Source organism: Miniopterus schreibersii, assembly GCF_964146895.1.
Source record: "Miniopterus schreibersii genome assembly, chromosome: 4".
In the NCBI taxonomy this organism is placed as follows: Eukaryota; Metazoa; Chordata; class Mammalia; order Chiroptera; family Miniopteridae; genus Miniopterus; species Miniopterus schreibersii.
In genome coordinates, this window is record NC_138105.1 from 95,616,895 (window position 1) to 96,193,610 (window position 576,716).

Here is a 576,716-nt window from a genome sequence, read left to right on the forward strand (position 1 = left end):
AGCAATCTGTAGAACCTCTCTTATGTGCCAGGTGTTGCACAAGGGGCTTTATAGACATTCTCTTATTTCATGCTCACTGTAGAACATTCTGGAAGGTGAGGACACTGAAGCTCAGAGAGATAAGGGGACCGGCCTCGGGTAGCACACAGCTCCACAGAGAGATTAAACTCTTCCAGCTCTACCCTAGAGCCTTCCTCCTAGGGAAACTGGGGGAGCCTGCAAAATGGCATTCCTCTGTCGTCAGCTCAGAGGGGCACAGGCATTCTTTGAATCCAAATAGCAGATGAGGAAACGGATGCAGAGAAGGGGAAGCCTCAGGTACCGGAGAAGGCCACCACATCTCCTGCATGCAGGAAATACTCCCAACCTGATTGCTGTTGACGGCGGCCTCTCCTGGTTGGAAACTGCAGGGGCCGCAGCCCTGCTTCTCTCTTTGCACTTCCCGAGGGCAGCCATGTGGTCATCTAAGGCTGCTGGACACGTGGCTGGCCTCCAGCGAGGCACACACTTAGGCCCCAGCAGAGGACCTGTACTTGGGACCCTTTCCGTGTGGGGTCTGAACCTCCATCATGAGGCTGTCCAAGGTCCAGGCCGAGGTTCTCCACCCTGGCTGCCCATCACCATCACCTGGGGACCTGAAAAGTGCCAGCACCTGGGCCCCACCCCAGGCCAATTGAGGTAGACCCTCTGCGGGTGGGGCCTGCCCATCAGGATGCTTTAGAAGCTGCCCAGGTGATTGTAAAGTGCATCCAGAGGTAAGATGGGGAAGTGACCACACCCAGTGCTGAGAATGAAGCGGGTAATCTGAGCCATTCCCCTCCCCCCACTCTGACCCCTATCCCCACCATTAAAAAATTGGGTCTGCCGTCCCTAGGCACAGCATCATCAGCTTTCATCCTTCACACCTTTCACGGGCTGCCTGCCGCTCTGGGACCCCCCCCCCACCACCACCACCACCACCACCAGGTACTTTACATTAACAAGTCTCATCAGCTAACCCTCCCTGGTCTATTTTCTGGTCAGTTCTTTCCCAGCCAAGTTTCTCCAGCTACATCACATCCCTCTCTACCCCACCCCAGGAAGCCTGCCAACTCCAGTCCCCCACCCCCCGCTCTTGTCCCAAAGCCCACTCAAGGCCCCTTGTCCACACTGATGGAAGCTAGAAATAGAAACCCCAGTCCTGATCCACCTCTCCCTCCCCTGAACCACATTCAGGTGGTGTTCTCTGCATGGGAACACCTGAAGTGGGGCAAAGATTTTTGTGGCCGGAGGTTGGGAGCTAAGAGTAACCATCTGAGCCCCCACTGCCTGCCCAGTCCAAGGGGCCACAGCCCTTCAATGATATTGCTGACACGGAACAGGTAAATGCTTGGGGAGATATGGAGAAAGACGGGCTATGGTGGTAACTGACGGGAGACGAAGGGTTAACACGGATGCGGCAGGTGTGCCTCTGAAGCACCCCAGTGCCCAAGCTGGGTGACTGAGGCACCAAGCTGCTCCGGCTGGGTGTGAGCGGGGCTGCTGCTCGCCACTGAGCCGCTAGATGGCGCAGGCGCCCCGCCCAATACGCCGCGAGCCCTGCCGCCCAAGACTCCAGACCGCGCCCGGAGCCCACGGGTGGGCAGCGGCCCCAAGCCCCGGAGGGCGCGCCTTGTGCTCCTAACCGCAGGGCCAGGGCTGCCTTCGGGCCACCTGTGCACGCACAAGCCCGCCACTTCCAACAGCCCGGTGCCTCGTGTCTGCTCTCCTACCTCTGCCTTGAAATGCTGAATCACCTGTGAATGGGGACCCCCACGTTTTCACGTTTGCACTGGGTCCTGCAAATTATGCAACAGGTCCCAGCCAGAGCTTCCCCCGTCAAGACCAGCTCACAGCGACTCATTCATCCCAGCAAGGTGAGGATACGGTCCCATTTTATAGACCAACACACTGAGGCTCAGAGAGGTGATGAGACCTGACCAAGATCACAGGCTGGTTGCTGATGGAGTCTGCTGGAAGTGCAGGGTCCTTCCTGCCCACATGGGAAGCTGTCCACGCAGTCCCTGACCTGCAAAGGCCCAGATGAAGGTCCTCTGCCCACTGCCCAGCAGGCAGCCTCCTTCAGGCCCACCTGGTGCTCACAGGCTAGGATAGGGTTAGGATAATGGGGCCCCAGGGGTTAAGCTGTTCCCAGAGTCTTCATTTCTTCTGGGGACTGAAAAATCCTGAGCAGCCTGGAGGAAGAGGCAGCCAGCCCAGCCCAAGTTGTTAATCCTGGCTTCTGCTTCCTGGACAGACAGCCAGCCAGCCACAGACCTGGGCCACCCGAAGGACATGCAGGTCAGTGGGGTGTGCAGAATGGGAGGGAGGAAAGGGTCTGGCTTCCCACGGAGTGAGACAGCCCAGAGCTGGAATCCTGGATCCCCCACCCCTCCACCCTGCCCCCTTTCCAGCTCCATGTCCCTCAGCGGTGGGCCCCTCCGAAGCCTTGCTTTCATCAAAACTCAACGGGGCAATTCTCAGGGTGGCTGCAAGGATTAAATACTTCAAGTGCCTGGCGAGTTACAGGTACTCAGTAAATATGCCTTTATTTACTTTTGGTTTTTGTCACAAAGACAGCTGGGTTATCCTCTCTGGTATCTCCCCCTTAGGGAATGGGGTGGGAGGCAGAGGGGTGGAGGGTGGAGGGCTGGAAAACTGTGAGAAATGTGGTCCAACAGGCCGGGCCAGCCACCCAGGGCAGCCAATGCCATTGGGCCTGGAGAGAGGTCTGCACTGTACAGAGGCTGCAGGAAAGCTAGGGGTAGAGGCCAGGCCACAGCAGGCGGGAAACAGCACAGCGATGACACTCATACTGCCCCCTGGTGGCCCCCTACCCTGGGCTGGTCTCAGCCTCTTCTGGGCCTTCACATCCCTCGATTCTTTTCCCAGCTCCCCCGGAAAAGCCAGCAGGGAACCAGCCCATCAGCCCGCTTTACAAATGAGTGACTTACCCAAGGTCAAGAGGGTGACGCAAGGACTTGACCCAGTCTTCTAATGTTTGACTCAGGGTTCACCCCAGTACTGCAGAGTCAGGGCCCCCATGGGAGGAAGGGGCAGAAAAGGCGGAAAGGCCCTCTTTGTTTCTGCATCTGCCAGACCCACAAAACTAGGAGTGGGCGATGGGTTGGGGACTGGGGAACAGAGAACAAAAGATCCCCCTGATTTCACACCCTGTGCTCTCCTCCCAGTTCAGGCTGAGCCAGGATGAAAGGTTGTACCAGAGCCTCTGAAATCGGGCAGGCTTGGGCTGCAACCCCACTGCTGCCAAGCACTTGCTGTGTGACCTCAGGTAAGTGACGCCACCTCTCTGAGCTTGTTTCCTCGTTTATAAAGCAGGGATGATACTACTGACAAGATCGGAATAGTGTGGGGGAAAGTGAGTGGGGTTTGCGGTCAGTTGGGTTTGGGTTCAGATTCCAGCTCTTCGCCTCCATAAGCCTCAGTTTCCTCATCTGAAGAGTGGGATGTTAAAACCTCCTGCCTAAACTATTGTACAGATTAAGTGAGATAATAGCTAGAGAGGTCAATAATGTTAATCTCCCGAGAGAAAAGGAGACGGGATAGGGGGGGTCTGGTGCATGTTACTACAGAGGCCACCCCAGCACCAGCCTGGCGCCTACCCCAGTCTCCAGAGCCCCAGGCAAATCTCGTGCCCCCAGAGCATTCCTGCCGTCAGCAAGCAACCTTTCTTAGGATAAGAGGTGACATTCAGAGAGATGTTAACCAGGCAACATTGACAATGGAAAGACTGTGAACTGTTCGAAACTGGGATCATAGAGACAGAAACCTCCCATCCCGGAATCTCAGAACTTTGGAAATGCTCAGCCTGACACCAGAGCAGTAAGTGAGGCGAGGCCAGGACAGCAGCTATGAGTTGCTGAGATGAGCACCGATCTGTCACACTTCTGGGCTCCGTGCATTCACTTTTCTTCCCTGGGCCAAAGCAGTGACAAGTGTGTACCCTGGGGTCAGCAGCCTGGGTTCACAGCCACTCACTATGTTCCTGTGCCTGAGTGACCTCACCTGTAACGTGGGGCCACTAATAACACCCTTCACAGCGTTAAATGTTCAGTTTAAGGCTGAGCGATTAACTCAGGTAAAGCCCTTAGAAAAGTGCCTGGCACACAGTAAGCACTGGTTATAAAAAGTAGAGTAATGATTGTAACAGTTACTATCTCTATATAATAGCAATTACTATCATTGCTGTTGATGCTGCTCCGTTGTGCTCTATGAAAAGGCTCCACATGGTAAAAGTAATAAAATCTCACCTACTCAGCAAGGCCTGCAAGGCCCCTCCTCTGCTCCCCACCTCTGCCCCTCCCCCTGCCAGCAGGAGTCTCTTTCCAGGAGTCTCTATCCAGCTCCCCTTGTGGCATTTCCTGCATCCATGGAATCACACACACTGTCCCTCTTCCTAGAATGTTCTTTCCACCAAGTCCATGGGTAAACCTCAGCCCACCCTTCAAGACCCCATAGAATTGTAGCCACTTCTGAGAAGCCTTCCGGACCTCAAGTGAGGCTGACCTCTGACCTCTGACCTCCCCTTCCTTGTACACCGGAGCACCTGCTATGTCCACATCACCCAGGATCGAAAGCTCCCTAAGGGGAGACCCACGTCACACCTACCTGCACCTCACACGGCACCTGCCCACGGGAGGCATGTGGGAATTCCTTCCAAATGAACACGTCCCTCGCCACCAGCATCACTGAAGTTTTAAGGACATGGAGAAGGGCACTTACCTTGGACATTACTACACAGTTGACTGGAACAGCCAGTACCCAGCACCTTTTCTTCCCCAGGTTGACCACTGGGCCTCCTGCCTTCCCTAGAGCCAGGCTGCCCACCAGCTGTGGGCAAATTGAGATTGGAGGGTGTCAAGTGCCTGGTGCGGTGGCAAGCACCCATAGGTGCTCAGTAAATACTAGTTCCTGATCTCATTCATACAACAGAAAAAGGAACAGAAAAAAAAAAGTCCAAAAACAGGTGGTGGTGGTCTCAGTAGAGCTATCTTCTAGAACTCTCCAGAGAGTCTGAGAAACAGCTCCCAGGCTGTCCCCATCATTCTGACCCACAGCTTCAGGTCGGAGCTGACCCGCTCCGCGCACAAGGCTTGGTTATAAATTGAGCCCTCCTTCCCTTCCCCCTGATCTGATCTCGGCCTAGTGCTCTGCCTCCATGTAGGGGGTGGGGTGTCAAAACCCAGCTTTCTGAAAGATTGCCGGGAGCCCCATAAAGAACTAAGCATGGGACCTGGGGTCATGACCAGCAGAAAGTGAGTGCCCTTCTGGGTGGTTTCAGAGACCTGCTTCCTCCTGTTCCCATGCACATAAACCGAAGCCTGACAGCATCCTGACCACATGATCCGCCAGGCTGTGCCAGCCAGTGAGTGGCATGGAGGGGGTATTAGTCCAGCCCATTCCTAAAGGACACCTGGTCCTTCTATGGAGAGACTTCAGCTGGAGACTCTCCGCCTGGCCAAGGGTTCCTCCGGCCTGCACTGCTTGTGTCTGAGGCTCTTCCCGCCCATTCTCTCCTGCCCTTTCTCCTTTTTCCAGCAGACACTCGGCCCTGTGCATCTCTGCCACATCTAATGCCATCTTGGCCCCTGCTTCCCGAAAGACCTCAACTAGCACAAAAAGCAGTAACAGCACCTGCTTCATAGGGTTGCTGTGAGGGGCTAATGCCTTACCCCATGTAAGCAGCTCACAGCGTGTTGGCTCTCGCCATCGCCATCGCCATCACCGCGGACACCTACTGGCTGATTTGTCAGCAGGGAGCGGAGACTTCTGTGGTGCTTCCTCCCAGAAACTCCCTCCGAGGGGAGCTGGTCAGAGAAGCATCCCTGAAAAGGCGGGGACAGTCCCAGGGCTCTCCCAGAGAAGCAGGCCTTGAGCAAATCCCTTCATTCTTCTAGGATAATCAGTGCTAAGTGGAAGGGTCAAAGGCCAAAACAACTACTGCAATAAACTTACATTTACCGCCCAACTGCTGGGCACTTCACTTGCCTTCTCTCATGTAAGCCTCACAACAGCTCGAAGAGGTGAAGACTCTGAGGCGAGCGGTTTGCCCAAGTTCGCCCAGCCACGTGTGGCAGAGCTGGCTGGGCCCAGGTGGGCTCTGCCTTCACACCTGCTCTGCTAGGAACGAACAGGGTGCTTCCCCGGATCCATCTGCTCGGACAGCCAGGTGTCTCCTGTGCCCACCTCCCCCTTCATTCCCACTAGCCCTGACCAGGCACTGTAGGGCCACTGTCCTGACCCCAAGGAGCAGGCTCGCCCATGGGCTCAGGTTGCAGTTAGAAATTCCTTCAAGGAAGGCTCAGTGTGAGGGAGGCAGATAGACGGACATCTGTGGGGTCACGTTCACAGACAGGCAGCTCATTGCCAGGAGGAGGCCACATGCCTCACCTTTCAGCTCATCTGCGGAGTCAGACACAGCCAGATGCAGTCACGATTGTGTCCCAAAGGCCCTCAGGGGGTGGCGGAGGCCCCTCATGCCAGCTGCTAGAGGCAGCCCATCTGTACCCGCCCTTTCTGCCGGATGCCTAACCCCTCTAAGGGCCCTCGGGCCAAGGGATGCCACACCCTGGTGAGAGAGATTCTCAGGCAAGGATCAGTCAGGCTCTTAGAGGAACCACGTCTGCTACCCAGGGTGACCAGGTGACAAGCGCTGGGAAGGTGGAAGGTCAACATTCCCCAGAGGGAGAGACCATGAACCTCTTGAGTTTTAGGAAGTAACAAAAGAACACACTCAAACACCTACCGTACATGCCAAGCAAGCAAAGGGGCTCCCCGAGTCCCAGTGGCTTGGGCAAAGGCCCAGAATGTGGCCCCCCAAGGCTGAAGGAGGAGGCGCAGATGGCTGTGGGTGTGCAGCTCCCTGACCTGGCTTCTCACGGTTCCCAGGAGACCAACAAAGACTCACACAGCTGCCTCTCACCCGGGGCCATTCACGAAGTCACTCAGCCCCGCAGACAGCCTGGGGTGCTGGCAGCTGACAAGAGACTTTCACCCAAAGACAGGTCTGTGTTTCCCTGGAGAAAAAGCAACCTGAGTCAGCTGACTCCCTTCATGGCGGACTCACCAGAATGAACAAAGCTGTTAAGTTCACATCCTGCTGTGCTCGAAGCTGCCCTGGCCCCTTAGCTAGAGAGAGCCTCCCCCTGGTCCTCCTGGCTGTCTGGCCCCTCCATGTCAATACCTGGGACCCTTCCTCCACCAAAAACACCTCTCCTTCCTTCTCATTCAGAAGGATCCCTCCTCCCCCTCCTCTGCCCTGCTCTACACCCTGGGTACACTAACAGGGGCATGCTCTGCTCCTAGAGGCCTTTCTAAGCCAAGTCCAAGAGTCACATGAGTCACTGGGCTTCCTCCTCTGCCTGGGGAGCTCAGTACAGAACCTATCACATCCATCGCCTACCAGCTTGTGACCTTGGACAAGGTACAAACTTCTCTGAGCTACAGTTTCCTCATCTGTAAAATGGGACTAGCAATACTCAGATCAAAAGTTTGTTATGAATATACAAAAAAGGCAAAGCCATAGAGGCAGAAAGCAGATTGGTTGTTGCCAGGACTTGGGGGACTGGGAATGAGAAGTGGCTGTCTCATCATGGGTCTAGGGTTTCTTTTGGGGGGATGAAAATGTTCTGGAACTAGATAGTGGTGTTGGGGGCACAACCTTATGAATGAACTTAATGCCACTGAATTACACACTTTTAAGTAGGTGTTGCAATGGTAAATTTTATGTTAGGTGTATTTTACCATAATTAAAAAGACAAAGGTTATCATGAGATTAAATGAAAGGAAAGTTGTAGAATTATTGATCACGGTTCCTGGTACAATGCAGAACCTCAGCAGACTCTAATTTCCTTCCTTCCTTTGGACCATCACATTGAATTGTACACAACATGCTCCCCCATGCCTACCTAGGCAGATTGCCTTTCTCTTTAGACATCTGCTCTGAGATGCTAATAAGATGAAGCTACATGTTTTCCATGAGCCAAAGCCTTTACAATTAGTCAGTAAGAGAGAGCATCAGATTCTTCCTGCTGGTGACTTTGTTTACCTGTTTCACTAGCCTGGCTGTACCCCAGGATTGAATCCTGCTGGGGGAGGGTAAAGGACTGCTTTGATATGAAGGCCGAGGACTTCCCTCAGTTTCTCCTTCTCACTGTTTCCACAAAAGCTTTCACCCTGTAAAACTAAAACTGGTCATTGTTGGGAAGTAGTTTTCCAAGAGTCCCTCGTGTTTCTTCATATCTTGTTAGCAGGGACACTGCCTTGGTTATAGACTATCTTTTCAATAACGCTTGTATAGCGAATGGCCTCAGGAGATAGAGATCGTCTCCTTCCAAAGCAAAGGGCACGTAGGCTTACTGTCTACTACAAAAGATTCGGGTTCCCTAAACTCAGGTTTCCTCTCCTGTAATGCATTCCACAGGCTGCACAGGCAACAGTTGGCCCTCTGAGGAAATTAGAGGTTTGTACAAAAAGTATAGCACATAGCAAGGCTCAGTTAGTATTTCTAATCATTATTATTTGCCTTTCTTTACTACAAGGCTCTAATCTTCTTGAAGGTAGTCGGCATGCTTTATCTTTGTACTTCACAGACCAGATATATTTGCTGAATGAATGGATGAGTGAATGAATGAGTGAGTGGAGGGATGAAGGGGAGTTTCTCATCTGTCAGCCTGGCCATCTTACTCAACTCTACTCCTCTCATTCCTATGATTTTCCTAACTCCTGACACCATATCCAATATTTCACCCACTTACCCTGCCAGCTACTTGCCTGGCTAAACCCACCTGATGCAGACAATGAGATACGAATACTGTGTCTTTGGGCCATGGATTTTAATGTTGGGGGATCCTGGATCTTTGCCCAGGTCTGAACATCTCTCAGACCAGCTCTGCCTGCCCTCCCAGCTTTGTCTAATCCTCAACTCCATTCCCATCTTCATGACCTAGTGGTGACCTGTAGTTCTGTTGTGCACAAGACATAGGTCCAGGGCACCAAGCCACACATTGCTGGTCACCGCAGAACCTGCAAACGGGATGTTTGTTTTTCAGATTCATTCCTGTGAGGCTGAAAGGCGATACATAGCAGGTGCTCTGTTAATATTTACTTAGTGAATGAATGAGTCTCCTTGAAATTAAGTCAGTTGCCTCCTCCTTATTTTGTTTAGGACAGCCTCCTGAGCACTAGGACTCAAAAACATAACCAAAAATAGAAGAACCTGAAAGGCCACTCTGGACAATGCTTTTGGCTCAGCGTCCACATGGCAAATACAATCTTCGGAATGAAGAGTGGCTATCGCCGCCATAACCTGACACTAGAACCCTTGTGGACAGCCTCACCACACACTACACACCATGTCTCAGATAATCACAAAAGTGTCCCTGCTCCATGTGCACTTGCACGCGCAAACCTCCCTCACCTTCTGTGCAGCACTGAAAAAGCTTAGCCAGTTGGCCTCTTGCCAAGGGAAGCTGGCAGTGACTAGCTACTTAATATAAAGGCTTTGGGGCCTATTTGTCACTGCTGAGAGAAAGGGACGTTCACGAGCAAACAAGGGCAATCTCTGCGACTCAGGGGTCCCAGATTCTTCAGTCACGGGAACGTTTTATCCTAAGTTGCATCCGTTTCCCCTCACCTCAGTTCAACTGGGGAAAACTAGTCTTTTTTTTTAAGAGTAATATTTAACTGGATATTTTGCACCATCACATGCCTAATAGTCAAATGATGCACTTGTTTGTTTGTTTCTATCTCCCTTCACTCCAAAAGCGATCTGTGTCCATCTGTAAGAATTTATACAATAAGGCAGAAAGGCTCTATAAAATACAGGCAGTATCTGTGGAAGCAAAACAAAACCAGGACTGTTTCTAAACCACAAAACTGACTATATAGTTGGCCCAAAGACATTGCCATTCAAAGGAGCTCAGAGACGTTGCTCGGTGGCCTCTTGAGTTGGGCTCACCTGTGCCACAGTCTTTCCAGATGTTTTTGCAGCTGCTTTGCATGGAAGTCGGCTAGGGCATTGCAAGCACAGGTTAGCTCTTCCTAATGAGGAGATTCCATTTTCTTAAGTCATCAAAGACCTGGCTGTGACAACCTAAAACACGTAAAATTATTTGACAAAACACAGAATCTTTGCTTTCTAGGCAGGCCATGTTCCACGGCATCTTACCGGGAGTAGAGACCAATAGCACACAAAAACTTGGTCTTTTTAGCAGAGAGAGAATCAGACACTCATTTGGCGCCAGCTTACTTTTGATACTTAGATTCACTTAATTAAATTCATTCTTATTCAGCTCGATCACATGTAGAATTTCCTTTCTCAAGATTCATTTTCATAACCTGTTTCTGGCTTTCTTTGTCCCTTTTAGTTTGTCTCTTGTTCTCTTGCCCATTCAGAAATAACAGGGACAAGTTCCTTTCCTTTCCGGCTGGGACCGCAGGTCGGTGGAGCATCTGGTCTGGGGGGCTTTCCTGGGAGAGCAGGTGCCCGCAGAGCCCCGGGCGGGGGGCGTCCAAAGGCTGCCTGTCCCCTGCTCCGCTTGCACGATTTGTACCCCACCCAGGTGAACGGGCACGTGAGGCAGCAGCTGACTGGGAACCCTGAGCCCTGGGTTCCAGCTCGTACTGGTGGTGTCGCTCAGTAGAGTGTGACTCTGGCCACGGCTTCCTCTACAGAATGAAGGTAAAGGAACAAGCCGCTCTTCTTCACAGTGTGACACTGTGGCTCAAACAAACCGAGGCCCCGGCACGCTCAAGGCTGGGGAACCTTCGAAGCGCTGTGTCAATGTGCAGCATTATTATACTTATGAGCATCCCATGTGCGTGGCGATCACTCTGGCCTTTGTTTTTCTGGGACACTAGGAAGGGGTGTAGCCATATGGCTTAGGAGGTGGACACCAAATGGGGAACCTGCGAGCGGCTTGTCTGCACAGCTGAACATCCTGCAATGCCACTGACCTCAGGCATCCTGAGACTAGAGGTCACACTTGGGAACTGGGTGGCCTGGATGGTACAGAGGGTGCTGGGGGTGCTGGAGCCAAGGGCAAGGCTGCTGAGACCACTGGAGAGGACCCTGGCTTCCCTGGAAACTCCCCGCTCTGGGTGTTTCTTCAGTTGATCTGAAAGAAATCTAAGAGGCTGGCACTAAAGTGAAGCCTTGTTTGAAGCTGAGGATAAGACTCCGTCTTATACCTACTTTGTTAACTTGAGGCCTGGCTTGCCCTGCCCCCAGGTACGATCGGCCTATTCATATATGAATGCCAACATAGAACCAATACAAACCATGCAATGAAAGCACTAACAACCTGATTGGGAAGATTAAATACAGGTGAATGCTAGATACATACATACATTAATGGTAGAGCTAGAGACGAGTATGAGGGATTAATGATAGGTGATAGATACTTGGCTAGATGGGAGATTGGATTGATAAGTACAAACATGAGAAGATACTAACATCAGGATAAAAAGCAATTTATTGAGCATCTACAGTGTTCCAGGTGCAATATGCCAGTTAGTTTCAGATATGCTTTCACACCTGTCATCCTGAATTCTTGCATTACCTCTGAGAAATCATCACCCTCGTTTGTCAGATAAGGAAACTGAGGTCCTGAGAGGTTAAATAACTTGCCCGAAGCCACCCAGCCAGCCGGCCCTTGTTCTTTCATCTAAGTCTCACTGGTCCTGAGTCAGAAGGACACACACCCCTCGCCCTCCCCCCCCCCCCCCCCCCCGCTCCTACCTCCAGCTCTGAACTGTATTTGTTCCTTATGAGCCTTTGTTTTATGTAAGAACATCTTGGAAATTCCGAGAAAAACCTCAAACCACTTTCCATTCACTGAGAACCTGAAACGGCTCCTTAGCCTGTCCTGCTGCAGTGCCTTCCAGGCGCCCAGGTGAAGGTGACCCCACCCACCTTGCCTGGAAGATGAGTCTCAGGGAGCCTACTGCCCACCAGCCAGCCGGCACAGAAATGTTTGCGAGGCTGGCCGGGCTCCAGGGCACACTGAAGAAACTGGTTTGGAGCCAGAGGCATCTCCGGGGTATTATCTATGAGGCCCACCCCTCCTCCTACCTCCTTTTACTTTCTGCAGCTCCATTGTCTCCCTCCATTTCTCTCCCTGTCTTTCCACTTTCCCACCCCCAAGACCAGTGGGGGGAAAGGGGTCCAGGCAGGAGCTTGGCTGTGATATCAGGAGGGTAGGAGGCGCCTGTGTGCACCTTGCCACAGCCTCAGCTCTCTCCGGGGTCCCTCACTGGTCTCTCACTGGGCTTCCTCCCCAGCTCCCAGCTCTGGCTGGGTGCAAAGCCAAGCCTGCAGGAATTCCTGTGCCTTCCCATGGGGCTGGAGCCAACAGTGAGTTCCGGGGCCACTGGCAGCGGTGACAGGAGGATTAGTGTTTAACGAGCAAGGTGGAAGCAGGCCTGTTAAGAGGTTTGACTGGCCATGGAGGAAGGATGCTACTAGAAGGACTTTTCAGAGAATTAAAGAATCCTCTGTGGGAGGAGGGGTGGGCAAGGAGGAGAGATCTGGAAATCTACCAAAGTCTCTCCCACCTCGTCCTGGGTTGGCTACTCAGCCTCTACCCTTCACTCTCTTGGCCCCCACGGCTCTTTTTGAAACTTCCCAGCCTGGAAAGCACATGTTCCCTGGATCTGCAAGTCTCCTTTTATATAGTCGAGGCTTTCTGTTGATCCCCAAACGCTCTTACAACACACAACCAGGGATCAAAATTTCAGAAATGGTCAAGTTCTGTCTTACAGATGCGAAGCTGAGGACAGAAAGGTGAATGGACTTGCCCAAGATCATATATAGTGCTGATGCCCATTCCATTATATCAGGATGGAGCTGCGCCCTCCAGATTCAGCCACCCTGAGACTCATCTTCCAGGCAGGGTGGGTGGGGTCATGCACTCCATTTGACCTTCGTGGGTCTTTGATCTCAAGTTTTTTTCTGTGGTCTGGGAACATAGCTGAGACACAGCTCAGAATCAACCCCCTGGCAGCCAGCAGTCATAACAGGAGCTGGGCAATTCCCACAGACACCCAGGACTCAGAGCTCCACCCAGGGAAGGGGCTGCAGGAGGCTCCGCCCAGCGGCCTGCAGGCCTGTCCCCCAGGGAGAGAGCCACTCCATCAGAGAGCGGCTGTGTGCTGGCACCCGGGAGGCCAGGGCTGAGGATGGGGAGCACCTCGGGGGCCCAGAAGACCACAGCCTGCCTTACAGCCCAGCCTGAAGGCCCAGAGGACCTGCCCTAACAGCCTCGCAGCTGCCTGGTAAGGGCTGGGCCCGCCTGGTGCTTGGAGGGAGGAGAGGGAAGGAGATCCCAACACAAACCCTGCTGGGACTGAGGGGCTGGGATGGGGCCTGGAATTTGCTGAGTACCTACCTCGTATCAGGTCTCCCCACTGTCTGAAGAACTACTGATTACTATCCCATTTCACAGTGGGGAAAATCAAACCTCAGGGAGAAGTGATAGGATCTCAGAGCAGTGGCAGAGCCTAGATTCGAGCTCCTTGCCTGACCCCTGAGCCACAGGTGCGTCCCCCTCTGTGCTGCCCGCCAGGGCGCGCACCGCACAGGTGGCTTCCCTGACTTTCGCAAGGAGGACCCATGGTGGCACGGCCTCCCCTTACCTAACCTCACTTGGGCTCTGCTCCTGCTTCCCAGCAAGGCTTCTGTCCCTGCCAGAGCAACTGATGACACGGGACAGGGCCTGAATAGAAAGAAGTGTGGGGTTCACAGTACTTATGTGAAGGAGATTCTGGGAACGGGAATGGAAAGCCACACACATTGGAATTACATTTGCTTCTCAGAGCCAAGCCAAAGAAAGGTGCCATCAGCCACCTAGGTGACTCTGGGGTCCTGTGTCTGACCCTATCCTTTCTGAGGTGATGCCAAACTAAGTGTCCTCAAAGTGACACTGAAGGCAGCTCAACCCTGGGTGGCAGCAGGCAGGGATGCTACAGAGAGCCTGGCTTTGGGTCCTCAGACGTCCCCATGGAAGACACAAAAGGGAGAGGAGAGTGAAAAGCAATGTGTACTGAGTACTTTCTCTCCCCATTTGTCAGATGGGAACCCCGAGGCTCTGAGAGGTAAAATGCCGCAGGTGTGTCTGAATCCAAAGCTCTGCTCTGGCGATGCCTCATGCGTAGGAGGAGCTCGTTAAGCCTTTGGACAATTGAATGGAGGGATGGGGGGCATGGGAGTCACCCCATGGACCCTCTTAAACTCAATGCTGGGACGGGGGATGGACAGGGATCGGGGAAATGGAGTGAAGGAAGGTTTGAATATGGTCATTGATGGATTTGATAATGTTTGTCTGTAGCTGGTATTTTTGATGAGCGAGAAGGAAAGGGCTGGGGTAGAGAAAAGCGATGGAGTGAGGACTTATGGAGCTTACCTGTGTGGTTTTGTAACTAACAATTTTGAAAAGAACTCAGTATTCATAAATAGGACATATGCTTTATGAACGTTGGTACTTTGAGCTTATGGAACACCTTGCAGCCGTTGCAAAGAGAGGCAGACCTCTGGGTGCTGACATGGGGCTGTGTCTCCAGCCCTGGGAAGGAGCCCGTATCACGGTGCACTGGTTAAAAGTGCCAGGGTCAGCTTGCCGGGATTCAGTTCTGCCCCTCACCTCCTGTGCAACCCTGGGACTGTTTGTTACCCTCTCTGAGCCTCAGCTTTTTCATTTGAAAATGAAGAGAATGGTAGTAACTGCTTCAAAGATTCGTTGTGAGGATTCGAGAGGTTCTTAGCACAGTGCAAGCATGCATTAAAGTGTTTTTAAATGTTTGCTGTTGTTATTAAGTGAAAAAAGTAAATAGCAAGAAATGTATGGTGTTACCCCACTTTTACTTTTTAACTTTTTCTTCACGCAAAGATATGGTGTCCCAAAAAATGTATACCCTCTTTAACAACTGATAGCTCAATTTTGAAAATAAAATGTATTTTAATAAACACTGCCTTTATAAATATTCAAAGTGTGTATATATATTTTTTGGGACACCCTATATATAAATATACACGTGTATGCATAGGTAAAACAACTGTTAACTGTAACGTTATCTTGGAGGTGTGAGACCAGAGAGAAGTGAGGAAGCAACTTACATTTTCTTTAATAGACTTTAATTTTTAGAGAAGTTTTAGGTTCACAGCAATATTGAGCCCCAACAAGCCCAGCCTTCCTCACTATCATTTGTTAAACCAATGAACATACATCGAGACTTACACTTTTAACTTTACACACCTCTATCTGGTTTTTATTTCTTCAATGAGCATGTATCTTCTGTAAGTAAAATGATCTGAGTTAATTAATGGCTGAGTCACACCCTGAGCCCCAGAATGGCTGGATTCTAGGAAGTGACCTGGGTCACAGAGGTAACCCCAAGGAGGGAGGGTCCACCCTGGGAATGGCCTGCCCGGGAATGGGCCTGAGCCCTGCCTACCAACCCCCACTCTGCTGTCACCAGCAGGACCATGACTCGTCACAGGCTTGCCTGTCCGGCCGCCTGCTGCTCTCTCAGAGGAACATCTGACAGCAGCTCCCAACTCTGAGGAGGCCAGGCCACGCCTAGCCTGACAGTCCTCGCCACACATTCTGCTCACCCACACCAGCGGACTGGTTTCGGGGCGCCCCAGGAGCAAGTCCGGGAGGCTGGGGAAGCAACCAGCATCTCCATTCCGCAAAGGAGGGAGCCAGCCCCAGACTCAAAGTTTCCTCTGACTCTCACTAGTACAGTGACCTGTCCGTGAGCCTGTTTCCTCAAGGCAGTGCAGGAACACCTTGGAGATGTTCGAGTTTGGGTCCAGACCACCTCAGTAATGCTAGTATTGTGATAAAGTGAGTCAGAATCTTTTTCCTGGTGGAGGGTCTTGCCTTCGATTTGCAAAAAAATGCAACATCTATGAAGTGCAATAAAATGAGGTGGTCTGCACAGGAATTAACCTGCCCCCCTAACAAGGCCATTGCGAGGCTCGGGTGAGACCCTCTGTGGGAAAGCCCCTAACTCATTCCTTGGCACATGGAAGGCCCTCAGGAAGCCTTCATTTCCTGTCTATGTGACCTGCTTACCAGACCTAGACCTTCATATAAACAAGGCAACAGCTTGTTAGTGTATAGTTGGGGGTGTCCTTCCCGGCAAGGTCAGGACAAGGAGAGGGTAGGGACAGTCTGGGGCTAAGGACAGGCTGGGCCAGCTGCATTTCTGGTTTCGGGTGAACCACTCTCTGAACAAGGTCTGAGACTTTATTTGGGTTGGGTTGCAAATGTGATCCTCCAAAATGAAGCCATTCTGGGGTGGCCCGCAGGGAGCAGGTGCTGTAACTGAAAGGAGTGGAGAGAGGCTGCTCCCGCCTGGCGAGAAAATGCTGCAGCTGAGGATGGGCGGGCTGGGGAAGCTGGGCTGAGGGGAGGCGCGCCTGTTGCACCGTCTGCCTCCCACCTGCCTACCTCTTCCCCCAGGTGATTTCTGCTTCAGTCCTCTCTGCACAAGCAGCTCATCAACATGAGACACAGTCTCCACTTGACTTTGCTGTATCTGAGTCTCTTGGCTGGAAGGTGAGCTCTGCTTCCCCACAGTGGCCGTGGTCTGAACTGCTCTGTGTATGTGCACCGGGTGGCAGGGGTGGGGTGGCAGCCTTCCTGCTTCCCAAGGGGTCGCCTCCCTCATACGCCAGGACAGTGCAGCTTCCTGCCATTTATTCCACCTGGAGAACTCAAGCTTCCAGAATGGTCACAAATGGACAGACCCCTTGTGATTGTTGGGAAGACACTTGGAGGGTCCCTGCATTACCACAGAGGGGCAAATGGATAATGAAATGGAGTGGGATGGGGCCATATCCATTTGGCAGCTGAAAAGGAGAGATTTCTCTTCGGGAAAGTCACCGCGGGTACATGGGCACAGCCGCGTACATGCAGACGCAGCTCCGGTTTGTGTACACATGCTAGTCACACATCAACAGGCATGTGCACGACACCTGCTTTCTTTTCCAGGATGTGTATCCAGGGGAACCGGTTCACCGTGGAGGTCGGCAGAAGCGACAAGCTCTCCCTGCCGGGCTTTGAGAACCTCACTGTAGGATATAACAAGTTTCTCAGGCCCAATTTTGGCGGTAGGTCATCCTTTTTGTCCAGGACATCAATTCAAAGGACAGGAGCAGAGGAGGGCTTCGGGACAGTGAGCCGCCCGTTGCCGCCCGCAGCCCGTGAAGGGCTGGCAGTGATGGATGAGCGCAGCCGCGATGAGTTTCCACGCGACCTTGGAGAAAGCACTTTGTCTCCCCTCCCGCAGGATTCAGAAACCCCCCTCCCCGCTAAGGAGGTTATCGAGCCCCCTCGTCACCCCTCACACACTGTCTTCCTTCTGCCCTCCCCCCTGGTGCCATCACTCACGGAATTCTCCCTGTCTCACCAGGACAAGTCCACCTGGCCTTCCCGCCTTCAGCCTGCCCCCCAGGCCCACCCCCACTCTGCAGCCTGGACCCCCTGCCTGGGTCCTTTGCCTGCTCAGAATACCTGCCCGCATCCCAACATCGTCAGCATAGAGCCCAGAGCCCTTTGCATGGCGCCCAGGCCCTTCCCAGCCCAGCCTCTATCTGTCTGCCAGTCCTACCACCTCCAACTCTGTCCCCTATGCCCTCCACACAAGTGTGCCCCAGCGCTCCCTGGCCTCCCTGGCCTCCTTTGCTGAAGCCATTCATCTGCCAAGAAAGCCTCCTTCCAACTTCACTCCCTGGTGAAATGTCAATTTTCTTTCAGGTCTCAGAGCAAAGGCTTCCTCCTCTGAGAAGCCTCCCCTGATTCCTCCAGGCACCATCCCCTTCCTTCACACTTTATTTTGAACGTAATTCCAAATCATTGCCATTACCTGGTGATACTGTCTCTGTCACTGGTTTTATGTCTGTCTCAGCTTTGGGTTGAAGCCCCTGGGCGAGTCTGGCTTTATTTACCTCACTAACCCCAGCAGCAGCTCGGGGCTTGATGTACAGGAAGCTGGCAGTATCTGTTGAAAGAATGAGGCCAGGAGGGAGGGGCTGAGACCCCCCCATGCACCCCTGCACAGGCCTCAGGCTCTGTTTGTAAAATGCGAGGCTGCACCCAGGTGGTCTCTCGGGCCTCATCGCACAGAGCAGAAAGTAGTAGAAAGAGCCTTGGACTTGAACAAACCTGGGTTTGGCTCCTGGCTCTGCACGTGGCAAGCCCCTTAGCTTCCCCAGCCTCGGTCTTCCTTTCTGTAACCTGGGGCCATGTGATCCGCCTGCCGGGAGGGTGGGTGCGGTGAGGCGTGCGAACAGAGCGGTCCCTGCAGTATCATCGGGGCGCAGGCTCTTTTAATCCCGTTCCTTCCTGCTCCCCCCCTCAGGCGATGACATTCTCGCTCAGGTCTAGGATTTGTGGGTTAGTCCAGGTCCTGTGAAAAGCAGGGACCGAGAGGGGGTTATGTGTGCAGGACACTGTTTGGGCAAAACCTGCGAAGGGATGTGGAGCGGGAAAGGGGAAGCTGGAGAGTGTCAGGTGCCACACAGGCCTGAGCGGGAAGGAGAGGGAGGGGAGGAAGGTTGGGGGGCCTGTCTTAGTGAGCAGTGGAGCTCCCAGGGTGCTTGCAAAGGCTCCCAGAGTCCGGAGCCGAAGTTCCCATCAGAGGGGTCTCCCATCTCTGTGCCTTCCCGGATAGGCCCCCTGCCGCGTTCCCTGGCTGATGGGGTATGGGCCACGGGAAGGGTGGCCTCGGAGCAAATGGGGTCATCGATTGCAGAGCACAGCAGCTGGGGCCCTCGGTCAAGCATTCCCATCAGTAAGCGATCTGATCTGAGATGCGTGTTCTCGGCCACACAGTCAGGATTTGAGGTCCTTATGATAGGGAACCCAGGGAGCTTCAACCTCCCCTGGTTGTCCCGGGCCCAGCTGATCGCTAACAAGCATGTGAGCCTGACACTTGGCTAGGTCCACTCATCAATTTCTCCGCCTGTCAAATCCCGGTTAGGCCCAGCATCCGGGATGCTGCCCTTCTGTTGCGGGCTCACTGGCCAGCAAGATGCTGGGTCCTTGGGCAAGGTGTTCCTTCTGAGCCTGGAGTGGGTCAAGGGGATGTGAGGCCCAGACCCTCCCTAGGGTGGAAACGGGGCAAGGGGTGCTCAGTCAAAAAGCACAGCACCCAACCCCTTTTTTGTGCCTTGTGGCACTTTGACTCCAAAAGGAACCTACACTCATGTGGCAGCCTGGGGCCCATGGAGGGGTCGTTGTTCTCTGTAATATCTGTCCACCCAGGTTCTAGAACCCTGAGTTTCCTTAAGAGACGAGACCCACGCAGGGTTTCTCTGGGACTGAGCTAGACAGGTTTGCAAGCAGGCCCTGTGAGCACTGCCCAGGAGCTGGCTTTGACCTCCTTTCCTGGGAGAGAGCTGCCCTCTGGTGGCACAGCTTACATTATAAGTCAGGGGAAGGACGAGCAAGCTCTGGCCCGCAGAAGCACCAGCCGAGGCCAGGCCTGGGCTAACCCATCTAGAAACAAACAAAACAGAAAACACAGTGGGGCTGGAGCTCTCGAGTGTTTTACCGTTTTCCACATGCCTCAGGAAGGCAACTCGCACTGACCCACTGGCCACTGGGTTCCAGGCCCTTAAAATAACCTTCCCAGCCCAACCCTTGCTGGGAGGCATTAGTAGCTCTCCTTCACAGGTGAGACACAGTAGCACAGAGAGGTTTAGAAATTTGCACAAGGTCACACAGCTATGAAGTGGCCAGCATGGGCTCCAAACACTCTGACTCCAAGTTTCTCTTCTTGGTGCTGCCTTGAGGGGTAGAAAGCCACCTAGCATCACACTACTTCAGCACCTTCCAGGGTCTGTCCCCAAAGATCTCCCCTTTCCTACCAAGTATTAACAACAAATATTAACTTCATTCTTTTTAAATTTCATTGGCTGTAAAACTCCATTTCCAAAGTCCTACCTGTATTCTATGGCTTGGGTTCCTTTGATGAATAATTAGGTCACTCTGCCTGATTCCCCCTGATTAGATGTCCTTAAAGCTTCCCTGGAATTCTGCCTCTCCCCTTCCTGGTTACTGCATTGTCACAGTCCCCTGAGTCACCCCCCGTATTTATTGCAAGTGAATGCTAGTGCATCTATTAACCTGACCAGTAAACTTGTTCCTTTTCCAGAATTAGCTAGGATTACGGAAGAGAGGAGGGAGGGAAGGGAAATGCCATTTACTGGGTACCTATTATTACGTGATAGACACCATGCTGGGAGCTTGAGCAGATAACTATTTCTGAGCCCCCTCTTCACACCCAGCTGGGCAAGCATTTGAGGTATATTCCCCCTTGTCCCCCCCTTGCCAAGGAGCCATCACACACCTAATCCCAGTTAGCCCTCTCCCTGACCCTAGTTGTCCTTGACGTTACCCCCACTTACAGGTGAGAAAAGTGCAGCTCTGAAGGATTTGTAAGTTTTCCCAGGTCACCAGGCTGAGATCAGACTCACATCTTTCTGACCCCTGGGCTCTCGTTGTCTAAGCAAGAAACTTCTCTGGCCTGGTCTCAATCTCAAGAGTTAGGACTGGCCCTCTTAGGAGTTTGGCCTGAGTGGGGAAGGTTCTGGAATTCTGAATAGTTTAGGGTCCCTAAAGAGTAAAGGAAGAGCCCTGGCTGGTGTTGCTCAGTAGTTTGAGCATCAGCCCAAGCACCAAAGGACTGTGGGTTCAATTCCCGGCCCGGGTACGTGGCGGAGGCAACCAATCAATGTGTCTCTCCCACATCGATGTTTCTCCCTCCCTCTCTCTCTCTCCACCCCCTCTCTCACCACTTCCTCCTCCCTCCCTCCCATCCACTCTCCCTAAAAATCAATGGAAAAAATATCCTCAGGTGCAGAGTAACAACAAAAATTAAGAATAAAGGAAGTGGGGGAAGGTATGATAGGTGAGCGAGGGCTCAACCGTGAACAGTCTTCAATGCCATCTTGTGGCAAATTTACTTAATCAAGGGGGAAAAAGAGATCTGAGCACAAATTCCCAAATCTCAGTTACATTTCTACATAAGTAGTCGCTTGCATGCACTGTAGGAAAAATCCCCCAAGTATGAAATAGCAAACACCACTATATACTTTAAATATGCGTTAACAAATACAGTGTGTCTCTCTTATATTAAGCTAACTATATATTTGGGCTTTTTTTCCGTACGAAAGGGAGGCACAGGCTATATGATGTTTTCTCCTGAGGGGGGTAGGACAGAAATGAAACTTGTACTTTATCTACTTCGAGAGCAGCAATTTTCAACCATTTTCATCTCAGGGCACATAAACTAATTACTGAAATTCTGCAGCACACCAAAAAAATACATTGTATTTTTTGCCAATCTAACAAAAAAAATAATTTTGATTCATTCATGCCAGATGGCTGTTGTTGTGTGGCTGCTATCATTTTTTTTTATTGGACAACCTAAGGGAAAAGCGGTCAGGGCCCCTGACTAAATAGTTGGGTGTTGTAAAAATTCCTGCGGCACACCGGTTGAAAATCGCTGTTCTGGAGCATTTAAAATTTTCCAACAGGCACGTGTTACCTTTGCAATTTTCTAATTTAAAAAGAATATGCTAATGTAGTGTTAGGAAACCTTCTGCCAGTGTTTCTATGTAAGTCTCTCTGGTTTTTCTTCAATCCTAGGAGAGCCCGTCCAGATAGCCCTGACTCTGGACATCGCTAGTATTTATAGTATTTCAGAGAGTAACATGGTAAGTGAGGCCCCGCCGTCTGCCACCCAGGGGTCCCCCTCTTTTTGCTTAATGGGGGTACATGAAAACAGAACAGACTTACAGCCCTCCTGCCCTTGGGATGGCCGAAGGTGGGGGCCTATCCCGAAACTCGAGACTCTGGAAGATTCTTGTAAAACAGATCTAACAGGTCAGGAGGAAAGAGGAGAGAAACGAGGGAGTGGAGTGGGCCCGTTTGGTGAGGGATAAACGTCAGGGAAGACAATGCCTGTGTCGTGGGGAAGCCGGAGGATCGCGTGGTCCCTCCTAGGGCAGGAGACCAGCTGATGGAAACCGAGAATCACCTCCCTGCTTTCAGCCGTCCCCCCACTTAAGAGAACAAGCCACAGACAAGCTGACACTAAGGGCCGTTTGGCAGGAGGCCCCGCTGTGCATTCGGGGGAAACCCTGGACAACCCAAGCAGTTAACTCCCGAAAACCTGCAACCATTTGACGGGCCCTTTGTGATCGAGGGCAAGTAAGTTAAGGCCCGAACGTGCTCCTCCCCGGCTCCCTTCGGCCGGTGGGGGTCACTGTCGAGAATAAACAAGGTGCTTTGCTCTCTTACGGCTACAGGCCGTCGCCCCAACACAAACTAGCCACAGTGTCTACCACTGTAACCTATGTCCCTGACCCAATTGGAGATTTCAGAATCTTTTTCTTGTCATCCATTTCTACCCCCGCCACTGTCCCCCAAGGACTACACGGCCACCATCTACCTCAGACAGCGCTGGACGGACCAGCGGCTGGTGTTCGAGGGCAACAAGAGTGTCACTCTGGACGCGCGCCTCGTGGAGTTCCTGTGGGTGCCGGACACTTACATTGTGGAGTCCAAGAAGTCCTTCCTCCACGAGGTCACCGTGGGAAACAGGCTCATCCGCCTCTTCTCCAACGGCACGGTCCTGTATGCTCTCAGGTGAGTGGGTACCTGCAACCTCGGGGGGGAGGGGAAACAGGTGGAGGAAAAGTGTAGATTCACCTTGAGGAGTTGGCACCGGCACTCAAATGGCCCTGCTGAGGTCCCCTTCTCACGCCCCCGCCGCCTTCCACCCTGGGTCCCAAGCCAGAAGGGCCCTCCTCCTGTTCACTGTGGTCCCGCAGCACCTGCTGAATGACTGCTCGGTGCCGGCCCCACTCGGGACTCTGAGGATACAGGGGAGGCAGACACTGTCCCCACTCAGACACACGAGCTATGAAGGTCCAGGGTGCAGGAGGCCTGGGCTGGTATGTGGTTTGGGCCTGGAGTAGGTACGTGGTTTGGGGCAATGCCCTAAAGAGCAAAAGGAACTTAGCGAGGGGAGAAGGTTAGGGGACAGCAAGAGCAAACAGACGGCCATACCAGCACGTGGGGCTGGGGTAGCTGCAGAATGCGTCTCTACTTGTCCCAGTCATTTTTTGTACAGAGAATCAAAACGTGGGGCCCCAAGGCCTCTGCCACTGCGGCCATGGGCTTCCCTTTGCCCCTTCCCCAGATCCCTGAGGTCAAAAGTCCTCCCAACCAATTGTCCATCAAGCCACTAACTGGCTGGAACCCAAAGGTGCCTCACTGTGCAGCGTGAGGCAGTCCACGGAGGTGGCCGTGCAAACTGAATGCTCCCGGAGGCCTGGGGTAGAAGGCCAGGAACCGAACACTCATGGGGCTAATCCTTAATCCCAAATAAGAGGATGAAGCTATGAAACCAAGACTGGGCTAACCAATAAAATGAAGTTCTGGATTATTCTTCTGATCCTCCCCGGCTACACTGAATTTGCCAAGCTCAGCCAAAACCCCCCCACCTCTTTCAAGAAGCCTCATGAGCCCCTGGCTGAGCAGCTTAGTTGGTTAGAGCATCGTCCTGATCCGCCAAGGTTGCAGGTTCAGTTCCCAGTCAGGGCACGTGCAAGACTCAACCAATGAATGCGTAAATAAGGGGAAGGGCAAATCAATCTCTCTCTCGCCATCTCTACCTCCCTCCTTTCCTCCCTTCCTCTCTCTCTCAAAATCAATTTTAAAAAATTTTTAAAAAGAAGCCTAATGAGATCTCTCCCTTGACCCCCAACTCCAATCAACATTAGTGTCCCCCTTCCCTGTGTTCCCACAGATGCGTGTGCATGTGCCTGTGCATACATGTGTCTGTCTGTATCATGGCACATAACACATCTGTTGTGTACAAGGGTTACCAGTAGTAGGTGATGGTTAACAGCCTGGCTCTAGAGTTAGACTTGGGGACTAGTGCCCACCCTGTCCCTGCTCTGTGACCCTCAGGCAAGTTACTTGACTCTCTGAGCCTCAGTTTCCTCAGCAGCAGCAGGAGAATCGTAATAGTTTCAATCTCATAAAGCTATTGTATAAACTCAAAGAGATGATGCACGCAGAGCGGTGAGCCCAGGGACCGGCTCGTGGTCGGTAAATTGCAGCAGTCGCTATTCTGTCTCCCTTAAAGGAGTGGGCACCATGCAGAATCACCTCCGCCTTCCCAAGCACCCAGCACAGTGCTTAGGAAATAAAGGTGCTTAGTAAAAATGTCTGACACTGAGGAAAAAGGAAGCTACCGGTCTGCCTGTTGAATCTCCATGGGGAGGGCTCAGCCGATGTTTCACTGCAAGTCTCTGGATGTTGGTCCTTAGGACCCACGGTGCCTGGTGCCCTTCAATGCCTCCCACTTCTTCTGCATGCTGATCCTCTCCAGGAGGGAGGGACCTGGGCAATGGTGGAGTCTCCTACCCGGGCCCCAGCCCCAGCTCTGCCACTAAGAGCCCTATGAGCCTAAGTGAGCCCCTAAGTGTGTTGTCAAAGGGTGACGGTAGTGACCATGATCTCTGTTCTAGCTTCTCACGGCTTGTCATGCAGATGAAATTTAAAAACTGGATGCAGAAGCATCTCAAACAAGCCAATGAGTGATTCTGTTCTGCAGTGTTATTGCAAGTTTGCCTCTGAATTGCCAACATTCCAACTCCTACGTTATGGGCCCCAGCTTTAACCGAGACTCAAGGGTGTTGCTTAGCACAGAGAACCCCAGGAAAGCTTTGAATGCAGGCTCCAAGTCACACATTCACTGTAAGACTCTAGGTGAAAGTCCTCGTGGAGCAGCCCTTAAAAGGGAGTGCATATACTCTCTACAGCATCCTCATAACACTGTTTCGAACCCATCCTTCCTTTCCTAGAATCACAACGACTGTTGCCTGTAACATGGACCTGTCTAAATACCCCATGGACACACAGACATGCCAGTTGCAACTGGAAAGCTGTGAGTATACATGTCCTGCAGGCCTCTGAGATGATTTTCCTGAGTGACTTAGATCTGTGTCTTCACAAAGAATATGCTCTACATAGTGGCCTTTCTATTCTTGACGTCTATTATGCCAGATTTGGCCCTTCTGACTGTACATCCAGAGAGATTTAGAGACTGCTCACAGACAAACCTCCCAAAATTACATCTTTTGGGGAGGAACATTGTGCACTGAAATAGAATATTTCCACCTAAGAGTAGACAAGACAGCCAAGGACATGGGGGTCAATAGGACCAGGAAGGGGACTCAGAATCTGCTAGGGCATGGAAGCCAGAAAGGACACCGCAGAGATTAGAGACAGCAAATATGCAAAGCAATCCTGGATGTTTAGCACTGCTTTCAACTTCTAAAAGAAATTGTTTGATATATATAGCTTAACACAGTAATGCCAGTACGTGGGCATCTAATCTGCATTCTGGGGACCTGCTCATGATGGGGAACAAGCATTTACTCGATATGTGTCAAATGGCATTGTTGCGTAATGGCCATTGCTCTCTAGTAGGCTTCTCTGAAATGTCCACCGAACCTGGGGGAGTGGTACCTGTGATAGGTGTCCTGGGAGAAGGGTGCCACAGATAGGAGTCATTAAGGAATCAAGGCCTGGCTTGTGCAAGGAAGAAAAACCCTAGTCGAGCTCTGGAGACCGGGGGGTACTTCTAACATGAGGACACGGTGGCCAACGTCTAAGAGCACAACCATTATAAGGCAACAGTCATTTTTCAGAGGCAGGCATTTAATTAAAGACTCAGACAGGCAGATTAATTACCTTATTGATTAAAAGCATGCATAACCTTTGTGGAACAATACAGCTGTTTGGGGGCAGAATACAGCTTGAGGTTATCAAGACAAGAACTCATTTTCAGCCCTACGTGGCAAAAGTAATTGCCCTCCACGTGTGGCTGTTCTCGTCTCAAATCCCAGCAGTGAGATTCTCCCGGAAACTTCAGTGCTCTGCCTGCACAAACACCATCACCAATGAGCAGAGGGAGCTTTTGTTTAATGTTTATTAGCAGTTATTTGGGTACAGAAACCTCACCAAGGGTTTTGTCCTAAACCCCACCCCTAGAAAAGAATGGATACCATTGCACAAAGCAAACTGTCCAAGTAGGGGTTTGTATGATTCATTTTTTTATATATTTTTAAAAATTTCTTTGGGATCCTAGGCCTATTTGGACACCTCATTTTAGTAAATTTGGGGGTGCTTCTAAGGGAGAGTCCACAGAGAGTTTCTACCTGGAAATCTAAGAGCCCAGGACTACTCCCTTGCCTTTGGAGGGGAGATAACTGCTTCTGGACAGGGGATACCATAGCTAAGACCCCACAAAATGCTAGTCCAGCACTGGCACTCCATTCCCAGTAGACTGGGAAAGTGAAGGCATCGAAGTCCATGTTTAAGGTCACAGGTACCAGAAGCACTGGTCTTTTTCTATCACTGGTCTGTGCCTCCAGGTAGGTAGAACTGAAATCCCTGGACCTGTTTCCTCATGAGTGATGTGGGAAAAATAATAGTATCTGACTCAGAGAGTTATTTTTTAACAGCTTAATTGGGGTAAATTTACATACGGTAAGGTTCACCCATTTTAAGTGTACAATTCAAAGATTTTTAGTAAATTTGCCAAGTTGTGTGACTACTGCCACATTTTATTGTGGGAACATTTCTGTCACTCACAGAGACCCCTTGTGCCCATTTACGGTCACTTCCATTGCCACCATCAGCCCCCAGGCAACCGCTAATCTACTTTCAGTCTCTGAATTTGCCTTTTAGGGATATTTCATATAAATAGGAGTGATACACTATGTTGTCTTTTGCATCTGGCTCCTTTCACTTAGCGTAATGTTTCTGAGTTCTTACATGTCTGGCCATGTAGCAGTACTGCATCCCCTTTACTGCTCTATTCCTCGTTATTCCGTACAAACAAATACAAGCAGGACGAGGCCCTCTGGCTTGTTTCCACCTTCTAGCTACGATGAGTAATGCTGCTGTGGACATTTGTGTACAAGTCTTTTCGTGGGCATGATTTGGTTTCTCTTGGGCAGATACTTAGGAGTGAATACTGGGCCAAAGGGTAAAATATATATTATATATAATATTATATATAATATATATGCCATATATAATATTATATATATGTCAACTATAAAATCCATCCCAATTACAGAAAATGTAGAAAGCACAGCATAGGGAATATAGCCAATAATATTGTAATAACAACATACAGTGACAAGCAGGTACTAGACTTATTGGAGGGATCACTTGGTAACTTATATAAATATCTAACCACTGTGTTGTATACCTGAAACTAATATAGCACTGAATGTCAACTGAAATTGAAAATTTTTTTAAAAATTAATGTGAAAAAATGAAGAAAAACAGAAATGTCTACCTTGCCAGTTTGTGAGAACATAAATGTTTGCTAAAAGGCAGCTATTACCACTATTACCAACTCGATTAGTAAAGCTGCTTTGAGATTTGTCAAACACCTATGTTTATAGACATAGAGTGGTTGGCTGCAGGGTTTTTGTGTTTGCAGTTTTTGCCAACATGGAAATATGAACAGACCAACTGTCAAGTACCTGGGAACACTGTCCCAGGTGTCAGAGTGCCCTGCAGGGCACTAGCTAGCAGACCTGTGTGTTCACACGTGTGCAATAAGTATTTCGACAGTGAGAGGGGCCCTGCTGGAGGCTATCCTCCACCAGGCCCGTGCTTAGCACTGCCGGTTCTCGATGGAAGGTGCCCGGCCTCGCAGGGCAGCTCACTCCGAGCAGGCGCTGCAGTTGCACTTGAGAAGCCGTGCCGACTTCCACACGGGCTCGACCTTGGGCTCGCACCATCGAGACAGAGGCCTGCGGTGTCCAAGCGTAGCATTGCCCAGACCAGCTCAGTCCCAGGTCAGCCACCGCCTTGCACTGACCAGGGCCCTGTCCCGCTGCCAGGGGGCTACGACGGAAGCGACGTGGAGTTCAGCTGGCTGCGCGGGAACGACTCGGTGCGTGGGCTGGAGAACCTGCGGCTGGCTCAGTACACCGTCCAACGGTATTTCACCCTGGTCACCAGGTCGCAGCAGGAAACAGGTAAGTCGTGGGGCAGCCTGCACGAAAGCAAAGTAACTGAGTCAGAAATAGCCTCTCTTCTCCACTTGATCCCTTGGGGCCCGGGAACCCCTCTGCAGCGTGGTGGGTGGTGGGGTCTGGAATTGGCACTTTAACCTGCTCCACTCCCAATACTAAAGTGGCCCCCGAGGGGCTCACCGTCTGGGGAGGTAGATGACAATGACACCTGCAGCTACGATGCTGCAGGGAGCACAGGAGAGGATCTTGGGTGGGGGCATCAGGGCGCCTATAAATCCCACTCTACACAACAGCGTCTTCTCTCATGGAAACTGCGACGACAGTTCATGAGGAAGGGGGGTTTGGTGACTAACAGGTGGCTTAGCGGGAGTGCGGCTAAATAAACACCCGGGGGAGCCACTCTGCTGCGGGAGGGCCCCGCGTCCTACCTCTCACTCACCCTCTCAGGAAACTATACGCGATTGGTCCTGCAATTTGAGCTCCGGAGGAACGTCCTGTACTTCATTTTGGAAACCTACGTTCCTTCCACTTTCCTGGTGGTGCTATCCTGGGTTTCGTTCTGGATCTCCCTCGATTCAGTGCCTGCGAGGACCTGCATCGGTGAGAGCTCCGTCCTGAGACTTCTGCGTACCGGGCCCTCCCCCTCCTCTCCTTCCACCATTGTTTTCATTGATACTCGCAGAGCAGTTCCAGGAGTTAGTTTCTTGAGAGATTGTTTTACAAAGACTAGAAAAGAGAGAGACCACTCTAGAAGTGCATTTTTAAACTTTTACAGTGACAGATGAGGGGATGCTGTGATTAGGTGGTCTGCTGTCAGTTATTTAGCAGACTGACCCCCCCCTCTGCAATGAGAAGACAGAAGGTGAAACATTTAGAAAACCCTGTCACTCGTATCTGTCCAAAATGCACAACTCGACTCTGCTCCAGAAGGCCATGGCTCTTCAAAATGAGCTGAGTTCCGTTCCTGAGCCCTGTCCCCACCTTGCCCGGTCCCGAATGGAGACAGTCTGCCAGGTAATGGTGGAGGGTTCGCTGGCCACCGACGGGGGAACATTGCCTTCCCGTTTTCCCAGGAGTGACCACCGTATTGTCAATGACCACCCTGATGATCGGGTCCCGCACTTCTCTTCCCAACACCAACTGCTTCATAAAGGCCATCGACGTGTACCTGGGGATCTGCTTTAGCTTCGTGTTTGGGGCGCTACTGGAATACGCGGTTGCCCACTACAGCTCCTTACAGCAGATGGCGGCCAAAGACAGGGTAAGAATTTTGAGGGCCCTCTGTATGATTCATCACTTGTGCCGTGTGCTGGTCAGCAGGTCAGCAGAGATCACCTTGACCCTGTTCCTGTCCCCCACGATTCACTTTGCTCCAGTGATTCTCATTCTTTTCAAGCAGGAGCTTCTTAATTTTCTAGCAGAAAATAACTATGTCATCTGTATGCAATGCAAAATCACAACTACAAGAACCAGCATCCATGAAAAACCCAATATTAAACCAAACATGGTCAGCTGCTTACAAGTTTCAGATAAATATGTATTCACTATTGAATTCTTTTGTCACACTCTTGTTTTCTTAAATTATACAAATAGTGGTTTACTGAAAAATGTATGAAAAAATCAAATTGTAGTAAATTTCTTGATTAGCATATTTTTCTGATTGGAAACGCGGTCTAGCTCTCAGAATAATGATAATGGCTGTCATCTATTGAGCACTCACATGTGCCAGGCACCATTTAAAATGCTCAGAGCAACCCACTAAGGCTCCTTCCGTTGTTATAGTTGTGGAATCTGAGGTACGGGAAGGGTAAGTGACTTTTCCCAGGGGACACAGATAGTAAGAGGTAGAGCTGGGATTTGAACCTAAATCTCCTTGGCGCCCAAGCCTGACACTTATCTGTTATTCCTACTTGCGGTGGGCAACAGGCCATGCTCTTAACTGTCATTCTCTAAAGGCCTATGGAAGGAACCCCGGGATTCTTTGGAAGCCCAAGTTGATAGACATTGGCGTATGAAAGCTCATGCTAACAAGCAAAAAAACCCATAGAGATCTAATACAGAAGAGATGCCCACCTTTAGCAGAGCGCCAGGACCAGATGGGGTCTAATAGGGAGGAAATGGAGAATCGGAGTAGCTGCCTTTTCCCTTGTGTTCGGCTATCTTGAGCAATGTTTCGCACAGTCCTACTACCCAAGTAACAAAGGCAAATGACATATGTGCCAGCCAAAGAAGAACATGGATTTCACCTATTTTATTCCCTGTATTACCAAAAAAAATCTGGATTTGGTAGATTGGCAAAAAGGGAATTGGAGAATTACTGAGACCTGTCACTGAAGACACCAGAAAGCCCTTATCTCCACCCCAGAGTACTTGCTGTGTGTCAAACAGCTTACCAACATCTCGTTTAGTCCACCCAACAACCCGTGAGATGGGTACCATTATTATCCTAATTTTACTGCTTAGGAAATGAGATAATTGCTCATTTTACTGCTCATTTCCCAGAGAAATGAGATAACTCACCTAAGACTCCACATCTAGTAAGTGGCCTGGCCAAGGACCCAAACTTGGTTCTCTCTGACTTCACTACGCTCCCCACGTCCTCTGTCATACCAGCATGTTGGCGAATGAATGGCAGCTCCCTGGAATTTCAGGGATCATCACTCTTTCTGTTTGTGTGGCAAAGACCTCAAGACACTGCTGATTTCTATTACCTCTCATAATCAATTGCTCCCCCCTCCCTGGAACAGAACGGAATTCATCAAATACCTACTAAATGCTTTACATAATTGATACCATTTAATCTTCCCATCAGACTCATGAGGCAGGCATTAATATCATCACCAGTTTGCAAGCAAGGAAATCAAATTTTAAAGGCATTAAGGTGTCTAAAATCTCACCAGAGCGAGAGACAGAATGGGACTTGAGCGCAGGCCAGCCGACTCGAAGCCTGTGAGTTTAGCCTGGCACACACCCCGCACAGCTCGAGTGGACAGTGGCTGTCCTTCCTGCCACGCGAGCTGACGACTAGGGAGCGGTGCCCACGGCAGGAAAACAGGACCGCCCAGTCTGGCTTAGCAGCCAGTTTCCCACGCACTCAATGCCACTCTGTTTACCCGAATGATGCAACCCTTAGACCTCAAGGTGTATAAGTACCCACTGATTTATCTTGCCCTGTTGAGCCTTTTGGCTAACTGTGTTGTCTGTGAACTAGGGGGTGCCGAAGGAGGCAGAAGAAGTCAACATCGCCAACATCATCAACAGCTCCATCTCCAGCTTTAAACGCAAGATCAGCTTTGCCTCCATTGAAATTTCTGGTGACAACGTTGACTACAGCAACCTGACCATGAAAACCAGCGACAAGTTCAAGTTCGTCTTCCGAGATAAGATGGGAAGGATTGTTGATTACTTCACAATTCAAAACCCCAGTAATGTTGATCGATACTCCAAACTACTATTTCCTTTGATTTTTATGCTAGCCAATGTATTTTACTGGGCATACTACATGTATTTTTAAGAGTATGTTTAATAATTCACATGCCATAGGACTTCAACAGAATGAGATCATGATGTAAATGGTATTCTAAACCAAGCGTGCACCCTAATCCAATGGTGCTACAAGTAGCTAAAATAACAATTTAGCATTTCTTCTCAAAGAATGGACACCGTGCCCCCCAACCATTATTTAAGTTTGTACAAGTTCTTGCACTACAGAGTCTTGTAATAGAAACACCAACCCATTCCTTTTTGATCTTTACAAAAGACATTCCCATGGAGCCCAAGATTACAAACCTACTCAGGGTTGGCTGACTGCTCAGTGGCTCCCTGGTCTGCATTTACCTCATATAGAAATATGAGAAGGAGGCCATTACATGTACTGAGCAACCCTCAAGTGGCAGGAGTTGTTTCTGAATTAATCATACATGCTATTTATTAAGTCTCTGTAGTGTTTACAAAACGCATTGTTGCCTATTTAGGGAGCAACATTTTCTAGTTTTCGTTATTGATTCAAATGGAATGTGGGACTAAGATGACTTGCTTGAAGTCACTGTTTTAACTCAATACCAAGGTGAGTTTTTAATACAGTATTTAATACCACAACAGAATTGTCCCCAAATTCCAATAATTCTTACCATTGAAAAGTCAAATGTAAGTGAAGAAAAATCTAATGGATCAATAATCTCACACAAATCCCTTGTTTCTAAGATATAATGGCTTCCCCAAACTGGAAGGGCTCTGGGGCTTTAGCCCCATTTGGCATGCCTTGTCCCTTTACTGTTTTACACACAGCAGCCCTCGACATTGCTAGAGCCCTTCCCCCATATCGGGGATGGAAATGGAGGTTGCTTTGTCTTGTGGTATTTTGACTTACCCTCGGAGTCTTGGTGTGGACAGCTGCCCTGAAGACTTGCAGTGTTGAGTCCATTTCCACCTGCTGTTCTTTCCCAGCAGCGGACCCCCGCATCCTTCCAGGAGGAGCTTTAGTCCCCATGCTCTAATGACCAGGAATGATGCTTATTAGATAATAACCTGCATTTCCCAGGGACACTTGGGTTAGCACTAGTAAGCTTGGCCATGCTCAGATCCCTGAACTGCTTTGAGTGGCGTATCCTGCACGAGTGGGAGAATGTTGGCCCTGTGCCGTGAACTGTCTGAGGCACAATGGGACTTGCCAGAGAACCTATGTTCAGGCTGCAGGTGAACCATCTTTACCAAGTCCGGCCATTCTCACCCTAAAATACAAGTGTCCATCTCTTCTTGTTCCGTGGCCAAGTTCAGCCAACAGCGTAAGTGGCAGTGAGCAAGTGTGCCACGAGAGTTCAGTCTCAGTCATTTTAAAGAATCTCCCCATCTTTAATTCTTTAGCTTCCTTTTTAGTAAATGTATGACTTTACCCCTCCTTTCAGAAATAAAAGCTGGCTTTGGAAGATCATCTCTCTTCTGTAATCTCCTGTGCCGCAGGCTCTCATTCTTTTTCCCCATTACACTACTTCTCACAATTTAGTTTCTGTGGGTCTGATCACCTGAGCTTTTAACAGAATGTTTGTAATAGGAGCAGGGTTACTAACAGAGGTGGGATGTAGTTGTATGGTTCAATTATATTTGTGATTTTTACAGAAAGGCTTAAAAGGAAATATCTTTTCTGAAACCCCATTTAAACATTATATGAAGAAAACTATAAATATGTGAAACTGTGAAATAAATATACCTTATTAGCTACCAACCAAATCAAGTGGTCATCTATAGAACGACTGTTGTAAGATCCCATTTGGAAAAGGTATATATCATAGTACAAACTCGGTGGGCTCACACTCTTCCATCCTCATGCCCCCCCCCAGGCAGTACACGCGCACACACACACACACTCACACTTACACACATTCACACCCCATACCATTTCCTGCCAAGGAAGATAACCACTGGTGACATAGACAGTCAATGTGCTTTCCGACCTCACTGCACTACAACACTTGCCTTGCGGTTAGGCAACTGGGCCCAGTGATATTGAAAGATCCCATTCTCAGACACGTCACAGATTCCCTCCCAAGTCTTCCTTATTGTTTTAAAATTCTCTTTTGTTCTTGTTAAATGAGATTTTTATAGTTTGAGAGTATACTTTGGGAAAAAGAAATCTTGGATTCTGAATCACTCTGAACTCCAACATTGGAGTTCTCAGTATAAACTCCAAGTATTCTATATCTGCCCCATGTCCCACCTACCCAGTCAGTCCCAGGACTCACTTTATTCAAAATACTTATTTCTAGGGTAAAAAATATTAATACTAACCTCTTGATACAATGGGACTTCCTAAAGACATGAAACTAGGAAGGGCTGAGGGTATTCTAAGTCATGGAAATATAATTGTTAAATACATGTCTCATGTTTATGAATAATTAAAATATGCATATATAACACATAATTTTCAAGAGCTTTTGTAGAAAATTTATATATATATATAGATATAGATATAGATATACACGTATATGTGAGTGTATCATATTGCACTTTATTTGAGTTGAAAGACATTGTGTCCAATTTCGATCACCAAGAAAAATAGAAGAAGTGATTAATGGAAAACAGGTCCAATGAGAAGACGATTCTGTCCCTTGAAAAGCAAGACTAAAGGTAATGACTGCCATTATGAGGTTCCAGAAGGTTCTGTACAAGGGACATGCTGTTCTCATCACTTGAATAAGTGAACTAAATAAAAGTAAACAGATAAATGAACTCGGAGAAAGTCTCCTTGTTCAGAAGGAAGAAAGTGTGCACGTTGAAAAATGAAATGCATCTGAGTATGAGGCACTCAATAAACTTCTAGTCTCATCTGGAAACTGCCCGTGAGAATACAGTCGTGTCTCCCCCTGATTTTGCCATCCACATGCCTGAAAGCAGGTGGGTCTAGTCTACCAGGCAGTCTTGGGAGGCAGTAGATGCAGGGAGACACCTCTCGCTGCAGAAAATTCAAGTGTCATACCAAGGACAGCTAACAAAGAAACGGATGCTGAAGAATATTCCTGGTGGCCTATGAGGTGGCGTCCCAAAGTTTGCTTTCTTCTGGGGGAGTCGAAGGGGAGACACATGTCTCACAGCTTTCAGAGGCTTGGATGTGAAATAGGTTTTGACCATGCCATCTCATCACCTACACTTGTGCCTTTCCAGAAATCAGAGGGGAAACAAGCCCATTTGGAAGACTAGAAAGGGGAACAGATCGTAAAAAGTGAGTTAGCTGCTGCATGTTGATCCACCGTCTCTGTGATATTTGAGGACATCTGTGTCTACACTCCAGCTATCTCTTCTCTAAGCCCCGACTAGAGCCAGGACGTAAATAGTGTTGGAGGGACAGGTGGTCCATACCCCGCACTCAAGGCCTGCTTCCTATTTAAGTCAAGGTATGAATGTTATTAAAATCCTCAAGGAACAGGATTTCAGACTTCATCACCTGAATCTTCATTTTCATCTGGAGATTCAACCCACACGGGAAGTTGGTTAATATCCTGTGTAGGAAAAAAGTTAACATAATAGGCCTGAGACTCTATCCTTAAAATTTCCGTTTGCAACTGCCCATAGCTGACATCTGAGAATTGGGATTTGGGGAGAGTTCCCCTTACTCCCTAATCGGCAAGAGGGGAGCCCTGTGCCTCAACTCTTTGTACAAACCATGTGGCTTGAACACCTGCCTCTCTTCCGGGAGCCTGGAATTCTGGTTCATGCTAAGCAGAGGGAGCCTATAGGACAGGCCCCAAATAAAATCTCTGATCACATTGCACACAGGTTGTCACAATTCCATGTTGGGGAATTTAGCACATCCTGGTGACTATGAGAGGAGAAGACTCTTGGAAGCTTGTGCCTGGTTTCCTCTGGACTTGGCTCCACATGCCTTTCCCTTTGCTGATTGTACTTTGTAGCCTTTGCTGTAATGATCACGGCCATGAGCACCTCTGTATGTGGAATCTGAGTCCTCCTAGAGACTCTCTGAACCCGTGGGTGGCCTCGAGGACTCTGATACACATGTTTGGAACAGTGGTTCCTAAACCTTGCCAGGCCTAAGGTTCACCAAGGAAGCTTTCAGATTCCAGAGTCTCGGCCCAGACCTATGGACTCAAGCTCTGTATTTTCAAAGCTCTCCAGATGTTTCTGATGTGAAATCAGATGGGAGGACAGATGGCACATGCCTTAGTGAAAGACAACAGGTGCATGGAAGCTGCATTTTCCAGGAAGAAAAATAACACAGTGTGTGTGCCACGTGGAAGGAAAAGCCCAACTCAATATGATACGATCACTGGATGTGAACGATGCTTACAGCAGAGGGGAAGCAATGTTTTTCCTGGGGCTCACTGAGCCTTTCAAGTTAGTGCCAAGAAGACTCAGGACAGGCTCTAGTTCCAACATGACTGCAGCAGGACAGAAAGTCCCCCAATGAAGCCAGGTAGGTCCAGTCAGAACCTGAATTACATCATGTTTATTTTCTGATGGATTAAGACACTCATTTTATTTCCACATTTTAGAAGCAGTCTTGAAGCTGGCTTTTTAGCTTGAATACTTTTATGGACATATGCAACAGACGAAAAAAATGTGGCTATGTCTTTCTAACATTCCGGAACGTGGCGTGATGATGAATAAAGTTGATTTTGATGAGATTTCTTTTTAAGGGAAGTAGGAGAATATGTCCCTGATGGAGTTTGCTTTTCAATAACACGTTCTTGAATCAATTCATCAAAATATGTCTTGAAGAATCAAAAAGCCTTCATTCATAAACCAAATTGTATCCGTGGATCAAAACAAAGGAAATGGGAGATGGCAGTGGAAAGGGATGCCCCCAAATATCACCAATAAAAGTTAGACTCGGATGCCGTGGCATTTAAAGCCGCAAACCTTATAATGTAATAATAAAGTGAGTGTTCAGAATGTAAAGAAGTCCCAGGAGGAATTATCTTTAAAAGAATATGAGGTGTGCCTTTTCTGGGTTTGCATATTTCTTAAATCCTAACAAAACATTCTAATCCATTTCACGGAGGGAGTCAAAGGTAAATTTTCAGTAAGGGAAACAGAACTTTATTTTACCTACTTCTGCAGTAATTTAATATAACTTATCTAGTTTCTTTTCCCACAAAGAATCCAACTGCATATCCTTTCACACATATCACAAACGGCTGATCCGATTTAATTTCATGTGCAAGCCTAGAAATGGGAGTCAGGAGATCTGGGCTGTGCCGTTAACTTCATCTCTGCTTGCCTGTCCCTAATAAGTTAAGTGGGACAAAAATATTTGCCCTTCCTATCTCACCGGTTTGTGACAGGGTTAAAAGTGAGATTATAAATGTGAAAGTATTTTGGAAATGTGTATGTAGCAGAAGCAGGGCCTAATTTCTTTGCTACGTGATGCTGCACATATTACATCCCCTAGAAAATGAGAAGGGATGTAGCTGGGATATCATGAAATCCAACCAGCTTATATGGCGCCTTAGTACATAAGGATCGGAGCATCTCAGGATGCACCTGAGATCAAACACGGGACACAAGCAGGACTGGAAGCCACGTCTCCTAGGCCAGAGTCCTTTTTGTTGATTCCATTACCTCCTCAAGGAGCCTGCTCCGCCTGGGCAACAGCAGCCCTGCAAGGTGCCAGCATCCACAGGGGAACAGAAGCCACAGTCCATCAAGGTATAATGGCATTATCTGTGACCTATGTCTTGAAGATCTCTCTCAATCTGCCAGGACTCTGACACCCCCAGAAATTCAAGGCAGAGGCATAGCTGGCATCTCTGCTACCAAATCAGACCACTCTGGCCCAGAAAGGACTTTTTAAAGTCATCTTTTAGCATACAGGGCCCAGCCTTGCAGCTGTTCTTTCTAACAGCCCCTGCAGAGGAGTTCACAAAAGCTGGCATCCTGCCCCCGAAGAGATCTCTGACCTCACTAGCTGCTCCTGGAACACGGTGAGCAAGAAAATCCCATTTCATTTCTGCAAAGGCGAATGATCTCAGAGCATGAATCCTCTCGGCACTACACAGGTGAGTAGTTTTAAAAATGCATTTGTATGTGTAAGCACGGCCTTCTATTGCAATGAATCTTTTGCATTTTTAAAGGTAAGTTGTATGTTCTGACGCTATAAATGGTAGGAGAGGTATTTCAAATGATCTCCCATTTGCCTGCTGTATTAACCGAGAGAGTACATTTAGGGCAATCAAGTTACATCTTCATCAGAAAAGCATATAGCACTTTCGTAAGCGCTGTGCTATCACAACGCCGTTGTCTGCTCAAAGTTTTATAGTGTTTTCCAAATAGAACACAGGCATAAAATAACTTTTATTCAGTCTTCTGGGGGGAAATATTAAGAAGAATCACAAGCTCTAGCCGATTTTGCTCAGTGGTTAGGGAGTCGGCCTGTGGACTGGGGGGTCCTGGGTTCGATTCCGGCCAAGGGCACGTACCTCGGCTGCAGGTTCGATCCCCGGCACAAGTCAGGCTCGTGCAGGAGGCAACCAATCAGTGTGTTTCTGTGTTTCTCTCTCATCGGTGTTTCTCTCTCTCTCTCTCTCTCTCTCTCTCTCTTTCTCTCTCTCTCTCCCCCCCCCCAACTCTCTCTGATAAAGCAATGGGTAAAAATATCCTCAGGTGAGGATTTTAAAAAAAGAATAATCACATAGTGCAGTCCATCAGTGGTTTTCTCATTTTGCTTCTTTCCAGATATTTAATATGGACTTGGTGTTATGAGTCACTTAAAAGGACAGCAGCTCATGGTGTTTAAATGCTAATCAATTGCTACAGCCTATTAAGTGCCAATCGTGTACCAAGCCTCTAGTCTACCCTGTCTCTCATCTGACAACGATAAGGCAGATGCTATTAACCTATTTTGCAGATAAGAAAATCAACGATTCAATGAGACTGCCTGGCTCAGGCTATACAGTTAATAAGTGGCAGAGCTGAGGTTGGAACTCAGATCGATTTGGTCTCAAGACTCATTCTACCTCCCTCTTTTTTATAAAAAAAATTAAATAGAATTTATTAGGGTGATGTTGGTTAATAAAATTACATAGGTTTCAGGTGTACAATTCTGTAATACATCATCTGTATATTGTATTGTGTGCTCACCACCCCTAGACAAGTCCCCTTCTATCTGCCTCCCTCTTATAACAAGTAGTTAGAAGTCTCCAGAATTTAGATCTGGGTTATACAGTAATAGGAATGAAACAAATGCAAACAGTAATGAGAACATGTCTCTTTTGCTTCCAACCTTGGAAATATCCACTGAGCTTTCCATCTCCAAAGCCAACAGCTCACAAGGGTCATGAGAAGGGACAAACCGGCCCAGTAAGAAATCCAAGCAGTATACCGGAGAGGTTACGAGCTATGGCTTTGACCTCAGTCACCTTGGGTTGGAGCCCTGGCTCTACCTATTACTGGTTAGCTGTGTGACCCCGCTTAATCTCTTTCAACCTTATATCCTTCACTGTAAAATAGCAAAACATCCTCAGGCTTGAATAATACAAAGTGTGCAGTATACGTAACAGCCGGCATGTTCAATAAGAGCTATTTTTATTGAAACATTTGCTGTTAGGATGCTGTAAAAATAAAAGACATTATTGGGGCGGAAAAACAAACAAGAAATCATAGTTTCTGGTTTAACTGTTTTTTGTTGGCACCTGATGGCTCTACACTTCTTGATTTAAGAGAACCTTAAAAACAAAGAATGGACATCAAGCACTGGGTTTCACTTTCCAGATAGATGCTTTTGTTTGGGCTTAGCTAACACTGAGGTCTAGTTGGACAGCCCCATGTAGAACCCATTTGATTTCTCCTGCCCTTTTAGGTAGGGAATCGGGCTGCTGAGAGTGTGAGATTCAAGTATGTAGAATTTCTAATTGATATGTCATTCCCTAAAACAGACATCCCATCTTTTCTTATTTTTACATAATAAAATTATAGCTCTCATTTCCACCATTCCCAAACTCTTTTTTAAAAGTGCTGTATAGGATTACTGAAAATAAAGTAGCAGCCTGGCTACACACAGAGCTGGAATGGGACCTCATTTTAACTTAATCACCTCTTTAAAGACCCTGTCTCCAAATACAGTCCCATTCAGAGGTCTGGAGGGTTGGGACTTCAACATATGAATTTTAGGCAGAAATAAGAGACGACTTGATTCATCCCATAACACCAAGTATAACTTCTCACTGGACTCCTGAAATACGTGAGAAGTTACTATGGGTCCTGCTTAATTTCCTGCATCACACACACACACACACACACACACACACACACACACACACACACACAGGCTGAAACCCTCTGCTAAGTTATCTGTCACCCCCGTTTCTTGCTCAATGTTTTCCCTACCACTTTAGCTTTCATTCTGTCTTCCCCACACCTAAGGAGCTCCTGTGACAGGCCCGTTGGTGTCATCTAGATCCCTTTGAGAAGAGCTGCAGGAACATGGTGCTCTCCTGCTGATTCCCCACCCCCATCCTAAAGGGTCTTTGTACCTCCCTTCCCACCCACCTCCAGACCCAGTGACTTCCTAGGCTGCCAAGCAGCTCCCTTAACATTACAAAGATTTAAAACCTATGGACTCTGGAAGATACTGTGTTGAAACAGGGGACACAGGGCACTCAGGATTTGGTGACAATTTACAGACCTGGGAACAGCACTAAATTAGCGGGACAGCAAAGGCCTTGTCTTCAAACACCAAAGAATGGCCGTTGCAGGCTCACCTCGAGCTGGGACCTGGCTGGAGGGCATGGCACCTGTTTGGTTTCTGGAATAGAAAGCAGAGACTTTTCCCTTTTTAATTACCTTGTTATGTGATAGAAATCATAAGAGAAAAGAGTATGAAAAGTTGCTATTTTTTATGCCTGACCTTCTGATAGCCTATATGTTTTAGGGACAGATAACTTCCTAATGAGACTTTTTATAATAAAGCTTTCATTGCTTTGAGAAATATTAACTTGCCCAGTTCTTCTGGGTAGATCACATAGACCCTGCAGTTATAGTTACAATATCCCAAAGATTTAGCTTCTTGGCAATAACAGGGAAGAGCCTTCGCATTGCCACGGGCCAAAACTATATTATCTGAAATGAAACCTCTCATAAATATCCAACTATGAAGTCACTATCTATCAACTGCTGTTATATAAACAGGACAGAGCTAAATCTCCCTTCTGCCAATATCGGAGCTGCCACAGAGAATGATTTTGTGTCCAGAACTCACAAATTAAACGGGCTTTTGCTCTATTGGCCAATTCTAGGAAGCCACCTTGGTTTGGTGGAGGAGGGTCCAAGTAAGGAGGCTTGGTAGAGTCCTACTTCTTCATGCGTTTCCTTCTGGCCAAGAGCTCAGACCTCCTGCAGGCTCAGTAGTTGTCTCCCAGCTGGGTTTAAAAGATGTGACCTATTCTTTAGAAAGAACACTGTAGCTCCAGGTGGCTCACTTCCTATCTCTCCTTTTTCATAACTTCTGCCATAACCCGGTGACAGTGACAAGCTCTAGACTTCTTGCCCTCGCTCTACTCGGAGCACTTACCCATCTTGTTTACCACAGTTCCTTTAAGCACCAGAAATGCTAATGGGAGGTCTGTGGGCCGCCCTTTGGGAAACAATGTGTTCCGTTTAACAGAACACCCCTATGTGCCAGGCACTGTGCTGGGTGCAGAGGACATACAGTAAACTGTGTGTGCATCAGTAGAATGCCCTTCTGCGTTTATCTTTGCACACCTTCTGTTCCAGTGCCTGGGCCATGCCAGTCACCTGAGACGTGTGACAAACCGAGCTCAAGTCAAGATTCTTTTTTCAAGCCTAAGATGTTTTAAGTAGGAAAGTAACATGATTTAGGTTTTGCAGAGTGAACAGGAGCAGCTTAGAAGCTGGGGGAAAGGGAGTTGGTCAAGGGGACCAACTGTGCCTCTTTTCATTAAAATTTAAAAACCACATTATAATAATAGTAGCCCAGACTGACATAACTCTTATGATGTGCCAAACCCTGTTGTAAAAGCTTCTTATGTTAACTCCCTTAATCCTCACAACAACCCAAAGGGTAGAAACTATCATTATTCTCATTTCAGGATCAGGAAATGGGGATCCAGAGAGAGTAAGCCGATTACCCAAGGTCACATGGCTAGTTAGGGGCAGCTGTGTGATTCCAACGGTCATCTAGTTTCCAAGGCCAGTGTGCAGATCACTTCCACGTGCATTACCTCAATGAGTGCTCATCTCCCACCCACTAAACTGACAGAGAAACAAACATGCAAATAAATTAAATAATGCTGATTAGCACCATTAAGAAAATAAAGAGGATTGCGTCTATAGGGTAATGACCCCAAGGAATGTTTCTCTGGTGTTGAGAATTTCAGATGCTCTGGCAAATCACATAGGGGAGATATTTTGGGACATTGGTGGCCTTTCTATTGGGCCCATAAATATATCAGCTTCTTTGTAAAAAGTAAAACTGATTTCACCATTCCCCAGCCTGGAATCCTTCAGTGGTTTCTGTCATTCTTCAGGATTAAGTCCAAACCCCTTAGCATGACTCAGGTGGTCCTCCAAGGTTGGCCTTCTGCCCACCTTCCAGACTCAACATTGGGTCAGTCCCTTCCCCCACCCCTTTTACCCTTGACTCTCAAGACTAGCCATCACCTGTAGTTTTATCCACCTGATTGCCAATCCTCCTTCCCCACACTTCGCCTAAATAACTTTCTATCTTTCAACACTCAGACTGGGGTTGCCCCAAAGAAGCCTTCGCCCGCCCCCCCAGGCTGGGCTTGGTGCTGCCCCTGGTTGATCTCTTAGCCTAATGGGCTGAACTGTGTGCCCTACAAATTCATATGATGACATCTTACCCCAGCACCTCAGAAGGGGATGGTATTGGGAGTGTTTAAAAAGGTGATTAAATTAAAATAAGGTCATTTGGGGTGGGCCCTAATCCAATATGACTAGTGTCCTTATAAAGAGGAGATTAGGACACAGACACGCAGACAAAGACTATGTGAAGTCAGAGCGAGAAGGTGGCCATTTATAAGCCAAGGACAGAGGTCTCAGAAGAAACCAGTCCTTGATCTTGGACTTCCAGCCTCCAGAGCCATGAGAAAATAAGTGTCTGTTGCTTAAGCCCCCCGGCGTGTGGCACTTTGTTACGGCAGCCCAGCAAACCAGTACACTCAGCATCCTGCGTAAGCCTCAGCGATATACCTGCTTCAGAGACCTAGGGCCAGAAACCTCGTCTTTTTCAATCTCTGCACCCCGATGTTGAGCTCGGGGCTGGGCATGTGGTAAACTCACAGTTTGCTGAATGAATGAAGGAATGAATGACGCGCCTCTTCTGCTTGCGTGGAAGGCACCCTCAATGCGGCCTTCCTGCTGAAACTGGAAAGCGGCTGGTTTGTGTAACCATCCGAGAGAAAGGTTCCCCCCCCCTCCCCGGGAGAGCAAAGGGGACCAGCAGGCAGTTCCCAGTGTGACAACCAGGATCCGGGAAAGCACACGGCTCCGTGGTATTTCCCAGTTCTTTCACACACATTTAATTGTGCGCGCAGAAAAGAATGGCATCATTACTTAATCCAAAACACAATAACAACAATAGATTGCCGCGTAGGCGCATAAGTCCCCTGCAGAGAAGTTAATGTGCGTGTGGCTCTTACCCACACATTCAGCCAAGGGGGGAAAGGGGGCCAGCCGCTCTCGTGGTCTGCGAAGGGAGCATGGGTCCTGTGGCTGTTACAACGGGAAAGGGGGGAAACAATAGAAAGCCCAAGGGTATAGCTGCAGCTCCACTTAAGCTTAATGCGTATCTTCATTTTCATCCTCAGCAATAACCCAAAGAAATATCTGACGTTGCTGAAAGACTGCTGTCATCCCCGGTAGATGCTCATCAATTATTATTAAGTATTATATGGTTCAGGTCAAGATATAATATGTCTGAGAAAAACCGTGGCACCTCCTTTTAATCTTGCGTAGAAAACAATTAAAGTATATAAAGCACATTATTAAAATATGTAAAATTTATAATTTAATTATAAGATTGCATAGCTTTATGATCTAATAGCTCTGCTGTATTTTGCATATTAGTGAACAATTGCTTTCTTAAAGCGCACAGTAGAATCATTTACTTGATGTTGAGAATAAGTTAATTATGGATTCCCTGTATATGACTAATGGATTTAATAATCACTTTACTGTAGAATTAACTTATACTTCTCTATGCTTATAGCACTAATGATGATATTCATAAAAGTTATATTTTTTAAAAATGTAAGATTGGCACAAAAAGAGAAACCAGTGCACCACTTGGTTTTAGAGCCAGCAGTTCTAAATAGATAGTTCAGAGGCATCAAGGCCTTCTCCCCGCTCCATAATAAATCATACACACCCTTTCCATCCCACCCCAACCCCCACCCCAACCCTGCCTCCATTGGCTTTATTAAGGGAATTTATTTTATTTAAGGGAAGACGAAATGCTTGCCAGATGCACTTAGTGAAGCTCCTGATATTTTTAACCTCAGCTGTGGGTTACAAAAGGACTACCCACTTACATCTACTTCATGGAGCTCTGGAGAACCCCCTGTGTGTTAAGATCATGTTGGGACCCCAAATCCTCATTTTGTCCTCAGTTTCGGTCCCTTAAAGCCACTCATTTTTCCCCTTCAACCAAAACAAACAACTTTGGTAGGAGGACTAACAGGAATGTCCTTTGTTTCGGGAGGAGAGTCCTTAGCACTGCCTTTCTCAACTTTGATCCTTCCTCACCACCAGCACCATCATCATCAACATCATCATCACCGTAATCATCACCACCACCACTATCATCATCATTGTCTTCATCATCACCACCACCATCATCACTATCACCATCATCATCTGGGTTATTCTTCCTCATGGAATTTAGCAATGGGAGATCTGGATTTTTATTTCCAGCTCTGCCACTTTACCAGTGAGGATGACCTTGGGTGAGTCATTAATCCTTTCCAAATCTACTTCCATAGCTCTAAATGTGAAAACTGATTACCTCTGACTCTGAATGTGCTTTGTCCCCTGACAAATTCTAAATACAGGCAGTGTATTATTACAGTGCCCCCTCCTACCAAAATATGCATCAACATGAATTACTTGGTTGTCTCTGGCATGGGGACCTAAATATTATGGAAGAAAAGAACTCTGGCTTACACTCTGATATACTGCACAGAGCTGTTCACAAAACTGGTGCTTACTAAATACCTGCAGATGAATTGATTTGAAAGAGTGTAAATTCTTTTTTAAAATATGTTTTTATTGATTTCAGAGAGAGGAAGGGAGAGGGAGAGAGATATAGAAACATCAGTGATGAGAGAGGGTCATTGATCGTTGCCTCCAGCACACCCCCTGCTGGGGATCAAGCTGGCATGTGCCCCCGCTGGGAATCGAACCTCAATCTCCTGGATCATAGGTCGATGCAACCATTGCCGGCTGGGCAAGAGTGTAAATTCTTCATTCACTCCCAGATGACCTGAGGGATTGTCATTTCCTTTAGGTTAGACACCTGTAGCTATAGATGCGAATCCTTGAATCTCTGTCGCCCTGCCCCATGCCCCCACCAATAACTTCCAGAATACTGCTCTTTGGAGAGTATAAAGGTCCTAAATGGTGATGAGAGGCTGCAGGAAATGCAGTCCAGTCCCCAGTGGGACTTTGAGAGCCTAAGTGCATACACATTCCCCGGGGTTCCTGATTAAATGCCCATCCTGACGCAGGTGGGGCCCAGAGTCTGCATTTCTAGCAAACTCCAGGTGAGGCAGGTGAGCTGCCCGGCCCGGCCACACTCTGAGTAGCAAGAACCTAAACTTTCTGTGGAACAGCCTTGAAAGTATCCCTCTTTCATCTTATACTCAGAAAACTCCTTATGATTCTTACATAATTTTTCATAGAAGAAACAAATTAAACTAAGCGATTTCTACCACTCAGAAATAATTGTATCATTCTTTTCCTGTTGGAAATATTAAACTCACCACCTTTCACCCTTACCTCCACTTCCCCTCCACTTGGGCTCATTTTCCCTTCTTTTCAGCCCGCCCCCCGAGCCGAAAGGCACCGGGCATGACACTAGCATCGCCGCCTCTCTGCTTCTCAGGGGCCACTTGCCACTCGGCTGGCGAGTAAAACCTCAAACGCGCCGCCATAGTTTACGCCTCACGAAGGGCTTGCAGGCATTGCCCAAAAAAATAAGTTCATGTCCGGGGAAGACAGAATGAAGAAGCAGATGGACTGTGGAGTGAGATTCACCTGGATACAAGTCTTGGTTCTGCTAAATATTCAGTCTTGGGCAAATTTTTAACCTCTCTGCTTAAATGTTCTCCTTTGTCAAAGCAGGGAGGTTATAAATAGCCGTGTCATGAGTTAGTTATTTGGGTTCATGTTGGGGCTGTGAGGTTGCAAAGCAAACCAGCCGAGCCTGGGAACACAAAGGACACCTCGTGTGGGTTCCCGCCACACTCATTTCCAGCAGACCCTCTAATCCCACTTCGCCGTTCGGGGATCTCTCAGTGCCTGTGTCTTGTGACAGCTGTCCTTCTCCGGAATGGCAGCTGGCATCAGACCCTGCCTCCTCCTTTCCTCTCTCTCCCCGCAAACTTTCAACTCCTCTGTGAAAGCTGCTGCTTTTGAGAAGCATGCAGCGGGCACCTGGCACCTAGATTCCAAGTGATCAAACAAGACATGGTGACAAATCTAAGAAAAATGACACCAGGCCTTTGAGGAAAACCCAAATCAATTCCCGTCCCCGCCCGTTCCTTGAGCCTCCCCTTTTCCAGCGGCTGTCTTACCTCGTCTATCATACTTAGGAGCCCATACGTCTAGCTGATATCGCTGTTTCTCAGGCAACAGCCAGGCCGCTTAGCAAGAGTCAGGCAAACCAGCATGACATTCTGCCCAGAGACAGTGGGCCGAAGGTTACTGTGCCAGAGCAGGCTCATTGTTCTAAGAGGACTTATTTTTTACTATAACTACTGATTGCTGTGAACTAATGAAAAAAAGCTGCTATTTATTAAGTATCTTTATCCCCTAGCAGCTTTTCCGGATGTATCTCATTTTATCTTCATCACAACTCTGTGAAAGGTTTTCCAAATTTAAGGAAATCTGAAGGTCACGTTGGTGCAGTTCCTTGCCTGAAGTCACAAGCTGGTGATAGGCAGAGCCAAGAATCAAACAAGCCGTAAGCGGTGATCTGACTGTTCTGTTACTATGACTTTTAATGTAAAATGTATGGATTGCCAAGTAATATGTGCCTAGAATCTTAGAGTTCCACAAGGCTCCGGACAAATCAGAGCGGTCCCTTGTGCCACCCTTCCCCGCCTCTCCCTCTCGCTCTCTGCTCCATCTGCTGCTTACCTCTCTGTTTCCTTTACTGCACCCTTAGTTGCTATTTCTTGATTTTGCAAGTTTCGAATTATGATTGACTTCTAGGAAAGATGAGAACTTAACTTGACCACCATGCCCCTCCATTTCTCCCCTTCCCTCCTCCGAATATGATAACATAAGAATTTTTTGTTAAATTAAATCAATAGCGTTTATATTGATTTGGACGCATGACTATCAGTCACAGTTGAACAACGATAGTAGGATACCTCGATCATTTTTCTTTTCTTGTACGAAAGTTTGCCCTGGAATTAATGATTGCATCGCCGTTCCATTTCTTTAATATATCGTGTTTCTATTATTAATTCATCCCTAGCTCTCTGCCAGAACCATGAAACTCTCATGTAATCAAATGCATCAAGTGATGTATTGGTTTTCTGTGTGTACATGTTTTGTTTTGGTTTGTTTTTCTCCCCGACATGCAGAGTACAAGCCCTAAACTATCAACCCGCACTGATCCCTCTGGACATCTGCTTTATTCGCTGTCTTGGGCCCTGCGTAGTCTCTCCCAGCTCACACACGCCTATTCCCCAGTTCTGCAAGTTTTCCTGCATGGCTTCTTTGGCAATTTCTCTGTTCTTTATTTCTGTAATTCCTATTAGTTAGATATTGGGCCACTAGAAAAGATCCTCTATCTCACCTTTTCTTGCCTATCTTTTTGTCTTTTTAGCTTACATTTTGGCTGATATTTTTCGACTTTTCCTTTCAACTAGTGGATTTTTAATTTGTGGTATTTTATTTTTTATTCCCAAGGCCTAGTTCTTACTCTCTGAATATTTCTTTATTTATGGCATCCTGTGCTTGTTCTGGAAGTGCAAATTTTTCTTTTCTAAGCATATTAATTATAGATTTTGAGGGGAAATTTTATTTTGCTCCCTAGTTTTTTTTATTTCCTCCAAGTAGTGTTTTTCTTTTTGCTTACTTGGCTCTCCTGTTTCATTTAAGAGCCTTTCTTCTTGCCTATGCCACTCTGCAGAAATCTTGAATGTGGCACAGAGAGCTCTGGCCATGGACAGATCATTCAACCACTGAGCTTTCTGAGAGAGTGATGAAAGAGTGGTAAGGCAGTGGGTCAGCTTTTTCACTGGTTGGTACCCGAATTCCTCTTCCAAAGCTTTTATCTCCCAGAGGTCAGTTTCCCCACAGAAGGATCCCCCTGACTTCTTCCTTGGAAGGTGTACACTGGCTTCGGGCATCCTGGGAGCCCCAAGGGAAAATGGACAGGAGGTCTCACTGTCGAATAAGTCTCCTGGCCCAGCACCTCACCCCTGGCCACAGCTGAGCAAACCTTGCAAGACATTAAAAGCCTAGATTTTTTTTTCTTAACTAGCTACCAGGGAATGAATCTTGCTGTTCTATATGCTAACGTTCAAAGCCTCCCCCGTTTTCAGCCCCCCTCTGCATTTTCTCCGGAGATCCCTATTGCCTTCAGATCTTGACACTGTGCTCGGCAGGGTGCAACATAGCTGGCTTCTTGTCCCCTCCTCCCGCTACAGGTTTCTAGGCTCTACTCTCCCTGCTGTGCCAAATCAGTTACCTGTTTGTGTGTTTTCCAGCTTCAACATTGTGTTGATCTCCCTGTTTGCTGTGGAGCCCCCTCCTGTTCTCTTTGTCCCTGTCGGTGTTTTCCAAATTCCTTCCTCACCATTTTGGTGGGACTTGTGCAGGGGACAGGGACATGTAAGAACTCATTTACCATGTTTAACCGGAAGTCCCAGGCTTTATTCTTGTTCAGCAGTTATGTTAGAATCTCGGCGTGTTAAATAATCGCCTAAAGCCTCGCTTGACCCTCAGCTAAACAGAGGCCAAGTAGGTTGGGCCACGGCTATTCTGGAGTATTTCATAAACTAGTAGCCTGGGTGTGTTGACCATGTTGGTCTAACTACCAAGACGAGAAGAGGGGAGGGGAGGGGAGGGGAGGGGAGGGGAGGGGAGGGGAGGGGAGGGGAGGGGAGGGGAGGGGAGGGGAGGGGAGGGGAGGGGAGGGGAGGGGAGGGGAGGGGAGGGGAGGGGAGGGGAGGAGGAGGGAGAAACGGAAGAAGGGGAACGTATGCAAAGGCTTTCCCTACATTTTTTTTTTTTTATCCTCACTGAGAATATTTTTTCCGTTGCTTTTCAGAGAGAGTGGAAGGGGGAGAGAGAGAGAGAGAGAGAGAAACATCGATGGGAGAGAGCGACATCAATTGGTTGCCTCCTGCACTCACCCTGGACCGGGGCTGGGGATCGAGTCTGCAGCTGAGGTACATGCCCTTGGCTGGAATCGAACCCGGGGTTCTTCAGTCTGCAGGCTGACACTAACCACAGAGCAAACCAGCTAAGGCTTTCTCCACATTTTTTAAAATCACACATGGCAAGAAACTTTACACTTTACATAATTTTCTTCATTAATACTTCTTGGGCCTCACTATTCAGTGGTATAAAAAAAAAACACCAATTCAATTCTCATAAAATAACCTTCTTGGGATTTGGCTTCCAGAACCAAGAGGAGAAAACACTGCACTTCCGTTGCCAAGAGTATCATTTGTTTTAAACCCAAAAGCTGTCCTTATAAAGATGGCATCCCAGAAGAGCATTTGTGGATTTTAAAACATCCTATTTATCTTCTCTGGTCTTGGGATCTGATGTCAATATTGGCTTGAAACCATGTCTGGCAGATTTGTGATTTTTTTTTTTTAGGGGAAAAGAGAAAAAATAAGAATTTTTTTTTCTCTTAGGTTAAAACCAAATATTCAAGGCTCATATTCATTGCCTTTGAATGAAGCCTCTGGTGAGCACAGCGGTCTTTGCAGGCCTGCTCTATGGTTTGCAAAGTGTCCCCACTTTGCATCATGGGAGCTGGCTGACATTATTCAGGGGAGGTGATGACTGAGGGAAATGTGATTTAGAACTCTGCTCCCCACCCACAAACTGCTCACCTGGGACTGTGTCTGATGAATATGGTTGTTGCTTCAGCTGTGGGGATGTGGAAGGTCATCTCTTGGACAGAAAAGAGTCATTTCTATGGTCATTGTGGGCACCACGTGCCATGGGTCCTGGATGCAGACGTGCTGATGGATAGAGAGCTCCCTGAACCATGAGGTATCTGTGTGAACCAGGAAAGCATGTGTGGGCCCAAAGAAAGACCTGGGAGAATGTCTCCCAGCCCAAGGAGTTAAACTCTCAGAAAAGGGCCAATAATAGCATGAACGCAAAGGACCACGTGAATCAGGTAATACAGAATCCCCATACTATTCAGTGGAATTTTTAAATAATAAGGCATATAGATCTCTGCATATCTTTTTCTATTTCTAACATTGACTTTGTGTGTTGAAGTGATGTGAGAGCCTGGTATCTCTTTGTGGTTAAAATCTGACTTAATTCTAGTTTATCTGACCTCCAGCAGATCTAAAAATCTCAGGTATGAAAAATTACTTTCCCAGGGCTTGATTTAGTGCTCCATAGATAAAAATTATAAAGGAATAAAATAGTTAAATAATGTGGAGTCACAATAGCAAATGGTTCTGTGTTTATATATTCCTTAATAGTAACAGCAGAACTGTCTTGATCCTTTCTACAGTTATCATGCAAATCAATTAAATTTTAATTTAGTGATATCTAGATGGAATTAGCAATAAGAAGAAGCAATACAATGCAAATGCCTTGATAAATAGGAATTATATCTGTGCTGGACACAACACTTTTTAAAAAGTATGAGCATGGCCCATAATCAATTGAATAAAATTTTGTTTTGGTGTGAGGGTCAAAACATATCATTTGAAAGACTCACATGTAAATAGACTGTAAATCTACATTAGTTGATAAGTAAGTAGAAAAGACTTCCTGTGTCAATGGGAAATCATTTACATTTATTCTGGTGCACTTAGGAGCCATAACAAGACTAAATAAAGTTCTTATAAGGCTGCATTTTCCTTGATAGGATAAAGAAGTCAATGTAAACATAAAGCTACTATACTCATTGGGAAAGATGAAGAAAAATAAAGCAGTTACAACGGCAGCCTTCGCCGATGGGTTCACAGCCCCGTGTTAATATACTTCATTCTTCAAAAACGAGCCATTCCAATTTCTTACAGATTTTGAAATGTCTTCAAGCATGCTCTCCAGAGCTCTAAATTGCTCATCAAACACTTCAGACCATAGATAGCTATTGATGAAATAGGGTACATTCAACAATTACCGCAGTACCTAGAATCCTCCCCGCGTTATCACAGGCTCACGCTATAAACACGTGTGTTTCCGAATATGATCATTGCACCTAGTTTTCAAAAGTCCAGCTTTCCCTGCTACGATCATTTCTGACAAGTGAACTTTTGAGATCTTAAGAAGTAGATTCCCACCCTGGCCGGTTTGGCTCAGTGGTCGGGCCGTCAGCCAGCAGACTGAGGGGTCTCAGGTTCGGTTCTGGCCAAGGGCACGTATCTTGGCCGCAGGCTCCATCCCCGGCCCGGTCGGGGCGCGTGCGGGAGGCAGCCAGTCGATGTGTCTCTCAGGCTGATGTTTCTCTCCATGTGTTCAAAATAATACCCTCAATCAGCTCTGACCTATCATGGTGAGTGGACTCTGTTGTAAATGAGAAACATTAGTTGTTTTCTCCAGAGTAATAGAACCACAAAGACACTTGGTCTAGTGATCTTGATATCATTATCATATTTATTATTAATGAATATTCATAAGACTAAGTTTTCGTGTCCACTTTTTTTTTTTTACTTTTAAAGTTATTGTAGCCCGGCCGGGTATGGCTCAGCGGTTGAGCGTCGACCTAGGATCCAGGCGATCAGGGTTCGATTCCTGGTCAGGGCACATGCCCAGGCTGTGGGCTCGATCAATGACTCTCTCATCATTGATGTTTCTGTCTCTCTCTCTCCCTCTCCCTTCCTGTCTCTGAAATCAATAAAGATATAAAAAAATTTTTTTAAATAAATAAATTAAAAAAATAAAGTTATTGTAGCTCTTCTAGTATCACTTTACTTTTCTTTTTAAGATTTTTTTAATTGATTCTTACACAGAGAGGAAGGGAGAAGGAGAGAGAGAGAAACTTCCCTGTGAGAGCACATCAGTCAGCTGCCTCCTACACCCCCCCTGCTGGGGGTCGAGCCTGCAACCCGGACAGATCCCACATCCTTTCGGTGCATGGGAAGACACCCAACCAACTGAGCCACAGCAGCCAGGGCCTGGTATTTCTGTTAAGGCCATCCAAACCTAGTGTTCAGAAATCTTCTACATCTTTTGCAATCATTGATTTACAACTTCTCAGTGTAATTTGTGAGTGCATAGGGCTGAGATGAGTCTAGGACTAATGATGTCGACAACCTGAGAATACTAAATCTCACCCATTCTCGAATCGGTCACCCCTTCTGTACTCTAACTTCTACATGGATAATCACACTTCATGAAGTTAAAGCATAAGGGAATGAATTCAGAGTAGGATTCTTTCGGAATCCTGTGACAAGCCTTTAAAAATTTACCACATTTACGAAAACATGGTTAACCATTGCTCTGTTAATTTATGTTAATACCTTCCTGTAATGGTCTGAATTCACAAGCTTTGCAAAATGAGCAATTTACCAACATAATTATGATTTTCCTACATTCATAGGAAACAATTTGCAGTTATTTTAACATCCTAATATATATACTTAGCAGCAACAAGCTAAAATCCTTTAAAATGTTTTCAAGGCCGCATTTTTACTTAACTCTTACTCAGTGTTCTTGAGCTAAATAATACAAACCTAATGTGGTTTAACAGTCCATTGGGTCCAATTTTCTTCGGGGTTTTGGCAGATAATATGATGAATTGAGTTTGAACTTTGATCATGCTAAGGCTATGGAAGATCTGAGAGACCTTTTGCGGGCAAGACAGGTAGATTTATCATGAGTGATATTAGCACAGGTTATTGTGAGTATATTGAGTTTGTAATATACAGGAAAATTAAAGGGTCAGCTTTGCCGATTAATATTAGCTGGAACGATGAAGTCATATTATAGTTTCCTTTAGCCAAGTAATTGATTTGTAGACAATTCAGGATTAAACCTAAATAGGTTTGATTCATTTAAGTCCAAGAAAATGTTACTATTGTTAGCAATCAAAAAGTATTCCCAAAAGAGGAAAAACAAACGAGGAAAAGTATTACCAAATATTGGGAGCTTTTAGCACAAGCTAGGACAAAAAAAACCGTAGTGGTTAGGAGAGTTAAGCTAAATCATCTATTCTTTATGAGTTTCTTGATATAAAATGAAGTCCCTAATGTTGAGAAGCAACAATTTAACACCCATCCACTTTTTGTTTTATATCTTATCCCATTTATGTTTGATTGGATGTTCACAACCTAATACTTCCAAAGGCTACATAGAGTAGTTTCTCCCTTGAAAAGCGGGATTTATGTGATTTCTGGTTTTTTATTTGGTGCCCTTGGCATCGACATTCCTGCTTTCCCAGGACAAAAAAAAAGAAAAATTACTTTAATGTTAAATTGACTGATGGCCTATTCTGATTTCCTGAGATTACTACTAATGAAAAAATACTTAGTATTAAGAAATGGAAACTATGGAATATTAAATTTATATAAGCTTTCCACCTTTATAGGACCCTATCAACCACTAAATAATTATACAATGTCAGCTTACATCAGTTACTATATTGGCTGAAATAAATAGTTAAATAAGTGGGCAAGAAAATTCACATAGCTGGATTAAAGGTGGCTTAGGTTTTTTTCACCCTGGGAGATAATAAAGTCAATTTCCAAAATGTTGTGTCACTTAAGATAAAACTGAGCTATGTGACAATGATATTGCAGTATTTTTCAGAAAGGATTTTTAGTATGCATAATTACATATTAATTAAATATATACATATGCACATATATTTTAATTTCATTCTCTAAATGCTTAAAAATATCCTGTGAGGCAACTCACAGGAGTTTAGGATATTTTAATGTGATTTTTTTTTTAAACTAAAATAATGCCAAAATAGAATCTACCATATTCTTTGTTGTTGTATTTCTAATAGGTCTTTTTAGATTTAGCTCCATTGTTGAAATAAAATTAAAAGGCTAGTATGGTATAGTGGGGAAAATATTTACGGTATAGACAGACATACTTATTTAAATCTGGGTTTTGCCACTTAACAAGGTGATTGACCTTGAACAAGGTGCTTAACTTCTTTAAAGTCACCTGTAAAATAAAAAAATGCCTACCATACCAGCTGGTAGTGTTAATAAGAATTGCACAGAGCTTGGTATGTAACTGCTCAACAATATGTTTTCCTTTCTCTTATCCACATGGTAAAAATGGGATCCTAGAGTAATGACTATTTTAATCCATTGTATTATATTATTATAAAAAACAGCTTCTGTATTTTTTGATATGGTCCTTTTTGGCTACAAGCAGTACTGAGATATAATTCATATGCTGTACACTTCACCCTCTTAAAGAGCACAATGCATCCATCACCACAGTCAAATTTTAAACGATTTTTTTCATATGTTTTTACTGATTTCAGAGAGAGGAAGGGAGAGGGAGAGAGAGAGAGAGAAACATCAATGATGAGAGTCATTGATCAGCTGCTTCCTGCACCCCCCTACTGAGGATCCAGCCTGCAACCCAGGCATGCAGCCTGACTGGAGTTGAACTGTGACCTCCCGGTTCATGGGTCTGTGCTCAACCACTGGGCCACGTCGGCCAGGCCACGACAATCAGATTTTTTCATCATGATCAATTTCATATTTCCATCACCCCAAAAAGAAAATTCACTTCCCTTAGTCATCACCCTCCAACCCCACATCTTTGGGCCACCCTTCTCAGAATAATGGATGTTGGTGACATTTACATGGAGGAAACGGTGTAAGCAAAGCAGCCAGGACCATCAGGCTATGCAAATTATTACTGTATCTCTGTAGAGGGCATGATGGGAGTAGCAATAGATAAATCTGGAAAAGTAGGATTGGGCTAGAAAAGAAGACCATAGACTCGGAGTACAGAGTTGGAATTTCATAGTAAGCCATTGAAGAGTTATTTTTATCATAACAATTTTAAGCATCCTCAAAAGTAGAGTTCATAGTATAGTGAAGCTCTATACACATATCACCCAGATTCAATAATTACCAACATTTTCCACATTGACACATTCATTCCTTTTTAGTTTGCATTTTCCCCCCAAAATCTTTTAAAACAATCCTCAGCTTTCATGTTATTTTACTCTCCATACCTCAGAATCTATAAAATACATGACACTTTTTTTACATAATTAGAATGCCTTTATCATACCTAAACTAACAGTATTTCCTTGGCGTCATCTATCTACCACCCAGTCCGTAATCACATTTTCCCAATTGTCTCAAAAGTGTTCTTTTACAGTTGGCTTTTAAAATTAGGCTCAAAACACAATCTACCCATGACAATTGGTTAGTAGCCTTCTCAAGTCTCTTTAATCTAGAAAAGTACCCTCCCCACACCCTTGTTTTTTATATCACTAGCTTATTGTAGAAACCAGGCGATTTATTGACGTAGACTATTTCACATTCTGGATTTGTCTGTGGGCTTCCTTGGGGTGGGAGTGGTCATTCGCTTCCTATAAGAGGATGTTTGCTCTGGAGACTTAGTTAGATTCAGGTTCAGTGGACATGACCCCTTTGTAGGGGTGTTGTGGACTTTGTAATCTATCACAGTAGAAGACACACCAGATCCAGCTGTCCCACTTTTAGTAATGCTAGTATTGGTCAGTTGTTTCAGGAGGTAAAAGCCTGATCCCACTAGAACAAAGTCCCCCATCACCTTTCAACTAATAATTTTAACCAACTGATTATTGCCTGAATCAATTCTTTCATTAGGGGGTATAAATAGAGATATTCTAAGCCTAGCATTCCTTCCATGTTTATGGATTGGGAGCCAAGTTCTGGATGGTAGGTGTGCTCATTGCTATTGGGGTGTTGCTGGTCTCAGGTACTCTCAGTGGGACATATATGTAGGGTACACACACACCCCTAAATTTATTTCTCTATCTCTATATATTGAAAACCTTGAATTTTTACTGATACTTTAATTCCAATCTAACACTGCAGGGTTCATTCTAGTTTTTTCTCTTTCCATATTTGTACCTCTCCTCTCCCACTGTGAGGAATCTGGCTTCCATTATTTTTCCTGTATTTATGCACTTCCCCAGTAGGTAACCAATTTCCCACCTTCATCGCTAACTCCTCCCATGCATGGGCATCTTCTCCCCCTTCATGGGTTCTGATGTCCCTGTCAGGAGACTCCTCCACTTGAATATACCCCTACCCTGTGCAAACTCTGACTCCCCACGCCTGGCTAACCCTTCCCCCACCCCTGCAAGGATGCTTGTCTTGGGTCTGTTGAGCTCCAAAATCTGGCACTGTGCCCCCCTCCCTCCCCTCAATGCATGGATGCCCTCTTTATACCAATTGATCCCAAACCCTTCAATAGACCAAAACTCTGCATGAACGCCCTCCCCTCCTGCTTACTCTCTGACACCCCAAGAACCACTCTCATGCGTGGATGCTCTCACTCCATTCAGGCTCCGACATCCTTACCAACCAGCCCTCCTACACAGAAGCCCTCTTTGCCTGCTTGGCCCAGAGTGGCTCCCCCAACCTTCTTCCGTCACAGCTGGTGTGGACCTTGCTGCACCCACTGAATGGCTCTAGGGCTAGCAAGAGTATGTGTTAATAGCTTCCTCTTTTATTCTCAAAAGTGTCCTGTGTGAACAGTAAACCATATGGTCAACTTTGGTATAAGTCAAGCTGGAAAGCTTTTTTAGGAGCAGTTTGTTTATATGTCCTGAGGGCCAAATTTTGTCTTTTCTGCCACCCCTGGTTATATAGATTACTGATAGTTCACTTAATATTGCTACATCTGCTTTATTTATAACAGTGAAAGTGTCAGACAAACCTGAATTTCTCTCTGCAGAGGATTTATGAAATAGATCATGGTTTATATGTACACAGTGAAATACGATGAAGTTCTTACAAAGAAATGAGGCAGATCTATAATACTGACATCAAAAGGTATCTAAAATATATTGTTAAGCAGAAAAGGCAAGGTGCGACACAGAGCTTTAACATGATCTCATTTGTATGAAGTTAAAAAAATGTTGCCCACGTATGTATGTGCAGAGACACAGGCCTGGAAGGACTTGAACTGCTGTATTAAGGTAGGTTATTATTTTTAAAAATAATGTAATCTTAAATTGAAATGGAGAGTATAAAATGTGTAAACTCTAGGGAAATAGGACAGGTAGGTTATTTTTGTATTAAGGTAGGTTATTTTTGAGCGGTGCCATTCTTGGTAACTTTTACTTTTGATTGTATACAATTTTGTATCATTACATTATATACAAAAATCCTGGATTTCTTCTATAGTCAGCAGAAAGTGATAGAAATACCCTTTTAAAATAAGTCGCTTTAATTGTAAAGGACTTACTGTGGGCATCAGTGTCGATGGATCTCCCCAGAGCTCCTCCGCAGCAAGGAGCCTAATCTCGGGAAGGCGCGGGTGTGTGTTGGGGCAGGAGAGGGGTCGGCAGAAGGCGCCAGGAGAAAACTGGGGACTGGGTTCCCCTGAGCTATTCTTAGGCCCCTTCCTTTTTCCTTGTGAGAGACTTGCCTGGTCAACCGGGTACCTCGACAGTAAATTTAAAACAAAACCCTCAGCAACAAGAAAACGTTGACCCTTAAGGAAAGGGCTTAAGTTCTAAGCAATGGTGTAGCTTTGCCTGCTCGAAGTAATGTTAGTGTATGAGGGACCTAGTTTTATATTTTATTCCAAATTAATTTTACTCTTAAAATAATTAAACAGTAATACTCGCATTGATACTCTCAGTAATACTCTCAAGGCCTAAATGTATTTTATAGAAATCTTTAAAGGAAAGCACTTGATATGGGGACATATCTGTTTCTGGGAAGTCTCTATGCACATAAAATGGGCTATGACTGGTGATAGCTCTTTTTTCCTGTCCTATTTCCCTAGAGTTTACACATTTTATACTCTCCATTTCAATTTAAGATTATATTATTTTTAAAAATTACACACACACACACACACACACACACACTTTGCCTAAGTCCAAAACAACAATAGTGCCTGTTGGGTCAAGTACACCTTTTCTAGCTGTCTTTCCCCCTCCCCCTGCCCACACACACACCCCATCAACACATTTTTAATAAGCACTTATTTAATGAGCACATTAATAAGCATTAACACTAATCTGCTTAGGTCTAATTTTTCATTACATCATAAGTTTTTCTCTGATTATAAATATGAATAATGTGTATTTTAAAAAATCTTGAAGATACGGAAGCATTATGAAGAAAATCATCTGTTAATTCCACCATTTATAAGATAGCACTGTTAATATTTTTTGTATTCTGTTCCATTCATTTTTTTTCTATGCCTTTTTTTTATTTGATTGTAATGATATATTGTCCCATTTTGCCTTTTACATAGCATAGAAATCTTATAGCATAGCATTCTCCATGTGTTTACAAAGCTCTCCATGATTATTTTTTAATCCTCACTGGAGGAGTGAAGATATTTTTTTCATTAATTTTAGAGAGTGGAAGGGAGGAGGGTGAGGGGGGAAGAGAGAGGGGGAAAGGGGAGAGAGAGAGAGACAGAGACAGAGACAGAGGGAGAGAGAGAGAGAGAGAGATGTGACAGAGACACATTGATTGGTTGCCTCCCACATGGGCCCTGATGAGGGTGGAAGGAGTGGGGGGGTGATCAGACCTGCAGCCCAGGTACTGCCCTTGACCCGGAATTGCACTCAGGGCCCTCTGGTGCGCAGGCCAACGCTCTAACCACTGAGCCATGCCTGTCAGGGCTCTCCATGATTCTTAATGACTATAGGATTCTGCATATGCTATACCATAATTTACTTAACCTTTTCTGCTTTTCCCTATTATAAATCATGCTATAATAAATATTTTTACCTGTAAAACTTTTTTTTTTTAATTTAGGTTATTTTTTTAGAATTACCTTCTACAAGTTGGGTGAAGATGATGAACATTTTCAAGGTTCTTGATATATGTTGCAAAAAATGTTTTTCAGAAAGGTTATACTGCTTTATTTATCTAATAGTATTGCATGTAAGGTGACATTTTACCATGATCATGCTCAGCAGTAACTTTAAGGATGCATATTAACATAACAGTACTACCAAGAGGAAAAAAAAACAACAAAAAACATAACATTACTATGTTGCTTATATAAAAATGTATTAAACTATTATTATTTGAAGGAACTAATATGCAAATAATATAAGGCAATATACAGAATGTACAAAATGAAAAATATTCCTTAATTTTTATTTGTCAGCATAGTGCCATTAATAATACATAGCAGTATACCTTTATTATTGTTAGTACATTAAAAGTATAAAATCATTTAAAGAAAAATTATGTATAGTTTTTAGCATATATGTTATAATCAACATTGTGAGAGAACTCATATCCATATCACCAGTGAGAAGAAATTTTCTTTGTTACTTTGGTTTCACAGTGGATAAATGGAGTTTAAGGTTAATTATTTGACAAAACAAAAATATAGTTGAAATCAACCAACATGAAAGAAATATACACAGGTGAATATTTTATGTAACTGTTGTTTTCGGACAAGTTTAATGTGAATTTGAATTTTTTAGATGCATTTTTCCTCCCATTTCTCTTACCTGCCTGCACTTTGCTGGATCCCCCAAACTTTCTGAGGTATTAAGCAATCTCACTAAGTGTATTAAATAAACCGCACTTGTAGAGTAAGCTAAGGAAAATGTGTGCTAATGTTTCCTATACTTTCTTTATATGTACTACTCAAGTAAATGATTGATGATAGGTTTTCCATTTTAAGTATTGATAAAGTGAAAATTTAGTTGGATATTTTGAAGTTTTAGTCCCACAGTTTATGAAAACATGAATCAGGAATGCTGTTAATGTCACAGCCTTTCAAAATTCTCCAGGATACAGTAGCTGGGTGAGACGGGAGGGGCAATGAGGAAATATCCAGCTTGACTATAAATTTACAGACTAAAAATGTCTAGAATAATTTACTCTGTTTGATTGATAATAATAATTAGTATTTATGTAGCACTGAATTGCCAGGCATTAAGTATGTCGTAAGTATTAACTCATTTAATTATCTCAGCAACCTATGAGATAGATACTATAAGTCTGCATTTTACAGATGAGGAGACGATAGCATGAAGAGGTTAAGTAACTTCACCAAACTTACCAGCTAGTAAGTGATGTGGCTAGTATCCAAATGCAAGCTGTTTGTTCTAGTGTCTGTTTACCTAACTATTGTGCCTGCTGTCTTATCTCTGTTTTCCTAATCACTGTGCTCTACTGTTTTATTTCAATGTTACTTCTTATAAAAATTTTAAATTATAGACTTACTATTATCCTGATTTTAGAAATAACAACTCTAAACTCAGATATGTTAGGTGAATTTCCTAAGGTACTAGAATTACAAATGTTAGTTAAACCCCCTGAAAAGATCCAAAGATCAAAGTTCCATCTGTCTTTTTTAGAAGACTAGTTGGCATAAGGGAAGGTAATTTTGTAATTCCTAAGGGCTCTAAATGTCCCTCCATTAACTGATTTTTGTGATAGAAATGAATTATTTGACATCCTGGAGCAACTTCTGTGCTAATTTTAATAGCTGTAGTGACGCAATTCTATCTTAAATTGTATTAATTGACAAAATGATATGGAGTTGAATGCATGTTTTGTTGATATAAAATCATGAAAGGGAGAGTTAAGTTAAACAGAAACAGAAATCATAGTGGTCACTCACATTTAAAGGGATGAGATAATGGGCTTCTCATTTCCAGAATGACCTGGTGAGCCCACAGAATAGTCAGCTGTTGTTTTTATCACAACCTGATATTTGTGGCAAGGGTATTCTGGAATGGGGAAAAAAAGTCAAATGATCAAATCTCAAGTAATTTTTCCTCCCCTAATGACCTAAAATTTGAGGTAATAGAAAGTATGTAGTAGATGCAATAGGGAGGTCAGAAATCAATATTGGTCGTTGGGGTGTGGGAGTCAGAAATGTTGGGGTGTGGGAATCGTAATAAGATTGGATATCAAAACTGTTGGCACATAGAAATAGAAGTTAGAATATAAGAATCAAAAGCTTTGGGTATAGGAATCAAAAATAGCAGAATGAGGTTATTGACTATTTTAAAATTTAGAAATTGAGCTGTGGGGAGGAGGACTCATGGGCCGTGGATGAGCTATGAAAATCAGGAATGGAAGATGCAAATAGTCTGATCATAATAGAGTGGCATGTTGGATTAGACTTCCCAATGATCAAAACAGGACAAATACGTATAAATATACATATATTTAACAACTATGTTACATATATAAAAGCTACAGATAAATATATAACAGTAATTTAATACATATTAAAAACTATATGCATATGCACATGACAAATACATATATTTAACTACTGCTTAAAGGTAGTAGAGAACCACAGATAAAGGCAGGATTTGATCAGCTTCAATCCATGAAAGCACTAAGGACAAGATTCACATTCACCTCAGCTTACCCCCCCCCCCCCCCCCGCCCCCACAGCATTTTCCAATTGGAACAGGGGCAACAGAACTAAATAGCCAGCAGCAATCTCAGTCGATAGGAGCAGAGATGGGAGTTGGAGAATAAAAGCAGCTGGGGTTTGAGGGACAAAATTCTAGAGAGGAGGAAGCTACAGAGATGTGAGTCCAAAAATCTGTACAAATTCCCTTCAAATTATCAGTCAGTGCTTAAGATGCACATGCATAGGGAAAGGCTTTAAGAAACTCAGGAGAACAGCAACACCTAAAGAGCTGAACAGAAATTTTAGCAGCTGCATAGTATTGGAGAAATGGGAGTTAGAGTTCAAGCCCCACAAGGTGGAGGGGCTTTGGTAAGCATCCTGGGCTTCTAATTTTAAGATCTAGTAAGGACCATGACCTAGGAATATGGACAAAACTGAAATAAACCTGAATTTAAAAATGTAAAACCAAGCCTCAATAGGGTTAAGGTGATTCACTGGTATTCTAGCTGCCTACTACAATAAGAAAACCTAACCCTTCCTCCTCTTTGGAGAAATCTGGTATCATCCAGAGCCTCAACAATTTCTCTTCCACACTGTCTGACTTTCGATAAGAAATTATGAAGCATGTTTGAAAAAAATAGAGCCAAATACAAAAAGCCAGGAGAACCTAGAGGTGATTCAGATATTGAAGATATCAAATAGGGGCTTTCAATAATATGGTTAAAATGTTGAAGAAAATAGAGGAAAGATAAAATATTTCACCAGAGCCTCGGAATCTACTTAAAGAATGGAAGGGAAGAAGTCAAAAAGAATTTCTGGAACTAAAAATATTATAACTGAAAATGAGAATTCAGTCTGGATGGGTGTGGCTCAGCAGTTGAGCATCGACCTAGGATCCAGGAGATCATGGTTCAATTCCTGGTCAGGGCACATGTCTGGGTTACAGGCTCAATACCCAGTCAGGGGCGTGCAGGAGGCAGTCAATCAATGACTTTCTCTCATCATTGAGGTTTCTATCTCTCTCTCTCCCTCTCCCTTCTCTCTGAAATCAATAAAGATTTTTTTTTTTTTTAAATCAATAGAGGGGTTGTATAGCAGCTCAGATACAGCAGAACACATTCTACTGAGTGAGTGACAGGTCAGTAAAAAATGCGCATATTAAAGCACAATGAGAAAAAAAGGCCAAAAACCAAAAAAAGAGTGTAAAAGAATTATGGAACACTCAAAAAGGTCTAACATACATGTAATTGGAGTTCCAGAAGAAGAGAGAGAGAGAAGGGGACAGAGCAACACTTAAAGAAATCCTGGCTGAGAATTTTCAAACACTGATTTTAAAAAATTAGATCTTTTTAAAGAGATCTTATGAATCCCAAGTAGGATAACACACACACAAACACACACACACACATACAATTACTACCTCTCGCTCAAACTGCTGTAGATCAAAATGAAAGAAAAATTGTAAAGCACCCAAGGGTGGGGAAAAAAGACATAATACCTTCAGAGGGGCAACAGACTGATGGCTAACTTCTCAACAGAAACAATGGCAACCAGAAAGCAGGGGAAACACATTTTTTAAATGCCGAAAAAATATATATAAAAAGCCAAAATGGAATTCTATACCCAGCAAAAGTATCCTTTAAAAATGTAGGTAAAATAAAGAGGTTTGCATGTTAACAGAAGTTGAGCGGATTTGTCGCTAGTAGACCTGAACTATAAGAAGTCTTACAGGAATTTTTCACACTGAAGTACAATGACACCCCCCCACCCAACCAGAGCTGTCAAACTTCAAGGAGAAATGAAGCGCATCAGAAAAGAGTGACTTTGACCCACTTCTGCTCAAGTCAATTCTCATTCCAATGGAATCATTTGGTTTAAAATATAAGTTCATATTAAATGAAATATAGACAAGAAGAGGCGAACTATAATTTTATAGCTTAACACCATGTAGACACTGTCAGTTTAATTTTAACCAAAATAAAGTTAAAAAAGAAAAATGAAGTTGGGTTTTGGGGGGTCAGAGGTCAAGGACCTCAGTTAGCATGTAGCAGGCAAAGGTTACGGCTGATTGTGTCAAGACAAGTGGGGCGTTTAGGGGACATGAGAACTGCGGAATCGTGGAAGTCAGACGCCGTGGGCAATAGTTGTGCCATAGGGTTAGGGGTCAAGAATCTGTGGGAGATGGAAGAGCCAGGGGTCACGGTGACTGCTGGGTTGTGGCGGTGGTGCCCAAGGACAGAGGGATGAGGTAACAGCAGTTGAGTCGAGTGCAGGGGACAGTTGAGATTCCCGCGCTCGCCCCGCCCCCGGCCCTGGCCCCGCCTTTCTTGGGCCCGCTCCCGCCCCATCGCCCCGCCCCTTCGCGTCAGGCCCCGCCCCGTCCAGCGCCTGGAACGCGGAGGCCTCGCGGCGGAGGCGTAGAGCGCGCGAGCCAGCGGCGCAGGGACCCCGCGGGCGGCTGGGGCTTCGCGGCGCCCGCCTCCGCTCCCTCCCCTCAGGCTCTCGGGGCCGCGGGCCGGCGCCGCCTCCCGGGAAGATGGCGCTGCACTTCCAGGTCAGTGCGCTCCGCGTCGCGGGTCCCCGCTCCGCCGCCCCGGGAGCGCGGTGGGACTCGGGGGTCTGGAGACTGAGGGCCGGAGACGGCGGCGGAGGCCGCGGGGCCGGGGACCGGCGTCCGGGGACCCGGACCCTGGCCTGGGCTGTACCCCCCGGGCCCGAGGAAGGGGCGGCCCGAGCCAGGGGCGGCGGGTGGAGGGGCAGAGGCCAGGCTCGGAGCTCGCCTCGCGGGGGAGGTGCGGCGGCGGCGGCGGCGGCGGCGCCCGCGCAGGTGGGAGCGGGCCGGGCCGGACAGCCTGCCCGCCGCGTCGCCGGCCGCGGCTCTGGCGTCCGTGGACACACAGTTGGGACGAAGCTCGAGAGGGGCCCGGGGTCCGCCCGAGGAGCGGCGCCAGCAGGCGGACTTGAGTGGCCGGCGCGGGCAGGGCTGTGCCCGCGGGGAGCTGCGAGGAGGGCTCCGCAGCCGCCTCGTCGCGGGAGGAAACGCGGGCAGGCGCGCGGGGAGCGTGCGGACGCGAAGGATGCTCGAGGAGGAAGGCTCGCGTGTTCCCGGGCTGCACGGGCGTGTGCATCCACTTGCTCACTCAGCACACACCTAGAGAGCTCCCCGCTGCGGCTCCGGCAGCGTGCAAAGTTCCGGGGTGGAGGACTGCGTCATTTTACCATGCCTGCCCTCGCTGATGCCAAGATGATTACAGTGCGTGTGGAAAATGATGCGATAGAATTAATCAGAGGCCCTCATGGCAACATTGACGAGGGGCAGCCCACCAGGTGCGTGGCTCGGAGCTGCTGAGCTGCTCAGACAGGAGATGCTTTTGAGCTGCTTTGAGCTTCCATTTGTCCACTCATGTATTGAATTTCTACTTTGAGACACAACTCTAGCAAAACTTTATGACAGCTACTCTCGGGGAACTTGCAGTCTAGTGGGATCTGAAAGAATTGTAGGAGTTGGCCAGGTGAAGAAGGGAAGGGTGGAGAGGCAAGAGGACAGTGTGAGCCAAGGCAAAGACTTGTGGAAGATGGCACGCCGCGGGAAGTTCCCTCTGGCTGGAGCATAGGGTTCCTACAAAAGGGAGGGGAGTAGGGAGGCTGTGGGTGGCAGGAGATGACTTGGGAGGGGTAGGCATTTTCTTGATGTGGTGACAGTGTGTCACATACCCTTTGTAGACTTCTTTGGACTTCCCTGTGGTCACACTGACTCATTCGTTGTTTCTTTCTCCCAAGGGTCTTTTCTTTCCAACCAGCCACTCTTGTGTCCGGTAATTGACAACTCCAAGGTGTTGTGGACTAGGAGGTGGTGAGCCCCACACATTGCCTTTTGACTCATTGCCATTTTAAGGATCTCCGGGTCAAAATAATGTTACTTATCATCACTTTATAAATATGCCCCCTGGGAAATTTTCACAGGGAGAATCTCACAGGGAGGACTTAGGGACTGTAAATAGGTTAATCAGATGTCCATAGTTCAGATATAAATCTTGGGGGTAATTAAAAACTATGGTGGTGGTTTGGAACGTTTTCAGACTTGGGAAGATGATGCATAGCAGTAAATCCCTCAGTCCTGGAAGACTTCTTCCTACTTAGCTAGAATGTTGGAAAATTAGCTGCTAATGTCAGAACTGCCCATGCTGGTTTTCTAGCCATGTATTTCACAGCAGCTGTGGACAGCTCAAAAGTGGAGTTGGACAAATAAAAAATTAGATAGTTTGGGGGCCAGAACAAAGCTCCAAAACTTCCATTTGAATTCTTCCTGGCCTTTAGGATCATATTGTTGTCCAGTTAACTCAAGGAGCGTTTATTAAAAATGATAACCAGTTCCTACCATTTTTAATTTTCACATATTCATTGTAGATTTTGAGCCCCACAACTAACTTGAGAAGTGTGCATATATGTGTGTATTTTATTCCTGAAGACACTGAGTCTTAGAACAATTGTGATTTGCCCAAGGCTCTAGGGTTAGAGTAGACCTAATAACTCATAATTCCATGTTCTTTCATACCCATATCTTACTGTCACCTCAGCAGAGTAGCTAGTCAAAAATCATGCTGTTAAGCTGATGAGTAAAGAAGTGGATTTGTGTAAGGTGAGGTTAGGGCACTGCTCCACCATCCTTTTTCACATCATGGCATACATAAAAAACGGTAATTGTGTAGCTCATTGATGTGAATTGCCCACAGCCAGAAGCCTGGCTGCCCAGAGGGCAGGGGGATCAATATCAGGCTTACTGATAACCCATTTAAGGTACATGCATCTGGTTAGGAAGCTATCAGTTAGTGTTCTCTGTCCCAAAGGAAATGATGGGTCTGGATTATCTGAGAGGAGACAGTCCAGATCTGGTAAAGGGCAGAGTAAGGAAAGTTAGAGCTGGGAATAAGATATAGGCTAAGTGCATAGAACAGAGGGACCTTGATGAGAATCAAGAGCTAACACTGGGAAAAATTTAGGGGACCTAGTCGGTCGATGTTTTTTGCTCTCAAGAGTGTTCCAGAACCAGGGACTATAGTCATTTTCCTTAATACCCAGACAGACTATCTGATTTGATCTAGATGGGACTGTGAACTGTTATATTTAAACAAGATGGTAACATGATGAAATGGGGTTAGGAGTGATCATCCTGGCAGTGTGGACTTGAATTGGAGAAACTCTAGACAGAAGACCAATATGGTGTTTTATAAATATCAGTAATTAAGAGATTATTTTCAATTTGTTGTGGATCTGCTGCGTGTCAGACACTGAATTAAGCTTTCTCTCACCTTTTCTGTCTTATTCTTGACAGTTATTTTGGAAGGTGGATATTATTTCAAAATAATCTGCAGTTTCAAAAATGAGGTTTAAAAAGGTTAAATACTTTACTTGAGGTCAGTTAATAAGTAAGTGGCAGATCCTAAAGAAGCCAATGAAGAATCCAGGGCACTGGAGGCCACAGTTAGAAAATATTGTTTTATTGCTCTACTGTCTATGAATATCATACAGAGGTGTTCAGTCTGAGTCTATTTGAAAAGACTTGGTAGAACTTTATGACAAAGTAGGTATATACCTGGAATTAGCCAGCCTTCGAGGTTTGAGGGCACAGTTCATAAGACTGCCCTCACTTCTGACACCAAGTGTGTGTTTGGGGGATTCCCAGACCCACCCTCATGGTTGTAGTTTATCACCAGGAAAGTACACAGATTAGAACTGATTAAAAGCAGAGATGCATAGGGCAGAACCTGGGAGAATTCCAAAACAAAGTTTTTGTTGTCCTCAAGACATATTCCTCTCCAGGCATGTGTGCAATATGCACTGAGTATTGCACACCAGGGAAGCTCGCCAGAGCTTTGAGCTCTGGAGTTTTTACTGGGGCTTCATTATGTAGTCACAATTGATTCATTGCCCATGTGATTGATCCCAGTCTGTTAGGGAGACTGATACCGTGTAATCCAAGTCTCCACCCTAAACATGTGGTTGGCCTTTTTGGTGTGACCAGCCCCCAATTTAAGACTAGCGGGTGTACCTCCCTACCTCCCATTCTGAACAGAAACACTCCTATCAGGTATGACATAGATTATCTCCCAGAATCTGAGGGCAAAGGCCAGACTTTTCTTTGGGCAGGGCCAAATTCTTAATTAAGCAGGAAGGACTAAGGAGAATGAAGAGCCAAAGATAACATCAAGATTGTAAATCTAGATTCTTATCTAGACCTCTGAAGCCACTGGGGGCAAAAAGGGACACTTGAAGTGGAAATCTGTGGGAAATATATTCAATTCCGTTTCTGACATTTTTGGATAATTTTCAGCATCTTTCTGGATTCCCAAGAGGAAGACATTTGTTGATAGATATAAAGATGGTGAACAGACAGAGTTGATGATGACTGAAATAAAGGCTAGCAAGATGGCAGGGCAGTGAGGAGACATGTTGATGGAACCTATAGACTTAAGTTTGACTCAAAGTTGACCATTTGCTCTGTTTGCTCTTGAGCAATATTTGATCTCTCAGCCTCAGTTTGTAAAATGGGTGTCCTAAAATATGTACTTTGCAGGAGTATACCTTTCAGGATTGGTTTAAAAAATAAAAGATGGAAATGCTTTTGTAAACTATAAAGCACTAAAACAGTACTATCCAATTCATTGTGGAAGTAAGAGTTATAAGAGGCTCAAGAACAAGCCTTCAGATATGCTCAGGAAAAGGTAGTAAAGGGAGGAAGAAAAGAGTTTGTGGAAAATGAATAACTTCAAGATAAAGGCATTTTCTGTTAGTGGTAATCAAGAAGCTTAATTCCAAAAGTCAGGAAAGATACAGGGAAGTAATTGAAAAGAGTTTTAAATTGAATTGAGGTTGGATTTTTGTGGTTCATTGATTTATTTTTTTTATTATTAAGGGACTTTTTCCCCCTAGAACAAAAGCCGTCATTTTTTTAGCTTTACTGAAGTATAATTGACAAATACTAAACTGCACTTATTTAAACTGTGCAGATGGGTGAATTTTGACGTATGTATGTACCTATGAAACCATCACTGAAATCAAAATAATGAACATACCCATCACCCCCCAAAAGTAATGTCCCCTATTCCCTCCCCAGCCAGAAACCACTGATCTGCTTTCTGTTACTAAAGAGCCATACAATGTACATTCTTTTTGTCTGGCTTATTTTACTCAGCATTTACCTGTTGATAGATAGTGTGTGGAAATTACTGTATAGAAAGAAGTTACATCATTTAGGGGTTAATTGTATGTCAAGTGCAAAGGCCAGAAATAAGTCCAGAATAACTTGGAAGATCCTTATTTAGACCGTAGGCAGGATTGTGTCATTGTCTCCTAGGCTATGGAAACTGGGTGCTGAGTTTATATTTGATACTTTCTCTATCAAAGTTAGGTGATGTCCAGTTCTACTTGTTCTACCCATTAGTTATTTAAATGGGCTTCTAATGTTGATATTAAGCCTTGTCAAAGTTAATAACTCAAACCTGAGTTGTCAGATGGAGCAAGGAGCCCTTTCTCTGAGGCATTCTCATGTTAATCATATTCTCTGACCGTACAAAACTAAGATGCAAATTTATCAATTCACTGTGAAAAATAGTCTCTTCAGAAAGGTTCTTTGGAAAGTCAGATGCTAGTCAGAAGATTGCTTGGTCTGTCAGCAGTCACCACAGTGTGAGTTTAACTGTTTTAAGTGTTTAGGTAGCACTTTTCCACCAGAGTAAGGATCTGTGTGTGTGTATCCTTTTCTGAAAAGATTTAGTCTGCCAGGCATGTGTTTAATTGTAAGAATTCCAGTGAAAGATTAACTTGATTTTCCCCCCTTTGTTTCATTCTTTTGGAAGGGAAAGTTCAAACCTTTCTCTCTTTATCTCATGCTGCCTTTGCTTGTCTTTCTTCTGGTTTCTGCTGGCTGCTGGCAGTCCTTGGTGTTCCCTGGCCTGTAGATGGGTCACCTCAATCTCTGCCTTCTCCTTCACATGACCTTCTACCTGTGTCTCAGTGTCTCTGCGCCTAGAATGTCCTTCTCCTTTCTCTTATGAATCGTTAGATTTAGGGCCCACCCTGAATCCAGGATGATCTCATCCTGAGATCCTTTATTTAAGGATTTGCAAAGATCCTGTTTCCAAATATGGTCACATTCAAAGGTACTGGGGGTTAGGACTTGGACTTATCTTGTAGGGGGATATAATTCCATTCATATATTATTGTTATTAGGTAATATTGATAAGCAATTAGCCTTTATAGTGTAGTGCACTGTGTTCCAAAAGGTATGTGTCCATAACTCATTTAATCTTCCAAACAAACCTATGAGGTAGATACTGTTATTAGACTCTTCTTTTTGCTGCCTTTTGTTTTTAAACAGTTGTCACTTTCTGGCTTAGTTCTTTTTGTACTCAAAGTCTACTTCTTCAAAGACTCTTAGACCTGGATGAATGCAGCAAGGTCAGTTTATCATTATATTATCAGTTCTAAAATTCAGCCCTTCAAATTTATTAGATGAAGAAAGACTTCTGAGCTTGATCATGAATTATGAGGGGGAAATGGGTAGCTCTTTTCAGTTTTGTATTTCTGACCCTTGGAGAAACTATGGGAATTCTTTGTATATTAGTAAACCATAAATTCTTTATGCATTTTAATATTATGAACAGTATGTAGTACTCTGAGGACTTGTTGAACCAGTCTGGGGTGGAGGGTGGGAATGTTTCACATTGGTTCTTTTGAGGTCCTTTATTTTATTTTCCTTTATTTTAATTTACCCATTTGAAACCTTTCTTTTGTATTTTTATTTCCACTCTAGCAGAAATTTCCAGGTCTGGGATGTTGGGCTCTGACCTGGTTGGGGAAGTGGAAAATGCCATAAAGGCACTAAGAAGGAGAGAGGAGTGAAAAGAATAAGGGAGGTAGAGGAGGTTCATTTCAGCATTTCCCATGTATTCCTATTAGCATTTGAGGGAGTGTTTGCACTGGTGTAGCTGTAAGGCTGCCATATACAAATTCAGGCCAGAAGGGACACAAAATAGTGTTTCTTTATATGCCCACCTGACACTGAAATCTGTGCCAATTGTTGTTTGTCCTCCAAAGAATAATTCTCTGATTCAAGTTCAAAGGGAAGTCGTTTGTTTTAGTAGGATGCCATTAACAAAAATTCTTTTAAGCTAAGAGGAATGCTGAACTCATTTTTAATATTTTTCAGATTGTATCCATGTGTCCTATATCTTCAGTTGAGATTATATTTATAAACAGAGTGAATTATTCTTCGTGCCTATAAAGTAGGAGCCTACACTGTGATAACTAGTTATTAACTGCCAGCAATAACATGGGTCAAGTCATACCTGAAAATCATGACATAGTTGCCTGCAGCACTATCAGTCATTAGTTCAGAAGCCCCAAATCAGCATATATTTATAATTATCTTTTCTTTTTTGTAGATGGAGCCATAGAAGTTCTTACAGTTTGAGAAAGAATGTAAATGTAAATTGGTGTAGTGTCCGCAACTTGCCCTTAATTCCTCCTGCCCACCTCTTCAGCTTCATTTGGCATCTCCTCCTTGCTCTCCCTTTATCAGGCATACTGACCTTTTTAATGCCTTGAAATGGTTAAGCTCTGTTCTGGGCTCTGGTTAATGCTGTTTCATTGCCTAGACTGCTCTCTCATCTTTTTTCGTCTGATTCACCCTTTCAGGTCAGCATAACTGTTTCTACTTCAGGCAAGCCTTTTCTAACTCCTTGGATTTGGCAAGTTCCCCTCTTTCTATACTCTTACTTTTCCATCACAGAACTATCAATTTAGAATTAAATAACTTGGAGGTAGGAGATATGCCTGTTTTGTTCCACTGTGACCTCTAGAAAGTAGTGGTAGCTCAATAAGCATTTATTGAATTGATGAACACAGGCATGATATTTGCATCCCTTGTTCCTGTGATTAATACGATTATCTTATTTTTTCCACTCAAGTAAAATATTTTTTTTTTCTTTTTAAGAGTTTGGCAGAGTTGGAAGTATTATGTACTCATCTCTACATAGGGACTGATCTTACACAAAGAATAGAGGCTGAGAAAGCACTCCTGGAACTTATTGACAGCCCAGAATGTCTCAGCAAGTGTCAGCTTTTATTAGAACAAGGAACAGTAAGTATTTGATAACAGTGATTAATCATGAAAGATCAGTAGATATACGTCATTATTAATGAACTCATTTAGGTTAGCAGTGATGATTGATAGGTATTACCACGTCTTTTGACTACAGTTTATTTCACTTTCAAAGAAAGTAATCAGAGAAAGAATTGGAAAGCCTAAAAACAAACGTAGAGAAGTGCCCAGGCGGTGGAAATAGGCATAGGTTGAAATAGTTTCTTGATTCTTCTTGGCCCCTCTTTATGTATCATATCGATGGACAGAAGTTACATTTTTAGGAAGTTGACTGACAGCTTTTACAAAACAAATCTAAGATAGGAAAGGCAGGTTGTAATTGACTGAAACAGAAAGGAATGATTCAGAGGAATGCTGACTAAGTCTTGCCTCCCTCCCTTCTAGAGTTTCATAGGCATTCATTCAGCAATTATTTAGCAAATACTTAAATGTAAAACCAGGTGCTTTCCTACCTACTGGCTTATATTTGTACATTAAAGTAACTCATCGTTTAGTTGGGGAGGCATAGATGTATAAATAAAGAGTTCTGAAATAATACAGTAAGCAATACAGTCAGAGACTGTATGGTCTAGAGCAGAGTTCGGCAGACTTTTTCTGTAAAGTGCCAGATTGTAAATATTTTAGACTTTGTGGGTCAAGAGACAAAATCAAGGATATTTTGTAAGTATGTTTATAAGAAGAGAGAAAACAAATTTCCACAAAGTTTTATTATGAGATTTTAAAATATAATAATTGAATACAGTTTTTAAAAATGTAAGCCTAATAAAAAGAATGGAAGTATCCTTTTGGGGATAACATTTTGTTTAATAGCTGTTCAAAGTTAGTAATTCCTATTGTCAACGTTGATTGCAAATGTTCATATGTTAATACTGATCTGTAATGAGATTTTACATATTTCATTTTTGAAAATATCTTTTCACACAGATAGGTTCTGCCAAATATCGATATCAGTCTATGAGCATATGATTTTAATTAAGCATATTCATCACTTAGAAGGCATTTATAGAATTCTATTAAAACTTCTCTTGATATTTGCCTTATAGAATGTGAATACATTGTAGATTAGTCACTTCCAGCTGAAGGTTAGGTGGAAGCTCCTCAATTGCTCAGTTAAGTGGATTTTAAAATATGGAAATTTCTTTTGCACTTGCATCAAGGTCTGAAAAATGCTGCTGAAACTGTAGTTTTGAGCTCAGAAAAAAACTCAAGAATAGAGATCTTGCTACTTGTTTTAACTTTTGACAGTGTGGAAGTATGTAAAGTAGCTTGGTATTATTTGTGATTCAAACAATATCAATTATTGCTGAAATAACTTTACTGCATTATAAGTTTTATTAATCAGAACTTAGCACTGTTTGCTTTTTAGGCACTTTATAATTTTAGGTTGAAATCATTAAGAGACACAAAAATTTGCAGCAAAAGCTAACTTCCAAAGCCATTTAGTGTTCAATAGTAGTGGCTTAGAACGGTTCTTCTCATTCAGAAAAATTTCAGTTTCAGCCCTGAGTTAAAAAAATTGTAATGAAACTTTACCACTGCTAAGCTGTTGAACTAACTGTGTGGTGGGAAAAGTAAGGGTTTTCAGCTTCTATTTCTGACAAGTTTACAGAAGGGAAGATAAGTTCACGAAAGTGAATTGAAGTCCACAGTTAACACCACTGATAGATCCAAATATTTACTACTGTGTATCTGATGATTAACACAGTGAATACCATAGGCTTTTAGATTCTTGCATTTTTACAAGCCTTGTAAATTTGTCCAGCAGCCCTTTTCTGCCTCATATATTTTTACTACCACTTGTGACACATCTTAGCAGATAGTACTTTAGATTGTACAGAATCAGTGTTTTCTCAACCAACTGCTTTAAGAATATTCTGACCTGTAGTTTCATGAACTATGGAGTTTAATGCTTTAGTCACTTCAAACTTAGCACTGATATCTGGAATAAACAGTAAGCAATGGTAACAGTATGGGCAGTGTTAGTAACATCTGTCAATTCAGCAAGAACTAAGAACCTCCGGTCATTTCCCTTGTTTGAAATCTGCTTTTGTGTTGCTCAAATATCTTCCATTGTCTGAGCCTTGATCTCACTGTAAGGCTAGTGGTCTGAGGTTTATTTTCTCTACATATATCACTTCAGCTACTGCAATAAAATAATGGTGATTTAATGAGCTCTCCATTGGTAAGTGGCTTTCCTTGCTCGGCTAACAAATGAGCCACTTTGAAACTTAACTTTGGTTGCAGCCTTATTTTCTCTTTTCATGGAGAAATTCTGTGATGAGGTATGCTGTTTTAAATTTTATACTTTTCTGACTGTTGGTTTCATGTGAAAAATTCTCATTATTGCTTAGGAAAAGTTCCTACTATAGTTTTGACTACTCTGATTTCATTTGTGATGATAAGAAAATTTTTTATTCTTTACAGACATCCTATGCTCAGCTCCTTGCAGCAACATGTCTTTCAAAACTTGTTAGCCGGGTCAGTCCTTTGCCAATTGAACAGAGGATAGATATCAGTAAGTGGTTTAAAATGTTTTTTATCAGATCGTATTTAAGAAATACATTGTCATTTTTAAAGATGAGTGGTCAAGTCTCCTTTACCCATCTAGTGATGAACAGTGGTGTATTATACAGCAATGTGTAATTGAAAAAGCATTTGTTTAAATTAATAAATAACAACTAGCATTTTATTTCGTATACTCATTACTAAGATTTGTACTATCTCATTTTATCCACCAAACTTATAAGGTGGGCACTATTGTTAACCTTCATTTTATAAATGAGGAAATTAGACTTGACAGCTCTGTAATGTGTCTAAGATCTCACAGCTAGGAAGAAATAGAGCTGTGATTTCAACCTGCACAATCTGTGTGAAGCCCATACTCTTAGCCTCATCTTCACTTCATATACAACAGAATGATGGGGAAAAGTCAATTCTCCAGTATTTCTCAGGATGCTATATCAGAATTACTTGGAATGCATGCAAAATCAAAAACAGATTTCTACTTATTAGGAAGATATTGTGTATATGGATGACTAGTACTTGAAACTTAGTGTAGTTGGAAACTGATTCTATAAAGTAGCAAAAGTAGCAGTATGTTTTTCAGAAGTAATGTATTTTTAAGGTGTTTGTATATATGTGTAAATTTGCTTTTCGTATGGACAGCTCTAATAATTAAGGTATGGAATTTTAAAAAATCTTTTTTTCATATTAGAAATAGATTGTTGATTCAAATGATCAAGAACATTTTCTTACAGGAAACTACATCCTTAATTATGTGGCATCACAACCCAAGCTGGCTCCCTTTGTCATCCAAGCCCTTATTCAAGTCATTGCTAAAATCACTAAATTGGGGTGGTTTGAAGTTCAGAAAGATGAGTTTGTCTTCAGAGAAATTATTGCTGATGTGAAGAAGTTTCTTCAGGTAAAAAGGCACATTGTAACATTATTAGAACATCATTTTTTGGTTTAAAAAAACTCTTTTGAAGCTGCATGGCTTGTTTTGTGGCTACCAGTACCATATTAATTATGGTTTATTATTTATCTACTGGGTCCTTTGTTATTGCTAGTCAATAAAGACTTTGCCATTATATAACTTTCAGACAAGAAGAATGCAAATTGTAAACTTTTCTAATTTCAAAACTATATGCTTTGTCATTTCTAACATGGTATCTGTGTATTGCATATACAAAAAAATGTATATAATGTTTTGTGTATTGCCGATTCACATCTCTGTGAAGTGGATGTCATCTTGTAAATGAGAAAACTGAGGCATAGAAAGGTTAAGTAATTTGCATAAGGTTGCACAGTGACCTAGTGTTGCAAAGAGCTAGCATTTCAACAAGTTTACTAACTTAAGGTTTATAAATGTGTGTGTGTGTGTGTATATATATATATATATATATATATATACAGAAATATATTTAATTTTTACTTTATACCACATTGACTATATTAGTTTCTCAAGGATGTTTTTAACCTAAGTGGTTGAAGTTTTGGGAAACCTAAGTCTGCGATTTCTTGTCCCTGTATGTCTAGGATGACCCTCATGCTCTGCTCATTATAGTTCAGATGTTTAAAGATGTGTGTTTTTTCATACAAACGTTAACCCTACTTGCAAGAAAAGTACTTTAGCTACCACTCTGCTGAGGAAGCAGTGATCTGTTACAATTCTCACAGAAAAACTGGCAGTTTGGGTTAATTGAGAGATGTTTCAGTATTGGTTTACTGGCAGTTAGGAGCAATTTGGACTTTCTGAGATTTTATTTCTTCTACAGTAACTTTAAAATTTAATCCCATGCCCTAGGCGGTTCGGCTCAGTTGTTGAGTGTCGGCTCGCAGACTGAAGGGTCCTGGATTTTATTCTGGCCAAGGGCACGTACCTGTGTTGCAGCCTTAGGCTTGATCCCCAGCCGGTCAGGGTGCATGCGGAAGGCAACCAGTTGATGTTTCTCCCCCGCTCCCCACTGCCACCTTTCACTCTCTCTGAAAAGCAATGGAAAAAAAATTTAATCTGTGTAAGATGTAATTCCATCACATAGTACAATGCTGGAAACCTTAGAAAATGAAATACTAGACTGTGCTGCTACTCTTTTATTCATATTGTTAAAACCATGGTTAACAAATAGAGCAGGTCCTCAAATAATGTCATTTTGTTATAATGTTAATGAGATGCCTTAGGAAGTTAACTCTTATTTATATCAGTGAACTTTATAGTATAATTGGTTTCTCTTTAAGTCATTTTGCTTAAAGTAGCAGAACCTGTCAAGGACTTACTATATTTGATTATCTAAAGCTTCACAGGAATAAGTGTCTTTTTAGCCCTGAGGAGATCTGCCTTGGGGCAGACAGAGAAAGTTTACTCAGAGACAGATTAGTTTCTCAAGTTAGACTTGTAATTTGCCTAACACAGTAGCACCCCTCTCTTGTCATTTACTGAGATTGCACACAGCTCAGGAGGTGGAAGAAGACAGAGAGAGGATAAATGGTGATGGGAATGGGGGGAAGAGTCATAAGCATAGACAAGAATAGGCTTCAGAGTTCTTTTAAAAAAAAACAAACGTTGAAACTCAAGGAATGAAATCATTCTTGTTGGCTAACATTTTTCAAGTGGTTGTTAAGTTGAGCTTAAGTTGGGCTTTAGTATGCTTTCGTCAGTTTTGGAAGAGCAGAAGAAACAGAAAACGTTTTTTCTTCAGAGTTTATTGTAGTATCATACACAAAAAGCACTTGCTTTCTTGGTATGTGACTTAACCTAACCTTGATTCATGACAGAGACAATTGGCTTTAATACTTGAGTACAGCATTCGAAAATAGTAGTACTGTAAGCTTCCTTCACAGCTTCTGTGAATTTTGTACTAAAAAATTATTGTACGTTTGTTAAATCTTTAATGGCCTGAAGTTTTGTACACCTTCTTTTCTCTGTTTTTTTTCAGTCTATTGCTGCCACACTCCAAACATTTATGTGCCTCCTCACATACATACCCAGAAGATCCTGCTGCTGTTTAGGGCAGTGCTATCCAAATTTCTGGTCCACAACTTAATAAGGAGTTTATGTCAGAATGTAAATCAATGTGGTGCTTATTTCATCCAGAAAGACTTGCTATGAAAAAATGCCAGCTGAACTAAACAGTGTACCTAGATACTTGGCCATTTTACGTTCCAGTGCAAACTTTTTATCTTGTCACAGACCAGTAGCAAACCATTCTCAGATTAGAGTTTGCAGGCCAATAGCGGATTCATGGACCAGCGGTTGGTCAGGGAACCATGCTTTGAGGATGATCGGCCTGGTGTACATGGAGGATGGATGCTCCTGTAATAGGAAGTCTGTAGCTCAGTGCAAGCAGTTCGGATTGTCTTAAAGAATTAAAATGCAAAAATTATGGCACATTTCTTTTGTTTATATTTTTATTATGAGATAATATGAACTTAATTATACCTAGTAGCCCAGTATTGTAGAATTCTGTGATAGTCAAGGAATGACCAAAATTAAAATTAAAACTTGAAAAGCGTATCATCTCTGTTAGTGTTTTTTTATGATTATGCTATAATTGGGTGCTACATTTATTTCATACTTCCAGTCCTAGTTTACAGTATGGCAATTTGTTTAAAATGTGCACATAAAATCTGAATTTTGATTTGAAGAAGTTTTTGAGATTAAATTGGAACTGATTAAATTAAAAGCATTATAGAAGCTATGAAACTGTATACCACATTGATAGTCACGTATTTACCCCCTTTCATGGGCACTTTAGATGCCTTCATTATAGATACATAATAAATGCGTACACATGCACTATTAAGTAGTATTAAAGGGACTAAGTGATCTTACTCAATATTAGATGGAGGGATTTAAATTAGTTCCTTAGCTGTTGATTAATTATTTATTGAATGCAGCTATCTCAGTAGCCTTCAAGCAGATTTGTAGAGCTGAAAAGTGTTGTTTGCTCATTCTTATTCATGGTTTTATGAGAAATATTAAACCAAACTCTTATATTTTGAGGTTTAGTTTATTATAAGTCCTAGGTGTGGAAAACATTTTGTAGAATGTCACACAGTTCTAAGATTGGTGAGCTTTTAGCCCACTCAACTCTAAATTTATCCTTCAAAAAATAAACTTGAAATTCTTTTTATTTGCAGACCTTATAGTGATTTTTCTACATATTTTAATAGATATATGATTAAGAAAATATGATGTTTCAGTATTTAATTACTTTTAAATATTACCTGGTTTACACAGTATGTACCAGTCACGTCTTCAGTTAGTCTAAACTTGGCTATTTTCTCCAAAGGGTACCATGGAACACTGCATAATAGGAGTCATAATCCTTTCAGAATTGACTCAAGAAATGAACCTGGTAAGTATTTCTAACAGTGACATGAAGTTTGCTAAGTGACACTGTTTCTTTGATATAAAATCTTCTTTATGTGGCATAAAACTCTGAATAGTCAAGTCTTCTTTTTTCTTTCTGTTACTGGGATAATAAGTATTGGAACACTTTCATTGTTATTGAAAATAACATCAATAGTAGAAAGCACTACAAAGAACAGGGAATTAGGCATGATCCTTGCTCCAGGCAATTGGAGAATTGTCCTTTTATGTTCTGTATATATAGTAATATACTAACCATAAGAAATAAATTATATGCAATAAAGAAACAAACCTTCATTTGCTTACAAATAGAAGAGAAGCGGTTTGGTGAATTGATACTCAACAATGGGTACACAGCAGGACTTGTCAAGGAACAGGCCATTGGCACTTTGCCACTTGCTAGCATGGATTTTCACCCTGTACAAGGGGAGTGTTCAGAAGCTACACCTCCCCCCAGTAGTGCCTTTATGAACTCGGCAGCTGAGCGCATGGTCACCTGCTCCTATTCACTTTAGTACTCACCATGGTTCTAAATAGAACAAAAGCAGAAGTTGGGTTCTATATGGACTGTTATAATAAAGGGGAATGTAGTGTTTTTATATAAAAATGGTCATCTTGAATGGTCTGCGTTTGTGTGTGTATATATGTGTGTGTATAAATATCCACATATGTATGTATATATATATACACTCACAAACACACATACATATATTTACATACACACATGTACATGTAGAGAACTTGCCAGGACCACTTGCCAACTCCCTTTGGAGAGACAATATAGTTTCTGTGTGTAAAACAAAAAGTATCCAAAATAACTATTTTCTACTTGTGTTCAGTCAGGAATTAGAAAGTATTTCTGGATTTATTGGAAGGATTTCTAAAATTTAAAGTAATCTCTTAATTTACACAGCCAGTCACCTCCTCAGAGTATGTAAAGACTTCTTGCCTTATGGATGCATGCCAATATCTATGTCTGTTCCTCCAGGACGAGTAGTAATCGTACCTGGGACAGAGTTACTGTGTTGGCAGGAGTGTTGTGACAAGAACTTTGGCTAATCCTATTAAACTCTGTAAATATGTCAGAAGAACTGTAGCTTTCTAAAAAATGTATATTTAAAAATAACTTTAGTATGAATATTTTATCTCAAAGTGAAGAGAATAGCACAACAACCCCATGCATCCATTATCCAGCTTACACTGCCATAGCTTTTTGCTACACTTAAAAAACAGCATTTTCCCCCCATTTTCTACTTCATAGCATAATAGGAATACACACTGCCCTTGTAGTGAGGGTTTTCTGTGTGTAGATTGTTACTAAAACAAGACTACTAATATGGAGTTCTAATAAAAGTATGATTCAGAGAGCACCCAAGTTGGTGGTGTTATTAATTTAACTATCTAACTATCTTAAACTTACAGAGAACTTGGGAGTATAATACAAAGAAGTTTTTTCTTAACCATTTGATAAGGTGCTGACATGGTCCCAGAATACTTTAATGTATTACACATAAGGGCATTCTCCTGCACCACCACAGTGCAGCCATTAACATTAGAAAATTAAATGACATACTGCTGTTACCCTCATACTACATTTAAGTTTCACCTTTTGTCCCAGAAAGGAACAGATTAGGATCATGCATCTCTTTATTAGACATGTTTTATTAGTCACCATCAATCTGGAAAAATTCCCCAATCTTTCCTTCACTTTCATGACTTTGAAACTTGCGTTGTAAAATGTTCCTCAGTTTGGGATTATCTAATGATTCTTCATTATTAGATTCAGATTTTGCATATTTGTTAGGACTATCGCAGAAGTGATACTGTGGTCTTCTCACCTCCTATCAGGAAGCATGTGACTTGATTTGTTACTTTACTAATGATGTTCTCTTTGGTCACTTGATTAAGATAGTCTCTACTAGGCTTCTCCAATTGTAGATTTACTCTTTCTCCTTTGTAAATAGTAAGTATTTTATGGGGAGTTACTTTAAAACTGAAAATACCTCATATCTCATCAGTTTCAACTTATTTATTTGTATCAGTATGGATTCCTATTTTATTTAATAGGTTGTAATTTATTACTGACATATTTTGATGGGCAAATTTTCCTAGATTTGGCCAGCAGGAACCCTTTCAAGCTACCTTCTATGTCCATTTGACATTTATTTAACGCACTTTGAACTTTTTCTTTCTGGTACAAGATGTTCCAGGCTTATCTTGTACAGAACCAAGTGCCTTTTGTAAAAAGCTTCAGGGTCTGAAATGTGATTTTGGCTTTGTATGGTGAAAAAATATGTGGCTTCTGGACATATGTCACTCAGCCCAATTTTATGCATTTATAATTTCAACTAGAATTTCTTCAGTACTTCTGAACTGAGCAGTAGGGAGATCTGCAATGCATGATGAAAGTCAAATGTTGTCAAATGTGAGCCAGGCAGTTTATGTAGTGTCAGTAATAGGATGTATCTTTTAAGAAAAAGATTTAATTTTCCTAACAGTTAAGAGTATTAGATGTTATTCTGCTTTTTTTAGAAGCAAAGTCTACTATTCCTGGAGTGTGTTCAATATATAATCATCGAGAAGTAAAATGGCCTTTGCCTACATGGTAGAGGCCTATAGGTGTGCAGGAGAAAATGGGTACACAATTTCTCTTTCCAGAAAATTGGATGTTAAATGAGTAACTCAATTAAAATAAGCATGTAGGCCTTGGAGGTAACTCTGAAACAAGACCTGGGTTTGTATTTTAGTTCTCTTGCTCACTTTATACATACTTCCTAATGTCTTTAAATTTATATATTACTATCTTTAAATTGAGAGTGACACCTTCCATGGAACTTACATATATATAGGTAAGCTAAGCTACTGACACATGGCCTAGGATATACAGGTGCTCAGCAAACCCAAGGTTCTTGTCTGTTACACATAAGGTGGTAATGAGAAGCTGGTCTAAGACTGTGTGTCTATAAACTTTAATTTTTTTATGTGTAAAAAGAGGATAATACAGATCTCACAGGTGAGTTTGGGGGATTTAGCGAAATAATATGTGAAGAATGTTTCATAAATTGCTATTGTCATGCTGTATGCTACTATTAATTTGTATTACGGAGAATTGTTTTATATATTGAGAGAAGTAGGATTCACAGACTGAATTTGATTTGAAAGAAGGGAGGAATGCTGGAAATGTTAATTCAAATCTTACATATGGGGTACAGATTCCAGTAACTACTTTATGTAATCACTTTGACTGTCAGTTATGTTTCATTTTTCTATAAGTAAGTGGTATTTAAGTATAGTTTAAATTGTATGATGGAGCTTAGGAAGAGCTCACTACTTTTTTTCAAAGCTACAAATATTAGCAAGGAAAATGGTTTATTCTTCCAAATAGCAAAAGGAATGCTGTAATCCATGGTGTTAATCATTATTTAGGTCTCAGACTTCAGCTTGGTTTTCTGTGTTTTCTATTGATAAATGGAAATATTAATATTATTAATAATATAGCTTTTACCATATATATTTTAGAGGTTCAAGAACTGGTCTTAGTAAATTTATTCTTAAAAGTTATTTATCATTAATAAAATATTCAGAGGGACTGTACTATTGCTTATGTAGCAAATCAAATTTATGATTATTTATAATTTCTGCCTTGGTTTCTTTTTAGAATACCAAGGATATATGAAACCAATGACATATCTGGTATATGTAGAAATATCACTTTTATATAGAATTTTTATATAACTGATTCAGTTTGCTGATTTATAGAAAGTTAGAATTTGAGGATTATTATTTTATAATATGTGTTTATGTTGCCTCTGAAAGTATAGCCAATTTTGGTTTTTAATTTTGGGATCAGTATGGTTTGTAGGAAGAGTTCTGAATTAAAACAATCCAGAAACTTGGGTTCTAACCATGGCTCTCCCATTAACTTTTTGAGTAACCCTAAGCAAGTCACTTATTTCAGTAGATTTTTAAAAGTCCTTTTAGCTCTATACTTCATGATTCTTTAATTTTTACTTCCATTTCTTTTCTTACTTAGTAAGTTTTATTTTGCTATTTGGTAAGTCTGTTTAAATAAATTCATCTTGATCTTTTTAGGTTGATTATTCTAGACCTTCAGCAAAACACAGGAAAATAGCTACCTCATTTCGTGATACTTCTCTCAAAGACATCTTAGTGCTAGCATGCTCTCTTCTAAAAGAGGTAAGTTACTTAATAATTCAATAGCCTACTTAGAGTATTTAGGAAATTTTAAGTTTCAAAAGAATTTGAAGTGAGAGTCCCTCCCCCATTCTGCCTTTTAAAGAGTTGCGGACAATCTTAAATATAGTAGATCTGCACAAATCTGTAAGAGGTTCCAAAAAATTCACTTTTACTCACTAGGAATATAATAAAGTAAAATCCAAAGAGCATCAAATAACTTGTCTTTGAATCATAGTTTTATTGTCTTCCTACTGTAGATTATTGCAAAAGCTATTTGAGACTTAGTTTCTTCTTGCCTTGCTCATATTTTAATGGGGTGTAGATGAACAGTGAAATGATGGTAGGTTTTCCTAATTCATCAACTCTCAATATTTATTCATAGATGAGCCAAGACTTTAATAATTTCTCAGGGAAATACTATTTTCCCATTTGCTACTCTGTGCTATAGGTCATTAGGGATAGTAAGATTTATAATTCTATTGTGTTCTTTTATAATACAGGGACTCCATCATGCTGCTCAAGCTTATTAATTGGTGTAGCTCAGCATTTCCCAAAATATGTCTCACTAATCACTATTTTCTACTTATTTCAGTTCTGTAGTATAGTAACTCCCACACGAGGCCAGGCTGAAAGATCCTGTTTTAAAATTTCTCTCTTAGTATAGAAAAATTTTAACATACAAAAGAAGATGGAATAGTATAATGAACTCCCTTGGACCCATCAACCAATTAGTTGGTAGTAACAACTCATGACCAGTCTTGTTTCATCTCTGTCTCTTGCCTGACAACTTTATTTCTTTTTGTGTTATTCTTGAAGCAGAATCCCCAGCTTCATATCATTTCCTCCACAAGTAGTTCATGACTTAGCTCTAGGAGGTATAATCTGTCCAGGTTGTGTCAGGTTGGACATTCGTGGGGGGAGGTCAGGATTGGTCTCTAGAAGCTTGTGCTTGTCCTCCCACGTTCAGACAGCTGTGAGAACCTTTGTCAGCTGAATAGGGGCCATTTATGCATGAAAGATTATATTTCAGCTTATTCAAAGAAAGCTTTGAATGAATCCCATACATTTATACATTCATGCTGTATAAAGTATTTGTTCTAAAGTTACCACTTAAAACTTTACAAGGTGACCTTCAAATTAGAGTTAAGAGTAACATTTATTTCTGTTTTACAAAATTAAGTATGAAAATAGTCTATTGTAGATTTTTATAGTAATTTATATTTTTTTCTAATATATACAACAACATAACTTTGCAAACTCTTTTTTTGCTAATTTTAATTTGGCGTTGAAGAATTATTTAAATTAGTGAAAATTTGTTTATTGACATATTTTATAAAGTCTTATTTGACTTTGAACTTTTTTCAGGTGTTGGCCAAACCTTTAAATCTTCAGGATGAAGTTCAACAAAACCTAGTAATGCAGGTCTTGAAACTGGTCCTCAACTGCCTTAACTTTGACTTCATTGGCAGTTCAGCAGATGAATCTGCAGATGACCTCTGCACAGTGCAGATCCCAACAACCTGGCGAACAAGTAAGGAAAAGTTTAGTGTGAGGGGCGGTCAGCGTAAAAGGCACAGAATTAAGCAATATAGTTACCTATGTGCAGTTATCTGTATTTTTTGCTAGGCAGTCAGAAAGTTCAAAGAGATATGTAACCCAAGGCAGCTGCTGATACCCAGTTTTGAAATGTTCTCCCCAGTTCACATCAGAGTAACTCCCATATTTTGATTTTGGCGGGGGGGAAAGATTGCTCTAGAGTTAGGGGCAAAACAGATTTGGTGGCAGTGGTGGGGGGCAGGGAATGAAGAGTTCCGTTTTGAAACTTCCAGATATCAGCATATTTTTTAAAGCTATAAAGAGATTGAAAAGAGTACCTGACTAAGCAGAACAGAATTGCAACTTACTTTCTTAAAGCAAGGGATACCAAGAAAAGCAAGCTGATTTGCCCTCTCACTTCCCAGAAGGATGATGGCACTAGGGTATTCCTAAAGTCAGACTGAGTTTGTCACATATGAGATAGAACGGGGCTGAACAGGCTGGTGAAAAGTTCTGCACAGACTCCCCAGGGTCTCTACCACCTGTGTGTGCAGTGAGGTGACTACCTTTCCCTTCTCTCCCTATGCACTTCCCTCTCACTTCAAGGCCAGAGCTTTTCCCTCGAGAAATTAAACTGGAGAGATTTCACATTTGGGGACATCAGATGTAGGGGAGAAGCACCATAGATTTTGTGAAAACTAATATGGAATGTAGAGACTAAAACAAACAAAAATGATTTCATATCTTGACTGTGGTTATGAGTATATGAACCAACACATCTAATAAAAATTACACAGATTAAATGCACACACACACAAGTGCATGTTAAATTGGGAAATCTGAATAAGAGTAGTGGATTGTTTCAAGGTAGTTTCCTGACTATGATATTGTATTGTAGTTTTCTAAGAACTTAGCGTTGTGGGGAGCTGGATAAAGGGTACATAGAGTCTCGCATTTAGTTCTTGAAATTGTATATGATTCTGTAATTATCTGAAAAAGTTTTTTTAAAAGGAGGGAAAGTTAGAAGAAACAAAGTGAAGAATAGAAGTAAACTTTAAAAAAGTATAATTCTTATCTCCAAAGAGATAAAGAGGCAGTACATCCCTGAAAGAAGAATAGGGTATTGTTTTAGAAAGAACATTCAGAGAATGTTCCAAATATAAAAGATGGTTGTCAAAATAAAACATTCATTAAAGGAGTTGGCAGATAAAGTTAAGGAAATATCCCAGAAAGTAGAACAAGAAAACAAGGAGGGATTTGATAGGAGGTGAAAAAAGAATGTGAGAGCATGAAATTAGGAGATCTGGCATGTGTTAGAAGTTTGAGAAAGAGGACAGGAAAAACAAAAGGAAATTTGCAAACAACTACCAAAAAGTGTCCATAGCACTGAGACATAAATTTTTAGATTGAAAGGTTCCATCAAGTCCCCAACAAAATGAATGGAAAAAAATACACCAAGCTTCATAATCATGACATTTCAGAATAATAAGAATAAAGAGAAGATCCTAAAGTCTACCAGAAAGAAAAAAAATAAGTCACCTACAAAGGATTGGGATCAAGGATGTTATTAAACTTCTCAATAGCAGCACTGGAAGCTAGAAGACAGTGGAGTCATATCCTCAGACTTTTGAGGGAAAATTATTTTCAACCTAGACTGAAATTATCAAGTATAAGGTAGAACGAAGACATTATCAGACTTCCAAATTCTCCTGAAATTGATCCCTTATGCACTTGTTCTCAGGAAGCTACTTGATATTCAAGCCCAAAAAATGGAAGATTCGGGTTTTGGAAGAGGGCCCTCAACCCAAAATGACAATGTACAGACATACATGGAGATAATTATATAGCAAATTTAGGAATAACCAGTCCAGGTTGAAGGCTCTGGGAGGTAGCAGTGGGAAAAGGAAAAAGATAGATTTTTTGATGTTATTAATTACATGGAAAGTGCCATGAAGAACATTTTGCAAATCTGTCAGAGCATTTGTAAAGAATTAGTGACAGGTAGACAACTAAGCACAGAAAAGATGCTGTGATTAAATCCAGAGAGTGTTAGAAATGTGATATAAGCATAATGTACTCTTGGCTCAGCTGTTAACATTTACAAAGTAATAACAAATGTAAACACTTAGAATTGATTTAATCCCAAGTTGGTATAATAGAGAATGGATTTTTAAGAAAGGATGGATTGTGGAGAGAGTGGTGGGGTGAGTGATTAGACAGTTAAAGCCTCATACTGTCACAAATTCATTTATGTCTAAAGTAAAATGAATAAAGAAATAGTATCTAACATGCTATTTGGAACTGTATGTAAATATAGCTAAGAGTTGAGAGGTGATGAAGTAGCGTAGGGTATATACTTTTTATTATATACTTTTTTTAATGCTATTTGAATTTTTAAATGTTTATATTACTTTAATACAAGTGAAAATATTAGGACAATTCTCCTAATAAGAACTGTAGAAGCTACATAAAAATAAGGACCATCTTAGTTAATTAATTTCTATCTCTGTATTATTTCATCTTTCCAAAGAAAGTAACTAGAATTACGCAGGAACTAAGCCTAATTGGAAAGCATGGCCATAGGCCGAGATCTTGGAATTTTTGGTTTGTGTGATAAAGTCTCACTGTGTTAAGATCACAGAATTGAAAGTAATGGTATTAGAAAATAATTTTTTTTCTAGTTTTCCTGGAACCAGAAACATTGGACCTTTTCTTCAATTTGTATCATTCACTTCCACCACTACTATCTCAGTTAGTAAGTAAAAGTCATTTATTATTTCATTAAAAAGCGCCTGTGATCTTCCCTAAGGTTGTTATAGATTTACTTTAAACATTTCTGTTTATATTCTTGGTTGGGTTGACCTCTCAGGAAATTCTGAAGTTTCTGGGATTTGTTTTGCTGAAGCCATTTGTCAGATTTTATTTATAATCATTGAAACAGTGCACTCCATTTCAGGGGGAGCCTCAGTTGAGTAGCTGGCCACCCGTCAGTTACCATCCTCCCTTCTCTTTTGCACTCTAGCTCTTGCTTAGTCCTGCCCCTCTGTGTCTTCCGAGTGCCAGGCAGTACCTATCAGGTGTCTGAATGAGGAACAGAGGAGACCTGCTCACTTGATTTTGTGTCATCACTTCAGCTGTTAATTTTTTAATCCAATCCTATTATGTGATTTAAAAATTCTGGAAACTCTTTGGCTATACTAGATCTTTGAGACCATGAACCCCATCCTTGTGGAATCTAAAACAGAAACCAGGCAAGACTGGAAAAAAAAAAAAAGAAGAAGAAAAAGTTGTCAGTTGGGGGTTCTGACATTGCCACTTCCTGAAAAAGGTTTCCAGACTTAAAGTGCACATCAGCAGTATGTTTGTTTAGCTATGTTTTTGTCTAGAAGGGAGAAAAGTATTTTTTTTAAATGAGTGCTGTGGAAGCCAGGATTTTAAGATGGTGGTTTTTAAACTAGGTTTCATAGGACACTCATGTTCCAGGTGGTGCCACAAAGCTTCAGCCTTCTGTCTTTTAACCAAAATAGTCTTGTTTTTAGTTACTTAAAAACCATGGTTTCATGTACAGTTGTGTTTTGTATAAAACAAATAAGCTATTGGTGCTTAAAAAGAAAATGGAATATAACTGGTTTAAGAGAAAGTAACATTTATTGGGCATGCCCTGTTAACATAAGGTGCTTACATCATTTATCCCCAGAGTGGCCCTGCAGGGTATAACCCTCACTCTGTAGACAGGAAACAAACTGCACTGGCTAAGGTGACTTTCTCCAGGGCAGTAAACTAATGACTGGAGCCGAGATTCAAACCTAGGTGTTTAGGGGCCCCAGCGGTGGGTATTTTTAATGGACTAGTAGTTCCCAAACCTCTGCACCTCGGACTTGCCTGAGAAGCTGTGCATGTTCAGTTGTGTAACTAAGGCCAACTGGAGAGCATCTGAACAGCCACCCTCTGATTCTTGTCCTTGTTCTCTCCCTTGCCAAGTGGGCCAGACGTTTGTGTGAAATTGAAAGACTTAAGTATTGACAACAAATTCTAATATTTTAAAAACAGGCAAGCAGATGTTATGTGGACCAAAACAAAACATAAAAGTTACCAACTTGGGGCCTCTCATTTAATGATCAGCAGACCAGGGGGCACCAGTGGTAGAATTAAGAAGCCAGTTAGTGAAATTGTCTGGCAAAGTATTAACTTTAGAAAGATAACTAGGCCACAGATACTGGTAGGAGTTTTTATAGAGTATTAACTCTTCCAGCAGCATTTCCAAATTGTTTCTGAAGATATTAATGAACATTCTATTACCAGATAAATTTGGGACATGCTAGATTAACTAAAGCTATAGTGTTTTTCCCCCGTTTGCAGGATACTGCGGTGTGTTATATGCAGTGTTTCCCAACATACTCTGCCACAAAACCGTATCTTCCTTTTGGTTGAACACCTGGTTCATGGGCTCACAAACAGAACTGGTCATCAGAAGCAATTGAAAGCCTGTTGAGTGTATATGTCCCAGCCCTGCTCTGGGCATAGTTAATATATGAAAAAATATTAGAGGAGAACATACACCAATAGAAATGTTAAGGGGGGCGTTGACGGATTGTGGGTGGTGGTGGTGATTGACAGATTAAATTTTTAGCTTTCGTTATTTTTGGATTCTTTAATTTTTTTTTATCACTAAAGTTAAAAAATATTTTTTATGTAAAGACTAGTGTGACCATAGTTACTTTTAAAATCGAAATGACTTTTGTTCCCTTTTAGGCACTGTCGTGTTTAGTTCAGTTTGCTTCCACAAGAAGGTCCTTGTTCAGCAGCCCTGAACGTGCCAGGTACCTTGGCAATCTAATTAAGGGCGTAAAAAGGATACTTGAAAACCCTCAGGTATTTATGAAGATACTGAACTAATACTTAGCATATAGGAATACAGATTTTCTGCTGAAAGGTGCATGTAAACTCATTACTTGATTATGATTCTGAAAAAAATACGAAGTATCATAGTCATCGTCCTTACTCATTTCTAGTAGAAATGGGCAGTTTTCCTGACAGACCTCTGTTCTTCCTCTTGCAGGTTTTCACTCCTTTAGGTGAATACAGGTCATTCATCTTACGCTTCTCCTTTTCACTGTTGTGCTGCATTTCTTGGCATGCACTTCTTAAATTACTGAAGTGATTGATTCAGAGTTACATCTACCTTCTGAACTAGAAGACAGTATAAATCTGAATGTTAACCTTGGAATAAGTTTCTGTAAATTATGAAATAATGTCTTTTTGCCCTCTTGTGGACAAATAAGAATTTGTAGGTTTTAAAATCTGCTTTCTACACTAACTGCAAAGCTTCAGTAGCGATACTCATTAAAGAGAATTGCAAAGCCATTATTAATTAATGATTTTGTGTGCCTACATAAAGTCTTTATTTCACTTTTCATATTGTTTTTAGTTTAAAATATCTGTAACCAAAGTCCAGATTTTAAAGGATTAAGTGATGATTTAAGGCAGTTTCCATAAATCTCTTGGTTGCTACTGATTTTTGAGGGACATACAATGTACATAAAGATATGTGTTTATAAAGAGCAGTTCTTACAGGCTATTCTTAGGAGTATTTTGTATGTTGTAGATTTGCTTTGCCTTTTCCACTTAGTGCAACTATAAAATTATGTGTTTTGCTGATAAATGGAATTTTACCAATATATTTAAAAATTTTTAGTTTTAATTACTAAATCCATATGTGGAGAGTAATATGCTAATATCAGATAATTCTCTTAATTGGTTTAATATCCAAATGTTGATGTTTCATGGCTGTAAAAGTTAGTTTGAATATCATATTGGTTATTTTGGACTTACAAACAGATATTAAAAGACCTATGAATACAAAATACCTTTTTGTAATTTGTCCATAATAATTAGACACTATTTTATATTCTTTCCTTGAGCTTATTTGAATAAAATTTCTTATCAACTCAGTATTAAATACTTTTGCAATTCTGTTTCATGCCAGCTACAGAGCAAAGTGCTCAAACTATAAAGATAATGTGTCCCTATCTTTAAGTAGCTCACAGACACCTGGGGGCACCTTTTCTGATCTTCCCTTTTTAAAAAAAAAATATATCTTCATTGATTTCAGAGAGAAGAAGGGAAAGGGAGAGAGAGAGAGAGAGAAACATCAATGATGAGATAGTCATTGATCGGCTGCCTCTTGCACGCCCCTGCCTGGGGATTGAGACCGCAATCGGGCATGTGCCCTGACCAGGAATCGAACCGTGATCTCCTGGATCCTAGGTCGATGCTGAACTGCTGAGCCACGCCCAGCCGGGCTGATCTTTCCTTTTAACATAGTCGCCCTCAAAAGTTATTTCTGTATCTTGTAGTTTTTTTGTTAAACTTTGTGCCCTCTACATTGCAGTAATTTATTTGAATGACTCTTTATTTACCAACTGGGAGATGCTTGAGTGCCTGTAGGTACTCAACAAAAATTTGTTGCATTAAAAGAAATTTCTATTACTTGTGCACACATACTATTTTTCTTAAGTTTAAGCAGTATTGCTCTTTTCCAGGATTTCAAGAGCTCATTCTTCTATTTTATCTTAAATATTTTTCAATTCTTCTATTGACTTCTGTTTAATCCACAACACACACACACACACACACACACAAATTTTTTGTGTAATATAATGAGTTCCTAAACATTATAATTTAGCCATCATGGTTCAAAGTTTCCTGCAAAGCCTCTACTTTGGATTTCTTATTATTAATAATTGATGACAACATTAAATCCAGCAGAAGTTTTTTGGTTTTTTTTCATTACTATCTACTCAGTTGACACAAAATATCATAAGTGCCCATGAATACTGGAAGACTTAATAAAATACTCTTGGAATTTTATTGATGGCCATTGGCTTGGTTTGTTTTTAAGTATTTTTAAAAGCTTTTCTTTTTGTTTCATATTTTAGGGTTTATCTGATTCAGGTAATTATCATGAATTTTGTCGATTTTTGGCTCGTTTGAAGACAAATTACCAGCTGGGAGAATTAGTTATGGTGAAAGAGTATCCTGAAGTTATCAGATTGATTGCTAATTTTACCATTACTAGCCTACAGGTAAATAGAAATTTATAATTGATATTAAACTATTGATAGCTTTAAAACAATTTCTTGGTAAGATTTGGTGGGGATTTTTTTTAACATCTATTAGAGTACTTTGCTAAAAATGTTCATTGCAAGGTTTTAGGTTAAAAAGTCATTATAACTTTTAATAAAAATTTTGAGGCCATCTAAATGTCTAATAATTGAAGAATGAATTGAGAAGCTGTAGTAAATAAAATCTATGTGAAGAAATAAAAGAAAGGTTTTACAGATTGGCTTTGGGAAAATTTGCTGTATTAAGTGTTCATTGGTTATATAATCTGAGTAAAAGTTAATTTTAAAATCTGTGTTTAGTAATTTTGCATCTGTAATTCTTATTCTAGGAAGGTATGTTATTTTGAATAACGTTTGCTTTATTTCTTTGTAGCATTGGGAATTTGCTCCCAACAGTGTTCATTATTTATTAACTCTGTGGCAAAGGATGGTAGCATCAGTTCCTTTTGTGAAATCAACTGAACCCCACTTGTTAGACACTTATGCACCAGAAATCACGAAGGCCTTTATCACTTCTCGGTTGGAATCTGTTGCCATAGTTGTGAGGTATTGAAAATCAAATCTTTTTGTTGTATTTTCATCTTTTGCATCTTGGAATTTTTAAAAATTGAGGAATAACTTACCTACTGTAAAAGTCACCCTTTTTAGTGTACAGTTTTATGAGTTCTGACAAGTGCATATGGTTGTATAACTACCATCACAATTTAGATATAGAATGGTTTCATCACTCCCCAAAAGTTCTTTTGGGTCCCTTTGTAGTCAGTCCTTTCCCCACCCTTAGCCTCTGGTAATTGATGATTTGTTGTTTCCCTGTAGTGTTTGCCGTTTCCAGAATATTGTATAAATGAAATTATATAGTAGATAGCCTTTTATTCTGGCTTCTTTCACTTAGCTCACTTAAGATTCCTCCATGTTGGGTCAGCAATTGTTTTCTTTTCATTGCTAAATAGTATTCCATTTTATGGACATATCACAATTTGTTTATCCATTCACCTGTGAATGGACATTTGGGTTGTTTTCATTTTTATCAATTGTGAATAAAACAGCTGTAAACGTCTCTGTATAGATTTTGCATAAACATAAGTCTTTTATTTCTCTTGTGTAAATACCAGGGTATGAAACTCCTAGGTTGCATGGTAAGTGTATGTTTACTTTATAAGAAACTGCCAAACTCTTTTCCAAAGTGTCTGTATCATTTTGTATTTCCACCAGCAGTGTATGAAAGATCAAATAGTTCTGCATCCTCACCAGCACTTGATATTGTCAGTTTTTAAAAGCTTAGTCATCCTAATAGGTATGTAGTGGTAGGTACTTGATTGTGGTTTTGATTTGCATTCCTTTAATGACTAACAATGTTGAGCGTCTTTTTATGTGGTTATCTATCATTTGTACATATTCTTTGGCAAATGCCTGTCAAATCTATTGCCCATTTTTTATTGGGTTGTTTATTTTCTTATATTGAGATTTGAGAGGTCTGTATATTCTGGTCACAAGTCTTTTTATCATATATGTTTTTCAGATACTTTCTCCTAGTTCATAGCTTGCCTTTTCATTTCCTGATCAGTCTTTCAAAGATAAGTTGTTTTATAGTTCGATGAAGTCCAATTTTTCCTTTATTTTTTCCTACTAGAAGTTATATGCTTTCAGAATTATTGTTTAGATCTATGATTCATTTTGAGTTAATTTTTGTATGTGATGTGAGGTAAGGCTCGATGTTTTTGTTGTTGTTTTGCATAAGGGTGGCCAATTATCCCAACACCATTTGTAGAAAAGACTATTCTTTTTCCATTGAATTGCTTTTGCCCTGTTTTCAAATATTAATTGACCGCATGCATACATGTGGTTCTATTTCTTGCTGCTGTTCTCATTAATCTATCTGTTTCTCCTTCTGCCAATACCCTCGATTGATTACTGTGGTCTTTGAAATCAAGGAGTATGAATCTTCCACCTTGGTTTCCCTTATTCAAAATTACTTTGGCTCTAGTGAGAATAAATCTTCTACAGTTGCAATAATGGTGAATCTCACAAACATTATATTAAGCAAGAGAGACATAAAAGAGTTCACTGTACGCTTCCATGAAGTTCAAAATCAGGCCAAATTAATCTGTACTCCTCCTTTGGGTATATAAGAGGGGACTTCTGGGGCAATGAGGAGGATTCTGAGGTACTGGGGATGTGCTGGTTTTTGTTTGGAGTGCCAGTCAGATCAGTGTGTTCACTTTGTAAAATTCATCAAGCTGTACATCTGAGATTTGTGAGCTCTTCTCTATGTGTGTTATATATCATTATAAAATTTTTATGAAAATGAGGGAGCCAAAAAAAATTATTTTGGCTCTTTTTCTTCCTTTGTTTTTCCATGTAAATTTTAAATTCATCTTGTCAGTATCTGCAACAAAATCCTGGTGTGATTTTGACTGTGATTGCATTGAATTTATATATTAATTTGGGGGGAGAATTGACATCTAAGCAATATTGAGTCTTTTAGCCAACGAGCATGTTTACCTTTTAATATATTTAGCTCTTCTGTGATTTCTTCATTGTTTTGTAGTATTCAGCCATAAGATTTTATATATGTTTAATCATATTTAATTAGTATCTTACGTTTTCTGGTGGCTTTAGAAGGTACTGTTTTTTAAATTTCAGTTTCCTGTTGTTCATTGCTAATATGTGGTAATACAGTTGAATTTTGTATGTTGACCGTCTATGCCAGGATCCTGGTAAACTCATCTGTTAGTACAAGTAGCTATGTTTTTCTTTTTGGTGGTTTTTAAATGTACTCAATCATGTTATCTTCAAATAGAGACATTTTATTTCTTACCTTCCAATCTATTTGTGTTTTATTCCTTTATCCATTATGGAATTTTATTTAACATCAATAAAGTTTATTTGGGGTAAATAAGAGTGCCTCACACTGTAATGTCTGCACACTTGTTCTTATATTATTTGCAGAGATAATTTAGATGATCCACTGGATGATACCGCCACTGTGTTTCAGCAGTTGGAGCAGTTATGCACTGTCAGCAGATGTGAATATGAGAAGACATGCACTCTTCTTGTTCAGCTGTTTGACCAAAATGCACAGAATTACCAAAAGCTTCTACATTCTGCTTCTGGGATAACTCTGGACATGGCAATTCAGGAAGGTCAGTAACTTTTATCTGACCGTTATATAGTATTACGTTGGATTTTAAGTAGTTTCATTAATCACTGTAGTAATTTTATGCAAATTATTTTTATATATTTCCCCCAATTCCTCACCCCCCCCTGCCCCCCCCCCAGTAAGCCATTATTTTTTTAACCTTCTGGATATTTTGGTGGCTTGATGGTTAATTTTCATTTTCCTTTATAAGAGTCATAGGAGGTATTTCTCTCTAGAATCAATATTAAGAACAGCTGATAATGAATAGAGTTTATTATAGCTAGCTTTTAACTGATCTGATTGATCCTGTTTTCTTCTTTGTTGTGGATGACTGCAAATTCAGAGCATAAATAGATCATAATACAGTTACACAACAGAATAGTATATAAAAACAAAATGAATGAGTACAGGTATACTTATAGATGAATGTCAGAGATAATATATTTAGTGGAAAAAGAAACAATTCTTAGGAAACTATATATAGTTTGAAATACTTAATAAAGTCCCCAAAACAAGTGAGACTTAAAGTGGGTTCTTTAGAAACATATAATGATGGTTCAAGTGATATAATGAAAGAAAAATGTCAAGAGAATAGTAAGCTCCAAATACAGGGTCATGGTTACCTCTAGGGTGGGAGGTAAGAAGACAAGCTAGGGGAGGAGTATGGGAATAGGAGTGAGTGCATTGGTAAATCCTTAGTTTTTAAGTTGCATAGTGAGTTCACAGTGTTTGTTTTATTACACTTCATATACATGACATATTTTTCATATATGTAAATATTACATTACAGTGTATAAATACTCAGTTGTGAAATCAAAGACCTGTTTCCCTAAAAAAGGGTATTAACTGTTCTAAAATATATGAATGGAATTAACTGAACAATAATAATTTACTAATGTTAAATAGGCCTTTTTATTGAATAAAATAAGTCAGATTTGGTTTTTGATTAATATAAACTCAAGGAGTTTTTTATAGTTAGATACATTATACAGTTTTAATAAAATGACATTTCAAAGTCTCTAATATAATGCCTGATATATAGAAAATTTTAAATAAATGGTTTTCCTTCTAGTCAAAAGGTCAGGAGGAAGGAATTTGCACATCTTTAAAGGATATCTGTGGTCTACTCAAAAATGATTGCTTTATATTACAAAAAATATCTAATGTAGCTCTAGTTTGTACCACTGTATGTAGTAGTATTCAATTTCTTTTGTGCAGACTAAACACTTCAGTTAGTGTTGAACAAAGAAAATTATATGCTCTTGTTATGTGTGCTTTAATTTAGATGCTTAATGGCTTTTAATGTTACAAAATAAGTTTATTATTATATTATGATCTCATTTGTATTATATTGTCTTGCTCTTTCATATTTGTGGTGATACGGTCATGGTTTACGAAAACAATAATCCCTAAGAAATAGGTCATTAACAGTAGTTAACGATTACTTGTGATCTATGGTAATGACTGATTTCTTTGGGATTATTGCAGTTATAAACCATAATTACAGATTATTACAGCAATAATTATTTTGTTAAAGGAAAAAATGTTCTGTGCTTGAACAGCTGCTAAAACAAGTGCCCTGAACATTAATGGAAAATTAAAATGGAAACTTAGTCTTATTATGAGATATTTTTAAAATTTATAGATATATAACTCATGTATAAGATATTTATATTTCTAAATACAGTTTAGATTTATGGCTTTATATGGTTCTTTAAACTTTGTGGAAGTAATTCTGTAGCCAAGGTAACTTCTTAACATTTATTATTTCAAACACTGCCAGACTACAATTGTTGAAGTTTAGGGAAAGGTTTAATGTGTATGAGAAATATTACTTTTCATTCAGTTATATATGAAAATTATATTTGATAGCTTAACAATAATGCCTTTATATTTCATTGTTCATTTCTAACACTAACCCTAATTGATTCAGTCAATAGTTGTTAAGTTTCTAAGGGTTAAGAAATGCCTGCTTTTCTATTTCCTGTATGATAGAAATCACTGCTTTCTAAAACAAGGAAAGAGTAAATATACATTCTGTTTTTCTCTAAATAAATAAATGTCCATTCAGAATTTACCATAATTTTTTAAAAATGCTCACAATTGATCACATACTATCTTTGCATAGTATTCTAGGATATAAAAGTTACAATTTGAAGGTCACAGAATAAGATGAATTAAAGAATAAAAATATATTTTATCTTCTGTTATTAGACATTGTTACTTATCACACTGCATTGAGAAAAACCATTTTTTAGCCCTTACCTGTCTCACTAGGTTCAATTTCTTGGGTATGGGGGTCTCTCTCCCTTCTCACCCTACCCCATACATATTCATATTTAGTTATATTGCTACAGCAGACCAGGACACATAGTAGATACTCAGCAAATGATTTTCTCGGTGTATTTTACTTGGGAATTTTTTCTTTTCAGTTTAGAGTTTTTTGTTTGTTTTACAAACAGCATTTTAAAAGTGTATGTGGCTAACTGTAACTAGCTTTCATTTTAACAAGCCTCTTTGGTAGAGAGTACTTTACTTGCAGAATACCATTTAGTGCTTGTCACAGCCTGTGAGCCAGGTGTTACTATCATCCTCATATTTATAAATGAGGAAATTAAAGCCAAGAAAGATTAAGTAACTAGCATAATAGAGGCAGGATTTGAACCCAGGCCGTGCTCTTGGTAGCTAAATTGTACAGTCTCTATTTTTTAATATTGATCACCCAACAGAGAAATATAAAAATTACATGTGTGATGAATTCTTTGTCTATTTTCACGTAGGTTTTTTTTATCAAGAGGTAATAGGCAAATGCTTCTATGTTTATATTAGTGATAAACCCCCAGAGTAAGTCTTTTTATTTTAAATTCAAGTATTCAACAAATGTTCCCTTTATATGTCACATATACTTGGTTTTATAGTGGATGACTTGGGAATCAAAAGAAGTATGAAAAGCCCTAGAAATGATCCTAAAGGCAGATGCAATCTCATCTTACCTGTGGTGAAACTTTGGGAGACAGCTAGAGGAAAATTCAGGATGAGGAATTAAAATGTTTTAAATAAACAGAAGAGTTTGTTAGATCCTAAGATATTGTTGGCTCTCCAGAGTCTGTCCAGCTGGTTGACAGCTGTGCTGAGTATTTATTTTTGTCAGTCGTGAGAGGAACTAAAGTATCTCAGCATAAGAGCAGACTCTTGGAAATTTGTCGACTGTACTGGAATGATAGCTCTGCACTTTTTAGTAGGGATTCGTGACATTAAGTGAATATAGATAATAGATGCAATGTTTAAAACAGTACCTACTACATAGTATTACATAAATTTTGCTATTATTTTTAGTAATAGTAAATCTTGCTTTAAAAAATATCAGTATCTAAAAATCTAAATTGATAAAACATAAAGAAGGTTATTATTTATACTTAAATAATATTTTTCATTTTGAGAAATAATTTGCAACAGGATATTTTAAAAATAAGGACTCCCATAGGGCAGGCAAGTTATTACATTCACCAAAAATTATGCTCTCAGTGTTTCATATTCATTTTAAAAATGTGTATGGCCCACACACAGTTGGAGCATAGTCTCTTATTAATGACTTCTTTAAGATTCTGTGAAATAATGGTAGATTCTCATTATTCATTATTTAAGTTATATAAAGTTGCTATGAACACTGAATTAGCAAATATTAAACCATTGTTCCTAATGGAAATACCTGGTTTGGTTCCTGTAGGCGTCTGGTGACAACATTTGCATGGACTGATCAACATATAACCTTGTTTTATGTGTCCTTTCTGCTTAAAGACACCTTAACATAAATTGTTGATTCATTAACATTTAACTCATCCAATAACACTACAACTCATGCGTGAACAAAGCTTATATAACACGTGTATTTTCTCCATGAGGCACATAACAGCCTTTTTTCCACCTGGGAACGCTAGACAGCACTTGAGCACTACTCTTGAGGACAATTTTAAACAGTAAAACCACCAACAGAAAAGCACAAAAGTGCCACACAAAAAAAGTGGCGCCAAAAAAGACCATGAGAAGAAGGCGTACTTGTTTACAGTATGAGACCTGAAACAGGAAAGCAGAGAGTGCTCCGCTTTGTTTTGCCTAAGCTGGGAATGAGCACATTGGGCAGCTCAAAGGTTTGTTGCTCTGTCCTTGCCCACAAATGACTGCAAGTATTGATTTTGGAGTTACAAATAAATTTTACCAAGTAGACAAATTTGCAGATGACAGCATCTGCAAATAAGACAAACAATAACGCATTTTGAGTATTCTTTGAGAAGTTGCTTATATTTTATTTAAGTAATAGAAATATAATTACCATTATCATTCATTTTTAATAAAGACTACATTTTAATATTTGCTAAGTTCATAATAAAATGTTAACTTTTTGTTTTCTACGTAGTGATTTCTTAATTCAGCAACCCATGCCTACTGATAACTTTCTATTGCCAGGTAGTGTTTTAGGCTCTGGACATGGCAACAGACAACCAGACAGAAAAAATAACAGCTGTCATGCAACTTACATTCTATTGGAATAGACAATACTAAGGAAGATAAGTTAAAATATATATCATGTTAGAAAGTGATAAGTGATGAAATTTAAAAAATAAGCAGGGATTGGGGATGTGAAATGTTGGCACATTGTGTTTCAGTTGTGTCTTGCCAAAATTTAGTGGCTTATCAACCAACAACATCGCAATAAAGTTTTTTTAAAAACTGAAATATTCATGGATTGGAGGTGCCCACTAGGATGAAGGATTGTCACATTTGGGAGATTCATCTTTTTGGATATTGAAATCACCACTGATGTGATAGAAATGTTGTTGGAAAGAGTCGCAGCAAGCCAGGAACTGATACCTCAAAAAAATAAGGACAGATAACTTGAGGGAGAATTGATAATTACAGCAAGAAAGGGTATTTGGTAGTATAGTTTGATGATGTAACATGCAATGCTTAGTACTTTTATGGTGGAGAGAGGGAAAATGTTCTGGAAGTAGAAATGAGGACCATCAAGAACACTACTGCATGTTCAAGGCCCAAGATACAAGAGGTGTGGAAGAGAAATCAGCTTCCACGTGAGAGGGTCCCACAGAGAATACAGGGTCATCAGGGGATAGTGTTTGTTAGCAGCAGACTTTTATATTGATCATAAAATACCTTTGAAGTACATAAGGTAACTTTCTAATACCTTCAGTTTCCTACATGGGCTGTTTATTTCTGTTATACGTTTTTCACTAATTATACATTAGTAATTCACAAAACAATTACTTGATCAAATTAGTGATTTTATTCTTTTATTTAAGCAGTTTCGTGTTGCTAATGTACAAAACTGCATAATTGGTCAATTTTGGTTTATTCATTGTTTTGTGATAGATTAAGGGATGTTGATACTTGCCAGGTTACATTTCAAACTTATAGGAAGTTTGTCGCCCCAGTACACTGATGTCTCTCCAGAAGTTGGAAGTAGTTGTTGATTAGTTGTAATATAGTAATGACTGCTAGTATCCAGAATGTGTCATGTTTCTACTTATTTTTTATCTTTTTACCCTTCCTCAGTCTTCTTACAAGCATACACAGCCTCTTTTATTACTGTTCAATTCAATACCTTGTGAAAAACAGACACTGTAGTTCACTTCGAAAAGGTTTCCCAATACAGAAACATAATTGATTTCAATATTATGAAATAGCCTCCTCATCTTTGAAAAATCAGTCCCCAAGAATAGCACAAAATTTCTCTTTAGCAAGACAATTGGTATATTGTTAATTATTCATAAAGATCTCAAAAATCTTGGAGAATCTGATATATAGGTTGATGAATCTAGAGATGTAAAATAATATGCCTTAAATAAAAACCATTCAGTGTAAATGCCTCTATTTCTAAATTGTCAATGTTGGCTGCCCCAAAGAAAGATATGTGAAAACTCTAGATGTTGCCATTGTGCCACTGTTGTAAAGTTATTTAATCCTCTGCTGCTGTTGCCCATGAAGTTAATTTGGTTGTCAAACAATGGGATTTGCATAGTGAAAATCTTGGATTTTTTAAAATTAGGCATAAAAATACAAAGGGAATAAATTACCATCGATTATATTCCAAGTAGGGATAATATTAAAAATGATCAGACTGGAACTGTTATGACATTGACTGTTTAGAAAAGATTCTGGTTATTGGGTAATACTAGTACTGACTAACAGCCCTGGAGGTAGACACTACATTTCATTTTTTGTTACCAAGTTTACTTTTTCTCATAAGTCTTCAGAGTAAATATGATTGTCTCCTTTTTGCAGATGAAAACCCTGAGATGTAAAGGGGTAAGTAATTTATGCAAGATCACATAGCAAATTGGTAGAGCTGGGATTCAGACAGTTTATCTGGCTCTAAAATCTGTCATTTTTACTCTTCTGCTTACTGCCTTGATAAACTTAAAACCCACCTCTCATCCACCCGGGAGTGGCTCAGCGGTTGAGCATCGACCTAGGATCTAGGAGATTGCGGTTCGATTTCTGGTCAAAACGCATGCCCGGGTTGCCGGCTCGATCCCCAGTCGGAGGCTTGCAGGAGGCAGCCGATCAGTGACTCTCTCATCGTTGATGCTTCTGTCTCTCTCTCCCTCTCCCCTCCTCTCTCTGAAATCAATAAAGATATATTTAAAAAACAAACAAGCAAACAAAAAAAACCAACTCTCCACTCTAAAGAACTAGTTCATCACTTGTTTGGAAGAATAGATCATTTTACTAATTTGGAATTCTTTGAAAAATAAGCTTTCTTTCTACAATACTTCCTAAACGTTTTTCTTTCTTGTTATTGTTAGGACGTCTTGCATGGCTGGTATATTTAGTTGGGACAGTTGTTGGAGGAAGATTAACATATACCAGTACAGATGAACATGATGCTATGGACGGAGAATTATCCTGTCGGTAAGTAATGGCCCTATACTTTACAGAAATTTACTAAGTAGTTAAGAAATCTAGTTATTGAACTGTTAGCTAAAGCATGTTGTACTTGGCCTTCTGAGGAAGGTATTCTTTTTCTTTTTATTGATGAGAATACCAAGGCTTAGGGGTTAAGTGATTTAGAGATGTCAAATCTCTAGTAAGTTGTATAGTCAAATATATTTTAAACATGCTTAAATAATGTGGTGAAGATTTAGGTTGCTTTTTATTTCTTAGGATCTGATGAAACATGCAAATTTGGTATGCATTGGGATGATGGGAAAATTGGGGTGACATACATCTGGTCAAAAGCTATGGATAGTCAGTTCCCAATACAAGCTTTGTTTAGGGTTGTTGGCTAGACTGTTACCTCATGACCGTAGCCTTAAGAAGAGCAATCCATGTTTCTATTTGAAACTGAGGAAAATTCCCATATATGCATAATATGAGTGAGTTGGTTTTCCATACATTTTATTTTTTAATAATATCTTTATAACGGAGTAATAGATGTTTTTGTTGAACCCTTAAAATATTGAAATTAAGTCATATATTAATTTGGAGATAACTACTATCATTTTGGTAAAGACTTTGTGTCTTTTTAATTCATGCTTGAGGGTATATGTATTCTACATGTGTATTTTTCAACTTTTTAAAACAAAAATTGTTTTGTAGTGGGGCTATTATTAGGATTAAATGAGTTAATGTTTTTTTAAATGCTTAGAACAATGCCTGGCAAGTAGTAAGTACTGTATTACTAAAAAAAACAAACAAACCAAAAAACCTCTCAAAACATTTTTTTTTAAAAATTGACTGTAATATTGTGAGCATTTCACCTGGACATGAAATATTCTAAGCAGTACCATGATTTAAACAGACCCTTGTTTTGGAAATTTTAGGTTGTTTCTCAATTCTTTTTATTATAAACTGCCTTAATGTAAATATTCTTTTAGTTATATTTTCTCTTCATTCTATACCCATTTCAGCCTTAAACTCGCTCTTGTCAATGATATTTGAATCTGAGTGGAACATAAATAGTTTTAGTTTCTCTGAGTTTATTCTTTCCAATATTTAATCACTTTAAAATATGAATTGGGGGCATCCTTAAAGTGCTTTGGTTAATTTTAAGCCAAGTGAACAATTTGCTTCTATATCATCTTTTTTTTTAATCCTCACCCGAGGATATTTTTTCCATTACTTTTTCAGAGAGAGTAGAAGGAAGAGAGAGAGATGAGAGAAACATCGATGTGAGAGAGACACATCAGTTGTCTCCTGCATGCGCCCCAACCAGGTCAGGGATGGAGCCTGCAACCGAGGTGCGTGCCCTTGGCTGGAATCAAACCTGGGACCCCTCAGTCCGCGGCCGACACTCTAACCACTGAGCCAAACTGGCTAGGGCTTATCATCATTTAATAAAACATTACAGATTTATGTGGAAATTAAATATTTTCTTTTGCTATAGTTTAACTTTTTTTTAAGTTTTTATCATAAAGTAGAGAAATACCCATTGGCATTATTTTCTGAGAAATATATAAAAAGAAGTTAAACAAAAGCGGGTGTATATTTGCCAAGTAAAAAAATTTAATTTTCTCTTTAAGCAGCAAACATATGTGACTAAATAAGATTTGTTTTGTGTTTTAGTCTGCATTCTTTAGAAAACAGAGCCTTAAGTGAAGTTTATGGACGAAGGCTCTTTTGAGCGGTGGGGAGAAGTGCATTTTCAGGGAAGAAAAGAGTGAAGGAAAAGGAAAGGGAAGTGAGAGAAAACAGAGCCAGTACTCATTCGCAGATTCCATTTTTGCAAATTTCCTTACTTGCTAAAATTTATTTGTACCCCTAATCAGTACTCGTTCTATTGTAGTCATTCTTGGACATACACATGGTGGCAAAAAATCTGAGTTGCTAGATGTGCACTTTCCCAACTGAGCTTGAACAGATGCTTTGCCTTTTTTTTGGCTCTCATGCTGTAAATGTATCCTTTTTGCTGTGTGTTTAGTGCCATCATTTTTGCATTTTTGTGTTTTCTGTTGGTGGCTTTGTTGTTTAAAATGGCCTTCCAGCAGAGTGCTGAAGTGCTGGCTAGTGTTTCTAAGCACAAGAAGGCTGTAATGTGCCTTACAGAGAAAATACATGTGTTCAGGTAAGCATCCTTTAGGCAAGTTGTGGTGCTGTTGGCTGTGAGTTCAATATTAACTAATCAACAGTGTATATTAAATAGGGTGTCTTTAAAGAGAAACATGGAAAACAAGGTTATGTGTTGGTCAGTTGTAGCCATAGTTCCTCAGGAACCTGACCCTGTGTTTCCTTCAGGGGCAGTGGTTCGATATTCACTACTTCAGTTCTCACAGCAACTCTGTAGAACATAGTTACCCTGAATAGTGAGAGTCAGCTGTGTAAGGCGCGTGCTCTTCACCTGGTGGCTCGTTCTGTAGGCGTTTCCCCAAAGAACACGTGGAACCACTTTGCCGCAAGGGCGCTTGCGGCGGTTGGGGGTGAGGACGGACTAGGGGAAAGCAGTTTATCTGTTCGCTTACTTCTCTGTCCCATTTGTTACTGGTTGAAGTCTACTTCTGGGGTGTTTAACTATTCCATAGTGCTTTGTCGTGTTCCCTGGCCTCTTTGAGAAGCTGCTGGGGAAGCCAGAGCGTCTTTTGGTCCTGCTGAGTTGGAGGGAGAAGTTGGAGCTATAGCAGGCCTCTGCTCTCCCCTGGGTGAGGGTTCAGGAAACTACAGGAAGTGTGGATCTTTCCTGGGCTACAAGACAAGTGGCTGCGGTCGGGGTGGTGTGAGAAGTGGTGGGGCAGGCAGGTGTGGCAACAGAACCAAGCATGTTCAAGGTAGGACATATACTGGGACTTCCCTGCTTTGTCTAGAAGAAACATGAATATGTGTTTTTAAGTGAAATTTAAAAATAAGAATGGTGTTTTATGTAGTATTTTAAAATATCAATTTCATATGAAGAAGTTCCAGGTAACTAGCACTGTAATACTGTTGCCTTCTGTGTGTTGTTATATGACACCTTTCCAACTCCTGGGAGAACACTCCCGGGTTAGAGGATTCCAAAGCTCCTACCAAAAATGTATGTGCTGTGTTATCAGGAAAAGGTTAATATTCATGAAAGCTCCCAATATTGTGCTAATTATAATTATAACAAATAAGTATATTTGTGCTCAGGCCATACAATTCTAATTGAGGATCATTTTATAGTCATTTCAGTTTCATTCATCACTACCAGAGTGGAAACCTCTTGAGAGATTTCCCAGGGAGTTTGTCTTTCTCATCCTGTGTCCCCTGTAGCTAGTACTAGCAGAGCAGTTGCTTCTTTCAAGCTCAGGCTCAGTTCCAGCGCCCTCTGTTTCTCCTGGCAATCCACAGGCTCATCGCCTTCATCCCTCATCATTCTTTCAAGACTTTGACAACTAGCTCCAAGTTTTACTCTCTCCCCCAAACCCTACTATCCTATGGATGACTTCCCCTCTCCCATCAGATAAGATGTTCTCTCTTCTCTACTCATAAGCTTCCAGTGGCTTTCCATCACATGAGACAAATTCCAAAGTCCTTGCCATGGTCCAAAGCATCCTGTACTGCTTCTCTGTTCTCATTTCTTATCCTTTGTAATCAACTCAGCCTTACTGGCCTCCTTGCTGTTTTTTTAGTATTACCAGTGTTTTCACTCTAGGGCCTTTGAACTTCTCTTCTGCTAGGAATGCTTTCTCGCAGATGTTTATATTGTACTCCCTCACTTCAATCAGATGTCTCTTCCACCTTTGACCTCCCTCTCCAAAATAATATTCTAACCCTACTTTATTTTTCTTTATAGTACTTCTGCCTCTTGACATTTGTTCATTTCACAATAAGGGAATAAGGGAAGGAATAAGCATTATATTCTTTGTTCACTGTATTATTTCATCTGCCTGGCAAAACCTTAACCCTGAAGACATTCAGTTTTCTCTTAATTTGTTGAGTGATAATAAAAGAAATTGCATACCTTTGTACATAGGTACTATTGTCAGATAAGATAATTTTACCTCAACTGAGCCCTTAGTGTTGCTCAGTGATTCTATGTTGTTTTAGTAATTCTCATCTTTTGACTTCCAAAGGCCTTACAGAACTGTTTCACATGCATGTTCTGTCCCACTTGTGCCTCCAGTTCAGTGACTAAAATTAAACTTATGTCTTCCATCGACTCCAGCCTTGACTCTCTTCATGTATCTCATCACTGTCTCCTCGGTTGCCTAAGCCTGAATCCTGGGAGTTATCCTTAATTTTTTTCCTCTCACCGGCATCTATATAGTCATCCAATTGTCACTTTCTACCTTCTAGTTATTTCAGTCCAATTATTTCTGTTTCCCTTGCCATTTTAGCTCCTGTGATCTTTAAACTGGATTTGTGCTACAAATTTAAATGAACACCTTGCTTCTTCTCTGGCTTTCTAAAGCACAGATCTGATTCTGTCAGTGCTTTCCTTAAACACTGCAAGGGCTTTCCATTGCTTTTGGGATCAAATTCCACATGGCCCATCAGGCTCTTCATGATCTTGCTTCTGTCTCATTAGCCTCATCTGCTGCCACTGGCTGCTTTATAGCTATTTTGAACTTTTTTCAACTTTTAAATGAGCCGTGCTTTTTCTTGCCTCTCTAGATAGCTATACGTGTTTTCCCCTTTCTCTTGACGCTCTTTGTCCTGTCCTATCCTAGAATATTAGGAGTCCTCACTCATTTCTGTGTAGTATTTATTTTAGTACTTGTCAGTCTTTATTCTAGTTGCTTGTTTTATTGTTTTTCCTTGCATAGACAATACATTTTTGGAGGACTGGGAATATATATGTCTTTCTCGTTGTTATATTCTGAATACTTAACACACACCAGTCATATTAGCAGACCCTCAAATATTTGTTGACTGAATAATTACTTATTTAATTGGATATCCGGGGGAATATAGAACAATTATCCAAAATTTATTTCTTTGTATTTGAAATGGTATGCTTATACTTGGGTCAGAATTATTTAATGATACATTTAACTTTTTATTTTCTCTCTGCTCTTTACCAAAAATAATTTAAGATAAAGGAAAAATAAATGTAGAACAATAAATTGAATCTGGAAATAAATATTATATATATAATACAAACTTTGTCCTTAAGTACTTGTTAGAGGTGGCCAAAAATCTTTGAAGGACACTAGCAAAGACTACTAGGTGTTCCATATCTCTTCTTCCCTTCTTCTGTAGTAATAGATAATAGAATACCTGATTGTTCTGCTGGTCATGTGGCTACCTGAATAAAGACTATATTTACTAGACTCTCTTGCAGCTAGGCATAAACACTTTGCTGACTGGCTATTTCGAGCCAGAATTCACCCATGCAACCACCTACTTTTCTTTTGTGACTGGTCAGCAATGTATTTAAAATTACTTAAATTAATGTAAGTTCAGACACAAGTTATCTCATGACCAGTCAGCAACGTTTGGACACAGAAACCTGTGTATACTCGTGACTGGTGAGCAGGGTGTTAAGTGATTATGTTCAGCAATTGGATGTAAGTAAGTGTGGTATGTGTAACATCTGTGGACATAATGGGTAGAGCTGAAGAAACCATCTTAGACCATGAAGTGATTGTGTGAATGGAAATGAATGTAACAACAAGATGGAAGGAACCTGAGTTCCTAATACACCATGGAGCACCAACTAGTCCTGGAACACTGCCGTGGATTTTTTCTTGAGAGACAAACATCTATATTGTTTAGGCGATTGTTATTTTGGATTTCAGGCTCTTGCAGCTGAGCTTCTTGTACAACTACCAAAACTTCTTTGACAAATGGATCGTGTCCCTTGCTGGAAACTCTTTTCTGCTTTCCTACTGGGGATGTCCTTGCCTGTTAGGGAAATGCAAATCGCCACCTTAATGACTTGTAAAGACATCCCAATAAACTATCTTTTGGTTTCACATCTTCCTTGGATTTTGGAATGTATGCTATAAAAAGGAAGTAAAAGTAAACGAGCAAATACATAGAATCAACAGAGAACTATAGTAGGAAAAGGGAGGTCCTACTCAATAAAGAATTTAATAGCAAGATATGCCTTACTTAAGTCACTTGAAATATCATCTGCATGCAGAGTCGAAATTTGATGTATATATGTATCTATTTAACTAAATATTTCTCCAACAATCTGCTAATTCACCAATACACAGACTTTAAAAGTCAGCTTTGTACCTTCTCTCAAAATTAGATAATAAACACATCTTCTTGGGGAAAATAAAAAAATCTGGTTACAGTAATTCTAAAATTTAATCTTCAGTAAATTTTCCTTCATAAATCTTCATGGTGTTAAAGATAAGGAGCTTAATGTGTAAATATAGGAAGTAACTATAAAAATAGTTGTCAAAATATTATTTTATAACACTGGCCATAGGTACCAAGTCTTTACAAGAAGTTCATATGGCATAACCTAGACATTTTGTTTCTAGAAATCTTTGGTAGAAAAGAGGACAGTGTTATATTTAACTTAAATATGAACTTATATTCAAAATAAGATGATTAAATGTTGATATAACCTTAATATAAACAATGTTAGTGGGCATCAGTAGGGGCATGTTTGAACATATTAAGGTACATTCATAAAATGGAGTGTTTAGCAGCCACAAAAAAGAATGAGGAAGCTCTTTATGTCTAATGTGGAAACATCTGTAAGATACATTGTCAATGCAAAAGCTAGGTTTAGAACCATAAATATAGTATGCTCCATATTTTTAAGAGTTGGGAGGAGAATAATATAGTTGTATTTGCTTATACATATATTTTTAAAATCCGTTTATGTCTTGTGTGCATACATGGAAGGAAGCGGGTGGTCAGGGCTGGGCGTAGCTGTCTTTGCACAGTTGGAGAAAGGAAAAACCGGTGCTGCTTTCTCAACAACCTCTATTCTGTCCCTTAGAAAGATTGTTACAATATGCGCATTGTTGTTCACACCAGGCACTTGGTCGCTTGGAAAATTTTAATGACAATCAATAGATAATAAAAGTATTTCTATTTTGAAAATTCTAAACTAAGCTTTTCATTATACTGAATTAAATATTTTTCTCTAGGAAATTTAATTTAACCTTCAATTTATTTATGATTTCTGATAATAATAGCTGCATACTTATGTTAAAAATATTTGATTATTTTAAGGTCTTGTAATTTATTTCAGGTAAAATTTTTATTATGAATTAAGGAAGTGATATAACTTGATGGGTATACCTCTTGTTTATTTATATTTTGTATTTTGAATCATGTGACTCCAAAATATAGCACTATATAAAAATATAAGCTTTAATGGAAAGGTAAAACCTAAAACTACATATTCAATATCATCCTGTTTTTACTAAAATTTTATATATACATAGATATTAACATACCTATGTATTATATTCATAATAACTAAATATTTACTTATATCTATGTGTATTATTATATATATTTATATGTATATGTCATATGTACTTAAATGTAACTTTTTTGTAAAATAATACATATGTCTGTAGGTTTGTATGCTTATATGTGTATAGGTATATGTATGTCTTAGGAAAAAAGACTAGAAGGAATTAGACCAAATTGTAGTAGTATCTCTTAGTGGTAGGATTTTAGATTATTTTAAAAATATTTTCTTTATAAGTTTTTGTGTTTTTCCACATTTTGCAGTAATTATATATTATATTACATTGACAGTTAATGTTTTAATGTATGTTTTAATGTTGTTTCTCTAAGAATTTTTACTGAAGCTGTTTTTCTTTCCTTCATGAAAAGAGTTTTTCAGCTTATATCTTTAATGGACACCAGATTGCCTCAGTGTTCTAATGAGAAAATAGAGCTTGCAGTTCTGTGGTTCTTGGATCAGTTTCGTAAAACATATGTGGGTGACCAACTTCAAAGAACCTCAAAGGTAGGTTTTTACTTAGAAATTCAAAAAAAATGTTTTTGAAGATGAAGGAAGATGTTCACATATAACAGCTTTGAGCTGAATGATATATTTGGACAATTTCTACATAAGAAATTTAATTGATCAGTTGATTAATTGGTATTGAAGGCAATGTGAGATTAATTTGCTCATTGTGTGCCTGGATTTACCATTTTCTTTAAAGATTGATTGACAGAGTTAGTGAATGTTTTTTATGTGGTTAGTCATTAAATAGTTAAGATTGCTTTAAAGACCATAATGGATTTTGCCTTATAGTATTGTATTTCAAGGTTTAAAACATAAGATTTACTCTTTTAGTAGTTCTGGGTTTTTTCAGGACACTTATTTACTTATGTGATTTCCAGTATATTTTTTGCTCATTCCTCAGCATTTTTACATGATAGATTATGATGATTGGGAGCGTTAGATATCTTTGAGAGGCCACAGTTAAATCACCTTGATGTGAAGAACACTTGTTCTATGACAGTTGAAAGTTTACCATCAGCAGACTGAGATGAATGAATCCTAAGGCATAATGAGAGATCATTGAGGGCATGTATGTGAACCCTAACCAGATAATTAGTAGTATTTGTGACACTGAGTGAGATATGTTATTTTTTTCCCTTCTTCCTAGAGTAGTGACTCTTTCCAAAGCCCCTGTAAGAAGTCCCAGGGATATTCTTATCTCCTTTGGATTTTTAGTTTGTATTAGTAATGTGGAAGTATTTCCTATTTGAAAATACAAGCTTTTTATATTAACTGAGCTTTTTTCCCCTCAGAAATTTAGCTTAACCTTCCATTCATTTATGAATTCCTGTTAATAATAGTTATATAGTAGTGTAAAAAACATTTGTTTGATTTTGTTAAGGTCATCTTTTAGTTTATTTCAGGTAGTTTTTTGTTTGCTTTTTAAGAAAGAGAAGATAAAGCTTGGTGCTATCTTTGTCAAATACATTGTGATATTTTATTGCCACATACGATTACTATTAATAAAATTTTCTTAGAAATAAGTTGCTCTTGAATGAGACCATTAGGGAGAAAAAGTAGCTAGAAATAAATGTATTAGGTTGACACTAAGACAAATTAGAATCCTACAGAAAGTACATGGTGTGAAATTTATACAGGATACCTCTTTTAAAATCCTAGATGTGTTACTCAGAGGTTGAATATAAATTAAATTATGATTAGTCATCTTGTTTTAAATGTACCCAGAGAGTTTGTTATTTTGCTTTTGCAAAGGGATACTCTTGAAACATTACTAATTCAATATCCATTTGGTCTGAGTCTTAAATCAGAACAGTATAATATGGAGTAGAAAAACCTTCAATTGTTGTGTTTAAGGTACTTGGAAAGAAATATGTAAAATAAGAGTAGTTGTTTTAGGGCAATGGGACTTAGGAAATACATACATACACACATATCTTTTAACATAAGGTAACTGTGAAAAAAATGAATTATAGAAGGTCCATTTTTCTTTTATGAAAGAGTTTACACATTAGGAAAAAATAAACATATATCAGACTAGTGTTATTTCTTTCAGTAATATTTTAACATTTTTGGTGTATGTGTCTTACTCTGTTTTCAAAGAGAGATTAAGCCTAGGATGATGTTATTTCTAAGGCATTCCTACTGCATGACCCCAGAGTGAAGCCAAAGCTTTCTGCTTTTCTTTTTTCTCTGGCTGGTCTGCAAGTCTGCCTTAATAGGAACTGTTTTTTGAGGTCATTAATATGTGCTCTGACACTCCTCTAGGATGCTCTTTCCAGTCCTTCCAACAAGCCTGCGAGGTTGGTATTGTTCCCGTTCACAAGTGAAATGACTGTCTAAGACATTTATAAGTTCTCCACATTCTGTTTTTCTGGCATCCAACAAAGGAAGACTAGATGGAAAATCTTTTTTGGTTAGTGTCTTGTTGCATTTCAAATTGTGGCAAAGAAAGAGGAGAGTGTTAGGTAGCAGTAAGCAAATCATGTTTAGTTTAGTGTGCACTTATTTTGTACCAGGATCTCTGTTAAACACTCATAAGCATTATTTCATGAATTGGATTATGTTGAGTACAACTTACAAAGCTCTTCCCAGTCTCTTTTCTACACATCACCAGTTTCATGCTTTAGTACTCCACACTTGTACTGCATACTTTGTGTATGTGAAACTTTTTGCAGCTCCTTTAGCAGTCTGCGTTCTCTGTCCATTCTGGGCCTTTGCATAAAATGTTTCTTCTGCCTCAAACCTATTTCTTTCAAATCCAAATTTTGCCTCCCTCCCTTACTCCTACTTATCTTTCACATTAGACGCCCATCCTTTAGGGTGCCCTTCTTAACTTAAACTCTGGGAGAATTTCTTTTCTCTGTGTCCTCTAGCAACCCATGTTTCCTGTTTACATATTACATTGCATTGTAATTACGTGTTAGTAAAACATACCTGAACTGTAATTTGGGTTAGAACTGTTTCTGCCTTTTTTATTGTCATCACCTACAAGTGCCTGGCATATTGTTGCATGCTTCCTGCTACATAGTGGCTGAGTGTGTAGATTTAGTAGAATTCCGTAGGAAGCGGGTCCAGACCTCATCTGTAACACTTTCAGGTAACAGAGGAGGAGGATGTGGCTTCAGTGAAATTATTTGACAGTTTTAAGTGAGGTACACTGTTGCGCATCTTGAAATTTTTATAAAAGCCTACATATGCAGAATAATATAACTTATAGAAATAAGTGTTTCAGGAACCAAGGTGGAATCATTGAAGAGTCCTGTGTGATGTATAGAGAAGTATGTCCTGTAAGTGAGAAAGAATCATCAGTAGTAGCTATAGGCATTTATTTAATAGTTTGTGCCAAAGACTTTGCACAGCACTTGACAAGCATCTACTTTTATCTCACAAAAACTCCATGGAAATAGTTATTTTTATTAACACCCACCCCACCTCTTTTTACACATATGGAAACTGTGGCTTGGAATGGTTGATCAATATGTTTACCTGGTTGAACTGGATTTGAACCCAGGAGACCTAATAACAGAGCCTGTGCTATTAACTACTTTGCTGGACTGACAAAGAAAGAGAAGACTCAAAGTACTAAAATCAGGAGTTAAGTAGGGAACATTACTATTGACCTTACAGAAGTAAAAATGATTATCATGGAATATTATGAACAACTGAATGCCAATAAGTTAGATAACTTAAATGAAATCAACAAATCCTAGAAAGAAATAAACTACTGAAACTGATTCAGGAAGTAATAGAAATCTGAACAGACAGATAACTGAAGAGGTTGAATTAGTAATCAAAGATTTCCCACAAAGAAGAGCCTAGACCCAGATGGCTTCTCTCATGAATTCTACCAAACAGTCAAAGAATAAATACTAGTTCTTCATAAATGCTTCCAAAAAGCAGAAGATGAGGGAATACTTCCCAGGTCATTCTAAGAGGCCACTTTACCCTGATACCAGAACCATACAAATGCATCACAAAAAGAAAACTACTCACCACTATCTTTTATGAGTACGGATGCACCCCCCCACCCCCAAAATACGAACAAATGGAATCCAGCAACCTATAAATGATTTCCCCTGTGATCAGGAGCAATACACGAATGTCTCCGTGTTAAACATTGTACTAGAAGTTCTGGTCAGAGAAAGTAGGCAAGAAAATGAAACAAAAGGCACCCAGTTGGAAGGAAGGAAGTTCACAAATGAATTGACCTTGTATATAGAAAATCCTAAGAATCCACTAAAAATGATTAGCACTAATAAAAAACAGTAAGTTTGCAGGATAGAAGATCAATATAAAAAAATCAATTGAATTTCTATACACTTCAAGTAATCAACCTAGAAATGAAGTGAACAAAACATTCCATTTATAGTAGCATAAAAAAGAATTAAATACTTAGGAATAAATTTAACAAAAAAGGGTGTAAAACTTATTAACCTAAAACTAAAAAAAATTGTTGGAACAAATTAAAGAAAATATAATAAATGGAAAGATATCCCATGGTCATGAATCAGAAGACTTAATATTTTTAAGATGGCCATCCTCTCCCAGCTGATCTACAGCTTCTGCACAATATCATAATCTTAGTTGCCTTCTTTGTAGGAATTGGAAAACCTATCCTATGACTCATATGGAAATTTAAAGTACCAAGAATAGCCGGAACAATCTTGAAAAAGAAGAACACTACCTTCCCAATTTCAAAGCTTACTACAAAGCAGCAATAATCAAGTGTGGTATTGCCATCAGGATAGACATATAGGTCAATGAAATAGAATTGGAAGTCTGAGTAGAAACCCTCACATTTGCAGTCAGTTTATTTTGACAAGGATGCCAAGACAGTTCAGTGGTGAAATAATATTCTTTTTAACAAATGATGCTGGGGACAGTAGGCTATCCACATGCAAAAGAATGAAGTTGAACCCTTATCTCCCACCATACACAAAAATTAGGTCAAAATAATAGGACTTAAATGTAAGACTTAAAATATGAAACTCTTAGAAGAAAACATAGGAGTAAATCTTTATGATTTTGGACTGGGCAATGGTTTCTTAGATATAACACCAAAAACAGAAGCAACCAAAGGAAAAAATAGAAAAATTGGACTCCATTAAAAATTAAAAACTTTTGTGCTTTAAAGGACACCAAGAAAGTAAAAATGCAACCCACAGAATGGGGTTGCACAGAAAGAAAATATGGGCAAATCATTTGTTTGATAAAGGACTTGAATCTAAAAATATAGAAAGAGCTCTTAAAACTCAATAATAAAAAGATACCCCAATTTAAAATGGGAAAGGATTTGAATAGACATTTCTCCAAAGAAGACACACAAATGGCCAGTAAGCCCGTGAAAAGATGTTTAACATCACTGTAATTCATGGGAAATGAAATCACTATGATTCGGGGAAATTCATGTCAATACTATAATGAGATACCACTTCACACAGACATAACAAATATTGGTGAGGATGTGGAGAAGGTGGACCTGTTCATACACTGCTAGTGGTGATGGAAGATGGTACAACCAGTTTGAAAAACAGCCTGTTACTATATGATCCAGCAGTTCCAGTCCTGTGTATATACCCAAGAGAAATGAAAACACATCCACACAAAACTTCCATACAACTGTTCACAGAAGTTTTATTTCTAATAGCCATAAGGGAGAAAAATCCAAATGTTCATCAACTGAAGGGTGGGTAAATAAAATGTGGTATATACAAAAGTGGAATATTTTTCAGTTGTAAGTCTCAATGAAATACTGCTACAGTAGATGATCGTTGAAAACATAATGCTAACGGAAAGAAGCCAGCCACAAAAGAACAAATATTATGTGGTTCCATTTATGTGAAATTTCCAGAATAGGCAAATCTATAGAAACAAAGTAGGTTATTGGTTGCCTAGGAAAGGTATTTTTTAATGGCGTTGAAAATATTCTAAAATTGATTGTGATGATGGTTGCACATGTCTGTGGATATACTAAAAACCACTGAATTGTATGCTTTGAATATCTGAATTTAGGTGAATGGATTTCAGCTATTACCAAATAAGACAAAAACTCACTTTTAAAATGGGGGAAAGATTTAAACAATTATATCAAAAGAAGATATCTAAATGGCCAATAATCACATAAAAAGGTGCTCAACACTATTCATCATCAGTGAAATCTAATGAAATACCAATATACACCTGCCAAATTGCTAGAAATGGAAGACTGATAAAACCCAAGCCTTGATGATTGTGTGGAATACATGAAACTACCATATGTTGCTGGTGGAGGTATAAACTGATATAACTTTTATGGAAAACTATTTGATGATATCTGTTAAAACTGAACATAGCCTACCCTATAACTCATCAGTTTCATTATTAAGTATAAATCCAGAAGAAATGAGTTTATATGTCCAGCAAGTAACATGTGCAAGAATGTTCATAGCAGCTTTGTTTATAACATCCAAGAACTGGAAACCCATGTCCATCAACAGTCGAGTGGATAAATAAATTTAACATATAGTCATGTGATGTGATACTACACAGCAGTAAAAGAAAAAACATTTTGCTACATGCAGAAATTTGGGTGAATTTATGATAATCAATTTAACCATGATGATGAATGAAAAAAGTTAGACACAAAGTATACATACTTTATCATTCAACTTAATTTATTCACAGTCACAACTAACTTATGGTGGTAGAAGTCAGAATGGTGGCTACCTTTGGGGAGGGAGAATATATTGACTGGAGAAGTTGAGCAAGGGAGCCTTCTGGGGAGCTGTAAGTATTTTTATCTTGATGGGAGTGACACGAGTGTATACATACGTAAAAATTCACTAAGCTTATAATTATCATTGAAGCATTTTACTGTATGTATGTTATACCTCAATAAAAGTTTTTTACAAAAGATTATTTATAGAAGCCTGAAGTGTAATTCTGAAAACAAAAGGAAACTTTTCCATCAGCAGGAGAATGGATAAATAAATTTTTGTATAGTCATACAATGGGATTCTGTACAACAATGAAAATGGTCATTTTTGAAGACTACATTCATTTTTGGATAATTTTTTTAAAAGCCTCCATATTTTTGTATAGAAAAAGTTGTAGAAGGATATATATAATATCATGCTCCCTGTGTAAAATATGTTAAGAATATTGTATGTTTACAAATTCTAAATGTAGTAAAAATAGAAAACTTCACATGGCGTTGGTAAACATTGAACTCAGATAATGGTTGTCTCTGGTTGAGCAGAAGTATGGAATTAGGCAAGAAGACACGAGACTTTAGCCGTAGTGTGTTCTTTCTTAGTCTTCATGGTAGGTTTGCATGGGTATTTTTTAGTACAATTTATTTCTTTTCCTATATTTGACATTTTGAATAATCTACAAAATGATTATAGGCACTCTTTGTTAAACAGCAAACTGAGTAGTCACTCTTCTGCTCACCTTGAAACCCTACTGTAGTGACAGTAAAGGAATACAAAAGAAATATACCTACAAGGAAAAAAATGGGAGAGATGCTAGACAATTAAACACTTGAAGCTGGCAACCACGATATAGAAGTCGTATTTGTCTTTATGTCTGAAAGATCTGAGTCTTAAATGCTCTCAGTGCAGGAAGTCAATAATTATTTAGGCATGTGATGTGCACTAAGAGTCCTGGAAAAGCTCAGAACTTGGAGATGTTAGATACCTTTGAAGGCTAGAGCTCAGGGTGTTGCTGAAAATAGGAGAACTGATTTAAAATGTATGGTAGGGTTCGTTAGATTCCCATGGCACATACCTACCCCAGCACAGCTAGACTCCTCTTCAGTTCTTGTAGGAGATTGAAGTTTATGGAAGTTGGAACAGCTGGATTTGAGAATGAGACACTGGACTGAAAATACTCCCAGATATTCCTCAACTCTTGCTATCATAACACAGTTAGCTGGGCTTGGAACTCCAGAGCAGAGTGGTGAAATGCATTTGGAGAAAGAAACTTACTTGGGAGAGTTTTTCAGATACAGATGTGAGGGGTCCGCAAGTTAAAAATCAGCCTACTTTATGGCCCTACAGTGAAGTTTAGTGGATGACAATCCCTATTGTGAATAGAGTCAGTCTTTAGTGCCTCCTTCTAAGAATTGAACAGACAGCTGACAGCTGGCAGCCTTTTGAAGAAAGCCTCTTATGTAAAAATCAGAGTGAAAAACAAACAGAAACTAGGATGTTGTCTCAAAACAAAATTATCTATATTGCAACCATGAAACAAGAACAGGAGTCTACAAACAGGGTAATTTAGAGAAGGAAGATCTCTTTGAAATTTAAGACATGATAGCAGAAATGAAATCCTAGTAGAAGATTTGAAAGATGACGTAGCAAATACACCCAGAAAGTAGAACAGAAAGTTAAAAAGGGACAATAGGAGAGAAAAATAAGAAAATTGGACAATCCAGGAAGCCCAACAATGGATTAATAAGACATTAGTTGCAGTAAGAGGAAATTAATACTAGAAAATTTCTTACAATGAAGGATGAGATTTTATACTGATTTTGTCCTTTGAAATAGCAGTTCCTCTCTTTTCTCCCTCACCACTCTACACACAGCAACACACACACACCCCATACAAATTCGCTTTCTTTCCAAATACCAGCAGCTGCCAGATGTCAAAAGGAAAGCATTCCAATTAATGTATGCATAAGTTCTAGAAAAGATTTGCCTTTCTAAAGAAGGTACTGATTAATGCCAGAGAATTTCAAATGATATAACAAAGGGAAGTAAGTAAAAAAGTCACAGTGTTGAGGTAGGTACTTAGATCCAGGAACTATTTGGGCTGGAAGTCCATTCATTGTTAGTTTCCCACTTTTTTTTCTTTTCTTTTCTTTTGGGAAGGTTCTCAAGGCATTGGGAAGGTTGTGAAGACAGCATAGTAATTTATAAACAGGGTGGCCAACATTTAGATTTGCCTAGGATAGTCTGTGTTCACACTTGTCCTGGCATAATTGATAGTTAATTTTCCTACCTTTCATTCTCAAGTGTTTCTGTGTGGTTAATAAATTATATGGCCACTTTATTTATAAATAAAGTCACATCTTTATGAATAGGAGGTTGTAATAATTCATAAAGGGGACATGACTTTGTTAAGGCTAGCCAACTGATCCTTTCCTTTTGACTCTGGCTCTCCATACTTGAGAAAAAGCCTTGCTTATAAGCATCATGATCTAGTGATAGATATATAAGCACATTGTATGTAGCCTTGTAATTCTGTGGAATAACTTGGAATTTGCATTAAGACAGTAAGTGCCCATTGATGTATTTCCAAGTTAGTCAAAGTAGTAATGAGAATTCTTCAACTTTCAAGCATTATCTTTGCATAGAGTTTTATGTGATGACTTCACCTGTTACCACTTTTCTCCTCCTGTTGAGTACACACACGAAGCAGCAGATGGCATTCTCTCCCTGCAGTTGTTAGGTTCTCCTGTATAGACTGTTACTAACAGTTACTGGTAAATTGAGTAGGAAAGCACTTGAATAATGAAACAGAAAAACATATTGTAACAGTAACTTCAGTGGGCTGCTCTAACTGGAAGTGCAATCCAATGTTGAAATAATGTACTTGCTGCTTTTTTAAGTACTTGGATATATTTTGTTTGTTCGTAAAATGTGTCTTTGTACTTGATAACAATTTTAGGGGAAAGCGTTTAGGAAATTCAGCCATAAGAAGTGTTTTGTGCATACACCTCACTTTGATGAAAATTAGGTAGCAGCTTTAAAACTTTTTAACCAGTAAACATTTAAACACTTAAAAATATTTTAGTGTAATAAGTGTAGCATGCAGGTTATAGGGAAAAGGACCTTAAAAAGTTAAGATTATCTTTCGACATTTGAGTGTTAGAGAGTAATGATCAGTGACTTTTGGAATTTTTTCTGTTTTAAAACTTTTCGAACTTTAATTATATGCTGTTTTCACATTTGCTGTGTAAATGTATCGTAATCTGTCTCTGTGATAGAGTTATTAGATCTAGCTAGGTTTCCCTTCTTAGAAAATGGTTGGTGCTTATAGTCCAAGTTAATGCTTACATTGCTATATTTTATTGGTCAGGGATTTGTTCTTTCAATTATCATATGATACGTCTAATACATATATGATACATATAATACATCAGTATTCAGATAGGCTCTTTTTTTAAAAGATGACTTCTCTATACCCTTTCCCACTTAATCCATCTTACATGATAATATATATTAACTATTTTTTAAAAAATTCTATGCCCCTGCTTAACAGAAAGTTGAACAAAGCAGATAGAAAGCCTGCTTATTTTATTTTTAAAATGATTTTGCTTTATAAATGGACTTGCCAAGTTACACTTTTAAGTATGAACTCTTTAAGTGCATTTAAGGTTGATTCAGGAGCATTAAGCACTAGACAAGGAGGTTTGGAGCAGGAAAACCTAGAGTTAAAATATTAGTTGCCATTAATAATTGAAATGATGATGCAAGAGAAATACAGGGTTTAAATGGGAAAATATGGGGTTAGATTTTTTAAAATTGACTCTTACTATTTATTATTTATCACACTAAATCCTTGGTATCAAATCTTATGTGACTTATATGTAATTTTTTAAACACTTTATTGTCTCCCTTGTTCCCAGCACTATGCTAGACCCTGGAACAATACAAAGATAATGATTCTTTGTGATTACTTGATAAAATGTATGCTTAATGACAGAATATTTTTAATTTATAGTGTCGTCTTATTTTTTCATTTATTTTAATGATTATAAATTCAAAGACATTTATAAAATTTGACATCTGTGGACAAAAGGCACAAAGTAAGAACTCCATGTACAGTCACGGATTATGAATGACATGTTTTGGATTGTTCTCTTGATTAATTTTTTAAAAGTAAGGTGGAAGGTAATAATTTCTTCTGCCTCAAGTATATTTATCTCAACTTAGCTTCTGATGTTTGAAATTTTTCTAACAATTTAAAGAAATTGTGATAAGAATAAACAAAATATCATGTGGTTTGTGACTAAAATATTTCTTTCAGCACTAAGGAACACTCTTAACTTAAAGAAGTTTTAGTTTTTAAATTTTACAACTCAAAAATTCCTTTTCTGCCCCCGGGGTCTGTAGTTTTCTCAGTAGTCATTGGGTCTGTGGAAATCATGGCATTAAGAGGATGTTCCCCTACAAGTCAAAAGGTGAGGCATACAATGTACAATTGTTTCCCTGAGAAAGATTTCCCATAATTTAAATTATGTCTGCAGTTTATTATATTTATGAATGTATACACACACACACACACACACACGCACACACACACACTGTCTGCATTTATTTGATAGTTCTTCTAAGATAATGGTGGATGCCCTTGAAAATTTAGAGAATCTGTTAAATACCTCATCAACCACTTTGTAAGATAGAAATGGGAAACCTAGGTAATGGAATCTTGGATGGAATCTGCTGTCTTAAAAATATTTGAGTTTCTTAAAAGAAGGTCGTATGTAAAAATATTAGCACTGACTTTGGCATGTCAACAATAGAGGTGTATGTAAGTCTTCTACTAAATTTCTACCCAAAATGTGTTCCCCTGTGATGCTGGTGCAAAAATTAGTTATCTTTCTTATTATTTAGCATCAAAGTAGTTATCAGTGACAATCTCTTACTACACCCCTGAAAGTATTTTCTTTCTTCTGCTCATAATTGCTTTAAGTAGCTTGCTTGAAGGGAATTAGGAGGAGATAGGATCCATCCTACTTCTGCTGCAGAAACCCTGAAGCTACTCAGAATTTGTAAAAAACCCACCCCACATCACTTATTAGATACTGTGATGATCAACTGGAATGAGAAGAGAAGTAATTTTAGTTACCAGTTTGTAAATAAATATGATTGAAATATTTCCAATAGAGTTTTAGGCTTCAAACTAGTGATCTTACAGTGTCATAGGTTTCCTACAAAACTGAATGAGGAATTTTTAAAATTCTCTATATTAATTACTTAATCACTTATGTCCTAATATGTGATGCAGTTTTGGTAGGATTAAGTATGAGAAAGTAAACATAAGATATATTATTTCCAAAGGCACATTAGTACTTGAAGAATACCTAGGTATGTTCAGCCTGAGAGCAACCCTGGTACTAGTAGTTAAAACATTTTAATAATATATTTGGGAGTATGTATGTGTGCATGTTTATATTTTTCTTCTTCAAATATATACTGTTTGTTGCTATTTCATGTTATCTAAAACTAGGAAGAAAAGTTAATAAGCTAGACTTATTGAAAAATACATATGAATGGTAAGCTAAAATTGCAGGCTACTTATTAACTTCCACATATATAGTATGATTACAGTGATGTAACATAGACAGTAAAACCTGCAGTATTAGAAAAATGCAGAAGAAATATAAAATATTAATTTGCTGTTTCTAATTTAAAATGACAGAGTGTTTTTAGTTTTTGTTTTTTCAAATATTTTTAGATTTTCCCTTCTGGCTATATTATATATATTTGGGAAATCCAGCAAAGTCCAATTAAAAGTACTTAACTATGTCCGTCTAAGCCTGAATGGCACTGCCTCTGTTCAAATGATGCTTTTAGGTTAACAGTTCAATGTGTGGCATAAGTAGGCAGTTTATTGAATGGATTTGTTTAAATGTGTTGTCAGAAATTATTCTCCAGTTATACTATATTCTAAGTCTTATAAATTTAGGTTCTGCTACACATGGATGGATGTAGTGTGCGTTTGCTAGATTCCTACTGATTTCAGAGAATATTGTGTGCTTCTTATATTTTTGTTTATTTTATCAAACTAGCTACTTCCTGGATATGTAATGTTAAACCTCTTTTTACCATGTGGCAGTAAACTAGATAAATAAAAACTTTAGTGGTATGGATTACAATAGTTAATGTTTATATTCTATCTGGTACATTTATTTTTTTCTTTCCAGTGAAAAGACCAAAAAAAATTTTTTTGAGCTTAAACAAAGGGTAAATGAGCAATCTGAATAAGGCTCCTTTACTGTCCTAATGATTAATGATCACTGAACACTTTTGAAAGATTAGCATTTTTCAGAGCTGCTAAAAAAAATATACTGTTTTATTTAATTACAAGAAAGTAAAGGCTCTTCACACTGACAGGTGGTGGAAATTAGCAGGCAGTTTTGAAATTGTGCTGTGCACAAGAAATTAGATCTCATTTTAATTCTGCTTTTCTCAACTAGCAAATGAGGTTAATGCCATACATATTCAGCTGATATGGATGAAGAAATTGATATAAAGTAGATCAACATAGCTACAGGGCTAGATTAATTTATAGGTAAAGAGGCAGTGATGAATGAAAGTAATGTAGTAGTGGTCACTAAACTCCTCTGCCATGAGGGATTCAATAGCGTTAGTTGCTCATTAAAGGCATTGTCGGGGTGTATCAAATAGAAATTTAAAAAGGAATAGCCAACTAACCCCTAATTATCAAAATACAGAAAATACTAATTATACCTTAATTAGCTTTTCTTTTAATGTACTGAAATTTGTTACTTTTTGTGTGGCACAAATGGATAGTTATATCAACAATAAATAGGTTGTTTTAATAACTTTCTTTTACCTCTGGGAAAACTACACTCCAATTTTTAATATGCAATAATGCTTCTCTCTAGCCTGTAGGAGATGAAAATTATTAAGTAGCTTTATTTTTTTGAGGATTTTACAGCAGCTTTGGGAAGAATTATTTCACCATGCATCAATTACTTTTAATTGAACTGAATATTTTTCAGATTGTACCAAATGCCTCTCATTTAAGTTTAGCAGTTAGAGTTTAAGGAAGCGTCATAATGAGAGCTGCATGTAACCTCTGTCATGTGTTAGAACAGGAAAAGGACGATTCTTTATGTTTCATTTTTAAAAAGCAACCCAAGGTAGAACTTGTAAAGGTAGTCACCTCATTTCTTCCTGGCCGGCAGTGTTGGGGAATTAGAGGCTCTGTGTTTTAGAAACTGGACTTGTGGGATTTTTCTTCCCTAAAATGAGGTAGCTGTCAGACAATCCAGCTAGGAAAGGAGCCATCTATTTAGAATAAGCTGCAGTGTCGTGGTGAGAAGCAGCTTGGGCTGTTAGTCAAGCAGACCTCAGGCCTGCCTTGTGCTCCTCCCACTCTTACTACTTTTGACAAATCCATTAATTTTTCTTAGTATCAATTTCCTCACCTATCAACAGGAGAGATGCCTTTTACAGAGATTTGTGAGGATTAAATAAGATACGTGACAAGTACCTAGCATAGCATTTAATCTGATGCAAATACCAAAAAATAAAAAATTAAAAAAAAAACCAGCTGCTGTGATTGATAAGAATAAAAAGATAGGGTACAATTTTTTAAAATTTATCTCTTTATAAATTTAATGTAATAAGAAAATTCTCTTTGACAGGATTTCATGTAATCTAATTTTTAGAATATCTAATGTAATTCCTGACCTGTTTTAGAAACCAACTGATCTATCACAGATTGACTGGTGGAGAAGTTGGATACAGTTCATCTTTGGGGCAAAAATTCAATGCTTGTAATATTGGCAGGTAAACAAAGTTCACGTTTTTTCCTAATACCAGGCAGAACCGGGGATTAAAGCCAGTCAGTCTGATCCTGAAGCCCCTCTAGGAAAAGACAAAAGTGTGACTTCAGACATGATCAGTCCTGTCCTTTGCTCAGAATCTCCATTTTTCTCTCCTCTTTTGTTTTTGGTGCTTACATTGGATTTGTGTTTCCTCCCTTCCTCCCCTTCTGCTTCTCTGCTACTGTCCTTTTTGGGGGCCATAGTCATGCAGTACACGGGCCATGAACTAGACCTGTGACACTAACCCTCTCTACCTTTGTTTTCCTTGACAGTAAAGTCAAGTCATAAGACCTATTGCTCCTTTGACAGTGAATTATATCAGTATGTTATGCCAGCATCAGTTATGTCATCTGTCAAAAAAATCAGATGAACAATTAATATAGGAAAGAAAAATGGATCCCATAAAAGTGCAGGAAGAGCACTTTACAGTTTATCAAGATATGAATTACTGTATTACCTTAGAACACAGGCACTGCCAGCTGATTTGCTAGAATTATGAATGCTAACTAAACATGTGAAAGTGAGTTGTAAAGTATGAAGCACTGTATAGATCTCCATATCTCATGAAAAATGACTAGTACCTTTCACCTGTTTATAAACTAGCCAAACCAGACAAACAAACAAAACTACTTAAAACAGGAATTCTGAAGAGAAGGACATGAATGGGTTTGTTTCCTTGGAGGGTATAGAAGAGTGGGAGAGAATGCCAGAATCTAGGAAAGGAGATACAGTTTTTATGGTCATCAGGAGAGGATTTTAAAGGTTAGAAATAGTGAATTATAGCAGTGGTCTCAACGTGAGGCCCCAAGTCAGCAGCATGAGTCCTCCTGGAAATCTGCTGGAAATGTAAATTCTAGGCCCTACTGAACCTGACCGACTGCATCTGAAGCTCCCAGGGTGGGCCCAGCACTCTGTGTTGTAACAAGCTCTTCAGCTGAGTCTGATGTCTACTAAAGTTTGAGAACCGCTGAATTATTGACTTGAAGAGAGATACTCTGGCTTTTTTGTTTAACTCCTCATAAAGAACTAAATGTGTGTGTGTGTAACCCCTTCCCCCATTTTTAACCTGAATGTCTGCTCCTTTCTTGCTTTTAACAACTAAGCTCTAGTGAAGGATAGGCAAAAATGACCACTTGTCTATTACATGTTAAACACTGGGCTAAAATAGTATAAGGGAATGTATATGTTAATAGGATCTGTGTTCTGTCCCCAAAACAAAATGTATATGGTTGTACAGGGTCCATATGTAACAAACTATGAGTTATCCTAATCTTATCCCTCTTTTTCAACATTTATTTTTATATTATAAGTAACGCTAAAATGGATATTTTTTCCATAAAGGAATATATTTTAAAGATAAAATTGTTTTTAAATCAAATTTCTCTTCATATATACACACACACACACACACACACACACACACACACACACACTTTAAGAAGAAAACTACAATCTGAACTATTACCTTGAACATAGTTCTCAAATGTTGTGACCCTTCTGTTTTGTTGACATTTAAGTATATTATATTGGTGGCTGTCTATGGACTCATTAACTGTTAAAAATCAGTGCTTTTTAAGAAAAGTCTTTCAGACAATAGCATGATTAGGTCAGAAGTCACACTCTTCTCGGTTTCTAGAATCAGATTGTTTGAATTAATTCCTTGTTCTGTCTCTTACTAGCCTTGTGATTTTAGGCAAACATATAATCTAAGACATTCTTTCTTCATTCAGAGAGTAAGAATAACGGTACCTAGCTCTTAGGAAAGTTTTGAGATTAAAAAAGTGCATATTAAATAGCTGGCACAGTACCTGACACAGTGTTCAATAAATGTTAACTGCTATGATGGTGGTGGTGATGAGGACAACGATGACAACAATGTGACTGTCACTTTTCTGCTTCATTTTAACCACACACAGTGTGTTTAGAGTTGCAGAATGCCAGAGCCTGGAAGAGACTAGAGATATAATTTAAATGAGCACTTCCCAAGCTGTTTTTACAGGTCTCAGGTCTTCTGAAAATGGAATTTAACAAGTTAATAGTACTTTTTTTAAAAAAAGGGATTTTTTTTGTTAAATAAATTTGGAAAAGCTCATGTACTGTTTCTCTCTTGGAAATTGATAATGCCTATTGCCGTATAGGTTTTAAAAAGGCCTCACCTTAAATAATCCTTAGCATTGATCAGAATTACTTAACCACAGGAATCCTTTCTATTTGGAATACCTACTTATGTTTTACAAATATAGCCTGGGAAATGCTATCTAGACCAACTGCTTTCTTTTATAGATAAAGAAGCATCTCCTTGACCCCATTCTATGGAAATTGATGACTTACATAAGGTCATACAGCTGTAAACTCAGTTTGGAACTCAAAGCTTTTCCTAGTCATGTTCACTTGTTTTTCTAATCAAGTTTGGACGTAGAAAATAAAATGTTTTGGGTAGAAAATAGATTCTATTGTGTAGGATGGCACAAGGAAAGAGGAATGGGAGATAATTCTAATACAGTACACCTCATATTTGCCTGATTGTAAGGGAGTCCACATACTTGTTAGATATACAGATTCTCAGACACTTAGATATTTGACTTATAGGTATGCGGTAGGGTATCTTTGCTAGATTATACCTGAATAGCTCTGGGATTTCCAGACGTGAATTTTTATAAAATTGTAAGAGTTTTGTGATTCTGAGTGACTTAGAGAATTGATGTTATCTTTCTACATAGACAAAAGGAAATTAAAAGTAGAGCAGATTCTATAACAAGAAATGCAAGTAGAACTCATTTCATATACACTCACACTCAGGCTCTTGGTGTGTGAGGAAGAATGACACCCTGGCTTATTTGTTGCCTTCCCAATAGCTCACACCCAAAGCGGGTTTAGAAACCTGTCAAGTAAGGTATCTGTGGTGTCGCCTAACAGGTTATCAGGAAGTTATATTCTCTTTTTATAAATTAGTAATTCATTAAATTCAGTTTTTACTTTTTGACCACAATTGTTGGATTGACCTTAGAACAGGATGCTTATAATTTAAACTTAAACCTAGGTCTTCTTATTCTTAAAACATTTAAGAATTTCTACATGAAAAATTTTAGGAAAATATGGATAATATTTGGAGTAATAGCATACCTTTATAGCAGATACCTATTCAAGCCCTATGAAGACAGTAAGAATTCTCAATAAATAAGTTACGGTATAATGTTACATTTTTTAAAAGGATAACAAATTATAAATATTTTTAAAAGTCACCAGAAAGATTGGAAGATAGCATATAAAAATGTTAATAATGCTTATCTCTGAGTCTGTGTACTTTCAATTACCCTGAACAGCCCCTGAAGTAAAAAAAAAAAAAAAAAAAAAAAAAAGCTCTTAGATAAGAGATAATCTTTCTATGTCCAGAGGGCTTAGAACTCTAAAAGTCTGAAAGATAGGGTACTAAGTTTAAAAGTTAGTTGAAGTCATCCCCCCCCCCCCCAAAAAACAAGGCAATGAATGAAAAGGATAATAGTAGACAGTTCTGTCAATGAAATTAAAAATAGGAGTGGAAAGATTGTTTATGGAAATGTGAGTTGGGTGGAGTAATGTAATATATCTGAAGTGGACTTCAGAGGATGCCAAAGTGATCTTCCTAAGAGTGAGTATTTTGGTCGTTTGAAATCTGGAATTTATTTCATTCATACACTGCTGAACAGTAGCATTTCAACCACTAAACTAATTGAATGTGAAGAAAGGTTTCTTTTCTCCTCTGGAGAATTTTGATGTCCTAGTTATAACATGCCAAAAGTTTTCACAGATAAAGAGTGGTAGTCAAACTCCAAAACACTTGCTCTATTGATTCTAATTTCCACCCACAACATACATTCTGATTGTGGAAATAAAAGTAGTATCTCAAATTACATTGTCATTACTACTTTTTTATTGGAAAGGGCTAATTTATCTTTTTCTAGCTTTACTAAAAGATGAGATTTCTCTGCATTACTATTAGTTATGCAGCGGTTTCTAAAAAATTGAAAAGTGAATTGCTAGCTAAAAGAAAATGACTTTTTCAGTTAAATCCCAAATTATAGCTCCCAGTCCTTAGTGTGAGTTTCTGGAATGGTGCTTCCCCAACTGTGTTGTACATAAGAATCTGGGGGGGAGTGAAGGGTGTTAAATACAGATTCCTGTACCTCTCAGAGACTCTGATACAGTAGTTCTGGGGCAGGACTCATTATTGTAATGAGTACTCTTAACTAATTTTGATGTAGGTGGTCCCCGAATTACATACAGTTACTTGTCCTAAAGTTCTACCTCCTAGTCCATATACTGGATATACTCCCAAGGGTGACGGATGACATTATAAGTCCTCTTACAGAAGTATTTCTAGCGTGCTTGATTTAGACTGCTGTTTGTCTGTTTGGCTTGTCGGAGTCCTACGTACCCGCTCTTATGTTAAATAAGTGCTGGTTGACTAAACAGTTATTTGATATTTGTCTGTCTTTGGGCCTTTTATTCCACACTGTTGAAAAACCACATACTAATCCAATATTCTTGTTCAGCTGTTCTCAGCACGTGTTAGGGGCCATAAAAATGGGCTTACCTTTGGATCTAGTAATGCCATATCTAGAAATGTATGGATTGGGAATTATCAATCATTGCTTTGGTATTTGTAGGTAATAAATTTAGTGTAAAATGACATCAGTATGAAATCTGAAGTCACTTGAAAAAATGCTGCTTTTATGATGTTAATAGAAAACAGCATATAATATTAAATATGTAATAAGGTCCAACCATATGAAAAATGAAGAAACAGAAGGACTTATAAGGAAATGAACCAAAATACTCATTTTCTTTAGCTCTCATGACAGTTACAGAGAATTTTAAATTTTTCTTCTACTTCTCTGCATTTTCCAGTATTACGGGGTGGGGCAAAAGTAGGCTTACAGTTGTGAGTATGCAAAACACATGATTTATTCTTGTATTATTACTTATTAATTATTCTTTTCCATATGAACAACTGTAAACCTACTTTTGCCCCACCCTGTATTTCTTATTAAAAGAAACACATTAAAAGTAACCATTTTAAAAAATATTTTCACAATTGACTTGATTATACAGTAAAAGTGAGGATTTTCACATTACTTTCTATCATACTTAGTTTTGTAGTGTGCTATGCAGTCTGCCAGTGCATGTAAATTTGTGGTTTTAAATCTTATGCTGTTTATCATTCCTTAGTCCCTCATTGACTTTGGAACTTTTATTGTCAGATGCATACCTTTTTTATAATTTTCAGGTTGGAGCGATTGCCATTTCACATAATTAAGAATGCACAGGCTATTCTGAGGTTGAACTATTTGTTAGAAGACATAGAAGCCCATTTATAATCCTTGGGTTTTGGCTTTTAAAAAATTATTTCATTCTCAGGAGTATCCGTGTAAAATTACCAAAATGATTGTGGTTTAACTTTACATTGTCACAGTCTTTAAATGTTGTATGTGTCCAAACAAAAAGGAAAATGTATATGCACATAACAGTAACACCAGCACTGAAAGTACTGTCAAAGAGGGCTTTGATGGCAGTATTAATTCAGTGTTAAGCCCTTCCTGTTTAACAGTGTAGTAGTCTTGTTGAGGTCCTTGAGGCATTTTAACCACTGCTAATTAAAAATGGACCTACCAACTGTTCTGTTTTATTGTGCTTTTACTTTTGTCTTAGCTGTCCACCCAGATGGTTTTGCTGATGGGAAATTAAATCATCTATTAACAGTTTCAATGAAAAAAAAAGTCAGAGGGGCACAGGTCTCAGGGCTGTGATTTTTAATTTGTATTAAATATTTTTTATTTTAAATGGGGAATTTCAGGGTATTTTTGTAACTTCCATTTGTCTCTTTTCTAGAAATGTTCATGAATCTAGTTAGAATATCACATTTAGGATATTTTACTTTCAAGTTTTTATTTTATATTTATATACTAGGTAGCATTGTAAATTTTACAACTAGAAAGGGTCTCGACAAATCATATGCTATCTTGAGGCAGTTTAAAAAATTTTAGCCCTATTTTAATAAGGAGGCCCTGTGAGAGTAAGTGACTCTTTCAAGGTCTCATAGCTTGTGTTAGAGAGCAAACTAGAATCTAAGCTTCTGTTTTCCTAATGTAATAATTCTATTTAATTATTTCCTTGGATCATTACATTAATACATTTTCTTAAAAAATAGCTTACATCAGTGTTCACTATAATTAAGTTTTTAAGTATATTTCCATAATTGTAAATAAAATGTATTTGTTACAAGTTTTCTTTTTACTATTTGATAATACTTTTATAATAAAAAATTAAGCAATTATAAAAATAAATAGCCTGTTTTTTCAATTGATATAAGCCAGCTTCACTTTATACTGCTAATAAAAGCACATTATGTTCAGCATTACAATTATCACTAAAATGCACGTCCATTAACTGAAACATTAGGCTGAGCATATAATTACTGTCTAGAGCCAATATCTTTGTGAAGCTGCATCTACAATGCTATTAAGCTATAAGCAATATTTGTAAACTAATATTTAAATGATTCAGAATTGATAACCATCTTTTGCAAACTTAAAAATGAATACTGTATACATTATCTGATTGGTTTATTTATATGATTAGAAAAATACGGGAATTCTCAAAGATGAATGAAAAATATGGGTTGAGGTGAATGAATTTTAATATAGTTTCTATAACCTAATACATATTAATCTTACTGAAGTCTTTTTTCCCAAATTATTTTTATTGTGGTAAAAGATTAAATGTTGTAACAATTTTAAAGTGTACAGTAGTATTAGGTACATTCATATTGTTATGCAACCACCATCACCATCCATCTCCAGGTCTTTTTTCAGTTTCCAAAACTGAAACACTATACCCATTAAACAATAATTCTTCATTCTCTCCTACCCTTAGCCCCTGAGAACCACCATTATACTTTTTGTCTCTATGATTTTGACAGCTGTAAGTACTTCATATAAGTGGAATTTATACAGTATTTGTTTGTTTCTGATTGGCTTATTTCACTTAGCTAATGTCCTCAAGGTTCATTGATGTTGTAGTATATGTCAGTTTCCTTTCTTTTCAGGGCTGAATAATATTTGTTGTATGCATAAACCACATTTTTTTTGCTTATCCATTCATCTGTCTGTGGACACTTGGGTTGCTTTCACATTTTAGCAATTGTGAATAATGCTGCTATGAACATGGTATACAAATACCTCCTCTAGGTCCTGATTTTCAGTTGTTTTGAGTAAATACTCAGAATGCTATTGCTGGATTATATGGTAATTCTATTTTTAATATTTTGAGGAACTACCCATTCTTTTCTGCAATTGTATCGTTTTTACATTCTCATGAACAGTGCACAAGGGTTTCAGTTTCTCCATATCCTCACCTTTTAGCCCAACAAAATATATGCAAATTCTATTCACAGTAAAACTGAAATGACTGTATAATCAAGCTTTTTAACTCAGAAGTTCTTTCAGGCCTATCAGTTCAGAATGCTTTTAAATCTGAATATTTATATTGACTGTTGAAATCAACCTGAGGTTGTATTTCCAATCTAAGAACCACGTTTTTTGTTGTTGCCACATTTAGCAGGGTGTTTTTGATGGCACTGCATATAGGTACTTCACAGTTTCCTACAAGGTACCTTTCTGATTTGTATAATTTACACGTTGCTATACGACATTACTTAATTTATTTGGCCCTACTAAATTCTTACATCAGAATCTTGGCTTGGACATACATATCTAAGCCATACATTGAGGTGGACAGAGCCCTCCTAGTTTTGTGTCTACCATTAATCCACATTTTATAGTGGAAAATATTTTAGTTTTGGAATCTGATATACTTGATTGTGGTGCCAATCTGTATCACTTATTAGGTCTGCAGCCTTAGGCAATTTACCTAACTTCTCTAGCTATCAATTTTCCTGAATAAAACACTGTAGCGTTGTTATGAAGGTCAGAGATATAAATATAGAGAGGTTCACACAGAATTGGTGCTCTCTAAAATCATAGCTATTGCTTTAGTGTTGTAACCTTGGGTAAGTTATTTATCGTTGAAATCTTAAATTTAGCCCGTGTAAAGTAAAAGAATTGAACAGGCCTATGAAGGTCAAGGTGATCCTCTACTAATTCAGTTGCCTGCAAGAATAAAACTCATTATTTTTTGGAGAAAGCTAATACAATACAGAATTCAGACATTATATTCAGTAGACAATAAAAAATTAATAGGCGTGTGAAAAAAAACAGTAAAAAGTGACACATAGGAGAAAACAATCAATATAAAGAGACCAGCAGTTAACTCAGATGTTGCAGTTAGTAGACAGGGATTTTGAAATAACTATGCTAACTCTGTTAAAGGATCTCCATGAAAAGAAAGAGTAATGGGTGAATAAGTGAGGGACTTTTTTGGAGAAGTATGAAAATCTTTTTTAAAAAATCAAATGGAAATCCTAAAACTGAAAATTATCATGTTTAAAATTTTAAAAATTGGTGGATGGGGTTATCAGAAGATTTGACTCAACAGAAGAAAGGACCAGTGTACCTTGTAGACAGAGCAGTATAAGCCATCAAAATTAAAGCACAGAGAGGAGAAAGCCTGGGCAGGTGGGAAATGAACAGAGCCTCCATGACTCAGGAGTTCCAGAGAGTGGTGGGAAAGGACAGAAAAAAAATGAAAGAAATATTGGCCAAGTTTATTCTAGATTTGATTTTTTTTAAAACACCCTATGAATCTGGGAAGCTCAGTCAACCCAAAGCAGGACATTTATAGAACACTACACTGAACAATTGCAGAACATACCTTTTTGGTAAACATGGAGAGCAAGGTAGACCATATGCTGGACGGTAAAGCAAATCTCAGTAAATTTGTGGGCTAAAGCTAAAGCTAAAGCAGTGCTTATATGGTAAAGGAAGATAAGTTTAAAATCAACTTGCAATAAACTTCTACCTTATGTTGTCAGAAAAGATAGGCAAGTTAAACCCAAAGTCCCTAGGAAAAAGGAAAGCATTGAAATATGAGTAGAAATTAATGAAATATAAAATAGTTGACAGCTCTAATGACATGAAAAGATGGTTATTTTAAAAGATTAACAAAATATATAAAATCCTGTAATATGGATTAAGGAGTAAAAAATCCACAAATTACCAATACCGGAAAAAAAGAAGGGACATCAGTATACTCCTACAGACATTAAAAGAATAATTTAGGGAGCCTTCTGAATAATTTTATGCCAGTATGTTTGACAGCTAGAGAAAAATGACAAAATCTTTTAAAAACAGAACTTATCAGAACTAACAAAAGAAGAAATGGAAACTCTACATAGTTCAATATCTAATAAAGGTAATTACATTTATAATTAAAAATCTTCCCACAAAGGAAATGTCAGGCCCAGATGGCATCCCTGGGGAATTCTGTCAAGCATTGGTGGGAGAAATAGCACCGCTCCCCTGCAAACTTTCAGCAAAGAGAGAACTTCCTTGTCTCCCTATGGATCTCATAGCGCCCTGACACCAAACCCAGCAAGGACATTTTAGAAAAAGATTTTGTACCAACACACCTCATTGAACAAGAACACAAAAGCCCCTGATAATTTCAAACTTTATGCCAGTAATTATATCTGAAAGAAAATTTAATCAATTTAAGATTGGTTCAGTTAACACAAGACAATGTATTGCTTATACTTGTTTTCTTTAATTTGCCGTCACATCAAAATATGAGTAACTGTTGAGGTTATTGCCCAGTTTGTAATCAGAGATGCCCAGGGTGTTGTATGAAGATAGCCAGTTTGTATCGTTTATGGCTTTTCTTGTCGTCTTAGTTCTTTTGTGTAACAAATAGTTATTCTTTTTATTCTTTTATATTATTCATTAAAAAGGAATTGATTTTTAACATATTCTCATGATAATTATGGAAAATTATTTTTCTCCAATTATTTAAAAAAATTTCAAATCAGAAAAATTTAAAGAATATTATGACAGATGCCTTTATGCCATACATTTTGCCACATTTGTTTAACTGCTCATTCAGTATCTATATACATGTGTGCACATTACATGTAAACATTTTTTCTGAACTATTTGAATATGTTACATAAATCATGGCAATTAACCCCTAATAGTGTCCATGGATCTCCTGAGATCAGGAATATTCTCATATATAAACATAATACCATTATCACATTCCGTATACAGGGCAGGGCAAAAGTAGATTTACAGTTGTAAGTGAAATAGAGTTTATTCTTGTATATTAATTATTGTATTTTCCATGTGAACAACTATAAACCTACTTTTGCCCCACTGTAGTAATGATATAAGAACATCATTTAATATATGATCTATATTTAAGTTTTGCCAGTTTTCCCAATGTCGTATATAGCTTTTTTCAATGCCACAATGATTATATATTAAGTTTAGTTATTTCTCTCTAAACTAAAATTTTTTTGCTGCCTTTTTTGTTGTCTCATGATACTGACTGACTTGAGAGAACTGTCTTAAAGGAAGTCCTGCAGTTTGTATTTTTTGGCTTATTGCCTCAATGTCAGATCTGCTTAAACAATATTGCCAAGAATACCACATAGCTAAGGAAATGTAATTTTTAATAAAACTTTTGCAAAAAAGAGCACTGTAGACAAACAGTGAACTGTGGAGCAAATAGATAAAATGACACAGACAGCATTTACAAGATTATCCTATTAGACATCAATTCTCCATTACAGTGTTGTTGCCTACTTCATTTAGCTTGTCTCCTGTTTAGGAAATGAGCTAATTTTTAGTGTTCTTCCAAGGTCAAAGTCTACAGTTATTTTTAAATTCAGTCTCTTTAGTGTATATGTACTTGCTGAATAATGTTTCCTGGAATATTATAGTTGCTGTTTTACATTGTCCTAGGATAATTTTGAGAAAACTATTTTTGATCAGGATTCTGACTATTTACTGAGAGGGGGGAAAAGCATTTGGGCAAGATATCTGATCATCTTTTGAGAAGTATGCTTCTCATAAGTGAAAGTAGAAATTGTTAAATAGTTGAGAAATTTTCAGTGTTCAAAGGGATAAAAAGATACTGTCTTTTTAAATCATTATTTGCTGTTCTATTTTCAGTTGACTCATGATTTTTATAATAGTTTTTGCATGCTGAAATCATAACTTCCTAACTTGGGCTTTTTTCACAAACTAATTTCACTTAGATTCTAAATTAAAGAATACTTTTAAAAACAGGAATGTACATGCTTGCTGCAGATATGATCAGATGACAGAATAGTTACATTTTAATTTCTCCCGTCATGTATGGTGTCTTGTATAGCCTCATATTTCATCTGGTAGCTTTCCAGTTATCCCAGACAAGGAAGCAGACCTTTTGTGAAAGGTGCACAGAAGCTTTGAATGTGTTGATTCTAGAGTTACATCTCAGAAGATGCACTCTGCCGGGTTTGCCTGCATATCACTTTGGAACTGCCTTAAAATGGTGCAGTAATACTACTGAACAACCATTTATTTGCTACTGTTTGCAGTTCCTTGTGAACATGTTTGAAGCAGCTCACAGAATTCAAAGATCCCCACATCCAGCTTTTTAATTTTGAGCACCTACCATATGCCGGGCATTACCGGCCTGACCTGCTGCTACCAGCTCAGCCCCTAGCCTCAGTGGAGCACCAAACTGAAGCAGAGCTGTGAACTTCTGGACTTTGAGCCAGACCCAAGCAGCCTCCCTGCTGAGAAACCACACAGCTCCCCTGTTGGTTGGTACCTCATAATTTATTCCCTTTCTTAATCAGACCTCTTAGAAATGCTGTCAATACCACTAGTTTCCATGCACTCATCACCTGCTCATTTCTCAGCCTGTTCATGTTCATTGTGTTCAGCTTTCTCTAATTCATTCTTTTTATATATATATATGCCTTTGTTGATTTCAGAGAGAGGAAGGGAGAGAGAGATAGAAACATCAATGATGAGAGAGTCATTGATCGGCTGCCTCCTGCACACCCCCCAATGTGGATCTCGTCCACAACCGGGCATGTACCCTGACCGGGAATCGAATCTCAACCTCCTGGATCCTAGGTCGATTCTCAACCGCTGAGCCACACCTGCCAGGCTTGTTCTTTTTTTTTTTTTTTACATTTAAAAAAATCAGCTCCCTCAGAGTTCTTTCTCATCTTATTTGTATACTAATTTTCCTAAATCCAACCCTTCAACGTTGGAGTTTGTTAGGGCTGGGCTTATAGGTCTTCATATCTGTCTCCTCTGTTATCTCCCTACTCTCGTGTACTCCTGTGTCTTCAGTTACCATCTATTTACTGACTCACAAGTATATATCTGTAACTAGGCCTGTCTTCTGAACTTTAGGCTTATATATCCAACTGTCTTCTTGGCATCTATTTGTCATCTTACATTCAAGAGGCTCTAAACAGAATTCGTAACATCCCCTGCAAAAGCTGCTTTGCCTTTAGATTTCTCTATTCAGTATATGGCACCTGGTGCTCATATTGATAACCTAAAACTCATCACCGTAGCTACTAAGACCTTTCCATTTTAAACTCTTGGGTATTTGATTTTGTATAATTTTTTCTGTATTAGCATGTTCCTTGTTCAGCCCACCTCTTCATGGCCTCTGTGGCAGTTTCCTACTGGTCTACCTTTATGCATTTTTGCATCTCTCAGGGTGGTACATCTGATCCCATGGCCAAAGTGGTTATTTTAAAATGAAAATCTGTGGATTCCCATTGCTTTTAAGATATAGAGACTAAAATCTTTCCTGTGGCTTATAGAATCTACTAAAGAAACTTGTCTTCTGTCTCCCTCTTCAGCCTTTTCCTATAGCATTTTTCTTTTTCTGTAGATACCCTGGCATTTTTTTTAGTTCCCAAATTCTTCAAATACTTTCCCAGAGTTTTTGCATGGATTGTTTCTTCTACCTGGAATGATCTTTCTCTCTTCTTTGCCTAGCTACTTCTTACACTGTTTTCTCTGGGCAGCCCTCCCTCACCTTTCTTTCCCATCTTAAGGCCTCCAGTTATAGGAAGTCATTACTTGGGCGTAAGTCTTCAAAGACTTACCACACTATGACTGATGCAACTATAATTAATGTAATTATTTGTCACACACTACACTTTATAAGGGAAGGCGTTGCATCTGTCTGGTTCACCATTGCATCCTCAGCATCAGTGATATTTTTTAACTGTCAGTAAATATTTGTGAAATGAAATAAAGTATATTACATATTTTAATTATCATAAAAACCTTATGATTTGTCATTTCTCTTTGGGAGGTTTAAATTTCTTGGGAGAAATTCGATGAAGAGTAATGACAATAGCTGCCACTTACTGAGCAGCTTCCATGTGCTTGCTGTTCACTGTGCTGCATGCATGGTCTTTTTTGAATCCTCACGCCAACCCTACAAGGTAATGACCTTTATCCTCATTTTTATGTGGCGAAGCTGAGGCTCAGAGAGGTTATTTCACTTGTCCAACATCACAGTAGGTAGGAGAGCCATGACTCAAATGCAGTTGGACTTTCTCCACAGGCTTTTATGTTCTTATACTTTGTATTGCAGCCTCTGAACCAGACTATTACTGGGAAATTCCTGCAATTTCTGCCTTTACCACAGGCCTCCCACTAGTTTTCCCCCTTTACCCTCCATTTAACCGAAGGGATGAAAGTATCTATTCATACTAGTACATATATTCATTAATAATTAATAGTCACAAAATGATTGTTAAAATGCATGTCCTTAGATTACCAAACATCTGTAAAATACTGAAGAAATACTGAAATTTTGTACTTTGATTTGGATCTTTGAAGGCATGCTGTAGAATAGCTACGCAAAAATTAATCCAGGTTACATATGAACTTATTCCATTTAATGTTCAATTTATCTCTTTGTTGTCATTAATAGCTTTGATTCTAAGTCGAAAAATTACAGATTCACATTAAATAATACAATGCTTTACATTTTCTACCTTAGAACATGTAGTAAAACTTGTATGGATCTTTGAGAGTTTCTTAAATGAGCTTATCACATAAGGCAAGGCACTGCTTTGAGAAACCATAGCTTAGCTTCATTCTGTGATTGCTGCATGGTTTAGGAATCTTAAAGATTCAGCCACTTCCATGATAAATTACTATCACGCAGGATTTACTTTTGTCTTCTCTTGCAGCACTGGCCAACTCATTTTGCCACGGAGCATCTTAGCTCCTTATAGTGCTCATGAGGTGTAAATGGAATCACACGTAATATTTGGTAAAGCTAAGAACTTTGCCCCTTCTGTTTGTGAGCTTTGCAGAGAGTATTGTAGCACTTTTCTGGAATTTCCTGTTTTACAACTTTCCTGCATTAAAAAAATCATCTACTTGTATATGTAAAAGGAATCCATAAAACATTTGAACTAACCCCAGTAGCATCATATTATAATTAATAATAATATTACCATTGTCAAGCCTTGCTTCATAATAATTTTCTTTCATACTTAAGTATTAAACTTTGTAGCCTCCTTTAGTGATTTTCTTTATTGAGATCAACTTTATTATTGGCCTCAAACTGTATAGAAGAACATAGACTACGAGATGTAGCAATTCTGGTTATTTTGTTGAGTGGGAGGTGAGAACTGGAATTAAGGGAGGGATTTTGATTTCATATAAATTCATCAGTTCTTAATTAGTTGGTCTGTCAGATTTTGATAGTAGCTATTGAACTTTTGCAGCCAGTCTCGTGCATACGTCCTACTATATCATCTCACTCGTGTGAAAAGGGATTTTTTGCTTATTGATTTTTAAATAAAAATTAAGTGATGCCCATAACATACAGAACATTGAAATTCCAAACTGGACTATGAAGGAGAACAGTCAAATTAATACTATATTTTTAAAACACTATAAAGAAAACCTAAATAATTTTTTTATAAAAAAACAAATATTTAATTGCGTTTAGGAAGGCAAAATAGACATTGTAAAATTCTGGACTTTACTAATTTTCTAAAAGAATAGTGTACATATCTATAAAAAAGACTGACATGATATTTTTTAATACAGACCCTAAAATTTAAAAAAAAGGAAATCACCAATTTTCAAGAAAAAAAAGAAACAGTACTTTTAGAATTCTTGTTTGAAACTGCAATAAGGATATTTTACAGCTATGGCAAACCCAATTGGAACATGTTAGAGACAGCAAATCATGGCCTTTGGAATGCCAGGTGATTTGAACTCTGGAAAGATATGTTATTTTAATCACCATTAGAGTCGCTATAATACCTGAAAATAACTTTATCATTTAGATTGACACTGGATTTTTTACATCTTTCATATCCAAATTTAAACATTTTTAGAAATATTCTAGGACTAATTACTTTGCCCATGAAAGCAAACTTTTGATTATTGATCTTTCCAAAATTAAATTTTAAGGGGCCATGAAAATGATAAGTTATAATTAAGATCTTCATTACTTTAATCTCCATTCCAAGATGATTTCCATTTTTGATACCTTTATGTCTCCCAACTTTTGCAGAGACTTTCTTTGCCTGTGTACAGAAAAGAGGTAGCTAATGGAGACTGCATACCTGGCTTTTTCCCTCTCCTAAGAAAGGAGAATTCATCCACTGCCACTGTACCTTTTTTTCTTTTCTTTTTGTCTTGCACAGAAGACTGACATCTTCCTGTGAAGGGCTTGTGGCAAACCTATCCAACTCGGGTTTCTTCCTCCTTGAGAACGATCTGATCCATCATCATCTGAACCAGGGATCACACTCTAAGGGTCCAGGTGAGGGCAAGTCAGTCTATATTTTAAGCCAGTTTCTTTTCTGGTCAGGTAAGTCACACTCAGGCATAATCTCACTCAGCACCAGTCAGCCTTAGATTTTTAAAGTGTCCCAGTCCGCAGAGAGAGACTCATTTCATCTACCCATTAATTCAAGGGCCCACCTGAGCTATTAATGATTAATCAGATCATTAAAAGTTTTTCTTTGCTATATAATGTAATCATTTGAGGATGTGTACTCGTTTTTAATTCCAGAAATCTTAAAAGGAATATGTGTGTATGGCGAGAGAGAAAGATAAATATTGAAACAGGTCTTTCTAGTTGTAGTTTTAGTACCGATTCTTAGCTCTATTTTTATTGAACTTTTGAAGAGTTTAGAACAACTTATAATCAATCTAGCATATATAATCCTGTAGCCTTGTAATTTTAATAGCTTTTAAATGTGTTTGTAGATGTCTTGAAAACCAGAGGTAGATTCAGAATATTGGAGCTAACATTTAAATACATAGTTGTCATAAAGGCCTTTGCTGGTTTGCCATGAATTCTTTCATGTCGAAATGATTCAGAATAATTAAGGAATGAGACAAGAATTTCCCAGTTCTGTATCCAGCTTCCATATTCTAGTTATAAAAAGAGATTTATGGTTGCTCCTTAGGCAAGTGGTCTTAGCTAAATGAAGTCTAGCTTTGTACCTTGATGCTATCTTTTAAGTTGGAAGGTGAATTAGGTCTGTGGCTATGAGGCTCTGTTCAAGACAACTTATTTTTCAAAAGCTTTTTTTTTATAAATTAGAGTAAAGACAGTCTGCCTTGTATTCTGACTCTGATAGTCTAGCCTTTAAAATACACTTGTGCGTTATTTGTAATTTGTTTTATAGGCGACCCTTTGTATACCATAATAAATTAGTTGTCAGTCTTATAAAACATAATTTGTTTCATCATGATAATGACACTATGCATTTAATTGTGAGGAAAACAAAAGTAGCTGTAGTCTAATATACCTTGTCTCTGCCATTTGCCAACATGTAGATGGAATAAATTGGGTTTTTATTTCCTTCTATTGACTAACTCTCCAAGTGACTCTTAAGTTACAAACTGAAATTAATATACTTCGGTGAGTTTACTACAGTAAAGAGTGACTCCTTGTCACTGGGAAGAATAGATGCTCTTACTCTGAATTCTGAATGAAGCTAAATGGTTGTGTTATTCTATACTGTTGGCTTTTTTTGAAATACACTGCTTTGTGTTTATTACTCAGAAATGTCGGTACAGCCCGGCTGGGCGTGGCTCAGCGGTTGAGCGTTGACCTAGGATCCAGGCGACCGGGGTTCGATTCCCAGTCAGGGCACATGTCTGGGTTGTGGGCTCTACCCCCAGTCGGGGGCGTGCAGGAGGCAGCCGATCAATGACTCTCTCATCATTGATGTTTCTATCTCTCTATCCGTCTCCTTTCCTCTCTATGAAATCAATAAAGATAATATTTTTTTAAAATGTCAGTACAATTTTGAGCAAGAGAACTTTTCTTTGTCTGGAAAAGCAACTTTTCAAGTATTCATTATTTGGAACCACTTGATATTTAACCATTTAGGACCTAAATAAAGTAGTTGTTTATTAGATTTTATATCAGTGCAATTAAGCTAGTATGGGCTTAGGCACAAAATTTGTTTTTTTATTTTTTAATCCCCTTATATTTAGTGTAACATGCAGAAGAACAGAAAATATGTATTTCTCATTAAATATTTCCGTGATATTTCTCTTGAACAGGAAAGGTATTTAACTCTACTTCAGATTCTACTAGAAAGTTATTTACCACCAAATCATTACTATTGTTAATATGATTAGGTTCCTATATGTGCATTGTATGAATATGTGAACATATTTTCACCCAGTTATGTAAATACAGAAAGTAACAAATATTTAGAAATCTGAATTTACATTACCTAACCAGGAATGTCATACACATTAAAATGTTTGCTAAATATTAGAATCTGTATTGCCATGAACTCAGTGGCCATGATTCAAAAGCCTAGGAATAGCACAGATTTCCCATACTGTTTTTGGGCTGGACTAATCAACTGCACTGCTGGAGGAGGTTAATTTTAAAGATATTTGCCAACTGTGAATCAAACTAGAGGATATATTTGACTGGCTTTGGAAGTACTTGCATATCTGAAGAGTAAGTTTTAAAAGACTCTTTCCTACTTTTATTCTCATACTCCTTTACTTTTGTAGCCAGTAGCTTTTTTGTTAATGCATATGTGAGCTTTAGACATTTCCTTAGTTTTAGCAGTGAATTCATTGCAACATTTGTTTCAGTAAATGAATGAACTAAAATTTAGAGACTTAAAAGATCAGTTTTTAGTTTTTAAAACATCATAATGGGATCAGCTCTTAATTATCTACACAGAGATTTATAGACTTCAAAGTTATAGATTTAGATCACCTTTGATAGCATTTCTATTCTACACCACTAACACATTGCAGAGACACCTGGCATGTGTAATAAGGACATGCTAGCTAATTTATCTTACTATAAGCAAAACAATTAAAATGGCAAATTTGCTATGAAAAATAAGTAATTGAATTTCAAAACCAAATATATGACTTTTGGAGTCTTCCATGTATCAAGATTGATGTGCCTTTCTAATACAAAGGCATGCTGCCAACACCCCCCCCCACAAGATTCGAGTTATCTTTTAAGTAAAATATGTTAGATTTGGATTAAGCATAGTTTAGGCATAGGCCTTACGGAGGTTACATGCTAAAGTCGGGCCTCCTTTCCTTACTCTCCCTTCCCAGTTGGATTGATTGTGTTACTCTAATAAGCTTTAACATTAAAATGTTTGGGGTTGCTTCGAGTTCATTTTCTGTGTCCACGTAGGACAGAAAAACAAAAAAGACCAATGAATGGCATTCTTCAGAGAAGCTCGTATAATGCATCTGAGATGCCAGGAACAATTCTTTTGAATTTTCTGAACAGTGGCAGCATGCCGTTGTGTAGGAACACTCTACTTAGCTCTTCTTCTGGTGATGTCTTGCCATTAACTCGCAGAAATGTGTATTGTACTGTTATCCCTACCGTACCTTCAAGGAATTGGTTAGATTGCCTGACGGCTAATGTCTCAAGTTAATACCATTGAGTATTTCTAAAAGGTGGTGCCTGCTTCATAAATGTATCTGTGATTGCTGAAATCTTATTTGGCTCGGAACAACTAAATTTAGTAGACACTGAAATTGTATAGTGTTAGAGTATGATGCTTCAAACAAACAAACAGTGATTTACTTTCAGTTCTGAAAATATTCAGAAGGATTTGTTATCTCTTGCAGACCTTTCTGCAAACTACTAATGGGATGAACACAATATATCACTTTTATAATAGTGAGCTATTAAAGGCAAGCATAAAGCAGTCTGAAGCCCATAAGTGCTGCCAACAGCTCCTGCTTTAATGAATTCCCTTTTAGATGTCCATTAAATGCTCGTGGCAAATGTACTCATAATGGAAATGGCAAATCTAAATGGGTAGATATGAATAATCCATGGAGTTTAAATTCTGTTTATGATCATCTTCACATTTAGTTTTCAAGACAACGCAGTTTAGTTTTCATTACAGTTTGGAATAAAGAGGACAGGGAGTAATTGATTGCTTCAAGCAGATTAAAATCAATGGTTTTCTTTTCAGAGAACCAGTTCAATGCAGTAATTCCAACTTTAAACATTGATTTAGGGTACTCAACACAAAATGTTTTGTGCTGTGTGAACTTTTATATAGAAAGACTAGTATTAATTTTATTTCCCTATGTATCTATATAGTGAAATATAGAGGTTGTTTGTAGCATGTGCATGACTTAATAGTGATCTATATTAAGTCATTTTGATATGATTGCAGTCATATAATGAATCAATGAGATTCCCGTCATCACTGTAATACTGTTTGTAACCCATTAGCACAGAGAAATTACAGCCCATCATACATCATTACTGTGATTGAGGCTTTATTACCATATTCTCAAATTGCTTGCTTGCTACAAAACTAAACAGACACAAGACAACTATAGGTGGAATGTAGACTATGCATTATTGTGCTACAGTAATGAGGGATTGTTGTGCCATAATGGGGTGAAACTTAAGAGGAAAATAAACTTAGCAGTAATAGAAAACTAGAGACTCTTTTTACATTTGTCTTTATTACTTTAGAGGTCAAATATATTTGTTATGCTCAGATCGTTGTTTATGTATTACATGAATCATAGCCTCTTAACATTTTGTAAAGATTTTTCCCCCAAATGTATCCTTTTGAAGCCTGTAGCCTGATGCACTTTGAGTGCTCAGGGCTGGACTTGGAATCTGCATTTTGCCACTTGAAAGATTAGACATTTTATTCTGCTATTCCTGACCTTTCTGGGTGGGTAATGCCCTTTAAACTTTAGGCTGTTTTCCAGTACTCTCTATATTTTATTAACAGTGTGAATAGGTCAGTAGTCTTCAGGCTCTTTAGTTGAAATAATAAATGTATGAATGCAACAATATTCTAAGCAATGAAGAGAGGTAAAATATGGAACAATCGCCTGGGGCCTGATTGTAAAAGGCTTTTGATGTCTCAAAGAGGGAAATGGAAGAAATATATTGCCTCTATATTAAAGGGAAAAAAAATCCCATGACACTAGAACTTGTTAGTTAAATTGTGCATATGTTCATCCTCTCTCTGTTGAGACTTGTTTATGAGTTATAACATTGAGAGTATCATTTTAGAACAATAAAATGCCCAGTATACTGACTTTTGAGCCAAGATCTATGCTGAAATTCAAAGTTCTGCTCAGTGCAGTGGCTTTCTCATCTCAGTCTCAGTCTCAGTGTGATTTGGCACCATAACAATTTAAATAGCAAATAACAATATAAAATAGAAACAAAAGCTGGATTAAATATATTCATGATGATGAAGCATTTGACATATAAATTCTTAGCTAAAGCAATAATAACCACCTGCAAAGTTAGAAACTGCAACACACTCTTCCAAACAGCTAACTTTGTTCTCAGGTTATAATATCCTCATTATTAGGCATTACTGTTATGCTTGTCATAATGTAATTACCACCCCTTTGTAAATTGTGTTTCTTATTTATAACACTTACAGTGGTTGCAGTGGTATAAAACCTGAGCGCTTGTCAGGCATGTCTTAACTGCAGTTAGAGGTGCTGCTTAACGAGTTCAGAATCAACTGAAGGGACATAGGCCTCAGCCAGCTGCAACTAATACATACCTAAACAGAATATTCATCACATAAGAGCAGCTACCAATTGCTTCGTGTTTGCCATGTCCCAGGCACTGTACTAGGTACTGCTGTCATCGCAGTAATTCTTATAACAGTCCAAAGCTGTGGGAAATTACGAATGGGGAAACTATGCCTCAACCCTTTTCTTCTTAGTGGTGGTCCTGGTAAAAGTCTCTTTCGTACTGAAAATCACTACATAGAGTTTGGATTCTAGTGTGTGATTATTACTCATTAGCATAGTCTATGCTAAATGCCTAGATAATTACAGTGGCCTCTCATGATCTTATAATTTCTTGTACCTCCCATAGCTCATGTATAGTTAAAACAATTGTATAGTTGAAAGAGCCATATCACTTGGAGTCAGAAAGCTATTCTTTAGGTCCCAGCCACATCTCTTAAAAGCCCATGACCATATAGGGAATGTGAGTGAAGGATATGTAGGAATTCTCTGTAACTATATTTGCACTTATTCTCTAAGTCTTAAATTATTTGTAGATAAAACATAGAAAATAAATAGCTCTGTCACCCCTCTGAGCTTTAGTGTACTATTATTGAGAGTAGGGAAACCTAGCCCAGCTGGCATGGTTCAGTGGTTGAGCATCAGCCTATGATCCAGGAGATCGTGGTTTGATTCTTGGTCAGAGCATGTGCCCTGGTTGTGGACTCGATCCCCAGCAGGGAGAGTGCAGGAGGTAGCCAGTAAATGAACTCTCTCTCATCACTGATGTTTCTATCTCTTTCTCCCTCTCTCTTCCTCTCTCTGAAATCAGTAAAATATATATATATTTTTTAAAAGTAGGGAAACCTATACCTAATAATAATACCAGAGGAACATTGAGAGGCTACAGCATGAATGTAGGTACATGTACTGTATCTTATACAATTGAATCCCTGTTGTAGGTACCTAATAGTTTTTGTGCATAGGTAGATGTGCAGTCTTTTCTTTGAGAGGAGCATCCAATCGTGTAAGAAAATCATTAATCTTGGGGGAGCTGGCTAACGAGATTGAAATCTTGATTCTCTCACTGGATGACATTGAGCAATTGACCAAGTCCTGTTATGCCTCAGTTTTTCCTACAGTGGTATGAAATGATGATAAATATTCAATATCTAAAGGCATTTGTGTTATCCCCTAGAAAGCGTCTGTAAAAATTCAGGGTTATATTATGTAATATTTATTAAGCAGTGAATCACTTCAGTAATTGGTGTCACCCATTTGCTTCATTTATATCTTGCTATTCCACAGTACTTTTGAACCATTACTGAGCACAAAGCAACCTATCTCCCAAAACAAATAAAGCAGCCAAATTCCCACCACCACCCCCTTTACAATCTAACTTGTGATAAAATATGGAAAAATATTTTTATTTGCTGAAGGAAGTCATATATCCCATTTGAAATCATTTGTAAAGTACATCATTGTAAGCAGATGTTATACTTAAATGCATTTGTTGTTTACAGTGTTAATGAAATATTTGTGGTAAAAAAAGATGATTAATTAATGCTGGTGAGTTGTTTGGATCAAAGAGGAATTCTCCCTTTGCTAATATCTTGAGAATGATCTGGAACATCAAGAATAATTTTATTACAGTAGCACTCATTTGAATCATCTTTGGATTAAAAGGTTCTAACTGGTGTCCTTTTTGCATTGCTTTTCTTAATTATAAATATAAATCAAAACATGTAGAATTACAGAAAGCTAAATGTTTTCTAAGAACCATTTAATGATCACAATTACCCACTCTAGAGGAAGCATCATCTTTTTGTCAGGGAAACCCAAGTTACAGAAAGACCCCTACTCTTAAATTTGTGCTTCGCGTGAAGGGAGAGTATATTACAGATTTTTGGAGAAATAGCAACATAAAGTTTCTTCTACAGTATTTTAGAAGAGGGTGGAGTAATTTGCTTAAGTTAATAATAAGAATGTACTTAATGGGTACAAAACTAGATGAATATGAGACTAACTCAGAAAAAGAGAGAAAGCTGATGTTGCATATTGTCTGGTGACTGCTTTCCTGTACTTAATGTTAAACAATTTGTGCTATGCAAGTATTGATCTCTATCAGATGACTGACTACAGCATTTTCATGCAGATGTTCCTGTAGTTACTTTGTAATAAGTAAACCTTTTTGAGGCAAATATGTGAAACGAAGCATTTTTCTTTTTTAAAAAACCCGAAGGTCGTTCTTTTCTGTTAAAATATTTCATTCTGAAGATTCTAGGAATATACATAGGACAGGATACATGGGATGGTTTCAGATTGGTTTACAGTCAACTTTCTTAAATGAAGTTTTACAAAAAAGCAAACAGCTCTGATTGAGATGAGGGTACAGGGTTTCAGGGATCCAGATGTCCCAGCGGCTCTGTCCTTACTCTCCTGGTGGTGCACCTGAAACATCTCTCTGGTACCCTACGCCTCTGAGGATGCATTTTTAGAACTGTGGACCTGTGTAGGAATTCGTCAGTCATAGGCCATATGCTATTCATTTGGTTACTAGATCACATATACCTGCTAGTGGCAACTATAGTTGTTCAACAGGAATATGTTTATTGGATAGATGTTCAAGTTACTGTTAATCAACATGTTTGTCTAATCGGTACTAGTAATTAGGTCTGTTATAGGGATTCAGACACTACCAATTCTCAAATCCTTTATATTTATATAATGAGAGAGAATTTGGATAGGTCAAACCGGAAGCTCCTTCCAAGCATCTGACATTCTGTCATTCAATAGAGAGCCTAGAACTTTCCTTTTAAGAGATAGAGAATAAGTCTTAGCCATAGTCCATAACTCTGAGGGGGTTAAACTCAGATTGGTGAGATAAAAGTAGGCAAATCATAAAAATGATTTGAGACAACCTATTAACAAAGCATTAAATGTTTTGGATTTTAAGAACCAAAATTATAAAGAGACAAATGTATATAGAAAGGATCTATTTTTAAATCCTTAGATTAAGAAAAAGTTCTTGTTTGAGATTTCATCTAATTTAGGTAAACTAACACACGATGCATTTATGCATTTCCTAGTAAGAACTAGAAATCAATCCTATTGCTCTATTATAATCTTAAACATGATCTTCCAAGCAGGTATAGGAAGGTGTTAAGTTTTCTTCTCATGTTGTCCTTAAATAAAAATAACATGACATTTTTATTTATTTTTATTTTTTTATTGACTTCAGAGAGAGGAAGGGAGAAGGAGAGAGGGAGAAACATCAGTGATGAAAGTCATTGATCGACTGCCTCCTGCATGCCCCCTGCTGGGGATTGAGCCTGCAACCCTGGGCATGTGCCCTGACCAGGAATCGAACTAGGATCTCCTGGATCCTAGGTCGATGCTCAACTGCTGAGCCATGCCAGCTGGGCAACATTTTTATTTTAATGCCTCCTGTGAAATCTGTATTCTTAGAAATCTAATGAAACGGACTATGGCTTTAACAGTTCATATAAATTCATTTGGCATATGCCTTGAACATTAAAATTAAAGTGACAAGCTTTTCCTGATTTTTTATGAGTACAAATTATTTTCCTAAGTCTATTCTTAAAATGAATTTTTAATATAACTTTAAGGTCATATAGATACATTTCAGCATATTAAAGAAATGTTTTAGTAATTATTTTTTATGTTGAAATTTTATTTTACTATCAATTTTTATTCATTAAGGCGTATTTTTCCTTTGTTAATAATAATGTATTTTCAAACCATTGTAAAAGGTGTAGAGAATTTTATATTTATTTTATATTTGACTGTAATACCCAAATTGGTTTTGCTTTTGCTCACAAAGGTAAGGAGAAATCCAAATTTACTCATAATAAAAGTATTAGAGAAACTGTCAATAAATTTACTGTTATAATTGAATCATATGATTTCTAAATTGTTGATAATATGATCTGCTCGTTAAACAATAGTGTCTGGAGAAAATGATGGATTAATTGACTGATGGCTAAAGTTTCCCTCAAATATAATGGTTTACCCAGTTTTATTTGATTTGTGTAAAATAACTTTCTCTAATAAACAATTTGCTCAGAGGCAATAGAAGAAATGAATGGTTATCAAACCAAACTTAATTAGTCTATCCTAGATTGATATTACTTGGGGAGTCTTCGTTTTAATTGTGGAGGGCTGGATACAAAGAGTTCGGTTCATTATTTTTTCCTGTATAAACACTATTGTGTAACTACCTATAGAATAATAACATGTGAATTCATTTTAATAAATGCTTGTAAAGTGAATTAGCTAATTATGCCAGGCTAAAAATGATTCCTTTAATTATTTTGGATATTTAACTGGTACTTCAGTTTTATTATTGTTAGTCTGTAAATGTGATTTGTATTAGCTCTGCCAAACTAATTATAATATATAACTTAACAAACAATTTGAACAGTTTTGTAATGCTTATAATGTTCTCCTCTCTCGTGCAAGAGAAAACATTGTTTCTAGTTTACATGGAGATAAAGGTTTAACACAAATTCAGATGGAAACAATGCAGTTTCTGTGTATAGAGAGAATAAAACCCCTCAGTACCCACAGTAGCGACTGACAATTATATGTGTGAGAAGAATGAACGGATTTCATCAGGAGAAGAGAAAACCAGAGGCTCGCTGGTTTGTCTGAAGATGGTGTTGGGTTGGCACCTGAAGATATGGTGTAGCAGACAAGATTCGATTCTTATTTTACAAGCTGGAAGCATTTTCTCCATGACCTTACTATAGATAGAACTCTGTCCACATTCTCAAACAGGTTTATGTTAAGAATTCATTGTGATGTCAAAAACAATACGCCTCTCAATCACTTTTACTTAGACTAATTCTAATTGTTTTGAATCAGAAATGAATGAGAACAAAAGCTGTTGTAGTTTGCGTGTGTATATATATATAATTCTCATTTAGTCTTTCTGGGGGGAAAAGCAAAATAACCTCCAAAGAGTTTGCTATCTAAAACCTTGTTCTTTTTAAAATTAACATACAGTAATACTCTTTTAATTTTTTGGGAGGGGTGTACAATTCTATGAGTTTTAACCCATGTAAGCATTACCACAATCAGGATACAGAATAATTCCATCACCTAAAAAAATATATTTTCTTCTTCTGCCACACCCTCCCCCTATTTCTAACCCCTGGCAACCACTGATCTCTTGCTACTCACTTTAGTTTTGCCTTTTTCCAGAATGTCAAATAAATGGAACCTCATAGTATTTGACCTTTTGAAAGTGGCTTTCACTCAGTATAATGCCTTTGAGATTCATCTTTGTGTTAGTAATATCAATAATTTGTTTCCTATCTGCCCCTCCCCAAATTTAATGCAACAACAATACCACTTTGTCCAGTTAGTATAAATGATCTGCCCATAGGGAAAGTTAGTTTCTCCTTCATAGTATCCGCATCATGACTAGGGCTTGTTTTTGCGCTGTTCACACACAGAGTTCCACCTTGCTAACTGTCTGCATTGTGGTTTGTTATGGATGCTCCATACTTTGTTTAACCTGCCTCCAACATAGATGCTTAGATTTTTAAAATATTACATTTAACGCTGTAGTAAGCATTCTTGTGCATATCTTTCGGCATGTATATTCTTCCAGTAACTCCTAGAAATGAAATGGCTGGGGAAAGAATAAACACAACATTGTATGGATTACACTTTGCCTTCTGAAAACATTGAACCGATTTGTACCGTACCCTTCATTTTGCCACCGTTTCCTTTTTGGAATCTTTGCAGGTCTAGCAATTGAAAATTTCTTACTTTCATTTGAATTGTATTTCATTATGTATTAGTGCAATTGAACTCAATATAGTTGCCAGTTGTCTCCAATTTGATTTATGTATTCAACACAATCCTAATTTTTAAAAAAATAAAAGCCAGCCAGATTTTGGTCTTTTGGTAGGTTTTTGTTTGAGGTTTGTTGGGGGGAGGGGGGGTGTTGTTGCCATTTTAATAGAATTATAGTGGTATCTCATTGTAGTTTTATGCATTTTCTTAATTGGTAATGATGTTGAACATTATTTTTTGTACCTAATTATCTTCCATATTTTTTTTAGAAAAGTATCTGTTCAAGTCTTTCACCCATTTTAACATTAAGTTTTGAGAATACTTTATAGATTTTGGATACAAGTCCTTTGCTGGATATGTGATGAACAAATATCTTCTATTCAGTATATAGCTTGTATTTTCATTTCCTTAACAGTGTCCATTAAGGAGCAAAACTTTTTAATTTTAATGAAATATGATTTATGAATCTTTTTTAGTGCATCATGCTTTTGGTGTCTTGTAGAGTTAAGTAAGCAACATACGAGAACTCTGCTTATTCCCAGGGCACAAAGATACTTTCCTAAATTGTATCAATTTTGTGTATGTCTTATGGGATATCTTTCTTCCATCCTTTTACTTTAATCTGTCTTTGAATGTAAATGTGTCTTTACATTTAATGTAGATTTCTGGTAGATAAAATGTCATTGGGTGGTTTTTTAATTCATTCTTACAAACTATGTCTTTTAGTAAGTATATTTAAAACACATTTAATTATTATTGATACTTGGCGTAAGTCTGTTTTTTTCTCATTTGTTTTCTCTTGGTTCCCTCCTTGTTTCTTCTGCCCCGCCTCCTTCCAGGCCCTTAAATGTTGTAGTGCTCCCTTTCATATCATCTCCGCGGTTTTTGACTGTATCTCTCTAAATGGTTTTTTCATGGTTGCTCTAGAGATTATAATGTACATTTTAACTTTTCACAATCTATTTAGAATTAAGATTTTTCTGCTTAAAATGGAACACAGATCCCTTGTCCGCCACCCATTTTGCTGTAGTTGCATCAGACATTACCTCTGCATACATTGAAAGATCTTCAGCTGATATAACTTTTGCTTTCAGTGATTATACATATTTTATATTCTGTAAGAGGAAAATGATGTTCTTTTTATCCACATATTTACTTTTTCTGTTTCTCTCTCTTCATTACTGATGTTCCAGGCTTTTCTCTCATACCCTTTTCCTTCATCTGAAGAACATTCCCGTCGTTTTCCGTCCTCTGAGAGTGCCTGTTATTTTACCTTTATTCATGAAGGAACTTTTCTCTCTGGATACAGAATTCTGAGTTGACAGTTCTAACAGACCTCAGCCCCTCTTCCAGCCTTTCAGCACTTCGAAAAGAAATATAATTACCATAGCCATACTAGATGTGTGAAGTGATATCTCATTGTGGTTTTGATTTGCATTTCCTTAATGACAAATGATGTTGAACATACTATCGTGTGCTTTGAAGAAGTATCTATTCCAGACTTATGCCCACTTTTTAATTGAGTTATTTGTCTTTTCCGTATTGAGTTATAAGAATTGTTTGTATAGTCTTGTTACCAAACCCTTATCAGATATATGATTTGCAAATATTTTCTGCCCTTCTGTGGGTTTTCTTTCACTTTCTTGCTGATGTCCTTTGAAGTACAAAGGTTCTTAATTGATGTCCAATTTATCTATTTGTTCTTTTGTTGCTTGTGCTTTTGTTGATAGTTAATGTGCTGATTTCTGTTATCAAGTAAATTCTATGCTGTCTCCACTACTTTTAGTCCATGGGGGGAGCTGACCCTGTTTCCTGGCCTCCATTATTAGTTTAATATGAACATATGAACCAAGCCAGCTCCAGGTCAGTGAGGCTTAATTTCTGAGACCTGTTGAAACTATTCGGAAAGAGAAGGTCTGTTTCCACTGAATTTGTAGCTGGGTTTTAAAAAGTAAGTCTTAGAGCTGTTAAGGGCTACTGTGTTCAGACAGCCAGCTGGAGTGTGAATGAAGTCCTGAGAGATGGAGAGACTATTGCTTTAACCCCTGGATGCATGATCCGGCCGTGCCCAACAAGGCGATCTAGCAGTGGTTCTTTCAGATACTGAGTACATACTCCCTCCGCCCATGCTCCCTGTTTTAAAACAAAAGACATGCTGAACTAGATCCAAATGGCTGCTAATGATTTGAAGTGATACTGGTGATATTTCCTCTCTCTCCCTCCCTCCTCTCCCTCCTCCCCCTTTTGTTCCCCCTCAACCTTCTCCTGCTCCTCCTTCTCTCTGCCCCCCACACACTCACACACTCACACACACACAACTTGACTCCAGTGTGGCCACTAATTCTAAAACAGGAAATGACAATGAAGGTGCCAGGAGGAAGGGGGGAGTGTTCTGACCTGTTGCCAACCCCCCTTTTCGCATCTGCACTGCACCTATATTCTGTAATGGTCACTGCAACCCTTTTTTGTGAGCTGTTTACATGTCTGACTTCTTGTTTGGATTTTACTTGGTGATTGCTATGAATTTTTAATGTGAAAGCACTTAGCATTAGGAGTTTGACATTTTGTCTGACCTTAATTACCAGGAGGACCATGAGAGGTTTATTCAGTGGGAAGAGAACTGTTACAGCTCTGACAGAAATGATGGGAAATAAGTAAACAGCCTTTTAAATCTTCACCAGAAATCAATAGGGTTTAAAGATGATGGACGTTGGTGTTTTTTGCTGCTTAAGGACTTCAGCCTTTTACGGGAAAATATCTTCTCAACGTGTCAGCAGTTTTTTCCATGCACACAATGAATCACAGCTGCAAATAGAACATTCTGCATAGAACACGCTTCATCATTATTATAAGGAAGAAATTGTGTATGACTGCCTGTGGTAATATGGAGCCTTTTGGGGTGTTTTTGTATGAAAAAAGAGGGCCATTTCTCACCATTTTGTTTTTGTCTTATGTGTAATTCATACACCAAACTTTTCCCTCAGCACGGTAATCGCAGTGTTATTTATTGAGCACCTCCTCGTACTGGTCATTGGCTGTGGGAGATGTCAATGTAAATGACAGACTTCATGTCATAGATGAAATTGAGGCCCAGCGCCTGTGTCTAAGCTCATCTAATTAGTGATATAACTGGCATTTAAAACCCTGGTCCGTGAAGTCTGAAGCTTACGCTTCTACCACGCTTCCAGCTACATCTCTGAGGATGGGCACGTAACGGGCATTCTCCCTTGCACGCCGTTTCCTCAGGAGCGCTCTCTCTTATTTTCTTTCTTTCCTCTTTCCCCCGGTCAGTAAAGCGGACTTAGGTGACAGATCTCCATATCCTTTAATAAGAGGAGAAGCACTACACCGTGGCCACTGGATGAAGGGGTATGGGCTGAGAGCTGCTTCCCCATATACACTGCAGATTTGTTTTTCATGAATGATTTATAGGATAGTAGATTGATACAGCATTTAGCAGTATATTCTCAACAAGCGAATCTACTGCAAGTGTTCAAATATTAAGCAAGCATGTCATGCAGCATTCTTTGTGTCAAGGTGTAGAATTATGGATTTCATTGTAAAAACTACTTCTATTCTAAATACTTTAAAACATGGGAAACTTGCCTTACAGTTGACTTTCCAGGTGTTCAGCAAATTGTTATGTATCACTGCACAGCTGTTTTCCTGGAGAAAGTAAGACATTTATTTTTTAATTTGGAAATATTCTTTCCAACTCTTAAGAATACAATCTCAGATTTTTTTTAACAAGTCATTGTGAATCATCTACTGGTAAATAAAAATGTTCACATCAAACCTGATTTGATGTGAATTTAGATATAAGGATGCATCACTTTAGTTAATTAATTGGAAATTTTAAAGGCAAAGATGAGATAGCTCTTTACCCACTTATTGTAGTACAGGTTAGACTTGTCAGATATAAATGCTATCAGATGAAACCTGCTTTCCTGCTCTTTTATTAATCAGCCGTGGAACAGTCCCTTCACTTTTGCGATTCTCCATCTCCTTACTTAGAAACTGAAGTGAACTACATGTCCTGATGACCCTCCTAACTCCTAAAGTTCTATAACTCCTTAGATTTAGAATTTTGGTTTGAAGTCATTTATTTTCTATCACATACTTTTAAGTAATAAAACAATCTTTAAAAGTAATTTTTGCTATAACATTTTTAAATGTACCCCTTTGCCCCTTAAAAGTGGGTCTTTATCGAATATCTAATGTTCTCTGAATTCGTGATACTGTATTGCTTAGCTCACTTGTGCTTAGCTAAGTAGAGTGACTTAGCTTTGTTTTTCAAATGAAAAAATCATAAAACACAGTTACTCCAGACATTCTAAAGGTGCTAATCAAGGAACTATTGATCAGCCATTTTCTTGTGTTCTCTGGAAGGCTAAAGTGTTCAGGTACATGATGATTCTGTATTCGATGAAGGAGTAAATTGATCAATTCGATTGGGTAATTAACTGCTGAGCTTGTAGGAAATATTTGAACTTATGATTAAAGGATGATTCTAGGCCATCTCAGTATAGCAAAGATTGTAAGAAACATGCATCTCAGAATCAGAGTGTGGCTTTCTCTCCCCTTTGCTCAGATTTATACCAACTCAGGACCTCTAAAAGAAAAGTACAGTAGAAATCAAGAACCCTCTACTCCAGTCTGACTCCTCCACCTTGTTTACTGGTCACATAATTTAGTTCATAAAACTTTTTGAGGCCCCAGTTCTCTCATCTCCAAAATGGAGGTAATAGTACCTACTAAACAGAATTATTGTGAAAATTATTTGAATTAACATATGTGAAGGCATTTGAACTCCTAAATAATTGCTGCTTTGTCAGACAGTAATTTATTTAGGTATCTTGCTAGTACAAGTCTTTGTTACTTGGGTTTGATGTATAATCTCAAATTCTTTCTTACACTACAATGTTTCGGGTACGACCAGATGTAACTTCTAAAACAGTGTATTGCTGAGTTTACCTATTCACTTACTGACTGACTGTTTCATGGTTTTCACCTTTGCCTCTGTTATCAAGTAAACTTGTACATTTAAAAACAGACAGTAGCTTCCCGAACATAAGGAATACAGATTAAACAAATGAGGAGATGTCTTTTCAGTAGTGTTCTAGTTAGTCCAGTTCCTTTTCTTATTTGTCTTTCAACTATTAATCTTTTTGTTAAATATAAAATCATTTCCTTGTTGTTTTGAATTTACATTTTACACTGATTACTGTAAGTTTTTATGTTTAAATGTTTTGTTTTGATGAGATGATCTTCAATGGTTCATTTTATTAACATCTATTTTGGGGACCAGAAATTTTGCCCAAGAACATGACTTAAATGTATTCAAGTCAGCGGGAAAATATGATTTGATACCTAAAAAATTATAGTATAGCAAAAAAACTTTTGCTCCAAAATATTACTTAATGTTAAGTGTGATAAACTATGATGATGTATGTGTCGGTCCTACCTGCAAACATTTGTGCATTTTAAAGAGCACATAAAGTTCCTCTTTTCTTAGCAGATTCTAAATTTGAATATTTCACTCTTAAGTTATCTAAAATAGTTTTTATGCCTTATTAAATGACTTAATACCAAAACAGAAGTTATTTTTCCTAAAATTGGTATTATTTAGTTTTCTTTTCAAGGCTCCTTATACATTCTTTTATTGCAGCAATCATATTGCACATGCGCATGTCTGTCCTGCACACCATCAGGAGCTTCCTCAGTTTAGAGAATTCTCATTCACCTTTGATCTCTAGACCTCAAGTTCTACATTTGGCATTTAGTGAACTCCCAATAATATATTGAGTGATGCTTCAAATTATGTTGAAGATCTAAAAATACTTAGCCAAATTGATCTATGACTACATAGTTCTGTTGCAGTGGCTCTTAAAACAAAAATGTTCTCAACTTGTGACTGATGGTCTATAATGTCATATTGACTTCCATAATAAATAGACACCTTTATAATAGTGTTGTTACAGTAAACTAAGATAAAAGGGATTCGCTGAGACTTCTCTCCCAATACTGGGATAAACCAGGTACAAGGCTCAGTCTTCAGTTAACTGTGTGACCTTACCCTGTTAAGAATTTATGTATAGGAGGAGGGCTTACACTGGATTATTTTTGAAGTTCTCTCTAGCTGGAGAAATTCTAAACCAAAAAAGCTTAACAGCATCTGTCACTCACATTTATTTTTGCTAAGAGACTTTTCACATCATAATGAAATGATTATTTGAAGTTTACCCAGCTTCTAAAGAACTCTAGGAAGCCCAGCTTGTTCTTCTCTCCATAGTGGAAGTACTCAGGGAACCTGTCCTGCAAGGAGAATCTTACATCCTTAGAAGAATTGTCATTCACCTTCAATCTGTGGTCCTTCAACTCTGTGCTTGGTATTTAATGAATGTGGGAAGACAAGTGTACTGTAAAGTCAGCTCCCTACCACCTCTGTTTTCTACCAACATCTAAGTCCTTGCAACTGTAGTTTAGGCCCCCATATTTGTTATATAGAAACACATTTATTTTTCTGCATATCATAGACAATCAATATATGTTTATATGTGACTTTGTCCCCTATGGACTATAAGCTTCTTGAGGTCAGAAGCATTGCTTTATTAATTTTTTGTCTTCTTCTAGTGTTTGTTGCTGATTAGCATATATTAGACAGTTGATTATGTTTACTAAGTAGGTGATGATACAAAACCACACACATGTAATAGCTGAAGCATGACTGAAAAAAAATAGTCACTGCCTTTGTAATGATCCCTTTCTGCAAGCAAAACCATCAGGAACCCAGTCGTGTGTGGTAGTTTATGTAAGAAGGAGACCTCCAGAAAAGAACCTGCCAGTTATCACTATTATATTATTTCAGAGACAAATGACAGATACAATCGTAATTACTGCTATCATTTTCATGAACCCCAAACAGTTCTATCTTTTAAAATGACCCTAGAAATGTACTGATTATTTTCAGCTTTGTTTTCATGCAGCCTAGTGAGGTAATTAGATGAAGTGTGTCTGTATCGCATCCTCCACTTGTCGAAGTAACCCCCACCCCCCACCCCCACCCCGCCTGCTTCAGTCTAATTTAGTGCTTTGGGCGGTGAAGTGATGTGAAAGGAATCAAAGCTGACCCTGGGCCAGGATGAGTTGGAAAGATTCCTGATTTTGCGATCCTGTAGACCTGGATCTCCTCTAATTGAGGTAACGTGCATAAAACACTAAATACAGTGCCAGATCATGCCGAGTTGCTCCATAATGGGAGCTAACGTTAATTTAGTTTAAAAAGTATGTTGTTAGCCCTGGCCAGGCGACTCAGTTGGTTAGAGCATCATCCCGTACACCTAAAGGTTGCAAGTTCAATCCCCAGTCTGGGCTCGTATGGGAGGCACCGGTTGATGTTTCTTTTTCACATCGATATTTCTGTCTCTATCTCTCCCTTCCCCTCTCTCTAAAAATCAATAAAAACCTGTCATCAGGTGAGGATTTTTTAAGAAAGTATATTGTTAAAAATAATCACTAAGCGTGAAAAACTGTTTTAAAGGGTGCGGAGCCCGTTGCCTTGAAAGGACAGTTTGCCAGCATGTGATACATCTTGGTGTATGTTAGCTCTGCAGTAGGTTCTGAAACAGCTGCGAGGCCTTGTGGGGTTTTTATTTAATGGAAGATGATAGTTGGGTGCCAGTCTAGGTGGTGGCAGCCAACATGTGTGTGATGTTTGATTGCATATGTCCGGTGATGAGAGATTGCTGCCTTCGGCGAGTCACTGAGTACTAAGTGAACTAACCTCTGTTACATTTTCTCTAGTGAAAATAGGCCGGTAACGCCTTCATTGTAAAGCTGTGAGGATTAGTGACTGTGTCTGCAGGATAACTAGTCCAAGTGGCTGGCATTTTATAAATTCTTCTGTAGATTGACCCTGTTGTTTTCATTATTATTATCATCACTATTATCATCTTTATATAAGGTCAGTTTGTGCCTTTGTGGATCCCCTCAATATTTATGTTCCTTGGAAATGGATCCTTTGAATAACCATAGAAGCTCTTTAGGCATCTAAGAGTAAAAATGGTTCATCACATCCTGTAGGTTCCTAACTTTTTCCGTTCTCACCGAAGTCTGTCTTCTAACACTGATTCTTCTGATCTTTCAGAATTATGCTCTCTTCACATAGGGGGATTATGGAAGTTTACTGTCTGGCCAATCTTGGTATATGGTAACATCTGCAATTTACCCATGAGGAGTGCATTCCCTTTGTGCATTTTCCTTTTCCTTAGGAAAATTTTATTTAATTTTACTTTCCCATTTTATTTCTTTAGAACCTGTTAATCTCTAATAAAGCTAGCTGTGTGAATTCTAAATCCATACTCACTAAATAGTTCATAATTTTACTCCACCTTCCTTACTCTCTGTCCCCTTGATATACTTGTTGGCATGACTTTAATCATGTATAGAATGGTTCACGCATAAGGGAAAGTTATGACCAGAACTGACATGAACCATAGACTTTATTTTTATGGCTCCGTGAGTTCTTTCTTTTTATCATTATGGAGTTGAACTTATCTAAGTCATTGCTGGCTATAAATAAAAAGAAAGCACGGCCCTTTTCATCTGGTACTTTGTTTATGGCCCACCAGAGGAGATCATTGTTGATGCTGATAAAGAAATGCATGGACATTCAGAAGGGTTTTAATAGTCAGGTTACCTTTGGCAGGTCATGAGTTTTCTGAGCCTTAGTTTTCTCCAGCCCTGGAGGGGGTTATTGTGAGGGAAAAGTGGGGACATCTGTAATATGTTCAAATATAAAGATTTTTTTTTTTAATGGGGCATGTTAACTCCCCTTTTTATTTCAGTGGATTGTGGGAAGATCAGATGAAACAACATGAAATGGGTGTAGAAGGATTTTGTTCATCATGAAAACTCTTTGTGATAATACAGTATTAGTGGCTTTAATCCTTTGAGAAAAGAGATTAAGTGTTGGTATATCATATTTATTAACTTGTTTTGCCCATCTTCTTCCAAAAAGGATTTGAAGCAGAGGTCACTAATCAAGTCATTGAATTGGAGATATTATTATTGGAAAGAAGAGTAAAGTGAGAGGAAATATGAGGAGGAAAATATTTTGTAAGAATATTGACTTAGTTTACTACATAGGCAGTAAATATTTAGGAGGCACGTCCTCATAGGTAGACTAAAGTGTACAAAGTGGATTATGGTTAGCAGATAGGAGGGATTTTTAAAAGAGCAGTAACATGCCATAGAACTAGAGAAGTAAAAGGTAATACCTTAAAAAGAAGAGGTAAGATTAGCTAGGGTAAGAAATTACATATTAATTTTACTTTGAGTATGTTACTGAACCGAACCGAACCAGGGTCTGCCAGTGTGCAGCAAAGCCAGACTCTGAACGTGGAGGTTTATAATGGAGAAATGAAAGCTGTTTTGTTTGCAGAGCACCCAGCGAAGAGAACAGGAAGCTGTGGCTTAAAACCCAAACTCCCTGATGGCTTTTAAGCAAGGATTTTTAAAGGCAAAAGTTGAGGGTTAGGGATTGGGGGACTAGGCTGGTTGGTGGAAGCTCTGGCCGTGCAGGTTTTGATTGGCGAGCTTTGGAACTTGGCCACTATGGTGAGTTATGATCAGGAGCTTCAGCACCGGATCTTCCAGCACAGCAGACCCTTTGCTCCTGGAAGGGTTCTGGTGGGCAAGTTCCAGTTATGTCCTGGTCCTTTGGTTCCATGAGGCGGGGGAACTTTGGTTCCAGGGGCCACGGGAGGTCCAGGTTCTCTCCTTCGTGCAGGCTTTGGCTGCATGACTTGCAGTTTCGTCCTGTTGTCTCTGCAGAGCGCCTCAGTATCTTGTTAGAAGCACGGTAGGAGCCTTTTGAGCTGGTTCTGCCGTTACAAGTACTTGGAGGAACTCTTGTAACTTATAAGGAAAGAGTAATTTTAGGAAAATAATGTAACCAGGATAGGGCCTGAATTTTGCATCTGGAAGAGAAGAGGCTAAGTTCTTGTTAACTTTTTTAAAGATGAGTGTCTACCCTAAAGGCTAGTTTATAAAGAAAAAAACTTGTGGGTGGAGGAGAGAAAAGAGGATATATTTATGAATTATTTCTGAGTTCCTAGTGAAAATTCTAGTATGTGGTAGAACTTTTAGAGATCCAAACCCTAGTACAAAAGGAATTAGGATGGTTTTTGATAATGTTATAAGACATTAAAATTATGGCCAAGTAATTAAAGTTTGTGATACTTGACTTCACGTCTCATTTTATAAACTGATGTTTTATAAAAGACTTTATTACTTTCTGCTTTAAGGAGCTACTGAAGAAATTTCTCTTAGTAATTTTCTAAATATAGTGCTAAAGTTGTTCCAAGCCATGAGTAGCCAATGCAGAGAAGACATCTGAATCATTTCAGCTCCTTTTTAGAACTAGGTTAGACAAGTGAAGTCCCTATACTGCTACTTACTATCTCTTTTCTTTAGGCAAGTTCCTTAGCTCTCTAAGCTTTAGTTTCATCATAAAATGTGGATACTAATACTTTTAGAGGTGACATGAGGATTGAGATAATATGCTTATGGTAACTGACACCTAGAAAGGGCTTGTTAAGAATTAGATGCTTCTGTTGTTGATGTTGTTATTGCTGTTATTGTATCACCTGTTCTTATTATCATCTTCGAATATAGCCATTTCTTTTTCCCAGTGGTCCACTAAGTCAAAGAAAAATCATTGGGAAATAATCACAGGGGATATGTTCTTCTAAGTGGTGACCTTGTATTATACAGTGTAGGTTAATAAGCTTTGCTTCTTGGCGTGTTGTATCTTTATTGTATGTCTTTGAATAGCAAACACCTGTATGTATTTTTCAGCATCAGTCTCTCTTGATGTCAGTCTGAAACAGGAACCAGGGTTCTTGGCAGCAGGCCGTTCTGAGGTTGGGAGTATTGTTGGGCAAAATGTAATTAGGATTCACCATACATTCTTATATTTCTTTGTTTTTTATTTTTTAAGCAGTCACCACTTGGGCTTGTTGCCTTTTAGGCAGTCAATTGAGGTAGCTGCAAGGGGTAAATTGTTCTGCACATTAGTAAGCCGGGTGTACAAACTGTTGAACATATCTAATTTGGCTCCTAGAGAAAGTGGCTGACCTACATTTTTGAAAACTTAAGCATATTGAATACCTATCATGGACCAGGCCTGTTGTGGAATCATCATTACGCTTAAGAATGTCAGCTATAATCAAAAAATAAAAAATTATTTAAAATAATAATGGCTATAAAAAAATGAAAAGCATCTTGTATTTGGTGGTGAGAGTGACAAGAACTGGGAGATAAAGACAGGGCTGCAGCAAAGACAGGGCTGCAACAGTCTTTGGGAGAGCACCTCCCTTGGGCCTGAAGTGAGCAGGAGAGACGGGACAGGGGAGCCAGAGACTTCATGATGCTGATATCTTTTCTGGGCTTTGAGGACAAACAGGAGGTTGGCCGGTAGGTGGGGGGTGAGGGGCTGGGAAGGGGTAAATTTTTCTAGGTTGAGGAAATAACACATTTGGGGAACTATAATAAGATGGGATAGTAAGATGAAAATACTGGGCATGAAGGGAGAAATGAGATTTTTCTACTGTCGCCTTGGAGGGTCTGTTTTGTGAAAGAACAAGTTAGTTCAAGGAAGAAAATGATTGAAATGGTATTCACTAAACTGTTTTATTCTAATGACTTCATTAGTCAATTTCAGTAAAAATGCTTGTGCCTAATAATCCATTTGGGCATGAATTTGTTTTTGTTATTACTCTTTTGTAATTTGGAAAATATTTTCAAAATTCTCATGTGGTTCTCAATACTGGCTGTACAATATAATCACATGGGGAATTTTTTTTTTTAATTCTAGTGTGGATTTGCTTTTATAAAATACTCCAACAGAAATTTTTAAATGTTAGGGGTTGGGAGAATAGATGATACATGACTGGCAAAAGACTGAAAACCATCGAAGCTTGGTAATGGGTACCTGAGGGTTCCTTAAAGCAGTCCCATTATGTTTGTATATGTTTGAAGATTTCCATAGTAAAAAGTTTAAGAAGCAAAATTTTAAGTTTTTCTGAACAACCACCACCAAAAGATATCTGTGCATGGGTCTTACCTTAAACCAATTAAATCAGAGTTTCTTGGGGGTAGGACAGAGTTATCTTTGGCTTTTTTAAAGTTTGACGTGACCCTAGTGTATGGCCAGGGTGAAAACTTCTGTTTTATGAGATAAAGCAAGCAGGAATTACCGTTCTTGTTTTATAGGTAGAGAAACAGACCCAGAAAGGCTAAATGCTTTGTTACAAAGCCTCACAGATAGTAAAGAACACAGCCATTACATTGTCAACCCGGTATGCTTCTCTGTTGCCTATCATCAAAGGGATAATTTTGTTGCTGTTTATTGTCACATGATCTATTCAGAAACTATGCTCTGTTGAAGATATCTTAGTCCCTACGACTCTGTTTAGAACATACTAGTTCTTCCTCCTCAAACTGGCAGTGAGCCGTGAAGGTTGCTGCCTTGGTTTTATTCGTGAGTAGATGCTCATTCTCTTTTCTTGGCCTGTAAATAAGGGGGCAGTGTAAGTGCCTCTTGGAAAGAAAAGATGCTGATACTTTTCTGATGCCCTGTGCACTGGGCAGTAAATCTGCACGCAAATTAAAGATTTGGGTGACAAACGATAACTCATCATCACTCTGATCTCTTCATCACTTTCTTGGGTATTGTTAATTCATAACTTAGTTTGAATTGACTTACCATTATTGACTCTTGTATTCATTAGAATGAATAGGGAAATCTTGTCTTTGCAAAGGAAATACAGTTATCAGACACTGTCTTCCTCAGAATAGAAGGACCTGGTGGTATATAAACCGTGAGAATGACAGTTAAATTGACGTGGTGAAGGTTAATGCTTGCTCGCTACATTGATGTCGGAGGTTCCGATCACTTGTCAGTGTGCGCCTATAACACATGCAGTACATCTTCATTAAGAAGGCATGTAGCAATCAGTTTGAGGTTTCCGGATAAGCTGTGGCCAGGCCATAATTAACCTTTTGAACTTGGAATTGTAACAGAATGTACTATTGGCTTAGGTTATCAATTATGGTCAAAGTCAATTGATACTTACTCAAAGAAGTCTTATGGTGATAGATATTATAATTCACTCATCTTTCCATTGTGTGATTAAAAAAGTAAAGTTGACACAGCAGAGTATTCCGTTTTTTACTTTTGGAGATAGAAATTTTTGTAAGCCGTATGCCTTGCCAAACAGTTATATAAGTAACAGTTTGTTTTTGTTTTTGTTTTTGTTTTAGGGGTTTTTTTTGGTCTCAGTTTTCAGTATTGTTTTCAGTTTCTTAAGCATGAAGCAGTGTAAGTACTAAGGGGACTTTTAGAATTGCGTGTTATGTCAAGTTGTAATAGAAAAGACTCATACACAACATATCAACACACTTTGAACCTAAGTTTAAAAGATTCAAGTTCAGGTGTAATCATGTAGGTGTTTTTTGTGTCTTACACTTTTTTTTCTATCCAGTATTTCACTCAAATCAAATAATATCAGAAAAATGGCTGGCAGGATTTCATTTATTTTGGAAAAACTTAATGGAATGTGTGTTAATCAAATAAAACTAAAAATATTAATTGGCAATTCAAATCAAGGGAATGTTACTATTTTAATGCATTTCAGATTATTATAATTTAAAGATAATTGCTTAAATTAAGAACTCACTTTTAACTATATTTCTGCTTATTATGTTATTTTTATTGTATTCGTTTTTGAAATAATTTTCTATTAAAGTTAAATACTGTTAATATGCTTTGGAAGCTACTTCTAGAAAAAAAGTTCATTCATTAGGATTTATTTATAACTTTTATCCATCACTGACTGCATATTGTTTTGAAATTATCTATGAATCTGTCTTGAGAGAATTTATTTTTAAATTTATAATGGGCAGAAAGCATTATGTACAAAGGTATTTATTGCAATATTTTTATAATCGTGGGAAAGTAAGAACAACAGAAATGTCCAACACTAAGACATTTGTTGTATCCATTGTATACATCAGTTTGAAGAAATACAGGGTGGCACAAAAGTAGGTTTATAGTTGTGAGTACTCAAAACAGAGTTTATTTTGTCTTGGTTCTTATGTTAAATGGAAGAGATAGAAAACAAATGAAGGTTATTTTTGCCAAACTAGCATAAAACTTCCAAAAATAACATCTTTAAAAAAAATTTTTTTTTTTTGTGCTTGGGTAATCACCCTTCTTCTAAGAGATAAATTCTTGATGAATGATGTCTGCTATTGATTTTATGTGAATAAAAGGTTATAGCCTATTTTATGAGTGTTATTTAATAATAAAATCTTACTTTGGCTCTGAAATAGAAATTATTGACATTAATACATTACTAAATATTTTTAAAACAACGACTACATGTTTTTATCTAATCTCCCTCAAGATAAAAAGAGATAGTATTGTCTACTTTGTTTTTAGCATGGACCCAGGAAAATGTTCAGTGTAACACAAATTAATTGCCCAATGGAGTTGTGTATGTGATCATCAAAAGGGAATAATGTCCTAAATTCCCAGAAAGTTGAAGAACATTTAGGTGTGGATTTGACATATCTATATATCACAGTGAATATGTATCATTAATGCTGGGAGAAGTAGTTTCGGATTTCATTTTTGTAGCTAGGAGTGTTTTCTAGGCCTACCTTACTTACATGTGTACTTCCTGCTCAACCTAGCAGTATTTCAACAAGCGTCACTGCTGTTTCATGGTCAGAGGGACTTGGGATTCCTATATGGAGGATACTATGAACCTGGACATAAATGAGTTTGCCCAGGGACAGAATTTAAAGTCTTTGAAATGAGAGCTCATTGAGCCTAAGACTAGCTAACACCTTTTGAAGTGCACAGTGTCAGGCTAACCTAGGACAGCATCTGAACCGTAGCAGTTTCTCTTGCTTCTGCTCCCCCACCCCTTGCCCTAATCAGTCCCTGTGTCTCTACCATTACTTCAATCTGGTGCTGCAGTTGAGCCCATAGCGCCCTCTAGGGGCCAGGGGAGGTGATGGGGAGCGGTGTTCCTGTGCCTACACATTCCCCGAAGCTTGCAGCTTCAGAACTCCCTATTTCCAAAGCATATCTAATGCTGAGTAGTCACCAGAGCGACTATTTCCAGTTAGAATTCTGTAAAATTGTGTCAGAGAAATAAATGAGTACAAGATTTAGAGTTTTCTCCCCATGATGATCTAGGAAAGCAAATTTACACACCTGGCAGAGGACAGTGTTATTTATACAGTGAACAGTATCGTGCAAGTTTTGTCCCTGGGTTCTTAACCCACCCTCTGCACTTGTAGAGTTTTTTCCTATTGTGATACGTAAAGTGTTTGGACATAGCAGACCCCCAGAAGTGAATCTTAGTATATGTTTCAGAATCATATGGGTAGAATTATATGGAGCCAGAAAAGGGTCAAATTCTACAAAAATAATGAAACTATTTTGTGCAACGCAGAAAAGAAAATTAACATTAACCTTTAAAAGACGGCATTTAAAAGACAGCGTCATACAAACACCATATATTTTCCAGGATCAACTGTACAAATAATGGTTTCTTTCCTTTTGCCTGTAAAAAAGAACGTATATGCTTAGGTTTCTGAGTATTTAAGCAGATCTACTTTTTAAAAGAAGATTAATGGACTGTGATGTCTGTCTAAATTAGGAAGGGACTTAAATTTACAATAGTAAATATTCTAGTTACAGCATAGAACTATATTATCATCAAAGTAAAACTGACCAAGGTTTCAGCATGTAATTAAATTATACTTGGTATAAGAGCATCAAAACAAAGATTTTTGTAGCACTTTCGTCCTCTGTCACTTATCTCCCACCAAAGCACATGAAGCCGGTAAGAAACACCATCCCCTTCTTGGAATAAGCAGGGGAGAAACTGCAAACAGAGTTTTAGAAAATGTCATTCATCATCTTTATTTTCTTTGGAAATTGTGCTCTTCTTCCTGAATATACCATATTTTTTCTTACATTTTTATGCTCAATGAAAATACTTTAAAAATACTTTTTAAAGTATTTTTTTTTTCTGTGTGTAAAAACACAGTTTTATTTCTTAAATATCCTGTGCTTTTTAGTAAAAACCAATTTGGGAATACAGATACATCAGCATAAGCAGCTGTTTACCTTGGCACAGTTGTACTACAAATTGTGTTGTGAAGTTGAAGCGCTAGTTTTCCTTCTAGGTGTTTCTTTGGTGAGTGGAGATTAGCAGTTTGATATTTTATTTACATTGGAGATAGAGCATGCATATTTTTATTCATATACCTTTGAGAAATCTGTCATGTTTTTTACAAACTTGCGTTCAAAAATGGTTCAACCACTGAGCAACCTTTGGGCAAACTCAGATCCTCAATTTTCTTGCTTCTAAAGTTAGAATAATAATACTTAATTTACAAAGCCATTGTAAGAACTAAAGGAGATTACATATAATAAGCTCTCAAAAAATATTAGCTCTTTTTTCCTATGAAAAAATTTTCCTGAAAAATATGTCTTTTTTTTTCTTGACTGCCTTCACCCATTTTGCCCACTCTTCCTCACCCCCTCCTCTGGCAAACACCAGTCTGTTCTCTGTATCTGTAAGTTTCAAGGGTCTTGTTTTATATTCCACATATACCTTAAATCATACAGTATTTTTTTTTTCTGGCTTATTTAACTTTGTATAATGCCCTCAAGATACATCCGTGTAGTGTCAAGTGGCAGGATGTCCTCCTTTATTAAGGCTGAATAAGTATTCCGTTGTGTATATACCACATTTCCTTTATTCACCCGTTGACAGACACTCAGGTTGTTTCCATGTCTTGACTATTGTAAATGATGCTGCAGTGAACATGGGGGTGCAGATATCGTCTCAAGACAGTGACTTCCTTTTCTTGAGGTAAATACCCAGAAGTAGAATTGCTAGATAATATGGTAGTTCTATTTTTAACTTTCTGAGGAACTTCCTACTGTTTTCCATTGGCTGCACCAATTTATATTACCACCAACAGTTTTCCACATCCTCGAGAACCCTTATTTCTTGACTTTTTGATAATAGCTATTTTAACAGGTGTGAGGTTTACTGGTTTTGATTTGCATTTCCCTGGTGGTGAGTGACGTTGAGCACCTTTTTATATACCTGTTGGCTGTTTGTATATCATCTTTGGAAAAATGTCCATTAAGATCCCCTGCCCATTATTCAATGAGATTTTTTAAGTCTATTCAGTTGTATGAGTTTTTAGATATTTTGTATATTAAGCCCTTATCAGATTTATGATGTGCAGGTATTTTCTCCCATTCCTTACATAGGCTTTTCATTTTGGTGATGGTTTCCTTAAATGTTCCGAGGCATTGGACGTGGTTTGTAGTTGCTACTATTGTTTTCCAGATCCAGGAATAGCTTCCAAATAATGATACTGTTTTAAATGGAGTAATATTAACTTCCGTTGTTCACCAGCACTGTATTGCACAGCTTGGGGAAATGTGCTGTTTTTGCAGTCTGTTCATTCAAATGGTTTATGAATTAAAAGCAGAGGCCTATCATGTTCTAAGATCCATAGTTCATTATTGCAAAATAAAATATCCATTTATGAGGCCAGGATTGTGTACAGTGTCTGCAAGAGTAAACAGACCCACTCATAAGAATAAGTGTTGCCTTCAAATGTGTCCTGAAGTATGCTGAAAAGCATGTAGACCGTGGCTGTGATAATGAGCAGTACAGTCGAGAGAGGTGATTTATGATACCTGTTTCTGACAGCTATAGTGCTGAGATTCCCAGGGCATCTGATCATGGCATTAGCATGCTGACAGCTCAGCATTTAGAACATTATGGTAATTTATCCTGCCTATGCTGTCACCTGCACTGTCAGAGTTTCTTTTTAATGATGGTATAACTATTTTGTTTGTTTGTACTGCATTCTTTTCATTTGGCTAATGCTTTCTCATTAGATTGAACCTAGTAAATGAGAGTAATTAAGTGCTTCCTATAGCTCAGACGCAATGATTAAGTTGCAGAGCTGCTACTGATTATGTTTTGTCATTTATCTCTATTAATCTGAGAATAATCCAGATGATAAACACATGTAATTTTTTGCTAATGTTCAATAGATGAAATTTATAGTTTCTCAGTGGAGCCAAGCAGTAAGTGTATATTCATATAAATAGTAAGTTGTAACATGTGAACCTGCATTAAATAAGCATGCAAGTTACAACTAGAGTTAATAAAAAGGGAAAGATACTTTTAATTGTCATACAGAATTTACTCTTTCCTGAAATGTCTGTCTTTATTTGGGAGGGAGGGAGGGAGGGAGGCCCTCGTTACGGAGCATATAGTTTCTCTGACTTTTCATTTCTTTGAGTCATACGAATGGGACAAGACTAAAATTTGTTTTAATATAGTATATTTGAAGTTCTCCCAGTCACTCTGTCCTAACAGTTTTTCAACTCGTTTTATGAAGTTAGATTTTCTAAACTGTAGTAATAATTCAAATGATTCTAGAAGAAAATGTTGCGACTAGATTGTTCATTAAAAACTCATGGTATTAATCAGAGTTTTTGCCTTGTAATAGGTTAAGCTAAAATGTGGAAATAATGTGGAGTTACATATGTTTTTGAAAGATAATACATAGTTACATATGTTATTATTTACATATGACAGTATTTGTTATAAGGAGATAAGTAGTTTTCATAATTCTGATTATTGTGAATATTATAGTTAATTAATCCTGCTAGCTTTTTCAAGTTTCTATAAATAATGCCAAACCAATGATACATTTTGTTTGCATTTAGAGGCAGTATGTGCCAAATTCGTGCATTTTAATGTAATCATTTTGTGAAGGTTTACTCCTCACTCTTTATAATTTCCACAACGATATTTCTAACATACCGTCAGATGTGTTAGAAAACCATCTCTTCCTAAAAACCATCCTCTATTTTTTCTTAGAGGGCAGTGTAATTCATTAGATGTTGGAATGAGAACATTAACAGTTCATTGTTTTGAAAAAGAGCATTGTTGTACTTGATCCTTTAGCTTGTTTCCATGCATTGCAGTGCTTTTGGAACTGCTTTTATGTGTCATTTAAGAAAAAGGTCTTTTAAGCATCTACATATGTAATGCCTTTATTTCCACATTAAGGTCATTCGCAGAATTTTGTTCTATGAGCAGATGGCATCACCTAAAATGCTTGAAACCCTGACTGATGTTAGGCCTACTTCCGTCAGTTAAATTTAATGGACTATAATTTTTTGAAAATTAAGAAACTGCATAAAATTTAAATGGAATTTGATATTTTTAATTATTCATGTATTCTTTGGATTCTTTCTAAAAGAATAAATGATTTTTTAAAGGTGGGTTTAAGCTCCAAAGAGAACTTTTCCTCCCGTCTTAGTTGTAGAAATGTTCTCCATGCACACTAATTGGAAATGGAGGCCCCAGCAGCCTGGTCAGATTGTTTTCCCTCCAGTTTTAGAAGATTTAACATTTAGCCTAATAGAGATTGTCACATGTCTTAGGGATCAGATTTTCAATCCTATACTTATGGCTAGATTGAAGAAATATTTTGTTGAAGTGATCAGATTATGTATATGAAGTGATGGTGTGTTACTAGCAGTAGAATAGAGGAATCTGTTTTGCAGTTGTGGACAACGTCTCTGATAAGCATTGTCAGGTCAGCAAAGGACCAGAAGCAGAAAGCCCTAAATTCTAAGTCAGACACTGTTCCCCCAGTAGTTATTTCATCAGATAAATCTTTCTCTTCTGCACACCAAAGTATTAGGATGAGTAATAGTGTTAGGCCAATGTAATGCTGTTTGAATATTAAATTATAAAATAAGAAGCCCAAAAAGGACTACGCTTTAAAAGTCACGACAGGTTTTCTATCACTGTGTACTGACTTTTTCTTAAAAAAGCAAAAAGCAGATAATACTTTAACATAAAATGTTTACTAATCTAGAAGATACTTTTCAGTAAAACATGGTTTTGATAAGAATATTTTTAGTATTGAATATCGATTTGCTATTCCTGTATTCCTACATAGTTGATTCCTAAATGTTCTTTCTTAAGATTCTGGTTTTAAAAATTGCAATTCTTAATTACCCCCCATCGCCAGTCCTTGTTCCCACAACAAAGAAAGAAAGAAACAAAAGTCTGTTTGAGTTGTTAATGTTGAAATCACAAGTTATAACTGTTCCTTTGTTCTTGGTTAAAAAATAATTATAAAAATAGGGTAAAGAAAAAAATTCTTTTTTCCCCATTGTTGGTCAGTTCTATAGAAGTAATTTAAAATACCATATATTGAATTCTTTGATCATTTCTCCTGGGTGGATTGGGAAAGAAGTCAGAGCTGAGGCAATTGCTTCTGGGCGCTCTTTCTGTGTGCCTGGCAAATGAAACACAAGGAACCTCACCCAACTACATGACTAATGGCAACCTCCAGTGCCGCCTGCAATCAAAGATTAATTTGCTTTATCAAGTTTAAAGAATACCGGGTGATAAATCATGTCAAAAAGAAATAATCAGTCAAAGGCTGATGTTCTTTTCTACATGTAAGGACAGGTGCTAAGAGGCATGCATTTGCCATATACGGTTAATTTTGTTTTTATGCATTTATATTCATCTTAATTTTTATTTAGTTGGTCTTTGAATCATAATTTCTGTCATTAAGATCTACTAACATCCCAGCTGAAAGGCTGCAGGATTATAGCTCCAAAGTAGCATTTTTTCCCTTATTTTACCAAAGTTATTTTCTCACATGAGTATTACTAGTAAACGTTTACTTTTTTCAGCCATGAGTTAGCTGATGCCAAGTAGCAAGTGAAATTATTTTCTCCACATCAAGATGCTCAGGAATATTAACTGGGTGTTCATTTCTTTAATAGATATCTGTGTTCATTTTTCTAACAGATATCTATATCAAATTTTCCTTTTACTCAAACCACCCCACCCTTTTTTTTTTTTTCTTCCTTTTTTAAAAGAGAAAGGGAGAGCTGGAGTCTCTCGAATTCTATCCCCTGGGTCCATAATGCAGGATCCGTTTTAGGTAAGATTGTATTATGAAGAGGTGGTCTTCCCAGCACTTTCAGCAAACACATTTTGAACAGTGTCCAAAACCAATCTTGCATTTTTTCAGAGGCTGTCAGGACTCTTCTTAAAGGGAGAGTTACAGTATCATTTTGGCAGAGGTTTTTTAAAATTTTTCTTTCTAGTTATGGTCATGTTTAACTGGAATCTCCCTAGGTGTTTTGGTATATGTAGATATGTATTAGTTCTTAACTTAGGTCTCTTCTAGCTCACTTTACCTTCAGTGGCTAATTAGAAATTTAGAAAGGACTAATTTTTTATTTGATGTACAAAATTAAATAAAAATTCATCATACCCTTGAAACTTGGAGCTGTGAAGCTACATAGTGTGAGCAGTTGTAGGAACTCTTCTCCTATAAAAGTGACTGTTCATTTGCTTTTCCTTATGGTTTCTCCCCGCCTTTCTGTCTAGATTTTGACCCCTTTTCAGTCCAGTAAGCTGGGCATTGCAGGAGTGCTTTTGACTGGCTTTTGTTTTCCTTTTCTTCTGTTTAATCATTCCTAGGAATTATTTCAAAATGTTTATAAACTTCCATTGTTGACATCAATATCTTCCTTAAGAGAGTCAGTTTAGCTGGGTTTTCAAAGACTTCTTTTGAAACTGAGTAGGAATTGAACTTGCCTGTGCTCACATGTTTCACGGAGGAATGTTTCACGATCTATTCCATATCTGAAATGAGATGATGGGACAAGTTGATGAGGAACCTTCCAATCTGAAAGCAGTTTGTAACCTAGGACACACCTGTTTTGACATTGACTGAGCTACCAGCGATCATTAACAGTTTGTGTAATAGCAGTCTGTCCTCGCGAAGTGCTGTAGTATAAACTGCATAGGGGAGTAAAGATGGCCTTAGATTGGAAGGCTCAACACCTCTATCCACAGTCTAACCAGCATTTGTATGAAACTGGGTAACTGCCTTTGCTTCAGGGCTGCTGTTGCCATGCCAGTATTGTCAGTCCTTATGTAAAGCCACATGAGAGAAATTTAAAAATTAGCACTAGGATATGCTGCTGTTTGCTTAAGAAATACAAATATATTCCTCTAATAGATAATAAAAACTGTAATATAGTCTTTCATTTTTCACTTTGAACATTTAGAAATTTGACACTCGGCTCAACTATACCATTGTGTGAAACTTTACAACCTGCTTTTGTGAATTTTGATCATTCCCCTCCCCTGCCCAGTCTACACATTTATTCATCTTCATATTGTACCTGGTCCTCATGTTTCATTTTAATGCCTTTTTTGCTTTTTCAGTGTCTGGATTTACTGTGTGTTACTCCAAATACCATATATAATGAGCCACTGTATAAATAAGTAAAATTGCCCTGACTAAACATCCAAAGAAGTTATTTTTTTTCTTTTACAGTGTCATTATTCCCATTTGTAAAATAAATGAATGAACTAGATTGCCTTTGAGACCCTTTCAACTCAAAGTCTAGGAATAAAAATGGTAGAAGACTTTCAGTTTCCATTTGGGGCTGTAGAAGATGAGGGAACATCACTCCCATCCTTACAACAACCAGAAAGCCTGACAAACTGCTCAAGTTTATTACTTTACTTGAACCTTTTAGAAACCTGAGGTTGCAGGTCAACAAAATAGCCTAAAATCCAAGAAGAGGTAGGTGCCTGCTGGAAAAGAAGGAACACAAGTTCTTTCTTCCCTGAGGCAGACACAGCAAAAACCACGAAGAATGATTGGGCTCGAATAGTTAATGAATTGATGCAGGCTGGCAAGAGAAAGTGGGGCCCCAGATGACCTGTGATACGTGGGGATTTTATACCCTGTTGCAGGCTCTTTCTCCACAGCCCCACCAGGCAGTCCCTTCCTACACCAAAAGATAGTAACAGTCCTGAGAAAGCGTGCTTCCAGGTGCAGGCCTGGGTGAGGAAAACAGCAGTGGAGGAGCACAAAACTCCACCTGGACCCTTCTCCTCTGTCTCCCCTACTGAAGAAAAAAAAAAAGTATTAATGTGCATAGTAAGAAAGGCAACCAATGAAAATCTGTTGCAGCTAAGGTAAGGAACCAGGATGGAGCTGGGAGTGGGGAGATGACTGCCAGTATAGGAGCAAGGACAGAAATACCTGCTAGGCCCAGAACTGGAGCTGCAGGAGGGACAGAAGCACTGAGAAGGGCGTACCCCCCACTGAGAGCCACGGTGACTGCCTAAGACTGAGACCTGATCAAAACAACAGAGAACATGCCCCTTATTCCCCATCACCAGACGAACAAGTAATAAGTAATAAGGTGGTAGTGGGATACTGTTGGCGAATTGCAGGAGCATTTAGACAGATCCCTGTCTGAGGCACAGCACAAAGGGGAGACCTAATGCTAAGGGTGGAGCAGACATTGCAACAATGCCTACAATCTCTCTTGAGAACCAACCTTCATTCTAAATAAAGGATATCACTAGAGTAATTTGAAGCCTATGATATACTGTAGATAACCATACAACAAAAAATTTCAGATTTAACCCAACTCCTAACTATTAATTCAGACTCCCACACAAAAGCCTAGCAGAAAGGCATGCCTATTTCTAGGAGCAAAAACCACACAAAAAATTGGCTTTTGGTGAAAAGTTATGAGAAAGGAGTAAAAAGAAGCAGCCACCTGCCAAGAGACAAATCACAAAGCCAGACTCAGCTGTGACACAGATATTGAACTGTATGACAAGGAATTGAAGATAACTGATTAATATGTTAAAGACCCTCATGGTAAAGGTGGGCAGCAGGCAATATCAGATGAGTAATTTCAGCAGGAAGCTGAAAATTATAATAAAGAATTAAATATAAATGCTGAAAATGTAAACCTCTTTAACAGAGATGAAGAATGCCTTTGAAGACTCATCAGTGTACTTGACACAGTTAAGGAAAGAATCAGTGAACCTCAAAGGTAGGTCAAGAGAGATTACCCAAACTGGAACACAAATAGAAAAAAGAATGAAAAAAATTTTAACACATTGTTTGCGGGTAGTTTTTATCGCTCGCTCTACTACCAGTCAACATAAAACGTATAAATACGTATCCCGCATACAATGTGTTAAAAGAACGGGTCATCCAAAAGCATAAGTACAACATATGCATAAGACTATGGGAAACCTGAATGATGCTGTAAACCAACTTGACCTAACTGACATTTATAGAATACTTCATCTAACAATAGTAGAGTATACATTCTTTTCACATGTGCATGATACAGTCACCAAGATAGACCCTATTTTGGGCCATAAAACGAATGTTACCAAATTTAAAAGAATAGAAATCCTATAAAGTATGTTTTCGAGACCATAAGAAAATTAAATCATTATCAGAAAGATAGCAGGAAAATTACTAAATATTTGGAAATAAAACAAGCACCTATAAGTAGTCCATCGGTCAAAGAAAATTCTCAAGGTCAATAAAAAAACATTTTAACTGAATGAAAATGAAAACCTTAAATATCATAATTTGTGGGATACTGCTAAAAAAGTGCTTAGAGTAAAATTTATAGCATTAAGTGATCATATTAGAAAAAGAAGAAGGAACTCAAATTAGTCATCTAGAACAGGTGTTGCACTTTTTTTGTCAAGGTACAGACAGTAAACATTTGAGGCTTTCCAGGCTACATACAGTCTCTAACACATGTGGTTCTTTATTTTTGTTTTGTTTTTACAACTTTTAAAAAATATGAAAACCATTCTTATTTCAGGGGCCATTAAAAAAGCTCATATGAGCCCAGTTTGGCCCATGGACCATACATTGCCTACCCCTAATTTAGAAAATGAAGAGCAAATTGAGTTCAAACCAAGAACAAGGGAGGAAATAATAAATATAAGAGCACAAGTCAATAAAGTTTGAAATAGAAAAGCAATAAAGAAAATCATTGAAACCAAAATCTGGTAAAAAAGGTAAATAAAATTAATAAATATCTAGGTATACTGGTCAAGAGGGGGAAAAAAGCACAAATTAACATCAAGAATGAACGCATGGATACCAGTACATGTCCCACAGACATCAAAAGAATAATGAAGTAATATAATGTGACAATTTTGATTAAATGGACCATTTCTCTGAAAGGCACAGACTACCAAAATTCATTCACGAAGAAGTAGATAACCAGAATAGTCCTATATCTGTTTAAAAAACTGAATTTATTAAAAACCTTTCAATAAAAAAAACTCCAGACCCAAATTGTTTCACTGGAGAATTCTACCGAACATGTAAGGAAGAAATAATCTTAATTCAACACAGTCTCTTCCAGAAAATATAGAGAAAGGAACCTCTTCAGTTCATTTTATGAGCCCATCATTACCCCAATTCCAAAACCAGACAGAGATTACAAAAAAAGAAAACTAAAGATCATTATCCTTTATCATCATAGACTCAGAAATTTATAACAAAGTATTTGTAAATGAAACCCAACAATATATGAAAAGAAGAATGGAGCATAACCAAATGGACTCATCCCAGTACAGGAGGGCATGGCTAGTTCAACATTTAAAAATCAGTCAGTATAATTCACCTTATTAACACACTTTATAAAGAAGAAAATAAATGATCAACTCAATAGGTGCAGAAACAGTTTTTAATAGCCATTCTTAGTAAAAATTGAGCAAACCAAGAATAAAAGGGACCTTCCTTAATCTGATCAATGCTGCCTGTGAAAAACAGATATCATACTTAATATTGAAAGACTGAATACATCTCTAAGATCAGTAACAATGCAAGAATATTCTTTCTCACCACTCCTATTTAGCATCACACCAGCTCTATCCAGTTCAATAAGACAGACAGAAAAATTTTAAATATACAGATTGGAAAGGAAGAAATAAAACTTGTCTCTATTCCCAGATGACATGATTATGTAGAAAATGTCAAATCTACAAACAAACAAAAAGGATTCTGGAACTAGTAAGTGAGTTTAGCAAGGTTGTAGGATGCAAGGTCAATACACAGATCTCAATTGGATATCTGTATACTAGCAATGGACAACTGAATTTTTGTGTGTTTTTTTAAGTACTATGTAGAATAATACCATCAAATTAAGTACTTTGGTGTAAAGATAACAAAATATGTGTAGGATCTGTATGCTAAAACTTTGAAGCACTGGTATTTTTAACAATAATAAAGGTGCTAATTTTGGTTTCTGTACTCTATCTTTTAGAATGTTCATGGAGCCTCTCAGCAAGGCTGGTCTCTTTTTCATATAATTTTCTGTCAAAAAAATAGTTTCAATTGCTCAAGCTGTAATTGAGGAAAAAGTATTGTTAGAAGTCATCTTTATAGTCCTATGTCACTAACTGGATATCCAGTAAAAAAAAAAAAAAAAAAAGGATCCTGTTGTGTGGCCTTGGAGTCCAGACTATGATCACTGCTGGTGATGGAGGCTGAACCAAATGTTCTTTTTGCCCTTTATAGGTAAAGATAATATTTTATGCCCATGATGAGTATGGAATTGTTCCAAATTTGCTTTTTTAGTTATAATGCAAATTTTGACTATATTCAGGCATGGTCTTTTCATATTAATAAATTGCCTGTGGTAAGATGAGTGGTTGTGAGTGTTATCTATGACCAAAAAAATGACTTTTTAAAAGTTAGGCAACTCTTTTAGTTCAGTAGTATTAGGGAGTGAAATAGAGACTGTTTCAAAGGCTTACCATGTGCCAGTCAGGATGCTAGATAACTTTATTTACTCTGGTCCTTCTAACAGCTATATGAAGCAATTATTGTATTAGTTTTAGAGATGAGGAAATTAGGGCTCAAAATAAATGAGCATCACTGACAGCAAATGGATCTATAGAGCAGTGTTTCAGTTCTAGAATGCGTGACTGCTGAGGCCCATGAAGATTAACATTGTTATGGGTGTTTACCTTTTCTTTCCAGGCATAAGTGTAAAGGCCTGGTTTCTTAAAAGATTATTGAACAGGTTTTTTTTTAAACTTATTTGATTGATTGCAACATTTCGTATTTAAAATTAATGGTTATTACAGACAACGTGATTTTCTGTGATGAGCTAGGTAGGTTAAATGGCTCCATAATTACTCAGTTGTGTAGCACAGTGAGTCTAGATTTAATAGCTCTACAAAATAATCCACTATGAGAAAACATGGTTCCAAATTGGGGGCTTTGTTCCTAAAGGACAGTAGAACAATGGAGTTTTTCCTTGTGCTCATTGCTTTGAAATACTGAACAGCATCATGGAACCATAGAGTATTAGAACTGGGAGAGAGCATAGCATATGCACTCTAGTAGCCTGTCAGCTGGCTCTGGTTTCTGGCAACGGGAGGAGCTGGGCAAGTCACCTTCTCCTTCCGTGAAACAGAGCATTCTGCCTTAATCTGTCACTCATATTAGGGGCCCAGGTAAGCTCTTATTTGAAGAAATGGTTTCACATCTTTAAATCATTTTTTCACCATTTCCTCAACTTACAGATGGCAGTTTAAGGCCCAGAGAAGCAAACTACCTTTCCAGGGTATCTGTCTCACTTGCTGGACTAGGATTTTCAGTACTGCAGTTTAATCATTTCAGTTAGCATTTATTGGCTGTGGGTGTGTCCCAGTCACTATGCCTAGAATTCATACTGTGGAAGAGACAGAAAAATAAACAAATAGTTGACAGCAGCTTGACTCAGGAAGTTCATGAAGTGCCACATGAAAAAGTCAGAAGTATCCCATGAGAAGTTCCATTTGAACTAGGTCTTAAAGAGGGAGATGCTGTTGCCAGGCCGAAAGGGGAGGATGACTTTTATGTATTTCAGAGATGTTATTCTGGTGGGCGTGTCTTAATCCTGGGCGGAAAGAAGTATAAGCCACATGCTGCCCTTCAGTCATCGCCGGCTCTTTCGCTTACTGGTGCCTCAGGTCCTTTCCAACAGCAACAAGTATCCATTAGATGTTTTGTTAAAGCTGGTTTGTCCTTTAGAGTATCTGCCTGTCACAACACAGCATAGATCAGATCTAGAGGACCTTTTAAAACTGAGTGTTTGACTCTCTGTGAAATCCCTTTTTGTGTTCTGCTTCACTTGAAATGACATTATGACTTACTCTGAGACAGGATAATTTGTAGTTTCCTTTGTCATCATCCTCTTTGGATGTCACAGACATGGCGTGCTCTGCATTGGTTAGAGGAACGGAGAATGGGAAGGACATATGATTTTTATATTATTACTCTTGAGTATCCTCGCTTGTGATGGATTTTGGCTTCAGGCAAAAGGGTATATGGAGAAGCGGCCTGTTGGGAGAGCATCTTATGTTTCACTTGGCTTTTCTGTAACTAAATACAGTATTAAATGATTTGTGTGATGCTTGCATGATAGTAAATCGAAAGGGCTATTGTTTTATCACAAGATGCTTTAGCATATGCTGTAAGGCTGGACATTAAGTACCAGGGTTTCTGTGTATAAAGAGCAGTCAAGCCAGATTTCTTAGCTTGAATTATTTTAGTACTGAGAACAGTGCCTAGCAGATGATAAGCACTCAGTAAATGATAGCTGCTCATATTACCTTCATCATCCTTGTCACCATCCCTGTCCCTTTAACTTCTGTACCCTCCAGTGATGGTGTAAAAACTAGAGGGGCCAGCAGCTGACTGTTAACAGAGCAGACCTGACCATGGGGTCTGTAGCTGGCAGGCACTAGCCGTCTTAACTTGACTTGCTACCTTCACTTCCATAAAATCCCCCTCAACTCCACTGGCCACTCTACAAGGTCTCTTTCCTAGTTTGATATCTACCAGTATTCACTCTCCGCATCCCTAACCCCTCCTGGAGATACCCTGGGTCTTTTACACTCCTCTTTTTTATTGATGTCTGAGTTACACTCATTTTTCACAAGTGTCCATTAAGTTTCTAAGTAGTTATACAGTGTACTTTATTTTCAAAATCCCATGGCACACCAATAAGGGAACCTGAAAGGGAAGAACATTGTTTCCATCTGGGTCCTCTCACATTGTGACTGTTAATTTTATTCTTTCAGCTTACTGTATTCTCATCCTTCTAAATTATATCACTTTCTCCTGTGAAGTTCCCAGCTTTATTTGTTCAGGGGCAAAAGACAAGTGTGATACTTTGTGAGAAATGTGCATACTTTGGTTCTGCGTGTGAGAGAGGCCATGGATGCTTTCTGGCTTTAGAAGCTAATTTACGGCAGTCTCTTCTGCTGCTGTACTTGGGCAGTAGAGATCCTCTGCACGCGTGGTTTAAGCTTTGAGTTTGTTTGCATCTCTCTATAGTAACGTGTTCCATAAGCTAGCCATCGATATCCCTTTATTGTGCTCTTGTTGAAAGAATTACCTTCAATCAAAGAAATGTGTCTTAATTTTAAAGAAAGGTAATTTTCTGCCTCTCGAAGATTAAAATAGTGAGAGAAACCTTCAAAGAAAAGGAAATTCCATTTTAAATAACAGATCTCAGTAGGCTCATGATTTGCAGGTCGTTACTCTTCATCCTGAGTCGAATGTCTCACGTGAGCTCCAGGGAGCAGATGTGGGGGAGGGGCTGCAAGCAGACTGGAAGTAGGAACCAGTGGTGTTGGCAGACTAGCAAATGTTTCTGTTTTGCTAAGCACCTGCTTTTTCGTGTTCCGCCTGTCCGAACCATCTGCTTTCATATTCGCTGTACCTACTGTCAGCCATTTTGGAGTTCTTAAAAAGCTTTAAAAGTCATTGGGAATTTTTCACAGTAAGTTAGGAATCCATACCACTCTTTAAAAACCTTATGCTTTTAGACTGTTCCCATTCAGTGCTCGAGAGAATAGTTGCTTTTTAATTTAGGTACAACATGTTATATGTTATGTAATTAGAGTGTTTTCCTCCCTTCCCAATTACTTATTCTCAGGCATCAAAATTTAAATTGCCTGAATAGTATGATATATTAATAGATGCGTAGTAATTGAATGTAAATGATGGTTTACTTATCCCTTTTCATTAAAAAAAACATTGTACAATTTAATGAAAATTCCTAATTCTTTATAAGCTTAGTTATTTTCTAGATATGCAACTGATGATCTCAATAATGATAGTACTTATAAAATGCCTATTGGGCCCAGGTACTGTGCTGGGCATTTTGTCCAAGCTATAGCTAATCCTTTCTATAGCCTTAGCAGGTAGATATTGTCTTCATTTTGTAGATGAAGAAATTGATTTTCAGGGAAGTTGAGAAAATTGTTCAGGGTCACATTTGAGACTGGGGATTTGAACTCTACTGTCTCTGGCTCTTATACACTGCTTTTCAGAAATGTTGTCTCAACAGAAAGATGATTTGGTATGTGATGGAGGGTTCCCGAGTAAGAAATCAGGGGTGGTACATTTTACTTAGTTGCAGGTGAGCACACTTCATTTGGTTGGTGAAGTTCCTGACTTGCTAGCCTTCAATAGTCTATAGGCATTTTATTTTTTTCTCTAAGCATTGAGAAATACTGTGGCACTTGGTTCCCTATTTCTGCTTTTCTCAAAAAAAAATTTTTTAAATGCTTTCACTTAAAAAGAAAGAAAAGGAACAAGTGTGGCCTGTTTCTAAAATTTGCAGCACCTATTTGTTTTTTCCTTGGGCTTTCTGTCTGTCAACATAGGGTCTCTAGTAGCCTTTTAAGATTATAGTCAGAATGAACAGCTGTGTTGTTACTACATGTTTTTTAACCTTTGTCACTACCCAAAATTGTGGCCTGTGCAAAACAGACCCCAAAGATGCAATAGTTCAAATGATTTAAAAGCACAGTGTTAATAGATACAATCTGTTTATCTCACTTTTTTAGAGCACAGCTTGCATATACTGCACTATAAAAATAAACATTATGAAAGTATTAGACCTCTTCAGCCTAGAAAGTTAAACACTTAAAAGGGAAGATCAGATCTTTTTTTTTAATTGGGATATTGGTAGGACTTGAAACTTTCTTAATTAGTGGAGTTCAGGAGTCCCCTTAGCCCTACAGTAAGTTCAGGGGAAATAAAGAAAAATTCTATTTTCTGTGGTGGAAAAATAAACTTTATGGAACTTGTTTTTTCAAGCAGTATCACAAACTGAAAATATAGATAAGTTTGATAAGTCCATGAATGAAAGATTCTCTACCAGTTATTAAGGAAAGAAAGAAATATTTGGGTTATATCTCTACCTTTGAGGTTAATGGTCATGGTTGGAGAGTAGGTCATTGGAGTATTAATCAGTGACAGTAATGAACCAAATGAGCTCTTGAGGTGGTATGTTGTGTTCTTACATAATGAACTTAGGTAGTAGTTATTGCCTTCAAGTTCCTGGCCTACCTCAGACCTTCTTGTTCAGCGAAATAGAGCCAAAATGGAGCCACCTTGACATTCCTTCTCGCTCCCAACCCTAGCTTCCTCTCTTCAGTAGTACAGCTGAGGCAGAGGAATTTCTTTTCCACATTCTGTACCTACTTTTGGAACTGTGGATTTAGAATTATTTTGGTACATATTTGATTGAAATCTTAACTACAGATGAGCCTTCCCCAAGGAAGTGGGTGTATGAAAATGGCAGGCACGCTCAGTTCAAGGATGCGGAGAATAGGAATTTCCAACTGAAAATAAAGAATTAGAAACACGAGAAACCAGAGCAGTGTGTCCGTGAAAGTCAGAATAAACACCACTTTCATCATGGGGCTCTACCACTCAAAGACCTCTCTGTTGCCCACATCAAGCCTCAGCTTCTAAGCACTCCTCGGCTTCTAAGATCCTCCATAATCTAGTTCCATCCACTATCCAGTTTTAGTTCCCACGGCTCCCCTCTATCAAGCTGGCTTTCACCATGTTTGCCTTAGATTGTCGTCTTTTTCCTTCACCCCTCTCCCTGCAGCCCACACGATGCCGTTCCTTCAGTGTTCTATTCAAGAGTTCACTCTTACAGTTCTTAATACTTGGACCATGTCCATTAAAACTTGGTTAAATAATAATGATAATGACAGTGCTAGCACTCATTTTTTTCTTTACTATATGCCAGGCACTGTGACAATAAGCTTTTACATGCATTATATCTTGTAAGCCTCAAAATAATCTTAATGATGGTGTTCTTAACTCCAGCTCTACTGATAAAGTAACTTGACTAAGAATACGGTGGTAGGAAGTGGCATGTGCATAATTTGACATTTAAGTATAACTCTAAATTCATTAAATGATGAGCTATAATTCCCAGTCTTGCTCCTTAAGTGTTTTCTGCTCTGTGTCCTTATATTTTTCAACAAAGTTTAGGAACTTTGAGGACAGGGGCAATATCCTTTGCATATCTTGTATCTGTCAGTACAACTAGGGCAGTGCTAGATCATCAGCTGTTTCCTTGTTTATTGATTGAATATGGATTAGGTAGAGTGAGGTGGTCAAAATTCATGGTGGCAGAAGCAGAGAAGTTTTATTCTGATCCTAGTCATTTTTCTGCAGTAGGTGTTGTTAATTAGAGCAGTGATTTATTGAGAAACAGTGGTTTGGAACTGCCAGTGTTCACTCTTGCAGGTGGTAAATGAGAAAAGGATCTCTGTAGTAGCTGTAACAATGTTATGTGGGACTAGATCAGCGCCTCTCTTTTATTCTTTCATTTTGCAAACCCTTATAATTACTATGACATTGAGATTTAAAATAAGAAATATGTTTGGCCCTCACTCTGCTTCCTGGCATAGAGCTCCTAAAACCCTTGGAATTTCCTAAGTGATTAACCGCCAATAAAGGTGTCTTGATAGTCTTAACAAACCCCTTTCAACTACAGCTGAGTTTTTGTTAATGCCGTGACTTTTGGGTAGCACCTAAGGATGAGGGCTGGTTGCCAGGGGAACCAACCAGCGATTAGAGGATTAGAATTTTCAGTCCCACCCCCTGACCTCTTGGGAGGGGTGTGGCTGGAGATTGAGTTCAGTCACCACCAATGGCCAGTGAGTTAATCAGTTGTGCCTATGTCACCAAGCTTCCATAAAAAGTTAAAAGGACAGGATTTGGAGAGCTTTTGGATTGGTGAACAGATGGAGATTCAGAAAGAGCAGCTCACTCAGAGGTCATGGAAAATGTGCACCTCTTCCCACATACCTTTCCCTGTGCATCTCATCTATCTGGCTGTTCCCGTGTAATATCTTTTTATAATAGAACAGTAATCTAGTAAGTAAAATGTTTCCCTGAGTTCTATGAGCCACTCTAGCAAATTAAACCGAAGGAGGGAGTCATTGGAACCTTCAATCTATAGGTGATAGCCTGGACTTTCAGTTAGGTCTGAACTAGGGGCAATCTTGTGAGACTGAGCCTTTCACCTATGGGATCTGACACTGTCTCTAGGATAGGTGGTGTCAGAATTGAGTTAAATTTGTGGGACACCTGATCTGTGTCCACTGTGAATTGTTGAGTTACTTGATTTTTGGAGGGGAAACATTGGAATTGCAAAGACATGTAATTGCCTACTATGTGCTGAACAGTGGGAAACAATATTGACTAGAGGAGCTCTGCCATCACAGACTGGTGGGGAACAGACAGCTGACAGGCAATCATTGTTCAGTATGATGAGGCCATGATTGACATGCAGAAAAACAGTGGGGACGTATGATACCTAATGTAATCTTGGGAAGGAGCCCCAAGGGATGATTGGGGTTTCTTTTAGTGTCATTCAGTTCTGTGCATTACATAAACAGGTAAATAAAATAAAGTAGGAGTTTGTTGCATATTGGTGCCAAAAGAGGCCAGGATAGTCCAGCTGCATGTTTTCCATTTTCCCAGCAAGATTGCAAAACAAAACCAAGAAAACGAAATATCAGTACACTTTAGATTGTTTACCAAGTTAGAGAGGTTGATAGCAAAATGAATGTTCCACCACTTCTAAGAAGGTAATTAGTAAAACAAACGAATTCCCCTGCCCCTCTCAGTTGGCACCAAGATCTCCCCATTACTTCCACTCTGCCAGATAGGTGCCAGATATAAGTCAAGGTTATTTTCGATGCATCAAATAAAATAGCACCGAATAGAAAGTTTAATTTGGATTTAGTAGACTGAATGTCCATGAACACCTATTTTTTCCTAATAGCTAGGAAGCAGTGTTGTCGTCAAATAGTGAGACCTGTAAATAGGAAGTTGGAAAAGAAGCCATTTTACTGTGTAATCTTGAGCAAGCTCCAAACTGTTTTTTATTTTCCTCATCTTAAAAAATGAGGTTGATGATACCTGCCCTGCCTGCTTTGTGCACATTCTTAGTGACCCAAGAAAGAGAGTGCAGTGAATGTGAGCCCTCCCCCAGCCAGAGGGAAGATAATCCAAGTAATTAAAGCTTTAAAGTAAAATTTTGTCAGTGAGATATACGAGGGAGAGCAGGGGGCCATAGAGGTAGTAGAGATTTTGTCAGCTATTTTTCTTGGTTGCCATTGAGAATTTTATCATTTCAAATCAGCTGCAGTACGGGGAAAGGTCATGATGTTTTTGAAAAATGAGGATTTACTATTTTAAAAAAGCAAAAGATATATATACCAGGGGTCTTTCTCTACATATACAGATAGTAGTTTATGTAGTATGATTATGATGGTGATGATTCCCCTCTAAAAAAATCTGTGAAGATGAAATAAAACTATTTCATTGAACTCTTCAAAAAAGATATCTCCCACAAATTCCTAATTGTTAATCGTCATAATCAAGCTGATATCAAAAGAAAGGGAGAAAAAGTCGGTGTGAGTAGAGAAATGGAGTGCTGCCGAATGTGGCCTTTGTATGCATTGGTATACTGGGTTGTCATCTGACAGTAAAGATGAAATGGAACAAAGTTGTTTGTGCTTTGAAATTGAGTTACTGCTCATCATGCATAATTGAACAAAGATGAAATTTTGTAGGTATGAAACAAAAAAAAAAGCCACAGCTAAGATAGCTGTTACAGGAAATGGAGGAAATTAATAATAAAAGACAGTACACTTCCTCATAAATGCATGCTCATTGTGAAATTAGAACAGTGATTTTCAACCGTTTTCACCTCATGGCACATAAACTAATAAAATCCTACAGCACACCAAAAAATATATATTTTGCCAATTTGACAAAAAAAATAGGTATAATTTTGGTTCATTCACACCAGAAGGCTATTGTTGTGTGGCTATTGTCGTTTTTTTGACAATTTAAGGGAAAAGAGTTTGGTGCCCCTGACTAAATAGTTAGCTATGGCATGTTGTAAAAATTCTTGTGGCACACCAGTTGAAAATCGCTGGATTAGAGGATGAGAGTATTAAGCAGATGCCCTGATTAATTTAACAATTTAACCCTGGAGTTGGAGCATAGCTATTTCAAAACTCATTTGTACATAGATAAACCAGAAAAACAAAATAAACAGTTTGCTTTCATACAGTAGGGTTTTTAGGCAGGTTTTGTGGATATGTGTAAATATATTCCTTTGAAAGAAAAATTAGAAGTAAGCACAATATGTTTGATATGAATATTTTTTAAATAAATAACCAAGTTTGTGTATCTTTTAAAAAATACAAAATATATTAAGGAACAGATTTGGGCCACTTCTGCCTTATATCCAGTGATCTTGCCTTTATAATTTGTTCTAAGTAATTGCTAAGAGCTATGATTTTTAAAAGACTACATGATACTAGCAGCATAAATTAGGAAGGAAAGGTACTTTCTTAGGTCTTAGTGTTCACTGAGAAAAATTTAAATTCGCCTTAACTAGAATATCTTTTAATACCTCTTTGATGCATAAAATAACTTATCAAAACATGTTTTTAAATAAGTTTTGGAGGATTTTTAGTAAGTGTTAATAGCATAAGAGGAGTTTACTAGAAACTGTTTTATATCACATTGACATTTGGAAATTATTTTTTTTCCATCAGCTATTTGGTAAAAGTCCACAATTTGCCAAAATGGTTAATAGGACACAAATATAGACATTTCATGTGATGTACCATGTAAATATAAACCTTTGTAGTTACATGTTTTTGTAGCAAGAGAATTGTTTTAAAAGGCATGTAATTTATTAGCTATCGGTAGCTTCTTTATTGCCTTGCCGCGCTGCAGTAATAAATAAAAGAAAGTGAACTGATTTTACAAATGGCACACAAGGTGCACATTTTGTGGGGAAAAAGTCTTTTTTTAAAGAATTGGCATTAAATCCTTTTTTTGTGATGACAAAGAGGCTAAGAGTGCAAACTGTATTTTCTGTTTATCGAAAACAGTCTTTTTTTCTCGAGGGCATTTTTTCCTATGATCATCAAGGGATTTCAAAAGCAATAAAGTGTGGAATCATTGTTCGACTTGAACAGTATTAAAACTTAGGTTTTAATTTCAGGGAAGTAATAAGATTTGAACCTGTCTCACATTACAGCACTGTAAGGCATTTAGCAATTGTATTTTAAAAGAGGTTTTTAAGATGCAGCTCACTTGTAAGCTAACTGTCTGTCAGTAATTAATAGCTTTTCTTCAGCATAGGCTGTTGTGATCAGACCAAGAAATATCTGGGTTTTTAGTAACGCATTATGAAAATGGTGAGTGTTTATTCCTAATTAGTCTAAATGTGTAATAATTTTCAGCTTCTCTGCCTGCTTCAAAGAAAAAAGAGTGACGTTTAAAGCTGCAGTGTATCTGGGCTTCTGAAAATCTGAATGTATGTGCACATATTTCAATAAGCTTTATACCCAGCTACATTTGTCAGTCAACTCATTCATTAACCAAGTATTTTATCCTTTAATATCATTTCCTAGTTTTTAGACATCACATCATTTGTATATTTAAAAAACATTGCCAAATGCGGTACTATATGGACAACTAAACCCAAACTGACAATTGGGTCTTCGGTACTCAACATTGAAACTTATCTTTACTTTTCAAAAAAGGCTTTAAAATATGAGCTTTTCTATTAGATCAGTGTGGCAACACACTTGCTGATGAAAGATTGTATTTACCATTTTGAATTGCTATTGAAAATAATTGCCTCTACAAAAGGAAACATCTGTAGGATAGTGCATGGTTAAAGCTGCCATCAATTTTTAACATTTGAGGGTTGAGCTATGACCTTTTATGATGACTGTGAACAGTAACTGCCTCCATTAGCCATAAGTTTTGTTTCTTTATTTTAGTAGATGGCCTAGACTGTAAATATTAGAGAACCTAAAATAAATCAACATATTATCCTAAGGATACAAAATGTAAGAGCTATTTGTGGTTGGGAACCTTTGACAGATAGTTCGGATGAGGCAGATGATTGCCTGCCTAGCGTATCTGGTCTCCATTGCTGTGCCTGCAGGCAGTTTAGTGCTATGGTTGTATATATTGATGTCAGGGTTAGTACTGAGTGGCTAGCAGTGACAGATGTCTATAATTACAGGCAATGCTTCCAGTATTTCTGAAAAGCCAGCCTATGTTGAACAATTATCTTATTTCTGCCTTGCCAAAGAGCATGTTCCAATTGCTAGTATTAGCGTTGGTGAATATCACGCTTCAGCTGCTGCCTTGGGACAAATGTGGGAAAAGCACTTGGTTATAAAACACAAATGCAAAATATTTTTCAACATTTTGAATTAGTTAAGTTCTGTGTTTTCCTAATTTTTATCTCCCAGAATGTTTCTGTTGAAGGGATCTTGAAATATAAAAGTACATTTGGCACACTTATTGGGATTTTGTTTTCCCCTAGGCCTGCACGGCTCCCCAGCGCCAGTATCCCTTGCTTTACTGAGTAGATGTGTTTAAGCGAAATTGGCTTTAAAACAACTTTCTCCAATATGAAGTACATTTTCTGATTGATTCCCATTAAAAAATTGGAAATGCATTTCCATGGACAATCTCTCACACCTTTTGATGAGGAAAGTTGTAAAATGGTAGACAGTACTGCAGTTGGCCAAGCACCTTAGGACACCTCTGGTCTTACATTTGCTGAGAATTTCAATCCTCCATTTTTGTTTCAACCCTTAATTTTTAGCCTTTGATCACTTATTTCTTCTCTTTTTGATTATTTTTTAATGTTTTTATTTTTCAATTACAGTTGACATTCGATATCATATTAGTTTCAGGTGAGCTTTTGGTCACTTGCTGTCCTTTCTTGTCTCTATGACCACTTTCTTCCATGCTTCCTCTTGGTCCACTTTCTTCACTCATTAGAAATGTTCATGGTTGATGGTCCCAGTTCTCAACTGTCCTTTTGTTCTGTTCATTCGCATTTATGAGACAAGGGCTATAATAACACACTCCCGAAGTTCAAGGCACTGGGTAGGAAAACATTGTCCTTGCTGTAATTTACAAATTCTGTATTTCAGGTAATGTAGAGTGAGAAATGCCTAGGAAATACCACTTGAGAATGTTTTGTCCCCAACCTTAATTTAATCTGTATTGTGTTTCTACCTTGTGCTTAACCATTTTGTGAAGCTATTCATTACAGTCCTCATGAGTCTTCTCGGCGATGTTCTATTTAGTAGTTATGATTATCTTCATTTTACAGGATATGAAAAAGATTTCAAAGTTATAAACTTGTTCAGAGGCAGCCTGGGTTTTGACCAAATCATCTTACTCCAAACCCAAGTTTGCTTTCCACTATATCACATTGCCTATGTCTTTTTTTAAATTGAGGTAACATTGGGTAATAAAATATAAGTTTCAGGTGTACAACATTATAATTCGATATCTATATAACCTACAGCAGGCTTACTAGACAGCAGTCTAGTTTCCATCCAACACCATAGGTTTGACCCTTTCCCCAAAACGTGATAATTTAAAACTAATGATGGTATTCTGAAACCTTTTGTCTGTGTGCATTAATTTAGCAAAGAAAACTTGGAGAATTGGGTGGATTCATTGATCTGAGTTGGGAAGACTTGGATAATTTATTCTACACAGGGATGTAAATCATCTACTAACCCAGTAAACTGAGAACTTACGTTGGAGATGAGAAATAGGAATTGGTGATGACTAAAAAAGAGGGTGAGGGCTTTAAAATTGGGAACTTAGGTGATGCAGATGAGCCCTTAAGATAAGATATCACCTGCTGCCACTAGCATTCTGTTTTTCTCCTGCCTCCTTCCCATCATGTTTCCTGCTCCTCCTGCTATAACATAGAAGTTAAAGGTAGAGGATACAAGATTGGGAGTTAGGCTATTTTTCAGAAGGGCTCTTTCCCTTCTAATCACTCTTCGTTAACCATTACTAAAGCTACTCACATACCAACTTAGAACATAGGTCTGTTTTCTAGCCTCTAGTTCAGATAAGGCACAAAGAAAAAAGACTGTCATATTGTGTGTGCCTCATAATCTTAATGTCAGAATAATGTTTGGTTTTACAGTACTTAATAATAGCAGCCACTTACTGACCACCTAGCCTTATGGCTAATAGCTAATGTTTATTTGGTGCTTACTGTGTACTAAAAACTTTCCAAGTGTTTCTGACTCTGTGCTGGCAGTGCTGTGTAAAATACAGCACATGATGACAATAATAATAGCTATCACTTAACAGAAATTTTACGTGTGCCAGGCCTCTCCTAAGTGCTTTGCATAAATTAACTACTTTAATCCTCTCAATGAGTCTGTAAATTAGGTCCTACTCTCATCTCAATTTATATTTAAGAAAATTAAGGTTTAGAGGGTAAGGAACTTGTTCAAAATCTCTCAGTAAGTGGTGGAATTCAACTACTCTTGGCCTTCAGAATCTGTCCTTAACCATTTCACTAAACTACTTCCTAAGTTGTGAAATTACTGGTTTTGATATTATTTTTTCCATTTTACAGATGAAGAACTGAGGCTCTGAGAGGCTAATTAATTTTAACTAGGATTCTAGAGTTAGTTCATTAAATAAAATTGTTTATTCAGTGCCTGTTTAGCCACACATTCTGCCAAGATAGCATGTAGCAGAGTCTCACTCCAAAACTTGTGTGCATTGCACTGCACATACATTCTGTGTTTCCTCCTACTTAACTAAAATATATTCTCAATTAACTTGCTCATTTTTGTCTTCTTACTGAGAGAAGAATATGCTTCCTTGGCAACTGTGTCCACCAGTTGGGCTTTTGTTTATATTGTAGCTAGTTTTCAACACAGAAGTGTTCACTAGGAAGCCTAGGCTGGAGGTAGCACTTAGCCTGTTGCCACAGATATTGCCTACTTGGGGACACCAGACATTAGTGTTGCAGGGCGTTAATGGGCCATCGGAAGGTGAACTCTGATCTGTTGCATGTGGGTAAGTTAAAGTTGTCACTAGACTAGTGTGAGAGACAAACTGAAAGGTACAAAGAACTAGAGGAACAAGTGCTTTGAGTAAAATTTGAGTCTGTTATGAAAAAATGAAACTAGTTGATTTGACATAGTAGCAGAAATATAGATGATGTCATTGACATCCCATCCCCTCTTTCATTCCCTGGGCCATTATTCCTCTACTCTATGTCAGGTTGTTCTTCCCAGAGGGACAGAGTGGAGTGTCTCTTAGGAGAAAGCTACAGAAGTTATTTTAGATGTAGAAAATCAGACATTTCAGAGAGGCAATGTGGAGACAAAAATAGAATAACATTAATAGGAAACGTGTCTGAATAAAATAAAGATGCTGGAAGTGGAAATGGGACCTGGTGAAAGTCAGCACCCACTGTGACTATGATCTGGTGTGCTTTTAGAGGATTTGGGGGAGCATGGGTGTAAGAATTTGACTAAATGGTGGAAGGCTCCATATGATTAACTCACCCTCTGAATACTATGGAAATGAGTTCTGTGTATTAAAGATGGGCTTTACCCATGAGAAGGTGCTTGGCCTACTTAAATCAGCCCATTTCCACACTTGCATAATGGGAGTGCCTCACGGGAAACAGCAGTACCAACAAATTCTTTAAGATAGTTCCGTCAGTATCACTATAATTGATTCTTTTTAGGGCTGCCCTTTAGTGATGGGTTTCTTGAATTAGTCCATGGAAGCAAACTCACTGTAATTGCATAACCACATCTGGGCTTCAAGCAGCACTCCACCAGGCGTCTACTCAAAGCCCCAAGATATTCTGAGTGACAGCCACACAGATCCTGAGCACAATTCCCTGTATTGAAGTTGGGAAGGCCTCTGCTCTTCCCTTATCTGCAACACCAGGTGGCAGGTCCCTAAACTCTGTGCTTTTTAGGTTGTACGCCTGAGGAGTGATGTGTCCAGAGTTCCAGAGAAGGCTTGGAAAGTAGTGAAGGTGAGTTGGGTCGCGGTTATTATGGTGGATCACCAGTCTTTATGCTTGTCTCACCACGGCCCCAGATTCTCACTACTAAAATAGGCATGCGCTCACAGCGATATGCATAGGGGTGCACTGTCTTGGATCCCTTTTTTATGCAGTATATAATCCTGCAGTGTGCATGTTTTATAACCAAATGTTCACTGGTTGGCTAATAAACAGTATTAACTGCCACAGCTCTGTTCCGTGTGCTTGCATAGTGTGAAAGCAGCCTATGTTTCTCGATCATAATATTTCTGAAGTGGCCAGTTCTAACCATTATTCACACCTGAAGGAGAAAGTTTTATTTGGCTGTGGTGACAAGTATCTGTTACTGAACAGTATCTGGAGCACATGTACCCCACGTGCCAGAGTATGTTTCTGGCTGACACCTCTGAGAGATATGGGGGACTGGCATAAACAAAGTCTTTTCTTTCCTGATTTCCTCTGCCATCACTCTCTCACCACCTTCATCCAGCATCAACTTCTGTGCTCCAAAATCTAATCATGTCGTCTTATAAATTTGCTATTGCAAAGAGTTATAAACGAAATGCCCCTTCAAATCATGGTCTCAAAACCTTCTACCATAATTAATCAAGACTTCTTCACATAGCCTTGTGCAATAGCCATGGTTAGCTTCTTCTTGTATGATCTTGGTAAGGTAATTTATTTACCCAGGGCTTTACCATGGCTTTAGCTGCAGAAGACTAGTTTAACAGAAGCTTGGCCTCAGACATGGAGCGAGTTGGCAGCCAGCAGGAGCAAAGCTGTGTCAGGACAAATGTGTACCCCCCCATCTTCTCTAGTTGGCTTTCAGCTGGTGGCACCACGGGAGTCTTTCTATGGGCTGTGTATCCTGTGACCAATAACTGGTGCACTCGACCCGGGTCCCTCTTGGCTAGCGAAGGCCTGTCGGGAGACATTAGGTTCATGCTGGTGGAGATCCTTAGTCAGTGGCTCCCTGAGGAAAGTGAGGCAAGCAGCCAGCTTCTGTTGAACAGGTGGTAGTTAGACCTTAGATCTGGTTGGGGGTGGGAGGGAAAGAATCTCTCCAAAATGACCAGTGCTGCTGGTTTTCACACTATACCTGTATTCCTCTTTCTAATCAATGATTGTTTAGACACTAATCCAAAAATTTCTGTGGCAGCATCTGGAGCCCTTCCTCAGCGGTCTGGATGTGGGCCCAAGTTAGGAATGGAAACCCCACTGGGGTGCAAGCAAAAGAGGAAGCATGTTCTTAGCCATGCATCAGTGGAGGCCCCTACTGGGAGAGGGGATTATCACAAGGCAGCAGGCAGCCCTGCACCCCAGCCTGCTGAGTCCATGCTTTGTGCCACAGGATGTGGAGCGGAGGAAATGTGAGGCCAAAGGGGTGGCTCCAAGTTTTCTTACACAATAGCTTATTCAAGCAGATTGGGAATGCCTCTTAAGAGATTTGTTAGGTACATGTCCCCTCAGCAAGATGGCCACCACAGATGGTGGCTTCACATATTCCAGTTGAAATAAATACTTAACATTCATATCTACTTTGTACTTCAGAGCCAGCTTTTCTTTATCAGATGTCATTCTGAACAAGGCAGACAGATTCCTGAACGTTTACCGCTTGGTTTCCAACACATATATGGTTTAAAAATTAAATTCTGGCAAAAGATTATTTTATCTATAATTGTGGTCCTATATTTTGTGATGTTATTTTAAATGACATGGAGAAATTAGTCAGCCAAGATTGATGTGGATGTATTCAGTATCACTAAGTTTGTATATTTAATATGCAGCAGTGGTGTTGGTACCATTACTTCTCTTGATGTGGTCATAAGTTAATTGTGATGATCATGTTTTATTCTGCTTTAGACATTAATGAAAGAGCTCAGTATCTTTAGTTTGAAACAGTTTACATCCCAGTAATTAAATGCTCCATTCCCTCCTACACGTCTCCTCCTCCTTCCCCTTGCAGAAATGGGTCTCTCTTATGGAAGGCACTACATTGACCTCCAAGGTACCTGAAGGCTAAGACAAAAATATGGAAGCTGGTTTCTTACTCATAATAAATGACTTCACACTCAGTTCCAAAATTCATCTCCTAAGGAACGAATTTAATTCTTTCATTATATTGGATCCTTTCTGGTGACAGGCATTGTTTTGCCAAATAGCAACCAGTTAAAAATCTTGATTGATAAGTCATTTCAGTAGATTGAAATAATACTTTAAAATTCACAGTTGCTTTTTTTAATTTTGTGGTATCAATTTTGTATTATTGGGTGTGAATTTTTCAGAATAAATTGGTTTAGGAAGATCTGTCATCTGCTGGCTGAATACTTTGTTGTTGATTTTCACAGCACTGCTAATTTTCTGCATGGAGCCTGCTTACAAAAGCTCTTTGAGAACATTTCTAGAAGGCCCCAGGGTATTAACTTACTGTAATTTTCTGAAGATTCATTATCCAAAATCTTAATTCATTATAACAACTCTTATGAAAACCTACAGAACCAGTTTTTCTCTTTTATTTTCTTATTTGCACAGAATGAGCGATTCATTGTTCTTTTTAATTTGTTTCATGTGGTGCTTTTGAGTACATTTCATAGAGGGCTGTTATTGAATTTCTGTGACTGTCATTATATATCCATACAACCTTTAGGAACTAATATTCTGGCTTTCCCAGTTCTGTAATCTACTTCAAATTTGAGGATTGACATAATTAGTTTCTTCAAAGTTATAACCAGAATGTTAGAGACAGCACTGCAGATACTCAAGACCAAGGATTAGGATTTGAAAGAGAAAGTAATTAAAAATTATCACAGCACATGCTTTTATTCTTTATTAAATTAAGTTCACAACTCAAACTCTTATTGCTATCCGTATGTTTATTCTCTTGTCTGTTTTTGGTGTTTTTTGTTTTTTTTTATCTCATCTGGCTTCCTTTTTTAAAACCAGATAGGTCATTTAAGCCCCTTCATATGCACAGGCAGTATTTGTCATTTGGTTAGTTGAGAAGTTAGAGAAGTATGGGGTCATTGAAGCCTTATACGCATATCCAAAGCCTCTTTTCTCAAAATTAAAAGAACCTTCATAGTAAGATAAATAGAAATAAGAAAGCAAACATATTAAAACAGTTTTTTAGGAACTTGCCTTTTCAAGTCTATAATAGTAATTTCTAACAACTTTCTGTATTTCAAGAGCTGGCGAGACGGATGGCTGGTTAAAATGGGTACTTTTTCTAGCTTCAAAGGCAATAACCGTTTAGAAGTAGAATTTGGTTTTGTATCATGAAATTTTGAAGCTTTCTACCTTTAACAAATGCCATTTCTGACCTTGATTAGAGTGTTGACTGAATATGTATGTAGAGATTTCAAAGCTAATACAAATGTTAAGGTTTTGTTTGTTTTAACCTTTTTTGTGCCATGTCTAAATCTTCAAGGTAAGCTCCTTCATATCTTCCTGTTAGGTTTTATGTAATGAACCTTCTCTAGAAAAGGTATTAGCTGCCAGTTTTAGCACCTACTGTGAGAAACGGTCCATGAGGGAGTGGGAAGCGAAGCAGCGTTTGTTGAGCAACTGCTAAATGGCAGGCTCTGTGTTCAGTCTTATCATTTAGTTTTCCCAAAAGCCCGTAAAGTAGGTATTAGTATTATTGTTCCTGTTTTACGGATAGGAAACCAAGATTCTAAGATTTTACGTAACACCCTGTTAGTGGTAGACCCAAAATGCAGATCCACACCTCTCTGGGACCAGTGCCTGTGCCTTTTCTTTGTTGCTAAGTTTATCAAGACAGTGTTGTAAGCGCTTCTGGAGATGTAAACAGAAATAGACATTTTCCCTGCCCTTGGGCAACACATGCTTGAAATAGGACAGAAAATGAATTTCCATATTCACAAGGAAAATTAATCCTAAAACAAGATCATATTCTATTGTCTAATATGAGAAGTACCACAAAAAGGCTGGCAAAAATGGGCGCTCTGCGTATTCAGAGGAGAGCTCTTCTTAATGAATCTGCAGGAAGAGCTTCTTCCAGAAATATTACTTAAGCATTAAAACCACATTTTTTTAAAGGACAAAATTTTTCTACTGGTCACCTCTGGTGAGTGGAATTTCAGGTTTCTTTTTAGAGAAAAAGGTTCTCTAAAACAACCTTATGTGGGTTGTTTCCCTTCTGTTAAAAAATTTTGAATGCCCGGGCAGCGTGGCTCAGTGGTTGGGCATTGACTTATCAACCAGGGGGTCATAGTTTGATTCCCATCAGGGCACATGCCCCGGTTTGGGGCTCGATCCCCAGTGGAGGGCATGTAGGGGCATGCAGGACTCTTCATCACATGCTTCTGTTTCTCTCTCCCTCTCTCTTCCTCTCTCTGAAATCAATAAAAACATTTAAAAAAATGTTTTTGAATGAAAATGGAATCAGCCAAAATTCACATTTTAACATTACATCCTTTTTAATCATTTTACATTTATTAAGTATTAGACATGAGATAAAAGAGCATGATTGCTGCCCACGGGAAGCTTGTAGTCTAAGAGGCATGAAGGCATATTGAAAAGACAGAAGAGAGGGAGGAGGCGCAGGCCGGCAGGCAGAGACTAGGCCGTGATGTGTGCCTCTGGTTATGTGAAACAGCCGGAGACGCACTGACCCTTTACTCTCCTGCATTGCGGCCTTCAGAGAGGACGGGCCGTACAAATGGGCGTAGTCACTTATTTCTTAGGGTTTTGCGTATTCTTCACTGTGATCAAATTATCTTAATTGATTCTGAAATAAAAGATGAGGAATCTGAACTAAAGTGAGTTTTTACCTCCCCTTGCATTCCTATGCCAACTTCTGTATCCATCCTTAAAATGAGTATCATGATGTAGTTTCTGGCTGTCATAAAAATTATTTTTGGTGAAGTAATAGAAGTTTTAGATAATGTCCAAAAAACCCAAATATTGTGTTAGAATTTTTTCTGTAGAAAGCTTTCATTAGCTTGTGTTTTATGATAAACAGTTTTATAGATCTTTTCTCACTGGATAGATTACTTCCCACCCCCAAATTATGTGTGTCTATGGCATAATTAAATTCCAAATGTTTGAAGACATTTTCATATTATCTGTGTGTTCTCTGATGATAAGGTGCCTTGGAAAATGTGAGACAGTCTTTTAAAAGAAATGCAGTAATCATACATTGATTTTAAATGACCCTGTCACACGTGAAAACAAATCAGATTGTTGCTCTTAATGAGCTTTTCAATTTACTATTCAGTAGATCAGATAAGTGGATTTAAGAGGTAATGATCCTGTTTAGTACTCAAGCTTGACTGTCAGATCCTGGTAGTGGAGAGAAATCCCTAGGGACAAAAGCGTTGACACAGTTCTAGATGGGATAATGGGAATCAAAGCTAATGGATGATAAAAGGAATGGTGCAAGTTACAAGGATAATTGTGGATTAAAGCACTGCCATGTGTCAATGTTGACTGTTTTTTCTAGTATCTTATTGGGTCAAACCTGATGCTTGGAGAAGCTGTTTTGACAGCAGAGCACAACAGACCCTGTCTAGCTTTCTCCTTTCTTGAGTGCCAGGGACACAACAGAAAGTTTCCTTGTAAGAACCATCAGTAAAAAAAGATACTTTTTAAAAATGTTAAAATGTAAAATGTTTAAAATCACATTTTAGTTATATTTTATTCAGTGTGGCATAGGTAAAACCAAAATTAGATTAAACCTGAGTTTTGCCATAAAAAACATATATAAAGTCTTGAAAATGTAAAATTTGATTTTATAAAAATACAATACAGTGTCATGTGGGATGGGGGGAGATGGACACCCAAACAATTACAGTGTTAACAGTAGGGTGAGAGAGGAATGGGCCAGCCGCTGTGGGAGCACAGAGGAGAGTGCCGCCGCTGCTGGGAGGGTAGGAAGGCCTCGCTTCAGAGGAGAGAGTTTGGAATGAGGAGCGGGGAGAGGAGGAGGCGGCGGGTTCGGGCGGCATGAAGCCTCCGTTAGGGGCAGCAGTCCATCGGGCTCGGGCAGCATGAAGCCTCCGTTACCGGCAGCGGGCCATCGCAGCTCCAGATTCAGGGGCGTGGCAGGTGAGGAGTGCATTGGGGTCAAGTTGTGAAGGGCCTTGTGTACCATTAATTCATATCAACCCCAGGTTTTCCAAGGGACCCAATTCACTCTCACCCACAGGTCATGGTGAGATAGGGAAGCTCCCCTTTCTACATACGGCTCTTCCTCTGTACCTTCGATGTCCTTAAAGGTTTCTGGTCATTGAGGATTGGTGGGGACTAACTTCCCTGGGTTCTCTCTTCCTAGCTCCCTCTTTTCCCCAGACATCTTTCAAACACAGCCATAGCTTCAGTCTGATAAGAGATGAAAGCCTACTCTCTTGAGCAGAGTCACAGATGCAATCATTGAAATGCTCTTCTGTAGGGCTCAGAAGTTAGCAGAAGAGGCAACAGGAATTTGGATCTCCATCTCCCTTTCTTTGTCTCTCCCCAGCTTCTCCCCTCCACCCTTGTGCTCTTTCTTTCCTTCTCTTGCCCTCTCCACCTCCCCCCACCCCCCACCCCAGATTTACTCTGTGGACCTGAGGAGCTTTTTTTGGTCATAGGACTTAGGCTGAAAGCCTGGAACACAAACTTCTGGTTTGAATAGCGCATAAAATCCAAATATGAGACCTGCGCAATGAACAGCTTTCCTCCCTGTATAACCCTACAGCTCTGGGTCCCCTGTGATTTCTTTCTCACCTTCAGGACCTATGACAGCATATCAGGCTGTTGTTTACACCTGAAAAACAAGACGGAGAGAGTGAGAGCTTAATTGCCTCACCATATAGGAAATAGGCTGGTCAGGAGAAAGTGAGAAAACGGGATCAAATCACAGAAGAAAAGTCCTATACAGCTGGTGTCTGGCAGAGACAACCTGGAGTCACACCAGAGCATCAGGGAGTGTAGAGGTGTTAACCCACCTCTCGGCTTTGCCAGGCTCTTAGGGAATATTCCATTGGCTGCCAGTGGCGTTTTCCCAGTTGAAGTGGGCTGTGTTTATCAGCTCAGTGTGGCTTGGGCTGGGACTGAAATGTCACACCCCAAACTCTGCAACCAGCACTCCCTCATTGGAAGCTTAGTGGATCCTCAGGCCCTGATGTACTCAGCAGAGACTTCCTGAGCCTGGGATTTCAGTTTCAGCATGGAAAGTAAGACCTATCTCTGTATATTGGGGGGAGCTTACTTGAGAGATATTTGAGGAGAATTTCTATAAATTCTTTAACTTCCTGTTATTTTTTAAAATGTTTTAATAACTGCCTAACATAATCCTGCATTATGTGATGGTTTGCTGAGATCTGGAGTGTATGGGAGCTTTGTAAATGTTGGAGCCTTTTACTGAAACACTCCACTTTTTAGCCCTTTATATACATACTCCCCTCTGAGAAAGGGGTGACTTACCACTTTGGAAAAAAAGTATGTAGTGTGCTGGGAGTAAAACGAGTATGTGAGAATAGGTGTGTATGCATTTCAAAATAAGAGAGGTGCTTCCCAGAGGAAAAATAGGGTAAATTTTAAAATTATAAACATTTTTTCAAATTCTTCATTTGCTCTCCCCACCCACTCCCTACTTCAGTGTAGCTGCAGCAATGCATTAAATCTTACATTTTTTCAATGTAATAGTCTTTTAAGTACATGTTAATGATAAAGCTTTTAACAATTCAGTGTTTTCATGCAGGTATATGCCCGTATGTCAGAAGTCTTAGGAATAACAGATGACAACCATGTTCTAGAAACATTCATGACGAAAATGTGAGTTCCTGCTTTGGTTTTTTATTTTTATTTTGTTGTTGGTTGAATCTAATAGACCTTTCACTGTGTTTAAATCTCTTTATAAATACTAATTTTCTTAATAAAAGACTTGTAAAAACCAGGTTTTAATTCTTAGAATGGTAGCATGGTTTTTAATTGGAACTTAATTTCTCATATTTAAAGTTCACCATCCAGAAGACATTGGTATTGGTCAAGGTCTCCCATATAGCTGCAGTTGTATGATGCAGCATCAAAATAATGGCTTTACAAAGTTTACAGACTCAGGCTCTTCAAGGCAATTGGGCAGCATTTTTTTAATTAAAAAGAAAATAACCAATTTCAGAGACCAAGTGAAGAGATGATTGCAAATTGGAATCATCGAGAGAGGTTTGATTGCCTTAGGACAGGGCATCCATTGACTCTGACAGGAACCTATGGCTGTCAGAGACATATTCATGGAAACTGAATTATCCTTATAACATTAGCAGAATTCACTAGTTTCTAGTCATACACATAACTTTGTTCACTTACCCTAAACTGGTATGCCTCCACTTGGCATCGCACTTTATCTATGTAACACGTAAAGAGCACTGTCTTGCCCACAGAGAATAAAGCCAGATAGATAGTCATGATTGTAAGAAGTGAGTTTTGGAGCCACAAGTTGGATGGTTCATTTCTTGGCGGTAACTGTGAGCCTCTATTTGACATACCTCCTGCTGTCGATCCCAAATATGTTTGTCTTAGATACAAACTTAATGTGTCACCTGTAAAACACTTAGGCAACTTTTTAATTTATAAAACTTAATGTAGAGAATTATACACCATTTGGACACTTGGAGAGTAGTGTTTATTATACATTGATTGCGTATAATTTCGAATGTGCTATAAAAAGAATAGAATAGAAAATATTCCATTGGTATTTCGTGATTTAGGTCTTCTAACTTACACGAATGTATGTGTATTTCCATGTTCTCTGTATACAGACAAATGCCTTACTTACCATTAAAAACTTTTTTCATCCTTAGTGTTACAAACCTTAAATACTGGGGAAGATGTGAGCCTGTAATTTCGAGGACTCTTCAGTTCCTAAATGACCTTTCTGTTGGATATCCTTTTTACTGTAGAGCTGATCATTTATATGAACAATCTAACATGCATTCCATTGGCTAGGTGTTTTCCTTGTTTATAACTTTTGCAAGTGTCTTTAAAAATAATAAGCCTTTCATTTAGCCTTATCTGTAAATATATGTTTTTGAAATATTTTCATAAGCTGCACTATAAAGCATTTATTCACAGTTACAATGAATGTATGTGGATATGTAGATTCATAACTAAAGTTCTGTTTATACTCACCCAGGTTACTAAGTTGTTACATAAGAAAGGATGCTACCACATGTTTTAGCCCATGATTTTTCATAACTGTCTGGAAGTTCTTGTTTTAAAAGAAAGCATGCAACTATTTTTAAGAAGGTCAGAATGTTCTAAAAATATTACCATATAGAAACTGAATTCTTAAGAGTAAATATATCTTTAGTAGTGCTCTATTGAAAAGAATATTCTTTTCATCAGTTAAGAGGCACAAAGGAATTGGAGAAAATTTTTTAAGTTTTTTGAACACTTTTTTGATTAATGGCCCTACCAAGTCAACATCTTATTTACTCTAAAATGAGATTTCCCAGTACACATTAAATATTCAGTTTTCTGTCATTAGCAGATTTTTAAAATCTAAAATCAGAATCATCTTCTTACTAGATTAATTGATAATACTGTCGTGTTTCTACCAATGAGAGAGAAGCGTGTAGTGTGTCTTTTATGTGTTATCTATCAAATATACAGGAGTGTGAAAATAAATGTTGGTTTAGTTAACCACTGAGATTAGCTGATATTTTAATATGAGGATAGCATTCTGAAAATGGGGGCATTGGAGAGAAATCTTTAATGTAGGTTCACTTCAGGAATATGTTTGTATTAGTTAACTTTAAAATTGTGTTTCTTGGCAAGCCATAAAAGATTTCCAAAGTATTAGACACCCACTTTTGTGCTGGAATTTAATATGCAACTTTTTATTGGAAAATAATCGTCCTTGTCTGGCAAAATCCACCATGCAATATTTCTGTTAGTAGGTATAATGTAATAAAGTCAGGGAGGGCTATTTATCACTACAAATTTTGAGGATTTCAGGATTCTTTTTATTATTTTAATATATTTCTTTGATATTAAATCAGAAAAATGATAAATTACACCTGTCCAGGCTGTTTTTCCTTTTTACTGGAAAGTGATGTACAACCCAATTCCAGTGGTCATTTTGGCTTTTTAAGATATGTATTTTTTCTTATTAAAAAAAAACACTGAACCTGTATTTTTTAAAATAATAATGCTGAAATACTCTTTATTTCTAACATATGAAGTGGTTTATAAGTACTTCCTAGTATTGCAAACTCTGCCCTTTTCACAATGAATTACTTTGAGAGCATATTATCTGGGAAGAAGCCTATGTTACTTTCTAGCACATATCTATTGTTTAGATTTACCCTATTTTTTTAGGTTGAAATTGAAATCTAATATAAAATTAATTTGATTTGTATTCTTTTTAGTATTATTTGCATAATGCCTAATTTATTTGTGTCTGCTATTAAGATCCTTCGCCTATCACCTTATATTTTTTATATATTCTTTAATCCTGCAATTATAACCTTTTATTTTATAAGCTATTTATTGCTTTTGAGAACTTTCTAAAGTTCATAAAAAATCATATTTTCAGAATATTTATTAGATAAAAGTTTAAAAGCTATAACATTTTAAACTAAGGGATACGAATGGTTTCAACCTGGGTACATTGATTTATATTTTTTAACAATTATTTCAGGTTTGCATATTTAGAAATATATATTAGCTCAATTTGATTTCAGTGCTCAGTTATTTGAATTATAAATCATTATGTCCCTTCTAGCTGATCAGTCATGAAATATCTTTGAATTCATTTACATAATGGAATATGTGAGTGGTGCATCTCTTTCAGTGCAGTTGCTGGTTACCTAATGCATGTTTTTGTTGTTTCCAATCGATTTCTTTTTTATAATGTGTTTTTAAGTCCTGATTTTGAAACAATACATTATTTCTGTGTTAAAAATAAGATGACATTCTTCAGAAACAGAAACAGTTATGCAGAATATTAATCATCACTGATTGACCCCTATTAATGTAAATCTGCTTATATATTAACATTTAGAATATATGTAAAATATTAGTAACAAATGAAAAGGATGTTATTTTACAATAGTGTTGAAATGTTCCTTATGACTTTATAATACATGTTTTCAGATAATTTTTCTTTTCTATATTTATCTTCAGAGTGACTCTTACTTAGTTTTTGTGGTCCTCAAAGCTAGCCTCTGAACTTTTATGTTCTTGTATCTGACCACTTGTTTGGAAATTGAAATCACAGAAGATCCTCATTTTTAAGATGTGCTAAAAAAGACTGTGTCACTTACCCCAAGGCAAGAGTCCCACATTTTAGTGATTATCAGAATCACTCTAGTTCCTATTACAATACAAATGCCAGATGCAGCTCCAGAATTTAGGCTTTAGGAAGTGTTAGCCTGAGCCCTGAGAATTTGCATTTTTCAGCACATCTCAGGTGATGTGAGTGGTGACTCGGGGTTTCTACTTTAAGAACTGCCTCAAGATAATTAGAAAGTAGAACAGATGTCCTAAACAGAAAAGCTGCGCCTTCTCCCACTTCTCCATAGGACCTTGTCTTCACGAGGAAAAGGCAGTCTTGACATTTTCAGAGGTCATCTAGTTCCCTGAATAATAACAGGTGTGAGGCGGCTGCCAATATGTTTAGTCCCTGGATTTTAAATGGAGAGTGAGCCTGTTGCATTTTACCCCACGCTTTCTGTTTGTCAAATATGAAGTTTTCCAATTTGTGAAGACTATTGTAATTTTAAAATCCAGAGGCCTTTTTTGAGATAAAGTTTACATTTTCCTATCAAATTCATTACATGGGGCACATAAAATCCATTTGGCAAATCCATCTGAGTAACTTTTTAATATATTCTTTAAATTTCCAAGACTAAATTTCAAGACTTCCAGATTCCACGTAGCTCTCTTTGACGTGCGCCATTGAAACGGTGCTGTCCTAGGCAGCCCTCCAGCCAGGTCCAGGGGTCCTTCTCCTTTGTGAAATGCTCTCCAGGCAGAAATTCTGCTCTCTACTAACTGGGGAAGGGGTGAGGGTGTTCAGATGATCAGAGCAAGGAAGCTGCTGGGAGAGCTGGAAAATAAGGGTCATACTGAGCAATGAAATGACTAAACTTATGTTAAATGCTGAGAAAGAGGGAAGAAAGAGTTACACCACACCCAAAATTCTGTTTATTAATCATTAGTTCAAGTATTTATTTATATTTTTATATTTGAAAAATATTTGACCAATATTTCTGCTGCAATTTTTTTATTTACTCAAATTTACAGCAGTAACATGTCTCATTTTGGGTTTCAGATAGATAATAATGAGAAAGGATTTTTATTTTTTATTAGGCCCTCTGTTGGTAGTTGCCCTTATTACATCATCCTCAAAGCTTTAAGAAAACCCCAAAATATCATTAGCTTTTTAAAACAGACCCCATAAAAGAGTTCCACATTAATTCAAGGAAGTACCTAAGCTCATTTTTACTCTCTTGTTACTGTTAACTTCAGCTCTTCTTAGGATTAATAACATCTATCTTATTCCAAGACCACATACATAATTCGGGAACCCAGTACAAAATGAATATGTGGGTGCCTTGTTCCTAAGTTATTAAGAATTTCAAGACCTCAGCAGCAGAGCACTGAACCAAGCGCAGGACCCTGTGCAAGTTCACGGCTTGCACACCCATGAAGCTGTCCCAGATTATCTGTTAGATAAAGAAATAATTCCTTTCATTTGGCTTCAGACTAACTCACCAAGACTTTGACTATCTCCTTAGTTTCTGTACACCAGGACTCAGTGAATATAATTCCTATCCACATGCTTCATAGATCCATTTATCTATCTTTACTTCAATGGTTTTCATTTTTGCAAGCCATAGAGTGTTCATTTCCTGACCAAACAACTTGGTCACCCTAATGATTTTATTTTTCAACCCCAAACCTCTTCCAGCTTCATTTGTCCTTTTTTGCTCATTGGTTTAAGTGCAGTAACTAGAACTGCATCCTTATTTAGATTTAACCTTGAGTAAGAATAAAATAGTGATTTTTACATTTAATTCCTTACTCATCTTAATGATATGCTTTATCTTCCTGGTCTTTCAATTCAGCAAATATCAATTAAGCATTTCTCAGTACAAGGCAAAAGGACAAATGAGACACAGGCCCTGCCTTCACAGAATTGGTCCTGAGTCCAGACTTCCTTTCCTATATTTCTATTAAGAGTTCAAAGAACATTGTATTGTCAACAGAGTTTCTTTTTTAAAAAATTTAACTCAAGTAAATTACATACTAAATTTCTGAAAATCTACACATTAAACATAATGTGGGTACGTGACATTTTGGTATGGTGGCTTTGAGGAAGTTCTTTTTATTTTAGGTCATTTAGACATAGCTTATATACAAAACCATTAGGCATACAAGTAATATGCAAAGCAGATGTCCTCACCCTGTCACTGATCTTCCCACCACTGGGGTGTGAATCCTGAATGAGGTGGGGGTCAGGAAAGAGTAGAGGATAAGAAATGAAACAAAAGCCTAGAATGAAATAAGAGTGAAGGATGGCAGTAAAATTGGGTATGTCTGTTACAGAAAATATTTAGTAATAGTAGTAATTCTGCTTTGGTGAAACAGTATTAAAAATGTATTGCTTTATTTCAGTGAATACCACCATCTCCAGATGGTTTTGAGAATGTTAAATAAAACTAGTTCCAGCATACATCCCTCAGGCATCCTTCTATTAACATTTCTCATAAAAAGAAATGTTGATTTATTTTTCTGTTTTCTGTCTCTATCACCCATGCAAAAGGCATCTCATAATTTATCTGCTGTGTTTGTTTTTACACTCAGATCAAGTGTGAGAATCCTGTCTACTCTTCCATAGCCCACTTACTCAGACCTTCACTCAGTTCTTTAAATTCTCGCTTCACAAGATTACCTTCCTTGAGTATTGTTTTAATCTGATCATTTCTCTTCCCAAAAGCCCAGAATTACTTCTACTTGTTTCTCAGGTCAGCGTAAAATTACTGATTTGAACTTGAGTCCTTTAACGGTACTTGACTTATTGAGTTCCCACAACTAATTTCTGATCTACCACTCAACGATAATTTGTACTTTATATTTTTCCTTGGGCCAAGGAAGTTTATTTTACTTTCTCCTTGGCACCCTTCATGATCTTTCACTGAATCACCACCTATGCTGTTCTCCTCATTGGACCCATTGTAACTCAATTTGGCCTCTTAAAATTTTCTCAGGTCTCGCTAAAGACTTAGTGAAGCCATCCTGAAAGAGTTACAATCCTTAGTCACTGTATTAACTGAAAGAACATGAACAAGTCATGTAATTTCTCCGAGGCTCAGTTTCTTTGTCAGTAGAAAGGAAATATTATCTTAGGATTTTATATGGATTAAATAAAATAATAGGTATATAACAATATATTTGTGTTTTCTAACAAAAATAAAGCACCTGATACTACTGACCCTGTCGCATAGTAGGCACTCACTAAATAGTAAACCCTTCATTTTCATTCCTATCATCTTTAATTTTCTTAATGTTCCTGAACACCTACTTCTTATCTTTGTACCTGAGGAAGAATATAATACAGCTTGATATCAGCTAGTCTTCTCTCCATTTAGGTTGTAAGTTACTAGAGATTAGGATTCTTTTTCCTCCCCCAGGGTTTCAGAACTTCACATGGGGACATTTGAACATATTGTTACCCCCCTTATTGAGTAACTAAGCATTGAACTCCTATTCCTTGTGATTATTAGCATCCCTTCAGATGCTTCATTTTGGTTATACATATTAGGATTCTTTTAGTCTAGTAGGGTTTATTAGCATACCCCTGTTTGTGCAATAACTGAACTAATAGTTCAGTAATTGTACTTTGTACTTGTCATCTATCTAGAGTAATTTCCCACATGTGATTTTCTTATCCGTGAACTTTCTTTTATCATCAGGGTCTAATTCTATCTGCAAGAACTGTTTGTAAACATATATGACTTCTAAATTGCAGACTCGAGCAGTACCATCACCCACTCTCTTGTACTTAGTGAATGAATGTCATATATTGATTATACTACTTTTATTCTCAAACAGAAATTTCACATTTTAAACACTTCTGTAAATAAGATGTCTTACAATTGAAGGTATTTTTAAACACCTTTTCTTTCTTATTAGCACATAAAATAATGTTTTTTATAATTAGTGGTGTAGGTTTGATGAAATATGATACTCAGTAAAGGCTTCATACCATGAATTGATAGTTACTGTCAGCAAGGCTATGGAGTTTGCTCAGTTCTGGATGTGATGAAAATTCATTAATGAATTTGCTCCCTCTTGAAAGAACACTTTCCCTGTTCCTTCCGAGACCTAGTTCCAGCTTCAGTTGTGTCTCAAGAAGCTAGTAGTCTGTGTAGAATCTCTGGCCTCTTTAAAATCACATGGGTATGATATAACCTAGTGAGAAGAGTTTATCCTTGACAGTCACACAGAGTTGGATTTGATCTTGGTTTTATCATTTTTTAAAATTTATCTTTATTGTTGAAAATATTACAGGCGCCCCCTTCCCCCCACAGCCGCCCCACCCGCAGGCCTCCCCGTATCTGTGTCTGTGTGCGTGTTCCGTGTGCGACCCTGACCGAATCCTCCTACTCACTGCTCGGACCGTTAGACACCATTACGTGTACTGTTAGGAGCTCTTCAGAACACCATCCAACTAAAATCCTCCCACCATCTAGAATGGTGTGGTTTATAAGAACCCTAGTCTCTTAGAAGTAACAAGATGTGAAGATGATAAAATGATTATCCATTTCCCTTCTTAGTCTTCACCCCCACGGGTATGGTTAGAGAGAGGAGGGGGGGAGACGGAGGGAAAGGAACACTGATGGGAGAGAGAAACGTCAGGTGGCTGCCTCCCGCATGCACTGACCGGGCATCGAACCCGCAGCCTAGGCGTGCGCCCTGACCGGGCGTCGAACCCGCAGCCTAGGCCTGCGCCCTGACCGGGGATCGAACCCGCAGCCTAGGCGTGCGCCCTGACCGGGGATCGAACCCGCAGCCTAGGCGTGCGCCCTGACCGGGCGTCGAACCCGCAGCCTAGGCGTGCGCCCTGACCGGGCGTCGAACCCGCAGCCTAGGCGTGCGCCCTGACCGGGCGTCGAACCCGCAGCCTAGGCGTGCGCCCTGACCGGGCGTCGAACCCGCAGCCTAGGCGTGCGCCCTGACCGGGCGTCGAACCCGCAGCCTAGGCGTGCGCCCTGACCGGGCGTCGAACCCGCAGCCTAGGCGTGCGCCCTGACCGGGGATCGAACCCGCAGCCTAGGCCTGCGCCCTGACCGGGGATCGAACCCGCAGCCTAGGCGTGCGCCCTGACCGGGCGTCGAACCCGCAGCCTAGGCGTGCGCCCTGACCGGGCGTCGAACCCGCAGCCTAGGCGTGCGCCCTGACTGGGCATCGAACCCGCAGCCTTTTGGTGTACGGGACAATGCTCCAACCAGATGAAGCACCTGGCCAGGGTTCCATTTGCCTTTTTAAAAATGGACCCCTTAAGAACCATAGCTAGCTTTGAATTGAATTCCTATAAGGGAATATAAATATTCACATGAACTCTTATTTTTTTTCTTTATTGAAAAAATATTTATTCTTTATCATTTTCTCTTTAGAGTGTAATTAAAAGACAGTGGGGCAGGCCTTGATTCCAAGTGCACAGATGCAGTTCTGCAGAAAATGCGTCTTTGGCAGACAAGAGTCTTCCTGTGAATGTTCTTTTTATTGCGCCCATAAATATTCTATTGTCAGAACATGACTCGCTGTTTATTAGCAGCACTGACAGGAAGATTCCTATTAATGGCAGCATTCTGGTCACCCACAGACTCTGTCACTTTTAACTTTGCAATTCTAAGAAAATTGTATTTGGTAATTACTTAAGGTATTTCTTAGTTTATTGATCCCCACCCTGTTAACTGAGTGAAGTTTGAGTGGCACTTCTTCAGTTCAGTGATTCACACGGGGGGGGAGGGGGGGGAATCATCAAATCTGCATATTTGTAGGCAGGGAAAGACCTGCTGCCTGTCAGCCCTGATCTCATTGCCTTCAGCCCGCCAGAAACACGCAGCTCATTGAGAACCCACCGAGCACAGTGCGGGGAGGAAAACGCACAGATGCGGCCCCTGTCCTTACAGAGCTTCCAGTCTAACACCAAGGTGAGCCAGCTGTGCGTGCTGAATGTGCAGCTGGAATGGTGGCTTTAGAGCTCGGGGGACTTGGCTCTAAATCATACTAACGGTCTCCTTGGAAAGCTCTGTGCCATTTTTTTTAGTTTGTTTCCTCAAACAAAAGTGGTTCTGAAAAACAGAAGTGGTGCGGCCTGTCTCGTGGGACTGTGAGAATCAGCCTTGCAAGTCACAAACATTCTGTAATCGTTAATTCTCTGCGCCTTGGTGTCCTCTCCCCTGTCTGTAATTGACAAAGACATTTTCAGTGTTTGATCCTCACAGCAATCCTGTGAGATGGATGCTTGAGCTTAGGTTTCATCCTCTGGTTGGAAAGGGAAACTCTCCAGAGTGGCCAAGTCTGGTGCTCAGGCTCATCAGCTGATTGAATGGTGGAGTTAAGCCGAAAACCCAGGCTTCCTGACTTGTGTTCCAATGTGTTTTCTACTCTTTTACGTCCACACCCAAGTGACTAAAATGTCGAGTTAGACTCAGTGCCCTGTACAGAAGCGCTGTGCAGAGTTCTATATTCAGAGAAGACGGGAGGGAAAGGAGTCAGTGTTCATGGGAGCATGAATGGAGGCATTTAAGGTTATGGCCTGCAAGATGGGCATGAGTGAGTATGCAGGGAATAACCCAAGAGGCCCAGACTAGCAGAAAACACGTGACTGGGGTAAAGGAAAGGACGAGGCTGTTTATGTCCTGAATTGATGTTCTCAGAACCCACGTCGCCCTTCTTTGATGCCAGCGTTAACCAGAAGTTATTTAGGCCTGTGATCATGTCATGATTTCTTAACTTTGTTCTCACTCCGAGTTGAACTGTTCAGGTGATAGTTTAGTACTGTAGAAAGAACATGGTCTTTGGAGTCAAACCTCAGTTCAGATCTCAGCTCTATTAACCCATAGCTGTGTGACCTTGGGGCAAGTAACTTAATTTCTCTGTGCTCCTTTTATCTGACGATTAGAAATAATAAATAATATTTAACAGCATAATTGTGAAGCTTAAGTGGGTTATATATGAAATGCCTTGCACACAGTAGGTACTTGAGATGTAGTAGGTCCTCTGAGCTCCAACCAGTGCCCAGTGACATGCAGCCTGCTGCATCCTCCTGCTTGGGTCCCGATCTCTTTCATCTGAAGCAGAATTTCCTCATATTTCTACAGGAGCTCATTGCTTCTTAGAATTGAACATTTCTCTCTTTCTCCATAGCCTGTTATGGGTCTTTTATCATTAGTTTATTATGAAATAATATTAAGTGAAAAGAACTTCTCGTGTTACACCCAAAATGTAAAAGAGGTCAGTTTTAATCTTCCACTGTGAAGGTTTTAATAGTAAAGAAGTTTTTGTCTTAATTATAAATTTCATTCTTCTTTCCATAACGAGAACATGTATAAGATAAGAAAAGTAATTGCACTGGTTAATAATAGATTATCATTCTTAACATTGTGAAGGACATTTCTATAGGAATACTCTTTAGAATAATATTTATTCTTCATAAGTAGAAATTGGTGCTATTGTAATTCAGTGTTATTTTGTGATTTATTACCTGTTGATAAGACAATTATATTTTCCCAGATTCCTTAACTTCTGTTACCTATATCCTTTTAAAAAAACTTGTGAAGATAGATGCTGTGAAATTCATGCTAAAAAATCACACGGTAAGTCTTATTTTTTTTCATTGATGACTACATTTTGCAAGTAGCTTAGGTCAAAGCATTTGTAACTTTGGATGCTCTTTTGCTTTCATTAGAGTGAACACTTCCCCTTCCTTGGCATCAGTGACAGTTACAGTCTCAGTGACTTCAGGTGCCGAACAACCTTCTACACAGCCCTCACTCGCCTTCTAATGGTAGACCTAGGTAAGGTTAAGAATTTAAGCTTACTTAATAAGGGATTAACAGTATACCTGTGTGAATAAAGAAGTGAAGTACTGATGAGGACCACATTTAACTTATTAGAACTTGCCATCCCCAACAGTTTCTACAGCTTCCTGAGATTTGAGCATTCACTTGTTAACATCACAGCCAGAAGGCAGATTTTTGTACTTGAGGTGGTATTTCTTTACTTCTTCTAAATTTATCTTCTGGGTGTCCTTTGTTACATTCATTTTAGCTCTAAAAATCTAGAAGTAATCTTAAATACAGAAGAGCTTTTACACACAAAGATTTTCTTTATAATGATATTTAATCTAGAGAAAAAATCGAAACAATGTAAATGTCAAACATAGGGAACTGTAAAATTAGGCACATCCACTTACTTGATGGAGTAATATGTGATCATTAAAAATGACGATTTGAAGACAATGCAAGATGTGAAATTTTCTGGTATAATAGTAAGTGGAAAAAGCAAGTTAAACTGCAAATGGTATGGTCATGCCTATTGGGGGCAGAGGAACAAATACATCAAAAAAAGGCTTAAAAGAAATTCTTCAAAAATGTTAAGTGTTGTCTTTGAATAGTGGACTATATGTAACACTTCCTCATTTCTGTTTACTTGATATTTTCTTGATGTATTACTTTTGTAATGGGAGAAATTAACTTGTGTTTATTTTTTCATTGAAAACTAAAGTTAGCGGGAAATATCCACTGATAGACAGCACCTTAGGAGGGGCACTTACTCCTCTCTGTAGGGGCCGCGCATTACTCTTGATTCCCAGGGTTCTCCATGTTTGAATATTGCAGATTAAATTAATCAGTCTCCAGACACATGAGGGTTCAGTCAATGACAATATCATCCTTAGAGAATATATATAATACTGATACTTTTTTCTTCCTTTCTCTTGCAATGTATTGATTGATCCGTCAACTTAAATATGAGTTTTTAAAACATGATCATATGAAAGGAAAGATGAGGAATAATTTTATTTTGCTTGGAAAAGGCACTGAACCTTGTAATGGGAAGGTGACCTGGCCCTGTCCACTCCACACTGGTACTGTTTTTATGCTTTTCAACAGAATAAATTACCAGAAAGACAAACAGCCAAAAGTTGAGAGAAATGCAGCTGGAATGATTAAGTAGCTGGGCAGGATTGATTTCTAAGGAAAGATTAAAAGAACCATGTATGTATAACTTGGCTAAGTGACAACTAGGGCTTGAGGCAAAGAGAACTGTCTATAAATATTTGAAGAGTAAACCAGGCATGCAAAACCCAATCATCTGCTACCGTAGGCCAGTGGGACATCCGACTGAATGACAGCTTTGCATACTGCACACTGGCCTGTATTACGTCTTGGCTGCTGCCTTGAAGAGAAGAGGAGCAGCCCAGGTGTTTTGTCATTGTCCTTAGTATCATTTAGAAAGCACACTGGGCTGAGGGCTGAGCGCATGACAAAGACCTTGCTAAGCTCCCTGACCTCAAGGAGCTTGCCCTCTTACTTTCCTGGTTTTGTCCAGGCATTAAAGACCGTGAAACCCTTGCCTAGACTTAAGTCTTTCCCAAGCCTTAAACGTGCTCTTTGAATGATTGTCAGACAGAGTGAAAGCAATGAGGAGACCAAAGTGAAAGAGAACTCTCTGGAGGGAGGTTTCCTAGAAATAGGCCCATGTCACGCACATCTTCAGGGCCTGGCAGTGGAATGGGACAAGGTCCTTTTTCACGAGGTCAGCATAGACAAGATCCCCCGTAAATCTGGTCGCTTAAACAGCAGGACAGCACTGTGTTTGCAGCACTGCTTACTTAGCATTGATAATCGATAGGCATGGTGGTGCCCAGAAAGACCTGATGTTGCACACCGCCTTTTTGAGGATGACTTCTGTTCAGTGTTAACTGTGAGGTATGAGAAACTGAAGGAAAAACAGATAAATTTGAATAGAGTTCTTTGAAATATTTAACCCATAACAATATAAAGTATAAATTGATATTTTACTAAGTTTTTTTTAAAGGTAAATATCTGTTATGTTGGAAGCACTTTTTAGATACCTTGTGGGAAATAGAAATAGAAAGGCTATGTGGACATGCCCAGTACGTGGTTGGTACTAAATATAAGTAAAATGAATTGGATATACATAAAATTAAAAACAATAGCAACTACACTCATGGAACTTCTACATTGTTTGAAAAGAAATTCCTTCCTTATCTGTCAGTGTGTTTTATGTTTTAAAATAGTGTAGATTATAAGCATCAGGTGGTGATTTGAGGTATAAATTACCAGAGCGGCTTTCCCTTGTTCAGAACCAGAGTGGCAATTCTTCCCAGAACATGGTGAGCTCCTTTGGCACGTGGACTTTGTCTTTCCCTTGTTTTCTGGTGCCAATCTCAGTATTTCTGCATTATAAGTACTCAGTAAATTTTGTGGAAAGCATGGCCCACGAGCACACTGTGACCACGTGGCCATTGTCATGGCCCTAGAGCCAGCTCTGCCTTCCAGGTTCTCTCTGGGAGTAGCTTTGACCAGTGGCTTATTACTTTCTCAAGTTATCGCTACACTTGGCCAGTCTCACGCTGGATTAATTTTTTGTTTTCTGTTGAACAGAAAAGCGTTACTACTTTACAGGTGATCATTTGTTGAATGTTGTTGAACAGTTCTGTTATTTGAAGCCATGTCTCACAAACTAGGTTAACAGTGCCCTGCTGTCAGAATGCTGTATGTGTGGTTTTGCAGTTCTCTATCGTGTGTCCACTGCCATGGATACGAGGACAAAAGAGGGAGTGCTCTTGCCAAAAGAAGCACACATCCGTGTATTAAGTGAAAGCAATAAAAATATTAGGTAACGAGACTCCTCAAATTAAACGAAGAAAAATTTAGGAGGAACTTTTTATAATACTTATTTTATTTTTTGGTAAAAATCAACTAGAAAAAACATCTGACCAACCTTCTAGCAAACCACTGGATGTGATTCTTGGATTGAAATATAAAATGTATTCTAATTGAATCCTACAAAATAAATTAGATATGTTTTGTGTATAAGCCTTGCACATTGGAGTGATTAGAAATTGGGTGTCACATTAATTGATATTTACTTTGAAATGCATTTTGGTTTCTATTCAGTAATTTGTGCTTTGTATGAATTTAATTAGATGCTATGTGCCCCAGGTTGTATTTCAGATGAAAATGGGGGTTTTTTGGCAGTAAGCAGTAGTAAAATTTTATCAAATTGTTCCTTGTCTAAACTAAATGAAATAAAGAACAGAACTAAAAGCATTTCATCATCAGAATGATGATGTTTCATGTTGGCAATGTATTTTTTGTATTTTAAGAAATTATAAAAATAAATGGAAACAATCCCCTTCACGAGATGGTTTTACACACAGAAGAAAATGGGCGACCAACCATATGTGCATGCATGTTCGCCCTTCCAAGAATCACTTAAAGTTCCCTAGGTTGTTTTTAAATTAACTTTGTCAATCTAATAAACTAAAGCAAAGATAGTGTTACCCAAGCCAGTAAATGGAGAAACTCCAGGGAGCTGTTCAGTCTAAAATACTGGAATAAATAAAAACCTTCTATTTTGTTTCATTTGAGTGGAGGTGAAATCAGTTGACAAGTACTGGAGAGGGGAAGTGTGGAAAAAGCTATTGCAAGGCTTTTTGTTTTATGGAGAACTAACTAAATATTTGCTGCAAATTAAGTTTTTACCAGCCACAGATTCAGAGGTGCTCAGTGTCACTGACAGTTGTTTTTCCTTGGACTCTTTATGACTGCACCTTGTCTTGAACCACTCACCCGAGAAGCACATTGATAGATCTGAGTAAGCAGCGCTCCCTCAGATATTCAGACTCTAAGAAGCAGCCATATTTTTTAATGATCACAGGAATGCTAATATAAAAATAGTGTTTATAGACATTAAGAGATAGTTCTTTCTGTAGGGATGAGGGTAACATAGCATCCATCTACTTTTGTGGCTTATAACAGGTACTTGGCACCTGAAGATATCTCTAGCTTGAATTTGAGAAATTTTAAATTACAAGTAAATGGCTTGAATAAAAAGGGAAGCGTATTCTAGAAATAGCTACTTAAGACAGAAGGAAAAATACAGAGGAGGGAAACGTTCCTTTAGTAGTAATAACTAACATTAGTTTGCACATTTACAGTGGGCAAACCACTTTACATGCATTCTCCTGTTTGCTCCTCACATGAAATAGGTATTATTGCATTGTTTACTTGTTAGAAAGGTGAGGTGCAGAGATTAGATGACTTGCCCAAGGTCAGTCATACACATTGTAGCCCTCTGACGACACCCTCATTCACTTTGCTAAGCTATTACTTCACCTTTCCATTCTCAACCAATTAGGAAAAGTAACTTTTTCTTCTTCATTTTTATTTGAATGATCGGGACTGAATGACTGACTTGAGGCTTGGGGGCAGTGAGAAGAAGGGAGAAGGGATTACTTTTCAAGCTTCTATTAAACAGATAGACTCGTGTTTATTATTTGCCCTAGATAGGTATATTACAGTCCTGTGATCAGTGAAAGTCAAATGTAGTTCTTAAAATGTGTCCTTATGTCTAATAATTGGACAGAGCATCTTTTTTCTCATAGATAAAGGAACACAAAGGGAGATAGCCCAGGAGGATCTAGCAAGTGAGAAGCTTGATCAGAAGTAGCTAATGTTCTGATAGGAGGACTCCATCAGTACATCACCTGTGTCCATGACTTGGCAGAGACTATCTGGAAACTAGATGTTGGGGGTGGGGGGTGGGAGTGGGCAATAAGAGGTGAAGAAGCAGCTGGTAATACTGAGAATCTGTAATGAGATCATTAAGACTAATTAGCTGGCCCTGTAGGCAGAAAGCAGCCCATTAAGTCCAGATCCAGTTTTAATAACTTACCTGGTTTTGAGGGTAGAGTCCCGAGCACCCCAGGGAGTAAGGTGCTTCAGGGAAGAAACTTTAAGGTAGCTTTCTTAGAGGAGTACAATAGTTTGCAGTGGGTGGTGTGTTTTTCTTCTGGGAGCTAAAATAAATGTTCTGGTTCCCTAGGGAGAGGAATGAAAGGGAGCCTCAGTTTTTTCATCTATTAAATGGAAATATGTACCTTGAAAGTCATGTGGCTTAAATAAGATACAGGTGTGTGCAGAGGGCCTGGGGCAATTCCTATCACAAAACAATACTCAGTATATATTAATTAAAGACACAAAGATTTATTGACAGCACTATTAGGGACACTGACTGCCACTGGGACTTCAAAACAATGCAAGTTCAGTACCCATAATGCAGCTACTCTGCCTTCAGTGCTTGGGCTGTTAATTTCCTCCAGAATCGTAACTGATGACACCTCTGACACATACAGAACAAGCACCCTGCCTGAAGCCTAGGTCATTTCTGAGCCTGCTAGATTCCGAGGCAGTTTAGAAGGAAACTGAAATGAAAACCACATTCTGGCCCAAGCAAGAGAGATCTAGCCAAGCACAGTTCTCAAGACTTGTGCTAGAACTTTAAGGTGCCGTTCTAGGATGCACTGGGGAAGGAAGAGCAGGTGGTAGGAGCCTAGACCTGCACAAGTCACTAGAACCATGCTGATTGTTCTTTACCCTCTTCTAACCTCACACAGCTCCAAACTCAAGATTCTGTGACCTTCACTTCAGTCCCCACCTCTGATGCCTTCCACCCCATCAGAGACATGGGGGAAGAGCATGAGCTTGGTAGCAAAGCAGACCTAAGTGGAGATCCGCACTTCCATTTCCCAGCCAGAAGATGTTGGGCAGACTACTTCACTCCTTTAGGCCTCTGTCACGTGTAAAATTAAGGAAACATCATGCAGCTTCATAGGCTTGTAGTGACCATTGATTTGCAGCAGTGCTTCAAACATAGTAAGAGCTCCATAGTGTTTATTAAGTACCACATTCATTGCCTGCACATAATAAGCACTCAGGAAATAGCCTCTGTTACTCAGTCGCTACACGAATATTTCTTGAGTGCCAGACCCTAGTCTAGGCACTAGGGATACAGCCATCACCAAAACAAACCAGTCGCTTCCCCAAGGAGCTGCCATTCTATCAGGGAAGACGATGAATACATATGTAAATGAATAGTAAGTCTCACAAGAGCAGTCAAGTCATCGTGGGGTTGGAAAGTGGTGAAGGTAGGGGCACACTCTGGAACTGCTTTGGGTAGAGTGGGCAGGGAACACCTCCCTGAGGAAGTGACATTAAGTAAAATTGCTGCTCTCATTACTGTCTAGTATTTGCTCCTTGACTTCTCCTTGCAAGGAAGAAGTGGCTTCTTCTTTTGGTGGCTTGTCTCTTGTGTTCCTGGTATCCATATTTGCCTCTAAATTTGATTGAGGAAAGAAATGAAGTTAGGAAGTTTTTTGATCTGTACCTTAGTGTGCTAATGAAGGGCAGAAATGTTCACATCCTGAGTTTATCTTTGTTCTAAGTAATCATGTATACCTCGGAAAAGCTTTGCTCCCAAAGGAAGGGTATTGGGCTGGCAACCTTGTGGACACACTTTATTCAGTCACCATAATCACCTCTCTAAGTCCGTGTCAAACTCAAAACAAAACAAAACAAATACTAATAGCTGTCATTTATTAAATGCCAGACACTGAGCAAAGAGGGTCACAGATGTTTTGCTATTTAATCTTACAGCTAACTTTATGAAGTACGGTAGTCCCCCCTTATCCACTGGGGGATACGTTCCAAGACCCCCAGTGAATGCCTGAAAATGCAGATAGTACTCAACCCTGTATATACCACGTTTGTGCCTATAATACCTATGATAAACTGTAATAAACATTATGTGAATGTGGTCACTCATTTCAGGGGATCTCTTGCTGAAGTCTTCATATAGGCTCAGTGCTTTCTAGGGCACCACATTGCCATCAGCCTTAAGTCGAGAACTTTCCACCTTTCAATTTAAAGAAGCACTTTATGCTCCTCTTTGGCATCTCCAGATTCCCAGCAGCAGCACTTGTACTTTGGGGTCATTATTAAGTAAAACAAGGGTTAGTTGGACACAAGCTCTGTGGCACTGCAATAGTAGATCTGACCAGCGGCTAATGGATGGGTAGCACATACAGCAGAGATACGCTGGACAAAGGATGATTCACATCCCGAGTAGGACCGAGCAGGATGGCACAAGCTATCTTCATGCTTCTCAGAACAGCATGCAATTTAAAACTTATGAATTGTTTATTTCTGGAACTTTCCATTTAGTATTTTTGGAGCTTGGTTAACCACAGGTCATCTAAACTGTAGAAAGCGAAACCACGGAGAAGGGGGTCTGCTGTAAATATTATGTCTCTTAATTACCAATAAGGACACTAAGGCTTAGATGAGTGAAGTGACTTTATCCAAAACCAGACAGCTTAGTAGCAGAGCTTTCAGAGCACCCACTCTGTCCTCACCCTTCTCTGCCCACAGTGATTGTTATCATTGTCCTCGTGAACAATTCCACATTCAGAAAAGGCTTTATCTCAAAGGAGTAAGATTATATAGCTTAAATATAATGTGTCTATGTATATCACATATTTAAGGGTTTGATAATGTTCAGTTAATTACTATATTATTTATTCTATGTCAGGTGTTAAGAAAATAAGGGAGTTTTAAAATTCACCTTTATTGAGCAGTTACTTTTCATTCAAATACAGTATTTCTAATATTTGCAGGCACCGTTCTAGGTACTGATACTGTAATACTGGTACTACCACTACTTATTGAGCACCTTCTATTTTTCATGTGCTCTAACGTTTAATATTCACAATAACCTTAAAAGATAGGCATTTTTCTCCTTATTTTGAAGATGAGAAAACCGAGACTCAGAGTGGTTAGTAAGTGTCCAAAATTAAACAGTATGTGGTTGAGCCAGATTCTGGGTCTGTTTATGCACAGCCCCCTACGTCACCCTCCTTCCCTGAGAAACAAAGACGCACAGCCTAAGCTCTCCAGAAGCTGTGAGTGTAGGCTGATGGGCCTGATAATTTACATACACACATTATAAATTTTATCTTGTTCAATCCCCACAGTAACCCTCATCAGATGGTGGTAACAGTGGAATGATGTAGGCGGTATTATTAGTGTTATCAGCTAAATGCCTAAATACTTGCAGTTCAAGGCCTACTGATAAATACTGTCTATAGTAGAGTCAGACAAAATGCTCTAGGAATCAAAGAGAGAAGAGGGAACACTTGTAGTGGCACCTTAGGAAGAACTTGCAGGGGAGCTTAGCTCAGGCATTGGGAAAGTGACATGGGCTTTGGAAAACAAGAATGGCTTCTGTAAAGCTTTCTGATGTTGTCACCAGTTGGCAGAGGGTGTATCTAAGCGGAATAACTTGGTCACTGCAGTTGACAGAGCAGGGATTATAATTTGGTCTGCTTTACCTTTCACCTCATATCCTGACCCTTGTCTACAGAAGCATACCACGGAAGACTGGATGACCTTTTGACATCTCTCTGTGAGCAAAACTAAGTCCCTGGTTCTGTTCGACTCTAGAAACAAATTATGAAAGTTTAAAAGGAAAAGCAAAGTCACAGAAGACCAGGGTCAGCCAGGCCAGCCACTCCTTAAGAACCAAAAGCCCCTGATTCTGCCATTGATCTTCCATGTATGTGGCCTTGGGCCTCAGTTTCCTTATCTGTAGAATGATGTGTAGGCTAGTTTCTCAAGCATTTGTGTGCATCTGAATCACAGGGAGGATGGCATGAAACAAAAATTGCTACACCCCACCCCAGAGTTTCTGATTCAGTCAATCTGGGGTGGAACCTGGGAATTTCTACCTAACAAGTTCCCAGGTCATGCTGATGCTGTTAGGCCAAGGACGAAACTTTGGGAACCACTGGTCTCTTCTCTGAGATCTCGTTTCCTCTCTGATGCTCTATTTAAAAATGGATAGCATAGAAATCAGGTCTGGACCATATAGTTCCACCTCCATCTAGTATGCTACCTTGAGTAAGTCACTTAACCTTCCTCTGCCTGTTTCTTCATCAGTGTATTGGGGCTCTATGTCCCTGTGCCATAGGTGAAGGAGAGAACCAACTCTCATTCAAAAGAAACCCCTTCTGAAAGACCTATATAAACTGTCAGCTGTGCATATCCATGTGTGAAGACTCTGCTTTGGCAAAATCCTTGAGGAAACTGTAGTCTACCTGTAAAGTGAAAAAACAATAGAAAATGTCTCCCCTCTTTTCTATGAAGAAAGGAAGCTTAGTGCGAGAGGAAGTGTACCCAGGGAGAATGTACTTAAAATCCAGATGGCCCAGGAGGGACCTCATCCTGTGGGGCAGATAAAAGTTTCCCTGCCATCTAGTTAACAAATTGATAAAAAAAAGAACATAAATAAAAGAGAATAATAACAGAGAGCTTCTGGGCACCTGAGTCTGAGAGCCCTTTAGAGCCCTGCTTCCAAGGAAAGGGGGGGAAAAGCCTTCTCTGAGGCTTTGAAAGGGGCTTTCCTTGGGCCATTAGGGAAGCTCTGGGCCCTAGGAGCTGAAGGGCTGAGATGCTTGGGGCATGAGTCTGTCTGATCCAATAAAGAGCCAGAAAAAAAAAAAAAAAGTGGTAATTTTGCTGTTTCATTTGGTGCAAAAAGAGGAGGCAAAAGAGCAGAATATTCAGCAAGCCGGAGCACAGACCATGGCCTGGAAGAGGGTGCAGGCGGCCCCTGGGACGCTCGGCCTGGACGAAGCGCTCGCGAGGGCTCGCGTGCAGCACTTGCGTCCTAACCCTGGTGACCTTTGTGTTTTGGACAGGCGAAGACGAGGATGAGTTTGAGAACTTCATGCTGCCTCTTACGGCCTCTTTTGAAACAGTATTACAGATATTCACCAACAACTTTAAACAAGACGATGTGAAGGTGGGTTTGTCTCCAAACAGGAGGAAGTTTTTTCGTTCTAGAATATCCAGATCCAGGAGAAGGGGCTGCGTGTTTGTGCGCTGTGCCCCACCCGCCTTGCGTCTTTCAGTTGTACTTTCAACACTTACAAAGTGTTGAAGTTTCTTATACAGATGGACTTTGAGAACACTGATGAGTTGGAGTAGTCAGTTTGTGAGTAGGTGACACAGATGTGTTTCGTGGCAGTTAATGTCTTTAAAGAACATTTTATGTGGACTCGCCACTTGATGCACCCCTGTTCCCTCATCTACCCTTCACTACATGTTTCAACATATTTATATGGAAGCATGCACAAACATACACACTTTAAAACACTAGGTCTCTAAATATTTTTTTAAACAAGAATTTGTATAAATCAAGACTTTATTAAATGGCTAGGCATATATGTATAAATAGGAGCTGGTCTTGAAGTATTGCATTCTTAAGCTGAACAAAGTGATTAGGATAACTGATAGCTAAATAAGGTTTTTATGGGCCTGTGGGAGCCGTATTAGGATTGATTTGACAAGTCAGTTCAGCTGTGGCAACAGTCATAATATCTAAGACAACATTATGTTTTATTAGTAAAATCCTTAAGTGTAGCAAGCTGTCTGTGACAAAGCTGCCCCATATTTTCATGTGGGGGATGGGGAGCACAGGGTCTGCTAAATCGGAAGAGCATCTTCTGAAATTACCATGAGTCAGGGCCGTATTAAATAGAGTGACACTGAGTAGTATTTGCAAGAGACTAATAAATGTACTCCTGAGAATGTAGGCACCTTTGCTGGTGATGCTTGAGTCATATTTTATCATTATTTGAAATAAGTTGACCAAAATATTAACTATCATTTTGCATCGCTGCTCCTCTCTCTACCAAAAAAAAAAATCTCAGATGCCAAAGAGAAAAACAATCACCATTGATGATTATTTTAGGGTAATTCTTCTACCAAAAGTTAATTTGCCAAATACTGTACCTTTTAATTTGAAATAAAGTTTTTGAAATGAGTCTTTATCAACATGCAGTAGTCCCAGAATTTAAACCAGAAAATTGCAGAGGTTATCTCTGCGTTTGCAGTCTTGCTGAAATTCTTCACTGGAGTTTCTGCTCGGGTTAGCTGTGTTTTCAGATGTCACAAATATTTCTAGTGGTCAACAAGAGCTTTGCAGCTTTAAGGTAGCTATTGCTGCCCTTTATGTCAAAAAGAAGTGAGGGTGAAAAACACCATCTTTATAAAAATTACATTTGTCTCATTTGAAGATTTCATTATACTCCACACCCGTTTTGATGTGATCCCATCTAGTTTGATAGAAACCATCTTCCTCGAGTCATTTTTAATGGACTTCCAGTGATATATCCCTAAACCAGCAAGTTCTTAACGACCCTGGAAAGTGACTGCTTGATTACACTTTAACGGTATTTGCAAATAAAATCACAAGTAATTAAGGGGAAATCTCCAGGCTTTTGAGCAAGTTTGATGCATGATAACTGCCTGATTCAGCTTCATCTAGAGTAATGCTGTGTAGGCAACAGCTACTGAGATCAATAGCAACGTAATGATAGTGGCAGAATTAAGTGAGTAACCTGAGAACTGTGCCTCAGAATGCATGCAGCTGCCACGAACCAAGGCCACACAGTGCACTCCGTGCTTCCGTCCTAAATGTTCATCAAAAGACGCCCTGCAGGAAAATGGAGTTAGATGCTCTTTATTGCTGATCGTGTCTCTTGCCACATTTATCAGGGAAATTGGATTAGCAGTTGGCAGCTGCAGGTAGACAAGATTCTGCAGTGATTAAATATGCAGCTTGGCTGCATTTGTTGTGACAGACCTTTAGTAAATTCTACTGTAAGCACCATCTGTCTAATTTGTATAAAGAAAACTTGGTGCTTTAAGCTACCAGTAGAGAACTAAATCTGTTGCTTTATCATAAACAAAACTTTTGCACTAAATGCTTTTAAATGTAATTTATTAGGTTAAGGCTATTTTTCTATCATGATGAATAAATAATACATGCAAAAGTGCTTTCAGGTACTTCATTTTGCAAGTACTAGAAATAAAAACGGTTCGGTTTTGTTCCCCAATAAAGTATTTAGTATTCCAATCCACAGGAGGTGATGCTGTTAAAATATCTCTATGAAAATGCCTCAGGACTGCCGTATTCATTTAATTTGCAACCCTTACCAGGATTTTCTAACTCCCTATTTATAGATATTTTTCAAATGCGGATTTCAGGATGAACATAAACATTAAGGACCGATGTTGCCAAATTGAAATATGGTTGCGAGAGGAGGAAATGCTGCAGAACTCTTAAATTTATAGCTTTGTTTTCTTACGTAGTCCTAATAAAATTGAAGAGTACATTGAATTTTTGTCTTGGGTTTTTCTCTTCAAAGTAAAGGGGTAAAGAAAGAAAACACTGTTACAAATCCTGGCCCTAATGCATTAGTTCAAAATATATGTTTTTCCCATATATTTGTATCTGTAGTAAAATGTAGTCCGATCCTCTCCTGACTCATGCATCTTTTTTTTCTTGACCATGACATCATGGGTTTTAAGGAAAATGAATGAAAACTTCTCGGAGGAAGAGGAGCAGTTAAATAGGAACCTGCTATCTTTAGTCCCTTCGTATAAACTCCACAATGTTAAATTATTTAAAATCCTTGATTTTCAGCATGCGCACATTAAAAGTTTTCGCACTAAGTGCCAAATGTTGCAAACAGCACTTTAACAGAATGATTTTGCTTTGATCCCTGTAGCAGTTCCTGAATAATTTATCACAGGTTATTGCCTTAATTCTGGAGAGGGATAGAGCAATAACGGCAGATGAAAACACTCCAGTTGAAACACCTTGGGGCCTGCTCATTCCTCTGACACGGCTCTTTTGTTGGAACTATTTAGAGGTTATTAAGATGTGTCTCCAGAATTAAGAGTATGCTTTAAGGATCAAGACAGCCATCTTAATTCTAAAGACAAAGCACAATGACCCTTCACCTTCTTTTTCTTTGTTGTTATTATATAGCAGAATTATGAGGCTAATATTATAGCTGCCCCCAGTAGTGCCACTACAGTAAAGGGTCTGTCAGACTCTCCATTAGAAACCCTGTTTGGGGGGTCAGGGTGGAAGGAGCCGCATTTCAGCTGTTTCCCAGCCCATCCGTCTCTCACTTGGCACACAGACAACTGTGTACCGGGCGGTGGACTGAAGCCCTGAGCAGCTTCTCCTTGGGCTTTCCAAAAAGGAATCTAGGATTAGATACCCCGGAGCTACCCTACTCCCCAGACAACCTCCCTACAAATAGAGCAGCCGCTCACTTTTCACATCAATCAGGTGGTGACCGACCGGAGGGGAGAGGCAACCGTTCAGAGAAACCTCTTTGTACTCTTAAATGAGATGGAAAATTGTCACTGCTCCCACCCTAAATTTCAGTCAGATCACCTCTCACTCTCTGAGATTGGTTAGTAGCCTGTTTGAGCTCCTGGTGAACAGTTTTTTTGTCTTATACCAGAACTGGGTATGTTTTGAGTGGTGTTACATCCCTTCGTGTTGTTTGAGTATCAGGATAGCTTCTTACAGTAACTCGCGCTGTTTTGAGATAAAAGAAACTGTTTGAGCGTAAGAAGTCTGTTTCTTAGGTTAATGCTGCATTTTCCTGCTCAGTCAAATCTATTGAAAACATATATGTAGTTATTATTTAATTCTTTGTCTGCTCTATAGTAACATTTTCTAAAATTAAACATTGATAGAATTTCGTAGATTTGAGTCCATTAGAGCATGTCTATTAACTCAGCATCTTTTAAGGAAGAACTTTGTGATGAAATAAATATTAACATTTTTGTATAATGAGGGTAGTCTAAGCTATTTTAAGAGCCCTTTACTTTACACTGAGCACAAAGAAAGTAACTTGGTTCCTACTGACTAATTTAGAGTTGAATGGTGGGTGCCTATATATATGTGAAAATTTGAGATGATTTGAAGAGCAGCCTGTGACCTGTGCGTGTACATAATAAAAGTAGACCAAAAAGGCCATTCATTAGAAAGACTGCAGAGCCAAACAGTCAGAATAGAATTGCTCGAGGAGGCTTCTTAGAAGATCTGGTTTTTCTGGAAGCTGCGAAAGGGGAGGGCAGCTTCCAGGTGGTGGAAATAGGTTACACAAAAGACCAAATGTTTTTTTAAAAAATAGCAGGTCACATGAGAACTATTCAGGAGACTAGCCAATTACAAGGACTGATGAGATTATGGGAGGAAAAAGACTAAGTCACCTAGAGAAGCAGGAGCAGGGATTCAAAGTTGACAGGTTCAGAAATTCAGATAAGCATCATCCTGTCAACTGTTAGCATAGACACAATATCCTCATAAACAACTTCCAGGTGTGATGAGTCACCTGCTAGGTGGGGTGGTGGAAAGAACAGAAATCCCGCTTCCCCGCCAGAGAAACTACTACTTGGTACTTGGAAATGTTACTCAGCCATTAAGCTGAGGGTCATGATTCACTTCCAAGTCCTTGATGATAATTTGAACACCTTCCTAAAGAGGTTTTCATTTATTACCAAGGTACGAGGAAAAAGGAAATCTGGTCAAATGAAAAGTTCAGAGACTAGTTTCTGGCAGATATTTCCACTGAAACAGTATCTTCAGAAGTCATAGTCGTGTCTCAATTATCCCACCCCCTTGTTTTGCAATTCTGTTTATTTGTGCTCTTTGTTCTGATGTTCCAGCATCTGTTCCTGGGTTTTCTGTTTCTCTTCCCAGGCACCTTCCTCAGGACAGCTTAATTAAGCATCCAGAGTCCAAGTCAGACCTCTTCTATTTCAGAGTCAAGTTTTTGTTTATCTAAAATGAAATATTTATGGAAGACTTAGTATATGTACCAGGTTCTTATTAGGCATTTTTACATAAGTTTATCAAATTTATTCCTCACAATGCCTCTGAGAAAGAGGTACTGTGAGCCCCTTTTATAGGTGAGAAAACTGAGGCTGATAAATTGCCTGCTTTAAGACTTATGGTTTAGAAGTAAAGCTGGAATTCAATATTAAGTTCTCTGACATCGAATATAGAACTCTTTTCCTTGCACCTTTTTTTTTTTTGCTTGGAGAATGTGAGTGCCTTCTTAGGTATGTCATGGTAGCAGTAGGTCACCTGGCCAGTTTTATTTTGTCCTAAGTCACTCAGGATATTTCTTAGAGACCTTTAAATGGAGTGTGCTTCCACAATAGACGCTTTGCAGAGTGGTTCTGATCTCATGTGAGTCAATGCTGTTAAGATTTGCTATTATTAAATAATGTCTAGACTCTGCATTTCTGTTTTGTGTAATTATCAACCCTCTTTTTTCTATTTTGGCATTATTCAGAAACAAAATATATTAAGAATCTAAATGTTCCTATACTGTTAGAATTATGACCTAGCCAGTTTATAAGAATCAAAGTAGAGTTGGTCAGCAGATTTGATAGTCTGTTTGTTTAAAGTGTCCATGGTTTTCTATAGAAAGGGATCTGAGCGAGACATTTTAGCTAATGAATCAAAATCAGATATGTGGTCATTATTGCCTGATTATTACTCCATCTGCTCCGTGCTAACGTGAAAATCAATTACTGTGTCTCTTTCCCACTGACAGCGTATGTTGATCGGGCTGGCAAGAGATCTTCGAGGGATTGCCTTTGCACTGAACACAAAGACCAGCTACACCATGCTGTTTGACTGGATGTATCCTTATTACACTGTGACAATACCAGCTCTGCGCACAGAGGGACGCCAGGCCCCTCTCTTTCGTTTAATAGTATGGCACAGTAGGGAAGAGGAAACAAAGCTAAATGAACTAATGTGTAATCAGCTAAAAATTACAGCACAGAGGCAGCAGTGCAGATAACTGAGCAGAGCATTCGGAGACCCAGCTCAGAGAGGTCACTTTTTCGGTGCCATTAAATATTGACAACTTAAAAATCACAGCCCCAAAGGATTGTTTTTGTTGGGGTTGCAGGGCTAATCGGGCTAATGTCTTTAACTCAGGCCCAATGAATCCTACAGTTTGGCATTTTGAGGAGATTTGAATTTCTACTTCATCTTAATTAGCAGGGCTGAGAAGGTCACTTTATCTCTTGGAGGCTTAATTCATCATGCTACAGTTTTTCATCATTGTGAAAATATTAATGGACATGGAAAGGGGGAAATAAATGGTCAGGATTTTTTGTTTGGTACATGGATTTACCTGTGCCAAGGCTTAGTATAGACAGCAAAATAAACAAACAAACATCCCCCACAGAAATGTCTCATCACATAGGAGTGAAAAAACATGGACTGTGGTGTTAGAAATCCCAGCTCTTCACTTTCTGTGTAAACCTTGGCATGTCATTTACCCTCTCTGAGTCTCGGTTTCCTCATCTAAAAAAGGAGATATACAGCATCATGGCTCATTGTGACCATTCAAATAGGTAACACACTTTGCATCATGTCTGAAACATGCTCAGTAGTCCTTAAATGGTTACTATTAATGTTGTTTTAATAGTATTGTATGAATCCTCTTTGATCCTAACAGGAAGTGACAGTTTATGCAAGCCATATATTTGTAATATAAAGGTTTCGTGCCTTTTTATACATGAAACCATCAGAGCACAGAAGAAAAATTCTATAACCTTAAAGCTATCTTATTTTTTAAGTTGCACTCTTTCTCTGTTGCTCCTTTCAAACCCTTTCTTTCCAAACTTCCCTCATAAATTACAAAAGAAAGTTATTTAAGCGCAGTCTTCAACTACTGACACAGTTGTGGCCAAAACATAACTAACGGAACCTGGTCATATTTTAGGGAGAACTCTCTATATTTTTTTAATTAGCGTTAATTTGAATATTGACTTACATTTTACTATTAAACCTACTTGATCAGATTTATGTGCCCATGGAAGGGTTAGGGATAACATTCCATGTCATTGAGGAATCATGTAGGTTTCTATATCAGCATACAAAGTATATGGACAGAGATTATAGATTTTAACATGGAAAATCATACAGTTCTCTAGACTATGAATAATAAGTTGCAGTTACATATGACCCTTTTATTTCTCTAAACATAAATAGAAGGTCACAAAGTAAAACTTTTATTTATTTGAAAAATCATAAACTCCTAGTTTTCGTACTTTGAAACTGATGGTGATCTTGAAGCCAAGCTACAAGCTCTAGGATTTCCAGCAATTAGTGTTTCATGTTTCCCTCACCAACAGTCTTAACCAAGAGGGTCAGAGTCTTCTCCCTCAGTGTCAAAAGCTAGAAATAGCTTCCATAATTGATACTGCCTAAAATGTGTAGAACATACTGTAATTTAAGTTTTTAATTAAGGCTGTTTTCCAGTCCCTGACTTAGCTCCTCCTTTTTGGCACCTATCGAAAGTGAAACTTTTGTCCAGCAGATGGCAGAAAATAGCAAACGGAAAACCTTGGGACTTAATGTTTTGTTTTGAACTAGAAACCATTGTCTCCACCGTTTGACCATGGATGTTGATGTTATTAGGGTCCGGGGTGGAGGGTGAAGTGTCAGTTCTGCAGGAAGCTGTGTTAGATTGCCAGGCGGGCGGCTTGGTACAGGCCTTGCTTATAATAATCGAGTTTCAGTAGCAAATCAGCTTCCTTGGGAAAAGGCCAAAGGCTTTTCATAATTGTATTGACAACAAAATGAATATGATAAATGGTGTTCATTCAGTTGAGACAAGATTTATAGTTTTCCTTTGGGCCAAGATGAAGAGCAAATATTTATAATAATAGCAAAATTTGTTTAAAAGTTACATTATTTGATAGTTCAAGAAGCTTTATTAAAATATTTCGAAATACTTTAAGCAGTTTCAGGTGATAAAGTACAGATTCCTTCCAAAGTATTCTAGTAATGTAAAAATGAATAAGTATATGATTAAAAAAACATGGATATGAAAGTCATTTATTCTTCCTGAAATATTGATATGTCAAACCGTCAGTGGTGATTCCGCGCCACTGCTGGGGAAAGTTTATTTGCCTTTTATCCACATAAATGCGTGTTCTTTAATTTGTTAGACAGTCCTTAGCATACAGAAGAAACATCCTATCAGAGCACATGTCATCTTACAGTCAAAATGCATTTTATTTATGGTGATTATTTGATAAAATGCTATTTTAGTGGTTAGCTATTTAATTCAAAAACATTTCTATAAATACTGGCTGCATCTGACTGCCTCCCGAACTACACTGCTCAGCACTCTGTCCTTCTGAAAGTAAATTGCCCGAAACTCCGCAGCAACCATGTTGATAAATTGCTCGCTACTGGAGTACTGAAGAGGAGTCACTGATACTCCTCTTTGCTCCTGTCTCGAGAATGAGACAATAGAAAGCCCCTTGTCGTGCCGCATATTGAGTCACCTTGTTTAACCTTTCCCAGATCATGTTCAGACTGAACTACCAGAACTCCAGAGGGAAACTGAAAAAAAGGCAGGAATGTGTGTGATGTGATTTCCTCATAGTCTTTTTAATTGTCATAGTCTGATGTCTGAGTCCCCAGTTTTCCAATCAGTCAATCCTTTCCGTTTATTAGTTTGCTTAAAAACATGCAGAGACAGGGCAGGACAATGAGCTGTGTAGACAAGAACAGACTCTGGACTGGGCCAGTCTTAGATTCCAGTCTGGTTTCACCACTTAACAGCCAGTGGGGTCTTGGGTAAGTTATTTAGTGTCTCAGAATCACAGTGTTCTCTTCTATGGAACAGGGCTAATCCCTGTCTCACAGTGAGTGAGCTGGCATATAAAGGGCCTAGTACAGGCCCTGGCACAAAGGGGATGCTCTACCACTGTCACTTTAGTTCATGGCAAGCATTTTTGAGTGGTCTGTGCCAGGCGTGAGAAGTGAATAAAGATTGCTTTTTATAAGAACGAACAAAACAGATTGCTCTTTAGAAGCTCACAATCTAGTGGATATACCAAATAACTAGTAATCAATGTGTTGTAACAAAGTGCATGCAAGGACCATTTGGACATAGGAGAGGAAGAGACCGGTGTTTTTGGCAAAAAGAGTAGGCTTCGCAGGGAAGTGAAAGTTGGGCTGAGCGTTGAAGGTGGCGAGGCAGCATTCACCAGGCAGAAGGGAGAGGACCAGCTTCCAGCAGCATTTGCCTTCGTGAGCAAAGGTATGGATGTTTCACATTCACAGAATACCTCTGGAGGAGACTGAGCTGGAGGGCTATTTCTGTTCTGGAACTGCATTCTCACACCCTTCTCTCCTAACAGTGTTAACAGAAGTTCTTTTGTTGTCTCCTAGTCTGTTACGGTGCTCTCTCTCTGTTGTGAAACCTCAGAGGGAAAGAATTGTGTTTCTACTCATTTCTTTCGGGGGGCATGGGGGGTTAGCATATTGTATGTACTAATAACTACGGGATTGATGGGTGGGTGGATGGATGGATGTCAAGAAGCAAATCTCATATACTTTTCATTTCCTTGTATTTTGCATCTTACAAGGTAGTATCATATCCTTAATGCTTTTGATTTTTCATTGATCTGATGTAGACCTTAGGAATTCATTAAGATCTAGGTGGAAGCAGTTAGATCTGTGCCTCTCTCACCTAAGGGCTCCCACTGTCTTTCTCCTGTCCCTGTACCTGTAGTCCTCACAAGGCCACTGGAAAATTAAGAGTGGGTTCTAGCCCTCACCCTGTAATCTGAGTATGGCATTCTCACTCTGAAGCCTCTTAACCTCCCTGCTTGGTAGACCTCTCCGCTGCTTCCCAGTATCACTCATTTTCTTTGTGGCAGTCACCTCTGTCAGAAGCATATTAGAATTGGCACCACTCTCATTCCACACAAGAAAGGGAGCATCCCCGCATGTCCCCAGGCCTTATCCCATAGTGAGGTAGTGTGCTCTGAAAATATGATGGTCCTGATGCCCTTAGAATGCCTTGCAAAGGGGCTTGTGTGCTTACGATAGTCTTAGAGTCTGAGATTTGGGTCTTTCCAGTTTTCTCATGAGCCTTTCGCATGCTTTCTCCCCAGTGATCGCTGAGTTTGTGCTCACAAGGTCTCAGTGGAACATACTTTCACCCTGCTCCTCCAGCACTGCATCAGAATTCTGCTACTCGGAGCATCCCTACTATGTGTCACCACCCATACTTCAGCATGAGTCCCCCAAGAACAAAAGCCATGTCTTTCTTACCTCTCGATCCCTGGTCCCTAGCATAGTACATAACACATAGTATCTATCATCTGTCAAAAATAGCAGATCTTTTAGTTCATAGGAAAAAACAGTGAATTATCTGACAACAGCCAAAATAGAGTTAATAATAAAGTTCATTAATTTTTTTTTTCCATTCACCTGAAACCTCACACTCACATATCCACTCACTTCTTATCTCCTACCTCTGTTCTATTTTCCTTTGTAGTACTTCCTAACATATTGTATATCTATTTTGTTTATTTCTGTCTTATTAAAATAGAAAGTCTGTAAGGGCAGGGATTTTTCTTTTAATGTTTGTTTCACTGGTGTCTCCAGAGAATCTAAACCAGTGAATAGACAGTTACAGACTAGGCCTTCAGTAAGTGCCCCTTAAGTAAATTGTTTTAATATAAACAAATACCACCTGAGTGTGGCAAGTCTTGAGGAGATAGAGGTATCACTTTTTGTACTTTGAAGGAGTGTACCACTCTTAAGCTAGTAGCAGGCTTATTTTCATTGAATGTTATGTGAATTATTTCCTGAAACTTCAAAGTGAAATGCACAGTTTGAAAGAATTAAATAGGTAGGTCTGTTCAAGTATGCTACACCTCATTTTGAGACTGGCAATTTTCCAGCAATACATATGTATTGAAATCTACTTCTGCCAGGTCCGTACATACAGTAAGTACCTAGGCCCTGCCCTCAAAAAGCATGTAATATAGTAGGAGAGAGAGTGCTGTGATGGTGCCGGCACGAGTACCCCAGCCATGCACAGGAGACACCTAACCCTGTGCGAGATGGGTGTGCTTGGGCAGGCCCATGGAGGCTTTTGGGGATAATTGACATCTATATTGCAATCTGGGGGATAAATAGGAATTAGCAGGGACACGGTAGGGAAGCACAGGGCTTTGCCCTTTAGAAACTCACTATCTAATGGGGCAGACAGGTAACACAGGCAGCCAATCCTAATACAGTTTGTTGTAAGAGAGATGTGGTCAGAGTTCTCTGAACATGGGTGAAGAAGAGGTTGATGCCTCTTGACAAAAAAGGGAAAGTTTCATCACCCCACGGGAAGTGAGGCTTGACCGAGGTGCTGGAAGATAGGAATGCATTAGACAGAGGAAGCGGCGTATACGGGAATGGAGACAAGAGGGTTAGCGTCACTGGGTTTGCAGGGAATGATGAATGGCTGAACGTAGATAGGGTAGGAGTTGGAGGAAATGAAACTAGAGGTAGGCAAGGGCCACATCTTTAAGGATGTATGCCATGCTAAGGAATTTGACATTTATTCTAAGAGCAGGGAAGAAAATGTGATTGTTTTCACCAGGGAGGTCTCTGCCTGTGTCACACAGAAAAGGAACACCATTAAATGATTCAGCTCAGCACTTTCCATCTGCGACAGGACAGCTACATTGGAAAACATCAGAAACAGAGAGACTTGGGGATTAGGAAAAGAAAAAGCAAAGGAAGGCAGTGGCATAGTAAGTGTTTTTTTCTGTTGCAGTTTTAGACCTTAATTTTCTTTTTATGTGCCTGTTTGGCAAGAAGGCCAGTATAGGTTAGAGCCAGTGGGCCGGGTCAGTTTTCCAGGTTCTGATGGTCCTGGCCATTGACTTACCAGAGGCACACGCTCCTTGGCTTGGTGAGGACTTTTGAGAATTTCTCCTTGGGTATGTGTACATGGCACTATTTCCCTCTACTTTTATGTATTTTTAAAATTTCATAATGAGCAACTTATTTCTTAAGTAGTTTGATACCCAAGAAACTCTTATAATAACAATTAAAATATGTTTTCATCCTCATCAACTAAATTTATTTTCCCTTCCTACAATATTAAGCATCATTCTTAAATGTGTTACGTATATGATACTTTAAAAATGTGTATTTTATTTATAGAGCATGCCAAGAATAAAGCAATGTAATGTGTGGGATGTGTTACAAATAAGAGCAAATCATCTGCAGTCTCAGAAAAGTACAGTTGTGCAGGTCATAGAGAGTGATTTATCAGATTGCCATGGATTACTAAACAGAAAAAATGGGATTCCTTTTTTCTTTTCAAGGGGCACTAACTTTCAGGAACAGTATTTCTTTTGGCCCTTAAGTTCTTTAACAGGCCTTATAAAAGGTACCCAACATATCTTCCCATTCTCCAGAGGGCTGTTGAGCAGTGGTATGGAGAGCCAGCATGTACCACTCCCATCTTAAAACTTATGGCAGAACTGATGCAAAACAGGTAAGAGGCATGATAGTGAGTGGAAAAAAATCTATTTGGCTGCAGTCTCCAGAGATCATAATTTACTACCATATGTGTGTATAATCAAGACTTAGCAGGAACCCAGGAACCGAAACAAGGTGATCAGTGATAGCAATAGAATTAGAGACATAGGCCGAGTCCTTTTGGGAGAAAGAATATAGTGTATGTACTTAGGTGTATATGGAGCTGGGAAAACAGTTGAAGACTACAGCCACCCTTGTTTAATCAAAGACACGAAATGGAGGAAAGGCAGCTGTTTTCACTGTTTCACTGCTTAACTGCAACTCTGTAGAATTTAAAGCAGGAAAGAAGTTTCAAGGTCTCTGAAGTCAGATGCTTCATTTTATGGGAAAGGGAGAGTCCCAGGGCAGTTCAGGACACAGTCTGTCTCCAGAGCCCTGGGGACTGTCCTTGCTTTGACTTCTGAGTTATCCTTCTTCCCCTCTGCCACGGTGCATGTATGTGGGTGATTGATGCACTCAAAATTTTCATTTAAACAGCAACCACAACACTTCCCAGAAATTGCCTAGTTGACCTTACAATTTGCATAGACTGGCAGAGATTCAATAACTCTGCAGATAAATATTAACGAAGATGTAGCCAAAAGAAAAAAACTGCAATAAGCTCATTGCTTTACCTCTTTAAAATATGTCACTGGGAATATGGCTTCGCACCAGATTACCTGTCACTTAGCCATGCTGTCTCATCAGCTCCTCTGTAAGCCGAGTGCTGGAGGGAAATGTTCGGACAGGAGTATGGGTTGCGGCTCTAATTTTATCTCTGGTGCTGAGCTTTTCACAGCAATAATTTTAAAAAATTTTAAACAAGAAGTGGAAAAAGGCCTGGCAAAGAAATAAATGTGAGTATTATTTTTTTGAAAGCTGTTAGTTTTTGTTTTTGACCATTCTCATAGCAGCTATGTATTTTATATCAGAAATTTAGTTTTTAATCCATTATAATTTTTTTCAGCCAGATGATTGATATTATTTATTACTGATGTAACATTTAACACTAAAGGAAGAAGCATCACATTGTATATTTGAAGTATCTTATATCAGCCATGGGCAGATCATTTATATCTAGCACAGTTGTCCTAACAACTACCTAGTGAAAATCTGCAATCTCAGAAAGTAGGTTATCTTGTCTGTTTCTCTAGAATCCAATGTGAATTATGTCTCTACATTTCTTTGTAATTCAGGAATTATATACCAACAAATGATGTGTTCACAATAATATTACTAATAAGTTATCATTGACTTTAATTTTAAAGTATTTTGAAAAAGCACGGGAAAGCAGCAATTCATTCTACTCCTGGCTAACAGTACTTTAGCAAATGTCTTTGCTCTTTGATATTTGTTTTACCTGCTTTCATATTTTTACCAATTTTAGACATACATCATTTCTCCAAAGCACAGCGGCAAGGCAGATCAGAGCCAACTGCAGCCAAAGTGCTGTTTAAAAAGCTAATATTGTGACAGGATGCCATGTCCTTTACTCTGTCCCTACTGCTCTCCCACCTTTCAGGAGCCAGGGAAGTAGAATTGCCCTCACTTGGAACTTCCAGGATGTGTTTTTCTTGCCTTGAGTTGTATGCAATGGAAACTATAGTCTGTATGTAATTCAGTGTGTTTGAAATGTGCTTGAAGTAGCAGATGAAGCATTATGCACGTGTGCAGTATTAAAGGTACCTAGATTTCCTATCTGTCACTTTAGAATTTGTTTTTAAAATGTATATTGGGCACAACAAGAGATCTCGAATGTAAATATCTATCCAAGTATCTATATAAACTTACACGTACACATCTGGGGTTTTTATTACTATCTATCATCCACTTTTCAAAAAAGGAGAAGGGTAAGAGCTTTGTGATAGAGGATATCAGGATATTGTTTTGAGAGATAAAAGTGAATTCTTTGAATCAACAAATAAGTGAAAATAACTTTTCTTAATTGTTCTAGTACCTTTGCAGTGAGAAAATTAGCACACATATTGATGGAATGGCACTTTTAAATGGGGATGATTGTACTGCCCCTACTCTCACACACTGAAATGCTAGGCATTTTAAACCTGTGTGTGGTTCCTTTATTTGCACAGGTAGTCTGATTTTTTGCTGTATTCCTTAGGTCTCAGCGTTTGAATTTTGATGTGTCATCTCCTAATGGAATTCTTCTCTTCAGAGAAGCTAGTAAAATGATTTGCACTTATGGTGAGTATCTTTCTCCATATTTGTCTCTGCAATATAACTTTATCTCTTTGGAGGAAAGAAAGATGTTAGTTATTTTGTTATTTTAAGCTTCATATCTGTGTGCATTTGTGAAGTGGGTAATAGGAGTGCAAAAGCCAGGTAGCTATCATCTTGGCATCGGGAGAAGTAAGCAGCACACCTCTGACTGCACATCATTCCTGACCAACTTGATGAATTTCTTCTGGAGGAAGTTGCAGTGTCAGTAGGCAAAGGGAATACACTAGGTAGAATATTGAAAAGTTATAGCATATTCAAAATTGCTGAAAGTTCTGTCAGGGAGTATGCTGTCTTGGGTGAAGGAATGCCTAGACCAGTGTGTCACCAGCACTGAGTTTTGGAAAAATATTCTGGTAAAGAGCAGTAAATACTGTATTATAGGGACTCTGGGGCATTATACCCCTGGAATCAGAGTTCAGTAGTAAAGACTGTCCTATTCGACTATAGTCCAACGATGTGGTTAGGTGCTAGAATCAGGCCTTAGAACTACCATGAACCCTAATCCTTACCAGTTGTGACAGCCTCATCAGTGAAATTCTAAACTCAGGTCTTTCTGTAGCCAGGGAGTGGGGATAGGGTGGGTAAGAATCTTCTCCAGTTTGCCACCCTGACTGAAGGCCACGCTTGGCTGGGCCCCAGCAGTGCTGTCTGCCGGGTGTTTCCCCTGTGCTCTTTACTCTGCCCTCTTTTTCTCTGCCTGTCATTTCTTACTTCCCAGGTCAGGGCCAGTTCCAGGTACATTTGCTCTCAAAAGTGGCTTGTGATTCTCATATATCTTTTTGAATCTGCTAGAAATAGATTTTACAAAATTTTATAAAGCTGCTTTATTTTGCATTTGTGTGTGTTTATGTGTGTGTGTGTGAGAGAGAGAGAGAGAGAGAGAGAGAGAGAGAACAACCATTAAAAGCATCCTACTTTTTTAAAAGTAAAAGCCCTTTTTTTTAAAAGGCAGAAAAACAGTTGTTTTAAATTTTTTTACATTGATTCAGAATATATTCTGGGGCTCTGATCTGTATACATTATAGGCCTCTGTTAAAAATGCTTCATTTTCATTGTACAGTTAACTTTTAGATTTGGAGATTGTAAGTGTATGAAAACTACAGAAATCACCTAATTAAAACCAGTAAGCTTGCACTCTCTTATTTTCATCTCTGCACACAACTCTGTTGCCACAGGTTTTGCATCTCTTGAGAATGGACACATTAGAACTGTAGAGTAGAAATGCTTTGCTGCTGAAAGGTTAAATGGGCCCCTTTAAGTTACTCTCAGTACATTCGCCACACTTCCATGTGTGTCTAATGCCTTTCAGTGTCTTACACAAAGATGTATGTCTGGACCTTCTTCCAAAAGCGTGGTACCTTAGAAAAAACATAATTTTGGAGATTAGAAGATCTGAGTACCAACCCTTATTGACTCCATGACCTTCAGCTAAGACACCATACCTTTTTGTGCCTGGTTTTCTCATGCAGTATAAAATTAGGAATCCAGTTATCCCTCCACATCTATGGGGGACCGGTTCCAGGAACCCCCAGGATACCAGAATCCACTGACTTTCAAATCCCTTATGTAAAATGGTAGAAGGAAATCAAAGGCTCAACGGGAAAATGTCCTTCAACTTTGTCACCAGTAACTTTGAAACATGCACTTTACACTGAGTGATAGAAAAATGCTTTCACCTTAGCTGATTGCCATGCTGACTGACCCCATTAACCAAGCTGGTCTTGCCTCTCTTTACCTCCTGTGACGTTTTACTACCCTTGCCTTTACCTCGAGAGAGTCTGATGTGCTCCCTGGAGGGAGATCATGAGGGTGCCCCCCAGGGGCCTGGAGGATGAGGGAGACAGACTGGGAGGACACACGAGAGCCGGCATTATTTATTTCTTTGGTGAGCCACGGTGAAAGAACGGGAGGCCCATGGAGGAAAAAGGCCAGAACTCTGATCCCTCCCGTCCCCATCTGCACTGGGCTGTTTCTCCACTCCGCTCTCACGGGCAGGGCTCGGGTAGCCAGGGGAAGGGGAGTGCAAAGGGGGAGGAGGGCTCCTTTCCAAATGCACCGGGCTCGCTGCACACTTTGTGGGATACCTCCACCTCCTGCTCAGTGAGACTGGCAGAAAAATAATACTTGTGATATGCTGTTTTATTTATCTGCATTCTGTCATGATATACTTTGATGTAAGTTTTTAATTTTGCTGCGGCGCTCGGCGCGCTGGCCGTTGCGCTCGGGGTCAGCAGCGAGGTTAGCCGCAGCAGCGCAGAACAATTTCCTGTGCTCAGCCCAGGTAGCGTTTGGGCCAGGGTGAAATCCTGCGCGTTTCCAGTGCAGCCCGCTCTTTCTAATGAGCTCAAAATTGCTTCAAGAGCGTGTGTTTTGAAACTTAGTGCTGTGATCCATTCGCCTGAGCAACTTAATAAAAGACATTTCTTTCTTAAATTTTTGGTTAAAATGTTGCATGCAGTGTAATAAATGTTATTACTTTGGAAACCTGCTTCTCAGTTTTAAGAGCTGGATGTTTTTTCTGCTCAATTTCCATTTGTCTAATCTTTTCTTCCCTTCGCCTCTGGGTACTGGTATCTTTGGTGACATCTGTTGGTTGAAGAGTGCACAGAAGGGAGAAACGGTGGTTGTTCCCCAAGACTGGCCCAGGTGGAGCTGCTCGTATCCCTTCCCCAGCTACCTGATTTAAGCTTGTGTGAGATCTGAACTTTGAAAGTGAACAGGACCAGCCATGGTTATTCACTATACATAAGAGTTGATGTTGGGCTCCTTTAGCAGGACACGTAAAGCATGACTTCATGACATGCACAAGTTGAATTTGTAAAGTACAAGCCACTGCTATTTTTGGTGACCTAGATAACAGATTAGTGGTTTCCAAACTGGGTTCTGCAGGACCCCAGAGATCTGTGAAAGTGCCACAGAGGCCCTCCAGGCAGGGAGAGGCAAGGACCTACTGCCACTTGGTCCAGAACCACCCAGCTATATAGTTGCACTAGATTTGTTTGTAAAGGGGGTCACCTGTTTAACAAAATTTTTATAAGAGAGCTGGAATGTACTAGTGGAAGTGTTGGAAGAATGAAGACTTGTGATTGTATACTCATGTTTAAATGATTACAGTAAGACCGCTAAAGAATGCATTGGTCTTGAAATAACCAGAGACTTAACAAAATGTCCCCAGGAAATAATAGTTCTGGAAGTCAGATTGTCAGGAACCATAGATATAGCCTTAGATCTTATCAAGATCTTGGTTGGGAACATAGAATGACATAGAGTAAAGCTCACAAAAGTCTTGTGATACAACGAAATGATGAACACCTTGAGGGTCCCACCACCAGGATCAGGTGACTTACAAAAGCACTGCCTTTAGGAATACATTCCACAGGGAATCCAGAAGCTGCAAGACTTAGAGAGCCCCCTTTGCCACAGCACATCTATTGGCCGTCTGTATGTCCTCTTTGGAGAAGTATCTATTCAGGTCTTTTCCTCAGTTTTTAATTGGATTGTTTGTTTCTTTGGTGTTGAGTTTTATAAGTTCTTTATAAATTTTGGATATTAAACCTATATCAGATGTATCATTGCTGAGTATGTTCTCCCATTCAGTGGGTTGTCTTTTCATTTTTGTTGATGGTTTTCTTTGCTGTGCAAAAACTTTTTAGTTTGATGTAGTCCCTTTTGTTTATTTTTTCTTTTGTTTCCCTTGTCCATGGAGATACATCAGAAGAAAATATTGCTGCGAGAAATGTCCAAGATTTTACTGCCTATGTTTTCTTTTAGGATTTTTATGGTTTCAAGTCTAACATTTATGTCTTTAATCCATTTTTAGTTATTCTGTGTATGGTGTAAGAAGGTGATCTAGTTTTATTTTTTTGCACATGTGTCCAATTTTCCTAGCACCATTTATTGATAGACTCTTTACCCTATTGTATGTTTTTCCTCCTTTGTCAAATATTCATTGACCATAAAGGTGTGGGTTTATTTCTGGGCTTTCTATTCTGTTCCATTGATCTACATGTCTGTTTTTATGCCAGTTCCATGCTGTTTTGATTACTAGGGCTTGTAGTATAGTTTGTTTACCATATCGGTTTAAAGAGCTGCAAAGTACACCATTTTATGGTCATACTATAATTTTATTGAATTATTCCGTTTTTGATAAATGTGATATTTAATAATATGTCATTTTTACTATCATACACCATGTTTCAGTGAGCAACTTTGTACATTCAGCTTTTTGAGCTCTCCATTCATTCAACAAATGTATATTGAGAGCAACAGCTGCTTTTTCAGACTCTGGATATGTCACTGAGCAACACTGGAAAAGAAATTATTTAGCATGTTAGAAAGTAATAAGTGCTATAAAAAAGAAGAAGAAAGCAAGTTAGGGAGGCCTTATTGAGAAGATGACACTTGATCAAAGACTTGCAGTAAATGAGGGAGTTTCTCATGGGATATCTTGGGGAAGAGCATTCTAGGCTGAGCAACACCAGGTTTTGGGTCCTGAGGCAGGAGTGTATCTGGCATGTCTGAAGAATGGCAAGGAAATCAGTAGTGGAGCAGAGTGAACCAAAGGAAGAGAAATAACAAGAGCAGTGTCATTAATGTCACGTCTTGTAGACCATTGTCAGGACTTTGATGCTAACTGTAGGTGAAAGAGAGGGACTGTAGAATGTTTTGAGCAGAGGAATGACCTGGTTTGATAGTGGCTTTGACCAACATGATAGCAGTGGGATTGGTGGTAAGTGGTTGGATTCTGGATACATTTTGAAGGAGGTTGGATATATGGAGTGAGAGAAATGGAGTCGAGGAATTTTGGCATAAACAACTGGAAGGATGAAGTGACCATTAACTGAGATGGGAAGGCTGTGATGGGTGTGAGGGGATCACAAGTTCCATTTTGGTCGTGTTGAGCTTGAGATGTTGATTAGACACCCGAATGGAGAGTGTGGATGTGGAGTTGGATATATGGTCTGAGGTTTGGAAGAGAGGTCTGGTCTGGAGAAACAAAGTCGAGTGATTGACTCTTGGATGGTATTTAAAGCTGGGAAACTAGACAGATCACCAATCACAGGGGGCGAGGGGATCATGTAAATGTGGAAGACCTAGGTTTGACCTCTGGGGCACTCCCGCATTAGGAGGAAAGAGAGTCGAGGAGAGACCAGCAAAGGAGAGTGAGAAGGAACAAACACTAAAGCAAGAGCAGATCAGGAGAGTATGTGTCTGTGAGACAAGGAAGACGGGGTAGTCAGCTGTGTCAGGAGCCGCCAGTGGATCCCATAGGGTGATGGCTGAGATGGTGGCGAGGACCAGCACTCAGCAACAAGGAGATCACTGGAAACCTTGAGGAGAGCACTGTCAGTGGAGCAGGTGTAGAAGAGAATCAGGAAGAAATGATGATCGTGAGTATAGGCGGTGTTCTGGAGCAGTTTTGTCACAAGGGGAATAATACCTAGCATGGAAGTAGGGCCTAAGAGAAGGTTTTGTTTTGTTTTTTTAATGGAGGAGATAGTAGCATGTTGTGTATTCCAATAAGATGATCTAATAGCAACAACAAAAAGATTGCATAGGCGAGAGAGGAAATTGGTGCTTTGTCCTTCAGCACATAAGAGGGGTTGGGAGCTAGTTTAACATATTGAGAGGTTGGCTTTTGCAGAAGACAGTGTATGTGAGTGCAGATGCCAGTAGAGAGGTGGGAATGGTATCGAACATTTAGATTTAGAATTAGAATATATCCCTGGAGGTGGGTTTTATACATTTTTATCTTTTTAATAAATATTACTAAATTGCCTTCTAGACTGGTTATACTAACTTATATTCCCACAGTTTTCTTAGTCTCCCACAGCCTCATCAACACTATATTGTCTTAACCTTTTTCAGTCTGAAAGGGAAATATATTCCTCTCCAGTCTGCACAGCTTCAACTCCGTCCCAAACTATTGAGGTCAAGGGGCCTTGGCTGGTTTGCAGAGAGACAGTGGGTGGAGTGACCTGGAGTAAGGACAAGTTTGCAGTTCTCTCCCCATAGCTGTTCTGATGATGAATGAAGACATTCAGCCTATAGAGCTGTCAGCTAAGCAGCAAATTCACTTTAAAATTTTAGAGATTAAAAGGGAAAAAGAAGAGGTAAATCAGTGTAATGGATTGCTTCACATGCCAGGAAATAACATTGTTCATACTGTTAGCTCTCCTTGGTACAACATACAGCTGTAGTATCTTATCCCCTGTACCTTTTTTTTCCTAAGTATTCTTTTAAAGGCCCAGAGAACTGGTAGAATATGGGGTTGGAACCATACTGACCCCTGGAGCCATTGCTCCATTGAAGGAACCAGAGGGAAGGCAGTCAGAGATAAAGCACTGACCTTCCGTTGAAGTATGTACTAGAAGGAAGTAACATTATTGCACACACACACCCAGCTTCACCAACTCCTCTAGGCCATAGCTCCCCGTGTGTGAGCTTACGGCTGTTAGACTGGAGAGAAACGACCCCGGTGCTCCGTGTTGTTATGGTTGACTTTTACTGAGCACGGGGCTAGTTACTGGGATAAGCCTTTACGTATGCTGGCTCCTTTACTCCACACACGAGCCTGTGAGATATAGGGACTGTTCTTGTCATCTTATAGATGAGGGACTGACTTACAGAGGGTAGTAATCTGCTCAGACACCCAGCTAGTAAGAGAAGATATGAGGTCAAAGCCTAGGTCAGAGTGACTTAGACGCCCACCTCTTCATCACCGCATGTTTATGAACTGTGTTTATCTTCAGTTGGAACATTCTCTTGGTCTCTGGTTCTCCAGCGGTGCCTGAGACGGAAGCTGCTCCTCTGTAGAAACCAGGAGGAAGGGGAGGACTTCATGGAGTCAGTCACTCAGCGGAGAGGGAGTGTGTCAGAGGAAAGAGTTTTTTAAAAATAGACCTGAAAGTAGATCTTAGATAAACCAAAGAGGAGATTCTACATCTTTATAGATCCATCCCTCTCTGAACCTAGATCTTGAACTATCTAGAAGGGCACTTCTGAGTAATGGAAGCTAACAACAACAAAAACAACAGAATGGCTTCCCCAGAAGGACAGTATGAGTGTAACTGCTGGATTTTAAGTTCTTTGAGGGCAGGGCCTCCAGTTTTAGTAAGTATTGTTGAGTAAAGCTGAATTGGTGTCAGTAAATGACAACTTAGCCAAGTCTTCTCTTTTTTTTAAATTAAATTTATTGGGGTGACATTGGTTAATAAAATTATATAGATTTCAAGTGTACAGTGTTATAATGCATCATCTGTATATTGCATTATGTATTTACTATCCAAGTCACCATATATTTGACCCCTTTATCCTTTGCTACTTCCCCCGCCCCTCTTTCCCTCTGGTAACCACTGCACTGTTGTCTTTGTCTGTGAGCTTTTGTTTGCCTTGTTTGTTCATTTCTGTCCGTAGTCTTTTGTAGCCACCATGGAATGGCCCCGAGGCACTGGATCACAATGAGATAAGCATTTCCCATTTCTAACGTATTACTCACTCTGCTTGTGCATGGTTCATGATCGTATACTGTTCACTGTTTTAATTAACACAGATGTGTCTGAGACAGTCCAAAAGATAGGCGCCCCAAATTGCAACTTTTGCATAAAGGTAAAAGTGTGGTTCTAAATAAGTAATCCTTGCTGATAGATTATCCAGTCCTTTACAATCAGTTTTTCCCCCATCAGAGTTTTTGGTCTGCCTATTCCCATAATACCTTTGCTTCCCCCAGAGGGCATCAGCATAAAAGTCCCAAAAGATGACCCAAAATGTGTAAACCACTACCCCCCTCCCTCCAGTTACTCTAGCTCTTTCCATCACATGTAACAGTGCTTTTCTTTCCTGGGAAAGGGAGAGAGGGGAAGACCTACCTTGGTTTATACTGAATTTGAGGCAAAGGTAGAGAAGCAGTGGTTGACAGCTGCAATACCCTGCTTTCTTAGCCCTCCATACCTCTGCATTTAATCCACCTGGAATACACTCCTCTCCTTCCAAGTTCACCTGGGAAACTGCAGTCGATCCTTGAAAAGTAACCTATTCTATGATGTCTTTCCTCACTGCCCTCCTGCCCAAGCAGAATTAGCCTCTTCTATTCCCATATCATCTTGACTCATCTTTCTGATAGTGTTTGTCAGCTTGTATGCAATTATTTATTTATTAATCCATTTCCTCCACCAGACTGAACTCCATCAGAGCAGAGGTTTTATTTCATTCATTCACTTATCCCAGCACCTCACACACAGTAACTGTTAATGCTGTCATATTGCGTTGAGTCTCAGTGGAACTCACTGTATACTATAAGGTGAGTTAGGATGAGATCATGTGAGAGGGTATAGAATTTGGTATGGAGTAAATTCCAAGGGATGCTTCAGCCTTTCAGACAGTGGTTTTGTCATTCAGATGTAGAAATTATAAGTGAAGTTCTTATAAGAAATTATAAGTGAAGAAATTATAAGTGGGCTTCTAAGGTTGCACAGAAGAAAACCTGGATATGGAAATGTTTCAGTAAGGCAGACCAAGGGTGGTTTTATGCTCTGCTAGAAGTATTGGTCTTTCTTAGCCTCTTAGTGCACATGTGGTTACCATAATAAGCATATTGCTCAGGAGTCAAACAAGGGAAACAAGCACTGTGACACTTATGGAATAGGGACTCTATTTTAGGAATTAGACCTTGTACAGTCTTAGGCAAAGATGGGGAAATAGGTCCAGTGGGGAGAGTTGGAAGTTCAGGGGGAAAATCTGATCGGCCTTTCTGAAACAATGCAGGGATGGACAAGTTGGAGCTGGCAGAAAAATATCGAAGCTACACACCCAGCTGCTAGAGTGGGAGCTGAAAGGATATGAGGAGAGAGGGGGACTGGTGTAGTGGTACAGAAGTCAATGAGAGGCTGCACCTCTGCAGACCTGTTGCTCTGTAAGTTTGCTGACAAGAGCTTGGTAGTGGGCTTGGGGTCCTTGGTAGTTGTAGACACAGAGCAGGAAAGAGCAAGGACAGACTGAAACCCAGTGGCATTTCTACATCTTACTCTCACTATCTCTAATCACAACAGCCTTAAGAGAACTGTGGTGGCTACTTCACTTCCACCTTCCAAATCTCACACAAATTTCTGTTTTGCCCAATTCTAGCCCATAACCATACAGAGAAATGGATTCTGGGAAAGTTAATTCTTTTTTTTGTTTTTTAATATGTCTTTATTGATTTCAGAGAGAGGAAGGGAGAGGGAGAGAGAGGCATCAGTGATGAGAGAGAGTCATTGATCGACTGCCTCCTGCACGCCCCCCACTGGGGATGGAGCCCGCAACCCTGGCACGTGCCCTGACGGGGAATCGAACCCCGATCTCCTGGATCCTAGGTGGATGCTCAACCACTGAGCCACTCCAGCCGTGCGGAAAGTTAATTCTTATTTAGCCAAGCTGACACAGTACAAAACCACAACAATGAACCTCTAAATTTTGTAAATTTAATTTAGTTTCAGTTTTAGAAGCAGTACTTACTTGAACAGGAAAAAAACAGAGCTAAGAAACATGTACAACTTGATATTTTTTGAAGAAGCATTCTTGGGTTTTGCCTAGTAATATACTTTACTGGCACACATTTCAGGAACAAATTGTTAGTTGTAAAAATTTTAAATTTCTTTGTCTTTTGATGGTCAACATAGAATTTAAGTACAGTTTTTAAAGCAGTCATCTCTTGAGATCTTCTGAAAAAGGATCTAAGGAGTAAAAGGAAGTAGCATTTATTGTGTGCTGTGCCATGAACTTCTTGTGTGTCTTATTTCATTTAATTCAAATACCAAACCTACGAGGGTCCTAAAAGTGAAGTAACTCAAGATCAAGTTTATATAAAAAGGTTAAAAATTCACCCCAGAATTTAGAGTAATTTATATCTCAGTCTAGGTTATCTTTTTCTCTTGACTTAGTTGGTTATTTACTCCTTTTTTTTAATTGAAGAATGGATAACACATATATTAAAATACGTAAACTAATCTTGAGTACAACTCAATGAAATTTTATGTATCTATGTATACATCCAGATAAAAATATAGAATATTTTCTAATACCCTTGGTTGATTTTCCTTCAGCCATTTGTACGTCCCAGGTAAACTGCCTTATATATTTATATTTTCATTACATGAATGGTATAATTTTTGGAACAGTAATAGGGGAGGTGAACATAAGCAGTAAAGTAAAGATGTTAAATATTGTGCCTCATAACTGCTTTGAATTGTATCTACTTATATCACTTTCTCTTTCTGCTTTTACCCTAAAACAGGTAATCAGATCCTGACCCTTGGGAGCCTCTCAAAAGATCAGATTTATCCAATGAAACTCAAGGGCATCTCCATCTGCTATTCGGCTCTCAAATCTGCCTTATGTGGAAATTATGTCAGCTTTGGCGTCTTCAAGTTGTATGGGGACAACCATTTTGACAATGTACTCCAGGCCTTTGTCAAAATGCTGCTGTCAGTGTCCCACAGTGACTTGCTAGTAAGCAGCCCTGCGTCCTGGGAATCTTTGTGTGAAATGTGAGGTAACACCCCCCCACACACAGACTGCAGTTGTAACAGTGAAGCTCAGGGAGTTAGAACGGCACCAGGACATTTTACATTTTAGGACAGCATCTTGATTTAATTCACAGTCTTTGAACAACTGTGGTGGCTATATTTATATAATTAAATGTGCAGTTTTGAAAACTGCAGCTCCCACCTTCTGACAAATTAGTCGTCCAGAACGCTCCAGGTCTTGCAACCTAGAGAAAGTATAATTAGCAATTTCAGCTAATTGCTTAGAACTCTACTTATAATTCAGCAAAAGTCTCTGTTTCCTAGGAGCAGAAAGTGCAGGGTTGGCTACAGGATCCTCCCCTTCGATTCTCCTCTGTCTGCTTCCCCTGCATGTCCACTAAAAGTCTGACATGGTGGGCAGATTGCTGACCTGGCAGCTAAGCAGCCTAGTGTAGTCTCAAGTCTGCCACTCACTGGCCATTTACCATGAATCAATCACCTTCTCTATTTCTCCAGGCTTTCATTTCCTCACCTTTAAAATGAGTGAATTAAACAGAGTGATCTCTAGGTCCCTTTTCTACTCTGCCATCTAGTTTCTGTGATTTATGTCAGTGGTTTTCAAACTTTGAGGCCCATCAGAATCACCTGCGGTGCTTGTTGGAAATTCAAATGTCCAGGCTCCTCCACTGAGCTGTGTCATTATCAGACTTTTTTTAAAAAAACAGTTCTGCCTGATTACACAGAAGCTAGTACACGCCCAGTGTGGTTACAGTAATTACTTCGGTAACACAGCCAAGTTCATGCTCAGGCTTAGTTCGGGCCCTTCCACCTGCTCCCAACCCAAGGTCACAAGAAAGATCTGGGGACCTTCATGAGTCAGCTGTGTGAGGGATGCTCCTTGACATTCTGGTGGACTGGTGGACTCTTCTATGTTTCTAAACTGGCCTTAACAGAACCACCTCTCAGGCCAAAGTTGTAAAGCCTCTCTGTGGTAGAATGGCATGCATACAGAAGGCCGCCCGGGTGACAGAAATCCTGAAGTAAAAACATGAGTCAGACCAGCCCTGTGGTACAGCCATCTCCTTGAGGGGACCCTTCTACAGTTGGGGTCCTCCAAGAAAATAATGTTGTTCTAGGAATGTCTCTGACCTTTTTTCTAATAGATAAGCAAATTTCTAACTCAGTCATTCTCAGAATTGAGGGTGCCTAGGACTCCCTTAGTGTACATAATTAAAATGCCCATGTTCGGACCTCTTTCTAGAGTTTTCATTTAGTGGGTATGGAGTGGGGATCAGAAAACTGCATTTGCAACAAGCACCCTATGTCGTTCTTATGGACATGGTTGTAATCTCACTTTAAGAAATACCGCTCTGGTTTATTTCTCTTTTGAGTGTCCTTTTTTTGATACTGGTTTGAGTTTTATTTCACCTTTTCCAGTTATCTTTCTCAGGTACTTATCTTTTGCACATAGTATATGGTAATATATTAAGCCATCTTCCAAATTATGATTTAGTCAGATGGGTTGACATTGTGTAAATATAGCAGAATATAATGCCAAATCCTATTCTAATAGCAAATTTCTTTGTATTAAAAAGAAAAAAATGTTGCCAAGCCACTATTAGGCAACATTCAGTGTTACAATATTCCAGCCCAGAAAAATAATTCACAGTCTTCTAAATTCCATATGATAGGGATTTTATTTGCATTTAAGTGTTAGTCATATAAGGTAAAACTGACATTACATACTATGCTGTAGCTTCAAATTAGGATTTTTGGATATTAAGAGATGCCTGTTGAACCCTTTAATTGCTGAATTGAGAGTCATTATGTCATTTGTTCCGTATCTTTATTTTATATTTATTTTGTTTAAGTAAGCTTACCATTTTTAATATTATAGATGGCAATTTCCACTGGGCTGTAGCATGCCTTTTGCTTCCGTGACTTGACCTTCAGTATCTCTGTGTTGTAGCAATATCGGAAACTGAGCCAGTCATATTATCCACTCCTGGAATGTCTCACCCAGGACCACATGAGCTTCATCACCAACTTGGAGCCTCCTGTACTCCTGTATGTGCTCACATCTATCTCAGAGGGGCTCACTACTCTTGGTAAGTAGCATGGAGAACATTGTTTCCAGAGGAAAAACTTTATGTGGTCTCAGTGTAAGTGCTCATTCAGATGATCATCTAAAAAAGGGGCAAAGATTGTGTACACAAACTGAAAGATTGTAACTATTACTTGCAAGTGAGAAATGTTTGTGTTATATTTTGATACACAGTTTATTTTTTAATCAGCTTTATTAAGGTATAATTTGCCCACATAAAATTCATTCATTTTAAGTGAACAGTTCAGTGAGTTCTGACAAATGTATATACACAGTCATAAACCACTGCAGCCAAAATATAAAACATTTTTATCACCACCAAACACTCCCTTGTGCCCCCATCTAATCAATCCTTCCCCCTAGCCCTACCCCCAAGGAACCACTGTCTATTTCTCTCACTATAGCTTGCCTTTTCCAGAATTTCATATAAGTGGAATCATATACTATATAATTCTTTGTGTCTGGCGTCTTTCATTTAGCATAACGCCTCTGAGATTCATCTGTAATGTTTTGTGAGTCAGTTAGTGTTTCCCTTTCTGTTACTGAGTATTATCCCATTTTATGGATTGCCACAATTTTTTATACATTCACCAGCTGTTTGAAATTTGGGCTGTCTTCATTATTTAGTTATTTTGAATAATACTGCTATGAACATTGATATACAAGTCTGTCTTTGGACAAATATTATTTCTCTTGGGTAAATACCTAGGAATGGGATTTCTGGGTTGTATGCTAAGTATATTTTTAACATAAAAAACTGCCAAACTGTTTTCCAAAGTGACTGTAGCATTTTGCTCCCTCTAACAATGTGTAAGGGCTCCAGTTGCCCTTCCTCCCTAACACTTGTTATTATCAGCCTTTTTAATCTTAGCCATCCTAGTGGATGTGAAATGGTTTACTGTTGTTTTAATTTGCATTTCACTAATGAATAATGATTTGAGAATCTTTCCGTGCTTATTTGCCATTCATGTATCTTGGTGAAGGGTTTATTTAAATCTTCCACCCATTTTTTAAATTGGATTATCTTTATCTTATAAGAGTTTGTTACGTATTCTGGGTACAAATCCTTTTTCAGATATATGTTTTGCAATTATTTTTTCAGCCTTGGCTTGTCTTTTTATTTTTGCAACAGAATCATCTGAAGAACGAAAGTTTTTAATTTTAAGGAAGTCCAATTTATTATTATTTTTTCTTATAGTTCATGTCTTTTGGGTCCTAGTCTAAGAAATTTTTGCTTAACACAAGGCCGGCCATAAAGGTTATTTTCTGTGTTCTTCTAGAAGTTTTATAGTTTTAGCTGTTATGTTTATGTCTATAAGCCATTTCAATTAAATTTTTTAATGTAGTATTATGAAATAAAAACTGAGATTTTTTTTGAACATATGGATATTCAATTGTTCTAGAAACTTTTCTTGAAGAATATCCTTTATCTATTGGATAACTTTGTGCCAATTCTATACTGTCCTGATTTATAGTAAGTCTTAAAATCAGATAGGATAGCCCTGTTTTGTTTTTTTCTTTTAAAACTGTCCTTGCTATTATGGGTCTTTTGCCTTTTTACATAAATTTTAGAGTCAACTTGTCAGTTTCTCTTGTTAGAAAAAAAAGAATGAGCAGGGGAATTTTGGTTGAGATTTGCATTTAATCTCCAGCTCAATTTGGGGAGAATTGACATATTAGCAATATTGAGGGTTCATTTCCTGAAAGTGGCATATCTGTCCATTTATTTAGATCTTTAATGTTTATCAGTAGCATTTTTGTAGTTTTAAATGTATGAATCTTGTACATATTTTGTTGTATTTATAACTAAGTATCTTATTTTTTTTATGCTGTTGTAAATGGTATTGAATTTCAGTTTCTTATTGTATTATTTTTTGCTGCAATGTAGAATTACAATTGATATTTGGATGTTGATCTTGTATCTTGCAACCTTGCTAAACTCACTTATTAATTCTAATAGCTTTTTATAGATTTTTAAAGATTTTTCTACATAGATGTGTCTGCAAATAAATGCAGTTTTACCTCTTTGTTTTCCCAGTCTATATCGCTCTTTTTCCTTGCCTTATTACACTGGTTGGACTCTACAGTACAATGTTGAATATAAGTAATGATAGCAATGTCCTTTCCTTGTCTCCAATGTTATGGAAAAAGCATTCATTCTTTCATCATTTAGTATAGTGTTAGCTCTAGGTTTTTCATAGATGCTTTTTATCTTATTGAGGAAATTTCCTTCTATTGTAGTTTTCTCATTGTTATCATGAATGGGCATTGGGTTTTATCAAATTCTTTTTCTTATATCTATTGAGATGATCATATGGTTTTTCTTTTTTGGTCTGTTAATACATTACATAAAGTTAATCATCACTGATGTATATTTGAATGTTCAACCAACCTTGCATTCCACACTTAGTTATAATGCATTATCCTTTTTATAGATTACTAGATTAAACTTTCTAAAATTTTGACACATTTTTACATCTATGTTCATGACAGATATTAATGTGTTCTTCTATAGTTCTTCTTTTATAGTTTTCTGTTCTCACATCTTTGCCTTGTTTTAGTGTCAGTGTGATCCCCTCATAAAATGAGTTGGGAAATGTTTCCTTTCCTGTTTTCTTCAAATTTGAGGTAAAATTGTTATTGGTTCTTCATTAAATGTTTTGTAGAATTCTCTAGTGAAACCATTAGGCCTAGATTTTTCTTTTGTTAGGAAGTATTTAACTACAAATTAAATTTATTTAATGGATATAAGACTATTCAAGTTATCTATTACATCTTGACTAGCACTTGGTAGTTTGTGTCTTTAAAAGGATTTGTCCAGCCCTGGCCAGTGTGGCTCAGTTGGTTGGGTATCAGTGTGTGCACTGAAAGGTTGCCTGTTGGATTCCCAGTCAGGGCACATGCCAGGGTTGCGAGCTCTATCCCCAGTAGTAGACATGCAGGAGGCAGCCAATTGATGTTCCACTTTCACATCAATGTTTCTCTCTCTCCCTTTCGACTTCCTGCCTCTCTAAAATATCAATTAAAAATTTTTAATTTATTCATTTTTAATCTGGTTTGTCTGACAGTGACATAAAATTGTTCATAGTATCCCCTTTTATACAACTTGTTTTCTCTAGAATCTATAGTAATATCCCCTCTTTCATCCCTGACATTGGCAATTTGTGTCTTCCCTCTTTTTTTCTTGATCTTTCTGGCTCTAGGTTTATCAATTTTATTGTAAAGAGCCTTAGCTTTCAGATTTCATTGATTTTTCTTTATTTTTCCATTTTTTATTTCATTGATTTGATGTATGATCTTTATTATTTCCTTCTTGAAGTTTACTTTGCTTTTCCTTTCTACTTTTTCAGGTACAAGCTTAGATCACTGATTTTAGCCCTTCTTTTCTAATATACCCATTTAATGTTTTAATCTAAGCACTGCTGTAGCTGTACCTCACAGAATTTTTATATTTATGGTTTTCCTACTGGTTAAGAACATTTCCTAATTGCCCTGCTGATTTCTTCTTTTACCAAAGGTTGTTACTTAGGAGCACATTGTTTAATTTCCAGATATTCAGAGATGTTCATATGTTTCTGTTACTGATTCTAGTTTAGTTCCATTGTGGTCATTGAATATACTCAATGATTGTTATAACTTCTATATTTATTGAATCTTTTTCATGGTCCAAAATACAGTGAGTGTTCCATGGACATTTGAAATGAATGTGTATTCCTTTTTTGGGAAAGCATTCTATTTACATGTCAGTTCCAGTTGATTGATAACGTTCACATTTTTTTTATATCTCACTGGTTTCTTGTTTGTTGGTTTTCTACTTGTTCTGTGAATTACCAAGAGAGATATGCTAAAGTTCCCAACTATAATTATAGATTTGTCCATTTCTCCTTTCAGTTCGATCAGTCTTTATATAAAGTATTTTGAAGCTCCATTATTAGGTGTATAAATATTTAGGGTTGTTATGTCCCCTTGATGAACTTACCCCTTTATCATTATGAAATGACCCTTTTTCTCCCTGGAATATTCTTTCCTCTGAAATCTACTTTGTCTGCTATTACTAGCCTCTTCAGCTCTTTTGATTACTCTTAGCCTCTTTTTTATCATTTCGCTTTTAATCTCTGTCTTTATATTTAAAGTTGGTTTCTTGTAGACAGCAGGTATTTTATATTGCTCTTATAAGAAGTCTTTTCAAACTTAGTGGCTTAAAACAATGTAAATTTATTACCTTATAGTTCTTTAGGACATAAATCTGACATGGGCCTCAACAGGCTAACATCAAGGTGTCAGCAGAGCTGTCTCTCTTTCTAAAGGTGAGTCCATTTTCTTGCCTTTTCCAGCTTCTAGAGACCAGCTACATTTCTTGGCTCATGGCCCCTGTTCTCCATCTTGAAAGCCAGCAACATTTTCTCTCTCTGATCATTCTGTTATATTGTTCAAAGACTAAAGTGACTTCTTTGCAGATTTCTAGAACTCTCTCCTTGAATAGCTCCCACTCTCTGATACTCTGCCCAACAAGTGTTAGCTGCCTCAGCCTCCCCAAGTTCCAGCTGTTTCTCTTCAACTCAGTGAGAGGACTTGACCTTGTTTGGTTTCCCCCTTCCTCGCCTATAGCCTAGAAACTGCTTTGGGCAGTCCGCTTGAGCACTTGTGTAGGTATTACCTCATTTGTTTCCCTCCTCTCTGGTTTCATAGTCCTGTACTACTTGTGCAATAATTGAAAAATGTTGTTTCGTATATTTTGTTCTGTTTTCTAGTTGTTTGTGGTAGAAGGGAAAATTCTCATAGCAGTTAATCCTTCATGGACAGAAACTGATGTCTTTTATTATTACAGTTTGGCTTGACATTCTTTTATCTCACATCAAGTAATACCTGAAGATTTTGAATTAGTTGCAGGTGGCTGTATTGTTCTCAAAGTGTGGTCTGGGGCCTGGAATCTGCATTTTGACAAGGTTCTCAAGCGAGTCTTGACAAAGTGGCATTATGTAGACAATACTGAACTTGGAATTACGTTCTAGTGCTGCCACTTATTAAATATCTGATCATGAACACCTGCTCTGTGCCTGAGACTGTCATAGATGTTTTCATATGTTTTATCTCATTCTCAGAACCATTCTGCCTACCAAAGTAGGTAGGATACTCTTAACGGCACTGATTGTCCTTATTTCCTCCTTGATTGTAAGCTGAAAGAGAGAACAGGCTTGACTACCACTTTTCCCAGTGCCTAGCATGTAATAAGTACTCAGTAAATACTTACTGAGTGAATTAATCAGGCAAGATTATTTTCATTACCTGGATAGTAAGCTGTGGCTCAGAGAGGTGAAACTATTTGCCCAAGTCATACAACTAATAAGTACCTGATCAAGGAGTCTTTCTAACTGAAACTCATTCATTCCTTTTCCCCTGCCACCCTGCTAGATGGACCTGATAAAGGTCACAGTTGTGATGGCTAGATGCCTAGTAAAAATGGTTTTCTCTGTATTCATGATTTTATCTTCAATCTCTTATACTCTTGCAAAATGGCACTGTAACCATTGGATAACTGGCCGGTGAGCTGTGCTCTGTGTCCTTAAGAGGACTATTTAGATGCTGAAAGTAACCACTTGGCTTCCTCCTTTTCCAACAATGATAAATTTGCAGAGGTATTGTTTTGGTTACAAGTAGGTTTCAGTTCTACTGTAGCTCCAGTGAAGAAAGTGAGAGGGAGGTACAAAAAGTTGAATTGGTGATAGAGTAGTGACTTGCCCAATATGCTTAACATGATATTAAAAATTTTAGTTAATCATCATTCATTAGCATTTTTAATTTGGGCCAACTATAATGTGGGGCAAGATTAAAGATGAATAAGAAAAGTAATTATACTTTCTATCCTTTGTTTTGTAAATTTATCTTTATTGTTGAAAGTATTACAGATGTCCTCTTTTTTCCCATTGATCCCTTTTACCCACCTCCACCCCCATCTACCATCACCCCCCACCCCCACCCCCACTCTTCCATACAGAGACCAAGCACAGGGCTTTCAGGAAGCTGCTCTCAACTCTTTCATTCACTCAGTATCCACTGTGCACATAAGTTATGTACCAGGTACTATTCTAGACCTTAGCAATACTGAAGGGAACAAGACAGATGAGGTCCCTGCTCATATGAAGTTTATCTTCTAGTGGGGAGAGATAAACAGTAAACACACACGAAAATGTCAAGGCATGATCCGTGCTAAACCAAGATTTAAAATGGGATATGGAATAATAGGGAATGATTAAGTGCAGCTTCTTTAGAAGAAGTGATCAGGGAAAGCCTCTGACGGTGAGCTGTGGCAGGGACAGGGATGCCCTCCAAGAAATAAAGGAAAGCACAGAGGTCAAGCAAGGAAAGGTGAGGGCAGGCGAGAAGTTCCACCAACTGGAAACCACCAGATCTAAAATGTTGAATATCAAAGAGAATGTGTTATTTTGACCACGTTCTTTAATTGGATGGACCAAATAGTATGAATGTAACATGAGAGTGAAACATTCAGGAACTATTTAGAAACTTAAGAGACCTTGTACATTAGTTTCTCCAACCAAAAACATGCTAAAGAGAGAAGAAAGCTATGGATTAGCTACCTAGAATGGCAGGCTTGATGTTTAAGGGATTGAAATAGCCAGGAAAACAGGTAAGTGAGAAGGGAAAATCTGTGTGTCATGCACTGTGTTAGGCACTTTATCTCATTAATTTCTCACACCGCCTTTTGAAGTCCGTGGTAGTAAGCACATTTGGCAGAGGTGCAGATTGAAGCTCCGTAAAGTTCAAACATCTAGAAAACAAAGATTCAAATTGAGGCCCGCCTGTTTCCAAACCACTGCACCATCCAGATAGGCCTTTTGTTTCTGAAATTGCCTTTCACACCATATTTTTCCAAGACCGTCACATGCCCTTCGGCTGTGGTGAGAAATTTTGAGTCAAAGCCAGATTTCAGCTCAGCCCCACTATCTTTCTTCTGACTCCCAGTTAAGCAACTCTTTCCTACACAGTTAACTTTTCAGAACAGCTTTCTATGGTGGGTCCTGGGGAGTAGGAGGGCTGTTAATGATGCATGTGCTTCCTGTGGAGACCAGTTGCAGGAGAGAAGGAGCATTTGGTTGTTCTCAGAGCCAAAGAAGTTGCTACAGAGGGCAGTGCCTAGCAGGCTTAAAGTTATATCCAAATTGTCTAAATTATTGATGGATCCTTCTTGAAATATTCTAAACACCAAGAACTAGGACAAAATATGAAAATTCATGACTTCTGCTTTTTCTTTCATGTCAAGAGAGTTTCATTATTTGAATCTCACACAATAGCTTGAGCTGCAGATAAAGAAAACCAGTAATAATACATAGTCTTCAGCACGGCTTGTTCTGCTCTTGGTCAGATGCCCCCAGTCCTTCTGATCCACGCTTTTCCGTCTGCCCTGAAATAACGTTTATCCCTTTCAGAGTCCCCACCCATAGATCAGCCGTGACGCAAGCTCTTCTTCTTGCTTTTACTGCAAGGATTTATCTCCAAGTTTTGCGTCTAAAGTGTTTACCTGGCTTTTTCATAGCTGACTCAGTGGATTTGAACCTTTTAATGCAACCTGCATGGCATGTGGTCACCAAATCTATGTGAAGTCTTTGTAATTTTTGTATGAGTGATAGCATATTGCTCTTGGGGGAAACTCGTGGGGGGAACTGTGTCTGTTTCCTGCTCCCTCCTTTTGTAGATGTTAAGTTACTCAATCCATTTACTTTCATGGTTAGGACTTCCAAAGTAGAAATGTGAAGGGAAAGAGGAAAACAGTCAGGTTCACCAAGTCTGTGCTTGACTTCTGGGCCAAAAGTAACCCAGTTAGTGGGGGAAGATGAACAGTTAATTAATTATCGATCAATTAAATGTCAAAACTTTAGGAGGGAAAAGAGCTTCTTTCTTAAAAGCCTTTAGCTCCACAGGCTCCCACAACTGTTGTCTTTGCCCATCTTTTAGACTTTCATTCAACCCTTTGGGATCCTGCATCAACTATCATTATCCTCAATTTTAAATGCCTACATTTGTATTTCAAAACTTGCCCCCAACACAAGGACACATGGAACAGACTGACAGAGGTTGGCGGTGCAGGGGGACAGGATAAAAGAAGGTGAAGAGAGTAGCCGAAGAACATGTATACACACCCCATGGACACAGACAGCGGAGTGGCGAAGGCCGGGCGGGGGGCGGGAGCTGGGTGGAGGTGGGCAAAGGTGGGGGGAATGGGGGTCATTGTAATAGTGTCAACAATTTTAAAAAAGCTTGCCTCCAACCTACCTCTTTCTATTTACTATGTCATTTCTTTCTAAAACAGTGTATGTGACAGAGTTTTTAAACTGTAGTGTCATACCAATTGTAGGTTTTATTAGTAAACACACCTCTACCAGTCTACTGCTCTCCGAGTCTACCTCGGGTGCCATGTTTTGAGTGCCCTTAGTGTTTCTAATTGTTTCTCTTGCTGTTCCTGTCACTAATCAAGTCCCAGTATCATGTGAATGTGTCACCATTAGCCAAAAAAAAAAGTTGGACAGTTTCATACTGTGAATTCAAACCGTGAATTTTGGATAAGCCATTTTTCTCATTTGAAAAATGCAAATAACAACACATACTATATACAAAGTGGTTTTTAGAAGTTTGTGAAATGATCATTTTAGTATACAAAGGAGACTCAATAAGTGATTGTTCTATCATGTCACTTGCTTAAAAAGAAAAAACCTTTAATAACACCTCTGTTGCCTTTCAGGTTAAATGTCCTCAGAAAAGACCCCAACCTACTTTGTCAGCTTCCTCTCCCTGACTCCCCTCCACGTTCTTTCACTCAGACCGAAAGTCCTACCCCCTGAATGCTCCCTCCTCTTTCACCACAAGGGCAGCCTTTGAGTCCCCTTTGTGTTTTCGGATGGTGCTCATGCTTACATATATTCTTCCTTAATACCTAATTTTGCTTAATATCTACTTATTTTAGTGGTTAAGAGTATAGATCTAGAGTCCAACTTTTTGTCTATTTTCATATCATGGCTCCACAGTCACCGCGCTCTGTGGCTTTGGACAAGTCACACAATCTCTTTGTGTCCTCCCCGTAAGTGGCGATAACAGTAGTAACTATTGTAATGCTGTTGTGAGGATTAACAATAATAATCCGTGTAACTAACACAGGAAGTTCTCAATAAACATCAGCTGTTGTTGCTGTGAGACTGTCTAGTTATTTTCTTCTCATTCAGCTCTGCAGTACATTTTATAAATGATGAGAAAGGTTAACTACTTCTTTCAAAGTAACAATACAAGTGATTGAAAAAGATGGGATTTGAAAACAAAGCCATCTGGCTTCAGAATCCATACCTTTCTATCACATATGTATGTTGTGTTAATCTCTCTACTAGAAAAATGCCCTTCCTTGTGTCTAACTGGAATAGATTTTCCAAGCCCATCTCAGGGGCTGCCTCCTCCAGCACACTCTCCCTTATCCCCATCAGTGATGTCTCCCTCACAGTCCTCATAGTAGGGTGTCACTCATTTTCACACAGCTCTCTGTTACAGTGATTCGGGGACTAAATTACGACCTCTCTGGCACCAGAGTGGGCGTTTCCCCTGAAGCGAGAGCACTTTGCCCCAAGTAGATGTTTATTAAAGTCACTTGAATTGCACAGAGGCTCTTTAAGGTCACCTATGGGAAATTCTGTCCGAGTCTACCCAGGAATCATAAACTGCCTAAGACATCTCTCTCTGTTCCAGGTCCTGCAGTGGACACTGAGTTTAAAGAGATGAGTGAGGCCAAATCCCTGCCCTCAAGAATTTACAGTTTGAGAAAAGTGCTTTAAAACCAGAAAGTGATTTTGATTTTTTTAATGGAGGCATTGTAATGAATGAGATGAAACAAACGCTTCAGTAATGCAAATGACTTCTCATTTGTTATTTGTACAGATACAGTTGTCTCCTCCAGCTGCTGTACCAGTTTAGACTACATCGTCACCTACCTGTTCAAGCACATAGCAAAGGAGGGCAAGAAGCCGCTTCGATGCAGAGAGGCCACCCAGGCTGGCCAGAGACTCTTACATTTTATGCAGCAGAACCCAGATGTCCTACAGCAGGTAACTGGTGGATAGTCTCCTAGCTTCAGAAACAGTGTCCCCAAAAGCCAGTCTGGTCTCCAAATATCTCTGAGAGCACCTGGTCTTGCCGAGGTTCCTTACCAATTATTTCCTAGGGGTATTTTTCCTGAAGGTAGGATAGTGCACCAGCCCTGGGATTGTCCACCCTCAAGAAATCTGAGTTGTTCATCTCACCTCATTGAAGCTAGAATTCAAAAAGAGGCTGGCTCTTTCCCAGGCAACTTACTAGGAACTTGCCATTCATCACATTATGGTTAGTGTTTTTCCCATTTTAAGATGAGAAATCAAGGTTCAGATGGGTCATATTCCCAGGAGCATTGAATAATAAGTAATGAAGGCACAATTTCTTTATTGTCAGATGTGTTTTTTGACTGGCTGATATGAGATACGTCCAAGTTTAATATTGTTTTTAAAAGCTCACTTCTGCATATCACAGTAACAGCATGCATAAAAAGAAATATATATGTTGGAAATATTTCAGAAAGAATAATACCATTTTTCTATGGAAACACCATCACTATGATATTTTCCAATTTCACTGGATTTGGAAAATGATAGCTTTCTAATGCTTCCAGTTTTATTTTGCCAAATTATCTCCATTATAGTCTGGTTTCAAATGTAAACGCTTTAACATGGTCGTTAACCAGCAAATAAGTCTCCTGCAATCAATAGGAAATGTCACTCTTGATGAAATAGGATGTGACGGCAGCCATGGAAGAGGTTTTTTCCTGGCTGTCATTTTTTGCCAATATTCAAATGAAACTGTGTGAACTTTATTTGTGGTGCTGTCTCAGTTAACCAGTTCTTTTCCTGCTGGAGAGGGGTGTAATTAAGATTGTGTGTAACTAGGCAAAGGGCTGTAGGCCTATAACTATTTGGTATGACCCTGGAATTGTTATATGTTGGTGATACAGTAAATAGAAGAAGGTAACTCACATTTATTGAGAACTTTCTATGTACAAGATACAAGAGCAATTAAGACTCATAAGACATAATTTCACTCCTGAAAAAGTATCCTGTCAGGCAGGACAGAGAGACAAGTAACCAACCAATTATATGATAATTTGGTTACTATAATGATGACAGAGTGACAGGACTTTGTAGAGAAGTCTCCTTTTTCAGACCCACATACAACCCTGAAATGTGGATATTATCACCCCCATTTTACAGATGAATACATTGAGGCTCAAAGAGATCAGCTGGAAAGTAGAATGTGAGCTACTACGGTCTGTTTGGCTTCAAAGCCCAAGTCCTTACCCCTTATGCCATTGGTTCTCAAGGGACTAGCTGGTGAGGGTAAGATCTCAGATTCACCTAGAGTGCCTTTTCAAAATACCATATACATTCTACTAGGATTGGGTGTACCTCTCCTCCCCACTCCCTACCTACCCAATTGCAGTATCCACTGGTACTGTTGAGAGTGTCATAGCCCTCAGGTGTTTTGCAACCACAGGTGTTTTGAGAACCACAGACTTAGAGTATGTAGCAAGTAGAGAAAATAAATACCCATGGATTGGCCAGGGATAAGACCAACCCCCACCCCACGATGGGAAGCAACAAGTTTACTACCAACTCCCTCCTGTCAGCATTCAGCCATGGTCACAATATTGTCCTATAAGCTTTGGCAGAACTTTTAAGTTGGTGGGAAATTTTAGCAAAAAATCAATAGGCTGTGGTCCTAGACAAGCACCGTCAGACAGTGCAGAGCAAGTAACATGGTTGTACAGGAGACAGTCAGGTTTGTCTTTACTCAGAATTACCATGCACTTGTTGGTTTAAGTAATTTCTCTGTGTTAATAATACTTGGTAATCCTTTCCTTTATAGTGTATGACTAAGGAGCGATATATCTTTATTAACAGTGGAATACATTCTATTTATTTGGAATGTAGGCTTTCAGATAGCATTTTAAATATTAATGACTGATATCTAATAGTCAGCATAAATATGATTTGCATTAGCACGAGGTTATATCATCTTGAGTGCCTCTGATGTCAACTGTTGGGCATAGTAATATCTGACATCATCTCCTTAGGTCACTGACAACTTTGACCTCTATTCGTATGCACGGTTTCTGTCGTCTCAAAAGCTCTTTTGAATTGATTTGAAATTTTGACTCTTCCCTTTATGAGGCAGAAAAAATTGATAATTATTCAGATGGGAGCTGAGCACTGAGTGAAAAATCAATTCCACCCGCTCTCTGCTGCGTATAAAATTACTTCTGAGTCGGCTGGACTGAACGGATGGCCGGAGTAAAAGCAGCAGGCAGGAGGAGTGGGAAGAATTAGCTGGACAGAGCTAATAGCCTGAAGGGATGGACTTGGAAAAGAGGGAGCTGGCCAGTTGGGGGTTATTATGAACAAGGGCGGGTCCCATTGATCATCTGTTTACATCAGCTTTCTGAGAGCAGCAGAACCCAAGATTCAGCCTCTTACCAGAGGGAGTTTGTATTAGATTATTCTCATTTTCACACTCAGATGAAAAGTGAGCCATTGATTATTCATTGGTTGCCCATTAAATGCTGATTTTATAGATGATTTGCCTGTCACAGAAAGCAATGAACAAGGCTGCTGCTTCATAACTCGAGGCTTCAGTTTCCAAGACATCTGTGTCCGTTAAGTAATGCCTGACCCTATTAAAAGGAATGGTTTACAGATTGCTTAACAGTGCTGAAAAACTAGACCCTAATGACTAATTGTGCTTGGAGTTTAGAGAGGGTTTGTCAGCTCTTTAAACTAAACTGATGCAATGATACTGCAATTATTTACTAGTTTGAATTGTTTTCCCCCCAACCTGGATCTATATGACTGGAAGCGTAATTGCATGAGGAGTGTCAATTCCAAATTGCAGAAGTTATCTCCTGAAGCTTCCAGAGCAAATGAGGCAGGAACCCACTTAAAGGGTTTTCCAGCATCGTAATAGGCCCTCCATTTGTAGGCAGCAGCCTGGGAAAGACATTTTAAGTGCCTTTCACCTTAAATGTGTTTATTTTGACCTGCTATGTGGCTTTAGATCTTTAATGGTTTTAAAAACATTCTCCAAATAAGCTATCTATCATGTTTTGCAAACAAATCTAACTTTGCAAGTATTAAATGTAGGCTATTTGAAGATGCATTATAATTAAGTGGCTCTATTTCAACTAAAAATTATGTCTAACCAGCATTGTTTTGACTTAACAATTGAGAAAAACCCAGTTTACATATATTAAGGGGGGAAAAATGCCCATACGCTTTTATGTCATTAGAAAGATAAAACGAAATTTTAAGAACAGGCCAATAGTAACAGTGAGTAGGCACTGATCTGCTATGGTAATTTAGAAGATCAAACTTCTTTGTGAAATGTTTTCAGTTTTATCACTGGTCATGTTAAGTGTTTGTATCCATAACCCATAGATCAGCATTTATTTAGTTATCTCACAGGGTGAAAGATATGCCCAAATTAGGTAAATGAGGGAGTAAATTTTATAGAATTACAGGGGCATTTCAGATATGTGACTAATTCCTTTTCAGATTATAGAAATAGGGCACTGAGCCTGGATGCTTCTCTAAGTCAGAACTTCAGCTAAAACTAATTGCTTCTGAAAAAGTAGCGCCCTCCACAGTAGAACAAGAACATTGTAATCCTCATTGTTACTGATTAGATTATGCAGTCAACTTATTAACAAGGTATTTTTAGCAGTTGTATTCCCTAATATCTAAATACGTTGAATGGAAGAAATAGAACATTTAGGTTTGAATTTTTCTCACCCTCATCTGTTTAACTATTTGGCTCAAGTACCCAAACCCCAAAATGTTCTAATGACGATCTCTCTCCCTCCTCCCACCTTTCTTTTTGCGCTAACCTGGCATTTAACTACAGATTGTGAAGAGCTGCCAGGAGCTATAAGAATCATCCTTCTGTAGGGACATAAACTGAAAGAACATTCGCCCTTTCCTCAATCAGTCAGTCAATCAATGAGAATTGCTTTTGTATAGTGCTCTTCATGACATACATCCCAAAGTGAATTACAGCAAAAGGGAAATCAGCTGCGCTTTTTTCATTTCTGTGTTTAGATTGAAGCGATATTGCTCAACATTTTGACATGCCATACAAGACATCTTTCATACTTAAGATTCCATTCCGCAATAGTAAGCAGGGGAAAATGCACTCGCAGAGTTAACTGATGTGGAGATGGAGAGTTTGGCCTGTAGAACCTTAGCAAGACTCGCACAGTGGGAAACACTTAAGCAGATGAAATATATTCATGTCTCTTAGCCTCTTAAAAAATAATTAGCCACATTTTCTAATGTTATTAAAGAACCCTAAATAGAAAGCGTGTCCTCCACATGACCCGTTAGCTCAGACTGGTTGATTTGCAACTTTATTATAAAAAATATGGCAGTAGATTGATATCAGAAACACACTGAAAGGCCATTCACGGGAGAATCAGAGGATAACATAGATTGAAAAGGTTTAGAGGAAGCCAGGGATGGGTCGTTAGATAGTGAAAGTGGAAAGTAGGAACACATGTCCTGATAAAGTTGTTTTTTGCAAATGCTGCTGTAAGCTTGGTCTTCACAGCAATCTATGTATGTACTATGTGTTTATTTCTAGGAAAAAAATAATCATGGCAAAATGTAAGTGCTTACTATGTGCAGGCACTACTTAAGCTCTTTATGTATACATTTAATCTGATTTTGTCATCACAGTATCTCTGTGATATGATCTCCATTTTATAGATACAGAAACTGAGGCACAAAGAGGTTAAGTAACTTTCCCAAGGTCACATAGTCAATAATGAAAAAACTAAAAGTTTTGCCCAGATCTGTTTAACTCCAGAATTCACATGGCTAACCACAAAGATATAGTTGGTGGGTGACTAACCTGAAATAGTATGTAAATTTTAAGCACTTCCAATGAGGCAAGCTGTGCTTCCAGTGAGTCCCACCGGGGCCATCCTTAAGGTAAAGTGATTTAGAGCAGTCACCCTATACCTCAGCTTCGTGCTGCAGCCAGGACGAAACAGATGGGCAGTGACCCAAAGAGGCACCGGGCGAGGGAGACGAAGGTTGCTTTGCCAGCTGGTACAGAAGAGCCCTGTGGCTCCCGCCACCACTGAGGCAGAGCTAACAGCTTCTTCTCATGCTACACCCACAGCCAGTCATTCATTCTATAGCCAGACACTGAGGGTGTAAAATTTAGTAAGACGTGTCTCCTCGAGAGGGTCAGAGTCTGCTAGTATAATGTCTCATGTTCTTTTGTGACCTTCCTTTAGTGCCTGTGAGGCAGCTAGCTCCTGAGGTTTCCTCTAACCTGTTTTTTCTAGGATGAAATCAGTATGACAGCTGGGAAATGAAGGTGGGGAAGCAACAAGTGTTGTGCATCCATCCCCCACACCCAGCACATCCCTGGGCTACATCCTGGTGTTCACCACTGATTCATCAATAGAGAATGCCATTTTTTATCTCTTTCTGGTTGTAAACAGCTTCTCTTTTCTAAAGGAGGCTTCTACTAAGTACCATTAACTCCATCACAGGTCATTCTTAAGGTCCTCTCACATTGGCAAGTCTGAAGCTGACACCTGGGTTCCTTTGAGCTTCCCTCTTCCTCTCCTTTCCATTCTACAAGCTAAGGTGCCTTTAGAGCAAAGCAGAAAACTTGAATGAAGTAGCCTGGGGAAAAAATCTGAGTCGAGTACATGTCCCTGTCTAAAGGGGGCAGCGTCCACACAGCTCCAGCTAATTGCTTCCCTGTAAGAAAGTAAGACTCAGTGTTACCTGATATATTGAGATTTTCCCCCCCAAAGAGAAGCCAGAAATCCAGATTTTAAAATATAGGCCACTAATTGAAAATTAAAAAAATAAATAAAAGTACTCTGCAGGTCAACACTGTATGTCTGGTTACCAGTGCTCCACCTCTGTGTTAACATAGAGAATTTCAGAACTATAAGACCTCCCAAAGCATGGGCCCTTGTATTTCTCACACCATCTCATGTGGCACTGCTACTATATTTTTAATTCTCCCTGATGTTTTAACAATTTTTGAAGCACACTTTTTGATTAGTTGTTTAAAAAGGATGCCATTATTTTGCATACAAAGGGGATGCAATAAACAGGCAATGAAACTCAGTGAACACCTCTCAGAAATTTTATTTTCAAAATATTGAAATTTGAGGCAAAAATAAACTTCAGTTTGGTCGAGTGTGTGTGTGTGTGTATACAATCTAACCAGGATCAAATCAGAATCTCTAAAAGAACCAGGGCTGGACAAAAGTATCTAGGTAACACCCAGGTAATAAAAGCCTAAAAGGGAGTAAAACTCTTAAGAATGATGACTGTGTGACCACCACCACTATAGGTCAGTTTATAAAATTAAAGTTTATGATTTTAAAAATAGAAAATTTTTTTCATTTAAATGGCATCTTATCCATGATATTATAAATTGTCTATCCATCTTTAGAAGGAGGATTTTAATCCAAGTCTTTTATTATATACCATGTCTTTGCCATTTTTATTTCATTTTTGTTACAGAATTATTTGTTAAATGACTATTTCAACTTTAACCAAAAAAATGGTATTTTTAAACAAAATAAAAACAATTAAAATAGAAACTTATTCTTGATTAATAAATCATCAAATTAATGTTATAACCGTAATACCTATCTTTGCAGAATATTTTGTTTTCCCCAAAGATCATCACCATTTTAATACTTGTCCCAGCACCTAGCAGAGCCTGGCACCTTGTGATAGTCAATGAGTGTCTGCAAAACAAGCCAAAAAAGTTAGATTTCAGAAGTATAGTCTGTAGGCAGTGACTTTAGGTATCAAACCTAGCATGGTCATAGACTGCTTACTACATAATAAACTAAATGGTAATGCTAAGATCAGATCATTATATTACTATATACCATACAATAACCCTGCTGAAATTCCACACGAAGATTTCATTCTAAACATTGGTAAAGAAAGAAAGAAATACTTCAAATATAATTCCAAATGGTTAACAGAACAGAGAGATGTTTTTTCCTTCACTAGGGCATGTGTTTTTCTACCTCTAAGCACAGTTTAAAGATGTAATCCATTGATAGCATAACTTGCTTTATTAATTGAAAGGGATGGAATCCACCAGATGTAGCCCAAACCAGCAGAGAGTTGGGTGACTAAGCAACAGCAAAGACACCATATTGAGTGAGCCAGAATTCAGTCTCCAAGCCATTCATTTCAACCAGTGACAATACATTTAAACTCCTGTGCCTCAGCAGTGATTGATGGTTTAATATCATATATAATTTTTTTAATGAAGGCAAACCATTTAAATATGTTACCATTTGCACTGGCATTCTCCTATGTACATAACTGCATTTAATCATTATGGGGGTTGTTTTTATACTTGTGTAATTTGTATCCAAGAAATAACTGTCAGAGCCATCTCAGGCTGTTGCTGGAAATGGTACAGTGCGCTTCACACTTGAATAGATTCGTTCTTTGCTGCACGTAATTAAGAGTGTTGGTGCTTTCGCTGCCGCCACATAGGAATTCCATGTTTACAGTTCCGAGAATGAAAAATCAGCCACGGTGTGCTGCTCTGGTTCCCATTTTCTGGGGCTATGGTATTTAAGCACCTTAGTTCTATACCAGTGTATGAATTGAAGAGTTTGATTTTAAGACTTTTAATATTAAAATACATAATAAAATTTTATTATCTAATTACAAGAGGGTTTAGCCTCTTATTAAAGTTGCTAAATCAGACCTAGATTAGCATCATAATGGCACAGTTTGACATGGAATACTCAAAAGTCAAGTTCGAAGGAAGGGATGGGTTTTTTTGTTGTTTGGGGGATTTTCTCCTACACCCACCCCTGCCCACCCCTCGCACAAAATAACCAGGATGAAATGCATGTATGGAAAGAAACAAGGAGCAATTTGGGACGCTGGAGAAGGAGAGGAGATGTCAGCCCAGGATGGTACCCTTAGGCAAGGCAGCTGGTATATGTAGCCTTTTGTTTATCTGCTACTGGTTTATGTAGCCTTTAGGCCGGCACCAGAAACAATCACTCCTACAGGGTCAGCTGCTGGTCAGAAGCAAAGTAAGAAAAGATTTTGCCTTCAAATGTGCAGCCATAATTTCTGTACAGCTGGCACCTGCTACTGGTGCACAGCGTGAAGGTGAAAGGTCAAAGAGGCAGTTGTTCAAAACTCAAGAATGGCTTAAAGGGACTTGTAGATTAATCTGCTTTATTAACTTCTGTATATTAGATAACTATTGCTGTGAATGACAGTACATCTTTTTGAATAAGTCGCATCTCTTTCTCTTTTAAATTAGCTTTTGAGTAATGAATATTAAATAGAAAGCATTTCAGGAGTAATTAAATGAAAACAGAATGATGTCATTTTACAATTATGTTTGTATGTTTATAGAATAGGGGAATTATAATTTTTTCCAAGGAGCAAAAAAAGAGCCCACTCTTCATAAAAGAAGAATTTGAAATAAATCACATGTCCATTAGCCTTTGTGTTTAATATAAAAAAATATGATGTAGTTTGTGACTTAGCATGAAGTCGCTGGGTGCCAGTGGCTTGCTATGGCATTCCCAGGGGCTCCTAGTGTTTTCTTTATGAATTAAAGGGACTCCAGTCTGTCGTCATTCTTTTATCTACTGTTTAGCACAGTCAGTTTTGCTATTAGTCTGCAGCAAGTGCTCTCAGAATAGCAAAGGAACTATAAAAAGTGAACAGTGGTCATACCTTTTCCTTCACACGCAGACAGACAGCTTTTCCTAAGGAAAACACAGAGTTGTACAGGCTTCGCCCCTGAGTAATCAGCCATGCTTTATAACACTCCCCCGAATGGCAAGTGGTAAGCAAGATGGGCTTTAGCCTCTTCATTAATAGTGGGGGGTGTAATCAGCTAGCACTGTAAATTAAGGGTTAAAAGAGTTCATTAAATGTACCCTTTTCTAAAGCTTTTGCAAGGAAAGCGTCTAATCCATAGATTAAATACCGACACCAGCTCTGGGAAAATGTTTAACAATTTGTTCAAAGGGACAGTTTTGTCTCCTGACTCCCAGTGATTTTTGTTTTTAAAGACTTCTCAGAAAAAGAAGGCACTGCAGATGACATCTGCCTGTTTATGCTGACACAGCGTGGAAAGCAGCATTTGTCCATACTCCACAATTGGAAGTCCTCTGGGGTCTCATTTGCACGCCCAAGTTTTAACACCAATGCAGTCTCTCTAAGTAGCGTTTCTGTGACATGTGAAGGTAACACCTGACATCATCTGTGAGTCAGTCCAGGGCTCACCAGAAGGATCTTGAACTTGCATGGGAATCACAGAGTGGCTGACTTTGTTAACCAGAACACACTGGGTTAGGAGTGCTTCCTTACATACCACTTCAGAGTGGCGGGGCCTTCATATCGCCTCGAAAATCGAGACCTTTCCTCCATCCTGTAACAGAGGCCTTATTTTCTGCTAGGTTACTAGGACCTAAGAAGTCACTATGGAAGGGCAACCTGAGACTCAAACTGAGAATTACGATGTTGATTGATGGTGATGAAAAAGAAGTACAGATAATTATCATATGCTAGGCTTGTGTGCCTAGTGTTTTACACATACACACATACATATTTCTATTTAAGTCTCACTACTCAGTGAGGCAGGTATTATTATCTCCATTATATAATCAAAATACAGTAATTGCAGCTCTAAGAAGTTAGGTAACTCACCCAATGTCATACAGCTAATGAGTAACAGAACCTGTGCTCTTAACCATGCTACAGTACTAATTTTAAATGGACTAGAAACAAGATTGGGTGGATGGAGGGTAGGCAGTGGGCCACACACAACATTCACTTATTCATAAATCCTTGATTAACCTGAGGACTCCTTTTTTTGAGAACTGATTGGACAAGAGGTAAATGCTTGACCCAAGCTGCCTCAATTAGTCTTCCCTGGGTTTAGAAGTTAATATTTAAAGTGTTGGTCTGACTCTAGTCTTCACCTGAATTGAAGACTTAAAAAAAGAGCCATGGGCAGCTGTTCCCTGCCACATGCTCAGAGAAGTAGCCAGTCTACAGCGAGAGGAAAAAGCAGCAGACCTGCTGAGAATCTTGATGACAGACCAGGAGCCTCCAGGGAGAGACTGAGAGAGGTTCTGTCAGCTTCTTGTCCCTGGCTCTAAGCCCTTGAGAGGCCTGGCTGCTCTGCCTGGTCCTCAAGTCAACTCTTTCAGGCCTAAGTTTTGTCTGTGGCGGTTGTTGTCCTCACAGCCAGGAGTCCTGATTCAGGGAAGTTGTGAGAACAAAATGAACTGATGATGTAGATTCACCCAACACAGAGAAGGCATTCAATAAGCATGTCAAGTTTGCCTAATCCTCTGAAAAACAGTGCAGGTACCAGTCACACTTTATGTGCCTCTGTCTGTCCATATCTCTGCTGTTCGTGTGTATAAATGTGAGAAGTACCCTTCCCAGGAAATCCCAAGCCCAAGACTTCATCTCACAAGGTGACTTGGTTTTGAGATCACAGCCAGGTTACTTAAATCTTCCTAATAGTAACAGCCCCATCCATGGTTCTGCCTTTCTCTGGATTCTTTCTGTGACAAGCATTGTCAAGGTCACAAACACTCGCTATACTGGGTGGGGGCATGGTGGGGTGTGGGTTTGATTCTTGGCCCCAAACTGACTTTTCCACACTTACCCTTCCCGCACACTCAGGCATCACCATGCAATGGCAAGAATGGAAATGAGCTCCATAATGCTTTCCACTTTCATAAAGTCTTCATACCTACTGTCTCTTCTGAATCTCTATTCTAATGGGTCGATAGGACCCATTTTTTAACTTGGGAATGTAGGTACATCAACGCATTTAATCTAGTATTACTGGTATGGGAAAAGCATGCAGAGGTTCCGAGAGGCAAAATAACATGCCCACAATCATACAGCCAGTAAATGGTGCCTAGACTAGAACACAGGGTTTCTTATCCCTAGATCTTACGGTTTTCACCACACCAAGGCTTCCCAGGGCCTTAACCTTTCCCCCCTTCCTGGCATTTCTTATCCAGTCATCCCTGTCCGAGGGAGGCAGAGGGTAAACTACAGGGTTCCTCCTGTCACCTTTTCTCCAAGTGGCATTGTAAATGGTACAAGAAGCTCTGTGAGTTGCTTGAAGAATGGGACATATAAAGTGAGGGTTGGCTTAATGATGCATGATTTAGTCATTTTACAATTACTGGTTTTACACATACTTTAAGGGTAACTTAGGTGAAATTTTCCCAAAGTATATTGTGCTGGGGCTGTGAATTCAGTGTTTGTGTTCATTTCTATCTTAACTCTGGGAAGGTTGCGCCAACAGCAGCAGCCTTGGGTCAGCTGTGAGCTTACACAGTAGTTAGGGAAGGCTTTTCACTGATGGCGGTCTGGGCACTGCATGAACATGGTGCAGGCTCCCGAATCCTCTGACCTGTGCATTCGTTCTCCTTTGTGTGCTTTGCAGCCCGGAGGAGCTCTTACGTGTTCCTCTGTCTCCCTTGCCCTGCTTAGGAGGATACAGACTCGGGGCTTTCAGTCTGAGAAAGTTCAGCCTCCTCTCAAAGTTGCTCAGTTGCAGAGTCTCTGTGTTCGTTGCGGACTTTCTACTTTATACCGAGCAGACAGACAGGCTTGTAGCACACATGCCTGGCTTGGAATACCAGCTGTGTGCTTCCTCCCTGTGTCCTTGGAATGGTCACTTCACCTCTTTGAGGGTAACAGCACCTCAGCCTGGCAAGTTCTTCACTTTGCTTGAACTGGTCCCCAGGCAACTGAACTACTCCCTCCTGTGGTCTCAAGCCCAGACTCCCCAAGACGTTTGCCAAGACTCACTGCCTTCGAGCTCTCCTATTCCATCACCCCTCAGCTACCCTGTAACCTGGAACATGGGTGCCATGGACAACAGCATCCACGTGCACACTCAGTTGAGGTCACATGAAGAAAGAAAAAAATGAACTGCTGGAAAATACAGCGAAGGAAAGCGCGGGACCTGAAGAGAAATCACTTAGGCCCCAAAGAGCCCCACCAGGAAGCGAACCCTAAGCAGGAGCTGTGTTAGTGCCCGTACTCACTGCAGCATCTCATTTAGATAGGACAGAGGAGGTCCTCTCGGGGGAACTAACGTGGCAATTAGAGTTCAGTGCATTTAGGGATGATTTCTCTGAGACCCTAGGATGAGAAGGCAACAACCGGATGGGTAGGCAATGAGAGAGTAATAAATACTGAGGCTACTGTGCTCCATAAGGCCACAGGGACCACATTTTATTGGGCTCTATACTGGTGTCTGACATAGTAGGAGCTCAGCACGTGTGTTGCATGTGTACACCTAGCGCATAATAAGAGCTAAGAATAGAATATTGACTTGAAATGGGAGCAGGACCCCTCGCCCACCCCTGCGCTGGCCTGGCCCACTTCATGGGAGCCTGCCCCGTGAGGGAGAACCCCCACCCCATGCAAATGCTGTCCTCTCAGCCCACCGAGGGAGCTAGCCCTCCCCCCAGCTGTCTTGCCCCAGCCCCCTGCATTGCAGAGAGGCTGCAAACAAATTGACAGGAACCTGGAGGAGAGTCACTCCAGTGATTTAGGAGAATGGAAGGGCTGGCTTATGGGGCCAGATTAAAGAAGCTAAATATGTATAGCCTGCCTAAGTGACAACTAAATGGGGCATTTGATAAGTCTATAAATACTTGGAAGATGTAAATGCCAAGGAGGAAAGGGAATTACTTAGCATGGCACAATGGAGTATTGGCATAATGGGATAATATTAAGAAAGGGGAAATGAAGGTTGAACATCAATAAAACACTTCCTGACGAAGAGAACTGTTCCTGACAGGGGACACTATTAAGTTATGTGCTGTGGGCCAAGGAAAGTAATGGCAGTGCCATTTCCCAGGGTACTGGCAACTGAGCCAGCAAGGTAGGCGCCCAGCTGCATTCTGACTGGGGCACAGTTGCCCAGCAGGTAACCTGGCTGTGGCTTCCCAGCCCTAGAACAAGAAAAAGGTGCATCTTCTCAGAAGAAGTCAGCTGGCCCAGGCTTCTGAAAGGCTCTGACCTCTGGAGAATTGCTGTGCAGGTGATCCACCTTGCCCACCACTGCCAGGAGTCCTTCAGCATAAATGGGAGCCATTTCCTGCAGGAGAAAGTCCATGTTCTAGCGCAACCAGGCCCTCGCCAAGATCTAGCCCTTGTCTGCCTCATCAGCCACAGCACCTCCCACACTCCCTCCCCGGCCCCCCAGGACTGCCTGTTATCCCCCAAACACTTCTCCAAACCTCTGCGCCTGCTGGCCCTTCCCACCTGACTGCCTGTCAGCCTTTGCTTATTCTCTGCAAAAGCTTCCGCTGTTCCTGCCACCGCTAGGCACGGTCAGCCAGCTTCCTCCCACCTCTCCAAGCCTCCCGTGCCGGCAGTGGTTGTGGGACTTGCTATCCTGTGTCATCATTGTTTACCTACTGTGTATTTCCTCCCCTGCTTGACTGTGCGCTCGCGGGGGGCTGGGGCTGTGCTTTGTATAGCTGTACGCCCCCAGGGTCTGACCCCGAGCTGGCACAAAGTAGGTGGTCAGTACATGTCTGAGTACATGGAGGAATGAGGTTTGGTTCCCAGCACTTTCAGTCACTGTCATTTCTTAGGATCCCGATGTAATTATTAGGGCAAAAGAGCTTCCAAATCCCAGTAACGTCACTGAATCATCTCCCCTGCCTCCTGGCCAGTACTCACTGTGCCATTTAGACAACTATAAATAAAACCCTCAAACCTGAAAGGCAGTGCGCCGTCCTCGGTGGGTTAGATGTAAACTCTAGACTCATCTTCAATGGAAAATGCTTCTGAGGGCCCCATGAATTTTCCACAAGCATACTTTTTCTCCCCATACAAAATCATTCTGAACATAATGAATGAAATAATCCTCCCCTGGTGGTTATGAAGGTTTTTATGTCCATCTAACCAAGTCCCCTCATGAAATCGGGGCAGATGTGGTGATAGAGGAGAGGTGATGGAAGCTTGAACCCCTACTGGAGGGATAGTATATTTACCATGAAATACAATATTCATGGCTCTGCTTTGACGACTGCATGCAATGCTCTCGTGCCGTTATGCCGTATGTTCTGTTGTGAAATACGATATTCATTGGAAATGTTGTGATGGCTGTTCAATAAAGGAGCATGCTGTTTCCCGCACCCTTCCCTGAGTGTGAATGGCCTCAGCTAGAGTTTACTTTATCACTGAATATTTAATGTCAGCATGTGCTTGTAGTCAGCTCTACCGAGCATATACATGCACTCTGGTTGGGGTTCATTCACTGCTCCTTGTCCCCTGAATTCATTGTTGGACTGTTGGTCTGCTGGACAGCAGCCCCCTCTCCACCACTGGGATACTGCTGGGGCACCCTCGCACCCAGCCCCTTCTCCATCAAGAGGCAGCCTTGAACTTGAGGCCATGTTCTTGAAGCTCAGGATTTATTTGCAGCTTCAGTGTCAGGTTCTGTTTCTTGGAAAGACTTTATTGACCTTGGAAAGGAAATAGGGTATGCAGTCAAGAATTATGCTCATTTCTCTGTGTCTGCTACCACAGCCTAGCCAAGGCCCTCATTTCTCCACTGGACTTTTGCAGTGGGAGCTAACCATGCTCTCTGCCTCCACCTACCCATCATTGCCATTCTCCAGTTCCCCATCACTTACTGTTCTAAATCAAAAACCTCATCAATATTCAAAAATCCTCTGAAGGCTCCCATTTATGTACTGGCCCAAACCCATTTCTGCATTTAGCATGACCTGAAAGGCCTTTTATAACCTGGACTCAGCCCAGTCTTCTCCTCACCCTCAGCTCTACTTCTTTCTACTCAAAAGAAGGTCTCTCTCAAAAGCTTCCTATGTGAGCTAATTGCTCCTCTCATGCCAGGCCCTGCCTCCTGCCTTTCTTTTTTTATTTCCTATTCGTAATAGATCCTTCTTCCCCGATGATGCTCTAGGCATCTGTTAAGATTCAAGCTAAAGATCACCGATCCTATGAAGATAGGCTGTCTTTTTAGACAGAATCATAGCACGTGTGCCTTTGTTAGTCTCCCTTGAGCTCGAACACCTGTTGGCTAATTCAGGTACCCCCAGAGGCTAGTATAGGCCAGTCATTCACACAGGACCATGGACTGGAAAGAACAGTGTCACCTGAATAGAAGTGAGTGGAAAATGGCTTTGGAGTTGAAAGCTGTTCCTCTCCTTCCATTTTCCCACCATTGCTACCCAAGGGGAATAGAGATGATGTTTTCGACAAGTGATGCTTAATTTTCACATCAAACTGAAAAGTGTTCTGTTTGATGCTGGCAAGACAGGAGTGAGAACGACTTTCCCAGCTGAGTGGCAGACCCTGCAGCCTTCCGCCAGTGCCTGGTTGCATTGGAACGCAGCGAACTGCTTTATGAGATCTGCAGCCACTTGAAATATGATTTACTTCTCGTAAAAAGTTTCCAGTGGATAATGAAGATTCAAGAATGAGCCTCACAGTGTAGTGTAGTCCATTTTGTTGCTGTTGCTCTCCAGTACATCTCTGCCATCGAAATGAATTATTTATGATAATTTATTTCAGCGATGGCAAATAAAACTGTTTTCATTGTGATGCGCGCTGTAACATTCAGAACAGACACGTTGCGTGCAGTCCTCTCAATTAATTAATCCTGAAGTTTCGTTCCAACTTTATCTTCTTTCTTATAAGCGAGGACACTGGCGGGTAATTCTTTCCCCAATAAACGATGATTCAGATGAATGTTTTACGAACTCGGGGTAATGTTGGTGATGGAGGAAATGGGAACAGCAGCAAACCTAGGTTGTGTATTTCCTTGGGTTTTACACTGGGTGGAAGGGTGTTGAAATGTTCCAGGTCATTTATCACTTGGACAAAAAGCATCCCTTAACTTCCTACAGGGCCGGGTGGCAGAGGGGGTGCCATTAGTTTAGATCGACATGCAGTGTAATGTATGAGCAAAGCCAGCTGACGTAGCCAGTCCTGCAGTACCTTTATTGCCAAGAAGCCTTTTCTTTTTTTGAGCAAAGCTTGCACTATGCAAAGGCCAGGTAGGCAGGGCTCCCAAATGAGTTTCTGTGGGAGATGGGTTCACCCGTAATTGATTGTGATCTTGTTTCTTTAAAAAAGAGGCCCGCCTCCCCTTGCATTTTATTGGATTTTTTCATTTAAAGTGCTAAATACTTCTATTATGAGGCTACAAAAGCATATAAGAATTTGCAAGTGTGCTTAATATGTGCAGATAATTAAAGGACTTCATGGAACTTGGATGGTGAGACTTAGTTAATCCAGGCAGGGAAGTGAGTGTTTATTCGGCCATTCCTTTCATTCTTCATCCCATCCCACTAGCACCACATCGTAGACCGCAAGCAGAGAGAGCAGTTGGTTCCTTTCCCCTAAGGATGACTAGTATCTAACTTGAGGAGAATCACATTTCAGTGTCGGCTGCACATGGGGCCTCAGGAACAGCACATGGTAGTGACAGCCACCCCCTACTTCCAAGCACTGAAATTCCAGAAGCTTTTCCTCCCTCGGCAGCAGGCAGATTCTCCCGGACCCTGGACCTCCTCTCTGACTGGCCTTCTGAATGGCCATTTGCTGTGCCCAAAGATTCCTGAGACTCAGAGCAATTCTGGAGTGTTTGGTGCATTCATTAGTGGTTGTTCCTCAAAACCTCACCTACTCATTACATCAGAATCAGGGATCATGTAGCTTAGCCAGAGATACAGGTCATTTTGTATGCTACCCCTCTTCCCGTTGAGGCCCCCACCACACAGATTAAGGGACCCCACGCTGCAGACGTGCCCTCTTGGGCACAGCCCTAGTGATCCTTGCTTTGTCCCCCTCTTCCCCCCCCATCTAGATAATAGGCATATGGACGCCTTCTCTTTGGTCTCTCACCTTTTCTTAGGTTTGGCCTTCCTTTGTCTAAACCAGCAATTTTCAACTGATGTGCCACAAGAATTTTTAAAACATGCAATCCCTGACTGTTTAATCAGGGACGCTGACCTCTTTTCCCCTAGATTGTCAGATAAAAAAATGACGACAGCCAACATAGCAATAGCCGTCCGGTGTGAATGAATCAAGATTATACCTATTTTTTGTCAGATTGGCAAAAAATATAATGTATTTTTTTGGTATGCCGCAGAATTTCAGTAATTAGTTTATGTGCCCTGAGATGAAAAAGGTTGAAAATCGCTGCTCTCGAAGTAAAGTACGAGTTTCGTTTCCGTCCTGCCCCTCTCAGGAGAACGTCCTGTAGCCTGTGCCTCCCCCTCGCATGAGGTTAGGAGCAGCCTGGGCCTGGGCCTGGGCCTGGGCCTGGGCCTGGGCCTGGGCCTGGCAGTGCTGAGCGCCGGGAGCCTCTCCGGGATGGCGGCTGCTGCTGGGCCGTGGGAGAGCTCGCCAGCGCAGCGCCCTGGGGCCGAAGAGCTGCCAAGAGGGGACCGGGCCTGCAGCCTCTGTAACCTGGAAGCCCTACAGGGCTCTCCCTGGGAGCTGCTGGCGTTTTGAACGGCAGACAGCAGTGGCTTAGATGCCTCAGGCCCTGCACAAGAAACCCGGGTCCTTGAAAATGAGCAATGTATTAATTTAGATAGTTACCCATTGCAGGTTTTAGCCGTAGATTGAGGCCAGAACTTCTGCTTTCTGTACAGGCCCCTTCCAGCGCTTTATCTTAGCCCTTTGAGCTTGAGCCCTTAACACTTCACCCATTCTTCCCATTCGTTCATTCATTCATTTTCACGCATCATTCCATCAGTAGCTATTTCCTATGCATCTGATGTGCGACATGCCATACAAGGCACAAGAGCTACAGAGAAAAGTCCCTCGTGCTCCCAGCTCCCAGAGTTTTCAGACTAGTGTCCCTGCCGTGCCCCACTGCATCATCACCCTGCACTCCCTCAGCCGCTTCTCTGCAGCCTCCTGCCCCACCAGCGTCTAGATCCACTGCGCGTGCTCACATCAAGCACTGAAGTACCAGTGCATGCCGCGTCCTCGCTTACCCTGTGTCAGCAGAAAGTAGAACAGGAGGCACCTGAGTTACCACCTTGCGGTAGGGAGGGTGACCCAGCACATTGGGGTCCGAAGGTCCACTTGGCTCCGGGCTTGGGCTTTACATCCATTTTAGGGCAGAAGCAGACCAGGGAGCTGAGGCGTGACCAGAGGTCAGATAACACAACATTGTTTTGTTTTATTTTTCCAGGTCAGGTATTTGCAGATTAGCTTTGTGTTTTATTTGGAAGATTACAAGTTCTCAGAACAGCAAAAACAAGTCATTCACTTGAGCCAGACCAAATAGGGATGCTTTTTGGACCTTCCCATTGTGTTTTTTACTGCAGCTCTCAATGAAGTTAGATGATTGTGAGGAGACTGTAATCTGAGTTATCTGTACATAATCAGTCCATGAAACGGGGTGCTTCCCTGAGTCGCGAGATGCCACTGGGCTAGGCCAAGGAGGATCACCATAGTCGGAGTAAAGAAGCACTGGTAACTCTTGAGGCCTATGAGAGTTAGTCCTCACAGCAGCCCTTCAAAGGAGTTATCCCCCATCTATATGTAAGGAAGTAAAGGCTCAGAGAAGTGAGTGACTTGCCCAGCCGCCTAAGTTAGGTATGTGACAGGGCCAGATTTCGCCTCAGTTCTGACTGGCTCCAAGGCCTGTCCCTGCTGCACCATGGTGGTGTCACTTCCCTGAGGAATTTCCTATAAACTCATGCCGAAGCCTGTGGGAAGGAGAAGGGGAACGAGGAAGGGCCTGAGGCAGTGTGGAGGGTGCTGCTCCTGAGTGGACCAAGCCATATGGCCGCCCTTCCCAAGGGCCCCCTCCCAAGTCGGACACAATTACTGCTGAGGATAATGCATGGCTGAGGATAACATGTGTGTGTTTGGACATAGGCCCTGGAAATGGTAGCCTGGGTTGGGCAAGTTGGAAAGGGCCATTCCCACATCCCTGTAACAGTATGGGAAGTGAGCAGAGTGGGGGAGTGGAGGCCCCGCTCACACAGCATTCTCTGTACTGCATACATAGTCACGGTGCTTCGTGACGTGGTGGGGCAGGGTGGGCTGGTCAGGTTGCCTAGAGCTCTCCTTGCAGCCTTCGCTCGTTCGCATCATTAGCCACGAGAGCCTCTTGCCAGCGCTTTCACATCACCCGGGACAGGGTTCTGTACCATACTTTGCACCCAGTGTTCTTCCATGTGGGGGGCCCTTCTCTGAAGGAACTTGCCTGTTTCCCCCACACCCTCTATGATTATTAGGAAAAGAACTCTGGAAACGAGCCTCCACGTCAATACCATTTGAGCAGATTTGCTCACTAATTTCCATTTTTCCGGAAGAGTAAAAAAGAAAAAAAATCATCCATTTTAGCTAACTTTATTTTTAGAAAAGTATTTTATTCAAACATCCCCTTACTTATTACAGACATAAATACATGCATTCAGACAAATGAATCCACAGGAGACCCGTAGAAAGTAATTGGCACATCACTTCAGGATGCTTTGTCAGTTACTGGAGGAGTCTGGTACCTCTAACTTTAATCTTTTCCATTAAAATATCCATTCTGCCTTCACATTGTGAAGCCCATAATATTTTAGACTGTCTCCATGGATCTGTTAGTTTTGCTTGTCAATTTAATTTGTGGCTCTATGACTTTGGGTGCTTGTTAGATTGTACATAGAAACACGTGATCTGCAAATGATGCTCAGAGTCAGTCTTAAGCCCTCACCTCTCCCCGGAGAGACTGGACATACAGTCAGTCTGGGATTGGCAGGTTTCATTAGCAGCCAGCCTGAGTGTTATGATGATGATGATGTACGTATGCAGTGGCGGATGTTTAGAGCTACAAAGAAGCTCATTACTGCTGTGATTATATACCTTAAATGTTCGTAGCACTTTTGCTCTTCGCAGCACTTCTTGTATCCACCATCTCATGTGATTCTCAGAGCTTCCTCATGCTGGATTACTGTTTTCCTCTTTATGGCTAATGAAACAGACACACAGAGAGAGGCTCAGTAACTTGCCTGAGATCACAGGGTACCCTGGATTGCAGAAACACCAGAGGATGAGACTAGTACCAGCAGAGCCCTGTCGGGGGGTGTATGGTAGACTTTACCACGTAATTGCCATGTCCCCTGCCCTCCTTGAGGAAAGGAATTCTGGAGCTATGGAAACAGGGGCTAGAGGTGGGTGGTAAAGAGTCCAAGAAGCAGAAATCGTATCATCAGCTCCACGTGAATGACCACAGCTTGCTTTGCCACCTCTTGTCTGGATTGGCAGCAGCCTCATCTCCCTCCTCTAATATCACCTGCACGATACACGTTCTGCGTGTCTCCAGACAAGTCTGAGTTTCCGATGCCACCAGGAAGTCCACATTGTTTAGCATGGTCTTCCCGCCTGGCACTGGTCTTGCCTCTGGCCCACCTCTCCTGCCGCACTGAGTTCCTCACCACTGCAGAACCCGCTGTGTGCATTCCCAGCCTCCCTCTCTGCTGTTCCTCTGCTTAGAACACATTTTGATGAAGCCCATAAACATTGCCTTCCCTGTGGAGCCTTCCCTGACTTCTCCTCGAGGACCCAGGGAGAAGCATCCCTCCCTTAGCCGCATGCCCACAGCACCACGCACCCCAGCCCTGTTTCTGTCTCCTGGGGGGTCTGGCCCAGGAAGCTTCCAGCTCGCTCCTCAAGGCGGAGCGCGTGACAGATGCCTGCCCTCTTCCCTCCCCTGGGTGTCCTGCACACTGGGAATGTAAGAGGACAGATGAGGATGGGCATGTAGGACTGAGGCAGGTGTGTGAGGGAGTGAATTAGTGGGTGAAGAACGAAGGGGAGCCTTAGCACCTGGCCCAGCAGGAGATGGGGCTTCCGAGGTTACACGGGCCCCATTCCTCCCGCGCTCTGAGGTGTTTCCCGCCTTAACTCGACCTCCTGTGAAATGCGAGGCGGAAAGGAAGGTCAGCTGGGCTCTTACCTGGGGGCCGGGCATCGAGGGAGCGCACATCAGGGTTGAGAGGCCGGGACCCATTCGCGAGAGACGTTGGAGGGGTTGGAGGGACTCTGGGCCGAGGCATCAGTGTCTTTGTGCTTGTCTTCCAGATGATGTCTGTCCTCATGAACACCATTGTCTTTGAAGACTGCCGGAACCAGTGGTCGGTGTCCAGGCCTCTCCTGGGGCTCATCCTGCTCCACGAGAAGGTGAGTGTGGTTGCAAGGAGGCCCTGGAGCTGGTCGCTGGGAGGGGAGGAGCTGCACGCCAGGCCACGCTGTGGCGATAAAGGGCAGGGGAGCCACTGAGCTGGAGCTGGGACCTTGAGCACTCAACGGCAAAGCCACATTCCCCTAGAAAGCCCTTCCCCAAAGGCCTCGGATCCTGAGTCAAGCAGGGGCCTCAAGACTGGCTCTTCTGGACCCCAGAGCCCCCACCACCGGGCGGTTTGCTTCAAGCTTGCCCTCATCTCCCCCCCCATTTTAAGGGAATTCTGAGCAATGATCTTTTTTGCTCCTTCCTTGGCCTCCTTTTAAATCTGGGACCCCCTACTGCCCCAGATGGTAGCAGCAGCCCCACAAGCCTCCAGTCCTCAAGTGCTAGGCCACTCTGGGCTGCCGCCCAAGCTCTGGCTTCCCCCCGAAGCCGCGCTGTCTCCCCAGCAGTCAGTAGGAACAGTGCATTACTGCTCGGGAGAATGAATTGTCTATACAATAAGATAGTGCTGGGGAAAAGACAGTGAGATTAGAGGCAGCCGCATACATTAAAATTCAAACTGAAATCCCAGCCTTGGAAGGAGACTAATAGAAGAAGAAAATATATCAAAAAGAGAAGAGCTGTCTCATCACTCACCTGTGCCGAAGTATCCAATTTTAGCCCGTTCAGCAGCACTGCCATTCATCTTCCCTCGGTGTTACTGTGATTTAAATCCACGCTCTATAAAAGAGAGCAGTTCTTTTAAAATGATTGAGCGGGAGTAAGGGCAGATTCAGTGTTTAGAAAAAGCTTATGACATCACAGTATTACCCTTTACTGATGGAGGCAATATTTCATGGTTCGGGATGAAAACTAATAATTTCCTATTTGGTGGGAGTCACTGCATCATTATAAAAGGGAAAAAATAAGTCGTTCTGTGCATTCCCAGTCTTGTTCGGGAAGACACTGAGCTTAAGTCTGATGCCTCTGATATATCGTGTTTAAGTATTAGTCTGACTCCATATTAATTATGTGTGTTTTTGATGTGAGCTGTTTCAGTGTATGATGGAAATTAAATATCATGCTGTTGGGCTGGGAAGGGTAAACACTTGACTGGCAAAGTGTTAGCTTTGTGCTGAAATTATGCTGTTTTCAGTGATTAGGGCTGTGTTTAGCATAAGAGCTTGCGTGTGTACAAAGCTCCTGTCCCAGCAGAAGGGAGGGGGCTTTGTGGTTCTTCATGACCAGGTAGGATAGATATTTTCCTTAGTGCCAGAAAGTCCTCCCAGAACTAAGCAAGCTCCTCCAGCGCCCACCTCAGCAGAGCAGACTCATCCTGACCCAGGATGGGACTTGGAACAAAGCCTGTTTGAGGGGTGACTTACTAAAGTGTGAAGGTGATGGGACCCTGGGCCTCGCCTTCAGTGGCCCAGGTGCTCCCTGGATGTTTTCAGTTCAGTTCTTCCCCTCAGCCTTTCTGCAGTTAGTGGAGAGGAGTCAGGGAGACCTCCATGTGCTCAGTCCCCAGAGGAAGCAAGGGCTCCATCAACCTCAGTTGTTCAGTGACAGGAAACAATCATAAGAAGCGACTTTATGACAAAGGGTAATACAGTTTATCCCTAGGAATGCCTCTGTTGCTTTCGTTTCTTCTAAAGGCTGCAAGTTCTAAGGACCTGGACCACAGCTCCTCTGAGAGTTAGGACCTGAGCGGATTAGGGATGGTCCAGCCCTTCCCCAGGGCCATCTTCAGCCCAGGTTCCGAGTCAGAGCTCTGACTCCCCTTCTATCTCCCAACAGTATTTCAGTGAACTAAGGGCAAGTCTGATAAACAGCCAGCCGCTCCCCAAGCAGGAGGTCCTGGCCCAGTGCTTCCAGAACCTGATGGAAGGGGTGGAGCAGAGCCTGTCCGTCAAGAACAGAGACAGGTAAGCAACACCTGGTAGGCTTGGCATCTCTGGAGGTGGTGGGTGTTTGGGTTTGTGGAAAAGAACTGGACTGTGCTTGACACAGCTCACAGGTTGATATGGCTTTTCTGCTACACCTTGTGATTCTAGACTCAGTTACTTCCATCGCTAAATAAGACTGGGCATCTGCTTTCTCCCAAGCGTCATGCTAGGAACAATACAGGGGTGCAGAGACAAATAAAATGCCGCCCTTGCCCTTAAGCTTATAGTCCAACAGGAGAGAGGTGAAACACAAGTAATTAGAAAGGTCAAAGAATGAAAGCTCAGAGTAGCCACAAAAGCCACGGACAGGCTTCCAGCATGTGAACAAGCCCAGGCTCTGAGGTCAGACAAACTCCCACTCAAATTTACCCAACCTGATGGACTGCGTGGCAGTGAAGAAGGCAGGCAGCTTCTCCCATCCTCAGTTCCTTCACTAGTAAAACAAAGATGATGTAATTGGTTGTGACATTTAAATGACAGAAAGGAGGAAAGCGTGGCACCTAGGACATGTGACCTGCATAAATATCGGTTCCTCTGCCTGACTTTTAAGAGTGGCTGGTTTTAAAAAGGGCAGGAGGGGTTGCAAGAACAGAGACGGGTAAGTTGCCAGTGAGATGTAAATACGAGGAACCCAAACTTAGGAGCTGTGCCTGAACTCATCCATCCGTCTGTCTGTTCATTCAGCGCCCAGAATGCTGCTGAGACTCCGCTATGTGCCAGGCATTGGAGAGTCCAGCAGTGAACTCCTCGTTCAAGGCTTTGCCCTCATGGAGCTTCCAGTGGCGAAGATGGATAAGGAGCCGTAGGGGAAGAGAGCATGCTCAGCAAAGCCACTGCCTGTGCTGTCCTTTTGTAAAAGTGGCAGCTTGCAGAGGCCATACCACTCCCAGTGTACATCACCAGTCACTCCAGTAGCCAGTGTGTGGTGAAGTCACCAGCCTGGGCGCTGCTAACACAGGGCCAAGTCGATGGGCTCTGCAGGCACGTTCCTTTGTTCCAAGCCAAGATCCCCTACCAGGCAGAAAAGGGCAACCTGGGAAGCCAGCAGATGAGAGTTACTGAATGAGGAACCCTCAGTGCCTCTGTGGGAAATTGCTCCCCTGAGGCTGGGGAATTTGAGCTCCACCTCCTGGGCCACAGGTGGATGGGGTCAGACAGCCCTCCTTGCCTCCGCCTTCGGTGCACTAGCCGGCAAGGACTGGCCGTTTCCCACATGCCAGGCACTGTGTTGAGCTCTTACAGGCATTGTCTCTGGACTCAATAATTCTCACTTCCCACAATCCTGTGGGGTAGCTACTCATATTGGGCACCAAGTGTTCATCCGAGATCACCCCACTAAGAAGTGGTGGAGCCAGGATTTGAACCCTCTTTTGCAGCACTGAGTTTAGTTTTCTCATCTGTACAATGAGGATACTAATACCTACTTTGGGGAAGACCTGTGATGGTTAAATGAATTTGTATGTAAACTCAGCCCAGTACCTGGCGCACCAGCTTCAGTTCTCTTTATGTTCCGTACCATCAAAATGTAACTTGACTTTTTAAAGAACAATTTTTAAATAGTATAATCACAAAATGCACCCGTCAAAATGGTCAGTGTTTTTGGTGGTAACCCTTGTTTCCGGGGCAGGGAGGCGGGGCGCTCAGCCTGACCTGGAGCCCTCTCCAGGGTCCTGAACGCCACCCGCCTTCATCATCCAGAGGTTCCACAGCCCCGGCCTTGCCACTGCCCGTGGCCCTTTCTTCTCTTCCCACAGGTTCACCCAGAACCTCTCCGTGTTCAGAAGAGATGTGGCAGAGGCCCTGCGTAGCGACGGCAGCACCGAACCGTGCGGCCTGGACATGATGAGCTGACACGTCTTCTCTGACCACGTGCCAAGCAGCCTTTATCAAGAGACTCATGGGTCTGGGCCCAGGACAGTGATGCTGGTTAGCCCAGGGAAATCTATTTTTCAAAACAACAACAAAAGCCCTACCTTTTTATAAGTCTGGCCTAATTATAAGAATTTATAATAGTGCACAAACTATGTAAATTCATTCTTTGCTCTGAAAAGGCAAAAGTGTTTTCAGTCTTTCTATAAAAGATCATTATCTTTGTTCTAATGATGCTCTGAACGGGTGTAGAAACAATATTTAACCAAAGAACATAATAAACCAGGTTTGCGCCTAAGTGTGTACTGGTTAATGGTTCCGCAATCAGGGTAGGGAATTTGTTGGAGATGCAGCCTTCAACACAGATCCTGGATTGAGACAAATGCCACCGATCCTGTTATGTTAGCAGTTTGTTATGAGTCTGGAAGCAGCAGCGGAGGGGACGCTGAGCTGTGGGCATTCAGAACGAGCCTGGGAGCTCTCCGAGGCAACCATAGGACTGCACAGCCCTCTCCGCCCCAGCAGCATCTGATAAAGTTGAGAGACAGTAACACAATTAAATGGCTTACAAACAACGTTTGCTTTTCACTGGCATAAATCTGAAGTGGTTCAGTCTAGAAGAATTAAGCTGTGCAATTACTGCCTACAGAGAGATTCCTTCAGGAGGAGCTGGGCAGCCCCTGCCAGGACGCCCAGGTGGAGCTAGCACCCAGTCCTGCCTCAGCTCAATCTTTAAGAAGCTGGAGGTGTCTGATTGAAATATATATTCAAAGCATCTCTGCCTTGGGCACCTGAGATGGTTCTAGGTGCCAGAGTTCAGATTTTCAGAGGAGGAATAGTTGGTTTCCATCCTTCACAAAAGCTCATGACCGTGGGGATCGCGGCCACACCCACACCGGGGACATGAAGGAAGTCTTTGCAGTTTTCGAAGGACTGTAACCAGGCTATTAATTTGGGATCGCCACTGTCAGGTGGCTTTCGAATCTCACTGCTCCGTCCTCATGGTTCAGGCTTGTAATAAATACTGTGCCCTTCACTTCTGATGAGACATGAAAGGCTGGCCTTCCCATTGCAGAAGTACATCCACAGGCTCCTGCTATAATCTCATTGCTCAGACCAGTGTTTCTTGAAACCTTTCTTGATAGTGGAATTTTATAGCAGGCTTGTCACATAAAGGCAAAGTCACCCAGGTTTATCTCAAAATGTTTGTCTTCCATGTGTGAACCCAGGAAATCAGGGAAGTGTGTCAGATAGGATCCCCTGTCATATTTAATGGGTAAGTAAGTCTTGGCCTTACACTATATTTCATTAACAGTGAGAAATATAATTTTCCTAGAGAAGGCAGATTCTGAACTCTGTAGAACAGCAGCTGTTTGAAGAAGTCTGGCTCAAGAAGGTCTGTCTCTTGGGCTCATTACTACACACTCATCCCACAGAAATGCTTCATGGGAAGCCTATCCCAGTCCGGCCCTGTTTCCTTTACAAAACTCTAGGGCCTAAAGGCACAGTATCACTTGCAGGTAAGTGCTCACAAGGAAATAACGTGCACTCGCTTTTCTGTGCCACACTGCCGAAGGTCACCTGCTGGTTTCACCCCAGCCAGGGGAGGCTCAGCCTTGGCTGTGGCCTCGGAGAGCTGCTCTCAGGGGACTCTTCAGGCCTGCCCACTGCAGACTGCAGCAGGGCCTGCTCGTGGGCTGCTTTACAGAGCCCAGTGCAAGTAGCGCGCACAGGCTGGAGGGCGGCCTCGCAAGCATTTCCTGAGCATCGTGTGCTATGACCTGTATTACCTCCCTTAGTCCCCACAACAGCCCCAGAAGACAGGCAGCATTGTTTCCACTTTTGAGAGGAGGAAACTAAGAAAAAAGTCTATAGTTACACAGGCCACACAGGCAGGACTTGAACCCAGATCTGTCTCACCTCAAAGAATCCCCGGTCTCTTCCAAGGAACACATATTTGAGAACGGTGAGTTGAAACCGGTTAAATTTACACCCGTTTCCATTTGTTCTTCAGTACGCTGTTGCCACTTAGCTTACCCCAAAATGTAGTGGCTTTAGAACAACACTGATTATCTCAGAGTTCCTGTGGGCCAGGAATCGTAGCCGGTCCTCCGCTCCAGGGTCTCAGACTCACAGCTGCAGTCACGGTTGTTGGCAGGGGCCGCAATCACCACAGGGCTCGGCTGGGGAAGGACCTGCTTCTCCGATCATCGATCATTGGTGGTGGTTAGCAGGAGTCAGTTCCTCACGGATTGGTGGACCGAGAGCCAGATGGGCCTCTTCAAGGGCATCTCAGGAGCCAGCAGCTGCTTCATCAGAGCAAGCGGAAGAAAAGAGCCAGGGAGAGCAGCAACCTGGAAGTCACAGCCTCTTGCAACCCAGTCTCAGAGGGGCGCCCATCACTTTTGCTGTCTGTATTCTCTGAAATCAGTAGGATCGGCCCACACACATGCTGGGAGACTGCACAGGGCCTGGGCACCGGGAGGCAGGGATCCTCAGGAGCCATTGTCAAAACTTCCTGCCACGGCTCTTACCTAGCCAGTGCTAGAGAGGTTGAGCCTGGCTGCCAGTTTCTCCCTTGAAACCTGGAGGAATCCCGGTTTTCCTTGGAGGGATCAGTTCCATTCTGCACCCTTTCTAAGGGGTGAAAAGGGAGTGGGGAAGCTGGGACATTTCAGGAACCCGTGCTGGACACTCATCCCCCAACCAATGGGAACCTGATTGGGAACTGTGCCTCGCCCCCCAGCCTGCCAGAATCTGCGTGGGTGAGGGACAGTGGGGACTCCTGGGGACAACCTGGAGGTCCATGTGGGAGTTCTCTGTAGGGACATTGCATCCCAAGGATACAATAAGCACCCAAGGGCACGCCCAAATTTTCAGAGCCTCCCCAAAAGAGCACTAGCTGGATCTATTTCATGCTCTGACCAAAGGTAAATCTGAGTCAGATTTAGCAACAGGAGGAAATGAACAGTGCGGCCAGTTCCACGGGGCCACCACTGAACAAGCGGATGGCTGTGAGGACGAGATGGGAGGTGTGGGCCCCTGCGGGACACTCATCCTGATGACATGCCAGTGTGCAAACGAGCGTCGTTCATGCCGCGTGGGGCCCTGCGTCAAGCCAACTGCTTCAGCTGATGCTCAAGCAAGAAACAGTCGGAAGGGATTTTGACACTCGTTTTTTGCCATCTACACACTTCAGAACCTAACCCTGGAGAAAGCTGTGTTCTAGATGTTTCCCTCCTGTGCTTCCCAGTCAGGCTTCTTTAGGATGGGGGGTGAGGAAACCCCCCCCCCCAGTGCCTTTGCACTGTAGGACTTGAGGTCCCTTTCCTGCAAAACTGGCCTGGCACGGAGCCATCAGTTGAGATCAGCAACGAGAGGAACTACCAGGAGAGAGCTGAGCATGAAAACAACAGCATCACAGGATAGGTTTGCTGAGAGAGATTGGGGAGCCAGTGGTTGGGAGGCGGTGGCATTTGAGGGAAAAGCACACCTGGAGGGAGAACGGGGAGGGGAGGAAGAGGAAGGGAAAGTTTCAAGGCGAACATTAAATCGTTAGAACCACTGTCACCTACCGAGCACACCTCCCTAGAGTTGCAGATCGTGCTCATTTAAATTTAATGCTTCCCAATGAGAATGTCAAGTATTATCCCCATTTTAGAGATCAGAAAACTGAGTCTGAAAGTCTGACCTGGGGCCACGTAGCTAGAAAGTGGACAAGCCAGGATTCAAAGGTCAGCATGGCTCCCAAACTCATGTTTCTTTTCCTCCTCAATCCCGTAGACCAGGTCGTCACAGCCAGGCTTTGGGGACAGTTGGGCAGGGGGATGCATCTGGAACCCTTTGGGACCCCCAAATGGACCTGGCCCCCTCAAAGAAAGGCCAGCCCAACACCTGGGCCCCTGGCGTGTTGTGTCTGTGGGCTCTGCTGCCGATTCCTCCTCCCCCGTGAACTTTATAAAATCATTCTTGAGACTTTTTAATGTTTTATTGAGGTGTAAGTTTACGATGACAGCAAACCTTTCAAACTACAGCAAGAGTAACCTGCCTCCTTGGCATATTAAAAAATAATGGTAGTGTCGATTTTTACGTCCCATAGTTTGGATTGCTGATAAGAGTGCTTCCCTGACAGGATTCTTTCTGAGGTTTACAGAAAGCGTAATAAAATATGTAAGTTACATTTCCACAAACAAAAGCTATAACATAAGTTATTTATAAGCGTGAGATACAAACAGTATCACGATAAATAAACCATAAAGGGTACCTGCAACATCCATCTTAATGTAATTTGCCCAACAAAAGTGTTGAAACGAAGTCAAATTTAGTAGAGAAATCTGTCAGGAAGAGAGGAAAGTTGTAGAGCGCAAACGGGGGAAAATGGCTGCTGGGCGGTGGAAGCAAACAGCAGGGCACAAGCCGGGGTCTGGGGGCCGCAGAAGGCCGTGGCCTGGGCGGTGCAGTGCCACCCACTCCCTGCTCCCGCCCGCCCTGCCCTCGCACCCTCACCCCCACCTTCCCCTCCCCCCACTGGGCTTACACCCTCCTCCCCGGCGCCCGCCTCCCTGCCAGGCTGCACCCTCACGGGCAGGGCCTGGGTCTGTCTCAGCACCAGGGTCCTGGGAAGCAGCCGGTCACTCATCCGTTCCCGTCAGAGAAAACACTGCCTGAGACAAAGGCGCTGCCCGCAGAGAGCTGCTGAGCAGGACTGACCAGATCTCCATTCCCAAGGCTGCAGGAGGAAGGATGGAGCTCTGCAGGGATGGGGGGGGCTGCGGTGGAGCCCCGCAGAGGCCCGGCTGGCCTGGTCTTCAAGGCTGGAAGGGCACCAGCCGTGGGGCTGGCGGAGTGAGAGCTGAGCTGAGCGCAGACAGACTCCTGGACACGCTTCAGCCCCTTTCCCTTACCCCTTGGCTGACCTTGCTGCGTGCTCTTCAGTTTAATACCACAGGCGCTAGATGACTCTCCAGCCCCAGGACATGGAATCAAATGCCGCGGGCACTGTCCTGCTTTGAAGGAACTGCAGGCCAGTGGGGAAGGCAGGAGTGAGCCCCACCACGGGCTCCTTCGCCCAGACCCTCCGCCGATTCCCCTCCGCACCGGGTCCTGTGGCTGAGAATCCTTATTCCCTGCTCCCAGAGAGGAAGTGGGGATATGACAGAAAGGGAAAAGCATGGGCTTTGTAGGCAAGACAGTCCTGAGTTCAGGTCCCAGCTCCAGCTCCCTAACTGCACGCCCCTGGTGAGGGACTTCACTTCCCTGGACCACCGTCCTCAAGTCTCATGACTTGTAGGGGGATCCTGAGCAGCACACAGCACCAGGTAGCCTTCGTCTCCCTCCTGCTGGCAGAGTGTTGGACCCTTCCAGCCGGCCTCAGGAAGGCTCTTCCCCTACCCCACCATTGGGGGAGGCAGTGATGACCAGCTCAAACTGCATCACTCCACTATCACATGGGGAAACTGAGTTGGGACATGGTCCAGAAAATTTGAATAGGTGCTCTAGTAAATATTTGTTGAATAAATGGATGAATGAGTGGTAAACTTTGGCAGGTATCTGTAGAGCCTTCCATCATGAGAACTGCACAGGCCCTGGAGGCTCAAGACTAGGGCGTGTGAGTAAAGAATAGAGGGTGGGCCCGGCTGGCGTGGCTTAGCGGTCGAGCCTCGACCTATGATCCAGGAGACTGAGGTTCAATTCCCTGTTTTCGGGCTTGATCCCCAGCAGGGGGGTGCAGGAGACAGCGGATTAATAACTCTCATCACTGATGTTTCTATCTCTCTCCCTCTCTCTGAAATCAATAAAAACATTTTTTTAAATTATTTTATGACCCAGCCACACGTGGCTCAGCGGTTGAGCATCAACCTAAGATCCAGGAGATCGCAGTTTGATACCTGGTCAGGGCACAAGCCTGGCTGCAGGCTCCATCCCCAGCGGGGGATGTGCAGGAGGCAGCCGATCAGACTCTCTCATCACTGATGTTTCTATTTCTGTCTCTCCCTCTCCCTTCCTCTCTCTGAAATCAATAAAGATACATATATTTTTTAAATTAAGGGAAAAAAAGAATGGAGGGTGAGTGGGTAAGCAACCTGTGACGTGGCATGTGCACCAAATCATGCGTTTATGTCTAATTTTTTCATCAGCCTTTCAAATAGGGTTGCTGACCCAAATACGTTTAAGAGCCTTGATTCAATCTCTACCCCATTTCACAGACAGAGAAACTGAGTTCAATTGACACAGGAAGTCAGCAGCAGAATGAGCCTCCTGCACACGCCACACGCATAGTTGGAAATTCCAGCGGTCTGCCTCTCTTCCTGAAGCCCTCCCCCTCCTGTCTTGGCTCCCAGCAGGGCCTCCACCAGCTCTGTCCTTTCTCCCCGCTCCTCCGGCTTCTCCATGGGGAAGAGTGGAGAATGCACTGCGTCCCGAAGCCCTTCTGGACTCGGGAGACCTGCCCCCAGGCCCGCAGTTCCTAGAAGTTTAATTTTCCGAGTGTGTGCGTGTGTGTGCGTGCGCACGCGTGCTGTTCTCAATTGATAGCATGTCAGCAGAGACAGCAAAATTACAATCTCAGCAACACCAAATACCCATCAAAACATATTTGGCCAAAAAAAGTGCTTACAAGTAAATTTATGGCCTTAAATATGTTTATTTAAAACAAAACAGATTTTTTTTAATGAACTAAATTTTCACTTCAACAAAGAAGAAATAAAAATAGAACATTCCTTGAAGATGACATTAAAAAAAAAAAAAAGGAAATGAAATAAACATCTTTTAAGACCAATAAAATAGACAAACCTTTGGCAAAGATCAAAAGGCACAACTGAGGGACACTGACACTAAAATGCAGGTGATATTAACTCAGATTCACATGAGAGTTTCAAATGATGAGAGAATATTTCCACAGTGTTCTAACCATGAATTTGAAAACTTAGATGGAATGGACAATGTTCTGGGCACTGGCTTCCCAATCTGCATGTGCATCAGAATCACCTGGAGGGTTGGTTAAGTCAGGTTGTGAGCCCTACCCCGGCTTCTGACTCGGGAGGTCTGGGCTGGGGCCCAAGCACGCGCATTTCTAACAAATTCCCAGGTCCTGCTGCTGCTGGTCTGGGAACACACTTTGAGAACCACAGTCCCAGGGATCACAGCTGCCCCGTTTACTGCCCTTCCTGACAGCTCTGCTCTGTCTGGATGGGAAAGGAGGGTGTTTGCGACCATTGGCCCGAAGTGCCTACGGCTGGGTGACGAAAGCCCGGGGTCTCAGAAAGCCAGGCCCGCGGGCTGAGCGGGAGCCCTTTCCCTGCCAGGCACCGCGCCCAACGCTTTCACACAGAAGAGCCCCTGTAATCCCACGGCGTCAGCACCGTTGCTTTACTAGATGGGGAAACGGAGGCACAAGGAGGATGGGTCATTCCTTGAGCCCACGCCTGCTAAACAGAGGCGGGAATCCAATTCTTAAGCACCGGGCCACTCTCCATGCCCCGGAGCAGCGCTGTGCACACCACCCGCACTCTCTCCCCAGTTCTGTGCCCACAGGACAGGCCTGGAACCCAGGGCTCTGGGAGCCAGAGGGAGGTGGAACTGGTGAGGTGCCTGAGTGGGAGGCTGGGAGCCCCACAAGCTCTCCGACCCTCGGTTCCCTCATCAGGTTAAAAAAAAAAAAAAAGGATCAGTAACAGTCCTTGCCTCCCCGGCTGTTGGGAGGAGCAGGTCGGTGCGGCTTCCTGCCCCGCACGCCAAGTTCTCAGCCACCGTAGTCGCTGAAGTTATTATCTAACAGCCGAGCTTCTCGCCTGCACTTCCACAGACCTCATCTCATTTACTTCTCACAGCCGCCCTGGGGGTGGCTATTACCCCTTCAGTTTCCCGAATAAGGGAAGTGCTCCAGGAGGGGCATTGAGGGGCCAAGCAGCCCCCAGACCGCCAGTGGCAGAGCCCGAATTAGAAGCAGGAGGCCCCCAGCCCCAGAGCAATGTCCTCTTCTCCATCTGAAGGTCCCTGTGCCTTGGAGGGAGTGGGGAGGCCCCACCCCATGCTGCGGGGCAGCCTGGCTCTGCACACTCAATACTAAGGTTCCACAAGGGCCAGCGACTTGCCCACGGTCACACCGCCGCGGGTGACCTAACTCAGGGACCCAGACCTTAAGACTGCAAATCCTGAGGCCTCTCGTTTGTCCGGGCAGGTTATTGGAAAGAATCCCCAACAGGCTGCCTCCTGCCCTTCCCAGTCCTCTGAGACTGACCCCCACCAGAGACAAATACATCTTTCTCCCCAAGATGCTGAGCTTCCGCAAATAAAATAAAACTGCGAACAAATAAACAAGAGTCATCCATCAACCATCACGCGGAGAGGGGGTGGGGCGGGTGGCAGGGCAGCGGGCCGCGCAGTGCCCACCGCGCGCCAGGCCCCGAGTCCTGCGCTCTCCAAACCTCACTCCTGGCTCACCACAATCCCGCAGTGCACACATTGCCCTTTTTACGAATAAGAAAACCAAAGCCTACAGATATAGAGTCACTTGCTCAAGGTCACTCAGCTAGGAAGTGATCGGCCCCAATTTAAACTCATTCCTGGCCAACCGCACATCCGACCTCTCACCACGTCCGCCAGGCGGGGAGAGCGAGGAGAGGCCTGGCCAGGGCCCGAGCAGTCCGTTTGCACCTAAGGATTTAAGAACTAGGTGGGTAGGAAACGATTCTGTGCGTCTCCCCCGGGGGAGACAGCTGAGGCTGGCGCGGGGGGTGAGCGCCCCGCGCGCGGCCCAGGCCACGGTGCCCCTCAGCCCGCCCGGACATACCCCGAGGGCACGAGCAGAGCGGGGAGCGGTTCCTGCGCCCCGGCTGCCCTGGAGCGGGAGCAGCGCGCCGCGCTCGTTACCCAAAGAAATCCCGCTATTTGCTCTAAATACGAGCCACCCCCGCCCTTGCCCCTTGGGAACCCTAGGTCCCCACACCTGCTGCGCCACGGGCGGGTCCCCACGCGCGACCAACAGCCGCGTCCGTCTTGCAACGAATTTCGAGGGACCGGATCCCCGCTCCCCACCGGGCGACCCGAGGTCCCTCGCCCGGCGGGGCCGGGCACGCGTGGGCACCTGTGAGTCACTCCGCGGTGCGCCCGGCAGGAGCTAGGGAGTGTCTCCAAAGTGGTCGCGACGCCGCGGCCGAAGGCCAGGCGGGGGCGAATTCTGCCCACGCGGGTCCGTGTCCTCGGGAGCGCGGAACACGCTGCGGTGCTCGCGTCACCCCGCGCTCGGGGAACGCGGAGCTTGCGCCCTGGGGCGCGCCCCTTTCGTTGCTCCCGCGGCGCTGGAGTGTCCAAGGCGCTTCCGCGGCTCCGCAGGGTCGTTCCGGGCTCGCGACTCCCTTGGAATTGAAAGGATTCGCCGGGTTTGGTTTTTGCTCAGATGCAAAAAAAAAAAAAAAAAATTGTTAGAAAAACGAAAACCCGCTCTGCCACGGCGAATTTCTCCCGGAGAGCGCGGGGACCCGCGCGGCGCGGCGGCGGGGAAGCGGCCCGACCCGGAGGAGCGGGGAGCGTCTGCTAATTGCAGCTTCGTTAGATTTTCGGGTTTGGGAAGCGGTGGTTCGGGCGCTAATATCCGCCGCCCATTCTCCCGGCTAATAAATTTGACCTATTGTTCGTTTGTTAAAATGATGTCACCTTGGAACAGTCCCTAAGCTCCTATTTCCATGAATTAGGCCTTTATTGAAAGCCGGGAGCCAATGGGAGGAGAGAGGCTTGTTGATCGCAGCCAATGGCTGCGGCGGGAGAGGAATTAGCAGCGGAAACTCCAGGTTCGGTTCAAGAAAGATGACACAGAGCCTGTCGGGCCCGCGCACTCTTGGCAAAGTTTCAGTGCGACGAGAGGCGCCGGGCGCTCCATGGCCGCGCCGTGACGGGGACCCAGCAGCCTCCCCGCCCAGCCCAGCCCGGCCCTTCCGCCCGCCCAGGATGGAGGCGCCCGCCAGCGCGCAGACCCCTCACCCGCACGAGCCCATCAGCTTCGGCATCGACCAGATCCTCAACAGCCCCGACCAGGACAGCGCGCCGGCCCCGCGGGGCCCCGACGGCGCCAGCTACCTGGGCGGGCCCCCGGGGGGCCGCCCGGGCGCCACGTACCCCTCTCTGCCCGCCTCCTTTGCCGGCCTCGGCGCGCCCTTCGAGGACGCGGGATCTTACAGTGTCAACCTGAGCCTGGCGCCCGCCGGCGTGATCCGGGTGCCGGCGCACAGGCCGCTGCCCGGAGCCGTGCCGCCGCCCCTGCCCAGCGCGCTGCCCGCCATGCCCTCCGTGCCCGCCGTCTCCAGCCTGGGCGGCCTCAATTTCCCCTGGATGGAGAGCAGCCGCCGCTTCGTGAAGGACCGCTTCACAGGTGAGGGGCGGGGGCGGGCGCCGGGCCGGCCCTCCGGGCTGCGGGGGCCGCGCCCCAGGCGCTCGGCCGGCGAAACGATTCCGGAGGCCCGCGCGCGGAGGAGGCCTCGGCGCCCAGGGCCCAGGGCAGCCGCAGGGGGAGGAAAATCGGGGAGTTCGGGGGAAATAAGCCCGTGCCCAGGGAACAGGGGGGCATCTCCCAAGCGGCTTGGTGCCGCTGGAGACGCGCGGGACCAACGGAATAGCGGAGCATTCCTCGCCCCGCCGGGCGGCGTGGGGTCCTCCTGGGGCCTGAACGACAGTGGCGCCGGGCTGGGCCTCAGGGGGCCTCGTGTGTCTCCGCAGCGGCGGCGGCGCTCACGCCCTTCACGGTGACCCGGCGCATCGGCCACCCCTACCAGAACAGGACGCCGCCCAAGCGTAAGAAGCCGCGCACCTCCTTTTCTCGAGTGCAGATCTGCGAGCTGGAAAAGCGCTTCCACCGCCAGAAGTACCTGGCCTCGGCCGAGAGGGCGGCGCTCGCCAAGTCCCTCAAAATGACGGACGCGCAGGTCAAGACCTGGTTCCAAAACCGGAGAACCAAGTGGCGGTGAGACAGGCCCGGCCCGGCCCACCTTGCACCCGCCCTGCACCCGCCCCGCGCCGCGGCCGCGCGCTCCGCCCGCCCAGAGCCCCCCCCCCATTAGACTCCCCCTCTCTCCTTCCCGCCCGCCTGCGTTCCTCTGCCCGCCGTCCCGCGCCCCGGTTTCCCCTCCACGGCCGTTCCTGTGTCTCTCCTGCGCCGCTCCAACTCTCTCCCTGTTTTATCCCGTCTCCTTCGCCGGATCGCTGTCCTCTCGCCCGCCCGCACGGACACCCCCCTCACCCCACCCCCGTGTCCCCTCGCAGCCGCCTCTCCCTCCCGCTCGTGCTCGGATGTCCCACAACCCGCGAGAGCTCGGGGCTCCCCCTCCAGCTCCCCATCCCCGCTCCAGGCCCATGTGTACCCGCCGCGTTTCCATCCAACCCGCGAACGGCGAAGCGGTCGGGAAAGAGGGGTTTGGACGGGGCCTGGGGACGCCGGGCGAGGCTGACCCCGCGGGGGGCCGCGCGCGCTGCGGAGCCGGCCCGCCCACTCGCGAGCTGCGTGTGCCCGCGGGGCCGAGTCCTTTCCGCGCGCGCAGGCCCTCGTCCCGCAAAAGAGACCACCTTTGTTGTTGGCGAAGCCACGGTGCCCGGCGCGCAGGTGGGCGGCGGGCGGAGTCCCCTCCCGGGCCGCGGCCCCTCGCGCCACGAAAGCCAGCGACCCGGCCCATTTGGGGACAGGCCGGGGAGCAGACGGGCTCCGAGCCTCGAGGCTCCGGGCGGCCTCGGCTCCTGGGAGGGCTGGAGCCCGCGGGCGGCCGGGCGGGGGGCCTGACGCCGCCCTCCCTCCCCGTGCAGGCGGCAGACGGCGGAGGAGCGGGAGGCGGAGCGGCAGCAGGCGAGCCGGCTCATGCTCCAGCTGCAGCACGACGCCTTCCAAAAGAGCCTCGGCGACTCCATCCAGCCCGACCCGCTCTGTCTGCACAACTCGTCGCTCTTCGCTCTGCAGAACCTGCAGCCCTGGGAGGAAGACGGCTCCAAAGTCCCCGCCGTCACCTCTCTGGTGTGAGCCGCCAGCGCGCACGGTCGCCAAGGATCGCCGCCCCCGCGCGGTGGGGCGCCTCGGGCCCCCCAGCCGGGCTGGGGGGAGGGGGGCCGAGGCCGGGAAGGGAAGGGGCCGCCGAGCGCGCGGAGGCCCCGGGGCGCGGCCGCGTCCCCCCGGCCGCGGAGGGGGGCTGGGCCCGGGCTCCGCGCGGCTGCACAATCCGAGCCCCCGCCCCGCGCCCAGTCCCGCTCCAAGCCAGGGCCTGACAAAGAAAGCGCCTTACGTTTCTCCGCCCCGCGCCCGCACCCCTGGGCCGGGCGCCTGTATTATACTTTGTACTTTTGCCCAAACGTGTAAATAATAAAAGTTTCGGCTTTTTTTTTTTTTTTTTTTTTTTTTTTAAGCAGCCGGCCACCTGCTTCCCCCGCGGGGGCCTCTGGAGGAGGGGCGGCCGACCAGGTGGCGGGGGAAGCGCCGGGGGCTTGGGGCAACCCTGTGCGTAGGCAGGGTGCACTCCTCTCCTTTCCGTTCTTTTATTTAAGTCGTTTTATTTAATAAAAAAGTTAGCTATTTCACTTAACGCCGCTTTTATTTCATTTTCGTTCCAACGGTGCTCGGCGACTCCGGCCTGCGCCCACCCCTGCGGCGGCAGAGGCCTAGCGGGCCGTGCGCAGGGCGCGTCCACTGCTCCGAGGCTCGTCCGCACTCGCCGCAGCTCGAACCCCGGCCCCGCGTGCAGGTCAGTGCGTGCCGGCCGCCCGCAGCCTGGGTGCCCGCGGGATGGGGTGCACGTGGGAGGGCGCTCTAGGCCCAGAACTAGTAGACCCGCGCGAGTTGGGGAGAGAAAGGCCATCGCAGGTCAAGCCCATCGAGACGGTGCTGGCACCGTCACCTCCAATTCTGGGAACTCGGGGCCTCCCCACCCCGCAGCCCACAACCTGCTGGCCACTCTTCCTCCAGGGAGGCCTCAGAGGGGCCTCGGGCGGGACCCGCCGGACCGGCTGTAGGTGGGTCTGGGCACGTTGCGGGAGGGCCGTGCGCGGAGGGAGCCGGTGCACGTCCGGGGTCTGCAAACGCTCGGTGCCCGGGGGCCGCTCTAAGCACCACCCCAGGCCACCCGCGCTCTTTGCGGCTGCTTGGGACCGCAGGTAGAGCGTGACGTCGCGTGACGTCACCGCGGCCTCGGCGGACAGGCGGGAGGGCGGCGCCCGGAACGCCCCGAACCCCGAGCCCGGGTGTGAGAGCGGCCGGCCGGGTGCACCCGGCTGTACCTGGGCTCGGAACCAGGAGGCCTGGCGGGCACGGGGTGGGCAGCGGGAGGCCCTCGCAGCCCCCGCACACTCGAGGCGCCGGTGAACACTTCCTCTCGCCTTGCCTTTTACCAGCCTCCTGTTCCGTCTGTTCAGAACCTTCCCTCCCCCGGCCCTCCGCGTCGTTCTCCCCCGCCCTCTGCGCTTCCCCGCGCTGCTCCTGCTCTCCGGTCCCCGCGCCTGTCCCCCTTTCTTTCCAGTCCTGTTTCTCTGCGCGGTTCCTTCTCCGCTGCTTTTGGTGTCCGTCTGTCTCTCTGTCGCCGCCTCCCTCCCCCCCCCTCCGCGCTCCACGTCTGACCCCGACGCCCCCCGACTCTCTCCAGGTCTCTCTGTCGCTCCCCTTTTGTGTCCTTTATGTGGCCTCTCGGCTCCAAGGATCTCTTTGCCTCTGTCTCTCTCTGGCTCTCTGTCTGTCCCTCTCCCCGTCCTTGCGTCCTCCAGGCCAGGACCCCAGTAACTCCCCGAGACTAAGCCCACGGGGCGCTGCCCGGGAGCGCAGACGCCGCCTCCCCCGCTCGCGGCTCCCCCGGGGCCCCCGCCGCCCCGAGGGCGCGGGCGTTAGGGCCCCTTCGTTGCACGCGGGGCGGCGGATCGTGCGCGGCGGCCGGGATCGAGGGAGGGAGGGAGGCTCGAAGCACAGCTGAGCTCCTGCGCTCCCGCCCCGCCTCCGCCTCCGCGCCCTACCGAGCGGAAGCTGGGTGCGGGGCCCTCGCAGACACCCCAGAGGGGGCCTGGGGTGACTCAGAGCTCGCGCTGCTTCCGCGGTGTTTTCCTGAAACGCGTCTGTCTGCGCCGCGGAGAAGCCGGATGGGCGCCGCCGTCGGGATGCGAAAAGGCCCTGAGGCTGGGACTTGAGCGTCTCAGAACCAGAGCGCCTGGCTTTGCCTTGCCGTCCAAACAGCCCCTTCTTCGGGAACCGCGGTCACTTCTCAGTGTCTTCGCTTTCATTCTATTTCTCCATCACGATAAGCTGAGTGGGTTTTGTTTCTCTAAATTATTTTTGTGATTTTGCCAGGTTGGCCCTAGATTCTTGGGCCTTTAGGGGGACGCACGTGCGTATTTTTCTTTCTCCCTGCTGCCTCGCTTTGCGCAAAAGGTGTCCGACCGCAAAGTTCACTCCGGGTCGGGCGAGCCCGAGGACGCGGACCTGGTCTCAGGGCGGCCCCGGAGGGCGCCCAGGGGTCCCCCCACCCGGTGCCTCGGCGGCGTGCACCCCTTTGAGCGCTTTCCCGCAACCGAGGCTCGCCCAGCTAGAGACGCGCCAGGGTCTCTTCGAGTTAGGGGGCTGAACCCACTCGTGTGGGACCTGGTCGCGACCCCTTGCGCCCCCAGCGGGTGGGAGCGAAGGCCCAGCGACGGAGGGTGTTTAGGGTGCAGCCTGGAGGTCGCCGCGCCCTCAGAGCCGAGCAGGGACGCAGCCCCCAGCGTCAGCAGGGCTGTGAGGCAGAGTCCGGGGGCGGCCGCCCCCACGGCTGAGCTTCAGGGAAAGAGAACCCGCAGGAGGCTGGGAGGCCCAATGGGCTCCCCCTTCGCGACCCTCACCCAACACGAAGGGCCCACTGTGGCCCAAGGAAGCAGCCGAGGCCCCGGAGACAGTGCGAGCGCGGACGCCCAGCCCGGCGACGGCCGGCGGCAGGCGAGCAGACAGCCGGCCTCCGGGCCGGAGCTGGACACTCGGCCTCACCGCCCTTCCCCGCGGCCGGCCCTCGCGGCGTTCCAGCGTCTCTAAAGCCGTGCCCATTTTACAGACGCAGGAACAGGGAGGCGAGGGGCAGCCTCTCCGTCCGGGAGGGCCGGTGGTCCTGGCTCTCCCCGCGCGCAGGTTTTGGGGCGCCGCCCGCAGGTGGAGAGGCCTGGGCCCTAGGAGCCCGCAAAGACCATCACGCCTGCTCCGCCCAGAACCAGTGGTGAGGCCCCGCTCAGCCCTGCCCCGCGGGCTCCGCAGCCCGCGGACTCTGGAGTTGGGAAGGATGCTGCGGGGACCAGGCCCGAGCAGAGACAGACGGACGGAGGGGCCGGCGCTGGCCTCCAGCATGTGGGAGCGACGCCCCTTCCGCAGCGCCCTGTGCAGAACCGCCCGGAGCCGCGCGCCCTGCACGCCTGGCGTGGCCCGCGGGGACTGGACAGCGTCTCTGCCAGGTTGGGACGCTCCTGCCCACTTTGCAGTTGGAGACACTAACGCCCGAGAAGTTAGCTCTGGGTCGCCGGCGGCGCAGGCTCCTGCTGTCGCCTCCAAACGGCGCGCCCCTAGCACTTGGGAGGAAAGGGGGCTTTGCCTAGTGAGCCTGCGGGGGCGGCACCCGCAGCCGCCCTGACCCCAGGCCCGTGGGTCCAGGTGGCTCCAAGGGCCTTCCTGCTCCCACTTGGGCCGTCTCGGGCTCCGCGCTCCAAGGGGAACCAGCACCGCTCGCCTCCCCGGGCTGCGCGTGGCCTCCGAGCAGGCCCGGGAGACTTAGCCACGGCCCCCTCGGCTGAGCGCAAAGCGCCGGAGGCCCCCTGCGCCCCTGGGCCAGGCCACCTGCCCCCGTCTGCCGCGGCCTCCAGCACTTCGCACGGACCCGCGACGGAAGGACGCGCGGCCTCGCCAGGCCGGTTGGATTCGGCCGCCAGCTGCGCGTTTTTCCGCGGCCGGGGCTGCTGCAGGCGGTGCGGGTCCCTCCCGCAGCGGTCCGGCCAGGTGCTCCGGGCGAGGGGCCTCGGAATGGAGCCCCCAACGTGCAGCCGAGACCGCTTGGCCAGAGACCGGGCCTGGGTTGCGACAGCACTGAAGGTGACCGGGAGCCTTCGCCCAAATCCCAGCCTCGGCCTCAGCGCGGCTAAAACGCAGCCCAAGGCCGGGAGCCGAGCGGGTGCGGGCCTCTCTCAGCGCCCCAGGCGGGTTTCTAAAGCAGAGACCCAGGGCCCGGCGAGGCCCCCCATTCCCAAGCACCCACTTCGTTCGGAGCCTCTTCTCTCAGCGACGCCCAGACCCAGTGGCTGTATTTTCTGTGGTTCAGGAGCTCCCCAAATCCTGCTGAAGGGCCAGGGACAGGGCCTCGCCTCCCTCCTGCCACCCAGCCGCTGGCCCAGGGAGCTGGCCGCTGATTGCTGTCACCTCCTTGCTGTAGGGCCCCGAGCGAGTGGCTTTGAGTCTCCGCAGGTTCGCTTCTGCATCTGTGAAACTAGGACTGCCTGTCAGGAAGGACTCTTCCAGGGAAAGTAAAAACAAAAAACAAAAACAACCACCAAAACCAAACCAAAACAAAAAAACCCCACAGCTTCTGGTACATTTGATTATCCATTTATTATGAGAATAGAATCATTTAAAGCATGTATGTGTGAATCAGAAATCTAGTTAAATGCCTTCGAATAACGGCAGGGTTTGATCGGAGGTGTTGCTTTTTGGAAGGATGGGGCAGGGAGGGGGGTGCTCCCCACTCCCACTGCTTCTCCTGCCATCACTAAGGGCTCAGAAGTCCCCTGGAAACCGGGCCGGGCTCCATCCCGTTAGAGGGGTCAGCGTCCTGGCCTCACTGAGGTCAGTGGCCACATCTGCCTCTCACTTTAGTTGAAATGATCCCACAAAGTTGTTCTGGTGTCAGACCGGCTGCCAATTAATAAGTTAGTTACGAAACCCCTGTGATGCCCAGCGGGTGTGAAGAGGTGGGGTGGGAGAAAAAAACATGTGAACAGAATATTGGACGGCAGGATTTTGCACCTCCCACCATCCCACCGAGTCCCCAGAAGGGTCCCGTGTTCCCGATCTACAAATAAAGAAGTTGGGGAGCAGAAAAGGCAGGTGACCCGCCCAGGCCGGACTCAGCTCTGGACTCAAACGCGGTCCAGGCTGTGACCTGACCGACCACAGACTGCGGCCTGGAGAAGCTCCACGGGCCGCGGGGTCGTTAGGGAGCTTTGTGCTGACCCAGACTCCCCCGATTTTAAAGAAGCCAAATCTTCACATGAGCGAGAGGCTCAGGTTGGCTTTAACCTTTAAAAGACGGCATTTAAAAGACAGCACCATACAAACTCCATATATTTTCCAGGACCAACTGTACAAATAATGGTTTCTTTCCTTTTGCCTGTAAAAAAGAACGTATATGCTTAGGTTTCTGAGTATTTAAAAGCGCCCAGACCCCGTGCAGTTCCCGCGCTGGCCGGCCACCTAGAACACATCTGCCATCAAGCCCTATTGATCCATGGATTTATCTGGAACTCTCGGAGGCCTGGAACCAGGGACGGCAGCGTGCACTTTGCACCCTTCATCCCCACCCTGGAGAAATCACTGCTCCCTCGGGCGGGCACGGGCGCAGCCGCCCGGGCACAGCCGCCCGGACGCCCGCAGGCGGGGACGCAGCGCTCTGGGAGCTGAGAGTCTCCGGCAGGTCCGCCCTCGCGGGAACTAATGGGCAAAGCCCGCCGACACCCCGGGGCTGGAGAAGGTGGTGGTGGGCTCAGAATGGGCTCCAGTGAACATCCAGAATGCTAAGCAGCCTGCGCTCGCATCTGCTGTCTGGGCCGCCACAGCTGGGACACTTTTGTTCCTGGGAAGTGGCGGGACTAAGGAGGAGGCCGGGCGGGGAGGGCAGAGAGGAAACCCAACCCCGGGAAGACGCTGGAAGAGGGCCCTGGGAGGGGGTCGCCTTTATTAACGCCTGTAGTTTCAAGCGGGTTTGTTGGGGGGGCCCCTCTGTGCAGGGATGGGGCCTGCGCCCGGTCCCCAGCTCTGGAGTCCCCTGCGCAGACCTTGGGCCACCTGCACCCTCCCGCGGTGCATCCGGGCGCCCAGAGGCCGCCGTTTGTTGAGAGCACACGTGCACAATCTCACGTAGTCCTCACAACGACCCTAGGAGACAGGTACGTAGTATTTTAATCCCCGTTTTACAGATGAGGAAACTGAGGCTCTGAGGAGTGACACAACATCCCCAAGGCCACTCTGATGCCAGGACTTTAAGCCAAGCAGATGAAAATTATCATCTCTAAATCAGATCCAAACCGGAACAGCCTGGGTTGTATTTAGGGAAGCGTTGCTCTGGCTGCTGCTCCCATTACTATCCGCTGGTGTTTTTCTTTTGAGCCCCAGGAAAGTGGTTGGGAGGCATTGGGTTTGCACATTAACTCAGGGACTCAGGGGTCTTCCACTGCCTCTAGCTAAGCCCAGGCTAACCGAGGGCTCTACTGAGGCCAGGTGGGTGCGGATGAGCCGGGGTGTAGCCCTCAGCTGCCAGACCCTGGGGGAAGGAAGGTGGCACTTAGATGTGGCTGGCTGCCTCAGCAGAATGCCCACATGTGTAGGGAGCTTTAACAGGCCTGGGGGGAGATCTCAGCTTTCCCACCAGCAGCTGTGTGGCCTTGGACAAGCCACTCTGCCTCTCTGAGCCTCAGCGTCCCGTCTACTCTGCAAGGATAGGTCTTCCTCACGGGGTTCAGGATGAAATGACATAACCCATGAGCACTTGGCCAGGAGCCGGATAAGCACGGTAAGCACTGGGATGCATTTACTATTCGTATTATTAGTGGTAGATGAATTTTCACAAGATAAATTGCTCCTGTTCTCGTGGAGGGAAGGAAACAAACCCAGAGATGAGTAGCACGCTCACCGGCAGACAGTAAGTGGTGGAGCTGGTTTCAAGGCCAGTTATGTCAGCGTTTAGAGCCCTGACTCACCTCAGTCTGTGCAGTCTCCCCCACAAAGAATCTTCTAGAAATGGGTGTCTACGGGTTGTGGAAAACCTCGGGTATTCTAAATAAGAGTAACCAGGTGCTCTGCGGCCTTCCGGGGCTCCTGTGTATTTTGGTTGCTGGCACACAGCAACTGCTCGGTGCATGTTTATTAAATAATAATAACAGTGAGGAGCTTTTCCAGAGCAACCTATGGGGGCCAGGCGGCTAACCAAGCATTTTGCTCTAACGATCCCATGTAACCCTCCAGACAAACCTAGGAAGGAGATCCCATTTTGAAGGTGAGAAATTCAAGATTTGGGGACATTCACTAACTTACTGGTGTCCTGCAGGGTATGGGTTAGCATCCAGATGTCCTGACTCCAGAGAGGGGAGAAACCTCGTGTGTGCTGAGTACCTACTACGTGCCGAGCTCTGTACTCAGGACATCGCGTGTGTTTTCTCACTCAGTCCTCATAATAATCTTATTTGTAAAACCTTATTTTACAGATGAGGGAACGAAGGTGCAGTGACCTTCACGGGTGTTCGCTCAAGGTCACACACCTCTCTGCCTGCATCAGTTCTCTCTCTCCTAGCCCAGGAGGAGTCAATCTGTTTAGAAAGTCAAGGTCTTCAACCAAAGTTGGGGTGCTCTATGGAGTGGGGGCAGACACCGTTTCGAAGGGTGTAGTTCTCACACAAAATGCAGCTTCTCCCATGAGGAGGCAGGAAAACTTGGTTATTTCCTGGGCTCTGAGGGAGGGAATGTCAGGGATGTTTAGTGGACAGACAGCGGAGAGTCTGGACAGAAGACAGACGTAAATGGAGAAGCCAGGGCTGGGGTGGACAGGAGGCCTGCAGGCCTGCTCCCTGCCTGCAAGCACACGGCGAAGAGCCCTGCTGAGAGCCGCTCCTCACTGCCTCCTCCTGCTGTCCCGCCTCCCTCCCGCCGCACAATACGCGGGGCCTGTCCCCACCCGCCTGCGGAAGGAGCTGCTCTTGATAAAGACCCCAGGCCTTTGCTATGGTTCATGTTCAAAAGCAGGCGAGGGGGGGCATCTGTGTTACCCAGTTGCATCTAAGACTTAAAGATCACATAAGGTGGATTATTTTGTTTGTCCTCAAATCCATCCGGCGGAAAGCAAAAGACCTTGGGCCTGGACTTACGGAATCCTGAAGGTCAGGGTCTGGGCTGACATCTAGGATTTGTTTCTTTCACGTAAGCAAGGTTTTGCCAACCTGGGCATGTGCCCCGCCAGACAAGCTTCTGGGGGGGGGGGCCCCAGGATGCTCCGCATGCTGGGCACTTAGTAGGTGGTTCGGAGAGTCCTGGCGACCAGCCCACCCACAGTTTAAGCCGCTGCCAGGCTGCCAGCAGCCCCCGCCCGGCCGGCTTGCTGGGTGAGTGAAGGTCAGGGTCTGAGGCTTTGCTGCAGGAAGCTCGCTTGGGCATCCTGAGGAGAAAGTTGAACCTGCACTTTGGAGAGTTTAAAAATGATTTGTCAGTGGCGACAATTTACAAAAATATATTTCGGTTGCGGCGTCTCCCAATCGCCGAGATTTATAGCCTCATCACTCGGATCTGAAAGCGCACCCGCCTGCTCTGGCAAATGGGAAAATGCATGAACAATTTGTTGGCTTTTTTTTTTTTTTTTTATCAAGTTTCCCCAAATACGTAAACTCTGAGAGCGCCTTATTCTTTTTAAATGATCATTCATTTGTCTCTAGACTCTATCTTTTGGCACAATTTATTATCCTCTATTTCAAAAAACTTAAATGCATTTTGCATATTAGCGCGTAACTCTTGTTCCTGTCTCCTCAGTTGTGGAAAGGGCTGGATTGCTTTTATAAAGAAAAAAATGGCTAATAAAATTGGCCTCAGCACCATTGCTCTGCAATTCTTATGAACAGTAAAGTGGTACTTACCGTCATTGATGTTAAAAGCTATTTCTAAATTATGGTGCCATTTATTATCTCTAGTGTCCAAAGTAAGTTTAAATGATGCTTATAATTCATGTTTTACCAAATTTCCTTTTCCCCCCGAGGATACCTCTGATTAACTTATGCACATTAAAGCGCTTTTTAAATTCTTCTTTTATTGCCATTATGCTCTGAAAATCTCAGCGATTCTCAAAAATGGGTAATAAACTTGAGATAAAATGCTGCAGTTTTAGATCAATGCTGACATATCACTGTGGTGATTTCTACAGAGCTAAAGTGATAATGCTTCATATTTACGGAATATATACTAGGTTATTACTGCATTATTACCATTTTGTTCTAAGATGAAATGAGTAATTTACCAATTTATTAAACAGTTACATTTAAGTATTGCTTAGGACATTACCACCCCAATCTGTTTACTTAGCTTGAAGAGTTACCATTAAGATACCCTGTTTATTTAGGTAAAATCTGGAATCATCAGGCCTTCCATTAACCAACTTATTTTTCTGCAAGGCTAATTGTCTGGAAATGAGTTTCCCCTTATTTACTGTGCTACATTCTGCTTAGCTGGCTGAAAACGTCACCCCGGCAAGAAGTGCAAGGGAAATTAATAATACATACAGAGAACAGTTTTAATTAGTATAATACCAAATGTTAATAAAAGATTTATGACACCGTTAAAAAGTTCTAACAGAAGAGATCTGAACGGCTCCGGGCTCCATTTGTCAGGCGAGGACGGCCGTGGCTGCCGCCTTTGGTGCGAGGCCAGGTTTGGGTGGCTCTCGGGGGCCGCTGGGGGCCCCGCGTGTGCCGGGAGCCGAGCAGGGCGGATTCACGTTCGGGAAGGGGAATTGGGGACGCGGGTGGAAAATGCCGGTTCTAACCTGAAAGACACCGAGTTTTCTGCAGAGAAGGAGAGGAACACAGTCCCAGCCTGAGCCCCCCCCCCCCCCAGCCCCGAGACATTTCTCCCGGGCACATTGGCTTTTAGACCCAGTTGGGAACAGGACTTTGAGAGGCCGGGCTGCTGTTGGCTCAAAAACTATGGGAAAAATGGATCGATATGGAACTGGGAAAAGGACACTTGATAGTTAGGAGCATCTATTGTGCGCCATCTGCTTACACACGTCTACTTAAATGGGCGCGGCTGAGAGCCAGCATTATCTTCGTTCTGTGGGTCAGAAAGGGAAGCCCTTGGAGGGGTAAGGCTATGAGGTCGTGCAGCTAGCGAGTAGACCAGGATTCGAACCCGGGTCTGTGGAAACCTCACAGCACTGACCCTGTGCAGCAGCACAAATGTGAGGAGCGAGCAACCCCGTTGCCCTCTGCGCCATGTGTCCACATGGTGGCAGCCAGTGGGCGTCCAGACAAGCGAGTGGACGCTCCCATTTGCGTCCGGACATGTAGACGGTGGGCGCCTTCCCATTGTCCCACTGCCCTGCTGCCACCAAAGGGGCAGCGTTCTTTCTGATGTGCCCCCCTGCCCTATGGTGACGTGAGCTCACAAGGGAAGGGGCCATTTCTTACTTTCTTTAGATCCTCCATGCCTACCACATAGTAGGCCCTTTTTTAAAGAAAAATATTTTTATCGATTTTAGAGAGAGAGGAAGGGAGAGGGAGAGAGAACATCAATGTGAGAGAGAGACATCAATGGGCTGCCTCCTGCTCGCCCCCTCCTGGGGACTGAGCCCGAAACCCAGGCATGTGCCCCGACCAAGAATGGAACCGGTGACCTCTGGGTGCGTGGACAACACTCAGCCAACTGAGCCACACCGGCCAGGGCAGTGGGCCCTTTCAAAAAGATTTAAGGGATCAAAGAAAAGAGGGAAGTGCAAAGGATTGACGAGCGCAGCTTCCATTTGCAGTGTTCGGGGGAAATACTGACCCCGGAAAGGTGTTATTTTGTCAGACTGGAGGGCGTCACCTCTCCCGGCCACCAAACCCGCACAGCCCAGGCCGAGCATGAGGGGTTCTCATCGCTGCCATTCTCCGGCCCCCAAGGCCGGGCGCCAGGAGCCGCGGGCGCCCTTGCACGCTGCTTCTCCCCCGCGCAATCCGAACGGCCCCAGCTGCTCGCTCTCCTGACGCTCTCTCCCATCCCAGAAACCCCGAGCCCCAGGCGCCTGAGGGCCGGTGATTCTTTTATCCTGCCCTTGATTGACAGAGGAAAAAATGACAACAAAAGTTCTCGGGCAGAGAATTTCTCCAGGATATGCAGCAAAGTGCCTCGGCTGCTTCTAGGAAGAGCAACGTAATGTCTGCGACCAGGGCCAGCCTGTGAGGCTCGCCGGAGCTCCTGGCTCTTCGAGGCTGTTCCCTCTGAGGAGTTCGGTCCTTCAGAGGAGGAACAAACAAACACCTTGTGATATACACAGTATACACACACAGTGGAATACTAGGCAGCCCCGAAAAGGAACGGAGCTCCCCCCCCCCACGCGACAACTTGGATGACCCTCGAAGACATTCTGCTGCGTGAAAGAAGCTAGACGCCAGCAGCCACATGCTCTGTGATTCCATTTACATGGAGTGTCCGGGAAAGGTGACCCCACAGAGACGGAACAGGTCGGGGAGGGAGGAACCGGGAGTGATTACTTCAATGGGTACAGAGTGTTTTTCTAGGGCGATGAAAAAGTTTTGAAACTGGAGAGAGGCGGTGGTTGTACAACCTTGTGAATGCCCTAAATGCCACTGGATTATACACATAAAACAGTTAAGTGTATGTTATGTGAATTTCCCCTCAATTTTTAAAAGAAGGCCCTTTAGGAACACTAGCATGTGTCCAAAGCTACGTGTGTACCTGATCATCACAGCAATGGCTGTAAAAAGGAAACATGAGAAATAACCGTATGTCCATCATTCAGAGATTGGGTGTGTAAAATAAAATCACTCATACATGGAGTGAAAGGTAACTAACAGCACATTGATAGATACTGATATGAAAAGATGTCCAGGTTGCAAAACCAAGTGAAATCATTTAGTTGCAAAATAACAACTATTAAATACCATTAAAAAACATACACGCAGGTGGGCCTCGTATTGATATAGGACAAAAGTCTGAAAGGACAGACACCAAATGAAAGATTTGCTCAGGTTACTGCTGAAGAAAAAAATGCTGGAGTGGGAGGAGGTTTTCCCTTTTACTACATCACATCGTCGTTGCAAAAAGTTAAAAGATTTTTTTGAAAATAAATGAATTAAGTCAAAACATATAATGTTTCAGATGCAGAAGAGTAGAGAGGGAGAAAGTGACCCACAGTCCTGCCACCAGGACCTTTTTAGTTTATACCTTTCAAAGTTTTTGTTGTTTTTTTAAAAACACATAGAACACTAAGGCTTTTTTAAAAAGCAATAATAAAAAACTATGCAAGACATCGAAAGACAAAACTTTGGACTAAGAGGGGGGCCTGCTTTTGTTTCTTCCAATGTCCAGCACTGTGCTTTGAAAATTCCAGGAACTCACTCAGTTCTCAACCCCAATTTTTTTTTTTTTTTAAATATGTTTTTCCTGATTTTAGACAGAGGGGAAGGGAGACGGAGAGAGAGAAACATCCATGAGAGAGAAACATCCATCGCTGCCTTCTGAGGGCCCCTTACTGGGGACCAAGCCCGCAACCCCCCGGCATGTGCTCTGGCCTGGAACTGAACCTGCGACCTCTTGGTGCACAGGACACTCAACCAACTGAGCCACACTGGCTGCGCTCAACCCCAATTTTTTGAAGATGTAAAAACCTACTGCAATTTCCCACAGTTTTCAGGATCCAGCATGGAGACGTTGAACCCGAAACATTTATAAGAGAAGACGGCTGCTGCGCACGCCAAGGGCAAGGGCGCTTTTAGCTGAGTGGCTCTGGAGGGCAAAGCTGGGGGCCCGGGAAGCCCCTTTGCCTCGGTTACCGGGCGCCTCCCTGGGTGCCGTCGTCCCGCCCACCTGGGTAATGACCTCGCCCCTTCGCTGGGTTTGACCAGCTCTGCAGGCCCATCGGTCGCTTCAGCTGAACGTCCTCGGTTCTCAATGGCTTTTTGCAAACGGGCCGACATTAATTTCTGCGGTTTCCTCCCTTTTCTTGGGATCTGGGAGAATGGAATAGGCGTGATGAGCGGACCTGAGTGTGTGCGTTTCTGCGTGCATGTGTGTGTGCCGTGTGCCGTGCGCCGTGTGCTGTGCGTGTGTATGTGTGCCGTGTGCTGTGTGCTGTGCGTGTGTATGTGTGCCGTGTGCTGTGTGCTGTGCGTGTGTATGTGCGCCATGTGCTGTGTGCTGTGCATGTGTGTGCGCCGTGTGCTGTGTGCTGTGCGTGTCTGCGCGCCGTGTGCTGTCTGCTGTGCGCTGTGCGTGTGCGCGCCATGTGCTGTGTGCTGTGCGTGTGCGTGCCGTGTGCTCTGTGCTGTGCGTGTGTGTGTACCGTGTGCTGTGTGCTGTGCGCTGTGCGTGTGTGTGCGCCGTGTGCTCTGTGCTGTGCGTGTGTGTGCACCGTGTGCTGTGTGCTGTGTGCTGTGTGCTGTGCGTGTGTGTACATGGATGTGGACGCCCCCATCCCAGACCTTCCAGGCAGAAGACAGACCTAAGTTTTCCCTCTCATTTTCCGCCTATTTTCTGTGGGTTCTAAATGATTACTAAGGAGGCCCCTCCCATAATTAAAATGGGTGTCAGCCCCGAAAGCTTTTCCAGGAATGAGTGACTTTAGGTTCGTGTTCAGGACGGGTTTTACTTACTCACCATGGACGGTCGCGGTGCAGGGGCGGCAGGGACTGGGGCCCGTGGGAGACAGAGGCGGGTTTCGGTGTTGATGGCGAGGGAGCGGGAAGGACAGAGCCTGGAGGTTACCCGAGTCCCCGGCCTCAGGCGAGCCAGGCGCAGAAAGGCGACGTGAGGCGGGAAGTTCCAAAAGGCGCCACCCTGAGCTTCCTTCGTCGTCCCTCTGACCCTTCATGGTTTCTCGCCTCTCACCTTCTTGATGCCATCTCCGGGCACCCTTTTCCTTGGTCAAAACCTGCTATTAAAACCATCCCTGGCATGAGAGGGGCGAGGTGAGGCCTTCCAGCTGCCGTCACCTTCTTCCAAACAGCAGAGCCGGTGCCCCGTCGGGTTCCGCAGACACTCCCCCCTCGCCTGCCACGCGGCTCCGCCCGGCGCTGCAGACACTGTGACAAAGGCTCCCCGTCCTGGAGGGACGCGCGTGGGGAGGGCAGGATGTCCACTGGTAGCGAGCCAGGTGCAGGGCCTGGGCGCAGAGGGACATGGAGGAGGGGCGTCCATCTCAGGGGCCTGGGCTGGGGTCAGGGCGGGAGTGGGCAGGGTTCTCAGTGGGGAGGTCACCCCAAGAATGGCAAGTGGGACCGGCATCGCACTGAGAGGACAGCAGAGCGGCCAGTGGGCGAGGCCCACTCCTGGGGGGTTGAGTCCCTGTCTGGGAGCTCAGAGGTCACCTGTGTGTGATGCCGAGGCGTTGAAAGACCTTATGCCAGGTGTGCGTGGTGGGGAGGGGTGTCGAATTTGGGGGGAAGTCTCTCTGGCTGGTGGCCATGAAGGAGGGTCCCCAAGACTGCAAGCAGGAGAAGGTTTCAGGTGAAAGGCAGAGGGTGAGGCAGGGAGGCCTCCTCCAAAGTGAGGCAGCTCAGAGGAGAGAAAGAGGTATGGCCAGCCTGAGTGACAGAGACCAGGGGACTGAAGGGGGCACTTTGCAGCCCAGATCTCCCTTAATGCTCTGGTCACTGCTGGGGTGGAAAGGAGACCTGGCAGGTTCGAACCCCAGTGCCCTGCCTGGTAGCTCTGTGACATGGGGCAAGTTACTTAACCTCTCTGAAGCTCGGCCCCTTCCTGCCTTGTAGTCTGGGCACGGTGACGCCTGCCTTACTCATCTCCACCCAGCACATCCTCGCTGCTCAATAAGTAGCAGGGCTGATTACCACCCAGAGGTGGAGGACCGATCACAGATGCGCTTGCAGGCAGCCCTGAGCTCAGGTGTTGAGGGCGGTGGGGCTGTGGGGCGTCCATCACCTCGCACAAGGGAAGAGAGCCACAGCCCAGTCTGGTGCATTCATTTCCGAGCAGACTCTTGTCAAGAAAAAAAAAAAGGTGCCAGCGTGTTGGTTCTGGCAGAAACACCCAAGACCACAGATGCATTTGCCCGCCTGCCCCCGCTGTTCTCTCTGTCTGTCTCCCTCTGGCCTCCTTCAGACCGTCTTGGCTTTGACACCGCCAGCTGACTCCAGAGAGGCGACAGGTGACTGTGGGGGGACCGCCATCAGGGAAGGAACCAGTGGCTAACTCTGGAAAGGGGGCCGCTCCTGAATGGTACCAAGTCCTCAGCTCCCACAGCAAACAGGGCTGATGCTGACCCAAACTTTGAAAAGTTTTTTTAAAAGCAGCCCTGCCCACATGTTAAAGACATATGTCTATTACATTGGAAACATGCTCAACGCTCGAAGATCCCTAAGGAAGATTTTTCTAATAAAAGCGAACAAAACAAAAAAATCACCATTTAAATCTAACTCCAGCATTCAGCACATCCTTTAAGGAAAAGTCAAAGAATTTCTTGCTCTCTGCCCAACGTGGCCTGTTGGGGACTTGCAGGAGCCGTAGCCGGATGACACACCTGCCCCGAATGGGCCTGCAGGTACCGGGAAGGGTGGAAAGGCCCTTGTTAGGGGCAGTGACTCATGGAGAGGGCAGTTGACTAACTTGATGAGAAGAAGGTGCTTTGAGTCAGTGCAAGACGAGAGTTCTGTCTCATCTTAACTAAGGGGGAAATCCCCATGGCCGCACCTACCAAGTTGTGTAGAATGTATGGGCCACTTGCAAAATATTGCACAAGAAATCTGGCAAAGCCTCCTGGGTTTTCTAAGTCCTCAGGCTGTGCCTTCCCTCCTTGGTCCTGTGTAGGCTCAGCCAGCAGCCAGCACATCCGGGGCCTTCCATTCGTGATGCACTTACTGCATTTACCAGAAACTTAGCTTCTGGAGCAGAGCGAGCCAGAGGATGCTTCCTCTGAGGGCCCAGGACACTGCTTCGATGCCAAGCTTCCAGTCTGGAGTGACCAGGAGCTACAGAAATGCTCTCAGCTCTTTTCTGTCTCTCCGCCTGTGGCTGCCACTGTAAGGTCTCCGGTGACAATTCTTTTGCAGTCTAGAGCAAAAGACAACCTCTTTATTTCTCTTGATGAATTTGTATATATTCTCTGTTTTGAAAATAAGAATACGTGAAGTGACCGTGTCTCCTTTGCTTTTTCCCGTGGCTGCCAGGAAGCTCAGACAAATTCTAAGCTCAATTCAATGTTAGGGGTGAGAGCGGTAGGTTAAATGCTTTTCCTTCCCCTGGACTTGATTTCCTACTTCTATTACAGGTTCGTTGCCTCTGGTTCTCTATTTTAATTTTAATTTACGATTGACTTTATTGTACAAAAGCTAAGATACTACTGTGGCTTTTCAACGCATTTATTTTGCCTCCCTGTTTCCTTATTACCCCCACCCCCACCCCATTCAGTCAGCAAGACCAGGTGGCGTTCTTGCCTGGGGGAAGGAAGGTCACAGTAGGAGGAGAACAGTCTTTGGAGTTTCCAAGCCCAGCTCTGAGGGACTGTGGGCCTGAGCAGTGGGTTCTGGAGGGGAGGTGATGATTCACGAGGGGCAAAGCCGGCTGAAGCTCCTCGGGCTGGCGGAGGGGGGGGCAGAGGAAACTGAGAGTTAGGGAAAGCAGAAATCCCAGCTGGCTGGGAGAACCCTGTCCCGGGGGAGGCCGGGCCCTCCTTCCCACTCTGCACGAGCCCTGTGGCAGACCCAGCTGTGTGGTTAGACAGATGGGCCCGACACCGCCTCCCAGAGTGTCCCCCACCCCAGAGGGCACAGGAGCTCTGTAAGACGACTCCCCTGTGTCCCAGGAAGGGGGCGTCTGGAGAGGATCCGAGAGATTGGAGGGGCCTTGTAGTTGAGAATGACAGCGTGGCAGGATCCTTCAGAGGCCCAGGGCCAAGGTCAGAGGACGGCCACCACCCCGATGTCAGCATGCATGGACGGTGGCTGAGGATGTGTCCGGCTTCCTTGATGCCCCTGGAGCCCCGAAGAATTGAGAGCAACCCACGGAAAGGGTGGCTGGACCGAGATGAACTTTCTGCCCTACAGCAGGAGGGTGCTCATGAGAGAAACTGAGTTGCCTTGAAGAGAAACAGTCATGTGTCTCATAAACCCGAGTTAGCGAGATGATGATACGCTGAGCCCCCCAGTGGAATGCAAAGGGGAAACAAATGAAGAAGCATTATCCTAAAATGAATCCTTTCTGGACCCCTCATAAGAGGGAACCCCAGACAGACTGCCCCCTAGGAGCCCTGGGATGGACCCTCCAATAAAGATAGAATTTCCAATCTTGGGACTCAATTGGATCTGTCTCTGAGTTTTGATGGGCCAGGAAGCCATCTGACTCACTTCCTCTGTCTTCCTCCCGAACAAATGCTTTCCGAATGAACTGGAGCTGCCACCGGCTCAGTTAATGGCCTGGAAGCTTCCCAGGTGCTTCAGGAAAGAAGCAGCCTTTTAACCGCAATTTTTGGCCTTCGTGACTAACGTCGGGCTTAAATGCTCTTTGTAATAACAAATGGTGCTTGTCTGCCCCTGAAAGCCCTTGCTCACTGCGCTCCCCAGCCTGCTGGTTTTGCTGATGGAGGCTGGTTTTGCATCGGTAGCGAGCAGTCGTCTTAGCGGTCGGACTGCTAGTTCACCTGTCTTTCCAATGAGCAGAAGAATAATTTCTTTGTGGGGGTCTGATGCTGAGCAGATGTTCACACAGCCCCTTAGGATCGCTGGGACCGGCCCTCAGTAGGATTGAGGGGGCTGTTATGTAATCATTTTTCCTTCTAGTTTTGATTAAAAAATGATACATGTGCCTCTATGTTTGCACGTGCCAACGCTAATGGGGACATGCATCCTGAGACACAGATGAGATTACAAAGAGGGTGTCCCCGCAGCAAGGGTCCCTCCCAGCATCACATCCCACAAACGAAAAGATGGTGTGTGGGGGGAATATCTTTTTAAAAAACCTGAGACATTCCCGACTGTTGAAGGCCACACATCTGTTGTGAGGACGCGGAGAGGCCGCCTTCCGGGCTGTGCGAGAGGCTCCAGTGCCCTCTGCTGTCGTCTGGGAAACAGAGGCTTCTGCAGGGAGCGTCCCTGTCTACCTCAGAGGAAGGCCGCCTCCTCTGCCCAGAAGTTTCCACCTGAATTTGGCTCTGTTTCTAGTCAGGATGGGGGTTGGAAGGCAGATGTCCCCAGCAGAGCCTGGGGTGTCCTGTCGCATGAGCTCCAGTGCTCATCCCCAAGCAGAACCGAGCCGTCTTGGACGACAGAAGCAAACACACCAAGTTACCAGGATTCCTGGGGACAGAAACAGCACCAAAGTATTTTAGGGAGATCATGAAGCGTCCAGATTTGATGCAGCCCCCAAGTCGTTGTGTCCTGAGGGTTATTTTATGCATTTCAAAATTTGCTTTCATTTTATTTTTTTTGTCCGTCTAGCAGGGAAAGGGCTCGAATCTGGCCCGGAGTGTGTCAAGGGCATTGGACGCGCCCCCTCTGTCTGGGCCTCCCTGTCACACCTGGGTACGGCCCAAAGTCGAGGGTTCATTTACTCTGTAAGTGAAAAGAATATTTACCCATTAATTTCAACTCCAGCGCTCCAAGCCCCATATAAGGCACAGCTAATATAATCTCACTTCAGATGACACTCGGAGGAGCGGGAAGACAATTTGTGGGGGGAAAGGAATAGGAGGGAGCGCGCATTTAGGGGGAATGTTAATATTTACTGGTTACCGCTCTTGCTGTCTGGGAGGCTGCACGTCGCTAAGTGGGGATTACATCTTCAATTAAGTAGTGGTGGCGGGGGAGTCGGTGATGTTTCACAGAGGGAAACTGCCGAAATCATACTTTAAGGAGAATCATTTTTTTTAAAAGCTACCAAAAAAAAAAAAAAAATTGAAATCAAAGCCCCGGAGAAAAAAATAGAGGGAACATTTCTGTTTAGGGAATCCTAATATTTTGGCTGAACACATTATGTAAAATTAAATACTATTTTAAACCAAGGAGATATAATATCTAATTAAGTTTTTGTGGTTGATGGGCTTAGAGAGGATTGTGAATGTTGCCTCCATTGAACTGAAAGTAGAAAAATTAAATAACACTGTTCTATAGTGACTTGCACCCAGACACGCCAGCAGACTGCCACCTTCCCGCCCCCCTGCCCCCCCAGCTCTCGCCGAGGGCGTGGGAGAGAGAAGAGCTTGCGCAGCAGGAGCTCGTGAAGCCCGCAAGGACCCGGGGCGCAGCAGCAGTTCTTAGCCTCATTTCCGAGCTGCGACCGTGGGCTCCGAGGGGCCGGGGACCCTCGTCCAGGGTCATCCAGTGTGTCCAGGGGTGGAGCAGGAACCGAACCACCACCTTGCAGCTGCATCTGGAACCTCCGCCCAGAGCTCTCCGGCCTGCAGCAAGGGGAGCGGCAGAGGTGGGGTGTGCAGGCTCTGTAGCTGCTCGGGAGCCCCGGGAGCACGAAGGCCGTCAGGCTGTGGGGCGCTTAGGGGGGTTTCAGGGGAAGGAGGGTAGGAACTGGAGACGAAGACTCGCTTTTAAAGGCCGTTGGCTTCTAAGACTAATGACCACACTAAGGCATTTTCAAGTTACTCTCTAAAATAAATTTTAAAGAGAGGAAATAAAGAGGTGAGGGTGTGATCTTCAGTGGGCGATTTTATAAGACGTAGGCTTTCTTAAACCAAGTAAAATTTAAATCCCTACAAGTTCCCAGAGGCAACCTAGACAAAGGCCATACTCCACGGTCAAAGGCTGAGTATTTCCACCATATCCCATCAGGGCTCCCTTTAAGTTTACTCTCACGGATGTACAATAAAAGAACTAGCTCACCGCTTAAAAAAGTTTAAACTTTGGTTCTTGAGATAAATTAAGCTGGGTCACATATCTGGGGAAAAAGGGAAAAAGAACTCGCAGGACATTTTTCATATTGAGCTGAAAGAAGTTTGGTCAGAAGGCTATTTGAAAACGGGGTAATCAAATTATAATTTGGCAACCTGGAAGTAGTTTAAATCATTGAGAATGAGGAATGAGCTACAAGGAGTCGCTCTTTGGTGGTCGTCTTTGCTTCACTTGCCACCAGCAAAAAGTAGGTTTTAAAAATAGATCACCGGGACAGAGCAAGTGTCTCTGGCAGGCACTTGCAGGCAGGATTCTAGAAATTCCAATCATTTAACAAATTGCGCCATTAAAAGTCATAATAGGTCTAAAAGCCATTCTTCAAAGAACTTACTAAGTAATTTGACCTACATAATCATCTTGTTAAATTCATTTGAGATCATGAGACAGTTAGTGAGATATGCATAGTACATTATATTAAAGAGGAGAGTGCCCTTCCATTGGTATCTGATGTGCACTTGGCAGTCGCAGCTATTAGTTGTCTGTAAAAGTCCTGGACATAATTCGATTTGATTACTATTGTATCATTTTACTTTGTAGCATAGGGGTGGAGATTACAGGTCTGCTGTTGCTTACGAGGAAATATCTAACGAAGGATGTTTTATTTATTAGCATAAAGGGACACAGTGGGTTACTGGGCGATTAACGCGGTGGTGTGGCTGTGTACTTGTCAGAAGCGTAGCTCTAATTCGATAGCGAGGCGACACTCAGTCTCTGAGCTGATGGATGCCTGAGCAAACTGAGTCTGAAAGCAGGGCACTGCCCACTTAAAAGGATCTTTGTAGATTTCTATAATTGCACTTTATCAAAAACAAACAGCTACAACAGCAAACCCGCTGAGCGATTTCTCCATTGTAAATTTTCTTTCTGTCTGCCACGGGCCCCTGCGTTGTAGCTTTTGCATGCCTAACATCCCAAATCAATAACAGAGAATGATATTTAATGTTACTAATCTATGTGGGAAACACAATGTTTTCATAAGAAGTAAATTGAGAAGAGAATTCAACAAAGGAGCAAAGGAAGAAAAAACTAGCATTTATTGAGTGCCTGCTGTGTGCCAGGCTCTGCGGCGTTTCACAAATGCTAGCAGGCTATCTCACTTAATCCTGCACGAAGCTGTAAAGCGAAGGGAGAAACAAATTGATTTTTTAAGTTTTGAGTCGCACGCATTTTCTATTTTGTCCTCTGTTTTCCTTTGGTTTGTGCCTTTAAGCCCTACAAGTAGCTTTCAGCATCAGAACTACTTCAGACCTGGTTGGGAGGGAAAAGTTGCTAATACTGATTGTCAACAAACACGTGGACTGCAGTCGGTGTCCATATTTTACGAATTTTAACTCTTGCTCAGAGGATGCTTGATCAAGATTTTACCCTGTGTATAGTCGGGCATAAAATATATCCTTTCTAAAATACCAGCTCTTCGTTAATTGTTGTGAATTTAAAGAAATCTTCTAAGATCATTAGCTACATCAACTAAATCATCAGTTTGTTCTTTAATATTTGTTAATTGTGTTATTTGCATGTCAGGAAAAATTTAGGGCTATTTCAAGGTAAAATATTACAGAGTCTGGCTTGTTTTAGGCTACAAGCCAAGATACGGTACAGACCCTTTGTCAGTTGTTTTAATGTGCTAACAGCGGCCGCTGCCCCAGTGCCTCAAGCCTCGGGAGAAGTCTAGTGCCCAGCGCCCTCTGCTGTCCCTCTGTAAGTTCATCACGTTTCTAAGGCGGGAGGGGAACCTGCTCCTCAGGGAAGGGTCATCCCAGGTCAGGGTCCCTTCCTCAGCCTCAGGGTTCAGGACGTGAACACTGATGGTGAGACCAACTCCGACTGAGCCCCCCCCGGATTCCCTTTCCACCCTGTCCTCTCCCCGGGCTGCGGGGCTCCGACATCCAGTTCAGGGACCGCCACCGTGCGCTTGGCCCCCAAACCCAGGAGCTGGCTGTGGCTTCTTTCTCTCTTACCCTCGCCTGGCACGCAGTCGACCCTTCACAAGTGCTTCTGAGTGAACCGACTGAATAAGGAACCAGGGAGGGAGGCAGAACCGCAGGTATCAACTCACCATGAAAAACAGGAAAGCACCTTGGAAGTGGAATAATGTCAGCGTGTCATTTCTAGGCAGGTAACCTGCTTGGAGAGCGAGGCCAGGGCCGGCTTGCATCTGCTGGCTACCCCTCATGGAGGCAGGAGAGGGTCCCCTTTGACCCCCACAGCCGCCATCAGGCGGGAAGGGCGTCTGAGCTATGATCCCGTCCTCTCCTTGCTCTATGACACTCCATGCTGGTTGGTGCCTCGGGATGGACCTGGATGGCCGCTACACCGCACTGCTTACAGGCCATCTCGTGATCTGTCTCACACCTCCAAGGAGCTCATCTGTGCCAGATGTGTGGAGTCCTACCAGCGGCACTGCTGAGGGTACCTTTTTCTTTGTCCTGGGAGACCCTCAGGTGGCCCCTTGGACCACTGATCTTTATTAGTCAAACTTGCTAACCAAAATTAGGCATACTTACAATTCAAAGTATTTTCTAAATTATCTGGGCTAGTTTGATTTAAGCAGACATCCTTTGATTGAATATATATATATTATATATATACTCTTAATACACATTTTGGTAACATATAGACAATACAAAAACTTAGCATCAGGCTAATCCCACCACCTAGAGATAACGTCAATTAACATTTTGATGTGTGTGTTTTTTAAAATAGTTATTTTTTTAGAGCAGTTTTTGGTTCACAGCAAAACAGAATGGGAGATACAGAGATTCCCCATATACCCCCGGCCCCCACACATGCTCAGCTTCCCTCATTATCAGCATTCCCCCCAGAGTGGGACATTTCTTACAACCGATGAACCTGGATCAGCACCATTGTCACCCAGAGTCCATAGTTTGCATTAAGGGTCACTCTTGGTGTTCTATAAATCTACTGGTTTGACAAATGTATAATGTCATGTGTCCACCATTATAGTGTCACACAGAACAGTTTCACTGCCCTGAAAGTCCTCTGTGCTCGGCCTAGTCGCCCCTCCCTCCCCTGGCCCGTGGCAACCGCTGATCTTTTCATCTGGGCTTAGAGTTTAGTCTCCCTTTTATGTCTATGTGGGTCTGTTAGTATTATAATAAAACTGAGCATATTCCATGCATGCAATTTTATTTTCTGTTTCATTTTTCTTTTCAACTTTTAAGACTTTATATTACGGAAATTCTCAAACATACCTAAAAAAGAGAGAAAGTGACAATGAATCTCCATGCGCCCAACACCTGGCTTCAATAATCATCAGCATCCTGCCAATTGTTTCATCTGTCTTCCTCCACTGCTTTTTTCTTTCCTGAAGTATATTGAAACAAATCCAAAGAACCATGTCATTTCACTTGCAGTATGTATGTAGATGGCCTTTTTCATTTAGTGTGACATCATGAATATTTTCCTGTGTTATTTACTGTGGCTTGAAACATTGTTTTTAACAACTGTCAGACATCGTCACTGTCTATGTGCATTACGCACCTTTGCGTGCATGCCTGATGACTGCTTTGGGATTCAGCTCTAGAAAAGGTAAGAATTCTAAGGACACAAGAAGCATCATCATGGTCGTATCACTTTATATTCAACGTGTGGGGTGTGAAAGGGCCTGTTTCCTTGAACCCTCACGGACTCTGGGTATTACCAATTGTATGGATCAAGGTTCCATTGCAGATAACAGCATCCTCTCCAGTGAGGAGCAAGTTTCTCACCGCTTATTAGGAAATCAGCAGAAGACTTGGAAGGGCCGACTGAGCTCCCAGGAATGACCTACAGAACCACACCGCACACAGGCTCACCAAGGGAGCTGCCCTGCCTACGCCGGAAGCTGGGGATTGGAAAGCTGTCATCATAGCTGCAGGCCCTAGGGTCACAGTGCCTTTGTCATGACTCACACTGTGGAAATGGATGTCTCTTAGCCCCTATGAAACTGGAATGGACCCTGGGTTTTCTACTACAAATGCCATGGGAGCGCCACATGCCTGTGACCTGGCTTGCTGGCAGGAGCAGCAGAATGAGGCCTATGCCCCATAATACCAATTTTTATTGCCCAGTTTTGGATGGACACATTGCTAGAGTGACCACGCAGGAGGGTCTGACCACGAAGCCCTGGCCGGGCGGGTCAGGCGGGCAGTCCCGTCCGGCCCGCAGCTTCCTCAGCCAAGGTCGGTCTTCACCGTAAGTGAGCTCTGCCCACTGATCTATGCAACGAGGGCAACACCCCTGGGAAACGGCAGAGTAATTCCCTTCTCTAGACCCCTGGAGGCCCGAGCAGGAACCACAGACCCTCAGTGTCGCCTTGTTCCCCGAATGCCACCTCCAGGGGCTGTACCTGTTAACTGTCCCGCACCCACCAACGTACAAGAAGTGTGCGCTCGGCCACCTTGCGTTCCGCCCGACCCCAGGGATGTCCCCGCTTTGCTCTCTCCGCCTCCCTCACCCACCACCCGGGCTTCGGGCGCCTCCCCCGTTCCCCCCCCCTGACTCCCCTGAACAAGCCGAGCCTCAAAGCCGCCACTCTCCGCATTTCCTCAGTCCTTGAGGCCTGGCTTCGGGCCGTGTCCTCAAAATTTTCGCTCAAGTGCACTCTTATAAAAGTTGTCTAGAGGCTGGACATTTTCGTCAACACCTCAGAACCCACGACAGAAGCAGGGGCTGTAGCTCATTCTGCATCTTTCCTACGTCCATTTGGCCAGAAACGGCGATGGTCACCCTCCGGGGGTCATTGCTTTGGATCTAACATGTGGCACGTGAATAGTGCAGGTTACCAGTGCTTTCCCCACATCCCCTCGGTTTCCTCTACCATTTGGGACTTTTTCTCCCCAAAGCCAGCACCTGAGCCTCTTTGTCAAATGGCTGCCCCAGGCTGCTGGCACTGCTGTGCCTGTGGGCACAGGAGCCACAGTACTTGGGGATTCACAATTCCCCGTCCGGCCCCCAGCCCTGGCACAGACTCCCCAGCCCTTAACCAATGAAGGGCATGGAGGTGCAATCGCCTGGCCTTCCTGGCCCCCCTCAGGACAGTGTGAGTCTTGTCTACAGCGTCCAGAGCTCCCCTGTGGGACTGAGCCAAAGTTAGCTCCACGGACTTCGCTGGGGATCACTCTCTGGGCTTCAGAATCTTCTCGCCCCACTTCCCCACACCCGCCTGCTGCTTCTGGGAGCACTTCCCGATGGTCTCAGGACCCGCTCCTAGGGCCAGCCTGCGCTACCACAAGTGTAAAATAGGGTTGCGTAAACTCATCTGTAATATTTCCCACCCTCATTATACATAGTGATTTCATGTGGCTCCCGAACTTTAGTGACCCGATTCTTATTACCCAGCTGAGTAATCCCTAATAAAAAGTTTGAGGGTAAAAAGTTTCTAAGTACACTATCATTCTTCCTACTCACTCCTTCCACTTAAACCACCCTCCCTAAAAGAAGACACGTTTTTAAAGAGGCAATATCCTTAAAAAAAGGGCTAGCTTGTGGGTGTTATTATTGATTCTTCTAGTTATTGTCCTATAGTGGGCCAGGAAAAAAAAGAAACAGGAAAAAATATCAGACCTGGAAAATAAAGGATTCAGACAGCACGAGGTGCTTTGGTACAATTTTAATGGAGAGGCGTTAGTACTCCTTGGTGCTTCCCCTCCCTCCCTCCCTCCCTCCCTCCCTCCCTCCCTCCCTCCCTCCCTCCCTCCCTCCCTCCCTCCCTCCCATCCTTCCGTCCTGGGTCTACGGGTTAGGGGAGCACCCTAAATAAAATTAGTCCCTTTCCCTCCAGGAAACTCACTGTGAGAAAGACAGTCACGTCAATACAATAAACACGGCACAGTTTAGTGGTGGAAGTCAATGGAAGGAAAGGCCCATCTTCTAACTAATTCGAGCCTCAACTGCAGCAACATTTCTCCATCCCAAAGGAAGCTGTTTAAGCACTTCTTGAAACCCATAATACTACATCTGTCACTCAGTTGTCACCCTCACCTGGCGGGGGTCCTTACATTTTCTCTCTTTGAACTACACTTTCCTCTCTAAAGTGGAAGTGTCAAGCAAGCTCACAGTGACAGGGTGGATTTAAAATATTTGGTACTAGAAAGGAGAGAGGAAGATGGCAGTTTAGGATACTCCCTAGATCTCGCATCCAATGTTACACTGCATAGTTTTTGCAGGGTGCCTTTTTTAATGAAATACAGTTCAATAAAATATATAAATAAAAGCAATCCAAATCTTTATTCAGTCTCTTAAGACAGTGCTCAAGTGACATAGTGGGAAGTACATTTGTTAATTCAAAAAAGAATTTTTCAATATCTTCTTTGGGCAGGTGGACTGGGAATGTAGGAGGCAGGTAGGGGAGGGACAACGAGTACTGATGATCCATTATAAAAAGAAAAATCCCTGCTATAAGCATTTATGCAATATTATCTCCCTTCACCTCTAATAGTTGAACATAGAAGCATGTGCTGAGTTCAACGGTCCCACTCCCTAAAGGGAGAGGACAGTCTGTGGGTAGTGATTACCTGCTGGCAGCTCAATAGCAGAGAGGTAACTTGCATGGGCTTAGGAAGGGAGCAGAGATCTGTCTCCCCCTTTTACTAGCTATGGGTCTTGTGGAAGTTACTTATAACCTGTTTAATCCTATTTTCACATCTGCAAAATGGAGATCATTAATGGATTGGATTGTGTCCTTTAAAAATTCATCTGTCAAAGGCTTAAACCCCAGTACTCTAGAGTGTGACCTTATTTGGGTATAGGACTGTTGCAAATGTAATTAGTTAATTTAAGATCAGGTCATATTAGAGTAGGGTGGGCCCCTAATCCAACACAACTGATGTCCTTATTGAGAGGGGGAAGCTCGGACACAGACATGCACACAGGGAGAATGCCATGTGAAGATGAAGGGAGAGGTCAGGATGATGCCTCTAAAAGCCAGGATCCAACCCTGCCTACACCTTGATCTCAGACTTCCAGCCTCCAGACCTGTGAGACAGTGGATTTCTGTTGTTGAAGCCACCCAGCCTAAGTACCCAGCGGTACTTTGTTATAGCAGCCCTTGCAAACTGATGCAGAGATTAAAATAGTTACCAGCCCCGTGTTATGAGTGAACAACATAACCATGCTGGGAGTAGCAGCAGAAAAGAACTGACCTAAGCAACTCTGGAAAAAAATATTTTGACTCTATACTCTAAGGCCAAGGGGAAAATATTGAGCACAAATATTAAAGTGGATGAGTCCAGGGTTAGGGCAAGGACAGCACAAGATGCATGTGAAACAGGAAACAGGAACCGCACACATGAGAAATGATGGAGTGAGTCAAAGGGCGCAGGAGCTCATCGAATGGGCCTCAATGGTCAGAGGTGGGAAAATCTGAGCAAGAAATTGAATACTGAGTATCGCATTGCAACTTATAGAATAAAACCAGAATCATGAATCCATACTGATTAAATAATTAGTTACAGAGACAAGGACAAGCTCTTCTTTACAGTAGGATTCCACCTAGTAAATAAAAATAGAACAACATTGTTTGCTTTTTAGGTAAGAGTCACGAATGGAAGCTAGAAAGAGTGGGTAAAATACCATGAGAAATGGGGTTTTGACTTGGTCTCAGAGATGAAGAAACCAGGCCGACACCACTGGGACAAACATTGTGTCCCTCCTGATATGATGCACTGAGGACTCAGCATCTTAACAAAAGTGCATAACTTGAATTTAATCATGAGGAAACCCCAGCCAAACCCCAAATGAAGGCTATTTGACAAGATAACCAGCCAGTTATCTTCACAGATCGTCAAGGTCTTGGGAGACAAAGGACTGAGAAACGGTTCCAGATTAAAGGAGGTGAAGGAGACATGACAGCTAAATGCACAGTAAAGAGCTATTAGTGGGACAGCTGGTGAGATTGGAGTAAGGTCTATAGATTAGATAATGGTACTGTATCAGTGTTAATTTCCTGGCTTTCATCACTGTATTGTGGTTATGTAAGACGGTAACATTTGAGGCATCTGGATGAAAGATGTACAGAAATTCTTTGTTCTATTTCGGCAATTTATTTAAATTTGGAAAAAAACAACCACCAGCCTTTGTAGTCTGGTCTGCCTCACTCCAGCAGGCCAAATTCTCTTAGTAAGGTCCTTGTAAGGCTTTTGTACCTGGCTGCTTCTGGATGTGCCAGATTCTGGAAGTATAGGCCGAGCCCACTACAGCTCTCTTTGCTTTGCCATCACAGACTTCTCCAGGCCGAGGGTCATGGAGCAGCCTGTGGACCCACCTAAACTCCAGGGAACACAGGTCAAGTTTTCCAGAACTCTCTCACCACCCTTTGCTCCAGTCTATGGCAGCAGTGGGGCTATGGAGCCTCCTGATTTGACTTGAGGTTAGGGAACAGCCCTCACTTCAAGGCCAGCAACTCCTGTCTAAGAAATCTCTCCTTGGTGACTCTCTAGGTTGCTTTTCTCTAGTCTGGAGATATGTGATGGGCTATAGTCCGTAGAACTGGTTTAGCTACCTCCCAGTGAGTGATGTAGGGATGGTTCAAGGCTGAACCCAGAGCCCGAGAAAATGGCTAAAATGCCAATTAACATCCGGTAACACCTTCGACTGAAAACATTCTCAAACATGTTTCAAATGAAAAAGAAATGGCGACATTCCTTATCAACCCTTTCCTTTGTTTGCTTGAGGAGATTCATGGGCACCCTTGTAAGGGATTGGCACAAACATTCCTGAAGGCAAATGGAGCTAGTGGGTGAGCTGCCCACCAGCTGCCTCTTGATTAGAGACGCTAGACGGTGAATTTCAGCAAAGTTGACATAGAACAGCATCATATAAAGCATCTTTACAATCAAACAATTTACCTAAAAGAGGGGGTTCTCTATAAGATATTGAATACACCCAAAAGTATAGGCAATCATTTATTCAAGTCAGAGCTATGTGTTGGTTTTCTGTGGGCTTGGGGATGGAAAGTGCATTATTTTCACCCTGTTCCTTGCTGTCTGATGACAGATTAATCTTAATGACACTTCTCCAATGACTTCAATGGCTCTAGAGATCTTTTTTTAAATTTTATTGATTGGCTAGGGGGGGAGAGAGAGAGAGAGAGAGAGAGAGAGAGAGAGAGAGAGAGAGAGAGAGAGAGAGAGAAACATAGATTTGTTGTTCCCTTGGTTGATTCTTGTATGTGCCGTGACAAGGGATCGAACCCACAATCTTCGTGTATGGAGATGACGCTCTAACCAACTGAGCTACCCTGCCAAAGCCCACTATAGAAATCTCTAATCTGGCCTTTAGGAACCTTCCATGTTTTAAGTCTAGTTTTATTTTCCCAGTTTTTTAAACTCTAATTTTGCTTACTGTAACCTCGGGTAAAAGAATGACATGCTAGTCTCCTGCATGCCCTGCGTTTCCTTCATTTATCTGCTTATATCCTTTGCTTAGAACATGGTTCCCCTCCTCAGGAGTCAGTTCAAATGCCACCTCCTCTGAAAGCTTCCTATGTTCCCATTGTTAAAGCTGGGTGACTGTACGGGTGTTCATCCTAGCATTCTTTTTCCTCTTTGTACATGCCTGAAAATTTCCATCACGAAATGTGTTGACAAATGAAGAAATAAAGTCTAGAATCTAAAAAATAGTATATATGTTCATTCAATGGAACACTGCACAACTCCTAAGAATGCAGTGGGCCTCTGTGGAATATCACGGGGAAGAGAGCTAAGCAGCGTGAAATTAGGAAGGAAACCTGCAGAACAACTGCTCAACTTGTCTGCGTCTCCGTAAAATTCATATATTTAAATACTAAAGCCAAGGAGGGGCCTTTGGGAAGTGATGAGGTCATGAGGGTGGAGCCCTTCCCGAGTCAGGAACAGGTTAGTGCGCTTATAAGAGAGGCCTCAGGGGGAGCCCTGGCCCCTCGGACCACCCCCCCCCCCCCCCCCCCCCCCCCCGAGGACACAGCCAGAAGCCTGCAGCCTGGAGCACAGCCCTGCCTGACCGGGCTGGCCGGCTGGCCTTGGGCTCCCAACCCCCACAACCCTGAAAAATAAGGTTTGGTTGTTTGTAAGCTCCCCGGCCCGTGGTATTTCGTTATGGCGGCCCAAACAGAGCAAGACGACGACATGTAAACTATGACCCTATTTATGTGCACATATATTCGTGAGTCAATACCTGCCCTTCTCCTGGGCAAGTCCGTTTTCTTAGCATGTGATTTAAGAAACTACTTTTAGACATCCCTAAGGATGCATGTACAAAGCTACTGGTCAATCTGCATCTATGCTGGAGCTAGAGAACCGTCTCGTCGCTTCAGGGGCTGCCTTGTGTGCCAAGCGGGACGGTCACACGCGCCTCACCGACCGCCGCGGGTACCTTTTGTGGAGAGGCGGCCCTTTTGGTCACCCAGGCCTGGCTCCAGCCCTCATCAGATGGGAGACACTGGCTCGGTCCCCGTTTGGCCCCCAAAATGACATAAAGACGAGGGATTTTAACTTCGGAAACGTTCCCGCAGAAAGAACAGAGCCATAGAAGGGAGTTGAGTAAGTCCTGCCAGCGGCTCCATCCTTTCTCCTCAACAGAGTCCTCCCCGGTCCTGTCTCCGGCCCCTGGAGCTTTAACTTTGGCAGAACAATGAACTGCGAGCCCAGGCCTTTAGGCAAGTCACAAATCCTGAAGTGGTTACGCCGGTTTGGACGCCCGCGAGGCACGAGGGGCGGGAGAGGTGAACGGCACCGCTGTCCCCCGGGCAGCCGGCGAGCCCTGCATTCCTCACGCGCGCGGAGGGCGGCTGTCGCCATCTTGCAGGGTGGGCTGCGCAGACTTCCGGCGCCAGGCCCGCGCGCCCGGGCCCGGCGCGTAGAGCTGGGGAGGGGAGGGGGCGCGCTACCCCGGGAAGCACGCGTGCGCACCAGCGGCGGCGGCGGCGGAGGGGTGGGGCCCGCGTGCGAGTGCGCGCGCTCGCTGGGAGCCAGGGAAGTACCTGGAGGAGGTGGGTGGCGAGGAAGGAAGGAGCGGGACTGAAGGGCGCTTGCGCGGGAGGGCTACTGTGCGGGAAGAGGGGCTCCCGAGCACGCGCGCGGCAACGGGACTTCGGGAACTCTCGCGAGATCTTCAGGTGCTATATATGTACGCAGGGAGCCCGCGTCCTTTCCCTGGTGCGATTCCGTCCTGCGCGTCAGCTCTGCGGAACAGAAGTCGTTTGTCTCCGTCCGCCTTCTCTCTCACCTAAGTGCGCGCTCCCACCCCATGGAAGATTCTATGGACATGGACATGAGCCCCCTGAGGCCCCAGAACTATCTTTTCGGTAACTGCTGGGGGTTTGGAGCGAGGCCGCGCAGGGCCTGGTGGCTTTGAGGTGGGGGGGCGGCGGGAATGCGCCTGAGGCCTGGGTTGTGGAAGAAAGCGAGGCAGGCTGGAGGCCTGAGGCAGCGGGACGCGAGCTGCCGCCGCAGTCTAAGGATGGAGAGCCGGGAGGGGAGAGCCGGCGGCACTAAGGGATGGGGAAAGAGGGGCGGCCTGATGCGTGGGGCGTGAGCGGTCGGAGACCCAGAGGCTGAGGTTCCTTGGAACCGACTGGGCTGAGGGTTCGGCGTTGTCTGGGGCACACGCTAGAGCTCCGGGCATTATTTTTTTCCGAGGGGGTGTGTGAGTTCGTAGTCATCTGATTATCGGCCAGCGTCTCTGGTACTGGGTCCCGGGTTGGTCTGTGGGCTCGTGGTGTGAGGCATAGGCCTTCTGGAGGAGATGGTGGGTACAGCCTGGCGTTGTACTCCAGGCCTCCGGAGTTACAGGGCCCACACAGCCCCAGTGCCTCGGCGGCTTACAGGGGGAGGGGAGGCGCAGCCGGGCGTGAGGAGGCCGCAAGCGCTGGGAGCACGTGGTTGCCACGTGGTTGGGGGAAGGAGGGGGTGTGGGCTCCACATCCGGGGCTCACTGGTGTCTTGTCACCCCCGAGCCTGGGATTCTGGGGCTTCATTGGGGCTGTTGGGCGGGAAATGTTAGGTGAAGTGGCTGATAGCACCAGGATTGTGGAGGTCTTTGTTTAGGATAACGTCTCTGAAGGCAGTTCTCATTTATGGAGCCCCTTTTCTAGTCTTCACCGAAGGAGGTGGGAATAGCCCACTAGGCACGTGACGATGGTGATGCTTTGAGAACTAAAGTGACCTAACGAATGTTGAGCTGGTAGGTAAATACGGATCAAATCTAAATCATGATCCTTGCCTCCAGAGTTGGTGCATTCTAAATTATTTTTTTGGAGGGAGGGCTCCTTATGCAGGGCATCGCACAAACAGCTTTTTATTCTTAAAGATGAGAAGTGTGCTAAGTAAGGTTCTATTTGGGTCAGTAAGACCTGGTACTGTTGTAATACTATACCAAGGTTTTGGGATCCCTACCCACAGGACATACCATACTAAGGAGAGAGCAGATTTGGTTTTTCAGTAAACTTAATTTTGGAAGCCATTTCTTTGTGTCAGTCAGGCTTTAAGTAAGTGCATATTCTGCCCAGAATTTATTTTGTTTCTTTATATACAATGCTGAAGTTTGTTAATTGAGCAGTAACATTTAAGCATCTATGTACCAGTAACTATTAGATTGAAATTAAATGGAATCATTTAAATTAATTAAAATTTTACTTTGACATTACTAAACGCAATTTGCTTATTAGTGCAATAGGTAATATGCACAGTACATTAAGGCTTTTCTAGCCATTTTGAATAGCTGGGGTTTCTGATCAATTTATATCAAGATATTTTTGTTAGCCTTTTTTATTGGAAATATTCTTTATGATATGTCTATTCTTGCCTTAAACATAATCTCTGGACATAATTTAATGTACATCATTTCTGTTACTTCAACAACGAAATGTTGACCAGTCACAAGTTTTATTTATTTTACATTTGTAGTTTTTCTTTTGTAAATACAAACTGTTCATGTGGGTGTTTGTGTAATCAATCTCATTTCTAAATTAGTTGCTTTTCTTGGGAGGTTAGGTAGGTAATTCAGCTTTTTTAAATAGTGGGGTTTTATCAACATCGTACATTAGATTTGGTTTAAGATACTAGTTTTGGTTCGTTTATTAAATCTTTGAGTCTGTTCCTGAGAATGGTAATAGTGGTGTAGTTGAGAATGAAGTGGTGTAATGGAAAAGTGGAATTTAAGGCTTGTGTAAAAGTAGAATTTAAGGCTTGAGTGGATGTTATTTGATTGTAGACGTTTGTGTTCAAGAAATCTAGGAAGAGAGGCCTTCTGGTAAAATAGTGAAAAATTAGTTCACAAGTTAATTATCTTTTTGGTTGCCCGTACTGAAGTTTCAGTATTTTTTTTTTCCCCTGTTACAGTTGCTTTTTTCTTCATTTACAGGTTGTGAACTAAAGGCCGACAAAGATTATCACTTTAAGGTGGATAATGATGAAAATGAGCACCAATTATCTTTACGAACGGTACTTAAACTTTTCAAAATAAACTACTTAACCTTTCTCGATTTCAGCCTTAGTTCCTATTTATGTGGCTTAATACTTAATTTCTATGTGCCTATTTTTAAAACTGAGTATTATATAGATCCGATTTTCTGTACACCTGTGATACAAAACTTGGCATCTTTGCCACTCTTTTGGTAATCATGTAAAAGTCCAGTTACACTACTGTTCAGTGTTTCATATTTATATACTTAAGTTGCTTTATAAAGGGTTAGTGAAAAATCTTTTTTGTCCCCTGCAGAGATTGGCCTATCCACTGCTCAACTTGTAGGCAGTCAATAAATGTTAGGTGATCCATCCTGTGGATAGGTGATGACATGTACAACTATAGGGTGTCTCAAAAAATGTATGCACTCTCTTTGAATAATTATAAATGTGGTGTTTATTAAAATACATTTCATTTTCAAAATTGAGCTATCAGCTGTTAAAGTATGTATACATTTTTGAGGGGCACCGTGTATGCCATCAGATGCATTTGTTCAAATTTACTGAATGTGAGAAATTGATTGTCAAGGTCCCTTAAAACTTGAAGACAACATTTTGCACAAATTAGTTTTCCATCAGTGCTAATAGTGAAGAGTTTATTTTTTAACATAAGAACTTTTGAAGGGATTGTAAAATAGCAGAAACTTAAGTTGTACTATTTTTCGGTTCACAGGTCAGTTTAGGAGCTGGTGCAAAGGATGAACTGCACATTGTTGAAGCAGAGGCAATGAATTATGAAGGCAGTCCAATTAAAGTAACACTGGCCACTTTGAAAATGTCTGTACAGCCAACGGTAAGGGCGCTTACAGTTTGGTTTTTATGTCAAGGTCTAATTATAATGCGGTAAGCTAGGTGTCATTTGGGCCACACCAAGGATTTAGGGGAGTTTGGTTTGGTTCTTGTAGTCACAGGTGCATCACCTGTTGCTGCATGGTCGAATGATGAACTCTTGAACATGGTGGTTGCGCTTGTGTATCGGGTGGGAAAACACGTTCATTGGTTCATTTTGTTTATGGATTTGCCTGTCATGCCTGTTAACACAAACATTTTTAAGTTATGACCAGGTTTTATACAATTTAACCTTTTATTTTCTTTACAATATTTAGTGATCTCAAATCTCCTTTTTAGGTTTCCCTGGGTGGCTTTGAAATAACACCACCTGTTGTCTTACGGTTGAAGTGTGGTTCAGGGCCCGTGCATATTAGTGGACAGCACTTAGTAGGTATGTTATTTTTGTTATGCTGTTTGTTGTCTTTTTATGCAGTTGCGTTGTTCCTACTGGACTAGTGGTAATTTGTATTAGTAATTTATAATTGGAGACACCTGGTATTTTGCATTTAAAACCTAGTAGTGAGTGTTAGGCCCTACAGTTCCTTTTTAAAAAAATTTGTTTGCTTTGGGCCTTTTTTTTTTTTTTTTAACTAGTAGAATCTGTTTTTAAACACTCGTTATTGTGTATTAACTCCCTCCTTCCTGAGTTCTTGCTCCTCAGTGGAGTGTTGCTGTGGCTAATAACGAATTGTGTTGTAGCTGTGGAGGAAGATGCAGAGTCGGAAGACGAGGAGGAGGAGGATGTGAAGCTCCTGAGCATGTCCGGAAAGCGGTCTGCCCCGGGCGGGGGCAGCAAGGTTCCGCAGGTACGGCTGTAACTCGCCACGGTTACCTTGTCTGTCCTCTGGCTTGGGCGATTGCTCATGAGTCTTTTTGTTCTGTTTTTCTTTTTAAAGAAAAAAGTAAAACTTGCGGATGAAGATGATGATGATGATGAGGAGGATGAGGATGATGATGAAGAGTAAGTATGGACTTAGAAACTTGACATGGTTGTATGGGGGAGTTTTAAGAAAATATTTTCCAAAATCTTCCTGTGGAACTGAGTGATAGCTTTAATTAAATAAAGGGTAAATGGTCAGCGGTTGTCAGTTTGGGTTAAAAGAGCCTGAGTTAAAGAATACTATTGGAACTACGGGCCATTAAAGTGCTGCAGTGCATTGCACATTTTCAGAAGGATTTCCCCAATGTGTTAACTAGGTACCTTTTTTCTGAGGAAGATTGCAGTGGACACATTACCGTACACTAACAAGCCTGGTGTATTGAAGGTGTCTTTAAGTTAGTGAGGTAGGAATGAAAAGTATAGATGTTATTAAGGTTCAGATCAGCAAGTTTTCATGTAAGAAGAAAGGGTAGTCAGATATATGCTTAGGGAGGGGAACAGTTAATCTATACCTTGAGGATAACAAGTCTTAGAAAATTTCACTGGTTAGCGGGCAATGAAAATGTAGAGATATCTCAAGTTCGTTGAAATTGTAAACCATAGTCCCAGAGACTTGGAACCCAAAAAGTGAAAGGGAAATTGATGGGTTCTGTTTTGGGGATGGAAAGGTATAGTGTGGGGTTAGTTGGCTGCTAATAAATAAAACTGTTTATGATAGTGGTTTTAGACAAATCATTATCTTGTTTCTAGTATTGGGAGGCATGGCACATGCAGAGATTGGGTTCTGAAGGTTAAAATTGACAAAATCACTGTTGAAGATTACTTAAAGGACTGAATTTATATGTGGCTTTATGTATACTTGCTCTGTAGTTTACACAGCAAATTGTACTCTTAGAAAAGATGGGTGTTTCTTTGGTTGCACATCAGTGAAATTGCTCCTGTTTTATATTTAGCAACTAGTGTGGAAAAGAAACATGTTGGCCAGTATATAATCGGTTTGTGAAGTAATTTAAGCGTGAACCAATTTCACTATTTGCTAATACAGACTTATGTGGACTTCTCCAGTGATTGGCATTTTACAGATTTGCCTATTTTGGATATTTCATATAAGTGGAATCCTATAATACGTTCTCTTTTGTAACTAGTTTCTTTCACTTACCATGTTTTTAAGACTCATCAGTGTTGTTGTAGCTTATTAGATAAGAATTGTATGTATTTTCTCCCATTCTGTGGGTTGTCTTTTCCATTCTTGATGGTGTGTCCTGTATTGTTGGTGTCATACCTAAGAAACCATTGCAAATCTAAAAGTTTTATAGGTTTAGCTCTTACATTTAGATCTTTCATCCTACTTCATTCTGTGCACGTGGATATCAAGTTGTCCCAACACCATTTTAGACTTCTTTCCCCTTTGAATGGTCTTGGCACTCTTTTTGAAAATAATTACCATAAATACAGAATGGGGCAAAAGTAGGTTTATAGTTGTGAGTACACAAAACACAGTTTATTCTTGTATTATTACTAATTATTGTGTTATTTTCCATACAAACAACTGTAAACCTGCTTTTTTTTGCCCCACCCTGTGTATGAGTGTATTTCTGGACTCTTCAGTTCCATTCTGTTGATAATGTGTTTATCCTTATGCCAGGAAAACACTGTTGATTTCTGTTGCTTTGTAGTTTAAGTATGAACCTTCCAACTTTGTTCTTTTTCAATATCATTTTTTGGCTGCTTTGGGTTCCTTGAATTTTGATAATGAAATTGAGGAATGATTACAGAGAAGCCAGCTGGCATTCTTTAAGGGATTGCGTTGAATAAGAGTTGCCACCTTAACAATATTGTATCTATGAACGTCTATGGGATGTTTTCTGTTTAAATTTTTTTCAGCTATCTTGTCCCCAAATTATTTTATTCTTATTTTTTTAGTTGTAAAGTATATAACATTTACCATCGTAACCATTTTTTAAGTGCACAATTCAGTACTGTTAACTGTATTCACATTGTTTAACAGATCTCAAACGCTTTCATCTAGTAATACTGGAAATATGCCTATTGAACAAAAACTCCATTTCCACCTCTCCCCAGCCCCTGACAACCCACCAACCTACTTTGGTTTTCCATAAAGAATTTGATTAATTTAGATAACACCTATAAGTTGAATGGCACAGTATTTGTCTTTTTTTGACTGTCTTGTTTCACTTAGTGTGATGTCCTCAAGTTTCATCCATGTGCAGCATGTGACAGGATTTCCTTTAAAACTGAATATTCCATTATACGTACATGTGACATTTTCTTTATCTAGTTAACCACTGAGGGACATTTGGGTGGCTTTCACCTCTTGGCAGTTGTGAATAGTGGTGCAGTGAACATGAATGTGCATATATCTCTTCAAGATCTGCTTTTGACTCTTGTCAACCCCTCAAGGTCTTAAGCATGATTGACTTAACATAGATTCATCCAATTTCTAGTTAGGTGTTTGTTCTTTTAATGTATGTGAGTGCACAAGTAATAGTTATTTCATTTGTAGTGATGATGATGATGATTTTGATGATGAGGAAGCTGAAGAGAAAGCTCCAGTAAAGAAAGTAAGTAGGATTTACAATGCTATAAGATTGTCAAAAATGGCTAATAGAAAATGATGGAAAATTTTTAGTACTATTCATTGGTTTTGTAGTGCATGAAAGCTAGCTTTAGGAGGAAATGATCTCATACTTTAAATTGGTCCTGAGTAGAGCTGTGTTGATGAAAACTTCTCTAATGGTGGGAAATAACTTATTTTCTTTTATTCATGTGGCTTTCTCCCCTCTTAGCCCTTTTGTAACTTTTTGTCAAAATGATTGTTTCATCTTAGCCTGATTGCTACTTTTCTTACATGGTTTGGGGCAATTTTATGCACACTGGTATGTCTTTGATTATGATTACTTTTAATTACAGTCTATACGAGATACTCCAGCCAAAAATGCACAGAAATCAAACCAGAATGGAAAAGACTCAAAACCATCAACACCAAGATCGAAAGTAAGTGGCAACATACAAATACAGGCTTCACTGAACTAGTTAGAAAAGTTGTAAGGGTTCTACTGTGGAAGAATGTAGTCTGTCTGAAAATTGATAGGCCTTTGGAGGACAACTGTAATTGGTGTCTTTAAAGAGCCAAGTGTGTTTGTTGATAAGTGTGTGTGTGTGTGTGTGTGTGTGTGTGTGTGTGTGAGAGAGAGAGAGAGAGAGAGAGAATATGAACCTGCTCGCTTTCTAGTCTGGGAGAAAGCCAATAGGAGTAATTTTATTATTATGATACAAAGTTATCTCCTGTAAGGGATCTTGCTTGTTGAAAGGTAAATTTATTGCTGAGTGCAGAGTTTCTTAACCCTGGTTGCATATTAGAATCAAGTAAGGTGCTTAAAAGAACCCCAATACCTGGGTTGAGAGGTTTATTTAAATGCTCTGGAATGGGCTCCAGGCATCAAGCTGCATTGACTTTCTTCCTTCATTGTTAGGGGTCTTCTAGTTTCATTTTTGATGGTATCCTTTAAGTGTAGAACTAACCTGGTGTTGAATATAAATGTGGGCTCCGACTATCTGTATTCCTTTTTTTTTTTTTAAGGAATGACTTCAAAATTGTTCAGACATGCATTCATTTGTAATAGCAGTTGTTGACTAGTTTTTACAAGGAAGAATTGTAAGAATGACTTCACTGAGAACATCTAGGTAGGCTGTGTCTTAAGAGCTGTTATCTTAAAACCTTCTTGGAATTTAACTTATTTTCAGGGTCAAGAATCCTTTAAAAAACAGGAAAAAACTCCTAAAACACCGAAAGGACCTAGTTCTGTAGAAGACATTAAAGCAAAAATGCAAGCAAGTATAGAAAAGGTGAGTAAAATTATCTTTAAGAAACTAGATAGGTTTATTTACCACTACCTCAAATTATAGCTTTCTTGGGGGTTTGGAACAGCACTGTTCCTCATTTTTTTAATCCTTAAATATACCTGCTCCTTTTGTGGTGTGAAGTTTTTTCAGAAATGGATTACTAGTTACATTCTTTTATAATCTTTGGTGATTTTTTTTTTTTTGCATGTTTGAGGTTACATGTGCTTTGTTTTTTATTGTAAAAGAAATATACATAGTTGGTTGTAAAATGCATTCTGACCTTAGGTGTTAAAGTAAGATCACTGAGAACACTTCCCTTTGCCTCATCTTCTGGTTGTAAGATGCTACAGAACCAGCAGAGGGCGTGTGAGTCTTATAAAATTGAAACAGCTGGAAAAGTAGAGACAGTCTTTGGCTGCTTGGTGAAAAAAATACTCATGATTACGTTCCAACAAATTGAGTCATTCTTATTTACCTTTTACACCAAGGTATCACCAGTCAATACATCTGGTTATATCTTGAAATTTTTAGTGACTATAATAGGATTTTATTTAGTCTCCTTTTGTTTTAAATAGTGGGAACGTGAGAAGAGGATTAGCCCTCATTCTGCTACTTGCTTGACCAGGGGACTAAACTAAACATCCGTGAATTCTGGACTTGGAGTGTATGGAATAATTGATTTAAATACCTTGAAACACCTTTGAGAGAAGCCTTAATTCTATAAATAATATTATTTAGACCCCAATTATTGAGAGTAAATTGGGGTGGTGAGGAAAAGTTGCTGACTCCTTTCCCGTGTTTCCCTGTGCTCCCTAGGTTCTCTGTGGCTTCAGTAAATTTCCTTGTGCAGTGATGAGTCAATTGGGAAAATAACACTTGCAAACGAGAATGTATTTAATTTTGCTTTTGTACGACTGTAAACCTTTTTGCCTTCCTCGTATCGCCGCTTTATTTTTATCCCTTGCATACAGTGCTAAAATGACCTTTTAGATACCCCTCCCCCTCATTTTAATATGGTCCTATCTCCTTGGTTTAATTGCAGGCGCATTGAACAATCCTGGGCACTACTGGTAAATTAAGCCCAAAGATGGGGAAAGAGGAAAAGGAGAGACAAATATAGTCCATACTGAGTATCATCAACAATCCGGCCTGAAGTCTGCTATTTTAATCTCAATGCCCTTTTCTGGTTTACCACTCGCCCATGCCCCCTTCCAGGCTGGAAGCAATCTCTTAGTCTCCTAAAGCACTTTTCTTTTGACTGCTGTGATTCAGTGAACTTTTCTTTCTACTTGTTCATTTATCTTTGACCATGTTTTAAACACTTTTGTATCTCCCTAGCTGCTCAATAAATATCTGAATGAACCAAATAAGAATGTATGTGACAATAATTTAAAAATGGAAATTATAGTGAGGTTTATTTTCTACGTGGTAGAGGCAATTAAGTATCATATACTGTACCTGATTTCTAACCTGTTTCATGCTGTGGTCCCTTTGGCATTCCTGAAGCTTTGACCTTTTTGAAATGCATAAAAAGATTCAAGTTACAGGGAAAATAAAAAAATTTAGTTATCAAAATAGGAAATAAAAGTGATATACTAACTAGCACATTAAATAATTCCAAAGTAGTGATAAAAACATTTCATAATCGTAATACTTTGAAAATAATTTGGTGCTAACACAGTTTCTTCCTTATGCGCATAATTGAAGGAAGTGCCAAACTTTAGAGATAAGTGAAATGTAGTAACATTAATTTTTTCCCCTCGTTCATATACTCCCTGAATTGACTCTCAGGTTAGTATTGTACTGGACCTAGGTTCTTGGTACGTATTAAAGTGATCTTTTAACAGTTGTGGTTACTTGTGTATATGGTACTCAAAAGGGGTGTGCGTTTGTTTTGTATTTGCTTCTGGGTGGATGAAGGTGGTGGTAAAACTGACTTGTTAGATAATATAGCAAGCAGTCAAGTTGACATACTAGAGTGCTGAAGAATCTCAAGCATGGCTTATACTTTGTATTTATAAAAAAGGCTGGGGAGAATTTGAATCAGTATGGGAGTGCTGTGAAAGACCTAGGTCCTAATGGTTGCTCAGTTGGTCTTTCTGGGCCTGCAAAAGATGTATTCAGTATTTTTAAAGAACTAGACAAGGAATGAATTGATGATCCATGTAATAATAGCATGCAAATGTGAGGAATTTCATACTAACTCAAAAATAGTGTTCAAATACTTACCCGTAATAATGCTTTTGTCTCAATAGGGTGGTTCTCTTCCCAAAGTGGAGGCCAAGTTCATCAATTATGTGAAGAATTGCTTCCGGATGACTGACCTGGAGGTAACTGAGTTTTCTCAAGACATGACCTAATCCAAACTTTTTTATTGTGATTTATTATGATTCTTTTAGTTTCTTTAAGTGTTGGCTTCTTTTAAAAGGTTCCTAACCACAGACAATACTTCAGGTTAAATACATGGAAACACTTAAGAATTTAGTTGGCAGAGACTGAGAAGATCACTTTTTTAGTATATTTTCCCCAGCTTTTATATAGTTGCTAAATTATCTCTTGGTTACTGGACTCAGTTTTACTTTTGGTACTATGTTGGCTAAGGAAATGAGCTGTGGTTTTCCTTGCTGCTCCATTTGGCTGCTTGGGCAGTCTGGTCTTTTGCTTTCCTGTGAGTTGGCAGAGGAAGACCATATTCTCCATAGATCTTATGGGAAGCACATTTTGCTGAAATGAACCTAAAGTGTAAAATCTGGAAGCAAGAAACCAAATTGTAGTTAATGCTCAGTATTTTAGCTTGAGTCAACATAGATTTTTCTGTTTCTTACATGTAAAGGTATTTTGTTAATGGAAAATTATGCCTTAATTTTTTTTGTCTTATTTACAGTTATTGACTCACAAGTTGTAAAGGAAACCGGAAAAGGAGTTACATAGGGTCACTAGGCATCATGTATATACCAGATATATCCTATGGTTTGTTTCTGTCCCTTAAAAGCCTCTTCGGCCTTTTCCAATAAAGAATTTGTCAGAGCTATTTTTTGCCACAGTATTTAGTTTTTAAATTACATAAATGGCAACACTTTTTCTCAGATTGAAACCCTTTCAGTGGTTCAGCACATTACATTTGATTGTGAGTTCAGCTTTGATTGACTTGGTGGCTATGAGATAGTCAGGTTCAGTCATTTTTATTCTTTTGGTTGGTGTTCTGTTTTTTTGTGTGTGCGTGTGTATATTTGAACTCCAAAATGCAATTTTAAATTCTGTGAATTTTCCAAATAGTTGACATTTATTAAACATTTTGAAATCGTGTTATGCCGTTGTTAATTCAATGTTGAAAATGGTGGAAAGTCAGATATAAACCAGCATGTAGTAACAGGTAAATGTAAGGGATACGATTTCTTCAACTTGTACCAAGGAAAGTGGCAAACTGAAATTTTTGATTAAGAAAAATTCAGGTGAAGACAAAAGTACTAGACAAGGATGCAAGGGTCTTCCACACAGTGTGACATCAGTGTTCTTGCAGCTGAAATGACTGAACTCACTGCTAAGTCGTATTCTCTGACTCCAACACTGAAAGTATATTTTTAAGGGCCAGGATGAAATTTCTGCAATAGTGAAAAAAAGTAATAGCTTAGTTTACGGCTACAGATATTATCAAAACTAAATGTCTCACGTTTTTATAGCATAGCTACAGATGCAAGTAATCACTATAAAAATTTTCCCATTGCTTATGCAGTTTTTCTTGTGAAAAAGTGTTGCTTATGAGGATTTGGCTAGTAAAATCCCTTCCAGATGGACTTGAGAAATAGCAAGTTTCTGCAGAAACTCTTGAATTAAGAATTGAAAAAAAGTATACTTTTTGTGGAGAGCCTACAGATACAAGTTTTGGTGAATGCGGAGGTGCAAACTTAATTCAAAAACTGAAGCAAAGCATGAAATTATTCTGTAGAACATGTTTGCTGTCCTCATATCCTGCATAAGACTAATCAAGCAACAGCTGACGTTTCTTCTCACTTTGGAGTGTCGTGAAATGCTGCACACAGCATTTTTAAGATGAGCACACTCATTGAAGGCACTCCATTGCTTTAAAGGACTTACCATGATGCATTTGAGATTGGTTTTTATCACCCGAAGAATTTGATATTTTACATGGATGTTGTGAATACTAGCATGAGAAATAAGTACAGGGTGGGGCAAAAGTAGGTTTATAGTAATTACTAATAATACAAGAATAAATTCTGTGTTTTGTATACTCACAACTGTAAGCTTACTTTTGCCCTGCCCTATAAAATCATCTGTATGTTGAAGGATGTAGAAATTGACTGCGGTACCCTTTTTTTGGTCAATAATTAGGAGACTTCAAGAATGGAAAAGTAAGTTAGGTCATGGAAGATGTTTAGAGCTTTAACCAGATAAGAGCAAGTTTTGAGTTACGGCAGAACATGCTCAGTATACCAGCTTATAATGCTACTAATGCTGAGCAAGTTCTCATTAATGAATGTTCATTGGACAAAATGAAATGATTTGGATGCGTCCACTGTAAGGCTATGTCACAATGTAAAGAACACAGTAAGGAATTTTATAAGCAAATTCTATTAAAAAAAAAAAAAAGGAACTGTTGAGATCCCACATCCTCAGGGAAATATAAAGAAAAAGATGTAATTTCAGATAAACATTTTTTAGTATTTGTCCCATGTACATATGCATAAACTTAGAAATAAGTTTAACTGTGTGTTCTGTGTTTTTATTTGCTAAGTCTGGCAATCCTAAAGTATGTGACATTGAGGCAACATTGGCCCAGCTGGTCTCTTACTCTTGATTTCCTTAACTAAAGATGTCTAAGCTGCTAAATGCATATTGTAACTGACCTTGTTTGCTAAGAATCATGTGAATTTATATCTGAATTGAAATATTTGAAATTACGTCTGTATATAAATTTTTTCAAAATTCTTAATTAGCGTGGACCTTTTTTGGTGGTAGAATGAAAAATAGATATGTTGAACAGTACAAAGAGGACGTGGTTTAATTTATTGGTTGTCTGAAGTGCTGTGGTTTTTTTTTTTTTTTAACCACATTTCTTTCTTTTTTTTTCCAGGCTATTCAAGATCTCTGGCAGTGGAGGAAGTCTCTTTAAGAAAATAGTTTAAACAGTTTGTTAAAATTTTCCGTCTTATTTCATTTCTGTAACAGTTGATATCTGGCTGTCCTTTTTATAATGCAGAGTGAGAACTTTCCCTACCGTGTCTGATAAATGTTGTCCAGGTTCCATTGCCAAGAATGTGTTGTCCAAAATGCCTGTTTAGTTTTTAAAGATGGAACTCCACCCTTTGCTTGGTTTTAAGTATGTATGGAATGTTATGATAGGACATAGTAGTAGTAGTGGTCAGACAAATGGGAATGGTGGGGAGACAAAAATATACATGTGAAATAAAACTCAGTATTTTAATAAAGTAGCACTGTTTCTATTATTCTCTTTATACTTTGTCAAAAATAAATGTACATAGTTAAGTGTCAAATAGTATCCTAAAATCTCATGAGAAATAGTCCCTGCTCTACCCATCCAAATAATTATGCTTTTCACAGGTAACTAATCTGTTTCTCATTGTGAGGATTTAGTGCTTATACCTTCTTATCTCCTGATAATAGTTAATTGTAGCCATGTTTCCAAATGTGCCATCAGACCTCCTATCCATTCATTTATCCTAGCCGGTTCACTCCCAAGAGAAAAGCTGGCATGTTAGAACAGCCTGTAGCTCCCCTTCTCAACCAGAACAGAAAAGGGTTTCTGGGACTGCTTCCTCAGTGCGCTGGCCCCCGCCGCCTCCCCGATCCCTGTGGGAAAGTTGAAGACATTCAGGGCTAACCCTTACCTGTATTTCCATGATTCAGCTCCACGATGCTTGGGACTTAGGTGCCTGATTGCTCTTGCTTTGCTGCTGTATATTCTCCAGTAGTTTTCTAATAACGGGCGAAGTATTTTCTGAGTCTGCATATCTGAAAAATGCCTTGATTTTTGACATGAAATTCAATGCTCTCATAGGTTGAATCTTTTTCTCAGAAATTTTCAGCTGTGTGCCGCCTTTTTTGGCGCCTAGTCTTTTGCTATTTTCATATATTTTGTAGATGATCAGGTTTCTTGTCGGGGTACTTTTTTGTGTGGGGGTGGGTTTTTTGGTGAGCTAATTTAGATTGTTTTGTTGCAAGTTTTGAAATTTTATGTCTTAGAATCTTGTTCTGGCCGTGGCTAGACTGTGGGTCTGTTCTCCAGAGACTGTCTTCCAATCCGGGCCATTTTCTTGGGAGGTTTGAGTCTCCCACTTAACTCCCATTCATTTGTAGGCCTTCTCTTGGATGTTTTTCCTCATTACTTTTTGTTAAAACTTTAGGAGAGAGACTTTATTTTCTGTCTTCAAATTTGTGTTGCTTTATTTGGTTTTTTAACTTCCAAATGCTCTTTCTTGGTTCTTTGGGGGGATGTCGAACCTAAAGTCTGAAGAAACTCCCCCATCCCATGCACTGGTTGCTCATTTTTCTTTTTCCTCCCTCTCAGCCTGTTTATTTTTTTATATTGATTAGGAGGGTGGCACCTGCTGACCAGGCTATATAATTCCAGGTAAACTTTGATATGGTCTGCGGACATTAGCTTTTTCATCTCGGGCAGTTTTCCAAAGTAGCCTTGGTTTAGAGGGTAGGGAAAAGGTTGGTGCTGTATTTTGTCTGATCCCAGTTTCCAGGTGTCAGGTGCCTCTTGTAGTCATTTACCTTAGGTTGTGCTCTTCATTGATTATTCCATTTCCCCCAGGACAGTATTCTTACAACTTCTCTCTACCATTTATTTTAATGGAGTTTCAGTAGGAGAATGTAAACTGTTTCACTGGAAAATACCTGTATATTTAAAGATGTTTTACGTATTTCAAGTTTAAAAGATCATCTACTTGAAATTGATAGGGCAATCCAAAGTAAAACACTAAACCAACCTGCACATTAATTTAAAAGGTTACTGTGTGAAAGCTGAGTCGTGTCTCACGGTGTGTGATATCAGAGTATGGTAAGTAATTGTATCAGTTACTTAACATTTTCAGAAGTGGAAGTACACTTGACACTTGCAGTATAATGTGTTAACGAAAGTGGAGGTCTGGAATTTTTAGCATTTTAGTTGCTTTGTGTAGAAGGTAAACCTTACCTTTTGGTTTAGCTGATGGACGTTTTTAAATAGCAGGAAACCCAAAAGGGCTTCACCATTTTGAGGGAAAGCAATAATAAGACCCTCAGTGGATGCCTGAAACCATGGATAGAACCAAAGTATATACACTATGTTTTTTCCTGTACGTACATGCCCTTGCCGAAGTCTTTATATACGGTAGTCCCCCCTTAACCTGCGGTTTTGCTTTCTGTGGTCAACTGCAGTCTGAAAATATTAAATGGAAAATTAGGTTGTCCTGTTCATGCTCATTAAAAACTAATCCGATCCATCTTTGAAAAAAGTTCCAGGTAGGGAACTTTGTGTTTTTGGAAAGGCAGAAAACGATTTGCTTGTACCTCAGCAGTCACTGATAGTGCTAGTAAGTATGATGGTGATCTGAAAACTGAACTACTAGGCTTGTGACTTAGAAAATACCTTCTTTAAAAACCGAGTTTCCTTTGCACAGTGCAGTGCAAACTTAACATGACACTGGCCATACTTAGGTCAATATGTGTTTAATTGCTCAAAGCAAATATTAAGGTACCTATTATGGAAAACCCTAAACATTTTGTTTTTAATCAGCATTTTTGAAGTTTTCTGAGACCAATAAGGAAAAAGCCAATTTCCTTTGTTCCTCGTATTAATCTTGATTAATAGTGGAGGAAGCTATAAGAGAAGATGGGTTATTTTCAGATTTGGGAGTTTTATAGTACATTCACCAGGAATACTATTTGGTTTAGGTGGGTCTGCAGTTTGCCTTTTTTTAGTACTCGCTGATTGAATCAACTACATTTCTCTTAAGAATGGTATTTAGACACTACAGCCTGGGTGAGAGTGGTGCTCGATATTGTTTAGCTAACTTTATGGGTAATCAGATGAGACCCTTCGGGGGAAAGCAAGGGGAAAAGTGTAAGCACTTGGGCACGGGTGTACTCGGCTGGCTGCGGGAAGCTTCATTTGATGTCAATCATGTCAGGTTAGTTCACGGGTGAGAACTCTACAGAGCTGTTGCCTTCAGCCTCAACCAGAGAACAAAATAGGTTAATAAGGCCATTTGGGGAGAGTAGATGGGGCATCTGTTGAAACTGGATCATGCAAATGAAGACTAGTGATGGAATGAGGTTTATAGTGGTGTCACAGCTTGCAGAAGCTATACACATTCTCCAGGGTGTGGGGTTTTAGTTCAAGAAAAGTCTGAGGGTCACAAGTACATACTGAGCCTACTAGTCAAAGAAAGTGTTCTGGGCTGTGGAGATAACAGGGTTAAAGTTATTTCAGAAAATTAAGGCTACCCTCCAGCCAGTTCTCACCAAAGAGCCAGTTACTCCCTGACTCATAAACTTGGCAGTAGAGGTCCTGTTTTAATGCTGTGAAAGTTTCAAGAGCTGGTTTTGAGAAAATTTTAGAGCCTCATCTGCTAAGAGTGTACTTTTCTTATTAAACTGCTTGATCCTGTTAAGACTTGAAGGCTGTGTTTGTCTTATGTTCTTAGGCTGGTGTGGCTAAGTGGTTGAGTGTTGACCCATGAACCTGGAGGCTGCGGTTCGATTACCGGTCAGGGCATGTGCCTGGGTTGTGGGCTCGATCCCGGGTGGGTGGCATGCAGGGGACAGCCGATCGATGATTCTCATCATTGACGTTTCGATCTCCCTCGCTCTGAAATCAATAAAAATATATTAAAATAAAAAAGTTTGTATTCTGCAGATGACGTGACACTTAGACAAGAGTGGAGAGAGGTGGAAAATGAGTCTGATTGAGGTGCTGTTTCCTTTCACTTGAAAACAAGATAGGAAGAACCTAACCATTTGGGCATATACTGTATTCCAAGTGCTTAGGATTAGTCAGTAAGCAAAACACGTAACTGCCCCGCGGTGCTGACATTCACTGGGGCAGCGGTCAACATACCTTCCCAATTCCCCTTGAGGCCCAGGGCTTCACAGATGGGAATCTCCTCAGAAACAGTTCACTAGCCTGGAGCTGGGGGTGAAGTGCAGGCCTGACAGGCTCCAGCACGAACTAGCGCGGCCACCTAGTCCCAACTGTTGACCTCCCACTCACCTTGCTGCACTGTCCAGTTCACCTGCAGTTTTTTAAAAACTGGGTTTTGACCTTCAGTTTCAAAGCCTTAGATAGGTAAATTGCCAAACAAATTGGTATAGCCACACTGTTCAGTTCTGCTTGGCAATAAAAAGCAGCAGCTATGGACAAAAGCAACAGACGATGAAGCTCAGAAACATGCTGAGCAAAAGGAGCTGGACACAGGAGCACATACTGTATGGTTCCATATATGTGAATTTAGAGTCTAGAGCCAATAGATTAATGGTAATGTGACCAGCAATGGGTGTGGGGAGGTTGCTCGAGAAAGGTGTTTGCATAGCTACACATTTGTCAAACTCCAAGAACACTTAAAACCTGCATTTAAAAACTAAGTAGTACCTTTTAGAAAAAAGGCCTTTGCCAGCTACCTGTTGGTCTGTGAGGGTCTACCAAGGATGATGAAGCATTGCCTGTTCTCACCCTCATCTGCCACTTGTCCCCCTGGCCAACCTGCCTGCCACCCAGCCTTTTTCTACTTGCAGGCACGTGACATCTTTTGCGTGGAATATTCCTTTGCATGGTCAGCTCTCTGCTTATTGGCCATCTTTCCTGGAAGAAGTGAAGTGTATTTTAGAGCCATCTTCACCCAGGGCCTGCCACACAGGATCTCAATAAACAGTGATTGAATTGATGAGAAATGACAAAGAGTGGCGCATGTTAGGTGCTATACGGACATGTCAAATTCAGACGGAAACAACATTTAAGATTCATGTGTATGTTAAATAGTTATGTGAAAACTAGGTTTGGGGGTGTGAATGATGGGAAAAAGTATAAAATGACTGGATTTGGAGTCAAAAGACAATTCTGGTTAAACACCAACTAAATCGAGAATGACCTCACCTCCCTACTTCATGAAATGAAGACAATAATGTGAAAATAACCTGAAAACTATAATAAGCATTATTAATAATAGCTAAAAACCTTTGGAACCTTCACTGTGTGCCTAACCCCGCTCTCAGTAAACTCTCAAGTGGGTTGTTACTGTTCTTGGCCATGGTTTGTAGATGGGAAGCACAGCCTCAGACTTGCTGGAGTGTTGGAGGCAACACTCAAACCTAGGACCTCTGCCGAGCTTACACCCTTATTCAGAACTGTTCTCTCGACTGGACTTCTTGGTCAGTCACAGTTGAGTGATAGTCTTATTTGTGAGATGGACAAATGCGCTTTATCGGAGCAATGAAAAAAATTGCAAGCATTTTAGATAGAACATAGTTATATACCTACTCCATCCAAAAGTAATGGAGAACAGGAGAGAAAACGAAGTAAGATTCTCAGCAAGGAGATACTTCAAATGCCCCACTTGGCCAAAACCACCTCCTGACTGGTCTGTCAGAGTTCTTCATATAAAAGCAAGACCAGGGATGGTGGTGATGACTCAGGACCCAGCAGGGCATTTCTGTCCCTCTGTGTGGCACCTGGTCATTGCACCTATCTTGGGATACGTTCATTTTCTCCAGGACTTTGGACTTACCAGTAACTGCAAGTCCAGTCCCAGCATTGAGGATGTCTGAGTAAATTCAGCCCAGCACTTCACACAAGAACTTTCCCCATCGCTTGGCAGCTGGTTTTGAAAAGGTTTTCTGCACTTGTGTCCAATGTGTAAGATAGGCTCAGCTTCTAAAGGGAATTTGAAACAGCTTGCAGAGAGGCCTGGGACTGCGGACAATTGTTGCTATTTCGTATTCCATGCCTAGGAAATAGCAGTGTTCAGTAGCACCTACCTCAGTTTACACTCCATATGGGAGCATCAACCCCAGCCAATGACACAAGGAGGTTTGTAAACCCGGTAGTCTGGATTCCTGGGTTGTGCTTTTTGAGCTTGTTCTCCAGTTTCTTTTCTACTATGACCTTTCCCTGTTAGTGTCAAAGGCAGAGCCTGGCTTGTCACAGGCAGTTGCATGTAACAAGAACGCACATCATTTTGAGGTTGGAAGGTAAGAGTGATGCCTCTGAAGGGGCAGAGGCGGTGAGAAGAGATGTCCTCGGAGGGGTCCTGGAGGAGTCCTCGGAGGAGTCAGGCTGTTGAGCCTGCAAAGGGAAGCAAGTCTCAGCCAGGCGCCCGGAAGAGGGCCTAGTGTGGTCGCTGACCAGAGTCCTGCTGGCTCCCCCCGTCGGTAGCCCGCTCGGGCTGGGGTTGCAGTGAAGCCTCAGGGCCGCTAGGTGGCAGCCGTGCGTTTCCAAAGCTGGCTCGCCTACCTGAGCCCAGCTGAGAGCCCCAGTCCCCAGCCCCGAGCCCCGCAGGGGGAGTAGGAGACACCCTGGAGACCCCTCCCCCTCAACCTCGCAAGGTTGTCTGCACTTGTATCCAATGCAGAGAAGGAGAGCTTGAGAGGGGATCACTTAGTGGGGCCAGCTGTACGAGAGGGCAGCTGGGACACTCCACGATCCTGCGTGGATTCACAGGAGGATAAAAGCGACCCCCTTTAAGTGGAGCCGCCCGGGGGGCTGGGCCTGACCCGCCCCCTCCTCGCTCCCCCACTCAAGCACTGGTGGGTGTGCGTGTGAGGAGCGAATGTGGGCGAGGGAGGACGTTCCGAAGCTAACTGCGTTCTTGGGGACCACCGCCTGTCCAATTCGGGCAGCGTTTGCGCCGCGGCGCGGGTCATTGCTCCCTGGCGCAGAGCTCCGACGGCTTCCAAAGCTCACCAGCTCCAGCCTCGGGGGCTCTGCCCCTTCGGAGCTGCCGGTCCCGTCGCCGAGAGTCTGAGCGCCTCCCTCCAACCGGAGCCGCCAGGAGAAGGAGGAGGCAGTGGAGAGGCCGCGGCAGGCAGGCAAGCAGGCAGGGCCGCCTTTGATGTGGGCGCGGCGCACCCAAGCGAGCTGAGCGCCCGTCCGGCCGCGCCCCGAGGGGGGAGCCCCCGGGCCCCGCATCCTCATTGTGCCGGCTCGGGCCCGGGCCCGCCCCCGGCCCCCCGCCCCCTCGCCGCCCGCGCGTAGAAAACGCCCCGGCCGCCGCCAGTGGTGGGAGGCGGCGATGCGCACGGCCGGAGAGACGCGGAGGAGGAGACATGAGCCGGCGGGCGCCCAGACGGAGCGGCCGTGACGCGTTCGTGCTACAGCCGCGCGCTCCAGCCCCGGAGCGCTGACCCCTGGCCCCGCGCAGCCTCCGGACCCCGGCCAGAGAGCGCGCCCCAGGTTCCAGCCCCGCCACGCATGCTGCCCCCGGCGTGAGCTGGGCAGCGAGCATCCCGCGGACGCCCGGACGCCCGGACGGCCGGCAGTGACCAAGCTTCCCCGCACCGGCTGGGAGCCTCCTGCACAGCGGCGGCCGCCCCGCAGCCCCCGCGCCAGCCCGGAGGGCGCAGCGCTCGGGAGGAGCCGCGCGGGGCGCTGATGCCGCAGGGCGCGCCGCGGAGCGCCCCGGAGCAGCAGAGTCTGCAGCAGCAGCAACCGGCGAGGAGGGAGCAGCAGCAGCGGCGGCGGCGGCGGCGGCGGCGGCGGAGGCGCCCGGTCCCGGCCGCGCGGAGCGGACATGTGCAGGCTGGGCTAGGAGCCGCCGCCTCCTCCCCGCCCAGCGATGTATTCAGCGCCCTCCGCCTGCACTTGCCTGTAAGCACTCTCGCGTGGGGCTGCCCACCCTCTCTGACCGTCTGTCCGCGTGCCCGTGCCTCTGTCTGCCCGCCCGTCTGACTTTCCGCTTGGTATCCGTCCGTCCGCGCGCCCCCCTTTTGACGTCCCCCTGACCACCTCTCCGTTTCTCTCCGCAGGTGTTTACACTTCCTGCTGCTGTGCTTCCAGGTTCAGGTACGTGGGCTCCCGACTCTGACCTTCCCCCGCCCCGTCTCCGGGTACGCGCCGCGCCCCCTCCCTGCGCCCCACCCCTCCTGGGCGCCGGGCCCAGTGCACCTGTTCCCAGGGCGCGGAAGGGCGGCTCCGCGAGCGCCCAGCGCCGGCGGGGGGCCGGCCAAGGGCAAGGGTCTCGGCTCCGGGGCTCGTGCTGGCGCGCGGCCCCTGCCGGCCTCTCCTGGGAGGAGATCCCGGAGCCCGCGGGCTCGGCCGCCGCGGGGTGCGGGCTGCAGGCCCCCCGCCCGCAGCCGGCGAGCAGTTGGGACCGAGGGGTTCTCTCCGCCAGCCGTCCCTGAACATCCCCGAGCGCTCTCCGAACAAAAAGGCTCCTTTCAGCCGAGTGCCTTTCGAGTTCAGGGAGAACTAGCTTCAGTTGTAAATTACTCTGTGGTTTCAAAGGCGTTTGCTGCGTTGTGAGAGACAGACAGACAGACAGACAGAGAGACTCGGTCCTGGGGGGAGACTGGGCCGGGAGGAAGCAGAGCCGGGCGCCCGGCGGAGGCCCGTCTCCCGCGAGGCCGCTCCGGCCGCCGCGCGCCGCACGCCCGCGCCCAAGGTGGTGCAGCCTCGGCTGGGTCCCCGCCTCGCTCGCTCGCTCGCTCGCTCTCCGTGAATCAGAAGAGGGCTTGGCGCTCCGCCTGGAAAGCACTTGCTAAAATCTGATCTGTTACTTCAGCAGCTTTCAGACTCGGGAAGGTCTTGGCACGCAGACAGTTGGAACACTCCGGCTTCCAAAGCCGTGGAAATGAAGGGGGGGGGGTGGAGAGAAGAGGGAAAGAGGGAGCCGACTTCAGCCCCGATTAGAACCAGACCAGGGCTGCCTCAGTGTAGTGGTGGGTGGTGGTGGGTGGGTGCAGAGGGAAAGGGAATAGGAAGTGCCAGCTGCCCTAGCCCCCACCCATCTAGAGCTGCAAGGGAGGGGCCCTAGCAGGAGCTGGACTGGGGCCAAAAGAGATTGTCTGCCCTGTTCCCCTCTGGGCTGAAGGCAGGTGTCCTCACAAGGTTAGAGGGGATGTTTAGGCTTTAGACTTCTGGGTTCCAGAGGTGCCTGAGAGGGCCTTGATCTGGGGGGGACTGGTGGTTCTCCCAGTTTTCCAGCACGAGGAGGGCTGTGTGTGTTGAGTGCTGTTGACACTCAGCAGCCTCTTGCACAGTGTTTGATGGTGGTGGTGGTGGTGGTGGTGGGTCTGCTTATCTCCCCTCCCATTTCTGGGAGGGGATTGTTACCATCAGGATGGGCTTTGAGCTGGGGACAGCTTGCTGGGGCTGGGGGCTGGAGGGAAGGAAGGATACATGGATAGATGGATGGATGGATGGACAGACTGATGGGTTCTTTCCTCCTGTTGGCCAGGCTGGGGTCCCCAGTGACTCCTTGAATCAATACAACTGGAGTCAGTAACTTAAGACTGGCTGTTTGCCAAAGCAGATGTGACCCTGTGTGGTGGCGGGGGTGGGGGGAATGGCTGGTGTCAGAGAGAGAGGCCAGTGCCAGGCATGGCCTGCCTGGTTTGCAGCTGAGTCCCTAAACAGAGGGCAGGCCATGGGGTCACTCCAGAGGATCGGCTTGTCTGACCTGGGCAAGAGCTCTTTTCCTGAGTGCTGGGCATGCAGATAGAGAGATGGCTGCGGACTTTGTTGCCCAAGCTCCTTCATGCTTGCTGCCTCTTGGTCCTTGAAGTGGGGCCCAGGAGGGGTTGCTGTGTGGTCTTTGTGTTCTCCGGGGGAGTGTGAGGGAGGGAACCTGGCCTCTGCATCCCACCTCCACCTCCTTGGCCAGAGCTAGAGCCAGCCTCTCGGGAAAGAGCTGGGTGGTCTGTCTGGGTTACGTCCATCTGGGTTAGGACTTCAAGCAGGTGAGGGAGGGAGCTCCCTCTCCTACCTCCCCCTTCCTTTGCAGCCTTTCCCCATTCAAACTGCCATAGGACTGAGGTTTTTAACCCATGCACCCTTAGAGTATCTAAGGATGGGGGAGGAGAGTCCCTGGATCATTGCACCCAAATGGTGTCCAAATGTACTTGTGTGGGGGAGAGGGTTCCCAGCTCCCCACAGATTTTCAGAAGCACCCAGGATTCCTAAAAGATAAAGAAACACTACCACAGGCAAGGTTGGTAGGCTCATGTCCCCATTTATGCTCTAGGGACAAAGGTGGAGTGGCCATGAGAGGTAGAGATGAGGGGTGGGACCCATGTGTTAGCTGCAGGAGTCTGAAGTCTGCTCCCTACAGAGGTGATGTTGGGCAGACAGTAAAGAGCAGCTACTTCCCGGCAGGGTGAGCTTCGAGGGTGGTAGTGAGAGATCCCCTGGTGAGCAGGGCTGGGAGGCCTCCCCCACCCTGGAAAGGCTCAGGGCTGTGCAATCCAGAGGACTGAGCCTGAGCCCCAGCTTCCCCTGTCCCTGTCTATAGACCCCTGTGAGTCTCAGCTTCATCATTTGTGAAGTGCGTGGCCCTCACGCTAAAGTGGTACCTGACAGGTCTGCAAGTTTCACAGAGCCTCATCCTCCCAGGAGGGCACGTTGTTGCCCTGGGGACTGAGTACCCTATGCCCTTCCCTCCCCCACCTCCAGGTTTTGGGGGACTGGTCCATTCTGAGCCTGGGAGCTCCTCCCCTCTTCCCATCCGTCAGTCCCCAGGTCCAGGATGGGCCCCCACCCCAGCCCCCAGCCACATTTCCCTGAGCACAGTCAATGCCAGACTCTGCCCTCCCCACCCCCATGTGGCGAGCCCCGCCTCACCGCCAGCCACCCCGGGGAGCGGGAAGCTGGGAATTTAATAAAATCCCTTCTCCGCACGACCTGGGACACCGCGGATAGCTCAAATCGGAAGAATTTTAAAAATTTCCAAGGGGAGCAAGCGGCGTGACCAGTAAATTGCTTTTCTGCACTTGGCTGAGCGCTGACAATGACACCGGGCTGGGCCTTTCACGCAGCTCGGCCGGCACCTGCCCAACATTGTTCCAGCCGCCAGGCTCAGCTAGGTCCCTGCTCCCGAGACAGGCCAGGCTGAGGCGGGCAGGAAGGGGGGCCTCTGCTGTCCCAGGGTCCCTCCCGCAGCGCTGCTTCCTCTCCCACTGCCCCTGTGTTCAAGTTCGGAAGTTCCCCTCCACGCCCCTCGCCCTACCACTCTCCCACCCTCGCCTGGCCTCCCCAGTGAGGTTCAGACCCTTCTCCAAGCTGCTAGTTGGGGACATGGGGACGTCCTCTGTGACATGAAGAGGATGGGAAGCTGCCCTGTTGGATAGCACTTTTAATTTATTTTATTTTTAATTTAGTGTTGACGGTATTACAGATGTCCCCCATTTCCCCCTCCTTTGCTCCCCTCCACCCAGCCCCCACCCCATCCCAGACCCTCCCCACACCATTGTCTGTGTCCATGGGCTATGCCTATATGCATGTATGTCCCTTAAAGCAGCGACATCATCTGTTCATCCATCCAGTCAGATATTCATTCAACAAATACCTGCTGGGAGCCTGCTTCCTGCTGACCCTGCAAACAGGACTGGTCCGTTGCTGGCCTCCAGGGCTCCGGGTCTACAGGGGCAGAGTGCTGGATAAACAGGAGCTCCTTTGACCTGCGCCCCCCCCTTTTCCCCTCGCTTCCACGCTGTGAAGTGTAAAGGGGCAGGCCTGGCCCCTGTCCAGCTCCAGTGGGAGAAGCCACCTGCCTCAGGTCAGAGCGCTGCTTGTGAGGATTTCAGAGCGGCTCTTGCATCCAAAGATGTTTCATTCTTCCTCCTGAACTAAGAGGGGGTAACATTCCTACTTAACAGGTGGAGAAACTGAGGCATAGAGCAGGGAAGGGATTTGTTCAACCCATGGTGACTCAAGACTTCAGATTCAAGACCTTGTATTTTTTCCCACCACACCAGTCAGATGTTTTCAGAAAGAATAAGGGAATTTTCAGAAAGAACACTGGTAGGGAAACCGATTCCCACAAGGTGTGCTAGGGTCCCCAGTGAGAGCTCTGGGTGAACCCCTCTGGTGGGGCATGGTCAGAGCCCAGGGAGGTATCTGCGGTGGAGGGCACCTGCCTCGGAGTCTGAAGGCTCAGAACTTCCTGGAATGTTCTGGTAGAAAGGGTCTCAGAACCAGTGGTGGGTATTTTGGGGGGGAGGTGGGGCCTGGGGGATTCAGCACTCCCCTCCCAGCTTCTTTCCCAGCATGGAGGGGAGGGGGCACCCTGCCAGCATTCCTGCAGCTGGGGAGTGTCACCTGCCCAGAGATAAGGAGGTGGATTTTTAAAATTTCTTGTGGTTGGCACGGCCAGTGTCCGCAGGCTTGGGGCTGCGTGTCAGGGCCACAGCTCTGCCTCCACCCTGCCTGGGGCATGTCTGGCCCCCAAAGGGAGATGGAGGGGGCAGGGAGGAGACTTCCTGTCCTTAGCAGGACCTTTTGGTCCTGACCTTGTCCTCTAGCAGAATGTGGTGGGTATGGGAATCAGAGTGCTGGCACTCAGGCTAACAGTGACACGGGTAGCCGCCACCAGGTATTGTGTCCTTACTATGTGACAGGCAGGCGCTTTCTCACACCTCCTGGGATATACGTCACAACCAGCTGGAGCTGGGGATTCTACAGATGAAGACTGAGGCTCAGAGGTTTGAAATGAGCTGCCTTTGGTCACACAGCAGGAGGAGGCAGAGCTGGCTTCAACTCTGAGTGGTGCGGCTCTAGGACCCCGGCTTCTTAAATAGCAGTATCTGGGTTCTGCCAGTCTGGCTCAAATTGTTGCTCTGCCTTGTCTTTGCTGTGTATCCTTGACAAGTTACTTAACCTCTCTGGGTCTCAGCTTCTGCACATGTAAGATGGGGAGAAAACAACCAACAAAACAGTCCTTCCTTCCTGAGGGTGTAGAGCAGGGGCAGCTGGAGCCCAGCGCTCTGACCTCTCGTCCACATTTCCCTCGCCACCAGCCCCCTGTCAGTGTAGTGAGCTTCCCTTGCCCAGGGCACTGCCACCTCCTGGTAACAGGGAGAAGGGAGGTATTGGTTGTTTCCTTTCTGAGGGCAGGGGCTGGCTGATGAACCTCTGTGTGCTCTGTATTTTTTGCTGGGTGGGGTCTGTACCCCACTGGCAAGGACCAGGGGCAAGGGCAGTGCCAGGGCCCTGCCAGCGTGGCCCAGGCTGGGGGAGAGCCCTCAGGCCTCAGAAAGGGTGAGGCCCACTGTCCACACTTTGGGCCTGAGTATGGGCATTTGTTCTGGATGGAACATCAGTCAGTGAGCGGGCCCCTCTGGCTTTAGTCAGGCTAGGAGGGGCTGGGAGGTGTTTGGGTATCATTTTTTGGGGACATGGAAATAGCATAAGGTCTCAGGCCCATTTAAAATGCTGCTTTGCCATGGATGAGCCAAGGATAAGCCTCCTGTGGGCCACAGAGCAGAAAAATTCTCAGGGTCCCAGGGATTCTAGCTTATTGGATGACCTCCCTCTCTGTGCCTCAGTTTACCCACCTGGGTATTAGCGAGGTGAGCTAGGTGACTTCTGCGGTGCTTGCATGCACGGGCTTTGGCATAAGAGAGACCTAGGTTTGAATCGTGTCTGTGTTGCTGAGCAGCTCTGCAGCAAAGATCTTAACCTTCAGCCCTCTGCACCTTGGTTTCCCCATCTGTAAAATGGGGTCATGAGAGGTACCTATTTTTAAGGGTTACTGTGGGGGCTGAATGCGATAACGCACAGGAGTAGCTAGCTCCGTGGCTGACACTCAGTAATTGAGCAATCGTGATGGCTCGGTCGATTGAAAGTTAGGTATGTAATATGCTGAATGCAGGTGCTGGAGAGAGCTGGGAAGGACATGCTCCTTGTATCGGCGACATCAGGGCTCTAGTCTGAGGCTTCGGGTTTGGTCCTCACTGCACCACTTGCAGGCTGTGTGGCAAGATGCTTGACCTCTCCGAGCTTCTGCCTCCTCGCGTGGGAAATGGGTGGAGGACTGCCACTGTGGCCCATCGGGAGGAGTCACTGAAGCCCTGTCTTGCACCAGCTGAGCAGTAGGCACTCAGTTGTGATACTTCTCCGCATGAGCCCCCAGCAGACATCGGCGGGGTGCCCGCTGCACAGCTGGCCCTGGCCTGGGTTTCATGGGGATAAAGAAGACATCCAAGGCTTCAGCTTTGTCCTCAAAGTGTTCCTGGGAGGGGATGGCTGACACCGTGGGCAGCTTTATTCACCACCCTTCCCCAGCCCTTCCCTCCCATCCCACCTCTCCCTTGGTTCCTATGACCCATTGTGCTCTCTGTTGGGGCTCACAGGGGTGCATAGGAGCTCTTCACACCTGCTTGGCCCTCGATAGCTGGTAGCCGCAGATTGTTTGAGCAGATTGCTTGGGCTCTGTGTGGCTCATCTTTCATGAGGGCATCCAGAGAGAACCTCCCTCTTGGGGTTGCTGTGAGGGTCGGTTGTGGTCACCTGGGGATGGCTTGGCATGGCGCCTGGCTCATTATAAGTGTTAAGTAAATGTGAGCTGCAGCTACTCATGGGACTCTAGTGTTTTTGGAGGCTGCTTATCCGCCAGCTCCTGGTTCCTGGAAGTCAGGGGAGGCCTGCCACAGCATCCCGCAGGCCCTAGGCACCTGGCACGCAGGAGAAATGTCAGTGCTGAGGAAGGGGAGCAGCTTCTCTGGGGGCTGGGCACCTGGATTGAGCACCTCCTACCCCCCAGGGTGCCAGGTGTGTGGCATAGGGGATTCAGGACCTGTCCCTGCCCCTGCCCCTGCCCCTGGGGACTTGAGAGTAATTGGAGGGATCTGTGCAGGGGGACAAGGGGTGTTGTGTACTCTGATGAAGGACCCTGAAACCAGATGCTGGGGCCAGAGGATCGGGCTAGGGATGGTGCCCATCTGAATCTTGAAATAGAAGCAAGCCGGGTGGAGTGAGCGTGTGTGCATATGTGTGTGCGTAACAGCCATCGCAGGCACACGGAACATCTGTACACAGAGCAGGGAATGTCCTAATGTGCTCAGGGCACTCTGAGCTGGTTAGGGCATCTGGAGCATCAAGTTCAGGGGTGGGGATGATATAAAAAGCCGTGGTGGGCATTGAATGCCAAAATAAAGGGCTTGTTTATTACCTTGTAGTTGTGCATGTCTACTGTCCTCAACCAAGAGCTTTAAGGGAGAGGGAGTTGAAATGGGGGTGGGGAGAAGAGAGAAGGGAGCATGGGTTTTAGGTATCTTGTTCCCTCCCCCAGGCTGGTTCCAGAGTTGACCGCCAGTGGCACCCATATTGACGATCTGTACGGAGAAGGCTGATGTATGGGGAGAGGGAGCTCTGGTCAGCCGCCTTGGGTGGCAGCACCCCCCACCCCCATGCTGATGGCTCAGCCCTGCCAATCAATACATTGATAGCCCTGGGAGCTTAATGGACAGGCTGGGGGTGGGGAAAGGCCCTGTGCAGCGTCACTCTGTCCTGGCTGGATTGGGTGTGGGGAGCGTAATAGGAGAGAAGGGAGAAGCCTGGGCTGCGCAGTGGGTGGGGGCGTTGATCTGAGTCAAGCTCAGATTCAGGGGTGAGCCTGGCCACCCTCCTCTTCTCTCCATCTAGGGGGTGTGCCACCTGGGGGTAATTCAGGGGCTCTAGAGCCAGAGATGGGTTCAGATCTTGGCTCTGTCACCTTCTGTATGGCTTGGGCAAGTCCCTTGGCCTGTCTGTCTCTCTTTGTCTCAGGGATGGTAATCATCAGACCTGCCCAGGTCATGCAAGGAGGAAGGAGACGGTGCCTGGAAAATGCTTAGCTCGGGCCTGGCACTGAGCAAGCGCCCACTAAGTGGGAGCCAGCGTCAGTCTCGCTCTCGGCGATGATAATAATAATCCGCAGAGCCCTGGGGCTGGCAACAGCGCCGGGCCTGCGTCCAGGCTGCCTGCTCTCGAGGAAGAGTTTGGGGAGCTGCATTTTGGGGTGGAGAGCAGGGCTGACTCTACCAGGGACCCCTCCTGGAGTATGGGATGCAGGTCTCAGGTTCGAATCTAGAATTTGGAGGAGGCCTTGGCGTGGCTGGCTGCTGCTGCTGCTGCTGGAGAAGGCTGGCAGGGGTGGAATGTGGCCGGAAGTCTGTGGGCTGCCCCTCCTGGGACCAGGGGGACCCTCCCTTTCTGGGCAGGCTGCCTGGAGACAGGGGCACTGCTTGTATGAGGCCTCACGGATGGGGACCTGAGCGGGAGGGGGCAGTCTGACCCCATCCTGCTCTCTTGGGCGGGGGAGTGAGCATGAGGCCTTCAGCCACAGTCCCTGCCCCAGCGATGGCTTGTGGCCAGAACCAGCTGCTGTCCTGAGCAGGGGAAAGGAGAAGGCGATGGGAGCCGGTGAGGGGGAAGTGGTGGAGAGCTCAGTTTCTAGACTCGTCGGAGGGGGAGCTGGACTTGAACCTTGATTCCTTTGCTCAACAGTTCTGACTTTGGACAGTGATGTAACCTCTGCGAGCCTCAGTTACCTCATCTGAAAAATGGGAATAATAGTGATACCAACTTACAGGGGCACTCTGGGGATGACGTAGGGTCATTTACCTAACGTGGTTCTTAGCACAGAGGACTTGCTCAATGAGTAGTGGCTGTTTAGAAAACCAAACAAAAGAAAACCGAAAAGGAAAAAGATTATGGCTGTTGCTATTAGTATAATCTTTTTCAGAGATAAATATTATAAACAGTTCCCATTCTGCCGAGGAGAAAACTGAGGGTTACAGGAATCAGAGAAGTTGGTGATTGGGGGCAGGGACAGGAAGCGCCCGAGGTCAGTGCTGGTTATTGGGTCGTTGAAGCGTGCGGGGTGTGTGTGTGTGTGTAGCGTGTGCACAGAGGTGATGTGTGTTGTGGCAGACCTCGGTGGGAGGTGGGACTGTGGCCCGGGAGGAAACAGGAAGCCCCTGAACATGCCATCAGAGCTGTGAGTGGGTGGGTGAGACTGAGATCTTCGGGGGGCTAGGAGGGCTGTGGTGGCTGTTGCCCTGGTGGGAGGGGAGCCTGGGTTGATGTCTGGAAGCTGGCACTGGACTGGGGGCTCACCCCAACCTCTTTCACCCCATAGTAGGTTCCCACCAAGGAGCCTCAGAGAGAGGCTTGGGAGGTAGGCAGGGGCTAGATGGCAAAGATGGTTCCCACCTGGAGAGTCTGGAGCGGGGAAGCAGCCTTAGAGAGCTGGGCTGATGCGGTTGAGACTGCAGGTGGAGGGGTGGCCCAGCCCCACTCAGCACCATGCGCCTGTGGGCCTGGGGGACAGAGCTGTGGGGAGAGTTGAACCTGTGGGGCTCCTGTTGCCCCTGGGCAGTTCCTAGAGCTGACTGTCCTAAGAGGGCCCTGAAGACAGGCCACCTCGTAGGCAGCGAGGCCAAGGGACCTGCCACCCAGCTAGCAGGAGAGGAAGAAGGAGAATGTTCCTGAGTTGGCTGCTTTGTGTGAGCCCTGCGAGCTCTGTAGCCTCGAGAGCTGCCTCAGAGGTCTGACCTGTGCAATGGGCTCTCACTGGTGCCCACCTCCATGGGTGGTTGAGGGAATTAGACGAGGTACCATGTCTAAAGGCTTCTTAGCAGAGGGCCTCGAACAGAGGGAAGCTTAGCAATTGGTGGCTTTAGAAACACCCCTCGTCTCCCCGTGTTGGGCCCTCTGCTTGTCTGGGTGGTGAGCAGTGGGGGGGATTTTGGCTGCCAGGTTTCCCTTGTCCCAGCCACAGTTGTTGAGCAAACATTTGCGGGGTGCCACCTGGGGACAGAGGCAAAATCCAGGATGAACCAGACCAGCTGGACACTGGGGACAATAAGCCATTACAGTCATGTTCAGAGGCCCTAACCCGGCCTGGGGTGGGGCAGGGCAGGGCAGGGCAGGGCAGGGCAGGAGAGGCTTCCAGAAGAGGCGCCTGAGAACAGGTGTCAGGTGTCCAGCAGGGACAGGGTGCCCTGGGCAGAGGACCTGGCCCAGGCAAAGGCCTGGAGCCCCTAGAAGTCTTCCCCGGGAAGCCCAGGGGCCCCCTGCCTTTTCAGAAGGACAGACTGTTTCCGTGTCAGAGGCTACTGCTGCTGCCTCCCTAGGGACTGATGTGGCCACAGAATGTGGCTTGAATGGTGGAAGCTGGGCAAGATGGATTATCCCTCCCACATCCTGGGGAAGGGCCACCGGATAGCCCCTGCTGACCCTGGGTCACCGTGCCGCCTCCGTCCAGTGCGCCGGGGAGAAGATCATTAATGGGCGGCTGGCTTCTGGGCAGGGCAGCTGCCCTCAGGGGCCTGGGGTGAGGAGATTGGTTTGACCTCTGGTCGATAAGGTCTCCTGTGAGCAGGAGGAGACTTGGAGGACAGGGAGGGAGGCCGGAGGCTGGCCCCTGGGGGAGGGGACAGGGCCAGCGCATCTCTGGAAGTCATTCCAGGGAGCTTGAGGGCCATGGCTGGGAGTCTTCAGGACACATGCCCACCAGGAGTGGGCCTCGGGGGCACTGGGGTTCCTCCCTCGCTGAGCATCAGGGTCCTGGCTGCGAATGATGACAGGGGTGGGGCTGAGAGGGGGAGAAGCGGCTATGAGGGCAGCGGAGTGAGAGGTGTCACACTGGATGGCCTAGCCACGTCACCAGACTGTGTGACTCGGATCAATTGACTTACCTTTTCTGAGCCTCAGTTTCTGCCTCTGTTAAATGGATGTGCTAAGCCTTCCCATGTCACAGGGTTGTCTGGACAATCCAAAGCAGTAACATCTTTCGAATTGTAATCTGTGCCTCAGAATTGCCTTGTCTTGGGGACAGGGACTGTGATCTGCTTGTGTCCCCAAGAGGCTTCGGCTTGCGGCTTCCCTGAGAGCCTGTTCAAGGGCTCCTTGACATTCTCAGTAGGTGCCCACTGAGCACTTGCTCTGCCCCAGGCACTGTGCTAGGGCTTCATATGTTTAATCCCAGCACCCACGAGGCGGGTGCCATTCGCGTCAGCCTTGATTTACAGGTGAGGAAACTGAGGCCCAGTGAGGTTAGTAACTTGCCTAGGGTCCCTTAGCTAGGGAGTGACACGCCGTGGGTTTTGAACCTTGGTCCTGGTGGGGCAGGTGGGGCCCAGCAAGAGGGACTGAAAGCTGGGCTTTGGGACCACGAGGTCTAGGCTGCCATTGCCTGCTTCTGAGACCTCGTCAGTTCAGCTTCGGAGCCTCAGTTTCCTCACCTGTAATGTGGGTTAACGCTTCCACCCTGAGTATGGTAGTGAAAGATTATGTGCTAGGGTGGGGGGATTATGTCCAGGTCAGTTCTGGGACAGAGATCCTGAGTGGCGTGGGGTGTGGAACCCTGGCTGCTCACAGATGAGGGCTGACACAGATGCAGCCCGGGTCCCAAGAGCTCTGCCATGGGCTGGGTGGGCTGAGGTCCTATGTGCCTAAACTGAACAAACCTGTCTGGGCTTCAAGAATTGTTCAGCTTTATGGTTAAGATAAGTTGGGACAGGCATATAATTAGGGTATAGAAAACCTAATATAATGTTAAATGGAATGACAGGACTCCAGATCTTTTTAACCTTCCTCCCTCCCTCCCTCCCCCCCCCCCCTCCCTCCCTCCCTCCTTCTCTCCTTTCTTCCTTCCACAAATTGAGTTTCTACTGTGCTATGTGCTGGCGATATAGCAGCAAACGACAAAGAGAGCTCCAGGTTTCATGGTGCTGCCAGTCTAGTCAGGGGGGGAAAGGGGGGCAGACGAAAACCAGACAAATAGATGTTACGTCAGGTTGATAAATGTTAGAAAGAAAAACAAAGCATGGTTGAGAGATGGATAGTGACAGAGGTGGGGCCTGCCTCAGAAAAGCAGTCTGGATGTGACATTTGAGCAGAGACCCAAATGAAGTAAAGGAGTCAGAATGTAAAAATCTAGGAAAGAGCATGGAAGCAGCGGGAGGAGCAGGTGCAAAGGCCCCGAGGCAGGTGTGCATTCTGTGTTTGAAACGCTCAGAGGCGTGATAAGGCAGCCAGTGTAACTGGTGGGGAGGGAGTGATAGGAGATGAAGGGGGAAAGCTGTCCGGGTGGGGACTTTATCTCAGTGGGATGGGAAGCCCTGGAGAGTGTGGGGGAGGCTCTAAGGAGGTGATCGGGTTTGCTGGAGGACAGCCGACCACCGGGCAAGGGTGGAAGCAGGAGCCTGGGGAGGAGGTGGGCCAGGCTGTGCAGGTGAGAGGCTGTGCTCACGAAGGGAAACTGCAGAGTAAGTGTTGGGGCAGCAAGGGCGGCTTCCCGGAGGATGTGGTTGGACATGAACTACGGCTTTAGGGATACAGGACATTTGGATGGGGCTGCAGAGCAAAGGCTTCTCCAACAGCAGACGGGATGCGGGCAGATGCGTCATGGCCTGGGTGAGCACGAGGACCCTCAGGGCACGGGAGGGGACCCCCTTCACATCAGGTCCAGGGGAGAAGGGACAGTGAACAGAGGCTTCTTTCCCTGGATGAGACTTGCCAGGCTTCCCCCCTCCCCTCCTCGGACCCAAGCAGCTGTTATATGCTCCCCATCGCTCTCCCATCTCTATACCGATCTGGGGACTTTTCTGCCCACTTGCTCCCTTCATCCTCACAGCCACCCTGGGACATGGCCAGAGCAGGGGCTCTGCTCTATCGTGTCACCAGGAAGGAATCTGAGACAGAACAAACTGGGCACCCAAAGTGCCAAGAGAAGCCTCCGCTGCACACTTCTTGCTCTAACGGGGGGCCGTGGTGGAAAGAGAGCAAGCTTGGTTTCAAACACACCTACCCTGTCCTTACCTTTGCCGCTCCCTGGCTCGGCCACCTGGGGTAACTTGCCTCACCTCGCTGAGCCTCAGTTGCCTCATCTGTGAAATGGGGGTGGTAACGGGGCAGTTTTGAGCGTGTGCTGAGGCCTGGCCCAGAATGGCGTAGGAGAGGCCCTGGCATGCAGGGGACCCAGGGTTCCAGGGCGCTCACCGTCGCTCCTGTCCTTGCGCAGGTGCTGGCGGCCGAGGAGAACGTGGACTTCCGGATCCACGTGGAGAACCAGACGCGGGCTCGGGACGATGTGAGCCGTAAGCAGCTGCGGCTGTACCAGCTCTACAGCCGGACCAGCGGGAAGCACATCCAGGTCCTGGGCCGCAGGATCAGTGCCCGTGGCGAGGACGGGGACAAGTATGGTAGGTGCCAAACCCCTCCTGCCCCACTGGGCACACACTTCCCGGCTTCAGGGACCTCAGGTTCAAATCCCAGCTCTGCCAGGTCCTGGCTGTGATCTTGCACCTGATATTGAGCCTTGCTGGGCCTCAGTTTCCTCATCTGTGAAATGGGGATACAGTGGTGCATCCCTGAGAGCCTCGTTGGGAGAACTAACTGAAGAGGTGAATAAAAGGTGCTTTTGTTGGCAGACACCCCATAAATGGCAGTTGTCTGGCTCTCGGTGGCTGCCTGGGGATGGCCTAAGGCAGGTGGCTGCTTCTCATGGAATCGCTTCACCAGCCCCAGGTTCAGAGGCTTGGAGGGGTGGGGGGCCTCTGGGTATCGCTTTTTGGGTGTTGCTGGTAGTGGTGAGAATCAGCCTGGTGTACCAGTGTGTTTATGTGTGTGCGTGTGTGAGCTTGAGCTTGTGTACCTGTGAGCCATGGGGACAGCACCTTGGGCCACCGTCCTCTTAACCTTGATGCTGGAATTGGGTGTTTGGGAACCATCACCTGCCTTTGCGGTGGGGCCGGGAGGAGTGAGACACCCTGACTCCCTTCTCTGCCCAAACCCCCAGCCCGCAGAGACCCTCAGCAGTGAGTGAAACAGACAGGCTCCGCCTTCCGAGAACTTGGAAGGGATTTGGGGATAGATGCTGAGCCAATACTGGCCATGCCCCTGCCGTTTCTGTCTTCTCAGGCCAGGGTCTGGGAGCTGTTAGGTTGGGAAGGCGGCTGGGACTCTAGGTCGCCGAGGCGTGGGGCTAAGACTGAGGCCGGGCTGGGGCTGGGGCCGCGGCTGCGCTGGGTCCCGTGTGTGCGCCGGGGGCCTGCCAGCCCTGGCTTTTTTCTGGGATGATGCCCCGCCGGCCTCTGCCCGTTGCAGTCAAGACGTGACAACAAGACAAATAATTTCTTGGACCTTTTATCTTGGACACCATTTATTTTCCCTCAGCCCCAGGGCAGGACTGACCTCATGGTAGGCCCAAGTGTGGCAGCTGCACTGTCACTGGGGGCTGGGCCGGGCCAGGCTGGTAGCTGGGCCACCCCGGCTCCGCTCCTGCAGCCAGCTGCCCCCTCCCTGCTCCCTGCCCCGTCGCTGCCGCCTGCCGCCCCTTCCGCCCTCTCTCTCCTTCCCCTCTCGTCCGCGGGCCTCTGTCTAGGCCCTTCTCCCTCCTTCCTGATCCCAACCCCTTTGTTTCTGGTCCTCTCTCTGTCTGCCCCCGCCCCACCATCTCTGTGCTTTCTGCCTCCTTCCCTGGTCCCCACCTCTCCCGGGCCCTCTGCTGGCTGCCTCTCTGGGGCCTGTCCCTCCGTGCCCCCCTCCCGGACGTCTGGCTGTGCTGGGCAGACCCAGGTGGTGCTTTTCCCTGGGATCTGCTGTCCAGTTGCTGCCAGGGAAGGGGCAGCTGGCTGGCCCGGGCGGGAGGGGAGGTGCCCTCCTGGGGAGTCCCCGGAGCTCTTGCTGGCCCCTCCAGGCTGGGAGAGTACAGGGGGGTCAGACTCTGGTCTGAACCATCTGTCCACGCCCTGAGACAGGAGGCAGGAACTCGGGAGGGAGAAGCGCCTGGGCAAATGGCGGGCCCCTCACTCCAGAAGCCACTTGCCCTCGAGTTTCCTCTGCCCGAACTAGAGACTCGGGGGATCTCACCTGCTGTGTGACCTCAGGCAAGCCCTTTGCCTTCTCTGGGCCTCAGTTTCCCTCTGGACAACACAAGGGTGGCTAGAGCAGTGCCTCTTACATAGTAACCTGCATGGGAATCGCCGAGGGCTCTGCTTAAAGTGCTGACGTTGGTTCATAGGGTCTGGTGGGGCCTGAGCTCCACATTTCTCACCACGCCCAGGTGGTCCTGCTCCTGCACTTTGAGGATCTGGGGACCAGCCCATCTTGGCTTCTCCTCCAGCCCCACCAGCTCTAGCTTTGATAATTCTCTCTCAAGTGAAAAAATCCTCTCCCCCCCCCCCAGCACCCAGGGCAGCATGGGGCCTTGCTGGCACTGATGCTGCTCCATTCAAATGTTGCATTAGAAACGCAGATGGGGGGACTGGACCCCATCTGTGAACCCTGGGAGAGGAGGTGAGACAATGGAGCCAATTGAGGCTTCCAATCTAGATAATCAATACAAATATTATTGGGATGGTGATTTATGTGGCCAAGCCTCCTGTTAGGGGCCGGGCCTGCCCTGCCTGTGGGGGAGGGCCAGCCAGTAGTCCCTGGTCAGGGGACCCGGGATGGTCCAAGAACTCACTCCCTCCTTTTTGAGGCTCAGTCCAGGTGAGCAATGCTGCCATCTGAGACTTATATTCATGCACGGCTGGAGTGCAGCCTGGGAATTTCAGTAAACACCAAGGATAAACAGAATCCCTATTAACGCCTGGAATCTGGAGTCCCCACGAGCACTCAGAATCTTAGAGTCCACAGCATCCTGAGGCATTGGACTTTGTGGGCAGGCATGAGGCTCAGGCTCACTTTGGGGGTGCCCTGCCCAGAAGCTCTGGGCCTGCTTTAGGTCTCAGAGTCTGCGGGGCTTCCACGCATGCTATTCTGCAGGAGGGTCTCCTCGCTGCCCCTAAACTTTTCTGAGTACTCTGAGGACCTGAGTGTGGGCTGCTCCAGGGACCAGGGGCTGCCCAGCTTTGGGTTGGGCTCTGGAGGGAGAAGTATGCTGGTCAGGGGCCTGGAGGCTTAGGTAGTGGGACACCTGGCAGGCTGGCCCTCCCCCTGCCCCCCCCCCCCCCGGGATTATTTTATCAACCCCTCCCTTCCGGTCCTTGTTACCAGTCATCCCTGTCCTGCAGGCAGTTGCCACCTCAAAGAAACAGCACAGGACCAGGAAGCAGTTGCTGCTCTGCCTGAGCAGCCCAAGGAGCTGGGGAAAGCATGCCTGCCTCTGGGTTTCTTCATCTGTCCAGCAAAGATGAGGAGGCCCCCCACCTGCCCCCAAGGTCCCTGCCCTTAGGCCTGGGACTGGGAGGTGGCAGCAGTGCTGCGGCTACAGGAAGCAGGGCTGCCGGTAACAGGACTTGTCTTAGAGGGGCAGAGCCTGGGGCCAGCTGAGCCTGTGCTCCGGGAGGTGTCGGGGCCCTGGCTTTGGGGACGATGGTGTGGCGGGTGGGAGGCAACTTCACTTTCATAAGTCTTCTGATTGGGCATTCCTGCCTGCTATCAGTTGAAAAAGGGGCTTTTCTACTTGATTAAAAAAAAAAAAAATTCTTTTTAGGTGCCCAGGTTTTGTAATCAGCCAGTTTCCTAGGACTGGCAGTGACCCGGTGGCCTAGACATCCAAGCTGAGACCTGGGATCTGGGTTAGCCTCCTGATCCGCTGGCTCTTCTGTAAAGTGGGTAATTGAAGTGAGAGAATATCTTAAGGCCAAAGATTCTGTCATTATCCAAACAAGAATATTAATAACCGCCACCTGGACTCATCACTTTCATACAGGGCAGGGGGTGCTGTCCTGTGCTCAGGCGAAGGTCCCCCTCTCAGGAGCTGGTTCCTGGGGCTTCCAGAAGGGACCCTGCCTCTGTCTCCTAAGTGGGCCCTGGCATGTCTTGGGCCAGATGAGGGTCTTTGGACTCTGTCATTGGGTATGGTCTGGCCTCCTCCCAGGTTACCCTGGGGTCCCTCACTCACTCAGCACAGGGTTCCTGAGCGTTGGGGTTATAGTGCTGAGTAAGACACACCTGGTCCCAGCCCTCAAGAAGCTCCCCGGCCAGAGCCCCTGACTCCTTCCTCGGAGCTGACTCTGAGCAGGAAGAGCCTCGGTCCCTAAGTTCCTATGTGACCCTGGGCCCTTCCCATTCTCTCCCTGCACCTGGTTTCTTCCCCATTAACGGGTCTGGGTGCAGGGTGCAGGGTGCAGGGCATGCAGTTGGTACTCCCAGCTTCCTGGAGGTCATCACCCATTAGTTGGTGCTTCCAGCTGTGTCTCCACTCCTCGGGGTCACGTGGAGTCAGCCTGCCCCGCTGGGCAGCCTTCCTGAGCCCCTGCTCAGCCTGTCCTCCAAGGATGTGAACTCCTTGAAAGCAGTGACCTCTGTGCATGTCCCCATGTTCGGTACAAGGACCACCCCTTAAGGGTTGCTGGATGAATGAAAATAATTATGGGGCAACTCAAAGCACAATCTGGGCTGGCTGTGTGGCTCCACAGGGAGGTATGTGGGTGTGCCCGGGCTTTTGCTGAGCTGGTGACAGGAGTGGCAGGGGTGCTCTATCCCTGTCACCCTTGTTCTGGCACCTGCGGGAGGGCAGTTTGAGTGAGGAGCAAGGTCCTTGGGGCTGGCTGATGCGGCTGTGCAGCAGAGACCCTGCTCTCTGAGCCTGACCCCCGGAGTCCATTCTCCACATAGCAGTCCAAACGTGAGACTGTCACTGCTCCCACAGGCTCGCCTCTCGCTTTGAATGAAACCCAGCTCCCAGTGGCCTGGCTCCTGGCAGCCGCTCCAGCCCCGGGCTCTCTGCCCCGTCCACAGTCTCTCTGCTCTGGCCCAGCGGCCTTCCTGCTGCTCCTCGGACACGCCACGCGTGCTCCAGGCTAAGGGCCTTCGCGTTGGCTGTCCCCTCGACTTGAGAATGCTCTTGGCTCAGATATCCTCACGGCTTCTGTTCAGCTGTCCCCTTATCAGAGAGTTCCCGCCTCTGTCCCCGGGTGGGTAAATTTATTGTCCCAGCCCTTATCGCTACCTGACATTCTGTTATATGTTTAGTTTTTTACTCCCTGTCTTTCCTGTTATAATGCAAACTCTTTGAGGGTAGGACTTTTGTCTGTTTTGTTCACAGCTGTGTCCCAGGGCACAAAGCCAGCCATAAACAGGTGCCCAATATATTCTTGAGGTAGCAAGGGCATGGATGGCCCCCCAGTGCTTCTGGGTGCCCAGGCCATCGCTCCCCCTGGAGGCAGGTGCTCAGCACACAGTAGGTCCTCCCTTCACCCTCCCGGCCTGTAAGCTTCATACTATGCAATATACCCAGTTTCTCCCAGGGGCCTTCCCTGCTGTAGGGGACACTTAAGTCTCAGTCTAAACCCCTGCCCTCTGAGCTCATGTCCCACAGATTCTGTCCCCAGAGAGGAGTGGCCAACCACACCTCTCTGACTCTGCAGCTGAAATGGCCACTCTAGAGCCACAGCGAGGATTAAATTTAGCTCCGGATCAATCCTATTGATTCTTTCCCTCTTCCTTTCTGGCGAGCCCACGTGGCCTGCCAGCCTCCTCGGGGACTTTAGGAGGAGAGCCATGGGCAGCACTGGAGAAAGGCCATAGTGTGTGCGCGCCCGCATGCGCACAGCCGGGGACGCTGAAACATCTCCACCCCCTCTCTCCCCCTCGCCCTGGTCCACCTGCAGATGGAGGAAGGGAGTCCCGATTCCTATAACCTCCCAGTGTCTTTGTGGCAAGGATAGTTCCTCGCTGGAGAGTGGCCAGCAGCACTGTCCCCATTGGAATGGTAGCCGCCAGTGCCAGCTACCCTGCGCTGTGCCCACATGCCTCTCACTGGCTCCTGGCTCCCTCAGTGTGCTCATAGGTCTTGGGGGTTTGCCCCGAGGCTCGGCGGGTGGGAGTGGGAAGAAACCCATTCTCCAGCTTTGTGTTCTGGGCTCCCTCTCTCTGGGTCCTGTTTCCTATGTCTTTCTTTGTACGTGTCCCTCTGGTTCCCTGATTGCTTCTGTGTCTTTCCCTGCTGTTTCCTACCCTTCAAACCAAAGTCTTTGAAGTTAGGCCCTGCTAAGGGAATCACACTGGAATCAGCCAACCAACCAATCAATCAATCAGTGTCACTTCTGTTTTGTGCCATCACAGACCTGACACATCACAGACCTGACACAAGTCTGTCTCGCTCTGCCTACCTTGGACTCTGCCTGTCTCAGACTGCCTCTGGAATTACTCTGCCTGTGTTCAAATCCTGGCCCTACTGTGTGCCCTCTGGCAAACAATTTTACTGCTTAGTGCCTCAGTTTCTTCATTTGTGAAATGGGCATAACAGTGCCCATCTCATAGGGTGGTAGTGAGGAGCTAGGGTGACATTCCACACTCAGGCTCCAAGCACAGTGCCCAGCAGAGCATAGATGCTCAAATAAGTATTAGCTGTTATTTTAAAAATTATCATTGTTACTCCATCCATTTAAGAGAAACGGGGCAGGGTGGGGGGAGACAGCATGTATTTATAGAAAGGGCTTTCTTGCCAGCTCCTTTTTCCTCCATTCTCTTTTCTCTTTTCCGCTTTCCTCTCTGGATGCTGCAGAAGGGACTAGGTCCTTCCGGCTCCTGGACCCCAGCCATAGGCAGGTCTGGGCTCCTGCTCTGTGCTGAGCCTGGTGAGGCCCTCTCTGTGGACTTTCTTTCAGGGGTCTGGGTTGTGGGACCCCCCATCCTGTACTCACTCACTTTGACCAGATCTGAAACCATTTCTACCTCTCTGGCTGTGGTTTGAGCCTTGGGTGCCCCTGAGGGCTCCCCCTCTTCCTCGTATCAGCTCAAAGGTGACCCTAGGGGGGACCCCTCTTCCCTCAAGGGCATTTGGAAGTGGAGCTGGGAAGGATGGGCCCAGACCTTTGCTCTGTGGGCTTCTCTGCCCATAGAACTCTGCCCTAAGGCAGTGAGGTCAAAGCAGAGGCCTTCTCTGCCCACCTCTGGTGCTCACTCACTCATTCCCCCTGGGAAGGGACTGGTGTGGCAGAGAAGGGAGGGGCATAGACTGGCTGAAACTGAGTCTGCCTTGGTTTGACTCCTGCCTGGGCTTTAATTCCAACACTGTGTGACCTTGGGACTCAGTTTTCTGGCCTGTAAAATAGGAATGCTAATAATAGTTCTACCCTCAGGGGATGGTTATAAGGATGAAGTGAAATCATGCATGTTAGGCAGTTAGAACAGTGCCCAGCCCATCATAAGCCCTAATAAACATGAGTTACTGATACTTCCTAGAGGAAGAGATCTGAACGAGGCCTTGCAGATCACCTGCCCCTGGCCCAGAGAGGGACAGGGTTTTTCCCTTTGTTACCCAGCCAGTAAGAATATGTGATGGTAACGCTGAGGCTGGGGATGGGTGGGTGGGAGCTCAGAGTCTGGGGAGTGGCAGGAGTGACACCACTGGGGTGGGGGTGGGGGGAGCAGAGTGACTAAGGGCAGTGACTGTGGAATCAGAGACTGGGGTCAAACCTCTGCTCTGCTTTGACCAGCTATGTGCCTTTGGGCAAGTCTCTTCACATCCCTGAATCTTGTTTTCTTCATGTTACTCATACCTTCCTCACAAGGTCATTTATGCATTTAGTAAAATTTACTGATTGGTCATTTACCGTGAGCAAGGGATGGGCTAGTGCTGGAGATCACAATGGTGAGTAAGGCAGGTCAGACCCTGCCCTCATGGGGCTTACCTTCCGGTGAAGAGAGAAAGACAATAAAAAAGGTGGCAAATAAGACAATTTGGAAAAGAGCTGAGGACAGTGGAGCAGGCTTGGGTAGTGCTGAATGTGGGAGGCAAGTATGACATTGGACAGCATGGCTAAGGAGGGCTTCTCTGAGGAGGTGACATTTGAGTGGCAACCTAAGAGATGAGATTAGGGTAAGCACTGAGCAAAGCGATCTCCAGTGAGAGGGAACAGCAAGTGCAAAGGCACTGAGGCACGAGTGTGCTGGGTGTGTTAGAGGAACAGCAAGGAGGCTGGTTGGCTGGAGGCCTGTGGGCGGGTTAGGAGATGGGGATGGTAGGCAGGCACCAGGTCACGTGCCCCTTGTGGGTCCCTGTAAGAAGAGGCTGGATTGTCAGTGTGTCGGAGATTCCCTGGGAGGCTTTCAGCAAGGATTTCTCTGGCTGATGCGTAGAGGGGAGACTGGTGAGGGGCAGGAATGGCAGAGGGAGGAGGCTGTTGAATTGTGAAGACTGGAGGGGCTGCCAGGGTGGTGAGGAGGCCTGATGAGGAGCGGAGTGAGATAATGTCATCACCTCCTCCCGCCTGGCCTGGCACAGACCTGAGAACACAACTGAGAGAGGAGGCATCTAGGCTTAGCTGTATCTTGGGGGCTTGGGGCTTGGATCACGGAGGGAGGGGGCAGTGTGAGGCTGAAGACCAGGCAGGCTCTGGGGAAAACTTGTCCTGGGTGGGTGGGGTCTCTCTCTTTCTCCCTCTCTCTCTCCCTCTCTCTCTCTTTCTGAGAACTGCTGCTGCTATTACTCCCCAAAGACTTTACATAATTCTGGCCCAGCTCCCCCATTATGTCATGCGCTGAGTGGAGTCTGGGTCACTCCATGGCTTGCTGCGGTTGGGGGAGAGCAGACTGCGGGCTCCCCTGGCACAGCGGCCAGCACAGACCCTTCCCTCCCTGGGGTGGGGGTGGCTGGGCTTGCAGGGGTGGAGGTGTAGTCCAGCCCCAGCCCCAGGCCCTCTGGATGCCCGGGCAAAGGCCAGGGCTTCCTGTGGCGGCTGTGGCTGGTGAGTGGGGGAGGGTTGTGCTTTGAGCTACGTCTTGTCTCCCGGAGCTGGGGGTCCTCCCCTGGAGCTCAGGCCCCAGCAGGAAGAGGCTGCAGACCTGATGTCACCCCCTCCCTGCTGGCTTACTTCTGTGATCCTCAGTTTCCTACACTGTAAAATGGGGACAAAGATACTCAAGCGTGTGGGGATGTGTGACTTCAGTGGGCTCACGTGGGAGCTAGATCAGGCAGTAGTAGGCGCTGTCTCCCCCTGAGAGTCGCTCAGGGTTACCTGGTCCCCAGCCCTGTGGCCTCTTCTCCTTCTTAGTGTCCTGTCCCTACCCCTGCCCTAGATCCTGTCCCCAATCTCAGAGAATCAGAATAGGCTCGAGCCCGCACGTTGCACAGGGAAGGAAACAGGCTCACAGGGAGGTGTGGAGGTCATGCAGCCCAGGATGGCAACCCAGAAATGGAATCAGACCCCGTAAGTCCCAGCTCAAGGCCTTTTCTGAGGGTGCTGAGGAAGCTCAGGTCGGAGGGCACCTCTGCCTCGGAGGCAAGTTGTCCTCCACCTCTGCCCTTTTGTGCACACATCTGATTTTTTCCGCTTTGTATATTTTTTCTTTTGGGAAAACAGTTTTGTTTTGCAGTTATTGGGAAACCTGAACAACAGGTACCGTGTTTCCCCTGCCTTGCCCCTGAGTACAGGCACTAGGCTCTTTCCAGCGTCATTCTGTGTAGTCCTCATTGTAACTATTGAAGATCATGGGGAATTTTCCCCATTTTACAGGTGAGGAAACTGAGGCCCAAGGCCATACAGTTGGGCCAGGGATTCAGACCCAGATCTGTGTGCTCCAAAGCTCTCACCTTTCCTAAAATATGCTGCCTCCTCCAGAAGCTCCTGGGATCCCAGCCCCTCCTGACCCACAGCCCCATCCCGAGGGGGCCTGAGGTAGAGAGCAAGTCCCAGAGCTGCTGGGATGTTTGGCCTGGGTTCCAGGGACTGAGCTACCGGGAGAGTTATAGGGTGTTTGAATTAAGGGGAACAGGGGGGATGGAGGGCCTGTAACCCCTATGTCAGTGTCGGTGAATGTTCTGGACTCAGTGTTTACTAGGGATGGGGGAGGGCGGAGAGAAGCATGTGCCCTCCCCCTTGTTTCTAGAATTACTAAATTCTTGTTAGATCTTTAAATTTTATGTAAATTCTTCTTTTTTTCCGTGGAAAGGTGGGGTATCATATTTTAATTAGTAGTGGTGTCAAAGGAGGGCTAGATTAATTATTGGAAATCCTGCATTCCAGATGGTTTTAATTTTCACAGCAGGGCACCAGGGTATATATTTTTAATTTTTTTTAATTAAAATCATACCTAGTGTATTTTAGGGCCACTGAGGTCCGCTCTTTGTGGCTCCAAGGATACTGTATTTAGGGCTATGATTTTTGTTATGGAGAAGCAAGTCCCCTGTCACTGAAATTAAAATTTTGTGGGTGAGGGAGGGGCAGGTGCTAGGAAGCAAAGGGTCAGAGATGGGAGGGTGAGAAAGGGAGGGTCACAGGCAAAGAAGGCAAGGGGGAGATTGGGGGGGGGGAATGAGGTGTGGGGATTCAAGACAGAGAGGAGAGAGCGCTCAGAGAGTGTGCATGGCCTACCAAAGTCACATAGGACCCTACTGGGGAGAAAGTGTGGACTGGCAGAGGGACAGGGAAGGGTCTGGACACAGCATGTCTAACAAGGGACAGTTACCCTTTGGCCATTTGCTGTTCAGTCAGGGCTTTTGGGGGTCAACTCTGGACACCCCAACCCGAGTAGTATGGATGGTTTAGGGTGCAGTCTCCTACCCAGGACCAGGGGATACTGGGTCTTGATGGGGACTTCTGGGCTCAGGGAGTTAGTTACCTTTCAGCCTTGGTGATGACCTTGATGGAGAAAATGAAATTCTGAAGATAGCCTCCCCTCCCCTGGGCCTTCCCCACTTCGAGTGGCAAAGGTGCAGAGGGAGCAGGGGACACTAGCACGTCTTCAAGATGCTTGCCTGGAGGAAGGAGCCTCTGACGCCGCCCAAGGCAGGGTGTGAGTGAACGCGAGTGTGTGCCTGAGCCTGTGCCCGTGAGAACTCACATGCATTTGTGCCTCTATTCCAGAGACTGCCACTGCTCTGGGGTATCTGAATGGCTCTCTGCCCTGCTTTGGGGAATGGAGCTAAGGGGCTGGGGGGGGGGGGGCGGGGATGATGGGAGAAGACATCCTGGTATTTAGCCACAAGGGGCAGAACTCCCCTCTGGCTGGAGCCATCTGGGTCCCAGGTGCTGTAAAGAGAGGCTGGGGGGTGGGGAACAGGTGGGGACAGCTTCCCTCTCACTGCCTGAAGGGCAGGGTGCTCTAATGGACCCGGCAGAGGCCTCTCCCAGCCCTGATTTGGGTGAAATGGGGGGTCCAGGACCGGGTCAGGGGTCATGTTGCTGAGTCTTTAGGCCAAGCCTTTGCCCTGGTAAAAAAGCATATCTTTTTCTGCTTGTGCCTTTCGAAGCCCAGCTCCTAGTGGAGACAGACACCTTCGGTAGTCAAGTCCGGATCAAGGGCAAGGAGACGGAATTCTACCTGTGCATGAACCGGAAAGGCAAGCTCGTGGGGAAGGTGAGTGATGGTCTGGAATTTGGGGAAACGGGGGCGGGCCCCCTCTGGCACCTCTGGGGAGCTGGAACGGTGTGCCCAGGGCCATGGCAGCCCCAAACGGCAAGTGGGCCCGGTGAGTGTGTGTGAGACTCCCACTGCAATGCCCCCCTTGCTCCCTTCTCTGGCCGCTCCTGCAGCCCGCCAGGCCCAGTGATCGTGGCCGTGACTGTGGGAAGCACGCAGGGCCCTGATCTCTCCTGGTGGATGTGGAGCTCTGGCTGGCTCAGGAGGGGTGACCCCCTCGGGGGGGGGGGCTCTGGGGCTCCCCGCCTGTGTGTACCTGATGTCTGGGAACCGGGAAGCAGCCGGCCGAGGGCTGGGCTGCCGCGTTGTTTTAACAATCGCCAGGCTCCGGAACCCAGCCGCCTCGTCAGCGCTGGGCCTCACGGTTCTAGCATTTCAGGAAGATTTTATTACTTTGGAACGGGCAAGGGAGCTGCATGTTACAAATTAGGGCAGGGGTGGGGGTGTGGTTCGGTGGACCCACGTGCCAGGGGCTGAGCCTCCACCCCTGCCGCTGCTCAGTGTCCCCCCCTTTTCTGGGTGTGCTTGTCTGTGACGCTCACACACTCGCTCCCTTTGAGTGTCCCAGCGGAAGGTGTTCCTGGCAGTACCTCTGTGTTGGATCATGCCTACGTCTCCTTCTTTTTGCAGGGACCCTCCTCACCCCCATGTCCAACTTGGATAATGGGGGGAGCTTCTGCTGGACAGGTGGAGTGGGGGTGGGGTACAGAGTAGACCCAGATTCTAAGGAGATGGCATCTCCTGCTTGGGGGGGGCAAGGCCCTGGCTGATTATTTACATTTATTATACCCTGTTGGGGGAGGGGTTACACCGATCTTGTTTAAGCCGTGTTTCCGATTCCCTGAATCTCCCAATTGATCCCTCTTTCTGTCCCCGTACTGGAGTGGCTGGGGACAGTGTAACAGGCCAGCAACATGAGCCCGGATAGTGTCACTTATTGTTAATAATAACAGCGCCGCTAGCCTCCGTTAATTGAGCACCTACTTTCAGCCAGACACTGAGCAAAAAAAACAAAACAAAAAAAAACCCCGCTCCTGAATAAGCCCAGGAAGTGAGCACCACTGCCACCCCCGCTTCGCAGATGCCACAGCCGGCCGGCCCGTGTCCCCGCGGTTTGCACGGCGGCGATCCGGCCGCGCTGCTGCTCCGACGGCAGCTTCCCGGGGAGCAAACAGAATCGTAGGAATCGCGTGGCGGCTCTGGGAGGACCGTGGTTTCAATGCGTGAATCGCTCCCCGTGTCCCGGGCTGGGCGGCCGCGCGGGGCAGGGTCCGGGTCCCTCCTGGCAGTGCGTTCCCGCGGCCGCCCCGCGTCAGGAGCTTTGTTCTGCTGCTCGCCCGGGCCGGGCTCCCTCTCTCCCCGCTGGAAGGCTGGCAGCGGCCGTGCCCAGCACCCCGCGCGCCCCTCCCGGCCCGGGTTCCCGGCATCCTGACCCCAGGAGGGCCGCCGTGGGGTCAAAAGAGCAGCCGGGTCCCCTCGGGCGGCCCCGCGCCGCCGGCTGGCCGCTGAGTCACCGCTTCCACAGGAGCCGGCTCCGATTTCCTGCCCCTCGCCCTCGCGCCGTCATTCACGTTGGGGACGGTTCAGCTGGAGGCGCGGCCAGGCGAGGCTCAGCGCCGTCCAGGGAGGGCCGCCCCTCGCCAAGGCACCCCCCCCCCAGGCTCCTGTCTTCTGGGCTGGCCGGGGCCTCCGAGGGGGCCCCCAGGCCCACCCATCCCGCTTTGCCAGGTGCAGGCCCACCTTTTGGGCTCTGCCCAGCCCAGCGCCCCTCACTCCCTCTGGCTCCTGCAGGGGAAGCCTGGGCCCTGGGGCTGCTGTTTTGCTGTTTTGCTGTGGCGGACTCCCTGGCCAGCCAGGCTGGGGCCCTGGATTCCCCTCCTTCCCTAACCCCAGCCTCTGGCCTGGCCTCACACCTTCACAGGGATTGTTGCCTCAGCTGTCCCCTGGGTTCCCAGCCTCAGGCAGCAGCTCCAGGCCTGTCCCCACTACCCACACTCACCTTTCTAAAGCACAAGGATCAGGTCTCCCCTGCCCTCCACCCCCAGCCCAGCTCCCCAGCTCAGAACCTGTCCCCGTGTCCTGACCACCTATGGGAGAAAGGCTGCACTCCTTAGGGGAGGGTCCCTGGCCTCAGACACGTGGCACTGCCCGCCTCCACTCCTGGAGGCTTTGTACATGCTGTATCCTCTGCTGGGGCTGCCCTGTGTCCTGGCTCATCCCTGGTCCCTCTGCCCTGTGTCCTGGCTCATCCCTCAGCAGTGTCTAGCTTCCCTGACCCCTCAGTCACCCAGCCAGCTGGGAGCCCACAGCCCCTCACACAGCCCTCTGTTGCCGGTCTGCTCACCTGGGTCCTCCCTGGTGGACCTACATTCCCCACTAGCCTGGGAGCTCATCGAGGGCCGATTTTGGATCCTTCCCTGTGTTCGTTTACCTGCCCAAAAGTCTGCAAGGGCACCAGAGAAATGGAAATAGGGTTCTTGCTTTCTGATGATTGACTCTTAACATATAGCCAGAATTATCCACATAATGCCAGGGAGTCAGAGTGCCCTGACCATGCTGAGCCTCAGTGTCCTCACCTGTAAAATGGGAACAATAATGCTGGCACTTAGAGACACTTACTTGTTAAATGTTAATTCCCTTCCCCTTTGAAACCAGATCACCAAGTGACTCCTTCACCTGCAGGCACCCTTGGCCTCAGCTTAGGCTCTGGCTCCTTTGGAATGGCTTAGTAGGACAGCTTTCTTAGGTGATCTTGACTCTGGATGTGAACCTGGCCACAGCTGGGCACATCACTGAGCCCCCAACAGAGCCTTTTCAGGTACTCCCGGCCCTGGGCTGTAGCTGCTCTCTGCTGCCTCATACCAGCCGTGAGCCAAAGCCCTGCCCTGAGCCCCTGCTTGCTCAGGCAGCCCCTCTCCCCCTCTCCCCCTCTCCCCTCTCCTTCTCTCCCCTCTCCTTCTCCTTCTCTCCTCCTCGCCTCCTCTCTGGACCCCACATCCATCTGGCCCAGGAGGTACTGCTTCCTTTCATTCCATAAATAGTTGTTGAGTGTGGTGCACTATGTACTAGGCATTTTTTCCCATCTCTGGAGACCCAACCCAGATGTTTTTCCCCCCCATCCGTCCCCTCCTGTGCGGTCAGTGGCGAGTCCTCTTTGGAGCAGCAGAGGGCCCCAGACCATTTCAGGGAGGGGGGCTGGCCACCATCATATCTCTATGAAGATTGCTTTGGTTGTAAGCGACTGAGACCCAACTCAAAATGCCTTAAGCGAAAAAGGAAAATTTTGCCTGTGGAACTAAAAACGTCCAGAGGGTTGTTCTAGTTTCAAGTAAGACTGGATCTGGGGGCCAAATGATGTCATCAGGATTCAGTCTTCACATCAAAGGGAAGGAATAAGACTCCAGTTTGGATGGAAGGAGGTTGGAGGTGGTAGTGGGGGAGATGCTCAGATTCCAGATCACTGAGGTTCTGAGATGAGATAGTCACTTCCTCTCTGGGTCTTGCTGATCTGCCTGGCCTGAGCCAACTGAGTCAGCATTGCTGGGGTGAGCCCCGGCCACAGGTGTCTCTAAGTCTCAGGAGGTGATGGCAAGGTCACAGAGGTCAAGCCCAGATGCAGCCTGTGTTGGTGTCCTATCCTCTGTATCTGAGTTCCTGGGGGGAAATTTGTGACCACCATGGCTCCTCCCGGGGGCTCCTGAACTCTGGGGTGTTGAGAATTTCAGCCCAAAGCCCAGCTCCCCAACCCTCTAAGTAAACCTAGCTGTGCATGAGCACATGTACCAAGCACTGTGCTGGGCCTTGCACATCCAAGAGCCTGCTTCATGCCCATGTGGTTGTGTGGCTGAGGAGGTGAGGCGTTTTGATAGACATACCCTTTCTCCTTGTGGATGTGTCTGGAACTGGACAGAAGAGAAGCGAGCTGCAGTGGCAAACGCAGGTTCAAATCCTGGCTCTCCCTTGACCTTGGATAAGCCCTTTTGCCTCTTTGAATTTGGTTTTCTTCAACCAGGTGGAGTCTAACCTGGAGGATTAAATGAAATAATGATGTGGAGATGTCTAGCCTATGGTTGGCAATTAATAAGTGCTGGATGAATGAATAGAGAGACCAGGCGGGCCAGACACAGAGCTCTGGCCCTCTGCTGGCTCTGTCTTCTCAGTACATCTGCAGGAGGCGCCTCTTCTTGCCCATGACGGTCTGGAGATATTAGTAAGGGATCCAGGAGGCAGAGTCTCTTTTCTTTTAGAGGAAAGCCCTTTTCTTGCTCGCCCCCACCATTTCTGCCCCAGCAGAACTCACATCCATTCAACCACGAATGCTCTGGTTACCCCTGTCTTGGGTTAAGGCCTGTGCTGAGCCATGAGAACAACTGAGAAGCAGTCCCAACCTCCTGACGTTCTTGGGCTTATGAGAAGCCAGGCAGATGTGGAATTGCTCTGTTGGGGGGGGGGGGTGGTGAGAGGAGAAATGGGGGCCAAGGGACCTAGAAGATGGGGTATGTGAATCTAATAAAGCTTGATGCTTGAATGGAATCTTGAAGGAACAGGTGGAAATACCCAGGGAGATAGATGGCAGTCAGGGAAGGCTTCCCAGAGGAGGCAGTTACTGAACTGAGCCCTAAAGGATGAAAGCAGTTTTCCAGGCAGGTATTCTAGGGTGGGGAAACAGCGTGGTGCGGCCTTTGTTCATTTGCTCTGACTGTTCCATCGAGACCAGCCAAGGGACCTGGACTCAAGTTGGATAGGCAGCTTCCAGAATTATTCATGGGGGACTCAGAGCCCAGAGACCACTCCCATCTACCCCTCGCCCCCCTTGCACATATGCTCTGGCTTCCCTCACTGCTCATCCCGCCCATTCTGTCTCCTGGGCCCTGCATATGTCTCCCAGCCCCTCCCCTTGCCTGCTCTGCAGCCTCCTCGAAAGATCTCGTCCTCCAGAGAATGTTTTCTTGCCCTGCCTGTCCCTTTCTGCAAAGTTCAGCACTTTGCAGAGCCCAAGCTTGCCCTCCGCTCAAAGGTGAACGTTCCTGGAAGCTCCAAGCCGTTTTCCACTTCAAACAAAAGGCTGGAACTCGCACCTCAGTCTCCACGCACAGCCAGACCGCTGGGCTTCCAACTTGGCCGGGCATCCGTCCGTAACGAGGAGTGGGCCCAGCCTAAATCTGGAGATGTTAGCTGGAAACTCCAGTGCTGCTAATTCAGGCCTTCCAACTTTGTGTGTTTCCCACTCTTCCACATCGAGCAACTCGGCTGTCTCAGGAGGAGACTCAGAGCCTGCCGCCCACCACCTTTTGTCCAGATCAGGCCCAAGGAGGGGAGCCAGACCATCCGAACCACCTGGTCTTCAGCAATAACTCAGCAGGTCCCTACTGTGCGCCAGGCTCATGTGAGCGTCATTTCTCACGTTTCTGTGGCACAGGGGTCATTGTCCCTGTTTGGTAAGGCAAGGAATTCGAGGTTTAGAGAATGGAATGAACTAACCTTGAGGTCACACAAGGAAGCCTTAGAGTTGACTCAGCTCCTGAGTCTGAATCTAGTGCTGCTTGTCTAGCACAGTGTCCCAGGGAGTTCATGCATCTGCTCAGGAGCCTGTCTCTGAGGCAAGGGTACAGGCTCCGGAGTTTGGCCTGGAGCTAAAACTCTTATTTTGGGAGGCTCCCACCCTCTTCACACCAAACATGAAAATGCACCGCATCCCACGCTGAATGTAACTTATCTTTATCTACCGGTGGAGTTGAGCGGCAGTTGAGTAGCTGACTTCATGTCAGGTCCTGTGCACATCTGCAGGCATTCCTTTCTGTGGCAAGTGCTAGAACACAATCTCACGTGGTTCAAAGGACCTGAGATATTATTGGCTCACATAACAGTCAGGTAACTGGAGCTTCACATGCAGCTCGATCCCGAAGCTCAAGGATGTGACCAGGGCTTGGTTTCTCTTCCTCTCTTCCTCTTGACTTTGCTTCCTCCATGCTGCTTTGTTGTAAGACAGGATTTCCCCTCACGGTGGTAAAACGGCTCTCTTCGCTTCAGCCTTATATGTTTCCCAAGATTATGTCGGCCTATGTTTTTTAGGCATTGCTTTTACAAGGGTCTCGAGGAACACCGGTTGGGTGGCTCAGACCACATGTCCAGCCCTGCACCGGTCACAGGAAATCATGTTTTGATTGGCTGGGCCTGGGTTTCTTGTTCTAACAGAGTGGAAGTGGGAGCTCCTGCCTGTGGGGTGGAGAGCGGGGAAGGGGTGGATTCCCGAATGATCACGGGAGTCTGTTACCTAATTGGCAGGCGGGGAAGGGTACAGGGGCCAGTTCAAGGCGGTGGCTTCACAGCTCCGGGAAGTGAAATTGCTGAGGCCAAAGCCTGGGCTAGGCCCCCTCTGCGGCGCTGCCCCTCGCCCGCCCTGCCACTCTCACCTCCTCTCCTCTCTCCTGCAGCCCGACGGCACCAGTAAGGAGTGTGTGTTCATCGAGAAGGTTCTGGAGAACAATTACACGGCCCTGATGTCAGCCAAGTACTCCGGCTGGTACGTGGGCTTCACCAAGAAGGGGCGGCCGAGGAAGGGCCCCAAGACCCGGGAGAACCAGCAGGACGTGCACTTCATGAAGCGCTACCCCAAGGGGCAGGCGGAGCTGCAGAAGCCCTTCAAGTACACCACAGTGACCAAGCGGTCCCGGCGGATCCGCCCCACGCACCCCGGCTAGGGCCCCCGCCCACGTCCACACTCCCAGAGAACTGCATCAGAGGAATATTTTTACATGAAAAATAAGGAAGAAGCTCTATTTTTGTACATTGTGTTTCAAAGAAGACAAAAACTGAACCAAAACTCTTGGGGGAGGGGGATGATAAGGATTTTATTGTTGACTTGAAACCCCCCCCATGACAAAGACTCGCGCAAAGGGACTGTTGTCGACGCACAGGTGCTTGTCTCTCTCAGAACAGACAACTCTAAACTCGTCCCCAGAAGAGGACTCGAATGAGGAAAACGACACTCTGAGAAACCAAAGTCCTTTTTCCCAAAGGTTCTGAAAGCAAAAGAAAAAAAGTAAAAAAAAAAAAAAAAAGTAGTACCCCCCCCCCAACCCGGGAACTCCCCCTCTTTCCCTATCTCCTGCCCCTGCCCCAAACTCCAACAAAAATCGCTCTCTGGTTTGCAGTCATTTATTTATTGTCCGCTGCAAGCTGTCCCGAGACACCGCGCAGGGAAGGCGTGCCCCTCGGAATTCTCGGCGCCTCGACCTCCGACGACAGACGGCCTCGCCCGATCACGGCGACCCTGCCTCGCTCGCAGCCTGCAGGATGCTGCTATCGACCTTCCGTGACTCACGTGACCTAGCACACCAATGATAAGGGAATATTTTAAAACCAGCTATATTATATATATTATATATATATAAGCTATTTATTTCACCTCTCTGTATATTGCAGTTTCATGAACCAAGTATTACTGCCTCAACCATTAAAAACAATCGACAAATTATTTAAAAAACCACGAGGCATTGAGTGGTGGCCGGGGGCGGGGCATCCCTTTTGTGTTTCATTCTTCTTGGTCTGTGGTCGTTGCACTGAGCGCTGGGGCCTTGCCCATCCATCCAGCCAGCCAGCCAGCCAGCCAGCCAGCCAGCCAGCCATCTATCCATCCACTGATTCACTGAATACCTGCTCTGCTCCAGGCACTGAGAATGCAGCCTTAAACATAGCTGCTGGCGATCCTGGCTTCAGAGAGATTACATTCTAATGAGTCATTGCTTTGATGATTGGTTCAGTTGTACGGTCACATACGTGTACTCGCACACACAGTTACTCGGCATCGCTCATGTGCCAAGGCTCTACTCGAGGCACTGGGGATGTACCAAAGAACACAAGAGAGAAACATCGCAGCCCTCAGGGAACTTCACTCGTAGTAATTCATTGCTTCAGTGCTTCATTCATTGATGTATGGATTCACTTATTCAAATATATCTCTTAAGCCCTCACTAGGTGCCAGGCACTCTTTTAGGTACTGGGAATTCATCAAAGAACCAAACTGACAAAATCTCATGCCTCATGGAGCTTGCAGTCTAAGGATTACCCAGCCAGTGATTTGTGGCGTCCACTCTGGCTGAACGAGGCCGTGGTGGTCCCCACGCTCCTCCACCTGATGGTGGAGGAATCAGAGGGCCAGGTCAGGTGGGGACCTGGCGTTTCCCTCCTCAGACCTCACAGGCCAGAGCACAAGGAGTCTGTCTGACCGCGTTGGCTCCCAGAGCCTGTTCTTCTAGGTCTGTCCCAGGCTGCGCCAGGGTGTTAGGGAGAGGCGGCTGAGCAGACTGGGCAGGAGGCTGGCTGAGGGGGAAGGAGCCTCCTCTGAGGTCCTGCTGTTGTCATCTGCCTCCTTTGAAAATCCCCTTGCCAGGACTGGCCAGGAGAGGTCCACCATGAAGCCCTGCGGAGAGAGGAGGGGGCAGGGGCGCAGGTCCCTTCTCCGTGGAGGGTGTCTGGCTGTGGGGGGCTTGGCTGCTCCTGAGCTGTGTTTCCTCCGCAGCCCACCTGGGATCGCAGGCCAAGCGTAACTGTTGGCTCTGTCCTAACTCCGCATTGAGAGTTTCTCTCTCCATCCCCGGGTCCTGTGCCACGTGTCGGTGGCTCATTCTTCTGCTTATCACATCACATCACATCTCTGTATGGCTTCAGGTACACAATCTTGCGTGATCTCCAGACAACCTGTGAGGAAGGTACTGTCATCCTCCGGATTTCACAGATGGGACTGACGCTCAAAAATATTAAGACGCTTTTCCGAGGTCACAGAATAAAAAAGTGATGGGGCTGCTATCCAAGTCCTAGACTTCCCAGGACTCTAGTAGCTACCACTTGGTCAGTGCCTACTGTGTGTCAGCCCCCTGCTAGGTGCTTTACATGCACGGCCCAGGCATCCACCAAACATCCCTGTGTGGGACACAGGGACTCTTGACTTCGAAGCCTGGCAGATAGACACACTGGCTCAGAGAGATCATTGCAGTGCCCAAGGCCTCAGTGAGCAGGTGACTGAGCCTGAGACCCTTGGTGATAATGATTGTGGTGGTTTATTAAGCACCTATTATGTGTTAGTTTTGCTCACACTATTCATTTTAAACAATAGCCCTAGGAGATGGGCGTGTGCTCTGTTGGGCACTGGAAGTTTCAGTGAAGTGACCTGCCCAAAACAACTCAAGTTAGAAAACTGTGGACCCAGAATTCCATCAATTGCTCATTCATTCATCCAATAAATGTGTTATGTTTACTCTGTGCCAGATGCTATTCCAAGAGCTGAAGACCCAGCAGTGACCTGAGCAGAGCCCCTGCCTTCATGGTTGTGCATTCCCCTGGGGAAGAGCAATAATAAACCAAGTAGTTATAAAATATAATGTCGAATAGCAGTAAATCGTAAGGAAAAATAAAATAGGGTGAGGAGATAGAGGGTAATGGGGCTCTTATTTTAGCTAGGGTGGTCAGACAAGGCTCTGGAGGGGGGACCCATGCAAACACTGGGGGGAAGAGCATTACAGGCAGAGGGAACAGAGAGTGCTAAGCCTGGTGGTCTGTTATGGAATGAGGGGCCAGTGGGGCTATTGCAGAGTGAATAGGGGTGGGGGCAGAGTTTTGGAGACGGCCAGAGCATGACTGGAGCTTTTATTCAGAGTGAGATGGGGTGCCACATGTGATACTCCTTAAAGGGACAGCTCTGGCTACTGTGTGGAGAAGGGTGGGCAGAGACCAGCCTGGGCTCTCACCAGGACCCTGCCGCCTGCCCCCTCCTTGTGCACATCCTCGGGATTCCATTCTCTGCCCACAAGCTGCCTGGGCCTCCCATACCCAACACCTTGCCTGTGCTCCATCCAGGGGCCAGGGGCCAGTGTATTTCCCTTTCCTGCCCTTCGAGAGAATCCCTGACTTTGGAAGACGTGAGACCAGCTTCTGTTTACTTCAGACTGAGCTTTCTGGACATTTCCCGAGCTACAAGGAACATGTTAATGATAAGCACAGTGGACTGGTGGGAAGATTTCCCAGCCACAGATGACGTTGTCTTAGGACACTTGCTTGAGGGAGGAACCAAATGAGCATTTCCACAGTCCAGCTGAGGAGGGACACCAGTAATAACCCGCCACCTTTGGAACACCTACTATGTACCAAGCATGATCTTATCAAATCCTCCCAACCAGCCTTTGGGGTAGGCATTTTTAGCCTCACTTTATAGAGCAGGCTCAGAGCAGTGGAGTCTCTTGCCTGAAGTCACACAGCTAGTAAAGAGAGGATCTGGGATTTGAACCTAGGTCTGTCTGTCCCTAGAGCTGTGGCTTGACCTAAGCCTGGATGATTGAGCTCTCGGCATCTTGTCCAGGGTTTTACTGTTTCCCCTCAGTCCCCCTGATCCTGCCTCAGCATCCATTGTCTTCCAACCCACCAGAGGGAGGAGGCAGGTGTGCCCCATTCCCAGGGGCCTAATGACAGCCCTTTCCCCCTCTGGGTCCTCCCCAGGACATCACTGTCACAGAGGGTATGGTGATCTGGGACTTAAGGCAGCTGAGTTTGCTTTCGGCTTGGCCACTTTGCCAGCTGTGTGACCTTGGACATAGCATATCTTTCCTGTGAGCTGCGTTTCTCATGAATCCAATTGTTCTTGCCTCGTGGGGCCAATGCTGTTTAAGAGAGACAGCAGAGCAAATAACTGGGGATTATTCCTGCCCAGGAGGAGCTGGAAGGAACTCTCGCAGCGTTTCATCTTCTCAGTCACCCCCCTTCACCCTCAACCCTCTAGAGGCATAGCAACCGAGGCCCAGATGGGAGAAGTGACTCGCTCCAGGGCACCTGTGAATTAACAACAGAGCCCATTAGATGACCAATGACTAGTGATGACAGTGATAATGACCATGAGGGAATGTGGCAAAAGAAGGTGAGTCAGGCTCTTCCAGGGAGTTCCAGGGTCAGGGAACCACTTCAGTGACCAGCCAGGTCCCTCTTAGCACCCTTCCCAAATTTCCTTCTCTGACCCAAAGAAGCAGAGGGCAGGGAGGAGAGGCCTGAGGTCTCATGGTTCCAGACCTTCACCCTCTGTCCCCCGCCCCCACAGTGACACCATGAAATGAGTCAAGAGGGGCTCTTGCCCTAGCATTTCAAGGGGCCAGCAGGCAAGAACGGGGTGGGGGGGGTACCAACCCCCACATCAGGGAGAGATTTGGGTTGGGTGGGTGGGGAGGGCGTAACAACGAGGAGAGGCTGTGTCTGGGGTGTTCCTGCCAACCAGGTGAGCTGCGGGGAGAGGGGACAAAGCCAGGGCTGTGTACAGGAAGTGAGGGAGGTGCCCTCCTGGCTGCCTGCCCAGCTGGAGCCTAACAAGACTGGCCTGGGATGCCCGGGGCTTGAAAGCCCCATAAACGGGCAGAACCCTCCCTCTGCAGCCAGCCGCAGGACTGGGCTTCCAAAGAAACAATAGTGAATTAGGTGTTAAAGATGTGAAGGCTGCTCCCCGACCATGCAATTAGGTAGCAGGTCTGTTACAAACATTAGGCGGGGAGTTGGGGACCAGATGGCGGCGAGGCTCACCCTCGCAGTCCAGTCCCGGAACCGCCTGGCTTCCTGGCTGAGGTTTCCAGCTCTGGCGAGGAGGGAAAGCGGCAGGTAGGCCCGGTGTGTGGCCCCCTGCAGAGCAGGCCCGTAATTAATCAGGCATTCCTCCCCTCCCTCGGGTGGCTTCCCGACCTAATTAGCACTTGCTAGAATTTCTGCCCAGCTCCTCTGCTTGCGGAGGGAGCAACTCTAGCAATGTTGCCGCCTCCCAGGCTGACCACTCTGCAGCTGCCGGCCCCGTGTCACCCTCTGGGGCCAGTCAGACGTGCGGGCTGATTTTTAAGAGTGTCACAGATTTAAGTCTCACTTGCCTGGCCCATGCGGGACTAAATGTCATCTGTTGAGTGCTGGCTTTGTGTGGGCATTTTACCCAATTCTCTTATATAAGTCTCGCCATAATCCTCTGCAATACTTATTTTTATCTGTCCTACCAATGAGGAAACTGAGGCTCAGAAAAGGGAGGCCTCTCGCCCAAGTTCATCTGTCTGACTCCCCAAATCCTGCACATGACTCTTACACCTTAAAGCAGCCCCCAGGGAGGTGGTGCAGTGACGGAAGATGAAAGTGGGAGGGGACAGAGGTGAGGAGGTGGAGGCTGTGGCTTTCACAGGCCCCCATTTTGCACGGCAGTCCCGCACTGTGCATGTTCGTTCATGCTCACACGCACCCTGCCCTGCGCACGCACGAACAGTCACATCCGACGCTCAGCCGAGTGCATACACCAGCGCTGTGATGGCACAGGTCGTGCCTCCCTTCTCCCCTTTCCTCCTGCTTGCAACGTTTGCTGAGCGCCTACTCCATACGGGGCTCCTTGGGGATAAAGCTATGAACCTGGCAGTCTCTGTGCCCGCGAATCTTACCGAGGAAACAGACAGTTAATAATCATACTGTGACAAGGGGCACAATGGGCAAGGGGAGTACACAGGGGCAGTCAGAGAGGGCTTCCTGGAGGAAGAGTCATGGAAGCCAAGACCTGAGAGAATGAGGAAGCGAAACAGCAAGGGGTGGGAAGGGGTGAAGCACAGTAGGTAGGCGCAGCAGCAGGCGCAAAGACCCGGCTAGGAGAGCGCATAGCCTCCAGAAAAACACAGACGCCGACGGGCCAGTGGGTGATTTCTGATTTCAGAAGAGGAGTGGCAGCTTGGTTGGCAGAAATGGGGCCGGGATATTACTCGGGGTTTCCGTTTTGCTGGAGAGGCTGGGGCTGCTTTCGAGTCGGGCATAGTTCCGTCCCCACCAGCCTTCACCTCGTGGTTTCAGCAGCCTTCGAGGATCATGGCCTGCCTCAGTGGTTCCCAACCAGGGTGATTTTTTCCCCAGGGACACTTGGCAGTGTGTGGAGATACTTCTGGTTGTCGCAACTGGGGTTCCGCTATGGCTCCTAGTGGGTAGATCCAGGGATGCTGCCAGACCACTTATCATGTACAGGACAGCCCCCCACACCAAAGAGTCACCTGGTCCAAAACGTTAACTGCTGAGGTTTAAAAACCTTGGCCTTGATCCATCCTTTCAAGAAGATGGCAAAATGCTGTTTCTAATTCTTTCATTTCTTCTATGTTTACTGACTGAGACTCTTCTTCAAACAAGTATTCAGTTACTCCAGGAGACGATTCATACAGGATCCATACAAAAAAGAAAAGTGCCTGATTTTTATTTATTTTTTTAATATATCTTTATTGATTTCAGAGAGAGGAAAGGAGAGGGAGAGAGAGGGATGGAAACATCAATGATGAGAGTCATTGACCGGCTGCCTCCTGCATGCCCTCCACTAGGGATCCAGCCCGCAATCCAGGCATGTGCCCTGACCGGGAATCGAACCCCCATCGCCTGGATCCTAGGTTGACGCTTGACAGCTGAGCCACACCCAACCGGGCAAAAGTGCCTGATTCTTTATTTACCCGTTTTCAGAATAATTAGTTAAGCTGCATCCTTCTAAGACCAATTCATTTTTTTTTTTAGTATAATCATGGGAATTTTAAAAAACTTATCTAATGTCTTTCAGTCCATGGCAGCAATTATTCTTTTGAAGGTCAAGTCCTTTCATCTTTGGCCAGTGAGGACTTCTTCTGGTGGCCTTGCCATCCCAGTGTTCTGATGGCTTCTTTGCTTTCTGGTGTGACAAAGATGTCTCTGCTTCTTTTTGTACCTTTCCCACCCCCAACCTGGGACCGACTCTTTTTCCCAGAGCCCAGTTCATGTTAGTGGAGAATGTCAGGGCCGACTGAGGGTCAAGAGATGATTCCTGTCCAGCGCCTAGCACGGTGCCTGGGACATAGTAAGTGCTCACTGAATGCTGCGGTGATTTTTGAGGACAGAAATGAACTCCTCCAAGTTGCTCTCCCCAGCCTCCCGGGCATTTGGACTCCTGCTCTGTCCTCCAGGTGCTCTGGGGTGGGGCCTGGGTGAATGAGCGTTCAGGTCAGGCGGGGGGGGGGGGGGGGGGGGGGGGGGGGGGGGGGGGGGCTGTGTCTAGCGGCTTTGTTGGGCAGACGGACTTGCCAGCCAAGAGAGTGCAAGCCCATTAGAAAGAAGCCAGGTTAAGCTTCCCCACAGAAGAGAGGAGCAATTAGCTAATTCAGGAGTCAAGGCCTTGCTTTTGTTTTCATGCCCGGTTTAATCCTTCGATCACCTTTGACCTAAGCCTTGGGGCAATTAGTGCCTGCTGGGGAAGTGGTGGTGGGTTTGAACCTCTGCCTTCCTCCCAGGGCTGAGCCAATACCTTTGTATTCTATTACAGGTAATTGAGGTAAAAGGGTTTATTTAAGCTAACAGTGATTATTTCCCACAATAGAGCCCCCAACCCAGGTAGTGAATTGGCTCTTCCAGGCATCCTATGTTTTGTCTGCAACCAAAGCCTTGTTCTATTGACTGCTTTGTCCGCTTCTCCCCTTCCTCTTTGCTTCTGTCTCCTCCTACCCCTCCCCTTGGCCCTCACGATTCAATTCAGTCATTTCAGCGCAACTGGCTCTCACAGGGCACCCCTTAGGGGGCCAGGCCCCTTAGATCCCGGTATATTCTGGCCCATCGAAGAAGGATCTCAGAGCCTAATGACAAAAGCAGACTCATAGATAAATTATAAATTATCCTGTGATGTGATAAGGGCAAAGCAATTTAAGGGCATGGAGTGGTCTTTGTGCAGAAGAGTCTAGAAGGGGACCAGTGACTAGAGACATTTGAACCATTAGACATGAGGCTTTCATGGACCAAAGCGAGGGGCTTTATCCACGTGGCCTGAAGGATAGTTATTTTAAAAAGTGTGACAGATTTCTCACTACAGAACACAGATTTGGTTCAGGTTCCCTGCTTCCCTGCGGGGTCATGTACTTTAGAGAAGCCTTATGTCATCCACATCCTGGTGAGTGGATGGTGAGTCCTGATTCTTCAATGCCAATCATGCTAATTGCATTCCCCTTGCCAGTGATTAGCTTAAGAAGAGGCATGTGACTATGTTCTGGCCAATGAGCTATAAGGGGAAGTCTGTGGGTGATGGTGGTTGACGGACATGTTTCTAGGGATGTTTTATTTTTTTAAATTTATCTTTATTGTTGAAGGTATTACAAAGGTCCCCTTTTCCCCCAATGATCACCTCCACCTTGTACCCCTCCCCCCAGGCTTTCACCTCACTATTGTCTGTGTCCATGAGCTATGCATATATGCATATAAATTCTTCGGTTATTCTCCCCTCACACACACACCACCCCTGCCTTCCCTCTGAGATCCCTCAGTCTGTTACATGCTTCTATGTCTCTGGATCTATTTTGGTTGTCAGTTTATTTTGTTCATTAGATTCCACATATGAGTAAGATCATGTGATACTTGTCTTTCTCTGATTGGCTTATTTTACTTAGCATAATTCTCTCCAGATCCCACCATGCTGTCTCAGAGGGTAAGGGATCCTTCTTTTTCACAGCTGTAGAGTATTCCATGGTGTAAATATCTGAGAAGATACTTGATATGATTTCAAGCTCCTTGAACTTATAGAGACTTGTTTTGTGTCCTAACATGTGGTCTATCTTTGAGAATGTACCATGTGCACTTGAGAATATATATTCTGCAGCTTTGGGGTGAAATGTTCTATAAATGTCAATTAAATCCATCTCCTCTTGTGCATCATTTAGAGTCACTGTTTCCTTGTTGATTTTTTTGTCTGGAAGATCTATCCAGAAAAGTCAGTGGGGTGTTAAAGTCCCCTACTATAACTGTATTGCTGTCGATCTCTCCTTTAAAGTCCTCCAGAAGTTAGTTTGTTTTTTTAGCCTGTGTGAGTCTTTTGTTCTGAGGTGGGACTCTTGTAGACAGCATGAATTTGGGTCATGTTTTCTTACCCATTCAGCTACCCTATGTCTTTTAATTGGAGTATTTAATCCATTTATATTTAAGGTTATTATTGCTAGGAACTTATCTATTGCCATTTTATTTCTTTATGCTTATGTTTCTCTTTCTCTCTATTTCATTGTCTTATTACAGCAGTCCCTTTAACATTTCTTGCAATGCTGGTTTGGTGGTGATAAACTCCTTTAGCCCTTTTTTGTTTCTGGAGCTCTTTATTTCACCATCTATTTTGAATGTTAGCCTTGCTGGATAGAGTAGTCTTGGTTTCAGATCCTTGCTTTTCATTTCGTTGAATACTTCATGCCATTCTGTTCTGGCCTGTAGAGTTTCTGATGAGAAATCAGCTGGCAGCCTTATGGGAGCTCCTTTGTAGGTAACAGATTGCTCTTCTCTTACTGCCTTTAAGATTCTCTCTTTGTCTTGAATTTCTGGCATTTTCATTATGATGTGTCTGGGTGTGGGCCTCTTTGGGTTCTTCTTGCTTGGGACTCTTGGTGCCTCCTGCACTTGTGTGACTTTTTCCTTGACCAGGTTAGAAAAGTTTTCTGCCATTATTTTTCAAACAGGTTCTCTAACCCTTGCTTACTTTCTACATATTCTGGTTCTACTATGATGTGAATATTGCTACATTTTATGTTGTCCCACAGTTCCCTTAAACTGTCCTATTTTTTAATTATTTTTTCTTTATGGTTCTCTGATTGAGTGATTTTTTCTACCTTGTCTTCTAATTCATTGATCTGATCCTCAGCTTCCTTTACTCTGTTGTTTATTTCTTCCAATGTATTTTTTATTTTTACTATGTCATTCTTAATTTCCTTCATAGTTTCCATATCTTTTTCCATACTGATGAGAATCCTTATGATCAGTATTCTGAACTCTATATCTGATAGATTGCTTATCTCCATTTCATTTAGCTCTTCTTCTGGATATTTTTTTTGTTCTTTCACTTGGTGCTTGTTTTCTGTCTCCCCATTTTGACTGCCTGTTTGAATTTGTTTCTATGTATTAGATAGATCTGCTAAGACTCCCAGTCTTTTGGATGGTCTCTGGTGCAGGCAAATGTCAGACGCTGTTTGTGACTGGCCTTGAGTACCCTATTTGAAGCTTTCTGCACTTCACAACTTGTGGTTCCCTCTGCTTGGGCTGGGTACATTTGGAAACGACCAAAATGCCACCAAGTTCTGCTTTCCCAAGCCCTGAGTCCAGAGGCAAATCAGGCAAAGACTCAAAGCACCCAGAGGCTGATTGTTATCCAGTCTCTTAATGAGCCTCAGGCTGTGGAAACTCCACAGGGTGGGGTGAGAGGTTTTCCAGCAGGGTGGGGCAATTTCTTCCCCCCAGGTAAAAGCTGCTTTGGACGCTAAATGTCTGCCTGAGAAAGATGTCCTCTGCCCAATGGGGGAATGACTCAGCACAGGAATCCAGATAGCTGCCCTCTGAGCTCTATCCCCCAAGCCAGCACCTCTGGATTCTCCTCACAGAGCTCTGGTCCACTCTGTCCTCCCTCTACCCAAACCAAAGGTGAGTGGCTGCATATGGAACTTTGTGTATTGACCCTTTAAGAGGATGCCTGCATTTCTAGCTGTCTCTTCCTGGTAGACAGAAACCCTTCTGCTTTTCACAGCCAGATGTTATGTGGGGACCTTTCTTAGTTCTGGGCTGGGAAACCTAGGTTGGGGTTTAGGCCCCAGGGTTCTCAGTAGGACCCCCCCCCCCCCCGCCAAGCTGAGATTATCCCTCCAGACCTTCAGCTGCTGCCTGTGGGAGCCTGGCCACCCCTCTCATTCCTCTGCACTTTCCACCAGTCTCTATGTGGTCTCCACTTAATGTCCTTGGTTATGAGGGTGCTCTCCAGCTAGTCTTCAGTTGATTATTCAGGATGGTTTTTCTATATTTTAGTTGAAATTCCAGTTTGTTCCTGGGAGAGTGTCAGTGTAGCTTCCACTCAATCTGCCGCCACCTTGGAATCCTCTAGGGAAATTTTTTTGCTCTTAAAAACAGACACAAGAAAGTCATGATCTCTTTTCTGAGTCTGGAATTTGGTGAGGATGTGATGCCTGGAGCTGTTGTAGCCCTCTTGCAACCACAAGGAGAACTAGCTGCTACATCGAGGATGGTAGAGCAAAGAAATAGAAGGGACCTGGGTCCTTGTGCCATTGTTCAGCTGCTGAATTAAGCCACATGGGGGCCTTCCTAACTTGAGACTTCTCATTGTCTGAAATAACAAAAATTTCTTGTATTTATGTCTCTTTCATTTGCATTTTCTGTTATGTGTTGCTGAAAGCTTTCTACTTCTTTCCCAGAAGAAGAGGCAGAAATTAACAAATAAGTCATGAAGAGAAGGGATACAGCCCAGACAAAGGAGCTGAGAAATGTGCATGGGGTGGAGAGGATAGTCAGTGTATGGATGGTCTAGTTCTGAGTGGTGAGGTCAGGTAGGGCTCAGCCAGGTTAGGCAACACCCATTTACCCCTTCCTTTGTCTGCCTCCTCTGTCCCTCCGTTCCCTGGAGGAGCTTCTTCAACCAGTCTCTTCTCCAACTATGTCTGTCAGGGAGATGCAATCTTAGCCTAGAAGTAAAATGTTTATTGAATATTCACTCTGTGCCAAGTCCTGTGCTGGGCTGAAATGAACAAGATATGGTACCCTCTGAACAGAGCTCCCAGTCCAGGAACAGAGACAAAAACATAAACCTACGTTTCTAAACATGTGATCAGTCTCAGGTGAGAGGATTTTACATGGTTCAGAAGCAAATATTTATTTTTTTATTTTAATAGTTATAAGTTTATTTTGATGACCAATTTCTATATATGGCAGAAGTATAAAATTTCCTTTTCAATATATTTAAGCAAAGAAAAAAAGTGAATTTAAGGAAAACTAGTTGGTAATATCATAGATGTGTGTGTGTGCGTGTGTGTGTGTGATATGTTTGTGCTCAGTCTTTTTTTACAATCACATGAAAACAGATTTCTATTTTTTTAAGAGTTACTTTTTCTGAATTTTATGTGGTTATATGTATATACATGATCTTCCCTACTCCCGCCATAGTCAATTGGTCCAGGATTTTCCCCGAGGATTGTTTAAACCATGAAAAGCCCCTGTCTAGTGGCAGACACTATGAGACATGAGGCTTGAGAGCCATCGTCTTGTTCTTTCCTCTACCAAGGTCACTGATTTGAAGTGAGGGAGACAAGGAAAGAGAAGGAGAAATAGGGGATACAGTGGGTCCTCATTATTGATGGTCATGATGTTCTATAAAGTGGTCACAGACTAATTTATGACTACTAAAACACTATTCTTAGGGGAAATACAGGATTAGGTTCCTGTGAGCCCCTGGCCACATTTTCACCAACCAGTCAACACATAATCTTGTTTTTATCTGTGTTTCTGTTTAAAGACAGCTTATTTAATTAATAGCTGATTATTAACATGGAACTCACAGCCAGCAACACTATATCTCAGGCCTGAATGAAGCTCATCTAACACACGTATTTTCTCCATTAAGGCCCAGCCCAGCCCTGCTGAGCTTGGGAACAAGAGACAGCACTTCAGCACTACACTTGGGGACCATTTCAACAGTGAAACCACCAACACAAAACATCAAAATGAGAAAAATATGGCAGTAAATATATTACAAAGAGGACACTTGTTTGCCTTTTTGCTGTAACAGAACGCCGCCCGATTCGACCTCAGCTGGGAGCATGTGAGTAGGGTGACTCAAAATTTTCACCACTCTGTGCGTGTCCACGGACAACTGTGAGAATCCCACAAATACTGATTTGGGGTTGCAAATAAGTTTTAGCAAGTAGGCAAGTTCACAAATACAGAATCCATGAAAAATGAGAATCAACTGTAGATAAATTAGATTAGAGGAAGACAGCAAATGCTAGCTTAGCTCTGGTGGGGTTTGAATCACTGGCTCTAGTTGCTTCCCTGCCCTTCTTGTGGTTTGAGTGTTCAGTGTTTGATTATACCACATATTTCAAGGTCATTTCTATCTCCCACTCCTTTTGTTTTACCCTAAGCTGATTCCATTGGAGTTCTGCTTGCAACCAAATGAGTTCTGACTCTCTCTCTCTCTCTCTCTATATATATATATAGAGAGAGAGAGAGCCTTTTACACACAGTAGGTCCTCAATGAATGACGGTCCCTTCCTTTCTTCATGGAATGCAGGGTTGGCTAAAGATAACCAAGGAATGTATATCATAGGGAGAGGCGGAGGTGAGGAGAAGGCAGGCTTTGTAAAAAAATAAAATAAAAAATAGGGAGCAACATATTTTCAACTCTTCCTTTTACCCTTAGCAGCAGTAACAATTTCTTGCCATGTTCCAGTACAGATGGAAAAGTCACTGAATTACAAACCCAGTTGCGAGCTATTTTTGGTGGAGTTGTGGTGTGTGTGTGTGTAATGTACGCAGTGGGATTCTTGGCCACCGCCTCTGTTTGTATCAGCTGTCAGCAAATCAGAGGCGCTATACACGTTTGTTATAATTCATTACATTAATTAACCACGTTCGAGCGCTGGGCGCAGGCCAGAGGGGATGCGGGGGAGGGAGGCCTCCACATTGTTGTGTCTGAACCTCCCGGGTCAGAATTTCCACGGTTTGATGGGCTGCCATCGTCTGCACATGTGTCCCCTGACACGCGGACCTTGATGAAATCATCATGTTTACATCTTTGAATATTCTCTGAAGATGATGCCCATGGCGGGACGCCAGAGGCAGAGAGCATCCCAGAACTTGGCTCTGGAGGCCCATCTCTGTACCCAAAAGAGTTTGGAATTACCCTGACGTCCGATACCAAACTGGGCATCCTTCTCTAGCCCATCCCTCTCTGGCCGGCTCCCTGGGCAGGCTGCCTGGCCTAGGCCTCTGCAGGACAAATGGCGCCGCCTGGACCCTCCTACTCAAGGGCCAGCAGGGTGGGACCTTCCTCTCCCCCCCATTTCAGTGAATGCTGCCATTGGCCCCCCATTGACTCCCTCGCCACGTCCAGTCTGTCTCCACATCCTGTCGATTTCTCTTTAGTACCATTTCTCAGGTCCTTGCACAGTGGCACCTCGGTTTTCGAATGCAATCTGTTCTGGAGGACCGTTTGAGCTCTGAAACTTTCGAAAACCGAGGGATCCACGGCCGACAGCTGGGCCTCAGGATCTTGCCCTCAGAGGAAGCCGCGTGGCATGTTCGACTTCCGAGGCGTGTTCGGAAACTGAAGCATTTCCTTCTGGGTTTACGGCGTTCGTAAGCCGAAATGTTCATCAACGGAGATGTTCGAAAACCGAGGCACCACTTTGCTTCTTCAGCTCCACGTCCATCTTCCAAGAGGGATTCAATGAATCACGAACTGCTTTGGGACAAAGGCAATGCCTGCTTTATCCGGACCCTAATTATCTGCTAGGCTGAGCTTTTTATTTGCATTATCCAGGTCTATTACCAACCTTTTCCTACCTATCTTGGTGATGAGAGTAATTACCTTCTGCATATCACTTACAGGTTACAAAGCACTTTTATATCCATTATCTCATTTAAACCTGTCAATAATCCTGGGAGGTGTGTGTAACTGTACCTATTTTACAGATAAGATAAAAGAGGGTCAGCGAGGGTAACAGGCTTGCCCAAGGTCACATGGCTAATGAGAAGCAAGGCTAGTGTTCAAATCCTGTCCTCTGACTCAGAACTTGTGCATTTTCTTATATCTGTGTATTCACAAAGCTCACAGAGATTATGTGCAGAGATCTTGCTAGACTTTGGAAATACATCAGTAAATAAGACACAGTCCCTGTCCTTAAGGAACTTACTGGCTAGCAGGAGACACAGACCATGGCAGTGATCTGTGATGGGATCACGGCTTCATTCTGAGCCTGAGAAGCTGGTCAGCAGGCCACCACCGGAGGGGACAAGCTTCCACTATTTCCAGTCTTTTTATCTCCCTGCATCTGACTCAAATTCCAGGCTTGGGTGGGGTGGGGAGGGTTAGAACAGATGTAGTAGCCTGTGTGAATGGGGAACATGGACACCATTAGGAAAGGGAAATAGGAAAACTTTAAGTGTCTACATAACTCAGGCCACTTGGGTTACTTACTGGATTCTAGGGTTATTGTGTTGAGTGATGGGCAGGAGTTACAGTTGCTACACTCTAGCTTTTATTAAGTAATTTCACATTTTTGAACATTAGGTTTTTGTTCCCTTGAGTCCTTTTGGTTTATTTTGGAACCATCTTCTAGGAACAAGAATGTTGCTAAACCTTTTAGGGGGGAGCAGGTAGAGGCTGGTGAGGAAGGCCAATGCATTTTTAAAATTTTCTTTTGCAGTAATATAAATACATACTCTATATTCTCTAGCCGCTACCCATGGCAGACATGACTAATCAATTCTGGAATTCTTTCCCTATGAGCACAAATAAAGCCCCAGAAATCTTATTATAGTCCTTCAGGCAATCACAACCAATGGACCAGAGTTAGCACAGGAGGTGAAATCTATTTGCCAGTCCTGCTTCTGGGACTGTGGGGCTTTGGGAAAATTCCTTCCTTTCTCTGAGCCTAAGTTTCCCTATCTGTTAAATATGGCCCAGATGAGCTGTAAGGTTCGTTCCAGTTCTGATTCGGGAATGGAAGATCCCTGAGTCACCGGGCGGGTGTGGGGGTGGGGGCTGGGAGGGTCACCTTGTGGGGCAGGCTGTCAGGCTCTAGATGGAGTGCCACCCTCCTCCCTCCTCCTGGGGCCTTAAGGACCAGGAAGTGGGTGGGAATCAGGTCATGGGCTGGAACATAGTCTAAATATTTCCCTCACAATCTGTGCAGGTAACACTGTTGGAGAACACCTGAGCCTCGAGGTGTGGATTCAAGGAGAAACATCAATTGGTTGCAACCCAGGTTTGTGCCCTGACCCTGACCTGGAATTGAACCGGCAACCTTGTGGTGCACAGGGCAATGCTCAACCAATTGAGCCACTCCTGCTGGGCTCAAGTTAATGTTCTTATATATAATTTACAGATGAGGCCGCTGACCTCAGAGGGTCACCACATGCTCACCTAGTGGCAGAATCAGGATAAGAGCTCGGGTTCTGAGTCCATAGCTTTCCCCCCAATTCCACCTGCCTCCTGGTACAGAGGCCCTGGGGAAAGGCTTTGTTACTTACAAGGATTTGCCAAACCCCAGCCTCACCCCAGGTCCTCCTCCCCTGGGGTGCCACTCTGTCTCTGTCCCCAACACTGTCACACTATTGTTGCTCTACCCAGATTGCCCAGTTCCCTTTTCCTGTCTGTCTGAGCCCCTCCCTTGGCTTCTATGTTCTTTGTGCCCATCAGCCTGAGCCCATACCCTCTTCACAGGGTTGCCCAGGACTGGAGACGCTCCACCCAGATGTCAGGGGATAGTCAAGCCTGAGACCTTATGTTTTCCTCTCACCCAGCACCAGGGCTCCCTTGGCTCAGGGCCTGGCTGGACCAGAGCAGGAAAGCCCAGTGCCCATGTCTCCGTCTGCACAAACTCCAGTGGTAACATCGGCCTGGAGTCTCCCTGCGGGTTCTGGCTGAGGCTGGGCCCTCGCTTGGCTTCTCTCCCTTCCCTGCTGTCCATCTCCCACTATCTCACAGAAAGCAGGTCCTTAGTAAACCACTTGCCCTTAAATACTCAGCTGAGTGGTTTCTGGGCAATCTGACCTAACTTACCTTCTCCTTCCCTCTATTTCTTAGGAAATTAATCATAATAACACATTTACAGAGTTGCACAGCATTTTTGGATGGATGATTTTACACAGTCCTTTGCACAAGTAGTTCTGTCTGCCTGGGGTGCCCTCCCACGGCCCCTTCACCGCTGGACCCAGTTCCATTTCCACTTCCCAGGAAACTTCTGGGCTCAAGCAGATGGGGTTAGTTACTTTCTCCTTATCTTCCCCACTGTGGCAGAGACCTGCTAAGATACTCAGCCTGGATCCTCACTTCCCAGCCTCCCAGGCAGTTAGTAGGCAGTGTGACTGGTTCTAGCCAATGGAACATGGGCAAGCAAGGGACGTGATTTCTGGGCTAGGCTATAAAGTGTTCCTTGCAGTCCTTCATGACGCCTCTCTCTTGTTTATGGGTTGACATCAGTAGAGGACTCCAAGGAGGCCAGGATCTCATAATGATCCATGGAGCAGAGCCCCTGCCAATGCATCGACCGTGGGATGTCTTATGAAGCCACTGAGATGCTGGGGTTATTTGTTGAAGCAGCTTGCATTGACTGTCCTGACTAATACACCCAGCACCTTGTAACTCATCTATTAGAACAATAGTTGTATTGCACTATAACTGGTTACTTATTGGTCTCACTCAATTGGCCGGGAGCTCCTTGACAGCAGACAGGTTTATCTATGTGCAGTGCCTAGCGTGAGATGGTCCATATTTGCTTGTCCAGTGGATTCAGGAAAACACTGAGATGCCACATTATAGCAGAGTCGCAGGCTCCAGAGTTGGAGTAACTGGGTTGAAATCCTTGCTTTTTTTTTTGTTGGCTTTGATCACCTTGGGCAAGTTACTTAACCTCTGAGCTTAGTTTCCTGATCTTTAAAGTGGAGAACTTACAAGTACCTATTTCATAGAATTGTCATGAAGATTAAATGAGGTCATGTGTTTAGCCAGAGCCTGGCACTCAGTAAATATAACTTTATTATCACAGATCTTATCATCTCCATTGACGCTGACTCAGGGAGGTTGCTTGACTGACCCAAGATCACTCAGTAAGGGGCAGAGACGACTCTTGCATTCAGATCTTCCTCTTTCTGTTATGCTTTGAGGAGTAAGTGGAGGGCTTGTCTGTCACCTCGCGATTTTGCCCCGGAGTTCTGGGTGGCAGCCAGTGTCCCTAGCAGGAGTGGTGACCTGGGAGTTTTTAATGCCTTCAGGCACTAAGTTGAGGCAAAGGCCTGAGTGACTTCTCAGGGGAGACTCTTGTGCTTGGTTGAAAGACCCTCAGGGCGGAGGCCTAGCTAGGAGCCTGGGCACCCACCCTGGAGGAGCCAGGCCGCACGGTGGGGCACCCCTTGTTGCAGGGGGACAGGCATGGGGTTAGGAAAGACCCCTGGGAACACGCAGCCAGCTTTGCCCACTTTCCAGGCTGTCTTTTCTCCCCAACGTCTAGCTCTCCTCCTCCTTCAGAAAAACACTCAGCAGTTTTCAAGCTGCTTTGGCAGTCTCTGAGCTTGAATTTCAAGACCCAGCCTCTGAGGACTGGAGCCCAGAGGAAGGCTTTTAGCTCTGAGACCAGACGGCAGGAAGCGCTGGGGTTTCCTGAGGGCTGGGAGAGATAGGACACTCCAGGGTTTCCCCAGGCTGCAGGGAGGGGCCACAGCTGCAGGCTGACTGCAGGCCCCTGGGAAGCAAGGGCCTGGGCCCAGCTGGAGAGAGAAGGCCCGCATGGACTGCTGGGGAATTCCAGGGAATCCTGGGGACCCTGCAAAGTGCCCTGCTCTGTGGGTGATGAACCGAGCCCCTTTTCTGGCCCCCTCTCCCGGTTCTTGGACACAGCGCACTGTTGCCCACCTCTGCCATCTTCCTGGGCTGCCCTTTCCTCCCCTCTACCCCCTGGTGCCCTGTACTCACCTACCCAGATACGCCCTTGTCTGCGAGGCCCTGCAGCTGGCTCATAGCCTTACAGCCGAAGGTGGGCTCTCTCTCTGAGAGAGAGGCAGTCCTGTCCTAACCTGAGGGTGCCTTGAGGACTGGTCTACGACTGTCCACCTTTCAGTGCATACATCAGTGAATGAATGAGTGAGTGAACGAATGAATGGAAAAGTGGCTGCCTGAGCTAGTGAATGAATGAGTCCAAGGGTGTGTGAGGGAATGAATAAACTTGCTCCGTGGGAATGAATGGGTGAGCTGGTTCTGGGGTGGCCCCTGGGGCAGAGGCAGGAGCGGCCACAGCAAGAAAGGAGGCCTTGACAGGACAGGAAAGGGGGCTGCCCGGCTCGTTATCTGGGGAGACCCCACGGGCCAAGGGGTCCCTCTGCCATGCACAGCGCTCTGGCTTCCCTTCTGGCTCCTGTGTCTTCTCAGGCTCCATCCTTGGCCATGCTCAGAGGAGAACCCTCCTGGCCCCCGCCCTTGGGTTTTCTTGGCAGGATCCTCCTTGGAGGCTGTTTCTCTTGGATGAAGCCTCTCTCTGACCCCTCCTCCCCTCCCCAAGTCCCCATAAAATGTTCAAAGTATTTTCTTTTACTCAATAAAGCAAACAAAGGCGAGGGCAGCCTTGAGGCCTGAATCTGCAGCCCTTGGCTTTGCTCAGCCGAGCTCGCAAACCACCTCCACGCTGGAGTCTCCGGGGACCCTCCCGTGCGCTCCACTTCACAGACTGGAAAGCCAGGCGGGGAAGGGCCAAGGTCATTCCGTGAAGAGTGACAGGCAGACACTTGACCCTGGGCCGTCTGACTGGGATCTGGGAGAACCAGCCCCCTCCCCTGTCAGTGGTCCCTCTCTGCCTCACTTGGGCTCCAGGGGGACAGCATGGGAAGGCCCCGGCGGCCTCGGGATGAGGGTCTGCAGCTCTTTCTGCGAGAAGCTACGGTACGGCTTGTTCATTCCTGCTGATCATCTGCTGTATGCAGGCAGAGGGCACAGCTGGCTGCTGTGTGGGTCCTGAACCCTGTCTGGGGCTCCACCGGGACCGGTGAGACTTGGGTAGGTGTGCAGGGCAGACGGCCACCAAAGAATGCGAATGACTGAGCACACCCTAATGCCAGCCCTCGTGACAACAGCCTCTTGCAGTGGGCTCTGTTCTCCCCATTTTATACACAAGGAAAGTAAGGCCCAGAGAGGTGACGGGACTTGTTCAAGATCACGCAGGTGGAAGGTTGCAAAGCCAGTCTGTGAACCAGCATTTGTCAGACTCCAGAGGCCAGGTTCTAACGCGTCCTCCTGGTTGGGGGAGAGCCTGAGGTTGGAGGGGGCAGGTACAGGTGTGGACTGGGGTCAGACCTGTAGTGCCAGGCTCAGAGGGAGTGCCCACCGGGGGTCCTGGTCGTGCGCCCTTCCATGATCCCAGGTTAAGCCTGGGGCAGGAGAATGGACTCTCCCTGCTTAACCAGCGTCCCTAGAAGCCTAACCACTTGTCTTGGTCCTGCATGGAGATAGATGCTTTCCAGCCTCAAGCGTGGGCTGGTCTCCCTTCTGCCTGTCCTAACCCCACAGCCCTGGGGTGGATGGAGCCAGCTCCTCAGGAAAGGGGGTTCCCTCCAGACAGCCCTGCCCTCCACCCCCCTTTGCATTGCTGGCCCTGGCTGGCCCCCTGGGCCCCGGCTCGAGAACAGACACTCACCCCTTTGCCAAGCACGGAGTGGGAAGGGAAGGGCTGCGGCAGCCCCAGCCAGGAGTCCCAGCCAGGGAACAGGATCAAGAGCGGGTGGGATGACTGGGGCTGCCGAGGGGCCAGGACCAGGCACAGGGACCTGGGGCCGGGGTGGGCTGGGGGTGGCATGGAGGTCAAAGGAAGAGCAGGGGGGCTCCCTATCCCCCACTCTGCCAGAGTGTGAAAGTCCGGAGCCTTGCAGCTGCAGCTGGAGGTGGCACATAGTGGGAAATAGCCTTGACCTCCAGATCTCTTCTTAAAGGGCCAGACCTCTTAAAGGGGCACGCTGGGCTGGGCTGGGCAGGGGCCATGGGCGACCTCAGCCTGTCAGCCGTGAGGTCTGAGCTCAGAGCCTTCCCACAGCCAGTGGGGGCCCCTCTTAGAGAAGCCTTGGTTTCCTGCTTCCTCATCGTAAGGGCATCTAGCTGGGCCTGCCCATTGAGGGAGCCATGGGATCGACCCCTCATCTCCCTCGTCCTTTGCACCCAGGTGACTTTGGTGAGGGAACCAGATTGGAGCTGTGAGTTAGGGCCCCAGACTCCAACCAGAGCCCTCTCCTGACTCAGTTTCCTCTTGGTCTCCCAGATGCTGGCAGGGACAAGAGCTCCCTGGTTGGCTGTTCTCTGAGCTCCCTTGCCCCTCAAGGTCTCCTTCTTTTCTGGTGATGTCACCTCCACTCAGTCCAAAATTTCCAGCCCCTCAGAACATCTAACATCCACAACGTGCTTTTCACGTGTCATTAATGGGCATCATATTTAAGGGACCAGGTGGGCTGAGTTCAAATCCCCACTCTGCCCATTCCTGGCTGTGGCCCAGTTTCCTGGTCCATCAATGGAGCCCTCAAGTAATATTATATCAGAGGACGGTTGGAAGGATTCAAGCAGTTTGTGCTGATTAGAACAGGTGTAATAGGTGGTAGCAGAATTTGAACTCAGGTTCAAAGCGGGTGCCAAAGCCTGCTTTCCTTCTGTCACCACATGCCTTGGGATTGCATGCTCATTGGGAGCTGGTGGCCGGTAAGTGCTGGGATGGGGGCTGGAGCTGGCATCTCACCCGTATCCTGGAGGCCAGTGGCCTTCTCCGGCTGAATAGAATCTACTCCTCTCCCCCATTAGCATAATTCCACTGATCCCAAGAATGATGGGCAGCCACACAGGGTAGAAATGGCCCCAGGGCCCCACAGTCCCTTCCCTTCCCTGGGCCTCAGCTTTTCCATCTGTAGGCTGGGAAGATCAGCAAAGACAGCAGGAGTCTCAGCATGAGAAAGCTTTCAAGACACTTGGTGGGGAAGGCGTCCCAGGTTGGAGGACAGGAAGGGGGCCTTTGGAATGGGGGGAGTGAGCTGGCTGTGTCCACAGTCTCGGACCTTGGCCTTGGCCAGCAGCTGGGCCTGGACTCCTGCTCGTGGCCGCCCCCTCTCAAGGCCTTCGGGGATTTCCCTGCTCCAGGCTGACCCCTTCCCGGACACTGTCTCCGCGGGGCCTGGGTGCTTCTGCGCGAGCGAATGTGGGGGGGTTCTCTCGAGTGCTGAGATGGAGGGGACCTTGGGCACACGCTGTGCCCCACGCTCGGAGCCCGTGGAGTCAGCCTGGGCGGCGGGCTCGCTGTCCTTCCCGGAGCCTCTGCAGTCCTGGCTGCCTCCGCAGGCAGATTCCCGGCGAATGGTGCTCCTGAGACTGCCACGGGCCCAGGCTGCGTCATTCCCGCCCTCCCTGAGCCCTGGGACCGGCTGGGCAGGGCTCCAGCCCTGGGAACTCCGCCGGCTGCTTTTTTTTTCTTCTCCTTCGAAACTTCATTCTGCAGCTCAATGAAATGTCCTCTGCTCCCCCATTGCCTGGCTCGGCCAAGCTGACCTTGCCGGGCAGAGAGCACTGGACCTGGAGTCCAGGTTCTGATCCGCGTTCTGCCTTGGATACCCTGCGTGACCTCGGGAGAGATCTTTTACCTCCATGGGCCTGTTTCTCCATCTGTGAAACGGAGCAGAGGGTGGTGGGGAGACGGAGCCCAGCAGTAAAAGAGGGGAGAGCTGCCTTTGCATCCTCTAACGCCTGTCTCCTACCTTTGTGCGGGGGGTGCCCTTCTTTCTCTGCAGGAAGTTTACCGAGGGGTCTAAGCTGGACCCCTCCACTATGTTCTCCCTGCCAAACCAACTTACAGGTCACTGGTCCCGGGCCCAGCTGTGATGGCCTTGGGTGGAGACTTATCCCCAGTCTTCAGAAGGTTCACCTGTAAGATCTCATCCCCAGCTTCCTCCCTGCGCTACCCCCCTACCCCCAGGCTAAAGGCTAGGGCACCCCTCCATGTGGGGCTCCACCACCAGAGGGCGCCCACCACTCCCCAAAACATGATTTAAAGCACAAAACCAAAATGCTCACCCAACTGAACTTGATGAGAAATGCCACCATTTATTGAGTATGTGTCAGGTGCTGTACCAGTCTCCACAGCACCCCCAGGAGGTGGATAGTGCCATGATCCCCACTGAACAGAGGATGAAACTGAAGCCCAGAGAAGTGAAATGACTGACCCAACGTCACCCAACTGGTCAGTGACAGACCTGGGACCAGTATCCAAATCCAACCAGGGCTAATCTCAGGCCCAAAGCTGAGGGCGCAGTGGCCCCCAGAGTCAGCCATCGAGGGGGGGGATGATGGCTGGGATGGGAGCTAGAGATGGAGGCTGGGACTGAGATGATCAGAGACCACAAAGGTAATGGTTGCAAAAACTTAAAAATACACATTCAGCAGAGTATTTTAACAATTATACTAGTAGATCATAGCCACGAAGCATTCACCATGTGCCAGTCACAGCACCAAGTGTCTACATGCATGAGCTCACCTAATATTTGAAACTGCCCAATGGGGATGTTTCTAGTGTGATTTCCATTCCACAGATGGGGAAACTGAGCCTCAGTGAGGCCAACTGTCTGGCCCAAGCTTCCTCATTTGAACCCAGGCCTGTTTGCCTGCAGGGCTTGTGACTCTTCATATCTACACCATGCTGCCTGTCCTATCTGGAATCCCGATATTTAAGAGAGAAGAGTAGGTGGAAGCAGAGGAGGGGACACAGAAGTCGAAGGCTCCCCAGGACACAATTGGAAGACTCCTGATTGGATGCATCCCTCTCTGGGCCCCAGAGAGGGGCAGGGATCTGGCCAAGGGCCCAGGCTGGCCGAGGGCAGAGCAGGAGATGACTTCCCAGTCCCAGGTCCAGCCTTGGGTCCACCTTATTACTCTGTAAGAGTCAAATCTGGAATTTTCTGGCTTCTGCGGTGATGCTGGAATGACTAAGTTCGCCTTCAGGATGGACAACAAACCCTGCAGCTGGGGAGAGAAGTTCGGTGGGGCAGGTTAGGAAAACTAATAATTGGGCACCTCTGGGGCCCAGGCCAGGGCTAAACATGATGGCACTGAATCCTCACAGCAACCCCGTGAGGTGGGAACTCATGACTTTCATCCCCTTTGTGTAGATGAGTAACTAGAGCTCACGGTCCAGTTAGAGAGACAAAGGCAGGTCAGAGCCACACAATGCAAAAGCACTGGGGCCACAAGCCCACGTGATACAAGACAAATAAGTGAGGGGGCCAAGTGTAAGGCAATAGGGGATGTGGGGATTGTGGTGAACTTCAGGGACACATCTTACAGTGGTGGCTGCTGTCAGCTCTAGTCACTTGTTGCCTTGTGGGCCCAAGGTGGTCCATGCCTCTAGTTTTTTAGGGCCAAATCAGAAATTTTGATATTTGTGTGAACTCTTACATTTTCCCCAATTTGTTAAACTAATTTAAGGCTAATTTTTTGAATCTGGAGGGAAAGGCATAAATCAGAAAAGTTAAAGGTTAAGAAAATCAATCTGGGCAGGCCAAAAAACCTGTAGACCCAATCCAACCTGATAATCTGTTACAAGGGGCCTGCGGGATCCTGGAGGCAGGGCCCCTAACTCAGTCTAGGAGGGTCCCCCAGGGAAGAAAACCCGATCTGAGGGCGAAGAGAGATTAGGAAGAAAAAGCAGTAGAAGAGGAGGGTGAAGGGGGTCGTGGGGACAGTGGGGACAGCAGGAGCAGAGGCGTGGAGGAGGGAGCTGTCAGGAGCATGGTTTTGGGACTGTACTGGCTATGTCACGGCCCCTGGGCTACCTTTGTCCCTCCTCAGGGAAACTGCCATCAAGGTGGCCCCAAAATAGGAGTTACGGGTTGGGGGCTAAAAGGAGAGGGAGAGAAGGGACTCGCAAGAAACAGTCAAGAGATTCTATCTGTTGGGACAAAAGGCCAGCAAACTCTAGAAAACATTACTCTGTCCCTAGTTTTTCATGGAATTCTCTTCTTCGCAGGAATATCCCCGCCACGGCCAAAGCCCTGTGTTCGGGGTGCTTTGGGGAATGGAGGAGAGAGGGCTGTGTCCAGGCTTGGGGAAAACTGGGGTGGAGAGGGGTCAGCAGCTGGCGGCTGAGGTGACGGGGCAGACAGAAGTGACCACAGAACAGCTGGCAGGGCTTTGGCAGGAGGAGACAGAAGACACGGAGGGGAAGGTAGGCGTCCACTCTGGGTCTCCTCAGAAGCATTCAGGAGGGCCCCGCATTTCCTGCAGCCACGTGGGGTGGGGCTGGGGTGACTGTGCCTGGGGGTTAAAGGGAAGGGTGGCCCCAGGTGACACGGGGTGACACGTGGTGAGATGGCATTTGGTTGACTGCTGCAGGGCTCCAGCCCCAGCCTGGTGTAACCCCACCTGTGCACGGGAAGGTGGCTTGACCCGGATTAAGAGGGGGGAGTATTTTCACCTCCCGAGTCAGTCCTCACTGATGGCCACAGCTTTGCACTGGTAAGAATTTCAGGCTGTGCGGGGTCAGCCGGGAGGGGTGCGGCGGTGGGTTAGCGGCGCCTGCCAAGGGTGCGGGACCGGGAATGGTTCTATTCCCGCTGGGTGCATGCTCCCTTGCACACCCAAAGGAGAATTCCTGTCTCTGCTCTTTGGCTCTCTCGACCCCTCCCTGGGTGACTTCAGACATTTCCCCCTCCGAGGCCTGGTTGCCGAGTGTGACTCACCGTCCCCTCCGGGGCTCTGTTTCCACATCTGTAAAGGGCTCACAGTGATAACAATCCCCACCCTGCCTGTCTTGCAAGAAGCTGAAGAGGTAAGTTGACCTCTTTATTAGATGATTTCATTCTTATAAATGCTGGTCTGTGATCTCCAACGACCTTCCCCACCCTAATCATTTTTTTCTAAAACATTTCATGGCTTTTCTTCCTCACAGTTACCCTTCCAGAAGAACTCTTAGGGTCATTTCATAAAGTTATGACAAGAAACACGACCAGCTTTGGTTATTATAGAGTTTTATGGAGTCTAATGCTCCATAAAGAGTGGGCTGTAGGGTCCAACAGCTGGGGTTCGAATCCCAGGCCCGCCCTCCCCACCTGTGTGACTTGGCCTGAAGATTTAACCTTTCCAGCCTCCTTTCATCACCTGTCAATGGGGCTCACAGTGGCACCAACTCTATAAAGTTCTTAGTGAGGATTAAATGAGATAATTCACGCCCAGCGTTTAGAGACGTGCCTGGCACCTGGCAAGCATGCAGTGATTGAGAGCTAGTGTTAGTGTCATTGGGCGTGTCCTCTCTCCCTTGTGTCACCCGCTCAAGCTTGTGGTCCATGTGCGGTGGTGACAATGGCAATGGGTTTGGCTGGTTTGTAGGGTACGTGGAGGAGCCAGGAGCTTGTGAATGACTCCAAATCACACAGCACACGACTGTGACACAGGCTGCCATCAGGGATGTCAGAATCCATGTTCTGTGGTCCCTGACCTCAGGGGCCACAGTGTGGGGAGGAGGCAGACACAGCGCCCGGATCACTGTGCAGGAGGGTAGAAGGTTCTGTCTGTCCAGGGAGAGGGATGACTCACCCCAGGGTGTTGGGGGCGGTGGGAAGGCTTCCAGGCAGAGGAGACAGATGAAAAAAGCTGGGAGCGGTCAAGGATTTGGGTGTGGCCAATGCAGCTGCTCGGGGAGACAAGCTGGGGAACCCTGGACCACACCGTGAGCGCTTTGAGTACAAGGATGGGTGGTTTTGGGTTTTTCCCTAGGGCAATGGGAAGCTACTAAAGTCTCACCAGGGTTGAGACCTGCTGAGAGCCATGTTTGAGAAACGAGAACTTTGGGGAGGCCTTTGTAGGGACAGCTTGGGGATGCCCTTTGGCACACGTGCTGACTGTGGCCCCAGCAGACCCCCCAGCAGTGGGACCCTGTCCTCCACACCAGCTCTGAAAGGTGGGGTGCGGCCTCCCATCTGCTCCCACGTATTGCAAAGTATCTTCTGCCTCCTCCATCCCTCCCTCTTCCACGGCCTCTCTGGCTCTCTGCCTCCCGTGTACCCCCAGCCCATTTACTACCCTCCTGTCGCCTGAGCCTAACTAAGCCCCACCAACCGTTTCCAGCTTCGTTTTCCCTTACAGATGGAGCCTCCTATATCTGGACACAGAGGACAACTTGGATGGAAGCACAAACAAAAGACATCTGAGCAGCCAAAACACGAGTCATCGAGTTCCCGCTCCTCAAGCAGCAGAGCCTTCCCCGCGGGGCGCGCTTACAGCTTAACTCTCGCTCTGCGCGCGTTCCGAGCGCTGCCTCTTACCAGGTCTGCAGATACCACATTTTGAAGCAACACGTTACAAGGGCGGCCTAGAATCTCAATATATCGCTGACCACATTTTATTGCTTTTATTTCATTTTTATTATGGTTATTTTTCACGATTATAAGCACAACAGGCACATGGTAAATATTCTGAGAAAATGCACAGAGGATATGAAGGGCAGTGAACCGACTCCGTATGACCCCGCAATGGTGGCCACGTGTCGCATACATCCGTCCACACCCAGACTGCACAGCACCAAGAGCAGCCCCGTGTCAACCGTGGACTTCGGTGATAATGATGTGTCCATGGCGGTTCATCAGTGTAACAAACGTCCCACCCTGTGGGATGGTGATAACGGAGGAGGCTGTGCCTGTTTGGGGACAGGGGATGGTATATGGGAAATCTCTGTACTTTTCACTCCATTTCCCTGTGAACCTAAAATTACTCTGAAATATAGTTTATTGATTTAAGAAAATCATCCCATCCAAAGAACCACTGTTAAAAGCAACATATAGCTCTAGCCAGTTTGGCTCAGTGGGTAGAGCATGGGCCTGTGGACTGAGGGGTTCCAGGTTCGATTCCCAATCAAGGGCATGTGTCTCGGTTGCAGGCTCAGTCCTGGCCCCGATGTTTCTCTCTCTGTCTCCCTCGCCCTTCCACTTTCTCTAAAAAAATCAATGGAAAAAAATATCCTCAGGTGAAGATTAACAAAAAATTAAAAAATTAAAAAAAATAAAAGCAGCATGTACCCTTTTGTAATATTTATTAAAATATTATATTACATACACATTATATGTACATTATACTATATATACTACTGATACTATATGAACATTTATGAATGCTATATGCACTGTAGACAATTTTCTACGTGCTTGTCACCTTATTTCGTTCTAGGTCTCTTTCATTGCTGCTAGCAATGGATGCATATTTCTTATATTTCTTCAATGGAAGGATATCATGATTTATTTAGTTAATCCTCTCTTGATGATCATTGGTATTTTTTTTCAATTTATTATTATAAGTGCCACAGCAAAATTCCTATCTTGTGTATTTGCCCAAACTTTCCCTTAAGATAAATTCTAGATGTGAACTTGCTCAAATGTTATCTTCCAAAAACGTTGAATCGATTTATATTCCCACTAACACTATATGAGGGGCCTGTTTTCTCATACTCTCACTACTAATAGCAACCTTTTAAATCTTTATCAGAAGAGGCAAACAATTGCATCTTCTTGTATCAATACAGAGCTCTGATTACCCGCGAGGCAAGGAATTTTTTCACATATTTGATGGTCATCTGTAGTTCTCTGTATCACCTTTACATGCCGTTTCACATTGTGTGTTCTCTCGGTATCGCTGACTTGATGTTGTCTCTCTCCTGAATATCTGCCCAGGGCTCGGCACAGTATTGAAGGCACAGCAAGTGAGTGAGTGGAGGAGTGATGAAAACGCAGGCCCACGGCGGGGAGTGCCCACGGCAAGCAGAACCCGAGGCTCCTCACATGAGCAAGAGCCGGTGCCAGGTCCCTAAGAACACCCTCCTGCCCAGTGTGAGAATGTGGCAGCCAGCGTCCAAACACACCAGCACGGTCCCACGTCAGTTACCCAAGTGCCGTGGGTGCTCAATACCACATTTATGAACTTTGCAAGGGGAGATGACTTTCTGAGGAATTTATCTGCAAAAGTCGTAGAGCTAGACACTGGTGAGATTTACTGAGAAAAGATACAAGGAACAATAATCCAGGTAAATTCATAATCTGACATCACTGTCCAACAATTACTGCTGAGTGTGCCCTGGAGAAGGGGTAACACCCACGACTGTTCCAGCCAATCAGGACATCAGATTCTGGACTAATTCAGCCAACCAGAGCTCAGCATTCCTCTGAAGCAGCCCCCCCCCCCCCCACTGGCCCAGAGAGCAATTGATTTCTGTCAATGACAGAACTTTGGGGGCTCAACTGGAGAAGTGGTTGATGGGGGCACTTTCCATGAATGAGTCATTCAAAAGTAGTGCCCACACAATTATTAACACATCCATTAACATTTACTGGGCACTTAGGCGTCAATCAGGTTCGAAATGCCCTCAGAAAGGTTAAGGAGCCCGTCTGAGGTCACACAGTGGTGTGGGGTCCATGCGCCCCTGCTCTACACCTCTGTGAAAGAGTAAACGTCACCACTGGCACTAAACGAGTACCTGTGTGCCAGGTACTGCGCTAGGTACTTCACACGTGAGCTGCACACAATTACTTCACGAGGTGGGTGCTGTTACACTTCATGTCATGTAGTTACTGATCAAATAATAATAAAAAAATCTGAAATCTATCCTAAATATGCCTCCCATGGGGAGAGACTTAGACAAAGGCAGAAAATGTGAATCTTGATCATTCATGCAAAAAATCAAAAAAACAAAAACCCCTCAAAATCCCCTAAGGATAGCCCACGTAATAATTTAACAAATGTTCATCGAATGAATGAATGGGGACTCAGACGAATGGGCTACAAGGAGACCTAATGGAGAGCCACCAAGAGTGACAGGTGACAATGCACAGTGGGGCCTAATAAATGTTTGCTGAATGAAAGGACAAAGAACTGTGCAGAATTCGAATCCAAAGCAGAAGCTGTGAGAAGTGGATTGATGGCTCCACCAGCCCCCCCCCATTTGTGGGGCACCTACAGCGTGCCCTCACCGTGCTGAGCCTGGGGGCCTGTCCTCAGGGGCCAGAAGGGAGAGGCTCAGTTGAGGACTCAGGACTCAGGACTCAGGTTAAGGGAGTGAAACAAGTGTTGGTAAACCCAGTGTTGCTGGTGGGCCTGTTTGGGAGAGCTTGTCAGAAACGCTATGGGGAGCTGGCTCCAGTTCAGACATCTTCCAGGAACACAGAAAACAACCACATTTTACTAATTATAGCAAAGGAAAACACGCTGCGATTACAGCTAAATTACATTAAGACATAACTGGCTGGCTGGCCCGGGCTCTATCGCTCTGGCTCAGGTTTCAGCCAGGCTGGGCGGTGACACAGGCCGGCAGGCCAGCGAGCCCTGGGCGGGGAGGCCCCGCAGCCCCGATCTCTGTAAGGCCGTGACCCTGGCATGACTTTGGGGAGTCCCAGGGCCAGTCCCGGCTTGTGGGACCAGCATCTTTCATCCCCAAAAGGGGCTTCCCTGAGCCCGGGGCTAGAAGCAGGCGCTGCAGGCTGCTGGGTCACCCAGCCCCGGGCCCTCAGAGCTGGGGGCCAGGGCCTTCAGGCTGCGAGGGCCGTCTAGGGCCTTAGCGCTTACATGGTGACTGGAGGGGGTTGTTTTCCTAAACCTCTCCTGTTGTGGCCACTGACTCTGGCTCTTCCTCCCAGGCCCTGGCCTGCACCTGCCAAAAAGGGCTTGGCACCTGTTTGGGGCTGGGGATGGGGGCAGTTTGTGCTCCTCCCCCGTCCCCATATAATTATCCCCCGAGGACCAATGTCTGGTTCATGCATTAGGAAGGAGGGAAGGAGGGAGGGAGGGAGGGAGGGAGGGAGGGAGGGAGGGAGGGAGGGAGGGAGGGAGGAAGGAAGGAAGGAAGGAAGGAAGGAAGGAAGGAAGGAAGGAAGGAAGGAAGGAAGGAAGGAAGGAAAGGAGGAAGGAAGGAAGGAGGGAGGGAGGGAGGCAAGGGGCAGGCAGTAATCAGCGTATGAAAGAGCTTACTGGGCACTTGCCAAATGCCAGGCACGGTCCATGCAGCATCTCCTTGAATCTCTACACCAGCCTCCAGGAGGGCAGGAACCCAGCCTCGCTCTTTCCTGGGTTCTGGAGCTGCACACAACGTAGTACCAACAGTCACTCCAATAATGAACTGAATGAGCCGAGGACCCGGGGAGCCAGGTAACATGGCCATTTGTAGGCAAGGCTCCTGCAGCTCAGCTGGGGCAGGCACAACGGTGACATTCAAATCCAGCTGTTCAGCTCCAAAGCCTGCTCACTCACCCTGGCGCCCAGGCTGCTCACCTTCGGGCGCTAATGAAAGTAGCCATTCCCTTGACCCCACAGCACCCAGTTATGATGGGACCTTTGTCTCTGGCCTTAATCTCTTCCAGCTCGGGGCTGAACCAAGGGTACTCTGAGGCCCAGTGCCACCATTTATTCTGCCAGGCACTTTTTGCAACACATTACTTCATTTACGCTTCACACCAGCATCTGGGGAGGGGAAGGTTTTTAAAATCATCATTTTTTTGTTTTTTAGTTGAGGACCCTGGGACTCAGAGAAGTGAAGTGACTTGCCCAAGCTCACACAGCTGTTAACTGGGGTACTGGGGTTCCAACTCAGTCTGGGTGCTGGACATTGCCAGGTCAGAGTCCCTGTGGGGCCTGGTCTCTGGTCACCTCCTCTCAGGGCCCGTCTGAGAGGGTGCAGGGGGTGGGGTAGGAGGCCCTCTCCCCTCTGCGGACAGACCCTGTAACTGTTCCCCAGGCCTCCTGACTATGAGGACAGGGTTTGGCCAGGGCCCCTGGGCTCAGCTCAGGGAAAACACACCAGCCTGTGCCTGATGCCCGTGGAGCTGGGTCCGTCCCAGATCCAGGGGCAGTGGGAGGTGTGGCCACGGACATGAGGAGCAGCTGGGCTGTGGTCTGGTGGCCACTGTGTTCTGGCCAGTTATGCTGGTGTTTACAATCCACATTTTTAATAATCTGATGTTATGTTTGGCCCTAGGTCTCTTCTGCAGGGCCTGAGGCTTGCCTCCAAGATGGTCTCCTAATTCCTTCCAACTCCTGCCCTGAAATGAGCTGGGAAAGAGAAACCTAGAAGGAGATGGGACTGGGAGACAGAGCTGGGAGCAGAGAGGGCAGGGACTCTACTTGACATTGATGGAGCTCCTCCTGTGTGCCAAGTGCATTTCATATGTTAGTTTTATTTGATCCCCAAGGCAACCTAATGTGGTGTGTTTTCTCTCCCTATATTGTGGATAAAGCTGAGGCCCGCAGGCCGAAGCAGCGGGCCCAGGGTCACACATCTCACATCTTGGGGAGGGGCAGTGCTGAGCCTGGCGTTTGACCTCAGGTGTGCTGGGCTCCAGAGCCTGGGTCTTTCCCACGAGACTCGTTGAGCTGGGGGTGCATCCAGGCACGTGACTCCCTCAGGAGGACTCGTCCACTCCAAGTCTTACCCCTCTCCCAGGGGAAATTAAGCTTTCACTCCAGGTTTGGGGGAGAACAGAGATGAATGGCTATTCTGGGGACAGAAACGTCCAGACCTTGGGCTATCCCTTTCCTCACCTATCCCATTCAATCCAGTCTGCCCCAGCCCAGCCAGGCGTGGCGGCTTAACTCAGCCTTGCAGTTAAAGGCAGGGCTTCCAGCCTGCTGCCTGCCAGCCCTGCAGCTCCACTGAGTCAGGAATGGCAAAGCCAGGCCTTTCTTTTCAGGAACCAGACCTGGCTGAAGCTATAAAAGGCTTGTGATCTCCAGGCTCCCACCTCTGCCTTCTCTGGTCTTGCTTCTCTCTGATGTGGTAGAGTGGACGTAACACCAGATCGCAGGTCTTGCTTCTCTCTGATGGGGTAGAGTGGATGTAACAGCAGATCGCAGGTCTTGCTTCTCTCTGATGGGGTAGAGTGGACGTAACACCAGGTCGCAGCACCAACACTTGGCTGTGTGAGTTGGTCAAAGTCACAGCTCTAAGATTATGGGGCATTCACTGTGCCTGTCGAGGGCTGGGGCTGGGTATTTTCTATCATTCTGTGTTTGAGTCCTCATAACCGCCCTCGGAAGTAGATAAGATTATTGTTCCTTCTTTGAAATGTGGGGCCTGAGACTGCACAGCCAGCAAGTGGCAGAGGCCGCACTCTTAACCGCCACGTCATAGTGCTTTCTGTGATTGTGGTCCTGAACCTCGGTTTCCTCCTCTGTCAAATGGGGCTGCTAGTTCCAGTCTCAAAGAACTGATGGGACAATGCAACGAGAAAATGAAGGTCAAGTGCTCAGGACATAGCAGTGCCTGAAAAGCATCAGTTGCCTCAGCTTTGTCGGCCTTTCAACAGGTGCTGAGTGGGTTCCTTCCTGTGCCAGGCACTGGGCTGGGCGCTGGGGATCTGGCAGGGAACTCAGACAAAGTCTCACCCCCACGGAGCTCACAGGCCAGGGGCGAAGACAAGCTAAGTAAATCACTGCGCATAACTGATGGAACGATCTCGAGTGTGCCCTGTGCTGCCAGAGAGAAGTATGGGGTCGGGTGAAGACTGGAAATGTGTCAGTACTTGTCTGGGGGGACAATGAGGCCAGGAAGCCTCTGTACGCCACAGCATAAGGGGGGATCCTGTCTAGGGCAGTGGGAGGGGTCTCAGGGCCGAGGAAAGAGGACATTCGAGGGGCAGAGAGGTTCTCCTACATTTCCTCCACAGCAGCCAGGAAAACCTGGGGTGGTCTGATTCCGGCCACTCAACCTGACCCAGGTAAAAATGTGCTAGTCCCACAGGCAAGGGTCACCTGCCTGGCAGCTGGGAGCTTGCTCAGCGGGTGGGGGGACCCGTGTCTGAGGGTGTGGAGGCCAAACTGCAACCGAGGCTGCCTTTTAGGGTCCGGCTGTGGGGAGCAGGCTCAGCCCTGTCTGTTGCTGAGCTGGTTGTAGTAAGTTGGGCTGCTGGTTCAAATCCCATTTCTGCTGTTTATCTCCTGTGAGTGATGTCAGCTTCTCAGAGCCTCAGTTTATCTGGTCTATGAAATGGAGACCTTAATAGCCACCTCTTTCTTTGATTCTTCTTAGGATTTCATGGAAGAATGAATGAGTTATGATTTACTAAAAATATCTAGAGAGCCTACTAGTTGCCAGGCACTATGCTAAGCCCTGGTTCATTTAATTCATATCACAAACCCCAGAAGGAGGTGCCTTCATATCCCCTTGCCATAGATGGGTAAACTAAGGCTCAGGAAAAAATAAGGAATGTGGTCAAGGTCACACAAAGGGAGTTTACAAAGGGAGACAAAGCACATCCAGACACTAAGAATGAATAAAAGCCTATAATTTCTGGAGGGCCTAGGTGCCAGGCACTTTGCATATGACCCTTGATCTACTGGATTCAAAAGCGACCTTTCTACTTTGGCCTCAAGGCCTCTGTGGGTGGTGGTGGGAGTTTGGGGACACCAGTTCCACCTGGCCCTGGCCTTGTCATCATGAAGGGCCATCGATATGGACAGACGTTCCATAGTCCCCTCAAATGAGATGCCACATACTGCTGGGATTGCCAGGTTTAGCAAGTGCGAATGTCTTCAGAAACACACAAATAATTTTTGCTGTAAGTATGTTCCACAGACTCTAGTTCCTTTGACCTCTTAAGCATGGATATCCCTATATTAAAATATTATTTTTCACTTTTCTGAGGTTTGAATTTTTCCGGGCATCCTATCTTTTTATCTGGCCACCCTACATGCTGCCCAGACCACCCTGATAGGATTAAGAAAAGACAAGTTTCACCAATTTACTAAACTGCCCTGCCTGTGGCGCTCTATGAATGATATTTTTTAAAAGTCCTGAAAATATCTTGGAACCATCTTGCATTTTGTGGGGGGTTAAAAATCCTTAATTTGTTCAGTGCTAATATTTAAAACAGGCTACAGTGTTTTGTAACCTTAAGCTGACATTCGGGTGGACCATGGCCGGTGAGCCAAATCCAGTCCAAAACCAAGTATATTTTACTTATACAAATAAAGTTTTATTGGAACACAGCCCCACCCACACCCACCCGTTTACCTATCGTCTACGGCTATTTTCACACTACAGGGGCAGAGTGGAGTTGTTGCAGCAGAGACCATATGGCCCACAAACCCCAAATATTTACTATCTGGCCTTTTACAGCAAGGCGGCCAGCCCCTCCGATGTTCAGTCCACTGCTGTTGTTATTCCTATTGATCAGAACTTGCATTCTTAGCAGTAGTAACATACAGGTGGTCCTTGCATGCAGAGGTGGTGGAGGGGCGGCTGGAGTTTGGGCCACGTGGAGAACTCATTTTTAGCTTCTCAGCATCCTACCTGGCACGAGGTGGGTGTCCAGTGGGGATGAACCCTCCCCCACCTTTTCTCGAATTTCCTCCACCTTCTCTAAGAAAGGGAGCCTCCAGTCAACCCCCCTCCTCTCCCATGGAGGTCTGCTCTGTAAATTCAAAGCAGGTTTCTGCTACATTTTCAGCCCTGTCTGCTTTCCACAAATTTCACCTGGCTAAAAATAGTCATGTGCATAATCCCTCGATTAAAGTCTTCAGCCTAGGGGGAGGTCTGTGCCCTGATACTGGGCAGCCCTCCCTCTCCCCGCTTGACAACCCCATCTGCCTGTCAATTGGGGTGCAGAATTTCTGGAGTTCCCATCCCCAGGGCTCCGTGTTCAGCTGGGTTTAATCGTAGCCCTCTTCGGAGAGGGTCAGTGTGCACATTGGAAACAGGAGACGGGCTGAGGCGGGCATGCAGCACCTGAGAGTTCACCCACCGCCTGCTGCTTTACTCCTGCCTCCCTTCCCCAGGCCTGGAGGGGCAGCCAGGCACGGCTCCCTCCTGAACACCCAAGAAGTGTCCTTCCTTTTTCTCTATCTGTCCATCCATATGCCCATCCATCCATCCATCCATCCATCCATCCATCCATCCATCCACCCACCCACCCAAACCTACAATCCTGGAGCTGGTCCGTTTCCCAGGGAACCTGACCTTACATAGAATATCACAGCGGACCATTATATCGGACAGCTACAGCACATTAACCAGACCAGATGAAATGAGCTGCCAAGTATGTTGGAGACTTTGGTGAGAAACCTGCTTTACAGAGAGCAGGAGAAAAACCATATGAAGACTCAGGGACCCTCATATCAGTGATGTTTTCAGGGGCCCAGTAGTCCTGAGCATGCCGAATCAACTCCCTATTGCATCTCACAGCTCCCACCGTGGAGGAAACATAGCCCCTGTAGGACTGGGTGCTGAGAGGAGTATATTTCATGCTTGGAAATGCTGTTCAGACCATTTACCAAGTGGCATGCAAGCTGGGCTATGCATGGGAGGTGACCAAGGAAAGGAAGTCATGATCCTGTGCTCTGGAGCCGGGCTGATGGGGCGTGAGTCCTGGCTCCATCACTTGTGTCTCTGTGACTTTGGTGGGGATGGTGATGTGCCAACCTCCAGGCTGCGGGAGGTAACATCTAAAGCACATAGGGCAGTACCTGGCATGTGGTAGATGCTCATTAAATGACTATAAATGGCAGAACACAGATTCAAACTCAGGTTTGAGCCAAAGGTTTTTTCCATTGCCCCACCCAAGAGATGGAACCAAATGTCGCTAAAGCCAAGGAGAGAGAGAGGAGCCCAGGCATGGATGGCAGAGGTGGTCATAGTGCAGCAGAGTGGACAAATAGGGAGGCAGAGAGGCAAGTGGCCCACAGGTCCCCATACCAACACTCAGGGTCCCACTCCTTCCGCGCAGGACGATGGCTCTGGCAGAGCAGACTTGCTGGAGATTCAACGGTCTCTGAAACCCCACTTGGTTCCCTCTGGGCTAGATCCCCAGCTTCCCCCAACCTCTCCTGCAGGGGAGACAATCCCTCCTTATGTTTCCAGCGAGAGCGTGTGACTCACGTTTCACCTGCGATGGGTAACTAACAACTCAGCATCTCACTGTCTTTCTCCAACGTATTGAGGACACTTGGCATCTGCTCCTAGGGTCGTTATAATGACCACCTTCCCCAACCTCTCACACGGCTGAGGTACTGTACCAGGTCCCATCCGCTACACCCTGGTGAGAGTTTGTCCAGCTGCACCCCCGCAGCACAGAGGGGGACCCTCTGAGGGGCCCAGGAAAGCCAGCCAGGGCAGAGGCGAGGGGCCGCGCAGTGGACACAAAGGCCTCGCTATCCCACCAGGCTCCACGCGGCTGGGAAATGAGGGCCTTAGTCCTGCAGGGCGCGATCCCTTGGGGCAGCACAGCTTCCTCTACACGGTCCCCACTCCCATGCTTCTCAGGGTCCCCGCAGTCCACTCAGTGACCTCCACTACTCATCACTGTCACTCTCCCTCACAGACGTGTGCGTGTGTGTGTGCGTGTACGCAAAGTTTTCCTGACTACACGAAAACTGTTAATAATAGTTGGGAGCTAGGCAGCTGGCAAAGGTGAGTGTGAAGATGGCCTACTTTCTACTTACACGTTTTTTGTTCTGTACCACGTGCATTTATTTTTATAGACATACACACATTTGTAAAAGGAATTAATCAAAACCCTAGAGAAACGAAGTACAGCTGAAAGATATCATGTTGCTTCCCAGGCATTTTACAAAATCCTTATTAATCACATTTTCCTTGGCCATCAAATGCAGCAGTGTGCCAGCCCCCTTTAAACATTCCATAAAGGGAACGCACGTGCTCTCCTTTCGAAGGCTTGCTCTAAAGCATCGGATCCTGCACTTGCCTGTAGGGCCTCAGTCAGCACCCCTTTATCCACACAGGCCCTTGAGGTGGCTCTTATCACCATCCCAGTTCTACAGGCGAGGAAACTGAGGCTGAGAGGTTAAATGATGGTGGGGCAAGCTAACATTCCTCCTACCGGTCACACTGAACTGCTCCCTTTCTTTCGCCCCCACAGTCCCCTCCAGAAGCAGGACAGGGATTCGCAAAGACATTTTGCTAGTTAGAAACTGAGCTATGGGGGAAATGCCCTAAGGGGAAACCAAGGCACGCTGGGTCTTGAACGAGGGCTCTGACGCCCAGGCTGGGCCCGTGTCCCTCAGTGTTGGGCCCTGAGTGGGCTCAGGCCTTGAAAGGCCTGACGTGGTGGGCTGGGAGGCCAGTGGCCCCGGAGTCAGGAGGTCATCACCCTGCCCTGCCCTGCCCTGCCCTCAGTTTCTCACCCCAACCCAGGGGCCGGGGGAAGGCACTTTATGGCCATGGGGATTTATGGCAGAGATAACAGTTTGTTCTCTGAGCAGCACTGGCCCGAGCCACCCAGGGAGCAGTTTTGCACACACCTCTGCAGCCCCCAAATGGGGTTTCCAGCTGGAGCTCTGGGGCCCACCGCTTGGCCGGAGCCTGAGATGGCCCCTTCCCATCTGTGCAGGAGCCCTATGGGGTCCGTCTGCTCCTGTGAACCCTCCATGAACCCCAGAGAAAGAGGGAGCAGCTTGGAGGGCCCCCTGGTAGGGACCAAACTACTCCTAGTTGCTCAGAGCAAGGGGAGGTCAGGACCCCAGTCAGGGGAGCAACAGGTCTTCTGGGATCTCCTTGCTGTTACCCCCCCCCCCCCAATAGAAGTCTGTTTATGGCCTCAGGGCCCCTCCGTTCAAATAAGATTGTCACCTACTCCTTCCTTCTGACTCAAGCCTCTCCCCTCAGTTCTCTGTTGCTTAAACTCCAGCTGCTCATCTCTCTCCATCTGCTAAATGTCCTCCCCAGAGGTTTCCCAGAAACTGCCAACCTAATGTGGCCAAACTTGAGCTGCTTGTGCTCCAGTCTCCTTGTGCTCAGCAGTGATACCTCCGACACTTATCTCATCTCTCAAGCCAGAAACATGGGGTCCTCCTTGACACCACCCTCTTATTCAGTCGCCAGGTTCTGCCAAAGCTGCTTTAAACATATAGGCCTCAGACTTCCCTGTTCCTTGGGGGACCTTAGCATTTTTTTCTCTTAAGGCTTTCGACTGATTGGGTGAGGCCCACCCACACTATGGAGAGTAATCTGCTTTACTTAAATTCTCCTGATTTTAATGTTAATCTTGTCTAAAAAAATTCCTTCCCAGCAACAGCTAGACTGCTGTTTGACCTAATATCTGGGTACCATATCTTAGCAAACTTGACATGAAATTAACCATCACAACATGTATGTGTTTTTGTTTACATGGAATGTGGATGATTGGATGGCTGAAGGAATCGATTGGATGTGTGGGAGGGATGACGGACGGTGTGCTGGCTATGTATCTGGATGAGAGGATGAATGAATGAATGAATGGAGAAATGGATGGGAAGATAAATCATGGAACGATTTTTTGAACAAGTAGGAAGGGGACAGGTAGATGGCAGACAGATAGGTGGATATATGCGTGAGTGGGTGATTAGTTGGGTGGTAAATTTGTGAGTGGGTGGACCAATTGGTGGTTGTAATGTCCGGTGGGATCATATACACACACTAATGGACAGCTGTGAGATTGCTTGTGAGAGTAGCTGAGCATATGATGGACAATTGAACCATTAAGTGTATGAATTAGATGGAGATGTGAGGGTGGGTAAATGAGTGGGTAGGCTTGTGAATAGATGGATTGGCAATGGATTTCTTTGGAAAAATGCTAAATTGAGAACATGCTAAAGACAGCCAGGCCATTATGGTAGAAGGAAAGGAACGTATCATCCATTTATGAGATTTATACAAGTTCCTTCATGTCTCTGAGCCTGTTTCTTCATCTAAAACAAGGGAAAGAAAATCCTATCTACCTGGCAGGGTGCTGCAGGCTGAAGCGAGATAGTGTACAAGCATCTGGCACGGTGCCCTGAATATTGTTAAGTTCACAAAAATGTCAGTTCTCTGCATTCCTCTGCCTCTCCCCTCCTCCTTTCTTACACGTGGGTGGTAGGTTATGATTTACAGGGCACAGTCATCCCGAGGTGTCCTCTGGATCCTTCACCCCGGATTCAATATAAACACATTGCTGATACGGTTGATATGCAGCCCCCCTTAGCTCCACACTCAGGCTTAGAATAGTCCCTCCCACACCCCAACCTCTCTCATCCCCAAAGAGACACCCCTGACTGAGCCCCTTGCTCCAGCCAGGATGGTTTCTTCGTCCTCAGTGGACCAGAGACAACATCTGGGCCTGGCTACTGCTTCTCCCTGAATCTTCTCATGGGACTCAGAAATGATGAGAAACACATTTGGTCCCCTTGGCAGTGGCCACACTTCTTCCCGGAGAAAAGAGAGACACCTACAAGGTCCCACGAACACGTGCATGTGCGCTCACTCACGAAGTTTCTATAGGGGCCTTGGTAGGAGGAAGCCTGTGGTATGGCCTAGGAGCCTGAGAAACCTGGCTCACGTCCTGGCTCTGCCACTTTGGGGCTGTATGGTTTTGGAGGTGTCGCTTTTTTTTCTGGGACTCAGTGCCCTTATCTCTAAAATGGGAATTACATTGCCCACCTCACAAGGCCTTTGTGAGGAAGCCTTGAAATAACTATAGACAAAGTTTCTGGGATCTAGCAGGCACTAAATAAACACCAATCTCCGTTCTCATTGAGAAAGGTCTGGCTGGGAGTGAAAGGCTAAGGTGTGTCCGTCTGGGCTACACCTACGTGTCTGGGGCCCCGTGGAGAGGTTGGTAAAGGAAGCATGGTGCGCACACGGATTCATCCATTCATTCACTAATTTCTTTTTAAAAATTGACTTAACTGAGGTGTGATTTATGTGCCATAAACTGCATCGACGTAAAGTGGACAGCTTGGTGAGTTTCGGCAGGCGCACGCACCGTGAGCTAGCACCGCAACGAAGGCAGAGCACTCCCGAGGGCCGAGAGGGCAGCGCCTCCTCGCGTCCAGCTCTCCCTCGTTCCGTCCCCCAGGCACTGATCTGCTTCCTGCCACAGTGGGTTAGTTTGCATTTCCTAGAATTTCCGATAATTGGAATAAAACAGTAGGGACTCTTTTGTGTCTGTCTTCTTTCCCCCTGGTCAATGCTTTGGGGACTCATCCCTGTTGCTGCATATATCAGTAATCCGATCAATCCTTTAAATCGCTGACTGCATTCCATAGTATATCACCTTTTATCTCTCATGTATTTCTTTTTCATTTATTCACCCATTATTCAAACCCTTGCTACTTGTTTATTATTTACTACTTCATTCATTCATTCATTTATCCATCCATCCGTCCGTCCGTCCGTCCGTCCGTCCGTCCATCCATCCATCCATTCCACAGGCTGTAGTAAACCACGTGAGGAGACATCAGCAGGATTTGGGGAGGTGTGAGCTACTTTATATAAAGTGGTGAAGAGGTGCCTCGGGGACAGCGCTGCTGGCCTTCGAGGGACAAGTCTACAGGAGTCAGAGGGCAGGAACATCTGGAAAGAGTCAGAGGGCAGCATTCAAACAGCAGCAAGTCTGGGCGGAGCCTGGACCTGAGACAGGAATGGGGAGTCGGTGCCGGTCAGAGCAGACTGAAGGAGCGAGCCATGCGATCCAGTGAAGGCCTGCACCCCGGGCTCTCAGCAGCAGGGGCGGCAGAGGGAGGCGCTCGGCCTCCAGGGGCAGGAGGGGACCCGGGCCGCGAGGGCGCAGGGCTAAGTGCGCAGGAAGTTTCCCGAGGAAGGAGGGACCACCTGTCAAACCTGCTGGGGTCGGGAGGATGACCGCGAGCTGACCGTGGGATGTGGGGACCAGAGGTCCTTGGTGGCCCAGAAATGTGGTCGCCATGGAGCAGGGCTGATGGACGGGGTCGGGAGGCTGGGAGGGGAGGCGGTGGAGCGGGGACAGGACCCTCTGAGGCATTCTGCCCTAATGAGAGGGGGGCTGGGGCATCGCTGGTGGGGGTGTGGGAGTCAAGGGGTTTATTTTTAAGCTAAGAACTGTTTGGCATATATATAGATATATTTAAAATATTTGGCATATTTTTATGCTAATGGGTTGAGTCAGCATTTACCGAAGGCTTTCTCTCTCCAGGCACGGCACTCTTACCCTTCTCGTTTCTCATTAATTTCAGGAATTTTCCCTCCCTTCACCTTAAAGTAACTGCTTTAGATAGGAGGAGGGTGCCTGAGTGCATCCTGAGGACCAGAGAGTGGGCAGGGGCAGGAGGTGAGCAGGCGGAGGTCTCTTAACCTGTCTGGGTGGCCTTAGCTCTTTCACCCTGGAAGGGGCAGCTGACACCACGGAGAAAGCAGGACTCCCCCCCCCCCCCCCACGCCTCACCCTCCCACGGTTCCAGGTTGAACTGGGAAAAGCATCACCCAAGCCCCACTATGGAAGGGGAGTGGGTGAGGCAGGCAGGACGATTGCTCCGGAGTTGAGCCCAGCACCTGTGCTGAGGTCCCCTCACTAGCCCGTGGACTTTGGGGCAGCCCCTCCTCATGTCATGTGCAGGCCCTGGGGACTGGATGGCAGGGCGGGCAGCCAGGATGGGCCTCCCTGCCTCTGGACAGGATCCCACTCGGACCCAGCTTCTTTATTTCCTTTGGAGGCCACTCAGGATGGTGGGGGTGGAATCTGACAGATGTGAGCGTGAATCTGGTTCTATAACACTTTTGAAGGAAGACAAAGGTGACCAACTTGTCCCAGTTTGCCTAGGACTTTCCCAAGTTTAGCACTGAAACCCCCAGTCCCAGGCAAATCAAGTGGGTGGTCACCCTAGAAATAAGCAGTGGGTGTGCCTGAAACTCAGGGGCAATGACTGACTCATCCACCCTGTGAGAGGTGGTGCAGGAGAGTGGATAAGAGCCCAGGCCACAGTCCTGGCTCTGCACTTACTGGCTCTGGAACCTGGGGAAGTAGTTTAACTTCTCTGTATTTCAGTGGTCTACCCATCTGTAAAATGGGAATAATCATAGCTCCTATCTTATGGGGTTTTTGAAAAGATTGTACGCAAAGCATGTAAAACTGCCTGGCTCATAAGAACTCAATAGATGTTAGTGTCCAGCTATTATTTGTAACCCCAGTGCCCAAAGTAGGTACCTAGGTACTCAGCAAATGTCTGTTTATCTATCTATCTATCTATCATCTATCTATGTATCTATCTACTAAATTTGTGAATGAATTAATGAGTTACTTTGGTAAGAGTGTATATAAGGTGCTAGGGTAGCCAGAAAAAAAGCAAGCCTGATTTAGCAGGAATCTGAGGCAACTTGACAAAGGGGGTAATACATGGGCTGGGTCTTATCGGCTGAACAGGAGTTTTCCAGTTAGGGTGAGGGAAAGATAGCCCTAGCAGAGGCACAGAGGTGAGAGCAAATGAACAAGTTGCTTCTCTCTCACCCCAGACACAAGCTGGTTTTAGCAGTAGCTCAACAACTCACTATCAAATAAATCATACCTCGCAGGGGTTGGTTTTCCTACACCCACATGGTAAGTGCTCCTCCCCCTGCCCAGTCTATGTTTTTCAGTCTCTGCTCCAGCATCCAGCTTAGTGCCTAGGACATAGTAGGTGCTCAATAAATATTTGGTGCTCATCAGCTTTGTACCTGCTGCTGTGTTAAGTGCCTGATGGGTATTGTCTCACTTAACCTTTACTACTTCTCTCTCCCATTTTAAAGATGAGAAAATTGAGATGTGAAACAAATGACTTGCTCGAGCAAGGTCTAAGAGCTGGGTAGTGAAACGCTGGCATTCAAAAACCAGGAATGTCTGCTTCCAGATTAAGCTTTCAACCACTCCCTTACATATTTCTTTAGTTCTTGGCAAATGGGCCTCTGGCTACAGTTCTGAGAGCAGGAGGAGGTTGGTTGAATTCTAGGATCTCTGCTTCTACTCTGGTGGGGAGGGAACTCAGTTCACCTCGGCTCAGTAAACAAGGGGAGGCCGTGTGCCGTGGAGATCAGGCAGGTGAGCGGCACAGCCTGCTGGCTTGGGCACCCATCCTGTCCCCACGCTTCCTAGCAGCAGGACCCTGGGCAGGTCACTGCTCCTCTGCAGTCTCCTCCACCATGGGGAGGTAAAGGGGTTACCTCTTATAAGGCACCACAAGCTGTGCCAGGCACATGGTGAACTCTCAATGCGTGCGAGCTGCTACTCTTGCTCAGGCCCTGGGCAGCCGTCAGACGGCGGGGACAGAGAATGGAGAAACATGTGACCCTGCCCTGGAGGAGCTCAGGGGACAAGATAAACAGTTCAGAGGAGCTGACAGGGTGACAGACTCACCTATGGGAGTCACTGGCAGGCAGATTGTATTTAATCTACAGGGTGGGAGGCAGGAGGGCAGAATGGAGAGAAAAGTTGTTAAAGACCAAGCTCAGGGAACTCAACATAGACAGAGCCGGCAGCGCCCCAAACAGGCTGAGCAAGCTCCCTGGGCCCCGGGCTGGAGAAGGCTCAGGGCCTCAGGGAGGTGAGGGATAGAGATGAGGAGCCAGGGAATGTTCAGGGGAGCGGCGAGGCAGGGCCAAGCAGGTGCAGGTGAGCCCCCGAGACAGGTCTGCAGTTGAAGAACGCGACCTTGAATTCTTGCTGTTGGAGGTAAAGTAGAGGAGGGGGCACTGGTGACAAGGAAGCCGAAGGACAGAGATGTCGGTGTGACCCAGGGCAATGAGAGAGGCCTGGTGGGGGGGAGTCCCTGGTGAGTGAGGAGTGACCTAGAGGCTGGTGGGCGATAGGAGCGGGGTGAGGTGCAACCAGTTGGCCTGGGCACCAAGGGAGCAGGGGTTTTGGGGGAGAGGGTGGAGTAGTGAAGGTCAGAAAGTAGGGATGGGGGCCACCAAGGTTGCCTCTAGCTCCTTTTTCTGAGGTTTGGGAGGAAATCCAGCCTCCCTTTGGTGGGGGGCAGAGGGGAGCACGTCCTCCAGGGAGAGGCAGATCTCAGGGAGAGGTGACGGAGGAGGGGTGGGGGGCCTAGGAGAGGAGGAAGCTGTGTATGTGAGGAGTGTGCTGTTTAAGAAGCTGGAGGTCTGGAGAACACCATGAGAAAGTTCTGGACGGAGGGGAGCTGAGAGGCTGGACCAGGGGGGAGACTATGCAGAGTAAGGGGGTGAGAATTGGAGCAGATGGGCTGCCTTTCAGAGATGTGAGGCCCAGCCTGGGTCCTTCCAGTGGCTCAGAGGAGGGTGGACCTCTGGGCCCAGTGATGTTCAGCTGAGGCCTGGAGTGTGGCCAGAAGCTGTAAGGTGGTGGTGGTGGTGGTGGTGGTGGTGGTAATGTGGTGCCCAGGGGCCTTAATGTCACCTCCTGGGATGGGGGTTGGGGGCCTGTGTCCCAAGGGCTGGACCCTCTAGGGCTGGTTCCAGCTGGCTCTGGGAGGGTGCCCCCCCACCCCCCATGACCTCTGGGTCAGGGGCCTGTCTCCTCAGGAGCGGGGAGTTTGTGGCTGGCCTGAGCCAGCTGCTTGGAATGAAGGAGGCCCCTGCAATGACCAGCTTTCACACCCCAAGGAAAAACAAGCCCATCTGCAAAAACCCAGAGGTGCGAGGTGGGGGCTTGGCAAACGGAGGCTGTGAGGGAGGAGCCTCCTGGTCAGTCTTCCTGCTGAGACAGTGTGGGACGGCCAGCCAGCCAGGGTTGCCTGCGATCCGGCCCCTCCCTCCGTGGGGCCTCAGGCAGGGCCTCCGGAGAGCAGGGCTGGGAAGCACCTGGAGGAAGGAGGCTCTGGGGACACTTTGCAGCTCAGAGGACTGAGAATGAGCACTGTCCAGGGAGTCAGGGGACCCATCCACCCTACCCCCCAGACTTCTGAGTATCCTGGGGCCAACGAGGGGGGCCCACTTCCAGACTCAGTTTCCCCCACTGTCCAGCTGTGGGTGTCTGTGGCCTGGGATGCTCTCTGGCAGGCGCAGGGGTTACGGCCCCTCAATGTGAGCAGCAGAGCTCAGGCAGCAGGCCCGAGCGCCTGCCCGCTCCGGGCGCCGGAGCCTGCTCGAGTTCCATTCCTGAATATCAATGAGCAGGCCCAGGAATGTCTGCCACACAGCTGGCTGCGGGCAGGCCAGGGCGGGTGGGGTGGGGTGGGGTGGGAAGGGAGGAACGGCCGCCGGCCTTCCCAGGCCTACCTGCCCCTGCAATGGGCAGGCAGGGCAACCTCGGGTGGGAAAGACCCCTCTGAAGCCACTGTCATACATGCACTCTGTTCCCTCACATTTTTAAGGCTCCAACGCTCTCCAGAAATATGCATTGGCACTCTCGTGACTTGCCCACCTTCCTTCTCTGGGAAGATGCAGAACTAGGGTTCAACCCTGGCCTCTCCGGCTCCAACCCCATATTTGCACTCTGTGGCCCTAGGGGTGAGGAAGCTGCATGCCTGGACAGCTCAGAGGCTGCTGAGCTGAGAGCTGCATTAATTCATTTCTTCATTCTGCAAAGGCTGAAGTGCCAGGCTACTGTTGGGTGCTGGGGAGACGGCCAGGAGTAGGCCACGGAGGCTTTAGGGACCATAGACAAAGTGAACACTACATGAAGTGGTGCCTCTAAGCATCCAAGCCCCTGTTGGGCCACGGAAAAGGCGGCTCTGGCTGCATTCCTCGGCTGCACAGAGGATGCCCCGAAATTAGCCGGAGCATTTACAAATGATCCACATCTCAAGACTGACCCTGCACCTGCGGGAAAGGTGAAACCTTGGGGAATCAGGGCATTAGTTACCAACCCCCAAATGTGCCAGGTCCTGGGGCCGGTATCAAGATTATTCGACAAGGTTTCCGCTGCATGGAGCTCAAAGACCAGTGGGAAACAACCCTATAATCAGGCGGTCATGGAGCAGAACTTGGTGGGGAAAATGGTCTGGCCTGGCCCTCAACAGCATTTGAAGGGCTTCCTATCCGGACCGAAGTCAACCACAGGACCCAAAGCTGAATAACCTTGACAAGTCCTTTCCCCGATTTGTGCCTCAGTTTCCCTGTGGGCCCAGGGATGTTCTCCAACATTCCCATTTTGATGTCTCAAGGAGAGGTGGAGTTGGATGGCCACATAGAAAGTGACTGGAGAACTAGATTTAATTACCCGTGACTGTCATTTCTGACCCTGGCCCCTCTGGAGCGTGGAGAGACTAAAAGAGGCACAGGCTGGTTGCCATGGTTTCACTGTTGGGTCAACTCCTGAAGGAGGCCACTTAGTTCGAAGCTGGCATCTGAACATTCATGGGGTTTAGTCCCTTGTCTAGGCCTGGGGTGGGGAGTAGAGGCAGAACTGGGACCTTAGTCTCTGTTATCCAGGGAGAGAAAGATTTATATCTGGCTCTGGGATCTATCCATCCATCATCCATCCATCCATCCATCCATCCATCCACCCAATGACTGTTGCGCACAGGCAAATTCTAGCTGAGTAATCAGTAATGGACATTCAAGGTGCATAAAAAGCATGGCACTAATGCTCGAAGGATCTTGCTCTGGCCGTGGGCCGATTCTATTTGGCACTTAAGGGACTCCCTACTCCCAGTGTGTCCCCATGAGCCTCAGTTTCCCCCTTTGTACAGTGGGGTTTCATGATCACCACCTGCACTGCTGTTGTGAGTTTCATGAGGTGATGGTTGGAGAACACCCAGCCTGGCACAAGGGACTCTGTGAGAGCTGTCACTGGCATTTATTATGGCGTCATGCCTGAGCCTCCAGCGGACATGGCGTGGTGGCAGGACCGGCCGCGGGGAATAGAAGAGGCCCCTGGTGTGAGGCAGAGCTGGCCCTGTCCTTGCTGTGTGACAGCAGGCCAGTCCCACAGCTTTCCAGCACCCTCCTTAGTCACCTAGAGATTATAATTCCCACTTGCAGGGTTGGGGTGAGGATGACAGGGATATTCGAGGCTGTCTTATGTTGGAGGCACATGCTGAGTGTTCACCTCATTCCAGTACCTGTCCCCGAGGGGATGGGCTGCGGTCGTCATGACGCTGCAGGGCTGTCAGGAGAATCGGGGGGCAGCTCCAGTGGGCCCTGGAATCCCTGCATCCCTCCCTGGCCATTGGGAAAGCCCTGTACCAGACGCTCGGGATGCAGGAAAGGACAGAACAGATGAGGTTCCTGCTGTCACAGAGGCCCCTAGAGCGGAGGGGGGGCAGGGAGGGGCGAAGACCACCAAATACACAGTGACAAGCGAGCTGCAGGAAAGCTTCTGGGAGCAGCTCAAAGGGCCACTTGAGATGGAGAAGCCAAAAAACCTCTCAAAGAAGGTGGCCTTTGAGCAGTGCATGAAGGGCTAGAAGGAACCAGCTGCTCAGAAGTTGGACAGAGAGGGCTGAGCAAGTGCAAAGGCCCTGGAGTCGCAGACTTTGGAAGCCCGAGAAAGCCAAGCAGGTTGTGCTAGTGGGGGTTTTCACGTCCCACAGGAAGAGTGGAAGACATCCAGTTGGAAGGCCAGCCCGGGCCAGATCAGACGGGCAGATTCGTTTATGTAGATGGCGATGACTCATATTTCCCAGCTGAGGAAACTGAGGACACAGAGAGGTTAAGCCACCTGCCCGAAGTCAAGTTGGCAAGACACGGAGCCCAGGTGGGCCTCCAAGCGTCAACCCTTGTTGGAAGGCGAGGGACAAAGCCCTCAGGTGCTCTGAGGTCCCCCACCCGCCCCGGGGGCGAGGGCAGCCCAGCCGAGAGAACATCGTGTCTGCGGGAGGGAGTCAGAGGAGGCAGCAGCCTAAACACACGACAGACCCCGGCCAGCCCCGGCTGCCAACGCAACTGCTTGTGCGGCTGCCAAGGAGCCAGATGCCGCTTCTGGAAAAAATATCTTCCTGGCTTGGCACTCGGTGGCCGGCCTGCCTGCCATGCGAGGGAGGAGGGGGCTGCCGAGCGCGGGCCGGCTGCTTAGCACCCAGAACGCACCGCTGGGCCTTTGAAGCCGGGGCAGGAACAGGGAGGGGGGGCGGGGAGGATGCAAGCAAAATATTTTCGCTAAAAATATTCTGGTCCAGGAGAAGATCTTTTTTCTTTTTTTCCCCTACTCTTGCTGGAAAACCAGAGTCTTATTAAAACAACACCAGAATACTTCATGTTGCTATCAATTAGGGGAAGGAGAAGGAATCTTGAATTTTCCTCCCTGCCAGCTTCACATAAAAGGAATATTCTCCTAGAGGCCAAAGGACGAAGGTTTGTCGTTTTTTTTTCTCCTTTTCTACAAAAAATTCCTGCAATGTGGATGGAAAGTTCTTCATGTCTGAGAGCTTCCTGAGAAGTTGGGGCTCTGGACCCTGAGGCCAAATTCTCCCTCGAAGGGGGGTGGGACAGGGCAGGTGGCTGGCCCCTTCGGAGGGCCCTCGGAACGTGTCAGGGAGGGACATGGCCAGGCCAGCTCTGCACCGGGCGACCTGTGTGATCTGCAAGGCCCCTGGGGCAGATGCAGACGGAGCCCTTGGCCTCTACCTCTGGCACCCGCATTGAAACTTCTCAGGCAGGGTCAAGACAGGAATCTACCCTGAGGTGCCAGACCTGGCCGCTGCCACTCTGCTTGGTCTGGGCCTCTCATGACCATGATGGCAACACCATTTCTACTTACCTGTTATGTGCCAGGCACCTTAAAATACATACTGACATGCTATCTCATTTAGTCCTCATGTGACCACAAGAAAGAAGATTCCATTATCCCTGATGCCCCTGAGAAAACTGGGGTTTAGTGTCACGCAGCTGGGAAGCTGCAGTGACAAGATCTGAACCCAAGTTCTTATGCCCCGAAAGTCTCTGCTCTGTCCTCCGTCTCGACCTACCTCTCAATGGCCCGTTGGTTCAAAGTTGGGTCTCCCGTCGAGCATCTGGTGAGTGAGACTCCCCTGTCCTTGGTATGACCTCAGCTCCCTAGCTCCAAATCAGAGCTCCAGGAAACAACCCTTTCAGCAATATCTTCTCTCCACTTCCGCCTCTCCTCAACTTTCTACATTTCCATCATTTACGCATTAATCCATTCATTAATTTATTTCTTCATTCATCCATCCATCCATCCACCCATCGTCCACCCATTCATCCGCTCATCCATCCATTCACTCACCTTCCATCCATTCATCCACCCTCCTACCCATCCTTTTACCCACACATCCATCCATCCGTCCATTCCATGTACCAGAGATGTAGAAATGACTAGAACACAGCTCCTGCTCAAGTCCCATTCAGATTCACCAAATATTGAAGGTGGAATAGAATCTTAGAAAGTATCTAATCCCATCCTCTATGTAGTCTGCGTGTGGTTGGGGAGGGGTATCTTTATTTTAGAGCTGAGGATGCTGCAGTCCAGGAAAAGCAACAGAACCTACTGGGAAGTTGTGCTTTCTAGCAGAAGGATCAGGAGGCTTGAAGTCAAAACACACCCAAGTTCTAGTGTGGTTCTTTGCCCTACTAGCTGACTGCAAGACACTGAAACCCTGTGAGAGCAAGGAGAGCAGTGAGTGAGTCAGAGGGGGCTCCAGGCGACAGAGGGCTTTGCAGGCCATTGTTAGAAACTCTGGTATCTACTCTGAGTAAGTGGGAGCCATTGTAGGGTTTCGACCAGAGTAGAGACAAGATCTGACTTAGGTTTTAAAGGGATCACTTTGGCTCTTGTGTAGAGAATAGCCTATCAGGAGGTAAGGGTCTGAGCACGGTGATGACCAGTTAGGGAGCTATTGCAATAGTCCAGGCAAGAGATAATGGTGATAGCAGGGGAGGTGGCAAAACCCATCAGCATCTGAGGTGAGGGGTGGGAAGACAGACCATTAAGGAGGACTTTCTGTGTTATGCCCGGCCAACAGCAAGAATGGAATAGCCATCAAGTGAGAGGCAAGGCTGTGAGTGCAGCTGGTTTGGGGGAAGGTCAAGAGTTCCCGTTGAGCATGTTGAGTCTGAGAGGGCCACTGGATGCTAAGGGGTGGTGTTGAGCAGGCAGCTAGCCATGCAGTCTGGGGTCAGGAGCAGGTCTGGGAGCCATTGGTATGTGAATGGTGTTTAAAGATGGAAAAGATCACCAAGTGAGTAAGTGTAGACAGAGAAGAGATGAGGGCCGAGGCCAGAGCCTCAGGCTCCATCAGGAAGAGATTGTTACTAATATATAGTGAGCCCTCAGCAGACGGAGGAGAAAAGCCAGTGAGAGACACAAGGAACCAGCAAGTTCACTCGGCTAACAAGCTTCAGGAGATGATCAGACCAAGGGCTGTCGGAGCCCAGAGGTGGCTCCTCATCCAGCCAGTTCCCTCTGACACACCTGGATGACAGACCGGCCTCGGTCTGGGTGACTGTTAGCATTGCCTGAAACTATTCTGTTCCACAGAATGGAAGGGCACCCAAACTGAGGTTGAAAGCTCATGGAAACTTCTCTACTATCCTATCAAATAAGTACTATCATCCCCAGTTTATTTTTATTTATTTATTAAAATATATATTGATTTCAGAGAGAGAGAGAGAGAAACATCAATGATGAGAGAGAGTCATTGATCGGCTGCCTCCTGCACGCCCCATGCTGGGGACGGAGCCCGCAACCCAGGCATGTGCCCTGACTGGGAATCGAACTTCAATCTCCTGGATCCTAGGTCGATGCTCAACCACTGAGCCACGTCAGCCGGATTACTGTCCCCATTTTAAAGATGAGGAAACTGAGGCTCAGAAAGGGGAAGCTCTGGGCCCCAGGCCTGACTTTAAAGATCATGCACCTAACACAAGAGAGAGAAGGGGATGTGGAAGGAGGCTGAGAAGTCTCGACATTATGATTTGGGTCTTTCTCCTGAGAGAGTTCCTGAGCCTGTGGGAGTCCAAGCTCAGATGCTTCAGGGGCCGGGCGGTGACATCACCGAGGGATGTGAGCGGGGGGTGGGAGGGGGAAGGCATGAGCCTGGTATGAGGGGCAGCCATCCCGCAGCTCAGCCAGTACGGCCCCAAGGAAAGGTGGGCCCAGGGTTGCCAGACCCGGTTTCTAAAGAAGCCGGAAATCTGGATTTTTATGTGAAATTTCCCACTTTTTAAAGCAGCGTTGGGTCCAAACAAAACATGTCTGCGTGCTGAGTTGACCTCACGGGCCACCAGCTCCAGGCTCTGGCCTTTTGGACTGGGGATTAAAAGCAAGGGCTTCTGGACCACACAGGCCTGGGCTCGTAATCCTCAATCCCTCCCCTACTGGTTGTGTGATCTTGGGCAAGTGAGTTCACCCCTCTGGGCCTCAGTTTCCTCATCTGTCAATCATCTCAGATCTCAGGCTCCGGGGTATAGAGAATCATGGGAGCTAATGTGTGCAGAGCACATAGCCCAGCATCTGGCACCTCACAAATGCTCCATACATGGTGAGGTGGTCGCGCGCGCGCGCGTGCGTGCGTGTGTGTGTGTGTGTGTGTTGGGGGTGGGACGCAGGAGATCTTTATTTTATTGCCCGTCCTGCCTTGGTCGGTGGCCCCTGGGTGCTGGGGAGCTCGTGTTTGGGCTCCTCCACAACCTGCCTCCAGGGCTGCGCGTCCTTCAGGCACTCCCCATGAGCCACTTACGGCTCTCCTAGGCAGCAGTGGCCTCATCTCCCCCTCCTGCCACCTCTCCGCTGCACAGGAGAGCCATGGGGACGTCTGGATTCCTGAGGGGATGTTTTCCACATTTCTGGAAACCCACTGCGGTTTGGTTTTCCGTGGTAAAGCCCTTGGCAGGGGCTCAGCCCAGTGGAAGGCTGGTGGCTAGGAGGGGCCGGAGCCAAGGAGACATTCATTGAGTGCCCACTGTGTACAGGCCCCGGGGATCCACAGATGCTTCAAACAGCCCCTGCCCTCCAAGAACCTCATTATCTTGTTATGGATACAGGCTGGAAACATGAGAAGTTAAAAACATCTTAAAACCAAAGCCCTTGTCACTGAAGCCCGGAGCCCGCCCACCCCTGGCTTGTTCCTCCTCTGCGTCGGGTCGCCATCCACCCCGTGCTCTCTGCCTGCCCCTTTCTCTCCATCTCCAGTCAAGGCCTTAGTTTGGGTCGCCATCCTCCCTCCCCTGGGTGATGGCAGCTGCCTCCTCCCCGACTCCGTGCCTCCACCAACCCTCCCTCGGTCCTTCCCCACGTGGTCCCTACACAGGGCTTCCTAAAACCCAAATCTGCTCATGTAAATCCCCTACCGAAAGCCCTCAGTGACCTCATGTTACAATTTTTAAACTATTATAAATAGTTGAATCAAAGTTTGACATTTTGTTAAAGGGCTGCTCAGAAATAGAATTACTGGGTCAAAGGTCTTGAATACTCTTTAAAACTTCTGTTATATATTGTTAATTTCATATACATATGTATATATATAAATTTGTATGTCCATGTAGGTACTGACAATGCCCATGTCACACACCCTTAAGTGCATGGGTCTTACAGACTTTTAACCTTTAAAACCATTGTTAACTTGACAACAGAGAATTGACATTTTTTGGTATTAACTTGCATTTTTTATTTCTAATACAGTCAAATTTCTTCTCTTTGTCATTTTTGGTTGAATTTTCCTCCAAAATTCTAGGGCCTGCCATTTTCAGTTTGGCCGCTTTTGTCTTTTTAGGGGGGGGGGGCAGACCGTAAACAAATAATATAATTGCATATTGAGAAAAGTGCTAGGAAGATGAACTAGGGGCATGTGAGGAAGCCTAAGGTGCTGCTGGATGTGGGGTGGTCCATCTGGGACAAGGTGATCAGGCCTAGCATCTCTGAGAGGGTGTATTTGAGCTGAGATCTGAATGTCAGGGGAAGAAAGTTCTAGGCAGAAGAACCAGCAAGTGTAACAGGAAAGTGGACTCAGTAAACACAACCGAGCTTTGAAACGTTTCATTCACTCATGTGGTCATTCAACCTGGGTGGAGCTCCTCCTCTGTGATAGGACTGGAGAAATCAGGTGTTACCTCTCCCTTAAGGGAGAGAGGCAGCCATTCGCTTAATTTAGTCATTCATTCATCAGTTCAAACACTTTGTGAGTACCTATTAAGAGCCATACCTTAGACAGTGACAAGGAGACAGAGATGAGTAAGAATGAGCTCTTTTCCTTCAGGGTGTCTGTGGGCAAAAGTGAGGAAGATGTGAGGGAGCCGCAGAGAGAGGAGGTGGCCACTCAGGGTCATGCAGTTGATGAGCATTGGAGATGGGACTGGGAAGAGGTGTCCTGGTCCCCTGACCAGAGTGCTGTCCACTGCCTTTTCCTGCGATCCCTACCCTTTTTTATCGGTCCTTTGTATGTTCAAGGTTTTTGCACACGGCTTCCCCCAATCCACACCTGGAAAAAGCATGAAACATTTATATCATTGCAGAACCAAAGATGAAGTCTATAAATGGTTCTGGTTGCAGTTCTCTCATGTTCACTGGATGTCATAAAAATGGCTCAGTGCAAACAGGGAGCCATCGCCTTTAACAGCTGGGTGTTAATGACCACACTTGGAAAGCAGCAGAGCTGTGTGTGGATGCCCCCAAAGAGCACACTGGAAGTCCTTGTCAGGTTCGCTATCGCTGTGATGGGGCCAGGTGGTCAGCGAGTCTGGGATCCTGTCCACAGTTGGGATGGCCAGGTAGAGTCCAGCAGGAAATGTGCAGTTGGCCAATGGAAGGTTCAGGAATGTGAATAAAAGTAGCGTCAGGACATATAACCTCACCTGCTATCATGGCACCATGGAAAGACGCTTGATCTGGAATAGCTCCACCGAGTTCAAATCCTGCTTCTGCCTCTTGCAGCCCAGCCTGGGTGACCTTGGGCATTTCACTTACTCTCTCAGAGCCTCTGTTTATCTGTAGAATAGGCACGTGGCGGGTACGACTAGTTGCCCATCGAATGGCTATTACCTCCACCTTCCTTGCCGACAGAGCCCTGGTTTCATCCACGTGGCAATGTGCTTACCTTGGGGAAGCGTCATATTTGGTCTAAGCCAGTGACCGGTTGAGGAGTTGGCACGTGACCACGTTCTGACCAATAGGAAGTCTGGTTGGAGGCTTGTGCAGAGTATCTTCCTTCCCTTTCCTTCCCGCCTTGAATTCCTGTGTTCGAGATGCACTCGCTGTAGCTGCAGCCATCAGCCTGCACCTTGAGATGAAGAGCCTATAAATAGAAGCCCATGCACTGGGGATGCGCAGGGAAGCTCCTCGGTGACAATGCTGAGCAGTTGCACCAAATCTGGGACTTCTTGTTACAGGAGGTAATTATGTCATTGTTAGCTTTTGGGTGTTCTGTTACTCATACCCAAAGCATCCCCAACTGCCATTAGGGATCATGACAGCTGCTTTCTATTGTATGTACTGCGCCGTTGCCATCACTCTCTTCCCCGATCCTCTTTGCGAACAGTGTGATCTCTTACTCAAGGCTGGTGAAAGCCACACTGGGAAAGAGCGACATGTTGGTAATGGTATTTGCAGGATGGTCAGTGGCCCCTAGAAATACTTAGAGGGGCAGGCATAAAATAGTAAAACATGACTCAGAATAATTGTCAACATACGCAACCTGTCAGAACCCAGCCCTTCGATGGAACATTTACCAAACAGATGTGTAATGTAGAGGGATTCTTTTAATAGAGGTTGTCCCAGGTGTGGGGGGTAATCAACTTGGTGTCACCATTTATTCTAACATCCAGTACATCCAAGGTGGTTATTCTAAGTCGATTAATACGATGTCAGCCAGGAGTGGCTGTGTGGCCCAATTCGGGTCAATGAAATGTGAAGAGAGGGCAATCTGCTGTGGGCTCTCGAGGAGTTCCCTCTCTCCTAAGAAAAAGCCACAGAGAGAGGGTCACCCACTGTCTCTGATGCTGTGGTGTCTGGTTGACACATCTGGAACCACTGTGGCCATGTAACTACCGGACTGAGGGTGAAATCAACACAGACACAGAGGATGGCTGGAGGGAGCCCAATCCCTGGCGGCGGCGCTGAGCTGCTGAGTTAGCCAGTCCCAGAGCCTGCCCTGCACCTGGACTTTCTAATACATGAGCTAAATATTTACTTATGGTTTATGAGTTAGAGTTTGGGGTTTTGTTGCTGAAAGCATCCTGCCTGATACTCTGAGTTTATTTAAGAAATTTTAGTTTATGCAAAGAAAACCCAGATGTACACCCAGTTTTAAAGAACCCAGCTCTCGCAGGAAGTGAGGTAGGTTTTTGGTGGTTGTTGGGGATTGGCTAAGAGGCACCCTTGTGCCGATGCTGGACAAGGGAGTTCAGTTCTGTTAAAGCTGTGAGTTGGTAAAGGAATTGAGGTATTGCTACTGCATTAGTCAGGGTTCTTCAACAAAACAGAACTGAGAGAGAGAGAAAGACAGACAGAGACTAACTTATTTTAAGGAATTGACTCACAGGATTGTGGTGGTTGACAAGTCTAAAATCTACAGAGTGGGCCAGCAAGCTGGAGACTTAGGGAGATGACGACATTATAGTTCAAGTTGGAAGAAAATTGAGTTGGCATCCCAGGAGATAGTCAATGTTGTAGTTTAGATACAAGGCCCTTTGCTGCAGAATTCCCTTGTGCTCAGGGGAGGTCAGTCTTTTTGTTATATTCAGGCCTTCCCCTGATTGGACGAGGCCCACCTACATTATGAAAAGCAATCTGCTTTACTCAAAGTCCACTGACTTAAATGTTAATCCCCTCCAAAAATACCCTCACAGAAACATACAGAACACTGCTTGGCCACGTAGGTGGGCCCTACACTCAGCAGACAGATACTCAACAGTGTGTCTGGTCAGTGTCCTTAGCAGAGGCCCAGGGTTTGGGACATCCCACCTGTCCTCCGCAGGTCCAGGAGCCCGTTCACCCGTCACCACTCTGTGTCAGTTGTGCATTCCTCTCCTGACCAACAACCCATAACGAGGACCCTACCTCCAGACCCTCCTTGCTTCCAACATTCTTTGTTATGATTGTGCCCATCAAAACTTTCAATGGCTCCTATTTAAAAACAAGTGGAGACAAGGCCTCTGGGCCTAGCAGTCAAGGCCCTCCTGAGGTTCAGCATGTCCTCCTGCTTTTCCCATGGGCAGGGCTCAGTGCCCTCCCTGAAAACGCCACCTTGTCTTCCTGCCTCCTTCATCTAGAGCACTGGCTCTCAGTGCTCACTGCATATCACAATCCGCAGGGAGTTTGAAAAATACAGATTCCTGGGCCCCACCGCAGGCTACTGACCGGATTCTCTGGGGGGAGGGGGGAGCATGGAGTCTGTACTTTAACAGTGTCCCAGGTGGCCCCTGGAGAGCAGTGTCCTCTTCCCTTCCTGAGGAAATACTATCATTACTTACAGGCCCCTCAGAAGCCCCTCCTCCAGGCTGTCTTCCCTCTAACCCACCTGTGGCCCCCTTGACCCCCTGAATTGCTCTTAGAGACCTCAATTCACTCTACCCTCCGTTGGGCTCTCCTGTGTCTTGGACCCCCAGGAGGACATGGTCCACCTCAGAGTCTCCTGTGTGACATACTATGGACCACACGTTGTCACACACTGTGCCACTGGGCTCTCTGCTCCCTCTCCTTGAGGTGTTTATTCCCTCTTGTCCATATGACGAACTCCTCTTCAAACTTCAAAGCCCTGCTCAGTCAGAAACCATCTCCCTGAGGGCCCCTTCGCTGACCCTGCAGGCAGAGCCAGCAGAGCCTCCTCTGTGCTGCCCTGGCTCCTGTGCCTCCTCCCCGGCCGCACGATGGGTGTGGACTTAGTACAGCCCTTAGCGTGCGCTGTGGGCAACCAAGGGGCCCACGTGCACTGTTTAGGCAGGTTTTCTCTTGTAGTGAGTGCCCACCATGCCCACCCACCCACATCTAACAGAGTGCTGACACATAGTAGGCATTCAAACCAGGTTTGCCGAACCGAACTGGAGTGAAAGAAACAGGAAGGAAGGAAAGAAGGAAGGGGGGAAAGGAGGGAGGGAGGGTGAAAGAAAAGCAAAAATCTCTATTTAGAGGGAGATGCTTGGGGGGGGGGAAGAGTGCATAGAGACAGCCAATGTGGGTATTGAGGGTGTCCCTTTTTCCCCCACTATGTACTCGACCCAAATTCCCAAAAGAAAGTAAATGCCCAGAGAGAAACGTATCTCCTAGGAAAGTTTCCTTTCCCCTCCCCAGGAACATTGCTGGGAAAGTTTCTAGAGAAAGGAAAATGGGTCCCAAATGACTGAGTCATTTGACATTCGAAAGGCAAATGGTTGGGGCTCACAGGGGAGGGAGCCCACATCTCCCCAGTTTATCTGCCCAATGACAGCTGTCACACAGATATCCTTGCCATTGTCCCTGTCCCAAGTCTGCTCCATTTGCTGGGCCCCCTTGGATGCTCCTCAGACCTTCACTCCAAAGCCACAGAGCCCAGCTACAGATGAACCAGATCCTTGGCTGGGCCAGGGCCGCGCCCCAGACTGGGAAGTGAGCCGTTCCAGCCTCTGTCCTGCTTGGCTGACGCCATTCCGCCTTCGCCCCACGTCTGGCCAGGCCGGGGTTGGAGCTGGAGATGGGAAGAGAGGTGGGGGAACGTCCCAGGGAGAGAGCGCAGGCCACTCTAAGAAGTCGGGATTGCTCTGCCCATTTTATAGATGAGGAAACCGAGGTTTCCTGAGGACAGGAGACTTGTCAAAGGTCACATAGTCAGGAAGAGCCAGAGCCAGGATCAGAGCCCCAGCCTGTGGGCTTTTAAGGGCTGCCTTTTCCCTCTCTGCCCCCGACATCTCCCGAGGTGGCTCTTCACACTCTTCTTTAGTTCCTGGGTGACGTTGCCAAATCATCTTAAGGGAAAAAAGCAAAACCCCCCCCCCCCCCCAAAAAAAAAACACACAAAGAAAAAGGACAACCTCTGCTTTACTCCAATGTGGCCACCAAGAGGGCAGGTCTGGCCTTTAAGACTTGGTAGGTACTGACTGAGCCTAGCCCCTCACCAGGCTCTGTGCTGGGCACCTGGGAGCTGGATGGGAACCTCGCCTTCATCAAGTCCGCAGTCTAGGTCTGGCTGCAGTCTGACCCAATCAAGTTGACCCTTGGCTCTGCTACCATGTCACTTGACCCAATGTCTCAAGCTCTGGGTCCTAAGTAGGGCCACACTGGGAAGGTCAGAGAGGAGGAAGGAAGAACAGACAGTTAACGAGCCAGAACATGCAGGGATGTGGTGACCAGGAGCTTTCGTAAAAGAAGGGGGCTGAGGGGAGGAGGGATTCATATTTAGAAATAAAGAGTCTGACCAACTAAGCGGAGAGAGAAGGGGGGGGAAAATCCGAGTCCCTGCAGTAACCTGTTTGCAGGATCTGCCTAATTTAGCAGAAAATCACACACACTGGTCCTGGCACGGGCTGGTGGAAGGTATTTCCTCCCCAGCTTGGGTCAAGTTTCATTCATAGGTACTGTCTAAAATTAGACCCTCTGCTTTCATTCCGATCCAAACTCCCTGCCTAGCGTAATATTTGGGAGAAACAGGCACTCCATTAAAAGTGTGCCTTCCTCCCAGCGGCCCCAGGGCCTGGGAAGGGCTGGGCCCTGTCCTCAGCTGGCGGCCGCTGCGGCTCATAAACCCGGGTCTAAATTCAAAGCATCCGCTCTGACTGGTGACCTCTGGCTTCCAGGCAAACCCATGCCTCCTGCTCCAGCTCACACCAAAGGCCTGGCCAGGTCACTGGGAGGGACCCATTTCAGGCCTGTGACCTTCTGTCTGAGGGTGACTCCCCAGAGAGGGAAGATGGCCTGAGAAGAGGGGATTGTCGCCCATGAGCCATGCAGTGGGGCCTGTGCCCTGCCGTCTTCCTCTTTTTTGGACTCAGGGAGCCTGCCAGCTGGGCCTTTCAGTCTGGGACAAAAACAGTTTTATTGTTAATACTGTTCTCCAAATTAACATACCATCAAGGAAAGACTCAGGAGGCAAGGAAATCAGCACTGCGTGTGGACAGATTTGTTTATTTAATAAGTGTTTAGTGAGCACCTTGTATTTGGAGATTTTGGTTGTAATGGAAATGAGGAGGACACTGTGGGCCTCTAGAAGCTGGTTGTGTGCCAGGGATGGGCTGGAGTGGGAAACCCAGGGTGTGCTTTCTCTTTATCTCTCACCTCTACTTGTCTCCCAGCAGCAGCAGCAGCAATTCTTCTCTCACTGTCTGCCTGCCTTTCTGCTTCTCAGGCCACATGGCAGAATGTGGGTCTTGCTGCATATTGTCTCAGTTTCAGCCATCTGCCCAGAGATGGCTCCTTTTTCTGGGTTCTAGTTCCAAAGTCCTAGGGAAGGTTTCTAATTGGCTTAATTTGTATCAGGTACCCGCCCCATGACCAATCAACAGCAGCCAGGGGAGGGGCTATTTGCTAGCATGCTGGATTCTGCTGTATCCATGTGAATGGCAGGAGGAAGACACATTTCCAGAAGTAAAGATACAGTTTTAATTAACACTGTGCAATTGCTGCTTTGCCCTCACTGATCCCTGATAGCTGACTCCTCATTGATCCATCAACCCCGTACATATTGCCCACCCTAAACCCCCAGGACCCTTTAGTCCCTATTTAACCTTCCAATGACCCATTTCCTTGTTCAGCTCCTCCCTTCACCCCTGTTGGGAGTTTGGGGGTGTGAGTGGGATTGGCTGGATGAGCTCGCTGAAGCAGCAGGAGGGCGAGTCCACTCCCTGAACATCTCCTGGGATCTTCTGTGGCCGCCTGGATGAGTCATTTCCTCTGCCCTCCCACCCAGCCCCCTCCTCCTCTCTCAGAGAGGGCTGGCTCCCCATGTGGCCCTCCTATTTCCCCATTGAGAGAAAGGGATCTGGTGAGACCTGGGGTGGCTTGGGGGACAATGGGGTTAGCCTGGATTATCCAATGGACCCTACAGCTGGGGGTGGGGCAGGATGAAGCTCTTTCCTTGTATTTTTATTACCATAGTGCCATGATCAGCTTTCTTAAAGTTGGTTGTTTACATTCATCCATCCTTGTACCTATATCTGTCACAGGCCTGGGCCAAAAGTCTGTTTCTAAGACTGTCTTATTTAAGAACTTCTTTAAGAACTTCTAAGACTGACTTTCTGAAGAGCAAAAAACATCTTGGTTTTCTCATTATGACTGTTGGCTGGCTCATAGAAGGTACCCAGCATTTGTTAAATGAAGAGATGGATCAGAAAAGAAGGAAAAGTAGCCTTCCAATGCCATCAGAAGGAACTTCAAATGAATTTATAAAGTTGAGTCGCGGTAATGAAAGCATATTTTATCAGGAAAACGTGGACCCATTTCTCTGCTGATGTCACACTCTCTCTTTAAGTCACCTCCTTCTCTCCTGGATTCTACCCAACTCCATCAACACACCTAGTTTATACCATAAAACACAGAAGACCACTCACATTTCCCTGGAGTATTCATTATGGTTGAGTTCACAACCTTGACATTTGTCCTTTCTTTTTCAACTCAAATTAAAACCAGTTTGAGTCCTCAAGCCATAGATGGGCAGGAAGCCCGCAGTCTGCCTTTTGGGCACCTCCCTCCCCTCGAATTGCTCAAGATCTCCCAGGGTTCACGCATTCAGAAGCAGAAGCCAGCCAGCTCGTCACAGATCCAGCCCTCGAACGACGCCGAGAGTGAGGGCCTCCTTACAGTGCCACCCTAGGCAACCTGTTTGTCTCATGTTAGTCCCAAGACTCGAAAAGCAAAAAGCCATTCCCAGGTACAGTCCCACTTCCCTAAGGAGGGAATTTCTCTCCCTGTGACTGCGAATCGTCATAGATGCTATGGTCCTTGATCCCTAGGAAGCCTCGCCTCTGTGGGTCTCTTGTTCTTGGACTTGAATGTCAAGTCCCAAGGGAAGGAGACTAAGTCTCACGTGGTCTCCGTGTCCTCTCCCTCTACCCCTCCCCAGTACAAAGAAGAAGGACATTTTGTTCCTGTTAGGGGAAGGGGACTTCCAACATCAGGAATGCAGGGGTGGCATTTTCTCCCTTCCCACTGACTTGCTAATGGAAAATCAGCGATGAAGTTTCTTTTTTGGGATAAAGAAGATGTTCTGGAATCAGAGAGCGGTGATGGCTGCAGGACCTTGTGATGATCCTCAAAACCACGGAACTGTATACTTTAAAAGGGTAAACTTTACAGTATATGAAGTATATTTCGATTACAAAAACTGTTTTAAAAACCTGAGTCATTTGCCTGCGCCATCCCTTGGCCTTGGATCCTATGGTCGCTGACCTGTGCCTCCCGGAACCTGGACCTCACTGTGCAGAGGAGCAGGCCAGGGCTGGCTCAGGGAGCCGGGGCCCCTGTGGGCCACAGGCCACTTGTGTGGAAGGGTGGATTTATGGCCTAGAGGCTCCAGGGGTAAAATGAGTCTGGGATGAGGCCAGTAGGCAGAGGCTGCTTCGTGAGTAACCAGGAACTGGAAGTGAGAATGTTTTCTTTCCCAGCTCCAGAAGAGAAAAGGGTGACGTAGTCTCAGACGAGGAAGGGAACCATTCCTATGTTCTAAATTGAGCGGCTGAAAAAGATCATTGGAATGATTTTAAGCAACAGGATGGAAGATATTCTTGTTATAATTGGGGTCCTTCTAGATCTATATTTGATTTTTTAAGAAATCTTGGTTCAGAATAGTTTTGGCTTTGTTATCACTTTAAACCAAAACCCTGGAATCTCCTGGGTCAGATATCCCACTGGGAGTAGGGAAGTAGTCTCATTCTATAGCTGGGCAGCTTTCTTTCTGTGTTCTCTAGTTGGGAGAGGATAAGATGAGAAGATCTGTTACAGAAGAACTGTCTAAGTCTTCAAATGATCAATACTTGCATTTCCTCAAACATTTGTGAACAACATTTAATCAGTATAAAGTTTGGGATATTGCTATTTAAATGTCAGAAGCCCAACTCAGATTGGTTTAACTAAAAAATGAGTTTACTGGTTCATGTGTATGAAACAGTCAGGACTTCAGGCATGGCTTGATCCAGGGCAACAAGAAAGATTGGCAGGCCCCAGTTTCTTTTTCTCCATTTTTTGGCTCTGCCAAAGAAACATCTCATTGCAAAGGGCTTGCTGCAATTCACTGATTCTGGCTGGGCTACTTACTTATCCCTGAACCAATTACTACAGCCAGGGGAATATGTTAGGATTGGCCAGGTCTATGTCATGTGTCCACTTGACACGTGGAGTAAGGATGATGGAACCCCACATTAACGATGTGAACCGGGCCTAGGCGAAGGAAGAGCTCTTTAGAGAGAGACTGTTGCAAGTTTGCTAGGAAAGGGGAGAATGGATGCCCACAATACCCAGGGCAGTGTATTATGCAGGATAAAAACTTGGGCCGCTGTGTGGGATCAAATCCTGGCCCTACCAGTATTAGCTGTGTGACCTTCCCAAGCTCAGGTGGCGAGCATTAGAGATAATCCACGCTGAGCATTTAGTTAGCCCTGTGCCCGAACTGCTACTGCTCTATAAGCGATAACTACTACTACTGCGTGTTAGTTCCATCCAGATAGAAAGGCTCCTACGTTACCACAGAAAGTGTTTTTTAAAGATAAACCTCAAAAAAGTAGTTTAATTTTCATTCTTCAATGAAAGACCTAGGAATGAGTACCTAGGTGGAGAAATACAAAGAAAAACTGAGAAGTCTCTCAACTTTGTTATTCTTTCTTAAAGTTGTTCGGCTCTTTTAGGTCATTTGAATTTCCACATAAGTTTAAGAATCATCCTGTTAATTTCTACAAAAAGGCCTGCTGGGATTTTGGTCGAGATTGTGTTGAATCTATAGATAGATTGGGGGAGAACTGGCAGCTTAATAACAATGGGTCCTCTGATTCATGAACATGTTGTAGCTTTTCATTATTTCAGTCTTCTGTAGTTTCTCTGAGCTGTGCTTTGTAGCTTCCAGTGTGTAGGTCATGCCTATCTTCTTTCCAGATTTATCCCTAAATATTTAACATTTTTGATGCTATTGTAAATAGTACTGATTTTTAAGTTGTCATTTCAAATGGTTCATTCCTAGCCCATAGAAACACAATACGTTTCTGTGTATTGATCTTGTATCCTGCAGCCTTGCTAAATTTACTTATTAGCTCTAAGAGATTTTGCTGGATTTTCTACATAAAATATCATACTGTTCGTGAACAAAAGATAGTCTTACCTCTTTCTGTTTCTTTCTATTGCCTTCTTGCATTGGCTAGAGCCTCGTGTACAATGCTAAGTGGAAGTGTTGAAAGCCAACACCTTGTGTTGTTCCTGATCACAGGGAGAAAACATTCCGTCTTTCTCGAAGTATGAGGCTAACTCTCCATTTTTTATAGAATTTCTTCATGAGATTGAGGAATTCCCGTCTATTCCTAGTTTGCTGAGAGTTTTTTCTAATGTTGGATTTTTCTGTCAAATACTTTTTCTGCATCTTTTGAGAGGATCATATGGTTCTTCTCTTTAGTTTTTACTGTAGTGAATGACATTGATTTTTTTTTTAAATATTAAAGCAGCCTACATTCCCAGGATTAACTTTCATTTTATTATGGTGAATTATCCTTTCTACATATTGTTCGATTTGACATACTAAAATCTTGCTCAGAATTTTTGTGTCTGTGCTCATGACAGATACTGGTCTATAGTTTTCTTGTAATTTCTTAGTCTGGTTTCTATATTAGGGTAATGCTGGCCTCATAGAATAAATTTGAAAGTGTTCCCTTCCCTTTAAATTTCAAGAAGTGTTTATGTAGGACAGATATTATTCTTGCCTTAAATATTCAGTAATATTTACCAATGAAGCCATCTGGAATCTGGAGTTTGTTTTTGGGATTATTTTTTAACTGAAAATTCATTTTCTTTAATAGTTTTAGGGATATAATCTATAGTAATGTCCCTTTCTTGTTTCTGATATTGGTAATTTGTATAATCTCTTCCATTTTCCTGGTCAGTTGTGCTAGAAGTTTTAAAATTTTATTGATATTTTCAAGGAGCCAGCTTTTGGTTTCATTGATTTTTCTATTGTTTTTCTGTTTGATATTTTATTGATTTCTGTAGTAATTTTTGTCATTCCTTTTCCTCTGCTTTCTTTGGGATTAATCTGCTTTTTTGTTTTCTAGTTTCTTAACATAGAAGCTGAGGTTATTAATGTGAGAACTCCTTTTTTTTTCTAATCCAGGCATTTTGTGCTATAAATTTCCTTATAAGTACTGATTCAGTGGCAGATCACAAAAATTGATATGTCTTTTCACTTTCATTCAGTTTGAAATACTTTCTAATGTCTCCTTTCATTTTTTCTTTGACCCCCCTTAATTATTTAGAAGCATGTTATTTAGTTTCAAATATTTGTGGATTTTCCAGAGATCTTTCTGTTATTAATTTATAATTTGATTTCACTGTGGTCAGAGAACATACTTTGTATAACTGGAATCCTTTTAAGTTTATTTGGACTTGTTTTATGGTCCAAAATATGGTCTTTCTTGGTAAATGTTCCTTGTGCACTTGAAAAGAATGTGTATTCTGTGTTGTTGGGTGGAGTGCTGTATCAATGCCAATCAGGTCAGGTCGGTTAATAGTGTTGTTCAAGTCTTCTATATCCTTACTGATTTTCTGTCTACTTATTCAATCAACTCTTGAGAGAAAGGTATTGAAACCTTTTATTATAATGATGGATTTGTTTCTCCTTCTAGTTCAATTCTATCACTTTTGCTTCATGTGTTTTGAAAACTCTTGTTATTAGGTGCATAACTATTTATAGTTGTTATGTCTTAAGGAATTGACCTCTTTATCGTGATACAATGAGCTTCTTTATCCCTAGTAATATTTGCTCTGAAATCTACTTTGATATTCATATAGCCACTCCAGCTTTCTTTTGATTAGAAATAATTTTTTTTTCATGCTATCTCTTTTTTCATCCTTCTCATTCCAATTTATTTTTGTCTTTATATATAAAATGCATTTCCAGTAGGCAGGGTATAGCTGAGTTTTTTTGTTGTTGTTTTTCTTTTTTAATCCAATATGAAAATCTCTGCCCCTTAATTGAGAGTGTTTAGAACATTTACATTTAATATGATTATTTGATTAGGTTTAAATTTATCATCTTGATATTTGTTTTCTATTTTTCTCATCTCTTTGTCTTTTTCTACCTTTTTTGGATTAAGTACTTTTTATGATTCTATTTCATCTTCTTTGTTGGATGACTAACCATAGCTCTTTTGTGATTTTAGTGGTTGTTTTAGAGTTTATAGTATACATCTTTAACTTATCACAATTTACCCTTATGTGATATGCCAATCTCATGGTATGAGATCCTTACAATACTATGCTTCTGTTTTCCCCCCCCCCCCCGTTTTTATGCTATTGTAGCTACACATTTTACTTATATGTATAAGTAAAATTCTACATTATGCTTGTTTAAAGATGAAATCTTTTGTATTTACCCATTTAGTTGCCTTCATAGTGCTCATCATTCCTTTGTGTAGATCTAGACTTCCATTTAATACCATTTTCCTTCTGCTTCCTTAAACATTTCTTGCTGTGCAGTTTACTGGTGAAGCATTCTTCCAGCTTTCACACACATCTGAAAATTTTTTTATTTTTGCCTTTGTTTTTGAAAGATGTTTGCTGGGTATACAATTCTAGGTTAGTAGGTTATTTCCTTTGAGTGTTTTCAAGATATTGATCCATTGTCTTTTTATGTGTATTGCTTTTGCATTTTTAAAAAAATATATCTTTATTGATTTCAGAGTGAGGGAGAGGGAGAGACAGAAACATCAATGATGAGAGAGTCATAGATCAGCCGCTTCCTGCACACCCCCAACTGGTGATCGAGCCCACAACCCAGGCACGTGCCCCAACTGGGAATCAAACCTCGATCTCCTGGATCCTAGGTCAATGCTCAACTGCTGAGCCATGCCCAGCCGGGCACTTTTGCATTGTTTTAAAAAACAACTCTGATGCCATTTTAATCTCTGAATCTCTGCGTTTCACATGTCTTTTTTTCTCACTGTTTTTAACATTCTTCTCATTACCAGCTTTGAGCAGTTTGATCATGATATGCCTTGGTGTTGTTTTCTTTGGGTTTATTGAGCTGGAGGTTTATTGAGCTTCATGGAGCTTTAGATTTATAGTTTTCATTTAATTTGAAAAGTTTGAGGTCATTATGTTATATCTTCAAATATTTTTTCTGTCCCCATTGGTCCTTCAGGGAGTCCAACTGTATATATATTATCCACTTGAAATTGTCCCATAGCTAACTCATGCACCTTTCACTTTCCAAGTTATTTTTTCCCCTCATGTCTTATTTTGGATAATTTCTATTGCTGTATTCAAATACACTATTTCCTTCCACAATATCTAATATGCCTTTAACCTCATCCAGTGTATTTTTTTCATCTCAGACACTGTTGATTTCATCTCTATAAGTCTGAGTCATGCCTTTTTTGGTCTTTATTCTTTAATTTAAAGGCATTATGTTTTAATGCCTTTACTTAACTTTTTGAGTATCTGGAATATAATTGTAATAACTAATGTTCTTGTCTGCTAATTCTGGATCTAGTATTCTAGACTGATAGTATTTTTACCCTAGTACTTTGAAGTTATTGTTTAATTTTCTTATTACCTGCATTACTTAAGGTGACAAATCAATGATCGTTCTTATTCTCTTCAGAATAATATGTTTATCTTCCTCTGGCTCTTTTTAAGATTTTGCTTTTGTTTTTCAGGAGTTTTACTATGGAAAACCTACATTTTCCCACTATTATTTGAGACTTATTGAGCTTTTTGGATTTGTGGGTGGGTGTTTTTAATCAAATTTGGTAAAGTTTTGGCCATAAATTCTTCAAATATGTCTTAGGCCCCATTTTATCTCTCCTCTCCTTCTAGGACTTGAATTACACATATGTTAGGCTGCTTTATATGATTTCACATTATTAAACATCATGATTACTGATGTTTTGTTCATTTTTATTCAATCATTTTTCTCTCTGTACCTCAGTTTGGATAACTTCAATCTACCTGTGTTCAAGTTCACCAATCTTTTGCTCTGTATTGGCCAATTTTTTATTTCATATATTTTAGTTTTAGAATTTACATTTTGTTATTTTTTTAGTTTACAGTTCTCTGCAGAAATACCTAATCTCTTCACTTTCTTTACCTCTAAAATTTCAAACATAGTTATTATAGTTCCGAAGTTCTTCTCTGCCGATTCCAATAACTGTATCTTTTGCGGGTCTGTTTCTATTGATTGTGCTCTCTCTTGGTTATAATAAACTTTCCTTCCTCCTCCTCCTCTTCTTCTTCAGATTTTTCATAATTTTTAATGCATTCCAGATGTTATGTATAAGGAGCAATAAAGACCAAAGAGCAGTGAAGACCAAACACAGACTTTTCTTTATTTCCCAGAGTGAAATCCCTTTTTTATGATTGGCAATTAAAGTGAACGCATAATCACCAATCATCTGTGGAATATGTGGAGCTCATACTATCTGTAGAAATTCTTTAAGGCTTTGGTTTAAAATTTTATTTCTCTAAGGGAGGCTGGGACTAGTGGCCAGGAAAGGACCATGCTTGTTGGAAATGATGTTGAGCCTCCTAAGCATAGAAACAGACTCTAGCATTTCCTTTCTGCCACATCCCCTCCAGCCTCCAAAGCAAAAATCAGGGACTGTCTCTGCCTTCCCCACCCACCCACCTACCCACCCACAGCTTTTAGGCTGTTTTTTTTGTTTGTTTGGTGCCTTTTTTATTTTATTATTTTATATTTTTATTTTATTTTTCCAGCCAGAAGCTTGAAGTGCTTGTAGGCAAGGCAGTGAAAAAGTTTGGCTGAAAAAGATGATACAGATTTCAATTTTGTGTTCTCAACTGCAGGTATCTGCTAGGTATGTCCAGCAAATCAACCACTAACAAATTCCAAAGGGAACAACTCATTCTCACACTGCACTTTATGTTCAACAAGTCATGTCCATGCCCAAGGAGCTCCTTTGATTCTCATAGCTCAGTTTTAGCAAGAGAGAAGACTGGGAAGGTCCAGTGCATCAGTTTCAGAGTGGCCTTGAATATTACCCTAAAGACTGAAATTCATTCCATATTCTGCCATTTTTTCTCACCCAGACCACTGCAATGGCCTGGTTGCATGTTTCCCTGCTTCCAGGCCTGATCCCTCCAGTCTGTGCATGACACTGAGTAGGCGATCTAAAAGACAAGTCTCCCTTTGCCACTCTCTGGTTTTATATTCTTCAGTGACTCCCCAGTGCCTTCAGGACAACTCTATAGGCTCTTGAGGTCTGGCTCTTCCATTCCTTCAGTCTCTTTTTCTCCCCCTACTTATCACTTCAGCTGCACTAAATAGTATTCAATTCCTTGCCTGGCTCCTGCTCTCTCAGGCATAACTGCATGGTCTGGGGACACTTTCCTCCATCTCTACAAGGCATGCACACGTGCATACACACACACAAAATCATCCCTGCTCATCTGTCCATCAGGTCACAGCTGCAGACTCACCTCCTCTCCCTGATTCCTAAGTCTGGGTTAGGCATGCCTCGTGCCTCCTCTGGGCTCACTGACCCCCAAGCTCACTTCCGTCACTGTGCTGGGAGTACTCTACTACTTACCTACCTCCCCACTGCACTGGGGTCAGTTCACAAGCACCTAGTGCCTCTCAGAGCCTAGCTCTGGGCTTAGCCCTGAGGGGCTGGTTGAGGGGGATGCTAAGATAGAATATTAATGATGCTAACATTTATTGAGTGCTTTATGTGCACTAGCCCAGGTAATCCTCAACAACAACCCTTTTCATTTGGCACTATTACTATCCTTACCCCACTTTGCAAATGAGGAAATGGAGGCCTGGAGAAGTAGAGGAATCTATCCAAGGGCAGGGTTCAAAAGCAGTAGCTCTGAGATCCATCCAATCCAGGTGTGTGATGCCAGAGACTTGCTCCTCTAACCACTATGCCACAGCGACGCTGACCTCCTGAGGGTTCCAGGCTGGCTCTTAAGACAGAGATGCCGGCACAGATCCCAAGTGCTGGGGTCACCCAGAGAAGGAGAGATGGAAGTGTGACCCCACTGCGGTCTCAGAAACCCTGGGAAGGTGACGAGTTCTGGGATGGCAATGCAGGGGTTTTCAGAAGACCTTGGTGACCCCAGATTCCCAAAGGAGGGCTGGGAGTCCCTTTCTCCAATTCCCTGGGACCTCCGGGCAGGAGGTGATGCCGAACCAGGCTGGAGCTCAGGGCCAGAGAATGCTGGGAGCTGGGGTGGAAAAGAGCACAGCTAAATGTCAGGGTTTAGGGCCCCAGCCAGGCCTGGCTGCTCTGTGCTCACATCCTGCCCTGGGAGGAAGAGCAGGGTGAGAGTCCACAGGAGCCCTAGGAAGAGCTTCCGAAAAGGGCCCCGAAGCCAGTGAGCAGGGAGGGCGGCGCTGTGGCGGCCAGGTCGAGGTGGGGCAGCTGGGCCACCCGGACACCTCTGACAGGCAATTTCCAATTTCCTATGGAATTAAACTGTAAAAGCAGAGAGTCCGTCACTGTCTGCTGCCTCCCTGGGAGAGGAGAAAGTTACTGTGGCAGGCTCAAAAAGGCTCAGCTGTCCTGTCCCAAACAAACAGCAGCCAAGGGAGCTGGAGTGTGGCGGACGGCGGCATATCTTCAGAGACCCGAGACCCTGTGAGGCTCAGAGAACCGGGACACCTGCATCTTCTGTCCTACCTGCGGGGGTGACCTTGGGCAGATCCCTTCCCCTCTCTGGGCCTCAGTTTCTTCATCTAGGAAAGGGGCTTTAGGACATGATGGTGGTACTGGAGGCCCTCTCCAGCTCTGAGATACTAGCATTCTGTAATAAAGTTGGGTGTGGGAAAATATGAGGTCTAGGGGGACTGGGGGAAGGGGCTGGAACCATCCTTGGTTGGAACTGTTAAAGGAAGCTCTGTTCAGCCCCAGCCCCAAGGCTCCCAAATCCAGCAGCAGACCTGGGATCCACCCAACCAAAATCAGCGAGGGGAAGCCAAAAGCATGAGTAAGGAGAGGTTGGGCCATAAACATGTCATCTGCACAAACATCCAGCCCCCTCTGGGGTCCCATTGGCCCTGCCGGGGAGGAGACTGCTGCTGGGGCCCCCTTAGCCACAACCCCAAGTTTACTCGCTTGGCCCAGGGTTTCAGGGTGGAGGCCTGACTGCTTAGAAGGGAAACCTGGCTGTGGACGTGCTCCGAGGAGCTGTCAGGAAGGGCTGGGTGAGGCGAGGGCCCCACCAAGGCCAGGCAGCTGGGGGTGGCTCTCAGCTGAAGTGAGGCCCCTCCATCCTGATGTCACGCAGGGCGTTCTGGGATGCCCTCCACTTTAGATCTGCTGAGGCTCCTGCTTCTGCAGCCCTGACCACTCCACCGGTTGAGGAAAACCAGCAGCCTTTGGAAGGGACCCTGCTTCCTGGATCTTCAGGCTCACACACCCAAACACAACTTCGGTTCTCTCCAAACTGTCTTCTCCTGTAGGTTCCCCAGCTCAGAGAGGACACCTCCACCCACCCACCCAGGCTGGTGTTCCGGAAGTGATCTCGATCCTTTCTCCCCTCTTCACCCACATCCAAGAGACCCCCACGTCCTGGCAATCGGGCCCTTGGTGCGGCCTGCATGGGCCCGTTCCTGTCTCTCAATGTCTCCTTCTCTTTGGACCTCAAGCACACATCATTTGATTAATCATATTGTAATTTTCATGTGGCCCTCTTCTTAAGAATGGCCATTTTTAAGAAAGAAGAGAGTCTGGGACTTTGATGAGAACCTGCATTTCAAATGCATGCTCCTCCCATCTCGTCTCCACGCCCTCTGCCACCTCAGGGGGCCACCGTCCCGCGTCACGTGTTTTGTGCCCTGTTGCTTCCTTTTTAATAAAGTCTTTTCCCTCATCGATCTGCACTCCTAAATTCAAATTTTAAATGTTATAAAAGGGTATCATTTCGTATGCAATGTTTTGGAATTTACTTTTTTCACTTAATGTCATATTGCTGAGCAAACACGGCTGCAATTATTCCTTTTCGTGCCTCTGCATCCCTTCTGCGATGGAAGCACCAGATGATGGAGTGTATTTCTCCATCTCTTAAACCTAGGCTGGCCCTATGTGCTATTTTGACTAATATAATGTGGCAGAAGTGGCGCTGAGCCATTCCTGAACTTCAGCATTACGAGGCTTTGTGCTCTTCCTCATTCTCTTGGAAACTTCTTTAGCCACGTGAACAACTCCAGGCGGGCTTGCTGGGTAACGAGAAACATATGGCCCAGTTGCCACCATCACCCCAGCTGACAGCCAGTCAACCCTTGAAAGTGGAACCTCCTCGCTGACTCTCCACTGACCATGGACTCAGGAGGAAACCCCACTAAGATCAGAAGAACTGCCCAGCTGAGCCCAGCCGAAAATGCTTCCCCACCGAATCATGGATTAAATAAGCAACGGTTGTTTAAGTCACTGAGTCTGGAGTGGTTTGTTCCACAGTGATCGTCAACTGATACACCAAGACTGAGCCGTATTGTCGCTTCTGTGGTATATTCCTTTTCACTGCTGTATACTATTCCACCACATGTATTTGGTTTTATTTATCCACCCTCCTATCGATAGGCATTTGTGTTTCTGTTAATGTGAAAATGCCTCTGTGAACTGTCTTGTGCATATTTTCTATTGAACACGTGCAAGAGATTACTTCTCTCTAGACTCACAGCTACTCAGAACCTTCAGTCCATTCTCTTCACTGTCCCACAAGAAACTACTAAAAATGAAAAATAGATTGGGACATTCCCTGCTCAAAATCCTTCAGTGGCTCCCCCTCTCTGCCCTCAGGGTAGAGTCCAATGCCTTTTTCTGATATTTAAGGCCCTCTGTGACCGAGGCAGGTATCTCTTCTCTGCCAATAAACTTAGCTACTGAATAGCATGAGACCTTGGGGACAAATTACTTCACCTCTCTGCCCCTGTTTTCTCTTCTGAAAAATGGAGCTAATAACAGACTGAGTCATGGGGTTTTGGGGGGGATTAAATGAATTAACACATACAAAGCTTTAGAACAGTGCTTGGCACAAAGCATCCTACAAACATTTGCTATTTTTGTTGTTATAAATATAGTGAAGTGGTAAAGTTGATGGTTCCTAGAGTACATCACACCTTGGGACCTCTGCCCAGAAATCCTGCTCTTTTCTTGTCTACCTAGTAAACTTGACTGTCCAGACCTCTCCTGGGTGTCACTCAGTTTGACGTCTTTCCTGCTCATCCCCACCTCCTGGTGGAATTGACCTCACCCTCCTCTGGGCCCCATTGGCCCTGCACACACCAATCTTCAACCTTCGCTCATGTCTGTCTCCTGGGCGTCTTTGAGCTCAGGGTCTATGACCCATTCACATGTGTATCCCAGAGCCTGGCACAGAGGAGATTCAGGGTGAATGTATGTGAGTAAAAGGACAAATCAATCACCAGCCTTGTTTCCCCTGTGCAATCATTCACTCACCAGTCATCCAACCACCGTTTCCAAAGGCTGACCTGGCTCAGAGGAGACCTAATCACAGAGCTGATGGGTTAAAACGGACCCCATGAGGATGAGCACAGCTCAGTGTTGTCAGGCGGGGACATGCAAGTCCCCTACCCAGAACAAGCAGAGCCAGGGCCTGCCCTCAGGGAGTCCACATCAGGGGGGGAAATGAGGCTAGACTGAGATTGAGACAAAGCATTCTGGGTGTTTGGAGCATCTGGATTCTGAGTGTGCACAGGATGGGAGTGTAGGGAGCAGGAGATGTGTGAGGCTGTCAGGAGCCCCGGCGACAAGCACCGCGGGTGCAGGAACCGTCTTGTTCACCCTTATAGCCCCAGGCCCAGCCAGGGTCTGACACCGAGGCGGTGGTCAGCATAAATATTTGTTGAGGATGTGATAAATGAGGAGAGGGATCCTAAAGAATGAAGAACTGCATTCCAGAACCGCTCTGCCACACACAGTGACGATGGCCAGGACACGTCCCCTCTCTGGCCTCAGATATTTTCCAATGTCCTATCCAGCTCTCAATCCTATGACCATACAGAGATGCTGGCCATGTGCTCTGGGTGCTCCTTGATGGACTGGTGTGTGTATGTGTCTGTGTGTTTGTGTATCTGTGTGTCTATGTGTGCATGTGTGTGTGGGGTATGTCTGTGTGTGTGTGCGTGTGGGTATGTCTGTCTATGTCTATGTCTGTGTCTGTGAATGTGTGTCTCTGTGTGTGTGTCTGTGATGTGTGTGTGGGTTACGTCTGTGTGTCTGTGTATCTGTGTGTGTTGGTGTATCTGTGTGTGTCTGTGTATGTGTCTGTGTGTGTGTGTGAGTGCGTGTGTGTGTGTATGTCTGTATGTGTATTTGTGTGTTTGTGTGTGTGTCTGTATCTGTGTGTATCTCTGTTTGTGTCTGTGTGTGTGTGTGTCTGTGTGCGAGCGCGTGTGTGTGGGTATGTCTGTGTGTATATGTGTATCTGTGTGTGTGTTTCTGTCTGTGTGTGTCTGTGTATCTGTGTGTATGTGTATCTGCGTATGTCTGTGTGCACACGTGCAGTGCATCCCAGAGCCAGGGCCGGAAGTGCTAACAACAAACCATGATCACCGTCATTTTGGGAGCCCTTTTTCTGTGCTAGGCGCAAAATGCAAAGTTCTAAGAGCTTCACGTCCACGATCTCATTTTCCCCTACACAATCCACATGCTATGGGTGAGGCTATAGCCCCCATTGTACAGATACGGAAACTGAGGCTCCTGCGGTGGAATGAATGGTCCCACGGCATAAGTGGCAGATGCGGGACTTGAGGCAAGGTCTGTCTAGCTGCTCCACTCCACAGCCTCCCGCCGACATGTGCCTTCTGCTCCTGGGTGCACGTCTTTCTGCCACTGAGGGCAGCTTTTGATGAAGGAATCTGGCTGAGAATTCAGAGATGATGGAGGACAGGGTGGGGGCGCGGCTGAGGAGAGGGCATTCAGCCTCACTGCCTCTCCAAGGCCCTGCTGACGGGAGCCCAGTCCCCCATGCAGAAGCTCTGGCTTGGGCTTCCAGGTCTTGCATGGCAATTTTCGGAATTTTCAATTTGCTTAACTGAAGAGTTTCCCGCGGTGTTCTGGACTATTCTTTTTTGGCTGGGTTAAGGGAGGGCAGAGGTCAGCGGAGGCCCTGCCTTTGGCTCACCCTCAGGGAGGTGAATTCCCAGCCAGTGTGAGAGGTCCTGAAATGGCCTTTACACTCAGGCGGGAGTCCTGGGACATCGCGCCCTCCCAGGCCCAGCTTCGTGCCCTCCTGTGCCACAGAGCAGCTCAGAGGAGACAAGCTGGGCACGAAACCCAGCCACTCGGAAGGCTGCAAGAAAGAAAGAAAGGAATGAAAAAGGAAAGGAAGAACAAAAGAAGGAAGGAAAGAGAGAGAAGGAAATTGGTCAGACTGGAGGGCTGGCCTGTTGAGTCAAATTTCCTGCCCTGCGCATCCCAATCATGGCTGCAGTGGGGCCATCGGGGGCTGTTCTTGCAAATGTCCTGAGCGGACAGATCGTGGCCTCTTCTGCAGCTGCAGGCTCCCCAGTCCAAGGCCCCAACTCAACAGGTCTGATGGAAGGTCTTGGATGCCGATCCCAAATCTAGTCACCCTGGCAGGGAGGGCCTTGCTGGACCCCAGGGAATGATTTGGATGGTGGGGACCTAGGATCTGCAGCTGAAGCTGCTGCCCTCCCAGGAAGGCAGGGGAAGGCCGGGAGCGACGAGGGCGGTCCTCGCTGGTCTGGGGCCTCACTGAGAGCTTCTCCTAGCTCCTCCAGGACTGTCCCTGGAAGTGACCTGAACCCCGGGGACTCGGGCCAGAAGCAGCCTCCACCACGATTTCTGCACACGCCCTGGCCCTTCGTCGAGGTGTGGGGGTGGGTGGGGGAAAGGCTTGCTCATCAGGCCTTCGGAAACATCCCGACACACTTTCCTCCAAGCCGGCTGGAGTTACTTTCCAAGTATTTCACTTTCCATTTCTCTCCAGATCTGGTAACAGGGTGTTCCTGCCCTCTTCCCCCCCGCTGACCTTTCTGCCTGGGCCCTGCCCCTGCTGTGTTTCATCAAGTCCACACGCACTCAGAATCCAGGCCAACTCTGTGCTCAGCCCCGCGGAAGGCGCAGACGTGGGCGACGGGCCCTGCCTGGCCTGTGGCCGCTTAGCGTCAAGCCTGGGGGACGGCCGGACAGAGGGGAACAGGCGCCAGAGGCTCATGGGCTTCGCAGTCTGGCATCCTGACTACCAAGGCCAACTCCAACAGTCTCTAGCCAGCTGTGCTACCCTGGGAAAGTGTCCTGAGCTCTCTGAGCCTCAGTGTACACATCCATGGAACGGGACTTATCCCATTTGCCCTGGGGCGTCGTGAGGTTAAACAAGATGTGTTCCAAGTGCAAGTGTAGGTCTGGTTAATAAATGGTACCAGTTGCTGCTTTACCTGTCTCAGGTAGAAGTCCACTGCTAGAAAGTCCTCTCTTGGGGGACAGCCTCTTCTGTCACTTTCTGGCCATGTAGGAAGAAGCTGAGGCAGTGGAGACGGATGACACTGGGTTTGAATTCTAACTCAACTCACTTCACCTCTCTGACCCCGTGTTATAAATGAAATACGATAGAAAATGTGGATAAAAATGCCACCTTCCTGAAGGGGTTGGGAGCAGGGTTAAGTGGCACAATGACAAGCTTTGGCACAGCGAGCAGCTGGGGGATGGTGGCAATCATGATGATTTTCCTGTGGGGGCAGGGGTGGCGTGGTCCCCAGCCCCTCTCCTTGGGATGGCCGGGAGGTTCCTGGCTGGAAAGCCGGTCGTTTTTCTGTCCGAGAAGGTACTGTACATCTTGGGCTGGCTCACCTCCCTTTTCTCCCACTCACCACCACTTTTTTCTCCTTGTGGCCACATGAGTTTTGCAGAGCAGACACAGAAAGTAGGGAATGAAAACGAAAAAAGAGGAGCGATCTGAAGCCAGGAGTGGGCGTCGTGAGAGGCTGCGGAGTTGCAGACAGTTGCAGCCTAGATACGACGTGCGAGGAGAAGCGTCCCAGGTCTCCCAGGCAGGGCTCGGCCCGCTTTGAAGTGTTGACAACACATAAAATTAAAAGCATCACAATGCGAATTAGCACGTTGTTTTTTCCACTTTGATAGCCGCTACAAAGCATTTCATCGCGATGAATCAATACGAAGGTCTCTTTACAAGGACATAGGGAACAAAACAATTCTTTTGTTTTCCCCTAAGAGAAACCAACAAAACTAACAAGGCTGGAGCACTGGCTTGCAGAGTGGCTCTAGGTAACAGGGAGCTGGGTCCCTGGAGGTCACCGACGTCTGCTTGCTTGGATCACAGATGACCGTGGGGCCTGCTGACCAATTAGTACCACAAGATGAGACAACGCAGTCACAACAGCACTGCCATTGTCTCATGACTGCACGTGTGTGCGTGCGCGAACGTGTACAAGAATACATATGGTGTGTGTCTCTATCTGCATGTATGTGTGTGTGTATGTATTTTGTGGTTTGGTAAAATAAAGCCTGCAGATTAGGAATAATTTATAACTCGTTATAACTCGATTATTGGCTGGGACTCCCTTTATGTTACAGCAGATGGACTTTTGCGTGAAATATTTTCCCCGAGTTGCTATAGAGACATGCCAACATCTTTCTGCTGAAGCGATTCCCTGCAGGCCTGTTTGTTGTTGCGCCCGGTGCCGAAGCGCTTGCAGGCTGAATCACTCGCAGCCCTCGCAGAGGCTGATTAAAGAGCCTGGGGGCCCTGGGAGTCTAGGCCTCAGCTACTGCCACGAGGGATGGGCTGCAAAAGTCGTTATGGCTGGATTGGGGGTGGGGGGTGGGCTGCCAGTGGAAGGGGGTGGGCTGTCAGTGAGAGATAACGCCCAGGTGAGCCAGGCAGCTGCAGGGGAGAGGGCTACTATGGGGGAGCAAAGTAACTTGGGCTCCCGAAGGACCTACTCTGTGCTACCTGTGGTTTTAGGAACAAACACGTCCATCTCTTAATTTGTCTAGTCCCTGTGGCAACCCTGGTGGGGGTGGTGGGGTCCTGTTACTCCCATTTTTCAGGTGGGGAAAATGGGGCAGGGAGGAGTTAAGTGATATGCTCAAGTTGCTGCTGTAACACTCAAACCCGGGTCTCTCTGACTCTATCATCTTACCACGAGTGTCTTCCCCAAATGGGGGTGGGGGTGCACTTGGAACTCCGGATCTTGAGTGAACTAAAAAGCCACAGGCTGAGCTGGGTGGCCAAGTTCAGCCCTCTGCCAGTTCCTCTGGCTGTCGGAGGATCCTCAGACAAAACCTCCAGCCTCCATCACGCAACTCACAGCCCATTTGGGCAGACACACTCAGGCCTGTCTGACCAGCAACGTAAACATGGCCAAGCACTAAGACGCTGTGGGTCCCAACTCTTGAGCCAGAGGCTGTGTATGGGAACCCCTGTCTCCCCCTCCCTTTCTCAGACAAAGATAGGAACTGAGAGACGCTTCCTGAGAGTGGGGTTTACAAGGAGGGTGGCCTGGAGTGAGGACAAGGGTCTGGGCCTTCAAGTCAGACACACCCAGGTTAGAATCTTGAATCCACTCACATTCAGAGGTGCAACTTCGGGCAGCTCACTGCTCCTCTCGGAGCTCTGACTTTCCTCGTCTGTAAAATGGGACTCATGGTACCTAACTGGCAGATTAGGCTCAGCCTTCCAACTAGCATGGAGGGCCCTCAAACAGTTCCTGGCACATAGTAGGACTTGCTAAACATGATAAATAAATGAATACGTTTTTAATATGTCTGGCATGTAACAGGTATTCGTAAATTGTAGAAATTATTTTAATCTGGCATTTCTTAGACTTTTGGGACCCTTTTCTTCCTTCATATTCTTAATCTTTCTCCTTGGGCAGGGTTTTAAGGAGGATCCTGAGTCCCCGAGTCTCCTCCCCAGCCTCTTCCTACCCATTAGAGACAGGATTCTTGGAGAATACAACCAACACAACATGTCAACAAATATCTCAGTCCATGGAGATCTCTTCCTGTGAGAGGACATTAGTCAGGACTTAATAGTCTGCAAGGACAGAAACCTAACTCAAACTGTCTTAAGCTAATAAAGGAGTTTACTCGCAGGAGTACTACAGCTTCAGGTATGGCTGGATCCAGATGCCCAATCTCCATTTCTTGAATTCACTCTCTTCTAACTTGACTTCACTTTCAGGGATGCTCTGCCCTTGTGATGGTAGGATGGCTGCCCAGCTCCAGGACTACTTCTCATTAGTTCAACACCTTAGTAAAAAGAAGACTCCTCCTCCCCAAGGTTCAAATACAAGTCCTAGGACAATTTCATTGGATGCACTTGAGTCACGTGCCAAGTCTGATCATGCATTCTTTCTGTTAGCCTGGAGGCAGAATCAGCCCCACCTAAGTCAATTTGGCCTGCGGGTGGGGACGAGCAGCTCTCCAGGGGTAAAGTGGATGGTCTTGCCAGAAGGAGAGGGAAGAGATGCTGAGCAGTCAAACACAGCCAGTAACTGCCCCAGGGAGAGAGGCAGCCTCAACTTTATTCTCATGACAATCTTGAAAAGTAGTTACGATTTTTCTCATTTTACAGAAAACTGAAGCCCAGAGAGTCTGGGGACCTTGTCCAAGGCCATATCATGTGTCAGCAACAGAGTCAGGGTGGGAATCCTCAAGTCTGTTCTTGCTGGGACTTTCCAGGAAGAAATGAGCCCTGCAGTGGGTCTGGAATTAGGGTTTGGAGGACGGGTGGGAGACACAGACAGCCCCAGAGCCCAGCTTCAGCCAGGGGAAGCTTCCACGCAGAGCTGTTTGTGGTTCTTGCTCTCATTTGTGCCAAGTAGCACAAGTTTTGAGACGAGCAGGTGCTTGCCTTCCTTCATCTTTCCAAAATGCCAAAGCACATTCTAGTTAATGCTTGAGAAACTTGTAAGCAATTTATTATTTTGTTTATCTCGAGTCAGGAATAATTTGACCTTAGCACTATTAAGAGTCTCTTTTTTAAAATATGGACTTAATGTAATGAACTTAATTTTACTTATTTTTAAAAATTTATCATTATTTTTTAAAGTATTACAGATGTCTCCTTTTTTCCCCCATTGATCCCCTCCACCCCACATCTACCCCACCTCCAGACCTTCCCCAAGAGTCTTATTTTTAAATATCATCTTTCATGGGTTCCTTGGTGCTTCTCTTGACTTGAAGAAGGTCCCTACATCTCAGGCCATTATAGCCCCACAGAGCTCGGATCTTCCAAGACTTTTCTGGATGGGCACAGGTCAAGCGAGTCCTGAAGAGCCATGCTGGTGCCCTTGTGCTCTCCCCTCCCGATCCATCTCCAGCCCTCGTTCAATCTGAAGTCTCCTCACCCTTCCGAAAGTGGCCTTGATAGCTTCACACCTGTGCTTTGTCCTTGTGCAGCCAGGGCCCCCCTTATCCGTGCTGCACAAAGAAACTCTTTGCCTCTATGGACTAGGCCCAGGTCATCTGTACTCATAATTCAGCCTGCCCTTGAAATCATCTATAGAATCTTTGTCCTTCAAGAATTGGCTCCAAACAAAGCCTGTAAGGGTATTTGTCAGTTGTAAAGCAATATATGTGATAGGTGTTAGAAAACCGAAGATGGCTTTCCCATGTTATCCTCTATCTCACTCTCAGTAGTCTCTTGGTTCTATGAGATAATGAATTGGACAATCGTGAGAAGTTAGAATAAGGGGCTGGTAGTGTCTGTGTGTGTGCATACATGCAGGTGTGCGTATGTGTGAACATGGGTAGATGTTCACAAGGAGAGGGAACTGATTATTCAAAGTCCATTGGTTCTAGCTTTAAAAGCTTACGTTTATCATCCAATGGTCACCTGGAAGCCCTTGGAAGTTCCTGAGAAGGGTAAATGTGATGGGAATTCTTTTACTATGTGTATGGATGACAGACTCGAAGAGGGAGAAGTTGTGATGGCTGTTTTAGTAATTTAGAAAAAGGAGAAATCACTAGTAGGCACTCAACAAACCATGTTGACATCAAAAAGCAAGAAGAGGCAAGTCTTGGAGACTCCTTGGATCCATAAATCAATAAATATATATTTGGTGTGGAGCAGAAGAGACCATATTTATTTTTACTTTTTCTTCTAAAACTATAAATGTGATTTTTCCATTGCAAAATAATATAGCCCCACTACAGGATCTATTTAGAAAATGAAAGGGAAAATAATCATTCATAATTCTGCAACCAGAACACCACCATGACTGCATTTTATGGCCCCCCATATCTGTGGCCTTAGGGGAATGAATGAGCCTGCTGTGTCCATGATGGTGATATGGAAGGAAGGTGGAAGGATGCTAAAGAGAGGCAATGGCTGAACTCACTCATGTGCTAATTTGATTCGATCACCACAAAGAAGACTAAAAGCGGAAAACTACATCTTGGCATTGAGTTGGAATCTCCCAGTTTCTTTAGGCAACTCTGGACATCAACAATATCCATCTGACCACCAAAATCCTCTTCCTTCCCCCCCATGTAGTGGACATTGTAGTGTTTTGTCTTTTTTGTGTCTGCTACCCTTTACTTATTGTATCTGATCTTCCTTTGGAGGACATTCTTCATTGTGTGCAATCAACTTCTCTCTGACAATGGTGTTGGTTAACAATTGCTTAGCTGATTCACCCACCAGATGCCCTTGTCCTCTGCCATTCTCCTGTCAGAACTTGGGTAGGCTGGTTCATCAGCCTGTTGGCCATTTGGTCAAATGGTTAACCAGGCTTTTGGGGAAACAGGCAGGTTAACCTTATAATCCACTGGCTCACAGACAAAATGATCCATTGGTCAGTCGACTGGTCTCTTGGCCAGCAATCCATCGGTCTATCAATTGGGCAGTCAATCCATTCACTGATGTGTCAACCATTCCATTGGCTTAACCATCACTTGGTTATTTCACTGTTCTGTCTGACAGTTTGTCAGTAAGTCTCTCCATTAGCTTGTGGGCTGGTTAGCTCTTCAGTCATTCAGTAAGTCAGTAAGTCTGTCAGTTGCTAGTGAGTTGGTTGGGTCACACCCCTGATGAGCCCCTCCAGCTGGTGATCTCAGTCCTCACCTGAGTGGGGAGGGCACGGAAGGAGAAGCTCATTTTCCCCCTGTGGAGGTCCTTTGAAGTGCCCAGTCGATCCTTGGAAATTTTAAATCAGAAGTTATTTATGAGGCACCAGGGTGAAAACAGCCCCATCATTCTAAATTACTAGCAGCTAACTTGAGTTCACTCATTTTGTTTCAAAAATTGTTAAAATTCAGAACCATGGTTCCCCTTCTGGCCCCTACTCCCACACCCTGGGTCTGCCTCCTCTTTTCAGCTGGGAGACTGGTTTTCAGGAGCCTGTGACTTCATCAGCTGCTCCCGATGCCAGCCAGAGTCGTCTAGGTCCATGAAGAGATGAGTCACCTCCTGGAGACGAGGCGTGTGGGGAGCCAGGCAGGTTCCCAGACCATGGGCTCTGGGCCTTGGGGTCCTGCTCAGGGGCTTGTGACCCCAAGAGTAAGGCATTAGGCCAGGCTGTGGGGCCATTTTCTACTTGGAGGCCCTGTAGACCCAATGGGTCTACAAAAATGATCCACCAGGCTGGATTTCAGAAAAGGGTGTTGAAGAGCTATTTTCTTCTTTCTCGCTGGGAGGGGGGGACATAGGGTGCTTAATATTCAGAGCAGGTTTCCTAATGCCTAATAGAACAGGCAGCACATTAGGTGCCAGGACACATGGGTTCCAGGCCGGCCCACAGCCGAGCGCAGAGGAAGAAGCTGGCTTTTAGCCACCTCCTGCCTCCCCACTGAGCCACTCTCTTTCCAGGTTTCTTATAACCACTTCCCTCCCTCACCTCCAACTCTGGCCCTCTTAGTGCTCATCAACTAATCTCCAAGAACTGACCCTGTGCATGAGACTGAGCTGTCAAGTTCAAGTTCAACAACAGGCATTTATGGACCTCCTGTCCTTTCCTTCTGAGAGCATACATCTTTATTTATGCAACAGATATTTACAGGTATTTGAATACTTGCTGCCTTCAAAGCACTGGGGTAGGTGTGGAGAGACAGTGTTAAGGAAAACAGACATTGTCCCTGCCTTCATGGAGATCAGAATCTAGACAGACTCAGTCACCAACCAGATGATGACACAAAGGAGCGTTTAATCCACTGAGATAGGTGCTTTGATGGAAAACCTCAGTGGTCTATGAGAGAGACTGTAACGAGGCCTACCAGGGAGCTTCCCAAAGTAAATGACTATCAAGATTAAGAGTTATGAATGCGAAGAGAGGATATATCCTTTCAAGTAGAGGGATCAGCATGTGACAAGGCCCTATGGAAAGAGGGAACCTGGAACATCAAGGCACTGACAGTAAACAGCTGGGGCCTGGCAGAGGGTATGTGTCACCAGCACATGTGGGGTCCTCTGGACATTCCTGGGGGTCTTTGGGTTGAAAGGGGTTATTTTACTAGATGCCCTGGGGAAAACTTAGTAGTTTCGATGGGCAACATTTACTAATTACATATTGCATGCATTTTCTCCCACACTGTCTACTCCATGATTCTTTCTCTCACCTTCCTATTTCACTCTCTCTTTTCTGAATTTGTTTTTATCCATCCATCCATCCATCCATCCATCCATCCATCCATCCATCCATGCATCGATGCATCCATCTTCTCAGCAAAGAAAGACATTTAGTGGTGATAATTGTGGTCTACTGGCAAAAGCTTAAGTTGTTTCTAGTTTTTACTCTTATAAACAATACTGTAATGAACATCCTTGTATATGTCTTGGAAAATACTCATTGAACACCTACTTTCTACCAGATTTATCCTATATCTTGGTAATATTAGTTAAAATTTTAACGAGCATGTCTTGAGTTTCCAACCTTTGTAAACAATTTCAGTGTTTGGATTGTGCCTTCAGATCTTCCATCATACATCGACTCTAGTAGGTGCTTAATAAACATTGAATGATGAATGGATAATTTAGATAAAAATGAGCCACCTATGGAGCAACAGTGTGAAGGGAGCTACAGCTTGACTCCTACAAATGAACTAATTCCATCTCTTATTCAGCCCTGGCTGTGGTAGCCTGCTCTCAAGGTTTGGGGCCTTTTGGTTTCTCAAAGCTTTGGGAATTGCTCCTCTCTGTACTTTTGGCTATTTCTCCAGCCTCATCAAAGGCCTACAATATCCCCGATTAACACAGATGCTAAAATCCTTAACAAAATATTAGCAAATTGAATCCAGCAATATAGGAAAAAGATCATACACCATGACCAAGTGGGATTTATTCCAGGGATGCAAGGCTGGCACAATATTCACAAATCAATAAATGTGATACATCACATAAACAAATTGAAAGGCAAAAAGCACATGATCATATCAATAGATGCAGAAAAAGCATTTGAAAAAAATCCATACCCATTTTTAATAAAAAGTCCCAGCAACTTGGGAATACAGGGACCATACCTCAACATAATAAAGGCCATATATGACAAACCTACAGCCAACATCATACTCAATGGACAAAAACTAAAAGCATTTCCCTTAAGAAGAGGAACAAGACAGGGATGTCCGCTTTCACCACTTTTATTCAACATAGTACTGGAAGTCCCAGCCACAGCAAGCAGACAAGAAGAAATAAAAGGCAGCCAAATTGGAAAGGAGGAAGTAAAACAGTCATTATTTGCAGATAACATGATATGGTACATAGAAAACCCTAAAGATGCCACCAAAAAAGGATTAGATTTAATAAATGGATTCGGCAATGTATCAGGATACAAAATTAACACCCAGAAATCGATGGCATTTTTAAACATCAATAATGTACTCTCAGAAAGACAAACTTTAAAAAAACAATCCCATTTACCATTGTAACAAAAAAATTAAGATACTTAGGAATAAACTTAACCAAGGAGATAAAAGACCTGTACTCAGAAAACTACAGAACATTGAAAAAAAGAGATAGAAGAAGATATAAACACTGTAACTGGAAGAATATACCATGTTCATGATTGGTAGAATTAATTTCATTAAAATGTTCATACTGCCCAAAGCAATCTATAGATTCAATGCAATCCCTATCAAAATACCAACAGCATATTTCACAGATCTAGAACAAATACTCCAAAAATTTATATGGAACCAAAAACCACCCCAAATAGCCGCGGCAGTCTTGAGAAAGAAGAACGAAGTTGGAGGGAATCACAATACCAGATATCAAGCTATACTACAAAGCCACTGTAATCAAAACAGCCTGGTACTGGCACAAGAACAGACATGTAGATAATGGAACAGAACAGCGAACCCAGAAATCGACCCAAGCCATTATGGTCAATTAATATTTGACAAAGGAGGCAAGAGCATACAATGAAGAGTCTCTTCTCACAAGAATAAACTCAAAATGGACAAAAGACTTAAATATAAGTCATGAAACCATAAAAATCCTAGAAAAAAACATAGGCAGCAAAATATCAGACATCTCATGAAGCATAATTTTCACTGATATAACACCTAAGGGCAAGAGAAACACAAAAAAATAAACAAATGGGACTACATCAAAATAAAAGCTTCTGCACAGCAAAGAAACCAGCATCAAAATGAAAAGGGAGCCCACTATATGGGAGAACATATTTGCCAATGATACATTAGCCCTGATAAGGGGCTAATGTCCAAAATACATAAAGTACTCATACAACTCAACAAAAGGAAGACAAACAACTCAACTAAAAAATAGGCGGAGGACCTGAACAAACACTTCTCCAAAGTGGACATACAAATGGCAGGAGGCGTATGAAAAAGTGCTCAACGTCGCTAATCATCAAAGAGAGGCAAATTAAAACAACAATGAGGTATCACCTCACCCCTGTCAGAATGGCTCCATCAACAAATCAACGAACAACAAGTGCTGGCTAGGGTGTGGAGAAAGGGAACCCTGGTGCACTGCTGGGGGGAATGCAGGCTGGTGCAGCCACTGTGGAAAGCAGTATGGAGGTTCCTCAACAAATTAAAAATGGAACTGCCATTTGACCCAGTGATCCCATTTCTGGGAATGTACCCTAAGAAGCCAGAGACACCAATCAGAAAGAATATATGCACCCCTATGTTCATAGCAGCACAATTTACAATAGCTAAGATCTGGAAACAGCCCAGGGGCCCATCAGGAGATGAGTGGATAAAACAGCTGTGGGACATTTACACCAGGGAATACTACGCAGCTGTAAAAAGGAAGGATCTCGTACCCTTTGGGACAGCATGGAAGTACCCGGAGAGTATTAGGCCAAGTGAAATAAGCCAGGCAGAGAAAGACAAACATCACATGATCTCACTTACATGTGTAATCCAATGAACAAAATAAACGAACCAACAAAATAGATCCAGAGACACTGAAGCATGCAACAGACGGAGGGATCTCAGAGGGGTGGGGGAGGCAGGAAGAGATTAACCAATGAACTTATATGCATAGCCCATAGAGAGACGACAGTGCCCGGTAGGCCTGGGGAGGGGGCGGGAGCAGGGTGGCGGGGGTCAGTGGGGGTGGGGGGAAAGGGACATCTGCAATACTTTCAACAATAAATTAAAAAAAAAAAAAGGCCTGGAATTTAGGATGGGGTTTGGGGAGGGGTATACATAAAGTGGTGGCCATGGGCCTTGGGCCAGAGGTGGGCTCTACCTTTCTGCCTCTGGATAGGTAGGAACAGCGCTCATGAATCTTCAAACAGTGCTCCCACGGAGCTCAACGCCGCAGCCGCACCCACCTGCTCCCGCCGGCCACCTGCTCCGCGCGCTCGCACCCCCGCGCCTCCCGGGCCACCTGCTCCGCGCGCTCGCACCCCGCGCCTCCCGGGCCACCTGCTCCGCGCGCTCGCACCCCGCGCCTCCCGGGCCACCTGCTCCGCGCGCTCGCACCTCCGTACCTCCCGGCGGCTGTTCTGGGCCCGGACCGTCTTCCGCAGCTCGGGCTCCATTCAAAAGGCCTCCTAGAGGGTTTCCCGGAACTTCCCGCCGGGCAGAACCAATGGACCCCGCTCTCTGCCTCCACGCACAGTGCGCATGCCTAGCGCAGCTCTTCCCACGGTCGGTATCGCGACAGGTTCTCCCGCGGCCCCGGGACTTCCCGGAGGCAGCGGCTTGCTCTTATCTGCACGTGGCGCACGTGGCGAGCAATTTGCGCCCACGTGCCGCTCTGATCACTTAGCAGTGGCGGCCTGGGGTGCTCAGCCTGGAACAGTGCGGCCCAATACATTGTAATGGGATTCACATATAATTAAAAATTTTCCAGCAGCTCCATTAAAAAATAGGTGAAATTAATTTTAATTATTTTATGTAAGCCAGTGTATCCAACTATTATCATTTTAACATGCAATCAATGGAAAAATCATTGAGATATTGCACATTGTGTTTCTCACCACCAAGTTTTCATAATCCCGTGTGCATATCACATCTCCATTCAGAGGCTGTGCTTTCATCAGAAATGCTTGATGTTTACTGAGATTTCATAACATTTGTAGCTGAAGAAGTAGATCCGCATCTCCAAGTTCCAAAACGACAGAAAAGCTTTCCAGTAACTGCGTGATCAGTTGTTAAATTTTAAAAATTCAGTTTCTTAGTGGCACTAGCCACGTGTGGCCAGCAAGGACAGATCTAGCTGCAAAGGTTTTCTGGGAAGGGGAGTGACAGGGTCAGATGAGTATGTGGAGGTTGGCTCTGGTTTTGGCCTGGGGACAGACTAGAGGGCACAGCCTGGAGTGGGCAGGGGGCAGGGAGGAAGTGTTACAGTGACCAGTTCAGAGTGAGATGGGAGCCGTTAGAGGCTCAGTCAAGAAATGCTGGCTCCTGCTCCTGGGAGGAGAGTCCCAGGAAACTGGTAACGGTTCCAGTCCCAGGGAAGGGCCCCCCCACTCTAGGGAGGGGCTGTATTGTTGCTTTTTATTGCTATTCTTTGCAATTATCTGCGTTGACCTCACTCTGAAAAGGGAGCTCGGACGCATATGAAGTGGTGGAAAAAACAGGGCCCTGGGGTGAGACGCTCTCCAAGTTCAGCTGAGAGGCCATGGGACCCTGAGCCAAGCGACCCCGCCTCTCCGTGGCTCAGTTCTCACAGGACTGTTCAGTGCCCCATGCAGAGCTGTGTGCGTGTGTCTGGTGGGCAGTGGGGCTTGCATGCGATAACCCACGTCAGCCGTCTGGTCATGGTCATGGGGCTGGCACGCAGTCATAGTTGGGGCGCAGGTGATGGCACTTGATGTGCTATCACTCACATAGGAACAGCTACAGTTTCTTTATAAACCACAAGGACTGAGGTAAGAAAAAGTGCAATACAGACTGGAGACTCCCCACATGACCCCAGAATGGGGAGGAGTAGACCTGGGTGCCTTTTGAGGCCGTGGCCCTCGGAGACTTACCCCACCAGAATGAGGAGACAGCAGGGCCTAGCAGAATCGTTCTGAGCACGGACGCTGAAGCCAGTTTGCCCGGTTGAACCCTGGCTCCACTACTGCCCAACTGTGCCTCAGTTTCTCTGTGCAGTTTCCTTGTCAGTGAAATGGGGATTATAATAATTCCCCTCTCACCGAGAGTGCTGTTTGTGTCTGTATTATTTTTATCACTATTTATGGGCAGTGTTACAGACTGCCTCTCACGTGGTATAGCCAAGTCCCCTTCTCGTAGAAACAGTGGCAAGGGCAAGGCAGTGGTCAGGGACATTTGGTCGAGGAGATACAGTAGGGTCCCTCATAGCTTCTTCAATACAGGGAGCAAGCCTCCACGGAAGGGGCAGCTGCGGGCCCCTGCTCACAGGGGCACACTGGTGGTGATGGGAGGAGTGGACACGGTTAGCTGAGCAAATACGGAGGCTGCCTGCTCTTAGCAATAACAGCTTTACCAACGGGCGTCATTGATGGTTTAGGTAATGCTGGGACTGCAGACTGGCTGCAGCAGAATCATCTGGAAAGGTTTTTAGAAAGTACAGATTCCCAGGCCCCATTCTAGATCCATTGGACCTGAATCTCCTGGCCTGGGTTTGAAATATTTTAAAAGTTCCCCGGTGTGATTGTGAAGCACGGCCAGCCTTAGAAACCACTGACTCTCAGCTCTGAAATGGGAGTTGGTACAAGACTTAACATAGTGCGAACAAAGCAAACCTGAGAATGTGACTAGAAAGGAACTGCTCCCCCAGTCCTCAGCTATGACACCAGATATGCACATCTGGCCCCCGAATTGATTAACGTTAAGGAGTGTGGCAGAGCACACCACTGGTGACTCTAAGTCTTGGTGGCTTCCCCTTTCTAGGATGCTATCAACTTTCCTTTCTAGCATCATCTCTTTCCTCAAGTCCCAACTCGAATCCTGTTTATCAGCCCTTTTTAACTGTATCCCCAGAGAGGAAAGTAAAGAGCAGATAACAGATATAAGTGTTAAAACCAGCACCCCCCTTCTACTTTCAGAGAAATACTAGCTTAAGCATACAAGAAAACATAACAGACGTTTATCAAAGCACTATTTGTGATGCCAAAAAAATAAAAGTAGAAATACTTGTTCATCAATGGGTAAATGGGTAAGCAACTTGTTACTTATCTGTGCAGTGAGCCCTACTTGGCAATTAAAATTAATGCAAGACATCTGTGTGTCTCAATATGTGTAATTCTCAAAAAAAAAAAAAATAATTAAGTTGCAAAAGGATATGCATTACATGATATTATTTAGGTAAATCCTACAAACACAAAACAATTCCATATATAGTCTGTGGATACATTCCTAAGTAGCAAACGTCTTGAACTTGCGTGGAAATTGTTATCCACGTCATCAAGTTCGTGATTAACTCTGGGAGAGGAGGGGAGGGGCGGGCCCTGTAAAAAGATCTGAGACAAACACGGCAAATGTCAGCGTTTATTAAATCTCAGTGGTAGATCAATGGGCGTCTCATTATTTCCTATCCTTTTAAGTATGTCTGAAGTATTTTACAATAAAAATAAAGCAAGCTGGCATTAGAGAAATCAGAGATGTTTGAGTCATGTAGACTGGGATGAATCCAAGAAGATCTGGGATTCGGCGCGGGTACATTTTGAAAACTTGTCAGGAAAGAAAGAATGACCTTGCGTGGTATATCTTTTGATAGCGGCATTTAACTCATTTACATTTACTTTGTCGCTGATAGATTTGGTCTTACTTCTGTCATTAAAAAGGTTTCCCCGTTGTTTTAGGTCTAACGCTCCACTGAATGGGTCGGTTTCACAATCACACAAGGCACCAGCCCCGCCCGTGCACACGAAATGTTAACAGAAGATTTAGGGTCAGCGAGTGACCCTCGTTTGGACAATAAGGGCTGTGCTGGTGCCAGGCCCCTCGACCAGAATAATCTGAAGCCGAAACGGAATTGAAAATGAGCAATCTTCATCTCAAAATGGATGTGGTCTCAACCCTTGGGACGCCACCAAACATACTGCTAAAGGGACATTTCACTTCGAGAGGCAGGGAGGTGTGATGGCAAGAACACAGATCTCGAGTCGGACACAAGACAATGCCACATATAGTTTAGTTTGCCCCAGATGGACGCTTGCTCCTGAGTGAGCGCTCAGCTCAACCCACCCAGAGGGCGGAACGAGGGTCGGATGGCCCTGGGTGAGTGATCCCATCCCTTGGACGTCAGCTTGAAGCCAGGACGCTGCCATCTACCAACTAGTGCTGCTGGCAGACTGAGCGAGATAATGACCGGGAGCCCCTGCGGAGCAGCGGGCCCTTGGCACAGGTTATTTTCTCCCTCCCACGCCTCCGGCACTGACACGCGCCATCTCGTTTCATGGTCCCAGGATGGTAGGCAGGAGGTGCGTCCCAGAGAAGGCTGGGCCTGGAAGGGAGCCGGGTCATCGGGGCTGTTGCCGTCGATGGTTTCCTGACCAGTCCACCGATGGCTCTCTCAGGGAAGGCAGGGGGGTTCCGGGTGTTCAGAGGAAAGCAGGACCCCTCCTCCACCGCCAGCCCCCAGCCCGGGAGTGTCGAGTGGCCCTCCAGGGGCTGCCAGCTCTCCGGAGCTTGCTCAGCGGCGGGGCCCAGCATGCGGAGGCCTGGCTGGGCCGGCTCCACGCTCCATGTGCCCTGGCCCCCATATACCATTTGTCGAGCAGCAGAACAGAATTTCCTCATAAATAAACAAGATCTTGGGTTTCACGTTGGGGAGGCGATGACAGAAGAGGGCCTGGGGCTCTCGCCGTTATCTGCACCCGGGCCTGCCAACTCCTCGCTGCCTGGAAGAGCCTAGGAGAGAGGAAGGCGAGCCTGGCCAAGAGCACATTTTTGGGTTGTAGAGTCACTGCCTGGCGGCTGGCCGCAGCTCCTCTCATTTCCCGCGACGTCCCTCACACTGGCCACCGGGGACTCTGGGCTCGGCAACCACCAGAACCCCTGCCCAGCCGAGTGTGAGCACCTGAACTTGGTTAGGAGGGAGGTGGGGCAGAGGGGCGGTCAGAGCCTGGCAGACACCAGGCCTGGAGGAGAAGGGTCTAACAGTTTCTAGTCTAGATCACCTGTTCTATCCTGAATGAATTCCCATCCCAACCCTACTGGGCCAGAAAGTGGGCATGTCTGTCCTGTGCCAAGCCTGGTGCTGACTGAAGGGGAAACTGAGGACTGTCCCATCCTGTTTTTAAGGACAGTGCATTCTGTGCCCACATCTGGGGAAGGTCAGATCACAGGCAGAAAACCACCTCCCAGCACTGGGAGAGGGGGAGAAATGGAGTACTACACAACCATAAACAAGGATGGGCCAGGTTACATGGGCAATCACGTGCACATAACGTTGACAGAAAGAAACACACACAAAAGAATATAGACTGCCTGATCCCATTCATATTAAGTCCAAAACAGACAAAAGCAATCGATGACCATCGAAGTTAGAATAGTGCTTACCTCTTGGAGGGGGATTGACTTAGAAGGGGCCCAGGGAGCCTTCTGGGTGTTGGCAATGGCCTATCTGTTGACCTGGGTGGGGTTACACGGTTTCTACATCAGGAAATGACCCTGAGCCCAACTCCTGGCTGAATGTGTTTTCCTGCTTGACCTCATGTAGGTTACACCTCAATGAAAAGTGTTTTTAAAAGGGTTGCTAGCCCTGGCCGCTGTGGCTCAGTGGGTTGGGTGTTGTCCCGTGCACCGAGAGGTCACCAGTTCGATTCCCGGTCAGGGCACATGCCCAGGTTGCTGGCTCCATCCCTAGTAGGGGGCGTGCAGGAGGCAGCCGATCAATGACTCTCTCATCACTGATGTTTCTCTCTCTCTCTCTCCCTTCCTCTCTCTACAAAAAAAAAAAAAAATCAATAAAAACATATTTAAAAAAAAGAAATTTAAAAAGGATGTTAAAAAGAATGAAGCAAATCAGATCATCTTCTTCCACGATTAATATCTTACACTGACTGCCCATGGCTTGGAAGATGAAACCCAAGCTTCTCAGAATAACCTACAAGGCCCTCCCTGATCTGGCCCCTCCAACCTCTCAGCTAAATGCCACCTCCCCAGAGAGGCCTTCCCTGATCACTTATTGAAAATAGCCTCAGCCCCAATTGCTCTGACGACATTGCCTTGTTCTGCTGTCATCTTAGAAGTTACCACCGTGCGAGGTGATCTTGTTTATATATTTATTTGAGCGTCATCAGCCCACCTCCCCTGGGATGTGAGCCCCTCCTGGTGCTTACAGAGCTTTCCTGTTCACCCCAGGACGCCCACTGCCTGCATGTAGGTGGCGCAGTAGGCTTTAGGCATTTGCCTGTCCAGCATCCAGCCCTCCTCCCTATTTAACTTGTGGCTCCACCTCTTCCTGATTCTCAGTCTGTGTGGTCTTGGGAGAGTTTTTGGAGAAGACTTTTAATCTTTCCAGCTGTATTTGAACTTGAGTGGATGTGGGGCTGGGGCTGGGGCTGCAGCTGCTGCCAGCATTGCTACGATGTGGAGGAGGGAAACACTGGGAGATGCAGAGAGACTCAGTCTTGGAAATATCACTGGAGGCCTGGATCAAACTGTATCTGAAGCCAGAACTACACCCAGACGTTCCAGTTCCACAAATCATTAGATTCCCATTTTCTTAAGGTAGTTTGGGTTTTCTTGCAACGAATGAGTATTCTTTGCTAAGCCCAGTGCTGGCTGCAGAGGAAACTGAGGACAATCTCATCCAGTCTCTAGGGAACAGTCTTCACTATGTCCACACCTGATGAAGATCAAGTCACAGACAGTAAACAACACATCTTCCTAACAGCAGGAAAGCACCTAGATGCTCAAGATATTCACTGACTAAATAAATAAATGGGTGGATGGATGGATTGAATGGATTATGGGCAGGTGGATGGATGAGTGGGTGGATGGGTAGATGGATATCTTGGCTTCTGTGAAAAGGTGCCCATCACAGGGCAGTGGAAGGAGAAAGAACCAGGTGGGAGAGGTCACTGGGCCTGGAGGGCATCACAGAAGAGGTGTGCTTGAGTTGGATATGTGAGCCGAAGGTCAGGAAGGGACTAACTAGTATTTCTTGGTAGTTTCACATATTTAAAACTCATCCAACGCGATGAAGTTGGCATGATACCTCCACTTTGAAGATGAAGAAACTGAGGCCCAGAAAGGTGCAATGGCCGGCCAGGGTCACAGAGCCCGAGAAGGGCAGGCAGGATGGAAACTCGGGTCCGGCTGATGCCAAGGCTCCTCCATGGGATCTGCAGGCCTGCTGCCTGGGACCCTCTGTCTGCAGTGTCAGAAAATGAATTGGAAGGACAGCAGTCCCAAAGTCCCATCCTGGCGATGTTCGGGGCCTCCTGGGAGGCCTGGGCCGGATCCTCCCCACCCCTCGGAAACTCATGTCAGCGGCCTGACAGCTGTATTCCACTGGCCGGCCACAGCTGCCACTGAGGCCCTTGTTCCTGATGCTGAATGTTCCACCACTTTTTCCTGGCACCCCAGGCCTGCCGGCCGCTCAGGAAAGCTACTGTACTTGTGAGAAAGTGAGGTCACCGCGCGTTTCCATTTACTCGGAGAAGGAAAACAAAAACAAATATGCTCGCTACTGAATGTGCTTTTTATTCAGCAGAAGCCATCCCCAGAAGGCTTAATTTATGGTTCACCCAGTGTCCCTGAGTGTATTCATCAGGGGCCATCGTGGGGAAGCCTGGAGGGGCCGGTGGCCCTGGCTGCGTCCTGGCAGTGACTCCGGGTCCTACAGCAGTGAGGGTGGGGGATCAGGATCACAGAGGGTGAGCTTGAGGCCTGGGAGCAAATACAGGACAGTGAGAAGAAATGGCTACTTGCATTTCTGCTTTGCACATGCCACTCTGCAGCCTAGAATATCTGTCTATTTTTAAGCCTGGTCAACTCCTATTCAGTCTGCAAAGCCCAGCTCCAGCCTTTCTCAAATGCTCCAGGCAAAATTAGCCTTACCTCCTTGGAACTCGCTGAGCCCTATGCCCATTTGTCTCTCTGGACAGGGGGCTCCTGGAGTCAGGGACCATGACAATACACCTGTGAAAGCCCAGGCATGGCACACAGTGCGTGATGAGTGAGTGACAGTGAGAGAGACTACAAGGGAGGCTGGTAGTCTCTGGGGCCCCGCGGGATGGTGGACTGAAGGAGCAGCCTGTCACAGTTGAGGATGGGGCTTCTGACTTGGGGGGGGGCATGCTTCACTGGTGGGAAAGAAGGCACTGCTCAGACAGGTTGGGACAGCTAAAAATCACCATCCTGAGGCTCCTTGCTTTAACTTCCAGCTTATCTCTCATGTCACAGACATGGACACGCGGTCCAGTAGGGGGGCTGCTTTGTTAAGCTCATTCTTACTGGTGCCTCATTCACACCCCCACTATCCTCAGGTGCACCCCAACCCACTCTGGGGTCCTGCCTCTGCCCCCTTCCTCCCCTCTCCGGGGCCTAGGAGATCTGTTCTGCCTGCTGGCACTGTCTGGATGCCACTCCCTCCTCCCCCTGAGCCTCAGTTTTCTCATCTATGAGACCAATGACGCTGTTGCTGCCTCACTGGGTCAGAAATGAGGTTCTATATGCAAAGCGCTTGGCATGGTGCCTGGAACAGAGTAAGCGCTCAGTTCCTTCCTTCCTTCCCCTAACTCCCGTCTTTCCTCCACTGATTGTGAAGTCCACCCTCCTGCCCGGCTGACCCCCACCCCAAGCAAAGATCTGTCCAACCCTGGAGTCTTGGTGGCCACTGATCAGACCCGTCTCCAGCGTTTGTGCCCATGGCAGCCCCGTGACCCTTATGATGTATGGCGTGGGTCAGGTGGGTGTCAGTTGGCTGCCTGCCCCTCCAGACGAGAAGGGCTGGGAAACCTGACTTCATTTATTTTCATACACAAGAGACAGAGAGAGGGAATGAGAGAGGGAGAAGGGGGAGGGGTCCGGAGAGGCTGGGGACTAGGAAGGCACGTTGGGGTCCTCGAGCCCCTCTTGTCTTCGGGTCGCCCGATGACCAGGGTCGCCCAATGACCAGTTTCAGCAGCATCCCCGACAGACTCCTGCCACCGCTGGGTCCCAGCCCACAGCTTCAGAAGCCACGCGGGCCACTCAGAGTGGATGGAGGTCCCTGGTCTTCCTCTTCCTCCCCCGTGTATTTCATCTCTAGAGGCTGGGGAAACGTCGCCTATAAATTACCCTCCTTCATAGACAGTGCGTTTTTCTTTATGAATCATGCAGGGTCCGCCTCCGGCCTCAGTAGTGTGTAAAACAACAAATCAGGAGAAATTTGACTTGACCCAAGCAGGGAAATTTCCATCCATCACAGGAGGAAAATGTTGGAGCAGCAGGGAGAGGCATGGAGCTGGTGACAGCCCGAGGGGGCGGGGGCGGGGGCGGGGACCCAGCCCGGCTCTCCCAGGCTCCAGGGTGGGTGGGAGACACCCCCAGGCTCCAGTGACATCAGGTCCTGAGGTTGGCCCCTAATTCTCTGGGACTCCTCCAACGTCCTCTTGGGTTCCTGTGGGCCCTGCAGGTCACCTGGATGAAGTGGCCCTTCCCACCTTGCTCGCTCCCTTGACACAAAATCCTATAGCGCCCAAGCCAGCCTGGGCCTGCCTCCGGCTTTCCGCCTCCGGCTTTGCGCGAGCTGGTCCCTCGCCTCAAACACCCTCCCCTTCCAAAACCTGACTCATGGGCACTCCCACGGCCACGCTTCCCGGCCCCCTCAGGTGGAGGCAACAGTGCCTTCTAGGGTGCCATCCCTCTCCTAAGTCAGGGAAGCCATTCTCTATGTTTCTGTCCCCCCACGCAGGCCAGGCCAGCCTCTTACAGGTGCTTGTATCACTATTGGCCACTCCACGGGGCCAGAATCTTGCCTGTGTGTTCCTGGCTTTATCCCAGCACTTAGCACACAGATGGTGCTCAATGAATAATTCCTGCACAGGGGTCGCATATGCTCAGTGGTCTCGGGGCCTGAAGCGTGTTAGGGCTAATGAACACAAGCTGGCATTATGAGCCGGCAGGCGGTGTCGGGATGTGGGGTTTGGGTTCCTTCTGTTGGTGGAAACTTTGGCCCCCACTGCCAGCTCTGCCCAGGAACCCAGCTGACCTGGTCACGTTCAGCTTCAGCTCACCCCTTTGATAAAAAAACGTGTCCCAGAAATTCTACACTTTCTTTTCATTTTACAATGTATGCATCTAAAATTCATCCACGTTGTTGTGTGCAACTGTAGTTTACTCATTTTAACTGTTGTAAAAATCACCATTTGTGTATAGACCACAATTGATTTACCCATCCTCCCGTTGATGGGCATTTAAGTTACTCCCAATGAGTTTCTGCTGTGTCTACACCAGGATGGGAATTATTGGGTTTTGAGATACGCCAAGTTCAATGTCTAAGATAGAGCCAAATTGATCTCCAAAGTGATGTATCGATCCTTCCTCTTCCCCAGCACTACCTGTTGATCAACCTCTCTGCCAAACCTGGCATTGTCAAATTCCTTCATTTTTGCCAATTTGGCATTAATTTGCATGTTCCTGTTACTAATGAGCTTGAACATCTCTCCATATGTTGAATGGTCATATTTATTTTCTCTTCTTTGAAATGCCTTTTCCTGTCTTATGTCCATTTTTCTAATGACTTGTTTTCTTATTGATTTGTAAAAGTTTTTGGCATTTTCGGTATACTAATAGTTTCTGAATTACATATATTTCAATAACTGTAGTTTGTGGCCTGTTGTAACTTTCTTTTTTTTTTTTAAGTGTCTTGATTTATAGGAGCTTTTAATTTTAGTCCAATTTATCAATCTTTTCTTTTATGGTTGGTTAGGGCTTTTGGAATTTTGTTTGAAAATATTCATCCACATTTTTTAAATGAAAGTTTTAAAGTTTTGTTTCCACATTTAACTCCTTAATCTACTTGGAATTGATTTTTGTATGTGATGTGAGGTAGGGATCTGATTTCAGTTCTTTTGTATGGATAACCAACCTTCCAGCTTCATTTAGGGAATGGGCCTCTCTTTCCCCACCAACCTGCCATGTCAGGTCTACTACATAGTGAAATTCCACCATCAGGATTTTCAGCAGAGATGGTCATGCTATCTACAAATACAGTTTTACTCCAGCCTTTTTTTTTTGGTATGCTTTTTATTTCTTTTTTTGAGGAGGATATCCAAAACAATATTAAATAGAGAGGTGAGAGCAGACAACTTGCCTTGTTCTAGATCTAATGGAAAAAGCATTTCATTTGTTGCAAATAAGTATGAGGTTAGCTGCAAGTTTTTTAAAGATGCCCGTAATCAGTTTGAGCAAATTTTCTTCTGTTCTTAGCTTGCTGAGGCGTTTTTTTTTCTTCCCATGAATGAGCGTTGAATTTTGTCAAATACTTTTTCTGCATTAACTGCAATGATCCTATTTTCTTTTTAAAATTAGACTTCACTTTTTTTTTAGAGCAGTTTTAGGTTCACAGCAAAAGTGAGGGTAAGGTTCAGAAATCTCCCATGTACGCCTTGCCCCCACACATGAATAGCCTCCACCATTATCAACACCCCCCCCCCCCCCCCGGAGAATGGGACATTTGTTACAATTGGTGAACCTCACTGACACATCACCCAAAGTCCATAGTTTATAGTAGGGCTCACTCTTGGTGCTGTACATTCTATGGGTTGGGACAAACATATAATGGCATGTATCCATCATTATAGTGTCATACAGAATATTTTCACTGCCCTAAAAATCCTCTGTGCTCTGCCTTTTCATTCCTCCCTACTTTCCCCAACCCCTGGCAACCACTGATTAACGGTCTCCATAGTTTTGCCTTTTCCGGAATGTCATAGAGTTGGAATCATACAGCAGCCTTTTCAGATTTCAAAATGTAGGGATTTTCTAGATATTTTTCTGTTATTGATTTGTATTTAATTTTTGTGTGGTCAGGGAACATAATTTGTTTTTTAAATTTGTTCTTATTTTTGCCTTTGAACTAATGATAGGCTTATAGTAAAGTTGCAAAATTTGTCTGGAGAGAGTCTATATATCTAGCTTCCCCCTGATGTTAACATTTGACATAACTACGGTACAATCGTCAGAACCAGCAATTAACATTAGTCTAATACTATGAAGTGAAGACCCAAGTTCAGTGACACAGTGAAACAATGGCAGCTGATTCCATTTCAATGGTGGGAGCTTTGCTACCTTGTACCGATCGTGGCCCACCTGAGCCTTAGCGTTCTCGTCTGAAATAAGGGAGGCGTGAGATTCATTCTGAAGAGTATCGGCACCTAATGGGGGAATAAAAGAAAGGTTATGGCTGCCCTTGCACTTCAGCCCTTAGATGGCGATCAGAGGATGAGCAGCTGGAGGCGTAGTCTCCCGAAGTTTGTCCAAGAGGTGGGCAAACTTTTGATGAATCCACGGGAGACGTGCCTTCTGTTGGCTAATTTACTCAAACTCAGTTGGGGACTAGCAGCCATCGGAAGACAAGGCTTGATTTCCCAGGACGGGGCAGTGAGGGAGGTCTCCCTTGGACGTGGAGAAGAAAGGGTAATTATGTTTCATCTTCTTTGAGAGTGAATTTAGCTGCTGTGGGCCGCTCACCTGGGGTCTGAGAGCCCTGACAGCTCCAAGACCGACTGTCATTTCCCCAGGTGCCAGGGTATCTTTAGCAAGTGCTCCTGGGAAACGGTCACTCACGCTCTGCCTGGCCCCACAAAGGATCTCAGGAGGAAGAGAGAGATACAGGGCAGCATCCTGTCTGTCCGCCAATGCTCACTTCACCCAACCCAGGCCGGCGGAGAGCCTGGGCAGGCACTTGAAGATCCCTGGGACCGGCCACCCCCCCACCAGATGGGTGCCCTATCCCTGGCCTGAGCCCAGGCGGAGCCTTGGGTCCCAGGGGGTAGGGGACATACAGAGAACCACACATCTACTGAGGGGCCGCCATGCACCATTTCCACGGCTGACGTTATTTCTTCTAACTCCCCACAGCAAGCCAGGGGGCTGGGGTTGGGTACAGATGAGAACCCTGAGATTTGGAGAAGCATAGTGAGCTGGCAGGAGGTCTAGCTGGGATTGGAACCCAACTTAGAGATGCCAAAAATCTGTGCTCTTTTGTGGTGGGGGCCAAGAAGCAAGAGGAAAAGGAGGTGAGTTGAGCAGAGCAAGTTGAGGGCAAGGAAGAGGAGGGGAGAGACGGAGCTGGAAGAGAGGAGGGGGGGGTACAGGTGGGAGGGGAGCCCCGCGAAAGAAGTGGAGATGAAAGAGAAGGGCGGGGCAGAGGGAGGATGTGTATTAGTTTCCTGTTGCTGCTATAACAAATCGCCACAAATTTAGTGGATTAAAGTAAAACGAATTTAATCTCCTATAGCTACGGAGGTCAGAAGTCTGAAATGAGCCTTATGTGGCTTCGTCCTTCTGGGGGCTCCAGACTTTCCCGTCTTTGAGAGGCACCTGCATTCCTTGGCTTGTGATCTCTTCCTCCATTTTCAAAGTTCTGGTCTCTGCATCCAGCCTCACGTGGCCTTCTCTCTGACTCTGACCCTCCTGCCTCCATCTCGTAAGGACCCCTGTGATCACACCAGGCCCATGCCGATGCTCTGGTATGATCAACCCACCATACATTTTTAACTTAATCACATCTGCAAAGACTCTTGCCACACACGGTGGCATTCACGGATTCTGGGGATTACGGCGTGGACACATTTGGGGATCATTAGTCAGCCTACCCCAGGTATGAATTAAGAAGAAAAGATGAAGAGGAAGGAAGATATAGGATTGTGATGGTGGAGATCAGTGGGGAAGAGAAAAGTGGGGCGGTGGCAGGGGACGTTGAACAGATGCTTCCCACTTTGGGGCCTCCGTCTCCTGCACTGTAAAATGGGGATAATGGCCTGGCTGGTGTTGCTCAGTGGTTGCGCGACGTCCCATGCACCGAGAGGTCACTGGCTGGATTCCGGTCAGGGCACATGCCCGGGTTGTGGGCTCGATCCCCAGTAGGGGGCGTGCAGGAGGCAGCCGATTGATGTTTCTCTTTCATCGATGTTTCTCCCTCTCTCTCAAATCAATAAAAATATATTTAAAAACAAAATGGGGACAATGCCGCCTCTACTCCTGGGGCTGTGAGGATTCTGCAGAATTGCACGGCCCAGGTGCTCAGCCCAGCTATAGCCCATGTTCTCTCCCTGCCTCCCTGTCAGCCCACTTCCTGCTTTTCAGGGTCTGCCCCTGGAATTCCCACTTTCTTGCTTCCCACTGGAAGCCCCCCTTCCCCTTGTCGCTCCCCCTACCCAGACCCAGACTAATGCATTGCAGCTTGAGCCCTGCAGACCGCCTGCTGGCTCCTTCTCCCTGCTCGGTCCCCGCCCCGCCCGGCCGTCACTTCCAATCACTCCAATACAAAACATTTTACCAGATCCATCTCTGCCCAGCGGCCTTGCCTGGCTCTGGAACGGCAGCACCTGGCCATGAATTCAGACCTGTAGGGCGGGTGTCTGTGAACTCCAAGGTCAACATCTCACCATCCCCTCTCCCTCCGTGGCCTTGAAAAACACCAACCTGTGCACTGCGCCTTCCCCTAACCGTCGGTATCCCCATTCCTCCTCTCTCCCAGCCACAAGAGAAAGCCAACATGGACAGCAGCCACCAAGAGTCCCACAACCATCACAGCTTCTTTATGGAGAGGGGATCACCATTGCTTTGGCAGCTCTATGAAATAGGATCCTTTGCAGATATTAGCTCAGCTCATCCTTGTAAAACCCCAGGGAGGTGGAATGGCTGAGGCACAGAGCAGGCGTGTGTCTCTCCAAGGGCACACAGCATTGATCTCACCCACCCACTATCCCAGTCACTGAGCACCTTCCATGGCAGGCACTTCATGGATGGCATATTCGGTCGTGCCCATCCCCCAGAAGAGTATTAACCCCTGACACCTGTGAGTGTGACCTTATTTGGAAATAGAGTTTCTGCAGATATAATCAAGTTAAGATGAGGTCACACTGGCTCATGGTGGGTCTTAGTACCCTGATTCCAGTCTGTATAGGACGAGGGAAATTTGGACACAGGTGCACACAGGGGGAAGAAAGACGCATGAAGGCCGTGACAGAAATTGGAGTGATGTAGCTATAGGCCAAGGATGCCAAGGATTGCTGGCAACCACCAGGAGCAGGAGGAGACAAGGAAGGGTCCTTCCCTGTCACCCTAAGAAGAGTGTCATTGGGGCCTATGAGTCTGAGAGGTGCGGATGAGGTGAGTCATAGATGGTGGTGGGGAGTGTCTGTGGGGAGAAGGATAGTCCCTCCACACCTGTCACCCATCTCACAAGACCCTACCACCTCAGCCCTGCCCTAACCCCATCCCAGGACCCCAAATCCTGGGACTTTTATCTTTCCGGAGCCTTCTAGAGTCCCTGAGTTCTAGACCAAGAAGTTGTCCATGAGGCATCCCGCCCAGCCACCCCTCCTTCCACCCTCATGTTACAGTTGCGAAACTGGGGTCTCAGAGGGAAAGGGTCTTGTTCTGAACACAAGGCCACCCCCTGACAAAGCGCTGCTTTAGATCTTGGTCCCCCGACTACTGGAACATACCACAGTAATCCTGGAAGCAGCTGTGGGCAGGAGTCAGGCCCTCCGGCAGCAGACAATGGATTCTGGAGGGGTGGGCAGACAAGGTGAGGGACTGGAGGGGGCGCACACGTGTGTGCCAGCACTGGGCCGAGTGCTGCCCCGTCCACCGTCACACTTAATTGTATCATCGTTTCTGTCCATTTTACAGATGCAGAAATGAAGCCTCAGAGGGATAAAGGCACCGGCCCGAGCTCAACTAGCTCAGAGTGCCAGGACTGGAACCCATTCCGCTTGCCTCTCCAGCCCCATGCCTTCACCATCCTGCCTCTCTACCACTCCAGCCCTCCAGCCCTGTTCCCAGACCACACCCTCCCAAATATGAAACTAATTTGCAAACCAAGTGTTCAGTGCCATTGGCAAGAGGCACAGGCCTCGAGCTATTAGTGCACAGCAAGTGCTCAGCTGGGCTGCACAAACAGGCATCCAGTGGGTGTTGGCAGCAGCCCCCCCCCCCAATATTTCAAGGGAAAGATTGAAGCCACATGTTTGGAGGCCATATGCTGATCTGATCGCTGGAAGGACGTTCCATATAAACAGCGTGAGGCACAGCCTGTCACTTGGCCTCACCTTTGGTCCCCGACTCAGGCTCCAGCCCCCAGAGTCAGCTCTTGCCAACCCCTCCCCAACCCACACGCTGGCTCCAGAATGCTGAGGCTCACTGGGCCCGGCGAGCTGGGAAAGCGTTAAGCAGAAGGCAGCAGGTGCAAGGGCAGAGCAAAGACAGGTTCTCCTGGGCCTCGGGGGCAGGGGCTCGTGGATGGGAAGAGAGAAAGCCAGCGGGGGCAACGGGGCCTCCACCCCCTCCCATGGCCTGTGGAGTCTGGGGTCATGTCCCCACTTGGCCCTTTCCCCCAGCACGCCATGTTCTCTCTGTGGGCCTCAGCATCTTCTAAGATGGGGGTTCTGGTCATGAGGGCCTCTCCCAGCCCCCGCCTCCTCAGGTCCTGGGGGCTGGGCCAGCTTCCCCTGGCAGGGGCTGAGCGTGGAAAGCAGGCCCCTCCGAGACCCAGGTGGGATGGGAGGGGGGGACCGCCGGGCCACACGGGCTGAGGGATCAGGGTTACCAGAGCCAAGGCAACACACGTGTGTTTCGAATTTTCTTTCAAGTCTCCTCAGTGCCTGCCTGCTCGCATCCCTCCCCCCGCCTCCTCGTTCTGGGCTGTAATCAGTTTGGATGGAGAACAGCAGACACACTCGGGAGGGGTGATGTGTGGGGAGCAGTTGGGGCTGGGAATCATTTCGGGGGTTTTGTTACTTGCCAGCAGCCTACAGGCCCATCCGGGAGGAAGGGCCACGGACATGTGGACGCTGGCTGTGCCCGGTGGGCAGAAGCGCTGGTCAGGGACCTGGGGGAGGGGCTGGAGTCAGCCCTCGGAGCTCCGGCTGCCAAAGGCCCAGGAACCTGCCAGCTAGGATGCACCTCCTGGCTGAGCAACCTTCGCTGTGTTACTTGACCTCTCTGGGTCTCAGTGGCCTCATCTGTGGAAAAGGGCTGAGATGCATATCCTGGCTGTAAAGATGAAATCATAGAAGCCTACGGAGGGCCTAGCGCACATCGGCGGTCTGCTGGCATGGACTCCCTTGTCATTTGGGGGAAAAGGGTAAGGGGGGATGGGTCACAAAGCCAGGCCTCAGACAGCTGTGGCCACTGGGGCAGCATAACTCAGGCCTGGACAGTAAGTCACACTCTGCAGGTCCTGACTGTGCACTTGAGGTCACATTGGGAGGGCAGCAGGCGCCTGTGTGGGGCTGGGGCCTGTCTTGTCCTGACCATGGCTGGCTGCTGTCCCCGGCACCCAGCACCCAGCCTCCGCTCAGACACGCCCAGGCTGCTTGCTCCCAGCTCAGGGACACCCCCATTTTGGGTGTGAGAGGCTTAATTGTTCTTTGTGTCCCCTCAGTCTGGGACTGTCACTGTAGATGGTGGCATGTCTCCTCCCAGGTTCTAGGCCACCCATTCTGGACCTTTTTAAAGTCACAGGGTCTCTTGAGAATCAGATAAAAACTCTGCTCCCTGCTTCTGGGACAATGAACCCCCCCCCCCGCCAAAAAAAACCCCTGTGCTCAGAGTGTCAGTCTCACAGGCCCCCCAGAGGCACTAAGTTGAGACCCATGCTTCCCCCACCAGAGGAAGCCAGTGCTCAGGTTGAGAAGCCCTGCTCTGAGCATGCTCCAGCGAGATGGAAGGGCCTTGGTGTCACATGGTCAGACCTCGACAAAGGGGGCTCGGGAATTCTGATGTGCAACCCCCAGGAGGGGCCGACCCTCACCTATCTTGCCCCAGACCTCAGGGACATGGTCGCTTCAGCATGTCAGAGCCAGAAGGATGTGTGGAGATATTCCAGGCCCTCCACCTAGTTTTACAAATAGGGAAACCAAGGCTCGAAGAGGCTGGCTGGGTCAGCCCAGATCATGGGGGCTTCTTATAGTTCTGGCTCAGGCCACGGTATCTGAGGCCCAGAGCGCTCAGGGGGCCTGGAGCAGGAACCTGGCCGATGCGGGGCCAGCCAGGTCGTGGAGAGGGCGCAGCCCCACCACCTCCCCACCCTCTCCCCACCCCTGTTGTTAGCAACTGATGGAAAGTGGCAACTCAGAAAGCAGAGGTTTCTGGCTTGCCAGGTCGGAGCTGGGAGAACAGATGGCCAATTCATCCCACCAAACTTGGCACCTCAAACAAAAGAAACAATATGTGTTTGGCTCCCTAATCTTTTCCTCAGGTTCCCAGGCAGGTGACTGGAAAGTCTGATGACAAGAAAGCGTCAACTCACTTCTCTCAGGACACAAACCACAAGCCAGGCCTGACCATTGTTCTGCCTGCTCCCTCCACCCCATCCCATCCTCCTCCCCTGCTCCCCCTTCCAGGCTGTCCAGGCCTCTCAGAAGCCCGTTGTCTCCACCAGAGCCAGTCCCCGTGAGAATGGGGTGGGGACAGGGAGGCACCCATTCTCAGAGCATCGCACCCTTTCTCTCCTTTCACCCTCACATGAGCCCTATTATTGTCCCATTTTGTAGAGGGAAACTGAGGCTCCAAGGGGTTAATCAAAGGCTGCATGGTCTGGGAGCGGCAGAGCCCAGTGTGATAATAGCAGCTGCTGTGCATTGAGCATCTCCTGGGGAGGAGAAGGGAGGTGACCACCACCATCACTTCCACCATCAGCCTGCCCACCATCACCATCACTGCCACCTCTACCACCATCACCACCATCACCACCACCATTACCACCACATCACCTCCACCATCACCATCACTACCACTAGCACCACCATCACTACCATCACCACCCCATCACCACCACCATCACCTCCACCATCACCATCACTACCACTAGCACCACCATCACTACCACCACCACCCCCATCATCACCACCACCATCTCTACCATCATCATCACCCCCATCATCACCACTACCATCTCCACCATCACCACCACCATTACTACCACCATCTCCACCATCACTACCATCATTATTATCACCATCTCCATCATCCTCACCATCCTCACCATCCCTACCCCACCATTTCCACCACCACCATTGCCACCTCCATCACCACTACCACCACCATCACTACTACCACTAACACCACCTCCACCCCCACCATCACCACTAGCACCCCCACCACCACCACAACCACCACCACCACTTTGTAGATCTGCCCCACTTTCTAGATCTCAGCGAGGTGGCATGGCCTGAGATGTGGGAGCTGGGCATGGAGACACCGCTGTGGAAAAGTCTGATGATGTGGCCAAGGTTTCCTGCCGAGTTGTGAAGTTTGGGAGTTTGAGGGAGGGTGCTCCTTTATAAGCCCTGGGGATGTGTGACTACAGCTATCAGTTACTGATCACCTACTGTGTGCCTGGCACTGGGTAAGTTCTTCACATGGGCTTCCTCTGACAGGCCATGATTTGTGTGTACAGTTGTCCCAGTTTTACAGATGAAAAGTCAGAGGCATGGAGAAACTATTTGTCAAAGCCACACAAGCAGTTAAGGGCCCAAGTGAGGACTCTTTCCACTGCCTCAGCTGTTTCCCTTTGCCCTCCACCCCCCAGCCCAGCCCAGCCCCAGGGAGGGTATTAATGAGGCTGGTGCAGAGAGAAGAGCTATGCCCGCAAGTGTCAGCAGGTCTTCCCATGGTGGCCAGACCTGGGCCTGGCGCCACTCTGCCCCTGCCTGTCTGCTCTCCCCTCATGGGATGGTGGCTGGTACCCCTCTGGGGTGGGGTGGGGGCCCCTCGTGCATCTGGGCCCTGCCAAGACCCTGCCCTGGAGACCCAGAGTCTGTTCCCCAAAGACAGCAGTCATTCCCGTTCTGGGATCCCTGGGTGGGGCAGGTGGGGCTCCAGAGACCCAGACCTGGCTAGAGAACTGCAAAACTGAGGACACCAATGGGAGGCGGTGAGGTGTGAACCTCAAGGCCTTGAGGACCTGGTCTTCTTTTGTCTTTTTCTCTCTTTGTACCTGCTAGTTAGTTCTTTGACTCTTGTCTTCTCTGTCTCTGGGTAACTCAGAGTCAAGAGCTTGTGGTGTGATGGGGAAGACCGGGATGGGAAACCAGGAGACTGAGCTTTGGTCCCAACTCTGCCAGGGGACCCTAGTGTATCCTTTGCCCTCTCTAGGCCTCAAGCTGTTGGACACACCTACTGGGCACAGTTTAGAGCCCTCAGATCCCTCACACCCTGGTGCCCAGGTCATCCCAGGGCAGCGAGGAGCTCAGAAGGCAATGGTTGTCTGTCTTCTCCACACAGAGAACACCTGAAAGGCAGCTCTTGGCCCTCAGTGGACAGGGACTTAAAGGGCAAAATAAATAAAGTGTGGACATGCCTCTTACTGATGAGCTCCAGTCCTATTAGCTTGGCCTCTGCGCCCACTGTGCCTCTCCACCCCTCTGTGACTTGAGAGTCACTCTTCAATCACCCAGCCCTTTCCCTTGCCACCCTCCTCTTCAATCTTCTGCTCAGGAAAGCCTACTACAAAACCTGAGTCTGGGAGGGTCAAAATGACAAGGTTATCAACGACAGGAAGATGGTGAGTTCAACGCAGAAAGTGACTGAGCTCCTGCAAGGTGTATCACCACCATCCCACTCCACCATGACCACCACCCCGCTCCACCATCACTACCACCCCACTCCACCATCACCACCACCCCGCTCCACCATCACCACCACCCCACTCCACCACCATCACCACCACTCCACTCCACCATGACCACCACCCCACTCCACCATCACCACCACCCCACTCCACCATCACCACCACCCCACTCCACCACCATCACCATCATCCCACTCCTCCATGACCACCACTCCACTCCACCATGACCACCACCCCACTCCACCATCACCACCACCCCACTCCACCACCACCACCACCATCCCACTCCACCATGACCACCACTCCACTCCACCATGACCACCACTCCACTCCACCATCACCACCACCCCGCTCCACCACCATCACCACCACCCCGCTCCACCACCATCACCACCACCCCACTCCACCATGACCACCACCTCACTCCACCACCATCACCACCACCCCACTCTACCATCATCACCACCATCCCCCTCCATCACCACCACCCCACTCTACCATCATCACCACCATCCCCCTCCATCACCACCACCCCACTCCACCACCACCACCCCATTCCACCATTACCACCCCCCACTCCACCACCATCACCACCACCCCACTCTACCATCACTACCACCCCACTCCACCACCATCACCACCACCCCACTCTACCATCATCATCACCCCACTCCACCACCATCACCACCACCCCATTCCATCATCGTCACCCCACTCCACCGTCACCACCACCCCCACTCCACCATCATCACTACCACTCTACTCCACCGTCACCACCACCCCACTCCATCACCACCGCCCCACTGCACCACCATCACCACTCTACTACACTATCACCACCACCACCATCATTTTCAGCAACACCTCACCTTCACTATTAGATCTCAGCTCAAACATCACTTCCATACAGTAGTCTTCTCAGACCACTTTATCTAAAGTAGGGCCTCCTTTGACCCTCTCCCATCCCACAGACAGACACACTGGAAGGTAACTCCTTGACGGCAGCAACCTTGTCTGATGTGTTCACTGCTACATCAATGCCTGAATGAAACAATGAATGAATGAATGAATGAATGGACAAATGGGTGTATTTGAGCCTGTAATAAGGGAGTTGACCTAGTCTGGAATGCTAAGGCAGATGTCTCTGAAGAAGTAACATTGGAGCTGAGATCTGACAGAAGAGTTGGGGGTTAACAAAGTGGATGTCTGGAGGGAGACCGTTGCCCTGAGAATTCACAGTAAGTAGGTCAGGGATGCTGACGGCCAGGGTGCGAGAAGCACAGGCGAGACCAGAGCAGCAGGCAGGGCCCTGCAAGTATGTGAGAAATGTTGCCCTTTATCCTCAGATCGGTGGATGCGTCGGAGAGTTTTAAGGCTTATGATCAGACCCATATTTCTGGAAGATCACTCGGGCTCACTGTGAAGGCTGGATTTTCGGGGGTTGGGGGACAGGAGGTGCATGGCAGCTGCTGAGGGGCCCGTTGCCGTTGTCCAGGAATGAAGAGTGGAGATGGCTCCAGCTGGACCGGAGTGCTGGGGTAAAGATGGGGAGATGTGAACAGAGTCAGAAACTATAAGAGATGAAATCAAGAGGACCTGAGAGTGGATTGGACTTGGGAGTGAAGACAGGGATGCTGTCTAGGTTTATGTCCATAGCTGGATGGTGGCAACACTGGCAGGTAGCTGGATGGAGGAGACCAATGCCTCATGAGGACAAGAATGCTTCATATTTATTACTATTATTGTTGATAGTAATAATATAATCAAAGGAATAACTCATACTATTGGAATGCTTACCAGAGGCTTTGCATCATACTAAGTTATCTGTCAAAGTCACGGAGGTAGTGTCTTAGTTTGGGTTCCTCAGAAGCCAATAGTGGACAGGATTTCAATGCAAGTGGTCTATTGTGAGAGGGAAATAGCAAGTGGGGATGTGAGACAGGGAAGGGAAGCAGCCGGTGAAGTATGTTATCAAGAGCTTTACCACTGTGGGCACACTGAGCTGAATCCTGTCAGCTCCTCTGGGATCCAGGGAAGAACACCCACATCGGAGTCACCCCCCCAGTGAGGGGGAAGCTGGGCTCCTTAGACGCCAACTCTGGGCAGTCATTGGTTGGCGGCTGCTCCCAAGGGGTGGTGATTCTCCATCTCTTCCAGCCTTCCACACATGGGGGCAGGCAGAGCTCAGTGACAAGAGAAAGCCCTCAAGCAAAAGGATTTAGGTTCTGGCGGTGGGGGGTCAGACCTGTGTGCACTGAGACGGTAGGGCTGGGTGATATGGGAAGAGAATTCACAGCGTCTGTGACTGGGAGGAAGTGCTGAAATAAACACATCTCCAGGTCTTTTGGATTTCAAAGTCTATGAATGGATGAGCATACGGATGGATGGATGGATGGATGGATGGATGGATGGATGGATGGATGGATGGATGGATGGATGGATGGGTGAATAGATAGATAGGCAGACAGATGGACAGATATATGAATAGGTGAACAAATGATTGGATGGTTAGGTGTTCAAAGAAATGGATAATTAAATGGGTGAGCAATGGATGGATGGATGGATGGCTGTCTGAGTGACTGGGTGGATGAAATGAGCTCAGCTAATTTCACGCTATCACACCCCACCTCCCACCTCCAGGAGGTCCTCAGTCTCCAAGTCTCAGAGGCACCGCAGCTGTGATCTCATGTTGATGACCAAGCACATCAGGAATGAAGTTCAGGGAGCGGGGAAGATCCAGGGGGGCTGTAGCAGTGGGTGTGGGTTGGGGGAAGCCCATGAGATGGAATGGGAGGAGTAGGGTGGCACCCACTGGGTCTTGTACCTAGAGCTGGCTGGGCACCAGTCCAGGAGACAACAGCACAGGGTTGGCGCAGGCACATTTGTCCCACCACCCAAGCAAGGCAGCGGCTCTGCTCTCACAGGGGGAGCAGCACTGGCTCAGGAAGGCTGGGAAAGGACGCTGACATCAGGACAGGGAGTCCCATCATCTTGGCAGAGCTGAGTGGAGCCAAGGGACACCCGGTTCCAGCCTGAGCACAGCTGATGGGCTCAGCTCTGCCAAGTTTCACTGCCTGGGGCACATTTTTATGACTGAGGAATAATGAGAGGCAGGCATCGTGGTTCTGGCCTTTCCCTGGTGCAGCGTGTGCATATGTGTGTGTGTGTGTGTGTGTGTGTGTGTGCTCAGTTATGTGTGCTAGGACATTTGGCACATGTGAGATTGTGTAGGTTAGCACACGTGTGTACATTCAAGTGTCCTTGAATATAGGCGTATGTGTTTTTGTGTAGTGAGCACATTTGTGTGCATGTACTTGTTTGTGTATATGTGCCTGCACATGTGTGAGCAGGCTTACATTTGCATGAGCACACGTGTGGGTAAGACATTCGCATCTGTGTACTGGTGCATATACTTGCTGTTTGCATATCTGGGAACTTGTCTGTGTGCACGTGTGCGCGTGTGCACGTGGACTTGAATGCTCACCAGGGAATGGACTTCATGCGCCGAAGGGCCCTCATCCCTTGGCTGCAGCCTTCTCTCCTACCACCCCCTCCGTGGCTTCATACAGACTTCAGAAGTGGAACAATCAGTAGTTTCGTAAACATTCTAGGCTGTTTCAGGCCTCTGAGTGTGGCATGTGCTGCCTGGAACGCCATCCCCTTCCTTCCTGCTTAGTAAAACCCTCGTTCATCTTCCAGATCAAGGCTTCAGACCGTCTGTGCTATCTTTCTGGTCACCTCAGACCTCCTGCTGCCTCTCAGGCATCCGTCCCCCTCTTGTCATGGGCTGGGCGTTCTCTGAGGGTAAGATCTGTGTCTAATTCCTTTCTGGATCCCCAGGGCTGGAACAGATTGTAGGGTGCAGTGGGGCAAATGGATGGATGGATGGATGGATGGATGGATGGATGGATGGATGGACGGATGGACAGGCAGATTGATGGATAGATGTGTGGATGGATGGATGGATGGATGGATGGATGGATGGATGGATGGATGGATGGATGGATCTATGGATGGACAGATGGATGGACAGATGGGTAGATGGATGGGTAGATGTGTGGATGGGTGGATGGATGGGCAGATGGATGGATAGATGTGTGGATGGACAGATGGATGGGCAGATGGATAGATGTGTGGATGGGTAGATGAATGGATGGTGGGTGGACAAGTGGGCTCAGGGCCGAGTAAAGGACTAAACCTGGCACTTCTCTAGAATCTCGGATGCTGAAAGGAGATGCTTGCAGCTCTTCCTCAGCTTTTGTTTCTCTGGCTCAGAAGAAAGAGTCTCCTTGCTTGCAGACGAAGGCTGCAACCTCGGAGCCAGCCTTTCTCCCCTCTCGGCCCTGGCTCCTGGGAGGGCTGGCTCCAGAGTGGCCACCTACCTCACGGAGGAGCAGATTAGGCCTGAAGAGGCATTGCTGAGTGGCTTAGGGTAGCCCCTGTTTATGCTCAGGGCTTTCAAAGGCTGGGGAGACTGCAGGGGAGGGGCCTGACTTCAGGCCCCACTGCTAAGTGGGCAGGGATTGTGTGCCGTCCAGGCCTTGACTGCAGGCAGCTTAAGGCAGGGCCCTAGGAGTTTTGAGACAGGAAAATGGTGTTTTGTCTTGTTAATGCATTCACTTGGCTTTGAACTGGAGAGTAGTCAGGTGTCCCCAGACGGCTGCTTTGAGCTGGTGTAGGGAGGGGGCAGGGCACCGTCAGGCCTGGATTACAGAGGCCTTCCCTGGGGAAGGGGGCCTTTGAAGGGGCCGGGTCTGTTGTCCTGAGTCTGCTTTGCTGGTGGCAGAGCCCCTAATGAGGGGAAAGGGCTGTTCTGAGCATTCCCTGCTCTCCCTGGGGCAGCAGGCGGAGCCTCCTTTGATGTTGGAGTCCTTAAGCCAAGTGGGGACTAATTGCCACAAGGTACAGAATGTTCTGGTTTCTTGGGGGGTCTGCAGCTTGCTCACAATGCCACAGCCACCCTGGGGTGGGGGGAAAGGCAGCCACTCTCCTGATGTGAGACAACTCAGGAGGGCTTGGGGCTGTTTGGGTTTTTTTTTCATGCACACAGACCCACGCACAGAATGGGAAACACGCTATACATTGCACAAACACACAACTCAGTCAACAGTATCATGTTTGGGAGCATACATGTTTTGAAAATCAAAGAGTCAGTGTGGTGGGAGGGATAACGGCGAAGAGAAAAGGAAACTGACTTCAGCAGCCTGGTGCCAACAGACTCTCATTCTGGTCCCAGTTTTGCCACTTGTTAGCTGGGCTGAATCCCTGAAGCATCCAGAGGGCTGTTTCCTGTCACTGGGGCCAGCACTGGGTAGGAACAATCACCTTTTAATCTGTGAGGATCTGACAGGTGAAAATAATACCTGTTTCCATGTGAATGTCTGTGACTATGACCTGAGCTTGCTTCATTCATTCATTCATTCATTCATTCATTCTACAAACATTGATTGAGTTCCCGATCCGAAGCCAGGCATCCCCTAGTGCAGGGCAGGGGCATATGAAAGGCAGAAAATCAAACACACGCTCTCTCCATTACAGCTGTTATGCAGAAGGGAGGCCAGGGGGAGACAGACGGCCAGTGGGGGTGTCAGCCCCCCCATAACCTCTATGGATCTGGAAAATTAACCCTTTTCAGTTGACTATAAAGTGCTCTGTAAATGCAGCTTCATTTGTTCCCACCACCCAACCTTCTAACCCTGTTTAAACATCTTTTTAAATCGGGAGCATCTTTCCAGGATAACTGAGGTTCACAGCACACTTTCTGGGCGTTGAGTGGAATCCTGAGAAGGGGGCACAGAAAAGGGTTGGGGGCTTGCGTAGGCCACATAAGCAGGAATGGGGCTGGCTGGGAAGCCCCTGGACTCCAGGGTGGAACCCCTGCTCCTGCATCATGGTCAGGTTTGAACTCTGCTTCCCTCTTTTTCTAGAGCAAAACTCCGGTGATGAGTCCCTTTCAGATTCTGGAGCTTCTAAGGAAGGGCTTGTGTCAGGGGTGCCCTGGCCTGGAGCTTGCTGGTGCCCCTGATTGCAATCCAAGTCCAAAGCCCAGAGCCCAGCTGTCCAGGTAGGCGTCTGGGCAGTGCCCACAGACGGCTCCAGCTGGGACGGCCAACGGGCTAGGCATGCCTTCCCTACTGGCTGATGTCATGAGCTCATTAGAGCAACGGGGTTTATAGTACAAGGCAACTGTCCAAACAATAAATTAAGCCACACAATTTAGCACTTAATTATCCTCTCTCTCGTCTACTTCACTCTTCTTCCCTGGGTGTCTGTCTGGGCCCTCCAGCTAGATGGTAAGATCTTCCCTCTGCCTCACACCCCGCGGACCATCCATCACACAGCCCCACTGGTGCCATCCCGGGAACAGCTCTCAAATACTTTCCCTTCTCCACACCCTGATGGCCTTGACCTCGGCCAGGCCTCACTCTCTCCCCTGGATCACTGCCACCCCGGCTCCTCCTGCTTCAATTCCCTTCTCTGCTGTGCCCAAGTGGCACAATGGTGGCTTCCCTCGGTCTTGGCATTCAAAGCCCCCTCACCAGGATGCCCCGCCTGCCTTACCAGGCTCCTCCACCCAGACCCCGCACTGGCCCCCTGCCACCCTGAGGAGCCTGCAGCTGTGCCCAGGAGGGGCAGAGCCTGAATCCATCGACTTCAGTACGTGATCGTCCACACCGGTCATTCTCTCTGCGTGGGTGACCGCCCCCCTCACACACTCGTCCCTTGCCCACTTGCCTGGTAGACTCATGCCTGTCCCAGTCTTCAGCTCTGGAATCTCTTCCTTCAGGAAGCCCAGGGGTATTTTCTTGGCAACTCCACAGCTCAGACTCCTCATTGCCTTTCCCCTCTAGGACCATCTCTTAGACGCACATCCATGGGGACGCCTGCCTGGGACAGTGACATCAACAATAAGACTAGCGACCTGTGGAGAGCACGCTCATGCCCCTTCACTCTGGAGTCCGCATAGTTAAAGCCTCATAGTCAAACCATGGGAGCCACGATCAAGGTCCTTTTGCAGATGAGGAAACCAAGCTTTGGATTCCAGGTCCTCGTTTGGTTGACTTGGCCTAAGTCTGGAAGGGCAGGGACAGTGTGCTGGGCTCGGGGCTCGACGAGAACAGGCTAGAGGACCCCATGGGGCACTGGGGTGGGTGGGGAGGCCCAGGGAGGGTACTGAGGATGGGAGAGGGGCCCCCTTTTGACCCAGAGGAATTTGGCACCCCTACTCAGCACTCCCTTCTGCTCCCCCATTTTGCAGTTGGGCAAATGAAGGCTAAGAGAAAGGAGAAGAAACAGGGAACAGAGTTGAAGAGAAATAGGGGCCAGGTCAGAACCGGGTGTCCGAGTCCTAGCGCAGTTGACCCAGTGGCCAGGGCTGTGCAGAGACCTCACTGTCGCCCCTCCTGCCTCATGCACTGTGTGAGGACATCCCTGCATGCCGCCGGGGGTGTCTCCAGGTGCTAATGGTAAGGGGTTCCTGTCTGGTTTGCTTGAAACCATGCTTGCCTGGCACACAGTGAGCGCTCAGAACACATCTGTTGAGTGGCCGAATTAATAAGTGAATGAGCCCTGGAACAGCAGCGTCCCTCTCTTCATTCCCAGTAGGACCCGAAGGAATGGGTGACACCCGCCTAGGCCCTTTATGCCTACAGACTCCTCACAGCCATCCTGTGAGGTCAGTGCCATTGCACCCACTGTACAGATGCGGACACCGAGGCTCACAGGGGGATGTGGTTTGCCCAGAGCTCTGCAGTTAGAAAGCAGCTCTCAGGCACCCTAGGAAATAAAACCTTGCCTGTGCTGTTTTGTTTTTTTTTAAAGGAAGGATGTTTTCTTTCTGGTGTGTAAACAGGAGAGGGGCTCCCCGAGAAGCCACGGTAAATATCACTTCTCCTGGGGGCCCTGTCAGCTTATGTTACTTTATTTACCAACATTCAGCAATGTATGGATCCAAGAACAGGTCCTCCAGTGGGACACCAGAGAGACGTGTGCTCCGGGGGTCACGCAGCAGCCCTCTGGAAGGAGGGGGCTGGGCGGGAACTGGGAGCTGGGTCCAAGCGCCTGCGGCCCTTCCCAGCCTCTCCGGCCCGCCCCGTGGAGCGCAGGTTGGAGCTCCGCCGCTTGTCCCTCATTTCCATAAGGGGGAGCTTGTGCACAGGAGATTCCCTCCAGGCTAGCGCAGCCCGCATCCAGGGACCTGCTCCCGCCGCAGTGGCCCTCTGGGTGTCGTGGCAGGCATGTGCCCGCGCCCTGTCTCCTGTCCTGGGGGAGGGATGGGGTGGGCGGCCACGGGGATGTGTGCAGACTGGCCCCCTGCCCCTCGTTCATCCACCCCAGGAACCAAGGGAAACGAGGGACGAGGCCCCACGGGGAAAGAAGACAGCTTTGGAGCCACACTGGCAAGGACTGGCCACATGACCTTGGGCTGGTCACCTCCCTTTGACCTCGGTTTTCTTATCTGTAAAATGGAAATACCAACTTTAGAAGGATTACAGAGTGGCGACTACAGTGCCTGGAGCACAACAGATGCTTCAAAATAAAATAAAAGGACTATTACTATGATGATCATTGTCTGGGTTATTTATGCAGGTCCTAACCCTCAGAAATTCCTGCTTTTCACTCCCTGGCTGAGCCTTGAGGGTGATTTGCACAGGGCTGTGGCCTCCCTGGGTCCAGACAGAGACGAGCCCAGCAGAAAGGCCTTCAGGGCTTGTGTTTGCAAACACAAAACCAGGTGCTTCGCTTAACAGAAATGATGACAAAGCAAAAATATTAAAGACTATTTTGGAAGGGGAGAGAGAGAGGAGAGTCTTCATCGCTGAATTCTTCACCCAGATTCAGCAACCAGGTTCTCTTCTTTTTGAAGGCCGACCCCCTCCATCCACACAGATGGGGTTTTTGGGGGGCGGGGGGGGTTGTGATCCCAGCTACTATACCAGGTGCCTTTTTATCCCTGACTCGCTGTGGTCCTCGGTCTGAATCACTCCATCTCCTTCCGTTTGGGTCCTGCCAGCAAGCAGAGCACACATTTCACGGTCCTCTCTCCCCGGGAGGAGGGCTCTCCCGCAGGCCTCCCTCCGCACATGGCCTGGGGGCCGAAGAACGCCTGGCAACACAACCTGTGCCCCTTGGCTGCCTCCAGGACATTGTTTTCCCCCCAAAATGGAAACAGCATTTTCTCCCTGGTTATCAGAGTAACACATGTGCATTGTGAAAAAACTGGGCAGCGCTGAAGAGATCAAAGGACAAACGCCACCCAGAGAAAACCAAGGCGAACATTTCGGCGCGTCCTTGCAGAGGACTCTCTCTGCGCACACACGGGTCCAGCCACACGGAAAGCCACGGGAGACACTGTTTGCGTTCTGATTTTCTTTGTCTACCTGTGTGGTTTTACTTGCTTATTGTAAAGGACTCTGCACTATGTTACTGCATGGATGCAACACAGTTTGCTTAGTCAAGCCCCCACTGTTGGGCATTTAGGTTATTTCTGTTTGTTTTTAACTTTTCATTTTGAAATAATCCTAGATTGTTGAAAAGATAGTACAGTTTCCATGCACCCTTCACCCAGTTTCTCCAACAGTTACATCTTTCCTAATAAGAGCACAATATCAAAATCAGGATAGTGACGTTGGCACAATCAGTATATAGTTCTATGTCACTTCATCATGTGTGTGGATTTGTGTGATCACAACCAAGACACAGCCCTCCCATCGTCACAAAGATCTCCCTCATTCTATCCCTTCATAGTCACTCACACCCTCTCCGGTCGCCCCTCTCCAACCCCTGACAACACTAATCTGTTCTCCAGGAGAGTTAGGGAAGGAGATGTGACTATGGAAGCAGAGGCTGGAGTGACGATATTGATGGCTAGAAGGGGACCTTGAGCCAAAGAATGAAGGCAGCTTCTAGAAGCTGGAAAAGTCAAGGCGACAGTCTCTCTTGAAGCCTCCGGAAGGAATGTGGTCCTACCAGCACCTTGATTCCAGCCCATTTTGGACTTCTGATGCCCAGGACTGAGAGATAATAAAACTGGATCGTTTCAGGCCACTCGGTCTGTGGTAATTTGCTGTAGCAGCAAGAGGGAGCTAATACAACCCTCTGGGAAAGATCCTTGTACTGTACATAGATCTTCGCAGACTTTCCCAACTCTTTCCTTAGGATCAGATCCTACAGTTGGTGAGTCAAAGGGTATGTGCTCCTTTACTCTTCCTCGAAAGGTTCCCCATGGCCTTGCTTCAGTAAACACTGGTTCTTACATGTAAAACATGTCCTTGAAGTCACCTTGATTTTCTCGTGTGCGTGGATCCTGCATGTGTGTACACAGAGGTGACAGGGAGGAGAGTGAGCCAGGTGAAAACTTTCTCAGAATCATCCAAAGTTGCCCAGCCCAATATGACAGCCACTAGCCGTGTGTGGCTCCTAAGCTCTTAAAATATGACTACTTCAAATTGAGATACATTGTAAGTATAAATACACTAGATTGCAAATCCTTAGTGCTATAAAAAAAGGAAAGGAAAGGAAAGGAAAGGAAGGGAAGGGAAGGGAAGGGAAGGGAAGGGAAGGGAAGGGAAGGGAAGGGAAGGGAAGGGAAGGGAAGGGAAGGGAAGGGAAGGGAAGGGAAGGGAAGGGAAGGGAAGGGAAGGGAAGGGCCTCAAGAATGATGTTTCATATTGATTATACACTGAAATTATATTATTTGGATACACTTTGGGTTAAGTAAATATATTAATAAAATGACTTTTACCTGTCTCTTTTTTCTTTTTTTTTTAATGTGGTTACTAGAAAATTTTAAATTACATCTGTGGCTCCCATTTGTGGCTCACACTGTGTTCCTATTGGTCAGTGTGGGGCAGACTCCCTCACCCACAGCCCTTTATGATCAGCCATGGGCAGTGACAGTGTAGTGGCCAGAGCCAGGGGCTCGGCTCCCGGCCACGGCAGGCAAGTCCGCCAGGCCCTGTGGTCCTGCTCTCGGCAGCCAGTGCCCAACCACAGACCCCACAATGCGGTGGAAAGTGCTGGGGTCAGAGAGACCTTGGTTGGAATTCAGCTCCTCTGGAATTTTCTTGTATTTGGCCCTTTGTCCATTTTAGTTTCCTTATGCACGAAATTGGGAAATAACCCCGTAACGCATATGGAGGCGTCCCTATATTCAACCAACTTCTATCAAACCTACTGTGTGCCAGGCACTGTGCTAGGCCCTGGCACTACAGCAGCACACAGCCCAGAGGAGCCTGGCGTGGTGTCCTGGCACTCAGCCCTCGGCCCTGTGCCAGAGACATTCCCTATTGCTAAGAAGAACATTCCAGCGGAAGTCCACCCTACCCAGCACTTTTCAGGACCCCGCCAGTTCTCTGAGTTAGAAGAGCAGCTCCAGGCATGGGTTTGGATCCACCTTGGCTACCACTTTATGACTTTAGCTAAGTCATTCCTCTCTCTGTCCCCCAGTTTCCCTGTCAATAAAATGGGGCTGATGACATTACCCACCTACAGGTAGGTCTACTGTGAGCGTTGAACAAGGTGACACAGGCAGAGCAGGTGCTCCATAGTAGCTGCTATTATTGCTGCTGTTATGGTATTATTAATGTCATCCGTTTCTTTGCTTAGAACCCCAATGATTTCAGGGCGCTCCCTAGGGGAATGAGTGGAGCAGAGAGAAGGTCCTGGAGAGACCTGATAGTCTGCACAGGGTGAGATAAGCCCTTGGGCCTCCGTCCACGCGATGAAGACGTTGCTGGACACCTCATGGCTCGTGTCAAGAAGGGCTGCCTCCCCTTGGTCATCTAAGGAGACAACTCTCCTCCGGCTGATAAGAGCCGTCAGCGCTGGCTGCCCACTCGGACTCCACCTCCTGTTTCCGATGCTGTTGGTGCCCCTCCCCTGGTCCCTCAGGGCTCACCCCAGATCCTCCGCCTGAGGCTTTTCCTACCCACTGGAGCTCACGGGCCTGTACTCAGGGCAGACGGGAGTGCTGGGTTCAGGGGACACAGGACTCACGCAGCCCTGACCCACAAGCAAGGGGGTGCTGCGGGCCCCAGCTCTGCTCAGGGCACCTCCAAGGCGTGCTCTGCTTTGTCCCCCCATGGTGGCAGCTGGGGCGAAGCACCTCGGCACCTGTCTTTCCTCTGCCCGCCTCCTCAGAGTCCCGCAGCTTCCTTAGCACTTCAAGTTCTGCTCCTCGAAGAACCCACCCGGGACACCTTTCTTCCCTCAAGAGAACCCTCTTTTGGGCTCGTTATTGCTCCTCTTGAAGAACCACGGGCCTTGGGAGGTTGCCCCCTCCCGTCCCCCGCTCCCCCCGGGCCTTCCTGTAACTGGGTGGGGGCCTGGGCTCCCGTCCGGTAGGTGTGAGGGTGGGCCTGCTGCTGGCACCGCGTTCCCCTCCCGCAAGCAAGCTGCGAGCTGCGGGAGAAGCGCTGGCGGGTCTTCTGTGTCTCTTTGGGAAGGAGCCTAGTGCTTTCTTGTCAGACCAATAGCATATGCATGCAATTTTTAAAAATAAAAGTATGAGCTGTTCAGATATTGCTCTTTGGGCTGGTGACATTTGCTACCAATAGACATGAGCAAGTGACTTGGCTTCCCTAGGCACGTCCCTCTGCTAAGCAGCCTTGTTAGGACAGGCTGTGCTCCCTGTCCCGGGGCCATAGTGCCTGGGCCCTTCTCTCTGGGGGCCCGGGAGGAGGTTTCCCTAGGGAAATGCACAGGTGAGACCACCACTTCCCACCATCATTCACTTAAAACAGTCAATGGTGCAGATGGGCCATCGACTACCAGGGGTTCCCCTCTCCTGGGGACCCCACCTACTTGATTTTGCGGTGCCATCACTATCAGGAGGATTGGGGTTCCTGATTTTAAACACAGATTCAAATTTAAGAAGCAGAGAAATAGGAAAGGAATATGTAGTGGGTTGTATGGTGCTCCCCAAAATGATAGGGCCATGGTGTAACCGCGGGAACCTAAGGTGACTGCCATTGGGACAGGGATCTTTACAAACGTAATTAACTTCAAGATCTCAAGATGAGTTCATCCTGGACAAAGGCAGTGACAGGTGTCCTTATACGGGAAAAGCCAGAGGGAGACTTGAGGCAGACAGAGAAGTGGGGAGAGGGACTGCTTTTTGAAGAACAAATATCAGCACAGGTTTTTGTGACATTTGTCAAAGGCTTTAGGCATTTTGGAGTCCTGTCTTTGTCCACACCAGGCCTCAGTGTTACGTGGGAGCACCCTCTGTGTGGCTTTGTACGTGGTGGTCGCCCTCTCTGAACCTGTGTCTTCCACTGTCACATGAGGATCATCATGGTGACTACTGCCCAGGCCGTGATGAGGGCCGAGGAGGTGCGGGGCGTCAGAGGCTGTACAGCTCACCGGCTGCTTCAGGACGCAGACATTTTTGGTTTGTCCGACACAACTTTTTTTAAAATTTGAATTTGTTATTAACCTTCCACTACCAGGAGACTTTACATGACAATCCCCTATTTTCTGGAGAAGTCAAAAAATCTGCCAACCTAATGCCACCATGAAGGAATTGGCTGGAGCAGACTCACAGCTGGCCCAGCTGGGGCTCCTCCGCGCACCACAGTCCTCACCCCTCCCTATCACACTGCACGCTCCCGACTCCATTCATTCCCCTCGCTGAGCTGGCCCCTGTCAGCATCGCAGTTTGCAACTGTGCAGGAAAACTTTCTGTACACTGTTTGCTAATTTCATTTCTGTTTTACAAAAAACAAATCCCAAGCCAGCGTTCTCTTTCAGGAGAGTGTCTCCAGTAGGGAGAGGGACTGATGAAAACCTCTGTCAGATAGAATTTTTTACTTAATAGAATTTGTTGTAACCAGATCAGCAACGTCCTTTATTCCCAGGCCTCTGACTTGTGGAAATCTCTTTGTTACCCAGAACTAGATACAAATGATGGTACTTGTTAAAACCAGGCGTGCTGGTGGAGAGAGACTTCCATTTATGCGTGTTCTTGCCAAGATTTTGATGTTCCAGTCCTCCTCTGGTTTAATAGTTAAGTAAACGTTCACTTTGGAGTCTGGTTCAAACCAGTTCAAGAGGCGCTTTTAGGAAAAACCAACACCTTTGGTTTGCATTTTGTCACCATAGCTAGCTCTGATTTTCTTGGACTTCAGAGTCCATTTACGGAATCGGCCTCAAAGTTTGGCTCTGCCTTCTCCTAGCTGTGTGACTTTGGGCTGTCACTTAACCTCTCTGAGCCGCAGTGTTCTCATCATTGAAAGGGCCAGAGAGTAATAGTCCTTACATCACAGGACTGCTGCAGAAATTCAAGATGATATACGCCAAGCTCAAGCCTGGGCACCAGAGATATTTATTATTCTTATTATGATTGATTACTCTTTCATGAGGCTGCCTCGGTTGTAGCTTGGGACATGGAAATATGGATTGTGACGATTTTTTGTTGACACATACCTGCGGCAGAATCCTGCCTCTATCTGCAAGCCGTAGAAGTAATATGATGAGCTTGATAATAATTACAAGGGCTGATATTTATTGGGTATTTCCTAAGAACTGATAGAACTCTCCTCCCCTCCCTTCCTGTGCTTTCTCCCCTTCTCCATTGTGATCTTTGGTACTTGTGAGTTCTGCACCAAGAACTCTGGTGTCTGGGAAGTCTAAAATAAGAAAATATCCTCGAAGCCTGTTGCTTGCACACCAAATCACATACTTCCTAAATGTGGGCGCCAGCCTTGAGGGGTCAGATCAAGGGTCTTTAAGTGGGGGGTACTGTGCACACAAGGGAACAGTTCTCTAATCCCAGACTGTATTCCTTGCATGGCAGGGTTTAAGTATTCCCGGCCCCCTGACATTAATGCTGGTCACTGCAACACTGAAAATGTCCTCCCATGAGTCCGAATGGCCTCAGGGGAGTTCGAGAACCACCATCACAAATGAATATTCAAGCTCTCAGCCCGCAAACACGGGCCAGGCCCTCCATCCAGCTCTCCGAAGCTCAGTTTTCTGACCTGTCCAGTGGAGAGTCATGTCCATCTCGAGGGGCTGTTGGCGGTGGGTGTGAAAGAGGGTGCATGTGAAGTGCCCAGCGTGACACTGGCACGCGGTAGGTGCTCAGTGGCCAGGGGCACAGCACGGTGCAGATCTGGCATCGGCAAACCCTGGCTCCCCTTTTCCCACTGATTGTGTCTCCAAGTGACAGGGCCAAGGGGGGCCTCCAAAGTCCTCCAGACTTCACTCTGCTCTAATTGGAAGTCATTGTGGAACGAAGTCCAGTATTTAATTTGGCCTGCACTTGACAGATCCTGTGTGCACGGCTAGCAGAGCTCACTCAGGGCCCGGGATACAGGGGGGATTCTTGGCCTGGTCTCAGGGCGCATTGGTGGAGAGAATGTCGCATTCAATTAAGGCTGATTGGCCCTGACAGTTGTCTGGGTGAAGTTTATAAGGTACATCTAATCTGGATGCATCTGGTCATAAAAATGCAAAATAAGCCATTCCCACCCAAGTTCTAACTCCAGATGTGGCTTGATTCTCGGTGATTGACACCATATTTTTTGCAGCTGTCCTACATTTCAAATCTCTTTCTATTTAAAATATATTCATCATAATTATGGAATGCAATAAACAAACTTCAGCCTGATGACAAGCTTTAAATATAAGAATGTTTCGGCTTAAAATAAATGCCCTGATTTCTCAGCCTGGGATGGAGACAGCACCAGTGAGAGTTCCCCGAAGGAGCCCTGACCTTGTCACCATGAACCAGACAGAGTTATTTTCTCGCAAGTATTGACTGATATTTGGGGGGGGGGGGGAGAGAGAAAAATCCAAAGGCTATTTATATCGGATAGAAGAATGTGCGAAAGCCTTCAGAAAGCCACCCTTGTAAGACAAAGAAAAGTAACTGGAGCCGACCTCATCGGGTTTGAGGACTTCCCACCATGCCAGCCTCTCCCCAGGCAGGGGGGCGCAGTGGTGAGTGCCTGGCAGGGTCCCTGCTTTCAAACCCCGGCCTCCACAGTCCACACTCCATTACCTTGAGCGCTACTTGTCACCCAGCCTCTCAGCTTCCTCATCTATAAAGTGGAAGGTGATATTAGTACTGACTTTATAGTGCAATTGTGAGGATTAAAATGAGTGATGACAATGCCTGGCAGGCAACAAGGGCTCAAGGCATGTTTGCTACGACAGTCGTCGGTGACAGCTGACCTCTCCCCATTGACTCTCTAAGGGAGAAACTGGAGATTTCAGGGGTCAGGTGACCTGCTCAAGGTCGCACATAGTACATGGCAAAGCTGGGATTCCAACCCTGATTGTCTGACTTCGTGACAAAGATGCCTGTGTGAGGTCAGTTTTGCTCACGTCAGCATTTTGTGTGTCCATCTGATGCTTCTGAAAGGCTTAGTGGTGGCCAGCCTCCCTCCCGGTGGCCGGTCATGCATCCAATAGCGTCCTACTAGGCCCCGACAGAGAGCATCTCTGAGCCCTTCTTCTGTTCCTGGGGCTCATCTTTTCTTTTTCCTGCTATTTAAATGCCTCTGATCGAGAGAGTTAAATAAACAAGCACTAAGGTTAATTAGAGATAGGTCAGCCTGTGACCACGCTGCTGGATTTTTTCCGCCACTTTGGACCTCGGCCACGGCCGCATCCCTCCCCCACGAGCGGCGCCTGCAACTCGGTTCCTCGAGCAAAACGAGAACTACCCAGAGTTCGTGTCAACAATCTTCTCGTCTTTAAAATGAGGCGATAAGTCACAAGCCCTCCGAGTTCCCAAAAAAGTGTCTGGAGCTAAATGTGTATCCTGACTCTGACGACTGTTCTCCTATTAGGCTGATGAGAGAATTAGTGGAGCCAGGGCCTCTTGGGGCTGTGCCCACAGCTTGGGCCAGGATGGAAAGGACTCCACGAGCTTTGTTTCTGAGAGATGGAAAAGGCTGGTCCATCACTGGGCCCAGTGTGCGCCTCCTCCCCCAGGAGACGGACTCGGGTCCTGGTGGGCCCTCTGTTTCCAGCAGGAAAGGGCACCTCTGCTGGAAAAGGGGTGGCTGGGTTCCAGTCCTCCCAGGACCCTCTGGGTGGCCCTGCTGATGTCTCTGAGCCTTGCCTGACCTGCTGGGCTCCTGTTTGGGGGAGGCAGTGTAGACCAGTGGCAAGAGCATGCCCTTGGCAGACAGACTGAGATTCAAACAGGGGCTCCCCCAGTTATAAAGTGGGTGAACTGGGGTAAGGAGCCCAGCCTCTCGGAGAAACAGAAATGATCGTCTCTGGCATGTCATGAGGATTCAAAGAGATAACACAGGCAAGGACGAGGCTCGCAGTGGGCGCTCCATAAACACAGGCTGAGGTTCTACTTGTGGGGTCAAGAAGGCACTTGCCGTGCTGTCTGGGGTTGGGAAGCTTGTAGCTCCTTCTGCAGCCGGGATGGCAGATAGACTGTACCTCTCGGTTCAATACCAATCCATTGGTGATGCCTGTTTGAAGTGCAGTAATTGATGTGTAATGTCTGCCACAGTTTGGGAGGGGTCAGTCGGGGTGCGCAGTCCACGCATGGCCATCTCCCTTCCAGAGGGCAAGTTTTGAAGGTGGGACCTGGGTCTGAAAAAGAATCTCTTAGCTTATACATGCTACAAAGCATTTTTTGCATCTATATAGACATGGCACATTGTGACCCCACATCGCCTGGTATTAAATCCTGTGACAATTACCATCATTTGATGGATGTGGAAACTAAGGTCAAAGGTCAAATGAATGCTGCAGGTAACTGACAAAACAAGTGTAGATTTTTAAAGTGATCTGTCACATCGCCCCAGAAAACTGGCACTGCCCCACCCAGAGTCAGGCGCAGGAGATATGGGGTCTAGCCGCTACCCTTTTGCTAACCAAGTCACTTTACCTTCCCAAGGCTCTGTTTACCTGTCTGCAAAATGGGCATAGGAACTACCCCTTTCTCCCAATATCAAAGGGCTGTGTAAGGGTGAGGTGAAACAGTGCATGTGGCATAATAAGGCTTGGATAAAATCCCCCTGCCTGCTGTTATTTGAGGGGGAAATAATTTGGGGTGCAATGCTTCCTGCACTTGTCAAAGGGGATCTTTGCCAGCTTCCTCCTGGGGCTCAGGAATTACTACAGATTTCCCTGGACTGCCATGCGAATGCTTTAGAGCTTGGTTTTGAGGCCAGACTGATTTCATGACCTTGGGCCAATCATTTCTCCTCTCGGACCAGCAGGGTCTTTACCGGTATGAGGGACGACCACCTTCCTGGCAGGGCTGCTGCGAGGCCCAGAGCCAAGGTAGAAAACCACCTGGAATGCAGGAGGCGCTCATGGAAGGCCAGGGTCCTTCTCCTGAGGACCTGGAGGGATAACCTTGCCAGAACTTTAAGGTGCAGACTTTTCTTCAAAGAAATGGCAATAAGTGTGTGTGTGCGTGTGTGAGTGGGTGCATGTGTGTGTGTGTGTGAGTGCACAGGTGTGTACGTGTGTGTATAAGTGTGTGTGAGTGTGTGTGTGTAGGAGGAGAGGGCTGCAGGGAATAAAGTAAGGGAGGGGGGGAAACAGGGGAGTCTTTTAGTGACTTGCAGACGAAAGCTCCTTTTAGCTGGATTCATTAGCCTCCTAACACCAGCTTAGCTGTGTTTGGAAAAATGCTTAAGCTGCCACAGGACGCCAAGTCATGAATATGTCAGAGAGCCCATCTGAGGAATCTGCGTGCCCCTCTCCTACGACAAGAAGGCCCATTGGAACAAAGTGGTTGGTGCTTGTCGGTGACATCTCTTTATTTGTTCTTTGTGCGAGGATGAGAGTGAGTGAGAGTGCGAGGGCGGGAGGCAAGGAAGGGCAGCAGGACCCACGATGAGGGAGAGGGAAGGGCAGGGACAGGGGAAAGGGAGGAAAGGGGTCAGGAGGGATAGACAGGCGGACGGACAGACAAAGGGAGGTGAGACGGATGGGCCGGGCAGTGAGGTCCGCTCACCCCCTTTGATCTTGAACCCGCCTTGGTGGACGTCAGGTTGACGTCCTCCGTTTCAGACCTTGAAGCTCCTCTCGGGGCGGCCGCCCCAGCGGCACTCTCAGCGTCTGCAGTGTTTAACGTGCCCAAGTGGAGCCAGATGGTGGACCCGAGCCAGCCTGTGTTTGACAACCAGATGCTGAGCTCACACAAAGGGGTCCTCCGCCCGGCTGCTGGCGGGGAGCGGAGCTGAGCTTCGCAGAGCACCAGGCCACTCTGTGTGCCTGGACCCCAGGACCAGCCCTGCCTCGGCCGGAGCCGCCAGGAGGGGCCCCAGAAGCTGGCACGCCTGGGGCCAGGGGTGCAGACAGAGCTGCGAATGACTCATGATCCACCCTTGACCCAGGGCTCTGGGCATGTGGTTTTGAGCCTCAGTTTCCTCATCTGTGAAATGGGACTAACCAATATATATATATATATATATATATATATATATATATATATATATATATATATATACCAGGTCTCATGGATGGTTAGAGAAATCGAGTGTAAAGAGAAGACCAGAGGCTATAAAGCCAGGCTGAGCAGGCTGAATTCAGCCTCAAGAGGGTGTTAGTGTGAACTTCAGGCACCAAAGTTTTTAATGCCCATTCTAAAGAACCCAGGAGATGTCCTTAAAAATCCATATCACTTGTTTCTTGTGAAAGATCCTTGTACCGAAGGCTGGAAGTGAGCAGCAGGCCCCTCTCTGCCTCAGGCCCTCTCTGTGGAACCACACCTCCCCACCCCCTTCCCTCATTTCCAGTTTCTTCCTGGCCCTTGAAGTCATTTGACTCTCACTGAGGGGCCCGATGATTTTCCAGGCACCCACATCGTGTCTGTTTGCACTTCTGCTGTGGTTGACATGGCCTTTCACTGAGAAAGAAAAGCAAAAATCGCTGAGGGGCGAGCTGTCATCTCATCCTCAGGACAAAGCTAGATTCCCAGGGTGACCTCCATCAGTCCCATCAACACAAGGGGCTGGGCCCACAGAGAGGACTCAGATTGTCTGAGATCTGAGTGAGTGGCTGCTTCTTTTTGGAAAAATATGTTTCAATTTATTGTTTATATAACATGGCTTTCAATCCAGCCATTGTTTGGGGCTTTCCAAGAATTTTCAAGTATTTAGGCATAAAGTGGGTAAAAACACGTGCCTCCCCTACCCCACAAGGAAAAATCCTGTAGCTTCTCGTGGATTGAGGACTTGAGTATATACTCGGAAGGATATAATAGGCCAGAGAGGGAGAGGGGCCTGGGCTGTTGGAGGGAGACCCCCTCTCGTGGGTTGTACCTATTGTCTACTCGATGTGGCCACCCACTCTGACCCGCTTACTGGGAATTTATAGCCTAGCCTAGGAGGACGGGAGGTAAAAGGCAATTACGACTTCCCACAGAGGCCTGTGCAAGGGACTGGGGGAGCTGGGAAGAAACACCCAGCTCAGCTTGGAGGAGAGCACTTTGGCTCCCGGAGCAGCAAAGCTCAGGATCAGCCCAGAATAGCAAATAGGAGCCGGCGTGGGCAGAGGTGCCCACGGGCACTCCAGGGAGGAGGTGAGGAAGATCGATGTCTTTTGAGGGGCCTGGAAAGACTGTGGGGAGCTGGAACATAATGTGGAGGAGAGGTGATGGAGGAGTGAGAGGTGAGTGGGCTGGGGAATAGGGTCCCACAGGGAAGGGCTTGGAATGCCGTGCTGTGAAATCTGGAGGTAAGTAGATGATCCTGTAGGCAATGGGGAGCCACAAACTGGGTTTTAGAACAGGGACAGCATGACCAAATGGACATGCTAGTGATTTTGAAAGCTGTGTGGAGGTAGCTTGAAGGGGGTGAGCCTGAAGGTCAGACGACCACAGAGGAAACTGGGGGGCGTGGTGGCTGTGAGGACATAGAGGAGGCAGTGGGTTTGGGAAATCAATGTCATAGGAAAAGCCGCTAAGACTTGGTGACAGCTGCAGTGTCCCAGGACTCTGATTTGCATAAATGCTGGTTCTCTGCAAAGTTCCACCCCAGTTGATGGGTGGTTAATTGAATTCATTCATCCCACAGCAAACATTTATAAATGCGGACTCCCCCGGGAGCCCTGAGCTAGGTGCTGAGAGGAGGCACAGGAAGAGCAGACTCCTGCCAGGAAGCGGCAACCCACCAGGAAGGCTTGCTTTCTAGAAGGATTTGTGACCCGTCATCCTATAAAGCAGATGGTAGCCGCCCCTCCCGCTTATAGCTCCCAAGTTTTCTGGTTCAGGAACTGTGCATCGCTGCCACTGCGCCCCCAGAGGAGGAGCCAGCCCTCGCTGACAGTTACCATGCCCCAGGCATGGTGCTGAGGGCTTGCGCCTACTGTCTCCTACGATGGAGCTCTGGGTTTGCCAAACTTTCTCTAACGGGTCAGACAGTCCAAATGTTAGGCTTAAGGGTCATCTAGTGTCTGTCACAACTACTGGACCCTGCCACTGTACCATGAAAGCAGCCACAGACAATATGTAAATAAATGGACATGGCTGTGTTCCAATAAAACTTTATTTACAAACACAGTTAGGGGGCCAGACTTGGCCTGGGGACCATACTCTGACAAATTCTGATGGAGTTCTCAGGTTTCTACTCAGGCTGTAGGTGAGGAAGCTAAGTGTGTCAGTCAGGGCCCAGGGAACAGAGGCCATTCAAATGGGGCAATGGAGGGGGGTTTATTAAAAGGGCTATTTACAAGGTGTCAGGTTAAGGGGAATAGACAGGGGTACTGAGGTCCTCCAGGGCTAGCAGCAGTGGAGAGCCGTTGAGACCTCCAAGACTTGAGGGGCAGCAGGTGTGATTTCCAGAACCTCCTATGGGAGGAGGGGGCCCCCCAACTGAAGCTGTGGCTGCCTTAGTAGAAGGAAGCTGGAGGGAAATACTCAGGCCTGTTTCCTCTCCTACCCTCCAATCTCCTGCTATCGCCCCCTGTTGACTGGACCCAGCAGGAAGCCAGGGGCCAAGGGAACCCACCGAAGCAGTCCATGAGGACAGCGTCCCAGGGCTCCAGCAGGATGGGGAAGGGTGGGTGGCAAATGGAGGGAGTCTGAGCGGCTGCCCAAGGTCATGCAGCTGGTGAGTGACAGTCAGTGGTCAGCATACTCTCCAGTTGGGCAGAAATTGCCATGGGAAGAGCTGGTGTGGCAAAGGGGAGGCAGGCCGCAGGAGGGCTCATCGCAGGCGAGAGCTTTCCTCGGGTGGAAACATCCCCCACATGTGACCGTAGGGCAAGGCTCTGGGATCAGACAGGCCTGGTTCAAACCCCAGCTCTGCTGCATACTCATTCTGTGGCCTGGCAGGTCATCACACCTCTCAGGTTCCTCATCTGTGAAACGGTGGGATTCTCTCTTCACACAGAGCATTTCCAGGGGTGATCAACACACCTCCAGTCCATTCCACTCCACCGGGGGTGCTGGTTAAAAAAGCAAATTCCCAGGCCCCACCTCAGATGATCAGAACCCCTCTGTGGGAAAGGTCAGGGAAGGTGCACTCTGGCAAGGTCCTGGGGACAATTCGGATGAACTCCAATGTGTGAGAGGCAGTCTATTGGCTTCCTGTGAAAATTAAATGACTCCACAGAGTCGCAGGCCTCTGGTCAGCCTACCCATCTTTTATGGAGCAGTCCCAACGAGCTGGGCTATTGACCTGAATCAGTTCATTGAACCATTGTGGCAACCAGAGAGACAATGTTACTTTCACTCCCATTTTACAGATAAGAAAACTGAGAATGAGAGCGATCCAGACGCTTCTCTGAGTTGGGAGGGACTCAATAACAAGAAGCAGAGCAGCCTGGGCAAAGGCCAGAGGACCCTCTAGACAAAGTTCAAGGGCTGAAGGGGGAAGGCCATGTCCTCACAGGAATCTGCAGAGAAGGGGCCACCCAGGAGGAGCTGGCAAATTCATCTGAGCATGAGCGGCCTTGGGAGAGCCCCACAGCCTCTGCTGAGTTGTGAAACCTCAGCGAGGGGTGTGAAATCAGCCAGGGTGTGTAATTCACAGGAAGGGATTGCAAGCCCCAAACAGAGCTTTCCCCCTCCCTTCAAATCAGGCAACGGGACGTGTCTACGGTGAGGGGTCCTCATACCCTGACTCGTTCTGAGAGGGGGAAGTGTGCTTTTTGAGATCGAGCCGTCCTTTGCTGGCATCCTTGTGTGGAGGTACCTAGAGATGTATTTTTTAAAGCTAATAAATCATAAACCTTGTTTGAATCCCAATCCAGAACAGATGTAATGCATATGGTCAGTAGACTTGGAGTTGCAAATAAATATGTTTGGAAACCAAATATTTGAAAAGCAATTCTTCTTCTCCGTCTTCTCTTTTTTAAGTGCCACTGCCAAGATCGGTTCAGGGATTTGGTTTCCCCCGAAGCTGTTGCCACAGCACTGCGCTCCCTTAGCCAGAACGGAGATGAAATGCCCCAGGCCAGGAGTGCACAGAGCTTTCCACTTGCACGCCAGTTCGGGTTGATTGGCTGAGGCTGCCTGGGGTGCAGGCTCAGCGGGACCGAACGCCACGATCAGTTAGCAATGTCTGCCCGGGTCCAGTAATGGCAAGTAGAGATAAAAGTGCCACACAACTGCCATCCCTGTCCTGGGTATTTTAGAGTCAGCTAACTCCGGGCTACCTGCTTCTCTAACAGGACTGCATTTTGTTTATTTTGATTGTAGTGCAATGAAAGTTTTAGGGCGCAAAAGGATCAGGGACATGGAAGAGTTTCACCTACTCATTAAATGCAATGCCTGAGTAATACTGAAATAGTCTTCTTGCTAATTCAGCCCTCCACCTGAAGGTAGGAACTTGTAATCATCTGAGCAGTCCTTGGACCCTGAGGGGGCACTTTTCACAAGCAGTGGTTCTTTTGTTTCTTCACCATGTACTTCATTATTGCCTATTTCTCCCTAGAGTGTTAGCTTCAGGAGAACAGGGACTTTGTTGGTTCATTACTTTATTCCTCACATCTTGCTAGAAGTGTATGGAACATTGCAGGGACCTGATAAATCTTTGCTGATTGAAATTAATTCCTTTTTTTTCCATTCCTTTGTCCGTGTGCTTATTTATGCCATCACTACTCTGGGCTCAGCCCAGGGCTTGGTCTGTAGATCCAGGTATAATAAGACAAATGAGAAACCTCAAGCCTGATGAGGAAGACAGATGCATATGTTGATGACTCTAGACATGAAACAGGCAATAATAGAAGAGGTGCTGGGCAAAGGTGACTGACATCACAGAGAGACGATGGAACACCAGGAGAGACTTCATAAAGGCTTCTCATTGACCTAGGGTTTTGAAGGATGAATAGAAGTTTTCCAAGCATACGGTTGGATGTGATACGCTTTCTATAAGGATATAGCAGACTCCTGTCTTATATAAGAACCATAGTGTGAAACATAGTATATGAGTGAAAAGAGTAATAAAATTATCTGAGAGTCAGACACATAAATAGCTGGACCTCAGGTCTGTCTTGGTTCAATTGTGTGACCTTGGACAAGTCGCCTAGCCTCTCTGAGGCTCAGTTTCTACCTAGAAGACCGAGAATTTGGAGGACATGGAGGTGAAATGCCCAGCACTGGCCCCAATACCTCATAGCCCTCAGGATGTGACAGTTCTTCCTGTTAGGATGCTGATGAGGACCCTGCTCTGACCCAGTCTGTGGGATGAACTGAAGCTTCCCCGGTGTGATTCAGAGAAAGGCAGATCTCTCTGGCCGCCATCCAAAAGGACTTAGTTAAGGACATCCTGCAAGGATCTTGTTAGCAGGGAAGCCTCCTCCCCAGTGACTCTGTGATGAGCTCTGCTCTCCCTCCTCTCCCCCCGCAGGGTACTGTCTTGGCTGCCTCCCTGCCCCTCCCAGGGGCACGTGCAGCCTGTTTTTACAGCTTTTCACTGAGTTGAGCCTGAGAAAATGCCAGCTCCATCCATTTCTTTTCCTGTCCTTCAGAGACGTGCAGGCAAAAGCACTGGCTCAGCAGACTGCTTCAAGCTTGGCGTCTCATCATTTAAAAGACCTGCCCTCTTCAAATGTAATGATAATAAAAGTAACAGGAATGACAGCTACTGTGGATGGCATGCTTGCTCCAGGCAGGCACTGGACACACACTATTTTATATGAGTCTCACCAGGATCCTGTAAAGCTGCTATCGTTTTCTGTAATTTCTGATAGGAACCGTAGTCCAGGTTTACACAGCTAGGACTGACAGGGCCAGAAAGGTAACCCAGGTTTTCTGTCTCCCAAACTCACACCTCCTCCTTCCATTTATCTGTTTGTTTTCCATTTCTTTACCAATACTCTTTCTCCTTTCAAAAAGATTTGAGGCAGCCAGGAGAAACACAAAAAAGCCAAAAAGAATAAAATCAACCACGGAAATCAGAGACAAAAGAGCCTGGGACAGGAAAGTTAAGATGTCTCCTGCAATGGCTGGGTGCAGAGTTCTACAGACACCAGATTGGTCTCTTTGCTAATCATCTTAGAGATTCAGCTCTTCTCTACCTGTGTTAAGATCTCCCACAAAATCTGGTTTCAGATTTGTCTCTTTCTCTTTTTTGGTTTGATCAGGTTTTGCTTCGTTTTTGAAGCTTTGCTACTAGATTCGGGCACATTTAAAATTATTGCGTCCCAGTGGAATGATGCATTTTATCATCATGATAAAGAATCTCTGGTAATGGTTCCTGCCTTAAAGTCTCCTTTGCTGATCACATAGCTTAGTTACACTTGCATGGCTTGTCTTTTTCCATCCTTTTATTCAAACAACCTTTCTGGTCCTTATATTTAAGACATGTCTCTTGTAAGCAGCATATGGTTGCTTTATTTTTAATCCTAGCTTGGAAATTGTAGTCTTTTAATTGAAATATTTAGTTCATTCACATTTAGTGTAATTACCCATAAATTTGGGTTTAGATGTACCATCATATTATTTGTTTTCCATTTGTCCCATATATTCTATAGTCTTCTCTCTTAACTCTCTTGGTTTTGTGTTTTTTTTTTAATTACTCTCTTATTATTATTTAAATTTCATGCTCTGTTATTTGGTTAGTTTACATTCCTGTACTAATCTTTTAGGAGTTTTCTTAGCAATTATAATAGGCATCCTTGATTTAATTAAAGCCTAACATAAGTCAGTACTCTTACCATTTATGAACAATAAATTTAAAACATTTTAACTTTAATTCAGTTAAATAAAATTACATTTAATTTCATCCTTTTTGAATTTATATGTTATTGCTGTCAAATATTTTGATTTTACATATATTTTAAATGAGACATCATTATTTTATGCAGTCAAACTTCACCTAGGTTAACCTACATATTTACCCCTTCCATTGCTTGCCAGTCCTTCCTGAATTTCTGTGCATCTTTCTAGGACGATATTTCTTTTCCTGGAAAAAGCTCCTTTTAGTATTTTTTTTCAGTGCAAGTCTTCTGACAGCAAATTCTCTCTTGTTGTTCTCCTGGAAATGTCTTTAGGCTTCACTTCTAAAGGATCTATTCACTGGGTATAAACACTATGCTGGCAATAATTTTCTCCCAGCACTCTCAGTATGCTATTCCATTGTCTTCTGGTTTACATCATTTCAGTTTCAATCTTAATTTGCTTCTTTGATGGGAAAGTGTCATTTTCATTCGTCTGCTTTTAAAACTCTTCCAGGAGTTTCATTGTGATGTACAAAGCAAGATATGTTTTTCTTTGTATTTATCCTGCTAGGGGATCATAGTGATTCTTGAATTTGTGGTTTCACATTTTAGTCTTTTTTAAAAAAAATGCTCATTGTCTCCTTAAAGATTATTTCTCTTATACTCTTTCTTCTACCCTTCTAGGACTCCAATTACATGTACGTGAGTTTTGTTTTGTTTGTTTTTTTGTGTTTACCATTTTCATATGTGTTTTTATATTTTTTGCCATACTTCCATTCTTTCAATTTTCATGCTTCAATTGGGATGCTTTCTATGAACCGTCTTTCAGGTCACTAAACTTCTTTTAAGCTGTGTCTAATCTGCTGTTAAAGCCATCACCTTCATTCTCAATTTTAATTGTTATATTTTTCATTTCTAGAATTTTCAATTTATTCTCTTCTTTTAAAGATTCTAGTTCTCTGATAAAAATGTTCATCTTGTCATTTATTTTCTTGCATATGTTAATATTAGGTTTTAAAGACCATGCTTGATAATTCTAATATCTGGATCACCTGGGGAATCTGTTTCTATTATATGTTTGTTCTCATGGTCCTGTTCTTGGTATGCCTCATGAATTTTGATTGACTATGGGAAATTTTGTATTTAAAAAAAATTGCAGAGGCTCCAGATGATTTTATTTTCCTCCTGAGAGAATTTCCTTTAGCTTCCGGCAAGCTCTTATTGTAGTTCACTTCGATGTAATCAGATAGAGATGATTCAAGGCTGTTTTATAATTATTATTTTTGAATCTTCACCCAAGGACATGTTTTTTATTGATTTTAGAGAGAGAGGAAGGGAGAGGGAGAGAGAAAAAAAATCCATGTGACAGAAACATCGATCAGTTTCCTCCCATACACACCCCAGCCAGGGATCCAAGCCCCAGCCTGGGTATGTGCCCTGATCAGGAATCAAACCCACAACCTTTTGGTGTGTGAGATGAAGCTCCAACCAACCGAGCCACAATGGCCAGGGCAAGGCTAAGTTTTAATCTTTGAAAGGCCTGGCCTATTTCCAGCTCACCTTTACTCCTAGTTTGACATGAGTCCTGGCTGAAAGCCAACTCAAACTAGCTTAGGACAAACATGGAAAATGACCAGATGAGCAATATCACTGTGGGATGGTAAGAGTGGTCTGGGCACCAGGGACCACAGGAACCAGGGAGCTGAGCTCTTGCCTGGCATACCTCTTTTCCCCCCTACTTTCTGACTTGACTCTCAGACAGGTTGTGGCTGGTAACATGGTCACCAGCAAATCTCAGGAACACAGTTCCAAGATTTTCTACTATAGAAGGACTAAGACTTGCTTTCTCCAGTCTCCAGGTCAAAAATCTCAAGAAAGAGCAATGATTGGTTCAATTTGGATCAATCATTAGGGCTACATAGGAAGATTCCTAGGGAGCACAGACTACTCTGCTGGAACCACAAGACTGGTATGGAGAAAGAAATGTTTCTAAAAAGATTAAAGGAGGATGACCCGGCACAAAACTATAGATGTCTGGTGCAGCCAGGCGTTGAGGTTCGATATTTCCCAGGCAGAGGTGCTGCTCTTAGAGTGAAATACAATAAAGTGAGTTCCCTCTAGTTAAAACACTACGAGTCCTGATGGGTTTTCCCAGGCTCCTAGCAAAAACCAAATAAAACAAACAACAACAACAAAACTTCCCTGCAATATCTCTTGGGATAATCATAATAATAACTGCTGGTTATAAGCAGCCAGGTCCTGGGCCAGGGGAGCCATTTATACAAATCTCACAAGAACGTTTCCCATCTGCTTGCAAAGTACATGTAACTAACTATGCCAATTTTCAGAAGAGAATCCAGATTTAGAGGGACTAACGCTTACACAATTACAAATAAAAATTAGGTGCAAAAGTGAATATTTATTTAGTGTAAGGAAAGCAACCACACACACATTTTTAAAAGCTGAAGGGTGCCACAAAGATCATGAAAGTTAGAAATATGCATAGCATTTTAAATCAAATTACTACCCCTTGCTCCTCTTTAATATTTTCCCCTATATTTTTGGCTGAGTATTTGGTCACTTTTTTCACATGAAAGGATATAATATTATTTCCTAGGGAGAGAATAGAAATATAATTCAGTGTTCCCTCTAGCACGGCTGGGCGACACGTATCTCTTTATTAAGAACCGAAATGCAAAACATGCGAATTCACACCCGATTATACTACCTGCTTATAGTTCTTTTAGAGGTTCATGCTCTACGAATTTAATACATGATATGGTTCCACTGAAAGAAAAAAAATAATAGCGAGTTTATAATCATAGAGGCTGCATTACTGAGCCATTTCTGGGAAGAGAGAATTTCTACTTTAATGAGATATCTGTAAAAACCAAATTGTCATCCTGGAAGGTGTGGCTAAGTGGTTAGAGCACCAACCCGCTCATCAGAGGGTCACGGGTTCAATTTCTGGGCAGAGGTGGGTGCCTGGGTTGCAGGTTCGATCCCTGGCCCCAGTCAGGGCCCGTGAGGGAGGCAACTGATAGATGTGTCTCTCTCACATCACTGTCTCTCTTTCTCTCTCTTTGTCTCCCCCGCTCCCTTCCACTTTCTCAAAAAAAAAAAAAAAAAAAAAAAAAATCAATGGGAAAAATATCACTGGGTTAGGATTAACAAAAAAACCCCAAAAAACAAATTGTCTGCTTCCAGGGTTCCCTGGCCGATGACTGGAGAGTATTTCCCGCAGGCCAGCTGCTGGCCCCGCACCTGTCAACCTCTGCTCCTCTCCCGCCTCCTACAAACTTCAGCGCACCCGGCCCTGCCCTTCACGCGGACCCCTCACCCTGGGAGGCAGGGGTGCTCAAGGGGAGGTAGGAGTGTTTCTAGATGCCATTCCTGCCCTAAGAGGTGCAGCCTGTCGTCTTCACCTCAAAGACGCCACGGCCAAGAGTGGCAGAGAGGGACTCGGTGAAGGAGACAGCAGGCAGCCCGTGGGGACAGCGCGCCTTCCTTTTCACGTTTTATCAGGGCGGTGAGCACACTGCCGGGCTCTTCCCCGGCTTTGGAGGAAGCCTGTGCAAAGGGAGGGGTCCTGAAACCTAAGCTTCATCAGCTCCACGGGAAAGGCGTCATTTCCACCTTCAGATGGGGAAACTGAGGCTCAGAGACATGAAGTCACTTGTGCGAGGTCATGCGGCTAATACACGATGAAGCTGGGAAAGGGCAAACGTGGTGTCTGAAAAAGAAAGGCGGCCCGAGATGTACAGGTTCCCCTGTCTCCGCCGCCTCCCTCCGCCGAGCCTGGGAGAAAGTGGGGCACAGTCCACACCACAGAATCCTCTGTGCAGACATCACCATAAACTAGTGGTCTGTGGCGGAATCGGGGGGTCCCTGGAGGAGCCACCGGAGCCGCTTGAAGAGTTAACACTTTGGAATCCAGGCCTAAGCCGTGTTTCTGAGTTTTCCTCATTCTTGGGGTGACTGTTCCCTTTTGGGCCAGGCCTTCTCCATTCCCTAGTGGGAGGGCTCCCGGCCCCTGGAAGGGGCACAGGTTCAGGATGTGAGGCCCTCTCAGTGTGGATGATTCTGGAATTGCCGTCATAGGAAGTGGAACATGGAGCCCAGAGGACGTGCGCCCTTGTGTACACAGAAGACTTTGGCCTCCATCTCTTTAAAAGCAAAAACACAGGGGAATGTTGGAAAGAGTGGGGTCACTTTCCTTTCCAAACTCCTCATCGCATCTGTGTTGACAGTCGGTGCTCACGCACCCGTCCCGCAGGCCCAGAGGGTGAGCGAGGCTCCGAGACAGAACCGCCGAGAGCTTCTTACTCCGATCATTGGAAACAGACCCGCGATGCACTGTGTAGTGTTAACACGCAGGAGGTTAAGTGCCAGCTCTCGAGCCCTTTGATGTATTAAATACCAAGGACTTTAACGTAATAGAACTGTAAACCTCAAATCAGAGCTAATCACACTAATTTGCTGAACTCGAAAACCAAACCGAAATGTTCATTTCTTCTTAAACTGAACCACAAATCCAAGTTGTTTTGATCTACAAATCTATCTAACAAAAGACTTGAGGTGGCTTACAAGAAATACATGCAATAAAACAAAAATCTAAGTAGATAAAAACCAGGATCGGGGGGTGAAAATCAAAACCAGAGGGAATATTATGACACAGATATGCAAGATCCATACAGTAATTTGAGTTCCTGAGCCCCCTGGCAGCCAAGGCAATATGGAAGATACATTAGTTACACGACATGCATTATCCATAAAGAGAAATAATTTAAAAATAGCAGTGAACTGGTTTGAAAGCAAACTAAGTCTCAGACAGTAGGGGGAACGGTAACAAAATATTCTCTGAGTCACGCTGAAAGTACTTCATTTGGCTCAAGATCCTGTTTAACACACAGAATGGTTTCAAAAACATTAATTTCTTTATCATTTAGTTTCTATTTTCTACTGGCTTTCAAGCCCTGCTTAAAGATATACTTCCTGTCAGCCCAGTGCGTCCAGTTTTCCTTTTTTGCATTTTTGCCTTAAACGATTTCAAGCTCTTGCTGTATTGGTTTTGTGCATGGCCTCATTTGTTCTAGCAATTAAAGAATCAAACTTGCACGCGTGTCTCCAGGGACAAGGGAATTCAAGAGGTTAAGTGTTGGCCTCGCACTGCAGAGTGTGGTTCCCGATCCCCAGAGGGCTCCTCTAAATTGTTTGGATAAACTGAGGAAATGTTGGGGGGAGTTCTGACACTGAGCATGACATTAATCTTCGTAACCATTCCTCCAGATGTGCACACATGTTCCGAGGATGCTGAACATCCAAGTTCACGGCGGCAGCCCACTCTTCTCGGGGGCTGGGGGGGTTCAATGAGGCTGGGGGTTGGGGCCACCGGTTTGATTTTCTTTCCTAAGTATTCTCAAATCTTGGAAGATATGTGTGCTTGTCATCTTGGTGACTTGAAATGATATTAAAAACCATGAGGAAATGCTTAGCAGCTCTTGTCAAATGAAAAAGCAGGTCATAAAACAATATTTGCAAGTATATAGCTAGCTGTACCTATAGCTACATGTAGCTATAGATATACTGGGTGTATATACACTCAAATGCTAACAATATCTATAATATTTCTTTAAAATAACACCCAGTTATCTCTGGGTGGAGGAATTTTGACTCTTTACACTTTCTAAGTTTTCTACAAAAAAATACACTGTTTTTACAATGACAAAAAAACACCCCCCCTACCAATAGCTGTTGCTTTTATGAGCCTTACACTTAGTCATTTCCAAGTGAATATCCAAAGAGTCTCATGGCAAATATGGCAGTAAGCCCTCTGTACAACCGTGGTGTACTTACAATTTTTTCCTAGTGGCCCCATAGGTTGCGGCCAACATTTACCTGGGGGCGTTTGCGCTCCAGCCAACGCGTGCTTCAGAGATTTTTAAACAGCGCCACCTTTCAGAAAGGCTGGAAGCGGGTCTCAGGCGGTACGCTTTATCTTATTGCTTCGGGGGGGCTCAGACCAGTTTGCAAATATTACTGAATCTTCAAAGGAGTCTTAACACCCACTGTGCACATTGTCCTCACCGCACCTGCCGACTGCGGAAACAGATCAGCCTCCCTGCGCGGGGCCTGGCCCCCCGCGCCCCTCGCTGCCGTCCCTGTCCGAGGGCCAGGCCGAGCGCTCGGCAGGGCAAGGATGTGTCTCGCCGGGACCATCAGCAGCACGTGCCTGCCCCTATGTGAGCGTGTGCATCTGCGTGTGCACTCGTGTGCGTATGTGCACGCGCGTGTGGATATTTAGAAAGGCGTTTCCAAGTGGCCGTGCGGATGGGCATTTATGCAGGTAACCAGTACGGCCACTTCTGCAACTCAAGGCACAAAACGAGGTCACAGGTCTCTTAATGGCCAAATTATAGCATCACCTGCCTTTTGAGAAAAAGTCAGGTGTAAGAGGGAACCTGGTCACGGCCTTCTAGAAGAGGAAACGGAGAAACCTGGCATGTCTTTGGCTGCAGCTGTCACCACATGGTGTTTCTGCAGGAACAGCGACCGCCCCTCCGATGCAAAGTCCCTCTCGCTCCGCCGAGCATGGCGGGAGCCGCCTGCCACCCACCCAGGAAACCGGGAGCGTGTCCGGTTCTGTCTGCAGTGCCCACTCTAGTAGCTCGAGTTGCTCAAGTCGGCATTTCTCAGTGTGGGATGGAGACAGGAAGCCCCTTCCTTTGGGTGATGTGCTTCACTACGGGTCTCTGCACCGAAGGAGGGGGTGCTAGTGGCTGGGCCAGAGGGGCTGTGCCCAGAGTTGGTACCCTGACCCCCCTCCCTGCCCACCCTGGTTCTCAGGCCGGCCCTCCTTTCTGGCTGGGGAGCTACTGGTCCAGTGACCTCCCCCATCTCAGGCCTTAGATCTGAACCTCAAAGGTGAGTGCTGGGAGCTGAATCCCCTTTCTTCCAGAAGTCCTCAGCCTACGTGCAGGTCCCTCCCCTCCGTCCCAGTGAGCCCGGAGCGCAGTGGATGTAGGTGGTGGGAAACTGAGTCCTCTGAAAAGCCACAGCCCCAGGCTCTGAAAAAGACAGATAACCAGCCCCCACCTAAACCCAAACTCAAACCCCAACAATGAGTGTCTGTCTGTCTGTCCAACACTCACATCATTAGGAAGGTAATTCAAGTGCTTTTGACTTGAACACAAAAGACTTTCAGCAACAGAACCAGCGGACAATTTCTAAATGACAGCATTGCTTTAAAAAAAATAATAAAAAAATAAAAACAAACCCTACACCCACAGTAACTCCAGGGATGTATATGTGAATAGATGTCTATAATATCATCATTTCGCGAGGGCCTCACGCGTGCCGGGCATGGTGCCAGGCACTTCATGGGCAACGTAGTCTTTTCTTCTCCAGCCAACCCAGTGAGCTGAAAAGTGTTCTTAGCCCAACACTGAAAACGATGAAACGGACTAAAGAGGGTTAAAATAACTCGCCCAAGGTCACGTAGCCAAAAGCTGTATTAAAACCAGCATGCAAACCAAGACTCAAAGTCTTCACTATATGTGTGTGATTACTTTAAATTAATAGACTTTATTTAATTAACAATCTTTGTTTTTGGAATAGTTTTAGGAAAACTGAGCAAACACTACGGAGACTTCTACACCCCCCCCCCCCCGCAGTTTCCCCTGTAACTTCTTACATTAGTGTGGTACATGGGTTACAATTAATGAACAAGATTTTATTTTATTATTAACTAAAGTGCATAGTTTACTCAGACTTCCTTGGTTTTTACCTAATGCCCTTTTCTGTTCTAGGACACCATCCAGGTGCCACACACGTAACAGACATCGTGTCTCCTCGGGCTCCTCTTGGCTGTGACCGTTTTTCAGACATGCCCTGTTTTTGGTGACCTTGATGGTCGTGGCGACTCCCAGGCAGGTGTTCTGTAGGACGCTCCTGTATTAGAATCCGCCTGCTATTTTTCTCACGATTATACTAGAATTAGGGGTTTGGGGGAGAGGAATTATGGAGGCAAAGTACCATTTTCATCACACCCTACGCGGAGTGCATACTATCAACATGATTTGTGACTGTTGACGTTGACCTTGACCACACGGCTGAAGTCGTGTGTTGGTGTGATTTTGAGACCCAGGCAGAAGGAACTCAGGCGTTGGGGGATGGAATTGGTTGGTCTCTGCTCGGGATCCTACAAAACCTTCCAACCACTCCCTCCACAAGGCTCCAGGCAGCAGGAGCAGGCCTCCATCTCCACACCTGGGACTAAGGGAGATCGTCGCTGCTCAACCCAGGTGTCCCTCCTCGCCATGCTCTTGCTGCTTTAATTGCTGCAGACATTCCAGCTGCAGGGTTCGAGAGGGTGATATGAAGCCTCAAACTAGTCTTTATTCCAGAAAGCCTAAGGACACCCACTGAACCCCAGGCTGGGTGCCTGGGCTGTGCCTAGAACCATTTCACCTCCTTGAGGCCACTTTTGTCATTTTGTGCCAATCAGGACATCTGATGGGCAGGTATGGGCATCTCTAATGGTGATCACAACTTGGGAGTGTGAGAACATTCGTATCTAATACGTGCGCTTGGTGCAAAGATGAAACCAATTGGTGTTGAGCTTGAGAAGGTGGTGTCAGGTTCACAGGGCTACATGCTGGCAGCCTGTGGGCTCTCCGGCTGAACCTAGCCCCACAGGCAGGTTGTCATTAATTTTTAAAAATTAATAGACTTTATTATTTTTGGAGCCATTTTAGGTTCACAGCAAAACTGTGTATCATCTTTGATGAGGTGCCTGTTCAGGTGTTTCTCCATTTTTTAATTGGGTTGTGCATTTTCTTATTGTTGAGTGATAAGAGTTCTTTATCAGACATGTCTTTTGCAAATATGTTTTTTCCCAGTCTATGGCTTCTCATTCAGTCTTCTCATTCACTTGATCTTATTAATTTTTCAAGTTGGAATTAATTGCCAATATTTAAAATATAACATTTCATATGAAAATCTGGGTTTCTAACTTTTCCTTGAAACCCCAAAAAGCTGGCAACATAGACTGCGCATTCCTGTGGGGTGGCACATGGACAGGGGATAGTGGCTGCACCCTCTGGAAGGCAGGCAATTTCTGATATGCCTCAGTCTCCACCCCTCCCTAGTGCCTTGAGTCAGTCCCCTTGCTCTGCCTTTCCTTCCACTGGGCCCTGCCAGGTTCCCCATGGATTCGGAGCTGGAACTGAGCTGGTAGTGTTGGAAGTGCAGAGGCTGGCAGTCGCCGGCGCCGAGCCACATAAAGATGATGCTATGAGGAAAAGGCTCCAAACATTGAGGGCCCGCGGCTGCCGGGTCCTCCCTTCCTGAAACTCAGTCCTTCATTCCTCTTTGAATCCTCTGAGGCCCCTTGAACAGCCTTCTCAATTTAAAAAAAAAGCTACTTAGAATCAAAAATATTTTTTAACTTATTGACCTTACTGTATCTCAAATTGTCCATGAACCAGACTGTCAGGTATAGGAATCAAGATGAAATGGGCCAAGATACTAAGAGACCAGGAGAATAAAAAAGAAATCAGCTCCTTGGAGCCAAGTCTGTTGGCATGCCACTGTTGGCATGCCACACACAGCCTCCGCTAACGGGAGGGAGGGGATCCAATCCCTACCCTCCAGGCGGGGAGAGCAAACTAAAACCCAGGAACCACAAAATAGGAATTAAGGGTTAAGCTGCGGGGGCTAAAGGCACAATAAGAGACTGATTGAACAGATATTGATCGATGACCTTCATGGGTCTACAGCTGGGCACTGAGGACTCAGATATGAGTAAGATACGGTCATGGTAATTATGGTCCAAGCAGGAGAGTTCCATAAAAACACTCATATGTCATTCATTCATTCAGGGAAATTTCAGCAAACCCCTCCTATGTGTCATGCTTGAAGCCCGGGGCTGGCAGCCAGGGCTCTTGCTAAGGTTGCTCCATCCTCAAGCCATCCTGGGAAGTCCCCCTTTCTCTGGGGGCCTTGGTTTCTCTATCTGTAAAATCAGGCGACAAGGGTCCTTCAATTTTGACAACTAAGACAGAGTCTTATGGGTAGAGTTCATTTGAAACCTAATCCTCAGTTTCCTCATCTGTGAAAATGGGTTTATAACAAACAGCACCTACTCCACTGAGTCCTTGCGAGAATTAAATGAAAGAATATACGTAAATTACTAAGTAAGTACCGCCTGGCATTCAGTCAACACTCTCTACTCAGCAGCTCGCTACTCAACAGCCTCCTCATTACTGGTGCTGTTACTCTGGCACCTGCCTCTTGTGGCTCCCTGTGCCCAGAACGGAGCTAATGGTGGGGAGACGCACGGGGCCCACCCTCTAGGGAAGGAGGGAATTCAAATCCAGGGTGGGAAGGTGAGCCTGGAGGCCTGCTGGGGACAGGGTCACATAGGAGGGAGGAGGAGAGGAGGAGGGGGAAGGGGGGATAGGGGAGTGAGTGGGGAGGTCAGAGAAGGCCTCCTGGCGGGGGAGGGGCTGGGCCTGCACCCTTCTCTTCCAAGAGCCCAGTGGTGGCTGGGTCTGGGCGAAGACCCTGGCTGGGGGTGCCAAAAGGTGGCCTTGTGGGTAAGTCCTTCCAGCTGCGGCCAGGTAATCCCGGCCTTGGAGCCGGAGAGATGATACCCCCCGAGGGCCAGGCCTGGTCCCGCTCAGGATGCTTTCCCTGTGAAATGCTCGCAGCGCTCGCCTTTAGGAGCGCTCGGGTCCAGCATGAATCATTCCTTTTTGAACTTGTCTAAATGTGTTTATAAAATAAAGCTGCGGCCCAGGGCTGCTCCGGGCGGAGCGGGAAGGTAATATGTTTTTAATTGGAGAGATTGGGGGAAGGAGGCAGCGGGCCAGGGTGAGCTCACCCCGCATGAATGCGGCTGGGCGGAGAACCACGTATGTGCACATTCCTGGACTGCGGCGAGACCCGGGCGGTGGGCAATCCTGGCCGAGTTGGGCCCCCACCGTCCCGCACGCAGCCCGGGTGAGCCGGGAGCCCGGGGTCCAGCGTGAGCGTGGGCCGGGGCCGGGGTCACAGGCTCCGGGCTCCGAGATCCAGCCGGAGCTGGCAGCCTGCACGCGCCCAGCGCGGCCCTGATGGGTTGGAGGTGGTGGCCCAGCCACCACGCAACTCGGCCACCAGATCTAATGATTGCTCCAGAGAAACCAGGAATCATAGCTGCATGCGAAAGCTCCTTTTAAGTGTTGCCTTTATCTGATTCTCTCCTGTCTTCTTACTTTGGCTTTGTGGGCAAACAAAACACATGTGTAGACCACAGCCCTGCGGCTGCCCCGGGGGAACCCCTCTTTGAGACGGTGGCCTGGACCTCACGCTGTCATTTACCAGCCATCACGACTTTAGACAAGTCACTTGGCTTCTCTGAACTTTAGTTTCCTCAACTGGAAACCTGGTGTTTTCATGCTACTTTCCAAGTGGCTTCCAAGTTCAAGATAAAGGCAGAGAGGAAAGAAGGTAATAATATTCCCAGGGGCATCGGCTCTGGGCCAGGCCTGGTGCTAAGAGATTCACGTTTTTGTTGTTATGGTTCTGTTTTTGTTTTTAATCCTCACAATGATTTTCTAAGCTACAGATGAGGAAACTGAGGCTTGAAGAGCTGAAATTAGAATTTTAAGCGGTAGTTCCCATTTTGGGAAGTTGAAATCATCCTCCGAATTTAAGGAACACTTGTCATGATAAGAATGGGGAAACTGAGTCAAGCATTAATGTTGCAAGCCATGCCCAGTAAAGGCACTAGCTATTTGAGCCTAGCTCAGGAATAATAATTCACCTATTCAATTAACAATAGGTTTCTACAAAGTAAAATGGGCAGAGCTCTCAAGACTATGGTGAAGGGGGGACTTACTCCCCTACATGGCTCTGGCTATGAACTTTCCAAAGGATAGCATGACAATATTCAGAAAATCCATACTCTTGTGCTCATTGAGTCAGCTTGAAAGACTCAGTCCTAGAGAAATAAAAGAGCTCTGGGCAAAGATTTTCAAAAAAGAATCACAAAAAATCAGACGTTCGTCATACAAGAAATAGTTAAATGAGTTACGTGATAATCACACCAAGGAATATTATGTAGCCTTGAAAGATAAGTGTTTATGGAAAATGTGTAATTGCATGAGAAAATGTTTATGATAGAATGTGTTTTTTTGGATTTGGAGGGATTTAGTGACCCCTCAATAAGTCTAATACCACTGTTTATGTTAGAATATGAAGAATGTGGAATGCAAAATTAGATAAAATATATACTAATACTTTAAAAAATGCAAAGAAAGAAGACAGGAAGGAAAATTACCCCCTTGTTAATTCTCTGTGTAGTGGGATTCTAATTTAATTTTCTTCATTCATTTTTGGAAATTTTTAGATGCTCTCTAATGAGCATATTGCATTTTATAATTAGAAATGTGTGTTTTGCAAGATGTGACGGGCCGCATCTCATCCAGTCTGGGAAGCAGATAGGTCTGGAGCCAGGTATCACATTTATTTAAAAAGTCAAAGCCCAGAAAGAAACTTCAGAGAGAAAAAGATCACATTGTAAAGTAGTTATTACTGGCTGATAGGATTATGGGTGATTTTTCCCTATTTCTTTCTACTTCTATGTGTTTTTCAAACTTTCTACATGGAGATTGCTTTGAAATTGGCAAACAAACAGACAAACCATAAAGTACTCCCTCGCGTTTACAACTATTCCAGGCAGGGAGATGTTCTTGGCTGAGGCCAGCTGTCCCAGAATCCAGACTTGCTCTGTCTCCATCCTGGGCTTTGTACCTGTACCCCCGGCTGCGGCCACCACCCATTCAGAAGGTTTTAATAACACTCGAACCCGTTTAAACCTAAATACACATGAAACTGGGATCCTATTATAGCTTACGGAGAAATGGCTTGGCTGTTTTTTCCTTTTTAAACATGTTTTTTAAATTGATTTTACAGAGAGGGAATGGGAAAGAGAGAGCGAGAGCGAGAGAAACATCGATATGAGAGTGAAGCGTCGACTGGCTGCCTCCTGCACGCCCCCTATTGGGATCGATCAGCAACCCAGGCATGTTCCCTGACCGGGAATCGAACCGGTGACCTTTGGGTGCATGGGAGAACCAACTGCGCCACAACTGCCAGGGTTTGGCTGTTTGTTCTAGAAACCTGTCTTCTACCAGCTTGCCAAGTGAAAATGGCCTAATGTTGGCTATATTTAATTGACTGAATCAGGACATTGCTGACCTAGAAGGCGCCTTTCCCTGACCCTTCTCCAGGGTCTGAACTGTGTCTTCATTTCCTGTGTCCACCCTTCCGAGGGGCTGATCACTTCTGGCTTGGAAGGCCATGGCCTCCCCATGTCTCCTTGCTGAGGGAGAAGGCCCTCCCGCTCCCTGGTCCTTGCTGCCTGGGGTGTGGTGGGGATTCACCCCGTGTTCCTGGGTCCCCCGGCCTTTGTAGTCAGGGAGACCTGGAGCGGAGGCCTGTGCGGACTGGAGCTGGTTCTCTCGGCCTTCGGGCCACAGCACCAAGCTGACCCAGGGGTTCAGAGGATCAAAGTAACACACCTTGTTATAGAAAACCTTGACCGCAAAGGAAACTGTCTTTCCCCTCCCTGTCCAGCATCTTTCTTCTCTTTGATTCAGGGGGCTTTTCTGTTCTGCTTTCGAACCCTGACAGTCTGCTCTTCTTGCAGGGCCACTGTGGGAATGACCTGGGAGAAGGCGGGGACAGCTTGGCCCTCGGGCCAGGCGCGTGGCCCGCCCGCGTCTGCTCCGCCCGGTCCTCGCACGGGTAGGTCGGCGGAGAGAGGTTGTCATCAGCTCCGCGTTAGGGGACGCCGAGGCCGCAGAGGTGATGCGCCACGCTGGCGGGCCTCCTAGTGGGGATTTGGTATTTATTCTTTGTTCCCACCTCCTTTCTGCTCAGTGCTCCTTTCCCTCCCTTCTCTGGGGATTCTTCCAAGTTCACAAAAATGAAAACCTTCCTAACACAGGCAGGCCAATAAACGAGGCTCCTTGTTCCAGGCCAGATCTCTGGCCATCACGCAGTCATTCAGACTCGAATGGGTTCTTGATTCACGCTGACCAAGGCAGCAATGGTTGACAGTGTCAACCTCTCTTGGGAGTTTCTAGATCCTCTTTTGTATCTTTTCTACTTTGGAAACTCTGGAACATTTCAAGGTTGGGGTGTTTTTTTAAAGCGAATTCACCTAACTCACATCACCTTCATTTCTAGAAAATGAGTGCATTTTAGATTAAGAACTAGAAGGCAAGATCATGAGTAACCAGAGAAAGTAAGGCTCATGAAGAAAAAGTTACAGTCACCCTAATGTGTTACCTCGGGCAAGTAACTTAGGCCTCAGTTTTCCTCATCTGTAAAATAGGGTAATAATTTCTATCTCATGGAGATGTCTGATGACCAACTTCAGTGTCACAATTTGAGTGAAGCACAGAAAACTACTATTAATAAATGTTCAATTATGCCCAACACCAATATTAATCTCTTTTATTAGGAGGACATGGTCACAGCCTGGCACGCTTTCCTGTCACTTACGGCATCTTTGCTTCTGTTTGGCCTGGGGAAGAGAGAAGCAGCTCGGGGTGGGGGAGAAGGGAACTTGGATGTGTGAATGAGGCCTCCCTCTCTTGCAAATTATAAACCTGCAGTTAGACCTTCTGTATCAGTCTGTACACCAAAATTCATTCCAGATGCATTAAAGAATTGAATATTTTTTTTAAAAAAATCAAACCATTGAGGGGGAAAGACTTGAATATTTATCAGACCTCTGGGGAGAAAAGGCTGGTTAAACTTAGAAGCATCAGAAAAGATCACAAAGAAAGAGATGGACAGAATTGAGTGCAGAAAAATTTAGCACATCTGTACATAAAAAAGAAGGGCGAGTGAGCGCAGCAGAAACGACAGGCGACGGCATCGTAGCCTGTACTATACGCACGCATCCCTGTGCGGGAGAGGCCAGAAAGTTATCCAGACCCTCCGAGAATGAACAAAGAATTCAGCTACCTAATTCACAAATGAAGAAGTGTGCTTGGGAGTAAATAGGGAGAAGCAATCTCGGCGGCCATCTGAGAGTTACTCCCTTTCTACCATCAAATACCATCGATTTAAAAAATAATAATAATAGCTAGTGTTGAAGAAGGTGAGAAACAAACACACGAATGCAACAGGGGGTGGGATTGGTAATTGGCCTAACCCATTGAAAACAAATTTCCACAGCATCAGTGTTATAAAAAAAATCTAATATATTGTGTGGGGAAAATTGGAGAAAAATTAAAGTTGGACCCCTGCCCAAAAGCATATACAAAGGTGGATTCCAAGTGGATCTGACACCTAAATGTGACAGGTGAAAGTACAAAGCAGAAACTGTACGAGACATTCTCACTCTGACACTTACTAGTGATGTGCCCTTGGGCAGGACACTTCACCCCTCTGATCCTCAGTTTTCTCATGTGTAAAATGGATATAATAGCCACCTTACAAGGTAATGTATTTCATAAAGCACCTGGCACAGGTAGGTGTTTCTGACAAAGGTGGCTGGTCATTCCTTTCCTCCTGGACAGAGAGCTAAATCACCTTCCCTGCCTCTCTTGTGTTGATAGGGCCACGTAGGTGAGTTCTGGCCACTGGAAGGCAAATAAAAGTGATGAGTGCACTTATAGGCCTCCCAGGCATAATCTTGTATTTTCTTTCCCCTTCCACTGGCTGAATAGAGAGGATCTGGGGCCATAGAAGAAGCTGATACAACAAGATGGAAGGAGCCTGGGTCCCTGAATCACCACCTGGAAAACTGCTTAAGAACCCCGGCTGAGACTTTGTATGCATAAGATATAAAATCCTATTGGGTTAAGCCACTGAGATTTAGAGAATCTATTATAGCAGCTAGCAATACCTATCCTAACTAACACAGTGCCCAACAGCTATTATGCAGGTCGACCAACAAATTCCACTTCTGGAAATCCAATGGTTGGGGTTCATTAAACCTCATTCCTGGGACAACCCCTTGGGGACAGCTGTGGGGGGGGGGGTTCTTAATCCTGTCACTAATCAAAGCACACACTGGAAATTTTCCAGAGAAGTGGCTAGTCAAAAAATAGGTTCCACTGGTTGACTTAAGGTTTTGTTAAATTGTTAACGTTGGATTTTGCACATTCTGAGGTTGGGATTGGCAAGAGTGTTTTGACTAGACTAGACTAGAGCTCAAAAAATATTCAAAGGATAAGCCAAAGCAAGAGTAGAAATGGGAAAATATGGAAGTAATCAGATCGTCTGTATCAACTGATAATAGCCTGTCCCTGGGCACACGGTCAAAAAACATTAACCCCGGCCAGCCGCTCTCACACTCCAGGTGAGGTGCGAAAGCAGAGAGCAGAGCCAGCCGGCCTGGGGGAGGGAGGGCGAAGTCAAGGGCATTGAGACAGATAACTCCTCCGACTGGGTGCCTCCGGCCCGGGTTCCCCAAATAAAGCACGGCGTTTAAGGGAATTCTGAGGCATGTGTGTATTTGTGTGTAGCTGTCTGTCTGTCTCCAACCACCTCACCAAGGAGATCATTTCAAATGTGGAAAAGTCTTTATGCTAAAGCATATTTAGGGCAGTGTTATTTACACAGCGAAAAACTTCAGAAGCAACCGAAATGCCTATGGCAGATGCTGCTGGTTTCCTCCTCAGCAGCCATTCTTCCTTCTTCCACAGAAAACAGTATCCCGGGCTTGTTCTGGCTCCAAGTTGAGTCAGGATCGTTCTAACCCAGTCTTGGTCTAGGATCGGACCTACGATTCTGGCCGATGAAATGTAAGGGAAAGTTTGCTAGGGGCTCTTCAGGAAGACAGAAGACAGGGGCCCTCGGGGAAATGGCCTTTCCTCTCACGCCCCCATCCCCTTTGTACTTTGGACTCTGCTGATGAAGATGTGACTCCTGGAGACGCTGCAGCCTTCTTGCCACCATGAGGATAAAGCCAAAGAGACTCACAGAGACATCAATCTAGAGAGACTGAGCCTCCGAACCAACCTGGGAGCTTGTTGTGTGCAATAGCTGTGTCTTCGCTGCTCATTTTTATTTAGGTGTCGTGCAGGTTCACTCTGTGGTGCTAGGGAGCGGAGGCTTGACTGCGGTTGTCAGCAGGATTCTAGTCCTCATGATGCCGGACTGAGGGCCTCAGCAGCTTGCTGGCTGAGTGACCAGAGTCCACCCTCCATTCCTCACCCCGGGACCTCTCCACAGGGCAGTTCACAACATGGCAACTTCCTTCATCAGAGCAAGCGAACAAGAGCTGTAGAGAGAGGGAGAGAGAACGAGAAAGAGAGCGAGAGACCAAAGCCATAGTCTTTTACAGTCTGGACTCAGCAGTGGCATTCATCCCTGGGCCACATTTTGTTGGTTAGCAGCGAGTCACCGGTCTAGCCCACACTCAGTGGGAAGGGATCATGCAAGGGCATGAACACCAAGAGGTGAGGGTCACTGGGACCACGCGGGAACTGCTGTTCATTTCCTAGGGCCGCCGTAAAAAACTGCTGCAGGCTGGGTGGCCTACAACAGAAATTGATTATCTCACACTTCCGAAGGCCAGAAGTCCAAAATCAAGAGGTCGGCTGGGTCTCTCTCTGAAGTTCCTTAGAGAAAGCTCTTTCCTTGCCTCTTCCCAGTTTCTGCTGGAGGCCAGCAATCCTTGACATTCCTTGGTTTGTAGACACGTCTTTCATCTCTGTCTCCATTGTCACATGACGTTCTCCCTATGTGTCTATCTCCAAATATCTCTCATTTTACAAGGACATCATTTTAACTGGATTATATCTGCAAAGGCCCTATTTCCAAATAAGGTCCCATTCACAGGTACCAGGGATCAGGGCTTCAATCCATCTTTTGGGGGGACACAGTTCAACCTGCAACCCCCCTATCAGATGGGCACACGCATTGCTGTTGAAGAGTGTTCCTGCGTCGTGTGATAGTGTTGCCTGTCTAGTCTGTAGTGATACTTCAGTACAAAACCCGTAATCACAGGTGCCCCTCGAGGGCGGGCCGCCCCTCTGGAGCTCTTTACCCACAGCTCCAGCCCTCCGTTTACACTCATGGGTTCAGCTCTCCACCCCCTCCCCACCCGTGCCTTCCTCTACTGTGGCTTTTCTCACTCTCATTTAATGATCTGAGGCCTCACCTGATGCATTTCTGAGCTCCCAGTGCCTGGCACAGGGCCTGAAACCACGTGGTTGAGTGATGGGTCAATTGCATGAATGAATAAATGTATAAATGGGGAGTCAGTGTGTATGGTATTGAAGGTCATGAAAACCAAGAAAGACTGAGGAGTTTTCACAGATTGGAAGGGACCAAGGAGACGTGATGACTAAATCTCACATGGTCTCTGGCTAGAGTCTGGAACAGAAAGCGAACAATCTCACCAAACTGAAAACACTGGTGAAATTCAAATACAGTCAATGCACTGAGTCGTTTAGATAAGTGTCATATCAGAGTTCTTAGTTGAGACAAATGTTATGGAAGATGTTAAATTAGGGGGGGCTGGGGAAGGAGATGTGGGAACTCTCTTACTGCCTTTTAACTCTTTTATAAATTCAAAATTATTTTGAAATAAAAACCTAAATATATAAATGTTGAGCAAGAGCAGATGCCAGATTTATCCAGGGATTTATGAAGCTGGTGAATAAGTTAGGACTTGAAAGAGAAGAAGATGGAAGAACTTGGGATATGAGACATGAAGGGAACAAATATCTAATCAGAACCTCCCGGAAGGAATGAGCCAGCTTTGCTCAATTTTGACATGTCTGCTTGGGCCCTCGTCAGCAAAATGGGTGAAAACCCACGTCGGATGGGGCCTTGGCAGCCCCGTGGGTCTAGGTGGGGTTGCCTGAAGCCCCCAACCCATGGGCTTGAGTAGTGTAGGACCATCTAAGGTTTCTGCAAATTTTTCAGCAGTTTGAGGGCCCATCACCGACAATGCTTCTCGGCTCCTGCACTGTGAGTGTATGTGTGTGGTCTGAGAGCCCATTCACTGAATTTGTCTCACACACACACATACACACACACACACACACACACACACACACACACACAGGGGGTCTAGGAGAGTATCTGAAAGTTTGGGATTCACAGGACAGGGAGACACCCAACACAGCAGAGCCCTCCGTTCCCTGGCTGGCTCTCCTCTCCTTTCCCTCCTCCCTCCTCCCTCCTCCCTCCTGGGCTGTCTCCGTGCAGAACAACCCAGCTCTCCTCTTGGAAGCCCCGCCTACCCCCAGGGCCCTCGGCATCCTACCTCCCCCAGTTCTATCCACATTAAAATACAATTCCCTTCTTAGAAGGAATTTTGACACCAACTATTAAAATACCATTTACTTTAGCTCCTTAAGTGAATCCGAAGCCAGTGGTGCGTCCTCTGGGGCTCATTACCGTGTGGCTTTGATCCGCTGTGTCTAGACAACCTTGTGGGTCAGAATCAGTTGGGAGCAGCCTGGCAATGTAATTACTTGCTAACAACAAAGCAGCGATATTTCCAATGATTTGGGTTAAAATCATACAACTTTGAGTATGTCCAAGGTTAGCCCTATGACAATATTGCTCTTTCTCATTTGCATTCTAATATGCTCTCTTGAGTGGGAAGGAAAGGGAGACAATTTGAAAGTAGCCCATGGGAATTGTGCATGGGAGAGTGCCACATATGTGACAACCTTGTTACGTGTGCACCGATGGAAAAATAGGTTGAGAACTGCTGGGTCAGAGCATCAAGCAAGATCTTCACAGACTGTAAAATACTTAAGCCAAGTTAGCAATGGAGCTTCATATTTGGCCTGGAAGAGCCCTTGAAGGGGAGCTGGTCCAGCCTGGCTCCTGCCATTTTACAGATAGGGAAACTGAGGCCCAGGGAGGGAGATGACATGCCCAAGGTCATATGGTGAAGCCAACTACAGCCCAGAGCTGGATCCCAGGGATGCCTCCAGGGACCTGTAGCCTCTCTTTATACCTGGAGATATTCAGATGCAAACTAATGGCCATGGGGAGAGAACAGGGGCTGACACCTGGCCCTCTGTCCCTGCTCCAATTTCTAAGAATGCCAGGAGGTGAGCACTGTTTTCAGTCACTCAGGGACAGCATTGCTCTGCAACACTTTTGTTCTCTCTTCTCACTGGAGCGTGTCTAGTTTGACAATGTCACAGATAATTGGGACCACACACGTGCAGTCAGAGCGCTGCAAGTGAGTGGGAAAGGATGCCCCAAGTTGGAAGGGTTGGGGTCTCTGGCCTGTGGTGCCCTCCTAGCTGACCTTGGCCCAGTGAGTTAACCTAAGCAGGCCTGGCTGTCCTCTTTTGTGAACTCCGGACAGTTGCAGCTCTCTCATGGGTTGATGTGAAAGTGAGCACCCCCCGGCACACAGTAGGTGCTTCCTTAGACTTTGCTTTGTGTGCCCCAGGCCAGAGAGCATGACTTCGCTGCTTCTCAGACGGGAGCGTTTCTGCACCTTTTCTTCCACTTCCACGGGTGGGTGGGCTGCTTTCCTCCCCTCCCTCTCCTCTCAAAACTCTCCTGTAAGAGATGGAGGCACCACAGCCCTTTGGTGCCCAGGGCGAGTTTCCAGAGTGGAGAGAAAGGGACATGAACGAATTGGAGTCTCTTTGGTGAGAGGCAGAAGCCCCGGCTGAACCACCCCGTTTGTCTCTTCAAAGCCATCCATCCCCTTCCCTCCAGACCTACATTTCAACTCAGTGCCTTGCAATCCACTGACAGATCATTGGTACATTTAGTAATCGTGCATCTTATAAGCGATGGCGTATTAGATTCTGTGAAACCTGGCACTTGAAACAACCCAGGGGGTCCATTAGCTCCTGCAACTGAGCCACAGAAAGGAGTGGCCATCAGGAGACATGGGGGACTTCAGGACCTGGGGTCCTTTCTTTCTCTCCTCCCATCTCCCTGCCACCCTTCCCCACCCACTCCCGGTTTCTCTCTTCTCTGTCCCCCATCACCACCACCTCTCCCTCTCCCTGTTGTCCTGGCTTAGTTCCCTCAGGTTAGCTCCCCCATGAAGCTGGAAGCATGGCCCAGGCACCTGCCTCTTGCAGAAAAGACAGCTCTTCCCCGCCATCTGCAGTAAGAAAAGCCCCCCAAAAGGCCCTGCTGGGTCACACGCCCCTCCCTGCACCAGTCACTTCCGAGCCTCGGCCACGGTCCACCACTGTGGCTGGGAAAGCGGGGTGCTCGGAGTGCCAGCCTCTTCCAGACCCACGCAACCGAAACTGGGGTCAGGGCTGTTCTGGGCCGACCACAAGGAAAGTCCACTCTCTTGAGGCCTGGATCCACGAGTCCCAGGGCAGCCAGGAGCCTGGCCCTAGAGCTCTAGGTACTTGCCTTTCTTGCACTTCGCCAAGTGAAGACAACTTCGTCACTTCTGCTTTAAAACTAGTAGCTATGCATCATTATGGCCCCAATTTATAAATGTACTGAGGAAAAGCCCATTTTCCTCCATTGCTTTTGAGAGGAAGATCTCCTAATGCAACAGGCAGTCACTAAATTATTTGAGGCATTACTAAGAGATAATATTTATGGAGCATTTGCAGTGGGTCAGACACAGTTCTAAGTATATTGCTTGTATTAGCCATTTAATCTAAAATCCGCCCAATGAGGTAGATACCACTATTGTCCCCACTTTAGAGGTGAGGCAACTGAGGCCCGGGGAAGTTGAGTAACTTGCGGAGTAAGTGAGTAAGAGAGCCAGATTCAAAGGCTGGAGTCTGGCCACCAGCACCCATGGCCTGAACCGTGCCCTAGTGGGGCAGGGCTGAGTCTGTCCATCGTGTCCCATTGAGCCCAGGCCCCCTCAGGCCCATTCTGGAGGCCAAGCTCCTGCCACCCTCCCAAGAGTCAGGCGGGGTGCCAGGACAGCAGAGAGTTGGACTCCTCGTGGATTTTATTTTAATCCTTGATTATAATAGTTACCATTTGTTGGCACCGGTTAAAGACCTTAAATTACATGATCTCATTTTTCTTCCAAACAACTCATTTTGAAGTTGAGGAAACAGAAGTTCAGAGAGAGTAAGTAACTTGCCTAGAGTCACACAGCTAGAAAAGTGGGGATCCAAGGTTATAACCCAGGACTGCCTGACTCCAACACCTGAGCTCTAGCCGTGCACGGTTCCTCCCAGAGTGACGAACCCCCAAACTGAGTCTGGGATGAGGGTGTGGGGCTGGTTGGAAGGAGAGCCCTGGGAAGGTAGGTTCTCCTTTGCCCACATTCCCAGGCCCACTCCCGCCCTGAGAACGGCCATGGCCTCAGGGGCAGGGCTGAGAGGAGCTGCCCATTGCCTCCCACGCTCCAAGACCTATCCCAGCCCCGAGTCGCCACGTGCCTGAGAACAATGCGGTCACAATTAGGGCAACAGTGGGTGTGCTTGTGAAAGCTGTTCCCACCCTCCACTGACCGCTGCCAGGACTGTCTGATTTTCACAGGACTGCCTCTGCTGGACCAACACGCATTAATAATCAGAGCTACCACTTATTAAATGCCTACTAGAGGCCAGGCACTAGCCTCAGGTGGTAGAAATTTCCTCACTTATCCTTTCTACTGACCCTTTATAATGAGCGTTTGGGAAATTGAGACTCTAGGAGGCAGAGGAAGGAACTCCAAGGCTGCACTGTCAGCAGGTGGCAGAGCTGGGACTCGAACCCGGGTCTGATTGACTTCAAAGTCCATGACTTTAATGCCAACTTAATGCTGCTCCTTCGCCTGTGCCAAGAGCACAGAGCTCAGGAAGGCACAGTCCTTGTTCCCAAGAAGCTCTGAGTCTAGGAGCAGAGACGTGAATGAACAAACTGCAGTTGGGTGAGGATACTAGGAATGACTATGTGTCCATGGGGTCCTGAGGTGGCCTAGGGGAGACGGGTGTCACCCTGGATGATAATGTGCTCTTCATGACTCATTGACAAGTGACAGGAGTCCAACTCAAAACAGCTTAAGGGGAAAAGAAAGAGACCGATTGGCTCATATACCTGAGAAAGCACGGCACTGGCTTCAGGCATGGCTGGCCCCAGGACCTGAAGGAGGTTAACAGGAGTCACTCCTGCCTCAGGCTGTGCTTTTGGCCATGCTGACTTTAGCTTTAAGAAGGCTCCACTCGCTACAGGTGAGACACCTGGGCCACACTCTACAAGGTCCACATGGTTAGCAACCCCAGTGACCGTTTACTGTGACTTCAGCCAAATTCCCAGGATAGACGGTCTTTGGATTTGTTGGGGTCACGTGCCAATCCCTCACTCCATCGCCATGGTGGGATCATTGATCGGCTATTGGCCAGGCCTAAGGGGGAAGCCAGCGCCCTGTATCCCCATCGGGGTGCTGGCACAGGGAGAAGGGGCAGAGGATGCTGAGTGGGCAAAGACACTCAGTGGCCACCCAAGGTCAGTCAGGCAAGGGAAGTTCACAGAAGGGGACCCCGGGAGGTTGGTCCTGAGGGACAAACAGAAGCATGCTGGGCAGGCTGGGGCTGTGAGGAGTAGGGCGTTTCCTACCAGAGGGATCAGCCTGTGCTGGGCATGGACTTGTGAACTGACTATTTGTCATAGCTGGAGGCCAGAGCCGATGTGGGAGGGGAGTGGGAGATGTGGCTTCGGAGGCGACAGGCAAGGGCCTGCAGGCCGAGGGTCCATGCTCAGGAGTTTGAACTTGTTTCTGCAGGCACCTCGGGGAGGTAGAGCCTGGTGGTCCAGGGCAAGGGCTCGGGGCTGGACCTCCTGCACTGCCCCTTCCTCTCTGGGTGACTCTTTCTCTCTGACCTCCGCCTCCCCATCTGTGAAAAGGGGCACAGACTTTACAGAACCAAAGTGAGGCAAAATGAGGCAAATCCATGCTAAGCCAGTATATTTAGTAAATGCTCAGAAACACAAACTGGTACTGCAGACAGAGTCTAAGCATCGGAGGGACATACTCTGATCTGCAGTCTAGAAAGACCCCCCAGGGAGAGGGTGGAGGAGACCAGCGGGAAGAGGTGAGTGTGACAGCTCAGGTCCCGGTGAGAGACAGAACCGCTGTGGGGACGGGAGCACACAGGACAGCCCGGGAAGGGCTGATGGAGAGGAAATTCCACCGCACTTGGCAAAGGATGCAACGTGGGGAGAGGGGAGAACGCAGGATAAAAATAAACAGGGAGACGAAACTCTGTCCTTGACCTTGGATCCCTTTACTTTTCACTTTTGAACAAATACATTTTCTCAGATAAAATGCAACCGATTTCCCCAGGCTTTTTCCCCCCTCTTTAAATATCTCAAAAAAATATTCTTAGACCATTTGATTCGGAGTTTTGAAATCTTAAGAGTTTTGTTTTTAGCCTGAATATCCTTGGAACGATCCACTTGCTCCCGTGGGCCTCACCTGAGAAGCCTGCCCGGGGTTCCAGGCCACGGGCGTTTTGTGTGATGGCAACTTGGGTTTGTTCGGGTGAATTCACAAGCAAATTTATTCATCAGGATGGGTCTAAATCTCAACTAAGTTTCTGGATTCAGGTTCTAATGAATTCCTACCAGAAATAAATATATGTGGTTGTGTTTTTTTTATTGATTTCAGAGAGAGGAAGGGAGAGGGGCAGAAATATCAATGATGAGAGTCATTGACCGGCTGCCTCCTGCACGCCCCCTGCTGGGGATCGAGCCCGAAACCCGGGAATGTGCCCTGATGGGGAACCGAACCTCGACCTCCTGGTTCCTAGGTCGACGCTCAACCGCTGAGCCATGGCGGCCAGGCCAGGAATAAATATAAAAGAGAAAGAGGAGGAGGGGGGCAGGGAGGAGAAACAGAAACAGCAGTAGCCACCACAAATTCACAAGGAAACAGAAATTTGACCAGAAAGGCCCCTCAGCCACGTAACAAAATCTTTCACAAGAGCCATTTGATGTCTCGGCGTAAATAAGACCGATGCTGGGACTTTACTAAACGCTGTCATTTCAAAGCCATTTTCATAACCATTAGTTGATCAGCAAATGAACCAGAAACATATGGATCATATTTCACTGAAATCACATGATTTTAAATCAGAGGAAAGTTGCTGTAGGGAAAACAAACAATAAAAGGGCTTTAAATAAAAACCACTTTTTCTTCTTTGGTTTTGTTCGGGCCTAGAGCTTGATGGCTGGCTGACATGACGTTAGCCGCAGATAGGATCGGGTTGCTCATCAAGTTTAATGAGAATATAAACCTCAGATTTCCATTACGGCACCCCAGCTTCCCCGGTGGAAAGGCTGGAGGGAAGGAAGGAGTACACAGACACATTCACCTGTCCGTGTGCCCAATAAATCTCAGAGAGGATTTTCCCTGGGGAACCGGCTGCTGGTCCAACAGACCACGGGCGCCTTGGATGCTCTGGTGGCAAAGTGCGACGGACACGTCAGAAGAAGGACTTCGAGGCTTGTCCCCTTCCCGTGCACTGCTTCTGCGGGCCAGATGTGGGCAAGTCCCCAAACACCTGAGGCCTGCTTATTGATTAATAATAGAAACAGTAATCGCTGAAGCCTATTGAACTGTGACTATGTGCCAGGCACTGCTCAAGTACTTGGTATTTATTAACGCGTGTAATCTCGTGCAGGCCCTACCTCCTATCTCTCCCTTTATACATAGCTCAGGAAAGGGAGGTGAAGGATGGTCAGGTGAGTTATCCAAGGTCACTGTTATTTACGTGATGAAATGTAGCTGGGCTCTTAAGCCACAAAGCTGGGCTGCCTCCCCAGGCCTGGTGGAGGTCTGAGCAGCTTCCCTGGCCTTGGCACCCAGCACCCATGGGGAGGCTTAAAGCATTCCTTTTTGTGTTCCCGAGTTGAGGCGTGCCTCCGTTTCTCCCAAGGTGTGATCTCAGGAAAACACCAAGCCCAAGGCCAGCCACGTGGTCCAAGCAGCCCATCCGTTCTCTCACTGCCCCTGGCTTCGCCCTTTGGTGCCTCACCCCAGTTTGTAATGGAGTGTTACTTGCTCACTGCCATGTTAATGCTCTCTCCCCTTCTCATCCATGCCCCCAGCAAGCCGTGTCTCTTTTGCAACTTACGTTATAGCATCCGACAAAACCGCACCTAGCCCAGAGCCCAGCACCGAGCCTGAACCATGCAGAATGTGCTCAAGAAATATTTACTGAACAAAAAAGTATCAATCGGATTCTGATCTTAAAAGAGAGCTCTGGTAAGTGAATTTTCTCTTCTTCATTTTCTATTTCTGGCACTTTCAACTCCATGAGATCTGTCCTGCTGTCCTAGGAGGTACACAAAAATTTATTTTCATTTTATTATAATTTAACAAGTGCATGGAGCTGGGAAGCTGGGACATAAAACCCAGAAAGATGAGGCCTTGACCTCAAGGAAGCCCTAGTCCAATGGGGGGAGACACTCAGGCCACTTCCAGCTTGAGGGAGACGGTCGGGAAGATGGGTGGAGTTGGGACAGGGGAGCATGACCTTGCTGGGCAAAGCATGGGGAAGAGTGTCCTAGGCAGAGGGGCAGAAGATGCAAAGGCCAAGCGCTGGGAGAGATCATGAAATATGGGGGAACTTCCCATGATTTGGCATGGCTGGAGTGGAGATGGTGGCAGAAGATGAGGCTAGAGAGAGCCAGGCCACAGCCAGATCCTCAGGGGTGTCGGGTTCACGCAGGGGACACCCCTGAAGGTTTTGTACCCAGAGGTATAGGCGGAGCTTCCTCTTGGCACAGTTACCATGTGGAGAGAGCAAGACCAGGGGCAAGGAGACCCAGAGAGGGCAAGTGAGCAGATCTAAGGGCTACTCAGAGGTAGGCCTGCCAGGGCTGGGCTTTAAACGATGATCGGGAGATGAAGAAAGTGTGAGAAATGGGGGCGGCCCCTGTGGAAGCTCCATCCCTGGCACTCCCCCAGCTCCTGCTGCAGACTCTCATCTGTCTAAGCACCTCACTGTCCATGTCCGTGGGCAAGTTTCCCGCAGCAGACAGCTCCATCCTGGTCCTCAACAGGGCTCCTGGAAGACCCCGAAATGTCAAGGCCTCCTTTCAAATTCATCAACGTCAGGCCTGAGCCGCCCAGCTCTTGCCCCCCAGCAATCACTCTTGGGTTCAAGGGCTGCGGGGAGGATGACCTACTCTTTGGCAGCTGAAACTGTTGTTTCCTTCACAACACAGAACCCCCAATTCACGAGGGTGAGAGGGCAGGGCTCCAAGAGCAGAATACCACGTCTCTGCTCTGGGTTCAAAGCCAAGATTTAGTTTTTAATTTTCAAAAGCATGAGTGGTCAGACCACGGCCGGAAAATTGAAACCATTCTCCGAGCACCTCTGGGCTCCCACGTGGCCCTTCCCGACTGCGAGCAGGAGGGAGCAGGGATGGAACGGCACCTCACAGTTTCCCTGCTTATGGGGGCGAGTGGGCATTCAGGTTCTTCCTTGGGCCACACCACTGGTACCTGCCCTGCCCTAATGCTCTAGCGCTGTGTGACCTTGGGCTCGATTCCCAGCGCCTTCCAGCCTCAGTTTGCTCAAGTGTTAAAGATCTAACACAATACCTCACAGCGCTGTTGTGAGGAACAAATGAGATATGCGTATTAACTCAAGACTGTATCCATCAAGTATTAGGTGGGTAAGAGTCTAGATTTTTCTAGATTGTAAACCGAGCCAAGGCTTTGCCCAGTTATGCCCCCATTTTCTCCCCTTTCTAGCCAGGTCTACGGAAACTCTGACAAGAGGAGGAAGTGGGGCGGCTGTGTGATTTTTAGCAAAGGCATCCAGCTATCCGGGCCTACTCTCATTCAGTCCCCAGGACAGCCCTGCTGACTCCAGATCCGGCGCTGGACAAACATGCACCGATTCAGGAACAGCACTCATACTCCCAGCCAAGACTGTGCAAGCTGCCTTCACCACGACCCTATGGGGCAATCACTATTATTCGTGCCCTTTTGCAGATGGGGACACAGAGTCTTAGAGAGGTGAGGTAATTTGCCCAAATTCCAAGAACTAGTAAGGGGCGAGACCGAGATTTGAGCCTACTTACTCTAACTCCAAAGGTCACCGCTTAACCGCACTACCAGGCTGCGGACAAAGCCAGACGGCTCTCTTCTCCAGCCTCATGGGGTAACGTTCCCCTTTCCCTAGTTAGTTTTTGCCATTGACTCTGTATCCCTGGATCCCAGTCTCTCCTGCTCAAGTGTTCTTACTGCCGGTGCCTCGGATTCTGTATGGGAGCTGATGGAGTGATCGTAACAATATCAACTGCTCCCCTGCATCACCTGCCTGCTCACCCCTTGCACCCCACTGCGCCCGGCCCCTTTTCACCTCACACAGGGAGTGGTGGTGCCATTTCACATATGAGGAGACTGAGGCTCCAAGAAGTGACACTGCTTAGCCAGTGACACTCAGAATTAAACCAGATCGGGGGCCACAGAGTGAAACTAACAAAAGGCAGAGTGCATTTTCTGCAGCAGATATGTGAAGCAGGAGGAGACCTGGGCTTTTTCCCACCAGAGGATACACGTTCTCTGATATCCTGCTGCGTGGGACAGTCCCTTCCCCCTCTGACCTCAGCTTCCCAGTCTATAAGATCGGAAGCATTAAGCAACTTACAAAAGCACCTGTTGTACTTCCCAACTTTCCAGTTTAAATCCCGCACTGCCGCCTGTGTGACCTTGGGGAAGTCACTTAACCTCTCTGGGCCTCATTGTCCTCATCTGTAAAATGGGGATGAGGGCATTAACTGTCTTCTTAGAGTTGCAAAGCGAAATGAGATTAAAGTGTGTAACACATTCAGCCCAGAGCCTGGCACATAGTAGGCCCTGAGTAAATGTCAGATATTCTTACCAACATGAAAGATTGGCTGCGATCTTTTCCAGCTGGGACCTAAATGTCCCTACCCCCCGAGCCTGGACCTGGTGCCCCACAGCCTTGGGGCAGAAAGCCCAGCTTCTTGTCACTCTGCCCTGTTCTCACTGCCCCCTCTGAGGGCTCCGGGGGCTCTGGGGGGAGGGACAGCTGACGCGCTGAGCGTGAGTCTGGCCAATGACCCGGGAGGTGTTGCCTGGGCATGAGGTAATGGAAGGCTGGAGCTGCGGCAATCCTGATGGCACACGTCATCACTCGGGCGGTGAGAAACGAGTGACTAACATGCTCTGGGGCCCGTCGGGGGCTGCAGCCCCGCTCTGGCTGCGCATGCACACTGTGCCTTTGTGTCCACCTCCTGCGGGGACCCGAGCTAGAGCCCAGCCTTCGAAGCGTCGCTGAACAAGGACCCAGCTCGGGGTCGCCACATCCGCATCCCACCCCGGAAAGGGAAATGCAAACGGAACCGAGTCAGACAAAATGTGCGCAGTGAGCCTCGCCTTTCTCATTTGTCACTTTGGTGGGTGTCCGACTCCATGCCAGGCCCTTGAGGTTCCTGAGGTAAGAGAACCTGACTCTGATGTACCAAGTATCGGGGGTGTGGAGGGGAGACAGGTCTCGGGAAATACAGTGATGCTATTTATAATGATTTGGGGAAGGGCGGGGGTGGAGACAACGAGGGAGGAAAATCAGGGAGGGCTTCTCAGAGGAAGTGACCCCTGAGCTAAGTGTCTCAGGGTTAGTACTGTGTCAGAATGGCCCAGGCAGAGGGCCCTGTATCAGCAAAGGCAGGGAGGCCTGAAACAAGTTTCCAGTACCTACATGTTCTAGCTGTCAGGGATACTAGTAAGTGAGAGATGGGTGATAAGATGTTCGGGGGCCACCGAACTGTTACTCATTACACAGGTATCAGCTCATTTCCTAGGCCCATTTTACAGATGAGGAAGCTGAGGCCCAGGAAGGTAAAGCAGTTTCTCCAAGATCAACTAAGAGTAAGTAGGGCATCTGAGACTGGAACCCAAGACCACCTGCTCTAAAGCTTAAGGTCTTAACTACTCTGCCCACCTCTCAAAACCCCGAGGACCCTCAAAAACCATGCTAAGAGGTTTGGGTTTTATCCTGAGGTCCATGGGGTCCTGTAGAGCATTCAAGCAGGGGAAAGAGGTGCTCACATTTGCAATTAGCAAGCTCACCGTGGGCTGGATAAAAATCGACATGAAGGATACAGAGTGAAGTAACATCAGAAAACCAAGCCAGCCCAGGGAATGTCAGGCCCAGGCTTAGCATCATTCAGTCCAGGGGTGTCGCCCCCTGGCCCGGGACACTGCCCCATGACCTGGACCCCTCCTCTCCGCGGATGATCTGGCCGCACTGCAACGGTTTCAGCCCCGCCCTGTCCAGGCCCTCTCTGTCTTTTCACATCTGCCCAAAATACCCTTTCTGCTGTTCTTTGCCTGACTGACGTCCACTCCACCCTCAGGAGCCAGCTTAACAGTCGCTTTCTGCAGAAAACCTTCCGTGACCACTTCCCTCTCCACCTCGGGCATGTGGCCCTGTTGCCCAGCCACTGGCTCCTCTCCTTTGACCTGGTTCATTGTACTTTCCTTCTAGAAAGGGTACAGAGCTTTGTCTCACCCACCTCACTCCCCAGTGCCCAGCACATGGAGCAGCCCCTGGACAGCCAGCTGAATTGGGGTTCTGAGGTGGCACCGTCTCCTTAGAAAACCCCCAGTCCCACTCACTAGTGTCCCCTGCCCTCATTCACTGGGTCCCTCTAGTCTTAGAGACATTGTCCAACAAGCCACGCACCTGACAAGAGTTTTAAGGGAAATGCCCAATTACTAGGTCTGGGCTACTGTGTTGTCTTGAGACTTGGAGGAAAGTCAGTCAGATCAAGAGTCTTGTCCTCTACGAAGACTGATTTGTTCCACGCCCACCGGGCTCTGCCCCTGCCAGGATGGGTCAGGGTCCCTCCTGGGTCCCTCTAGCACTGGGGCCATCCCTCTGGGTCTGTGTGGCCACCTCTCCCACTAGGCTGGCTCTGATGGAGCTCCATGCCCAAAGCCTGGCCCATGGCAGGTGCTCAGCACCTGTTGAACTGATAGTCAAATGAATGGCCTAATAAACGTGGAAATCAAGATGAATAGCTCAGACTGAATGATGCTAAGGCTGGACTAGAGGCATGACGGCTGCCTCGGCTCGGCTTGGATGGTCTGGAGGGACCAGCACCTGAGCCACCTCCACCTCTGATCAGGGCCCGGGAAGGGCAGTGCCTGCAGCTGACAGGCATGCTGGGACATGGTGGGTACCTCACTTCTTGGGGTCCCTTTGACTCTGGTTGCTTTCATCCTTGGCTTCCATGGGAGTGAGTCATGCAGTGTCTGACCATTGCCGGCCTGTTGTAGGCACCTGCTAACCTGTGCCCAGCCATGGCACCCTATCTTAAAGGACCCATAGAACAACCTCCCTTCATCAGGGGAGGGGGAAGAGCAGGGGATGCCTGGTGCTACTCATTCCTAGAAATGGTGGGACACCCAGTGCCTGGAGTGGAGAGAGTTGGCCCTAAGGCACAACAGTGGATTTTTCTATATTAACAAGAAGATGGGGAATTAAAATCTGTTAATATGTGCCAAACACCACACACTTTGTCTGCAATCTTTATACCAGCCCCCCATTTTACAGATGGGAAAACTGAGGCTCAGAGAGGCAAAGTTGCAGGTCCCAGTAACACACTGAATTGGAGGTGAAACCCAGGTTTCAGCTAGGTTTTGTTTGTCCCCACGGTGTTCCCAGGGACCCTTCCACTGGCTGGGCCCTCCCCGGCTAGTGTTCTGTGCCTCTCTCTGGTCACCGCGACAGGGGTAGTGGCCTTCTCCACCCAGTCTCGGCTCCTGCTGCCCAGTTCTCGCTACTGTTGCCAAGTGCTGGGACCTGATTTGAATTTGGGGTTCTCTCCGCTGCAGCCCAACAAAGGTTTTTATTGGAATGCCCCTCAGCTTTCCAGACTTTGAAGATGTTTCAACAATGCAGTAAAAGGCAGGTCTTTGCCACAACAAAAGGCAGAAATATCACCGAGGAGTAAACAGAATTCCTTGGCCTCTTCAGAGCATGTGTCAACATCTCTTATTCGTCCCCTCTCCCCCTCCCTCTTCTCTTTTCTACGGAGTCAGAGCTGGCCGGGGAGGGTGTCTTCCTGGCACCGGAGGGGTGGGCCACAGGCTACCCCAGCCCCGCCTCAGAACAGATGCTGGGCCTTTGGTAAACTGAGAAAGCGTAAACGGCCGTGAGATGCTTTCCCGACGACCACAATCACCCACATGGAAAAGCCATTCGCCGCCGTGGCCCCCACGCCCTGCCCCCTGGCACACACATGTGGCGGCCACGGCTCCAGAAACAGGCCTTCCCAGAACAAGAATGTATGTGACATGTACAAAACGGCTTGATTTCAACTGATGGCTGGAAATTAAATGGATTTGAAATGTACATGCTTAAAAACAATTTCGGCGGAAAGCATACCCATTTAATATTGCGTCTCTAAATGAGGCCTCGCTCCCCAGGCAGGCTTGTAACGTGATGAAAACCAGCAGTCAGGCCCCACCTGGGACCCCCGCTCACCAAGGACATGGTACCCAGGGGCAGGGTATGCATGCAAGTGTGTGTGAGTGTGTGAGTGTGAGTCAGTCGTGTGTGAGTCTGTGCGAGCGTATTGCAGTATGAATCCATGTGTCGGCGTGTGTTATGTATGTGTCTGTGTGGGGGGGAGTGTGAGTCACGTGTGAGCATGTGTGCAGTCTGGGGTGTGTGCGTGTGCGTGTGCGTGTGTGTGAAGGGATGGAAGGAGGGGCAAGATGCTGCCCTCCCACATTTTTCCAAGTCAGCAAATGTCATCCGAGTACTTACCTTGTGCCTGAAAGGAGGGGGGCTGGGGAGAGCGCCGGTCATAGGAAAGGAGAGGTCCTGCCTCTCAGAGCTTATCGGCTGTTTGAGGAACTGAGACAAAGTCAGGGAAATGACTGAAGAGCAAGCCAAGCCATTTTTAAGTGTAGAACTGGAAAGGGGAAAGGGAAATTGACTGATTAAGCATAACCTGGGCATTCACATGGAACCATGAACAGCTGATCTCTGAGCCAGTTAGTCCCGGGTGCGGAGCCATCTCTACCACTTCCTGGCCATGGGACCTCGAGCAAGTCACTTCTCTCGGGGCCTTAGTTTCCTTGCCAGTAAAATGGGGCCAACAGAACGTGTTGTGTTCATGCCAAGCACTCAATAAATAATAACTGCATTCATATTATAATGATTTCCCTGGGTGAGACCTGTGAGCTAGGCATCACATGCCCATTTTAGAGATGAGAAAACTAAGGCCCAATGGCCTCATAGCCACACAAGAACAGAGTTAAGACTAGAACTCAGAGACATATGGCTTCAAAGCCCACCGTGTCACTGCTCCCACTGAGGCTCTGACCTCCAGAAATGCTGGTTTCAGAGGCAGGAAAGCCAATGCAATGGGGCAGGAAAGAGATGTTCAGCAGAGGGAAAGACTTTTCCTGGTGGGAGAACATTATAGTCACAGATATCCAGACAGGACCTCTTTTCAGAGTGAGGCGGGTAAGCAGCTCTTCTCTGCAAGATCTGGGAAAGGCCCTGGGGGTTAAGAGGGGACCAAGACTGAGCCCTGGGCCCTGTTAAATACCATTTCACCCTGGCCACATCTTTCCCCTGACCAATGATTTTACAGCAGCTATTGGCTCCTTCCCAAGGAGAGAGGCTCCAGATCACAATTAGAAGCCACTGCCTTTCTAATGTTTACAGTCATTCCAAAATACAATGGGCTTCTGTGTGAGGTAGTGAGGTCCCCATCAATGGCTGGTCTGGGATATTGTTGTGAAACTGAATAGATCATAGAATGTGCAGCAGTTCAGGGGCTGGTACAATTTAGTGTGACATAACGAGGGGCTCTGCTCATTCAATCAGAAACTTGGCAAGCATTTATTAAGCACCGACTGTACGCTAAGACCTATGGTGTGCACAAGGGATTCAGAATTAATATGACGCAGTCTTTGCCCTCAAGAAGCTCTTGTTTTGGCTTAAATCTCTCTCTGCCCCTTATACCCTGATTCTCGCTGTTGTTTTAGTTGTGAACTAAGATTGACAGACTACGTTTCTAACTTCCTAAGCAAGGATATTGAATGTTGGTATTTATGATTCTTTTTTAAAAAGTCTTTAAAACGAGTCATTTAGGTGTTTACTAGCGTGAGGCCTGACTGCTTTTCCCCTACAGCAGGTCTCCTCAGTGTCAGCAGGGGTATGTCTGGGGCCATGTAATTCTCTGTTGTGGGAGCTGGCTGTGTTAACGGCATCCCTGGCCTCGACCCACTAGATGCCAGTAACACCCTCCACCCGGTCCTGACAACCAAAATGTCTCCAGATAGTGCCAAATGTCCCCCAGGAGACAAAATCACCTTCAGTTGAGAATGATTCTTTTAAAAGGTTCTCTCCACTAATATGAGGCCTAAAGGGGAAATAAGGTAAATAAAAGAGATCCAGGGTCCCTGTGCCTCAAAAACTTATAATCCCACGGGGGCCGCACAAACCAATCGCATGGAAAATCAAGCCTCGGAGGCACCTATGGTGCGCTGGGCACCAGGCAAGTGCCAGTGGAGGGCACCAGCCAAGTTCTAGGGCTGACCGTGTGGTCATCAAATTCCACAGAGACACCATGGGGCCAATCCCAGTGTCCTCACCAGCAAACGGTAAGAGGGCTAGCATTTGAGCGAAATACAATTTGAACAAAGCACAAAATAGGCACAAAGCAGGTGTCCAGTGACATGAACCCCCTTCCCTTTTCCAGACACTGGGATCAGCCTCAGCAAATGCCGCCCACTAGCAGCTTCACTGCCCACCACCACTCTCCCCGCCCACACAGGGTGGCAGGGAATGCAGTGTCCCCTCAGGGACCCAGGCTAATGGATACCTAAATATCTCTGAGTTGGAACTTCCAGCACCTGGTGCAGACTCATCACCCTCCCCGGGCTGCCATCATTTTATTCCACTCACGGGCATTAAAAAAAAACAAAAAGGGTTTCCACAAGGCCAGGCTTCGAAAGCATAAAATTCGCTACGGGAAAGTCCTGAGCGTCAGCTAGCATGTTACTGGGCAAAGTCTGAGAGCCATTTGCATTCGTTTCAAACAGCTCTTGGAGGCATCCTGGGAGCCCCGCTGGGCGGTGATTTTAGGTTTCATTAGGCACCAGTCACCAGGAGCACGGGCATTGCAGGGCCCTGTGCACCACGGTTCGAAAGCAGCTGAAAAGCTGAGATCAAGTGCAAGGGGGACTCCGGCTGCCAAATTTCAGGGCAGGGGGAGAGAAGAAAAAAAAAGAAAAGAGAAATCTGGAATGTGTTTCTACTTACTGTCCATTCCAGTAAAATGAAACGGTCTCTCCTCCAAACATGTGTTACTGCTTAGGCCAGAAACTGTATATATTGGTCTAAATCCAGAATGGTCTATGTGACATATTACTCCATATGACAAAATTACTACAACCTGCACTCTCTGTAGAAATGCCTGTTGCAACAGTATAGGATGATAATTTGTTGTACAACAAAAGTACATAATAATTTCATGTCAGTGTGGGCCAGGCCTCGGGATTTTCAAAGGGAAATCTCAGATGCGTGTGGAGCAGTGTCGAACACGAAGCCCCCGAGCCCCCCACCTCTACCCCCCTACACGCTCATATGGTGTGTGATCAGGCAGGGAGAAAGGGGGCCTTTATTTATAACATACCATATTCCACTTGAAAGTGACAAGAACACACACACACACACACACACAATCGAAACCCTAAAAATAAAGCCAAATGGAAATCTGGTGTTCTCATGCGCGAGGCCTCGGTGGCCAGAGCTGGTTCACGCACCAAAGGGTGCAGGAAGCTGAGGGAGCCCGGAGGCAGGAATGCTCATCTGTCAGCTGCGGCGGAGCCGTCCAGGGCCGGGCCACGTGCATTCCGCAGGACCCCCCAAACCACAGCCTCCTCTTCAGCTCTTGTCTGGACTAAGGTTTCATTACGCACCCCGGGCCCCGTTCCAAGCCTCTCATCTGTCCCTCTAAGCGGCTCCGACAGATCACTCGGCAGTACACGGATTCTCGTTGGGATAATGTCTTGGAGAGGAACGAGCCGAAATCCGATCCCGGCAGAGCGCGTCCACAGCGGAGCGTTTCTTTATGACGCTTCTCGCAAAGCCAGGCTGCGAACCAGGGTGACCTACAGGGCGACCTACAGGGCGAGAAAAGCTGAACAGGACGCGGAACCAAAAGCGGCGCCGGGGCTCATCCACTGCCTGTGACACCGCGCCTCCCGCTGCGGGAACTTGGGTTCTAGGGCACCGTGGAACCCGTCTCCCCCGCCTGCCTGCCTTCCTTCCCTCCTTTCCCTCCATCCCCCCTGTCTCTCCTCCCTTTCCCCCTCCTTCCATTTTTAAAGCGGGAAGGAAGAGACTTTCTGGGATGCTTCCTCCAAGCCTCCTTTCCTGGGCGTCCCCACAGAGCTGGGACATCCAAACACCGCCGCTCCCCCAGGTCACATCTAAATTTCGGGCCTACACTTCTCCCAGAAAATCAGCTGGGCTCTTCTCAGACACACTTGAAACGTTCCTATAAGGACAAGACCCCACGAAAGCCTTTTAGATCTCAGTTACTCCGCAGGCTAACGTGTCTGTCCCTGTCACCAAGGGCCGCGGCGAAAGCTACCGGGCCTGAAGGGAGCCTAGCTTTCTCTACAGCCGCCTGGACAGCCAGACCTGTCTTCTGGGTTGGGTGACCGTCGAAAATCTATCTTTTTAGAGTTTTTTGGTTCAATAAAACCTGAAACATATTTTGCCTGGCATTTTTCCTCAGGATTTTTAAACCCGTGTGCACTTTATGGCAAATGAGATCCATATGTCCCTGATTCATTGATACTTAAGCCATTAGGACGCTGTTTTGTAAGAACACTTTGATGTCCAAGGGCCGTCGAGCTGTTGGGAGGGCTTTTTTCCTTCGCAAACAGGAAGTTTCCCTTCTTGGAGAGTACACAGAATGAGGGGCCGGCTCCCCCAGAATTCGGGACAGTGAACAGGAAGTGGTTCAGCCCGTCAGGATGTGTTTGTCCCGCTCGGCCACAGGACAGCCCCGAGCTCCTGTCCCCGGGCATGGGGTGGGAAGGGGTCTTGTGTAAGGAGCCTCGGAGCCCGGATCGGGCCTGGCCCTGGCGCCTGGGTCATTAATGGCCGGCCCACACCCCTGGGACTCAGACCCGTCTCCCAGAGTGGACTCCACAGGCCTTGGCATGTTTATTGCTTTTATTTTGTCACAAAATAACATGTGACAAAACATAGCCACACACCATGGCTGGGGAAATGTTGAGGATGTGTCTGGCCTCCTTTCTCCAGGGCTGCTGCAGAGACAGTGACCTGGGCTTGGTTCTGGGATGGGAGGCAGTCAACAAAGAAAGTTTGGGGACCAGTCCAGGTGAGGCACAGACCATTCCTGGGGCATCTGAGGGGACTTCAGTATTTGAGGATGGTGGTCAGAGACCAGCCTGCACCTCACAAGGTCCACGTGGACCCCACCCCACCAGGGAGGGGAAAGAGAAAGAGCCAGGGCCTTGGGCATCAGCAGGCCTGGTTCTGTAATACCAACTTGGGCGAGTGACTTCACCTGCCAGGGTCTCAGTTTCCCCTGCATGAGCAGCCCTGACGGTGTTATAAGAATCACACCTGGAGGTGCACCGCCTCACCTGGCCCTTTCCTGCCTTTACGATGAACACCTGTCACTTGTTCGGCTTTCCAAACTCCAGTGGCTCTTCCCTGTCTGTCCACTGCTCTCTCTCAGGTGCTTCCTGGGTGGGAGGCGTGGGCTCTCTCCCTCTCCCAGGAGGCCAGATTCTCCCTCCCCACATGCAGCCAAGTCATAGGCCCAGCCAGCAGGATGCCTTCATTTATGGTTTCATTCTGGAGTGTGTGACTTTAGAGCGGGGACGGCTAGACGTCAGACTCACAGCAGTGGAGCTGCGGACGGACGATTTCGGTGGTGTGCTCCTGCCTCCAATCCTGGGACATTCCTGGTTCCAACGCACAGTCCAGTCCTAGCTCTCCTGCCTCCTGCAAATCCTGCGAGTGCCCAAAGTCCTTCTAAGGAGGGCTCTCTTAGCTCAGGGCAGAGGGTGGAAGCATGTTCTCATAAGGATGCCTGTGGATTGGTGGGGTCTCTTGTACAACAGAACTCCGCTTAAACAACACCGAGGGCCCGGGTGTCTCTCACATAAGGATCCGGGCGTAGGCAATCGGGGGCTGATACCACCGCCCCCCATTTCTAGGGACCAACCAAGGTTCCTTCTCTCTTGTCACTCTGCTGTTTTTGAGGTATTGCTCCACCCATGTGGCCCCAGATGGCTCACCAGGATGCCTGTATGCCAGCAGGATGAAGAAGGAAAAGGAATGGCCCTTCCTTTTAAGGGCAGGACCCTGAAATTGCGCAGATCTCTTCTGCTCACATCCCACTGATTAGAACAGGGTCCTACCTGGCTGAAAGGGGGAGAGGGAGCCAAGCTGCCTCGTTCTGGATGGTGTGCTCAGCGTGAACTGGGGTCTTATCTTAGGAGAGAGAAGGCCTGCCCAGCAGTAAGGGCTCCATAGACGGCGATGGTAACGCTCAGCTAACCGCAATCCCTGCTCCTCGGCGCTCCCGGTTTCCTCGCACTTCCCACCCATAGGGACCCGACTCATACCCCCATCGACGTGCATGAAGATCGTCAACAGTGCTCTGAGGCTCTTATTAAACGAGTCACAGGACACCAGGCTGCCCTCCCCTCCCATGCAGGTGCTTGACAGGGTCAGCCTTTGGCCTGAGCCCCCATCGACTGTGTCCCTGGGGTCTGGGTGACAGGGACACATCCGAGACACTTGCTTCTCCAAGCCCAGATGTCAGCCACATGAAGCCTAATGATCTGCAGCTGGTCCTCGGGCACCGTGGACTCCCTGAGGCCCACGCCAGGGAATGCTAATCATTATAACAAAAACTGCTACCATTTAGTGCTTGCCCGTGGCCTGGGTGCCAAATGGGGCCCTTCACAGGATTGCTCATTTGCGCACAGAGACTGAGGGGGAGGGATGTTCTCTACTTTATAACCGAGACACTTGAAGCTCAAATAACCAGACTTGCTAAAGTCCACGCAGCAAGTAAGTGGCCGAAGCAGGATTTGAACCCAGAGCTTTCTTACCACTTGTCCCCATTCTCTAAAACATTGGTAGTGGGGGGCTTACAGCAGCCCCTGGGAGGCTCTGTCATTTGCCTCCCAGCATCCATTCCTCTTCTCTCGGTTCCCTGTGTGTATGTAGCAGGGCAAGGGCCCTCCCCCTCTCTCCATCTCTGTGGTCTGGCAGGCTCCCCGCCAGCCCCTGAGGTGGAGAACAGGGCTCAGACCTGAGCTCGGTGGTGTGTTGCACCCATGGCCACACTGACTGGTTCAGGGGTGGGTTTGTGACCAACGGAGGGGCCTCTGGCTAGGAAAGTGACACTGAATCAGAGCACATGAGGCTCAGCCCCGAGGCAGCCGCCTCGTGAGGCCCGAGGGGTGAAGGCAGCGAGCACTGCGGCAGACTCACGGAGAGCCGAGGAGGAGGCATGGCCCGCAGTACCCTGATTGCCGGCAACAGCCCTCCCCGGGCTGCACGGTGACACGGGCCCAAGGCCGCATGTCTAGGAAGCGACTGAGGTGGGGCCGGAAGCCGAGGCGGCAGCAGGAGGATGGTGGCCACGCCGCGACCCGGCGGGAGGGACGCCGCTCTCCCCCGCATCCCTCTCGCCATCCACGCCACCCTTCCACCTGACCTCAGCCTCGCCTGGAACCCCCAGGCCGTCCCGAGGCTCATTCACTAATGGCCAGTGAGGCTTTGAGCAAACAGGTAAGTGTTCAGAGTAGGCAAAGTACAAACAAAAAGACACAGCATCTCTAACCACCTGAAACTAATACAATATTGATGTCAACTGCAATTGAAAAACAGAAATAATTTTTAAAGGACAGTATTTTATACTGTTTGGAACTGCTGAATGCCCTCTTGGGATTACACTTAGGTATTTTACCTTTAAAACGCTGGAGATGCCATCTTAAGTTGCTGGGGGTGCTGCTAGGGGTGCTGGGGTGCTTGATGCCATTGGGTTTTCAGATGTGCCAGGATTTGCTGTGTCCCCTGGGTGCTGGAGAGCCAGGAGTGAGCAAACAGATGCCCTGGAGGAGCTCACAGACTAGTGCCCTGGAGGAGCTCACAGTCTAGTGCCCTGTGGAAAGTCTTACATTCAGCAGCCAGTAAAAGAAGCCAGACACAAAGGAGCATTTTCCAAAGGATTTCATTTACCTGACGTCCTAAAACAGGCAAACTGTGGTGACAGAAATCAGATCAGCGGCTGCCTGGGGCAGGAGGTATAGGGACAGAGTGGGAGAGGGCCCCAGGGAACTCTGTAATGATGGAAATGGTCTCTATCTTGACTGGGGCAGGGTGGGGGTCACACAAAAGGCACACACATTGACAAATCTCAGTGAACTGTGCGTTTAAAATGTGTGCATTTTTTGTATGGGAGTTGTAGCTCTATACAGTTAACTTTTAAAAAACCATCCCTAGTTACAGGAAGAGCCAGACTACAGTTGGTCTTCCTTGCAGGGGAGATTTTTTGAGGGACCACTGTCATCTTTTCGAAGCTCAGGGTCCCTTGGTCTCAGTCTAGCCCTGCTGGATGTTGTGGTCTTTTTTCCACTTCCGAGGCTGCTTTCTGTGGCTTGGGTCCCAATGACTTGCCATGTCCCACCCTCACATCCTTTCCATCACCAAAGCCTGTCAATTCCACCTCCTCCACATCTGCTTCTGCCCATCCCTGCCGCCCCCAGACAAATTCAGGCTCCTGTACACCCTCCTCCTCTCCTGTTTTTCTTGCTCTTCCCAGTCTGCAATGCACAGTGCTGGCCACAGGACCTTGCCACATCCCTGTTCCTAATTGTCCCACCCAAAACCCATCCTTCTCTTTGCCCTTAAGAGAGGAACTGTGATCTTGGTAATACTGGCAATGTGTCCAACCGAGAAATGATGTTTCCCAGCCCTTTCAGATTCATGTCTAAATTCTGTCCAACAGCCTGGGGGTGGAAGTCACTGGGTGGGGCTTCCAGGAAGCACATTCACTATGGGGCTGACTCAGCTGGGAGGCCCTTGACATTCTCCTTCCTGCTCATCTCTCTTCCTGTCTGGAATGCTAATGTGATGGCCGGAGCAGTGGTGGCCATCTAGTGACCGTAGAGATGTTGATGGTGGGAACAGGTACTAAATAAGGATGGTGGAGCTGAAAGATCAAATAGTCTGGGATGTTGACGACATTGTGGGCCTCGGCTCATTGAACTGCCCACCTCTGGATTCTTTTTCAAAAGAAAAATACCTATTTTATTCCAAAGAGCTGAAAGCTCTTCCCCCTGCTAGAGCGTCCTGCTTCCCTCTGGATTGCGCTGGATTCCTTACGGCTCCCAGGCCCTTCACGGCCCAGCCTCTAGGCTTCCCCGAGGAACCTCAGAGTGTTGGTTCAACTACACACAAAAGTGGGGGAGAGGTGCATTTTCCCCAGGAAGGGGATTCGGATTCTCAAAGGGACCTGTGACACCTGGCCCCCCAAAATGTTTTCCACCTTGTAACACGACCCCACCTCGTCTGCATAATTAGCCCTTTCACACGTGAGGAAGCGGGTTCTGTGCGGGTTAAGCACCTTGTAAAGTTCTAGCCTCCGGGCAAGTGAAGGCAGAGGGGACAGCGGACGGTCTGGAGAGAGGGGCCGGAAAGGCAGCCAATGCCGCCGTCTCACGTGGCTGGGCCGGAGCCGAGCGGAGTGGAGCGTCTGCCGGGCCCCCCGGGCCGCGGGGTCTCCCCCCAGCATGGCTTTCATTACGGAGGGCGATCCCTCTAATGAGTTGTCTGCCTTCGCTTCTGCTTGACTGTAATGTTCTCCAGCTGATTTCTCAGTAACCGAGAGGCTCCAGCTTTTGAAGTCCTCCCGTCAACCTGGTCTGTTGCTGTGTGATTTCTGGGTTACCCCCGAGAGATGCGCGGCCCCCACATGTGCAGGGTGCACTGGAGCACGTGCTGGGCGCCTGCCCAGTGGCCGCAGCGGGGCTTAGCGGGCCCAGCTGATTCACGGCCCCTGTCCTCGCTCGGTTCCCGGAGACGGTCAACACAACTTCTGAAAAGCACGAGGTGTGCTGAGCACCTGGTGCGCTAAGCTCCCTACCCAGCTCACAGGCTGCCTGTGAAAGCCTCTTCTCAGACTCGAGGGACAACATTTGGAAGGATTCTGTGCAGTGGACATTTTTCTTTCCATGTTTAGTGCTCAGATCCGAACCCCTTCCCTGCGTTTGGGGAACTCCCTACCACATGAATCTCAGGGATCGGCGGGCCTGCCTCCCCCACCCCCACCCCCACCTGCATCCAATACACAGACACATGGAGCTGGCTCTGGGGCTGCCTCTGGGGCTGGATCTGGATGAAACGTAAGGGGCAAAGGTTGACAGACACGGGCAGGAGGGAAACTGCACGATGTGGGCAGAGATCTCTGGTACAAGAAGCCAGGGGCATGCCCTGAAAGAGAGAGACATGGGGAGGCCTCAGTCCCCCGGGCACTGCGCTGGGTACCATGCGTCAGATTCCTTCACTCCCCACAATTCCCTGTAAGGGGCATTTCCTTCTTTACCTGAAAGAAAACTGCAACTCGAAAGAGTCACATGACTTGCCAAGGCCCCATGGCCAGTTAGCAGCCAAAGCCTGCCTGATTCCGGTCAGTTTTCTCCCCCCTGGGCCACACTGAGAAGTAATCCACCTCTTCGGGGCCTCGACCATTATATTAGGAACAGAAAGCTGTGTGGGTCAGGAGAATGACAAGGCATGACTCCTATACGTCTCATCAACACCTGCCTACTGGGAAACATTTAGTGTCGTTACAAACTTGTGTATAACATGCTTCTTCCATTAAGGAATTTGGGTTGGTGCAGAACAAAAACATTTATAATACATGATACACAGAACACAAGATTCAAGGAAAAGGGAAATGTATCGATCATAAGGTGGTATAGAATAACTTGAGGTTGAGCTTTGAATCTAGCTCTGAGCTTCCTGGCAGCCAAAGCAAAAAGGAATACAAGATTAGTTACCCACATATTTTCAGAAGAGGAGGAGGGCATACCCTTTCCTCAGTTTCCCCTAACACTGAATTCTAAAAGAAATTTACTTATGAAGACATCACTGAATAATATATAAGACAACATCTTCAGTGATATTTTTTGTAAATACATTAGTGAATTTCGTATGAATATCTATGTATGACATTAAAGCTTAACTCATAAAACAAAATTCCAAGGCAGGAATTCTGGTGCAGACTGCAGAAATCTGATAGAAACAGCCCCTTTATGTACCGCTAGAAGGTCACACCGAATCCTCTGTTTCGGTGTTCTGGCAAAGTACTCTGGTTCTTACTAGATTAAATGTTCAAAATCACTATTTCATTCCATATCAGGTAGGATCTCTTCAGGTGCCAGTGATAGAAAACTCAACTCCAACATGTTTCATCCAAAAGAGAGGATTTTGGGTTCATGTTATTAAAAAGTCCTGGCTTTGGGCCAGCTACAGCCCAGGGCTCCTGCAAGGTCAAGTACGATTGGTTTCGCCACAACTCTCAGCATCATGCTGGCCTCCTTCTCGGGATCCTGTGGTGGCAAACGGTTGCTGCAGCTTTGAACCTTCTATCTGATCTGCTTTGTGCCCAGCGGGGTAGAGAGCTCCGCAGGCAGAGAAACTATTTGGTTTCCATTGTCTCAGGCTTTGTCTCCAGAACACCCCTGATGGTGGCAAGAGGAACGTGGCACCTACCTGGCTTAAGTCTCAGTCCCTTAACCTGACCACACACCCTGAGCGCTACGGAAGAAGAGGAAATGGAAGTGGAGGGGGAAACAGCACCAGTTGCAGGAGGTGCTTTCTAAGTTCACAGACCTGCTTGGAAGAAAACAGGGCTCAGTCTACAAAATCAGGTTATTTTCAGAGGCCCGCAAGCTTACTGATTCCTCCCAGAACTTCACTCCTGCACTTTTAATGACCATTCCAATTTATGATCATTAAGCTATTGATGATTAGAGAACGATCTAATCCATTTTCCAGATGGAAAAATTGAGGCCATCCATGTTGTCCCAAAGCCAGGCAGAGAAAGACAAATATCACATGATCTCACTTATATGTGGAATCTAAAGAACATAATACACCGATGAGCAAAATAGAAGCATGGAACAGACTGAGGAATCTCACAGGGAAGGTGGGGGTGGGGGGGTGAGAAGAGATTAACCAAAGAATGTATATGCATTTATGCATAATCCATGGACACAGGCAATAGTGTGATGAAGGCCTGGGGCGGGGTAGAAGGGCTCAATGGGGAAAAAGGGGGGACATCTGTAATACTTTCAATAATGAAGATAATTAAAAAAAAAATTCTGGCTAGTGAAGTAATAAAATCTTTTGATGTTTTCATTTCAAAAAAGAAAAACTGAGGTCTAGAGAGGGTTGGCTTGACTATCCCCCTAATCCTGCAGTCATTACACTCTCTCCTATGTCTTTTATTTCATTAGTGCTAAGGTATATTTTCCTACACGTTAGCATCTCTGCAATTGCACTGTGGTCGTCATTAGGCTTCCAAAAGGCTCTCTTCGCTCGGGGAACAGGTAGCACGGCGCTGGGCCAGTCGCACAGCCCTTGAAGTCAGACGTGCCCGTGAACTTGCTCCGGCCACCAGCGTGGTTTCTGAGTGGAAGCCTGGAGGAGCCTGTGAGTGGGCCGTGTACCTCGGTCCCTGCCCGGTGATCATGGGAGCACCTGGCGAGATGGAGCCTCCACTAGTCTGAGTGCCTACTAGGGGCTGAACTGTGTCCCTCAAACTTCACAGGTTGGATTCCTAACGCCTAGTGGGACTACCTTTGGAAATTGGGTCTTTAAAGGGGAAGTTAAGTTAAAGTAAGGTTATGAAGGTGTGCCCTAATCCAGCATAACCGATGTCCTTATGAGGAGGAGATAAGGTGGGACTTCTCGTGAGAGCAAACTAATACAGTCCCCAAATGGCCACAGTGGGCAGAGCCCTCCCGTCCCCCGATTGTGACAAGTTACATAAGCTAGAAATAAACTCTGGTTGTATAAGCCATGGGAAATTTGTACTGTAGTTATTTGTTACTGCAGCATCACCTACCCTATCCTAACCGGAAAGCAATGTGCCACCATTTAATGAGCAACCTTTTTTCTTTCTTAGAGGCGATAAAATAGCCATCTTGCTATCGATGTCACTTTACATTAGTTGAAACATGCTACATGCAGCCCTTAATAGTTGATAAACTATCTATCGGTCCACTCCTACTTTGCATCTCCATAATATCACAATGGTAGGAGAAATAATAATAGTAAGAGTAACAATAATAATAGCTGAGATATTCAAGCACTCACCTTGTGAGAGCTACAATGCTAACCACTTTCCACACTTTATATTTTTAATCCTCTCAGAAAACCTGAGGCATTTTTATCCCCATTTAAAAACGAGGAAATTTAAAGAAGTGCAATGACCCCCTCCCCCTCTCCCTTCCTTCAGTAAATTGTAGAACTCAAACCACGGGCACTAGCCCTGGGGACTCTGCCGCATTCCACGAGGCTGTTTATCGATAAAACCTTTTTATTTTGTAAACACCATGTATCTTTTATTTTAAAATATGCACTACGCTTAATAGCAGTAACACTTTTATCTTCCAGTTTCGTAACTGAAGCCTCCCCGTGAAACCTGGGAAGCTTTCCTCATTCATCTGACTTCACACAACTTCCAATACCTGGCTGCACAGAGCGAAGGGCCGCAGGTGACCAACGCGCTTGGACTTCGTTACGCATCGAAGCCGCAGCGCATGACACGCTGGTTTTCTGTTTGGCTTGGAAAAACCACCGTTCTCTACCAACTGGGGGATGATTTATCCGATTGTTGTCATTCATGGCTAGAAAAAGCTGAGAATGCTCAAAATAAGCAAAAAGCGCTTCTGCAGCTGCTGCAGATGTTCTCCCCGGTACAAAGCCGGCCCGGACGCGGCGATCACGCACAAGCGCCAGCCTCATGCTGAAGCCGTTAGTGCTCGAGAGGAGCGCGTGTTGACGAAGGAACCGGGGGGTCCTTGTGAAAACCCTGATCCCGGGTGGAGCGCCCACGCTAATCTCTGACCCTGGAGTCGGGCCCCATCTCTGGGCCCCCCCCAGGCCCGAGCGCCCCTTCTCACACCACTGGAGCTGTGTGCAGCGGGGAAGGATGAGGTGTTAAGAGAGTCCTAATGAGCCATGTTACAGATGTGTAAAACAGCTGGGGGCATGATGTCACTACACTCACCCTGCGCCTCTGCTACTTGCTGCTGTTATTAGAAACAGACACCGGAGGAGGGCACCTAGAATACGCGCCCGTCCCTCTGCGACCACGCTCTGGTCCTAATTAGGTAGCCTGGGCCCCAGCTGCTGCGCGTAAACCTCCCCAGGTGACTCCGCGCCGCGTAGGTTTATAATCCAGAGGAGCTCTGCTGCGGCTTGGGCTAGAGAGATGCCATCTTCGCCCGGAGATTTATTGTGCTAGTTACCTTGTGAGCCTGGCCCCTGGGCGGGTGCAGAGAAAAATGGAATTCTCGGGGAAAGGCCCCGAAAAGCACTGCAGTTATCCACAAATTATGATTCTTCAACTAAGAGTGTGATTCTTACAGTGCCTGATGCCTGATGATGTCAGACTCTGTCACGGCTGTGAGTTTAAAACTTGTTTTCCAAAACTAACATGAGGAATCGTCCTGTCTTGTTGCTAACTCCAAACATATATTTTTTCCCCCTAGTTAAGCTAGAAAAGGAACCATTTAAGTACCTACTATGTGCCAAGTGGTTACACACAGTGGCTCATTTAATCCCTTAATGACCCTAAGAAAAATTGTTGTTGATGAAGTTGGGTTCAGAGAAGTGAAGCAGCTTTGAACTATAATCTTGCAATAATATATTTTATGTGGAGTTGTACCATATGAATTCTAAGCAGCCTCTGATAAAACAGGGATGAATATTGTAACCTCTAGAGCAATCGCTACAAACTACAAAGAGATATAGCTAAAAATCCAATAGAGAAACTAAAGAGTATTTGACTAACCCAAGAAATACAGGAGAGGAAAACAGAAGAACCAAAGCAGCTGCAAAGAATATAAGAAGAGTAAAAAAAAATATTAGTAGACCAAAATCCAACCATATCAATAATTACATTAACTGCTAGACTAAAACCTTCCCAAAAGCAAGACTTGAAGCACAAACAGTTTCACAGTAAGTGTTAACTATTATTTAAGAAAAAGTAATATTGATCTCATACAAAACTCATGCTTTATAAAGTCAGCGTAACCTGACACCAAAATCTGACAAAGATATTACAAGAAAAGAATATTACAGACCATTATGTCTCATGAACATAGACATAAAAATTCTTATTAAAATACTAGCAAGTTGAATCCAGCAGAACATAAGGAGGATATTACATAACTAACTGGAATGCAAGGTTGGTTTAACATTCCAAAATTTATGAATGGAATGAACCATTCCATTCACACATCCAGGATTATATAATTGATATAGAAAAAGCATTTGAGAAATCTAACACCCATTCACTGTAAAAACTCTTAGCAAACTAAGAATAGAAAAGAATTCCCTCACTCTGATGAAGGTTATCTATGCAAAATATACAGGTGACATTAAACTTAATGGTGAAATACTAAATCCTTTGTCCTGAAGATCAGGGACAAGACAAGGATGTCTCTGCTCTCAGCATTTATAGTCAACATATTACTGGAAGTCTTTCTGAGGGCAATAGACAATAAAAAGTAATAAAAGACACAGAGATGGGAAGGAAACAAGCAAAATAATCCCTATTCAGATATGACATCATTGTTTAGGTAGAAAATCCAAAGAAATACACAGAACAATTCTGAGCTATTTTACATGGGTTTCTGTTCCTTATAGATACTCTTTACTATGATGTAGCAGATATAGTAGATAGATCTCAATGTTCACAATTCCATTTTTAAAACAATGTAGTCACACACACACACAGTCTCAGACATTACCTGGAGCTTGGCCAAACGACCAGAAACATCAGGATATAGTCCTAGGGTTTACACCCACCTCCACGAATCAAAGTCACTGGGGCTTCAGGATGAGCATCATTTGATTCCCCCCTAGCACGTCCTCTTAAAACTGAGCCACATGAATTGTTTGAGCGTCTGCTCCTCCAGGCCCATCTCCGGGTATGTACAGCAGAGGCAGCCACTTAAACCCTAACCAAGCGTTATGGTGCCCACGAAACCTGTGATTTGTCCTGAAAGTGTGACCACGTCCACAAAATGCTATGGACCCTTCCCACCCTGTGATGGCAGAGTGGTCGGGGCAGCTTGGCCACAAAATACAGACTCCGGTTCCAGTTGCTGACCGTGTGTGTCCAGCCTGAGTCAGGATTTCTGCCCTCTGTTGACAGAGAACATGGGATGTAGTTTCTTTTCCCTGCAGGTTTGACTACAGATTCACTCAAATGACTTTTCAGGTCGTTAACAAAGTATAGTCAGTCATAAGGAGCCACTGGGGGACCAGGTCCGGGGGAGCGGGGGTGTCAACAGGGTCAGGTCTCTCTGAGGCCTGAAAATCCCAAAATTCTCAGATCCCCAAATTCCTCCCAGGAAGTTGCATGAAATTAAAAGAATTCTTCATGCACAGCTCAAACTTCTTTCAAATACGCCCCAAACTGACACTAGAAAAGGCACGAATATAAAGAAATTCCCAGTCCCCGTGGATTCTTCCTCTCTCCCATCCGACAGTGAACCCGAGCTTCAGAGTCCTCCCTCAGACCTTTCTGGTGGCTGAGGGTTGAAGGAAGGTATGGTGGCCTCCTTTGCTGACTCCAAGAAAGGGTTAAACACATTTTCCCCTTTCCCTGCAGGTGCCCCTCTGGGGTAAGTGAACTCAGCTTTTCCATGTTTAGACCAATCGCCTCAAATTCCTGCCTGGCAGGTGTTCATAGATGTGAGCAAATTAGATTTTGAAAGTATTTTTGCCGTACGTCTTGGGCCTGCAATGCAGGTTGTGTGCTGGAAGCCGGGGCCAGCCAGCACTGTGTCTCTGAGGCCCTGGAAGCTGGGCCAGATGAAAGGAGAAGTCATAAAGCATGGAATTCAGAACCCGAAAGACCTGGGTTCAAATCCAGCACTGCCACTCACCAGCAGGGCAGCCGGGGGCACAGCGCCCCACGGCTGCCGTATCCTCATGTGGAAAGCAGGTATCCTCGTGTTTCCCTCACGTGGGAGTTTGGGAATCTGACAAGATGTCACATGTAAGGTGCCTGGCTCACACTTTGCGTTTCATAAACAGTTGTGTATTAGTCAGGATTCCTGATTGCAGGCTGTGTGCTAATCAAATGGAATTTACTGGAAGGCTATGAGGGGCTCATAGAATTGGCACAGGGTAGTGACGACGTCTGGAAAGTGTCCAGAAACCAAGACACTGCTGGAGAGTTAAACAACGGGGCCTTAGTAAGGTCACACGAAAGGATAGCCGGTGCCACCGCGGCCTGGCACACCTCCAGCCTGCCTCCCGGCCCTGAGTTACTCACTCGAGGCTCCAGGTCCTGGGGGGAACCTCTGGTTGCCCTCACCTGGGTGATACACCCATCGCCTGGTGGTGGCTGGATAAGAGAGAGGGAGAGCTGGCTGTTTGTGCCTCCGTGGAGGAGGTAGGTACCCCACCCCAGGCCTACCCACAGTGACAGAGGAGAGGGTCTCCCTGGGGAATCGAGGTGCTGTTAGAAGGCAGGCTGGCTGCTGACTGACCCCCATGTATGCAATTCTCTCCCAACGTAAGATGCCTCCACACCTAAAACACTCCCCGAATAACACTCAGTTCTGTCCTCGGAGGCTTTCCAGTGACATTGAGCAACTTACCTATTTCGCAGCCCAGAGCTTTCCAACCCACCCACTCACGACAGCTGAAATGTCAGAGGAGCCCCGGCCCAGCTTCATGTAACCAGAGCGCTGCCAAGGGCCGCCACCCTCCGGAAAGAAAATCTGGTTCAGTGAAAACATTCGAGACGGAGCAGACATACACATCTCTCTTTCTCTTTTTTTCTGGAAGATGATTTTCCGCAGCTAGCCACAAGATCCATTTTCTAAATGAGAAAATAATGGCTTGTACATAGCAATTTGGAGCCCAAGCATTTATCACTGATCAGCTCCGCAGCCGGCATTAAGCACCTTCTCCTGGAGCTCTCGAGCCCACGCCTTCGGAGATGACACAGGACGGCAAAGCAAACAGGCTTTGCTCGGCCTCTTACTGTCTCCGGATCTCCAGGTTTCTTAGCCTCATTGTTTGCTTCCAATGCCATACAGTGCTGAGTTTGTCACATCCTTGCTTGAAACCCTTTATTGACTCTCCATTACCTTCAGAAGCCTCTTAGCACAATTTCCCAAGTCTCTCGGGGCCCTGGCTCCTGCCCATGGCTCCAGCCTTTCTGCCTTCCCTGTCCCACAGGCCTTCTGCCCCAAGCTAGTCGCTCATTCATTTGCCATTCATTCCTTCCCTCGGTACTTATAGGGCAGCCACTCCGAACGGGAAGCTCTGTCAGCTGCTAGGGACCCAGCGGGGGGGGGGGGGGGGGGCCAGGACAAATGAGATCCCTTCTCTTAAAAAGCATATATCCCAAGAGCAATGTAAGTGGCAATGAGAGAAAGGAAGACCTCGGAGCCTTTCAGACTGTGAAAAGTGCCACAAGGAGAATGCAAGAGCGTGATGTGATAGAAAGTGACAGGGAAGGGACCGGGGTGTCTTTTGGTTAGGTGGTCATCGAAAGCGGCGACACATGAGTTAAGAACCTGCCCTTTCAAATGACTTGCAATTCCATTCACAGCCTGATGCCTGGTCCATGCTTGGTACACGCGCACACGCTCCTGCCGCCTCCAAAATGCCCACGCCACCCCACCCCCAGTCCTCCTCTGCCTCTGAGGCCGGCTCAGTGTCACCTCCACAGGAAGCTGTTCCCAATCTGTCGCGTGCTCCCCAGATGCCCAGAGCCTGTCTCCAGCGTAACCCCCGCTCCGCTGCAGCCCACCTACGCCATCCCCAGGACGCCCAGCATCCAGAGGGCGGGCCCCGAAGCGCCCCTGCCTCAAGGGAGAACCAGCGGGAAGGAGAAAGTACAGCGGGGCTGGGGGGACCAGCTGGGGGCTGGGCTTGCTGAACATCAACAATTTTTCCAGCATTTTTTTGTTTGATTAAATCCCAAAGGACATTTTTGCCTCCAATTCCTTTTTCCTTTAACTTTTAACTTTTAAGCCATATGGTTCTGATTCATTTATACTTAACTAATTACAACATTGGTTTTGTAAGAGCTATTTGATGTCCGTGAGTCTTCTGAGCCCTTTCATACAATTCTCTACCCTTTTTACTGTGAAACCCAAAGTGCTCTTTCGCCAGCAGCAAGCAGCGGCCAGCGCCAGAAGGTTACGGTTCGGATCTCAGTCTGGTCACAGGGACCAGGCCTTGTGGTTACAAGGCCTCGGAATTTGGCAAAATGTGTTTTTTGACTCCCAATGAAATTCTTAAAAGGTTCTCAGAAAAATAACGAGAAGAGAACACGTAAATAAGACAAGCAGCTCTTAAAAAGCGAGGCCCTTCCCTTCAGAGGAGCCCTCCCACGGTCGCGGCTTCCTCCAGCCTGCCCCGGGGAGCAGCGGCCAGCGTTTGATTGCTCAATAAAGTCCAGAGGCCTTTTCAGATCCTGCCCTGCCTCCTAGGATCTTAGAAAGTGACATTTGTGTAAACAGGTAGGATTTTATGGGGATGTCAGTGTTCCGGCCAACTTGGCCACCAAGCAGCTCTATTTTTGTTATAGGAGACCAAAGGCACCCAGGCCAGCTGAGGGCCCACTGTGCGCCAGGCGCTCTGCAATGCCAAGGGTGTACAGAGCTGAAACAAGCGCAGTCCTTGCTCTCAGGGAAGTTAGAATCTAGTGTTCCCATAACGTGCAACAGCAACTACCCCCGACTGACCACTGACTGACACTGTGTGTTTCCAGAACATTATTTCAATTAGTATTTCTGGTGACTTCATGGTTGGTGGCCTTCGTGTACTCCGCCAGCACACAAGGCAAGTGAGCTCCGAGAGTCGAAGTGACAAGGTTGGTAAAGCAGTAGAACTGGGACTGGAACCCAAGTCTCTCTAACCCCAAAGACCACAGTGCGTGGAACATGGAAAGAAGCTTATAGGGAGGCTGTGGATTCTGAGAAGGGGCATGCCAGGAAAAGGCCATGGACCATCATTGTAAAGGTCAAAGAATGAGGCCTGGGTGGGGGAGAAGGGCTGGGAGGCAGAGACATGAGCTAATATTGTTGACCACCTTCTGTGTGCTGGGCACCACAACCCCAGGAGGTCAGTCCTATTCACACAGCAATTAGTAGATGAAGAAGCTGAGGCTCACATTGGTGAGGGTACTGACCCGAGGCCGCAAGGACAGTGACGAGGAATGTAGAGTGTGGACCTGTTCCCTGTGACTCCGAGTTTCTCTCCAACACACCCTTCCAGATGTGATAACCTCTCTCTCCCGCCCGGTTAATTATAAAGTCACCATCTGCTGCATTCAGCTGAAATCTATATAAAGTGGGATTGTTCAGATAAAATCCAGAGAAGGCCGATGTAAGACAATTTAAATAAATGCTAAACAGGGAAAGGAGCTTGGCCCTGAGAGAGAGATGAAATAATGGAAACCGGATTTGGAATGATTAACAATGGAAAAGATGTCTGAAATGCAATCACCCCGAATAGTAAATGTGCAAAGTTCTCAGCAAAAGAACACGGTGGGAGCAAACAGTGGCCAAACCTGGGCGGTAGCCAAGCAAGTAGAAAAGTGAAACCGTGAGACCAGAATGTATCTAGGTTGGTCAAGAGGGAAAGGAGTTGGCAGGTGGATGACAATTCGCAGTTTCTTTTTAAAAGAAAGGAAAGAAAGGAAACCCTTTGCGGAGGTCTGCCAAGGCTCGGCTGGTTTTAAATGGGTTTATCTCATTTAGCACATTTTCTCATTTCATTTTTACAGGGCCCTTCAAAAATTGGCTTGAGTCTCATCTACATTTTACAGAGGGAAGGATGAGAGCTGGAGACACAACATGACTTTCCCAAGGTCATAGACTTTGAGAGCATATGGATCGTGTGGTTGTCCTGCCTAAAAGCCTGAGAGCTTCTCGTTGGTCCTCTAACAAACCCTAAACATCATACCAGGACCTGTAAGAATCTGGCCCCTGCTGACATCTCAGGCACACCCTAGGATGCTGTGCCCCTCACCCTGAATGTTCTAGTCACAAGTTCACTCACAGTTCCTCGAATACGCTGCCTTATTTCCCATTTGGGGCCTGCAGGTATGCTGTTTCTCTGTCCACAAGAATGTCCTTCCTCCAGCTCTTGATCCATCTGGATCCTCTGATTGCTCAAGCTGTAGCTCAAATGACTTCTCCTCCGAGGAGCCTTCCATGACTGCACAGTCCACACCGGCCTTCCCACTGCTCTCTCGGACAACACCCCATCTTTTATCACAGACTGTGTTAGTCTTACATTGGAGTGTTTTCTTGTCTGTTGTTCATCTCCCCACCTAGGCATAACCTCCGTGAGAGGTGACTTATTGCTGAACCCTAACATGAAACACCCCTTACTCTGACTCAGTGCTCACTCAGGGTGTATTCAAATAGAGCCTTTCTCGTAGAGATACCAACCCCAGGCCCTCCTGAAGGGGAGCCACAGGTAGGCCACATGTCACCACCGTGGATTGGAAACCAATGAACAGCAGATCCTCACACGACCCCAGGCAGGGCTGCCAGGACCTGGGATGGTATCAGACCTAAGAATGCACAGAATGACCAGCACCCCACAGGTATCGTGAAAGGATGAACTAGAGAACTGAAGCTGAAAGGATGTCATGTGCTGAAGTCAGGGCCTTGGTGGGCCACCTGCTGTGGAGATTTGAAGCAGCAGAACTCATGGGAAGGGAATGAGACTAGATCAGTGCTGCCACAAGAGAAGAGACAAGAGAGCCTCATGTCGCCGGGGCTGCCTCGCTCCTGCCTGAGCTGCAACTCCAGTTCCCACGCAGGAATCTTCAATAACCTCCTGTTTCAGGAGGCAACTAACAGTTACCTGCATCAGAAAGTAACTCCAAACTGAAGCAATCTCCAAGCCAAAGATATGAATCAAAAGTCTGTTTGAGCTTGTAGTGAGAGCTTGGGGGTGTCCACATCCACAGACATGAAACATCGTAGAATTTTTCAGGAAAGATGTGCTGGACAGTGTGCTAGAGTCACTGCCTCCCGACCTCTGCCAGGGCGGCCGGCGTATCTCCTCCCATTACAAGAGACGGAAACCCAACTCAGGTTGGCTTCAGGAGCTGATGGATCCAGGCGCTCAAATGAGCCTTCTGTCATCTCAAGAGATGGTGATGATGATGATGATGATGGAGGAAAGAAGACAGAGGAGGAGAGGAGACAATGGGGCTGACTCCAGTCTTCAGACTCAGAGGCTCACAGCTGGAAAGGGCCTTTTGAAGTCACCTGGGCCATAAAATTCCTATGACCTACACAAAGATCCTAAGACATAGGATTTAACTGTGCCCAAGTTGGGGAAACTGAGGCTTAGAAGGAGGAAGAGCTTGCCCAAGGTCTTCCAGTCAAAGAAGTAGCAGGGCTGGGCATGAAACCCAAGCTGGTTCGCTCTGAAGCCTGGACTCTCCACCAGAGCCTGCTGCCACCCAGCACGCGGACGGGCTCTCCCGGTCTCGCAGAACGTACGCAGCGCCTGCAAATGAGCGTGCCCAGGACTCTGAGACTTTGCCCCTGTGTGTTGGGAGAGGGGCCATTGCATAAGGGACCCTCATCTCTTGTTCTTTGAGCTTCTTTCTACCATCATGAGCACCAGACAAAAGAAAAGCTTCTCTTTTAAAAGAATAAAAAAAGAACACAAATTATAAGAGCCACCCATATTTCAAAAGCAATTTCACATCGAGCCCGAAATTCCTCTCCGCCAGGCATTCGCAGATAAGAAAAGCCATACACTAAGGGAAAGTAGGCCGGCTCCCCCCCCCCCGCCCCGATGGCGCGGGCAGTCATGCACATCCATTCCAGCCTTGGCCATCGCCTTTTTCATTAGTGTTGGCCCGCGAGCTGTTTAAAGAAGTGTCTTCTTACCATGAAAAGAAGAAAGTCAAAGTAAAAACATCTTTGGACACATTTTTGAAGAGCTGAAAAGAACCAAGGAGAGCCAGAATCGATGCCAGCACATCACTGGTTCTTTGTGAAATTCAAGTTTACACAGACACGTACACTGTGGCAGCTTATATATAACGTCTCCTTGGGCTCAGGAAGCAATGGACTCAAACACAGCCTTTTGGACGTGTTTGTACATGGATGCCTTCTGAATTCCTATCAGCGGTAACAGCGCTAAGCATTGCTTTCTATTAACCAGACAATTAATGGCATTGTCTAGACATGACCCACACTTTACATCTCACCATGGCAGACACTGTTGGTTGCTGATGCAACAGCAACTCCCCTCCTCTTCCTTCCTTTCTTCCTTCCTTCCTAGTGAAGTCTCTTTCCAATATTAGAAGTTGAAAATGGTAGATGCTTTCTTGGGTTCCCTAGCACATAGAGTGCCGAGCAATCAAATGTAAGAAGAACTCTCTAAGGGATTCCTGGATAAAAAGTAGATGCAGGAGGAGAAGCCAGGTGCTTCTTGGTTTGGCTGTTACCCTGTGAAGGTGTGATGCCTGGGGCTGCCACAGCCATTTTGTAACCATGAAGTGACAGGCCTAAAGACAAAAAAAAGCAACAGGCTGAGCACCGCAGGGCTGAAGGATGGAAAGATGCTGGCTTTTTGATGACCAGGCTGAGCCATGAACCCACCTCAGCAACCTACTTCCCAGGGTTCTCATTGTGTAAGAGGATAAAATATTTGATAGTTAAACCTTTGTATTTTCCACCTTTCGGTTCTATGAAAGACCCTCATTTCTTTGCTTAAGATGGTTTGAAGTTGGAGTCTGTTTATTTCAGCTTTGCCAAGATCCCAGGATGTCGGTGGCCAAGCTGGAGCAGAACTCCCGTCTCCTGACTTGTTGCTGCATTCTGCTGCCTGCAAAGAGCCATAACTAATATTTATTGAGCATTTTCTGAGTGCCAGGCACTCCTCTAACTACTCCACTTGTGTCATATTTAAACCTCACAACAATCCTATGAGATAGGTCCTATTTTTAACCCCATTTTCCAGAAGAGGGAACTGAGGCTCAGAAATGTTAAGTAACTTGCCTAAAACCACACAGCAAGCATGTGACTGAGCCAGGATTTGATCTCTAGAGCTCAAGCTTGTAACCACGTAGCTTTACTATCTCACCTTCCCATTCCTTCTGCCCTCCCTCCCACCTAGTGAGCTGACAAAGTATCCAAATGTTTTAAGTAGGTGCATCCAAACTGCCTCTTGTCTTGTTACAGCCCCCATAATGCCTTGTACACACCTGGGAGTCCAGGTGCTTAAGCCAATAATAGTCTGAAAAATCCAAGAAGGCCTCCTGGGAGAGGTGTTATTTGAGTAAAGTATTTAAAGATAAGTTAGAATTTACCAAAAAAAACAGAATGGGGGTGTGTACTAGTCAGAGTTCATGTTCCAAGTATAGGTGCTGACTTTGGCTCTTTTAAACAGGAAAAGAATTCATTAAATGCTGGGAGCTCACAGAACTGCTGGAAGGAATGAAGAACCACATTTTAGGTAACAAGGCCAGGAGCATTACCCTAAATCATATCACAGAACTGGTTGAATGAAGACCTCACAACCGTCACCCCCACCTCCACCTCCACCCCCACCCCAGCACCACAGCTCCCAACACCAGCCCAGAGGTGGTTGTCCAGGCCCCTTCTACTCTGCTTCAACAGATCTCAATCTCAAGGTCAGGCTGGGTGCATCTGATTGGCAGAGCCTGGGTCGCATGCAATGCCCTAGCTGCAAGGGAGGCTGGGAAAGTAGGCCTTGGTGTTTTCAGCTCCTATTCTGTGGGATGGGCTCAGAAAACTCTCAGGAAGAGCATTCAGGTGCTGGATGACCAAAGACAAGGTCAAGTCCACTGCAGGGGACCTTGAAGGCAAAAGGAACAATTATGCAAAGGCATAGAAAGCATGTGCTTGTCTTGGCTCAGAGCAGCGCGATGGTCACTGCGTTCCTTAGAGTATATATTTGGTGCTGAATTATGCCTCCTGAATTGCTGTTTGGACAGCTTGCCTTTGCATTTCAATGTCTTCTGTCTGCAAGGGCAGAGTCTGTTCTCGATAGGCCTCAGAAGACCTGGATGGGTGCCACGTGTTCCAGAAAAATTCAGTTGCTGTTGAAAAGGAGGAGGTAACAATGGTAAAAAGACAGAGTGGCTATGCAGGAGCCTTTTATCCAAGGCCCAACTCCCCAGAGAAGCAGATTCACAAAGGATCACCGCCTTTGTGGAAGGTCATCCTCTTGCATAAAAACTGCCCTTTCGGAAGGCACCAGGGTCCTGCCAGAAAAGTTGTTCTTAAGGGGCCAGCTGCCAGCGGTCCAGTCCTTTCACCCCGAAGCCTTCCCCACTTGCACAAAGCTCAGAGGGGCAGGGGGCAACGTCTTCTCGGACTCCCTCTCCCTCTCCCAGCCATTAGCAACTTGGGACTGCCTTCACCTTCCAAATACTGGCTAGAAATCCTGCTCCAGGCTCCGGTCCAAATAAAGCCAAACTGAACTCATGTCAGACAGTAGCGTGAACATAGCCAGAGCCCGAGATTTCTGTTGGAAACATGTGAGGCTTCTCCAGCCAGGACAGTGACCCGTCCTGTCTCCACTCACTCTCCCTACCACGCAGAGCAGCAGCCGGGGGAGCCTATCCTCAGAGATGCTAAAGGGACAAGTTTCAGACAGGGCTGGAGAAGGCAGGAGGGACAGAAGGAGGACTGAAGTCAGGGGACCCACCTTCTCCCCGACTCCCACTCACCCAAAGCGAATCCTCATCTGTGCTCCCTTTCTTGGCTCCTGGAGCAGCAGCCCGCAGTGTGGCCCCAGCCAGACACCTGGAAGTCACCCTCCCCTCCTCCCTCTTCCCCAGGCCCCATATCTAACCAGCAGCTCCAGGACACCTCTCACTCAGCTCCACCACCCCCTCCAGGACAACCCAAGGGTTCCTGCAACGGACCCTGGCCTCTAGTTTTGCTTGTGTACATGACTGCCTCCGACGCTCCAGAGTGGGGGGCAATGTTTCTTGTGGTCCTAGCAGACACTCCTAGGTCCAAGGCGCCTTTGTTCACTTTAAGGCCATGTTTCTCATTCTGGGACCACTCTACCCCCTAGTTGACATTTAGCCATGTCTGCAGACTTTTTTAGTTGTCACAACTGGGGGCGAGGGGATGCAACTGGCACCTAACAGGACAGTCCTCACCATGGATAATGGTCCCACCCAAAATGCCAGTAGTGCCCAGGCTGAGAAACCTTGTATTACGGTGAAACTACCCAGCCCACATCCTAGTGGCCCCACCTGGGCTTCCCAGGGACCCTACAAAGCCTTGCCCGCCACCACTGTTCCCCTCATCACTGACCTTTGTCTCTGAGTGTCCTGCCAGTGCCGTCACCCATGACTTTCAGGCCTGAGAACCTCCCATGGCCTCACTCTGGAGGTCTCCCTGGCAGACCTTGTACCACCTGGGCAGCCCCCCCAGAAGATCCAGGGAGACACAAGGCCCAGCGACCCTCTGACCATTCGGAGACTGGTCCTTCTCCAAAGAGAGTGGACAGGCGCCTTCCCGGGTGCCAAGAGGGAAAGACAGGCAGGGGCCTCTCTCTAGGAGTCACTCTACTTTGGGAGAAAATATGCTAAAGAGCAACATGGCCCTAGTCATTCCTTCTGTCCCCCAAGGCTCTGTGTCACACTCACTGCCAGGAAGATTAACCAAAGGTGAGGCCTCAGATGGCTGGGGTTCCAGTGGAGGGAGCTAGGACAATGGCCTGACCCCCCACCTGGCCTCGATACCATCACAGCCTTGGCTCCTGTGGCTCCTCCAGGCCAAGCACTCCAGCCAAGTGGCCGGCCCTGACCCTGCTGTCCTGCCTCTAGGCCTCTGCTCACGCTGGGCCCTCCCCCTGAAAGGTATTTTCCCTGCTAACTCTATACACCCAGGTCCTGATAGATGCTGTTCTAGGAAGCCTCCTTTGTCCCCACAGTTAGAAGGGATTGCAGCATTTTGAAGACATGTTTCCCTTAATTTCTAGTCATGAATGTTTATACTTCATCCTTCCTACTGGGCAGTGGCTTTTCCAAGGGCACGAGATCTCCATTCCTCTCAAAACCCTCAGTGCCTAGCACAGGGCTAGCCCCCAGCATGTGGCCAACTAGTGAAATAAACATGCCACCTCAGCCATAACCTTGCCTTCCTCTTAGCCTTCTCACAGACTGTTCCCTCTGCCTGAAACACCCTTCCACCACCCACCACCAAGGCCCATCTTCCCATATTAAACTATCACTCAAATCTGGCTTCCCAGGGTCACTTTCCCTGGTCCAGGTCAATGTCCTGCTACATGAATCAGTACCAGCTGGGCATCTTTTTCACAATCTCTGCCACACTTCATCAGATCCTCTCCTAACCAGCCACTACTTAACCAGCTCCCTGGATTGAGAGACCCTCTTCAGCCCCTCTGTCTGTAAGATACACGACCAATGTCCAGAGCAAGCTGAATGCTCACGCCTCCCAGGCCTCGGTGCCTTTCACTTTGGGCTGCCTTCCCGATACGCATTCCCCATCCCTTTGTCCTTTCTGGCAGAGCCCATGCCCCTTTATGGAAAGAGAAGATGCCAGTCATCTGCTTTCCTAGCCTCCTTTGCAGCTGGGGCATAGGCAGGTGACCAGTCCTGGCCAATGGGAGCTGAGCTGCTGTGGGCTTGGGGCTTCTGGGGAAGGTTTCCTGTCACTTTCCTTTGCTGGGTACACTTGTGTCTGCAAGAATTACTGCCTGATGTGGGAGCCATTCTGCACCATGAGGGGAGACATTCCTGGTCCTCTGAGGATGGTAGAAAGAAACCAGTGGAAAATAACCTGTGACCTGAGGACATGGCTGAGCTATAACAGCAGGGACTCCCCTCTCTCTGGACTTCTCCTGGCATGAAATAATAAATGTCTTTATTGTTTAAGCCAGTGATTTTCACACTGTGGTCTGCACCCCTTAATAGCATGAGATTATTTTAGTGGGTCATAACCAGCATTTTCTTTTAACCAAATCCACAAGAATAGAAAACAGCAGGTAGAATCCCACAAAGTAAAGGTAAGCAATGTTTGGGAAAATGTTTCAGTTCATACTTTTTGTACGTGTATTGAGCACTAGTAACTGAACTCAATCTCCACCCCCTCTCACCTCCCTGGAGGTTGAGGGGTGGGACTAAAAGTTCCAACCCTCTAATTACATGGTTGGCTCCATTGGTGACTGGCCCCCATCCTTAGGTGACCAAAGGGCATTCCAGAGGCCATCTCATTGGCAAAACAAAATTTACCTTTGTTGCTCTCATCACTTAGGAATGTCCAAGGGTTTTAGGAGCTCTGTGCCAAGAACAGGGTCAAAGATCAAACATATATTTCTTATTATAAATCATAATACCTAATAGGCCTCAACTAAAATGTTATCTTCTCAGCAAGGACTTCCATAACTATCCATTGTCAAGTAAGGCTCCTAAGTTCTGCTCCTTGGTAGGAAATAGTAAGTAGAGGCAAGCTATTGCATCTACTGCAACACTAACGACAAAAGTGGATAATTATTAAAAAAAAAAAAAAATCATGCCTTAAAAACATTGTAGAACTGTGAAAGCAAAGAGGATTAGATGAACCTAATTCTCAATCAGGAAGAGCCTCTCCTAGGTGGCTGAGGTGGTCAGCCATCTATTCCACCTTCTCCTCAAAAAATAACACCTCCGTGGGTTTTTTTTAGAAAACCACCCCTTCCCTGTGTCTAATCATGTGACTCATGAGTGGCTGACCACACCCAGACTCCGTGATGGGCATGGCGAGGCCTGAAAATTATTGTCTTTTATTATCCTGTCACAGTGATTGGATCAGAGTGGACACATGACCCAAACCAGGCCAATGAGAGCCTTTCCTAGGAATTTTGTTGCATGTATTTAGAAGGAGGCTTTCTCTTTCTGCCAGGATAATCTGCTATCATATGAGTCTGAAGCTGCTGAGGCCATCTCAGCAAGATCAGGGGCGAGCCTGTTTGAAGTCTGTAATGAGAGAAGTGAGAAACTAAATGCCTGACATCAATGGTCATGTGGATTCAGCCATTCCTGGAGTTCCAGATCTATCCTTAGACTGTTCAGTTATGTAAACCAGGACTTCTGCTTCCAAGCAGGATGAGGTAGGTTACAGCAGATCTACATGCCCTCTGAGAACAACTGGAAAACTTGAACTGAAAATACATATTTTAAAAGAACATACTATTTAAAGGCATTGGAAATTCACTGAAATGACCAGAACTAGAGGCAACAGATTCAGAGAGTAGGAACTGTGAAGAGATGAGTTGGATTCTGAAGCCATTTTTTCCCCAGGGGGCATGTGCAGATTCGGGGTGCAAGGAAAGAAGATGGGAATGTAGGCTTTTCCTAGGGAAGGCAGAGATCCCTACAGGGGGACAGAGAAACAGACAGAGATTTTGTAATCTTACAGGTCTGGAGAGACAAACTTAGAGACTAAAGGGGCCAAGATCCCTATGAGACGGAGGGGACAGAGATCTGTCTTTCAGCAGCAATAGCAATAATAGCTAGTACTTTGTATGGAACTGTCTAGTTGCAAAATGCTTCACATACATTACCAATACCCAAAGCCAAACGGTGAACTTAAGGCAAAAATTAGTTTTGCTATTTGTAGGTGAGTTAACCTGAGTGTGTGGTTGTATCTTGGCTATAGATGAAGATGAAAATTAGGGAGGTTAAATGACTCGCCCAAGGTCACACAGAAGTGGTGCATGGCGTCTTGAACCTAGGCTTCCTGATTCCACTGGACAATGGACCCAGTAGCCCTGGGTAGCAGTCCTGGCTCTAGCATTCATTGGCTCTGTAACCTTGAGACAGTCACTCCATCTCTCTGTGCCTCAGCATATTCACCTGCCCTCCGAGACTCACTGCCCTTGACCTTGCCTGACGTTCTTAACAATGGATCTAGTCTATGTTCCCAACTTTTAGAGCAAAGGAATTTTACTATGACATGCCTGTATTCCCATTTCAGTGGATTCATCAACACCGTGAAATTGTAAATAAATTGAGTGTAAACATATGAATGTGCATTTTGTGCCTACATGAGAGTTCTATGACCCCAGATAGAAGAATCCTGCCTTAGAGCCATGCCAGATGGGCAGCCACACACGACATACCTTAACACGTTCCCTCCTTTCTGGTTGGGTTTGCATTTGAACATGAACTTGCAATGCCCAACCCAAGGCAATGATACATGTCGGAAATTTTAGGCATTGGGGAGGGGTCAAATTGGAGGACAGTTCAAGATGGGAAGTCTTTGCTTCCTTCAATAAAAACAGCATGCATGATTAAGCGTCTAGCACTTACAACTGATGACCCAATTTCATTTGGTCTTCATTAATAATTCTGTCTTTAAAAAAGGAACAGAAGTAATGATCCCCCCATTGTATGGTTTCCAAGAAGTTAAAATAGTTCAGGTTCAACAGCCAGTGCCTGGTCCCTTCTTTTTCTCTCTCCGGGGGCAGAGCCAGGACTTGAAATTGAGAGTTTCTGAAATGGGGGCGGCTGGCCTCATGGGTTCTTTACTCCTCCCCGGTGGAATCGGGGCGGTAAGGAAGGGCCAGCGTCCTTCACACATCTCCTCCTCCCCCCTTCCTGTCTTCTAAAGCCCAGACTCGACAGGCACCACGCAGCACCCGTCCAGGATGCAGTTCCCAAGGCCCGAGGGGCGGCCGAAGTAGCCAGGATCCCTAGCATGGTGTTAACAAATCACACTTTCTTAATAGCACACTATCCCCTCACTCGCATGCGTGTTTGTGGGCGTGCTGCAGACTGCAAACCAAGTGCAGCTGGTCGCAAGCTGACGGCCAGGACACACACACACACACACACACACTCACACACTCACACACTCACACACTCACACTCATGTTTAGAGGACGCCTGCTGCCAATTTCTTGCCTGGCAAACCAGAAACATTTTAGTGGTTTATAAATACAATCCCAGTCCGCCTTGGACTTCTCAGGTTCAAGCCCGTCTGTGTCAGGTGCTCGCAGGGCCCTGCGCCCCTTCCCGTCCACACCCACACTCCACCCGACAGGCCGTCCACGCCCCGCCATGCACAGCGAGCTCCCCAGCACCAGGCCTCTGAACTGGACAGTCCCCAGGCCCCCTCGGTCATGTCAGTCTGTTCTTTTTTTCTCGTGTTATGGAAATGTTATTTTTTCCACTCATATACCAACCACCTCTGGCCCCTCCCAAATCGGCCTGTTGGAAAAGCTATTTATTTTGCTTCTCCTCGGCATAATTCAATATCAGACAAGTGCATCCCTGGTGCAGACGGGGTATTCCCGGGGCATACATTCGAGATTCTGATTGATCGGCATTAGGAATCTGTCACCGGTCCTGGCCGATGCGGGACTGGCACCCCGACATCATGTTTACGTCTTCCCGGCCTTGCCAGTGGCTGCCGAGATTGTCGGGGGGGCTTCTCCCCGCAATACGTTAGGATTGCAGAAATAGTTGGCAGTGCCTTAAAAGCAGCCTGTTTTTTAGCATGAGATAATGTATGTTTTCTTTCTACTTACTTGGAGTAGGTCGTATTGGGAGCCACCCAAGTTCACTTTTAAATCATTTTTCTGCATGCCAGGCGCGGCGTTTGAAGTCGTCTGCCCCAGCCCACGGGGAAGTCAGAGCCCCGGCCTCACCGGCCGCCCCACTGTGTGCCCCGCCGCCCATAACAGGAAGTGTGTCAGAGCCGGGTGGGCACGGGGCGCGTGGGGCGGGCCGCGGGGCTCGGTTCCACCGAACGGAAAATCCTCTGACGTGTCCTCGGTGTGTGTCTGGAGCTCAGGCAGGTCAGATGTCACCCTTGCCTCCAAGTCTCAAGGGCCCTTTGCGTCTGCGCCGCCGGCCTTCAGCGGGGGCACGGCGTAACGCAGGCTTCTTCAAAGTGCAGGCCACAGGAAATCACATTTGAAGTGCCTGGCATGGAGAGTATTTTTATACCGTTCACTTTTTCCCTTTTCTTTTCATCTGTTTTCTGCATTTTTTCAGTTTGCTTTTTCTTCTTGATTTATTGTTGTATTATTCTATTTTTAAACCAAGACATACTTTCCCATCAGACTCTTTAATTTAACTCATATGAAAAGTAGAGATGGGTGGACCTCAGACAGGGCAGGGGCTGGACCCAGTAGGAATGAGCTTCCCCAAGAGCAGATGCTTATCAGAGTCACACCGGCAGCTGGGGGGGGGGGGGGGGGGCAGGAGAACAACCCCCCTCCCCTCCTCCCTTTCCGGGTTCAATAGTGTGAGCTCCTGGCCCTTCCCGTTGAGCAGGTAACCCATGGCACCCTTGTCCCCCTCAGTTGGCCTCCCCTTCAGTGCGGAGACACAGATGTTCCAGTAAGGATCGTGGAACCCCCGACACGAGGAGGAAGAAAGCTAGTCTGGCCCACCCCGGCTTGCCTACCTTGGGGACTGGTCCACCGGAGCTGGGTCTCAGAGCAGGGGGAGGGGAAAGGTGAGGGTCACACTCGCCCTCTTTGAAGCTCTTCTGCGTTTCAAGGAAACCCCCTCAGCTCTGAAGCCAGAGAGACCAGGGCTGAAACCCCCTGGAGGCTGAGGGTGAGTCCCTTTAATGCCCTGGGCCTTGGTTAAATCTGAAAGAAATACTTTCCTTCCAGGCTTGTAAAAATTAAAGAAATTGTTTGTCCAACAAACGATGGGTGCTCAGTAAAGAGGTAGCTGCTCTTACGATTCCAAGAGTTGTTCCCAAATCCCTGTTCAGTCTGAATTCATCTCCTCTCCCTCCACCTTTCAGTTGAAAACCTGCCACACGCACCCTCTTATTTTTTTGTGTGTGTCTCTCTTTACTCTGCTCAAATTGGAGAGAATATGAAAAGGACCATACCATGTGGCCTCTCTGGAGCCAAAAGAAAAAGCCTCCCTTGGAGAGTATCTGTGGCAGATGGAACAGTTGGGACAAAGGCCCTGGGATGAGAATGATCTTGGCACAGTCAGGACACCTAAAGGTCAGGGTGGTTGGAGCACGTGGGTGGGGAAGAGAGTGGTCCAAGACACGGTCAGAGAGGTAAACAAGACCAGGTCAGGTTTTGTAGAAATCACGATAAAGGTCTTAAATCCTATCCCCCAGAATGGTAAGGGACATTGGAGGGCATTAAGCAAGCTAGTGTGACATGATCTAATTATATTAATGAACCTCTCTGAGCCTCAGTTTGCTCATCTGTAGGGATCTAGAATTCTAGTGGTAATGAAGATTTAATGGGATCGCGTGTTTGGAGTACTCGGTACAAAGCCTGAAATATAGCCACTCTATGTATCTATTCACTATAATTATTATTCCAATTCTGTGTCCTCACTTACTCCACAGGGCCCAGAACATAATAGGCATTTACACAGTTACTGGATGGTTTAGAATGGGAATGATGATAGCCGAAGAAATTGTCACGATATAGAAAGTTACAGGGTTCCTTGGATTCAGATGCCAGTCTGCCACTTAGGAATAAGTCCCTCACCATCTTTTGAGACTCCCCTCCTCTGCAAAAGAAGGAAAACGATATGTATCCTGTAAGCCTTGTGAGCAAAACATTTAACATGCTATATACATAGGTGTGGCTTCTGGAGGGGGTGCAGTGGCGATTGAAGCATAGTTTTCGACTTCTCAAAATCCCATATAATATTGAAGTAACTAAACAGCAAAATCCAAAACCCATGCACAACTTTTACAACCAAACTAAGTAAAATTGAATGCCCAAAAACCCGAAAGCACCAATACTGTGTTATTGACATCGCTGAGAGAGAAAGTAGGAGGGGGAACCAACAAGTCATCTGATGCCCTGAATACAGAAGAAAATATTCCAGAGGCATCCATGAGAAAGGTCAATTTGAAAATGGCAGCTAAAACTAGGAGGTGTTTTGCTGAATCCAAGAGGGGGTGCATGCTAAAGGCCTGAAGAGATTGGTGTAGTTTAGTTCCTACAAACTCTCAAAATGGGCCCACAGGGCTCCTTTCTAGGTCAGGGTTCCCCACCAAGGTGAAACTCGTGGAAGTGGAATAAAAATAAAACAGAA

The 576,716-nt window shown here is 45.4% G+C and overlaps 5 protein-coding genes across 9 annotated transcripts; all 5 read left to right on the top strand.

The window, feature by feature from the left end:
* The first annotated feature begins 13,155 nt into the window (after nt 1–13,155).
* GABRP (gamma-aminobutyric acid type A receptor subunit pi) lies at nt 13,156–33,349 on the top strand. 2 transcript variants are annotated; one of them, XR_013998680.1, is made up of 11 exons: nt 13,156–13,314; nt 16,506–16,601; nt 17,037–17,155; nt 21,699–21,766; nt 22,483–22,700; nt 24,929–25,011; nt 27,992–28,129; nt 28,574–28,726; nt 29,200–29,387; nt 31,338–32,337; nt 32,433–33,055. XR_013998680.1 is itself a non-coding variant. In XM_081135264.1 (10 exons), the coding sequence occupies exons 2-10, from the start codon at nt 16,549–16,551 to the stop codon at nt 31,638–31,640; spliced, it is 1,323 nt and encodes a 440-aa protein (XP_080991390.1). In that variant the 5' UTR covers nt 13,176–13,314; nt 16,506–16,548; the 3' UTR covers nt 31,641–33,349. The 2 variants fall into 2 exon arrangements, 1 of the variants encoding a protein (XP_080991390.1); XM_081135264.1 differs by having other exon boundaries at nt 13,176–13,314; nt 31,338–33,349.
* Nucleotides 33,350–63,928: 30,579 nt separating this feature from the next.
* RANBP17 (RAN binding protein 17) lies at nt 63,929–283,116 on the top strand. 3 transcript variants are annotated; one of them, XM_081137136.1, is made up of 29 exons: nt 63,929–64,100; nt 71,541–71,687; nt 74,133–74,223; nt 74,966–75,132; nt 78,500–78,565; nt 82,672–82,776; nt 84,142–84,307; nt 86,994–87,067; nt 89,065–89,184; nt 91,251–91,397; nt 91,810–91,982; nt 94,386–94,579; nt 101,397–101,502; nt 109,300–109,435; nt 191,439–191,498; nt 199,213–199,286; nt 200,312–200,392; nt 210,280–210,343; nt 210,436–210,544; nt 220,315–220,418; nt 226,051–226,139; nt 232,714–232,821; nt 234,964–235,046; nt 245,353–245,567; nt 247,554–247,692; nt 257,622–257,788; nt 278,921–279,019; nt 280,803–280,930; nt 282,706–283,116. In XM_081137136.1, exons 1-29 carry the CDS (start codon nt 64,083–64,085, stop codon nt 282,800–282,802), a joined length of 3,327 nt encoding a protein of 1,108 aa, XP_080993262.1. In that variant the 5' UTR covers nt 63,929–64,082; the 3' UTR covers nt 282,803–283,116. The 3 variants fall into 3 exon arrangements, with proteins under 3 accessions (XP_080993262.1, XP_080993263.1, XP_080993264.1); XM_081137137.1 differs by lacking the exon at nt 191,439–191,498; XM_081137138.1 differs by lacking the exon at nt 280,803–280,930 and having other exon boundaries at nt 282,706–282,855.
* Nucleotides 283,117–292,624: 9,508 nt separating this feature from the next.
* Nucleotides 292,625–294,818, top strand: TLX3 (T cell leukemia homeobox 3; the record flags this gene model as incomplete). The annotated part of the gene is made up of 3 exons (XM_081136738.1): nt 292,625–293,186; nt 293,531–293,774; nt 294,608–294,818. The coding sequence occupies 3 exons, from the start codon at nt 292,625–292,627 to the stop codon at nt 294,816–294,818; spliced, it is 1,017 nt and encodes a 338-aa protein (XP_080992864.1).
* A 30,746-nt stretch (nt 294,819–325,564) lies between these two features.
* On the top strand, nt 325,565–339,123 carry NPM1 (nucleophosmin 1). Of its 2 annotated transcripts, XM_081134081.1 has the most exons (12): nt 325,565–325,625; nt 325,771–325,940; nt 327,998–328,077; nt 328,772–328,891; nt 329,227–329,320; nt 329,629–329,735; nt 329,826–329,890; nt 332,334–332,391; nt 332,741–332,824; nt 333,575–333,676; nt 335,929–336,003; nt 338,766–339,123. In XM_081134081.1, exons 2-12 carry the CDS (start codon nt 325,883–325,885, stop codon nt 338,802–338,804), a joined length of 882 nt encoding a protein of 293 aa, XP_080990207.1. In that variant the 5' UTR covers nt 325,565–325,625; nt 325,771–325,882; the 3' UTR covers nt 338,805–339,123. The 2 variants fall into 2 exon arrangements, with proteins under 2 accessions (XP_080990207.1, XP_080990208.1); XM_081134082.1 differs by lacking the exons at nt 325,565–325,625; nt 335,929–336,003; nt 338,766–339,123 and adding an exon at nt 334,716–335,515 and having other exon boundaries at nt 325,777–325,940.
* Nucleotides 339,124–346,307: 7,184 nt separating this feature from the next.
* FGF18 (fibroblast growth factor 18) lies at nt 346,308–377,961 on the top strand. Its single transcript, XM_081135833.1, has 5 exons — nt 346,308–346,499; nt 346,658–346,694; nt 359,635–359,815; nt 370,762–370,868; nt 377,366–377,961. The coding sequence occupies exons 1-5, from the start codon at nt 346,468–346,470 to the stop codon at nt 377,630–377,632; spliced, it is 624 nt and encodes a 207-aa protein (XP_080991959.1). The 5' UTR covers nt 346,308–346,467; the 3' UTR covers nt 377,633–377,961.
* Nucleotides 377,962–576,716: the final 198,755 nt, after the last annotated feature.

What these genes read in the sequence shown, in the direction of transcription:
- GABRP (XM_081135264.1), top strand. Translation starts at nt 16,549, where the DNA reads ATGAGACACAGTCTCCACTTGACTTTGCTGTATCTGAGTCTCTTGGCT. An exon ending in GTATTTCAGAGAGTAACATG is followed by an intron (nt 21,767 to 22,482) that starts GTAAGTGAGGCC and finishes CTGTCCCCCAAG; the next exon opens with GACTACACGGCCACCATCTA. An exon ending in ACGGTCCTGTATGCTCTCAG is followed by an intron (nt 22,701 to 24,928) that starts GTGAGTGGGTAC and finishes TTCCTTTCCTAG; the next exon opens with AATCACAACGACTGTTGCCT.
- RANBP17 (XM_081137136.1), top strand. An exon ending in AGGCTTGGAAAGTAGTGAAG is followed by an intron (nt 191,499 to 199,212) that starts GTGAGTTGGGTC and finishes GTTTTCATGCAG; the next exon opens with GTATATGCCCGTATGTCAGA. An exon ending in CCTTCTAATGGTAGACCTAG is followed by an intron (nt 210,545 to 220,314) that starts GTAAGGTTAAGA and finishes TGTTTTGGACAG; the next exon opens with GCGAAGACGAGGATGAGTTT.
- NPM1 (XM_081134081.1), top strand. Translation starts at nt 325,883, where the DNA reads ATGGAAGATTCTATGGACATGGACATGAGCCCCCTGAGGCCCCAGAAC. An exon ending in TGCAAGCAAGTATAGAAAAG is followed by an intron (nt 333,677 to 335,928) that starts GTGAGTAAAATT and finishes TTGTCTCAATAG; the next exon opens with GGTGGTTCTCTTCCCAAAGT. An exon ending in TCCGGATGACTGACCTGGAG is followed by an intron (nt 336,004 to 338,765) that starts GTAACTGAGTTT and finishes TTTTTTTTCCAG; the next exon opens with GCTATTCAAGATCTCTGGCA.
- FGF18 (XM_081135833.1), top strand. Translation starts at nt 346,468, where the DNA reads ATGTATTCAGCGCCCTCCGCCTGCACTTGCCT. An exon ending in TGCTGTGCTTCCAGGTTCAG is followed by an intron (nt 346,695 to 359,634) that starts GTACGTGGGCTC and finishes GTCCTTGCGCAG; the next exon opens with GTGCTGGCGGCCGAGGAGAA. An exon ending in CGAGGACGGGGACAAGTATG is followed by an intron (nt 359,816 to 370,761) that starts GTAGGTGCCAAA and finishes TGCCTTTCGAAG; the next exon opens with CCCAGCTCCTAGTGGAGACA.